The 576,716-nt window shown below is 37.6% G+C and overlaps 3 protein-coding genes and 2 non-coding genes across 18 annotated transcripts; 2 read left to right on the plus strand and 3 right to left on the minus strand.

The window, feature by feature from the left end:
• Window positions 1-904: 904 nt before the first annotated feature.
• Window positions 905-251,364, minus strand: LOC149942900 (uncharacterized). 10 transcript variants are annotated; one of them, XM_090179901.1, is made up of 19 exons: window positions 250,767-251,364; window positions 213,181-213,320; window positions 147,119-147,307; window positions 90,485-90,563; window positions 43,916-44,113; window positions 27,367-27,432; window positions 23,772-24,185; window positions 19,384-19,711; window positions 17,660-17,846; window positions 17,262-17,576; window positions 13,772-14,117; window positions 13,075-13,399; window positions 12,834-12,911; window positions 12,691-12,767; window positions 12,500-12,601; window positions 8,944-9,083; window positions 6,226-6,325; window positions 5,149-5,486; window positions 906-4,702 (listed from the first exon to the last, which is right to left on the minus strand). In XM_090179901.1, exons 5-19 carry the CDS (start codon window positions 44,099-44,101, stop codon window positions 4,276-4,278), a joined length of 3,429 nt encoding a protein of 1,142 aa, XP_090036027.1. In that variant the 5' UTR covers window positions 44,102-44,113; window positions 90,485-90,563; window positions 147,119-147,307; window positions 213,181-213,320; window positions 250,767-251,364; the 3' UTR covers window positions 906-4,275. The 10 variants fall into 10 exon arrangements, with proteins under 10 accessions (XP_090036023.1, XP_090036021.1, XP_090036022.1 ...); XM_090179900.1 differs by lacking the exon at window positions 250,767-251,364 and having other exon boundaries at window positions 213,181-213,750; XM_090179899.1 differs by lacking the exons at window positions 147,119-147,307; window positions 213,181-213,320; window positions 250,767-251,364 and adding an exon at window positions 115,147-115,458.
• Window positions 225,178-225,250, minus strand: TRNAN-GUU (transfer RNA asparagine (anticodon GUU)). The gene has a single exon. It is a non-coding gene; the product is annotated as a tRNA-Asn (tRNA).
• TRNAN-GUU (transfer RNA asparagine (anticodon GUU)) lies at window positions 241,429-241,502 on the plus strand. Its single transcript has one exon. It is a non-coding gene; the product is annotated as a tRNA-Asn (tRNA).
• Window positions 251,365-312,552: 61,188 nt separating the features above from the next.
• On the plus strand, window positions 312,553-330,044 carry LOC149942903 (uncharacterized). 3 transcript variants are annotated; one of them, XM_090178469.1, is made up of 5 exons: window positions 312,553-312,720; window positions 325,416-325,525; window positions 325,650-325,825; window positions 326,404-326,507; window positions 326,797-330,044. In XM_090178469.1, the coding sequence occupies exons 1-5, from the start codon at window positions 312,667-312,669 to the stop codon at window positions 329,230-329,232; spliced, it is 2,880 nt and encodes a 959-aa protein (XP_090034595.1). In that variant the 5' UTR covers window positions 312,553-312,666; the 3' UTR covers window positions 329,233-330,044. The 3 variants fall into 3 exon arrangements, with proteins under 3 accessions (XP_090034595.1, XP_090034593.1, XP_090034594.1); XM_090178467.1 differs by lacking the exon at window positions 312,553-312,720 and adding an exon at window positions 324,526-325,341; XM_090178468.1 differs by lacking the exon at window positions 312,553-312,720 and adding an exon at window positions 324,526-325,341 and having other exon boundaries at window positions 325,650-325,798.
• Window positions 330,045-330,429: 385 nt separating this feature from the next.
• Window positions 330,430-474,812, minus strand: LOC149942904 (latrophilin Cirl-like). 3 transcript variants are annotated; one of them, XM_090178464.1, is made up of 19 exons: window positions 474,458-474,812; window positions 427,772-427,817; window positions 394,371-394,578; window positions 338,799-338,991; window positions 338,582-338,688; window positions 336,755-337,117; window positions 336,524-336,679; window positions 336,360-336,463; window positions 336,107-336,298; window positions 335,849-336,032; window positions 335,628-335,771; window positions 335,183-335,568; window positions 334,998-335,101; window positions 334,537-334,927; window positions 334,371-334,474; window positions 333,852-334,020; window positions 333,628-333,780; window positions 333,465-333,540; window positions 330,430-333,405 (listed from the first exon to the last, which is right to left on the minus strand). In XM_090178464.1, the coding sequence occupies exons 3-19, from the start codon at window positions 394,501-394,503 to the stop codon at window positions 332,321-332,323; spliced, it is 4,044 nt and encodes a 1,347-aa protein (XP_090034590.1). In that variant the 5' UTR covers window positions 394,504-394,578; window positions 427,772-427,817; window positions 474,458-474,812; the 3' UTR covers window positions 330,430-332,320. The 3 variants fall into 3 exon arrangements, with proteins under 3 accessions (XP_090034590.1, XP_090034591.1, XP_090034592.1); XM_090178465.1 differs by having other exon boundaries at window positions 427,751-427,817; XM_090178466.1 differs by lacking the exon at window positions 427,772-427,817.
• Window positions 474,813-576,716: the final 101,904 nt, after the last annotated feature.

A 576,716-nucleotide genomic window follows, 5' to 3' on the forward strand; every position in this document is an offset into this window, starting at 1 on the left:
TCTGCTTTCCCATTCAAGTTTGCTATATGGTATAACCTTGAATGCCCCTTAAATGCAGACGAGCTTTCTCCACAAAAGCTGTGAGGATGGTACCAGGGGTTAATGCTTTGCACAAATATTCTTAGTAACTTCAATACATTCTTGGCAAAACTTGAATGTATTAACGTTACCTGAGAATACTAAGGCAGCACTCTTAAGCAGACGCCTTATTTGCGTCCACATTTTCTCAGTTAACGTTAATTCATTATTATTCCAAGCTATTCAAAGAGGCTTAGATATCAGATAACCTCCTTACTTCTGTCCATAGCATTATTTTTTCCTCAAAGCCCTTTGCTTGGGCTGAACAAATGCTCTTATCGACCAGTTAAAGCACGGCCAATTTTGATCACGCGCTGTTCGCGCTACAGCGGCCAACACATTCGTCGAAATTCCGCGAGCAAGGATTTTCCCCCTATAAACTGTACTATAACGTGTAGGAGTTCAGCGCCACGCTCGGTTTTTATATTGGCTTCAATGTAAAAACTATTCTAAAAATAATAATCCGCTAGGGGCGCTCACGTCATACACATCTTTTGCTCATAGGTTAACACAGAAACGTCAACGAATGAGATGGGCGCTGTAGCGCGAGAGATCAAAGTTGGCCGTGAACGTTAAAGTTACGAAATTTCAAGTTGGTCATCGACAGTGTCCTCTCAAAGAAATCCCTCTTGGTTCGCGCGATCTATCAGACGATATCAGTCATAAAGATTTGAGTTAAAACCCACAAGTTGTCCGTTCAAAAAAGCGCAAACGCAAAACTTCGAATCCGTAGGAAAGGCGAACTGAATATAAGCATTGTTTTTCAAACTCCACAGACTTTATTCTACTTATTATACAATTGAGGTATTTCATAAGTCATCAATCCACAGTTGTTTAATCCTTTTTGTCGTTATCAATTTTTTCGCCTTTTTATTTACTTTGTGCAATTTTTTAAATTATACTCGGGTGCACTAGTAGGTATAAAAAATGTTTTCGTCTTAAATTGTATAATAATTATATTTCTCAGTGTATTTCTTTTAAGAAGAACTAGCTCGATTTTCTTATATTTTATTTACGATTTCAAACTTTGACGATGATTCTATAGACAACCGATTTGTTTTATTTAAATCTCACCATATTTTTTTTATAGCATTGGATGGAACTATATATATATTTATATTAACAAAATGTTATCTCCTTCAAAACGAAGAAGGGGACATTTTAACCGGGTTTTCATTTTTTATTTTACTTTTCATTTTCCGCAGTTATTTTTATCTAATAAAAAGATAGTTCTTAATTTTTTTGTATTCTAATTTTTTTACAGCTCGAGAAAATACCCAAAATGGGAAAATTCTATCAATGATTTATACCGAATTACTGATTAGTTAATTCAAGAACAATATCTTATAGAAACACCTGAGTTATCCCCACGTATTATTTCGCTTTTGTTATTATTCAACCGCGAAGTACGCGAAACAAATTTGATCCAAAATAAAACAAAAAACAAAGTGCCCCAAATTTGGTTTTATAAATTGTTCAAAATTATTACAATTACCAAGAAAAATGTCGATGTAATTACCTTAAAAAAATGTTTACAAATCTTAGTAATTTTTCCAACGAAAAGGGGCAATATGAGAGATGCCTTTTTAAAATTTTGCGCGGAAATTTGATATGTTACTGTGCCTGACACACTGAAACTATTAAAAAAATCAAAATTTTGAGACTTTGAACTCTGCTCCATACTTTGGCCACAATAAATTAGGGGAATTTATTTTATAATTAAAGGCATATATACTTGGACATTAATTACCGTGAATTATACAAGTATAACGAATGACAATGACATGTTTATTTTTAGCTGAGGCGGGGGAGGAGGAGTGTGTTAATTAAAATAACGGTAAATGTTCATTCGCGTACATTGTTTTGTAAAAAAGTTCGATGACTCAATGGCAAATTTTGAAATGGTAAACAAAAATGGGTAGTTTTGTTTAGATTTTTTAAAACTATAACCATTTCTTGTGCGTATTAATATTTAAAAAAAGTCTTAACCCTAAAAATGAAAATAAAACTTATCGAATTTGTGACCAGTACGAACGTTATACGGTTCTTAAAAATTTTCGTCTCATTTTCGCGAACAAAAATAAAGAAACCAAAGTATATATAATGAAAAAAATTATATGGCTGGATATTTCTGAACAATAAATAAAATCGGAGAAAAATGAGTTCTCTGAAGGTTTCTTTTTATACAAAATAAATACTAAATGCTGTTTTTAAACTATTTAAACCAATTGAAAATTTGTGCGAAATTTCATATAGAGGTCGTACTACAAGGTCATTAAACTTGTTATTTTTTAAATACGACATTGTAATTTTTGTTCCGACTTATTTTAAAATACACTGATCCCATCTTAGTGCCATTGTAGCTGATCTAATTTCACCCGGTTCCCAAGAAATTTGTTTTCAAGAGGTCTTCGGGAATTCGAGAGATGGCAATAGAACTAACAATTAAGTGACAGTAAGATGGAATAGGTTTATTCTCAACTGAAAATTTAAAATATCCACAGTTGTTTGCCTAAAAGCGAAAATTGTTCGATTTATAGGTTTTAACGTTTTTAAGAATAAACACTTAAGCGTAATCCACGTATATGCTTTTAGGTAACGATGGGTGGTTTTTCAGTTTTATTTTTTATACGCAAGGGAAAAATTCGTAAACGCCAATTTCCGAAAAACAGGTACGAAAGTAAACTAGCTGACTTTTTTTTTATTACTATTCAATATGGCAAACGTTTGAAGTAATTATAATAATCAAGAATAATAATCATAAAATGTTCCTTACCCCGAGTACCAAATAAATTTACACGGACTAGGCCACCTTGTATTTGTTTTATACCTAATTATCATTTTACTTAATTCTTTCAAATTTTATAACCTCAAGTTATCGTTTTTTTTTCATTTGTTTAATGTATTTGAAGTTTCTGATACCCGTTTTTTTTAATTCTTCTTGTAAAGTTTTCATTTGTATAAAATGATATTTTTTGTTAATTTATTTTTTCTTCGAAGCGGTGGCTGAAATTTTTCTGGTTTCACTAATATAAATCGACCGCGACCGGCTCCGGGCATCGATAAATACGATTTGTTGTCCATTTGAAGAGGGTAAAATGGGTAGTCGTTTCGAGGGGGTTCCGTTATATCTATACGTTAAAAATGTTCATTAATGTTTTCCTCATTAATTCAATAAATTCGGTCTTTTTTATACATACTTTCTTCGTAAAACCTACAAAACGCAACGCTAAGCGAAAAGAATACATTTTTATATCTATTTAGGAATGCATAAAACAGGTAAAGTCTTCCGCGAAACTAAGAAAACTCGTGTTTTTTTTTCTTGATTTTTCCGAGGAAATGATTCGAACCTAAAAAATAGATAAAACTTCGCGCACTCTTTCCTGTAATAACGACTTCACTCGAAATTCTAAAAAAACCAGCGTGTGCCGATAGCAAATATGGAAGGATTCGCCTACAGCAACGACTATGCATTTGTCAGTCCACTTGTTTTGGGGGGTTTTTATACGTTTACATACTTCCTTACAAAAATGATCGGCGATTATTGTAGTATTTTTTTTCCCGCCAGTCTTGTGAAACTATATCGCTAAAAATATTATAGCGAAAATTCGGTATTTTTTTCCCGTAATTGATAATAATATTTCTTATTATTAAACAAAAATTTAAATAATTCCTACGTTAAGTCTGTTGATTTTTTTTCGCGATTTGTAGAAATCTATACAGTTTTTTTCCTTCATATTTCACGCGCGTTATATTTGAACCACGGCGCCAAGACTATGAAATTAAAATAATACAGTCACATTTGATGATGTAAATTGAAAGAAGAAATAGTGTCGCTATACGAAAACATTTTACGATAAATTGTACGATAATAACGCGTGAAGCTCAATTAAATTAACGATTTAACGAGTCAATTAAAATGAAAAATATAACGAGAATAATAATAGCATTTTCCTTCAAATAATCGTTCCTAGGGTGATACCGAAACAGAAACGTTTTCGCGTTTGTATCTCAATTGTTACGGTTTATTTTACAGTAGTCTGTTTCTTTTTAATCCTGTCCTCTCCATCTAAAATGAAATGACTTTTTTCCTCTGGATGTCTAAAAAATCCGGAGCTCTTTCGTTATATATCTAAAAATACGAACTACGGATGGAGGGAAGTCCGAAACTGAAGAAGAGATAGCCTACGGTTACTTCTAGGGACCAACGGAATTGGGAGGGCTACACTCGTCCTTGACCGCGATGACGGTCGCGACTGAAGCCAGCGAACTCCCGCTTCCGGCCGAAGACGCGTTGACGGAAGCCGGCGGAAGAGACAGATCCTCCGCCATCATTTCTTCCTCGTCGTCATCGTCATCCGGGTGCTCGACCAAGGGACTCCGGTCACCGCCGCCGCGAGGTTCGTCCGTCAGTTCCGGGAACAGGTAGCGTTGCTGTTGCTGTTGTCGGTGCAGTTGTAAACGGTGTCGCTGCTCTTCGGACAAGGCGCCGTTTTCGATACCTTGCAGGGCCATCGCTTCCTCTTCATCTTCCTCTTCGTCGTCATCCTCGTCTTCCTCCGGCCCGTGCAGGCCCGGCTCTTGCTTAATTCGGGACATCAAATTCGGATTGCTGCGCATATAACAGCACACGCGAAAAAAGAAATCCCAATTATTTTCACCGCTATTTCACTTTCAAACAAAAAATTGAGAAAACCCTGAGCTGAAGTGACAGGCGCGAATCAAGGCCAATAGGAAATGGCGAACCAAGGTAAGTCGGAAATTGTGAACCAAGGCAAATCGGAAATTGTGAACCAAGGCAAATCACAAAACGCTAAAGAAAGTTATACAAACTGGAAATTGTGAACTAAAGCAAATCACCAAATGCAAAAGAAAGCAAATCGGAGGAAAGCAACATGCAACAGTATTAAGCCTATAAAGATTATTAAAATGTTACTAGTTAAAAACAAATGAAACGGTGTCAAACAAAAGCCGGGTTTCAGCCGAGGTGGGGATCGGTAAGACAGAGCGGTGAACTTGAAACAATCCCCGCAACGAACGAGATAGTAGCGTGAAAGAGATGGGACTCACCAGTTTTCATTGTTCTGTAAAGACTGGCTAACCATCTCGACGAGATATCGCTCGGATTCATTGAGAGAAGCCAAGTCGGGAATGCCGCCGCCCCCTCTGTCGGCGGCCGCCAGCAATCTGTCTCTGTCAATCAAATGATGCTGGAGTCTCTCTCGTTCGGCGCGGTGATGATGGTCCTCTCCTCCGCGCGCTCCTCCACCTGTTGATCCGGACAGAGAGGACGCCGGCGTGTTGGATCCGGGAGTCTGCACCGGGGTCATGTTGGGGGTCGACAGAGGCGTCAGTCCGCTCGTTATCGCCCCCGTCAGGAAAGAGAGGTTGCTCTCGGCCAGAGCGGCCTAAACAACGACACGAAATCGACAGTTAGAAACACGGAGACGACCACAACCGATATCTATCATCGCTTTCTCTTCATATCTGTCACCGCTTCCTCTTCCTATAGAGCTAATTAAGCTTCAACTAAAAAAAGGCAAACACGAAACCTAGATATTTACTAAGAATTTAATATTTATAATAATAATAAGCAGCTAGGCCCAAGTCATCTAGCGACTTATAATTCCTTTAAACAGGTGGTTACAACGCGTAGGAGGGTGGTGGCAAGTCATTCACGCCACGCGAGCCAACAGCTCCCTACACTAACTATTACAGTTAACCTCTACAAGTTTTTATGATAAGGGGAAACCAAAGGACTCCGAGGAAAACTCAACGCAGAAGGAGTAGTTCCGAGTTTTCACCCAGTACCACAATCTAGGATCGAACCCGGCTCCTCTTACTGCGAGGTGAAAGCACTAACCACTCCGCCACCCCACTGTAATTTTAAAAGGCATTGATATTGAAACATTACCGAAATGGAACTTAAATTTAAGGTGTCTAAAAGTAATATAAATTTTTCCATGAGAAAATTATCGACTGAATATTTCGAGTAATTTGACAGTGAACTTGGTTCAGACTAACAACCTGTTGATTACAAACATCGTTCTAAAGACGAAGGTAAAAATAATCGATTCAATGATAAAATTCATCGCGGTAATTCGCGGGTAGAATCGGAGATAATTAAAAATGAAAGTTTTCGTTCACCTGTAAAGAAGCGTTGAGAGACTCTCCGTAAAGAGCGGGACTTTGCTGGAGTGTCGGACTTCTGGTGTGACCAGATGTCTGTCCAGGTAACGATATACTTCTTAAGTTAAACCAACGACGATAAAATTAAAAGGTGACGAAAAATAAAAATGAGAAAAAAATACAGTTTAGAAAAATTCATTCTGAAAATCGTTAATTCTAATAAAATATGAAATGTACTAAATAATTAGATTGTGTTAATTTTTCTAATCGACTAATTTTAGTACGGTAACCACATCTTTTTTTTGGTTTGTTTTACGGTTTCACTAAATTATTATCCGCTACTAATACTAAAATGGCTACTTCTATAACAAAGCAACCTAAAGGGGTGGAAACGAAAGAAACTGTCCTACGGAAAAAAGAGACACTAATTTTTCTGTTCGACCAAATTTAGAAACAAAAATACTACGTTTGACTTTTTTTATTATTATTTAGTCGACACTACTCTCTACGGATACTACGTTTCAGTTTCTTTAATCATTTTTTTTCTCTGTAAAGTCCAAGCTAGCGATTTTTGACTGGGAATCTATGTAAAAAAATTGTTTATCGCACGAGGTCGCATACCGCTCGCTACTAATATTGCTTCAAATCTCTAAGTTTTAAAACTTTCGACGATATTATTCCGAGATATTTTCGTCACTAAAGGGCGCGGATGATTCCAGCGCGGGTTCTTTTTGAGCACCCAATTCAGAGAGATCTCTACATGGGCAAACAGGCAACCGTTTAATATAGAGAGACATGCGATTTTTCAAAGTGCCAAGCAATCGTCGCAGTCAGTATGTATAATAGAAAACAAAGCATTCAATGAAGTAAAACACTGGGAACGAACGGGAAATGACGTGCTATTCGTTACGTTATCCATGACGTCATGCGTGGTACGATTAATAAATTGACAATACACGCAGGCCCAGGCCGCAACTAACAACGGTCGCATCCTTTTAGTTTGTACACGCATTCGATCTAATCGTCGGAATCAATCTGGCATTTCGGTTTATCCGTACGTCAAACGGTGGGATGCATTTTAGGTGTTTTGTTTTTTATTGTTTTTTGTTTTGTTTACAGAGATATAGCCGGGCTTACTGTGAAGGTACAAGGTGAGGAGGCATAGATTGCTGAAGTTGTTGCTGGTTTTCCGAATCGGGATATTTTCGGGGTCGGCCGCGACTCAAATGTCGCCTCTTAACAAATTCAGTGTCATCGACCATCCAGAAACTGCCGAAATCGTCTTCGTAACGAACAAAGCACTTATGCAAGGACAAATTGGTGCGAATCGCATTCTGCATTTTGTTTTCGTTTTGCGTTCACGAGTTTGTTTCGGTTTAGAATAAACAGTTCCGTGATTTCGTTTTTAGTTTTACGAATAAACGGGATTTCGTTTTTCACGATTTCGCATGATTGGTTTTTTTGAAAGGATGAAATATCAGAAAAGGGAAAAGAGATTTGTTTAGGTCCAAGGGATGTTTAGTGAAACATAAAAGGATTATAGAAATTAAAAACATTTGTGCAATTTTTTTTAACGTTTTTTAAAATAATTGGGATGGTTAGATATAAAATGTAATAAGTAAAGGCAATTGTCGATAAAGCGTAAAGGTACGAGTGGTTATTACAAATATAAAATTAAAAAGTATGGAAAAATGTGTAAAAAAAACCCCCCAAAAAACATCGAACAATTAAATATATACAAGCGATACCCATCCCATATTAATTAAAAAAGGAAATTGTGGTAAAAAAAATGAAAAATATAAAAATATCACGTCACGATATTCACGTGCATTCCCAGTGTTGTTATTATACAAAGATAATGAAAAATTTTATTAAAAAAATTAATGGAAAAGAAATGTATGTTTAGAAATACGAACAAAAAGTTACGTTACAGGACGATATGTTTCGGTGACAAAAAGCATTTGCAAAAATCACGACACAGTGCCAATACAAGAATAAAATTAAGGGCATTATATCGATATATATAGCAATAATAAAAGGAAGGGAAAGGTTTAAAGAAGGAAAGACGGAAAATGGAAGCGCGAGAGCCAGCGATAGAAAGAATTTTAAAGGACGGAACAAAATGAAGGTTAAGGACGAGTAGGACGGAAGATGGAGGGGGTGGCATTTGTCGGGGAGGAAAGGAAAATGAAAGGACAGAAGAAGAAAAAAGAAAAGAGAAAAAAGTGTTACAAATCCGATAAATCGAAGAAAAAAATAAACTGTGCATAAAATATGATTAAAAAATATATATAGATAATGACTTTTGTACAGCCCACGATATCATATAGAAGATAAAGTTAAATTTGTCTTAAAAAATAGAGATATATAGATATATACCATGACAATTAAAATATATACCATAGTCATGAATGAGAGTACAAATATAAAACTAGAGAACAAACCACCATAAAACATACCACATAGATCGCATAGGAGAGAGAGAGAGAGAGAAACTGCGAGTATCTCGAATAAAAGCGGTGAGAGACCAGCTACGTGGAGAAAACATGACGCGGCAGTTCGCGCTAAATAGATCGGGGTTCATTTGGTTTCGCGCGTTCGTTATAAAAGCAGCCCATCAGAGAAGCGCGGATTTCAGTCAATTGAGAAAGCTTTCAAATATCGGTTTTTTGTGTGTATTAAAGAGAGAGAGAGTGGCCGAGGCCTATCGTTTTCTTTTACTGGTTAAGGACGTACCCTGAAGCGGATATTCGTTCCTGGAGTCTTTGAGGTCTTCGCTTGTAGAATTCTAGTTCGTCCACGGTCCAGACGGCGCCTTTCACGTTCTCGACTCGCATAAAGCATTTGTGTAGGCTAAGGTTGTGCCGTACGGCGTTCTAGTTTGCGGAATTTCGCACAAATTGCGCAAAAAAACGCACAGGGCAAAAGAAAAAATATTCACAATCAACCAAAAGTGACCAAAAATAAAAATTACCGCCCATATAGTCAAAAATATATTGATTAATTAATGTAGATTTAACAATATATTAACATGGCGTAAACGCACTAACTGAGAACCAAGGGCCGTCCTAATTAAATCAAGTCACGCTTCCTCAGACTGTCAAAAATTCTTCACTGACAAGGAAACTACCCGAGGTGGTTATCACCGATTTTGTTGAAACTCGGGGGTTCGGTAGACCTTATGGTAGTATGAAAATTGCCAAAGGGAACAGTTGCAATGGGCATTAGTTTTCCTATGGCAACCGAAAATGTTATTTTTGATCAATTTTACCCAAAATCATTGATCAATTTTACCCAAAATAGGTCAAATTCATCTTTTTGGGTATGTTTTGAAAATTTAATTTTTTTAAATTTTTTAAGTAAGTGAAACCGAGAAAATAACATGCTTTTTTAAATGGAGTTTTTTGTTTTGAGAGATAAAAAACGTTTTCGGTTACCACGGGAAAACTAAAGCCCATTGCAACTTTTGCCTTTGGAAATTTTCATACTACCTTAAGGACTACCTAACCCACGAGTTTCAACAAAATCGGTGATAACCACCTCGGGTAGTCTCCTTGTTAGTGATAAAACAGACAAATTAAATCTCGTAAAAACTATCCGTTGGGACGTCGGAAATAACTCATCATCTTCCCCTTTGCCACATCGACCCTAGTCCCATTTCGGCTAAGAGCGTGTATCATTTACAGACGGCCCTAATAAATTGAGTAATTTGACAGTTTCATACTATCCATCTTCGTTTTATGGTAACTGCTTATCTACGTTGGCCATCACAATGTTCTCAATCGCGTAAGGTTTTTTAAACCTAAAAGCTAACGGCATTCAATTAACACTTTCAGACTGTCCCTAGCGGGGTGTTCTTCACCCTGGACATCCGAGGGCTGCCTGATGAACCATTTTTACAAGCGCAACTAAATAAAAATTACAGCGACATTTTTGGGCTCGAATTTCAAACGCCCAACAAAAGCGTACCTCAAAATGTAACTCAAAACTGGTGGCTTTAAAAAACTTATTTGATTTAAAGGATGGTTTAGAATAAGAAGAGGACACCAGATTGAGATAAAAAACTAATTGAATTTTTGGTAAATCCGTCGCGGTGTACGTAGCTGGGAGAAAATTCCAACAAGTGGAAAGCGGAGTTTCTAATTTCCAATTATTCAAACCAAAATAACATTTATTTTCAACACAATAAAAACGGCGATTGGGAAGAGCTTTTTTATCTCTCTCTGTGACATATCCTTTTTCGCATCTCTTTCCTTTTGGGCCTCGCAAAATTTGACAAAAACGCGAGCTCAATTAAATTGCTACCAAAAAATTATCTCAGATTTCAAAGTTAATATAGTTTCCTAGAACAAGAATCCGAGATCATTTCTGAACTATTTTTAATTCGGATAATTATGGTACGCCATTTTCGATTAAATTAAACTAGATTCCTAGTTACCAGACATTTTACTTGAAATTTAATTTTTTCACACTCAACTTAAATTTCGGTTTAATTGTTTCGCGATTTTCTTGGGTTATTACCAACGATCTGTAGAGCCGATTATTTAAGTAACTACTCCCTCGACAACGGCACCAAAAACGTCTTAGTTTACTATGACTCGAGTATCGCGAGGAAGCCTAAGCTCTTAATCAAAAATGGCCAGTTCTTATTGTAGCCACAAAAGACCGGAGTCCTAACGGTAGAGAGAGTGCCCGAGTTAATTATCTCGGGCAAACAGTCAATCAGAATTCTTCGATAAACAATAATATCAAGCTTCCCCGCGAGCTAATAATTGGTAAGGGCTCTATCGCCAGAGTCCCACCAAGCGGAAAAGTCGTTGTTGCCCCTCGGTATGAAGAAAAGCTGAGAGGTATGTCAACACCAACCTCCTGTCAACTCTCCCTCGCCCACCCGAGAGGAACCAAGGCCGGGGAAATCAACGCGCCAAAAGAATTGAGTAGTCAAAAACACGGAGGAAACGTTACAAATAACCGGTTAACCTAAATGCGCAGTCAAGCGCGGACGTAGGGTAAAGTTTATGCTAAAATCTTAACCTTATTTTGAATTTTAAGCCTGGCTTTCTCGACTGCAAACATGGGCGGAAAAAAACCTTTCCGAGCGAACGGATTAAAGTCGACCCTACAAAGGGGTTCTCTCGTTGACGTCATTAATGCGCCTTAAATCTCCGCCTTTTGACTTAATTGGGTCGTCTGGTAACACTGTTCTCCCGCCTTAGAGAACGCTAAAACGCTCCTCCGGTAGCGCTGCATTCTCGAATCCCGCGCCCTCATGGCGCGATAAACAAAGACAAGCTGGCCCCCGTCCCCCGCCAAGGAAAACAAAAAAGCCTCCCTTCCACTAGTTTTTTACGGGTCCGAAAAAAATTCATCTCCCTACCGTATGTGCCTGAATTTGGATTAACACAAATAGGTCGTAATTTGCACTTGTGTTTTCTCCCCTCTTCTTCCGCGAGTCGCATTTATTCTGGTGTAACAAAACGCCGAGGCTTAGGAAAAAGCCTCGGGTTCCCTCACCTTAATTTGCATATTTTTTGTCCTAACCCTCCCCCCTCCGAAGTTTCTAACTATTACCGACCAAGAGGGTAAAAAAAAAGTAAAAACTAATTAGTCAAGCGCGTGCACCCCCTGGAACTTTTTTTGGCGCGTCGCCGCCCCCATTTTCGCTTACGACAACACACCCACGGTCCCCTAATTTACAGTTCCTTTCAATCGAATAAAGGGAGTCACTTATATTTCTTTTGGGGGGAGAAATAGACCAGTTATTAAGTAAATTAAGTCATAATTAAAGAGCTACATTCCTTCGCTACCATCGATAAATATGTAAATGATACGCTATAACTTAAGGGACATTTCTACACGCGAATAGAAAAACTGTATAGTAATTGAAATCAAATACTCGAGACAAGTAAGAAATAAATGGCTAGTGGTTGTCGCAACTATTTTTAACAGATTTATAGAGGACATTAGTAAAGATACCAATGTTGGCGCATTTATAATTTTACGGTAACAAATGACGTACACCCTAATTTTGCAATCCAAATTTAAAAGATTTAAACGTTGGTATGTTAATAAATGGTTTAAATTCAAGGTTTATTTTAAATCGAACTTTTTAGGAAAACGTTTAGTTTTAAATTTTAAAATAAAAATTGCCGCGAATTTAAACCGTTTATTAATTTAGTTCACAATGTACATTTCGGTTGTTTTAGTAAAATGTTGGTGGTAGTTTTTTAAATAACGAAGAATAAACAAAATCAACAAAACACAGTGCGACTAGGAAAAAATGAGACATTACCTTCCAGGTAGCGGCGTTTCTCCTGAAGTAGCAGAAAGTATTTTGAAACCAATTGTAAATTTCATTAAGAGTTAACTGTTTTTCCGGAGATTCGATGATAGACTGCTCCCCGAAAACGAAATAAAAAACAACTATATTAGAATCTCGTTTTACGCAAATGTAATCCGGTGGGTTTTAGATTCGACACTGACCTGCCTGATCAGAGAGGCGTAAGTAAATGGTGGCCTCACTTCGGCATTCTTGTAAAACTCACGATTTCTAGTTATTTCTAAAATAGAGATAAAAAATTTGCGTAAGCGCCAGGTTCTCGAATAGTAAATTCCGGGTGACTCACCTTCAGTAATATCTAAATTGGCTCTTTCCGCGACCCTTCTTCTCATGGGAGAATCCGCTAACGAAGGAACATCGAGAGCTGAAGGAAAGAAATTATAAATTGAAACGGGAGAAAAAACCAATGTTTCCCAAAATGGGGCACACGGATTCTCGAGAAGAGGAACACCGGACGGCTCCGAGAAGAGACGCGAAATTAGTGGTGGTTCTCGACTCCGGACGACAAAACCCCAAATGGATCTTACGCGAAATTGGCAATCCACCTTTGTCACTCAGACGTCTTCGGATGGGTCCGATTCCGGTCGGGACGTTGGGTCCGGACGAGGAATGGTGATGGTAAGATTGGACGTGTTGGCTGCCGCCGTGACCGACGCTCAGTCGGGGAGGCAGCCCGTGTAGAGGCAGTTGAGAGGCGACACTAGACACAGCCGACGGAGAGGTCATGGCTCCCGACAGCGCGGACAGTTGTTGCGACGAATTCAAGTTCAGACCGCTGGGAAGCTGCACGGGCGATGGCAAGGAGACCATGGACTTGCTACTAGCCACTAAGGACTGCAACGAGACACGATCCTGCGAATTAAAACGAAATATTAAATAAGGAGCGATTTTTGAGTAAAGGACTATAGAAAGTTAACGCTTAGATTTTCCGGAATGTTTGTATCGTACGATAGCGGTATTTACGAAATACCCACCAGGTAGTGCAAAATAAACTCCAAAACAGTGCGGGATCGAAGCGGAGTACGGGGTAGTGTTTATTCTCTAGTCGCAATAAGTGATAGCGTTAGAAAAGGCTTTGATGTAAAATAAACAAACTACATTAACTAAACTTAAAAGAGGTACGGGATTGTAACGAAGTACGGGGTAGTGTTTATTCTATTTAAGCGATAGCTTTAGATAGCCTTTGACGTTAAATAAACAATTAAGAATGGATGGAGTCGGTACCAGGTCGTTCTTTCCGATGTCGTGGATTTTGTGGTTGTTTAAGTGACTCAAACTGTTTCCGAGACCGTGCAGAATGTTATTGTTGTTATTATTGTTGTTGCTGTTGGTGTTGTTGTTGTTGTTGTTATTATTATTTTGATGATGGCTGGAAGAATTGGAAGATAGGGCAGAAGAGTTGACGGCGGAAGAAGAATTATTGTTGGGCTTCATGTGGAGATGCTGCATCATGGCTTGCAGTCGCTCTCGCTCTTTCGATAGCTGCAGTTCCAGCTGGGACACAACCTGCATTTGAACCCGCGCCTGCGCAGTGCTACGGTCGTCCAGCTGGTGCTCCGTGTTCAAATGCCTAGACGGAAAAAGTGGGCGAAAAGTTCCGTTTTAGAGTTCGCAAAACTACCAACAAAATAATCAACTAATTGCCCAAAACATTAAAGACTCGAATAATTCTTATCACTGGTAACCTCGCCGAAACAGGCAGATGAAAAGCTTCTGGTTGTACCAAATAAAAAAGCAGTCAAATCGCTAGAGTACCCGAAAGAATATTCAGAGAGAAAGAGAGGAGAAATAGGCGTGACTACTTTCTTATCTGGCTCCGTCCAGATACGCATCCGTACCAAACTCAACGTTTTAAAATGCGCCCATGAGGATTTGAGGCTTCCCAGTTTAAGTAATGACTGACAAATGTTTCTTACTTTGCTCGGCCGAAATGGCAAACTACCCTTCCCAGAAAGAGAGAGAACCCCAAAAACTAAAATATTGGTCAGAAATCTGGCAGACGAAGAAAAAAAACCCTTATAGGAAACAAAACGGAGCGATTCTCAATAATCCACGAGCTAAATCTCACTCGCTCGCTGCCAGAGACTTGTATATGAATTTGGGTCATGATACGAAAAAGCTACTTATGTTAAGAGAAAAAATCTTGACGTATTGAGGCAAAAAAAGCGTATAAAAGGGAATTTGAAGGCGGGCAATCGACTAGGCGATAAAAAAACACGCGGGACTATCACCGCCCTCCGGTTACGGAACAACTATTCGAGACGCCGCGCGATTCCAAGTTTAAAGCCAAAGACTTTCTCCTCTCGAAAACCAATACGGTAAAGGGACAGCGCTTGGTCCATCTACAATTTGACATATTCGTTCGGTTTGAGTTTATATTTAACGAGGGGTAAGTTATTCTCGGATGACCTATACACCGAGTTCGCGTACGTACATGGAGACTATCCGAGGTGGTTACCACCGATTTTGTTCAACCTGGGGGGGTTAAGTAGGCCTTAATGAATCAAGAAAATTCCCAAAAGGGAAATTTTCAACGGGTATTAGTTTTGCCATGGCAACCGAAAATGTTTTTGACAACACAAAAGGAAAATTCCTTACCGAAAATAACATGGGATTTTGAAAATTTCTTCCTCTTGGAAAATTTTCCAAAAAATTCAGAAATTTTAAAATGCAAAAAACTAGAAAAAAATTATCAATTCGTCAATTTTGATAAATTTTTTCTGGTTTTTGCATTTTAGAAATTTTCAAAATCCCATGTATTTTTGGGCAAGGAATTTTACATTTGTGTTGTCAAAAACATTTTCGGCAAAACTAATGCCCGTTGAAACTTTTCCTTTTGGGAATTGTCTTGATTCATTAAGGCCTACTTAAGCCCCGAGTTTGAACAAAATCGGTGTGTTACCAATGGCGTAGCTGAGAACTCAGAGGCCCCCCCGCAAAAATCTCTATGAGGCCCCCTTTTTAATTTTATGGTTTAGCGGGGCCCCCCTTGTAGCTCGAGGCCCCCTTGAAGCTCGAGGCCCCCGCACCGCGGGCCCTGCGGACCACTTTGTGTTACACCTCGGGTAGTCTCCCTTGTTAGTACTGTTAAAGGTACGGATTTTTAAGAGTTCACGAACTGTTATTAGCACAGGGTACGACAGTGTACACCCTTGATATTTAAACCCGTGTAAACGGATTAAAACTAGCGGGTTAACGCGGATGAATATATCATTCATTTACCATTTCAAACTGCTTTCATATTCCAAAATATTTAGCGGGAAACGGGGTGAAATTGCCAATCGTATTGGGGGATATTGGCAAATACAATTTGGACCAGTTTGTAAAAATAAAATCTCTGGTCCGTGAAGGAGAAAACAATTTACGGTAGCGCAAAAAATGGTAGGCGGGGGTGGACGAGCCGAGGCGAGAATAAATAAAAGCTATTGATCGCTGCGGTAATACTTGCACAATGCGGTTAATAAAATGATTGGAAATAAAAACAAGAAAGCCAAGGCATAATAACTGTTTCACCTCATCGTTTAATATCAATACGACTTTTCTAAATAAATCTTACTAACGTTGAGGTTCATGAAAAAATGTATAGCGGAACAAGGGATTCACCGAATTAATTTTTATTTGGTCTACAAGTAGGTAAAGGTATTAAAAGTGTATTTATTCTAAAGCGCATTTTCTAAATTAGGATTAATAAAAAAAAATAAAAATTTAACTTATATATTAGTTTCATTTTATGTTTCCAGTAGGCGATAATTGTCTATTTGTCGTGTCTAAGATTCCATCAATAATAATTGTTCAAAGGGTTATTAGGAACTAACTACACTTGGGACGGTTGATCGGAAAACAGACATCTCCAAATACATTTGGAATGAAACCAACAGTTTCCAATCGACCTACTCCGGATGAAGAGACAAATAAAAAACAGGATGAAATAGGTGGTAGCTCCATTCTCGTCGTCTCGGATAAATCCGTGGGATTTATAAGGGGAGCTTCGGAGTGTTTTTCAGAAAAAGACATATTTGTTCCAAAAGTCTCTCGGGGCTCGGCCGAGCGGAGAGCGATAGAGAACCGGCGGCGGCGGCTCTTTGAGTCACTGACTCCCCTTTTCTCGAGCAGCCATCTCGAAACCTTCCCGCCCCCGCGAGCGCGCTTTATTTACTCCCCTTCGCGCCATCCCTCCGCATCCCGTCACTTTTTTTCTCTCTTTCTCCGGGCTCAGTCGCGTTGCGTGCGGGCTCGCGCTCCCCCTGGCGGCAACGAGTAACAATTGGTCTCCAAGGTGACATTAAATAGATGCTCGCTTACATCCCAGACTAAAGCGGCGCAAAACCCCCGTCTTTAAGAGAAAAAGACGAGCGAAAAAAAAGGAGTAAAGAAAAATATCGGCAGCCGCTAGGAAAAGAGAGAGGCGCGCGATATTGCCCGAAGGTGACGGAGGAAGAGCCCGCCTGCATCGTGCCGCCATCTATCCGGGACCTCGTTAAACGCTAGTCACATTTTATCGGGTTTTAATCCATTTTATTTAAAATTGGCTATTTAAAAGGGATAATTTGGTTAGTTTATAAATCTCGTGGGCGAAGCGAAGCCGCTTTCCGATTGGCGCCGCGAAGTTGACTTCTCCCTGGACACCACGTGCATAATATTACTACTGTCGTTTCTTCAGTGATTTTGAATTTGTCGCGGAAAAAGATAGAAGGAGCAATTTTGGTAAACTTACTTTCTGAAAGCGGCGATGTCGTCACAGACGGTTTCGCATCCGGGCCACTTGCAGACACCGTGCCCGTAGAGGGCGTGGGTGGAGCCGTTGGCCTGGGGACTGGAAGCGGCGCTGGCGCGACCAGCCCGGTCCGCGGCGCTGTTGGGCCCAGCGCCACCGCCGTGGTGAGGGTGCTCCTCTTTCATCGAGGAGCCGCTAGAAGAGTGAGAGTTGGGCGGAGACGAAGAGACGCGGTTGCCAGCGGCGGACACGACGGCCAAGTTGCCGAAACTGCTCCCGAGACTATGACCATCGTGCTGACCATTGGCCAGGGCTCTGGAGACCGAGAACGGAACGAAAACAATTAAAGAAAGCGCCTTTAAAAGTTTTAACGAAACCCGATGGGAATCGAGAGGTACCTGGTGGCAACGTTGGACGACGTGGAGCAATTGGAGACCGGCGAGGTTTGCGAGACGGCAGCGCCCACGCCGGGTGAGGACGACCCGTGCAGGATCCCGTTGAGACCCCCTTTGAGGGCTCCGACATCATCCAGCGACAACGAACCGCCATCCTTCCAAAGGCTTTGTAGGTCACTAGCGGTCAGTCCTAAACGAGATAGAAAATTCAAACCGAGAGCCGTTGACGAGATAATAGACGAACGACAACGCGACTCGTCAACACTTTTCACGCTATTTTAATGATGATTTCGACAATTATTATCTAAATTTATCCACAGAGAGGGGCGTTTTATCTGACACGCGCGTCCTAAATAAAATATATTTTTTGATATAAACACGTTTTCATATACCCAACTGTGCATAAAACAGCTGCGTATAAAATTGGGTGATTTTTAGTGCCGGTTGCGGATTTTTCCGCCGCGAGACCAATACGATTTTGACTGGGAACATCGTGTCAGTTTGACGACCCAACTCCGTCATAAATTACGTTAAACTTTAAAATATATTTTGAAACACTTGATATTTTTGTACGTTTCAAAGTAAGAGTTACACGTTATTTAATTGAACGCATCTTATCAACTAATAATCTAATTACTGGAATTAATACATTTTCATAAATAGAATTTTATCGTTCGAAGGAAATGTCAAAGGGCACAATTTTCAAGATGTTCGAGGCGTTTTCCCGAATAAACAAATTAAGTATTTCAATTTAAACTTAAATTAATACAATAAACTTTCAAATTAAGCGATTAACATTTAAACAAATACATTAAAACCAACACTTCGTTAAATTAGCACATTTTTTAAAATCTTTTAGAAATATAACGAAGTTTTGGTTTAATGTATTTTCAATAAGCGCGAAGAACAACAAAAAGCTTTCTTTTCGAAGTTTAACTATGATGAATTTTTTATGGAAAACGTCTCGCACTCCAATAATGTAATTTTTTCACCTTTTTACTCAACTTCGTACATTTTAGAAGTACGTGTTAATTTCAACAAGCTATATGAAGCGGGTTACCGTTCCACACTCGGAGGGTAACAAGACGGATTCACGGCGCCAGTGGCGTAGCCAAATTTGTAGATAGGGGGGCACATCAAAACAGTGTTACCACAATACTTTGATTCGAATTTCCGGGCCGTTTTAAGACCAAAATTAGACAATTTTGAAATAAATGCTAATTTCCCCGAGTTTTCAAAAGTTCATAAAATTCTACGAGTTTTCCATGTATTCCTGGTTTTCGTTAACCCGTGGAAACCCTGCTAAATATTATATAATCATATATTTCGGCAAGATGTGACACCCTGGCTACGCCATTGCATGACGGCAAACGCCCAGAGGAAAATAGGTTGAATTGAAAAGATGGAGGTAAGAAAAATTAAACCCACTTCCAATTAGGTCGGTTTCACTTCTGGTACCATAAAGAATCTAAGATAGCGGATGTAAGAGCCAACAATAAGCCAGTTCGTAAGTCTTGGAAATTTTGCCGCAAATATTCCCACCCCTTATTCCCCCAACTTCCTGAATTGACCTATTGTTTCCCTACTGACTCCCAACTTACAGCCGCTAAAATGTCGCCGAGTGTGGAACCAGAAAAACTTGATTTGATTAAGCCGAAGTCCGCGGGGAAAAGCGTAAAATAAGAAAGGTGCGCGGTTTGGGAAGGCGAAGTAGAGGAGTGGCGTACCCTGAGGTAGAACGAAAGGCTGCAATCCCAGTAAGTACTGTCGATGTGTGAACTGCAATTGCTGCATGAGTTGGTGTTGCTGGAGGGCCAGCTGCTGGAGCTGCATTTGAAGTTGCTGCTTGCCGCTTTTGCTCTTCTCGCCCAACAACAGCGGATTACTGGACGAGTTGCCACTGTTCGCGGCGGCCGCCGCGCTATTGAGCGTATTCAGCTGCTGCAGCACTTGGCTCTGCTGCATCATGTTCAGCTGCAATTGTTCTTGCAGATGCGGAATGAGAGACTCCAACTGCTTCAGCTGCTGTTGTTGCTGTTGTTGCTGCTGCTGTTGCTAGAAACAACGAAAGCGGGACGAAACATTTTGAAATTTCGATGGAACCATATTGTTTCGCTAACTATCTATTATAACAAGGAAAGCTTTAGTTAATAAAAGATAATAATCAGCTAGGCTAATACCCAAGGCACCACCTTAGTCGATTTTAAATGCCTTAAACAGGGGGCCGGGTTACAATGCGTAGGAGGGTGGTGGCAAGCCCTTCGTGCCAAGCGAGCCAACAACTCCCTACACTTAACTATTACCGTTAACCAAAAGTAAATTAACCGAAGTTATTAGACTGCTATACTCCCCATGTTGGAGGCGTTTTCCTTATGAAGTTACATTTTGAGCTCGAATTTTAAATTTTGCGCGCTCCTAGGCCAAAAAAAAACGTTTTTGTTTTTACGAAACCATTTTTTATACCCACAATTCCCAAGTGCAATGGATGGAAATTAGCTTTTATTTGACTCGATTTTCTCATCATTTTCATAAGGAAAACGCCCTCCAATTCTGAGCGGTATTTCGATAACTTCGGTTCATTTACTTCCGCGTTAACCTCTACAAGTTATTATGGAAAGCGGAAACCGAAGAACTCGAGGGAAAACCCCTTTAACCAGCGGGGTGAAAACTTGCAAAGTCAACGCAATAAGTGTTTTACTTTTGTATTTGGTCTGTTTGAACCATTTCTACACCTCTCTGTGGCGCTACCTTAGTTTGTAGATTCTTCTACTGGAAAAATAATGGTTTTTCTCTAAACGAGCGTGTGTGTTAAATGTACATAAATTTTCATTCGTATCAACACTATCATACTTTTAGGTTTTGCTAATTATGTATCAGTATGGCGAGATATACATTACCTAAAATTAGACGTCACACGCATCTACGAACCGAACTTGTTATTGCCGAAATTCGAAAGAAAACAACTTGCTCTAAACGTTCGTGGGCAGTTGGCAAGACTCAATATTGAGCGGCTGACTCAATATTGAGCGGCTATGTTATTATCGCGTACCAATGAGCGGTGAGCATTTTAACTATTTTTAGAGCGCACCATAAATCTATTGGTGCCAACTGCCGTTTGGCCAGACTTCACCGCTAAAAGATAACTAATTTCTAATAGAAAAATTGATTTCAAGTAATAAGCGGTTAACTTTATTTGACCGCATTACACTGTTAAGGGGGTAGACTACAGTGGCCATTGTCTACTTTCGCGCTATTTCACGCTGAACTCTTTTAATTTTGTATTTTAACTTATAAAATTAATATTTAACTGTAGAACAGCCTCTTGTTTAGTGCTTAAAATAATTTTGACAATTTTAAGTTTAAAAGTAATTAAGTTATTACGTTTTAATTCGGACCGCCGGAGCTAAACAAGTTCGGCAAGCGCCCAAACTACCCTTTAGTTAGGACCTTATATCTCGTTAAATATTAAAATTAGAATTATCAGGAAGGTTCAGCCTAATAAGAAAAATATAATTCAATTATGTAATTGTTAAAACAGAAACGTTCAGTTTGAACGAAAAAGAGGCTTTTACTGTATTCTTCCCCCTTAAGCAGAAACTTCGAACAAAAGTATTGATATATTTTGTTAAAATTTAACTAAATGTTTACCCATTCTAAGATTGCGATACAGATATTTCGAAGCTCATTTTGGAGCGCGTTGGAACATTTGGAGTTAAAATGAGAGCTAAATTTAAGAGTCGAATAACCTCTTTATTGAAAGCGGGTCAAGCTTAGCGGTTAAATATTTAGCAATTAAAGATATCATTTTTAGTTTTGATTCCCATGCCAAGACGAGCTAATGATTATTTTTAGCACGTGGCCCTAAATTAGGAAATTAACTTCTAGATCTTTTTTCCTGATTGTAAAGTTAAAAAAAAGAAATTTAATATTTTCTATTTAGTTTTCCGATAAGCTCAATTTATAGATATATATTTCTGAACATTACATTTACACCGGTAATTCATCGTCTAATATACTGCCATAAGCCATAAATTAACCCCATAAAAAGCAAATCGTAACAAAATATACCGTTACCCCAGAACATTTTTCTAAGTTTATAAAAAATGATCTTATAAAAATTCATAAGCGATTTTTGGGAAAATAAATGAATTTTTCATTTCCCATCGTTTGAAATTCCACGAATACATATTAAAAAAATGCCGTTTTTAAATACCTACGTTTTTTTTAATTTTTTTTTTCGCGTATTAATAAAGTTCATCCGAAAATTTTCACCTTCGGGTATATTCTCTCGTCTCCCACCTCTGATCCGAGGGAGAGGGGAAAATCACGCGCTTCCAATTGAAACGAACCTCAGTCTTCCTCCACGCAGAAAAGGAAAAAAATCACCCCTCCCCCCGTAACATAGGCAGCAGAAATTCAATTTAAATAACTGAGAAGCCGAACGCGATATATTAAAAGCCATTAGAGGCTCTCTATCACAATATTTTGACTAAAAACTTTAATTTAAAGTCGGAGGTTTTTTTGTCGATAGGGGTGGGGTGACTTCCCAGATATATACCTAAAAAAACAGACACCCAAATCGTTGGAAGATAACCCACCTCCCCCCAAATTCCAGTTACCCCCTCCACGAATAACGGCATAAACTAAGAAAAAATGGCCAAAAAAACGTTTAAGGGTTTGGAAGCTCATTATTTGGTTATTTTAATTTTGATCTCGAAAAACGATATAGGCTTGCCGCGTATATAGTGGCTAGAAAGGGTTCCTAGTGCGAAATGAGACCAACTAATATATATACGTACAATATATATGCGAAGAGATAGAAGAGGTTTTTTTGTTAATATTGGGGGTTACGCGGGGTTGGAAAAAAATGGGGGTGCAGCAGACATTAGTGCTAATGATCGTGTGACACCCCCCCCCCCGTCCTAACCCATTCCGAAGAATTTATACTTATAATTATTATAAGTATCATTATATCTGGTTGGCATAAAGTTGGTCAATCAGGATACATTTTTGAATTCGTAGAATTAATTCTCGTCAATTTTAATTATATACTCCTTAGCAAACGTCAAAGGTTTCGACCCAACACGAAAAATCTATCACCTTCCGATCTATTTATTTCGGTGCAGGTCGAATGTCAGTAACTAATTAGTCTTCAGAGTAGATTTCAGGATAAGTATTCCACTTTGGAATATTTATCATACTTCAGAATCAAATCAATCAATTTAACCTACATTTAATATTTAGATTTCTTTGAATTATTTACGACCTTATTTAGTTTTAATTCTTAACCCAATTTTATATTTTTAGCTTTACCAATAATTGCAATTATACATAGATTTAATTGTTAATTTCGCCTACTATTCAATTTTTTCAATGAAATATTTGGTCTACTAAATTTGAAAACTAGATCAAGATCAATGCCGCTTTATAGTTGAACCGTAGTTCTAAAATTAGACAACTAACGCAGAACATAAGATTTCAAATATTTCATTTCATCGACAGATACGTTTGGTATTAAGTCTAAAAAAACATTTTATTCGATTTGTTACTGGTGAATTAAAAACTGACGATAAAACTGCAGGGAAATATCCTTTTCACAAGATACTTATAAAACTGGATTTAAAAAAATTTGATTATTTTCATATATGATTCACTATAAAACGTTAACTGATATTTACTATAAAACTGAGTTTAAATCTGGTTTTATATGCCTGTTATTAAAACGTTATAAGACGCGTTGCTATGGGAATAAATGGGTTTAAATTAGTGGATTTTCGTTGGCAAGCTCGCAGAAACACTAAGTGAGATTTACTAAACTGAGTTTAAATCTGGTTTATATGCCTTGTTAAAGAAGGTTAAAACGCGTTGCTATGGAAATAAATGGGTTTAAATTAGTGGATTTTCGTTGGCAAGCTCGCAGAAAAACTAAGTGGATTTACTAAACTGAGTTTAAATCTGGTTTATATGCCTTGTTTAAATTAGTGGATTTTCGTTGGCAAGCTCGCGGAGACCCGATACAGATGGGCTGATAAGTTGATGAAGTACAAGCGAGATTTTTGGTCACGAGGGAACGACAAATATATTCGCGTGGTTGCCAATAAAATGAAATTCTTACCTGTTGCTGAAGGAAAAGGGCTTGCTGTTGTTGTAACAACTGTTGCAATTGGGAGGGCGAAAGGACTTGCTGCTGCAAGAGTTGTTGCATTTGTTGATGAGCCAGCAACTGGGAGTTCATCATCAGGAGGGAAGGCGACAGGGATTCGGCCGGCTGCGGAAGATTGGTCGAGGCTCCGCCGCCGCCGGGACTGGGGCTCTCGTTCCCAGACGAGGCGCCCGCCCCACCGTTCCCGTTGTTGGTGGCGGCCGACGATCTCTCTCCTCCGTCGGGCATCGTCGCGACGCCGCTCGTCGTCGAGCCCCGTTCGCCCACCTTGCCGCCGTTGCCGCCGCCGATCCCGCCGCTCGAGTCCGACGAATGCCGGCTGCTGCGCTTGAGGACCGTCCCGCTGCCGCTACTCGATTTGGCGAGCTGCAAAGACAACGAAATTACTCGCTATTCATTTCACCTATCAACAAATACCACGAACGAAAGACGCAAAATATTAAAATTCACGTTAGTCAATTTTCCTACCGCGTACAATCACCAATACAAATAAAAAACTAATTATTTTCCTTAGAGTGTAGGCGTTAATGAAATCGGTTAATTTGTATCATTCTTCGCATTGCAGTCAATTGGTGGTTCTTATCTCTGTTCTTATTAACTTAACAATTTGTAGTAAGGTGTTACGGAATAATAAGTAAAGTTGTAAGAACGAACAATATCATAATTTATCAATTAACGGATAAAATATTCCCCTTAATAAGGTGGTGCCGAATGGTAAAAGTGGATCTGATTGTCTCGCAAAAACCCTGGCCAATTTGATTCGGTTTCATTTTTAGAAGATTTAAGTTTCATAATTAAGTTGACCACAGTTGATTATATAAAAAGTCTTAATTATTGTTAAGAGTGTACGATAATAAGTTATGGTTAGGGAAGATTAGATTATTCGGAAATTTTGTTTCTTTCATACGGTAAAACTATAGTAGTTCAAGTCCAGTTTATTTACAGTTTCCGCTTGACAAGTGATTTCTTAAATTAATTTATTTCCTCCTATTTTTCTACTGATCTTTGTAATATCTACGGTAGATTCTACTAACGAGGAGACTACCCGAGGTGATAATCACCGATTTTGTTGAAACTAGGTGGGTACGTAGACCTTATGGTAACAAGAAATTTCACCAAGGGAAAAGTTGCAATGGGCATTAGTTTTGCCATGGCAACCGGAAACGTTTTTGACAACACAGTATGTATATTTTCTCATTGAAAATGACATGGGAATCTGAGCACTTCTAAAAAATAATAATAATAATTCTAATTAAAATTATTAATTTTGATCAAATTCAAACAACTAAATTCTATTTTATTAATTTTGATAAAATTCATTTATTACCGTCGATTAGTTGGTAAATACAACTTTTTATTTTTATATTCGCTTTTCTCCATTTTTACTGATTCTGATCAATTTTGATCAAATTGACCAAAATTCATCAAAATATCATAAAATTAATTTCATTTGTCAATTTTGATCTATTTTTTTTGGTTTTGAAAATTTTCACAGGCGCTCAGATTCCCATGCTATTTTCAATGAGAAAATATACGTACTGTGTTGTCAAAAACATTTTCGGTTGCCATGGCAAAACTAATGCCCATTGCAACTTTTCCCTTGGTGAAATTTCTTGTTACCATAAGGTCTACGTACCCACCTAGTTTCAGCAAAATCGGTGATTATCACCTCGGGTAGTCTCCTCGTAAGATTAGTCGTAAAGTAGATAATCTAATTGCCATTGATTCTGACAATAAAAGAGGTTATGAATAGTACGAAAATAAGGTTTAATTATAACTAAAGGGTCAGTTTGTAGATTACAGCGGTGATGCCTTTAAATTTTAATGACCCGATTCGCGTTCCTAATGAAGGCTAGCGTTTCTTGCACTACTACGAAACTATTAAGACTAAACGCCATTTAAAAATACCCTTCATTTATACAACCCAAAAATAAGCTCAAGAATTTCGCGGAAGTATAAAGGAACTGTTCCCTACAAAAAACTATATTAAATTTTAATTATCGCCAGGTTCTTGGGCAGAGAATTGGTTTAGGTTGGTAGTTTACTCTGGGAGTCATTACGGGCTCATTTTGTTTATGGAAACAAAAGGATAAACAAAACGTGACCCAGACAAGTTGAGATATTTTTCAATTAAATCCCAACCATTAAGGCATTCTCATACGCTTTATAGCTTTGAATAAATAAAGACTAATCAAACCTAAAATATCTCGTGTGTGTTCGAATCAAATGAAATTATTTATTCCCGTATTTATACAAAACAACGACTGTTACAGAAAGAAGTTAAAATGAATGGGAATAACTTCTGAATGGATATGAAAAGGTAAGTGGGTCATGGCCACCATTGAAATTTTAACCAAACCCCCAAATCCTACGAAAGGTGAGCCCCAAAATAAAAAATTAGAGAAAGACTTTTCTGATGTTCCTTAAAATTCTACTGAAAATTATCACAAGAATTATAGAAATTTAAATTTTGAGGATGAATCACCATATTTTGCTAGCTTTAGGAAATTAAAAATCCCCCAAAATCCTTCTAAAGGGCCGCAAATAATTATAATATGGGCATAACGTATGAATGCGTGCCATACTAAACACAGCGTAATAAATTACAAGAAAAACGTCGATTGTGGATAAATTATTGTGGAAATATTTAACTCCAATTTAAACGCGATTTAAGTTTTTTCACGAAACCATTTAGAAATGAATATTTCCTACATACATTTACTTAAGCAGTCCGTTATTTTCTTATTGAAACAATCATTTTATATGACCTAAAAACACCGTACTCAAGAGAGTTTGTTAACAAGCAATAAAACTAATTTATGAATATAAATATATTATCGATCCTTTAAAGGTGCTACACGAATAATAGACGAATAGGTTATTCTCGTTAATTGAAGTGATATTTTTAGTTCCTTAGGTTACAATTTAATTATCTAATTACCAATTTATAAAAAGACAATTTATATTTTGAAACGTAACTTCTCGAGAAAGGCATCAAAGATGAACCGTATGATTCGTGAACAGAGTGAAAATAATTTCGGTTCGAAATAATGCTTTTTCCACGAAACGCTAAAGCGCGAGGGCACAAGTTTTTTAATGGGCATCCTCAAAAAAACTTGATCAGATATTAATAGAAAAAGCTTTTCATTATTTTTCTAGTTTATAGTTTAACAATCATTCCCCGGAGATTTAAAACGCGCAAAAGACAAAATTAAAATTGACCGCGAGTTCCGAAATAAATAGCTGATTATATAGACCGAAGGGATTCTTCTCGAATTACATTCTCCAACGCTTTTCCGATATATTTGGTAAAACAGCCAATTAAATGGGGAAAGAGACCTAATTTGAGAACCGTATCAAGAGTGGAACAGAACACACATACGGATTCGAGTTACATCGAAAATGGTACAGACTATTATAACAAGGAAAAATTTGCCCCAAAAAGTGTTTTACTTTTGTAATTGGTCTGTTTGAAACATTTCTAGGCCTCTGGGTGGCGCTACCTTAGTTTGTAATCGGCTATACAAAATAAATTTGAAATAAATACCTTTCCCAACGTATCGAGGCGGGCCACGAGATTCTCAAAAGAATATTGGCTGGATAACTTCCGGTTCTGCAATAAAAGAATAAGGGGGAAAACGTCATATTACGTCATAATTTAAACACATTTAAATTTTAACCGGAAATTGAGCCAGAAAATATCGTAGCCCTTTACGCGAAATGTCAGAAAATCTTATTCAAAACACGAGGTGTTTATGGCCGATTTTGTTCAAAGTCGGGCGTAATGTAGACCTATATGAAATATTAAATTTCCCAAAAGGAGACGTTGCACTACCCATTCGAATCGCCATGGCAACCAAAAATGTTTTTGACCACTTATAACAAAAAAATCTCCATTTAAAAAAGCATGGGATTTTTCTCCAATTTTTTTTAATTTAAATTTAATTTTTTTTTAAATCATGAAAAGGGTAATTAAAAATTTGAAATAAAAAATTCGTTGTAAGTTATTTTGATCCCAACTTAAACAGCTTAAACAGGATTTTGTTGTCACTAATGACTTCTCCACCCTGTCTATTTTACGGTTACATAAAATGTAGTCTACTAAATGAGTTAAATGCTTTACGTAATTTCGGGCAAATATGAATAGCAGGAAATGCCCGTTTTTATAATTACAAACCGAAATCGTTACATCCATTCCGCGTGATATTACAGAAGCCGTCAGCCCGGTAAACAGCGCGAATAAAAAAATTAACTACGACAAACCAGCTCCATAAAGGCCTTTTTTCCATTATTGGAATATTTACATTCGCGGACAATCATTCTCTCAAATATCAAAACACGTCGCTATAAACAAGGCCTACACTTAAAATATTCATACTTTCCCGTCTCTTAATAATCGACGTTGTTAGTATTTGAATAGCGCAGTTTTAGGGATGTCCATAAAGAAGATCATATATAATGAATACCAATACAAACAATTTTTCTTTCCACCGTTATTCCTACTTAAACCTTTGAGTCGGCGGTAAACAATTGTTGCCATGACAATAACCAGCGAAAATAAAACGAAAAATTCAAAAGCAATTTACCAACTTTCTAAAACTATTAAAATTGACTTAAGTATTCTACGAGGCAAATTTGCGGAACGGATACGAGCGAGCTAGTTGGTCAGCCGCTCGCGATACAATTAATATTAAGTACACTCGTAACGCAACATACGGCAATTATTTAATATAATTTAAAATTATTTTTAGTCTAACTTATTCACGTTACTTAAAACTTGGTTTCTAACGACGTTACCCGAAAAATAAAACCCCATAAAATAGTTAACGGTCAGATTTAATTAATTTTTATAGATTTTCAACAATATAATAAATAGGCGAAAAATAGGACAAGCGCCTTTAGAAGTGCTTTACCCGCCGCACTCCCATGTCCAAAATCAAGTTCCCTTTTAAGGATTCGCATTTTTCTTGGAATTGGTTAAATGACAAATTGGCTGGCGAAAATGGTGTTGACGTTGTGTGTATTAATAAAAATCAAATCAATTGATTCTTTATTTTAATAGATTTTTTTATTTTATTATTAAAATTATTTATTTTATTTATTTTTATACGATTATTTTCCTGTATAATTAACGGATATTTTACTTTTATCAGTGAGCTAATCTTGAATTAAATGAAATTAAAAAATAACTTGATTTAAATCTTGATTACGATTTAAATCAATTTGTTTTAAATCAGCCAACCCCGTTAAGAGGTAAAAGAGGGAAGCTAGGGCCGAAAAACAACTTACTTCAACACGAAACATTTTACAGCGATTCGTAGTAGACGTAAACAGATTTAGTTTCTCGGTTTAAGCGCGTTACGTCTATGAATTTTTGCACGAAGCGTTAAACGCACAAGGGTACAGGTTTTCTAATTAAACGAATCTAAAAAAATCCCCACAATATTTACTTCAAAACAACTTTGAGTAACAGGTGCTAAACAATAATCAATTAATGAATTTAAGTTTCGAGCGGATAATTACAGGCAAAAGCGTATAGGAAAATTATTCTGGTACCATATAATTCAAAAAATTAATTATTAAGCCAAAAACCGACGTAAATAAATATTATAGGATTTTGAAAATCAACGTTGGTGTAAAAACGAAAGTGAACGATACACGCTCAAGGCTAAATAACGTTTCGAATAAAACACCTTTGCGGTGACTGCCACTTTATTGGCTGGAATCACGTTTCGAACCAAAAACCGAACAGAAAACGCGATAAAATATATAGGCCAAAAAGCATTTCATAATGTATATATATATATATATATATATATATATATATATATATATATACATCGAGGAATTTGCGTAACGCAGAACTTTTCCTCCCTCCCTTTCGCACGCCGATCCGCTCGGATTGAAATAGAATAAAGTTATATACTATAGTTGTCAGCTGACTCGCAATGACAAAGGAGACTTACGGGTTGAAAATCCAGTTCCCAATCGTACCCTGGAATGGAAAAACGAACGTTTTCCAGTCGGCGAATTTCTTTGGCAAAAGCGGCATCGCAGAGAGAAGGAGCCGGAGTCGAAGCCGCCCGCGGACGATTCAAACAAGACACGTAAAATTCGCGGTTATTGTTCTCGGTCTCCCTCGAGTCGGTCAAGCGGTCGACCTCCGGACCTCGCTGGTTATTACGGTCGTCAAAGAATTGCCACGTCCAAGACGAGGAGTAACCTCGCTCGTCGGGACGGACGATGTAGTCTTTTTCGGGTGACGGAGTGGTCCATTTTCGGACCTCGCGCCGCTGACCATCTTCCCGATCGCCATCTAGGTACCACTTGGGAATAACGTTGTTGTCAATCATACCGTTTTCATTTAAATTTCGAACCGAGATTTGGTAAGCGGTCAAATACGGAATTGTTCCTTCGCGTGGCGATTCTAACTTATATAGCGCCGACACACGAACGTCGTCGAAACGGAGCCTCGGGTCTCAAAATTCGTCAGCGTCGCGTTGATGAGTGTACTGCCAGGTCTAAAAAGTCGAAAGAGCGCGCGCCACTCGACTGTTGGTTCGAGGAAGTAAGCGGGTAGGTATGGGCCGCCTGCCACTATACGCTCCGTGTCGAAAAAGGAGCAGGCGATCGCGTGACAGAAACCGTCAACGACGGCTCACCTATTTTTATTTGCGTAATGGGCGGGACTGGAAGCGACTCTAGCCTCGCAAATAAAAAATAACTTGTCATGGCATTTAACAAAATATCCGTTACGGTTTTTAACTATAAAATCAACGAACTAATTCAACTAGAAAACTGAATGATTTACAGATGGGAGCGTGTCTGAGGTGAAGAACGGACTAAAATTAGCCGAAATATAGCGAGAATGCTCCGGTTGTTTCAACGAATTGAAACATTTCAACGTCCTTGGACTTATTTATAGGCAAAGAGTGGAGAGAAGGAGACAACGAGGGGAAACTGTATTTCTAGGATCCCGAACTAAATTCGCCGTCTACCGAATTAATAATCTCATATTGGACAATCTCACGCTTGTACGTTAAGGAGTTGTAAAAGCCGTTATTTACCTCACGCGTATCCTAAATAGTCAGTGCGAATATAAGTCTTAAACCGTTAAAATCACTAAAATCTCTCCATGGTAACTCCACAAAATGTCTTTACAGCCTATTCAAATTAGCTTTAAAATCCAAAGATTAGGCATTGATTATTTTTTACTTTCCCCGGGGTGGTCACCACCCTCCTACGCATTGTAACCCGACCACCCGAATTAATGGCTTTAAAAGTCGCATGATGACTTAGGCCTAAGGTGGTGTCTTGGGTATTAGCCTAGCTGATTATTATTATTATTCTTATAGACTTCAAGATATGCTCAAGATTAATATTAAGAATTCAACGTTATAATAGTGATATTCCATTTACATCTATAAAGGCATACACCCTTCCAACTGCGTGTACAGACAACAGTTGTCGTTTGTTAAATCACGTAATGCGACGTAAATCTGGATAGATTTTCCAGCCGTTGCTTAGTTACATCTATACGTTTTGGTAAATACGAAAAAAGTCCTTTAACTGAGTTTTAAATTATAGCTTTAAGATAATATTGATTAACCCACTTATTTTTGAAATTTGGAGCTACGCTATAGCCAACTTGTTCGTGGATATTGATTGTGGACATGAAAAACATGCCTAAAATATAATTAAAACGGGAGTTAGAAAGGCGTACTTGAATAATGCTATTAATTTTAATTAAAATAATTGACCCGTTTATATTTGTATATTAAAATTTCGATCCCGCACATATTTCAGATACCAAATGTTGTTCATTTCATCCCTAGACTCGAATTGCGATATTGGATATCTGCATTTGTCAATTAAATATTTCAACCAAACTTGTATTACATTATTAAAATGTATTTTCAAAAGCAGACCATTTAAAATTGCACCTATAAACAACCATCTGTGATGGTTTTATACTCTAAAACGGGTGACCAAATTTTTTTGTTTTTCTAACATTTGATGCTCTACAATGTTAACAGACTATTTTTGATCTAGGAAAGGTAAGAGCATCAATTTTTAAATTGATGTACTAACAAGGATTTCCAAACTCGGGGGTTAAAGGCCTAGGTTTTTTTCTGCCTGTCCCCCTTTAAATTAACTTAGTGGAGCACAAATACCCTGGTGGTAGGCCAACCGCTGAACAAATTGGCCTAATTTAAAGGGGGACAGGCAGAAGAAAACCTAGGCCTTTTACGTAGAGAAAGTTTAAATTTGAGATATGAAAAACATTTTTGGTTGCCATGGCAAAGCGAATGGCCATTGAAACTTTTCCTTTTAGGAGCTTTCAAGATACATGAAGGTCTACTTAACCCCCGAGTTTGAAAACAATCTGGGAGAAACACCTCGGGATGTCTCTTTGTAAGTTGTGGTGCGCTCTGTTCCTTGCCCAAAAATAAGCTCTAATTTGGGCATTCATTTCTAAGTGTTTTAACATTTTAGGACAACAGAAAATACCTCAAAGGTTTTTTACAATGAAATATGACTTGGTACTAAAAATATTTTGTAGGCTGTACTGATATGTTTAAAGGTAATAATAGTACAATATTAATTTAAACCAGTCTTATGGATAAAAAATCTTGTAAATCAAATATAAAGTTGAACCCGGTTTAACCTTAAATCGAAGCTAAACACCGAAAATATCAGCGACTCATGGTCGATAATACCCCTTAAATATTAGGCCTTCATTTTTCGACCTATTTGGCAGCAACCTCGACAAACAGAATTATTATTGTTTGCGAGGTAGTTTTCGAAGAAACTAAAAGCGAATGGCGAAAAATATATATATATATATATATATATAAACGAGAAACGGCTACGCGATTGCGCCACCCGGAAAACGACCGAAAGCACCAGCCACGCCACGTTTCGAAAAATCAGACGACTCTATATAGAAGAGCGGGCAGGAGATAGAGGTATCACTTTCGACGGCGCGGACGGAGCGAGGGATTGTTAGAGACAGCGGAGGAGTTCTCAGTCTCGATAAACGAGGGGAAACGGCAAAAGCAAACACGCAACTTACTGAACAAACAGTTCACGAAAGAAAAGGATATACCTCTATACGTTATTATAGACGATGCCGTAAAAACTGTTTAGAGTAAAGCGAATACCCTAAAATATAACTAAAATTTAGAATAATCTCCCAATTAATTTATCACTCGTAACGCGTAAACGTTGTTATTGAAGTATTTCTTTAAGGCTGGTTTTTAAAAGGACGCAAAAAATTGTGTTAGGCCTAACGTCGTGATAGCCAGCGCTTAAGTCTAATTTTGACTAGTACGGGACATTATAAATTTTTCTTAAAAGAATAAAATTGTTGTATGTACTAAAGTTGAGTGACGTAACTGTTTATTAGCGTTGGCGGTACAGTGAATAACGTGCCGTTACTGACTGTTTATTAGCGTTGGCGGTATACAATGAGATCTTGTATGGCGTAACCTACATCATAACTAACATCTGCCAGTTAATAAGCTCTACTAGTCCGTAGTTTATCGCAACGAGACTAACTTTCAGTGAAAATATTTTATATACCGCCGAGGCATACTTACGAGTGACTATGTTACGTATGGTACAACGTTAATAAAAGCAAATAAAGTTCGTCGAATAATGAAAAACACCTGGAATAAGCAAACAGCGCAAAACAAAACTAAGATAATAGTTTTACGTTTCGTAAACATTTTGTTTTGACAACAACACTGTACGGGAAATAACGAAAAAATACTTCTGTACACAATTATTACGTTTTCAATGCATTTATTAAACCTTAAACGCGTAGAAAAGGGTCTAATCATACGGCTTAAATTTATATTTTATGTATTTAAAAATATGTTTCTTCGTGTGAAATGACAATTTACGCGAAATTAGCGGCGCTACAAAATCCATAGAAAGGCGGCCCAAAAATATATCATTTCCAAAAATGAAGTGTTTAAAATGATGACGACAGAAAGTGTTATTCATTTTAATATTTGAATCGCTTATGCGGAGACCATATCGTATGATTATAATATTTTTAAGAGCATTTTTGTTCGGAGTATTCACTGTTATTTATTGGCATTCGGTAGAAAGTCAACGATTAGGATTTCACGGCGGTTTTCTTAATCTCTTTATAGTTTAAGCACGCGGTACTAAACGTGAATAACTTTCCAGAACAATCTATGCAAATGATAAGAAGAAATACGTTAAACTCGGTCGAAAGTTTGCAATAATGTTTAATAACATCAAATTGTATTAACTCATTGGTATCGTTACATACGCACTTTCGAAGTTATTGTGGGTAAGTATTGCGTTCACATATAAACCGATGAATTAATTATTAAATTGGTTTAAACCCAAATTTATAATCTGCCCAACTCAGAGTTTCAATCGATTATAATTAGCTAATTAGGAATAATTAAATACCAACTCATTAAAATATTTTTTTTAGGGATGGCATCGCTCCCCTATACCCTCACGGCTCCTATATTCTACCCAGAGCCTAGCGCCGCCGACCCAACGCCCTTTACATTACGGCGCGCCACCGCCGCCGCCGCCGCCGCCGTTTAAATTTTGATCCCGCCGCCGAGTTGGTTTTGAGATTTTCTACGTAACTTTTTTCCTTCAAAAAATTTCAAAAGGAGGGAGAAACTTTTACCCCTTCGCGGCGGCGCCGCCGAAAAAAAATTCACGCCACTGGAAATTTTTGAAAAATTAACGCGTCGCGCCGCCACCAGGTGATTGTCGTGAAACGCCACCGCCGACCCAAATCAGCGTTATGCTCTATTCCTACCTCGCAACAAGAGGAGCCGGGTTCGATCCCAGCTTGTGACACTGGGTGATAACTCGGAAAAACGCCTTCCGCGTTGAGTTTGCAAGTTCTCTCCCCACTGGTTTAACGGGTTTTCCCCCCCGAGCTCTTCGGTTTCCCCTTCCATAAAAACTTGTTGAGGTTAAGGGTAATAGTTAGTGTAGGGAGCTGTTGGCTCGCGTGGCATGCTGGTCTTGCCACCACCCTCCTACGCATTGTAACCCGACCACCTGAATTAATAGCTTTAAAAGTCGCTTGATGACTTAGGCCCAAGATGGTGCCTTGGGTATTAGCCTAGCTGATTATTATTATAATTTTATTTCGTAATAAAAAAATAAATCAAAATACAGCCTAAAACTATGCGGGTATTAAGTAGATAAATAAGATTTAAAACTATCATGGTAATATAGTAATTTAAAGGTTTAGTGGAAATTAATGTTTAGGGAACATAAGGAATAAATAGAGTAGCGCTGTCCATTTTTAAAAAAAAAGGGACGGGCCTCCACGAAGAAGTATTTAGGAGGGCGGATCGAGAGGAGTTGAAAAGTGGTTCGACTTAATTCTAGCAAGAGAATATAAGGAGGAAAGAGTAAGGGGGGGACTATATTTCCAAGGAGAGAGGCAAATAGAAGTGACCCTCTTTTGCTCTACAAGCGGATTGCCCCTCTCAGGAGGACACTCTATATTGGCGAAACCGGCGTTGTTGGATTGCAAGCAGCCTCCATAACACGGGAGTGGCTCGAAGCCCCTGTGAAGGCTACTTCACTCTCATTTATAGCGCGGCCAAATGCCAAAACTGACCACGCCGCCGACACGCCCCCTTCGCGTCCCGAAGAAAAGGAGTTCCGAAGGGACGCCAACGGAGACAAAGAAAAAAAGAGTCGACGGAGCTTGTTAGCCATCTATCACCGCTAGTTGGACACTGGTCAAAGTCCGAAAGTATTAAGATAAAAACCAGCCACCGATAAAGCTTAGCTAACTGACACCCGACATGTACAACGTCGGGTTGACTTCGTTAAATAAAAGAGAAACGAAATCTTACATTTTGGAACTCGTTTGTTACTAAAAAGGACTGAAGTCTACTTTCTTAAGCAAAATATATAATATATAGTAAAAAATTAAAGGAATAGAAACTCTCATTGTCATTTATTTACTAGTTGGAAGTTCCTAGTGGCGTAGACTACGTTAAAAGCTAATAAAACAGAGTTAAGGAAAAAAATCGACGAAAATTTCAAATAAATGGTCACCAAATACGACTAGAATTTGTGGTTTTAAAAAACTATAAAATTATTTGAACAATTGTATCGTCCCACATAAACATGTAGTTTCTATTCCTTGCCATATTTTATTACGTGGTGAATTTTAACGTTAATTTCTTTCTAGTTATTTTATTAAATAGACGTGAATAATAATAAATACACATAATATAGCGAAGTCTTCGAGGTGAAGTACTATAAATCTAACTATACGGATCGGCTGGCATTGATTCCATTGACCCCCCGATGAACTAAGGAAGGAGGTTTGACCAAGAAAGTGGGCTGGAGAAACAAGCGCGCCTGTCCAAATTCTGGACAGTCCGTGGTTGTAGCGGAGTGATTTAGGGATTATTCTCGGTCTCTGTGTCCATCCCATCGCGGTGCGCCGATGTCCAACAACGGGTGAGAGATGAGGAGATGGATCCCGCATCAAGACAGAATCAGGCGCCATTACACTACCGCCATCTCACGAAAACAAAACGAACTAGATGACGAAAAGGTATTAATAGTTAATTGGGCTGACACACTTTAGCTTTTCAAAGCAATGTACGTTAAGACATTTATTATAAAAATATAAATATCGCGTCCAGTTCAGCACGCGTGAAGTGGCGAAGAAATCAGCCCCTTGTAACGATTTAAAACAAAGTTGCGAAATAGCCGAACGATTTTTGCGGCGGTAGTAGGGGTAAATGGGAGGAACCTAAAAGCAAATAGGCATAATAACGACAAAAGCTAATCAATATAAACAAAAATGAATGGGGTAACGGCGTCCAAACGACTCGTGCAAATAAAACTTGTTACTAACTCGCCTGCTTAACAAGCGGAAAAAAATGTTCTACTCCCCGTTTCATTCCCTCCCACGTTTGTAGCATCACGGTAACAAAAAACATTGCATACCCTACATTATAAAACTTAAAGAGTACAGTACTCGATTGAAATGGAATGTTGAATATTAAATCACCCTGAAATTCTCTAGAAGTAAAAACAGCTAACCTCTTTTTTGTGACTTGTAAAACAAAGAATTTAATTAACATTAATTATGTGGATCGAAAATTTCATTCAAAGATTTTGATTAAATTAGACATTACGGATACTAATTGACAGTCCAAAAAAAAGATTATGGCGTAATTTTCAATTTAAAATAAATTAAATTAAAAACAAAGTAAATTTATATTTTAATATTTCCAATGATTTAAAATTGGAAATTTCAATCAAGATGGTAACAATTTAAGTCTCACGAAAAACCTATTTTAAATAAAAAGATTTAAAAGAATGTAACTAAATTCAGGAAACGGCAAAATAATCATCTATTTCATTAAATCCATTTACCTCGAAATACAACCAGGTTTATCAAAATTGCAGACGGTACTTGGTAAGAGAAAAAGCGCCTTTAGTCAAACAAAACCACTAATACGGGGAAAATTTGGAACAGAAAGCCAAAAACTTCTCGTTTCTCCTTAATTATATTCAAACTTTTTTAGAGCGCTAAACTCCCCGAGTTAACTTTATTGGCTTATACATTCTTTCAATCGATCATGGATATTTGCTCGCCGCTCAAATGAAGGGGATGATTTTTCCCACGTAATACGGATACCAAAAAGAGAATTTACCATACTGACCAAAAAAAAGTTCTTAAATACTAAAACAATCGTATTCTACTAATCAGAATTAGGGTGGGGTTATTTATATAGGCAAGTTCGGGGGGCGCTTTCAGCCCCCGAAGTTAATCACGACCGAGGTAAATTATCCCCCTTGGAGCCCCCTTTTGTACCCTCCCCTTCCGCGAAGAGGGAACGGCGCTCTGCTATTCCAAAAACTCGGTTTCATTCGCGTCACGAGTGATAGGTAAACGCGACAGATTGTACGGTAGCGCCACCTTGGGATAAAGAGAGTAACTAGGCGAAATAAAATACGCGAAAGCTACTTACTACTTACTGAAGTAAGGAAAGGACGAGGAAACGGTCGAACGCTGGGGTTCGGGGGACAGAAAACGCCACTGGCGAAGGCTAATTGGCGATTACACCAAATACTGTCCGAATCTCGCCGTCGCTTTTTCCGGGGGTTGTGTCCAGGCAGCCGCCAGCGAATACCAGGGATAAAATTACATTACCGAAAGTCAGTCAGAAACCTGGCTTTGTACCGGGTCTGACTTTTTGCTAGAAGTCAATTTTGTTAATATTTAGGGGTCGCGTTGCGTCGTCTGGTCGAAGCCGAAATTGACAATTGATTACTGGTTATTTACTTGCATTATTAGCCTAAATTATTTTCAATATTTAGTAATTTCTTGTCAATTTCCGTACCATTTTAAGAAAGTTTTTAAACTGTTATTATTTAACAAATTGGAATTTCTTTAAAAATATATTTTTTTAAATAGAAGAATGGAATAAAGGAATCGTCTATTTTGGCCTATTAACGCCTGTAGAAGTGTTCTAGTAGCAACACACAGATGTTGCGAGAGAAGTAGACTACCAGGGTGAAATAAAGGAAAACTGTGTTTTCTTCAAGGAAAATTCACAATTATGAAATAGCGCGAAATACTCAACGCTATACCAACGCGTGATATCCCATTCCAATTATAATTTACAAGTTAGGAAACGTCCGCAGCTATAAATCGCCAAATGAAAGAGGATTGCCAATTGAGAATCAGACCATTGACGAAGATTATTGGCACTACTTGTCCGAAAACCCCGTTCGCAGACAGCCCCTTCGTACACCTCTTATAACTTCTCACCGTCCCCAATTTGCCAAAGAGAACGGGGCCAGAGAAAGTGAGGGGGGTTCGTCGAAGTTGGCGTTTCCCGTAGCGCCGTCCAACTAGGCTACCTCGTGTTTGAGCAACTAATTAACGCCTGATTTGCATAAATTAATATGCATGAAACACTTTTTAGGTAGTGACTGCGAACGAGGAGACAAAGGCTGGAGGCGTACGCGGACCGGGCGACGAAACGCGCTCCAGGACGCGGCAGTCGCGCGGGAGCCATCCCATCCCGAACGCGGAGCACGCCTGATGGTCGCTGCAGCCCGGACACCGACAGAGAATCGGGGCCCGCGGGGGAAGACCCCGATAAAAAGGGGAACCATTCGATCCTTTACTTAACCTTACAACTTCCAATGGGCTCTTCGAAGGAAGGTGAAATCAGACAGAGGCAAAAACCAGAAAGCCAAGGAATAGACTTTAACGGCAGAAGCGTAATGAGTTGTTAGGACAAGACTCTGATTGAGAGACTGCGGGGAGTACAAAAGGAACACCGACAGAGGTCCCCCTTTCCCCCTACGTCACGATTGGACAACCGTTCACTCTTAAAGCGTGTATATAATTTAAAACTACACATTCTTTACTTTATACGGACTATCTCGTAAGATTTACACTGAACGTCCCGGATGGATGGGTAAGTTAGAAAACGATGGTGGAACTCACCTTTACAGGAAAATCAGGAAACGTTTACGTAACGAAACTGTCGATACGAAATATCAATTTAATCCCCCATAAGGCAAATTAAAAATACGAAGAATATTAAACGATCAACCCTGGGAAAAAGCTAGACGTTGCTTAGAAATAAATGAAAAATGTCGTATTTTAACCTGGCCGTATTTGTGACGGGAACAGAGAAGGGGGGAGGGGGGGGGGCGAATAACAACAACATACGAAAGAAGAAACCTATCTGCTCGATACACTAAACAGAAACAGCAAAACACGCAATAACAAAACACGGTACACAAAGAAGTAAAATACTAGAGAGAAAGCGACGGGGAGGTTAGCGGAGGGGGTATAGGATGTACGTACACGGACGGGCGACCAAAACAAAAAATATCGCTTCCAAAACAACGCAATCAACGATAGAGAAATATAAAAATAATACGAAAGTAAACAAAACAAAACAGACTAAACAAAAGCCGTTCCCAACTACGCCAAAAACAAAACCTTTACATCGAAACTGACGAATACAAGAGACATAAATAAATAAATTGCCTACCTTCGTAAGCGTACGGTCACACGTCACGACTTTTTCTTTTATAATTTAACGGTATTTATTACTTATATATTTAAAATTTCTACATCTAATACCCGTATTTATTTACTAAAGAGTAGCTAACTACAACCCGAGTTGTAATTTTTGGTTGGCGTTTAAAAAAAAACAAAGCGAGAACGAGGCGGTCTACGATTTCGTCGATCCAAAGTTGGCGGCTCGTCCCCGGGTAGGCGTCGCGCGCCCCATCGGAGAGCGACGGCGGCGCCGCGAACGACGAAAAGTCTGGCCGAGCCGGGGGTTAAAAAGCCGCCGCGAGAGCGAGCCGAGTTTACAGGCGCGCGATCGTTTATACTGCCTGGGTGGTGTGTGTGTGTTTTCCGGGCAAGCGGCGCGAGAGACACTAAAAGCCGTATACACACAAAGAGGGGGGCGGGAGCCCCTCCATCGCTCTCTCCGATCATCCCAAGGTGAGGGGGCGGAAATCAAGCAGCCGGAGAAGAGATAGCGACGCCGCCGAAAGAGAGAATGCGCGCCTGGCGGGAGTTGCCATGACGACGCGCGCGGGACGCGGCCGTATCGCCGTCGTCGTCGTCGTCGGCGCGACCAGCACGCACACGCACGCAGCGAGGAAAAAATAAACGGGGAGGAGGGAAAGTGATTGCCAGAAACCAATGAAGAAAACTATTATTTTGTTAAGACGGGAAATTTCCTCTTCGGGGAGAGATGAATTCTTTATCAGATTGTCGCCATAAGAGAGAGAGAGAGAGGATGAAAGACAAGGGAGGGGGTTTCCCTCTCACTCTACCCTCCTTATCATTCCATACCCCCTAATCACGAACCACCTCGGAAAACGAGTCTGCCGTTATCAGATACGTATAGCTCATAATGATCTTAATAACACTATCGATAGAAAAGAAAACTCCGAAAGAAATAACAGTTCAAATATTTCATGAACCTCTCTCTCTCCTTCCCACGAAATCGCGAAACTTAACCGTAATTTTATTTCCAATATATGTCATTATTAAGAAAGTAGTAAGACTTCTCCATTTTCGGAAAACAATTCTTTCAACATTCGCTCTTAACGCGGTCTCTCGCTTTTATTTTACATAAGTAAATGTATCCGTTTATAGAAGCGAAATAATTCATCTACATCATTGTCACTTCTTTCCCCTTTCTCGAGAGGCGGGGGGGGGGGGGGGCGCACGTCCTTCAAACTACTTTGCATGATCGGGAAAAAAAGATATAGTGTAGAGTCCGATAGATAGAGAGCTTCGCAAATCGTCGGTGGCAGGAGAGAGGGTCGGAAGAAGTCAGGGCGACGGGGATCCTTCTATAGTTACGAAATCCCTCGCTGGGTGGCGCGCCGCTCTTTAAAAACGCGTTTCTCGCTTTGTAAAAGTGAACGGTCCTGTGTGACGAATATTGACACCTCGCTTAAACGTTCTACGTAGTTTAGTCACACAATGTACACCGCGTTTTGACTCCCCCCCTCTGCCGTCATTATTTACGACCCCACGATGACCCTTGACCCCTCTTCCTTCCCCTTTTATACGAATTAAAGCGGCCCCACCTCCGCCTACCTCTATTTAAGCTCGCCAGTATTGATGTTTAATGATTTCTAGTCGCTTCGAAATAGTCCCCAGCCACGCGAGATCCAAATGATCTCCAGTCGACAGAAGATAGATTCGTATTTGCTGGACATTTTATTTGCGTTTTCACGCGGCGCGGCCTCCTTTTTTGGGACGGGCCTCGAACACGCTTTTCTATATCAAGATATTTCTACGAATCTCCGTGTGTGCCGTTTAACGTCCAACAATAATAAAGAGATATAAAGAGGCTATTAAAAGTGTCAGATCAAATACGGGACGAACAGTCGCTCAGTTCCCTCCGAGTTGTCCAATTTCAACTTAAGATATGTTTTGAGTAAGTACATTGTAGGCTGGTATAAGCGCGCTTACGGTGGATACATTTGGCAAATAAAAGACTATTTTTAATATTTTAAAAACTCAGCTTCGAGTTTTGCACTTTTCAAATGTTGACTATCAGCAAAAATCAGGTCTCCCCGAGTTGTTTTATGCTCGCAAGTTCAACTTTAGGTTGCTATCCTACTACTAAAGATAAACGAGAACCACCATTGGTCTAAAGGTAACAATGAACACGGTTGAAGAGGTAAAAAAGACCAACAACGTTTGGGGAAACTAAAATATATTAATTTATTTATTTATTTATTTATGAAATTAAGTTAACCATGATTTTTAACAATCTTTTTTCAAAATTGACTAATCTTTAAAACTACAACATTTTATCAAATTTTACATTTTCTTATGTTTATTAGTTTCCAAAAATGTTTGCCATAAAATTTTTAACACTAAATAATTGATTACAGAATACTTTTGATAACTATTCGCTAACACCGCGACACGAATGTTAGTGTTTTGTCACAGTTTTGACAGATGGCGCCACCAAATCCCTTATGAAAAATTATGGCTTTCCAGCTAATATATTTCCGTGGCGCCATCTAGTTCTATGGTATCGTGGGCTTTCTATAAGTGCGGAATGAACTTTTTTTTAATTTCAACGCTTTATCTGACAACATAGTTTCATAATTTAAATTACAATCGAGCCAATGGGACCTTACGAAGGTGCTTAGGCGATAAAAAGTTACGCAAAGCGATATAACGCGTGGCTAAAGTATATTTGCCCGATCCATAGCGGACATAAAAAAATCAACGCACCAGAAACTGTTATCGGAGAAACAATATTATTAAGGTTGAGCGAGAAAGGACGACCAGAGAGAGGAGCCGCGTATTTATTTATGGGCCTTAAATGAGGTTTGGTTTCAATAACAAGAGAGCGCTAGCTGGACGTCGCGAAATGACCAGAGTGGCAACAGATAGGGGCCCATCGAACGCCCCGAAAGGGGGAGTATTGAATAGAAGGGGGTTGGGGACGACCCTAAGATACGTGGGAAGAGGATATTTTTTTTACTAAGAACCGGGTGGGGTGAAGGTAGAGTTCCCAAAGGGAGTCCCGACGAAGAACAAGGTTTCGCTGTCCCTTCGGACAAGCCGTAAATGATCATTCGACTCGAATCATCATCATCATTATCATGATCATCCGAGGACACGGAGGATCGAGTAATAGAGAAAGAAAGAGCCAAAGTCAGACTAACAACTTCGAGGCGGACTGTTGTTTGACGGAGAACTATATTAGTTAGCCGGCCGATTGGTCAGTGCGCGGGAGACTGACTTGGCCGAGGGGGGGGGGGGATAAGTAGAAAGAAGACCGAACGAGAACATCGAAAACGGTATATAACAAACACGTAGACAATGTCCGGCAAGGGAGCACCCCGACTTTAGGCAATTATTTTGGTCATTTTTAATATTACTTTTGGTCATTTTGATTATTACTTTTGGTCATTTTGATTATTACTTTTGGTCATTTTGATTATTACTTTTGGTCATTTTGATTATTACTTTTGGTCATTTTGATTATTAATTTGGGTCATTTTGATTATTAATTTGGGACATTTTGATTATTAATTTGGGACATTTTGATTATTAATTTGGGACATTTTGATTATTAATTTGGGACATTTTGATTATTAATTTGGGACATTTTGATTATTAATTTGGGTAATTTTATTATTAATTTGGGTAATTTTATTATTAATTTGGGAAATTTTATTATTAATTTGGGTAATTTTATTATTAATTTGGGTAATTTTATTATTAATTTTGGTAATTTTATTATTAATTTGGGTAATTTTATTATTAATTTTGGTAATTTTATTATTAATTTGGGTAATTTTATTATTAATTTTGGTAATTTTATTATTAATTTTGGTCATTCATTTTGGTCATTTTATTATTCATTTTGGCCGTTGAACTGTGTCAAATATTTACCTTAAACTAACAATTTTTTTAACAAGGAGTAAAATCAATCCACGTTACTAAACAAAGACTCGATTCGATAATGATATCTATGGGCCGTAAATGTACTTTTTGAAAGTTGAAATTTAGAAGTACGCACCCGTAGAATGGACATTTCGGCGGCGTCGTCACTATCGGTGGCGTTACCATTGGGCGTCGTATGTTGCTGCTGCTGCTGCGGGAGATCTTTCTCGTTTTTGGGGCTGGTGCAACGAGCGGGAGGAGGAGACTGGTTGCTGTTAGTCGACAGATTGATGGCCACTTCACCCTCACCATCAACCTCCATCTTGTCATGATCCTAAACAACAATGAAAGGAAAAATAAATTAATTTACGGAAATTCCCAATAAATACATTAAAGAAATTAATATTTGGACATTTCCAATAAATAAATTTAAAAAAAATTATTTACGAACATTTCCAATAAATAAATTAAATAAATTTACCAAAATTCCGAATAAATAAAGAAATTAATTTACCGAAATTCCGAATAAATAAAAATTAATTTACCAAAATTCCAAATAAATAAAAATTAATTTACTGAAATTCCAAATAAATAATTAATTTACCAAAATTCTAAATAAATAAACATTAATTTACGGAATTTCCGAATAAATAAATAAAATAAATAAAATTAATTTACGGAAATTCCGAATAAATAAAGAAATAAATTATATAACATATCAAGGAAAACCAGATAAGTTTCGTTAACGCGCTACGATGGTCTAAACTCTGGAATCTAACAATGGATTTCTGGTATTATAAATTTACTTCGGATTAATAAAAGAAAAAATATTTCAACGAATACAAAATATAGAGGGCCAATCACAGCGGGCCCTGAGCGGCGGATATCGGAAGAAAGCATTTTGCGGAAGCAGGCGTCTCGGAAGAAAAGATTTTTGTTAATTGAAATCCGTACCATTATCTTTTAAAGGCACTTTATCTTACGCGGAAAAGAAATGCTTCCAACAATATTCACTTATTATTATACGTATAAATACGAAGCCCAAAATCCCCAAAGTGCTTGGGCAAAATCAACTCGCTATTTTACGAGAAATACACAGATATTTTCTCGACGACAATCGAGTCGTCCTGAGAAATAAGAAGAACTAAATACTTGGTTTGAAATCAACCTTAATCGTTACTACTATCGAAAGCTAGACGACCCTCTTATCCGTAAGCTTGTAATTTCTTCATTCGCCATTGTTCCATGGGACAGTCGAATAACGCACGAATATTAGTTACAAAAATGATATTTCAACATACTGGGAGGAGATGGATCTTTAATAATTAAAGATACACTCCGATATAATACGAAACGTATCGTATTCCCAAGACCCAACCCCCAAAAACAAGAGTTATTGGATGTAAGATTGAAAAGCATCGTGCGAATTCCCGAGTCTGTCCCCGTCCCCTCCCAGTAGGTGGCTTTGTTGCTGCGGGTATAATGAACGGTTATCGTCGCCAACTACCAGTTTCGTTACGCGAGCTTGAACGTGAATAGCCAACGAGCGCGTGTGATATTTGTCCGAAAGCTCGCCTCCGCAACAAGACGTGCACCCGCCCACCGAGAAGAAAAGACTATGGGTTTACTATTTAATATTGCTTTTGATCTTCGGCAAAAAGAAACGTAATAATAAGGGAACAAAACAGTTTCCTTCGTGTCCGAACAGACGCGTGTGTACGGCGGGCATTCGCAAAAAAGAGATATTGTCCTCGTCTTTTCCAGATACACCTATTGATTTAGTCAAAGAACGAACGATAGATTTCTAGGTTAATACAAGACTGCTATTCATATCTTCTTCACTAGAAATTATAATAGGCTTACAAGTTAGGGTTAGTCACTGACTTCAATGGAAATTATTTTAATAAGATAAACGATAGTATTTTCGTTAGTATATTTTTTTAAAGATCGAAATTTCTCTATAAATAATATTAAGATTTTTTAAGAATACGACACTACTTTTTCTATTTTGTAAACTGATTTTTAAGATTTTTAAAAGGATTTCGGGATTTTATAATACGGTTTTATCATTTTGTTTCGGATAAGCCATGATAAAACGGGATTTGCGGACTAAGCCATGATTAAATCTGATAAAACGTGATTTGCGGACTAAGCAATGATTAAATCTGTGATAAAACGGGATTTGCGGACTAAACCATGATTAAATCTGTGATAAAACGGGATTTGCGGACTGAGCAATGATTAAATCTGTGATAAAACGGGATTTGTGGATTAAGCAAATTTGATTAAATCTGTTTTTATTAAACCACTACCAATATAATTCTACTTAATCAAATACGTTCAAATAAATTCGGGTTAAACCGGGTTAAACGGCTTGACAATATTACGAAAAACGATCAAGATTTTGTAAATTTAGTTTCTTAAAACAGTAAACCACTCTCCAGTGACCCAAAGGTTGTAGGTTCGATTCCTGCCCGAGGTGATATGACTTTTCTCAGTCTTCAGTAAATTGAAAGCTTGAAAAATAACCTTATTTCGTGGTAACGTACGATAACACTTCTTTGTATTCGAAGGCTCTATAAAGTCACTTTAGAGTTTTCTCTCGTAAACAAATTTGGGGTTTAAGCGTCCATTTTTACTCCGGGTTGATTTAGGATTTCAGGAACTTGGTCAAAGTGCGGCTCAGGACGTGGTCCCTAAAACCCGGATCGCCCGAGGGCTATCGGTGCCAGTTGGTTATTTATCACTCGACCAGAGTGAACGCCAGCCGATAAGAAAAAACTAAAAGGCTCCAGTGTGTACCCTATCCGTGACCTCCACGCCTCTCAAGCAGATGGTGCCGTTGCTGACCTCGAGAAGAGAACGTCCAGCTATAGAATGCTCAGCGGGAGATTCTAGTGGTAAAAGTTAAACTGGACCCTCGATTCCCGCTAAGAATTTGTAACCCCCCAACCAAAGAGAAAAGCAAGCGCGAAGAAAAGGGTCGAAAACGGACTTCCTTTCCGAAAACACCCCTTCTTTCTCCTCCTTCTAAAACGGTGGCTTGGATGATGTAAGATCTGTTACGGCATCCGCCGCGCGAGCCCCAATCGAACTACCTTCCCGCGCTAGCCAGTTCGCAACACGGTGTCCGGTTCGAGCTATTTATAGTAGCGACAGATAAACTCGAAATAATAATCCCTCAAAAGACCGGATACTGGACAGCAAAGTGACACAGATGGTCAACGATGTTACCATCGGCCAATGTCTAACCAAGCGCTCCAAGAGGATCGTTTGCAAAAACTAAAGCGAAATAAGCCAAATAAGGCTTAAATTTTTATCAAAAGTTAGTCATCCAAAACGGTAAGTCGCGAGTCCAAGTCACAGCTTGAAGAGAGTATCAATGCCGAAAAAAGGTTCGGCTTGAAAATTAGCATTTAAGCAATAGGAAGTGCCATACTTATTGTTATTACGTTACTTATGATAAGTCTAATGAACACAGTTACTGATCTTGAAAGCGAGAAATATGGACCATCTTTAGATTCGCTGATGCCCAGTGAGAACGAGCTAACATTTTAAAGCTACAAGGGAATTTTCAACGCATTTCACTAGTAAACCCTTAACTTAGCTATATAGTAGGGTTTCTACGTATTGATGGCTGTTAGCAGCGTGGGGTTGAGCTACAAGGTCAACTGGCCATCGGAACAAACAACTTCCTTTCGCCGTGAAAGCGACTAAAGCCGCATCCGATAATAAGAAAAGCTGTAAAAGATGCTTTCATTTCGAACGGGGAGGGGCGAACGGGGGAGATCGGAAACTTTCGGCAGTGACCATTTGACCAGAGGGAAAGGACAACAATCGACTGAAAGCATTCCTAACCCCGCTCACCGAAAAAAGCGGCTCGTAATTATTTACACCGCTCAGTCAAATCGGACATCCCGCTGGCCACTGGCCTACTAGCCGGAGCGTTACAAGGTCACTACAGATATCAACGTCAACAATGTGGAAATATTTTTGACGGTGGTAACATTCACGTAGACAGATTTCGAAAGTTAAAATTCTTAATTTCTTTACCGTCGTTAATTCGCGCCACTAAAATAAAAGATCACCAGGTGGACATTGACAAATAAGCGGCTTCAACTACGGCGGATGCGCTAAGGCATTTGGAGAAAACGCGAGGGTGGAGACAACAATAGACCACGCGGCCCGAGCGAAGGATAATCGCGAACAAAGACAGGATCAAAAAGGGGGGCACGGAGGGCCAAAGTACCGTTCGCAAGGTGAACATAAAGGTGTAGAAAGAACGGAAAGTTTCGGAGCCATATGGGTCAACAGTATTCTTTACCCTCTACGCTACACACTTTATTCCAACGCCTAAATATTTAAAATAAAGCAAAACTACGAAATTGAAAACATCAACACTAATTTTAATTTTAGACCTTTCAAAATATAAAATTTGGGTTAAAAGTTGAAAAGTGGTCTTATTGAACTAAGAAAACACGATCAATCATAATAATGTACAATACAATAAGTATTATAGATTGTGTTATTCGCAGGGCCCCCACTCAAATATTCAAATTTTTATTGGAAAAATAGGATTATATTTCTAACTTAGGACTTTATAGGATTATTTTTTCAAATTATAGGATTTTATAGGACTAAATATTCTATTTCATTTACTAACTTAATGCATTTAAAAAACAAAATCTATATTTAGTTAAATAAATCTTTGATTTTGACTTGAAAAATAGAAACTATTGAACCATTTCATCACAAAAATATACTAGTAGCTAACCATGTTAACAATAACAAAAGTATAGAGTGACTTTGTATAGGAATTTATCCTATAGCTAAATCTAGCAATTTAAGAGAGTGGCGGGATTTGAAATGGGCAAAATATAAAAAATATAGGATTTTATAGGATTTTGCTAAAAATATAGGATTTTGCTAAAAATATAGGATTTTATAGGATTTTGCTAAAAATATAGGATTTTATAGGATTTTGCTAAAAATATAGGATGTTATAGGACATTTTTGAAAATATAGGATTTTATAGGAATTATAGGACCTCTGGGGGCCTTGTACTCGACAAAACCCTATAAAGAACTTCGTAGTCGTCTCATCTTGCAACGATATTATAGACAATTTGTTCCCAATCAAAAATGACAATCGGTATAGCTGTAATTGAACCCAATTTGAGAGTGCGGAAGCGACGTGATATTTACATTAACCGCTCGAAATAAAGAGCTTTAACGGCCCAAAGAGAGAGAGAGGGTGAGTGGAATCGAGCGTCTAAATTAAAAGCCACCTTTTAAAATGGGCTTTGAATTAAATCTACATAACATTAACGAGGCGACAAAACGAACCAAACAACGCTTTCAGCCGAACGAAACAAAACAAAACATCCATATTTGCGAATAGCTCGTTCTCACCTAACGACAAGTGCTCTAAGTACTTATTGTATTAAGGATGAGATCCGTAAGATGAACGGAGGAGGGACTAATTAGCCGTATTCCAGGAAATGCCCCGCGTAGAAAATCAAAAGATCAATAAGGAAGTATTAGCGCACGGAGAAAGCACCTGCGCCTGTTAATAGAGACCGGGCCAGAGAGTGGCGCTTTTAAAATAAATTCCGTTTCAGTAATCAGATGGCTATTAGCGTATATCCCGAAGAGAGACGACCTTGGAAATTGCCCTTGAAAACGGAGACACTCGCTCTCCCCCCTCTTTCCTTTCTTGTTGTTCTCCATCCATCCTCTTCCTCTCTCCGAGAGTGGAGTGGAGGGCGGTTTAATGCGATACCGAGGAAAGGATGCGATCGTATTATTAGCCCCGAATAAAGCCCCATATACCTACTTCCCCGCAATCCTCTCTCTCTCTCTCTCTCGTCTCCCCCACACAACCCACAAACACGGAAAGGGGGGGGGGGGGTCCAGCGATACATCCCAAAAGGTCAAGTTCGCATTAGTGGCGCACGTATATCACGTTTCCTGACATCTATATTTTGAATAAAGTTATTGCATTTTTACCGCTTCGTCAATTGTAAAGAAGATTTCGTATTAATAAAACATCCCTTTTAAAACGAAAATTAAATCAATTGCTTTGGACTAACATATTTTTTTTTAATATATGTAATAAATGAAAAATGTAAAATGAGATTTCGGTGGAGATTTCCATTCAACGGAGTTGAAGTTCTGATCTCACTTAAATGTTCGCGAAATCTCTTTGGCTTATATTTTACTTTTTTCTACGCGTATAAGCATCATTATTTTAATTTCAGTAATTAATTCCACGTAATAGTTTATATTTTATTATAACAAAAAAATTATAACATTCAATATTTTCATTCTCACTAGTATCAAAATAATACTTCGGGTCTCACACCGAAATTTGAAAATAATTAGGTCAGAAGGGACTTTACAAGATAAAAATACGGTAAATAAGGAAACAAATTTTTTAAAATAGGGTCCCAAAAGATACAAAACCAAACGAGATCTTTATTGGATTTAAAGGGAGATTTTAAGAGGTATCCCATTTTTTTTTAATTATCTCAGAGTTATAACTCTTACATATCTATAAGCCTAAGTTTTTGCCCATTATCTAAAAATGCCTTTGAACGGAATAATAATTGAGATTGATGCGAACGGGATCCGTGTAGGGGAAAAGAGCGCGGAAGTGAAAATTGGAGCTAGACAAAAGGAGCTCCATAGCAACAGACGCGGGTTTCGTCGCGTATTAAAAGGGAAGATTATTCGAATCCTCCTCGGCCACCCACTCCTTGACCCATTACTAAGAAAGCGAAGGGGCCAGGGGGGTAAGAACAAAAGGTTTTGCTATATTTACTTTCCTTCCTCGGATTTTGTATCGTCTTAGGCCACCAATGAATTTTTATCGCTTACGGGGCGCCGTCGAGATGCTGATTGGTAAACTAGTAGGCCCGCGGGGTGGGGGGGGGGGGGACCCTGTCGCCAAGGGGGAAACAGGCTCGCTGACGCAACGCCCTGACTGACTGAGCTTAATAGGGCCGCTCAGTAGGTAAAGGCCAGGGAATCCCGACCTAGACGCGAAAGAAAAGTTTCAGGGGCGTAAAATGGAAATCGTAAATAAATAGGATTTTGAGAAGAAGCTCAAATTCAACCTCTTAACGATTGTTGTTTCGTCCACGTCGGACAGTTGAGATAAATGAGCGAAATCCGTTCGGCGAGGGAATCCGCATCCCGTTTCCGGAGTGGGCGAAAGAGGTTTTAGGTTTTTTGGACGACGGGCCGGATTTTCAATTTGCGAGGCAGTCATGAGCGTCTACTTTGTTTCGCCGCGTATCGGACAGTCACCCCAACTAACAGATGCCCAGGAATGCGCGGCCGCAACGAAAGATACCGTTCACCCAAAGCGTGGTTTGGCGTCTCCGGGACAGGGACCCCTTTAAAGGGTGGGAGGCGGTTGCCCTTCGACCGTTCTCCCAATGAGGAATATACCCAAAAAGGGTGATGGGGTTTCGACCGTGCCACCACCTTCCGTATCTGGTAGTGCCCCGCGGCGGGGCATCGTCCCCAAGAGCGTCGAACTCTTGTTTTGATGCGTAATGAATCTGTGGGAAACAAACGGGGAGTACACTTACACGTTAAAATACTGTCAAAAGAGGATGGAATACTGTCTCACCCCTATACAAACACATACTGTTCGTAACAAACTCAATTAGTGATAATTTAAACATATCTTTATCTTGAAATAAATATTTATTTCTCATTTTGTTTTGCAAAATTTGAGATATCGCGATGATAAAGCTGAAAAAGAATTCTGTATATCTCAAAATTCAGTTTTCGTTTTTAAAGGGGCTCCAAAGTTCGGTGGCAAAATGTGTGTTAAGTCAGTAAAGTGCGAAATTTACGGTTGACTCTGCCCGCCTCTGCCAAGGCCGAGTGAGGGGTTGGGGGGAATGCAAAGCATGCTCAATTTTCTTTTTTTTTTGCCACCGAACTTTGGAGTCCCTTTAAATACGTCGCCATGTTAGGGTATGAAAAAGGATAAATAAGCAAAAAATAACGAAATTTTGAAATCGGTCAAATTAGGCTAAAAAGATACGTAGAGTGTCATCAGGCTTATGGAAGATATTTTTAAGCCTAACAGTGTAAAACTATAGACTCGTTTAAAGGCCTAGGATATCTTCTGCCTATTTTCCCTTAAGTTTACTTCCCGCCGCGCAAATATCCTGGTGGTAGGCCAACGTGTTACGCGGTTGGTCTACCACCAGGATATTTGCGCGGCGGGAAGATAACTTAAAGGAAAACAGGCAAAAGAAATCCTAGGCATTTAAGCTTAAAATAAATCGCGTTAGGCCGATATTATCGACGTATTCCTTAGATGTAGTTCTCATTTTTAGCCTCTCTATGTAATCTATTTTAATCTAGGTATGTTTAAATATAAACACGGTTGCGCACACTTAGTCACTGAAAGGTTTGCGCAATTTCAAGAATGATTTCTTTAGGACTGTCTCTTCGAAAAGTAGCGTATAATTTCTGGCATTTGCTTCTTCGTGCTAGAAGCCAGAGAGAAGAACCATACTTCTTGATAAAGAGCACGTTTTTGTATCTGTTTACATTTACTTCAGCGTAAGCATAGACATTCTTTTCAAGGAACACTGGCAAACAGCCTCGATCCTAGCGTACCTTCATCCCCATCTTCTTACAAAAAGAGAGAGAGAGAGAGCTATAGCAAAGAGCGGAAGAAGATGCATACGGGGGGAGGAAGGGGAACGAAAAGTTGTTTTCTAAATTTAGAAACCCGAGGCAGCTGAAGACGATCCCACGTCACCGAACATTGAAGTGGAAGTTTGTTACGGAGTAAAGTCGCGATGTTTTCGCGGTCCGGTGGCGGGGGTCGACAAAGCTACAGGTCGACAGGAAGGGTAAACAGAATATTCCGGGACAGGACCACGCACACATACACAGAGCCTGCCAAAAAACGACGCTAAATAAAAAGCAACGCTGATTTTACCAGTCGCGAGCAACTGCTCTAAAAAGTAGTAATAACAGAACGCCACGAAAATAAGGGGGGGGGGGGCGCCTTGGCTTAGGGAGGAGGGGGGGGGGGGTAAAGATACCCTCAACCGTTATTTAGCTAACATTCCAAAAGCCCGTACCCGACCTCCGCCACACGTTGCTTTTGGGGGTTCGACGATCTAAAAATAGCATCCCAAAAAAGAGACCCCTTTTACGCGAGGGCATTTCGGTCCATCTCGAAAACAAGGGGGCCGGAATCCAGGGATACTCAATCCCCTCGGACGCTGAAGAAGGCCATCGCTGTGGGCCCTTAAAAATCCCCCCTCATGCTTTTACTACCTACGCGTATTGGCGTATAGCTCGTAGGTTATTATCGGTAACAGAAGCGGCGGGCGGGATGAAGCGAAGCCCCCCCCCCCCCCGCCTCTCTCTTTATGACGGACTACTGCTACGAACGTAGGTTGTAAACAACGCTTGTTTAGAGATCTTGCCAAAATGGCTAAAAATAGAAGGCCAAGCCTAGGCCATTTTTGAGCCGAGCTAACGACGACGCGCGCGATTTTTACGCGTTTTTATTGTGTCAGAGAAATTATAAATATCTTATTTTATGGGATTAGAGTATAATTTAGCGTAAAACGGCTCAACACGTTCCAAGCGCGATTTATAAATTTTACTGTGGGTTACGTTGCAGGGCTGCCACAGGTTTTTCAAAATCAGATTCCCTGACTTATTGTGTGTCTTTTTTTTACATTTAATTTAGTGAAGGTTTCTATTTGCACCCAATATTAAATTCTCTGACATTTCCCTGATTTGTAGACTATTTTTTAAAATTCCCTTACTTTTCCCTGACATTTAGACCCATATTCAAATTCTGACTTATCCAGGTTTTCACTGACCATCTTCGGAGATTTTCCTTGACTTATTTTGTGTAAATTTTTTTAGCCTATAATTTCCTATTTGCAACCAAAATGAAATTCCCTGAAATTTTTCTGATTTTTAGATTTTTTAAAATTCCCTGACTTTTCCCTGACTTTTAGACCCATATTCAAATTCCCTGACTTTTCCCTGACTTTTAGACCCATATTCAAATTCCCTGACTTTTCCAGGAATTCCAGGCTTTCCAGGTACTGTGGCAACCCCGCGTTGTATTCTCAAAAAAAAAAGGCTTCTTAAGAATAATTTTTCAGTAAAATAATCGAATTATATAATAACTACGAACGGGTTTAATGTTAGTGAATCGGCCAATTAAGCATTTCAAAATATACCAAAATAAGCCTACGCTAACAATAACTATCTCCCTCGAGTCTACACTATCAAAATACGCGTAGAACATACGTGTCGTCTTACGAATTGAAAATCGTAGCCGGCGAATTCGCCCTTGGCAAGATCAAGGCCGTCGAAGTTTCCTTCGTCCGTGTAGAAGGACGAGTCGCCGTTGTACAGCGAATGGAGTTGCGAAAGACGTCCCATTTCGGAATCCAGATCGTCGGACGATTTGACCGAATCACAGAACAATTCGGAGTTCAACGAGTCACGAACGCGTTGGTCACAGCGGTCACTATTTAATAATTGGTCGCGATACGCCACCTCGCCATTCTGGCACGATGGCACCAGTCTTTGCTTGGACGCGGCCGTGTGCGTCTCGTGAATGACCGATTCCCTGGCGGGAGGAGCCGTGGGCGACGCGTGACCCATACCGTTCAACTCGCTTTGCGGCCTCATTTTCTAAGCAAAAAAACTAATTAACCCGTCACACGAAGCATTCGCGAACCACGTTCGACGCGAGAAGCAGTCGCAACGTCACTTGGCGCGGAACCATCCGAGAACGAAGCGTTCAAAAATTGCCCAAAATTCCCGGAGAGGTACTCCACGCGCGCTTGCTGAAACTGACCAGGCCGAAAAAAAGTTGTGGCTTCCTATAAGTGACACCCGAATATTCATTCGGTCGAGGTTGGCCAGAAAAAAAGCGAAGCCCAACTGGCTCTTTCCCCCTTTTTTTTTTCATCCCTCGGCACACTCTTTTTAGGCCTACTTTCTCCCAAGATAGGGCACTTTTCTCCAAAGAAGGGGTACTATATAGAGTAGAAGGGGGGTTTTTTTCTACCAGTATTCCTAGCGATCCCAGAGAGTAAAGGGGATCTGGGAGGGGGGTCGAAGTGAAGGGGAATCCGCAAAGAGGGAGCTTTTTTTTTGAACGTCGATATTCGACGAAACCTTTTTAAAAAGGGGCTCGGCCTACCTGATTGGTCGAGAGACCGCCCAATCAGTGTAGCATGGTTGTAAAAAACGGCATGACGTGTTGGAAGGATATCCTTCAAAAATGACGGTTCTACGTTGAATGTCAAATTTTTCGAAACCGGGTTCGCCGCTGAAATCCTCTACCCGGGAACGTGATAAAAATCGCAAAAGTGAAATTTAAAATTTACTACTATCCGCATTTTTTAAATTTACTATCCACATTTTAAACGGACGCCTGATTTTCTAAGAAAATAAATGGATCGAAGGTTGAAATTTACGGACCCATCTCCAGTAATTAATTCGCGGAAAAATTTACCTTAGAATTGCTAATTTTTTCACCGACTTTGACCTAGAGTAAATTTAATTTACGTTATATTATGTTTATAACTTATAATTCAGAAATATTAAACATCTATTATTGCGCAAAGAGTACGTTATGTTTAAATAAAAAGGCGACTTATAATTCAGAGATATTAAACATCTATTATTCAAGGGTTAAATACCGATAGTCCAATTTCTTTTTAAATGAAGTATAAAAGTTTTAACGAGTACATCGGCCAAAACCTACGAAAAATTCGATCCCGTAAATAGAGCGTATATAGTCCTTTCATTAATTGAGAGGCCCTTAATAACCTAATCCCCACTTTCTTCCCAGAACAGGCTCGCGATTGTCTTCATTCCGAAAGGCGAATCGGGACGCGTAGCTTTTCCATCCTCCCAGTCGCCAGGGAAGCTGGGCTGGTTGGGCCGGAGAAGAAGAGTCCCAGTGGTCACATTACGCGACCATTTGCGTTTCCTCTCATCCCCGCGCGTTTTGCACCTATAAGGAGAGATGTTTTTTACCCTCTCTCTTTTAACGTTACGTCAATCCCCCACCCAAAGCTCGGGCTATGCCGAAAAGGGAGTATTTTTTTTATCCGAGCCGCCAGTCTATATAGAAAAGAACAGGGATTTTTTTAGCCGCCATCTCCCGCGCTAATCTGTCTCTAATTACCGCGCCCAAAAACCCGTCCCGCCAAATGACTCTAACCATGCCCGGTATACGCGCGAGTTTGTTTCGAGAGCTTAGCTAATACTTTAGAGGAAGCTATAGGCGGGGGTAAAGTTTACGGGTAAAGAGAAAAAACGAGCGGGATTTCATCCTAAACGCGCGTGTATAGAGCGAAAGCACGCTATTTAGCTAAGAACTATTTTCAACCCTTTTTAACCCTAATTCCTAACGAGGAGAACAAGAGGAACGTGTTAAAGACTTTAGCGAAGCCTAGCGGCGAACTTACCACTTTTTCGTCTGCTTAGATTTTTTTAGATTGGGAGTTTTTTCCGTTCTATTAACGAAGGCTGGGGTTATTTATCGAGGGATCAAGTCAGCTTCCATCGACGAATTAGCGGACGGGGAAGTACAAAAGACGAAAATGGTGAGGCGAGGGGGGCGTAAAAGCTTACCTTCAATCAAGGTATAATTATTTTTCATTTATATCGGAAGTGGATTTTTTTTCCATCAGGAGTTTTTCCGTTTCTCCCCCAGAAGGATTCGCATTGTTTTCGTGTTCATACTCGAGAACTTTTATTGAATACGTTTTATTGAAATATATTACAAAGGTAATATTGTCATTTAAAATTCGCTGCAAATGTTAAATTTATACCTACTTATATTATTTATTATTCAGATAATTTTAAATATAAAATTTCGATTAAAAATGTCAGTGAAAACCTCTTTTCATCCAGTGAACTATTTCAAATCGCCTAAAACTATGTGAAATTTGGTTTACAATTTAAAATAAAAGTCTGATACTTCATTTGACACTAAGGAAGGACCATGGTCCAAAATCTCCGTTTTTAATTGAATATTTTTAATTTAAAATATTTTTAGCCATCAGACTTATTGAAATTGTAAAACATTATAATTTACCATGGCCATCATGTGTAATATTTATAGTTATTTGAAATTTATCCAGATTACTTGTAACCTTAACTGGGGCAAATTCTGCAAGGTTTAAGGATATCAACTTAATTACAAATATTATATAAAACAAATAGAACAATCCTATCAGCGTATACCGATATGGATACTTATCTCCTAAGATTCTTATACACTTCTGGCCTCACTTATTATTTCTAATTTTACCAACAAACCTTTTCTAATTAAAATATATAAATTTATTTTGATTTTATTTTGAGAAAGCAGGTTTATTAGAGGTGTGATTATCTGTTTCACTTAGAAATGTCTTCGGACACCCATTTTCAATATGAATAGAAGAAAGCTAAAGATTAAATTAAGATTATTATAAAATTATATGACGGATCCCTCTTGAAATTCTATCTTGAATCGAATGTACTCATAATAAAGATTTAAAAATTAATAACGATTTAATTTAAGCAGATTTAATCAAACGAGGTTGTCCTAATAATCAACGGAGTGATTCGCCCCTCGGCTTAAATTAATACATAGAATGGGTTGATGTCTCTAAAAGCGTACCTGAGGCGACATTTACCCACCTCAGGCCATTTTCTGTTTATGGGACTACGAAGAGGGGGGGGGGCGCAGAGGGGTGCCGGGGAAAGGAAGTTTGTGCCGGTGTTTGAGAGGCGTTTCTTCGGACTTTTAAACGCATCCGAGTGTCGACTCGGCGCATCGGGTCCATCGCTCAGCCTCTGACTATCCCCCTCCCGCCCCCCTCTCTCCTTTCTCCCCTCGCATCGCCACCCCCCTCAAAAGTCAGTCTGAGTCGGTCGCCTTCTCCCCTCTCTATCCGCCAGCGTTTAACAGCATCAGTTGGGAGAAGCTGAGGCCGGCTTTGCGGAGAAAGGACTGTTGGCGGCGGGAGCATCCGCATCTCATTCGCGGCTTTCCGAGCGTTAAAAGAACACAACGGACCTGGAAAATTGCCTTTTAATGGAGAGCCAGAGATAGGCATCCCTTCTTTTTTTCCTCCCCTCCCCCTCTCAGCCTCGTTTCTATCCACAATTCAATACAGTGTGGGGGGGGGGGGGAGCGAAATAAAGGAGGATAAAAAAATCGAAAATAGCGATATAGGAATTATTTTGTTTAGACAAGTTCGCACTGGATTGCCTGACACATGGATTTTATTGAAAAAAAAAATCCGTCTAGACTTTGTTGTATAGATTCAGAAGTGGGATGGTAATTTATTAAGAGTTAAATAATCAGTGGACAAGATTAAAACATATCCATTACTAAATAAAATAAATACTAAAAATATTCAATATCCTTTATTATTCAATATATAAATAAAATATTTTAATCTATTTCAAAATTGTCAATAAAATTAAGAATAAAAATATATTTTATTATCTTTTAAAATTGTCAACAAAATTAAGAATAAAAATATATTTTAATCTATTTTAAAATTCTCAATAAAATTCAGAATAAAATATATTTTAATATATTTACAAATTGTCAATAAATTTAAGAATAAAAATATTTTAATCTATTTTATAATTGTAAATAAAATTAAGAACAAAAATATATTTTAATCTATTTTAAAATTGTAAATAAAATTAAGAATAAAAATATTTTAATCGTCTATCATATGCATAAATTATTCTTAAAATCAACAACTTTTAATTTACCTTGCAACAATGTTTACAAATCAAAATCAATTTTTATTTGCAGATTCAGGTTTTACAATTAATTGGGGTATGGGCTAAATCAGCTAATTTTAACTAATTCCAACGCCTTATAAACGCGCAAAGTATTTAAGAAAAAATCGTCGATAAAGTGGTAGAATGCAAGCGCGAACGCAACCTATCCGATACCTTTCCCTCAATAAGCTTTTAAAAGAGTCTATAAACGTTAATGGTGACTCCAAAATATTTTCCACGCACTTAATCTGGCCAAAAAGAAGGAAAGAAAAAAGTTATACGCAACACAACGCGTATATCGCGCCACCACTAAAGCGCGTACGATCGAGCGAGGCGAAGATTTTAAAATCGAGACCCCACAGCGAACACCCTTAGAAAAGAAGCCACATATTTGGCTATAAAAATAAGGAAAGGAAATCCATACGCGGCGCCACCGGATCCTCAGGGGATAAATTGCTGTTATGGAATTTACCAAATATGCAAAACTTCCGACTACAAATAAAGCGAACGTGAAAAAAATTGTAAGGAATAAACGAACGGTCTATACGGTAAAAAGGAAATGAAACGGCGAGAAAAAATATAACTCCTTTAATAGACTTCCAAAAGTCGAAGCGGAAAAAGATGCCGAACTGATTTCATCCAATTCTGACGCCAACATCCCGCGCCTCCCAACAACGCCGCGGAATATCTTTATTTTGGAAAATATTTTTCCGCCTTACGGAGAGGGATAAAAAAAAGCTCTTTGTATTATTTGGACAGCATTATCGGCAAAAAGAAAACTTTTATATTTTCCGGCATCCGCGGGTAGAGGGCGGTAGGGGTGGCGTACGCGGATTTAAAACGCGTCTACTACACTTTTTGCGGACCGATATACGTTACGTGACCTCGTTACCAGCGACATAATACGAGGCGCGGTATTTATGCAACGCCTATATATCGTCTTCTCCCTCCCGCGCGATAGCCGCGGCGTCGTCCCCGCCCCCTAGTGTCCAAACTGGGCATATAATATCGGAGCGGGAACAAGCAGACCCCAGAAGGATGCCACAGGAATAGAGAAGATGGAAAATAGTCCGCGGAGGGGGAAAACCGAAGCCTGACAAATGACCCTTGGTTAAAATACCACCCCCTCTGGCGGGAGATTCCGACTTGACCAGGGGCTATTCCCCGCTATATAAAACTTTCGAGGTCAGAAGCGGATGGCTCCGAAGTCAACCATACATATTCAATATACGCGGGAAGGCGAGCTGCAAACTTAGAATGACCCGAAATAGACGGGGAGGAAGCTACTGATGGGTGATATTTGGGAGAAATGCGATTTTTTCGCTATCTCCATGGTCCAGGGGATGTGCCCTACCGGGGGTATATACCCCAAAGATGAAAAAAAGGAGAGCGTGGCGTCCACCCCATTATCATCTTTAAGACGTCCCACCCCATTCTCCCATTTCTCCACGTCCAAATACACCCCCGCCCCCGTCCCTGTCCTTGCAACATCCAGCAACCTTAAAAATAAAAAAGTCCTCTTTCACGCCCCCCTCCCAATATTCAACCATAGTCACTCTTCCACGGCCAACTCCGTCACTCCCCCCCCCCCCCGAAAGCACCCATCTTATGCCTTTAGTCTGATTGCCGATTCTTTTTCCATGGCAGAATTACGGCAAAAAATATCACACGGGGTGGCGCTCACTGTATACATAACCTGGAAAAATCTCCGCTCCCTTTAGCCTCCCCCCTTTCTGCCTATTCACCCCCCCCCCTCCATATATATTTTTTTCCATCCAGCCAAAGTTTTTCGACAAAAGGTCTTTAACAGTCCAGACCAGTCACTTTCTCAACTTCTGTTGGCGGGAAAGGACCAAAAAGAAGAATCGGGGGGAGGAGGTTACACCCCTGTTATGAAATTCATGACTCGCCTTGACAATAATAAATGCTTCCATCCGCCTTCAACCCCCATCACCCCCCCCCCCCTTGGGTACTTTATTCGCTTTACATTTTTTTCAGAGAGCGCCCGCCACCCCCTATTCGTATTACACACGATTTCTTTTTCCCCCGAAATAAACGCCCGGAATGGAAAGGATGCTTAGAGCACAGGGGCGAGGAGGCTACTCGGAGCGCGAGTAAAAAACGTTTCTTCCAATCACAGTGACGACTGGCACGTGCGATTCCGTCATCTTCCGAGTTCCAGCGCTCCAGCCATCCCCCCTCGAACGTCGTCTTCCCCTCATACACGCGGAGTGTATTTTTCCCTTCAAATTCAGTTTACACTGACCCTTTCGACGGAGTTCTTTCGTCCCTGTAACTAAGTCCAATTTATCCGCGAGACTATCCAGTAGACTGAATACCCCTCCCTCCACTCGCCGCTTCTATGTTTTAAAGTCGCGACTAAAAACGAGGGGCGGGAAAAATGGTTTTCTCGAGAGAACGTCTAACCTTCATTGGCCATAAGGCGTCACATCGGCATAAGATAGAAACGGAGTAACTTATACGTACATTCCCTCAAATATGGAAATGTATAAAATTACTGACAGTAGAACTAATTATTGACTAAAGTTTTTTTTGTTATTCTTTTTTGGTAGTCCATTATAAAATTTCAATTACCATTAACAATAAACCAATTTGAAATGGCATAATTTAAATTATGATTCAGGGTGGTACGAATAAAGTCGGTAAATAAACATATCAAACTATTACTAAACCTTGGGGTACTGTAATCAGTTTTTTCCCCGTCAAAAATAAAAACGCGATACGACTTTTGGTATTCAATAATAAAGCCTACTAATTTAATAAAGATTGGTAAATATTTACTAGAATTGAATCTAAATATATTACCTTAGTCAAATATACTAGTTAAATAACTGAAATAAAGTCTAATCTGCCATTGCTAGTATTATTATAAGTCTACGCGGCGGATCGGTAGAGATTTTATGACTTTTAAAACTTATGAGAAGTTTCGTTTAAATAAATACACGGCGTCGATTGAAAAACACGCGTATATAAATAATACACGCACTATAAAAGTAACTGAATCTTTCCATCTAGAATATATAACCAAGTTCATAGTCCCTTCAACCGTGAGGTAGTCCGAAGTAGCGAGTGAACTTTGAAATTCGCGGCGATCGCGCGCAGAAACGAAAACGACCTGATACCCTCGATATCATCTGTAGAAGTAGCGGGTGATGACGGGAAACAACAGAAACGTTGCGTCCCTTCTCTGACTTTCAGCATCATCTATTCATTCTCCTCCCCTTCCATCGTCTCCCGTTTCGGCGGAGGAAAGAGTGGAGGAGTAAGAAACAGAAATACTGTCGCCCTTATATAAAGTATTTTATATGGTTTTATAAACGTAAACGTGAAACGCAAACAAATCGAGCTGCAGCGCGGGAGAAAAACTGACGAGCGCATTTAGGGATTTCCGTCTCTGTTTTCCCATAGTTTTCGAGCCACCGAGTTTTCCGCATTTTCAACTCTCTCGCTCTTTGGTACGCTGCAGCCATCGCTTCGGGAGACAACGACGGATCGGATCCATCCGCAAGTTCGCATTTCGCCAGTTTTTAGCAAACGACAATAAACCAATACCATCCTCCCCCCCGCCCCATACGCGCGCGTGTCGAAACTTCGTCGCTAAAAGCGTATACCACCGATCTCAGTGCCAAAATCCCTTATCTCAAAATTGATAGTTTTGAAGAAATTGAAACTGTTGAGGTTTAGGAAACTTACGAATTATGGTCTGTGATTTATTTTCATTTAATTAATCACGATTTGTAAATAGTATCGGTTAGAGTTGTTTCACGTTCTTGTTACTTAAAACGTCAAAAATTGTAATTCAAATGCATTTTACTATATAATAAGACGTTAAATCAAGTTCATTACCCTACTTCTACATTTCGATGAATGATATGAAATAATTGCAAATATAATCACCTTAATTTTCGGCAAATTTCCAAGTTACGGTGTTTTAGCACTGCGGTAGAGATAGAGTCCCGGTTCGTCCGCTTTTGTTTGCTTTCCCTCTGTACTCCCTCCAAAAACGATATACAAGGTATTTGAAAAGTGTCTCTCTCTCTACAGACTAACGAGCTATTTTTTTTCGGTAAATAGCGTATGGATCCATGCCAGCGAATGTAACATTTCGAAGCGACTGTGTTTGTGCCTTTCAGAATTTGAAATATGGGTCACAATTATCTCAAATGCACTTTATATCGCCGTTTAAGCCAGGCTATCATAATAAAAAAAATACTGTTTATTCGTATGACTTATAAATAAAACATTATATTCGGATAAAACACTGCATATTTTATTATTATTGAATTTAGTTAAACCCTCAACAATCTCGTGGTAGGGGAAAAGGTTGGCTTACGAGTATAGTTTCGGTGCAAGGGCGTTGGAACACTTCTACAGGCGCTTGACCTATTTTTGGCCTATTAAGCTCTACGTTTGTTCGCGGAAAATTAAAGGTACGATAATTTCGAACAATTTTTCCCGGTTCACGAATAGATGTCGCTACAAGTCAAGAAAAATATCGTTACAAAGGGGAGGCGCTAAATAACAATTAAAAACCAGAGAAAGGAAAGAATGACTTTGTTCCGCTGCCGATATGAGGTATGGCAGAAAAATGTCCGGATCGATGGATGAATGTTGGAAAGTGATGGAGCGTGGAGGGGGGAGTCGTCACAAACAGAAAACAAAGGCAGCGGCGGCGGAGAGCGACGAGGTGGATGGGGGGGCACAGAAGAAGGGGGAATTGCGGAGGAGAAGCTAAATTAAGAAACTTTCATTTCCTCCCGCCAGAGCAAAGACAAAAAACTTCCTTTCGGCGTACCGAATATACATTTAAAAAAAGACACCTTCAAAACACAATCCACCTCAATATAGCATTCTTTTCCGATTGCTCCTTTTCAAACAAAAAAATTGCGCCGCAGACACGGTTTTGAGAGTGGCTAATGATATTTCGCAAGCTGTCTGTCCGTTTACATAATTCCACTTTTGGTTATATTAGCGTATACTACCCTGATATTAAATCTTAGAAATACGACGATCGTACATCCTTTGAGAGCAAGGCGTATTTCTCGCGTAACTAATTTCGGAGTTTTCTGAAGTAAAATTGAACCAAACGCCGAGTAATTATTTTTAATCCGAATTAAAGCTTTTTTTTCTTACGTTTCGAAGGACGATTCTTAAAACAAACTAAAGACCACAAACGCTACGTCTTATTTCGAGCAAATCGTTTTTACCAAATAAAATATATTTCACTAATTACGGAGGACTAGATGATGAAAAAAGGTTGGGAAAATACACTGCGCAAACATCAGTGAGATGAGAAACGGAGGGGTTACTCCTGAATAAAGAAATACGCCAGTAAAGGAATCGACATATACACCGAAGAAGAAAAGTGAAGAAACGAAAATAAAATCATCTTTCTACGATTCTTGGCCGGATGCGAAAGAAAGCGCGGCTCGAAGGAGGAGAGAGGCCCTAAATTAATAAGAGATAGCTTGGAATGTACCAAGGTATTTAATGCCAACATTTTTTTACACCATCACAAACATTTTGTGATAACAGAAGATTTTCTCACAGTATTTTATTTTTCAGTGACTGAAAAAGCATACACTGTGACATAAAAATATTGTTGTAAGTCGGAAAATTTCCCGTATTTTTCGGAAAAAAATAATAAAAGGTGTAATTCTATGATTAGTCTAATATATTGTTTGCAAATTTAAATAAAGCGGAATTTTCGCCTCATTTTTTCGAATCTGAAAGTAAAACTAAACATCTAGACTAGTTTAAACTGATTTACAATGTGACACTATAAATTTTTTGAAGTATGTTTACTGATATTAGACATTTTACATCGATAAAAAGTTTAAAAAAAAACATTAAAAAATCGTAAAAAGTAATTTATGCTTAAATTTTTCTCCGCAATTCGGAAATTTTTCCGGAAAATAAAATTAAAATAAAATAAAATAAAGGGGTTGTGGCGGAGCGGATAACACTTTCGCCTCGCAGCAAGAGGAACCGGGTTCGATCCCAACTCGTGCCAAATTATGAAATAATAATCAGCGAGGCATCACCTTAGACCTAAGTCATCAAGTGACTTTTAAAGCCATAAATTCAGGTGGCCGGGTTACAATGCGTAGGAGGGTGGGGGCAAGCCCTTCATGCCACGCGAGCCAACAGCTCCCTACACTAACTATTACCGTTAACCTCAACAAGTTTTTATGGAAAGGGAAACCGAAGAGCTCGGGGAAAACCCCTTAAACCAGTGGGGAGAGAACTTTCAAACTCAACGCGGAAGGAGTTTTTCCGAGTTTTAACCCAGTGTCACAAGCTGGGATCGAACCCGGCTCATCTTGCTGCGAGGTAGGAATAGAGCAGAGCGCTGATTTGGGTCGGCGGGGGCGTTTCACGACAATCACCTGGTGGCGGCGCGGTGCATTGATTTTTTAAAAATTTCCAGCGGCGTTAATTCTTTTCGGCGGCGCGAAGGGGTAAAAGTTCCTCCCTCCTTTTGAAAAGTTTGAAAAAAAATTTAATTTTTAGAAAGAAAAAAGTTACGTAGAAAATCTCAAAACCAACTCGGCGGTGGAATCAAAATTTAGACGGCAGCGGCGGTGGCGCGCCGTAATGTAAATGGCATTGGGTCGGCGGCGCTAGGCTCTGGGTAGAATATAGGAGCCGTGAGGGTATAGGGAGCGATGCCATCCCTAAAAAAATTATTTTATTGAGTTGGTATTTAATTATTCCTTAATTATAATCGATTGAAAATGAGTGACACTGGGTGAAAACTCGGAACAACTACTTCAACGGTGAGTTTGCAAGTTAACTTCCTACTGGTTAAAGGGGTCCGCCCCCCTAGGATATTAGCCTAGCTGATTATTATTATTATTAAATAACAACTTAAAACACTTTACTTGAATAAAATAACCAAAATGTTTGCCAGAATGGCGCAAAGTTACCTTACTTATTAAAATGAAAATTTTAATAAAACCCGAATGGAATGTCCTTCAAAAATGTATTCGTAAGGGATATTTTTAGAAAGAGACTAGCTAGAAAACGGACTTGGAACCCGAGAGTACCAACATCACCGCGTGAAAAGATAAAGTCGTTTATTAATTCTCAGTTTATATATAGCGAAGTAGAGGCTGTTTTAAGGAGAGGTGAATCCTGGCGAAACCAGGAAAAGGAGGAGGAAGTTGGAAAAGGGGAAAAATCGAGCAAAGATTGAGAGGTTATAAGAAATAAAGAGCCGCGAGAGGTGAACGGCGTCGAGAGGCAGAAAAGAGGGAAAAAAGACGAAACGAAAACGACGAAAAAGCAAACTAAGTACACAAGATCCGGAGAGGGAGGTGGCCGAGAGCGGCCTTACCTTCCGCGTCTAAAAACGAGAGAGGTCAGGGTGGGACGCGAAGGGATAGAGAGAATCTCTCGATCCGAAGAGCGGCGGGGGCATTTCGCGGGGGGTTGAACAACATTAATTAAAACGGCAGGATAGACCAGTATGTATGTATGTATGTATGGGTGTGTGTTGTGTATGTTTGAAGGGGTAAAAATAAGGAAAACGAAGAGTAAAAGCACGCGCGCGAGCCGTTGCCATAGCGACCGCTGCTCCTCGCGGGAGAGGCGGCTATAGGGAAAGAGAGACTGAGTGGGACGGGGGGGGGCGCATCTGGGGGGTGCCTGCCCGCGAAGGTTTTCTGTGTTTATGTTTCCCGAGCGAAGGGACTTAGGTAAACACAAAGCTCAGGGGAGGCGACGTAGGCGGGATATCGAAAGGAGAGCGAGACGGGGGGGGGGGGGTCAGAAATATCTGGAGGGAGGGGGAGGGGTCTGGGGTAAAGGGGGTCATCCCCGTTCTTTTCTCTCTCCGTGGCTTTTCCAGCTCTTGAACCAACAACTCAACTTCCCAGCGATACGCTTCATCGCACCCGGCTCATTTACGGGATCGAGTGAAAAACAAGGCGCAAGAAAAGAGCCGCCGCTCCGCTTTCATCTTATGTTGTTTGTAACCCTTTAGCCTTCTACTCTCACTCTCTCCGCAGAGCCACCTTTGGCCTCCGCCCTCTCTTCAATCGGACACGTTCGCACCCGAGAATCTATAATTTCTCAACATCAGTCTCTCTCTAGACTCCCCGTAACACGTTCGTCTATATTGAATAAGAAGAAAGCTTTACCAAAAGGTTCTGTCTAAAGTTAGTTTCCCCAACTGAAGATCGTAAATATTTATCGATGGAGTAAATATTTGTGTTTTCGAAAAATACGCGTCCCTCTTCCCGATGAACGCTCCAAGCCCGTCGAAATTTAGATAATTCACCAGATCGGGATAATGAATCGGGACCTTAATTTCGAAACCGGGTAAACAAGCAAACACGTAATGAATGTTTTAGCGTATTTATATTAAGCTTAGAAAATAAACCGACGCGAACATGGCGTTCCTCGATGAAAAGGGCAGCGGCGACCTTGACGCCCGTTGTCAGGTTAGCGTCGAGTGGCGATTCGTTTATTATAAGGAAGGGAATAACTAAGTAGGGGTACGACGGAAGCGGGCCCTCCGAGGTATATACCTACTTAAAACAACGGTTTTGTTTAGATAGAAAGGGTTAAAGAAGATAAGATTTAAAAAAAATCGACCGAAACTGATTATCGTGTGAACGGCGCTTAATCTCTCCCAATTTCACCCCTTTCCAATAAATGTCCGCCTTTTACCCCGCTATACCGCCTTTTCCTCGGCTGGTCCTTTTTTGTCAGTGGCGTCGCCGCCACCTCTTCAGCGACGGGGGCCACCATCCCTTAACCCCATCCTCTCCCAGCGCCACTTTCTCCTATCCGATATACGTTTCCCTTCTTCGCCTCTACAAGTACAACTCGGCCGCGCCATCCAAAACCCTGTTTTCTTAGACGCATTTGTTTTTCTTTGCGCGGCCCCGCCGAAGCAGCCCACCCAGCCGCCCATCTATAGGAGGCCGAAAAGAGGAGAGCGCCCCACACACACTCTAGATGCTCCCGCGCGCGCTCTCTCGGCAAACACAAACTTAGGGATGGCGTATACACACACACACACGCACACGCGCACGCATCTTGCACGAGCGCGCGCGAGGAAGGGATGGGAACGAGAAGAAGTCCAAGAGCGAAGGATGGCGAGAGGAGGAGGAAAAAAATGAGAGAGGGAAGGGACGGTGGAGAAATAGAGACGAAACGCAAACATCCCCGTCTACAAATATAACCCCCCTTCGCTCCGCATCCTCCCCTGTATACCGAGAATCTTCCTTTTTCTTCTAACGTATAAAATATACAGACTAGTACACCTATAACGAAAGGAAGAGCGAGATGAGGAGAGAAAGACTTCGGAGAACTAAAAAGCGCATTATCGCCTCGGGGTCTATTCCAGTTTGAGTCAAGGCACAAAAATCTAAATTATTGGCAGAATGATAAAGGGCGGCGACAACTGGCGGGCTCATCCTTCGCTTCGTTTTCCCTCCATCTTCCTCCTTCTCTTCCTTAGGTACATATTCCAGCCAAAAACATTTCCAGCGCGCGGCCCTAACAAGCGGAAAGTTTTAGGAAAAGACGGAGACGGAAGAAAAAAAATCGAAGCTCGTCAACCGCCATTCTTTTAATTACCGTGTTTTTGAAAGAAAGGCTGGGGGGCGGTTTGACTTATTCCCCCCTTTCCTTCAAAAAGCGGACTTTCAAAAACCTTAAAAGAATAATAAAACCAAACACACAAGCGAGCGTTTTCGTTCCGGGTACTTCCTCCCGCGCTACGAAGAATCCAGAAACGTATATAAAATTCGGAGGAGGCAGGCAAGGAGGTACCGTTTTCGGCCGACGACTGCCAATACAAACAGTGGACCCGAAAAGACGGCACTGTCTTGTTTTGCAGCCTTCTTTCCACCCCAGAAAAAGAGAGTCAAGTTCCCGAGTTTTACAAAAGCCAAGTTCGTTTACGCACCCCCTTTTCCTCGGCCGAGCTTGTTAACGCTTGAATTTTGGCTTTTTCCGAATTAAAACTTTTTTCTCCTTTTATGTCACATTATTTCGCGCTTTTTCGGTTAAAAACAGTATCAAAAATTCATATTCTTTTTCAGGTGTTAATAATTTTAATATTTTAATATTTAATATTAACCTCATAGTTAGGAAAATGTACCGTATTAAAATTGAAAATATTTGCGCTATAAAATCAACTTTAAATTAAGGTACTAAAATTTAGATATATTCCTGTTTAAATCGCCAAAAACATTTTACCTTAAAATTACCACGTCTAGCGTATCTTCCATAGTGTATAGGATTAAAATGGTTGACCAGAACCGATGAAATTTTACTGGCTCAAAAGTTTAGTGTTGAAAACTGTTTTAAGAAGTTCAGATTCTTGATTTTGTTCATTCCATTTTAAAAAAATGTGTTCTTAAGACACTTCAAAATTTAAGTTCTTATCTAATGCTTGATATTTTAAATCTTATTAGTGACTCTTCCCTTAAAGGGAGTAATAAATAAATATAAAAATTATCCGATAACACGCCCTACGACTTGGTTTTAACGTAACAAGCGCCACCTCTGTTAATGTTTAAAAGAGGCAGAATTGTGAAATTCATTGATCCACTACCGAGTAATTATTTTTCAGTTAATAATGGTGTAAATTTAATACGAGAAACACTGGACGACTAACACATCCGAAATTAGAATGAATAGAACAGAACAGAAACTCCAAAACATAGCTGCTTCAAAGAAAACTTATGAAGATCGCACCAGGGAGCAACAAACACAGCACTGCCCACACAAGGAGAACGCAACCCGTCAAAAGTCGTGCATCTTCTCGCGTACGTTTTTCATTGGTTAGACGCTTTAGCGCCTGCTGCCGTTGGATGAGGAAAATTCGGAAATTGTCTTCCCCCTGCCCGTAAAAAGTTCAGCGAAAAGGCTCGGCCTATGAAATTTATACACAACACTGCGTTAACGTGTTTAAGGCTAGCTGCATTCTTTGTGTTTGTCAGTGATGGGCACTCTCCTCTCACCGTGAGATCAGAGAGAGCAATTGAGAGGAGTTGAGATGCTCTAAGCTTCCAATGGAGAAGAGCGTGAGATGTGTTTCCAAGCTATGAATTTAAGTGAGAGGAGAGTGAATGTAAATAATATTTTTCAAAGAAAGTATTTGGAGTGTGAGCGAGGTTAATTTAATTAATGAAATGCGATGAGAGGAGATCAACTAAAAAGTTAGTTTGTGGTGGTGAGAGGAGGTGAGTTTGAGTTTAGATGTAAGAAAACCAAAACACAGGAAATATAAAAACATGACCTTCTTGGAAATAATTATGTAACTTTGACCAATAACAAAGCCCAAACGTACAAAAACATAATATGCTGACGTGAGAAGGTTATAAAGAAGTTAAAGACACTAAATCTAATGTGGCCACCGGCCAGTGATGGTCGTTGAGAACAGGGTGAGAATCTGAGAGGAGGTGAGATGGCCAAAACTTCAAAAGGAGAGGAGCGTGAGAGGAGTTTCACAAAGTATGCATTTCAGAGAGAGGAGGTTGAAAGGAGATATTTTATGACTGCCATAAGCGGAAAAGAGCGTGAGATGAGATCAGATTTTTCAACAAAAATAACGGGAGTGTGCGCGAGGGTAGATTAATTAGCGAAATTCAATGAGAGGAGATGAGATAAAAAGTTAGTTTATGGTGGTTAGACGAGATGAGTTTGAGTTTAAAATTTTAGAAAAGGGGATGAAAAATGCCCATCACTGGTGTTTGTTGCCTGTAGATGGTACATTCCTCCCAGAAACTCCAAACATTTCTGCTTCAAAGAAAACTGTTAGGAGGATGGCTGAAAATAAGTGTTTATTTATGGGGTTGATAATAAAAACGATCCATACAGCTTTTATATATCTGCGGGGAGAATAACCCCTTCGGAAATCGCCGAAGTTTATATACGTTGGCCGGACCATAAAAAGCATCTTATTGGAAAACAAGTGGGGGGGAGAAAGGTCGCGGGGTGTACAAGACGCGCTCGGTAACAAGCCTCGCGTTGTTGATAGAAGAAGATGTCTTATACGAAGGAGGAGACGAGCCCGAAGAGAGGTTATCCAAACCATCAACCTTTGACCAAAAAGTAAACTAAATCCGGCGTCAGCGTCGAGATTGTTGTCATGGCGACAGCATCCACGCGGGCGACCTTTTTACAACGAGCCACCCTTTCACCGTCAGCGTGGTTGGTGGCTAGAAAGCAGGTGCAGTCGACGTGTCTTCGTTCGTAAATAATAAAGGAGAATTTCTTCTCCTCGCCATCATCAATACATTTCTCATCCCGTCGACGAGCGGCCTACAGTCCGGGATCAACATCGGAACTTCAGAAGCACTTCGAAGGACTCTCTCTCCCTTTCTCGGCATCCCCCGGGGGTTTGGTCGACTCAATCGTAAACAAGGTGTTTATAAACGAGATAATCTTAGCGATTTCCACCGGGAAGAAGGCCTTAAGAACATAAGGCATTGGCCAACCAATTTGGAGGTTCAGATCTAGTAGAAGAGAGTTTAGACAAGTTGACAAAGGTTATCTGGTTGTGACGTGTGGTGTCCAAATCATGTTGGAAGATAATGTACATGAAAGTTCTCATTTATCAGGTTAAGGATATTCGCTAAATGGTGCCACACGTAAAACTAAGAAATTAGCCTTCAATAATACAATAAAAATTTAAAAAAAAGTGATACAAAAAATATTTACTAACGGTTTTCTCGGTTTTACGAATTAATTTTAATATAAAATAGGCGATTTATAACGAAAATAATGCATTTATCATACTTTTTTAGAAAATTTTAACGTAAGTTACAAAAGAAATATTAACGTTTCATAAAATCAATGTACGTATAACGACTCAAAGATATCAAAGGCAGATATCAAAGAACCGTGCTCTGTAAGCCCCTTCGTGTCTTCCTAAAATAATGCAATAAAAAAACACGGAAAAAATACAAAAAGGCTTAATTCGAAACAATTGGGACGAAGCGAGGACAGCGAAAACGCGATTGGCATATTTCATTCCCCCGTTCTGTGACATTCCACCTAAATCGTTTTCTTACACGCGCCTTGATTGAGCATTTCATGACGTCACGTATTAGGAATAATAGCCTTTAGCCACCCCAACCCCTCCTCCACATCATACGCTACGGGACACCCCCAAAAATCCCGTCCAACGACACGTTATCATTTTGGTTGGGCTGAAATCTTTAGATTTACTCCGGATCTGTAGTTTCGTCTCGTCCGCGTTTTTACGTCGGCTGGTTTTCTTAAGTTTAGATAGATGTCGCTGTAATATTTAAAAAATCAAAAGGGAATTGTAGAATTACAAAATTTCGTTTGTGGGTTCGGATAACAGGGTCGGAAGATAACCCGTTTTTTAATAAAAACCCAAAAGAACCCATTTTTTTGTTTAAATAAAGCAGTGTTTAAAAAAAAACTTATTTTACTTTTAATCTATTTTTCACTTTTGTTTAATCGTGCATACATATTACCAACTAAGAAGTTTTAGTTTCGGTTTCGTTTTTGATTTCTATAAATGCAGGGTGACCAGGAAAATGCCTCGAATATTTTATAGAAAAAAATACCATAAGCAAAAATAAAGATTCTTATCGAAAAACAGTACATAAAATAAAGTGAAATTTAAGATGAAGGGTACACGACGACGGAATGTTTTCGGGTTATATACTACATGAGAAAACCTAAGGAATTTATAGGAAGGTATTGAAAATATAGGACATGTGGTCACCTTGTAAATGTTTTAGAGATGTAATCATTTTGGTAAGAAAATGTACCAATTTTAGTTAATTAAAAAAAAAGAATTATTAAAAAAACCCATTGGCTTTTTTTTTTAAAAATCACTTGGTTTAATTCATGATTTAAACCAGCCAATCCTGTCGGATAGTTTTCCCAAGTAGATTTTTTTAATCGTCAACAAGAATAGACTGACGAGATTTTAGGGAAATTTGGTCACGGACCTGCGTGATTTTTCACACTTCCCCATCTGACCAGTACGTCACAGATCGTGAACGATAGAACGCATTTCATCATTGTTTCGTGTATTTTTGTAAAAAATAATTTGGCTACGTTGAGAAAGATGGCGATAGTGGAATCGCGAAATGTCAACCGTTACGACGGAATCTGACTTACGAATACCATCCATGACACTACTTTTCGAGCTTGCCCAACTTGTCGTAATCGGGGCGAAAAAACGAAGACGCGACGGAATGGGAAATTCGGTATTTCCTTCGTAACTATAGCCCGAAATAAGTCTACATCAGAAACGAAAATAGCGTGGTTAGACTGTGATATAATAAAAAATACGACGAAAAAACGAGGGCTGATTGTCGCATATTAAACGTCAAAATAAGAAACGGATAAAAATACAACTTCTAAAAAAAATTGGGGGGGGGGGGGAGGGAGAACGAATGGCGAGGCCGGGTGGCCACGAGGAGGGGGCGGCGGTGGCCGCGAGGAGGAAACAAACGAGCCGTTTAAGATTGTCAGAACGCGCGAAAGATGACGTGCGCTTTAAGGCGTCCCATTATTGGATTTATATTATGATTCGGGGGGGGGGGGTAGCCCCATCAACCTTCTTCCGAACCCCCCCCCCTCCCGCGCTACGTCGTTCCGTCGTATCTTATAGAGCAAGAAAATACCCGTAGCAATTTATAAGCGCCCAAATCTGATTTGCCTGGAAAATTCCGTACACAGAAAAATGCCCCGCGCATGGGTCACGCTAGAAGCCACTTACGATATAGTCGCTATGCTGAGAGAGAAAAAAAATAACTTTCTACGCGCCGGATACAAATAGGCTTGTATTAGTAAACGCAAAGTCACCCCCCTCCCCTTACTTTCTCTCCGGCGTTTATCGCCTCCCCCCCCCCCTCCCCCATCCCAGTCTCAGCAACTTATACCTGGCGTTATCTGAATCAAGTCAATCTTTTCGCGCCCCCCGCGGTTTCCTTATCCACCCCCGCTTAACTTGCTTATGCGCGTATAGTGTGGCGCGACTGCGGTAAGCTTCACTTTCTCTCTCTCTAGTTGCCATTTTTCCTTCTTCTTCAAATTGGGTGGAGTCGCCCTAATAAAAGTAGCGCGTATTTTTCTCGCGTATATTTGCGTATACCGCGTGTATACACCCCCCCCCTTCCCCCGCACTCTCTCTCGGCCATTTCAACGTCAAAATATACCTTCACTCCCCCCCACCCCCACCCCCACGCCTTTCAAGCCATATACACGAGGCGTATATTTCCAATTGGAAAAATAAGATGCTAAGATCGACCGCTTTTCAACAACTTTAAAAGGTCGGTTTTATTTTGATGTCAGTTAAAGACGCGTGATATTAGTTCCAAATTGATTTAATTTAATTTAATTTATAACGAGCTCTTATGAATCTAATTTTTACGCTATATTTGACCAGAAAACCTTATTATGTAAGATAATTAAAAATATTTACGAATAGTCAGTGGCGCACCCAAAGGGAAGGGTCACCCCCCCAAAATTGAAATATCTTTGATAAAGTTTAAAATGTGAGATTTTAGTTACAATTTACAACTTAGATTGGTATTATCAGCGTTTTTAGAAATATTTTTGAACGATTTTGATTTTACAACTCTCTAACGTCGTGGCTCTATTTCACTGTAATGTGGAGAAGTGGTAAAACGATCATACTGGCTACAAAGCGACGCCACCGACATCTACATTTGCCACTGAATTTATTAAATCTATACTATGGATAAAAGTCGGTCAACCAACTCTCTAAAATCTACTATTTTTTATATTTAACTTTAGTTTTTTATTCCTAAGCCCCCACCCCCGAAAAATATAATGGGTACGCCACTGCGAATAGTCACGCGTATTTTGTTGATATCACTACAAAAAGAACTATTTAAAAAATGATACTTAATTTTTAAAAAATAATAGGTGGAATAATTTGGCCTAAAAACGCCTGTAGAAATACTTTCACTGCGCGCACTCAAGTATGGCGGGTAAGAAAACCTGGTTTTTCGTTCGTTCACGGTTTCTGAGAAGTGACAGTCTTGGAAAAGGACAAAACTCAAAAGCGTAAATATACTCTTAGTTTTGGTTGGCAAGACGCGGTGTCCTCAAGAACGTCGGCGCGCGTTAGAAGTATACCGTATAGGCATTGCATTCACGACGACTAAGGAAGGCCGTATAACACGCGTTTCGGGCCAGCCCTATCACAATCCAGAGCTCGCCTCGGATCACGCGACTCTACTTACGGAAGGCAGCAAAGAGTGGAACACAAGCATGCAAACACACGCGGCAGATCGTATTAAAATCGTACAGCACCGAGAAATCAACTCTCAGAAATGCCTCCACCCACCCCCCACTTCGCCTCACGAATCACGCACACACCCAAAACTTTCAATCCTCGGAAAGGTATACACCTTAAAATGACCCGTTCACCTTTCCCTTTTTTTCATTTTCTTTTTGGCGGACAACATTCTCCGGATTTCACTCCTCCTTCTTGGACATTCTCCGCGAGTTTCTCCTCCTTCTATAAAAGGGTATTTTTGGGCGTCGGCACTGATTCATAAACAATAAGGAAATAGCGACACACAAAAAGAGGGCTTGAAAGAAGGGGTTATAATATACCCCGCAACATAATCGACCCACTCCCGAGTTGGAGGGGGGGTTTGGGCTAATCAAAGAGCTACATCGAGATCACGCTAATGACACGAAAGGGCTCAGGCTCCTCTCTAAATATCCTCGCCGTATATCACGAATGCTGTCCACCGATAAATAGCGTACTGACTATTATTTTATTTTTCTCTCTATATGTATCCTCGTGTCCGGTGGCTGTGTTTCGCCCTTTTTCGCTAGACGGGCGGCGGCTAGTTAATATTATGTTTATTTTACGACTTTTTCTGTAATTACGATTAGGGTTGCCTATAAACGAAATGGAGGAAAAAAAGGTTAATTTAAGCGCGCTGTGTAAATGAAGATAATGGATATTCGGAAAGTCAGATTTCATTAGCTATATAGAAAAGCAATGTCGAGCCACTACTATTTCCAATGTCGCCATTCATTAAGTTTACGTAAAAATGCGCGGTTTTGTATTTACGCTTTTGCGGATTGATATCACGACCATTGACTACGATTTCCGCCTCGTAAATGTCACGTACAAATTTCGCGAAAAAGACTCGCTTTAATCGTGTATTTCGTTCCAGATATGTCGATTCTAATGTTATTTCCGCGTGTTTTCGACTACGTTAAAATTTACCAAGTTAATTTCATCGTTAAATTTTAAAAAAGCTGCTACTTCACGACTTAGAAAAAACTTAATTTCATCGTCCTATTATTTTGGTTTGCTTCAATCAGATGGGTACTGAAATCGAGGCTTGTTGATAAAACGGGGTTTATTATTTATAAATATTTAAAAACACCTTAAAGGCCTAGATTTTTTCTGCCTGTCCCCCTTTAAATTAACTTAGTGGAGCACAAATACCCTGGTGGTAGGCCAACCGCTGAACATATTGGCCTAGTTTAAAGGGGGACAGGCAGAAGAAGACCTAGGCCTTTAACAATACTTTTCAAGCATAGACTGAAAAGCGTATAAGCTTATGTAGACATTTTAAAGCTAATCTGTGAAGGATAACCCGCGTAATCTGTAATAGGAAAAGTAGCGTTTAGTCCAATATAATCAATGTGGGAATACCTAGCGACCATTAACCACGGTTTTAGTTCAAAGTTAAACCCAATCAGGCCTACATTTCTTAACTTGACAGGGGCATTCCCGAGTTCGCAGTCTATTCCATTAAACTCACGAACGAGTCACGGCAACGGATGCTAGTGAAAAAGTTCGAACTGGAAATTAAAAGGTTTGGAACTATATCAGAAAAGGGAGCTCGTGAGGGTGGCACGATTTCGTTTCCGGAGCAGCAAGCCAGCCAACCAGGCTGAAAAAGTCATTTTAGAATCTGGGCGCTTTAGAGGGGAAGGAGCTGTTGGGAAGCATTTTTATCATTTCAAACCGACAGCCATTAGGAAAAATAAATATATATGATTCCGTTCGAAGGAAAACTCGGGGAACACTCCTGATAACTATTAATTGTGGGTAGAGCGATAAGAAGCGGTTCCCTGGTGGAAGGCGGCGCGGAGTAGAGAGAGAATAGACCAATTATCATCACGGCTTTTTGTCGAAATGAGAGAAAAGAAAAGGGGGACCCACGCGGCCGACAGAAAGAGAGAGGAGCCGATTTTTATCGTGACGCGTATTACGGGGAACTGGCGAGGATAAAATTTCCCTCTTTTTCGGTCCGCTAAAAAGGAAGATGGCTCCGACTTACCCCGAGCGCTGCCCAGCCTGCCAAAGGTTTCCACTCTAACTTAAAAAGACGGCAAAGTCGAAGGAGGGTTACGGGGTACAGTCTGTTCTACCCGACAGTGCCAAACAGGGTCGTCCGACGCCCACTTTCATTTTGGGGAGTATAAATAGTGGTTCGGGGTCCGATGGTATCCGTATATCAACAAAGAGTCGACCACAAAAATCCCGCGCCATCACTTCCGGTTCTAATCCGCTTTTTGGCCCACCTTCCTCTCGGCATCCTCTCTCTCCGCAATTACGGGCCAGCAGCGGGGGCCAGCGGCGGGCCAGTGCTCGGGGAAAACTCCTTTTGATCCTACGGAACGGGCCGGAAGAAGTCCCGTGTCCGTTTTCGCCAACTTCCGGTTTACAGGAAGCATCTACATAAGATTATAAGGAAGGGAGGCGATGGACACGCGGGCGGCGAGGGGGGGGGGATCGGGGGTTAAGTCCGACCCCTCTAATCGCCACTCGCTCCCTCGTCGCTATCTCCTTTATTTCTTATTGCAGCGGATCAAAACGAACCCGCCTCATCCTCTCTTCGATACCATTATTTTTTACAGTCCAACCTTTCCGAGTCGGGATCGCACTGGCTTTTGTCACCTTCCCAATTCAACTTTAGAACGTAGTTCTATTATTTGTAGTTAAAACGCTAAGTCGCGTATCCCCCACTACAACGGATTTACTGAAGGTGGGGCCCTAGGCAGATTTTGGTGGGGGCTTACGTAAGGAAAGCATAAAAACGCAAAACTCGCGTGTCTCGAAGAAAGATCTATTGATTTCATCAGTGGTAGGGGCCTTCTGTTGGTCAGTGCCTAGTAGGCCTAGTCCTTAATCCGGCACTGCCCCTAGACAGTGTAAAGGTGCGAAAGTATAACGTGGAGATTCCCTATAAACTCTAGGAAATAGATTGGCCAATAACTTAATAAAAAAGACGAAACGTTATCGTACAAGATAGCCGACACTGATAGAAATCGTGCACGGAACAGGGAAAAGGGAAGACAGGGAAAAGGAAAGAGCGGGATAAAGAATAAGTGGAGAAGCACAAATGAACCACAAAAGCATCTCACAGCATTGGATTCCCAGGATGACTTACGGTATTTGTATAATTAGACGGCAATTCTCGCGTCATTCGTGGCGAGGGAAAGCGTCCACGTGAGCGCGTGGCAACGATAACCAAACTGAGACGAAGATCCGGAATTAGGCGGAGGAGGCGCGGAATGCGAACGAGAGCCGCGGTTCGACTTCTCTCATCCCGGTCGTCCTCTTACGATAAAGAGGGACCCGGAGTGGATAAAACCGCACAAACATCATGCAAAAGCCGCTGAGACAGCGGAAAAGCTCCGAGTCCGTAGAAAAATCTCCCGACCCCTCGGAAAGCCACCACGACCAGCGCCAGGCCACCCCATACAACGGTAACCAAGGCAACCAGTGATCAAAAGCCGAAGCGAGCCGTACCGCGGGGAAAACCGTAATCCAAGGGGGAGGGAGCGGTCGGTGGCGAGGGCTTTTATATTGTTGTTGTGTAGATGAGGGTGAAAGGGAAAGCCGTTGTTTGTGAGCTGTTTACGACTCGCTTTCCCCCCCACCCTCCCGCTCGGGTGGCGGTGCCCGTTGCCCCGGTAACGCAAACAGGCTCGCATTAGAGGAGTTGACCCTCCGTATAAGAACAGAAATAGCGAGAGAGAAAGAAAGCGAGCGAAAGCTATAGGAGGATTTGTTTGTTGGCCGATCTGTGGCAGAATCGAGAGATACACGTTTAATACGTAGTCTGTGTCTTCGGGGATGGCAGGGCGGTGGCGGGGACTCTCGCTCCGAAACAGCGGAGGCGGGGGGCAGCTAAATAGGGGGCAGGAAGAACAACAATGAGGACGAGTAAAAGAGAGAATGCGATTATCCGAGGACACGTTCCCCGCGTTAAAAGAAGAGAAAATATTCTGATATAGAGATTCGCGTCCTCGCCAGAAGATAAACAACAAATTATCTGACAAATTACGGTGACTTTATAAAGCGACAGTGACTTTTGTTGGAGACGACATACGAGGAAACTACTTCAAGCCTTTGGGGATATCCGCTAAACTTACGCCCCGATATCAAAATATACCATCGAATAAAATTCTAGCTAGGAAAATAATTTTTCCATGGAAGTAAATTTTAATTAAAATTAATCATTTAAAACTAACTAGTACTCCAAATATTAAAATTTAAGATAATAAATAAAAAAAATTATTTTCCTTAAATTAAATACAGTTATTCTAAAATAATGAACAAGATGGCACTCTTGATTTTATGCCTTTGATTAAAAACCGCGGCTCAGCACTGATAAGAGATAACTAATACCAATCGAATGACGCCTGAATTAAATTTATATCGAGTGCGGTTGAAGAGAATTCCTCGATTCACCTTCACCATCATCACTACCACCGCATGCATCAGGAGCGAAAATAACAGCCGTTTTCCTCCATACTAGAGGAAGAGGATAAATACCACTTATTGTACAATAAGTGGTTTTTAATTATTTGAGTATTCTATGTGCAAGTACCGCCATTTCCTTTAAATACAGTTAAGCATAAAACTCAGTTTATGACTGATTAAAAGAAGTCATAACTTTATACACATTTAAATGACAAATTACAGTGGCCACGATGACATTGGATTGAGATTCTAGAAAATAAATAATTAAAAGCCCCAAAAGTTTTGAAGTAAGTAAATTATTATTGAGATTATACTTGGTACTACTACTACTACTACTACTACTACTACAACTACTACTACATGACTAACCAAAAATACAATAAAATTAAAATGCACTTGTTTTTTCTACGGATAATGCGATGGTTAGTCTGGGCAGAACGGTGAAGTATATACTCTATGTGGGAGATAAAAACTGTCTAAATTGTTCGGCAAACGAACCCGAAACCTAACTCCAAACGAAATCTTAAACACGCTTTTCAATATTATTAAGGGAAAGAGTTTTTCACCCGTTATTTCGGGGTGTCTCAGGCACTTGGAATGACAACTGATCCATCGGGCGACCCTTCATATCGTCCCTTATTTCAATTGAGTAAAAAGGTTTGCATATAAAAAGGGCCGACCATCGACACCGCTCGAGCCAAAAAAGTGCCTTAACGTTTTACTTAAATATAAAAAAGGGGAGTGAGTCCTTCCAACTAAATGTGATTAAGAGACTTATACCCGCGGAGAAGTACGATTGAAAAAGTCCCCACATTTTTAGGGTTGAAAAATTAGACAATGCAACGGCGACGCAGTGCCTGGAAGAGGTGAAAAAAGTGTATTGGACGCGGTTCAAAAGGTTTTTTGGGGTTGAAAAAATGGTAAAGTGGGGGTCGAAAGACGAGTAATACGAGCTAATAAAGGAGAACGGGGTTTCTACCCCTCACTAAATCAAATTCAGACATCCTGGGTCCACTATCGACCATACTTCGAAAATTTACGATGGAAATCAATTTAAACCGCAAATAATCAGAATCCAACAGCGGTCAAACTTTTTCTAATTTAGATTGAATTCTGAAATACTTTATTAGGCCGACTTACGCTAATTCCATTTGAAAATAAATCGCAAAATCTGACGTATATTCCAACGCCGGAGTGTTGCGTGTGGAACACTTTTACAGGCGCAAGGTCTATTTTTGATCTATTGATACGAATAAGATTTCTATAACTTTTAAATTATAATAAAATTTTGGTGTTTAATTATTAACTTTTAATATAAGAATATTGTAAAAGTTTGCGCAACGAGTTATATATACTATTACATACGGTTAAAAGCGGCGGAAGAGACGCTAAATTGAAGAAAACACGCAAACCGTCACGTGACACTAGCGGCTATCGACAGCTCCCTGCCTCCTAGCCTTCGTCTTCGATCAAGCTTTATCTAAAGCGAAGGCCTCTCCGGACAACTCCGTAACGCGCGCGGTCTTTTGATTTCGCCCGCGCAAAAAAAAAGGCTAAGCGTGCTAGTCCGTGTCCCTGCAACTTTAAACTATTAACTTTTCAACCCGAATGTCGCCTCCCTCTCGCTCGAAACGCCGTTCATCCCTCTTTTCCAATTTGCCAAATTTCCGCGCTTCCTCATCTCGCCGAAGAAAAAAAAAGAGGTAAAAAAAATCAATATAAATAAAAGCACGCACGCGGCGATGATGCAAAAGCGTCCACTTTTTGCGTTCGGGCGCGGACGAAAAAACCGTTTACGGCAAAACTAACGGGGCGTCGAAAGTGGATTACTGGAAAGGCGGTAAAAAAAACGTGGGACAGCGGCGGGTATCGAGGGCTTTCGCGCTCTCCCCCGAAAACGGGCCGTAATAAGGAAATAAAGAAATACGATTTTTTTCAGATCTTTCCCAACATCATTGTTATTTTTCCTATCGCTTGTTAATCCTTGGGGCAAATATTCGATTCTCCAAGGTGGGAGATACAAGCCGAGTGGGTTTCGAATGACGATACTGTAACCGGAATACGAGAAAGACGGTAACAAATCGGACTTGGATCAGATTTCTGGGAAAACAATGAAATTTGTAATTTAATATTTTATTTAAAATACGTTCGAAAAGTGCCCCTCTGTTTTCAAAAACAAAACGGTCAAAACAATTATTATAGTTATATATAATTTACGTAGGAGAAGGTATCTCATTATATTGACGAAATTTCAAAATATTTTATTCTCTTTACGAGGGTTTGGTGCCGCTACATAGGGAATTTTATCAAGATGGAATTCTTGTGTCACAGTCAAGAGACAGTGAATGACACTAGATTTTGACTATGGACGGCAAAGCTGAGAACTCATTAAAACTATTTGGCTAACCAGGTTTAGGTTAGCTTCATTTTTAATACTTGTTTTCATAGACGATTTCTACTCACTGAAGTTTGAAAATTTATATAATCAAGAAATAATTATACCATTTTATTATAACAATCATTATACATATATCTTGGAGAAGCCAAGTCGAAAAAGCGACTTTTAGGCCTGCATGATTATTCAGAAAAAAAAAACAATCAATTAGATAACAACAATAGGAAGAAGTTAACAAAAAATAAAAATTCAAAACATAACAATTATATTAAATTAGTAAAATAACCATTTGGTATAAAAGCACCTAAGCCGATATTAAGTGGGGCAATAAGTTTATTGAATTGATTTATCGATTGAGTTAATTTTAAAGGTCGTGTGGGCAAACTCTACCTTTTGCTTTCCGCAAATTATGTCGGGAGGTGTACTCATAATAAATGGGTTATATAAATGAGATTTCAGGCTTTTAAAAACTAATATTAGGTCGAAATAATCGTATATTTGAGATATAGTTAGAACATTAAGAAATTTAAAAAGTGGTGTAGTGTGCGCTAAATAAGGTTTGTTGTGTATAATTCTAAAAGCGATTGATTAAATATATACCGTAAGCATTTCTATTAGTAACGATATCTATAGGTTTGTTTTTAGATGCGGTTAAAAAAAAACTTAGATGTTTGTAAAGGTCTACTTCAACAAGTTGATATTTCTTACGCGAGATTTATTAATATTTAAAAATACCATGTAAACCGTCTTATCTTTGTTTAATTCGAGTAAGTTATTTTTAACCATTGATTGAGATTATTAAGTATTTCGTTGGTAGAAATAATGAATTAGTTTAATTCTGGACCACCGACCACACTGACCGTATCGTCAGCGTAAAGAGTATCATCAATATTTAAAATATCGTTAATGAATAAATTTCATAAAATAGGGGAGAGAATGGAACCCTGAGGAACTCCATGATAAACAATATTTTCAGCAACTAAAACGTCATTTAGCTTAGTTTGACTGTGATGATTTGTTAAATATGATTTCATCCAGTCATAACTAAATACTCTAATGCCCATGATTTCATCCAGTCCTAGCTATAGCCTCTTATGCCCATGATTTCATCCAGTCCTAGCTATAGCCTCTTATGCCCATGATTTCATCCAGTCCTAGCTATAGCCTCTAATGCCCATGCGAAAAGGACCATAGAGTTGGGTAGTTGTTTTAAGCCACGCAAATGGTTATAGTCTCCATGTTTTGAATAAGTATAGGGGATTAAAAAAAATCATAGATAATCATTTATTAATTTCCATGACTTTTTCAGGTCCGCGAGGCATTGACTTAAAAAAATTAATAATCGCGTCTCTTGTTAAATTGTTACAGTGGTTACTCTGGTTCTTAGTGGGGTAACGACTATCTCTTTTAGAATGTCGTTACAGATCCATTTACCTTTAGACACATCATAATAAGGGAAAGTTTGGTTATATTCATCGAGAAAAGTATCATGAAAAGCCTCATTAAAATCTGTGGTTTATTATTTGATCCTAATTTTAAGCATTATATTGGGAAACATTTATAATTTTAAATTTAGGTTTAATTTTAACTGAAAGTTCCAGACTAATTCTTACAGTGGAAACCAGCGGTATAAGGGCACCAGATTTATTTCTCATTATCTTTTTGTTTTGAAAGCAATGAATCGCGTAAAATGAAGGTTATTAAAAGCGCGCTCAAAATATCACTTTCTAGAAAGTTAGTTTTAACAAGGCCCAGACGAAATTGGAGACGCGAACGATCAGTCAAAGGATCAGTCGAATTTCGGGGAAACGTAACAACGTCGTGGAGAATCCGTTTTGATCCGGGAATCCGGGAGCTCCAGCGGAGGACAACCTTCCCGGAAGGTGGCTCTAAATTCGGAATCAGTGACGCGGCCTCGATGATGGACGAGCGTAAAATGGCCAAATGTCACACCATCAGGGTGCGACGAGGAATGAAACAAAAAACGCCTCCTCGTTAAAAGTGTACCTGCCGATCGCGCTCTGATAAAAGGTGGCCAGCGTTCGATTCGCTGGACACCCCTTAAGCGCGTACCCATTCAAAGTCAACCTTGTTAAGTCCCGGATAGATCTAGGCAAGAGAGGCGACGGCTTCAACTTGATAAACGAGGAATGGTCTTCGTCGCGACACGGGCGCGCGCTACAGTTCGAGACTATAAGGCTGAAACGAGCCGCGAGAGAAAAGAGAGAAGGCTTAAAGACGGACGAAGCGATCTGCTTATATTAAGCCGTTACTCTAACCAGAAAAGCGGAATATTCTGGCACTTTCTATTTCGGCGTTAACGCGTCCAGAAGATTCAAAATTACAATGAGCAAAATGCGAGTTTCGTTCGCGCTCGCTTTTGTCCAGCGTGTTGCGAATCGCAAACGTCATAGGTATCGCCACTAATCGAATCAATAGAAATATACGTCAACGCAAACAACGAAATAGAAGAATCAAATCCCAACATCAGCGTACCATTACCGGAGTTATAGAGCCATTTGAAAAACGATCGAGGAAGATGGGACTAAAATCGAGGGGGTTCATTGTCACGAGAAATATCATCAAACAAAAACATCGCGCGCTAATATAAATCGAAAAACGGCGCCAACCGTTAGAAAAAGCCTCTTCATTCCGGAGCAGTTTAATACCCCGAGAGGTGTACCCGACCCCTATATCCAATAGCGCCCTTTGTACGAGATCCGGCCCCTTTTCTTATACCGCGCAAACCCCCTGAACATTCTGAACGGGGAAGACAAATGAAGCGACCCCGTCTTCATTACGCGAGCGTCAATGGATGTTATAGGACCCCCAACCCCCGAAAAAGAACTTTTTTCTTTCGCCGGCATTAAATTCATATCAACCGTTCGTCCGGAACGATTCGGGCTAAGAGCGAGCTGGAGGGATTTCGGGGGACGCGCTTCCCCAAAATGCCAGATAGAGGGTGCCAAGAGAGGTCCCCTATTATTCTTATAGACCAGAGGGGGAGGGAGGCGAAAGTAGGGGGGGGACCTCTCGGCCGTGAAATGACTATTTTTGCATAAACCTTTCGCTCTTACCCCTCGGTTACAATACTCGCCAAGGATGAAAAAAAAATTGGGGACTTTTTTGTCGCGGGATGAAAAAAAAAAGGCTATTTCGCCCGGTAAGTTTTTTCGTTCATCCGGCGCGCTTAGTATTCAGTATACAAGTCTAATGTATTCTCGGGGATGGAGAGCCTCGTATCGGTCATATAGGTCCCACCAAGAACGCAATAATTGACGGACCATGGAGAAGCAGCCAGCCATCTTTCATAGCGCGCACCGCATCTTCCGAAGGGTGAAAACTATCGGGACAGGGTTGCCGTCGTGTTGGCTGATGGGGAAGAGAATGCCTCTTCCGATCTTCACCCCTCTCTTCGATACTGTTTGATAAATTACCAGTCTTGGAGGATTGGAAGAATTATCAACTTTGGTGGAGGCCGTAGGTGGGGATGGGTCTTGGAACCCGATGGGAAGGTAAGGTGTAGGTAAGAGTTTTTAGCCAACTTTTATTCCCTCCAGTATACTTTTAAATAGATTTTAACGACGAATCACTAAGTTTGGGGAATTTTAAACTGTTAAAACTTTATTTTTAAAACGTGAAAGTGCGGAGTCGCTCCCGAATTTTTTAAATAAAAGATCGTTTGCTATATAGCCTCGTGTTTTTAGAAATATATTTCACCTTTAAGGTATTTCTTGCCCGTACATAAAACTTTACATAAGTTGTTTTTTTAGTTTAGCTATATAGTTTTTCTTGGTTTCGTAAAGCGTGTAATTGAGAAACGACCACTCTGATCAAATTAAAATGTAAAGGACAAATTAAAAAGCAATAAATTAAAAGTGATTACCGAGCCCTTTTCTAAAGCCTTTTCGGACGGGCAATGCTTGGAAGCCGTCTTTACGGGTTATAGGAATAGAAAAAGCGGTGAGAAGCATAACGCCCGGGGCATAATGCCCGGGCTATAATGCTCTAATACATTCATCGGCATTTTTCAACGATCGGATAGACAATAGGAGGAGGTGAATGAGGGATAAGTTATCCTTTATAGTATAGAGGAGAGAGGAGAGAGGGGCGCCAACAGGCATGCGATCCATTCTATTCAGCGATAGGACCCCAAATACGAGAGGGGGTTACGCCTAACACATTTTTAGAGCCCATCTACTTTGAATTTTCAGGCTCTAAAATGATGGGCGCAGAGAGTCGCTTCGGCCCCTGGAATAGTTAACACCCCTGATATACTAGAAGAGCGGCGTGATAGGAATATTAGGAGAGGGGCAGACCCCACCCCAACACCATCCTCTAGAAATTGCGCCAGAAGAGAAAAACCCCATGAATTATTCCCTCTAAAAAATCCAAATGCCGACAAGCGATAAAGTTTGGGTTGTAAATCAAAAATCTATATTATATATTATACTTCTGGTTCCTTCCACCCCCCCCCCCCCTCAACATTTCCCTTTTTGGTATTTTTTGCGCACCTCGAACCGACGGTTACATAATAAGATTCTCCGCTATTCAAGTGGATTTCAAATTTCTTTCGGTCCTTCGCACCTCGGACATTCGCTATAGGAATAAAGGAGGGGGAGAGAGATTTACTTAGGTAATAGTGGCGTAAAAAGGACCCCCCCCCCTTCCAACGAAACAATTTGACAAATTGCCATCTTTATATTGATAATACGATAACCAGCGGCGGGCTGTGGCGGGTTGGAATGGATAGTCGGGCGCGCGAGGATGGCTTATTACGTCTACCGACCACGTACAAATTAAGAACTTTACTACACGAGAGGAATTTTTATTATCACTTAGGAAGTTAAAAAAATTTGGAGCCATTTTTATTGATAACCGGACATTTTTAACGAAATTTATTCCCAGATTGAACGTAATTTGATATCGGTATGGTTAAACGTGGTTATATTAACTTAGAGGTGGTTGGGGATATATTTTTAGTACTTTAGTAGGTAATAATTCACTATCTTTGGAAGACACCGAAAATTTGCGTTTTATTCATTTTTATACACGACTATCGAAATTCTTCCGATTTTAATTTATTTCGTGTCGGGATTAATTTTTTAAAAGTCAAAATAAAATTGTAACTTAAATTGTTTATAAATTATAATATTCAACAATTTATATTTAGCAAATTTATCACCTAACCTAACATAACCCAACCTAGCTTCAATATAGTTTAAATCTTCTAAGAAAGTTATTCGAACTTTATAAGATTGTTTAATATTGGAGAATAACATAAAATGGAACCAATTACGCTGGCGAATTTTACACCAAAAATAATTCGTAAAACGTATAATTCGTTTCAATGCCTGAAGGATTGAAAAATCGTAACCCAAAAACACATAACGTGATAATTTGAAGAAAAGTCCCCAAAAAATAAAATAAAGATCGTCTTATTTGTGACGCTATTTGCGCGGATGGAGTTCAATCTGGATCCTGGCAAACTATAACGGGACAACTACGTTATAAACCGCGGCGGGATCAAGATTTCCTTTTTTTTTGCCAAGCGAGGGAGATGACAATTGACAGGGTACTACGAGAAGAGAGCGGAACAAAAGATGGGCTAACTTTATTAAAGAGTTCAATATCTCTTTTTTTAGCATTCCCCCGCGTCGAAATATCGCGGAAAATAGCCCAAGATTCCAATCGGGGAGAAAACCTTTTATGGTCCACCGAGAGTGAGCCAGAAAAGGAGCCAAAGAGGAGCCCGTTGGGATGACGGCTCCCTCTACAAATCCCCAGAGAAAAACTTTCTTTACAAGTACTATACCGGGAATTTTGTCGCATCCTCATCCACCTTACACCCGGGATGAAATTTTACAGAAGGTCACTCGACATCGCGCTCACCCGAAAAGGACCAATATCCGTGTTCGGATCGAGGTAGCTGGTGACGCGCCATTTCCGCAATACAGAAGAACTCCGGGATGAATCGGATATTTTGGAAGGGTAACGAAAGAAGAGAGATCGGAGCCACGTATTTCCTGATGGGGTTTAAGATTGGGGGGGTTTCCGAAGGGATGAAAAGAATAAAGGAGACCCCACCTTGACGACGAAAAAGGACTTTTGGGGTGATAGGTTAAAAGTCCGCCCCCCCCCCCGTGCACCCCTCAAGACTCTCTCTCCTAATTTCGTCCTGTAGCCTTCTAATTTCCCACCTCGACAATTCAAACACGACCAAAGCAATCAACTTTGCTTTTCTCTCTTAGATCACGTGATACGGTTTGTTATACTGTATATATACTTTCGGGGAAGGCAGATAGGGAGGGGCCAGGGAGTTTACCAATCAGAGGAACCCGATCGGATAATTCAATTTTCCCCGACCTCTTTGTCAAATTCTAATTGTTAAAAAGTTTTTATCAAAGGAGATATTCCACCCCCCCCCTTCCCGTCCCCCCCCCCCGCACTTGCCTTACCCGAAGAAAACAAATACGGTTCTCGTTGAAATGAATCTCACGTACAATTTCAATTGTAATCATGCATTTTAAATTTTACTAGTAAATAAATATATATAACAGTTTAACCTAGGAATATAATACTGCGTACCTGGAACAGAAATTTGTATCCTCCCATCACGGACTCGCTGTTTTAGCTTCGGCAACGCGAGAGCTATACAATTTCGGACATACGAGCTTAGCGCCATCGTAAAAATAGGCGGAATGTTTTGCCTCTATAAATTTTGCCTACTTTTCATTCCATTCACAAGGATTTTTTGTACAAGTTGAAACACGAATATTCTACCTGGATTTTACGAAACTATTTTCGGAGATGTTTATTTAATTTGAAGACAAAATAAATAAATCTTTAACACGATTTTAAAACCGGCACGCATTTCTAACCAAGTCCCAACGAACCATCGACGAAATTTTGACTACGGTGTTCGCTAGGTGTCTCTAGTATCTTATGTCAGAATTCCCCACATTGCCAGGCCTATGAATCCCATATTTCCCCTCCAGTATTTCCATCCTCCTAGGTTTAACTTATTCGTCTAAATAAAAATACGACTAAAACGTTTTTAAAATTATTTTCAGCGAAATGAAATATTTTGATATTTTTCTCATAGATCTGAAAACTTAATTTCGTTTGATGGTTAAGTATGCTGGCTATTTAAAAAATTTACAGCTTTTAACAGTTTTGGTTTTGTTCTCGATGAACATTTGACAATCAATTTTAAAACAATTTGGTGAAAGGATGCGCATTTCTGATTATTTCGTCACTGTAGGGGTGTAGTCTCAAATCTCAAAAACGTATATAAACATTACGAATTCAGAGCTAAAATATTAAATTTTAAAATGTTTGACGCGAGCGGTTCTTCGCCGCCTTAAGTCCCAAACCTCGGTAAAGAGAAAATCTAAAAAGGATATACTTAAAGTTGATACAAAGTATACACGACGTTAATATTAAAATATTTGTGTTCCATTTGGGGGGGGGGGGGAATAAGTTCTTTTTTATACTCGATTAACGTAAGCCAGGCACGTACGTAAATAAACAAGTTGGCAAGCCAAAATATACCTCTCCTCAATGTATCCGTGTTTCTGTGGTAGAATGCTCACTGACGTGCAGGAGGGTTCGGGTTCGAATCCCGCCCGGTACTAACGCAAATTGAAAAATATTTATACTACACCCAATGACAACCAAAACGGGCCCTTTTGGAAAAACCTTTTCCCTAATTCTAAGAAACTGCGTACGCAGCGATTACCCTTTGCCCCGAAAATGCGAACGCGTTCGCAGGCCTGACAGACAGACCCACAGACAGACAGACAGACAGACAGACACGGTGGTTGTATAACCCCTCCTAGGGTACAAAGTCCCCTCGGAGAGGTAAAAAGGATGTCAATATAACATCCTTTAAAATATAGAACATCAGCTACAAAAAGCCCGCAATACTTACACGCAGATACAAGTTGAATTAAGAAACCATTAAAAACGCATCATTAATGTCATAAGTGTATAATATAGTGACCATAAGTGCGACACTTCCTATTCTTCATATGAAAACGTTTTACTGAGAGCAGGATTCCATAACTCTATTTGAAATGCCGTATCGCGTATGATCTTTCTGACGGCTTTGGCCCCGCCTACGAAAAAAAAAATCCCCTTTGCGCGCGCTCCCCTCTCACGTAGTTTTTTGTTAAGTTAACATAGTGATGTCAAAAAAACCGTCAGCCACATCGAGACGAAAATCTGACGCGATAAGCATTCCAAGTAAAGGTATGAATTCCTGCTGAGAGCTATTCACAAGTCAGTCCGCTTGCTAACGCGTCACACGTAGCCATTAACAGCGCCTCGCTAGGTGAAGATTTTCTTCTTGTGATGACGTCACTCCGTTACTAGCTCTCAGTAAAATATTCCCCAAAGTGACAAACTTACGGAACAATATTAGAGACTTATGTTAATATGTAATGATCCACCGTAGGCATTAGATATATATTTAGGATTTAAACATAAATTAGATAAAAAAAGTCGAATGATAAATAGGATAATTATAGTTCAGTAAAAATAAAACCAATTTAAATAATTTTTTGAATGAGATTTGGACACCAAACATTTAAGGACAATTTTCTTTTCATGTTTTTCAAAATTTTAATAAGTCAAATTTTACGAAATTAGCGTAAAATATCGCCGTAACACATATTCCTAAAATATATTTCAACCGGTTTGAAACTAACGTCCAGAAATGAAAAAATGAGTGAAATTGAGATAGCTTACCCGCCTAAGCCAAGCAGCAGCGAGATTGTGACTCGGTTCCTCCAATGTTAGAATTTTGAGAGCCGTTCAGAAAACACTACTGCAAAGAAAAACAATATCGAAATTAATATTACATTTTACCTTCTATAAACAAAAAACTAACACTAAAAATTAAAATACTCCCATCCGAAAAAACCGTCATTTATAATTAATATAAAAAAAGGCAGAGCTAAGAAACCAGTTTCTCAATACCGCCTCATTCCTGTACCCGAAAAGAAAAAATATTTACGGAATTAATCCGTTGTTATTCATTCATTAGCACCCGAAGATGACAACTCTTGACTAATTAGAGAAAAGAACGAGTATACGGAATATTTATAAACCAGTATAAAACGTTCCTAGTGTCTCATTTATAATTCCGCGCAAAATGATATTCCGTATTTATAGTTGCCGCGCAAAGAAAGAAAACTCAATCGAGAAAAAATATTCCGTTGAATACTTAATTACAATGAGGCTGAGAAAAATACCACCGGATCCGTATTCCATACGGATAAAAATGCTAAACAAAATACGGAAAATTCCTTTAGCAACGAAAAAGAAAAATACACCGGCTCATCTAAAAAAAAATATTTTTTATATTCCTTTGTCACTATCTACTTCATCTATGTAAGCTGGAAAATGTCGCGATAGAGACAATATCGGAACTTTCTTAATAACGCGACGGAAGAGCGAGAGGAAGCAAAAGACGAACGATACAAAAAAGGGCGAATCAGTCCGCACATTCTTGTTTTTCAAGCCGAGGAAGAAAATGAAGACGTTCCCGCGTCACTCGCCACTTGTTTATAGCCCCAGAAAAATCCCTCGCTGCGGAACTAGCTATAAAAGACTAATTATCGCCCCAGGCAATATTTTGCAGAGGACGGGATCCCGGAGAAAATGGAAAAAAATCTCCTCCGAGATGGAGAAAGAAGCACGGATGAACCCGAAACCGAAAAAAAAATTAAAATCGGGGGTCTGACAAAAAAAAGGGGGAGAACGGGGCTCGGAAGAAAATAAAGAGACACAACACGGCGGAAGAGCATTTTTGCGGGCGAGCATGCTTGTCCTCGAAAAAGAAACGGAGAAAATATAAAAGAAATTAGTAAAGAGCAAGAGTGAGGAGGGAAAGAGACCCGACTGAAAACCGCAAAATCCTATCAAACGTTTTTTTTTCGCTCTGCTATTTCTCGTTCTTTTTGGAGTGTACGATATAGCAGAAACACAATGCGTTTTTTAGCGTATCCGTCTCTTTGGTTTTTTTTTGTTTCGACAAAACGAAGCTACTTAATTAAAACGGAGAAGAACACTTGGCCGCTTTTTGTACTAAGAAGGAACGTGACATTGTCGTTACGCCAGAGGCGACGCCGCGAAACAACCCGACAAAACAATCATACGAGGATTTTTTTACATCTTCCTTCCTTCTTATTTCCGAGAGATTTCGAGACAAAAGCAAAAATCATAATTAAAAAAATACGTAGTAATCCTAAACAACCAATTCCAAAAATTAATTTTCTCAAACTTGTTAAACAGTCTTTAATTAATTTTTAATTTATTTGACACTTTTTGATAAATATGTCAAATACTTGGGAGCTGTTGGCTCGCCTGGCATTAAGGGCTTGTAACCAGGGTTGGACATAAGGCACTAGTTACAGCATTTGACTTATAAAATAGATGCTCTGACTACTAAAATTTGGGGGCTAACTAGTCAATTTAACTAGTGAAAAATGTACCTAAATATTCATAAATAATGTTGAATAATATAAATTCAGCATTCATCAATCCTATTTTAGAAAAGAAGCATCATGTAACTCAAGTGATAATAAACTCCTATTTTAATTCTGACGGGTAAAGAAAAATGTTGGCTGTCCTGGTTTTTATACCCAATTTTTACCCCCACTAGTCAGTAACTACTAAAATAAAAAATATCCTTATGTCTAACCCTGCTTGTAACCCGGCCACCTGATTTAAAGGCATTAAACGTTTGCTAAATGACTTGGGTCTAGGGTGGTGACTTGGTATTAGTCTAGCTAATTATTATTACTTATTTATTTATTCTTCTGTGGAAACTGTCAAGATTTCTTTTTGTGTAAATTGGAATTTTTCATACGGCTTACTGAATAGATTGATTAGGTTTTAAACAAATAAAATACAGGACCCGAATCTAGATTTCGCACTAGGTTAATTTAACAAAGGACCTCTTTTAACGTCACGGGGTCCAATATTGGAAAGCTTTTCACCCAAATATTACACACGTGATAAAAATAAGATAGGTCTAATATAAAACCATAATAATCAGCTAAGCTAATACCCAAGTCACCACCTTAGTCCCAAGTCATCTAGCGACTTTTAATGCCTTATACAGGTGGCCGGGTTACAACGCGTAGGAGGGTGGTGGCAAGCCCTACGGCGCCACGCGAGCCAACAGCTCCCTACACTAACTATTACCGTTAACCCAATCAAGTTTTTGTGGAAAGGGGAAACCGAAGAACTCGGGGGGAAACCCCTTAAACCAGTGGAGGAGAGAACTTGCAAACTCTACGCGGAAGGAGTGGTTCCGCGCTCTCATCACCTAACGTTTCTACGCGCGTACTCTTTATTTGGGTGGAAAAGTTTTGAGTCTATCTCGGTAGGAACGCTAGTGGTCGATGTAATTTAGACAAAGCCTAGTAAATTTTATACACCCCCTTGAATTGCAGCATTTAAATTAGATAGTTTTGAAGTGGCCACTATCTTTCTTAAATCCGCTTATATAATAATAATTAAAAGCGCTCAATTCAACTCCATAATAGATTAAGTCTCAAAGTGAAAGGGTCGGCTTCGGGACACAAAGAAAAGAGAGAGTGTAAAGTGGAGTTTATTTTCCGAGGATGCGAGGCTCTTTTAACAATTCGGAGGTGGCATCGGTGGAAACAACCGCCTCCAGGGGACTGAAACAAACGACAAGAAGTAAACTGAGTTTTTGCCACTCTCTCGAAAATAAGAAAGCGAAATAAAACGGGAAAATAAAGAGTAAGCGGATAAAGTGGAAGCCGGGTCAAAGGGTTTCGAGCGTGAAAACAACATTTCCCACCCCTAGCGAGCTTTCTAGCCGAGCAAAATCTCAAAAGGCACCGAAAGCGTTAAAAAAGTGGCCCGTGGAAAGTAAAAAATAAAAAATAAATGGCGTGCTTAGAGAGCATCTCGATTCCCAAGCTCGCTTTTTACGCCCATAATACACTGAAAAGAAAAATTCGCTCGGTCTCTCCGTCCTCGCGATATAACCCTCCGCCGGCGATACTGCTTCCACCGCAAGCCACGTACAGACGTGGCCCCGCGGTAACGGGTATCGGAGGCCGGCGTACGCGCAGACTTCACCTCGTTTTCAGCGTTGGATTGAATCGCCCGTTAAGCCTAGGCGCCGAGTCTTAGCGGCGATTTTTTTTTGTCGCGCGGTTAAAGCTCGGCGAGTGTCGCGCGGGAAAAACACTTGTTCCGCCAAAATCAATCTTGCCTTTCCCGCAGAGACGTCTGGCGTGTGTTCAGTTTATCGAATTGTGTTGTGTCTCTGCCGACGAACGGAGCTTAAAAAAGACGCGCCGAGGCTTAACCTTGCTCCTAGAGCGCCACCAAGACCTCGTGGCCAAAAGACCTCGATTTCCACGTGCGCCTCGAGCACGTTGCCACCGACTGTACTCAAACGCTACAAAATATTAAGCCCGTCAATTCTACCATTATTAATATAGATACTTATTTATTTCCAATTGCGTATAGGGACTTGGCAGTGCTACGTCACAGTTTTTTCAATAGTTTTTATCGTGGGGAGAAAAATATGACCACAATGGCGGCCATGGCCAAAGCTACGGAGTGCCAAGTCTCTATTCCAATAGTTGTTTCAATAAAATAAAATTATTAAAAATATAAAAGGTTCCTCTTACGTCACAAGAAACAATTTTATTAGAATATTCTTCACACGCGCTATTTGCACTGTATCGAGCGCTCGTAGACTTTAAAAAGCAAGGTTTGTAGAGACCTACCAACCTTGGTAAAAGTAAGAGACTGTGACCTAAGAGCCACATTAAAACAAGAAGGTCATGTTACTTTATAAAAGAACTATTGATTTGGATTATTTTATTTCTTGGATACGGTAAAATGCTAAGAATTTTAATTACTTCTTAATAATCATAAACAACGATTTATGTCAAGAAAAACGCCTTTGAGGTGGGTTTGGGATATTAACTCTCCCATTTCAAAATGGTTAAACGCGTAGGGATTCAATCGCAAAACTCCTGAATATTTTTCGACGCGTTATAGCTTCTTCCGGCGTTTTGGACGATGGGTCGGATATTCTAAGAAGTCCCGTACACTTTCCAAGAAATCCGAAAGCCAGCCTAGATTTCTTCAAAATTCGGCCAGAAATCCAGAAATCCGACTCGAAATCTAGAAATCCAACGAAAAATCTCAAAATCCCGAAATCCGACGCCAAGTCCTTATATGGAGAAATCTCGAAATCCGACGCAAAATCCTGATATCGAAAAATCCCGAAATCCGACGCAAAATCCTGATATCGAAAAATCCCGAAATTCGCCGAGAAATCCCGAAATCGGAAATCCAACAATAAATTTTGAAATCCAGCGTCCGAATTTCAAAATGCCGTACCCATTTTCGGTGAATGTCTGACCCCTCGAGTTTGAAAATAAATCAAATTCTGATGGAAATAAAATCCATCTGATCCGGCAAATCAGAAGATTACGGTACACGTTCGAAACCAAAAACCATATCCATTAATGATATCTAAGAGCAAAAACCGTATTAGTCAGTCTTCCGTTTCATTACGGTTGAATTAAACAAAAACAGGGGCGGAAAAACATTAGGGACAATTCATCGTCCCTTCGTCATTAAAAGCGCACTCTGGTGGTAGAAAGAGAAATCTTTACCAGGAATTACCAGGAAAATATAAAAATAAAACCGGCGTAGAAACGGGCTGAACAGGCGCACTTCCGTAAATTTCCATTGTCGCGCGATGCGATTCGTGGCGTCGTACGTGGAGAACAAAACCCAAAAATAACAGTCAAGCGCAATAACAAGGGAGAGAAATAGAGGGCGCCACACCCTTTAAATGATCTTCTACCCAAGAAAAAAAGAAAGCGAGCTCGCGTTTCTACAATCTACTGGAGGCAATAATAATTACACAAAGGAATCTAGCAGTCCGGGCTCGCTATGAAGTTAATAACAACACCGCAGCCTAAACAAAAAAAAAAACCTTTGCCAATTCCAGTCGCGGATTCGCGCGCCTCCTAGCGACAAATAAAGAAAGCGTTTACACTGACCATTTTTAAACGGTCGCGGGGCATTGGAATTGCGTACGGGGGGGGGGGGGGAATTTGACTCAGGCGGAAGAACGAGTTGACAGGAAGCTTCGTGTTAAGAGAAAAAGCGGGTTGATCCCTTTGGCGGAATGGACAAAGAGCGTGACCAGCTCGCGTCCGGAAGTCCAAGCTCAGAATTTGTCATCACGCGATTCCAAATTTATTCTTCGCCGCACTATCGCGCCTTCGCGACAACGAAAAACCCAGCGAGAAAACTCCCTCTCTCCCTTCAGGCTACAAATTGCCCTTCCACGAGAGTAAACTTGTAAACCCAAATCAAAACTACAATCAAAGGAAATCAAATATTGCCAATTCAGTTCTCATAGCAACGACACAACCGCGATTCATTGTGTTCCACGAAAGACTTTTTTCCAGGAGAAATTAACGGTTTTTCTATATCGCTACACCAGTGCAGCGGTTCCCAATTTTTTTACTATGTAACCCTAAATTACCCACCTAATTCTGGTGGAACCCCAACTTATTTTTTTTTATTATCTTAAAAGACTCTGGACACAAACAAAAATGGCCACGCAGCGATTTCTCGGAACCCCGGTGACCCTTCCGCGGAACACCTTTTGGGAACCGCTGCACTAGTGTACTCGTTTAAAGGCCAACATAACACCTGCATACCAGGAAGGGTATTCTGTAAAAATCAAAAATGACAAAAAAATCTCGATCCGTCAAAAATGGAAATGCGCGTGTGGAGAAGGGGCGGATATCGAAATATAAAACAATCGAGTATGTAAGTTCAACTTTAGGTAGCGGCAGTATGTTACGCTATATCCGGTATTTAGTCAAATCATAAACTAAATGCATAAGCGGACGTAAAATACCTGTTTTTTTTTGGTGTCCATGACTTAAATTTGCACCATCGACCGTATGTCGAAGCATTTCATTTAAATCATTTACGTCGGCATTACAGACCACCACGATTTTTAATTTGACCAATACTCTCGATAGTTTGATATCAGCCTCATCCGCACACGCTTATTGTCATTTTTGACGTATTATGATTTTTTTGTAATTTTTGATATTTACAGAATAGCCAGAGCTTCTATCAAGCAAGTGTTGAAATAAAGATTTCAAGTTTTAGAGGAATTTCTCGTTATAATCACGCGCTTTGAATCGATTAAACGGTAATTTAATTCGACCGCTTGGTGACACTGTAACGCTCGAGGGGCTGACCACTATCCGTAATCGGTGTACAAAGTGGTTATCTCCTCGGTAACACTTAGGGGAGGATAAAATTAGTCTGTTCTTTACAGTAGAATCCTCAAAATTTAAGGAATATTAATAATTTTCGCTATGTCATGTCTAGAATGCAGGTTAAACGTTAGCTTTTCAACCCTTTCCCCCCATTACGTTCAGCTTTAACATCATATTTAACGCAAAAAGTTCGCATAGAAACAATGTAATGCAACCGAAATCGTGTAGAAACGTTAATTAGTGTTTACTTCATTATTTACACAAACACGTTATTTTTACGAAATGAGTTCCATTAAAAATATAAAAACAATATCGAAATAAGCCGCGAAATAGCAGTATTATATAGAAATGGTATTTCGAGAATTATCGTTATTTTGGTCGAGTAATGCGGATTATTTACCAGAGAAGGAAATTCGGCTGGCGAAACATCCGAGGGTTTTTACGATTAATAAATTATTTTCAAAGGCAAAGAAATACACGCGTTCCCGAGAGAGACTATAGCGCCAGAAGAAACGGAGCACGAGTGACCTGTTAATGGATATTATAGGCGTTAACTCGCTAACGTAACTTTTTACACTCACTTCAACTTTTTTTTAAACTTATTTCCTTCGAGCCTTAGCGTTGGAGAGGCGACCGTAGTTAAAAATTACAGTTAGGGGGCTATTTTTGACCAAATTAGATCTTAAGACCTATTATCTATAAACCACGGCTGGGTGTGGTCATCCCTAAAACGAAAGATTTCGCTCACAGTGCCTCCCTCTCTCGACGACCTCGAGTGAAAGAATTAAAAGCCGCGCCGGATCAACGAGGGGGGTGAAAGGGGAGGAAATTACAGAAATGAAGAGAGCGAGAGAGAGGTGTGATGAGGACGACCTCTAGGGAGCAACTTCGTCAGTCAAAACATGATTAAACCGCCATAAAACATACCCTCCAGACAACTCCTTAGACCCGCGAAGAAACGCGTCTAGTTGGCCATTTTGTAGAATGTGACGAGCGCCTAATCACTCCGCCCTACAATGGCCCGATCTTAACACGGGGCAGACGTCCATCTGAAGAAATCGAAGCCTAGACGAGGCTCGAACTCATTAAGTAACAATCTCTTTTCTTTCTATCTGTATAAAGAATTACACACGCGAAGTGACTGACCATCGGCTATTTGACCATGACAAGGGTATATAACGCCAGTCAAGGCTATAGCCTCTCTGGAAGGGCTGGTTTTGCTTAATTAGGAGAATACTCTCTTGGGGCAACAAGCGGCCAGGTCTACGCCTATAGGCGAAACTGGTCGCTGTCTAAAAATTCACTCTTCCTTTCTTCATTGGGTTGGAAGACAGCGATACACGAAAAGTTTTAGAACAAAAAATTAAAAATGGAAGTGAACTCCCAACTATTTCTTACGATATATTTGCTTTGTGATTAATTGCTATTCTTATCGCTATAGGTGGTGTTCGTTCATTCTACGCTACCACCGATACAAGGTTATTTACGTTAACAACTGTGGAAAGTGATTATCGAAAATCGCCATCCAAACTGACCACTCGTTTCCCATTTGACCGTGACGCGATAATTGGATAGGAAAATGGGAGTAAACATAACGCGTGGAGGAAAAAAAGCTAAAATTAGATCAACAACGAATAAAATGCAGCGGCAAATATTAATTCGCAATTGGCCTTCGCCTATATTTCAATTTTTACACATTCACGCGATTATTCGTTCTTCATTAAGAGTGGGGGGTCACGTCCTCGTGTTTTTCCGAAGACGTCACCGAAGTCTCTCGTCCCCACGCGGACGACTTTAAGAAATGAGCGATAGCTATCGACGCAACTGACAGGAAAGAGCGCGAACCTCCCCTTTCGCGAGTGGCGTTCCGTGCGCCTTAAAAAATTTACATTTCTCACGAGTTGGCGGCGAATGAGCCAGAAATAAGAGAATCTAGAGAGGAAACTTTATGTCGAGCGAGAGTTCGAATTATAATTAAACTAAAAGTATACAATCAAGGCCCGAACTCGCGGTGGGTGTAATTTCTCTATCGGTTTTCTTCTCTGGCGAGCAGCGCGACGTAGGCTAGCTTTAAGATAAACAATACGACTAACCCCGTCGTTACTATGGTTACAAAAGCACAACACGCGTGTACCGGACGATGTTGTTCTGTTTACTTTTTAATGTTGTCCAGCAAAATGCGAGCCGCCTAAATACGCGCGGCGTCCGAAGAGAGTCTGCCGCGGTCTCGCTCAAAACAAACCAAACTCCCACAGACGAACTTCGTGTTCATTTTCTTCCGTGTACGGGGGACCGCGTTTCCAATCGAATATCCCCCCGCCGACACTTTTCGCCGCCGCCGCCGCCGCCGCCGCCGCACGTTGCAATAGGTCAAATTGAATCGTTAAAGAAACGGCTTTTTATACCGAATGAATAAAATATAACATAAAGAGTAATAACAGAAATATGTACTCTGGGAAATGTAAAATATAAATCTCCGACTGTTGTTGTACTGGAGTTTTCGTTATAAGTGTACCTTCACTCCGGTTTCAAATACGAAGGGATTCAAAATGATATCTTTAATTTATTTAAAAGTTTTGAATTAAATATAAATTATTCGGGAAAATCAAAAAATAAAATGTCTATTCAAGATTTATCTAAAATTTTTTTGGTTATTTACTTCGAGGTTATATATTTTGGTAAACCAAATGGTATATCTTCAATTAAAAAATTACTTTTAAATTTTTTTTAAATTGGTCTATATTTTTTTAAATTGGTATATATATATTTTTAAATTGGTTTATATCATTTTTTAAATTGGTTTATATCATTTTTTAAATTGGTTTATATCATTTTTTAAATTGGTTTATATCATTTTTTAAATTGGTATATATCATTTTTTAAATTGGTATATATCATTTTTTAAATTGGTAGGCCTATATATCATTTTTTAAATTGGTATATGTTAATAATTTTTTAAATTGGTATATATTACTCCAAATTTCATCTTTAATTAAATAAAAAATTATTAAATTGATTCATTATAACGTTAATTTCGACTGTAGACTCCAAATTCCATCTTTAAATAAAAAATTATTAAAATTGGGTAACATTTCATTACGTAAAGTTTTAAGGTTATATTCATCGTACCATTATCACGCAACAAATGCAAATTACCTAAGCCTTTCATGCAAATAATAAATTGCATATGGTTTACATTCAGGTATGTAACAAAATTATCTAGGGACATAAATAGGTTAAAATACAAAATTACGCATTCGACGTAGGAAAACAAAAGCAGCTGCTCAATTTGAAGCCGGATAAGTTCCCAAGGTAGCGTACCTACAAGCTTCGTCGAAAGTTTGCCTTCCAACCTCCCCCCCCTCTCCCTCGTCTCACTTTATAAATAATCAAAGGTTGTTTATTCAGCATTTATCGAAAACCATCCCCTCCTATACCCCTTTCGATTTGGGGTTCACGATTCAACCGGCTAACGCTTGACGAACGACCACCGCGAATTTCTAGGCGCCGACTTTACCCAACCGAGATTATTTAATAGAGTGTCAGATCAACGCCGCGCTTCGACTATAGGCTACCTATTTTCGGCGCTCGATCCGGCTAAAAAAATAAAAGGGGAAAGGTTGAAATATAAAAGGGCTTCGTAAGCGTTTCGCCATAGTTTGGTCCGCATTCCAATATCAGATTCTTCATCGTCGATTGTTTAGATTGCTTATTACACTACACGGAGAGAGTGAAAAGAGGGAGTCTTTAACTTATTATTTTTATTGATTCTCGGCTGACGTAAGCGCTTTTTCACCCCTCACCGACCCCCTCGCAAAGCCCAAACAAGAGTTGCGCCAAAAACACGCCAAAATTCAAAATAATAAAAAAAAGAGACAAAGAAAACACCGAAATGGGCGAGTTATAAGTTATGTAGCTGAGCAAACAGTCCAACCTATACCCGCTTTCAGTATACCCTTTTTTGTCGTTTTCTGATTTAATGAGAAAGGTTTGTTACCGTTAAGTGCGAGCGTAAGCGACTAAACAAGGAAATAGAAAGCTTTATTTATGCATTTTCTCGCCAGCGGATACCAGTACCCGAATACTTTGTGTATAATTATTTAAGAAACAATATACGCTAATTAAGGATAACTCATTGAATGGCGAATGAAATTAACGTAATGGAAATTGAACCGAATACAATTTCGTTTAGATTTCAATAATTTAAACAATTTCATTCAATATTTGTATTATGTTTTAACATCGAGTTAAACTACTAAACATTATAAAAACGAAGTCTTACATTTCGACCAGAAAACCACAGGGTTACGAAATTTCGTTACAAAGTTTGTGAGCATATTAGGTACCCAAATTAATTCTTGATTTCGATTAAACGACCCATTTAAATAAGATTTATAAACAAAAACTATTTGGATAAGACCAGCCTGAAAAGGTCTTAATTTACCCAAACTCTAAATAGAATAAGTGTGTATCAGAAGAAAATAGGGGAAGTACGTATCTGTAGCTTTGAGCCGTAGAAGTCATCGTGTGACCCACGAAAACGCCTTTTTACGCATAATAAACCAAACTGAAAAAGTAGTTCCACTTTTGTTTTGATTCAACACGGCTATAAACGACGAAAGCAAATACGCCTTAGCTCAATTAGCAGAGAATGAGAAGGACAATATGTTACAATTGTTCAATTTAAGAAAAATTGATTTTTTAAACGATGTATCATCCGTGATATCCCGCCAAACCGTTTTGGCGCGAAAATTCGTGAAAAGTGACGCCTTTCCAAAGCTGACTAGAAGCGTACTTCCCCCTATTTTCTTCTGGTGTGTATTTAACCCGGGACAATCCGCTCAAAATGTCGAGCTCACTATCGCTGCACCTGAATAGAGGAAGATGGTAATGGTGTAGCTCCGGAGAGTTTTAATGTGGCTCCGAATAGTTTTGGTACAGGTGAAAAAATATTCACGAAATATTTCTTACATGTAGGTTCCATCGTGTCCAAAAAGAGACGTTTGATCTATTCCGTCATTGAAAATAAAATGATTCCACGGTGAATGGATAAATTAAAATTTAGACACGCTATAAAACCTTATTTACAGGATACGTCGCGGTAATGGTTTACCTAAATACGACTAGAGGGAGCTGGCGTCGGGCCATTGTACGAAACCGGTGTTTCTGTAAAGAGGATTTCAGTGAAAGGGCCTTAAATGGGGAAGATGTTGTCACGGCGCACACACAGGCGGGGAGAGAGAGAGAGAGAGAGAGAGAGAGAGAGAGAGAGAGAGGAAACGGCTGGGGCTGGTGTAAATGTAAACAGCAAACAAATGCTGATCAATAATGAAAGGGGGCAGTAAGGCGTTTATTTCGTCAGGCGTCGCCTATATAGCTCGATTATTTACATTGCGAAAGCGGGAAAAAATGTTTAGGAAAATCCTTCGCTAACATCCGGATCTAGTCTCCGCGTTTACGCCACTAAAACAAACACGGCCTTCGCTTTCGCCGTATCCACCTGCCAACACGCGGAAAAAAACTACACAGGTAGAGACACGACGAATATTTAAAACATTTTAAAAACTACGGGGAACGGAGATATTGTAACGGAATTAAACTAAAATCCAGTTACATTGTTTTCGGAAATGGCTGATAAAAGCTTTTTTTCAATTTTAAATATTTGTCAAAACAACTTAATCTATTTATTCGAGACTATCAACTAAAATAATGAGATGAAAACCAAATATTCTCAGGCTGGAAATGGGTTCATCGCCTTAATTGATCCAACAAAATTATTTTTCCACATAGACTAACGCTCCTGGCCTTATTTTAATCAAAGCTATACTCTTCCAAAAGATGACAACCAACAACGGCGAATTGGGTCCCCAGCAACCACCGTTGTTTGAAAGTTAAATAATCAGAGACGGGCCGATAACAGGCTGGCATTTGCATAAAAGGCGAGAAACTCTTATTGTCCGCGAAAGGAGAACTCGGAAAAAATTAGAGACGAATTCATCATCTTCCCCCGGTTCCATATCTTTCAACTGCCGGAGAATACTCTCCTCAGTAAACGGAGGAGCGAGAGGAGGATGGAGATGCGGAGAGAAAATATCCCCGAAGAATCTACGGGAAAGAGATTAGGGAATACGGATGAGGATGCTATTGGGCGACGTGGTTGGGAAAAAATATTCCCCCGTTTTGGTTTCGCGTAATTTCAATATACGATTTTTTTTCTCCCTCTCCGATCTTTCGGGGCTGGTGTCTGGGCCCAGAAATATTTATCAACAGATAGGAAGACTTGTACATCAAAGACTCAATGAGCTAGAAGATTTTTTCTCTCTCTTCCTCTTCTCCTTCTCCGGCTTCTTATTTTTTTATTTTATTTCGAGGATGGATGAACGCTTAGGAAGCGCCAAGATTCAGTCAGGCCGCTTTTCTGCCAGCCGTGTAACGACTGTGGCCCGTTTTATCTGTCAGTAACGCGCGAGAACGCGGAGAGGGGGCGCAAGATGAACCATTTTAGGGAGCGGATACATTCTGTCTGACAAAAATCTAGTCGACCGTTCAAATCTATATCGGCATTTTTATTAAGGAACGAGAATGGATGGATAAATAAACCAAAATGATCTTTTAAAAAGAAAACGTTTACCTGATAAATAATTTAATTAACGAGAATTGTGTAAGTTAACACGTTGTTTATATCGAACATCGAATTCCATTTTGCCCCGAAACATCCACATTTAACGAATTTCTAGATGACCGTACATAATTTGAATCTAAGTAATTTGGGTATTGAAGCGCCAAAATTAATATGTTAACTTCCTTGATTTACCCCGACTGTAACACTTTTGAATCCCGGGTCGGTAAACTTAAATATTCTTGCACGTAACTCGAGTATTTTCGTAGATACAACTAACGTTGCACAAGACCGATAGATTGACGTATGCACGAGAGAAATAAAAGTTTCCTGAAGTTGTTTACCAAACAACATCGTAATTACGCGGTGGCTTGACGCCCATTTTCGGTCCAGTTTATCTTATTTTCTATCAAGTTGTTTTTTCCGAAGCAATCGTTGCGAAAAACGAGTTAGAATCTTTGACTCGTCCGCGCTACTACGAGAATACGTGACGAGAATGACAGCAGACGTTCGAATCAAAAACAAAAATGCCATTTTGCCAAAAAGACTCCTCGGTATTACCAGTAGAACTTACAGTATGACGTTTTTGATGTAGGCTAAATAATGGTTCAGTTTCGAATTTAAAGATGGCGTAGTGCGCGTATGAATTTATCTCGGTTTAATGGGTTAATTTAAACCTTCCATTTTATTATCGTTCATAATTTATTGTGTTTCACAAATATGAAAGAAAACATCAGTTTGAACGCAAGTTTTAATTATTGAAAAATAGTGACTATTTCCCCACTAATCACGAATAGATCATTAATTCCTATTAATTTTTGATAATACCCAGATTAAAACAGTACCACTTTTAGAGATAACGCGAAAAGCAAGTAAATTTCACCGCAACAATGACAGCATTATTTCGCGGTTTGACACTCATCAGGACGTAACTAAAAGTTAAGATTTTAAATTTATAATTATTAATTAAGTGGACACCTTTTACGAGTTATATTGCACGGGCTTAATGTCTGCCATTAACAATTATTTCTTGGGGAATTTACTTAATATTTCTCGAGTCAAAAAAAAAACAAAGGAGAAAAAGGTTGTTAACATTTTACGCAATTAAGCCGCTAATTCGAATAAGTCGACAATAATTCTCCATCCCCGAGGACGACCTCTAAAATTAAACTACTCCTCTTTTCCGAGCGCGTAATTTTTTAAACGACGGGGGTGGTTATCAGAGGGGGGAACTTAGAGCATCCTAAAAAACAGGGGTGGCTGGCGGAAGGGAAAAAACCCAAGCTCAAAATGATTCACACATCAAAAACCGTTGATTTTTTTGCCGCTTAACGACTTCTAAATTACGAAGCGTCAAAACTCTAATCTGCTTCAAACTGAGTCGTTCGCCCCTTCGTCTCCGTTCATCGACTGCCATCATCAATTCCAGCAGCCTCTTATAAGCGCGCCAGAAAATATACACCAACCCTTTGATTTAGCAATAGGCGCCGGGGAATTCGTGCCTATCGGAATCGGTAGCGAAATGCCCCCTTTCAAAGAAAATTGAGGGAAAAAAATATTAGGAGAAAAAAATCAGCGCCCTGAAAACGAGGAAGAGGCAACCTCTCCGTTTTGCATATCGGCGACTTTTGGTAAAACGGTACCCATCGTGGTACATAACTATAAAACTCCCCTTTTTTGGATTCTTGGTAATTTGCATCAATTTTTTTAAAACGTCGATTCCTGGCAGCCCTGTTTTCGGGCGCGACTTTCCCTTCTCCACCTCATTTGATTTATCGCGGTTTTCAATGTGGGAAGACGAAAACAGCCCCATCTACTTTTTCAAATTTTTTTAAAAAAATTGGGAGCGAAAGAGGCGACCATTTCAATAAAATGATACGCCTCGAAAAATTGTCCTTTTCAAGATTGTTACAAATTTTCGGTTAAGAAAAAAAGAGTTGAACCAAATTTAAGGTATCGCATCTTCAGTATTATAAATAAAAAGATTTAACGTTATTTAAATTTCGAAATTTGACAAAAGCAAAGAAAAATTAGGTTTGACGGATGATTCATTTTTTATTTTAATGAAAGTCGACGTTCTCTTCGGCACGCGTTGCCAAGATGAAATAAAATATAAAACTTTATTTGATAAAGAATAATAAGGAGTATTATTTACGATTTTTTTTGGCTTTATACACGATATTCGTGTTTTGTTCCTTTACATTATTTACGTCCGATTTTCAATAGAAAACCAGTTTGTCAGCTAGGACTTGTTTACGCGCAAAATATAAACAATAAAGACTCGACAAAAAGTAACTTTAATGAAATGACGCTGCCAAAATGAATATTTATTTACCGGCGCAATTTTATTCATTAATTCAAGGAAGAAATATCCAAAAATTAACGATAAATAACTAACTACAAACCAAGCGGGGAAAAATTGCTAGCATTTTATTTCACCATTTAAGAATAACCAAAATATAATTTAAGATTAAAATAAAAGATTTCTTTATTGTTAGGTAAAATGACTTGATTTTCAGCGTTGTTCCTGTAATCCACCTCGCTGTCTGCTAGCTAGGAGCAACAAACACAGCACCCCACACAAGGAGAACGCAACCCGTCAAAATTCGTGCATTTTCTTGTGTACAATTTTCATTGATTAGACGTAAAGGCTCGTCCAATGAAATTTGTACACACAACACGGCGTTAGCGTGTTTAAAGGCTAGCTGCGTTCTGCTTGTGCCCACGTATCATCTCAACAGTCTCTCCCTAAGTAAGAATTCATTAAAAAAAACTTTGAACTAGACGCAACTGTCAACTTTTAATAAATAAATTTCTAAAAAGCAAAATAATTGAAGTTTTAATTTTAAAATCTAGTGGCGAGGCAACAGTTAACAATTTAACGTAAATATCTAGAACAGAAACTGGTGGAAAGGCGAGAAGAGTCAGAAAGGAAATTAATATGACCGCTTCATTTAACGCCGCCGATAGAAATCAAAATCAATAAAAACCATTTTTCCACGTCAAATTGTTCTCGGCGGTTATATATCACAACTACATAGTTGGTGCGCAAAAACTAATGGTACAAAAAAACACGAAATTATCCCGGGGGTAGCGCCAAAAGAAAAAGGAAAAAAACCAGTTGTCGATCGGGATAATATTGGCTGATAGTGGAAATAAAGCGGGCTTTCTAAACGAGAATCGCTAAAAAATCCGCACCACACCGAAAGAAAAAAAACCCCTGTCTCGATAGTTTATAAATAGAAGCGCGAAGAGACTCTCTCGGCGGGAAGCTGGCTGGATTTTTCCATCGCGAGCCGGAGAGGATGCTAGTACATAAAATCGTCGCGGAGAGATTAGAGGGAAGCTCGAGATAAAAATTAAAAAAAAAATACCTCCGAGCTCGAAGCGGACAATTAAGAGCGACGGAGAAAAGAGAGATAAGTGTTTCATCATGAAGCGAATTGAGCAGGGAATAGCCCTAGCCAAGAGAGAGAGAGAGAGAGAGAGAGAGAGAGAGAGAGAGAGAGAGAGAGAGAGAGAGAGAGAGAGGAGTGTAATAAATGAACAGAGCGGCCCGAATTAAGGTCGTATTATAACACATTTCCTAATCGCTTCATTGGGTTTCATTGAACCGGGAGATTCATTTCTCACCCACACCTCTTCCGTTCTCTCTCTCTCTTCATTTAACAGGGTTCTTCGTTAAGGAGGAGGGCAATGAAGATTAAAAGAGAGACTGAAGGAGAGGTGAGACTCGCTTCAATCTCTCCTCTCCTCTCCTTTTCGCCCGCTATTGGAAACGTTTAAATAACACAACTAAAAACTGAAGTGGCTAATCACTAATGGGGGCTACAGCCCCGGAAAACCCCCGCGTTTTTTTATAGAAAATTTTCGACCTATCAAAGCGGGCGAGTCCAATATTAACCCCTCCCTCCCTTCCCAGTCTCATCTCCAGGGGTTCCAAAAATTTATATATTCGGTTAATTTCCAGTCTTTGAAATATTGGAAAATTTTGAATATTTCTTTCGTAATTATCTATATAGACATTCGGATTTTTTTCCCTCTCGGATAGCAAATGACGTTTTTCTTCAGTTCTTCTAGATTTATATAGGGAAGTTTACATTGCGGGAAATCCGGGCTGGTTAAATACCGTTATCCAATCATCAGCTATAATTTCGACGTATATAAACCCTGATTTGAGGGAAAGAATCATGCAGGATACGAATTAATACAACTTTTTTTTTACGACTGGAGATATAAGAGAGGGTAGGGGCGCGAGTATATTAAAAATGAAATGACAAGATTTAAGCTCCCAGCGTATTAAATATGAGCGGTGGGGGGGGAAACCAATGAAAAGGGGGGAAGGAAAAGGAGAGGAAACCTCGATAGGAAAAGAGTGAGAGATGAAACGCCGATTTCTTTCTACGGCTTTTACCTATTTAGGGAAATTTTAATGGGAAAGGCGATTAGATGAGAGAGCGAAGAGGAAGGGGCGGCTGAGAATTATTAAAACGGTGAAGTTAAAACTCATCACTCCCTTTTGGAAAAACTGCTAAAAACTTCATTTGGAAATTTTTAGAAGGGAGCAATTCGTTTTCTAATCATTTCGGATCATCTCGAAAAGCAGCGAGAGAATGAAAAAAAAAACTGGCTTCTGATTGGCCTTAACCACATTCGGTAATTTTCGTAAACCAATCAGCGCCAAGTTAGAAAAAAAAACAATAGTGAGACCGGACCTCCCGTATGAAATTCGATCGAAATTCCGTAAGATTAATAAAAATTTTATACCACGTTAGTGTATACCATTTAAGTAATGTCGTTTATTACACGGAAAACAGAATATTATCAGTAATCACAATCACGGAAATAAACGATTTTTTTCTGTAAAACCAAATCAAAGTATATGTCAATTAATCACGGAAATATCCTTAAATTTTTTTTACAGAAAAGTTATTTATGTCAATTTTAATAGGACATATTTCGACAATACTGGAGGGGTTTTTGAACTATCAAAAAATATTTATACGACGATTTTTAATAAATATACATACGGATTAAATCCTTTCAAAATTTACTTACAAACGGCCATAAATTGATAGCTGTTCCGACAAACTCCACTCCCCCCCCCCCCCTACGAAAAATTACATTTCTACATTATCCCCTTCTCCAGTTTATTTATGTTTTCTTAGCAAAACCAGTTTTATATAGTAGTAGTTTTAGAATAAAATAATTGAGGTGGAATCATAAATAAGAGTTTGTTTACTCGAGTAAAAATTGTAACCGCCAGTAAAGCCTTTCATCGTTGCCTCCCGTTTTATATCGAATATCATGATTAGAATAACGTGACTCGACGCACCTGCTGTTCGATGATCCACCCAAGCGTGACGACTAATGAAATGGACGTCAAATTTAGTCAAATTAAATCTTTTAATTTCGACGAATATTCGTATAAGCGTGCTAAAACAATTTTCACAGAAAGATTAAAAACCGGTCACTTGGAAATTAAAAACACGCTTTTAGTCATGTTACATTTTTGACGGGCTTGAATTTTGCGCTATCTCTTCTAGTTTCGGATTTAATAACAATTTGTCAATAAAAAATTACACTGTGGCAGTACCGAACCTATTAATAAATGGTTGTTAACTCCCCAAAGAGATTGCAACCTAATCAGCGAATGCTCTACGTTGAAAAATGCTTGAACGTAATTGCCTAATTTTCGCACGTGATCAAATAAGCAATTTTAATCAAATTACGAGTTATAACAATGACTATAATAGGACTGAGAATGTTCAATTGTTCCAGATTAAGTTTCGGTCGCGATCTTGTTGGCGAAGCCCCATACAGTTATTTGTCTTAATATCACGATTAATTTTATTTAAATACCGCCGGAGGAAATTACTCGCAATTGTTTTAAAAATGACTCTTCCATACTACAAAATATGTCCATTTATTGTATTCAGTTTTGCGCAATCAAAAGGGATGTGTAAAAAAGGTATTTAAATATTTGATGCTTAGTCTTGAGTCTTTAAAAACGACCATTCTTCAAAACTTCGCCAAACAAAGCGATTGTAAGGTCAATAAGCACGCGGAGCAGCTCGGTTTGTGACAATGTGGAGTCGTGTGAATAAACCTAAAAATTTCGCTAAACTACCATTGAGTTAAACCCAAATTTTAATTCTTGGAGAATGCCGATGCTTTCCCTATATATTTGGCAGCATTCGAAATTGCATTTTTTTCTAAACGGGTTTCGGGCAACACTTTGTTTAAGAAGTTCTTTTCGAAATGAGTGGGCCCCTTCAACTTCTTATCCCCCCCCCCCCCTTCGTGCGTTATATAAGAAAACGTTCTAGCTCAAGGACATAGCCGCCAGAAATGCGTGGTTTGTTTTTTAATTTTATTTATTTTCCAAGAATAAAAATAGAGACGAAAAAAAGCATTCTTGACGGGAGGATTTTTTCGTTTGTCGGCGTCTGAGAAACTACTTTCACTCGAATGCACTCCGCTTATAATAATATCGAGGCCAAAGAAATCTTAATAATCGGGTTTTGTTATAGATTTAACCCGGGGCACGTCTACGTATAGATTGAGATGGGCAGGTTGAAACATTGTTAAGGTTTCCAAGTCGGGTTTCTAAACGCATCCGTTCGTAACCGCCCGTAGAGTCCTTGGCATTTCAATGTCAGTGTGTTCCAAAATTCATCGAGATTTTCACGTCTTTCCAGATCGCGTTATGCAAATTTATCAGTAATACCGGTTATCAAATTATATTCAAATCCTTCATAGTTGCGTGCTTTGATACAAAAGTATCAAGAGTGTGGTTTCGTGGATTGATTGAAATTGAAGGGTTTCATTTGAGAAAGGGTCATCTTGAAGGCAATAACGTATTTTTTCGAAAATCAACGGACGTTTAAAATCGCAGTGAAATCTAACTAATTTCAATACATAATTTCAATTAGGAATATATAAACCACTATTTAATATCACTAATCCTGAAGCGTATGACGGAATGCTTACTTTAAGAACAGTAAGTATTAAGTTAAACGTAAGTTGTTGAAAATTTAGATAGTAAACGCACATTTTTTGCTTATGTCAACAGGTTCAACTACATGTAACAGATGGAAATGTGACATTCCAGTTTCTATCTAATGCAAAACAGCTATTTGACTATATTTAACAGGTGGAACTGTGAAATTTTAATAAATATCGTACTCTAAATAATGGCTTGGTTACTTTTAACAGATGTAGCTGTGATATTTTAGTAATTATCGTATGCCAAATAGTGGTTTGGCTACATTTAGTAACTATCGTATGCAAAATAGCGGTTCGACTACATTTAACATATGTAGCTATGATATTTTAGTAACTATCGTATGCAAAATAGCAATTTGGCTACATTTAACAGGAGCTGTGACATTTTAGTAAATATCGTATGCAATATAGCAGTTTGGCTATATTTAACAGCAGGAGCTGTGATATTTTAGTAACTATCGTATGCAAAATAGCGGTTTGGCTACATTTAACAGGAGCTGTGACATTTTAGTAATTATCGTATGCAATATAGCGGTTTGGCTACTTTTAACAGATGCAGCTATGATATTTTAGTAACTATCGTATGCAAAACTACAGATATAGCCGTGACATTCTAACCATGGTATGCCAGTAAGAGTTGGCTACATCTATACAGATGGCGATAGGTGTAATCGACTTATTTGCATCCTTATCAATGCAGTTCAATTTTCAACCATTCATGACTAAAATCCATGTTCCTATTCAGGGAATAAACTTTCCTTTTATAGAAAATGTGTATCTGACTATTAAGAGCATATATTGAAAAGCAAAAACAAATGGGAAACTGTCAGCCCCAATAACTCAAAAACATTTTGGGGGAAGGGGGGGAGGACACGAAGAATTCGATGCAGCCATTACAATCGGAAATCGCTGAACAAGTTAATATTTCAAATGTCTAGACGCAGTAGCTCGAATTACGCAAACAACTCAATACTGTCGCTTTTTAGGTATACGAAACCGTATAGTTAGAAAGGTTTGCTTCAGTAGCCTGTTTAGCTCCTCCCCAAATAACAACTACTATACTTTACGAAATGATCGTGTTGTCGCTAAGTAAGGACCGGCCGTTGCGGCAAAAGTCCTTAACACGCTAGAAACGCATTCGATTTCAAATTTCTCTAATTGGTCTATAATTTTGGAAAACAAAAGTGCTTACTTTGTTACTTTTTAGTTCGTTCCTTACTCCTGGCATAAAGAAAAGTATAATTACTACCTACAAATTTAAATGCCGTAGTGTTTTTATATAAAACACTTCTGTAAATAGACTTCTACGCCACAGCCCCGACGAATTTAATTAGACCCTTTAAATTTAATCATACGTTTACAAAAAATACGATTGATGATAACACACAAAAATAAAAATTTTTATGATGAAATTTTTAAAAGGCTTTGACCATTAGATATTCGCTTTAAAATGTGTTTAATTTAGAAGGGAATAAGGTTTGCTACAATTTATACTTTAAAAAGTATTCCAATTTGCTGCAATTTATACTTTAAAAAGTATTCCAATTTGCTACAATTTATACTGTAAAAAGTATTCCAATTTGCTACAATTTATACTGTAAAAAGTATTCCAATTTGCTACAATTTATACTGTAAAAAGTATTCCAATTTGCTACAATTTATACTGTAAAAAGTATTCCAATTTGCTACAATTTATACTGTAAAAAGTATTCCAATTTGCTACAATTTATACTGTAAAAAGTATTCCAATTTGCTACAATTTATACTTTAAAAAGTATTCCAATTTGCTACAATTTATACTGTAAAAAGTATTCCAATTTGCTACAATTTATACTGTAAAAAGTATTCCAATTTGCTACAATTTATACTGTAAAAAGTATTCCAATTTGCTACAATTTATACTGTAAAAAGTATTCCAATTTGCTACAATTTATACTGTAAAAAGTATTCCAATTTGCTACAATTTATACTGTAAAAAGTATTCCAATTTTCTACAATTTATACTGTAAAAAGTATTCCAATTTGCATGGTTAGCAAAATAGGAAATGAACATGGCTGTTAAGAATCCAATTTTACTTTTAACTGAAATGTAATTTTCTTCGGAATTGTTTAATATTTAACTCATTCGCGACAAATATCATGGGGTTACCTGATAATGCTAGCGCAAGCTGGAGCTCTGGTAAGACTACGCTCAAGGTTAAAATTACTACCATCTTTATCAACGCGATACACTCAGGTAATCGTCGTCCCGAAAAAACAGATATCCACTGAAATACCAAGTAATGTAAGTTTAATGATTCTACAATCATATTTTACGTTCTATAAAATGTTAGAATTATGTTAAATAGTCAAAGGAAATTTCATAAACTTTTTCCACCTTGTTGAAATAATTGAAGTGTTTATTTCACATCGCTTAGTATCACGTAAGAAAATTCAAGGTTAGATATTTTAATACATTCCCTTCATAGTTCCTTATAGGCATGATTAAGGACAAATTTTCTTAAAATAACCAATATGACGGTGTAAAAATGAACATTGTCGTAAATTTATTTTCTCCTTATTCATATAATTAAAAGTTTAATAGGGGTAATTGGGAATCTTGTAAGATGGGCCAAGGTTAAATGCTATTTAAATACATAAAATGTATTTCCTCTTAGGTATAGGATTCTAAACCAATTTGGTTAAAACAATCGATATATAGCTTTATTACAGTTTCCATAAATATATATATATCTTTATTTATTAAGGATCATTTGGAATCTCATAAGATAATTTCAAGGTTAAACGGTGTTAAAATAGATTAAAATGTAGTTATATTTTAATTTATTAACTTACGTTTCCACACGACAAATTTGGTTAGTTACAGTCTTACAGACACTAACGAGTGTCAGGATGTAATGATGACGTCACGTGAAAGCTACCTTACGTATCGTTGTACCTAAAAATAGGTCTAATAAAAGAAGATAGTTAAAAACTTTCTAAACGGAGGGTTTTATCATTTCGTAATGTATTCGGCTCTCCCCTTTCCCTCCGCCATTTTATCTCGGCATTAAGTATAAGGTCAACAAAAAACTTACAATCTTGCAACTAAATATTATAACTTTTCCCCCGCGATAACAGCCAAATAAGGCGTTATTTATACAACTGTGTATACACTACAGCGAAGGTTTTAATATGAAGAGCCGATAAACAAAACTGATAAACGTCGATAGGTTTTCGAGTAGATACGCTCAAATTATAAAAACGGACGTTCGAATTTTATCGCGCGCGAATACTTTAAAAGCGTAGACGTACAATAATCCCTTTCGTGATGCGGCCAATTTCAATGTTGCGAGATAAAAATACGATTTAACACGGGATCAAATAACAGCTTCCCAAAACAATTAAACGATTCAGCGCTCGAAGGTAGGGAAAAACATTCGAGGAAAATAAAACCAATTACAAAATAACTTTGGTACAAGGTTAGGTCTATTTTATTCCTATTCGAGATACGATCGCGATAAGATTTCTAAAATACCGGCTCGTTATGGCGAAAAAACAATGTATCTACACCTTTTTCTTATCTAACATTTAAATGGGTCACGATAAATAAATAAGGGAAAATTTATTAATTTTCTTTTATGCTTTTAAAGTCGCTGCGATAATGAAAATAACGTTGGCCCCGAGGGATCCGACATTCGTACATATCCCGTACACTCAAAAGAAAAATTATTTTATAAATCTGGAAATCAACTTTAAAATCCTGAAATCTGGGCACAAATCAGTTCCAAAACTTCAAAATCAACCTACAATACCAGAAATCAATCCGAAAATTAAATCATGCGCTGAATCTCAAAATCAATTTTTGAGTTCCGAAATCAATTTGAGATTCAAAATCCCGTCGTACCCATCGGTTGGGCCTGTAAGGGAGGAATTATATACCAAAAGTAGTAAAAGGTACGGCGTGACGTCATGCTGCCAAATCCCAATAGATAAGAATTAGAAATTTGATTAAGATTAAACCGATGTTATATTAATTATTAATAAATGGTTTAAAAAAAACCTTATGCGAATCGTACAATATTAAAATATGTTGAGGAGGTGTAAGTGAGTTTGAAATCCATCTCCAGAAAAACCATTTCAAGAATATTGTAACAATAAGCGTTAATAAGAAAACTTTTAAAAATACATGTTTCTAAAATACCATGTCGTGATTTTAACACTATTTAATTATTATATTTTAACCATGGTAACAAATTTTAATATGTTAATAAGAACTATTGAGTTAAATTTTGACCCTAAGTAGACCTATTTACTTCGAACATTAATCCGAGGATCAACCAAGGACAAATTTCACCAGTGGCTTACAAAGGATTTAATTAAAGAGGACCACAGAAAGGTACCGTATTTAAATTTAACCAAATGTAAAGGGGGGGCTCTCCCCCCACAACTGCGCTACTACCTCTTACAAGTGATAAATATCTCACCATGATCAAAACGCCGGCATCCTTAGTCGTAATTAGAGATCGGTAGATAATCCAAGCGAATATAAAGTAGGCGAGCAATCCATCGTCACACCAGCGCGCGTTAGCATAAAGAAACCAACTGTTAAAAAACTCGCAACAAAGTAATTCATTCGCCCACGTGTTCCTCTCTCTCCCTCGCCTTGTAATATCGAAACACGACGACCATCCAACGCGGCCGAAGTCGAGCTCTTTCGCGAGAGGTTGCGGAATCGAGGGTCCGCGCGTGAAGCCGTGAAAGTAAGTTTCCCCTTTTTTAAACCTTTCCGCTTTATCCGACGTAACAGTCGCAAAAACGCGCTTTCTAAAAAAGCGCTGTTGTTTAGCCCCGAGAGAAAGAGAATACACATTTAGGGGAGGGGGTGTAAAAACGCCGAAGGATGCGATGAGAGGGGGGACCACGCCAGGGTGAAAGATTCAAAGGGGTACGCGGCGTCGCGGGGAGGGGGGAAAAGTATTAATAAAAAATACTGGGGAAAATGCGGGGAGGGGGAGAGGGGCTACGGGTAATGGATCAAGGTCGAAATCCTCCTCCCCCCCCGCGCGCAGTTTACTCTAACCCCATCTACCAGCTACAAGTGTAGACGTAATTCGCGATGATGAGGAGAGTTTGTTTGAATAAACAAATCAACAATTCGTTCACAGTCCAAGGACGGTATATACGAATATATTTAATATATAACTTCGGCAAATACGAAAGGGGGATATTGTCGAGTAGGGGGGATGTAAAAAAAATTACTCCGTCACGTGGTTTGGTTTCCATGTATAACTCTTTGGAAATTGCACAGGCGTTATGTTTTAAAAAACAACCAAGGGGGGTGTGTTGGAGGGATAAAAATGCTGAAAAAATAATGAAGGTCGCCCGTGATTAAGGCGCGCGTTCAAACGCTAAATTCATCCCCCTTTCCTCAACTTTTTTTTTATTTTTTTGTCCGTTGGGTACGAAGTAGAGTAAACGACGTCCCCACCCCGCTATTCCATCCCCCTTTTTTTCTTAAAACCTGGCATTTATTTTGAAGAAAAAGAAAGCATCGTAAGCAGCACGAGTGAAACGCTTAACCCTGAAAAAATACTACTGAATATAATATTTGAAAAAACAAAAGCCTGTTGAATATTACGCTGGATATTTATTTCACTGTCTCGTAAAACTGGTTTTATTAATTATTTAATTTTTGCCTAAATAGTCATTTATTTATTGTAATTAAAGCAATTTTATAAAGAACTTTTATTCCGTAAACTAGCGTTCAGACCACTTCCATTATCGTCTCTTAAAATTAAGGGTTCTGTATTAATGACTTCAGTTTAATTGATTTATTTAAATTAAATTGATTTAAAATGATATTTTTGAGATATTAAATTGAAAGGTAATCGTAATTTTAATGTTCATTTAATCAAAACGATCATTTAAAAAATGTTAATTTGACGACGCGCGTCGAGATTTATTAAAATGAAATTAAGTGCGTGCTAAATTATACACGTTACAAATTAACGTTCAAAATTGAAGGTGTGTTTTTCGTAAGCAAGCAACAAATGTAGTCGTTAAAAGGGTGTAAAATTATAATAACTGGAAAACACGAAATATTAAATACAAGGTGGCGACCATGGTTCAAAATCAAGGGGACATTTTCTGCTAAAAGCTATTTAGTTTTAAAAAAAAACACACTAAGATTATATTATTTTTAACAAACTCGGTTTCAACCTTAGAAGGTACGCCGATAAAGAAATATACTCGGTTGCAAACTTAGAATAGTTCTAATAGAGAAATCGGCGATCGTTTTTAAATAAAAGGTAATTGACCCTTATTTATCGGATTGAAGTACGCTGATAAATATAACCTTTAACCAGTAGTATTTGAAACTTTTTGATATCTTTGCCCAAATATTTATAAATTTTTCATTTTCTAAGGGTGCAACTGACTATAGAAAAGAGTTGCCTAGTTAACAAACATTATTTAAATAATAAATTGGACGTGTTTAATGGACCCAATCTCCCGCTTCTTATGAGGCTACTTACGAAGGAATATAATCTATTTATATTCCTTTTTCTTAACTGGCGTAGATTAAACAACAGAGCAACACAATGGAAATATTTAATATTACAATACGTCTCTTACACACAATTTACAATGTATATTTCCTTTTTATATTTGCCTTATAGATGAAGTATTGTTCCAAGATGATTCCCTAGTTTATGTTATTATGTCGCCGTTAAAACAAAACCACGTAACTTGAGATACGTGGTTTTGTAAAAATTGACATATTTAGATTCTTACACCCCAATTTACGTATATAACATTAAAAACACGAATAGGTTGCAATTTAATTTCTTTTTTTAAATCGACAAAACATTTAAACGTATCTTTGATCTTTACAACGCATTTCGCGCAAAAGCACGTATCTCGCTTATTCTCAGCTCCTATCTCACTTACATGACGCGAGACCACGTATCTCTAAAAATTCACCTTTAGCAAAATATTTTTAAATTAAAATCCTCATAAATTCAATATTGAAATGAAATTTTTTAAGTATAAAATTAACTCGCGTGTAAAAACCTAACACGCGATTTCACAAGTCCCTTCAAAATTAAAAATCAATTTTTCTGAAAAAGGCCACCGAAAAGATACGTGGTTTTGTTTTAACGGCGACGAATTTGTGAAACCAATTTCATTTCAAATTTGATTACTCATTTTGAATACCTTATGATATTTCATGGAATGTTGTCTCGAAATTCGCAACAATGTTGTATTTTTTTAGGTATCTGCTTTTCACGCTTCACATTGTCGCTCATTTCCATTTAAAATTTGCCGGTTACGTCACTGAGCTTACAAGATTGCATCTATTAATATTCATAGCTCAATAGGCCGATAAAAATATTATCCTACGAGGAGACTTCCCATCAGTACTTCCCCCGCGTAAACCTGCGAAAAAGAGGATTTCTCTGATTGGTCGGAATTTACGGCTAACTTCGACGATTTATTTTGCAGTCTAACGAATTTGCAATTCGCGAATCGGCAAGTTTGAAGCGATGGATTCTCCAAAGAAAAGGTTTGTTAATGTTTTTGATAAATTTAAATTAAATAGCATTTAAATAAAACAGCAAACAGATCCTCCAGTTCCAATTAGACGATTCATTTTATAATTTTCACTTATAATTTACGTGTTAATCATAAGAAACGTTCGCGTAAGGCCACGATTCTTGCTAAGGCTTATGTTTCCCACAAAAATACTGCAGCAGACGAAATTTGTTTTTAAAGTTTTTTATAGTTTTGATATCTGTACATAGATGGCGCTGCTGTTGAACATACGTTACAAACTTACTTCCCCTTCCTACCCCTTTCCGAAATCCTCTAGTAGTGAGGAAAAGAGAACAACTTAGGCGAAATATTTTTATCAGCCTATTTGGAAAACTACGCGTGATCAGAGGGGGGGGGGCAGGGGGGAGGGGGGCCCGTAGCTGCAGGGCCCATCAAAGAAGCTCAAGGGGGGGTGCAAATCCAGGTAACTTGGGAAAAAGTTTCAGGGCTCAAGGGGAGGGGTGCAAATCGAAGGGGCCCGCGAGTAAGTTTGACCCCGGGCCCCAGGATACCTCTGCACGGCCCTGGTGGTGCCTTGGGTATTAGCCTAGCTGATTATTATTATCTCCAGTTTTTGATTTCTGAAATTAATTTGAGATTCAAAATCGCATCGTAATCAAAATTTGCAAATGCCGGACCCCTCGGTTGGGCCTGTAATTATATACCAAAAGTAGTACAATACTGGGGACTGGACAGCATTACGTAGATAATACGTAACCCTATAATTTTTACAATTGGAGAAAAAAACATACCAGCATGGCAACCATAGCCAAAAGTACGGCGTAACGTCATGCGGCTAACACGAAAATTGCGTTTAGAAATCTCAATATAATTTTCTGATTTCTGAAATCACTTTGAGATAAAAATCCCACACTCATATACGCCAAATTTTCAAATGTGGAACCCCTCGCGGCGATTGAAAATAAATCGATGGGAAAATAATTTTAAATCCTACGCTTGTAAATTACCTGAAGTACAACAAATGAATTTTAATTTACAGTACGATACGCTAGATTTAATAATAGAACTTTTTACCCCATCAATCTCTTTAAATAATAATTTTTAATACGCAATTCAAGTGAAACCCTTAAACCTTTATTGGGATATATATTATTTGGATATATTTGAGTCCAAAAACAAACGAGCGACCATCAGTTCAGCCTTAAAGCAAGTATCGGCTCCTATTTTAAGGTTAGTATCATTGGCGAGCGAGAGATGTCACTAACGTAGAGTTTAGTCGAAATTGAAACAAGTTGAGCAAGCAAATTATTCCCTCAAAAGTAGGTGCATCGACGTACCCCTTACTTTGATTGGCTTTGCGTAATCACGTGCGCAGTCAACTTAGCTTGGATTGGATTTTCCGCAATCACGTGTTTCAATCACGTAATCGTCGACTTTCAAATAAATGACAATACGTTTTTGAAAGTTGATAATAGATGGAAGCACCTTCCCGGCGATCTAAGCAACCATAGCCATCTTCGTTGCATAGACCCAATCAAAAATACAGAGGGCAACGATAGAGTCGACACTTGCTTTAAAATACCCCAGAGAGTATTCGTCCGTGGTTACGTTTGGGGGTTTGCTATAAAAACAAAGGGGTCGCTTCTCCTTAGTTAAAAAGCATTCACCCCCGTTAGCCCCCCCTGTCGGGAAAAATGAAGAGGCGAGAGGTAAATGGCGGGACCACACCCCTTTGAAAGTTTGGCTAAAAGAAGATCGCCACAACAACGGCTACAAAATAACAGTTTTTATTATAACAAGCGGGAGAGGAATTTTCTCTGCGCCCGTAAACGCCAGTCCAAGCGTAACCTATCATTTTGACGCCCGGATAGGTTACGCCAAAAAACCGTCTAGTTTACGTAAGGCCGCCAAGACGCGTATAAGAGCCAGAGAGAGAGCGAGCTTCAGTCAGTAGCTAAAGAGGCTAAAACTATATAAAGGCCTAAGCAAGCCACGAAAATCCCCGGCTATGATTGACGGCTTACGAGTGGGAGGCGGAAAATATAACTTGCCAGTCGCCGCCAGGATCGCGCTCGTCGTCCAGGGACCAAAAAAATTGTGGCAGATTTTTCCATAAATAGCCAAGAACCCGCGTATCTTCGTGGATATTTATTTATACCACTTAAGCTAGTTACGAAAACTGTTATAAAAATATCAGTTTGTTTTATTAGTTTAAAATATCTGGTTATTTTATTAATACAAATTTCCGGTTATATTATTAGTTAGAAATATCGATAATTAAAATATTTAATAGGGTTAAGCATTTATGTTGTAAATTGTTATTAAAAGTATTCGTTTTCGTAAACATGTGCCACTTTGCGTTTGAATTCGCCGCGTAAATATTTTGGTTACAAATCGGACGTGGCGCCATCCAGGATGTCTAGAGCGAACTGTAATAAAATCACTGTTCATCTAAAAATGGTTTCTACCGCTTGACTTCTCTGATTATTAAAGTCATCCTTATTAATGGTTCCTTACATTGAATATATAGAAATCTTTACTTAAATTATAAGGATTAATGTATCTAATTATACGAAATAGCATTAACTAAATTGTAATTTTAAATATTTGAATGGTATTGCATAAACTAAATTGTAATTTTAAATATTTGAATGGTATTGCATAAACTAAATTGTAATTTTAAATATTTGAATGGTATTGCATAAACTAAATTGTAATTTTAAATATTTGAATGGTATTGCATAAACTAAATTGTAATTTTAAATATTTGAATGGTATTGCATAAACTAAATTGTAATTTTAAATATTTGAATGGTATTGCATAAACTAAATTGTAATTTTAAATATTTGAATGGTATTGCATAAACTAAATTGTAATTTTAAATATTTGAATGGTATTGCATAAACTAAATTGTAATTTTAAATATTTGAATGGTATTGCATAAACTAAATTGTAATTTTAAATATTTGAATGGTATTGCATAAACTAAATTGTAATTTTAAATATTTGAATGGTATTGCATAAACTAAATTGTAATTTTAAATATTTGAATGGTGTTGCATAAACTAAATTGTAATTTTAAATATTTGAATGGTATTGCATAAACTAAATTGTAATTTTAAATATTTGAATAGACGTAATTAGGGGTAAGAAACCGAACTTATTGCTCCTAACTGTGGTACACGGGGTGCTATGGACATTTTGAAACCCCGCGCGGTCAAAAACCCTTATTCACCAATAAAATTAGGGTCATAAAAAGTAAATTTAATTCTAATAAAACTTTCCAGTAAAACAATCAGAAACCAAAAACAATTAACTTATTACTACGCGTTGGAACGGAACGTAAAACAATTAAATATCAATCCTAATTAATATTCCATTTAAATTTCGCATTAATATACCCCTCATTAACCTTGCCGGGGGGGGAGGACCGCCCTCTCGCAAAAATACGTCGTTGCGCGCCAAAAAACACACATCCAATTAGGGGTAATTTTTAAAACTGGGCGAAAAATCGTGTTCGAACCCACCCCTTCGTCATATTGCCGCTATAGGCTTTTTCCGTCGAATCCACAAGACGCACACCCGGGCCAAAAAAAATAAAAGAGTAAAATAATATAAAAAGGAGATGATAGAGGGAGCCGCGAACACGGAGTTCAAATTAAAAGCGTGTTCGGACTGCCATCCACCGACAAATCTTGTTCTCGGGGCGTTTACGGCTCTCCTCCCAAATATACCTGGCCCAATATTTTTAGAGCTACGAATCGCGAAGCCAAAAGAGAAAATCTACAAGCGTTATTAGCTAGCCGCATCACGTCGGCCATATTTGCGTCAGGAATAACCTCCCTCCCCCGCTCGCTACCCCCCAGCGCGCGCTATGTGAGCGTAATCTGGCTAACTCAATGGAAGACGCGATACGCATATTATCCGACCGATAATAATGGCAGGACCCCTCCCCTTTTTTTGAACCCGAGGCCGAAGCCGAGGGTACGAGATTGAATTGGGAGGTTCAGCCACCACCTTCGATACCACCTTACTTGACCACGCTATTGAACGGCCGGGTCAATTTTGAAGACTCTACGCGTGAATAAAACCAGCGTGTACATATTCAATAAAACTAAATTACTAAAAACAATTAGGTATTGAATTAATAGGCATATAGATACGTTTGCTTTTTAGGGTCAGGTATGGGTGGGTAAACTATTTTTTTTAACTAAGTACATAAATGACGCTCAAGCATGACATCCACCTTTGAAAACTTTCAAAAATGACCATTTGGAAAGTGTTATATATTAAATTTAGGATGCTCTTACGTGATGTCATAATTTAATTAGTGAAAAGCAAATGTCATCCTCTTTTACCAAAAGTAAATGAACCGAAGTTATCAGACTGCTATACTCCCCATGTTGGATGCGTTTTTCTTATGAAGTTACATTTTGACCTCGAATTTGAAATTTTGCGCGCTCATAGGCCGAAAAAAAGGTTTTTGTTTTTATGAAACCATTTTTTTTTTATAATTAAAAATAGCTACACCCACAATTCCCAAGTGCAATTTATCGCGTCAAAAGAGGGGATGGAAATGAGCTTTTATTTGACTCGATTTTCTCATCATTTTCATAAGGAAAACGCCCCCCGATTCTTAGCGCTATTTCGATAACTTCGGTTCATTTACTTCTGCTTTTACCCAATCACGGCCGCCATCTTGCCTAAATTTCCTAATTTATTATAGAGCATAGTTTCAATTATTTCTTTGGCGAATAAGTAGCGTGTACGCTTAAAGAATAAGCAGCACCTGGAAGAGAAAATATTAGGCAACCTTTCTTTCCATGCCATTGAAACGCGAGGACGATTACTAGTGTGAAGATAACGTCAAAGTCAGTACTACGCCATTTGTACCGGCTTTTGTTTAAAGTTTAAAAAGATTATTTTCCCGGCGAAACGCGTTCGACCAACAATATATATAAAAACAATTGTTTTGAAACATTGTTGATAGTAGAAAACAAAAGGATACACGCGATAAAGTGGATAAAAATGTGTTCGATAGACGCAGAAACGATGAAACAAGTTCGTCCCGTAAAGGAAATAAGTACGCGCAACTGGGGAAATTGATTTTTAGATTTTTAAAGGGTCTTTCACTATTTTTTAAAACCGGCTTTCGATTTTTTTAGATTCTTAGTCCAGCGTTTAAACTTGATTTTGGGAATTATTTTAGATAGTATATCCGGATTTTAAAGTTTATTTTACGATTTTCTAAATCAATTTTAATGGCAAATCAATTATTGAATCAATAAATAAATTATATTTTTACAAAACACTAGCTTTGAACTTCAGATTCAAATGCGTTTCGTGTGGAGTTTACTAATATGTAACCTACAATATTCAACATTTTCCGAGTGTTAAGCCCAGTTCACACTATACAATTAATTGGGCCACTTAATTGAAACCAACTAATTGTAAGCAAGAAAATTTAATAGTGTGAACAGAAAAATTGTAACCATTGTTCCAACTTTTTCTGTTCACACTGTACAATTTTCTTGCTTACAATTAGTTAATTTCAATTAAGTGTATAGTGTGAACTGGACTTTATCGTATCAGCTGGCTTTGAGAATTTGGTTGACCAATAGGATAAAACTTTCCAGACCATGGGTTTACTACTCCCGCTACTCATTTATTATTAGCGAAGAAAGGTGGTCATAAATAAATTTTTCGTGTTAATTATGCTATAACCGATAAGTACCATTTCAAATATTTTCATGAAAGACCATGCTAATACGGGAAGTATAACGTCATCACCTTTAAATTTAAAAATTACAGTACATTTTTTCTAATACAATAGTATGAAATTTTCTCCACTAGGTTTAATATATTTAAATAAATACTAAGATAAACTTCCAAAAAATGGCATTAATGAAATATAGAAACGTGACGAAAACGAGGATTCAGTCTTTATAAAAGAGGCTCACTATCCCTAGATGTGTACTGGACAACAATCGACTCATTGATGTACTCGAAAAATTCTCTCTGACCAAAGACGAAGGGGGAGGGGGAGGGGGAGGGGGTGGGTTTGAATAGAAATCACGACTATCCATTTACCAATAGGCGTTTTAATAGACCATTAAGTCAAAGCGCATCATCTTCCAAAGTCAAAAAAGCGGCCGCGTATATAAGTAACGCATAAGGGGGAGCGGCGCCCCATAACACACACATCCAATATAAACGGGGTGGAGGTGTAATCGGGAGACGAGAATGTGCCGGGCGGGGGGGGGGGGCGGGCGCCAAAAAAGGTGGGCATGGCGGAGGAGGGCAGGGAGGGGGGCGCGTAAGGCGTAAAAATGAACCACACCCAAAAATTGCTGGTGAAAACACATACAACGTAGCCGAGGAATCGAAGTGTGTGTATACGCACCCAGGCAGATTACCTATAAAAATGCGCGTGACGTAATATTGGAACGCATTATACAGATTTAAAAAAAAAGAGTGTAGCCCCATCTAGCGAGAGAAAGGTGCGCGGGGTGGGGCGGTGAAAAAGTGGAAAGGGATTTGATGCGTTTAAGGGTATGATGCATGCCTCTCTCGGCGAACGAGTCGGAATTAAAAAAAAAAACATTTTTTTCAGTCCGCCCTCCCGCGGCCGTTTTTTGAAGCTTACACGGTGGAAAAATTGCGGTGGAAGCAACGGCGGGCCCGGCTGGTGGAGGGGTGAATTTTGAGGCCCTTAACGAATGTAGGGATTAGCGTTGTTTGGCTAATTAATTAGCCGCCTCAAACGAGTTAGGACAAGGTGGGTGGACGATGGCCATCTACGTGTTACGATTATGAGCGACGGGCGGGGGGGGGCACTTTCGCTCCTACCTTCCCCCTATAAATACCAAGCACGGAGTAATTTTTCGTCTCCTCGTTAATAAACGCAACATCGGGTTTGGTCGACGGAGGCCGCCTCCTGATTTTGTTTGGATTATTTATATAATCGCCTTGTTGTAGCGGCGCCCGACAGGCGGAGCGTACGTCGCCTTAATTACCAGGAAAAGAAATTAGACGCCTATACGCGATCATGTAGGGAGTAAAAAAATAATAATAAAAGGGAGGCTCTCTTGGCTCGTCCCGAACCGAGAAAAAAAAGGGCTGGACGTAAACTCCCCATCTTGACGCTTTCGGAATATTTATGTCGCTCCACTTTCTTCGTGGCCTTTCCCGCGGGAGGCGCCATTGCGTTCGTCTTAGCCTTATTAGCCGCGTTTTCGTTTGACAATGGCGGCCTCCACTACCGCCCTCGGTGAAAACGTCGCGACGCTAACTTTGTCGTTTGGATTACCAAAATGTATAATTCCTTTCTTTTTTGTCCGAGTGAGTCGTAATTTTTTGGTTTTAATGCCTCGATTGCGGCAAACCCTTTTTCGCGGAATCACGGAAAAGCGTACATTACGCCATCTAGCGGAAATAATTACTTATTTAGATTTAAAGGCAGTTCTAGGCTAGACGCGGGTCAACAGGGTATAACGACCGTACCCTTCCCGATAACTTTGCCAACTCTGAACTAATTAAGATGGCATATACCCGGATTTAACACCAACGCGGCTAGCGTAGTGCCATCTAAACTCCACCCTTGGTATGACAGCTCATTTAGTATTAGCATTAGTTTAATAAAGGAAAAAAATTTCGTGGGGTGGATAGGAATAACAATGGGACACTGGCTAATCTAGGAAGCGTTTGTTATATTGTTGGATAATTGCTAGTTACGCGCACCGAACGGAGATACAAATCAATTAATGGAAAACACTTTTAGGACCTCATTGAGTCTCCAATTAGGAATAAGTATTGTCCGGGCCCGCGATTGGAGAGAAGGCCCTGCGGGATATACGTACTCGATTTGGCCTCAAACGCTGCCGATGTAAATTATTAGACGAAATTACTATGACTTATCGTCATTTGTTATTACGTTTTTCGGTCTATTAATTAACTTTAATTTCTGATATTGGGTGTTAAGGAAAACGCCTTTATTGTCCTTTACAAAATCTGCGTGTAGGGCGTGCGAAATCAACGTAATTTTTCACACTAAACTATAAATTTTTTGCGAGTTATTTCTATCGGTGCATTTTACGTTGCGCGGTTTAATTTAGCGGGGAAAATTTTGAAATGTTCACAAGAGAAGAGTGTAATTTTATCATTTATTCGTAATATCATAATTTATTTTTGTAATATTTTATGCGTAATATCATAGTTATTTTTGTAATATTTTATGCGTAATATCATAATTTATTTTTGTAATGTTTCGTCTAATATCATAATTTATTTTTGTAATGTTTCGTCTAATATCATAATTTATTTTTGTAATATTTCGACTAATATCATAATTTATTTTTGTAATATTTTGTCTAATAACATAATTATTTTTAAATATTTTGTCTAATAACATAATTATTTTTAAATATTTTGTCTAATAACATAATTATTTCCGTTATTTTCATGAGTAAAATCAATTATTTCTGTAATATTTTCAGGACTATAATATCATGATTATTTCTGTAATATTTTCAGGACTATAATATCATGATTATTTCTGTAATATTTTCAGGACTATAATATCATGATTATTTCTGTAATATTTTCAGGACTATAATATCATGATTATTTCTGTAATATTTTCAGGACTATAATATCATGATTATTTCTGTAATATTTTCAGGACTATAATATCATGATTATTTCTGTAATATTTTCAGGACTATAATATCATGATTATTTCTGTAATATTTTCAGGACTATAATATCATGATTATTTCTGTAATATTTTCAGGACTATAATATCATGATTATTTCTGTAATATTTTCAGGACTATAATATCATGATTATTTCTGTAATATTTTCAGGACTATAATATGATTATTTCTGTAATATTTTCAGGACTATAATATCATGATTATTTCTGTAATATTTTCAGGACTATAATATCATGATTATTTCTGTAATATTTTCAGGACTATAATATCATGATTATTTCTGTAATATTTTCAGGACTATAATATCATGATTATTTCTGTAATATTTTCAGGACTATAATATCATGATTATTTCTGTAATATTTTCAGGACTATAATATCATGATTATTTCTGTAATATTTTCAGGACGAATAACTTAATTATTTCTGTAATATTTTCAGGACGAATAACTTAATTATTTCTGTAATATTTTCAGGACTAAAATCATAATTATTTCTGTAATATTTTCAGGACGAATAACTTAATTAGTTCTGTAATATTTTCAGGACGAATAACTTAATTAGTTCTGTAATATTTTCAGGACCAAAATCATAATTAGTTCTGTAATATTTTCAGGACCAAAATCATAATTAGTTCTGTAATATTTTCAGGACCAAAATCATAATTAGTTCTGTAATATTTTCAGGACCAAAATCATAATTACTTCTGTTATATTTTCAGGACTAATATTTACTATAATATTTTTATATCGAATTTAAATTATTTAAAATTTTACAACGTGTAAAAGGTTTCATTAGAAGTAAGGTGTAGACATAAGCCTTTCACAATAGAGATGATAACGTGCGTGAAAGCTATTCATATAAACAGCAAAAGCCACGCTACAATTGTCGACCAACTTGTCTTAAAACCTTTCCTTACCCTCGAAACTAATTGCATAGTGCGAAAACGCAAACTGTTGTCGTTAGGGGAAAGTAGATGACTGAATTTGATATTGCCCGAGTGAATTGAAGAAGTTAAGTAGGCTAGGTACGTCTAGAAAATACGTGGAGACTATTGGGTATTTCAATACATTTTGCGCTTAGACGTATTTAGGCATACCAAATCCCTATATCACGTTTTAAACCGCTTTATTTCAGCGTTAATTCCTAGGCAACACGGCAAAGGGGGTTGTGGCACATTCCAATCACGCGATATGTTTTCCCGAATGACTTAATATTTGCGAGGCTTACGTAAAATAAAATACGTTATTAGCAAAAACGTAGTTCTTCCTACTACCGTTAGTAGCGTATAAGATACGCGGTATGGAAAAACACGCACTGCAGTGAAGAGGAAAAGTAGACGGTCCCCAAAATAAAGAAAGAAGAGAAAAAAATTGGCAATGAAGGCGCGCGCGGGTCGCAAATTCGCGAACTGCGCTCGCCAAAAGCGGAACAAACTGGGAAAAACCGCGCCTATCTAATAAGCATGGCCTCTCTCGCTCTGCTCGATCCATATACGTGTGTACGAGAGGGATGTATGTGTATGATTACCGGCATGCGATCCGCTCCAACAATGTGTACGAAAATAAAGGTTTCGCTCTCTATTTGGGCGTGTAGTATTTCTCTTTTGGTTATTTTGTCCTTACCCTCCCCGTATCCCCCCCCCCATCCGACGCATTTTCCTACCCCCTCCCCCTTTCCCACTATCCGCTCGTGTTTAGAGCTTCTCCGCGACGGCTCGCAGCGAGGATCGTAAGCCAGATTTCCAGGGGCGTGCCTCTGTTTCGTTACGCTCGCCGAGCTGTGTCACTCTTGTGTGACATTGCTATATTTATAACAACTAAACGTTATACAAATCGAGAACGGATTCCCCGAGCTATTAACCAAAAGGAGCCTGCCTTGTTTTTGCTCCGCTCATAACGGACGGGGGACTCCATTTGGAGTGGAAGTGATGTTCCAAGAGGTTGACCCATATCGCGCCGCAGCTTTGAATCAAATTTGCCGAAAAAAATGGAGTAGATATTATAAAATTGATGAGAAATGTGCATTCCCGCGGACAGAACCGATGCCACATGTCATTAAGTTCAATTGTCTGGTAATTTAATGAGTGGTGTGTTTGGTAATTTAACGTTTGGTCAAAGTTACAAAAGAAATTTCGTCATTCTTGGAAGAATTATTTCTTATGGACATTAACCAACATAACTTGATGCAAATTCGAATCCAATTCCAACTTGAATCCAATTCTTTGGACCAAATAATTTTGAACAAATCTGAATAAAATTGAATATCTTACATTGCAACAGGAGCGCAACATATTGCGGATTGTATTCAAAGTCGAATTACAATGTTTGATATAATTTTGATCTACCACTTTCTTAAAGGCATAGGTTTTCTTCTACCTGTTTTCCTTTAAGTTATCTTCCCGCCACGCAAATATCCTGGTGGTAGGCCAACCGCAAAACACGTTGGCCTACCACCAGGATATTTGCGCGGCGGGAAGTAAACTTAAAGGAAAACAGGCAGAAGAAAACCTAGGCCTTAGGTTCATACATGAGCGTTTTATTCAATTATATATATTACGAACAAAGGCGTAAACACCGAAACGTTTAACTAGTTAAGCAAAGTTTGACACGAAACACCTCCCACGCCAAAAATATCGGTGGGTTCGAATAACAAGCGAGAGATTGATGGACAAATTCTGCACCTCCCCCCTCCATATTTTAAGCAGCCTATCGGCGCTGCACGGCCAAGCCTGCGCGCGCGAGAGAAGAAAAAATAGAAAAATCAGTTTTACGAAGCTAGGACATTTTCGGGTTATAACGTTTAGGGAAACCCATCGGGTGTACTAAAGCCACCCTCTCCTATATATGAAAAAACCAGGACTCATTCTGGGACCTCCGGCACGTACAATAATTCCCCTCCTCACCCCTACGCCCAGGCCGACCCCCATCGGGTAATACACCCCACCCCCGAACCCCCCCAAAAAAAACCCGCTATAAATAAAACTCTATAAATTCGATTTGCGGAATGTGCAATAATATAAGCCTTATAAATATATTCGTGAGCGGTCGGCCGAAGCGCTGGCCTGCCGATACTAAAATATATTCCTCCAATGTATAAATACATATTAAGAGCGACGCGTTTTATGTTACAAATAAGGGGATTATACGCCTTTTGCCTTCGGCCCGAGTAGATCGGGAGGGGACCAAAATTGCCACGTCGGACCGATTTATATATTATACTACAGCGACGGAGATGGGAATCGAAGCTATCAATAACTTTATAAACAGCTTTACTAACACTCGTTGGCCGCAGTTTTAAGGCCAAACTTTGCACGGATTTTTTAAACTTTTCCCTTTTTTACCGCCAGATTTTAAAGATTGCTAACCTCGAAATATTTCTCGTATTATCCGCTACTATAACGTCGTGATTTATATTATATTTCTTACATTTATTACAAAATTTTCGTTTTTTAAAGAAAGTAGGCTACAAATAGGCCAAACGCCTGTAGAAGTGTTCAAGCCGCGGCACTTCGGTGTTCAGGGTGAAGGCGACTACCGGGGGTCGATGGTTATACCCAAAGATACGGGTTTTTCTTTGTAAAAGTTATAATAAGGTTCGCGTATAATCTAGCGGTTTGTTTGAGCAAACGTATGCCTCTCGGAAGCTTTGTAAATATTACTTTATTCAACATTGTTTTAAAACTATAATAACTATTGTTATTATGAAAAAAGGATCAATAAGAAAACACGCGAAGTAGTTTGTATTCGGACGTTTTGTCGTAAAAACAACTTCGCAAATGACAATCAACAAAGTTATAAAATTGGAGTAAAACTTAAGTTAAATAGACTAGACAAGAGTCGGGAGATTAGTGCCAATCATTCCGATTCGCGTATTGTCAATCTCGCAAACGCGGAAGTAAAGTAAATGCCTACGTAAATAAATATACACCTTTTCAATAACAGACAAAACCTCTTTATTCTATTCTGAGGACCATCTGTCGTGGCCAAAACGTAGATAGAAATTGAGACAAGAAATAACTCGAGGAAAGATGCAAATATATTCCACTAAAGTATCGTATTCACTTATCAAATGGAAGGCGGTATAATTTCGGTTTTCGCTAATTTCGCTAACTAGAAAACGGGGATAAAAGGGTTAGCGTCAGCAATAGACAAACTAGACCCACCCTAAGAAAAGAATAGGTGAACTAACAGCAATATAGACGTAAGTTTATCGCGCGCAGACTGTGATAACTATCCTGCACATAAAGATTTTTAGCATAATTGGAGAATAGAAGGAACAGTAGGTGGAGCGTCAGTCCTAGAAAGCGAGCTGGTTTGCGAACCGTCCGATATCGAATGGGAGAAATTAAGGCGTTGATCGGAGAACGGAGGCCGAGGAGGAGAGTCGCTGGATTATTGAGAAGATTTTAATCCGGTTCGGGTAAATCGTGAATAAGAGATTAGAGCCGCCCTATTTTGAAACGAAGAGCGATTTCCTCCTTTTGACTTTGTTTGTTAAATATATCAATCGCCGCGAGAGCGAGAGGACTCCGTTGCCGAAAGTTTATTCCCAAACGCCGGGAAATCAAGAGTTCCAATTCTCTTTCTCTATCTCTCTCGTTTCCCCTTGATCAACGGATTCGACGAATATCCGCGGATTCAAAGATGCCGGGATAGATGATGCGAAAGGGGGGATGGGAGGCTTTCCTTTACAGAGAGATGGCGCCGTATTGGGAATACATCACTCATTGATAATTTACGCGCCCCAGGTATAAAAGCGGGGGTCCGGGGTCCTATATCTCTCACCGTCTCTCTTTGGGAAAGCTTTACAAAGTTATTAAGTTCGACTAAGTATCGGATTTCGAATTTATACTCGCTCGCTATGTAAGAGTCACTTTCAAACCCCTTCCTAGCGCCCCCCCTCCCTTGTACTTTTCCGAGTAAAGAGGGCGCGACGGTATATAAGGTGGTGTGTTGTTCGAACAACAGTAACAATGCCGCCTTGAACCACGCCGATCCGTTTACTCGTTTATTTGTTGAAACGGAATTTCGCTGGTTTAATTTATACCGGAGTCAGGATGGGTAACGCTTGCACCCCTACACTTGTAAATAAACGAATTTAAATGAATTAAGATTTATATATTTTGGTTGTTTCGGGAATGCCGCGTCATAAAAGTATATTTTGGAACACGGACACCGTGGATAATGAGTTTATCACGGATTGAAGTATCGACGCGGCAGTATCTAGTTGGATGTTTCAAAGGAATTCAAATAAGGAATTTTTTCAATCACCGTTTCCCTCTATAGGACCAAATTATATTTTCAAACTGATATCTACGTAATATTTTATTCAATTTATCCATTTTATCAAATGCTCTCTAGCAAGGAACAATTGAAAAATTATTTCTTCAGATAGATCATTCCCCAAAGAAATGCGTTTCCCGAAAGGATTATTTCACTGAAAACTTCACACCTTTTAAATCTAAACTTACAATCGTGATATTTTGATACATTTATTGTAATTTGACGTAAATTTTTCTAGAATATTTTTCCGTATTTATTGTTACCGTAAGCAACTTTCTGATATTGACTTTGGTAAAAATAACTCTGAATATATCATATTTTCGGTCGTATGGTAAGGCCAGACTGATGGATATACCCTCTACTGCATATGGTAAGGCCAGACTGAAATTAGATTTAGACGGTTACAGAAATTAATTTAACTCTGTTAGGTGTAAACGGAATTGGAACGTTTGCCGTGGTTTAATTTCGAAACGTCATCAAAGTGTACTAAATAAATAATCGAATGTGTGACAATACTTGGAAAAGGTCAACATCCTCAAGAATTTTACGTAGATTATTTAAAAGAATTAAATACACAAACAATTATGTTAAAAATATCAAATTTTGAAAACCGTATGACAAAGATAAGCAGTTAGGAAATGTAGAAAGCATTTATATTTTCAATTACATCAATCTGAACAAGCTACTGACGTTATTCTGCAAGCGTAAATCTTAGTCCAATTTCCAAGTTCTCAGTGAGGAAACACTTTTCCCCAGGAATCCAAAATATTTTAATATTTTTGTCATTAAACTCAATTTATTTTCAACTGGAAATGAGTCAAAATAACAAATAATACATTACACGAATATAACTCACGAGGCGTAAACATCGTGAAGAAGTATATTAAACGTGGGAGATTAGTGGCTGTTGGGTGGTTGGCGCGCCGAATCAAATTAAATTTATCTTCGGCGCCTGGAAGCGTCAGATTCGCTATACCGGCGAATACTACTGGAGTCCAGAGTAGTTATGGAATTAATTGAAATAGAGAAGAAGCGGAAGAGGAAGAGAGAGTTGGAAGCAGCGCGTCGATGGTTGGCTGGAGTGCTGCTAGATGGATGGGCGGTGGGGTAGTTTGAAAAGAGGATCTTTTGATTAAAAGGGAAAAAAGGGGGAAGGGACCCCCGAGCGGAGTAATCTCCTTTTCAAGGTGCGATGCCTGAAGAGTGAAGGGCCGCGGCGAGAAAGAGAGGGTGTAAATGAGACATCAAAAGGGACCGGGCAGCTTTTCAAGGGCCCCTCTTTCGCTGCCCCTGTCCCCCCTGTCCCCCCTGTCCCAACCGTCGTGGGAACCCCCTCCAATTCTTCTTCTCTCGCCCGAACTCTTTAAAACAATCGACGAACAAAAAGTGCCAAACGCTCGAGCTAAAATTTCTCTCCCCACACCTGATCTTATTAAATACTTTTTTTCGCGTTTTTTTCGACTGGAAATTCGGGATGGAAACGACAATGACACTATTGTCTACTGGTGAAGAAAATTCTTTATTTCTAGATTCCCGAATCTATATCGAAGATTTATCCAACTTTTAATTAACCGTAATATATCCCGATGCTAATAGCTTTTCATTTACATAATTGCAAATTATTTTATCAGATTCTTCCGGTATTTTTATTAACGTATTTTATGTAATTTAAGCGGGATATTTCATTAAATTATATATTTTAAATCTGGTAAAAACCTATCGACGTCCAGTTCTAGGCCCGCAAATGCACTGTTATGCCCAACGTAACAAATTATATTTTCCTCGTGTAACGGCCTAGTTAATATCGATTCAAAGGTAAGCAAAATCCATTGATTTCCTTAATTGAAATATCGCAGTAGGTGGGTATCGCCATTCCCAAAATACATTTTAAAGAAAACACGCCAAATTAGTAGACAAATAAATAATAATTAGTAGCGGAATATTAAATATTGATTCTCCACATCATTTCTACGTTAACCGCTGAAGATGACAGGAGATTCACAGTCTGAAAAATTAAAACTGTCGTAGTTTAAATATTTTGTACTCAGTTACAGGTTAAGAAAGGAAAAATATCTTGTACATTTGGCGGGAAGATACTAGCAGTAAATCGTCGGCGGGAATTTTGAATTTCGCCTATTTTCTGTTGAATTCCTAAAGGTTCCTGCGCGTGTTATTTTTAAGCTTCATTACAGCGCATTTTTAGTATTATGCTCCTAAGCAATCATCAAATCCCACGTTTATGTACGTCAACGTGGTAATCTCGGTATTATCCGTTCTATACTTACCCTGGACTCTCCAGACGGAATTTCTTTAGGTATTCCTCACTTGAAGTACTAAAGTTAAATTATTACAACTGTTTTTAAACCTTATCAGTTAATTAATTATCACTTTGAAATATAACGCAATAGACGGTATTTTCCAAAATTTATAAAACACGGGTATACTTAGAAATTCGACCGTAAACAGGCCAAATTCTAAATTCCCGCCGCCGATTAACCAGAAATTCGTGCTAGTATCTTTCCGCCAAATTTACTAGATAATTTGCCTTTGTTAACCCGCAACTGAGTTTAGTTATTACAGGCCATCATTTAATCCGAGAGTACTGCATATTATAAATTAACTTCCATTAAAGTCTTAAGGACGGACAAAAAATTATTTCTTATTATAGCGACGTCATTTTATGTTCTACCTTAATAAAAAAAAACTCCGATTCAAATAGAGATGAAAAGGCAGAGTGGATGAAAACGGTTCTCCGTTGGCTTCTCCCGGAGATTTTTTTCTTTTAAATAAGCACGTATTAAAAAAAAATCTTCCATAATCAGATTAGCAAGAAAAACCCGCGCGTGGGGGAGATGAGTTCTATTCGCATTTAGTACGCATTTCCACTTAAGTCGACAATATTCTGATTATAAAGAAGGGATAAAAAGGAAGAGCCGGCGGCGTGTTTGTCGATGCCGTAGCCTTTATATTAAGAAAATGGAGAAAAAAAATCTTAATGCTTTACCTTAACTATAAAGACTTTGTCTCCTGGTCGTCGTCCACCCACCAAAAATTAAAAGCCCCTCCTACAATTTACCCCCAATTCGATTCCATCCCCTCGTCTTTTTTTACCTTGTTAAAAGGCGAATACGCCCGTCTCCGCGCCATATTTTTTCTAATTCTCACATATAACCCCAGGGGGCGCTCTCATTCGCGCAACTTCACCCCGCGCGCCGCCTTTCTCTATATATAGGCGCTCGCGCGTCAACGGACGTTATATTGAAAGTTGCAAAAAGAGGTAAAATCTACCGCGTACCTTCGCGCGAACTATCAAGTGACGGTGGTGGAAGTCACCCTAACGTTACCCTTTTTTTTGGCTCGTCCGCGAAATGGGGCGGTTGGCTTCTCCTCGGAACACGAAATTTCTTATACGTGCCGGAGTCCCCCGTTCGAGGGCGCTCCGGACCAATGCTTCCTCCCCTAATTAAAAAAGCGCGTCTTAGGGGCCACCAATCAGCTCGGAATATACAATATATAGCGGGCCTATGTCTACGCGCCCCGAATGATAGAGAAAACCCCCGATTTTTTTAAGATCATATTAAAGGTTTTGGGTGAGAGTGAGAGTCGGGAGGAGGAGCGTGGTTTTCTGGCTCATTCCAATATTAAGCTTTCCGTTTTTTTCCATCCAACGCGGTCCCCCCTCTTGAGAAGATCACAGGGCTAAAAGGTAAAAGTATAGTACATCCCCTGCAAGCGGTCTTCCCTCTCTATCATCCGCTGGGTGGCGCTCGCAGCCAGCTCCGTAATTAGTTTTTCTGTGGTCTTTTGGCGAAACGGTCGTCTTTTTATACGCATTTTTTCATCTCTTTCTCTCTGCCTCTTAGCATCTTCGTGAGTGGAACTGGGAGGGATTCCGTGGCGGGAGTGATCGAGACGTGGGACAACGCGGTGCGGGGGGGGGGGGGGGAGCCAGTTTGTGACGAAGAGGTTGGGTTGGGAACCCAGCGAGAGCGTAAAAGATAATTTTTACTATCTATTTTTTAATAGGGTTGAGATGTCATATTTTGTCATAAATTTCTTCGTTAAACAGGCAGACAGGGGCACACCCCCTCGTTGGTGCATGCCCCATCATACCGTTTCGCTCCTTCCCCTTGTCAAATTTTCATTTTTTTTCTAATTATTGGAAGAATCTTTATACTAAAGCTTTTTTTTCCCTTTTCATATTGAAGAGCATTTTTCTCTTTGTTTGGATTAAATTGGGATTAAATACTTAAGGATTACGTCGTATTTTACGCATTAAAAGGTAAAATATTACCTATTATATTAAACCTTATACGAATATATTAGGTCAGTGCTCTATGGTGGTAGTTGAAAATGTTAATTTAAGTAAATTTTTTACAGTTATAAAAACATTTAACAACATTTAAACTAACATTTATTTACAAAAAAATACTAAATTATAGAAAAGTTGTCTCACCAATCAATGCGAGAAATGGAAAAATTCTAACACCACCTCGTTTCGAGCGGTATAACAACTGGCATTAACTTGGAAATTAACTCGATTTCTTACGGCGCATTAAATAGCATCGTCCTTAGCCCCCGAGCGTAACGACGGAAAATGTATTTTTAGAAAACTCATTTCTCGATTTAGTTCATCATCGTCACCTTGCTCCCTGTTTTATTTTGTGGTGACTTGTGTCTCTCTCTCGCTCAAAAAACCACCAGCGCCACCTACGCTAATTTCTCGAACATCAGCGCGTGAAGCGACCTCCGATTTTCCAAGCAGATTTATCAGACAAGGAACCCTCAATCATAAAAAGGCGCGCATTCCAGTAAGAAAATAAGTTTTTCTGTATTTTACGCAATGCTTGAGAGAATTAGAGAATTTCGAAGTTCCCGCTGTACGCGGCAACAGAACCCAGCTCCGTTAATGTGCGCGTGGCTTCTAAATTATTCAAAAGCGCGCCAACCTCAAAACTCGATATAACTCGCATTCCCTCCTAGCCACTCGCTCTCTATCTTTTTGTACAATCGTCATGTCTAAGTATTTTAGCCAAAATATGTCACGGCACCTGCTTCGAGAAAAGCGCGTCTCTGTCGTTTTCCGAGATCTTTATAATTTATAGAAGCGAAACCACGAATCCCCGGGATCTATAAACAAAAACGCGCAAAATCACAAGATAAGCTTGATATTATAAGTTTTATAACTTAATCTGGGTCGAGGTAAACGTCATTCTCGAAACTCATAAAATGCGCGAGGTATAATTACGCGCTTTTATGAGCCCCTAAATTTTGGAATCACGTAGATTAAAATGATACAAATAATATCTTTAAATGTTGAATCTTTTTTGGTCGTAATTATTTGTAATTTTATAAACGATTATCTGTGTAGAATGTTACATTTTATAGATTCAGTGGGTAATTTCCTTAGAATGTTCGAATGATTAAAAAACATTTTAATTAACTCGTTTGCGGACAAATTTGGTTAGATTCAGTAACAACTGGTTTCACAAAATAAAGTGAAATTTTTTAAGAAAGTACATAAGTCGGTCATAGGTTTGACTTTGTTTGACAATGTTAAATTATTTATAAACAATAACAAACCGTAACTTTAATTATTTATGTTATAAATTTTATTGCTAATTAAGAAAATTAAAAATCATCATCCGCGTAATTTAATATTTTTTTATTAATTACTGGCGTTAAAAGTCCTTGATGACTTAGGTCTATGGTGGTGCCTTGGGTATTAGCCTATCTGATTATTATAATTATGAATTGAACCTTTTGATTCAATTTAAATATTTCCATTGCACCGTATCTCTTAGTACCGCTAGAAAACGTAGCTTTATAAAAACTTGAAAATATATTCCTCAATACAAAATTTATAGAAATTAGCGTTGGCTAGTTCACCAGCTTTCTCCTTGAGTTCGATTATGCAAGTAGCTCTGAAATTTGATAATTAAAACTACATTTAGGTGCATTATAAATACAAAAGAGTAAACTCAGGGGTAAGCTAAGCAGGCTATAACCTACTTTGGGGTCCACAAATATATTTTAAGGGGCCCCATAATCGACTCCTCAATTTAAAAACTAAAAAGTGGGCCATTTTTTTAGCAAACGTCCCACCATAACTTTCGTTATTGCTTCGAAATTTTCACAGATCATTTTCTCTAATAGTAACTTTTACATACAGTTCAATCTTAAATTTATAGTATTAGATTTAGTAAATATCAAAAGTCAATCTGAGAGATATATTCCGGGCTCTTTTTCAAAAATGCTAAAATTGGAAAAATATGAAACCCTAAATACAAAGGGCCCCTAGGTGCAGGGGCCCCACGAGTTCACGGGCCCTGGCGCGCCATCGCTAAGCAACTATGCAAAATAATAAATCATATGACTTTGGCTGTTTATTCGTTAGGCACACATTCCCAGACAGAGTCGAGAAAACTTGTTAAATTATATAATAGGGGACAGTGGATAAATAAACCTGACACCACTTTGATATATATATAAGGAGAAAACGGCGATAGCAACCTAAACCCCGCGATTCGAAAAGATGCAAAAAGCCAACCCAGTGTGACTCATCTAGCGTTACCCCCTTCGCGACTAAATCCAAAAACGAAAGTCGCTCCACGGTTCTGTTTTTAAACAAACAAATTGTTTACGGCAGCCCAACGCTGTTATATAGGGAAGCTAAAAACATCAGGAACAAACTTTTGGCACTCTACCCGAAACCAAAATATATAAAAAAAATCTTTGGAAACTTCTGTTTCGCGTATCTCGAGTTAGAGAAGAATAAATAGCGTTAATACGGAGTCTAACTCCCCGACTCAAACTCGAGCGGCGGTCATCCGACACTTAACAACGTATTAGTCACCGCCTTCCCTTTAGCGGGGCCCCGGTTCAATCGCGAAAGCCTCGTCGGAAGGAGGAATCAGACGTTAGGGATTCACGCGATCCGCGTAGCCAGAGACAGAAAAGTTGCGTAAAAGAAACAAGCCCGGATTTCATCGCTCATTTATGGTTCTGCCTCCTCCTCATCTTCGCTATCTGGTTCTTCTTTTTTTGAAACGCGCGTATAGAAGGCGCTCGAAATAGGTGCAAAGGGGATAAAGGAAAGAAAATGTACGTTCATAGCAGGTGCAAAATAAAAGCCGATCCTAAATTAAACTCGAGGGGAAAAAGATTCTTTAACAGTCGTCATACATTCGCGGTTCCTTCGTATCCGAGTAGTTTGTCTCCAGCGCTCAGTGTGACCTATTAAGACAGCCACGAGAGAGAGAGAGACGACAAGCGTACCAACTGTTCCGCGAGATGACGTATACGCGAATATACTGGATAGCGGGAGGATTAGAGTATGGGAAATGGGTTATCCCGAATAACAAATTAGACGTTGACAAGACGTTTATTGTGCCTGTTTGTTTTCCGGGGAAGCGTGCCTCATCCCAAAACCCAACTAAAGATAATTCACTACCAAGACATATCGCGATTCCTTAAAAGCCGCAATCGTTACTGCTCAGATAATTTATGAAACCGCTTCCGTTGTCCCACCAATGACAGATATGCCAGTTGTTGCTTACGAGTTTGTGTTCTAATATTTCATTTCTTTTTACGATTAAAATTTGGCAGTAATGGCCCGTAGAAAGGTTCGGAAATATTTGCACCTATTCAGCGTAAAATACCCGGAGGCGGACTGGCAGGTGGGCATAGTAGCCCGGCCATAACCAACTCGAGCCGAAGAGGGGTGGAGTGCTGGCGGAAAATTACTGAACTCTTAAAAGGTAGTTCAAATTTAGATGGCACTAACTCAACCCGCATGGGCCCCAAACCAACGGCCCCCTTACTAAAACGAACGACTCGATGTTATTTTGCCCACATGCCCACGTGGCCAGTTCACCACTGAAAATACCAACGAAATAACCGTAACTGTTAAATAGATGTTTCCATGAACATTGTGTCAACGAAAACTCTCGAGAGATGGTGACCACGAAAACTCTCGAGAGATGGTGACCACGAAAACTCGAGAAAGATGGTGACCACGAAAACTCGAGAAAGATGGTGACCACGAAAACTCGAGAAAGATGGTGACCACGAAAACTCGAGAAAGATGGTGACCACGAAAACTCGAGAGAGATGGTGACCACGAAAACTCGAGAAAGATGGTGACCACGAAAACTCGAGAGAGATGGTGACCACGAAAACTCTCTCGAGAGAGATGGTGACCACGAAAACTCTCTCGAGAGATGGTGACCACGAAAACTCTCTCGAGAGATGGTGACCACGAAAACTCTCTCGAGAGATGGTGACCACGAAAACTCTCTCGAGAGATGGTGACCACGAAAACTCTCTCGAGAGAGATGGTGACCACGAAAACTCTCTCGAGAGATGGTGACCACGAAAACTCTCTCGAGAGATGGTGACCACGAAAACTCTCTCGAGAGATGGTGACCACGAAAACTCTCTCGAGAGATGGTGACCACGAAAACTCTCTCGAGAGATGGTGACCACGAAAACTCTCTCGAGAGATGGTGACCACGAAAACTCTCTCGAGAGATGGTGACCACGAAAACTCTCTCGAGAGATGGTGACCACGAAAACTCTCTCGAGAGATGGTGACCACGAAAACTCTCTCGAGAGATGGTGACCACGAAAACTCTCTCGAGAGAGATGGTGACCACGAAAACTCTCTCGAGAGATGGTGACCACGAAAACTCTCTCGAGAGATGGTGACCACGAAAACTCTCTCGAGAGATGGTGACCACGAAAACTCTCGAGAGAGATGGTGACCACGAAAACTCTCTCGAGAGAGATGGTGACCACGAAAACTCTCTCGAGAGATGGTGACCACGAAAACTCTCTCGAGAGATGGTGACCACGAAAACTCTCTCGAGAGATGGTGACCACGAAAACTCTCTCGAGAGATGGTGACCACGAAAACTCTCTCGAGAGATGGTGACCACGAAAACTCTCGAGAGAGATGGTGACCACGAAAACTCTCTCGAGAGAGATGGTGACCACGAAAACTCTCTCGAGAGATGGTGACCACGAAAACTCTCTCGAGAGATGGTGACCACGAAAACTCTCTCGAGAGATGGTGACCACGAAAACTCTCTCGAGAGATGGTGACCACGAAAACTCTCTCGAGAGATGGTGACCACGAAAACTCTCTCGAGAGATGGTGACCACGAAAACTCTCTCGAGAGATGGTGACCACGAAAACTCTCTCGAGAGATGGTGACCACGAAAACTCTCTCGAGAGATGGTGACCACGAAAACTCTCTCGAGAGAGATGGTGACCACGAAAACTCTCTCGAGAGATGGTGACCACGAAAACTCTCTCGAGAGAGATGGTGACCACGAAAACTCTCTCGAGAGAGATGGTGACCACGAAAACTGTCTCGAGAGATGGTGACCACGAAAACTCTCTCGAGAGATGGTGACCACGAAAACTCTCTCGAGAGAGATGGTGACCACGAAAACTCTCTCGAGAGATGGTGACCACGAAAACTCTCTCGAGAGATGGTGACCACGAAAACTCTCTCGAGAGATGGTGACCACGAAAACTCTCTCGAGAGATGGTGACCACGAAAACTCTCTCGAGAGATGGTGACCACGAAAACTCTCTCGAGAGATGGTGACCACGAAAACTCTCTCGAGAGATGGTGACCACGAAAACTCTCTCGAGAGATGGTGACCACGAAAACTCTCTCGAGAGATGGTGACCACGAAAACTCTCTCGAGAGATGGTGACCACGAAAACTCTCTCGAGAGAGATGGTGACCACGAAAACTCTCTCGAGAGATGGTGACCACGAAAACTCTCTCGAGAGAGATGGTGACCACGAAAACTCTCTCGAGAGATGGTGACCACGAAAACTCTCTCGAGAGAGATGGTGACCACGAAAACTCTCTCGAGAGATGGTGACCACGAAAACTCTCTCGAGAGATGGTGACCACGAAAACTCTCTCGAGAGAGATGGTGACCACGAAAACTCTCTCGAGAGATGGTGACCACGAAAACTCTCTCGAGAGATGGTGACCACGAAAACTCTCTCGAGAGATGGTGACCACGAAAACTCTCTCGAGAGATGGTGACCACGAAAACTCTCTCGAGAGATGGTGACCACGAAAACTCTCTCGAGAGATGGTGACCACGAAAACTCTCTCGAGAGAGATGGTGACCACGAAAACTCTCTCGAGAGATGGTGACCACGAAAACTCTCTCGAGAGATGGTGACCACGAAAACTCTCTCGAGAGATGGTGACCACGAAAACTCTCTCGAGAGATGGTGACCACGAAAACTCTCTCGAGAGATGGTGACCACGAAAACTCTCTCGAGAGATGGTGACCACGAAAACTCTCTCGAGAGATGGTGACCACGAAAACTCTCTCGAGAGATGGTGACCACGAAAACTCTCTCGAGAGATGGTGACAACGAAAACTCTCTCGAGAGATGGTGACCACGAAAACTCTCTCGAGAGATGGTGACCACGAAAACTCGAGAGAGATGGTGACATCCCAAGTAGGATATTATTGAAATAAGAATAATTTAATATTTAAATAATAGGTTATTATTGTTCACAACATAGCCGCTCGTAAATACCTCGGTAGTCACGAAAATAACGAAAGAAATCTTAAATCCGAACACTCTTAAATAAATTTTAAATTTGAAACTTTATTTTTATAATCCTCTAAAGCCCTTCATTAAATCTCAAATTTAACGGCACAGCAAGAGTAAATAAAAGATATATTATCTACATTCATACGATGAAATCAATAAAAATCGGTCTTTTAGTATTCAAAATATTATCAATCACGAACGCGGACTATCGTTATAGAAAACTATAAAAACAGGTCCTATTACAAAATCGACTAAAATAAATAGTGGTCCGTCAATTTATATCGACAAAATGCTAAAATAAATCTACGCTACTTAAATATATATAGTGGCTAACAATAATTACGATTGCCTTTCCGGGGTATATACCATTATTACCAAGTATTAAAAATTAGTCCATACACATATAGCTGTACATAGAAATTTAATATATACACTAGCTCCGGCGAAACCGGGTAGAAATGACGTGAAGGCAATCCGTTCGGTATTTACTTGACCAAACGCAAAAATGTCGTCCGCAGTTTGTTTTGAATTTATTTTCAAAACACGACGTGGAATAATATTTAAACAGCGGGTATCTATATATTTATACGTATATGAATTTGTGGATAGAGCCACGAGCAGCACCCAGCCGGGATATTCGACGGGCAGGAATTGAAATTCTGTTTGAAATTAAAATTACAAGGAGAATCATCGATTGCCACGCGGGGAAGAGGCCACGCGGGGAAGGATCCCTTTTTGTTTACCGTAAAAATAAAGAGGCGTACCCCCCGCTTAAATTTCAACCTTCCGCGGAACCCCCGGGGGTGTACCCCTTTCCCCCCTCCCGGTCCTTCAATTCCGCTAATAACCAAAACAAGTGCCTCACGAAAACCCACGCGACACAATTAAACGTTCCCCTTTCGATTCGATTAGCGGAGGGGCGCTTTTCTCTCGGAGCGGGCTGGGGCGCTTCGCCGGAGAGATACAGAGAGTCGGGATCAGCGGGCGAGAACACGGAAACTGCGTGGTTCCGAGACAGATAATTTCGCCCGCCGACGGCCAAATATTGTATACAGAGGATCGCACTCACTTGGCAAGAAATTTTCGGGCAAAATAAAGTATTCGCTTTCTATGGCTGCTATAGCTACAAAAACAGTTTATTTTGAACTTCTAGATATATATATATATATACGTCATGTTGCAGTTTGTTTGTCCCTAGCGATCGTATTTCCGAATGAGGCATTTTTCGATTATTTGGAGTGGGAGGAATATTTAAATTGTCCGCTTATAGGCTGCCCGTTTCGTATATTATCGTACCCGATCTAGGCGTGCATCTCATCGCGTTCTTCACTTTGAAAAATTAAAAGCCTTCGACCGGACTCGCTTTGAATTACGCGGCGCCTTTTTTTTTTCATAAACAAAGCGGAATATATTTCCAACTTCATTTCCGAATTTCTACAAATGAATGCTTTACCGTATTGATTTTTCTAGTCAAGTTTTAAAATTATAGCTATACGGATTGTATTATTTTAAATTGAACGAAGCCATTTCGGTTAATATTTAGGGATTGTAATTGAGGTTGAATTAAGTGCTTCCAGAAATTCTCTAGCAGAGATACTTAACAAATGATTGCGATTATTCATTTGTAGTAGAGCAACTCGTGATCTTAACGACTTGAAAGAGATATAAGATTTCAACGAGGCATATTTCAAACGTTGTAAAGCAATGCGAAACAGACGCGTAATTTATAAAAGGTCTTTTACTACATGTACTCGTGTTAGGCTTAACAAATGGTGGCGGAGTGGTTAGCAGTTTCGCCCCGCAGCAAGAGGAGCCGGGTTCGATCCTATAGTTTGTAGCACTGAGTGAAAACTCGGAACTACTCCCTCCGCGTTGAGTTTGCAAGTTCTCTCCCCACTGATTTAAGGGGTTTTCCCCACAGAGCTCTTCGGTTTCCCCTTCCATAAACACTTGTTGAGGTTAGCTGTAATAGTGAGTGTAGGGAGCTGTTGGCTCGCGTGGGGTGAAGGGCTTGTCACCACCCTCCTACGCATCGTAACCCGGCCACCTGAGTTAATGGCTTTAAAAGTCACTTAAGGACTTAGGCCTAAGGTGGTGCCTTGGGTATTAGCCTAGCCGATTATTATTTTATTAAATTCATCAAAAACCTGATACACTCGACTTTTCTTTCTATTAAAATTACACCATGTTATTTTATAACCTTCGTGACAAAATTCCAGCCTAAATTTCCTCTATTTCATTCCTCACGTTGTTGCAAATTTTCTAAAGAAACTGTCTTTATACAATAACTATTTGTTCCCAAATTTACATTTAATTTGATCAAAGCACATTGATAGGCTATTTTAGCATCTTTTGAATTATCATTGCACGAACAGGATTTAAACGTGCGGCGGTCTGTTTGTGCCTCGGTGAAATTTTGGGAAATTTATTAAGTACGTCAGTAACGTCACGTATACAATTTAAATATCGTTTATTACGCCGAAATATTCTGACATTGGAATATTTTGAATAAGGTTTAAGCGCTTATATACCGCGTGTGATATATCGCGAAGCCCCTGGAGCGTTTTCCCTTATAGAACAAATATTTAGAGCTTCTCTCTTAAATATAACTTACCATTCAAAACTACTCAAGGATAATTTTTACATTCATTTAGTCGGAGTAAATTAAGTTAAGATTTTTGTCTTCTGAAAATATTCAAGATATAATTTCGTCAAAGGGCATCGAACAACGATACCACTACCGAAAATTCAATGTCTTTGCCTTTCATATAACTCTCTTTGGTTATTTAAGTTAGTTTTGGTCTTCCACAATTATTAGTTCCTTTAAGATCTTGAGGCTAAATATTTGTAAAACGGGGGAGAAGACCAAAAATTGCCCTGTGGAAATAAGCGCTTTGGATAGCCGAACTTTACCATTGCGCTAGCCCAAACGAACCCCTTTGGTAGGCGTAGCAGTTTTATTAGCGTAGGGAATTAAGGGGGGTTTGAAATTAAAATAATCGAGAAAAAAATGTAAAACTAGTAGCCCCCCGGATAGCTTTTAATGAAATAATCCCGATGTTATTGAGAGGATATAAAGCCATTTTCTTTAAAATTTACGCTTTCTTAAGCATTCCCCTTGATCTTCCCGGCCAGAATGTCCCTAAGCTTGCCAGGCCAGCGACAAGTTTCGGTTCCTCTCGGGCCTCTGTCCTTTTTCGTGATTACGCTTTTTTCCCCTCATCTTCATTCCCGAAAGTTCGGCCTTAGGGTGGACCTATTCGCCTTAATAAATTATAACTTTAAAAGGCGAGTTCTCTATATTCGGTCCCCCTTCTCCGGAGACGTCCCAAATCTAGATTGGCCGAACACGACGTCGGTGCAACGCGGGGCGGTGGGGTGTTCGGGGGACGCTGGCTCCTCCCATTCGGATCACGTGTCCCGTCTTCCAGAGCCATCCTGATTGGTTCTTCCCTTTTTCTTATAATGGTAATCTATTCCTGGGCGATTGGGAAACACGGGGGGGGGGAGGAAATAAATTAATGGGGGTCACCGCCAACTTCGGAAAAAAGTACCCTTCCCTTTCATTGACACTCCATTCTAAGATTCAGTCTCATCCGACAGGGACAGCGGCGAGCGGAGGTGGACGGACACGCCACGGAAAACCCCGGCTCGGGTAAAGTTTGTACCGGAGACGGTGTCCCAACGCGGGTCGCCACTGCCAGTTGGGGTTGCGGGACCGAGATACCTATGGACAGTCAGTGACCCACCGCTAAAAAATCCGGACGCATGCGTCCCGTTTGGAAATTGCCGCGGACGGAAAAAGAAGACTTAAAATAGATCAAATAGGGCGGGTTCGATTTCAACTACGTCATCGAAATACCTTCTCGTTATTGGACAATAGGAAGATGCCACGTAATTACGTAAACGCATTGGGGACCACTAGCGAAATAGGGGATTCTCCAACAGTCCCTGGGGTCAGTTTTTTTTAAATAAAGTTTTTGTTGGGCTAACGGGATAGGACGCCTCCCTTTCTCAGTTCCAATAATTGTCTATTTATCAAAATGAAATCTGGAGAGTTTCCGGAATTTATCCCCCCAACCCCCCCCCTCTATCTAAGATTAAAGGATGTCGATTTTAGCTATTTCATTTCTTTCAAACTAAACCCTTAATTTTTAATATCTAATCCATTTTTTAAGTAAATATAATATCAGAAAATTTTGGCAGTATTTAAATAAGCCTGTGACTGATACGGTAAAAATAGAAAGAACTACTTCAATATTTAAGTGCACATATTAAAATATACGAAAAATGTTTCTTACCTCGAAAAATAGTCGGTCCCTTTTCCGGTGCTTTTGAGAATCGCGAATCGAGCTAGCCCTACATGAAAACGACTGGTGCGGTTCTAACTGCTAGTTTCAAAAAGTGAGTACCACTGTCAAATGTTTTTCTCGAATTCGAGAGTCTTGATTCGAACGAAACAGTCAAAATAAACGTCCGGTCTTTTGAATCTGCGAATAAAAGTAAAAAAACGAACCAGTTGTTCAAAATTGTTCTGACGATGCCGTTGACGCTTTCCTTACGAAGTTTAATATTTAATTGCAAAGTTTTGATTTAATGTATATGCTTAAATCAAATACGCCGCGATATACTATATACGATAAAAATAGTTTTAAGTTTTCAGTTCGTTTTTGGGGGGATTGTTGATAATTTGAGAGCCGAGCGTCGCAGGTACATACTCGCACGTTGCCGGTGGTTTTTCCCGTTTGGCGGCGCGAGATCGCTCGGATCGGAAGATGCGAGCTGCGGAAAAGCGCGGCTCGACTGAGCCAGCCAAAATCGTCGAGATTTCCCTCTGCGGAGCGCCCCCTGTAAAGCGCGCTCTCCCCTCAAAACTGAGTCGTACGAAGGGGAAGAGAGCCAGCGTGGGGAAGCCTCCGTCAGCCTGCCGCGCGCTAGAGAGAAAGTTAGGGGGGGGGGGGGATCGTCGGGTAAGAGAGAGGGAAAATGCCGTAAACCTCGGCTTTAGTGTCTAGCACGTTCGCAGTCGATCAGAGCGGCGCCAGGCGGGCCAGTCCGGAAACACACGCGCGTACGCCCACTCAGAGCCGAGCCGCATAGCCACGATTACCCGCAATTCGCCGAGATATTTAATAAAATAGCTACATAATGAGATTTAGAAAATTGACTTCTCTATCTTTTACTCTCTTCTACTCTACCCGAAAATTCGGCAAATTATCGAGCCAATACTTAGAGCTGATATAGTACTTAAATTGCGGAAAATTAAATATTTAATCACTTTATTGTCATTAAAATGGTTAAATAAGAGTTATCTTTAACTCCTTGGTCACCCCAAGATTCTCAAAAGTATTAGTTCTTTAATTTACTTTAGAATAGTGTTAGAACAGTGCATCGTTTTAAGTATTCAATTTCTAATGCAAGTTGACAGTATAAAATTTTGTAAATTAAATGCTAAATTTTCGAATAATTACAAAATTATTTTAGAATATCAAATTAAGGGACTTAAAGTATTGAGTTCGAATAAATAATTAAAATCTATTATATAAAATACAGACATAATAAATCTCTTTAAAGTTAAAATAACAGAAAAATATTCCGGGAATAACACAAAAGGAAAACAATGGAGGAAAGTCTAATTCCAGAAAAAAACAAAACATGGACTAAACCTCAATCAGTGAAAAGTTTAACTCCCAAGATGCAAAACTGCTCATTTAAAAAGCAGGCTCGTAAATGTGGGGAGCCAGGGGATGCAAAGCGCCCCCAAATGAGCATCCCCAACCCGACCTACCTAAAAAAAATCGATCTCTCAACTACCAACTAATATAGTATCTGTATTTTTCAAGTCGAAATTCATAATTAAAAAAATTACAAAATAAAGCCAATTTCGGTATATTTACTAATTTCGGGAGTAGAAGTTAAAAATTACGATTTTTAGTATCAAGGCATTGGCGCCCCCCAAAAATATTCGAGCGCCCCCGAGTTTTGGCGGCTGGTTACGGGCCTGTTAAAAAGAAAAAAAAATCGAATCTCCCGCATTTCCTCTTCGGTGCCATTGCCATAAGCACCATTTCTATTCCACTCCCTCTCTCTCTCTTCCTATCGGTTTTAAGCATCAAATCTCCCCCGGAAGAAGCTACCTAGCAACGCCATATTCACGTGCTCGCGACTCGTAAACAATAGGGGGCGGAAATGGAGAAAGCTGCGGGTGGGGTGAGATTTCAGACAACGCTGTAAAGAAAGCTAAAACGCATTCATTGGCATATATATATATATATATATATATATATACAGGGTGTTTCAAAAGGTGATGCAAAAATTTGAAGGAGTTGTAGGGGGTGAGTTGAGAAGTATGCCAGTTTTTTCCCCATTTGCCTACGATGAGTTAAAAGAGTGCCAGAGAGCTTCGAAGTGTGGTCTACTAGCCCCTGGAAGAAGGCTGCAACAAACGCAAAACCAAGCAGCGGGGAAATGCGAACATTAAGGTTTGGGTTCGTGTGATAGTTAAAAAAGGACTTTGTAAACCAATCGAGGTAACCAGCAGTCAAAAGTAAACTTAAACAGTATTTAAAGTCCCTGCTCCTTGGTTTTGCGCTTGTTGCAGCCTACTTCCAGGGGATAGTAGGCCACACTTTGAAGCTCTCTAGCGCTCTTTTAACTCATCGTGGGAAAATGGGGAAAAACAGGCATACTTCTCAACTCACCCCCTACAACTCCTTATAACTTTTGCTTTACCTTTTGAAACACCCTGTATACATAGAGAGATAATAAAAGTGAGTCTCCGTTCGCACTACGGCTTTTCTTCCCTTCACTTAAGCCTAATAGACTCAAATACGATAGTACCGAGAGCTTCTATACAAGGTATAAGATTGTATATATAAGTTGTATATAAGTATAGTCGGTTAGCCGCAATTCCATACGTGAACGGGAGAAATAAGGAAGGATGCGGGGGATAGAAATAAGGAATTGCATCGGGAGTGTACGATGTGGTCGACCAGTGTATAGGGCAGTCCTTAGAAATGCGAACTGCTGGAAATAAAGACACCAACGACGAGAAAAGAAAGAAATAAGCTATACGAGGGAGAAAAAGGGAAGAGGGAAAACAGAGATAATGTTTTTACAGCCTTACACTTAGCCGGAAAAACCGCATCTAATGGAAAGGCTCCTTTCGTCTTTATTTAAAAGTTCTCTTCTTTCAGGCCGGCCTTTTTTTCACAGCAACCGCGCCATTTTTTTGGTCGCCTTGAGCGATATAAATGAGAGATTCAAAATTAGTCAAATTCGTCGATGACGGCTTAATTGAGACCGTAAAAGCATCGTTCAAAGATGGATGGCGATAAACTGATCGTTTTTACAGAATTTTTCTATTAATCGAATTAATGGAGAGAAAAAAATGCGGCGCCATTGGCATCCCATTTTTATCGTCGAAATATTTTGGGGTGCCGTATTTTATACTACGTCGTTTATTTATCGAGCGTTGGATATTTATTCTAGCATCTGGTTCTAAGTTTCTTATCGTAAAATGGTAATAAAAGCGCTTTAAAAGATACTTTAATTGTAATTAAATTGAGGGGGGATTTCTGCTTCACCAAATCTTCGTCTGGTGCTGGGAAGTTTCAGTACAGTTGTTTATGTAAAATAACTCAAGACTAGTTTCGTGGGAATTCTGATAGAGGTAGGCTCTCCTATTACACTTTCGATCGAGATTTCGTTACGTTGTTTCAACTAATTAACTATGAAATTTAAGCCGTGGTCTATATCGAAATTTACTTTGAATTTTGTAGCAAAATGTTTTCCAGTAAATATTGAAGGATTGCATTGCAGTATGTTAAATTGAAATAGACTATTTGGTCTGCTTTTATCCCCGGAACGCCTGTAGAAGTGTTCCACACGCCTTACACCAGTGTTCAGGGAAAAGTTAATTTACAGGATTTCAGCCTACTAACGCTATTTTAAAGGGTCCATCTTGAATGAATGAATGATTATTTACTCAAAGTGAATCCCTTTTAAATCAGGGAGGAGCCCTCACGCCTGAATCAGGGGAAAGTTAATTTACAGGATTTCGGTCAAGCAACGCTATTTTTAAGTACCCGTTTGTAGAAACTTCAAAGAAGGCAACTCAGCGTACACCACATTTTCGCAAAAATATATTTAAAACAGTTAAAAGTCTTATTCTTTGTTTAACAGTAGGAGCGGGGTAATAAACGCAAAACGGCCGTTCACGACGATTTTTGCTCAGGTGATTAACGTCTTTTCGACGATATTATTCAAAACGAGGGAGAAATGGGTCAAGCTTTTGTACGAGAGATGAAAACCACGGCGACGAAAATAAAGCGGACGTGTATTATATTTAAGACGGAAGGAAAAAAGGAGAGTGGAGATGGAGACGGAGGTTGTTTGTATCGTTGGTATACGCCTCGTTTCATCGGCGCCGCGTTGATTCTAAATTTCTTCCCATTTGGGTGTCCCCGCTTTTAATCTGGTCTCGTCCTCCTCCGACTCGGTGCAGTCTGCGTATCGCCAGGGTGGAAGGAAACGCCACCCCAGCCCCCCCAGCCCCCCAAGCTCTTTTCTTTCCAGCACGGAGAGAGGAAGATGGGCCCGTCGTTCCGGTATTATCATAATGATTGGCGCGTTTTGTCAATGGGTAAAAGCTGGCGCTAGCAATTAACCCCTCCCGAATCGCACCCCCGCATCACCTCCCATCCGCAGCATCCCGACACTATCCTCGGAAGAGTCGGAACGACGGGGCAGTCGCCCACCCACCGACAATTCTTTGTCCGTTTTAGCGCGCGCGGTGGGGTCGTCGCTTTCGGGGGGACGGGAGGGCGTACCGACGGGCTAACGAGGCAGTGCCTAACGAAGCTTTCGATCGCCGGCTCTTAACTCGATGATCTAGATATAAAGGATTAAAAACGCCAAAACAAAAGGGAGAATTTTCCGACCTCCCCCTTCACATTGCCGCCTTTAGCTTTCCCAGTAAAAGTGTCCCTTCGTCTTCGCCGGCTAAAAAGAGTCCTAGACACTGAGCGGAGGGGGGGGGGGCACGTATGGCGAGAGGAGCCGCTAGATGGGGGTGGAGAAGCCGGCTTGAAACAAAAGCAAAAGCGTATAAGAGCGCGTGCGAAATGACGGGGGGAGGATAACAAGGGGGGTAGTGAAAGACGCAATCTAGAAAACAGAAAGGGGTGGAAAGGGGGGGGGAGAAAGCGAAAGGAGGTAAAACACGAGAGCGCCTATAAACGGAAAAATCGCCGACTTATTAATCTGCGAACGCGACCGTAAATGAGAGGCCGGCTTTTTTCAATCGACGTCTCGAAACAATGCGAAACAGTCTTGCCGGACGCTGCCATTTTAAATTGTCGCCCTGTATAAGAGGTACACCCGTCGCGGCAATATAGGTACGAGATGAGGAAAGGGGGGGTAAGAATTAAAGGAGTTGCGGGGGGTAACGTTATAAAAGTAGGGGAGAAACCGGGGGTACACAAATTGAGGGAGGAGACCTAGAAAACACGAGAGAAACCAGCGGGAGGGAAAGAACGGGGGGTGGCGGAATAAAAATGCACTTCCCTATAAAGAGAGAGCGGCTCGCCTCTCAAAATAACTGTAAACAGTGCCGACCCCCCGGGCTTTTTAATCCCCCTTTTAGCATTTAAGCTGGAATGCAGGTTCTTTTCCCAAGCGCACACACACACCATTCTGCCTTCCCCCCTCCGGTACTACCCCCCCCCCTCCTTATAGCCTTCACCATCCAAAGACTGATCGATGAAATGGAAATAGCGAAGCAGTTTCCGACGCTTAAAAAGGAAGAGGGTGGGCGCGTGGGTGGGCAGAGGGGGGGTGAAAGGGGGTAAAGAAGTTTTTGGTCAGGAGGCATGGACTAGCAGACTGGATGGGTCCAGCGGGTGCGTGGGTGACGAAGGTAGAGGATACGTCGACGGGGGGGTTAGCGTAGACGAAACAAAGGCTAAGATTTACTTAATACGAAGCGCGGACGAGCATCGTTAATTTGCGCCGAGCCGAGGGGGGGGGCGCCCATGTACTTTCCTTTTTTTGGGGGCACCGCCGACGAGCTCCCCCCCCCCCCCCGTCCCTTTTCCGGCGAAAGCGCGAGAGTAAACAAAACATTGGAAATTCAAGCAGTCAATAAAGAAGGTTTTTGGGTTCGCGTGGACGCGCGGGGGAACCGAGGTAGAGGGAGGTTAGGCCCCCAAAAATACGGCGAATCTTTTATAGATTGCGTAAATCCTACATAATTCAGGAGGTACGGGGCTCCGGATGGTAATTATAATACACCTCTCTCGCGCTCTTTAGGATGGTTGATATAAAAGGCAGCCCCTCAGGCTGAAAAGCAATATCAGTACACAACGCCCCCTTTTAACCAAACCAAGCGGCTTTCCTGCCAACTTATTTCCTTCCCCCCGTTTTTTCCGAACCCGTTTCTAGCGTAGAGCGTCATTAAAAACGCCGGCTCGGAGTTTAATTAACACTTTCCTCCACCCACCAAAACTTTTATAAATAGGCTACGTAAGGTTATAAAATATATATATAGATGGCCCCAAAAAAAGGGGGGGGGGGCGTCGAAGCCTTTAAAAGAGGCGAAATATTTACTTCAAACTTATCCCCCTTTTCGAACTCGCCCTTCAACTAGGAGCCACCTCCCCGGAAAAGACTTACTGATCTTCCAATAATGTAAAATTAACTTTTTCCCCATATTACGCCTATAGTCGACCAAGTTTTCGCTGTTTTCCCGTTCTAAACTTTTTATAGGGTATTTCTATAATCAAAACACGGTATTTCGAAGCGTTGTTTAAACATTCATTGCAAAATAATAACGAACAGATACGAGAGAGAGGTTAAGCGCGAACGTTGAAACGTGTACAGAGAACGCCTACATTAATGTTTTCAATGCGAAATTTATTTTCAATTACTTTAATTTGATCGCTTTGAGTGTTAAAACACAAGTGAAAAATTACGTTTATTTTTTTTACATTGTCCGAAAACAATCATTATAAAAAAAAATTAATAAGAGTTTCTTTACAAATTTATTTATCTATATAAACATTCGCCGAATTTAATTAAACTAAAACTCATTTCGACCTATATTTAACCAAACAAACACCGCTTCTTATTGCAAGAAGAGAGCAATTAAAACAGTGTCGTAAACTATTAAAAAAAAATAATTTTGCGAAAGTTTTCCGAGTTGGCGCCAAATGGGGTTTTTGCTAGTAAACAGCTGTGTTTAGAACAATAAAAAACGGTCGTCTAATTCGGAAGAAAACATTACATGGAACGGGAAAACTCTTAAAACAATAAAATATTTATTTTGCTATTTTGGCGGTAACACTTGAAACGAAACCGTTAAAATGTACCGGGAAAAAACTTTTATAAATAAATGCTATTTCGAGAATGATATTTTTGTAAGGTTCCTATTTTCCTACGATAGATATGGCAAAATGGAACAAGACCAATTTATTCTTAAAATCTATAAAATTATTTGTTAACAATTTCGTTTATTTTCTGTGAAAGCAGTATTCATTTCAATGTGAAGTTCTTCAATGTGTTTCAGAAACTTTTCAAATGAAATTATTTATCATATTTCTGTTTGCTATGAAACTATAAAATTAAAATAATTTGTCGTATTTAATTTTAAAAGTAGACATTTTAAATATAATACGCCACCGTGTGTACTTCACAAAATGTTATTTATTTTAAATATATGTTGAAATGTATAATTTAATATTCATCATTTCAATAAATTAACAACTTAATATTCATAATTTCAATAAATTAACAACTTAATATTCATAATTTCAATAAATTTACAACTTAATATTCATAATTTCAATAAATTTACAACCTAATATTCATAATTTCCATAAATTTACAACTTAATATTCATAATTTCAATAAATTTACAACTTAATATTAATAATTTCAATAAATTAACAACTTAATATTCATAATTTTAATAAATTTACAACTTAATATTCATAATTTTAATAAATTTACAACTTAATATTCATCATTTCAATAAATTTACAACTAAATATTCATCATTTCAATAAATTTACAACTAAATATTCATCATTTCAATAAATTTACAACTTAATATTCATAATTTCAATAAATTTACAACCTAATATTCATAATTTCAATAAATTTACAACCTAATATTCATAATTTCAATAAATTTACAACTAAATATTCATAATTTCAATAAATTTACAACTAAATATTCATCATTTCAATAAATTTACAACTAAATATTCATCATTTCAATAAATTTACAACTAAATATTCATAATTTCAATAAATTTACAACTAAATATTCATCATTTCAATAAATTTACAACCTAATATTCATAATTTCAATAAATTTACAACTTAATATTCATAATTTCAATAAATTTACAACTTAATATTCATAATTTCATAATAAATTTTCTTTATAATATTATAAATATAAATTTTAATATTTCATGTTATTCAAGAACTCTTCATATAAAACGATACACCAAATAACGAAAAAAAACCACCAAAGTCGAAGCATCCTAAGATATAATCCCAGATAACACTTTATTCCTCGAATTAAAAATGGAAAAGGTGGACCAATTCGGAGAAACAAATGTAAAACACACTATTTGTTCATAAATTCTCCAAAAAATCCCCCCCTCTGAAAAAAATTATATTTTCTTTCATTTATTTTTAAGAACAACGTATAATTCCAATATATTTCTCTTCTCCGACCTATAATCCTCAGTCTATACTAACGCCGTATCAGATTCTCGCGGCGAGTTAGAAATCTAAAGGAATTTGAATGGGACCCGAAGGGAAAATTGAAGATTGGCATTTACCCAGAGCTTTGGGGAAAATTCGTCGGGGTAGATAAAAAAACTTAAGTCCCGGATTAAAGGACGAGCGATTTGGGGACGAAAAAGTGCCGCGGGGAGGGGGGAAGAAATTGAGCATTTATTATTCGTAAGAGGGCGCCACGCTACGGAGATGGAGTAGACTAGCTGCGGGGACCTCACGAATACTTTATTCCAGCAGTCTTTTTACAACATTGCCGACGCGACTGACTGTGTATACGTAACTGAGAGACGCGATTGAAAATTTGCGGGAAGAAAGCGCCAAAGAGCTTTAAATACGAGGCTCGGGACTGCGAGATGCTGAAAAAGAGAATTTCACTAACCTCATAAATGTTAAATCAAACGGCTAAAGGATAATTTTCTTCTTTAAACTCGCCTTTTTTAGATATTTTAAAGGGGAAACAAGTTAGTCGTGCGGATGGAAATTTTCCACTTTCAGTTGAATTATACTTTATTTATTTAGCGAAAGTGGATCTCAAGCAATACGTGGAACAGGACTGCCATTTTTTTCTTAAATAAAATAATGAAATTATTTATTTATTTATTTTATTATTTATTTTATTTCAAATGAAAACAATTTTTCCTTAAATTTCTTGTGGCGTTGCTTAACGTTTCCATTTAGTCAGAGATAAAATATTTATTATTATAATTATTTTTCAAAAACATTTTATTAGCATATTTCCGTCATTATATTAGCTGAGGTAGCTTAGTTTCCGCGACTACGTGTTAGTTCCAATTTTAGTAGCTTCGTCAAGTCTTAAACTTGGTCGTTAAATAATTAAATGGAAAAGGTCAGATTTTACGCAGTTTACCAGTTTAAAACAAGACTGCGTGTTTAGGGGAATTCGAGATTAAGAACAATATTAAAACTTTGTTTACATCAGCGTTTTCTAGTAATATACTTTTATTCATATTTATAATGAATAAAATTCAGCCTGCTAAAAAATTAAAATATACCGATACAAAGTAGTTCTTTGTAAATATTTTAAAATCTACTACATATTGTAACAGAATTATATTGCGACTGTAGAAGTCAATACCTATTGGAGGGGAGGGGGGGATTTCTTTATTGGGAAAAGACAGACAACTGCAAAAAAAGCATTAATTTCCATTAAAATATCAGTGGAAATTCAAACGAGAGGGTTCGGCGTTTCTTCGAAATCCTTCGGCGGATTTTTATTTTAGGTGTTTTTCCAAATCAGATAAAGATTCCTTTGCCGAGTACATTAATTAAACACTAAATTAAGACTTTAACGAAGTTTTGATAAAGAAAATTAAACTAGATCGGATTAGGCGCGGGAGAGCGTCAAACAGGGCGGCGACAAGCCAGGGTGTGTGCTCCCACCTTTTTTATACCCCCCTAAAACGCCGAAAGGGAATTTGCAGGGCGCAGTTCCCTCTCCAGAAAACTCACCTCTCACTCGCCCCTCCCCCGGAAAACTCCCCTGAGAAATGAAAACTCTGATTAAGGATTTTTTTAACTCTCGATCTCTTTTACACAGTTGGCTTTCCCAAGTTCAAAGAGAGGAAAAGCAGGGTTCAAATAGCATTAAAAATTAACGCGTGTAAAGTCAATTGAAATAATTTGTAAAGATAAGCGCTCCTATATAACATCTCAAAAGGATTTATCCGCGATTTAAACAGTGAAAAACCCACGTAAATATGAAGTAAAATATGCGATCACGCTAAAACAATGAAATTTACTCTGAAGATAGGTAACGTCCGCTAAATAATATCACATTGCATTCCTAATTTCGTCATAGCACGACCTTTTGACCTCTACACACGAATTGACGGTTAACTTTAAGCGACGGGGAAATTTTATTGTTTGAAGGGTGCCACTATTGTATATGGACCTATTTGGTGGCTGGGGGTAATTGGAATCGGTAGCCGCCCAAAATATATCTCTTTGCCGGCCTCCCCCCGATCGGTCGAGCACCCTCTAAACATCAAACAGCACCGGCGCCCGTGACCCCTTCCACCCTTCGCGTGGCCCCTTCTGAGGTGGATCGGACAGCGGCCCACCCAGACCAATTTCGGCAATTCCCTCTCGGACAGTACATTTGGACTTTACGATTCCGGACAGTCAGTGACAACAAAGAGCCCTTTCTTTTGATCAAGCCACAAAAGAACTGAGAAAAGGGGTGACCATCAAATTAATACAAGGACGTCTAATTTAGTGACCAGCGCGCCTTTTCTCCCTCCCAGCGACTCGCCTCTCAGTCTCGCTGCCCATTGGACGCAACGACGTGAATTCAGTACCCCTTACCCTCTAGAGTTCAACGCTACTCCGATGCGAACTGACATACAGTCGATATAAGTCTGATATTTACGATCAACCCAAAATTTTCACGTTTATAAACAACCACAGTTAATAAAACTTAGTATTATTGAAATATTATTCTTTAGATTCAGAAGAATAAAATTTTGCATACGCTTATTTGGACCGAAATATTTTTAATGGTTAAAATTGAATAGAAAAGTGTACGATTCGGTGGATTTAGTTAGTTGGCTATTCTCTAAAAGAATTTAAAAAATATTTTAAAATATTTAGTGTTAATTAGCTCTAGAATGCTTGGCAGAAATTCGGTATGTTACTTGATATTTTTTAATGCTAATTTTTTCTCGACCAGCTCCAACTTGGACTCGCGACCGAACTGAGTAGTGTATTATCATCCTAGGTGATAGTACTTTTCGTCTTAGACACTAGGGAGCTATAATTTTTGCGAATTATAGGTTTATGTTACTTATGATTTCAGAAATTACTCGATTTCAAAATATTCAATTTAAATGACAATGCGGTATTTAAATTGAATTTCATAAGAAAGTTATACGACAATGCGGTATTTAATTTTAAATTGATTTAAATAAAAAAGTTATACGACAATGCGGCATTTTATTTTAAATTGAATTGAATAAAAAAGTTATACGACAATGCGGCATTTAATTTTAAATTGAATTGAATAAAAAAGTTATACGACAATGCGGCATTTAATTTTAAATTGAATTTAATAAAAAAGTTATACGACAATGCGGCATTTAATTTTAAATTGAATTTAATAAAAAAGTCATACGACAATGCGGCATTTTATTTTAAATTGAATTGAATAAAAAAGTTATACGACAATGCGGCATTTTATTTTAAATTGAATTGAATAAAAAAGTTATACGACAATGCGGCATTTTATTTTAAATTGAATTGAATAAAAAAGTTATACGACAATGCGGCATTTAATTTTAAATTGAATTGAATAAAAAAGTTATACGACAATGCGGCATTTAATTTTAAATTGAATTTAATAAAAAAGTTATACGACAATGCGGCATTTAATTTTAAATTGAATTTAATAAAAAAGTCATACGACAATGCGGCATTTTATTTTAAATTGAATTGAATAAAAAAGTTATACGACAATGCGGCATTTTATTTTAAATTGAATTGAATAAAAAAGTTATACGACAATGCGGCATTTAATTTTAAATTGAATTGAATAAAAAAGTTATACGACAATGCGGCATTTAATTTTAAATTGAATTTAATAAAAAAGTTATACGACAATGCGGCATTTAATTTTAAATTGAATTTAATAAAAAAGTCATACGACAATGCGGCATTTAATTTTAAATTGAATTTAATAAAAAAGTCATACGACAATGCGGCATTTTATTTTAAATTGAATTGAATAAAAAAGTTATACGACAATGCGGCATTTAATTTTAAATTGAATTTAATAAAAAAGTCATACGACAATGCGGCATTTTATTTTAAATTGAATTGAATAAAAAAGTCATACGACAATGCGGCATTTTATTTTAAATTGAATTTAATAAAAAAGTCATACGACAATGCGGCATTTTATTTTAAATTGAATTGAATAAAAAAGTTATACGACAATGCGGCATTTAATTTTAAATTGAATTTAATAAAAAAGTTATACGACAATGTGGTATTTAATTTTAAATAAAATTTTACAATTATTGTATTTAATATAAGAGGTCAACTTAATTGTAATTTATGTCGTGTCCTACAATCCCACCACAGAATACAGTGGGACCTTTATTCCTCTAACATCCTGGTAAGTATTAGTTGAAGCGCGAAAAGTGTACCAGACTTACAGGCTCACAGGAGCCACGGCTAACACCAGAAGGAAGTCAAATTTTGTGGAAAATGCTTCGGACCGATGCAGATTTGTGCCTGGATGCTTCTTTAATTACGGGAAAACGACGAGGGGGGGGGTTGCTCTCCTTCAATGTCTTCCCCCTTTAGTTTTCTTCCAAACCTCGACAATCCTTTGGCCGGTCAGACCACCCCCCAAGCCTCCCCAAAAATCTTGGCTTTCGCTTAAATTATGAGATGTAAGGGCGAAATTAAAAGGATGAAAAAATACATCCCGAGAAGAGGAGGAGAAAGTGCCAGCAAATCCAGAAGAACCGCGGACACTCTTTAGACGGAACGTACGATTCGGAAACTATAGATGGAACAACGCAAACTACACCTATCAGCGGCGCCTTTCCCCGAAGTATCTGGTAAGGTGAGAAAAGTCGCGCGATCGAATACTAGAACGCGCAGATGTCGAAATAAGAAGGAGTGGGATGGCGGGCCCTTTCTTTCGCGGGTCCGATTAAGAGAATATCTCTTGATCTGCAGAAATTAACTGTTTGGCATCATCGGCAGCGGTGACTCACCTCCTTTCCTCTCTCTCTTTCTTCCGGAGCCTTTTAAAAAGATCGGAATATTACGACAATTGCGATGGGGAAAAAAAGAAGAAATATTTCCCGAGAATCCAATGGGACGAAGAAAAGAGAGAAAATAGGAGGAGTACAGAATGGAAAAAATAAAGAAAAGCTCGCTTGGGTGAAAAGGAGGCAGCAAATAATAATTACTGAGGAAATAAGAGCGAAAGGAAGCGAAGAAGATGAGGCGAATAAGCGTGTGCGAAATCAAAGATAATGCTCGAGAAGACGTGAAAACGGGGTCGATCTGCCGTATTTTCCAAACTCTTCCTCCTTCTACTCTCCTGGTCCGGGATGAATCAGATTGGGAGCTCCGATTTTTAACACACACACACACACAGGGAGAGAGAGAGAGAGAGACGAGGCTACACGGAGAAAGGACACTTATTATTGGTAAAGAATTAAACTTTCTCCGAATAGATCAGCTCGAATTCTTTAAAAAGTTCTTTTATGGAATTTCTTCAATTATTTCTAATTTAGGATCGGTTCATTCTCGACTTTCACCAACTATTGTCTTCTCAGTCAGTATCAAATTTGGAATTCAATTGGAGCGTTATTTTGATTCTTTGGAGACTACCGAATTCTCAAACAGGTCGACACATCAGAAATGGAAATAAATTTTCTCGAATTACGTATGTTCCATTAGACACTGCTACTAAATATGTCTATCTCTATATTTATAATGTTAATATTAGATTTCAATAATTAGATCTAAGTCTCGATCATAAGAAACGGCTGTTCTTTAAACTTGTTAAGAAAAAGTGTTATACATTTGTGAATTTAAGATTCCGATAGTAACGCCATTAGAGGTCGATTTTTAAATAGATAAAGTCTTACCAGATGGCGCCATCAGTCTGAAACGTAGAAAATTATCTAAAAACCACGAACAAATATTTTCGTGTTTATTTTATGTAGAGATCGGCGTTTGAATAAGAAATTATCCAATTATTTATTTTTATTCATAACCGCAACTTTTCCAAAAAATATACGAAAAAACCGATTATTTTTGCATGTTAAATCGTTGTTTATTCGTATAAAATGTTCATAAAAAACAATTAACCAAACTTTATATGATTAATCGAAATTTTGTCAGTTAATTTATTCCGCCGACCTCTAATTTTATGTCGAATGTTTACATAATCAATTGACTTAAAATAATGTTAGTTGTTTTTCTTGTAATAAATTAGTACACACGTATTAATTGAAAAGTGTGTTTCCCTGTAGCAAATTTATGAATCTATACGTTGTGGAAATGTTATATCCACACATACGAAGCAGCTTGGTTTCAATTTGTGTTGGCCAACAAAACTTCGCAAAAAGGTTGTTGATTCGAACAGTATATTTTGGTTCTACAACCGCGACATTTTGGTGACCCGTCTTTTTAATTGGTGAATACGACAATAAGATTAAGAATTTAATTTCGTAAATAAATATGTTTTAGTTTCCCCAAACGTTGTTGGTCTTTTTTACCTCTTCAACCGTGTTCATTAAGAATAATTATGCTTTCAGTTAACAGGACCAAGTAACGGTCAAACCAAGAAGCTAACTTACTGTTGGATTTGTTTTACAATAGCCAAAGTAACTGTTTTATTAATATCAGGGGCGTAGGAACGTTCTAGAAGTTGGAGGGGGCAAAGATAAACGAAAAGGGGTCTGGAGAATGGTTTTTAATTTTTAATGGAGTGTAGCTTCTCCAAATGCATGTGTATTTGTTACTACTATGTAAATTGGCGGGAAAAGACTGAAATTTAAACACAGTTGTGGTTCTATAAACCAAAGAATATAAACCCCAGGAATGGAAGGATTGAAGTGGGGTGGCGGAGTGGTTAGCACTTTCGCCTCGCAGCAAGAGGAGCCGGGTTCGATCCCAGCTTGTGGCACTGGGTGAAAACTCGGAACAACTCCTTCTGCGTTGAGTTTGCAAGTTCTCTCCCCACTGGTTTAAGGGGTTTTCCCCCGAGCTCTTCGGTTTCCCCTTCCATAAAAACTTGTTGAGGTTAACGGTAATAGTGAGTGTAGGGAGCTGTTGGCTCGATCGCGTGGCATGCAGGGCTTTCCACCACCCTCCTACGCATTGTAACCCGGCCACCAGAATTAATGGCTTCAAAAGTCGCATGATGACTTAGGCCTAAGGTGGTGCCTTGGGTATTAGCCTAGCTGATTATTATTATTATTATTATTATTGGCCGCGTGTTTTGGTTGCGTTAGAAACTTCCGGAAAAGCAAATCAGAGTAACCGGAAACGGTTAACGCAACCCGGTCTCTCTTTAAAAACGAGAGGCGCAAAAGTTCCACTAGACAGAGCTACACCTTTATATTCTTTGTATAAACTGTATATGCTTTTAAAATGATAATTTGAACCTTTTGAAGATTGCAACTGACCAAAGGTTGGAGGGGGCAATAACATTAGTTGCCCCTCCCAGCAAAATTCTAGGGAGGGGCATTGCCCCCCGTGCCCCTCCCGGTTCCTACGCACCTGATTAATATACTTGAAAGGATAAGATATAACGCAAGAATATAAAATAAGGCAAATTTAATCCAGAGATTTTAAGCACTACAAAAATATAAACTGTAATCAATATTTCTATGTCAACCACATTTCGTTAAGACTTCAGAAAAGTGCTGATTACGTTCATGATTTTACAAGTTTTCTCTAGCGTTTCGCAAAGCTTCATTTCTCCATTGCGGAAAATCTCCAAATTTCATCTTACCGCATCCCCATCTCTCGAAAAATTCCGAGTAGAGTAACAACTTGGGACGCGTAGAGAGTCCATAGTGGGAGGATGCGCTAGATAGTATATAATACGTAAGCGAGAAAGTGGGAAGGGGCAAAAGAAGACCCGGAGAGAGAGAGAGAAAGAGAGAAAAAGAGGGGCTTGATTAAATCAGCCTCCCCTTTTTCTTTGTCCAATTCAGGTACTCTGTCACCGCGTTCGCCCCGAAATAGAGACGTCTGTGTAAAACGGGCTATAATATACGATGGGGGAAAGAAAGCGAGTCGCCATCTGTACTTTATAGAGGGAACTACGTCGTCGAGGCCGCTTCAACTACCTAACTCGACCGAGCCCCGCCGATACAAAGTATTTTCGCTACTCTCCCCTATTAGGCTGGTCGCGCTGGGAAGGGGTCGGAATCTAACTCCTTATTGCCCGCTCGCCGCGACCTCCCCCCTCCCCGTTTAGCGGACTCGGCGTCCGCGCTGACCACCGGGAGGCGTGACAAATCGGAACCCCCGAAAAATATCGCGCGCCCAAAGAAGAGGAGAGTACGATGAGCAAAGAGAGAGAATCCGGAGAGGAAAAGCAGTTAGCGACCGAGAGCTCCTAATTTGGAGTAAAAGCGGGAAACCCTTTAGTGGGTTAGCCTCCGCGGTGTAGCGCCGTATACGACCCAGTACGTCTCCGAAAGCTATTAAGTCTATTAGTAGAACTTCACTTTCTACGAGCTCGAAGGAGGGCTTTCCGGAGAAGGTGAGAGACTACAATTATATCGCGTTTGCTCGCGATGCGCCGATGCTCGGAAGCTCAAAAGCAAAACAAAATTTTCTCTCATCTTACGCTTGTATATATATCTCGTATACGAAGCCGGGAAGATTAAAATCCGGGAGTATATTCGCGCGGGTGGAGCGCCACCTTTTGGTCGTTAATTTCCCGCCGTAAGGAGGTTCCCCTACCGGCCGAGCCTGGAACTAAACAGACTATTCTATAAACAAAAAGAAAAGTATTTTCTAAAACACGCTTATTTGGTCACAGCCGCGTATACGTTTTACTAGGTTAAAAGTTTGCCATCGCCGGCGCGTTTCTACGCGAAGAATGTTTTGGACGAGAGAGAGAGAGGGGAAATAAACTTTGTTTATTAAAACTAAGCCCGCTGGTATCCCTATATTTCTAGCTCGGTCGTATATCCGCGCCCCTGCGCGCTGAAAAGGACCAAAAATTTATACTTTGTCGGCTTTCTTCTCGGTCGTTAGAAACAGAAGTTTTCAAAGTTATCCGCTTTATAATGAATATTTTCGAAATGAGAGTATTTCGTTGGGCTTCGCTTTGAAATGACTCGTGCCAGCCTCGAGACGCCGAAAAAATAATAACACTGGAATTAAATTTAAGGGATAAATAAAGGAAAATACTAACAAAAGTTACGATTCCAAAATCTGGTGTCCTTTCATGGAAAATTATATAAGAGGCTAACTAAGCTAAACGAGTTCCGAAATAATAGTGCGTAATTAAGCTGGGTTTCACGAGAGCAACTAATTATAGAATACACTGTATTGGACGTTTTATTGAGTATTAGTTATAAAATTGTAAATTTATCATTTTAATTCTTAGTAGAGTCGATATTTATAAATTTTACGTCATAGTATTTAAATCTCTTATTTCTGTTTACAAAGCTGTTTAAGGTTATGAAATGTTTTCAATAGCACAATATTGAAAAAAATCGAAAATTCAGAATCTCAAAAATTTAGAGTGGTTCCTCCCTAATAACAGGCATTTTTGGGGTCTGGTAAAAACCTAGAATTTGATTCCGGAATAGGAAATTATATCATATTAAATTTATTTTTTCCAAAAGCTATATAATATACTAATTCAATTCATAAATTTGTAAAAAAAAAAAACTAAAAAGAAAGGGAAGAATACAGTAAAAGCCTCTTTTTCGTTCAAGCTGAACGTTTCTGTTTTAACAATTAAATCATTGAATTATATTTTTCTTATTAGGCTGAACCTTCCTCTAGTGTTTAAAATAATTTTTATAATTCTAATATTAATAGTTAACGAGATATCAGGTCCTAACTAAAGGGTAGTTTGGGCGCTTGCCGAACTTGTTTAGCTCCGGGGGTCCGAATTAAAACGTAATAATTTAATTACTTTTAAATTTAAAATTGTCAAAATTATTTTAAGCACTAAACAAGAGGCTGTTCTGCACTTAAATATTAATTTTATAAGTTAAAATACAAAATTAAAAGAGTTCAGCTTGAAATAGCGCGAAAGTAGAAAATGGCCACTGTAGTCTTCTCCCTCAAACCGTAAAAATCACGAAACTGTAACAAACAAAAATATGATACGTAAGAATATGAAATATAATTTAAATTAATAATACCTTGATTAAGAAATCACGATCGAAGGATGCTGGGAGAAGAGGATATACAACAGATAGAAAAAAATTGGTCCGAAAATCCAGTCAGATTTAGGCAGATTTAACGGACTTTACTGAAGAAAGCCGGCGGTAATACGAGCTCCTTATATAATAAACGAGAGAGAGAGAGGGAGAGGCAAGAAACTGCAAAGAAATAAAAGGGTGGAAAAAAGGGAAAAGAGGTGGAAAAGCGAACCCTGGCTTGAAAAATCGCAGTCCAAAGAGAAAAGGAGCGAAGGTCCGCGCTCCGACTCGAGATCTCGCCGACCCAAAACCCGCTCCACCCTCCTTCGCCCCCCCCCGCACCCCTTTTTTATAGCGCGGGCGCTGAGCTTGTGGCTTTCGCTCTTTTCGGCAAAGGTATACGAGACGGAAGGAGTCGCGGAAAGGGGAGTAAATAGGGGCTTGTATACATCGATTCCAAAAAAAAGGAACTGAACAGCACTGAATACTACAGCTCGGCCGAGAAGAGAAAGTGAAGCTCGAGAGGAAAGATGCTAAGAGAAGCAACGGACGGCGGGGGGGATCGGGAGAGGCTGACGCTGATGGGGTTGGAGGAGAGGCGGTCGAGGGTGGTGATCCTCTGTTTACGGCCCGTCGCAGTTTACGTCCTGGGCTATATAAGCTGATGCCGAAAAACCTTCGCCGTTTACTGCGATGCTGAGTCAGCCCGAAACCGCGTGTGCGGGCATCAAACAGCCCCCCCCCCCCCCGCGCCCACCCTCTGTACCGATTTATGCCCCCTCCCCGCCCGACATCGTCTCCTTTTTCTTCTTCCTCCTCCCGGGCGGACTTCTCCGTATGCGCCAACGACCAAAGCACCAATACCACCCCCGCCATTCGCCCTTTCAACCACGCTCAGTCACCCTTCGTCTCTACCTATTTTTCATCCCCCCTACCGCATCCAAACACCCCACCCACACCTCTGTCGTATATAAAGCAATAGAATAGGCCAACTTTTATATCGAAACTCGAACGTGAATCAAATGCAAGGGCCTATATGCAGGCCTATATTAACAAAAGAAAAAGGATGTTGCCACGCATTTACTACCGCCGACGCTCGCCACTCCGAAACGTCTACATCGAAATACAACATTTCCAAGTAAATCTAGAAGTGTGGAAATATTTTCGTACGGATGGCTGTGTTTGTAGGTTTTATAATCCGGCAACCTTTTTTTCGCGCTAGGCTGTTGAGTCGTTTGATCCGACCCAGATCGCGAAGACAACGTATAATACGCGGACTGGTATATCGCGCTTCCTTTCTCATCGCGCGCGCCGGAGATGGGAAGTTCGCCCCCCCCCCTCCCCTCCTCACAAACCCCTTAGTTTATCCCGGGTTACTTTCCGGCATTACAACTGAGTAGTGCTGGCTCGACACTTTTACAGGCGGTAGCCTTTAATAGCCTCGTTAAAAGATTTCGCATTTTTCCTTTTTGGGAGGCTGCATCGGCGTCGCTTTCTCCTTGGCTGGTTGCAGCCAAATTGAAGCAACGGCTGGATGCTATAGCTCCCTCTCTCAGTCATCTATTGAATTATCTTAATTTGATAGGTGGGGATTTTGTTTTACAGCCCGACCAATCCGTCAGCTCTTAGATTCTGAGAGTAAATTGACCGGAATGTCGAAATGTATAGCGATCGTATGTAAATGACGCAATTCGAAATAAAACCTACATCAGCCCGTATAAAGATAATTTGGGGAGGGGGAGATGGTATTGACAATTGGACATATTTTTGGTGAAGAAAACTTTAATTAAAGGCCTAGGTTTTTTCTACCAGTCACCCTTTAAATATACTTTCCTTCCAAACAAATACCCTGGTGGTTGGCCAACGGAAGAACACGTTGGCCTACCACCAGGATATTTGTTTGGAAGAAAAGTAAATTTTGAGGGTGAAAGGCAGAAAAAAACCTAGGCCTTTAAAACCCTTAATTTAAGTCTTAAAATCAAGCTATTACCCAACTTGTTAAATTATTAATTTATATTATTATTCAGGGACAGTTACGCCATCTACTATCTATTATGAAGTCTAAATCTAAGCTTTCAAGCAACATGTTAAATTATTAATAATATTATTCAGGGACAGTTACGCCATCTATTATCTATTATTAAAAGTGCCAAAAACGACGTGTAAATGCTTGATTATTAAATTTTAAAATTACTTCAAAAGCGCCAAAAAAATAAACAATTTGAAACAGTTGCAACTTCAAAATTTTAGTTTCACTTCTGACATATTATTTAAAGCGGAAACTTTATTATTACTAGTCTAGAACTGCACTAAAACTAAGGCTAGTGTCTGGATGTAAAGTAAACACGATATTTAAAGAGTCAAAAAAATACGCAATTGGCAATCAATTCAGAACTCTAGAAGTAAATCCTAAAAACTAAAAGGTATACAAATTGGTTTCGTATATCATCACGCGGCATCTTTACCTCCGTGAAACCAAAGTCACAAGGGCTAAGTAAGTATACACGCGATGTCAATTTAAAAAAGGACAGGTGGGAATATCATTCGTCCCTCGAGACAGTTGTATTTTTTTCCAACGAAAAGCCGCGCATCTTCCGAGAGGAGAGGAAGATGCGCGGAGAAAAAGCATACAGGTTAGAAGGATAGGGGAAAGGGGGGGTGAAATGGGGATGCTGAGCTAAGGCAGGCGGGGAGGGTAGAAATAAAAAATAAGGGGGGACACACAACGAGGTGGGAGAGCGGATGAAAAAAAAGAGGGTAAAACCTTTTCTGCGATCGTAAGCAGATCTCCAATGGTTTTTATGCTGTTTCGATCCGGAGGGGAGGCGGGGGGGGGGGGTGGCAGAGTAAAGCGCTCCAACTATAACTGAACTGCCAGCCCTGCATATTGACATATACAAGATTTTGCGCGCGAGAGAAAAAAAGCAGGCAAATATAGCAAACATATAGAATCAAGCAGGCGCTACCCCCTTCATTCCCCGACGCTCTCCCTTATTTTAAGATTTTAAGTCTCGTTCACATTTTTTATGGTTGGTTAATAACAAAGGAACGAATATACCTTATAAACACAAGAGCAATTAGCATCCGCATCAATAAATTATTTTCAATCCAATTTTGTTTTTTCCAAAAATAAAAATTCAACGCTCTTTTGGGGGAACTAAAAATGTGGTGCGCTTCACCCTGAGCACCGAAGTGCGGCGGTTGGAACACTTCTACAGGCGTTTTGACCTATTTTTGATAATATTTATTATTTTATACAGTTCATAGAGAGAATAAACGGAATAGTTAATTTGCCGCCGAACACCTGAGTAGATAAAGCTACTTGAAGTTTATAATACCTTACCAGGTTATTTCATTTATAAAGACGAAAAATTATAAACGGTATAAATATTTAAGTAAATAACCAATTGTACGGGGAATTATTATATATAATTGTGGGAATATTTTCGGTTTGCACTATATTATTTTATGTTATAATATTGAATTGATAAATAAGAAAAACAAATTACGAATTTATCCAAATAATTGTGTATTTTAGTAGATAATGATATGTATATAGTACACTGAAAAAAGATAGAAATTTTAAATGATTAAATCAAATATCACTAATATAACACACCAGTACTAAATAAAACTCGAAATTTTAGTAAAACAAATGCGAATGGGACTATCAGCAAGGGGGGGTAGAAAAGGGGGAGGCAATAGGAGGTGAAGCGACTACGCCAAGGGTGAGTGGAGGTAACGCGTATATACAGCAAAACAGAGTAAAAATTTGAAGCTCGCTTACTCGCTCTTTCTTCGAGACTATTGAATAAATCAACATTAAAACGCTGATGAAAATTTAATGCTTTCCTTTTTTTATTATTCCAAAAGAGGAGCCAGAGCGAAAGTGGAGGGGATACAAAATCGAATTTTTTAACCAACGTTAGTTATACAAAAAAAAGGCTGCCGGTGGGGGGGAGTAGGTGGAAATATAGTTCTTTTCCCTTCGAAACTCTTAGTGTTTTCCCTTCAATCCCAGCTTAAGATATAAAGAAACGCTTCTTATTTTTTATAGGACGGAAAAGGTTCGTCTCGATGCTCGCCTGTTATGCAAAGCAAAAGGAGAAAAAAACCAAAGGAAAAAAGGATGGAGAATCTCGGCTGTGGATATAGAAAGTGTTTAGAGGTTGCAGCCTTCTTTATTTCGCTTTTTTTGTCCTTTTTCCCCCCCGTTACTCTTTTGGTTTTTTCCTCGTTCCCTCTGGCTCCGCATTCGGAAGTCTTTCGTCGGGCCTTTTATCTCCAGACCGCAGCCGCTTGAGCATAAAACGCCGGAGACATTTTATATAGATATTAAACAGCGAGAAGAGATGCCGAGAGAAAGACATTCTCGATGCGCCGTATTCCGACTATTAGTGTCATTTTACTCCTTTACGCGGGTACAACAATTATATTCACATTGAAATTTAAATTAATTTATTATTTAAGATGAAAGTAAATTCAAATGTATCGTTCAAAAATATCAAACTGTCTTAAAAAATGTAATATATAAGTCGATTTTAAACCACAAAATCAATGAAAATATTAAATTTATAACGGAAATGACAAATGTAAACAAGGAATTTATGAAATACCATGTAAAGAATGTAATCAATCATATATCGGACAAGCCAAAATAAATTAAAAAAAATAAATAGATTAGAATTGGAAAAGTCTTCAGTAGCTTATCACCATAAAAAAAACCAAACATACAATAGATTTTGAGAATTATAAAATAATTGCCCAACCTCAAAGAAATACACGTTAAAGTATTGAAATTTGAAAACGCGAAAAACAACTCCTGAATTTTGATGAAAGTCCGTATTTGAATTTTAAATGTTTAAAGGAAAAAATATATCAATATACCCAGCAGAGATGTTTATATAAAAGATGTAAGAGTGACACAATATTTAAGTCTTGATGATGGCACTAACAATGCCGAAACTAGTCAACATTTTTATAATTTAAATAAAATGGTTTTAACTTACGCAATAATTCGTGGTTTTTATATTTTCTCAAATCAACGGCATAAGGGTAGAAATATAAATTTATTCTTAAGTAAATTGTAGTTAATGCACTAAATTATATTGATCTCTAATATTATTAATATCATTAATTTCAAAACTTTACATTGTATTTAACGTCAATTTAATCCTAAAATTACAACTAATAATATTATTAATATCACTGAAATTTGAGCTCACGTCTAATTGATCTAATAAATGTTTAAATTAGTTCCAGATATATCATAATATGTTCAACAGTATCCACTTATAATTATTTCTAAGTTTAAAGTTCTAGAATTCTTAAGAATGGCAGGAAAGATACTTACTTATATTACTTATTAATTTTTGTAGTCAAGTGTTTATAATTAAGCTTTAAATTAATTAAGTAACCTAAGCATTCCCTTAGGCAACTTGTAAGTAAATTAGGGTCAACTGTTGCCCCTAATTAATTCACAAACAAACTGGAATTAAATAAGGTTTTAGCACCTTTAAAAATGCTATTTTTTTTTTAGAATTTCAGTCTTAGAGTGTTTGTAATTAAAGTGTTAATTTAAATTAATTAATTTCAGCGAAGCTACTATAAGTAAATCATTTTAAGGACGGTAGCCGTCTCTCTCCTTCGCTGATCAATAAGGACAATTCCTTCACGGAAGAGTGTCATTTTACAAAACCTCCGGTTAAAACAACGTTTAAGATAAACAACCAGCTGGGAAGCAGAAAAAAGCGTTCACCCCGGAGAGAGAGATGGAGGAGGATCGCCGCCTCGAAGGGTAACAAGGCAATATTTCAGAGGCGGCTGGCACTTAGGGGCAATCGATGTCAGAGAGTGTAACCCCGGCGCTGCCCGAGATAAAGAGAGAGAGAGAGAGAGAGAGAGAGAGAGAGAGAGAGAGAGAGAGAGAGAGAGAGAGAGAGAGAGAGAGAGAGAGAGAGAGAGAGAGAGAGAGAGAGAGAGAGACAGCGAACAGGGGGTAACGACGAAAACGGAAGAAGCTTTTCCGATTAAAACAAATATCGAGCAGAAAATAAATTTACTCCTCATCCAATTACGGATTTACGGAGCGTGAAAAGTTGTTAATTGTCGGTAAGCCTTCGAGGCCTTAACTCCGTTCCCAGCCCACACCACCCCTTCTCTCTCTCGCTCTCTTCATCCCTCTAGTCTCTCCTCGGTCCGAGCATCTCTCACCTTCCTCCCCCCCCCTTCATCCTCTCCGATACACCTTTCAACGCGGAGTGGAAGATCGCGAAGGTGCCGAGAAGGAAGATGAAAAAGAAGTCCGCCTCATCGGGAACTGCACAGTGCATTAAGGCACGTTTTGTGTATGCGTGTAAATAGACAAACAGAAAAAGGTGAAATGGCGCGGAGAGGGGAGGGGGGCGCGCCAGAGGAGATGGAAGAAAAATAAAAGTAGGAGGTTGAGCGGGAAGGAGAAAGAAAAGACGATATAACGGCTAGGATGGCTCTATCTTTAAGAGGGCGTAAAAAGACAACTTCAAGCTGCATAGCCTTCTATTGATTTTTCTTAAAAGTGTGTTGGTTTCATCGCGTTTTTGGGCGGCTCTGCTTTGCTTTTACTCGTTATGAAAGCGTATATAAATCGGAGAGGGAGAGAATCCTAGTTGGGATGCGGATGGGAGGATGGGGACGGAAAGCCAAAAAGAAGAAGAGCAGGAGGAGGAGACGAGACGGAGGGGGGAGTGGAAAAGCTGTAAACAAAAAGGGGTTTCGCGGGGGGGGGGGGGGGTGCCGGATAATAAAGCGGCAGCGCTGGAAAGTCGAGAAGATCGAAAAGAGGGGGCGCCACAGCACTCCACCAGTTAAGGCGTTATTGAAGGGGGGATGGGTGAAAATGGCAGTCTCGGCTTTTAGCGAAATTTGGCGTCGTTTTTTATTTACGCTAAAAAGGCTTAAGGACTTTCGTGCACCGTTAATTGCCAAAATGTATTCGACTCGCGTTTTTAATGTACCGCCACCACGCCTTCCAATCAATGTTAGCAGCCAAGAAAGGAAAGGACGACTAGAGGTCAAATATCAAAGCCTGTTCTGATTCTGCAGCGCTCTTCTTGGAATTTAAAGAAATTTTAAGTCGCGGATTTTAAATTGCGTGACATTTTAAATACGTAATATTATATCATTTTATATTTTTATAATTGTACTTTAAAAAATTGGTTATTAAATCTGAATATATTATAATTATTATAATATTTTATATTACAGGATTAAAGGTGATAACAAACGAACAAATCAACGAAAGTACCAAAAAAGGTAAGATACACTAACGGATCTAATTTAAAAGTCGCTAGATGACTTGAGCCTAAGGTGGTGCCTTCGGTATAAACTTATCTGATTATTTATTATTTTTACGAGCTAGTGTGACATTTTAAATTCTTAATATTAGGCCTATACCATTTTATATTTTTACCAATAACAGGTATAATTGTACTTAAAAATTAATTGGTTATTAAAGCTGAATTTATTATAATTTCTCTATATTTTATATTACCAAGATTAAAATCAATAACAATTTAAAAAAGCAAGTGTTTGACATTTTAAATTCTTAATATTATACCATTTTATATTTTTACAAATAAAAGGTATAATTGTACTTTAAAAAATATAGGGGTTATTAGAGCTGAATTTATTATAATTTTTCTAATATTTTATATTAACAAGATCAATAACAATTTTAAAATAGCAATTTTTTAACTGTCTGTTGATACTAATTAATTTCCATTAGGCCTACAAGGAAATCAACGAATTGAAGGTACCAAAAAATAGGCCAGTTACCATAACGATTAATTCAATTTATATGCCTCTATAAATTTATAAGATATTTATTAATAGAAGTAATTGAACTTAACCACAAACCTAAGAAGCCTTTTAGTACCGGCATTAAAAAAATAATCGTAAAAAAAATGGTTTAAAAAAGCGAGTATCTTCCAAAGGCGGCCCTCCAGGGGCAAAAATGAAGTTGTCCAAATAGTCGGTAATCCAAGTATCGCTAAACAAACCCCGTTTTAAATGATTAATATTTAATTCGATAATACCAAGGTCTATTAAACAGAGAATTTCGACATACATACACAGCGGATGAAGCGGGTAAAAATTTGTAAGCCCTCTACAAACATTCTTGAATAAAAGCCCCATTTAATATTTATGTCATACGCGTATCGGCTCGTTATAGCGAAGTCCCCGCTTCAAAAAATACGAATGGTTTCATTTTTTATTGAAGATAGATAAAAAAACCCAAGGATACAAATGTGTTCATTTAAATAAGTATACAGTCTCCGGTAGTTATTTAATAATTTATAAAGAGACTTTTCTATCTTACTCTTGATTTTCAAATAGATTTTAGTGCTCAGTTTATGATTCTTTTTATGCGGAGAGTGGTTTAAAAGCTTATTTACAATTAGATCTATTCGACAATTCATTGAACGTTATTTCACGGTTTAAAGGACAGGAAAGTTGATATCATATAAATATTATTCTTAAAAGTTTGTTCTTTTAAAGGAAATTGTGAAATTTGCATAATTTACCAAACTTGTAAGGCTCTAAAACTTCGTAACGATTTTTACCGCTGTTTTTTTTATTGTTAAAAATGTTATAAACGAAGTTTTTATTAAAATGTTTTGAAAAAGAAAAAGCAGATACTAGTCTTAAAGGTCAAAATACTGTATTTATTACCAGAATATGTAAATAATTCTTGACAGCCTCCTTATTCCAAAAAACTACAAGTTGTTTTTAAAGAAGGGAGAAAAGGAAATACGAAAGGTGGAACCATCAACATTCGCGAAACACTTCGTAATCGACAATCGGAAAAACTTCAAATACAACATAAAAGTATTTGGTCCTTATTCAATTTGGCAACGAAACCCTTAAAGATCAATTTGAAAGCTTTCAAATAAAGTCACGATCAACGATTATCAGTTCTAAACTATTACAGATAAATAAATAATTTGGTATAAATTCTAAATGCAACTTTTCGATAAATATAAACTAAATTAAAGCTCTCCTTAATAAGGTTTTGACAAATCTGTTTCCGACCACCTGTATATTGGGCGCATCTAAACTGGTGTTCAAATAAATGTCTTTCGTAAAGAATATACTTTCTTCGGAGCAGTTTTCTCCAAACTTGAATAATACCTTTATGGTTTTACTATACGTTGTATCTAAATCAGAAATTGTATACTCGGAAGTATTATTATTGGTAAAATTAATTCAGAAAGAAAAGACTAGTTATGGAAATCGCAATTCGACGGCGGAAGAAACAGAGAGCAGTCTTAGCAATGATAAATTGAAAAGACGCGTGTTTGTTGGCTATCTCAGTCGCTAACGCGCTATAGCGTGACGTCGTCAACCCTAGCGTCATCTCATTACACCCAGCCTTCAAACCGTAGCCGCCATCTTGGCCGAATAATTCTCGGAACATTTATATAGCGCTACAACGCCTTTAATCGTCCCGTTGGTCATTCGTGAGCCCCTTGTTTTACTGATACCAGAAATTGTTTAGAATAAAAGGGAAAATTTTATCTCAAAACACGAATAGGGAGACAATCGCGCGATGCCTTGCATTTTAATGGCTTTTAGTCTATAATTTATCTCCTGTCTTTTCGCCGTATTTATCGTATTCTTATTTCGTCAATCAAATTATGAAACGCAAGCGTTGCTAAGTGGACAGGTGGAGGGTCAAACGGTATCTTAAAAATGCTCAAACATTCGGTAAAATTGAAATTTTCAATTAAAATCTATATTAAAATGTTTAAAAGATTTAAGAGTTAAATCCTAGCCTTTTTGTTTGGTAGACAGGTGCGATGTGGTACTAGCTTTCACAGCATTTCACGGTTAAAATTAATTATGATTAAAAAATATTTAAATCCTTAAATAATATTTTCTAAGGTACTGAGTTTAATCCTATTTTTTTTAGAAGACATGTGTGAAGTGGTACTAGCTTTCACAGCATTTCATGGTTAAAATAAATTATGATTAAAAAATGTTAAATTATATAAGTGCTTAAATACTATTTGTAAGGTACTGAGTTTAATCCTTATTTTTTTAGAAGACAGGTACGAAGTGGTATTAGCTTTCACAACAGGTCACGGTTAAAATTAATTATGATTAAAAAATGTTAAATTATTTAATTGGTTAAATAATATTTCTAAGGTACGGAGTTAAATCCTTATTTTATTAGTAGACAGCTAGGTGCGATGTGGTACTAGCTTTCACAGCATTTCACGGTTAAAATTAATTATGATTAAAAATGTTAAATTATTTAAATGGTTAAATAATATTTCTAAGGTACCGAGTTAAATCCTTATTTTTTTAGTAGGCAAATACGAAGTGCTACTAGCTTTCACAACATTTCACGGTTAAAATTAAGTACAATTAAAAAAAATTAAATATTTAAATTGTTAAATACTAATTAGAAGGTAACGATTTAAATAATTTTTAGTAGATAGTTATGAAGTGGCACAAACGTTTGTAACATTTTACGTACATTTTGATAATGTTAATTGGCAATAATATCATGATATTCTAAAGTCCATAACGAGGGGGTAGTCACTTACGTAATCGTGTACAAATCGTAGATAATCGGGGAAAATGGCTTAAAAATCACTGGAAATCACTCTGAAACTAAACTTAGTTGCAGGTCAAGGAAGGCAAAATATTTACCACTAATTTCCGGTTAATCAGCGGCGGGAATTTCGAATTTCACCTATTTTCTGTTGAGTTCCTAAAGGTTCCTACGCGTGTTATATTAATCCATTTTAGAAATGTCTATTGAAAAACTGTACGTCAACGTGGTAATCATTGGCATTATCCGTTCTATACTTACCCTGGACTCGCCAAACGGAATTTTTTTAGGTATGCCTCACTTCTATGTTAATTTGATTAATTATTATTTCGAAATATAACGCAATAGACGGAATTTCCCAAAATTATATAATATATACTTAAAACTTCAACCGTAAACAGGCCAAATTCGAAATTCCCGCCGACAATTTACCGGAAATTCGTGCTAGTATCTTTCCGCCAAATGTACTAGATATTTTGCCTTTCTTAACCTGCAACTGAGTATAGTGGAAATCACGGAATGTTCTTCCAAATCAGTAATAAGTGATCAGTGTACAAAGATTTTAGGAAACTTCTACGCGGCTTAATATAAAATGACGTACTTTTAGTTTTACTTAAGTGAGCACCGGGAAACAAAATTCAGTAAAATCGTTTATTCCCAAACCAATTCGAACCAAGCATAAAACTCGTTCACTTCGGTTGGCGAATATGAACTCTCGACGCGTAGAGGGAAACTGCAAAGCCATTTTCCAATGTTTGGTAAACGAATCTAAAAATTTACGAAATGAAGTTCCGTGCAAATAAACAGCAATTAAGGAAATTAAAAGCTATAAAATCCGAGGCCCAAATCGCGCGGAAACTGTTTAAGCGACTGTTTTTAAATAATTAAACTACGCATTATGTCTTTTAATATTAAAACCGCTCAAATCCAAGCGCGGCTTCGGGAGAATTTTCCGAGCTTTTATTGCGATGCACGCGCGTCCTGTATATACGGAAAGACCGACCGAAGGAGAGAGAGTTGAACGCGATTAGAATTTGTTTCTGTTGTCCTTCTTTTAATATTTAAAGCGCCGGGCCGAGAGTGGAAATATATGGGGCCGGGGTTGAGGGGGCCCGAAAGCGCTGTTCTATTAAAAGAGCGACTCTGTTTACTGTTTTCCCCGGCAAAAATTAACTCCGATATAAACTCTATTAATGTGTTTACTACTACTATACCAAATGGGTATATAAATTGATAAATTGCGTCCTTTTGGAAACGATTAAAAAGACAATCAACTAAGTAATTCCGTTGAAATCTACGTTCCATCGTTCTCTTCGGTTGGAAAAAACGGTTTATACCTTAAAGGTCAAACTATTATTACATAATCAATATTTTATTAGGTTAAAATTGTACATTATCTATTTCTTAAAATCAGTTAAACTAGGTAAGAAAATTTAGAATGTGTGTTTTTTTTAAGATAATCCATTTCACGATTACCAAAAAGGCATTCGATGTGACCAATATGTATGATACAATATTTTATTTGGTTAAAATTGTACATTATCTATTTCTTAAAATCAGTTAAATTAAAGGTCAGAAAATTTAGAATGTGTTTTTTATGAAGATAATCCATTTCACGATACTATCAAAAAGGCATTCGATGTGACCAATATGTATGATACAATTTTTTATTAGGTTAAAATTGTACATTATTTATTTCTTAAAATCAGTTAAATTAAAGGTCAGAAAATTTAGAATCAGTTTTTTATTAAGATAATCCATTTCACGATTACCAAAAAGCATTCGATGTGACCAATATGTATGATACAATATTTTATTAGGTTAAAATTGTACATTATCTATTTCTTAAAATCAGTTAAATTAAAGGTCAGAAAATTTAGAATGTGTTTTTCATTAAAATAATCCATTTCACGGTATTACCAAAAAGGCATTCGATGTGACCAATATGTATGATACAATATTTTATTAGGTTAAAATTGTACATTATTTATTTCTTAAAATCAGTTAAATCAAGGTTCAGAAAATTTAGAATGTGTTTTTTAAAATAATCCATTTCACGGTATTACCAAAAAGGCATTCGATGAACCAATATAACAGTTTTAATAAAAAAAATTACTTATAAATTTTTTACATCAAATAGAAGAGATAAAATTTAAATCTCCGGATTATCAACTTTCTTAAAATCTGTCAAAAACGTATAAGGTTATAGAATATAAATAAGGTAAAAGAAACTAAATCTACATTTAAGTCCATTCTTTAATATTTAATGTAAGAAGAATACGTCCAAGATTTAAAAAAACTTAAGCCGAATAAGGGACGAAAATTTGTCAAACAACCGATCGAGGCGACATCGAACGTCCGGTGGATAAAAAAATCCCGTCGAATAAAAGTTTTAAATCCTAATCCTCTCCATCAGAGCCCGTTTTCCTTCTCCTCCCTCCTCCTACAAATCACACGCCGCTTTATACGTATCATAGCCCCATCTAACGGAGAAGGGACGAAGTAGAAGAGACAAGCCAACTTTTGAAAAGAGTCATTTTGGTTGGGAAGGTTACCATCAGGGGCTTTTCGGGTCGCCCAAAAATATGTTTCAACCTCAAATCCAACGGACGACTTAAAAAGTCCTGTCTTCCCTAAAACGTTTTCCGACTTTATTCAGTGTAGACTTTAGCCAGATAATCCTACTTTAATCCTTTTTAGCGCTTTAGTAAGTACGCCAATTTTTTTTCTATCTCTTCCAAAGACTTTCGTAACGGTAGTATAAATATTAAAAAAAATTATGATTTAAAAAAAAATGCATCGATAGTGCTAGACTGAGATATTTTATTAACCCCCTTACTTAAAAGAAAAATGGGTGAAAGGCTTAATAGTAACGACACCCCACAAAATATAATTAAACTTTTGAGGGGTAAAAAGTATAGTGATTTATTAATAACATTCTGGGTAGCGGTTATAAATTTTGATTTTTTTTTATTAACCAGCTACCCCATCGACTCGCTTTTTTCACTATTGGGTTCTTGAAGGGGTTTAAGCCTCCCAGTTTTCACTTGATGTATTATCTAGCTATCACACGTGACTATGAAATAATTCCCAAAACGCACTGGCTGTCGTTAATAGGGCCCCCCTGCGCAGTTTGTGTTTTTGCACCCCTGAGAGACTTGCCTCTTTAATAAGACCCTAAAGTATAGAGAGCGTTAATAATATAAAAAAAAGTAATAGGTATTGGATAGGGTTAACTATTGTTAAGCCCTCGCGCGGTTGATGAAAAAGGTGGGGTTCGCCAAATTATGGGTGGGGTGACCAAAAAAATTGGGGTTGATTAAAAAAAAACCCTTACCCTACCAACTATTATCCTTAGTCCCCCCTATCTCGAATCTCGGACTCATTCTAAAACTAAGATGAATATTACATTAAAATTTCTCGGACGCGGCGGTTACAAAAGTTTAGATTATAAAAAAAAATTCTGATAAAAAAAACCCGGTAATTGTTGGGGAAAAACTCAATTTACATTCCCACCTCTATCGACAGATGGAGCCACTATCTCTATCCGATCGGCGGTTGCCGGAGCGCGCGCGCTACAAACCGGAGAAAAACGGGTTCCGCAAATATCTTACAAGGAAATTTATGTTTAAAACGCAGTTTTTACGTTTCGATTTAATAAGAACCCCTACTTTGTTTTAGAGGAATTATTTTAACAGGAAAAACTTAAAAAATATATTTAAATTAAAGATATTAGAGTACTACCTCTAAATTGGTAATTACTAGTGGATTTTTAATAATAAAAATAAATACAGAAATTATAAATATAAATTATAAATAAATAAAAATAAGTATAACAATTATAAATATAAATTATAAATAAATAAAAATAAATATAACAATTATAAATAAATAAAAATAAATAAAACAATTATAAATATAAATTATAAATAAAAGTTATAAAATAAATTATAAATAAAAGTTATAAAAATAAATTATAAATAAAAGTTAAAAAAATAAATAAGAATTATAAATATAAATTATAAATATAAATTATAAATAAATAAAAATGATAAAAATAAATAAGAATTATAAATATAAATTATAAATATAAATTATAAATAAATAAAAATTATAAAAATAAATATAAGAATTATAAATATAAATATAAATTATAAATATAAATATAAATTATAAATAAATAAAAATTATAAAAATAAATAAAATCTGACATTTTTCTTTAAAAATTATCTACACTTTAACTTTCAGGAAAATTTAAATACCAAACTAAATTATTATTTCTGCTTCTCAGGAATTTTTCTATAAATTGATAATTTTATAAAACAATTATTTGAAAATACGTCATACAATCTTTATAAAGAAATAGAGATATTTAACATTGTCCTTTTGTTAACGAAACCATTTCTTCCGGAGCCACTTAAAATGTCGAGTTACGTGGTTTTCTAATGGATAAAATGAGTAAAAACGTTTGAAAAATTCTCGGAATTTTGAGTGTTGGATAGGAGGCCTAATTAAAGTTCGGCTGAGTTGTAAAGGCAAGGAAAACAAAGCCAAAAACCGCGATAGAGAGTGCGAGCTCCCATTCGTCTCGTTTGTTTTTATTAGTGTAAAAAATTGGCCAGAATAAAAGGGCGCTAGATATATTTACGACTTTCAACATCCGGTTGCGAACCCCCGACTCTCCGGCCCACCCCTCGTTGAAACTATTTTTTGTTTCAATATAAAAAAGTAAAGAAGAGAAAGAACGCGTGTTCAAATACAGAACGTAATAAAAACGTGCGAGAGAGATGGGAACGGGCCTCACAACGAAAACAACGGGAAAATAGGGATCGTTTGTCCCGGACCGCTTCACAAATACAGTTTCCATTTTAACTCGTTAAAAACAAGACGAGCAAGCTACTTGTACAGTTTCTAGGGCTGTAATCGAGTCGGTTATCGAGTATCAAATTTTTTTTTCTTCGAGTAATCGAGTACTTTTTATAATATTTTTAACGAGTTGGGTTATCGAGTACTTCATTAGGAGCTGGTTTTATTCAAGTAATAATGGAATTAAATTTAAAAGGAGTATAAGCCCATCTTTGAACTTTGAAGCAACGAGGATAGAAAAAACAAATACTCGACGAGTTTAGAGAGCAGCTTATTCGTGTAATCGGGTACCAGAATATGCAATTTTTAGGTACTCTGTAATCGACGAGTATTATCTTGACTTATTCGAGGTCGAGTTCGAGTACTCGAATTCTTATTAGATGCCAACTGCTTTGTCCGTATTTCGACCGAGAGTGTCATGGCATTCGTAATTGGAAAGCTTAAGCGAGAACCATTTTCTACTGCTGGTTTAACATCTCTAATACAACCTCATCGGGATTCTAGATACTGTCGTCCGCTTATATACGGTTAAATGTTATTATTCTGAAATGTATTTGTTCTTTAAATTTGATTGATTCTCTTAAATGTGAAATGCAGTTCTTTTAAAAACTTTAAAGCAATTATCTTTAAACGTTGATTTTAATTTTATCCCAAGACAGAGGATCCAATAAAACCGCGTTCACACTAGACACTTTGAAACCGTTTTAAAACGGTTTCGAAAGATCAAACTGGAAAATTTTGCTGTCGAATGTATTTATGGTATGGCTATTAATACAATCGACACCGAAAATGTTCAATTTTATATTTCGAAACCATTTAAAAACGGTTCCAAAGTGTCTAGTGTGAACGCGGCTTTAGTGTAAAACCCCTATTATTTGTTTCGTTCACGTTTCGTTAGATGGCGGTAGTAGACTGTAAATGGAATTAGTCTATTGTAATAGAGTCCCAGGATCGCGCACTAGGCGATTTCAATAGATCCCGTAGTTTTGAAAAATAGTTTAGAGCGCAAGTTAAAAATGGGTATATCTGGAGCTCAGCGCGCCTCTGTTGTTCGTCAAGTTACACAGTGCCAAGGCTAACTGCCGGGGCGCAAAATTGGTTACGTCATCCGTATATCACTCCCACATCAACCGTCAATGAATTTGCCATCATGACTGCGCTCCTGATAGTCAAAGGGGGGCTTTCACAAAGGTTCAACACTTTCGCTAGCACGTGAATATTCCAAGATATTTATGGACTCATTATGGAATTGGAACCACTAATTATAATTTAAAAGAGTATTAACTAAAAATTCATCCGCTAACTCCAGCTACGATTTGTTTTTATCGTAACCACCACCATAAGTTTATAATATTATGATATAAGTGTGACATTTCCTATTCTTCACGTGCAAAAGTTTTTCACAAGACAGACTACATTACGGGCTTCGCCACCGTGTTTGTTCCATTCACACTCTCGCTAGGGGGATATTTTCAGCTGGTGATGACGTCACTTCGTTACTAGCTCTCAGTAAAATATTCCCCAAAGTGACAAACTTATGGAACAATATTATAGACTTACGCTACCACCACTGAAATAAATTCATTGATCCATCATAAACATGGAAGTAGTAGAAAAAAAGCCTATTTATACAATGTTAAATCGGGTGAACTAATGTTTGACAGGAAACAATTCAATTTAAATTTTCTCATTTTAATTAATTAAACATACCGTAACAACAGCTAACCCCAAAAATTGAAAGTAACTAAAGCTAGATTTCTGTCGAGGGGGGCAGGAAGCAGGCAGCGTGACCAACGACGCGATAGTAGCCTCGTGGGAAAAACCCAAAGTGTGAAGAAAAAAAAATGGGAGGCCCACGCGAAATTTCTCCATTTCGGCATCTCTCTCTCCAGCTTCTCCGAAAAACGTTTGTCCAATAAAAAAAAGGCGGTAAATTTCTCGTCCCTTTCCGAGAACATCGCAACCACGTGTAACATTCCTCTACTTTTCCACATCCATACTTCGCGCCTTATAAGAACGAAGAAACTAGAGCCCTTCATTTCAATAGGTTCGAGTCACTCTTACGCGGTGATAGCTCCATCTAGCGACTACCCATTTTAACACCCCCATATCATTTTTCTTCTCAGAATCTTTAGCGGTACGCGTTTCCGAGAAAAAACCGTAAAAAACGAAAGGCGGAGAAGTTGCCGTTAACCCTTTGCCTTCTTTACGATTCGCGTACGACCGCCAACGCAACTCCGTAACGAATCGCTTACCCTCGCGAAGAGAAGGCTAAAATACGTTAAGAAGTTGTCATCAATGAAGCGCGGATGAAACGCTCAATGGAAACTATCCAGCGGGTCCCCTTTCGCGTGGAGAAATAAAAAACCTTGGAAAGACTGAAATAATATCCGAAATATGAGGGGAGGGGAGGGGACGTACCAAAAAAAAAAAATAAGGGGGGTCGTAGTGGGGAGGCTAGGGTGGGCGAGGTATATAAGATGGAAAAGGGGCAAGAATTGTTTACCAGCGCGTCTACTCTTTCCTTACTCTTCTCTTTAAATTATGGGATGCGGATGCTGCGGCGGGGAGGGAAAGGATGATGATGAGGAGGAGGCGAGAGGCAGCGTCCTAAACGGGCTGATTGCCTCCCCCCAATCCCTGGACGCCCCCAACTAGCTCTTACATATCCGTCCGTGGAAGGCCCTTAGAAACGGCAGATGGCTTTATTTACCCAAGCGCTTTGCTCTTACGATGAATATATATATACGGCGAAGCGCGGAGGCAGGCAGCCCAGTGCCGAGGACGGGTGGCGGAAAAAAGCCCCTTTTTTGCCCGTCAGTGAGATTGCGCAGTTGCAAACGCAAACAATGCCCAGATGGGCGTTATTGACTGTTTACCGAGCCTCCACTCTACCGCCCCCCCCCCCCCTCGCTACTTCCTCGTCCAAACGTTTCCTATCAAGTTCTTCCATTCCCCATCCCCCCCTTACATTATCGTTCCTTCTCTCTTTTCTCTCATCTTCTTGCCCCCCCCCCCCTCCGTCTTTTTTTATACAGGCCGCTATACATTTATACGCTTATAAAAAGATATTGATTGGTCGCGTTCGCACTCAAAGGCCGAAATTAATTAACGGTCTCCGTGTGCTATCGACCGTTTCGTTACGTTTTCTTAAAGTATATATCGTATACTGAGAGTTGCTAGTAGAGACCTACTTTCTAGTTGCATACATTACCGTAAGTCTCCTTCGAAAGGAAAGTAATTAATTAATATAATTGCGTTAGTTTGCGAAAACTAAAGAAGCAAATTTCTGACTGTTCACACCAAGTCTTGATTTTTATTGTCTAATTGTAATTTTTCACGAAATAACTTAATGGAAATGGCCTCAGTCCAAATTACGAAAAGAAATTAATATTATCTAGAACACGGTTTAAAAATGCATTAAAAACATAAAAATAATTTTAAAATCAATAGGAAAATGGTATATTAAATTAACTGGAATTTGGACTAGAATATTTAATATTGTTTCATAAGCGTAACGTAGCCCTTGACACCGCTACACTAGAGGGCTAATTCCTAGCTCTGTGAATATCTATAATAACATGTGTCCCATAAATACTTATGTAACACCAATTTACTTATAGTACCACTAATTTACTTATAGTATAAATTACAATGCAACGTATACGCGTAACGAGCTTAAGAAATAAAGAAAAATTTGATTTTTATCCGAATATTTTATAATTAACAAAGCATGAAACTTTCTGATTAGTATTAAATATTTATCCGTACCACCACAATTCTAAATACTAGATTGCATTCTAAACTGTTGTTTCTCTGGTAAGTTAGTATCATCTAGGAGCAAACAAACACAAGGAGAACGCAGCTAAACCTTTACACACGCTAAAGCAATGTAGTGTACAAATTTCATTGGACGAGCCTTTACACTGAACGTTTTACGGAAAAAGGGAAGACAATTTCCGAATTTTCCACTTCCGACGGCAACAGGCGTTAAAGCGTCTAACCAATGAAAAATGTACGCGAGAAAATGCACGACTTGTGACGGGTTGAGTTCTCCTTGTGTTTGTTGCTCCTAGGTATCATAAGCTTAATTTCTTAATATACGTAGATGAACCATAGGAATATTTCTAGTATAGACTATATCTGGATGACATAAAATTATTTCAATCTATCACAAAAGGAAAGGAGTGAAATGAAATCGACTTTTCGTCGAAGTGAGCCGAGGAGCAATGCGAACAAATCCCGAATTAAAGACGCGGATGGAAGTGGAGAGCCGCATTTTTAAGAGAAAAGACCGTCGCTTCCAAGCCTCCCCATCGCTTCGCAATACTACAGATTCTGTTGGGAGAATATTTAAGAGGGAGAGAAGGGCGGGGGGGGGGGGGGCGAGCTTTATCAAGAGCTCCGCAGATTCATACTGGAGAGGGAGGGTTGGAAACGAAAAAGCATAAGCAACGCCGAAATGAGCTTTACTTTTTCTGTCTGTACCCTTTCGCGTCTTTCGTTGCCAGCACGCGCCTCGTTTCTTCATCATCCCAACTCGCGGAGAGATGCGCTGGAGAACGGAGGAGAGGGGACATGAAGGAAGCTTCTCTTTTTCTACCTCTTCCTCCGAGCGCGTTTTGTTTTCAAGGGCGCGTCCTTAAATTATCCTTTGATTTATTAGGACGGGAACCGCGCGTACACCCGAAGTCATTTGCCAACGACGTGCCCCTGTCCTACGCCTGTACTTCTGCCGCGATCTCGGCAATCCTTACAAATTATTGAGAACGAGACAGCGTCATTTCGGATGTTTAAAATTAAGGGAACGTCTACAAAATATTTTTCATACATTTCCAAGATTTTAATTAATCTATTGTTATTAAAACCACGCCTAATTGGTTTAAATATATAAAATATCACTTTAAAATTTTAATAACGTAAATTTAACATTTTGTACTCAATTGTAGTGTTCAGAATTGTTTATTCGTTATCCACAATTTTTCCGATTTATTTAAAAAACGTTGGTAAAACGAATATCATTTTAACTTATTTAATTATGTTTTTTACGCAACCAAGCATTTATTTGAATAAAAGTGGTATTTATTTAAATAATAGGCTTATTCACTTTCGATTATTTAAACTTTTTACCATTTTCATTCAACTATTGGTTATTTAAATAAATATTATTTAAATATAGCCCAGCTTATTTTATTCATGGATAAAAATTAATCGACTGCCGAGCACTACTCAATTGTAAGATAATTAACGTTTTCCTATTGCGAAATTTAGGATTTCAAAATTTAATAACGTGAAATAATTCCTACAATTGGTAATAAATTGTAAGAATAGTTAGCCTAGGGTGAAAAATGTTAGATGATACATTCAAGAAATGTATCATTTTCACGACAGGTTTTCAATGGTTATGGTAAAGTTGGAGTAACTATAATTTAGCTTCTAGGGGATTTACTAAATTTAAATTTAAACTACAATAGCACTTTTTTTTAAATTTCCGTAACTTACGCACTGTATAAAGATTATCTAACAAGGAGACTACCCGAGGTGGTTATCACCGATTTTGTTGAAACTCGGGGGTTAGGTAGACCTTATGGTAGTATGAAAATTGTCAAAGGGAAAAGTTGCAATGGGCTTTAGTTTTCCTATGGCAACCGAAAATGTTCTTGACCTCTCCATTTAAAAAAGCATGGGATTTTGTCGGTTCGCCAAATTTTGTTAAAATTTTACCAAAATTGATCAATTTTAGCAAAAATCATTTATCAATTTTACCCAAAATCGGTCAAATTCATCTTTTTGGGTAAGTTTTGAAAATTTATTTAAATTTTTTTTTATTAAATGGAGATTTTTGTTTTGAGAGATCAAAAACATTTTCGGTTGCCATGGGAAAACTAAAGCCCATTGCAACTTTTCCCTTTGGAAATTTTCATACTACCATAAGGTCTACCTAACCCCCGAGTTTCAACAAAATCGGTGATAACCACCTCGGGTAGTAACCTTGTAGGTTTTATGATTTAAGAATCAATGGTGATCTGATTTTCACTGTTAAAAAACCGTGATGAACTACATCAACGTACGCTTTGCGTCACATTTCCGTACACCTTTCCTTTCGGCCTTGGATGGTAACAGTCGATCGTGAGCTGGTCGATTTTCAAGGTGAGCTAAACATTGTGTAACGCGCCACCAATAAAGTTAATTATATAAAAACTAGAGAGATGAAAAAAAGGGGCGATTTTGCAAATTGGAGACGGGGAGGGGGGCAATATAGGAAGGAGGCTTTGGGGAACCGTGAGAACCTAGTTGAAGGGCCCCGTGCTCATGACGATGGTCGGATTGGTTGCGAGCGGGTAGATCCAGAGAGAGAGAGAGAGAGCTCAGGGTTGGCAACATGGCGACGAGATGATGAAGCTGGCACGTGTGAGTCACGACGCAAAATTCATCCCTTCTAACAGCCCAGTTTATAAGCAAATCGAGGAGCGAGGGGCCCCCCAAAGATGCACAACAATGCATTTAGAGGAGTGGTACGCGCAGGGGAGACCCGTAACCGGGGAAGGAGATTATACTTGGGACGCTTTTTCCGCCCCGATTACGCGAGCAAATCCAATCCGTGGGATCAAAATTGCGACATCCCAACTTGCCAGAAGGAGCAAACTCTTAAAAAAGTAAATCGATTTTATTTTATTTTTTTTATATAAGGATATCCTCCCCCCTCCTATTTCTCTCTCCCCCCCACTTTTCTATTCTCGCGTTGGTTTCTAATCCTGGCGTTCGTTATTTACATTGCAACTTTATACTTCCCCGATAAGTTTACGCGCGTCGGTTCGGAATATTCAAAACTGGCGCAACGATCGTTGATAAGGGCAGGCGTTTTTTTATTGTGATTAGCGCATCTCCGTTGGCGCTGCTTACGTACTGTAAAGGGAATTTAGTCAATAATGGCAGCGTTCTTTTATTAGAAAGACTCTTTATCAAAGAGCAGCTGCTACCCATTTCGGACGGCCGACAACATAACTGTTTCACAAGTCGCGTCAAGCGACCGTTCCATTATCATTATTATTAGTATTATTTTTAATTTTTAGCGACGCTACGAGAGTGGCAAAATAACCCGATCTCACCTTACAATTTTTATCGCAATGGTTCAGTTCCGCTAAGTTTCCGCAGATGGCACTGATAAAATATTTATTTAAAAGCTACTGGATATTTAGAAACGGTTACGAGTCGAGAATTGACCACTAAATATATCTACAGACTATCTTGTACATACTGTAACTACATAAAACATAAAAACCACTGTTTTACAATAAAATGTTGTGTTATTAAAGACTATGCTACGGCCGTTTCGACGCCAAACCACTTGCGTCCCCGTGAGTTTCCACTATTTTGGTTCATGGAAAAGGTCCGTATGGCCAATCAACATTAACTTTTAGTTGTTTAAGACTTGAGTTTCCTATTTCCTCTGCAAGTAGACAACCGTCATTCAATTGAGTTAAGTATAGTATTTCCTTAGTCTATATACGAGAAAACGTTAAATGGGTGACCTTACGAAAAAGGTCAGTACCGAAGTCTACAACTGAGAATGGTTTGTTTATTTAATAACTACAAGTTGCGAGCTAAAAATGTGAATACGACCCGGATTCACTGAAAGCGTGGATGAAAGAAAATAGGAAAAAAACTGTAAATTCATAAATAAATGCGTCTGAAAGTATAATTTTAACAAACACAATTGTTTCTAATTTGTTTACGTAGCAAAGGCAGTGTTTAAATCCTAACATAAATACAACAATTTTCCTCACTTTCAAGGCTATTCCGATTTAAATTTAGAAAATAAAAAATGCTTTTAATTTCAACAAACGATGCTAATGACAATGGTAAAAGTTTCCCATCGCTTAATTCGTACAGTAAAGTTTTTTTTTCTAAATATTAAAGAATTAACACTAGTTTACGATTTCCTCGTTTATAGAAAGAAAATTTTAATTAACTGGAAAAATGTAACTTCGCAGACTCCCGCTGATTTTCAAAATGCTTACAATTAGCGAATTTCTAAAATTATTTCGTATAGTGATATGCTTAATTAGTTGTTTCGGAAGAGTTTTAATCAAAATTAAACGAGTCCAAAAATTAATTATATAAAATTAATACGCTCTATACTAATCAATGCGCTGAAAATCGGCCAATCGTACAAAATCATCAGAATCTAATAAGAAATGGCGCGACATCATGACCTTATTTAGAAAGGCACCCCGTTTCGGGCCATAACCTTCCTAACCGACTTCCCCAAATTGAGCGTATTCCCGAGGAAGGAAACAACAATAACAAGGCTATACACGCGTGGTAAACTACATACATTCAGCGCGACACGCAACAGAACGGCAATTCGTTACTAATTCTCCGGACCCATTCCGGAAAAAAAACCCCTCGCGTTACATAAGAAGCCTTTATTATATTTCGCAAACCATAAATAATCTTTGTCACTTGATTTATGTAACGCGGTATTCTTGGAAGAACGACACTCTAAACGCAGTACATCGCTGTTCCTTCGCCCACCTCTCCCTTATTCGGGGCCCCAATCTGCCCCCAATTCCAGCTAACGAATGCCCCCGAGGAGGAGATGCCGGGGGGGGGGCGAGGAAGGGTGCGGGGTTAACCCCTCCCTTCCAAACGCGCTACCGGGGCTCGTACCCGGGTTCGGGGAACCGTGTAGTAGGACCCCCTCCGAAGGGGTTCTACTTCTTCCGAAAAAACGTGGTCCCGATAAATTCCCCCAGGGGTGAGAGAGAGAGAGAGATAGATGAAAGGGTGCCCAGCACGTGCCCGTTTTTGCCACGTGTCTCATTGACACCCTTTCTCCATCAGCGGGGGGCAGGGGGGGGGGCTTTCGACGTTACATGAAAGCGAGTCGGTCGCAATACGGCTTGTTAAAGGATACCAAGCTGCATCGAGCTCCATTCACAGAAATTTCTTTCGTTTTCCCCGCATATACTATATATTCCGAGAGTAACTGAGGAAGGGGAAACTCGTGAATGGGGGTGGGGTGGGGAAGACATTGCCTAAAAAAGAATGTATACCACTATTTGAACGTGATTTGACGAGGATTAAATTGCGGGGTAGCGTATAAAGTTGCACTTGAACCAAGATTGCGCGGTGAGTTAAAATTCGACCGTTGTTAAGAGATGTGTCGGTCTTCAAAGAAATATTACAACCCGACTGACAGGTAATTTATCGTTCTTTCAAAATTTATTTTAACTGTTTTTCTACTATTAGGACGAAGTAAAACTTAAAATAACTTGTAATTGAACTATCTGTTAATAAAAAGTGTTGCCAATTGGGCGCAGGCTATATCAGGAACCTAATTTAGTTCTTTCCATATTTCATAAAATTAAATTGATTTAATTGAATTTATGAAATCAAGCCAATCAATTTCAGAAATTGATTTACTCGATTATTTAAAATATTTGCGAAATAATCCAAGAAACAATGAAATCAGGCTCACAATTTTAAAAATATACTGGAATTTCGTTAGCTTTGTAATACCAATCAAACCCCAATATTAACTTATTGATTATCTGATTTAAATATTGAACATTTCAGAGTATTTTGGTCGAATCTACTATACAATTTAAAAAAATATGTTAAAAAACGAACACCTGAAAAATTAGATTCAACGATAAAAATACGCCCAATAAGAAATAATATCAGAAAAGTCTTTATAAAATGAAAATTAATTTTTCGAAAAGGAATTCCATAAATCAAGCAAGAGAGACTGAGCGAGAGAAGCCAAGAATAAAGAGTGTCCGGGATATCCCATGATGCAAGCTGAGGAATCTCGACTACTAATCTGGCTTTGTGTATACCATAATTAGGGGTTTCGTAAGCGCTACTAGTGGCGGGCCGGTCTTACCCTTTCCACGTTGATCGTACCAACCTGGATTTTTTTCTCCACCATCCTACCGTATACGCCAAACTTGGGCCATTTTTTTTTAATAAGTGGTTTTTTTAATCACCGTAAGCGGATAAAAAATATTTTCTCAAGACGCTAGCCCGTATACGTACTTGCGCAATTTATTGGGCTTAAAACAAAAACTAGTATTTTTTGTCTTCGTAATCACGAACCGGCTTTCGGGTTTCAACTATAAAACAAGACAAATTGAATACGCCGCGTATATTAAATAAAAATTTACTTTATTTTTCTCTTACACGTTTAACCGATTCCAACTGGTCTTTTATACCATGATAAATTAGGTTTTCTTTTGACTGATTATTGAGGATAATAATCAGTAATTTTTAAAGTTTGACGAATATGACATTGATTAACAAACCAGATGGAGAATGGATAAAACCACCCAAAGGTTTTGCATTTATGATAAATATTTCCAATATAACGGGGAAATGCAAGAAGCGAAGGATATACTACAGTTAACTTAAGTTTGTTCAGTCACTATTTAAACACCGAAAACTAAATTATTATAAACATTAAAACACAAATGTTATCTATCAACTATCAATAATTTAATACGAAATATGAAAACCTATTATTAACTGATTTAATAATCACATTTTGTATCTGATTAGATTATTTAATTATTGATAACATTTATGTTAACCTATTATTGACTGATTCTATGATAGAGATCTAAGGTAATTAATTAAATTTTATAACCTATTATTAAATCATTTAATTATCACATATTGTGTCTGATTAATCCCGATTTATTTAATTATTGATAACATTTATGTTAACCTATTATTGAATGATTCTGTGATAGAGATCAAAGTTAATTAAATTTTATAACCTATTATTAAATCATTTAATTATCACATATTGTGTCTGATTAATCCCGATTTATTTAATTATTGATAACATTTATGTTAACCTATTATTGAATGATTCTGTGATAGAGATCAAAGTTAATTAAATTTTATAACCTATTATTAAATCATTTAATTATCACATATTGTGTCTGATTAATCCCGATTTATTTAATTATTGATAAAATTTATGTACTGTACCGGATACTGTATAAATTAGAGACGAAATTCCCGAAATACATGTAAAATAATAATATTACGCAAGACAATGTTTTATACAAAGTAATCGGCCATGACTCGCATGAAGAGATGACGAAAACTACTTAACGAACATAAATAAGGTGGAACGTGTGAGCGACACAAAACCTTAATAATTCTTATTAGAATAGAATATACATTGATGAAAATGATGATTCTATTGTTAGCGGCCAGCGGAGGTAGAAGACAATGGAGAGGCTCCCCCAGAAAACACTTTGTAAAAAACAGAGCGTAGAGATTCGGGTAAATACACTTGCAATTTTTTATACGCATCGTGGTTAAAAGACACATACTTCTACACTACATAGAAGTAATAAGAATTAAGAGATGTTGGCTACCGGACGGTCGCCGAGATATTTTCAAAGTGATTAAAAAACTGCGTGGCTACCGATTTAGATGCGAAACACGTTACAAAGTTTTTTTGGGTACTTTTATAGCGCGTCATTTATCGAACGTGACCAATCACGACTAAGAACCGTCATTATTGACCAATTACAATCGTAAACTGGAACCTATACGTTAAAAACCCTCACGAGAGGCCGCCTGCATCGAGTGAGTAGTGGTACACAAATGTATAATTGCTCATTTTATTTTATTTTTTCAAATGGCTAACTTTAGGGGTCGCGGGTTGGAAAAAGGGGACCCCTCGCTTTTTATATAAATAATCTAGGATTCCTTTAACCAGTTTTTATTATTTCAGCCTGGATAGGGTCGTGTTTCCATTAGCGAAAACAATAGTGTCAATTGCGTTGATGATATTGTTAATTTAAAACAGTTACGTATACCGGTATGTTAAGGCAACTGAAAAACTAATTATATCTAATAGTTCGATACCTCCCCTTAAATACAAGCCCTGCTTAGGTAAGGGGAGATGTGTTGTGATCAGTTTAAATTTTTGTAATAATTTAAACGATTTTTTCTTTGTACAATAAACAAATAATAATAATAATAATAACTACTTTAAAAGTTAATAGAAAGATATTATAAATTTGTACAAGCTAATTGCGGATGTAAACTAAAAATGGTTCAGAAATAATTATTACGCATTAGTGAACATTTTTAACAGATCAAGAACTCATTTACGTAACTAAAGCCACGTGACTATTAGGGTACAAAAAAAGCAATGCTGGAAATAATCACGCATCGATAGATGTAAGAGTTCTTGATTATATCAACCGACAAATGTTCACGCTTTAGTGATGATTTTCCTCATGAATTATTTATCTTTTTCTTTCATACATTATACAATTTTATGGCAGTTTACTCCAAGAAAATGCGCTTTTAAAATGTGTATAATTTATTAAATGATCTACGTAAATAATCCAAATAAGGCCAATAATTTGATCGCTTTATCATCCATTGTGTGTATACGTAAAGAATCGTGTCACTAACCCTTTAATGAAGACGTCTTTCTGGGAATATTTTTCCTCGTGTAAGAACGGAATTTTAGAGTGAAAGGTTACGAGTTTATAAACGATTACGATTCCGTCCAAAGGACTTCCGCGTATCAAGTCGCTATTCAATTTCAATCCTTTTTTTCCAAATTCTTCGAGATATCCTGATATATTAGAAAATTTAAGTGAACCAAGTAAGTAAATCGAGCTTTTTGAGAGTAATTTATTAAGTCTAACAGGGTTGCCACAAAGTTTTCAAATTCAAATTCCCTGACTATTCCCTGTTTTCCCAGGCCATTTTAAGAGATTTTCCCTGACGTTTTAAGTCCAATTTGTTTTATTGACTTTAATCAGAAGTTAATAAATATAAATGGACTTTTATTTCAATAAAAAGGTTATTGCCATGTTGAAAAAATTTGCCAAACTTTCAAGGAAATAAATGAGAATCATAGATTTGGTCATAGATCTATAGTAAAATTACTTTCAAAAAGTGTTAAGGTAAAATGGAATTCCATGACGTGTGGCAACCGTGTCTATATTGTAGGGCCGTGCTTAGGGGTTGTCGTCCAGGACCTCTAAAATCAAGGGCATTTAAGGTTGGCTAAAAATATTATACATCAAGCAGAGTTCAAGTTATATGTATATTTACCTTAACTTGAGTCATTATAAAAAAATTTCTTAACTAAATCTACTACTACTACTACTCTGCTAATTTGTGTCGAACGTATACGTCATAAGACTAACGGTAATAGTTAGGGTAGGGGGTTGTTGGCTCGCGTGGCATTTTAACCCGGCCACCTGTTTAAAGGCATTAAAAGTCGCTAGATCGCTTGGGCCTAAGGTGGTGCCCTGGGTATTAGCCTAGTTGATTATTATTAAGTCTAATACAAGACTTTTTACCTTATTTTATTATTGAATTTCAGTTCAAAATAACTAGTGGCGATATTTAGCTCATTGGTTTGTATGATAATCAATCAAAAAAATCTCAATTCCAGAAGTTTTATCCGAAACTTCAGAATGCAATATCTTTATTGCCCAGATGTTTGACGGAACGCCGGCCAGCTTAGAAGTTCCCGTTCTTAAATAAACCTTATTACTACAACAAACCATTAGGGTTAAATTGGAGATAGGGCTTTGTTACTTAGATATTAAAGAGGCTATAGAAGCCAGAATATATCATCTAGATCCACAACTAACAAGATCTAAATATCTATACAGAAGAGGTTTTCGATTAAATCTAATATTTTCTCTTCACATTTTTATACGAAATACTTAACGTCAAATATTCAAATAACGTTTAATACGAATTATTTACAGTTTTAAGAAAGCAAAGATACACTAACAGTTTTTCAGTGATTTTGGCATTTTAAAACATTTGTACAGTATACCTCGTTTGTTCGAACACGGGCCCTGGTAATTTGTACCGGCTTCCCCCCCCCCTCTCTTGTCGGGCCGGACGCTAAGCACGTCAACTAATTTATATAGACAATTTAAAATGGTGGGGTAGTTCTCGATAATTACCAATTGTCTTCGACCGTTTTAAATGCTTCAATCAAAGGTGATTTAAGCTGTCATAAGGTCAGATAAAATTGATTATTCTATTGTTCGATATAACATTTAGATCAAAACGTTTTTCCGCATCACAGCTACAAACTTTTAATTTTTTGCAATCCTTAGTAACGCAAAAAGGTACAAGGCCCAAAATTATTTTATTTTTTGGCATCTTTAGTAACGCAAAAAGGTACAAGCCCAAAATTATTTTATTTTTTGGCATCTTTAGTAACGGGAAAAGGTACAAGCCCAAAATTATTTTATTTTTGCCATCTTTAGTAACGCAAAAAGGTACAAACCCAAAACTATTTTATTTTTTGCCATCTTTAGTAACGCAAAAAGAGGTACAAGCCCCAAAATATGATGGTACAAGGAATTTTTCCCTACACATAAAAAAGAGCAAGATATACAAGAATCTTAAAAAAAGGGTGCTCAGTCCTCATTACAAACTCAAACGATTCGTGACTCTCTGAGTCGCCATTCGACGTGACTTATTTATTGTCGTGCCCCCGCGAAATGTAGTTCCCCCCGCAACAACGAAAAAACGTCTTTGTTTTATAGTAAGCAATTTCTTATTTCTAAAGGATGGATAAAAAAAGCAAGGGGGTGGGAGAAACGGTTGCCAGGGGCGAAACGGTCCCCTTCGAACAGACTGCGACGGTAGCCGATGGCAGGGGGGGCTTGGAAGTTTAGAGATTACAGGGTTAAAACTGGTTAGCGGACGGAGGAGTCTGCTTGCGTATACAGAGTACGTAAAAAAGGTAATGTATTCTGTAGGAAAATAGTCATATTTTTTAGGTTGATTTACCAGAGACAGGGGGTCCTAAAGGGTTGGGACGGGATTTTTTGTTCATCCCGCTTCGTTTTATACGTGCAACGTGATAGTAAAAAACTGGGGTGCTGGTTTAAGACTCTTCTTTCAAACCCCCCCCCCCGCCCCCTTCCTCAACTAAAAAAAAATAAAAAAGTCGATCAAGATTAATTAATGTTCCAAAATGGACGATTGCCCGTAACATCCTGCTTTTAGGAGTGTTTTTATGTTATTTTTTAAACTTTTTTTCTAAAATAAAGATAAAAAACTGTCAGGTTTTTAAATGTATTGGGCAAAACTGCGTACAGGATGGAATGCAAATTATACATTATTATAGATGCGGTAACTTTTAAAATGATCACCTTCTTACCTGCGAGCCTAATTTACTTATATTTGTACCAACGTTCGAAAATTTCCACCTTTGGGTGTATTTATTATATGGTAATTTTGGTTCAAATTCAAATATTATGTATAGTGGTGGTGTCAGGTTCATTAATTCTGACCGTAGATAATTATCACAAAAATTAATCTGACGCTACCACCTGGCGGTGTCGCGCCAAGTTTAACATTATAAAAAGGATTTTTTTTCAAACTTAAACGTAATTTGTTTGTGCAAATACATTTTTGCATAAAAAAACTTATAAATTTAACAATTCAACCACGAATTAGTTGTATTATTTACATATATATTTCCAATACATGTCACGGTGGTCAAAGTGTGATAACATACTTTTAATTATTAAAATAACAGGTTTTGGTATTTTAAAACCGCAGTTGTCTTTGGGCAATCCAACTTAAAAAAAAATAAATAAAAGTTTCCCCAGGCTATAAAGAAAAAAAACTAAGAGCGCAGCCTATATTAAGTTCGCCCACTCTCCATTTTATTGGAGCGGCAGCCAATCCATCCGTTCGAAGCAACTTCTATTCGTATACCGAGGCGACCGAAAAGGATAAGAAATACGAAGCCCGGACGAGATGAAGAAATCAAACTAGAGCGAATGAGAACGGAGCCCGAATTCGAAGGTTCTTGTATACTTGTTTAGCGGGTATACAACGAGCGCACGTGCTCGGCTTTCAGATGAGCTCGAAACGAGTTAATAAAACATTTCTTCGCAACAGCTAACACCGCGGAATCAGAACATATACACGGTCAAAAAAACTAGTGGCTTGGAAATGCAACCTTCTACGGGGAAAAATATTAAGCGAAAAAAATTATCGAATGGAAACTAAATGTAAAACGGCCAATTAAAAAAATAAATTTTTTATCATGTAGGAAAAGAAAATATTACCCTCGCAATCACCAAGCGAGGCGCTACAGGTTCTACGATGGAAGGTTTCGCTAGATATTTCGACATCATGGCAGCCATAGTTGAAAGCCGAAGATGATTCGCTATAGATACGATGACGTCGCAAGAAAGTCACCTAATGAAGAGTTATATCCGACACCCGATAAACCTCAATGATTTCGCACTTGAGATCCACTTTAATCAAGAAAATAAAACTAATTATAACTATTTATTTCGGAGAGGAAATGACGCGATATTTCGATATTTATATCTTTCGTCAGCTATTAAATATTACCCTTTTTTATAATTAAATGGATTAGCCGGTTACTCTTTAGATAAAAAACATACGTAAAAACAAACTGATATATATTCGCCCTTGCAAATTTCCCGTTTTGAATTTAATTGCGTTTTAATCAAAGGCTTGATATGAAAAAATCCCTATATCTCTTAGAGTTATTCCCAAGTATTTATTTTTATTTAATGTTACAAATCAAATGGCCTTATAAAAGTATATAATTTTTTTTGGAAAATAACCTAATGTTTTATTGCGATTTCTATACGCTGTGGACGATTAGATTTGAAGAAAAAGAGTAATTGAAAATATTAGAGTACCCATAAGGACAATTTCATTTTTGTAATTTATCTGTATGCTTTAGGGATATTTCATTTAAATGCGCGGTACATGGTATGATTATACAAAAAAATTATTTGAAAAAAGTTACGGTATCTACAGTATACCCATAAGGCAAGTGTAATTTTCAGGAGGTAAAGTATTATTTAGAATGACCTTGCTTTCGCGTACGTGACATTCCTTCTATAGTGGAAACTTATGTGTCACCAGCTTTCCCTCATCACGCTCCGCCTTTGAGCCATGGACGCCATATTCACAAAATTTTTATTGACACCTTTTCTATATGCTCTTTTAGGCAATATTTCGCTGGGCGTGTGCGTGTCTAGCTTCCCCCCTTTAACCCCCTTCTCCTTGGAGAAAATAAGTGCGAAAAAGAGTGTACATAGTAAATTAACATTTATGGTAATCGATTTAATGGTATTCACAGTTAGAGATTAAAAAAATAATTTATACAATATTTGTTAAATATATCGACCACGATAAATCGAATAAACTCCATTATCAAATATTAAATCAGTCAATTAGGTTACATCGGGTACCCAATTACTCACGGAGACTTTACAGTTGGCACAATTTTCAGTTTTAAAGACTTTTTAAAGAGAAATTACCTAAAAGACATTCGTTTCGGATTTGTCCTATGGGCAGTTCGAAGATTCAGACTTGCTGAGATGAATACACAATTTGTTTCAAACTTTATAATTATCTCGCAATTGGAAAAATTTAATTTTTATGTTCTCGAAATTTTATAACGCTACCTAATTCCTAAGCCTAATACATTTCGGTCAAGTTTTTAAAAAATCTATGTTATAAATTCTATTAAAATTGGAAATTTTTTGAACAACGGCCAAGAAATTTACGGAATGTTAAATCTTGCTCGTTTACGATTTAGGAAAATAATTCCATCTTAATTTACTTAGAACAAGATGTCACGGACATTTAAGTACGCACAATGACCCGATGTATTAAATATATTTTAAACATTAAATTTAAATTTGAACAAATTTCCAATCATATTGTACATTAACTTAATAAACCCAAGATGAATTTTATCGAAAAAGCATTTTTCGAGTTACTTGGTTTTGGAAATAAGGTAGCGAAACGCGAACGAGTTAAATGGCGCCTGTATCAATGGGCACGAAGTTCAAATATGGCAAAAGGGCGTACGCCGATTGTGGGGTCCCGCCAGAAATCTCACTTAAAATTACTTCACTAAAATGGGCAAAATCCCCACTTCCGGGGCCCCGATCTCACACATATTCACAATTCCGGCGAGTGCATGATATTTACAATCGATTGACGTATCATGTGTTTTTGTACCTTCAACGTACCACGAGAAATACTGCGAACACCACCGGTGGCGGCGGACACAGTACGCGAAATTAATACACAAAAATCCATTAGGATTGTGTGTACAAACGATCAGTTTTCGGTACAATTTCAGTGTCGTTGTAAATAGTACATTTTTTGAGTTTGAAGTGGTTGTAAAAATAAATAAATTACCTGCTGAGACATTTTATGTGAACCAGCCTGTAGGGTAATTTTTCTTTATAACTGTATTTATTTTTCACACAAATAAACTCTAAAGTTTATTGAACGGAGTAAGAATTTAAATCGAAAAAAAGTCTGCTAAAACGCGATACGGCTTTTTTATTTTAAATAGCACCAATCACCTGGTGGAAGGAATGAGAAATTCGATAGGAAATTTCACGTTGTTCTTCAAATTCTCATTGACAGTTTTATTCAATGGCGTCCAAAATTGTTTTAAAAAACTTAAAATTATTTTGGCCAAGCTTGAAGAATTTGTAAAATTAAATTCAACCCCTAATTATTAATATACCAAAAACGCATACATTAAAATATTTACAGGGAACTAACGTCTTGAACGAAATATTCGAAGGCAATTTCGAAAATTGTAATTAAATACAGGCGCCAGCTTTAGTATTTGGTTCGCATTTTCGCAAGAATTAAAAAAATAAAGATAAAATCAACAGTCGTAAAAAATGTAAATCATTATATACCAATCGAATTAAAAAAATTGGTGTGTCACCCTGCTAAGAGCCATTACGGAACAGAGACGGCAGAAAGGGGTGCGTGGAAAGTTAAGCGAGCTGGATATGAAATCGTTTTTTCATGGTAATGATTTCTTTAATGCATTGAGTTAAAAAAATCGACTTGCTTAGCGTGTATAGCTTTATAATTTCCCTACTGGAAGTCTTTTAGGTTTTTTTTTATATTAAAAAAAATATATCTCTGCGGTTTATAACACCTGGGATTTTTTTCTCGTTTTTTTTTTGATATCTCCGCCTCTTGTTTGAATGCTCTCCGCAAATCGCAGCTGGTATCTTCCAATAAAATAAATAGCTTCGAGTAGTAGCGTTATTATTATTGAAGGGGGGATGCAATGAGTAACCCCATTAGAGCGACCTCTACATTGCTATTTAATATACCTTTAATTTGAAGGGTAGAAAAAACAATCCAGGTTTTCGTTTTTGAAAATATAAGTATGGGCGCAAAGGTGGCCGCATCTGATTTTGTCAAGGGCGACGCCTCTGACTGAATCCAAATTGGGTGACGCATGCGTGCTGATTTAACTAAAAGAGTTTTGGGTAGCTTGGGTTTTCGGAAAAATTGCGTTCTATAAATGGCCTATAATGTTTCATTTTACACAAACCGTATTTAATCTTTTCCGTGGATTTAAAACAAAACTTTCGGTATTTTTAAAATAATATTATCCCGCCCTGAACATTTAAAATACTAATTTCATATTTTAAACTGCCTTATACAAAATTCAACTATATTGATAACTAATTCTGGTATATTAAATTTAACCTAGATATAAACTAGCATACGCCAGCAAACGGAATTTCACATTATCCTTTACTTTCACATGCAAAAGAATTTTACCATTAAAGATCGTAATTAAAAATGAACGGAAAAACGAAAATCTGGATCTTGACCTTAACATTTTTACGGAGCGCGTGGTTACACCCATTTGAAAGAAATATTTCACGAAGATGAAGGAAGTAGAAAAAACTTCATTTGGATATTGCTTGAGCAAGAGCGACAGCTGTGAAAAATAGTTTTAGTGATTGAAATGCCTTCTAAGATTAATTCTTCAAGCGCAAACCGGGAAGTAAACTTCAAAAGATTATACCTCTATTTGTTTATGCTTATTATTTTTCTAGGATATTTCATTCTAGTGTCGATATGTCTGATTTACACCCACCTCGTTTGAAATAACTGGTTAAAAATAACTCGTTTTTAGACTCGCGGGAAAGGTTTGTACAAAAATACATATACAACGCCCCGAAAAAAACTGATATAAGTAGATTACCCACTCACTCAATAATGAAAAAAAAAAGGATTTTGGAAGAAAAATTAATATTTATAAGAAAATACATTATCTCTGGCCTAAATACATGACACCACCTAATGTAGAAATATATATAAAATAACCGGAGGGAAATTTTAACTGATATGAAATAGTTATTAACTATATTCATTATTCGCGACCGAAAACTATCGCTACGCCCCCTTTGGTTCGACATTGAGACCTAGATAGGTAGTGGCTAAAGCAGACGCTATTAGTTTTTTCTTATCGTTATTCGTAAATTTGACTTTATAAATAATGATACTTGCATTTTAATATAATTGTTGCATCGTTTGCTTATATTTTGATAAGTTTATTTAAGAAAAACGTTCTTATGACTTTTTAATTGGTCTGTAGCAGATGCTAGATCATAGGCACAACCTCAGAGAAGCTACTGCCGTTACGCCATCTATAATGATTTCGGTCGCGAATTCCTGTATTAATGGCTTTAAAAGTCATTTGATGACTTAGGCCTAAGGTGGTGCCTTGGGTATTAGCCTAGCTTATTATTATTATTATTATTATTATTATTATTATTATTTAATAAAATTCCTAATCCCGTTGAAAAAGTTTAACTTTGGTTCCAAAATTTTATAAGGAAAATACACTTAAAACATTAAATTTCAAAAAATACTCTCAAGCCAAATATATATTTTACTGTATTTGAACGTTAATTGTTGCAATAGTGGAGTAATCTAAAAACGGAGTATTAGATAAGGAAATTTACGTCGATTTAACGAGAACATTTATACTAGATTAACCTACTATAAATTCCGTCATAGATTTCAACTTAATTAAATCCGAACAAACCGCATATTAATCCAAAACTTACGCAATTTAATAATCATAATAAAGGTTCAGAATTAAAATAACGATTACGCTAAGTTTATATCAAATTATGTTCGAAATAAAGTACTTATCCAAAACCACGCAAGTTCCTTAAACTCTTTCTAAGCGTGCCAAATTATATTTCACCTCGATGCAATAACTGGTATGAAACTAAAATGTGCATATTTTTTCTTAACTCAGCCAAACTTGGTACTAATATTACTTTTCTCCGTGGTTAGTGGTAAAGTGTATGGAAACGTATTATAATAAAGAGACAGGTAGACATTAGTCTAACGGAATGGGACAGCCAAACCAAGTAATAAGGTCAAGATCATCAAAAAGAGAGAGAGAGAAAAAAGCGCTTCTGACCACGCAGCGGCTTTCGCAATAATGGGCGCCACCGTCATTAAAAGAAACCTTCTTTTGAGCTGGGCCCCGCGCAGACAACCAGAAAATAATGCTACGCTATGTGAGTAATAAATAATCTTTATAGTGTCAAGGTTACGTAATTCTAATAGGTGCCCCACGTATCACCCCCGGGCCCACCGGGCTCCCCGAAGTAAACAAGGCCGCGAAGAAACAACAGGAAACGAAAGCATTTCCTTATTAGAGGGCTCCTATTATATTTCTTTCTTTTCAGATAGGCTGTTTGCATTTCATTTTCGATAACGGTTGACTATATTTCGTCGTCGAAGATATTTTTTATTTCCCGTTACTTTTGTAAACTCTAATTTTACCTATAACGGTTTTTTATGGATTGTTGGATTTTTATAAATATAATTGGATCTTGAGGTATCTCTAATATAAATTCCAATTTAAATTAATAATGATTATATTTATTTACCATGTGAAAAGCTTTTCGTGTTAGCCAATCAATATTGATTAATATTATATTTATATACTATTTATAATTTGATGGACTTTGAATAACAATTTCTACAAAAGCAATATATTTCCATAAATTAATTAGTAATTCATATAATACCATCGAGCGGATACAAAATCGATAATTTGAAAACATTTAAATCAATGATAAATTAAATTCGTTTATATTAACGATTAAAAAACAGCTCAGTTAAATCAACGATTAAAAAACAGCTCAGTTAAATCAACGATTAAAAAGATTTAGTTAAATCAACGAATAAAAACTAATTCATTTAAATCAACGAGAAAAAAACCAAATCAGTGAAATCAACGAGAAAAAAACCAAATCAGTGAAATCAACGATTGTAAAACCAATTCATGTAAATCAACGATTGTAATACCAATTCATGTAAATCAACGATTGTAATACCAATTCATGTAAATCAACGATTGTAATAGCAATTCATGTAAATCAACGATTGTAATACCAATTCATGTAAATCAATGATAGTAAAACCAATTCATGTAAATCAATGATAGTAAAACCAATTCATGTAAATCAATGATAGTAAAACCAATTCATGTAAATCAACGATTTTAATACCAATTCATGTAAATCAATGATAGTAAAACCAATTCATGTAAATCAATGATATTAAAACCAATTCATGTAAATCAATGATAGTAAAACCAATTCATGTAAATCAACTTTTAATACCAATTCATGTAAATCAACGATAGTAAAACCAATTCATGTAAATCAACGATAGTAAAACCAATTCATGTAAATCAACGATAGTAAAAGATAGTAAACCAATTCAAGTAAATCAACGATTGTAAAACCAATTCAAGTAAATCAATGACCTAAAAACAATTTATTTAATTAAAAAAAACACTTCGTTTAAATCAAACAACGCTGTAATCTACAAAAAATATCAAGGTACATAGTACTTGGCTAAGCTATGTAGCTCGCTAAAATGTACATTGCAAAAAAAAACAACGAGGTCGCCTAAAAATTCCAAAAGAGCCAAAAAGCGACTTGCGCTTTTTTATCTCCAAAACAAGTTTTTAAAATGTTTTTGGGACCTTGATAGAGTTAAAACTTTTGGAGAACCCGAAGACGAAAATGGTACTGCGTGGAGATATAATATACAAAGTTTACACAATGTAAAAAGTGAAGGAATCTTAACGCCTACCTAAATAAAAAGCCCGATTTCTGCCTTTTCTCTTCGCTTCAAAGATAAACAATACGAACGCGGCGGTTTTTCTTTCGCCATAGCCTTCACCTTTATTATTATATCCATATTTTTCATTCTTCTTATCTGAATTGTATACAACTTATGGCTTTATATCAGCCCGAACTAGCCTTTTAACTAGAGTGAATTGAGGGGCAGTATACCACAAAGGAGTTCCACTCCGAAAGAGAGTGAAAGGGTTCCGATTTTTTACGGATTATCGACCTAGCAGACGTCATTTGCGTTGGATTTCTTACGATTGCCGTTTAAGTACGAATGATAATACTTAGTCACGCTTCGAGAAATGACGGTGTTGACGAGAGTGTGACACCTCGCGACATTCGTCTGTCAATTGCGCGACACACTAAATTATCGAGATTTTAATTATTTTACAATATCAGGGTGGGGTTCATGAAACATTTGTGGTGTCATGGTACGAATTTTGAGAGAGGCAAAGCTAAAAAAATGGTTGACTTAATTATGGACAAACTATTTTCCCAACATGTGTGACCAGCTATTTTCCCAACATTCGTGACCAGCTATTTTCCCAGCATTCGTGACCAGCTATTTTCCCAACATTCGTGACCAGCTATTTTCCCAACATTCGTGACCAGCTATTTTCCCAACATTCGTTACCAACTTCTTTTCCAACATTAGCGACTAACTATTTTCCCAACATTGGTGACCAACTTCTTTCCCAACATTAGCGACCAACTATTTTCCCAACATTGGTGACCACCTATTTTCCCAACATTGGTGACCACCTATTTTCCCAACATTGGTGACCAACTGTTTTCCTAACATTTGCGACTAGCCATTTTCCCAACATTTAAACACCTGATGACTTAAACTGATTGTAACTAAATCAATAAATTTGGTGATGATTTAATTTGTACTTGGTAAATTAAAATTAAACGTGACAATTTCTGTTCCTAAATATAATCACCTAACTAACCTTGAGTCAATAACCGGAAACCATACCAACCCCTTTTTTCCTCAACATCCGACGCAAATTATTAACCGCTTAATCGCTTACCACTTGGAAATAATAACGTACAGAATACTCCAATCCATCACTTCACCTATTTCTTTTTTCAAATACTAAAAAACAACGCAATAACGCAAAGGCGAGAATAATAAAAAGAGATAAAATAAAACGATAGGCAACGAACTGTTCTAACGTCCGTTAATCGCAAAAACAAACTTTTTATATAAACGCGCGCCTTCAATTGTTCTTAACTGTCGTTTATATTATTTCTTTTAACTTCATTCTTCATTCTTTTACGTAGGGCCATATACAATGTATACGAGCTTCAATGAATTTATAAGAAAAATATACACCAGAGAAAGCTTCGAAATAATAAAAAATAAATGTACTGACAAAAGAAGCCACGGAGAAAGATATAGAGGGGAAAATAAAGATAAAAGATACAGGGAAAAATAACAATTAAAAGAATAGAAATCTACGAAACAAAAAAAACGTTTGCCTCAAAGGAAACCATTAACATTCTACGTATACGAAAAAAGTTCGACGGTACACCTTTTCTTACCCCGCGAAACGGGAGAATTCGAGCTGCAGTCAATTCTGTATGTATAATATAATAAAGGGGGGAGCGAAATATTAGATACACAAGATACCGACCAACTAAACCTAACGGACGGAGGCTAGAGAAAAAATATGAGGCCTTGAAAAAAATTGAAACGACAACAAGCTATATATATAAGAAAGCGAGTGTGTGGTGGGTACTGTAAAAAAACGCCATAGTGGAAGAATCCTAATTTTTCCTTTACAGAGTTGCAAGGACAACCGGTGCCCAGGTCTGGTTGCTCGCTTGCGCTTTTCTTTTCACTTAAAAAAAGGTCGGCCTAAATAACGAACTTGTATATTTTCTTCTAACCCTCAAAATTTATCTCCCCCTCACGCTCAATTGTCACCCCCTGAAAACTTCTCTCTCTCTCATTCTCGATGGTATGTTGAGGCCTAAGAAAAGGTGCAAGAATGAGCATCCAGAAAACACAACCTCTTGGATGTAGTAAATAGTTATTGGTTCTTCTCTCTCTCTCTCTTTCTTTGATGTTGGTGGAAGAAACAAGGAAGAAACTCGAAATGCTTCAGGTTCGAACAAACTCGATTTAAGAGGCCTTATTTTTTCGTATTTGACTCGCCATTTGATATAAACTTGATATCTCTCGCGATTCAATTTCGCGGCTAAATGAAAGAATGCAAAACTTATTCCCCGAGTTTTAGCAATGTTTTAGAAAGTTATCGAAATTATTGGCGAGTTTATTTTCAAAAAGAAATTTAAGTTTTCCAATTAAAAATTAAAATTTATAATTGGTTTGATTCAAAATAAAAAATTAATTTTGTTTAAAATTTTATTCGTGAAATATTTCAGTTTTACACCGAAACATGTTCAATATAAGTCATTCTTACAAAATCATGTAAAGTTTTTTATCAATAACTTAATATTTTTAAAGACGTTTTTATTGATTTTATTTACTTCACGTTACGTACGGTGTAGCTAACTCTTATTAATTTTAAAATCGCTAACACGAATGAAAAGCGCAAATTTTTCCCTGTTCCGTCGCGACTTTACATTTTAATACGAAGAGGTAGTTTTCGAGATCTATCATATTTAGGAAGTGGCGAAAAACGGCGGGTTAATGTATCGGGAGGCGGTAAAACTGATAACGCTTCTAGTCTCGAGTATATCTTGGAAATCTAATAATCGCGCGGCTTGATAGCTCCCGGTGAAGCGAGATTCTTCGTACACCCTTTTCAAGTTCCCAAAGGATTGAAGAACGCCACCAAAATCCTAAAACTAGCGCTTCTAACCGGGACGCCGGTAGTTGGCGGCTGCCAACTCTAAGAAATGGAGAGAGAAGAGAATATTCCATTAATATGGGCGTAGAGTAGTTCGCCTAATTATCCGGCTTTCAAAGGGAACCGTTTACGCCAAAGCCCCGAAAAGAAACTAGTTATTGCCGTGAAATTTAAGGTTTTTCTTTCACGAATCTACCTCGATAAACAAACCACTCCTAAATCCTCGATACAATGATCCCAGAGTACCGATACGGCACCGTTTACTCAAATAGAAATATGACAACGTCCAATCATGACGCAATAACAATGCTTTGATACCGCCAGACGCTTATAAACGTGTTTTCTCTAATGACGATCGAGACAGCTAATCGAGTTTTTTCTCTCAAGTGTCATTCAATTTAATTTAAAAAGAAACTTTAGCAATCCCGTTCCTAGTGAAATGAACGGTTTAGTTAACTGTAACAAATAAAAAATATATTAAAATAATAATTTATTTATAATGGGAATGCTCAGTCTTATTTGTCGTTGATAAATTGAGTTCGAAAAACGTTTTCCTTATTTTGCTTTTAAGCTTGGTAAAGTTTCAACCACTTAAAAAATATGATTTAAATCAAATCAGCAACAGGTTTTTAAATGAGAGAAAGGTTTACCTAATCTTACAAAAAATAAACAAAATTAATACCCTTATAAGTTGCTTGGTTGAGGATATATCAGATTCTAGTAAACAAAATTTCGTGGAATTAAATTACGATATATGGTCAAGTAATGTGTCCTAAGAAACAGTCCAACTTGACCTACAAATTTTTAACATATAAATCAAGTTACTGGGAAAACTGAAATCTTCACCTCTATATACCGAATAAAAATTAAATTGAAACACCACTACGCACGAATTCTGTAAAATAAATTCCTAAAACGACCTAATAAATTATTTTTTCAGAATAAGACGCGAAGCAACATTTGAGAAAAATTGTTTCTCTCTCGCGAAATCGTCGCGCATTGCAATCAAATTCTCTTCTTTTAGGAGGACCTCACCTCGAATTAGGAGGCCCAGCATACGGTCACCTATTAGCAGGGGTAACAAAAATCTTTCGGCCGAAACGAAGAAAAAAAAAGCCTTATACACCATTTGCTCCTCCATAAAAAATAAGGTCTTAGCTAGAATACTTAATAATCGTAATAAATGCAATATCTAGTTCATATTTTTCGATTGGTCTAACGGGTGTACCTTGGCGTCTTAAGCGAATCTCGCGCATTTCTGTATTTCCCCGGCGTTTTGATAACAATCTCCTATCATTAATGGGTTAATTATTAACAAGTTTATAGCGTTACTCGGAGGATCATTAATAAAGTGGATAAAGTTTATAGTCATTTTTTACTTAATGCAGAGAGCGTTTTTGTTCGAAATCCCTAAACACAATTAACCTTGTTTTCCCGCGTTTTCCGTTTTATTCTTTTATTCAACGGAGAGGTAAAAACCGCGACGAAATGTTCCAAACGCGTAAACCACGTAGGCCGGTTTTTTCCTGGTTATCGGTACAATTTCAAAACATATTTCACTGACTTGAAATTAAAAGGACAAAAGATGGCACCACAATACTTCGCTTGCTCGGAGTGGATTGATTAAGTTGAAGGCGGGTAATACAATATTATTCACCCGAATTGATTTTATATTTCATTTGCGTTGAAAATTTCATCGTTGTATAAATTATATTACTATTTCCTAAACAATAATGTAAAATTTGCAATTTACAATATTTTGTGACATTTTGAAAGGTTTTTAAGCAGTTATAAATTCTTAAAATACCCATTTTTTTATCTTTCTACTGCTTCTACTATTTATTTTTACAAAGTGATGTTGGTTTTTTTATTAATATGAAAATTAAAAGACTTTTCAATGCCCTTATAACGTTATGTAAGAGTTATATAATTGCTTCTAAATTAAGAAAATCGCAATTTTTGGAATGAAAAATAATTTCCAATTCCGTATATTACACGATATGCGGGTATTTTGTAAGTGCTTTTAAATTATATAAATACCTATTGTTGAAATGGAAATAAATTTTATATAAGGCTAGAGACTTTATATAGGGGCTTTCCTAAGCATAACAACTCGTAGGATTACCAGCGAATCAATAACTGAATAATACGTTTGATTATAAATAAATAAATAATCAGCTAGGCTAATACCCGAGGCACCACCTTAGGCCTAAGTCATCAAGCGACTTTTAAATCCCTTAATTCCGGTGGACGGGTTACAATGCGTACGATTGTTTTAATTTAATAAAAATAATCAGCTACGCTAATATCCAAATCATCGAGCCATTAATTCAGGTGGCCGGGTTAAACTGCGTTGGAGGGTGGAGGTAGCAAGCCCTTCATGCCACGTGAGTCAACAAGTATTTATGGAAAGGGTAAACCGAAGAGCTCGGGGGGAAACCCCTTTAACCAATGGGCAGAAAACTCTCAAACTCAACGCGGAAGGTGTAGTTCCGAGTTTTCAACCAGTGCCACAAGTTGGGATCGAACCCGGCTCCTCTCGCTGCGTGGCGAAAGTGCAAACCTTTTCGCCACCCCACTTGTTTCGAATAATAATATAATAATAGATGGCGGTAATGATTTTTAATCTTTTTAAGTAACATAATAACACTATGTTAAATGCTAATTTTCTTACCACTAACCTTCTCCCAGCAGTTCCGACTTGGACTTGCACTTCAACTAACATTGTAAGTAGAGTGTTATCGTGCTTAGTAGAAATATATTTCGCCTGGGACATATTTAAACACCAGGCGTCTCTGTGTTGAGTTCTAAACCTTGATTACGCAATAACTCTAACTGCTACTTATGATAATATCCATATCAAGTCTTAATTCTGGATTAAATGACTTCTTAAACTAAGGATTAAGGAATTTCTTATATTTGAGGATTTTAAACTTCAAATATGCATTTATTTAACTTATTTCAATATCTGCAATATTTTGTTAATCATCTTTAGGGCATAATATATATTTCTTGAAAGAAAGTTTGCACGCAATCCTTTCCCTAATTATATTCGGATTAAATTTTTTTTTATATTGTTTCTTAGTCCTCATTTTGGATATGATGCACGCGACGATATAGGAGAAGTTCCCCTTTGACTTTCGCTAAAAACCACTGTCTGCGGGTATGCGCGTAAAGAATATACAGTATACTTATAAAGAGAGATAAGAAAAATAATAATAGTAGGTTTCCTATCTTTCATAAAAGTGTGACCATTTCTGGCGTGTAACATGGCAGCAGCCCGTCTTGGGCGAGCGCACGAACACGACCAGCTTTGCTTTTTCCATTTTCTACTATATTTCCGAACGTTTTAAAGTTAACCCCCGTGATTAATCTATTCTCTCTCTCTCTCTATCGCTTGATATTTTTTAACCCCCTCATTCAGCCAGAAAAACGCAGATCCGCTGCAGATATTTAATGGAACCTTAGGGAAAAATACCCCTTCCCCCATTAACTTGGCTTCTTCACGAATATCGAGAATGGAAGAAAAAATTGGAGGTGGAGAAAGAAGAAAGGTTAAATAGATAATATAATGAAATTACCAATTATCCAAGAAGTTATACGGGATGCGTTTCTTTTTTTAAAATACATTACTGTTATTTTCAAATTGGATATTGTAAATATTGAATAACTGCCGTAATATGAAAAATTTAAATTTGGATTAATAACAAGGGCGAAACGCGGGGATTTAGTTTCGAAGGTCTATCAACTATCAAACGAGGTCACGACCTCCAATTGTCAATATTTTATTTTTAGAGGTCGGGGGAAAAGATTACGGATATTTACATGTAGCGAGTATAAAATCTAAAATTAAATCGCGTCATAAAAACGTTATCGGTAAAATCTTTAAAATTCGAAACAAATACGATCGAAGGTTTTAAAAGCCAATTGATTTCAGCTTCGTGTTTTTCAATCATTTTCGTGTATACCGATTGATCGGTTTTAAGGAAAAAAAACCTTTTTGATTTGAACATATCCTCGAGGGATAACTAATACGGTATTTTATCCCTTTATACTTTTAATTAAGCCCACGAAAGGCTATTTACGTAAACTAATATTAGCGGACAACAGATTTGCCGTAAACCGTTTTGGTTTAAAATTAAAAGTTTCCTTAACGAACAAAAAAATACCAAAATGAAAACTTAGCGTATAAATTGTAACTAAAGTTAGGACTTTGAATGATAAGCGGTTTGCCAGATTTCCTTGGCGTTGAAGCAAACGGTGACGTTTAAATCTATTCTAACCCTGATTTACGCATAGTAACAGCTAGCAATACCCAATAACTCCGAAAAAAACTATTGGTTTTTCTCAAGAGTATGACGTTTCTGTATCAGAATTTCAAATTAACCTTTTGAAAGTGCAATTAAATTAATATACCCGCAGCACGCCTGTTTGTAATTAATTACTTAAGTTATTTTTTCATACTGGTAGCTATAGTCATTTTTTCGTATTTGTGGCTAAAGCAATTTTTTCGTATCGGTAGCTTAAGCAATTTTTTTCCGTACGGGTAACTAAAGCTATTTTTTCGTATTTGTATCGTTAAATAATAGTTTAAAATTAACCGCCTAAAATTATAGGTACCGTGGTTTAAAACTAATCTTTAGAAATAATTATATCATTATTAATAATCTTAACCAATTTTAACCAAAAATGAAACATTCTATCAACATTTACATTTAACACCATTTGTTGAAATTAAAATAATAATGTTTTCACATGATTATATCAACATTAACTCTTTAATAATTATCGAAATGATCATTCAAACATTGCAGATTCCGAATTTTAGTTTTATTGAACTTTGTAAAAAAAATTCTCGAATAAATCGAATGTCAAACATCGAAAAGCGACTCAAGCTAAAGCTCAAAATAAAGCCTACTACTGTAGCTGCAGTATAAATCCTAGAAAGATATCCGCGAACATCAGCTGTTTGCGCGCCTTTTTTATTTCGAAAATGGCGCCAAATAAAAAAAGGAAATTTTAATTAATTAAGTATACGTAGTGACGCGTGCAAAGCACCCACAGCGGGGGACACCAAAGAAGAAGGGGAAGGGGAAGGGACTGTTGCTAAGTACAAGATGGCTAACTCTTTTGGAAAGAAGTGTGTACTCGTGCATAAATAAACATCGTACACACATCCGGAATGTACATATAAACTAATTTTTTCATTCGACGGCGGCCTACGCTCGTTTCTTCGGGGTGAAAAATCTATGGATGATAGAGCAGCGAGCTAAATATTTTTTCTAGCCTATATGGAAATGGGAGCATCCCTGTATACACCGGAAAGTCCCTTTGGCTACCCGATAGAATTTCCCTCGTAAATTTAAGTCGAACTCCATTTCGGAGAGGAAAAAACGCCATTTTTTTTTAGCTGATTACATCTCAGGGTTGAAAAGCAAATTAGCGACTAAAATAAATTATATATTTGTAGAGTTGTTACGGGGAAGAAGCTAGAAAACAAAAATAATAAACAGGTTATTCCTGTTTCATCCATCATTTACTACTTTTAGGAATGAGAAAGAGCTAGTTTTTAGGCATGGATTAAATAAAAAAGGCACAATGGTTTTTTACATGCCTCAAGGTTTTGCTGATTTGCTTTCGCATTTAGTTATTTACATATAGCGAATTATGACTAAATGGTTAAACCTCTACTTTCCCAACCGGGTGCTTTTTAATTTTATTCTAAATTCGGCGTTGAAGTCATTATCCACCGTGGTATAGCGAAGAAGTAGAGATTAGGGGGATGGCCAATGGTGATGGAGACTGGATCCACTCGATTCCCAAAGCAATATTCTACTCCTTTGTGTCGGCATTAATTTGATAATATAAAGTTGCAAATAATACCGCTACCGTATCTCCTTTAACCAAAACTCCAAAGAATAGTTGAAATAATCAACGGGTTTGACAAAACTTACAATAGTTGAGGTATTCTACACCGGACAAGGTAACGGGGCAGCCTACCATTGACCTCAAATTGGAAATTTGTTTGAGATGACGTACCTTTGTCAAATACATTACATCGGGATAGTTTAACTAGAGCTAAGTAAATTGCACGATGTCCCCTTTACGGTTAGTCATTAGTGTATTAAATGAATGGTTGGGGTGAAAGAGACGCGACCCTTTGGTGTTATTAGAAAACCATTATTGGTAGTTAATCACTCAAAACCCAATCCTTAACTTAAACCAAACAGGATATCCGGTAAAGGATTGTATTGGTCGAATGGTAACGCAGTCCGTTCTCTCGTATCCTAGTCGCTAGCGCTCGCTGTCTTAAGTACAATTCCTACTGATAAACGAATGGTAGCTTACGTGTTACGATCAGTTCCTCCTTCTCTGGAATGTTCCTCTTCTTGGAAGTAGTTGAGGGTAGGCGAGGATGACCGGAGCGTATAGCTCGGGAAACACTGGAAGTCGCGTCACGGAAGCCACGTGTTGAGGATCCGCGTCAACTGAAAGACACAATCGGACGCGGAAACGTAAGTACTCGCGGATAAGTTCCGAGACGCCGAACGAGTGTCCGGAAAATGTTTGGTCTCAATCGAACCAGGAGTCGGTCTCGACGGAAAGGGTTGAGAAGCCGGATCGTACCCGGCGGACCAAGATTCGGGGGAGAGATCTCGGTCCGATCGTCGGCTTCGCGATCGAGGGTGTCCGGGTGCCGAAAAAAAGTCTGGGGAGAGAAAGATTGTGTAAGTGTGGCTAGGAAAGTCCGGGGGAAAGGACAAGGAAAGTCGGCGGGCCGTGCTCGCGAGGCCCGCCACCCGAAGAAACCATTAAAAAAATCGCGTAACAGCCGTGGTAGGGTATAGGCTCGCCTGGAGAGAGCGCGACGCGTTCGTGGATATTCCAGGGGTAGAGCCGCCACGAAGAAGGTGGGGAGGAAAAAATTTCTCGACGAATAATGAAAAAATTCTCTCACTCGCGAATGCACGGTCCAAGTTACGTACACATATACATACTTCGGCTTTTGTTTTTGAAGGCGCGACTCGCGTACAAAAACACCGCGAAAATCATATGAGAAAAGAAGGAAGCCAAAAAAAGGGCCGTAAAGAACTAACTCAGTGTCTGGGGGAGACTCGATGGGGAATATCAAAAGGGGGGACGGCAAATCTCTGGGGGTGAAAGGGGATAAATAAAAAAATGAGGCAGGCGGGGGGGCGCCAGTTAGACCCACAGCCGAAAAGCATCTGGGGGAGTTGGTTACGGCCCATGAAAGATTCGGCAATCGCGCGACTCACGACGTTCGCATACGCCATCCTGACGAATCTCATTCCGATTCGGGACCCTCAGCTTTCCAAAGGTCACTACCGTCACTGGGCGCAATAACGGAGTAACATTGGATCAGACAACTTTCCTAATACCCGCAAATATCCCTGTTACTAAAAACCATCTAATTTTATTAAGAAAGTGACATAAAATCAGTCAATTCCGATACGGGACGTTTGGTGATCAACCAAACTGAAAATAACAAATTACTACAAAAATAGGCCTAAAGGTAATACATGTCTATTCCAATATGCCTACGAGTCCGCGACACAAACGCGAGCGTATCGGCGGACATGGAAGCGAGAAGGTCCTCCGCGGAGGATCGAAAGGCACGCAGCCACGAGGTATCCTGGATGACGGGCGAACGGGTTTGCTTCGGTGCGAACGAGGCTCTCGGCATGCTAGAGGGGGGCTGGTTTGTTTGTAGGGTATGACGGAGGGGGGTGAGCGTCAGAGTGCGTTAAATGAGGGAGAGCGTTTTCGAGGGGTGGATGCAGAAAAAGCAAAATAAGGGGAAAACAGAGGGATGGCGGAGCTGACTCTTTTTCTTTTCGAAGGGGTATAAATAAAATCGCGCGTAGCAGAAAAAACTCAACCCGTTCGGCGAGTTAATAAACAGGTTTTTCCGCATGTCTGCCTGGCTGCGATCCCACCCCAAAAAATAATAACCCCCAACACAAGTCTCTACCACCCTCCCCCAGCGAAAAAAGTTTGTTTCTTCATTCCCTCCCTTTTCTTTTTGCTCCAGCTAAAGTTCTCCGCGCCGAGAGGATTAAGATACCGCGCCACCCGCTACTTCCTATAACGGTTCGACGATGGGTAAAGTTGTCGTTCGTACGATATAGGCAGTAGCTCCCGGTGCGGTTGTAATAGGAGTATAGTAGGATGCAGATTTTTTATTCAAAGCGCGGCGGTGGAGCGAAGCAGCGGCGGGTAGGACTCTCCCTTTATTTTTACTACTAACGGGTTGTGTTTTTTAAAGGAGGGGTGAAGGGACCCCCCAGAGAAAAATTAGAGAGGGGGGGTTGACATGACGGAAAGGGGGATGGGGAACCGCGTGGACTCCGAAGCACGAGGAATAGCGCATGGGCAGTTACGCAAGCTGTCTTCCCCCCCCCTGACATATCTCTGGTGTAGTACGTATTATAGGAGCTAATCTCCCGCTCGCGGGCTCGAAGAATGTCTCGGGTAAAAGTGGAGCGGCTCTAAAGGTGGAAAGAAGCCAACTGAGAATGGCCAATATCTGCTCTGGGAGAGCTCGCTGGCTAAGTAGGTGGTGTCCCACTTAAATCGTAATGACTCCCTTCTGGCTTCCTCGCGCTACCGCGTCTTGACCCCAAGGACGCTCAAGGTCATGTCGAATATCGCCGGTAATCATTTCGATTAATTAAGCTGGCTTCGACGTCGACCCCCCCCCATGGTTATTGAACCGGGACCACCCGAAAATTATGACATCTATCCAAAACGGATACATCTATTACCCCGGGTTACTTATTGGTCCTGATTAACCATTAGGAAATACGTTGATTAGGTCTTCAATAAATATCTCAAATTACGAGGATTAAATTATTTAATTAGATACAGGTGTGGTCCAAGAAAATAATATTCATCGGCGTATTCTAAATATTAATTAAAATGAAATTATAATTAACATTCTTCCAACTTGAATAATTAAGATTACCTAATTATAAAGGAAATAATCGAACGACTTATTGAGTAACGATAGAGATACAAATTTACATAATACCCAAAAAATCTATAACTATATTTTGCTCAAAGCGTAAATATTGAAAAATTAGTAATCAATCCCATACCAAAAATTGAGAAACTTTTAAAATATACAAGAGCAAATGAATAAATCAGTCATAATATTGTCTAATAGGAAGAACATTTTTATTTCATTATATTAGGCAAAATTTTACTATAGTAACTTTCAATAATTTAATAGTAACTTTCATTAATTTAATTTAATTTCCATAATTTCATAGTAACTTTCATTAATTTAATGGTAATTTCAATAATTTAATAGTAACTAATTTATTTTATAGTAACTCTCATTAATTTAATAGTAACTTTCATGAATTTAATGGTAACTTACATTAATTTATTGGTAACTTACCTTAATTTAATGGTAACTTACATTAATTTAATGGTAACTTACATTAATTTAATAGTAACTTTCATGAATTTAATGGTAACTTACATTAATTTAATGGTAACTCATTAATTTAATTGTCACTTTCATTAATTAAATGGCTACTTTCATTAATTAAATGGCGACTTTCATTAAATTAATGGCTACTTTCATTAAATTAATGGCTACTTTTGTTAAATTAATGGTTAAATTCATTAAATTAATGGTTACTTTCATTAATTTAATGGTATTTTTCAATAATTTAATAGTAACTCATTTATTTAATAGTAACTCTCATTAATTTAATGTTAACTTTCATTTTAATAGTAACCTTCATTATTTTAATGGTAGCTTTCATTATTTTATTGGTTACTTTCATTAATTTAATGGTATTTTTCAATAATTTAATAGTAACTCATTTATTTAAAAGTAACTCTCATTAACTTAATGTTAACTTTAATTTTTATAGTAACCTTCATTATTTTAATGGTAACCTTCATTATTTTAATGGTAACTTTCATTATTTTAATGGTAACTTTCATTATTTTAATGGTAACTTTCATTATTTTAATGGTAACTTTCATTATTTTAATGGTAACTTTCATTATTTTAATGATAACTTTAATTATTTTAATGGTAACTTTCATTATTTTAATGGTAACTTTCATTATTTTAATGGTAACTTTCATTATTTTAATGGTAACTTTCATTATTTTAATGGTAACTTTCATTAATTTAATGGTTACCTTAATTAATTTAATGGTGACTTTCATTAATTTAATGGTTACTTTCATTAATTTAATGGTAAATGATATTACTTTCACATTAACAATTATTAATTTCATTTTAACTATCACAAATTTAATATTAAATATCACAAATTTAATATTAAATATCACAAATTTAATAACGAAACAATAAAAGTATCCTAATAGTTTAATTCTTTAAATTTATTTATTTATTTAGAGCTAAATGTACTAAAGATCGATCAACGAAATATTCCTGGCCACATACGAATCGTGGAAAACTGAGTTTATTTAACCAAACCAAATCCAGCTGAAGAAAGGGGTAAGTGCGCAGAAAATGGCACAACAGACAAAAAGAGAAGTCAGTAAAGAGCTTGTCGGGTATCATAAAAAATTGAAAAGCGAATTTATATCGAATGCGTTCTTCGTGGAGGGGGGGGGGGGTGGGGGTTGGGACGGACAGACCAACCGACGAAGAAATTCGGCCGTTTTCTCCGACAAAAAAGAGAGAGATAATACAATTTTTTTTCTACTAAAAACAGAAATAGAAAACCTGGTTGGTTCCGGAAAATGACCGAGACCTTTTTTCCGGAAAATTTTCTGTATTTTTCCGAAAAAAAGAAAAAAGTTTTCATTCCATGATTAGTCTAATATATTGTTTGCAAATTTAAATAAAGCGGCATTTTCGCCCCATTTCTTCTAATCTAAAAGTAAAACTAAACGTCTAGACTAATTGAAACTAATTAACAATGTAACAATATTAATGTTTTGTAATATGTTTTCTGATATTAGACATTTTATATCGATAAAAAGTTAAAAACATTAAAAACCTTTAAAAAGAAATTTACGTTTAATTTTGTTTTTCCGAATTGCGGAAATTTTAATTTTCCAGAAAATTAACAACACAAGGTACACCAAAAAAAACCTGTAAAGGAAACGGGTGTATAGATGGGGTCAACGTCAAGATAGATGTGGAGGCTATGTAGAAATTGTTTTTGGATTCGTTTAAATTTGTATAAGTTTTATTTTTTGTAACCCTGGTTTATAATTATTATATTTTCTTCTCATGTAACACGAGGAATGGAAAGAGCCCAAGTCCATTTTTTGACCCCCATTTTAGCGGACGTTTCTGGTCGCAATTGGGCCGTGACTAAGTGAAGAATTGGGGGTGTCCCAAAGTCTGTACTGCAGAAGCGCAGGGACAGAAACCGGAGAGAAGGCTCCTCTCGCCAAAGAAAGTTTGGTTTCAGTTAGCGTTCTGAAGTTAGAGTTTTGAAGTTGAAGAAGAGCGAGCGAGCGAACAATGTGAAATAAATATTTAGCGTGTAAAACTTTTAACTATATATTCCCTTTTTGTTAAACTATTCAGTATTTATAGTTGTAACCATATTATTTTAACCAATATTTAATCGCATAATTAAACTGTTTATATTTCAATTCACATTATCGTCTGATTAGTCTAATGTCTCAAGCGCATACAGCGGGAACAAAAGTTCATCGGAGTCGCGACACCTAAAAACTGTTCGCAAAATCCTACAGGCTACAAATCAATTGGGGGGATCGACTAAAATATAATAATGAGTCCTACATGACACTCTCAGACATTGAAGTAAACACTATTTTTTATTGGAAACGGGTGTCTGATTCGCGGTAAGTGCCAGTTTAGCAGCATCACATTCTCCGGAGAGGAATGACCAAACACAAAAAGTGTAAAATAGCCGGGATCTCATTAGAATAAAAAGACGCTATTTATAGATGTATTTCCCGACAATACAGTGATGCCAGACGACCAAATGTTTCTTCGTCTCAGAGGCAGTCGCGCGGTGTTACCATTCATCCACATTCTTATATTTAATAAAATCAAAGTGGAGTCGTGACGTCAGCTATAGACATCCCTCTGTGTTGGGGTGGACGGGGGAAAGAAGGTCTGACGCTAAAAAAGGGCTTCGGGGCTATGCATAATAAAAGGATAGCTTTCTTTAGAATTTTTTATAGCTCGATTTTTTATTATGTAGGGACGATATATTCATCCCATTTTTTAAATACTTTTTCGGGACATCAACCGCATTCGTTTCACGGTGATAAATAGACGAACGACATTTACATAAAATAACGAATTCAATATTAATGGAATGGGATAAGAGGATTTTACATAAATACACCGTTGATTTATAAAATTGACCGCTTGATTTATTTTCCATTTCGAATATAATCAATTAAAAGGTAATCGGAAAAGTTTCGGATTAGTGCGAAAAAAAGTGAAAACTTTTCACGCTAGTTCTAAATACATTAATTTTCAATTCGCTGTTGCGTTTACATTTTATTAATGAGAAATTATATGATATTTAAACTACGATTTAAAATTTGGGACTATTAATTGATATGTGTAGATTCGGGAAGAATTACTTTCAAAAATTGTTATTTTTTCAATAATTTTTTTCATTATTCGTGTTTTATCTTAATATTCTATAATTTTTTCCAATAGGCGCTTAAATAAAACATCCTTCAATGAAATCGCCAAGAAGTAATATTTCTGATAGCCAAGACCTCCAAGTACTGTTTGTATAGTGCTTGTTGATAATAATGGAAACTTTTCACCTGTAAACATTACGTCGTGTTTTTGCTAACAAGGAGACATACCGAAGTGTAACCCACCGATTTTGTTCAAACTCGGGGGATTGGTAGACCTTCATGTAACTTGAAAAATCCTAAAGGGAATTTATTCAATGGGCAACCGTTTTGCCATGGCAACGAAAAATGTTTTTGACAACAACAAATGGAAATTTTCCCATTGAAAATAACATGGGATTCTGACCGATTCCTGTGAAAAATTTGAACAAATATCAAAATTTCGAAAATGCCAAAAATTGAAAAAAAAAAGGTAAAAATTGCCAAAACAAAACATCAAAATTGATCAACTTTTGATAAATTTGAGGTCAAAATCCCATGTTATTTTCAATGAGAAAATTTCCATTTTGTGTTGTCAAAAACCTTTTTCGTTGCCATGGCAAAACGGTTGCCCATTGAATAAATTCCCTTTAAGATTTTTCATGATACATGAAGGTCTACCAATCCCCCGAGTTTGAACAAAATCGGTGGGTTACACTTCGGGATGTCTCCTTGTAAGTCTTATTATGTAAAAAAAGCTACCTGGTTAAAAGGGAACACTTGTTGCATACCGTATAGGTGAAAGGTTTCCATTATTTTAACAAGCACTATATAAACAGTGATTTGCAGGTCCTGGCGCTCGGAAGTATTACTTCTTCGCAATTTCCTTGAAGATGTTTTATTGAAGCGTCTATAGAAAAAGAACTACTTGAGTTACGGATTGTTTATTTGGGGTAATACTTCTACTCAAAATATTAATAGGTTAAAAATACTTCAGAAACGAGCTATAAGAAATATATTTACCGCCCCATATTTAACTCACACCAAAAATCTATTTTTAAAAAGTGAAATTTTAAACATTAATCAGCTGTATAAATACAGTACAATTTTATTTTTATTCCGGGACTACCATAGTAAAAATTTAATTTCTAAAACCAATATTAAAAAAGTTAACACAAGATCCGAAAACCTATGCGAGGTCCCTCAAAGTAAAACAAATAAAAAATTAACTTCAGTAATGTGTAGTGGCGTAAACCTATTTAATCATGTTACAAGATTAATAAAAATAAATGAAAAAGAACACGGTTTTAAGAAAAAGCTTAAAGAAGCTTTGCTAAAGGAGGAGTATTGAGGGAACCTAGTAATTATACTGTAATATTTTAGTTGTTATTTTATTTCATTTTTTTCCCTTTTTGTAATTTTCTTTTTCTCTCTTTTGTATTAATTGATTAACTTATTAATTTTTTTCTGTTGTTCATTGTTAAACTCCTGTTTTTATAAATGTTAATTTAAAAAGGGCTTACAAGTCACATGTGACTTTGCCCATCACCCTGTATATAAATATCTAAAAGAAGATAAAATAAAGTAATGATTTGAATTTGAATATAATTTTCTCTAATATTCCACGCGTGCAATGGCTACTTAATCTCGCTCTTAATTTCTACCCATTTTCAATTAAGGTAATTTTTGCGGAGAAAGTGAGGTCCGGACGTAACTTTTATCATGTACGTCCGAATCTTAATCAGTACGAGAAACAAAGAGAAAAGCGATTTCAAGACCTCATACATCATAATCCGCGGCAAGCAGCCTGTAATAAGAGTGACAGCTTTTCCGTCACCTCCGAGTTAACTCGTCAGGAAATGACTGAAGCATGGCGATAAATTAGCTATAGGTTGAGTAGCCAACGTGTATACGGGAACGTCAAGGTTTGCTGACATTTCGTCAGGTCAACTTGATACCTCTATGAAAAGGACAGTGACGTACGCCATTAAACGCAACGACAATTTCGATTCCACCTTTCCAAATGGCGCGCGCGTACCCATTCTTCGAAAACCAACAATCGGCACCGCTTTTGTTTTATTTTCCTCGCGCAAATCAGCCCACCGTTTAGAGGTTCTCGTTTGGAACTAAACTTTCGGTTCTTTTCAATTTCGTCAATTCAAGCGCAAAAAAATCCGAAACGCCTAATTAACTGTTTTTACCATTTCATACCGGTACATTATGTTTAGAGGCATTCCAGTTTATACACTACAATGTAGAAATATGAATTTAAAAAAAAATATAATATAACCGCGAGCCCGTTAGCCGTGACCCACAATTGCGTTTAATATCAGATCTGGCGTTCGGATAAGGAATTATACCTTAAAACATAGATTAAAATTGCTGCCAAATGGCCTTATACAGAGAGGGAGATAAAGAAAAACATTATTTTTTTAAATGATAAACGTGTTAGCTATACGAATCCTATTGTATACTTTCACAGAAAGAAAACTATACCCTATCAACGTAACTAAGAAAAGAGAATGGCAGTTTAATAATTTCACGACCAAAAAAAAAACACCGAATGCAAAGGCGGTTAAAAACGGTGGGCTGCCAACATTTATTATTATTATAAGGGTGTATGTAGATAAAAAAACAAATTCCGAAGAGATTGATCTGTTTTGCTGCACCATTATTTTCTTGACATATTGTATTACCTTATCTACCCTTTTAAAGCCTAGACCATTTCACCATTCATTTTAAATTAGCTCGGGAGCAACTGGTTAAATCATTAATTTTTAATTATTTTCGTCTTTGTTACCCGAACTGTTTTAACGAGTCAAATTCTCTAAAGCTTTATTTATAATTGAAGTAACAACCGATTTCATGTCGAGTTAATCTTTACCTTTCTCTGATTAATTCATTATAGTTTGTACTGTTATTTTAATTTTTTTTAAAGTATTTTCTTTAAAAGGATAACGTAAATCTTAAAATAGATATCTGGGAATGGTAAAATCGTAACTTTTAACGTTTTGGAAAATTTGATTTCCTAGTCTTTTGGGAAATAGAACTCTATAGTATCCGTATTATCTTTTTATTGCAACATCTATCGTCCGTTTGCTGAAATTGTTTGCGTAATGGGAAATATTCCAGACAGAAGTACGATAAACTTTATGATATGTTACAAATATTTAGATCATTTGACTATCATAAAGGGTTGTATCGAGACTTTCAATTCCTCGTACAAACATTCGAATTAATAAGCTTTCTTCGGAAATTTGTTCAACCTTTCATATAGTGGCGTTTAGCATCGTAACAAGGGGAATATAATGAAAAATATAAAGAATAATTTATGGTGAAAAATATGGCCGAGAACTTCGTTACACCCTAAAATTGGGTGTGGATCCTGTTAGGGGTAACCAGTTTTCGTTATTGTTCTCACAAAGAAGCCCTCGGGGTGAAACATTCTCAAGCTTTACACTTATACCGCAAAGGATTGCGGGTCAAACGATTGGTCAGGGTAATCGCCTGTCCATAATCGAAATCTTACCAAAACAAAAGGGAACCAAATTTAACGAAAATTGAACCATTGCACGATTTGTCAATCCGAAACTGTTGCTAAATATCCTTTAAGGTCTCAACAAATTGACAAATTTCAATTAAAAGGCTTCAACTCGGACAGTTTGTCTAAGGTGCATGGGATCGCATTTGAAAATAATAGTCTTAGTTGATAATTCAATATAACGGTCGAAATCGCCGCCGACCAGCTTAGTTGGAAATTTTGGCGGCGAAAAAATCCGCTATTATTGGTCAGGGAAAAGGTTTGCGGTCGGATAGAAAGATAGCATTGTTGCCAAAAGACTATGTGGTTTGAAATGGAAATATTTTCGTTTTCTGGTCAAATGAAGAAGTAAGAAAGGAATATTTGGAGGTGTAGTATTGACTGGGACGAAATTTTATTACAGTAAAGCCATTTTTTTCTACTATTTTTTCTTTTTTTTTCTTTCATTCTTTTTATTTTTATTTTTGTTTTAATTTTTCTTTATTTTTTTCATTATTTTTTTTACATTTCTAGTAAGAAATTGTAGAAATAAGATACTTTGTGCATCCGATTAGTTTGTTAATAAACGAATTTTATAAAACGATTTTGAAATATTCAAAACATTCCCCCCCCCTTCACCACCACTGAAATTTTTTTCCGTAAGTTCTCTCTTGACACCGAAAGCCTATAATCATCGTTTATTTATGCGTAAAGGAAAAAAATTGGCGATGGTCTTCTTGGACACGGAATGGAAGGCAAAACAATCATTTCCCTTTGTTTCTCTCGCGGGGAACCGACAAATAAAACAAAACGCGAGGGTACCAAAATGAAGGTAGCGCTGCCATACCCAAATCAAAAAAAAAAGAAAAAACATGATAACACAAATTTCGGGTGAAATAAAAAATACTTGGAAGTAATCACGGGTTACGGCAGTTGGCTTACGTAATGGATTTCTCAGAGGGGATTTCTATTATAATAACACACCCGAGAATATTTTCTTCCACATATTATATATACACTCCTTTATTTTTTATTATTTAACTAGCCTCTCCGGTCCCCTACAGACGCTGCGCGCTGGAATCTCGAACCCAGTCATCTCTCAACAACAAAATATTCGACGTTTACACCCCTTTATCTTGAATTTATTTTTAAATGTTTTAAGTTCGTTTTTATTCTGGCTATTATCATACGGGCCTTATACGACAGTATTTTCGTTTTAAATAAGAGAAATTTTATAATACAATTTCCTTTTAATGTTCTTTTAGATTGAAAATTGACTATAATGTTGTCTCGAACGTAGAAGCACCAATCTATGGAAATAAACTTTGTTCTTCAACTGACCCGGACTGACTCTTTCGTCTCAAGTTATTTAATTAAGTGACTTATTGGTACCAACTTTTTTGATAAAATAAACTTGACCAAGTAACTAATAAAATGGCTATTTGATCAGTAAATGTAAGCACTTAAATTAAATAACAATTTATTGAACTTGTAATATATCGTATTAAAAAATTATATATGATAAACTTGTAATTTATAGACTTAAATTACAAATTATAAAAGTTAAAATATAGTGAATAATTTATAGAATTATACAACGAATTAAATCATAATTTAAAAAAATAATTTATAGAATTATATAACAAATTTAAAATCTTGTAATATATGGAATTGAATAATAAATTATAAAACTTGTAATATATATTAAATTATAAATATATAACTTATTGAATTATTATAAAAGTTGTACCATAGAGAATTAAATAACAAATTATAAAAATTTAATTTATTGACTTATATAACAAATTATAAAAATTTAATTTATTGAATTATATAAAAATGATAAAATTAAATTTACTGAATTATATAACAAATTATAAAAGTTATAATATAGAGAATTAACTAACAAATTAAAAAAAAATATTTATCGAATAACATTACAAATTAAAAAACTTGTAAAATTAAATTTACTGAATTATATAACAAATTATAAAAATTGTATTTATTGAATTATATATAAATGATAAAATTAAATTTACTGAATTATATAACAAATTATAAAAGTTATAATATAGAGAATTAACTAACAAATTAAAAAAAATATTCATCGAATAACATTACAAATTAAAAAACTTGTAAAATATCAATTTAAAAAATCTTGTGGAATACCAAATTAAATAAAACACGTAACATATCGAAAAGCTTTCGTAAACATTAATTATTGTTAATTGATGGTTAACAAAAATTTCTTTCGCCCCCGGGTGGGCTCGAACCACCAACCTTTCGGTTAACAGCCGAACGCGCTAACCATTGCGCCACGGAGGCCCTGAGAAGATGGTTAAAATTGCTCGCCCGGATTTCAATAAAAAAGAGCGTTTCTAGAGCGAGAACAATCTTCTTTTCAGGTTTAGAAGGGATGGACTTAAATAAAAAAGTGATTAAGAAAAACATAAACACAACTCCATCTAGGCGAAACGCCGTGAGTCGCGGCTGCATCAAATTATTTTCCTCAGCCTCGGATACAAAAAGCTGGTACCCACAAGAAACAGGTTTCATTTCACCCCTTCCTCGCGGTAGAGTCAAATTTTGTTTATTTTTCGTCTTGGTAGATTTGAAATAGCTTTTCTTCATCTACGGTTTTTTTGTGGCACTCATTAAAGTAATAGCGAGATGGCAAAAAAAAACTAATAAAGAGTTTCGGCATAAAAAATTATCAAAACAGGTTTTTACAGGCAGGTTTCTCCACTAATATAAATTTTATATAATCTTCATATCGCATCCTCTAAACTCGGATGAACTTTGTTTTTAAGCGCTAATGTTATTGATGTGTACGGGGGGATAGAATTAAAAAATATTTAACGATATAAAAAACGGGAAAATAATTATTCCTTAAAATTTTACGTAAAACTTAGCTAAAAATTATCATATTAAATATAGAATCAACCTGGAGGTATACGTAGGAGCGTACGACGGGGTTAAGTTTGCGTGAAATTAATTGGACTTCGTCTAGCGGATAACCTCGGGGGAAAATCCGCGACACCGGCCAAACTAAAGGACTAATTATTTAAAATTCGACTTTAATACGGCTTGTCGTAATTTGCATAGGGAGGTGGGAAAAAGGGCTAGAGGCTGCTATAGCTCGGGCCATACACTTTATCAATACTAATTAAACGGAGCGCGATTAATGGTTGGAACCCCGTGGAAGGGCGGGAATGACTACTTAATAAAGCGATGGATTCCTAAGGGCTCTACAAAGGCTAAGACACTGCCGAAAGAACCAAATGGGGGAGAAAAAATGGACAAATAAGTGAAAAATGGAATCGCGACCCGGTCAAATCTATTCATTTAAAGCTCCTTGTCGGGATTTACGGCGCAATTAATTTCAGCGAGAGATACAACGAAGGTTGCCAATTAATAAGGACCCGCGATGAATTCGTACATAGAAAAAGTATTTAACCACTCCCTAACGTTACCGGTACGCGGAGTCGAAAAAAAATTAATTGATTTGAATATTATTTTTAAAAAAGTGGCGAATATTTCAATCGTTTCTCTAGAATAGTAGCCAATTCAGTTTGCTCATAATCTCCAATTCGTGTCTTTGATTAATTATCAAAAATAATTTGGGCGTCTGAATAATGCAACGCGTTTGCCATTGAGATGAGTGCATTCATTTATCATATCTAGAATCTGTTTTATCATAAATATACCACTATAAGTAAATAAAACTTTGTTTTCGATAGATGAATCATATACTTGACTTTATTTCCCCTCGATATGTAGTAGATTTGAGATAACAATGACACTATCAACTAAAATACGTAGCAGATTTGAAATTGGCCGTTGACTTATCAAAAAGAACTCGAAACATATAGACAATGATTTAAAGAAAATCCACTCTATATTAAAGAGGTTAAGCGGAACCGCGAATAATCTTTAACAGCAACTTCGGAATGCTTTGATGGCACTGTCAGGTGCGCTTCGTGAAATTGCAGCTACTACAAAACCTTCCAGATTTACAGTTTTGAAGAACTGGCCCAGAATTAAAGAACAAACCGGGTAGAGAAGCGATTACGCCAAATACGCAACCGTAAATCTAAACACGCGGGTATTGAGACATTGAATATAATGACCTAAAAATATTCAATATGAAAGAGCGCCTAGTTTCGGCTCTGAAACGGAATAAAATGGAATCGGAGAGACGCGGAGAAAAGCGAAGAAAAAAACCAATAAACTTCAATTGGTCCGGAATACGTTTTACAGCCTAGCGCAGCAAAAATTCATATCTTTGGCGCGGGAAGCGGCCCATGATCCGACAGTTGTAAAAATAAAGAAAGGCGGGCAACGCCGAAACTAGGAAAAAGGGGCGGATGGCCGCAATTTTCTCTCCATCCCTTCCTCCCTCTCTCTGCTTCTCCTCCCCATCCTCCGTAATTATCGCCTCGGAAAAGTTCGAACAACAGCTCCGGGAGAAATTTTCGTCAATCCGTTATTATTTATCGGTCGCCCGGCTTATTTTTGTCCGAATATAGCCACTGGGGCCGCTTCTACCCCGACTCCCCCGTTTCCCGAAAAGGATTGCCAAGAAAGCGATGGGAGAGCCAGAGAGAGAGATGAGAGGAATACGAAAGGGTGGTACTCGAAGGAAAAGCCGATCAAGTAGGGGAAAGACGGGGGAAGGGGGGAGGGGGGTGCGGGAGCTGCGAAATTTAAAGGCGGCGGAGAAAACTAAATGGACCCGCGCTTTTATTTTTCGCCAAAATCCCGGCCAATTCTCGTCGCTTTTTCGGACTCCCCCGCAGCCCCCCCCCCCCACACTTTGATATCCTGGGCTTCCTCGCCGCAAAAAGATGAAGGGGTTCAAAATAAAAGAAGCGAAGGGGAGGGGGAGGGGGGTTTAGAAATTTAACTTATATATAAAGAACGTCTCTTTTTCTGACTAAGATTTTCCCCTTTTATTGTAACCCCCACCCTGCCCCCCTTCGGATTCGATGGAGAATAGCCGAACCTACAGGATCCGTATACCTGAGAAACCGCTCGAGTTTGAGAAACGACGAACGGCGCAAATACAATTGGGCGGGGACTATACCCTCCCTCTAAACTGGCACCTTCACCGCGATAAATTGGACGCGAGATTCACCCCTTTCCCGCCTTTACTCGGTACCGTCCAGTAACGCCGGAATAAGTAGTATGCCCCGCATTTCGGGAACTATTTATCGCCAAATCAGCAATTTTTACGTGCGCGTGGTGTTGAAAATGCGAACTTCCCACTTTGCAGCTTCTTTAGCGTTTTCATCTCTCTCTTTCCCCCCTACACGTTGCCCCCCCCCCCCCTGCCCGCTTATATCGAGCCGCCTTCACTCCTTTAGCCACCCAACCTTCCTCCTCCTTTCCCGCTTTTCGCTTAAGATCTTCGGACCGGGCACCCCCCCCCCCCTCCTTGGCTCTTTCGCTTCCCCGCATAGCATCTAAGGATCCTTCCTCCTCTATCTTCTCAAAAGTAAAGGATGCTTTTTTCTCCTCTTGGGCCTCCTATCCAGTTCTCTCTCTCTCCTTCTTGCTCTTCCGCGTCTTTTGTTCTCCAGCTTTAAGTTGGATTCGCACAGCGTCTTTTTGTTTAGAGCTCTGGGAATTTCAACTACGTGGTGTCTACGCCTTTCGCATTTCGTCGAAGGTTGCGATATAGGCGCAAAAACGAACTCCTCCCCCACCTTCCTTTTAATTCTAAAAATCATGGATTTGGGAGTATTCAAAACAAGCTTTTGTTTATATATAATCCGCGAAGTTTTGATTTCGAAGAAAATGCGGCCCCGAAAGATAAAAATAGCGAAAGACAATTTAAAGTTTAGCCCGTCACCGCTACGTTAAAAACAACGTCTGGGAAACAATTTCAATAGCTATCTAATGGAACTCGGCTTATTTTTAAACCTAAACGGATATTCGAATTGGAAAAGTTTATTTGCAAAAGTCTGTTTGTTCATTTCGAAACTAAAGACGTTCCATTAATTTCGTATAGTCTAGAGGATTTTATCAACAATAACAGTTTTAATAAGCTCTATTTATTTAGTGTTAAAGCGATTAAGGAAAAAAATATAAGCAATTAAAATGTTCTATGGATTTCTAGCTAGATTAAACTATATTTTTAATTAATTTAAATCTTCGTGCAAACAAAGTCTTAGCCGTTTGGTCGTATAAAACAATCTACCAGCGACTAATCAGCCGTAATATAAAATAGGAATAAAAACTATAGATTCCAGGATGATTTAAAACTGTCTCGACGTTTGAAAGCTATTGATTTTAAGTGATCAATTTCCGGTAAATAATTTTTCAAGAGACCAGTCTTACGTTATTATATTATCGGAAGTGGGTAGCCTTAACATTTTGAGATAAGATTTCAATCCGTTTCATTTTCTTGAGCTACTATAACATTCCAAACAAGTCCATAATATTTTTTCTCACGGTGAAATTACATAAAAGTTAAAACGTCTTTCAAATTGTTTCAATAAAAATATTTATATTTTTATCGACAGTTTTTATCACGGGTAGCCTTCTTGGCAAATGTCTACATTTTAACTTTTATACTATAACATTTTTTAAATAAGTTTACGAAAACTAACAAATGTCACTTTTAAACGCAATATAATACACACAAATATAACTTGAAATTGGTTCAAAGTGTTATTTTTCAGTTTTACTTAATTTAGTATGTTATTGTAAAATAAACCTGCTTACCTACTGATAAATAAAAGAGTACAATACTGAAAACAATGTCGGGGGGGGGGGGGGAGAAATATCATCGCTGAATGAGATCTATGCAAAGTTAGTTTTGATAAATATAGGAACTAATTTTTACAGGCAAGTCTTCTTCCTTTTGCTTTGTACCACTGTGTAATAGATTTTTCTGACTGAAAAACTGTTATGGAAGGACCATGCAAAATAATAGTCATACATTGACTTAAATGTTCATTTATACTAGCGCGTTTTTTGGTTTTTATATTATTCATAATACTGAAGCCTCTTTCTGCTTCTGCAGAGGCTCCAACACAGCTTCCCCGGATCCCCGGACCGCCACTACCCGCCAGGCGTCCATCCGTCTCTCTTTAGCATAGCCACAGCACAGACTCACAGTTACAGAATAGACTATCAAGTATCAACTTCATTAACTCGGTACATCCTCATATTTTTTGTAAAATAATTGTTCATATTTTTTTTTGTAAAAAAAACATTCCCAGTTTATTGAAAAATTTATCGGACAATGTCCAGAGTCCTGTGCTTATTTCATGCCCTGATTGTGATTGAAGCACAGGCCGGTGAAATTTTTCCTTCCCCCTTTTTCGACTTTGATCCCCACAGATCTTCTCAAAACTGTCATTCTCATTCACACAGTTTGAAATTATTTAAAAATTTCTAGATGAAAATGATTTACCACAATTTTTTTTATCTATTTTCCTACTACAAATCGATAGAAAGTACGCTGATTCCCCCTCTCATTCATTATCCCTTTAAACAATTAAAATCGCGATTAATTTTGCAAGCCAAGTTAGGCCGCGAATTCGCGACAATGCCATTTTAGTGAAACGAGTGTTATTTATTCAGGCGCGGCTTTTACTCGTCTTCGTAATTTAGAGCGCTATTTACCCCTTAAAACGACAGAGCCTTGGTATACGATCACTAAACAATCTTTAAAAACCCTACATTTATAAAAGCAAGCGTCCGCAAAACCCTAATTCGCCCAACATTTCTGCTGTTGTTAAGTTTATAAATTGGTTTATTTTTAATCCACAAATTGATTAGAAGTCGGTTATTTTACCTTTGCATTATCCTGTTTTAAATTAAATTTAGAAAGAATTTATTTATAGTCATTCTCTCTAACTATAAATAAATAGAATCTTTGTTAGTGTCCAATATGCATCTTAAATAAATACAATCTTTGTTAGTGTCCAATATGCATCTTAAATAAATACAATCTTTGTTAGTGTCCAATATGCATCTTAAATAAATACAATCTTTGTTAGTGTCCAATATGCATCTTAAATAAATACAATCTTTGTTAGTGTCCAATATGCATCTTAAATAAATACAATCTTTGTTAGTGTCCAATATGCATCTTAAATAAATACAATCTTTGTTAGTGTCCAATATGCATCTTAAATAAATACAATCTTTGTTAAAGTTAGTACAGGAATTATGTTAGTGTTCAATACGCATCTGACGCAACCGACAATCTGAAAAACAATGTCATACAGGATAACTGAAGAAAGTCGTGTTCGAGTGCGAACTGCGGGCGATCCGAAGCGATCTGTTTGTTGGGGGAGGAAACCCCGGCGAGGCTTCGACGTTCGGAAAAATCTTTGCCCCATTTTCTTACGTATTCATCGATTGGCGGAAGTGTTGCGTGAAATAGCTGCCATTGAGGAAGTAAAACCCCTTATTCCGTTTACCTCTCTCTCTCGCTGGCGCTCTCCAGGATAGAAATTCCGTCGTCACCCCTCATCGCCACCCCGGCCACCCGAACCCCCGCACCCAGAGAGAGAGGAGCGCGTGCTTTGCCAGAAGAAGGCGATCCGGAATGATGAGAGACCCGGACGCGCATTTTTACTCGGAATAAGAAGGGAGTACCAGGAGAAGCGAAGGATGCTAGAGAAGAAGAAGATGCGGAGCGGGAAGAGGGGAACGTCAGAGTGGCTTTTCATAAAGAGAGCCCGGAAAAAAAGAAAAGAAACGAGAGAAAAATAAAAAAATAAAAGATGCGCGCAGTTAGAAGGATGGCGCGTGATTTTTCGAAACCTATTCTCGAAGAGCTTCGCACCTTCTTCAATTTTCAAAGAGATTTTCCAGTCCTTTTATGTCGGACAAGAGCGCCTATATCACTTTTTTTAAGCATCCCGCCAAACGATCGTTTTTCAAATTGTAATTGTAGAAGGTCAACAGTCATTGCTACACGACTATTAATGAAATAAATCACCTAAACTTTAACACAATTTTGCGACAAACGTGAACAAGAGAACGGCTTTGATTTTAGCGTTGTAAGTCGTACTATAATTACAAGTAGACCTAATTTTACGAAATTAAGTTAACTTAAATTAATAAAGTTATGATGCATTTTAATTAAATGGATAGTTACAGAAGTAATTCGTGAACCGAAATTTACCTTCTTTACAAGTACTAGGTTTCCCTAACGCTTTTATACGATCCATCTAATATTACGATTAAAAAAAATCCATATTCAATTTGCTTATCTTTTTTTTTACGCGCAGGTAACCTTAAATACTCTGTTCGAAACACAAACGTGAGTTACGTACGTGGAAGGCAATATAATGTATCCCTTTATAAAAAGTATACGGTCTATATAAAAAAGAGCGTGAATAGAGGCACTGTTAGACGACCTCAACCTTGAGCCAAAAACATGATACAAAAAGGATGAGAGAGAAAAAAGAGTAAAGGCCAAGGGAAAAGAGGCAGAAGGGAGCTTCCTTACAACGCATTTCCAAGGGCGAAAAAAAGATGCCAAAACGAGAGAAAGAGAGGAGAAGGATTCCAGTGGCTTTGCTATAAAAGAGCTTTTTTAGACGGAAACGAGACTTCCGCATTGAGGATGCTGCCGGGAGGAAATTCCCCGGAAGAAAAAGGTCTTTCCCTGCTGAGCACCACGTGCGCCGACGACTACACTCAAATACTGCTCAAAAATATCAAATATGCAGTAAGTAATACAACTCTCAGATATGGGATTTTACTAATTACTTTTTTTCAAATCTGTAATATTACCATTATTTAGTCTTTAGTTAATTTTTCTTAATTAGCCTTTACATATTTAACTAACTAACTCAAGTTTAAGTTCCCTACTCATTTGATCAATTTGTATGAACTTAACCCTTTAGTTATTTCATCACTTACTACGAGCTTAATCCTGAGCTATTTCATCAACTAGTACGAGCTTGATCTGGTAATTATTTGATCAACTAGAACGAGCTTTATCCGGTATTTATTTGATCAACTAGAACGAGCTTTATCCAGTATTTATTTGATCAACTAGTACGAGCTTAATCCTGAGCTATTTAATCAGCTAGTACGAGCTTAGTCCTGAGCTATTTCATCAACTAGTACGAGCTAAAATCTGTAGATAGTTGTTTTACTTGTACGAGCTTAATCCTTTAGTTAGTTGTTTTACTAGTACGAACTAAACTCTGTATTTAGTTGTTTTACTAACTATGAGTTTAATCCTGTAGGTAGTCGTTTTACAAACTATAAGCTTAATCCTGTAGGTAGGTGTTTTACTAGTACGAGCTAAACTCTGTAGCTAGTGATTTTACTAACTATGAGCTTAATACTGTAGTTGTTCGTTTTACTAGTACGAGCTTAACTCTGTAGGTAGGTGTTTTACTAGTACGAGCTTAATACGGTAGCTAGTTGTTTTACTAGTACGAGCTTAATACGGTAGCTAGTTGTTTTACTAGTATGAGCTTCATACGGTAGCTAGTTGTTTTACTAGTACGAGCTTAATTCTGTAGTTAGTTGTTTTTCTAGTATGAGCTAAACTCGGTAGCTAGCTGTCTTACTGGTAAGAGCTTAATACTGTAGTTAGTTGTTTTACTAACTATGAGCTTAATCCTGTAGTTGTTCGTTTTACTAGTACGAGCTTAATACGGTAGTTAGTTGCGTTTCTAGCATGAGCTAAACTCGGTTGCTAGCTGTCTTACTGGTACGATCTTAATACTGTAGTTAGTTGTTTTACTTGTACGAGCTAAACTCTGTAGCTAGTTGTTTTTCTAACTATGAGCTTAATACGGTAGCTAGTTGTTTTACTAGTACGAGTTTAATCCTGTAGTTAGTTGTTTTACTAATACGAGCTAAGCCCTGTAGGTAGTTATTTTACTAGTACGAGCTTAATCCTGAGTTATTTCATCAACTAGTACGAGCTAAAATCTGTAGCTAGTGGTTTTACTAGTACGAGCTTAATCCCGAGCTATTTCATCAACTAGTACGAGCTTAATCCTGAGCTATTTCATCAACTAGTACGAGCTTAACCCTGTAGTTATTTGATCGACTAGTTAGAAGGCTTAATAATGTAATTATTTGATCAACAATTACGAGCTTAATAATGTAATTATTTGATCAACAATTACGAGCTCAATAACGTAATTTTTTTATCACTACGAGCTTAATCCGGTAGTTATGTTATCAATTAATTCTAAACATTTTGCACTTCCTTACTTAAACATTTTTATTTGTTTGAAAATCTTAACATTTTTTTGTGACAGTTTGAATTGGTGAAACGATCGATGTTAAATCAAAATAAAAGTCTTGACCTAAATTGTCTAAAATTTATCGTCGCACTATTTGAACATTTTCTCAAGTACTCTGGGCTAATTTATGCCGGAATACATTTTATTACATTATACACAGAAAATAAATTTTTCGATAAAATTATTATTAAAATGCAGTATTCTTTTTTCCTTAAAGAATTTACTGGGATTTCGTTGACTACACACTACAGCAAGCGAGACGTGGTGAATTCTTAGACAAATTCGCTCAGACATTAGTGTACTGGTTGCATACAGGATCATATTCCATATTCCCAGATGCCGTTGAATTTTAACCAAATAAAAACAACGCAGTTACCTTTAAAGGGATAAAACTTTATCAGCGATTTTCCAAGCAAATTCAATTAGTTCCATCAGTCGGATGTGACCATCCAACACAAAATTTTAACGAAATGTTCTAAAAACCACCTTTTAAGAGAAACAACTTTATAGCCATTTTCCAAGATGACGTTGGATTTCAACTAGAAACAAAATGTCCCATCGACTGGGTGTGACCAACGAATGCAAATCAAAATCTAAATTAATTTTCGGTTTCCCTTAATTAAATAACTGAAAAATCTGTCAACGATCTTTTAAAAAACATAGAAAGGCATTTGAAAAGAAAGTACAGGGTGTGCAGTCTGTTGCGTTATTTTTAAAAGGCCGTAATTTAACAAATTTGGCAACACGACATAAAAAAATAACAAAAGGTGTTATAGCAAAAATCAAACTATTAACGAGAAAGGGAAAACCTTTAATCGTGAGGTATTAGCGAAACGATACGTTTCCGCACATCCGCCGACTTTCGGAGTTGGTGTAATAAGTCATCGAACAGCCCAGGATAAGAAGAAAAGCCGGCTCTCTCTCGTTCATTTGATTACCCCACCCTTTTATTTCATTCGTTGCAGCCACACCCAAGAAGATCTAAAACCCCGTACGTCACCGTAGTCAAGCGGAATAGACAGTCTTAATCGAGGCACAATCTCCCCCTAGAATGGTCGTAAAGAAGGGTCAACCGAGCCTGACAGCCTTCGGAATTTACAGATCGCGCGGCTAAAAAGCGTCCCGAAGTTTAAGAGCTATACTCTCTTTGGCGGAGAGATGAGAGAGAAAGAGAGGAACGTCAAAATTTTCGATAATTATTCGAATGCATCACGTTAAAGCCGAGCCAGAGAGAGAAAAGAGAAAAATTGGTCGTTTGTGAAAACACGAACCTCTTCTCTGAACTAAAATAATCTTGTTTGTCATTCGAGGGGAAAAAGCGGTCCGGCCCTAAATGAAAGATGGAACCCTCAGATTCGCAACCCCCCTCTCTCTCTCTCGCGCTGGCTCGCTTTTAAATAATTATAGCAGAGGCTAGCTGTTTCATCAATAGCGCGGGCGCGTGCAAAGGCCAATCTCGCTCTGATCAACGTGAGATATTTCTCTTTAGCGACGAAGCTGTCTCCGCGATATTTATACCAAACTCGAACTATATATTGCCTATATAACATTCGAGAAGAGGACCGTTCGTACGCGACGTTTCTTGAACGCCGCCATTGCCCTACCTTGTAAGGAGAAATTCAAGAAGTACATTTATAGCAATAACGTCGCAAGTCCAATTTAAGCGGAAATTCGGAAGGGTAAGTACGTTTCGGAAATTGGAAGGGACAAAGCAACTCAAACCGAGGGGTTCGAGGGTGGAAAAAGCCCCACCACTGTAGAATTGAAACCCATTTTTTGGCTTTCGATAAAGGTTCTAGATTTCATATTTGTGGGTTTTGTAACATTTTAAGGCGAATTTATAGAAACATCTATGAGAGTTGATTCTATAAAATTAACAAAAACAAAGAAATAATACATGTTACTGTTACGTCCCAGATCTTTATTAGTACTATCTTAGCACGCGCTATTTCACGCGCGTTAGAAAATCCAAAACTCCTCCCGACTCCATCACGTGCTCGTAGCATTGTACAAGTAAGAGACAGTGACGTAAAAGAAACATTAAAACAAGAAGGTCAAGTTTATTTAATAAAAGAACTAAATTCCAGGTATATTTTGATACCAAAGCTATATTTATTCAAATCAATATTATATTAGCTGAAAACTATTCGTGAGTTCTGAACCGTTAAGAGAACGGCTTAGGACTAAGCTGTGACGTCACGCAAAAGTTCTGGATAGTTCAGAACTTTTGGACGAATAGTTGTGATTCGTACGATTTGACGTACGCAGCCCGATGTGCAGACGAATTTTAGAGATTTCAACCTTGAGTTCCGGCCAGTACTTGCTCTTGAGAAGGTACCATTTAGAACGGTTCCGAACGGTTCAACAAGAGGTTCTTGTCTGCGAATAGTTTGCATTTGGGTAGTTCTAGAATTTTTTTTGCCGAATAGTGCGCATGGGGACTGGTTGAACGGTTCAGAACTCAAGAATAGTTTTCAGCTAGTAATTTTCGCTTCATTGCGAATTTTATATTTTTCACGCGGTCAATTTCAAATTTTGAACCAACCAAAAAGTTGGATAATTACAATTACACAATTCGCCCCTCCCAATTTTTGTGGGAGGAGCCAAATCTGCAAGATTTTGATATAATATCTTTCGTTGTGATTTTTTTGGACTTGAATCGTTTTCGCTCTAAGTTAATGACGAGAGAAGGTTGTGGGAAAGGTTTCACGAAAGTAGACAAACCTTTATTACTTTCGCGTCTTTTCGGCGTGATTCGCCCCCCTCTTCGCCCCCTTCCTTCTTCTCATTTCTCCTTTATTGTTGGCTTCCCCTTCGGACAATTATTAAAATTATAAGCGCTCGTTCTTTCGGAGAGGACAGTTTTCTTTGTGTTTTGCAAACAACCAAGAGTAACATGTCGAGTTTTATACGTGTACGCGCGAGAGCCCAATTCAAAGGGGAAAAGGGGTAGGGGGGAGGATTGTGGTTTTGTAGCGGGGGGGGGGGAGGGGGTGGAAGGGAAGAAGAGCTCGATCTGGCGGACGCTTATCGGAAACGCTTTTTGTTAGTCATCTTGCAGCTCAGGGAAAAATAACCATTTATAGGAGACGCGCGCGCCTTGTATTGTACCAAGATATCCATTAATTTAATGGAATTTACCGGAGCCGAAAGAAAAGAGACAACCAAAGGAACGATGCATTTCGTTGAGGCTGAAGGAGGGGACGGAAAGGGGGGAGGAAAAGCGGAATGAATGTTAATCTCTCATCGGGCGGAATCAAATCGCGCAAAAATGACTAAAAACGATTGTTTCGCAAAGTTTTTCCCAACAAAATCCAAAAATTAAATGGAATTTATTTTTAAAAGTTTACGTTTTATTGTATTTATTTTTTAAAAATTGTATTATTTAATTCAATAAGAATAGAAGTTTATAAAATATATCTTACGATATAAGTATCCGTGTACGATATTTAAATTAAGAAATTTTTCAGTGGGCGCCAATATCGGGCCCCCGTACAAAGCATCGATGTTCAAAATTTTGTTACTTCCACCGAAATGTATATTTTGAAATGTATATTTATCTCGGAGAGCTTTATTTTAAACTTCTGATAACACCAGTTAATCGTTTTATTACGACTCTTAAATATAAATATTCGTAAGAGTGGTTTGCCAAAAATTCCATTTAAAATTACGCATCGAGTTTGTACCGCAACGACTGGCCACGCAACCGTGTTCTTGTACTGCCAAAGTTCTGGTAGCACAAATATTCGTTTATAAAAACATTGATGTTTCAAACATGCAATTTAAATCAATAATAAATAACGTTATATTAACTTTTGTTTGACATTTTCAAAATTCACACCAAATTTAAATGATAAATATAATTTTATTTTAAAATTTTAATTGGACCATAACAGATATTAGAAAATATGACGTCACGTGACTACTACCTCTACACGATTTGACTTTGTATAATTTGCAACAACAATATAACAGCAGTATCGTTCGGTATATTTTTAGAAATTTAGTGTACTTCTCGTCATAGCGCACTCGATAGTAAAGGCAAATATTTGTACAGCAGGGAAAGTTTATAAAAATAATCCAACTCACGCGCGGGTAATGAGAAAAGCTGCAGAAATCATTAAAAATGTACATGACACTTACAATACAAACAATATCAGCTTATGGTGCAACGAAACGTATATATTTCGTTCCGCCGTTGGCCTCTTCCGCGTGAAAACGTCCAAGATTTTGAACAAGGGATGAGGGAAAAAACGATCCTTCGAATATTAGAGGAGAAATGCTAAAGACACTTCGCCATCCGCAGCTGCGCATATTTGTAGAAGAAGGCCGTTAACCTTCGAGAGAAAAAAGTCCAGCTCCGCTCACCTAAAATGAGGCCCGTTCATCCAAGCAATACTCTCCCAGCACCCCACCCATCCCTCCGCAACTAACAAACAAATAAAGACCAGACGCCCACCGCGATTGCCTAACCGATGCCGTCCGTACCTTCCGAGAGTGCATCCATCCTAAGCTGGTGGAAGGCGGGAAAGACGCGTTAGGAAGTTGCGTGGTCGCTAAGCCTCCATCCGTCCTGAGAGAAACGGCGAGCAATTCGGGATATTTTTTACGTAACGACATGAAAAAAATGCTCGTGTCCCGAACGGGAATCCGAGTAAAGAGGCGCAACGTCGGGTGAAGTTCGATATCCTCGCTACCTCTCTGATCATCAGCCAAGGACGACCGGGGACGAGGGGAGGGGAGCGGAGTGAATATGGGGATGAAGCCCCAGCTGCCTCTATGACGCAAGAAAGGGACATTTAGAGCAACCAAGATTATTTGCATCGTCGTTGCTAACAATGGGTGTCTATGATGCAAAAAAAACGTTCGGAATTGAACATGCGTGCGGACTACAGCGGGAAGTCAACTTCCCCTGCTCTCTCTCTCTCGCAGTGCTTTCAGATGGAACAATTTTTATTTTTATCAAATTTATGGTAAGCAATGTTACCAGAGGTCCAAACGTTTTTATTTGAAATTCAGTGAAAAGCACGTTCACATTTGAAGACGCATTTTACCTGAAAGAATTTTTCAAATAAAAGCCCGGTCCCAATTAGTAAAATTCTTAATTGAATCTAGTTGTCTGATGGCATATTATCATTGAGAAAATTCTAGCTGATTCAACTTTATGAACGACTAAAATCAGACAATAATTTGTTAAGGAATATATCTTTTGGGATGTGGTGGCCTAAATTAAATGATATTGTTATTAGTTGGAATGGGTTATCTAGGTTTCATTCGTTTGTAGCAAGAAGTAATAACGATAGAAAATAAATGGCGTAATTTTTATATATTGTCAATCCCTTCGTGGTGCAAATGGTTAACGGCTGTTAACTGAAATGTTGGTAGCTCGAACTGACCAGTTATTGGATCGTTTTCTTCATTATTCAGGTTTTATTACAAATTATAATATTTTGATATTGATTGAATTAAAATGACGATAACAATATCAGCATAGCTGAACGGGCTCGTCTCACACTTCCATTCACACAGAAAAATATTATTGTAAATTTTACAGTAAGCTGCGGTCAGAATAGATGCCAGCAGAATGCTGTTAATTTCACAACCAACTCTGACTGTTTTTTTTATTGTCACGCTTCCTGTTAAATTTACCGGACACTCTGCTGTTTAAAAATAAAGCAAGATAAAGTTATATTTACAGAGTATTGCTGTTTATTTAACCTTCATTCCAGACGTATTTAATACGGTAAATGCATGCAGTTTTTCAGTAAAATCCAATGTTTGTAAAATTCCAGTGTTTGCCGTAGTTTTAGTTATCAAACGTATTTAGTACAGAACCTATTCACAACTTTGAAATTTCATCAAAAATTTTACGGATCAAACCATAATCACATTGGTTAAATTAAAGATTTTCAAATATTTTATTAATCAATTCGTGATAGAAATATATAACATTTTTTAACAATTATTAAAATTATTATAATAAAAACTTTGACAAAATATTTTCATAATGCAATAGTTATATTTAATCGAAACTCTCAAAAACGGCTACAGCTCTAGTTGATCATGTGTAACTCGAGCCTTTGTAGTTTAGAGTTATAGGGAAAACCAAAGGAAAGTAAACTATTAACTTGGTTTCAAATGATTAAGCACACGATGAACAAGGGTTGTAATTAATATAGCATGTTGCGTGGGGTGCTACTTATACAAAAGAGTATATAAAAATATTTTTATCGGATATTATTATATTTAAAACTAAAAGGAAACTTGTGCGATTTAAAAAAATGTTTTGACAACTAAATAATAATTAGATGTTTTATATACTAGCGCTTGCCGTTTATAACAGAAAAAAACAGCAACGTGTGGTAAATGTTACGCATTTTTGAAGTAAAACGTCAACCACGGTTTCATATTGTTAATTTTAATATAACTGTCATTTTAAAAACAGTACGAATATGATTTTTTACAGTCGCTACTGTTTTCTTCAAAATACAGCAGAAAGCTGTACATTTTACGACAAACTGCTGTCAACCCACTTCAACTGCACCTTGCTGTAAATTATAAACCGTATTTGCTGTTTTTTCAACAGTAAGTTTTGAGTGTGTTATAGACGAAATGTAACGCGAGCCCGAGTCCGAGCCCTTCCTATGGACAATTAACATGCGGGCTCGCGGGGCTAACGAGCCCGTTCAGCTATGAATATCAGTAAAATTTTATTTGTACCGAATTTTATTGATTTTAGACATACCTGCTAAAGAATACTGCATAATCTATTTATCATTTTATTTATCAAAAACTAAATATTTAAATAGACCACAAATGTATTTTAGTTAAAATTATGTGATGAACAGTATACCAAATTGTTATCGTTATAAATTACGATTTGTATTAATGTACCAAAACCATAAGGTCTAAAAGCACTTTGAATAACTGCACAGGGTAAAATGAAAGTTTCCAAAATAATCTGCCATCAATCAATTCTAACTCGAAATATACATCACCATAGTAAATTGCCCGTCCTCACACTTTAAATATGCCAAACTAGTTTTAAACGAACTCTGAACCGCGCATTATCAACACTTCGGTTTTCACAATGTACGGAGGGTCTCTTTGCTAACGCTCTCAGAGCCTCGTTTTCATTTCTTAGAATAATTTAACAAATCGTGCCTTACTTTGACCCCTTTTAGAGTTAAAAGCTGACCAATAGGAGATTCTTTATTGAAACAAACCAGTCGTTGTTATCACGTACGAATATTGCAACGCATAGCCTCCGTGGCGCAAATGGTTAGCGCGTTCGGCTGTTAACCGAAAGGTTGGTGGTTCGAGCCCACCCGGGGGCGAGCGATTTATTTTTGCAACTTTATATTAAATTTCGTTTGATAAGAAAAATATTTTATTACGTCACAATAAAATTCAACGACAGCGCCCCCACCAAAAAAAAAGAATTAATAATGCGCATTAATTTTAGTCCAATTTCACTCGAAAGAGGGCGCTAAGCTGTTCGAAGGAGAGTATGTGGTAATGCATCTTCCGTCTAATATATAAGGATGCTAGAACTGACGCGGACAACAGAGAATGGCCGGTCTGAAATGACAGGAGGATGAAGAGCCTAAAAAGGGAGGCTTTCGACTGGAGTCCAATAACCACCGTCCACCACCACCAGCAGAATCCCCCTAAAAAAGGTGGTCATCCCCCGGTAAAAGCCCGCCGGTGTCCATCCCCCCTCCCCCCGTAACACAGATCCGCCGCTTTGTTTACGAAGTTACGTAAGTCCCTTCCCCCGTCTCCCCCTCCCCTTGGCAACCCCGAAAAATAAGGGGATTCCCTACACACTACAGACCCATATTCCCGCTGAATCACTATAAAGCGCGTCTAACTCGAGAAACGACAGAGGGGGATGCACGTTAGAGAAAGGGGGGGACGTACTACGGGGTGAATGGAATGGGGGGGGGTCGGGGGAAACCGTTTCTATCGGCCGATCGAGTGGGGGAAGCCAGGGGTTTTACAAAGGTGGGCCCCCAAAAATAGCGCGCGAGGGGAGGGTATTCCCCTCACCGGACGTACACTGCCTAAACCCTCAGACCCCAATATTTGCAACCCCCCGCTCCCTGCGCTCCCCAGTGATGCGTGTATGTATTAAGTATAGTACGGGAAAATGAAAAGGGCCCATTTTTATTTAGATCCACGGCGGCGTACGTATATAAAAAAATAAAATAAATTTGAACGGAGCCTGTTATGATGCGTTATTGTATGGATGCGGATTTTTTTCTATCGTTCTCCCTCGATCCGTATATATATTTTTTATTCCGAAGATTATCAGTTAGGTATGCTCAGGGCCGTTTCTCCAAAGACGAGTCATCAACCTCCTGCCCGCGCCACCGTACCACGGTCGCCTAACATCTGTTGGCAGCGTGTCGGTACTCCATACACCTCGCGAAATTAACCGCTATTTAAATTCGCAGAGGCGTAACCTAAGTCTCTACTGTCAACTCGGGATAACGTAACATATGGATTCGGAAAATTTTGATTTGTCAACGACGTTGCGTCGTTCGTTCTGGGGGGAAGGGGGGGATGCTATTGTCGGCGCGGGGCTCATGCCTCTGACGTAAAGTTGTTGACCTCGGGGTGGAGTGGGGGTTACCTCAAGATGTTTAGCAATAATGGGGGGACAACATTTTCAAGGAGACATTTTCGGGGTAATGCCCCTAACAATGCAATCACTTTCTCTTTCAGCTATTGCGCGAAAAAATGCGCTCGGGAAATCCAATAAACAACAACTTATTTTGAAGGGGGGTTGGCGAGGGGGTTTCCCAGATATACATAAGTGCGCGCGGGGAAGCGGCGGTTTTGTGAAATGCCATTGCACCCAGAGGTCCAACGAAAGGGACGAAGCCACTTTCACCGTATTACGGAGATACTCCTGGACAAGCCCCGGATTACAATACATTCGCCGTGTTAAGAAATATCGTCGCCCCAGAAATGGACTTTTTTTTTCTTGTTATTTGGACAATAAAAAATTTCGGGACGTTTCGGCGAGTCGCGATTGCTGTGCGGTTCTCACGAAGAGGCGCGGTCAGATGCTACTCTTTTATGAGTCTAATAACTACAGACGCGTTTATAACATTTCGTAATCTGTTCGCCGCCAAGGATTTTTCTTTATACTTATTTACGAAGGTCAATCGAAAGGTCAAATTGCGTTGATGGAAATCAACATATGGTGGCCGACACAGAGCTTTATCTACTTTGGCATTATTAAGCCCGAAGATATTCATAAGGAAGAGTGAACCCCGCGCGACTTACTGCGAATAATTTATATTTTTACTAGAGTTGTTAATTTTCCGGAAAAATTAAATGCGGATAAGTTTCCGATAAATTTTCCCCAAATCGGAAAAATAAAAATTTAAACATTTATTTATTTTTAAGGGTTTTTATTCTAGACTAGTCTAGAGGTTTAGTTTTACTTGTGGATTCGACAAAATGAGGCTTCAATTCCGCGAAATTTAAATTTGCGAGCAATATTAGGATAATCATGGAATTTAAACCTTTTTTTATTTTTTTCGGAAAAATTTTAAAATTTTCCGACTAACAACTCTAATTTTTCCTAATTATAATTTCTCGGATTTTGAAATAACTCTCATTTTTGGTTAAAAGTATATTAGGTCAAAAATAGAGCGAACGCCTGTAGAAGTGTTCTACCCGTTTAGCATCAGTGTTAGCGAGAGGAGCCGCCTATCCCAGACTTAAGCCTTTTTCGAAACAAAAACCCCTTTGGGCTCTCGTTGCGGTTGTCGGCAATCTCCGAGATACACACTCTTGAAAAGAAATTTAACATTTTAAATCTTCTATTTCTAGTAAATAAAGTCTTTGAAAAACCGTTTTAAAATTGATAAGGTTTTTATTTATTGCACATCTTGAATGTTCTGAAATTGAGCGATAATTTGGGCTGTGAATAAAACTAAACTTTTATTAAAATAAAATAAAACTAAACTTTTATTAAAATAAAACTAAACTTTTATTAAAATAAAATAAAACTAAACTTTTATTAAAATAAAATAAAACTAAACTTTTATTAAAATAAAACTAAACTTTTATTAAAATAAAATAAAACTAAACTTTTATTAAAATAAAATAAAACTAAACTTTTATTAAAATAAAATAAAACTAAACTTTTATTAAAATAAAATAAAACTAAACTTTTATTAAAATAAAATAAAACTAAACTTTTATTAAAATAAAACTAAACTTTTATTAAAATAAAATAAAACTAAACTTTTATTAAAACAATTAATACGATTTGTGAAAATTTAAAAAAGTAATTTGTGTGGGAATTTTGGTTATAAAACCTTTGGCTTGATAAAAAATTTGTTTTTATATCATAATTTAATTAACCATTTCCAGCCTAGTTTAACTCCAAACTCTTTCTTAAATGCACGCGTAATTTACACACACAATTATTTTAGCTCCCGCTTTACATATTTTTTACTATTTGAATACAGAAACGAAACAGAGGTCAAATAACTGGAGATCCTGCACCCACGCTAAAACCAAATAACCCGGCAGATGGCGAGATTTTTTTTACCTTTTTTTCTCGGATAAGGTAAATAAAACACGCTAGCCATAAATAATAAAGGAGGTAACGTACCAAACAAAAACACATAATCAAAAATTTCCGTCGTAGAAGGCAGCCCCTATAAATAAATACGCGAGGTTTTATTACGGAAAGGCTCCGTAACAAATCAGCGAGCGAAGAGAAAGGCCCCTTGAAACTTATTTTCAGGCTTTTATTATGAGGCGTCACTTTAACAATTCTCGTAAAAAAAATCATTCTCAAAATCGAAAATGAGCCGATAGTTTTGCCAAAGTTACGAGAGACGGTAAAATCACGCTAATGAAATTCCAAAAGAGAGTTCGGGGTAAGAGGGGATTATGAAGAAAGACGGCCATATTTTCTCATCTTTTCGAAACGGGTAACGGTCGTAGAGGTAAGAGACTGAAATTCGCAGACAAAACGCCTGTTTACACGGTAAACAAATCTATAAAAAGATTCGGCGAAAAGCGACCCTGGCAACCGAAATGAAAGCCTAAATGAGAGACGTCGCTTTTCCCTTTCAACACCCCCCGCCAGAGCGCGTTTGGTATAGCCCCGTAAAGCGGGCTTTCCCCTTCGCGAAATGCGTCACCCAATAAAAATTCAACATTTTTAATCGGACTGCGAGAGCGAAAGACTGCCGCGTCGTGCCAGATATAGACCATTTTTAAAGTCTCTCTCTTTCTGCTCCTCCGAGTGTTCCGAGAGAAGGAGCGGGGAGCCATTAATGGGGAACCATCGTCCAACCTCTTTCACGCAATTCGCCGTACGCGCCAAAAAAGAGAAAAAATACAGTTTTAAGGCCCAGATTAAAAGAGGGACCTTCCACTCAAGACGCCTTTCAAGAAGCGAATTTTAACAAATATCAGAGCATTTCGTCATATATTATTAAATAGTAATATATGCCAATTATTATTATTAATTATTTTGAACATTTTTTTCCATATACAGTAAATGGTAATATACATACCTACTTAAAAGCAAAGAAAAACTAATTCACAATTAGTGTTACTTACATACCTATTCCTACTATTTAAGACGAAACCATTTTGGAAAAATAATGAAAGATAAAATGAATTTGGGGAACATTAAAATTTCTTTTGGTCAAACGAAAATTGAGTTAAGCGGTATTGAGCTCGTGGAAATTTAACAGACTTCGTTTAAGTAGCGTTTATTATAGAGTACTTCAAAAATTAAACTTTTATATCAGGCTATATAGATCGAAGCGCTCAAAATAACGGTTTTTTGAAACTCTACCGTAAACAGGAGGGTCTGAATTAAACCCGTAACAAAAATCCTACCACACGTACAAAATATATATAATAATAGTATTTCGATTTTGGAAAACTTTGTCCAATATTTCCCCTATTATTGTATTATTTTAGATTGCATCAGCGACTGGGAAGGAAAAAAATAAAAATAAAATGGGCGAAACAACTACGATCGCGGGGTGGCTAAAAAGGGGGGTTCAGCGAACGAGAGGACACGGGTGGTTATGACGTAATCTCGAAATCCTCTAAAATCCCCCTCTTTTAATATGGGGGCTCTCCTGATCCCACTTTTTGCTTCCCTTCTATTAAAAGTTAAACCAGCAGAGGAGAGAAAGACAGAGAGGATCAGAGTGGAGAGAAAGATGAAAGGGGGCACGAAAGGGGGAAAGCAAACGAAGGGAATATATCTACAGAAAGAAAGATTGGGACCGGCTGTGTTGACTTTTACCAGAAACAAACAATTGTTGTCTGTTGACATTTGCCCGTGGCCGGAAACCATGGTAACTGGCTACGCAATATATATATATATATATCTACACGCGCGTCTATATCGGAGCTTAATATTAGATTTTTCTCCCCCCACCTTATAAAAATATTAACCACCCACCAAGCAAATTGGCAGTCCCCCTGGAATGCCTGTTGGGTTTTTAGTCCTATAAAGTATACACTAAGCCTATATAAACACAATGCGCATTCATCGCAAATTCCCTGTTCTCTCTCGGAGCTGCAACAGCGGCTATTGTATATGAAATGATCAAGGACGCTTTTGTCAAACAGGATGTTGGAGGCAGCTAACGATTCTTACAACGGGGGTAAATAAAGTCGCGCATTTCAAATTTGTATACTCGACCGAAGACTATTACGAAAATAAGCCGTCGACTCCCGTTGTAAGGTTGCTCTTCTCAACCGTTTTCTAAGGAAAATATCATTACCTATTCCCATGAAAATTCTCGTGCAACGCGACCATTATTAGAAAGATTTAATCTTAAATTAATTGCTTAGGAGAGTCCTAATCATCCTTGGAGCGATTGTCACTCGGGATTTTAACATATTTTATAAAACAAACTGGTTGAAAATGAAGGTTTAATATATCTTACGCTGCATTTATAAAACAAACTAGTTGAAATTGATTTTATAAATCAATTCTCATCTTCCTTTTGGATTTTCTTCCACTACAATAAGAAAACCATACGTTGTAATCAATGTTAAAAGTAAGTAATTTGAAACTAACGATCTTTGGGATCACTGACTATAGTTACGTTTGACATATTAGATCTCCTAATTTTAAATTCTTAACAATCCTTAACTATGGAGATTAAATAAATTGCTTTGGAATCGTTAAAAGATGAAAGAATGACAGCGTATAATTTTTTTGTCAAATTGAAAATGTCTATTGAAAATTTTGTTATAATTTAAATTATAAATATTTCGTAATTGATAATCGTTCTATATAGCGGATTCTGTCGTTGATCGCTGGTTTGAATGAGACCAGTCTCTGGTAACACTGCACACCAGCCTTTGTTAGACAGAAAAATAGCTCCTCTGGTAGCATTGCGTTATTCAGAAACCCGTCGTACAGGCTTTTGAAAAAGAAAACCTACCCGAAGCTGCGGTAGAACACCTGTATGCACTTGCGGACAAAATACAGATTAAGAACTTGTAAGGCATCCTATATAGTACACTATGGTTATTTCTTCAATATTTTCTACTTAATGTTTGGTTTCGTCACTCGATAGAACAAGCAAAAGTGAATAACTGAGATCTAAAACCTTTCTACTGATCTATTTTTTTCGTCAATATGTTAACACTCGAAAGATAGCGGTAAATGTTGTTTATCTAATTTCCTAACCCCAACAGTTTTCGATATGACTTAATCAAGATTGCGGCTAGAAAATGGTGGGTATTCGTCTATTATTGCAGATCAAAGGAGAGTTTCGAGAGAGCAAAGCGCGGGGGTAGAAGCGAAGAGAGTAAATATATTTGATCAACTATTGAGAGGTTTTGGTTCGCGTGCGCGCCGATCGTATAGGTAAGTGTATTAGGATACGGTCGTAAAATGTTTTCTTCCTCGTCGGATCTCTTTCTTTATTCTTTCTTTTATTTCTCTATCGCCGCTGGCCTGATCCGTCGGCCAGACGCGGCACGCCCCTTGGGGTTCGGCTTGACCTCTTAACAAAAAGATGCGACCGTCGACAATTTTCTCTCTTTATTACTTGGCCCAACTCCGAAACTCGCGTAATACCGCTAACCTTTTCGGATTGACAGGCAGTTGGCCATTATTTCTACGCAGTAAAACGGAAGTTAGATGATGGAGAAAATCACGAGAAATTTGGTCCAAGGCAAATCGTGATGACACTAACTTTATACTAAAGAGGTGATGATGTCACGTGAAATCTATCAAACCACCAATCAACCACGTTGGAGCGTAATTTTTTTGTTAATTAACCAATTTAAAATTACGTTTTAGCACGTGACAGTATACCTTTACATAGTGAGTTATAGCAGGCATATTTACCTTAACATGGCGGAGTAATTTCACGCGCAAAATGAATTTTAAGATCCACCAATTCTAATTTAAATTATGTGGAGCATAAAATATAACTTTACACGTATACCGCTGAAACTAATTATTTATATGGATAATATAATCTGAAATGGAATTAATAAGATCTGTTTTTTTAATTCCCAGTGGTTTGTTAAATATTATTACTCCTCGACCACGTTATTTTCACTCTTTGACGTTGTAAAACTATCAAATTAAATATGGTTATTGGTTTTATTTAGGGGGGGGGGGGATTATAAAATGTGAAAAAAGGGTAATTTCTGTAGCCAACTTTTCAAATTTAAATTCAGTAAAATTATATAATATCACTAATATATTTTTTAGTTGTACTTTTTGTAATTCTTTTTCCAATAATTTAAATTAGTTTTCCTGCACCCACCGGGATAAAAAAAAAGTAAAAATATGAGTAAAGGCTGAACCCTGAGGATCCCAAAGAAAACACATCGAATGCGGTGACGTCCCCCCCCACTAAGAACCCCCCATCAATAAGATTAAAAACATTTTTCCTCGCATCAGCTAAAAAAAAATAAAATAAAAACAAGGCTAAAATTGCACGAATTTATAAATTTCTCAAGGACAAAAAGTGGCCCATTTCAATCGATTTGAAGAGGCCACCTCGAACGTACCAAGGGGTGAATGCGGGGGGGGGGGAGATACTTTTAGGGGCTGCGAAGGGTGGGTGGGGGAGATTATTGGGAGTCGTAGCATCCTAAAAAAAGCGCGCGTGGCGAGAGAGAATGCTTAAATAGAGGCGAAATGAAAAAAAAAACGGCGGCGGCGGAGATGTAAGGGGTGGTTGGCAACCAAAAAAAGGGTGGCTTGATTTTAAAATTATTCTTCCCACAGTCTTACATCCCCGCGTCATCTTCACGGCAACCCTCCTTAGTCTGTTAAGATGGACTGGACCCCATTTTGTGTATGTTTACGTATATGAAGTTTAAAGGAAAAACGGGACGAGACGGGGATATATCTATATATACCTTTGTGTATTATTTGCGCGGTGAAGGCGAAATAAAAGCGACGGGCGGGGGGGGGGAAAGGGGAGGGAGAGAAAAAACAAATTTAAAAATCAATAAAGCTAATCTAAAGAATTCGTTTTGGAAAGTTGATTGCGAGAGACTGGGAATGAAGGAGCAGCGGGAGAAACTGGATGGAGGGATGCTGGCTGGAGAGAGAGAGAGGAGGCTGCGGAGGAGTGGGAGGAGGGGGCGGCGAAGAGGATGGAGAGGAAAATAACGCGCGCGCTCTCCGGACTTTCTTCTTATGAATATATATAAAAGGAAAATACCGGCTATAGCGGAATCGAGGATCGGGAGACGGTACTATTCGAAGGCGGCGAGTGGGTACAGTCGCGACGAGCAGACTGTACCGTTTCCTCGCCTCGATCGGAACAGTCTCGTAGCGAGCGCAGAAGGAGAAAGAGGGGGTGGATGCCACGCTTTAAAGAAGGAAGAAAAAAATCTATACTAGATTACGAAAAACAAAATGCCGGGTACGTTCCGGAGAGGGTGGATGCAGTGTATGAAGGAGAATGCCCCCGCGGAAGCTATAAGGTTTTAAAATTAATTTTCATTTTTTCCTCTCGCTTTCTTCCCCCTCCCCCTCCTTTCGCGGAGTGGTCATATTTTTCAAATTACGTAATGCGTCATATAAATCTCGTCTAATTGAAAACAAAAAAGGAGGAACGAGAGAAAAGGGCGAAATTATACTTCTGGTTTATTCGGGAGAGATTTGTTAAATATCGATTTCTCCTTTGTTTTCCGAAAGCGGCCAGCCCGCTAGCCTTTTTTTTCTGTTTTCTGTTTAACCGTTTTGCCATAATTAGTAAAAGGGAGCTACGTGTAGATAAATAAGAAGTCGCTTTTCCAAGAATCGCTCGGCAGCAGGGTCATTTAGTCTACGCTCTTTCGCCTTTTAGTTTAAATTGATTAGTTTTAACGGTTGGCTGTTCCGGAAGTGAGTGCAATTTTAAGCTAGAATTCCAAAGTTGGAGCTTCTAAGGATGGAAATAGTTTAGTTGGCAACCTTGGGAACTTAAAAGCGAAAAGGATATTGTCGCGCCAAACTTGAAACTGGTTCGTAGCGTTTCAAACGAGCGCGTGTTTGGAAATGCAACCCTTTCCTTTCGCTCGAAAGAGACAAACGGAGATGCGAGTGACAAATGAAATGACAGCGGACTCACCGATGAATACGTCAACAATCAATTCGGGAATCTCCTCGGAGAAACGGTAGACTCGAAGAGTAGAGAGATTGGAAGGTTTAGTCCGCAAAGTGTTCGGGTATTTCAAACGGCGAACAGGTCGAAGTCGCGATTCGTCGTTGAGTCAGTCGAGCACCGCACGTGTTGAAATACGGATCATGTCGGGTTTCCGTCGACGATATAATACATAGGCGCGCGAAGTGTAAAGAGCTCGATGCCAGAGACCGCCACCCTCTAAAAAGCAGCGAAGGCTCGCCTCCAACTAGTAATAGTCCGGGCTTCGATCAGGCGGTCGTACGCGGAAAAAAATATTACCGACCAAAAGTAAACAAAGAAGACGAGTGCTCGGTGACGAAACGCCAGCCGCGAGCGACGGAAAAACGTCCAATGGCCGCGTGACGCAATATCAAGGTTTAGCCTCGGCCTCTCGCTAGGCTGCCCGCGCGTCAGGTTTCATCCGAATACTGATGAGAGGAAAACACTGGCTACCTGACGCGTGACAACGAACGCGCCCGGAGAAGACTGTTTTGTTGTTTAGAGAAAAACGGTTCCACGGACGACAACAGCGGCGCGGACGGTACTAGCGTCATCCTCTGGCAACATCATCCACGCGCATTCTGTTCTCTGCCTTCTTGGAAATCCCAAAATCCGCGCGCGATCGAGATGCTGCGAGAAAAACGAGGCTCCGGAGTCTCACGTGCTCTCGCGCTGCAACTTTTCCGGCTCTCCTTCGCACTCTCTTCCCGCTCTTCCGCGCGCACGAGGGCCCTCCTCCTCCCTTTCTGTTCCCGCTGCTCGCCCGTTTTCCGCCTCGCCGCCGCTCGTTGGCGAGACAGACGTCACGTGAGAGGCCCCCCGATGACGTCACGGAGCGAGCCCCTCGTTCAAAGCGTGGCGCGAGACCCCGCCGCAACGAGGCTGACTTCCGCTAGTTGCGATTAACCCGACGAGTGTCTGCCCTCTCGCTTTCGACTAAGTTCATTAGCCACCTCTCGTGTTAATAGCAATTAGAGGTCGGGAATGGTTAACTTTTATTCAATAGATAAAGTTCTCAAAATTATTCGTAAAACGTTTTGATCAAGTAATTTATATTTCTGTATTATCCGCTTAATTTTTTGATAAATTTGTAAAATTTCGATAAAAAGCTCAAATTTTACGAATAATACATATTTTTTAATCATTTTCCGAAATATTAACCGGTAAATTTCTTTGTTTAAATTTTTTCCCCCAAAAAATCAATTTAATCATGGATAATGATTAACCGTTACCAACCTCTATTAGCAATATCCCCCATTCAAAATAATTAATCCCAAAATGATTATACTTACAAGGAGACGACCCGAGGTGATAATCACCGATTTTGTTCAAACTCGGGTATAGTGTACACCTCCATGTACAATAAAAAAAGCTGCAAGGGAAAAGTTGCGACGGACTTTCGTTTTGCCATGGCAACTGAAAACGTTTTTGACAACATGATTTGGAATTATTTCCATTGAAAATAACATGAGAATCTGAAGGATTTTAAGGGTCCCCCAATTGACGAAATTGCATTTAAACTTGATTAAATTTAATTTTTAAAATCAATTAAAATTTTTTTTACGTTTTTGAAATTTTGAAATTTTTTCATTTTTTAAAAGGTTTCACAGGGGGGACCCTTAAAATCCTTCAGATTCCCATGTTATTTTCAATGGAAAAATCCGAAATCATGTTGTCAAAAACGTTTTCGGTTGCCATGGCCAAACGAAAGTCCGTCGCAACTTTTCCCTTGCAGCTTTTTTAAGGTACATGGAGTTGTACTCTATACCCGAGTTTGAACAAAATCGGTGATTATCACCTCGGGTCGTCTCCTTGTTAGTCACCTGCAGTCCAAACTTGACCTTTACAGCGCCGAGGAGTTTATAAATCGGTTTTCATTAAAACGGTTTTTAAATTAAATATGACCATATTTTATTAGTGAGTCGCCCTATAGCTGAATAAACCCACGAGCCAACCTATTTTCGGTGTAGATTAGGGACTGTCTGATAACCATAGTTTTACCGAAGGTTGCCATAGTATCCGATAACGTGGTCTTGATCAGATAAGACGAGAAAGGATTGTTGCTGATGTAACTTAAATTTAACATTTCGCTCTTTATTTAGATTTTTATTTTGTATTTATTAATGAATTTACAATCTGCTTAAGTCATCGGCATTTCAGAAGAAGTGTTTACGAAAATTTGAGGTACTCAAGACCGGAAATTTTAAGAAATTATTTTGGGTGAAATGATCTTTGAAGAAACTTTTTTTCTAGGGACAAATTATCGGGGAAGAAACTATTTTCGAGCGTAAAATGATCTTGGAAGAAACAATTTTTGGTGAAATGATCTTGGAAGAAACTATTTTTGGTGAAATGATCTTGGAAGAAACTATTTTTGGTGAAATGATCTTGGAAGAAACTATTTTTGGTGAAATGATCTCGGAAGAAACTATTTTCGAGGTAAAAATGATCTTGGAAGAAACTATTTTCGAGGTAATAATGATCTTGGAAGAAATTATTTTGGGTGAACTGATCTTCACACAAAATGAAAATACAGCTGGTCAAAAAGTTTCGCCAGTCTATCAATATAGGAATATAGAAATATAGGAACAGATAAATATGAAACCAAGTAGATACACTCAAACGACGTTAACAGATAAATACTGATAATAGTTCCAAGATCTTTAGCTCTTCGTCAGTTCTATCTAAGAACAAATGACAAGTGACAAGATTTAGAAATGGTAAACCACAAGTTTTAGAAGAAGCTAATTCTGGTTTCAGTGAATAATATATTGAACTTGAAAATGACGTCAAAAAGCAGCTAAGCCGTTCGTCATACTTACTTATCAACATACCTACGAATAAACATATTTAAAGAAAGTAACTTTACAGGGAAGTTAGCATTGTTATCATAATGCTGCTGGGAGAAAACTGTGGAAATTCAGTGAACTGATGATCTTTCAATCTGATCAATTTCTTCAAGAATTAACATTATTAAAATATACATGTAGTTTAATCTTGGGCTTAAAAGAATAAGAGACTAAGACAAAATTTAAAATTTATAATTTTAATTAATGAAAAATCATTGAATGATCTACTTCATGGGAAGTTACTAATTCAATATTGTTTGAAACTACTAATATATTTTTGTTATGACAAAAATCACTTTACAGAAATGACCGAAGCTGGCGTAGTTGTGTTTGTTAATCTAGCCCGCATTATTATTTGAATTATGATGTTTAACAATTCTTATCTTTGTAATTTCCAACGTGCACGATTTGAGAAAATTTAATTGCCCATTTATCGACTCACTATTTTGAAGCCGTCTTTCGATCTGTTCAGATGTCCACGTTCGCATAAAACGTACCTGGTAAAAGCGCGTTAAATCATTTTAACCAATTCCTATTTCTTAAAAGAAAATGATTGTTTATAAATGTTTTAAACGTTTTATTTAAGACTTTCCATAAATTTTAAATAGCATTATTACCACGGTGAATTTGTATGATAAAAGTTAAATATAAATTATGGATACTACGTGGTTTAAAAGATAGTTTTATTTTTTAAATTAAAATTAATTTAAAAAAACCTTTTTTTTTAAACCACGTAGTATCCGACATGTATATTTAACTTTCCAACCCAGCTGAAAAAACCGTTCGAAATTTAATTAGTTAAGAATTATTAAAAATGTAAGTAAAGGCTGTCAATTTCAGATTCAGCATCTCCGAAGGAAGTGATAAGATTTTCTTCAGCCAGCAGATGGCGCAGATTACTTATCACCCAACGCTAAAAGATTGCCCGAAAAACATACTTTTCACTCGCCACCAATTATTACCGTCCTACCTCAAACCGGAAGTAAGTGGCAAACTAACGAGAGCTTAGCATTGAAATGGTAGACTCTCTTTCCTTTATCGTTAATTAATCCACGGATGTGGTCTGCAAAATAACGTAATGATAACAGACCCACTCCACTGTATCCATAAAATTATATATATGTCCCTACTATATTAAATATTTTACAAAATTTTATTTGTGATTATTAATAGTAAACGTATTTACAATATACTAATGGAATTTCTCTGATAACAATTAAAATACTTCTGTAAATGAAATTATATACATAGAAAAATTAATATATTAATATATATATATTGTAATACAATATCTCTACTTCATTAAATATTTAGCAATAACTTTATTTGTGATTACTAATAGTAAACGTATTTATAATATACTAATGGAATTTCTCTGATAATAATTAAAAAAACTCGTTTAAAATGAAATTATATGTATAGAAAAATTAACAAATTATATATATATAGTAATATCATATCCCTACGTCATTAAATATTTAACAATAATTTTATTTGTGATTACTAATAGTAAATGTATTTATAATATACTAATGGAATTTATCTGTTAATTAAAAAAACTCCTTTAAAATGAATATCAGTAACGCCTTAATTCTTGCTTAAGCGCAGGATAAACAATACACATATACGAAAATCGAAATAACTTTAAATCCTGCTGGGACGCCATAAAAAGACTAACAAGGAAAAATATTCTCGGGCAGTCATTTCCCCAGAAGAGACAGAGAGAGAGAGAGAGAGGATGGAGTGGAAGCTGCTAGGCGGAATAGCCCAACACAAAGGCGTCGGGCAAAAACGACGCCGGATTTATAAAGAGAAAAGAACTTAGTCGGATGAAGAAGGGCGAGAGAGAAGCTGAACGGGCAAAAGGGAGGAAAAAGCTGGCATAATCAATTCGACGCTGCATCCCCCCCCCCGACACTACCGCGTTGCTTAAGGGCCCCCATCTCACTAGCACCATGCCGGCATCCTTATATAACGAGCAATGGCAAAAAGAGGCGCAAGAAGGAGAGGGGGGGGGGTGTCGGAAAAATAACTGAAGAAAAGCCTTTTTAAGATTCTCTTTTTCCCACCCGGCGCTCTCCGTAGCTCGCCTGTATTAAACTCCAATTAACAATCGGTCTGGCTCGCACGCGCGCTCCTTCTGCTTACCCCCCCCCCACTTCTCTTCATCCCGCGCGCCACCTTTTTACTACTGCTCCCAAACGGGCTCAGCCCCCCTCCCCCCGTGCCTCTACTAGCCAGTCTGGCCTGGATCTGTTAAGCCCCCCTCTTTTAGCATCTCTCTCTACCACTTGGGGTTGGGGACTGGGGTGTTTTTGTCTGGAATCCCCCTTCCGGCAAAGTGGTGGCGGGCAAAAGATGCGGAGCGGAGAGAGAGAGAAAGCGCCTCCGTTTCCATGGTTACCGTTTTCAGGTTGCTCGAATTAAAGCGAGGATCTAGCGAGAAAGAGGGGGAGAAGGTGCCAGTGATGAGGAAGACGCGATTTAGCGGCGCGGTTTAAAAAGTTAAAAAGTGAAAATCTGATTTTCTCTCGCCTTGAAATTTATACGTTTGCTGGGAAACTGCGCTGCACTTTCACTTCCGGATTTTAACGCTATTAATAACGCCTCAGGAGGATACTGTTTTGTTCTCTATATTATCGATAGTCACATTTTATAAATCCAATTATCGTTTAATGATTTTATTCAAAATTAGCCATATAGTAAAATATATAAATTATTATTTCTTTTCCCAAGTGAGATTATATAAACATTGTATAATGATTTTTAATTTTGGAATGAAAGAGTATTTAGAGGACTTTTCAATTTGCTCTAAGGTTTCAAACCTTTATTTTGATCTAATTTGTGTACTTTTAAAACGGTATTGAGTGAAGTAATAATATTTAATCGTAAAAAGTTTAAATGGAAAACTTTTGCACACACTTACTCATTAACTCCAATATTTACATTACAATCCGATGAAGTCTATTCTTCGGGCTAGAAGCGGCGGATAATTTAAGTGTACAGTGTACTTTGAATTATTAATTGGCATTTTATCTTCATTTAAACTCTTAGAAGAACTTATTAAAACTTTGATGGAAAATGATCCAAATTGTTGTCACACGCATTTTTGGAAAATTATTGCATCAAACATTATGTGCAGCACAGGATACATACTTATATGATTTTGATTTAAAAAGGTGCGAGCTTTTGTTCTATAAAGGATATTAAAGCGTTCAAAATTAGCTGTTTAAATGTGTAACATTGAGAAAATTCGTGTTTCATAACAGACACTAACATTTCAATGTCAACTCTTTTAATGTGCCATATTGAGGGAATTATTGTTAAATAACACTTTTCAAAGAGTTCAATATCAGCATATGTCTTGTATTGAGGTTTAATTGACGCATTTGTTGAATTTCAATTGAAGAAAAATTCGAATTTGGATTTAAACAGAATTTAAAATCGCTTTTCTACCAATTCTAATAAATGATTAGGTTAAAGGTAAGTGGAAACAACAGATTCTAAACTACAACACTTTTTCCAGAAAAAAAAAGTTTTCCTAGAAAATATAAACAATAGCAACGTTGCAAAGTAGTGCTTCACCTTCACACTTAGGCCTACGGGGTGGTTAAACACTATAGTATAGAGATTTGAACATAAAATGGTACATATTTGGGAAATTTTAGAAAATGTTATCGGAGGTATGTGTCACATTTTCGACATGGTTGGCACACTTTTCATAATTGCACAGCGATTAAAATATTAAAATTTTTATATTTTAGTTCGCCAACTTCGTACATACTATTGGCCAACTTGGTTCAAAATAATGCCATCTATACGAACATTCAACCGACCAACTTTAAAAAGAAGATATACTAAGATTATACAAAAATTGGGTAATTACGAGCCTCAACCAAAACATTTTGATTACAAAATTGGTGAAATACGAACATTCTTAACATTCTGATAAAAAAAACCATTAGAGAATCAGCAGAAGGTCTCCTAATTTTGAGATGAAAATTTGACAAATTTCAAAAAAAAATTGACCAGCTATGAACCGAAAGTCTTCTAAGATTGAACACGTAATCGGTTAAGTTTGTACAAAAATCTACCAACTTCGATAAGTAAGTGTTCTAAGAGTGATAAAAAAATCAGGGAACTTAAAACATAATCCTTACCAAATTTTAACGAAACATTCATTTCGAAATGGTATCTAATGACAAGAGCTCATCCACATATTCCTGTACTCGAAATATATTCGGGTTACGATTTTCAACCCGAAATGTTATCGGGTCGGGTTCGAGTTGACTTTCCAACCCAACTTGTTTCTCCTAGCTGCAATGTGGTTTGATATTCTTCGATTACTTATTTGGTCGGGCTTCCGCGAAGAGAGTATTTCAAAAATCGCAAACAGAATTGAAGTAATAGTGATACTGTTTAACCCGAAATCTACATTGGTGCTCAGGAGCTTTACGGTTACCCTTCACCCTTACTCTCTTTGCCCCTTTGATAGCGTCTATGATTTGCGGTCGGCCTGATGAGTGGTCTGCGGGTGACTTATTCGAATAATCGAGTACCCAAGCATGCAAATTTTCTATACTCGATAATCGACACGTATTGATTGTTTTTTAATCAAGTTTGAGTTCGGGTTCCCGATCTATAAAAAATGTCGGGTACTCGATGATATTATTGGTTTCATTAATTTAAAAAACCTAAAACTTTTACATATGTAGCAGTTCGTATGCACAGTTTTAGTTAGAAGCGTGCAAACCTGGTAAGTCATTTTATAATCCGCATAGATTTGGTCAGAAATGGGAAAACTTGGAAAGTGTTGAAGATAAGAAACGATATCGGCTTTTTCCGTTTCGTTTTTTAACAGGTTAAAATGTTAAATGTAAATAAGATATTCTTTTTTAATTATTGCTAATCTTGTTTACTATTTTTTAACCTAATATATCTATATCCGCTCAACAGCGTTTATTGTGTCACTTATATTCTGTCATTCCATCTTGTACGGTATTCACTATTAATATGTTTTAATTAATAAACGTTTGTTATTTTAATTAATATGTTATGACTTCTTACTAGTTTCGTCAGTTTAGTGTAGTGTAGGCTTTGCTGTTATCATTAGTGTTTAAAAACTCCAATAGAAAGACTATATGCAAGATTTTGCTTAGTAGCCTGCAAACATGCCAGGTCAAAATGCGCAACTTTGGTCAGTAACGAGCAAGCTTTACGTGTAATCTGTACAGATATGGTCAGAATGCAAACATCGTAATTTTAATAATCTGGGTAGATTTGGTAAGACGCGTGCAAATGTGTTAGGACATCGTATGAATTTATGGTGCCAACTTGTCACAACAATATATGAACTGCGCAACTTTGGTCAGAAGCGTGCAAACTTAACAGAACATTTTACGATCCGTGTAACATTGGATTGTTTTCTAAAAGTGTACTACTCTATTTCTTTATGATTTCCAACCTATTTTGTAGTTTAAACTCTGGATATAACCTACAGTAATAGGTGTTTTTACCTCACCGAGGGGACAATTCCCTAGGAGGGGTATTACAATCACCGTGTCTGTCGGTCTGTATGTGGGTCTGTCTGTCTGGGCTGCGAACGCGTACGCATTTTCGGGGCAAAGTGTAATCACTGCGTACGCAGCTTCTTGAAATCACCGCGTTCGCAGATTCTTGGAATTAGGGAAATGGTTTTTCCAAAAGAGCCCTCTTTTTGTCATTGGGTGTAGTATAATTTTATTTTGCGAATTGCGATTGTACGTGATGAATTTTTGACTTATGGGACGAACTGAGTGCTGAGGGTTACGGTAAACGTCTCAACGTCCAAATGGCAGGGTTTCCACCAAATTTTCACGGTATACGTCTTTTAATCAAATTTGCGCTAGTATCAGGCGGGATTCGAACCCGAGTCCACAGAACCACCGATACTTGTTACGCTTCACTGAAAATTAGAAACTCAGCTTAAGCGGAAGAGTATATTAATAGTTTTTAGAGTCTTACATTTTTTACGTATAAAATTATAAAGGTCAAATCTTGTTTTAGCGCAGTCAGCAGAGATAAGTTAAAGGGAAGGTCCCGTATGGGTGGTCCACTTAGTTAGTTTATTGTCTATCGGTACTTTTGAACCGTTAAGGGTCATTTATGAATACAATTTCAAGTGGTATACAACGCACTTTTTTCGTTTTGCTTACTTTACTCGTAACTTCGTAATTTATTTTACGTGTTTTCTTATCGGCTTTAAATGTGTGATACATTTTCATTAAGGGAGTTACGTTGGTTTTATTTATTTTGAGATATGCGCTGTTTGTTTAGCCTTCACTATTCAGTTAAGGGTGTTTTTGTGTGCGTTATAAGCCGGGAATTGTTAACGGTAAGGTGTTTTTGGTTTTTACACACAATCCTTAGGGATTTGTGTGTATTACGATCACCTACTGTGTAGCCGCCACCGCCGCCACCGTACACACGATTGCTCGCGGTACGTTAGTGGTACAAAGGCGATTGATATCTCAATCGGTAGGCGCTATTATAGCCTCGACGGGATTTTCATAATTTTTGGGATCGGGGCCCCGGAAGTGGGGTATTTGCCCATTTAGGTGATTTTTGGCGATTTTCGTCTTAAAATGTACGTACTTTTTTAAAATTTAGATTGAATTGTTTGAATATTATATTTTAGTTCATTTCTGAACTACGATTTCGGTTGCATTAAGAAATTTTAATTTTAAGTGAGATTTTTTCCAATTCGCGGGACCCCACAACCCGCGTACGCACTATTGTCATATTTGAATTTCGTGTCAATTATCCATAGCTGAAAATTATCCGAATAAAAAACTTATTTTTGGCAATTTAATTCGTTTTATAACCGCGAATAATATTCATAAATAAACAGTTAATCGAAATTTTTATTAATAATTTAAATTTTTGGCGGTTAATTTATCTGTTCCGCCGAGCTCTATACAGGCGCCATCTAACTCGTTCGCGTTTCGCTACTTTATTTCCAAAACCAGGTAACTCGAAAAATTCTATTTGTCTAAAAATTAATTTAAATTAACGTGTTAAGACCAACTTTAATTGGTTGAAAATTATATTTTTAGCTAATACTGATCATTTCTAAACTACGTTTTCGGTTTCATTGCGAAATTTTAATTTTAATAACCCGCGTACGCATTATTATGATATTTAAATTTCGTACAAATTGATACAGGCACCATCTAACTCCAAAAAACAAGGCTACCTTATTTCAAAAACCAAGTTACTTGAAAAATTCAATTTGTCTAAAAATTAATTTAAATTAACGTGCTCACGTTTCGCTACCCTAATTCCAAAACCAGGTTACTCGAAAAATTCGTTTTCAATAAAATTCCTCTTGTGTTTAAAAGTTAAAGTACAAAATGATTCGAAATTTGTTCAAATATAAATTTAATATTTGAAATGTAGAATATCGAGAGGATTGTGTGTACTTAAATGTCCGGGACAACTTGTTTCTATTACAATTTTCATTACCTTAGGTATATGGATTGCAATTTTCTGGATTTCTAAGTATTTGAATTACCTTGTTGTTTGATTGGGTTATTATTATATATTTTTATTGCATATTTCTGCTAATACAATGTTTATTATTGTGGGAATTTAGATTGACTTTTTCTTGATTCCTAAGTATTTTAATTAACTTTTTACTTGGTTGGGTTATTATTATATATTTTTCTATGTATAAATTATCTAATGTGGGGGATAATTCATGTCTACGATTTTTTATTTGCATTGATTTTTATCGGCTTCGTTGGGTTTTCGCTTTAACTTCTGTTTTCAATATACATTTGATTGTTTAAAACCTATAATACATTGGGTTGGTTTTTGTCTATAAAATAATTTATTTTTCGTTTCGTGAGCGTTCTAATAATTTAAAATTTTGTATTTTCTATTTCTCATTTTGTTGCTTTGTTATTTTATTAAAGTTTTGGATCTAAAGTTGGTTTTTGTTGTATTGGTATTGGAAATTTGTTTAAGGCAATAACATTTGTAATATTTATTATAATTATAATAAAAATATTCTACTGGTTGGGATAGAACGGCGATTGGGTTTTTCTGGAGGACGCTTCGAATATGGCCAAATATCATTGAGTGCCGTGTCCAGTAGTTAATACGCCCAAGGCCAAATTCTTCCGAGGAGAGGTATATTTTGGCAAGCTTGCCAACTTGTTATAAATTAACGTGGCTTTCTTAGGATTTGAATGTAGCTACTACGTCACAACTTTAACATATTACGAGCACGCGCTTAGGGTGTGAGAAACCTAGGATTTTCATGTGCGCGTGTCAAAACTATTCTAATGAAGCTATGACATCGTGACGTAAGAGCAACATAAAAAGAAGTTGAGCAAGCGTAGCTTCATTTATAAAAATAACTATTAAATCCGTATTAGTGCATTCTCGGCAATGGAAACAAATTTAATAACAGGCACTCAAAGTGCCCGGAATTGTTTTTAACATTAGAATCTACGGCTATTTTACAATTTAACCAAATATGTATTTATTTTTACTAAAGGAGGGGACCTGTGGGCGTCATAGTCAAATTTCGCACGGCGGGGGGGGGGGGAGTCACTGGCCAGTGCTTCAATCGCCTCGGATGACGTCAGATTAAGAGAACCAATGAGATACTGGGTTTATTTGATTTCTTTAAAGTCAAGGAGCGTACTTTTCAAGCATGAGGAAAATTGGAACTAACGTTAAAAATTATTTGTAAATAACATTTTTTCTTTCAACATAACTTATCCCTAACTTGTAAATAACATTTTTTAACTTTCCATTTTTTAAAGCTCTTCGTGTGCTTTTGGCCCTGTGAAAACTTTGTATAAAGTTTTGAGTTTAATTCTTAATTTATTAATTCAATGTTAAATTTGTATTTGTAACTTAGATATTAGATAAATTTAGAAATGTTTTAAACTCATAAATAATGTTAAAAGTGTAAAATTAACCTGAAAATATAAATAGTAAAATGTTGTATACAGGGTGTTTCAAAAGGTTATGAAAAAAATTTAAGGAGTTGTAGGGGTGAGTTGAGAAGTATGCGTTTTTTCCCCATTTTCCTACGATGAGTGAAAAGAGCGCCAGAGAGCTTCTTGCAACAAGCGCCAAAACAAGCAGCAGGGACTTTAAATACTGTTTAAGTTTACTTTTTTACGCTGGTTACCTCGATTTGTTTACAAACTCCTTTTTTACCTATCACACGAAACCAAACCTTAATGGTCGCATTTCCTTGCTGCTTGGTGTTGCGCTTGCAGCAGTCTACTTCCAGGGGCTAGTAGGCCGCACTTTGAAGCTCTATGGCGCTTTTTTAACTCATCGTAGGTAAATGGGGGAACAACAGGCATACTCCTCAACTCACCGCCTACAATTCCTTAAACTTTTTGCATAACCTTTTGAAACACCCTGTATAAACAATTTGTAACCATTGTACGAGAGGGGGAGGTCCGAAAAGGGTTCAGAATTCAAAGCTGAGGGTCACTGTTTTTTTTATTTTTGAAAGCTACCGTACGCTAGCGTCTGGCTTATCATCGTCGCCCGTAGGCCCTACTTGACGGACAGGTAGAAGGGGTCGATTTGGGCGCTCTTAAAAGTACTGTTCGACTTGGAAATAAAATGCCCGGGTGATTGGGAAAAACCCGTCACGGTTCATCTTTGGTATTTTTATTTGTAAAAGAGAAAACGAAAGTAAACCAGTTCCAATGTAGAAAGCCAAGTGAAAGGGCTCAAATATTTAGGTCGCTATCAAATGGAGAAATAAAATAAAGTTTGGTTAAGGAGTACAAAATAAGTTTCTTTAATTGTAATCGTAAGTTTAAATCTTAGATAGCTTTTCAGTCGGCTAATTAAAGAAGAAATTCAAAGTTAGCTCTCCCAAAATTTATTAGGAAGAATCATCAGAAGGAAATAAAAATACGAAGTTTCCTGAAGACGGTTTTGTTAGGCCCTATCTCTCCTGTTTTCACTTTCTCGATAGGTTTTTAACATTTACACGTAGTCCTAAGGGATTTGTGTGTGCTGGGCCGACGTACAGTGTAGCCGATGCCACCGATGCCACCGTATTCCACATAACTCGCTAATAATTAGGTTTAAAAGAGGAAGGGGCATCTTAATCGAAAGGAAATATCATGCCTTTGGTAGTCCGTTATAAATTTTTGAAATCGGAGCCCAAAAATAATTTTTTCATTTAAGTGGTTTTCCGCGATTTTCGACTTTAAATCTATGTACTTTTTTAAATTAAGACCAACTCAGTTGAAAATTATATTTTTAGCTAGTACTCATCATTTCTGAACTACGTTTTCGGTTTCATTACGAAATTTTAATTTTAATAACCCGCGTACGCACTATTATGATATTTAAATTTCGTACAAATTGATACAGGGGCCATCTAACTCCAAAAAACAAGGCTACCCTATTTTCAAAACCAGGTAACTCTTAAAATTCGGTTTGTCTAAAAATTAATTTAAATTAACGTGCCCACATTTCGTTATCTTATTTTAAAAACCAGGTAAATCAAAAATTCGGTTTGTCTAAAAGTAAATGTAAATTAACTTTATTTCCAAAACTCGAAAAATTAATTTTTGGTAAAATTCCTCTTGAGTTTATTAAGTTAATGTATTTAAAATATAGTTCATACGTCGGGGCGATTGTGTGTACTTAAATGCCCATGATATCTTGTTTAAATAGGCAATGGAAACTCCAAAAACCATATGTTCTATAAATTGCGTAGCTCTGTTCTAACAAACAAATTCGTTTTGAAACCTTTAGTACCACTCTTATTGTAATATCTTATACTTCAACGTATTAATGAAACTTACTCTTCTAAAGAAAACGACAAAACACATAATTGGTTGCAGTGGAACTTTATTTTATAAAGTGTATGACAACTCGCAAACAGTCTAGTCAATTAATAAACCACAGAGTAGTTTTAAAAATTCGGGGCAAAACTAAACACGAGATTATTTTGCCCACCTATAAATCTAAACAATTTTGCGGACTCTGAAGATCGATTTTAATCTCCAAATGAATCCTAAATATCAAAATTTGAACCCGAGCCGAGAATGCGGAAAAATCGCTCTTTATGTTAAGTCTACCTGGAAATTTATCGACTTACTAACTCGGCAGATTTTTGATAACAAATATTATCATGCAATAGCAATAGGTGCTTCCATAAAATCCCAATCAAAGATAAATATTGAGTTCGTGCTGCCGGGACTGGAAATTTAACTGTTTTTCGTTATATCGCCGAAGCTGATATCAAAGTTCTGGCAGCAATGTTCAGCAGTCGACCGTGATTTTATAGAAAGAGGTATTGGACCTAAGTCAAGTTTTAATTCCTGTACTCGTTGCTTTTGCAACGACTTTGTTTCAGTTGGCCGGGCACATTCGAACCACGGACCTGGGAAACGACTTTCCATACATTTCCACTGTTCTTATGGCTCGGACAATAATATCAATTAGTAGAAAATTCAATGATAGAAGGTAGATATTTCGATGAATTTTGATTACGGTACTTGCTGTAGGCAAAACAATCATTTCAACGAATAATAAAGATAATAGAAATTAAGCCCGGTCATAAAACGTGTAGGAAGAGCTTCTAGATGGTACCAAATTTCTTGGAATTTAATTTTTAATGGCAAATTTCTGTCGATACAACAAAATCATTCCTTTAGTAAAAATTAAGCAGATCAACGCGCTACGGGCTGTATCGCGCAGCCAAGTCTGAAATATTTGATGCGTTCTTTTAAACGAAATTCAACGAAATAATCACCATTAGACGAATGCGAAAAAACCGCTTTTCTTCTGTATACGTATTATAGTCATTATAATGGAAATTACCCCACAATATCGTCATTAATTATTTTCCAACAATTGATGTAAAAAAGAGACTACCCTAAGAACTGTTTGATAGGATATATAATAAGGCTGGCAACGTATAATTTTAATGAAATTATAGAGCCAATAGAAAAATGCGCGGTACACAAAAATTAAAAGCAGAAAGTATCCCAAAACAAACCCGCGAAAAGTGGATCGTAAAAAGAACTCAGAGCGCTGAGGCTCATTTATTTGCGCGTATTATTATTAGGAAGGATTTATAAATTGGAATTAGGAAAAACATAATAAATTTTATTACAGCCTTTACCCAACGCGCACACACAAAAAATCGTTAATTTTACCCCACAGAACGAGTTCTTATTTCATATTCTTTAATAGCGTCGTGGTTTTTACTTTTTTCCATATCAAGAAAAAATTCTTTATATATAAATCACCGCATACCAATCAATCTTGTTATATTCGGCTTATGATTTTATATTATATGGATGTCCAACTTTAAGAAAATTGACAATCCATGACTATTTACTGTATATTTTTTTTATTAGGCCTTTTCCAAGTTTTTATAAAGTAATTACGATTGATCAGATAAGTACATATTAATATGTTGTTATTTAAAACAATTAAATTTTAATGTTCGGGTGATTTTATTTCTTCAAAAATGTCATCGAAAAATGTTTCCAAATTATGGATCCCATCTTGACAAGCCTAATCTAACGTAACTTAACGAACTAAATAAATTCAACAAGTAATCTAAGGCTAGGCAAGGGTAATAATAGATTCGCTCATGGGTTTACTTAATTAATGAAAGCTAATAAGTAAGTTATTTAATTTAATTTAAAATAAATTAAAATAATAGTAGTTAGAAAGATAATAATTTAATTTACTAATTACAATTCCTTTATTCCGTAAATTTAAACAATAAAACCCCTTGTAATGGCTCTAATTATAGCTATAAAATTAATACAGGGTGTTTCAAAAGGTTACGCGCTCTTTTGACTCATCTTAGGAAAATGGGGAAAAAACAGGCATACTTCTCAACTCACCCCCTACAACTCCTTCAAATTTTAGTGTAACCTTTTGAAACACCCTGTATATAATATATAGCAAGAACTCTGGATAATTTTATCTGAGCCAAAAAAGAAAGCTTGGCTCACGGGACAGCTTGTTTTGCAGAGGTGCATGATAAAAAATGCAATTTGTGAAAAAAAGGCGAAAAATAAGAGGTGAAATCAATGGTGTGTGTATAAACATAAGGATGGAGAATGGTCATTATTGAAGCAATAAGTGTTTTAATACCCCCATCTGCCAGTACGTTTTTAAAGTTATCTGGCTGCTGGCCTCCCCCCAGCCATCCCTATCTACATTCAGCTAACAAAACGACTCTCGACGGCGGCACCCCACAGCACTGTTCCTTCTTGTCTGATGCACTGTTTGGAGGGGAAGCTCATTAAAAGCTAATAAACAGAAAAAAACGACTGATTCTACCCCGAGATTGTTTCATGCAATTTAATGCAATTAAGATTTTTTTTAAATGTACTATAATGAGCGTTTTATTTTTTTTCTAAACGCAGCCGCGAAATTGTTGAGAGTGCGTTGCGACGATAAACTCGGCATTTGCCATTATTTGGAACGTGCATATTTAAAACTCGTTAAATTAAAATCTTTCAAATGCAATTTGGCTTTTTGACTGGTTATTTGAGCTAGTTGTTATTAATTTTTTTGTCTTCAGTTTTATAATCAAATAAAGGCAACGACCCGTGAATTATTAACATATTCTCGGCTCAAATTTAAGTAATTGAATACCGCGTTATAATTATCCGGCAGTGTAGAAATAATCTAATTCAATTTCGGTTTTTCCTACCGTAATTAAAAGCTCTATTGATTTAAAACTTAATTCCCGTGGGTTATTTTTTTCAACTAAGGAAGACATTTAAAATAGTCCGCCCATATCACATTTTCAGAAATTTTAAGTACTACCCGTAAAGATTCTTTATTATAGACTATGTTAGGGTTAAAATTAATTATTACTGTCGCCACTTGATTTAATCCGGTCGTATTATCTGTAATAACGTTTTTATATATTAACAAACGTCTGTTTTACTTTTTCAAAATTGTGTAGAATTTCTGCTAGTATGGCTCATAACGAAAATGACTAAGGGGCATAAACAGCATTGAACTGTAAGAGTACCCTTATGAAAATTTTCTGGGGTTTTCTAAAGGAAATTTAAATGTAAATTTTTAAAGAATTCCTTTAGATTATCCTAAAGAATATTTCGGAATATTGGCCCCTTTTTCTTAAGAAAAATATTGGGTTTTCCTATAGAATTTTATAAAGATTTTCTCTAGAAATACCCTTACATTTTTCGAAAGAATATCTTTATAAATACTAGTGTACACATATTCTGGAATATGAAGAAACGACCAAGGACGTCATATTTAATTTAAATTAACGTGTTAATAAGTGTTTGGAAGTCAAACTCGAAAAAAAACTCTTTCTTTGCGACATAAATTGTGTTCTAGAAGGAAATTAACTAGAAAAGCTGCGCAACGTTCAGAAATCTTTCACCGTTTTTTGTTTACCTAACTTGTAAAACAATGCAATCAATTCGCATTTTTAGACAATTTCTATCAAATATTCGCAATTGTGTGCAGCAAATATGACCGAAAAACGTATCGATTGGCGAACAGTATAACTAGACTTAAGGTCATAAGGCATACACATGTATTAAAAATTTCAAAGATAATAGACTAACTAAATTTAGAAATAAATTAAAAATAACACAAAATCGTAATTCAGGTGAATTATGAAATACCTTATTTTTTTCTACCAAAAGAAAAAATTAACGCCCTAAAAATATTTTCTAAAGATTTTTCTCAAGTTATCTATAGAAATATTTTACTAAACGTGTAGTAAGAAGTGTCTTTAAAAAATTCTATAGAAATTCTCTAGAATTTTTCACTAGACTTAGAAAACTTTACAACCCCTTAAAGCACTTTATAATGTTCTATAGAAAAACATAGAAAGTTTACTGTTCTCATAAGGGTAAATCGTAAAGGGAAATAGTTACGTTCTATTAATTGATCTACCCTTGAAAATGCAGAAAATGTATTGCTAATATCCAACAGGACCAATGTATTCCTAGGAGCTACAGGTAATCACTCAAGTAACAAAATTTAAAGAAAATACTCAAACATTGGCGAAATCATTTAAAAAATATCCAGATATGTATCTTTTGGGTAAATTTTACCCCGATAGATTCTATTCGAAAATTTTATTTACAGATTTAATTCAATAAATTTCTATAGATTTCTTTGAATTGGCCTAATCAAATATCCAAGCTAAAATGAAATACTTTAATATGACTGCGGAAAACTTACAAAAACGGCGTTATTTTAAGTTATTTCACCACCGTCAGCTAGAAAGAACGACGTAAACCATATTTACATACCAAAGAAATATTCAAAATAGGCGTTTGAGGGAGGGAAACGACGTTCATAAAGAGAAGAAAAAAGAAAAAGTTTTAACCTTAACCTTCAACTTGAAAACGGGCAATGTACAGCGCGCTCACACACACAGCGAGGGATATATATGTGGGCTTGTAATATATAGGCGAACGATAAATAGGACTTTAATTCCAAAAGAACCTCCGAGAGAATAGAGAAAGATGGTAAAAAAGGAGACTTTGAGAGAGCACATTGGGAAAGACGCGGGCTTGCCAAAAAAAGCGGAAAGTTAATAAATGATAATATCCCGTGAAAGTCGTAATTCGATCGTAGACCTTGTTTTGGCCCTCCCCGAAACGCTGGTTCCCCTTTTCAGGGGTACTATAACTCGAAGACCCCCTCGCGCTAAACCCTCTCTTTTTAAAAGAAAGAGTTGAGACAAGGGTTACGACATAACTAACGGGGGGGAGCTACGCTCCGTTAGAGTATACTTTACCCATTACCCGTACCTTGTACCGAACTGTTTGGTGATCTTTGGTCCCATTAGAAAGAGGGATGGGGGGTGGGAAGGGCCCTTGAAAAGTAAAGTTCCTCTCTCATCCTGTGTAAGAATCGAGAGGCCCGAGATGGGGTGTTGGTTTCTGACTAAACGTAAAGCGAGAGAGAGAGGCTAAAAAAATCCCGCGATGGACATAAATAAGAATTACGATACTCTGGGTTGTGGCGCAAGAAATAACGCCAACGAACGCCGAAAAAAAAAGGGTTGCATTCATCCCAAACCACTACGTACAGCGCACCACTCGGCGGCGGTTGGAATTTCCCTCGTTGGTCAAAATAAAGTTTGGCATTATTGTCAAAGTTTCTTTTTTATACCGAAAAACCGAACGTTAATCCGCCCTACTACTTTCTTTCAACGAAATTAGCGCCAATCACCTCGAGCTTCAAATCTGAAATTCGTTGATCCATTGTCAATAAGGAAGTTAGTGACATTCCTCTAAGCTTAAAGACTGAATTAAATATATATTTAATTAAAAAAAGTTGCAGAAAGGAAATAGGAGGATCTTCTAAACTTTTGTAGTTAATTTTTGTATTTTATTTAAGGAAAAATACGTAGCTGTTTTGTTTCGTTAAACACCTGAGTTTAAACCAAACTTTTATGCGTTATTCCTGGGAGAAAAGGCTTCAAAATCACCTTAAGTTAAAAAATTACAACTAATTTAGCATGGCTTGCAATAGTCATTTAATAAAAGGTTAAATCAAATTAAGGTTATTTTTCTAAAAAATGGTATATTTACATTCGAAATTTATTTAGATAAATTTTAAGAAAATTGGAAACATTCCAAAATCAATATAACAAAATTTGGGCATTATATAAAATTAATATATTTGTTGAACTTTCACGTTATATTAGAAAAATTTCAACATTTATGTAACTGGCAAATGTTATTTTGACCAAACTTTAAAAGGGAGAGTAAAAAGGATAAAATAAATAAAAAAGGCACTGTATATATTCCAAAGATCTTGTTTTGTTATATAAAGCGTTCTTGAAAAAGGGTTGGCGCGGATTTTTTTGTATGGGTAAAGCAAAGGTCAAAAATATTGCTTAACATTTTTTTAGCATTGGAAATGCACGCCAGGACTGCAACGAGGCACTAAATAAGTACAGAAGGGATCAGATAGGGTTAAAAAAGACTTTCACATTTAACTTTGAACAAAAACAAAACTCAAAAGAAAACTACAGAGGGTTTTATTTTTCTATTCACCAGTGTAAAAAATTTCAAAATAAGGAGAACTGTACGGATCTCATATTTCCCGATTTCCTCATACTCTTATAGTTTTATATTTTCCTTAATCTCGATATTCACCTCATTCTTTCGGAAGAATTTCTGCCATTTCGAAAGGGTTAATCCGATGTTTATAGGATAATCGTGTTCGTACGAACATCACAAATTCATTACTAAAGACAGAATGTAACCGCAATTCCTCTTTGGTTTATGAACTAGATTCAAACAAGACCTTTTATATCTGTGTCAACATGTTAATAACGATAAATAAACATCAATTTTTTAGTAATATGATCTATGACTTATAAAATAAATTTTGCGAGCTCGATGCGGCTTACAATGGGTGCAAATTTCCCCGTTAAATCGCCAGAAGTAGAGCTAAGTTGGTGCCTACTTGAGTTACAGAAAGAACCTACAAAATAGAAATAGGGGCCTCCCAAAAACTCCGAAAATATTTTAAGCAACATTATTGGATTAGAGTGAAGCGAAGTACATAACGCGGCAATACGCTGTTTCTTCAAAAGTACAGTTAGTATCCGTCTTAGGCTTACTATTTCGTCTTTGTAATTTCAACGATAATACTACAACAAAGAAAAAACTATTATACTATTGTCCACGAACGCATTCAGTCGTCTATTAAATTGGGGCACTGTACTCTCGATATTTACCACCTGTATACGCCGCCTTAGTACCTAAAATGTAATAATTAGTAAGTTATTTATTTATCATATTGACTCTAGACAATAGTTTTAAAAAATCACTATGCGATTCATTTTTTATGGAACTATTTTGGCTTCCGAACCTATGTACCGTTTAATACTCGATCTAATAAAATATATAATGAAAAAAATTAAAATTAAAATTTTAAACACTATCAATGCTAGAAAAAAGATTAAAAAACGTATTAAATAAATGAATCTATCTATTGAACAGTGAACTGACCCCCTATGGGTCGATCTAAACTCCAGAAAAGCTCAAAGTTAGCTTCGTCTGTTATAGTTTTTTTTAGAGATATTATTAAACATAAAAATGTAATGTATAAAAAATAAAACATTTTTTGGTATGTATGGCGGCCAGGTGGGGCAGCCCATGGCGCCAAACGTCTCGTGTATCTCCCTCGTGACAACATTGCATTTTTATATATATATTTTTTTCTTTTTCCCAAAGCTCCTAGCAACAAAATGTAGCAGCGAAAAAAAATAGCTGAACCCTTTTCTTTCGACTATTTCGCCGGGCTAATAAATTCACCTGGTGCGGCTGTCACCCTTCCTTTCAAAAATATTACTAAAAAAAGACTTTGGTGTTTTAAACAGATCGGCTGTAATTACATAACTTTGTTTGATAGCGGTACGAGATATTTTTTCATGGGAATATTACAATTCAAATCGCGTAGGCCATATTTAACTTTATAATATAATATTAAGTTGGCTGTTGCACAAGCAACCAGAATTTTTTTTTCCAATCCAGAGCCAATAAATATATGTTGATTTCCTCGATCGCAACTTTTGAGGTATACAGTTAATTGTTGATTATATTAAAACAGATAACTTAAAATTAACTTTTCTCACAATTTAATACGTAACTATTTCAAATAAAGATAATATTTAAAACAATTTAATTATAAAGGAGTACCGTTGATATACCGATTAATTGCTTAAAGAGAAACAAACATTTATAGCAAAGCCCTTAGAAGTTCAATTTTAATGTCTTTATTTATTCTAGATGGCACTAATTTAAACACCACTTCTAACACACTTTTAAACGATATTTGATGTAAAAAATATAAACCAAAACCTAAATATTCGGCATTAAAAGAACACAGAAAAATTTAATTTTTTCGTGGTTTTAAATAATTTGAAACTTTTCCGTTTCAGACTGCAGGAGCCATCTGGTAAGACTTCGGGTACAGGGCCGTCTTTACGTGACTGGGGGCCCCTGGGCAAAGCGATACGCGGGGCCCCTAATAATTCCAGACAATTTCTTAAAGGCCTAGGTTTTTTTCTGCCTGTCCCCCTTTAAATTAACTTATTGGAGCACAAATACCCCGGTGGTAGGCCAACCGCTGAACATGTTGGCCTAATTTAAAGGGGGGCAGGCAGAAGAAAAACTAGGCTTTTAACCTCCAATGCAAAGTCCATCGTCGCCCTAATCTTCAAATATTGGTTCAAATAAAAAATGCGACGGTCTACACCGTCTATATCACGAAAAGACATGTTTTAGATAGTTTAAAAATTTGTAAAATGTAAATAGACAATACTACAATTAAAAAAATGTGAAAAACAATATTTGTAAGATTCATCTTTTTCACCTTACAAAAGTTGAAAATGGGGCCCTCCAGAATCTTGGGGCCCTAGGGCAGTGCCCTATTTGCCCAATGGGAAAGACGGCACTGTTCGGGTATAGAAAAATCGACGGCTAATGACGATACCCCTGTGAAAGGATATTCTCCCTTGATAAAGGAGTATCGGTTTATTATGGACAAATCGTAGATACATCATGTATTTAAACACTTTTATCATCTGCGTTTAGTCGCCAAGATGTGATGGGCTTCGTTATTATCACGTTGGTTACCCAAAACTTTTGAAAACTTTGATATTTTTTATGTAAAGACTCAGTGGCGTAAATAACAGCTCCGCAGTTGCGGGTGGGCCTCGAAGAACCCCCCCCCCCCCCCCACCAAAGATATTAAGATAAAAATTGCCCTCATGATAAACAGGTGCCGTAAAATGATTTCGTGGGCAAAATTCTAATTGGCAGTGGCGGATTAGCTACCTAAGGACCCCTAGACTTGAGCCTTACTAGTTCCCCTGATCATGATCGGGGCCCCACTATCTGCTGGTTTGTTCCGGGCCCTACTAAGCCTATTGGTTAATCCGCCACTGTTGATTGAGTCAAAATAAGTAACAATATTGAAAAAGTCGTAATTTCCTCTTTAAACTCATTTGACGAAATATTATGGGTGAATTAGAGGATAATTATAATTATCAGCTAGGCTAATACCCAAGGCACCACCTTAGGCCCAAGTCATCTAGCGACTTATAATGCCTTAAACAGGTGGCCGGGTTACAATACGTAGGAGGGTGGTGGCAAGCCCTTCATGCCACGTGAGTCAACAGCTCCCAGCACTAACTATTACCGTTAACCTCTACACGTTTTAAGGAAGGGGAAACCGAAGAGCTCGGTGGAAATCCCCTTTAACCAGTGGGGAGAGAACTTGCAAACTCAACGCAGAACAGAAAGAGTTGTTTAAAATCAAAATTAAATGTATTAGATTAACATGAAACTAAACTCTTGTTCGAGGGTATAGCATTTGGACCAAGTCTGAAAACCTTAGTGGAGCGGTATAAAATTCGTACAAATCCCGTACACTTTCGAGAAAATGATTTTATAAATCTTGAAATTAACTTGAAAATCCCGAAATCTGGGAGAAAATCAGTTCCCAAATCTCAAAATCAGCGTAAAAAAAGCAGAAATCAACACGAAAATTGTTCTCTGAAATCTGAAAATCGGTTTTTGATTTCTGAAATCAGTTTGAGATTCAAAATCCAATACGCAAAATTTTCATATGTCGAACCCCTCGAATTTATCACTATATTCAGTCAGAGCCGTACCTAGCCCAAATGGCGCCCTGGGCAAAAAAAAAATAAAATGGCACCCCCAGAACCTCAGGTAGAAATTTTTAATTTTTCAATATCCAATTTAAATGAAAATCTTAGATTTTGCGCCCCTTAAATAGAGGTCGGCGTTTGAATAAGAAATTATACGATTGTTTATATTTATCCATAACCGAGAATTATTCAGAAATATTAGAAAAAAATTATTAATTTTGCATGTTAAATCGTTGTTTAATCGTATAATTTATTCGTATAAAACAAATAATACTAATTTTAATGATTAATTGAAAATTTTGCGGTTAATTTATTTGTTCCGCCGACCTCTACCCTTAAACTTTGGCGCCCTGGGCCACTGCCCCGCTCGCCCTACTCAAGGGACGGTTCTGTATTCGGTACACATAATTTACTTATAGAAATTCCAATAATTCAACCGAACGTATTGGAAGCACCCTGTATGTAAAGGAGAATTAAATCTACCGACATTATGAAATAAAATACTTATAAAAAAGATTGAAAAGCGCGGATAACCCGAGCCATAAGAGTATAAAGTTACGTGAATCGTCTACATGCCTGCGAGTTGACAAGTATTTGGAAGTGCGCTAATAAATGAATGTGGGAAGTCAAATTCCCAAAAACAGGGTTTAGAAAAAATGTTTGATATATAAAAAAAGGGTTAACAGACTTATTTGGATTAGGGACGCGTTGAGGGATTTTTTCCCTGGATGCTGAAAACGTTTATAAGCACGAAAAAGTATATAAAAAGATATATAACACTGGTTTTTTTTCAAACATTCATAGTGGGTACCGTGCCGACGAAATTTTTTAAATAAAACAAGTTGCGATAAGCTGGGATGGGGGAGATTGTTTAAGAGAAAAACCCCCTCTAAATTATGTGACGAAATATAAATAAAAAATGTATACCCAGAGCAGACTGAGGTCTAAAAGCCAATGAACCTTTGTTTGAAAAAAATATTTGAGCATCCAAACGTTTCGTGAAAAAAAATGAAAAGCTTATTACGGACATTGAGAAATAGAGTTTTTGGGAGTGGCCACATTTCTAAAAGATATCGCCAAATTGGTTAACTAACTGATTAATTATCGACGGGTTTTCTTCTTTACATATTCAAATTTTCATTTAGAATTGCCACTCATAGTTTCCGGTTATTTGGAGCGCATTTTTCTCAAGTAGGTCTTCTTCCCCCGAGTCTTTACAAGACGTGAAATAATTTCAAATCACTTATTAGAGAGATTAAACTTTTTAGAAACCTGTAGCTGTGCTTGAACTTTCTTTTTCAATGAGCAGGCTTGTATCTGAGGGCCAAAATACACTTGTGTGCCATCAATCAATGCTAAGATTTCCCTAATGTTAAGGGTTATTGAAAATTGAGATACTTTCAAATATAAAAGTAACGTTAAATAATGACAAAATATTGAATCAAACAAATTCGAAATTACGCAAATGAGTAAGCTAGTTTTGATTATATCTTATGCATGCGCAGTTAGCTTAAAAGTGGAATAGGATGATACCTAAGCATGATCTTGTTGACCTATTAGTTTAGGCTTCCCTTTGCTATGAAAAATACCATGGTAATAGTTAATTTTAAAGCCGTTAGATTATTGAAACTCGCTTATTGTACTAGAATTTAGCCTTTTCTAGGGTTGCAACCGAATGTATAATCACTTCCTTTGTTCCTGAAAATGGAGATTGATTACTCGATTTCTAAAATTAAAATTTAAAAAAATCCAAATATGTTTTTAAAATAATCGAAAATAATATTTAGAAAATCCAAAATAAAAACGGCATAAACTCGGGAAATCTTATTATATAAATTAAAGATTATTTTAGAAATGAAAATAATTTGGAATAAGTAGAAATTGTTAGAAATCTGTGCAATCTTTGGAAATCCGTAATAAATCTTGAACATCATCATTTCGACAAAAAAAAAATCGGGAAATCTTTAAAATAAATCTGAAAAATCAGAGATTATTTTCAAAATCATAAAACTATTGGAATCAACAAAAATTTTGGAAATCATCGCTTCGATCAAAAAGTTTGTAAATCTTTAATCGCAATCTTCAAAATCCAAGTTAATTTTCGAAAACATAAAATTAGTAGATATAAAAATAGATGTTTAGCAATCAAAAAATTTTTGGCAATCTGTGAAAAAAGTTGGAAATCATCGCTTCAACAAAATAAAATCGGGAAATCTTTAAATGAAATCTTTAAATTCCAAATTTATTTTCGAAAACATAATTTTAGTAAGAATGGAAATAAATCGTTATAAATCAAAATAAATCTTTTACAACCAAAAAATGTGGTGTACAATTTAGTACCGAATATAGGCTTTCGTCTATGTCGACCAAGTTCAAATCCCCTCAAAACGCTCTATTACCTATTAAACATTAAATACAACCAAATCTCGTATAATTCCCCATGGTCTCCTTTCCCTATATATAATTTGCCGTCACTTTGCCATGATCTAAATCTAAAAGTACCTCGTGACGATGCAATATCGCCATCTAACGGGATAATTTGATAAGAAATTAAAGTCTCGGTAATATTGTCAGAAAATTAGTGGCTAAGGAGGGGTGACCAAAAAAATTAGAGATAGGCATATAAATGGTGTAAGGTCACTTAAAGGGAGGGGCCCTTTCAACGCGTTGGTTTTAGAGACCGATGGTTCGGGGGGGGGGGGGGGTAAACGCCTCAGTTAAAATACGGGGTAACGCCTAACTGATGAAGGAATCAAACTACAACAAGCGTTTGCATAGGTGTCCCTATAATGGCGTTACATATTCGATGGGTAGAAGAATAACAGGAGGGACACGAGAGAGAAGGGACCAGAAAAAAAATCAAATTAAAAAAAAATCTCGAGGCGCACGAATCCAAAGCTTCTTTTCGCGTGCGTTTAACGCCTTCGAGATTGTCATCTTGAGCTCTGCCAGCGAGAAAATTTCCGATCATAAGGTCGCCAGTATATTGAGTTTTCTCCCGACGTTTTACACCCCAACTTTGACGGAATTAGAGAAACTAATTTGTTTCGTCTGGTAACACCGCGAGTCTACTTTGAGGAGGAATAACGAACCGTTCCATCTGGTAGCGCCGCATTCGCGTGAAAACACCCTATTTCCACTCGTATACATTATATGTATAAAGAAAGAGTGAAAGAGGGAGAGGATTTTCCAATCTAATCAGCCATTTATATTGGGGCGGATTCCGATATGCGCGCCGCCACTCGGAATACGAAAAAAATACACATTTAGAGATGTATGTAACGGGCAAAGGGAGATATTGAGAGGGTGGTTGGCTGGGTGATACTTATATCTTTCGTTTATTTTACCTGACAATATATATTGTGCACGAAGATAAATTTTTAATTTGACCTCTCCTTTATCTCTCTCTCTCTCTCCGTGTGATGCGAATTGTAAAAACAAGATCAATTGTCCCGATAAAACATTACCGGAACGATTCTAAATTAGATTATGGGCGAGCTTGTCTTGATTATAGAGAGTCTGCAGTGGTTACAATTACGATCAGTATTCTTCTGTTAAATAATGTTTAAGCCATTTTAAAGTTAAGCAATAGTTACATTATGTTTATTTTGTCTAGACTTAAGAAATTCGTGATGATTATGCACGTTATTGGTTTCATATAAAGAAGGAAAATATTTACAGGGTGTCCATTAAAAAAAGACAAATTATAAATAACTGAAAAACATTTTTTTTATTTAAAATTTCTTTGGGACATTCCTCGTGCAGGGGGACATTACTAGTGTCAAATTGAATGACCTTGAACCTAGTCTTCGAGGTTATTCATAAACTATCTCGAGAACCGTTAGGTTTACGGATTTGGTTCCAAATAGAAGTTGTTGCTCGCCATTTTATTAGTTAAATAACTTTAATTTGACCAAATTTTACAAATCGGAAGCCAAGAAATTGAAGGTTAATGAATTGAACTTGATTTCTGTAAGATTGGTTGTATGACGACAAGTTTTAGAATAATTGAACTCCGTCGTTAAACGAGCTCAAGCATGTATCGTAGCCGACGGTGGCAAAATTGAACCGTTGTAAACTATTCAATATTTTTTTGATTTAGTCACATTAAAACAGATTATTTTATTATCAAACACTGAATTCATTAACCTACAATTTATCGGCTTCTGATTGGTCAAATTTGGTCAAATCAAAGTTATATGAAGTAATAATATGGCGAGCAACAACTTTCGACGGTTCTCGAGATAGTTTTGGAATGCCCTTGAAGACATGGTTCAAGGTTATTAAATTTTACACTAGTAAATGTCCCCCTGGACGAGAAATGTTCCATAAAAATTTGAAATTTAAAAAAAATAATATTGTTTAGTTACTTATCATTTTTCGTTTTTAGTGGACACTGCCATTTTTAATTATTTTGTGTCTACACAACACTGCTATCATGGTTGTTTATTAAGTACCGTTCAGATTATGCAATTTTACTGGTGCCATATTAGTTACTGACTGTTCATATCCAATATACCAATTGGTCAATTGGTCACCTATACGTAGTTCATAGTGTTCCACCAAACAATGCATTTATAGTAATTTTTTTGTGGGTTACAATAGCACGGCAATTGTTCACACGATTTGGGTACCTCCCATGGGATTATTCGTATTTTTTATTGTCGTGTGCTTTATGAAATTTAGAAATTAAGTTTAGTCATTAAAAATTATTTATGTCTGTTAATTCCATAATAACAATATTAGATAGTAAGAAGGCGACGAGCCAAATGTTTCAAAGCTCTCGCGTCAGTTCCGTTGCATATCATTGATTGAATTTCACTAGTTCTATATCTCAAACAATTGTACACACAAAAAATTGGTCACCTAGCAGAAACGTTGCTTGCTGCTCACGCTACTTAATTCAGTGTCAATTAGTTGGACAAATTTGGTGGCCAAATTAATTGGCCTTTAAAGGTTGTATAGTCTGAGCGCCCCTTTAGTAAGCGTTACATTTTCTGTGCACCTTGTTATACCAAGAAATACGACATTTCATTCTTTAATTAGTGGTTAGCACTTTCGCCTCGCAGCAAGATGATCCGGGTTCGATCCCAGCTTGTGGCACTGACGACGTGAGTGAAAACTTGGAACAACTCTCTGTTTTGCGTTGAGTTTGCAAGTTCTCTCCCCACTGGTTAAAGGGGATTTCCGCTGAGCTCTTCGGTTTCCCCTTTCATAAAAACGTGTAGAGGTTAACGGTAATAGTGAGTGTAGGGAGCTGTTGGTTCGCGTGGCATGCAGGGCTTGCCACCACCCTCCTACGCATTGTAACCCGGCCACCTGAATTAATGGCTTTAAAAGTCGCTCGATGACTTAGGTCCAATGTGCTGCCTTGGGTATTAGCTTAGCTTGTGATTATTATTATAATATATGTACATTTTTCAATATCGCTAAGGTAAACTACGTAAAATTAGTATTTTTCGAAATATAGCACAATTATCGAGATATCGTTATTTTACTGTAAACCATGGTTTGTTTAAAAAAATTATCGATAAATACATATTTAAAATCTGGTAAAAACTATAGTAAGAATTTTCCTAAATCACCACCTACAATGACTGATAGGTAATGATGAATGGAGGACATAGTGGGGGAAAGTCTTTTAAAAATATAGTAGTGTATAATCGAACTTCTAAGTTATTTTTGAATAATAGAAAAGTTAAAGGCCTAGGATTTATTCTGCCAGTTTTCCTTTAAGTTTTCTTCCCGCCGCGCAAATATCCTGGTGTTAGGCCAACCGCAGAACACGTTGGCCTACCACCAGGATATTTGCGCGGCGGGAAGAAAACTTCAAGGAAAACTGGCAGAAGAAATCCTAGGCCTTTAAGAAATCCACGACTAGTCTTTCACAGCGTCTGAAACATGATATGTATTTGGAATATTAGACGCATCAATTATTACTGGCAACATATTACATTGCAAACGATAGCTTACCAGTAAAAATAGATAACAACGTTGGACGGGAGATGGCGCTGATGTAAAAAGAAGCTCTCGTTTCTGAACGACCAGACGTGGGTTTTAATAATAACTTGAAGCAAGCATTCTTAGGCCTTTTAGTAGCGTCGCGTAAAATTCTAAAAATATCCAGATACGCCGCCCACACTTACCATACGATCGGAATAGGAAATTAAACTATCTCTTAATTGGCAATTTGACCAGGCTTAAAATTAAGATTTCTTTAAAGTAAAAATCCATTAATTAATTTTCTAAAAGTGTATTCATCAATATTTATAAACCGTATTCGTAAGCGAGTGACGATTGCCGTAAGAAAATTGGGTACGGTGAGGCATTTTCATCGAAAATCCGTAGAAACTAGATCTGGCTGTTCTCCACATTCGAAGTCAATTTCGGTCACGATGGCCGTTTGAAGAGGAGCCGCCGAGGGAAGCAAAGGGTTGTTGCGTGCACGCCGCGACGCCACGAGAGCAGCCAGCGCCACCGATCGGAGTTCACCGATCTGATTAATAATCAGGAATCTTCCATTAGGCGTATACTTATTACCTCTTTTTTTGCGTTATTTGCTATAATTACAGACACACAGCGCAAACTAACTTTTTTCCTCTCCGCTCACACCCCCCCCCCCTTTCCTTTACCCCGGTTATCACGATCGCGCAACACACGCCACGCATCTGTACATGTATTGGACTCCGATGGAGCCAAGACAATCCCCCAAAGCGAAAATACCAACACGAAAAATACCCGGCAAACTAAACAGGACGGAAAAAAAATTTACCAAATTATTTCTTTTTCCAAATACGTTTTAAACAAGTCGGGTGGACACCGATTCAATTAATTCGCCGATTTTTTTTTCTACGTAGAGGGGAATAGGTTTTAAGTAGAAAGCAACTCATTTAAGTACTTAAATTTAATTAAAAATAGTTAATTAATTACTCAATAATCAGAATGAGTAGTTTATTAGGACGTAACAATTTTAAACATAAAATTGCATTTTAAGTAAAAAGCTCCCCTTTTTAGTAATTAAATTTAATTATAAATAATTATTTAATTACTCAATAATCAGAATGAGTAATTTGTTGTGACTTAACAATTTTATGTAGAAATAACCCATTTTAGGTAATTAAATTTCATTTAATTAAAAATAATTATTTAATTACTCACTAATCAGAATGAGTAATTTGTTGTGACTTAACAATTTTATGTAGAAATAACCCATTTTAAATAATTAAATTTACTTAAAAATAATTATTTAATTACTCAATAATCAGAATGAGTAATTTGTTGTGACTTAACAATTTTATGTAGAAATAACCCGTTTTAGGTAATTTAATTTAATTAAAAATAAATATTTAATTACGCAATAATCAGAATGGGTAACTTGTAACAAATCAAATCGAGAACTACGGGTTTTTGTTGTAATCCTAAATCCAGACGTTTTGAAAATTGATTTAAAAATGTCAATAAACATAATTTCATAAATGGATTTAAGAACCAAAATTATTTTCATTGAATAACTATTTCTCAGCAACCTAAATTAAAATAATTAATTATAATTAAATTCAATAAATTTGTCAAAAAAATGGCATAATAAATGTCTCGAACAAAAACAAGCGAATACAATCCAATTTAAATCTAATAATTGGATTTTTTAATTTTTCAAAATATAATAAACACTTCTGATTGCCCACCATCTTATTGATATTAATATTAAGAAATATTAAGTGAAAATAACATTTTTATCGGTATTTGAAATTTGATAAATTTTGTAACAACGAAATATTGAAACCAAAACTTTTTAAATTCCACTAACTCATTATTTATTTAATTAAATAAGTAATTACACCTGATTTAACCCAAACCCGTATTACACAGATATAATTACCCCGTTTAACACCAGAGGTCAACTTTCAAAACGAGACCAAAATGCTAACGTTCATCCATACGCAATTTGAAACAATAAGTTCTGTAATTAATTTACCAATTGGCAGTTTGAACCGAAAAGAGAGGTGTGAGTAAAAGAAAGAAAAAAGATGATAATAATACGACCAAGTTTCTTTTTTCTTGGAAAATGGGGTAGGATGAAGTCTACTTGGAAGATGGCAAAGCTGCTTGAATTTCTAGAAGTATCGTGCGCAACATTCGATTATAGGAGTTCCTTACGGGTCCTTCTGCTCTCCTAATTCTTCGGCAGTTTTTTTCTACGAAGCGGAAGACGATAGAAGGGGCCTAGAAACTATGGCGAGTAATTTTTTCCGAGTAAGTTTATTAGAGAAAGGGTTAAAAATGGGCCCTCCAGCTCCTCGAGACCGGTTATGCCAGGATTTGGCGGAGGGGCTGAAATCGCTTGTTTGGAAAATGATGATGGCGAAGAGGGAGCGAGAGATCTGCCGTGCAAAGCACAAAAGCATTAACGACCAAATTTTCGATTTACAGATTTTGGTTTTATTTCTCCTTATTTTATACGTTAAATTCAATTTTGAACTAATTTTCGAATTTAAAATTTTTGTTCTTAGAGAAATTACTTGTTGCAAAACGCATTATTTTAGGTTTTTGCATTATTTTCAAACCAAAAATGCAGTAATGTGTTTATTTTCTTTAAAAGTCAAATCAAAACGCATTTTTTTCGCGTTTTAAGACATGGTTTTAATGAGATTTCTGAAATATCGTTTGGACTGTAAATTGTTTAGTACCAGAATGTAATTTGAGTTGAAAAATCCAAGTCTACTATATAAACTTGAAAGAAGTAAGTTGGGGTATCTTAAGGCAAAGAAAGTTTGAATTTCGCGGGTTTTCTCCATATTTTGGTTTTGGTCGTTAATGCTTTTGTGCTTTGCACGGCAGAGATGCCTCTTGATTTTTTTTCCGCCGAGTAAAGTCTCAGTTTGTAAAAACACAGTGTAGAATCTCATCAAGGTAACCTATCCCACGATAAAGAGAAAGCAGAGCTTTGCAAATAAAAAAACATTCTCAAATCCCTGAGAAACTGCGCTCTCACTTAATCTTTCTTCTCGGTTATTAACTTTTTGTTTAGCGTGAAATTTGTTGTTACGTTTTCTTTAATGGAAGGGTAGACACGCGGATGGATTACCCAAAAAATTGGTTACAGCGAGGATTCGAGGTTAGAGTTCTACCGTGAATGAGGTTTCACTTGATAGAGAAAAATTGTTTTGTAGAAAGAAACTGATTAATATTTATATTTGAGAAAACACGAAAACTTACAAGGAGACGACCCGATGTGTAACGCACCGATTTTGATCAAACTCGGGGGTTTGCTAGACCTTCCTGTTACTTGAAAAACCCTAAAGGGAAATGTCTCCATAGGCAACCTTTTTGCCATGGCAACCAAAAATGTTTTTGACAACACAAAATGGAAATTTTCCCATTGAAAATAACATTTTTGAAAATGCTAAAAATAGAAAATATAAATATAAAAATAAATAAAAAGTTCGAAATTGATTAAGATTTTTACAGGGGGTACCCTTAAAACATGAAGGTCTATCAAACCCCCGAGTTTGAACAAAATCGGTGCGTTACACCTCGGGTCGTCTCCTTGTTAGTGAATCTTCGTTCAGGATAGGCTTGGAAAGGGTAATTTAGTTTTCAAAAACTTGAACGAAAGGTTCAATAAGGTTTCGAGTTTCTATATGGAACGCTACCGTCGAAGTATTTATTAGATTTTCCCGAATTTAAACTTCCCTTATTTCGTTTGGTACTTGGACAAAACCACTCAATTTTAAATTAAAATAAATTAAAAAAATTCTAATAAAAAGTTTTATTTAAAAATTTCCTCTTTACTTAATTTTATAGTTTAATTTTCACTTCCATATATTCTATCATTAGTTTCTGGCTGTCATTATGAACCATATTAATAGGTAAGTGGCATAAATGGTTAGTTGTTCATTTTTTTACAACAACGTGTCTTCACTTCCGTAATTTTTTTTTTAAAACTACCCCCGGGATCTATTCATTAGTCACGAGTGTCAAAATAATCAAGTGGCTGATAGTTATATTCCCATTCGATCGAAATCCCATTCGACCGAATTCAATATGTTTCCGAAATATAGCCCAAAAGGCGGATTCGGTTCATTGGGACCTTTTGTTTTGTTTTTTACTTCTGCCCCGAGATATAGCAGGGTACGCAAAAAAAGTTATACCTAAACAAAATTGCTACAGGTGTACTAACGGTAAGGTTAGGTTAGGTTAGTCTCTCACTTCCCTAGAGTGGCGCGCTTTTATAAATATATTTATGCTTTGAACTTTTTATTTATATCAAGAATACAATAATTCGAACAATTTCATTTTTTCATGTGAATTAACTGGCTCCAATAAGACTATCAACACTTATTTATATAAGAAGTAAACCTATTTAAAAAACGTCTCATAAAAACGAAATTTGATGTACTATAAAGAATAATATAAACGTGCAAAATTGGGCTGTAAACTGCACAATTGGGGTATTTCCGATCTATTGGGACTCAATGTTAAATCGTTTTCGAACGAATGGGATTTTGGTTGAATGGGACCAAAGCGGCTGATATTACCAACTTGCAAATTAATTAATATCGCGAGTTTCACATTTATCCCAATTTTTCATCCACATCAGAAAAAGACTTTTAACTTTCCAGTTTCGATGTAATATAAATTTCGCGATACCGCATTCTTTCGGTGGAAATACGTTATCCTTTCGCGGTGGTGGCGGCATCTTGTAAGTAACGCAATATATTAAGCCCATTTCTTAAATCCTCGACGCGAGGGGTTCATTAAAAGAAAGGATATTCCCAACAAAAGAAGCTCGCAACTATTTATTAGTAACATAATTCGTGGGTCAAAGTCGTATAAAACTCAAGTTCTGTCTCTTTTTATTTAGAGAATGGCCCCACAATGGCCCCTACGAAGGATAAAATGCTGCGGTGTGCCTCGCTATGGCGATCTGTTTTTCTTATTGGTTTCGTGCGATGCGCTCTGGAACCACCCCTCAAATCCTGCCTCTTTTAAACTAATTTATTATAAGTTTTTTTTATTTTCTTAAGGGGAAAAACACATCTAAGGGTTACGGGAAAAAAATCTACCTTTTTTTTCTATCGCGAATAATTTTTTTTCTATCTCATTTTATACTGAAAAGAGGCTTTAGATGCGTGTTTGAGAGACAAACGTACAGTTTTTTTTGGTATTCATAAACGTTGACTTTACCCAAGCAGCGGCGTTTGTTTACAATGTCTCGTAACGCGAATCAATGCCGCGGTACCACCGGTTGTTATATAGGGTAGAGAGAAAACGGTACGTGAAATGCATAGGAAATTGCTTTATTTTTTCGTGAAGGGATTTTAATTTTTTTTCGACCTACGAGGCTACGAAGCATGCCCGCCATTTTTTTGGACATTTTTCTATCACCTCTCCCCTCTATTCTAGTGTTGACCCATCTTGTTAGTGCTCGTTTCCGCCCCCCCCCCCTCTTTCATTCATAGGCCCCTTTTGAAAATAAAAGGGCTTCTGTGTCCCAAGGTCTTAATTGTACGCGTTCGAAAGAAAATTAATATTCAAGTACGATGGTACGTATGAAGCCTTAAATTAAAGAGAAAGTTGCAAATTATTCGTTACCGCCGTAATTTGGTTTCAAAATGAAGCGCTTACGTTTAAAGTACCCCAGTATAAAGTTTCGTTGCTTTCCACTTCGTAGTTAATTAGAAATAATTAGTAGAACGCCAAAACAATTTGAATTTTAGCGTGGTGATTGACGTCATTGACTGTACGTTATTTCTCATTGGCTGTTATCCCCAACATAAAGTTTAGGCTTGGATACAAAATGTAGATGCTACTGATTCCGTGGCCAAATACGAAAAATCTCTTATAGAATTATGTACGCGGGTGCTTACATCTAGGAGCAACAAACACAAGGAGAACGCAACCCGTCAAAAGTCGTGGATTTTCTTGTTTACAGTTTTCATTGGTTAGACGCTTTAGCGCCTGCTGCCGTCGGAAGGGGAAATTTTGGAAATTGTCTTCCCCCTTTCTGTAAAACGTTCAGCGTAAAGGTTCGTCCAATGAAATTTGTACACAACACTGCGTTAACGTGTTTAAAGGCTAGCTGCGTTCTCCTTGTGTTTGTTGCTTCTTGCTTACATGGTTTTAAAAACACGCGCTCACGCTTATCCTTTAGAGCGCGCGCTAAATTGGCATCGCCATAATTATCTAGCAATTATATTATAAGAATAATCTTGGTAGGATAGTGGGGACTATATAATCTACCAGATGCAGTGGGAAAACCTCAGATAGAACCATAGTCCATGACGTCACAAACTAGGCGTGATAAAATTATCGTTCAGAATAAAAGCCGCAGCGGGGCGCTGCACGTTAATTTAATTTTAATATGAAAGAAACTTAACGACGGTATTTCATCAAGTGAGGAACATTTTCGGAAAACCCATCATCAAATGAACGATAAAAATATGAAGTAGTTCAGTTTCTATTCCGAAAATCTATTTGCAACTTACTCTTTAAGTTGATCAAGGGTTGTGATATTTCTCCGTCTTCGGCTTTTGTTCGTGTAAGTGTTCTTCCCACGTAAAATAATCGAATGTTCTCAGCCACTGGAATTACCTTTTCAAAATAATAAACATCTAATTTTTTCCCGTAACGTGGCGCTTTCGTGTGACTTTAAAAGAAACACGTTGAGAATATTAATAAATAATATAAAACACTAAAAATAGGAATGTTTCCGTCGGAATTCCAACTTGGAGGCTGCGGAGCGTGAAAATAAAATGCGGTGGCTGATGGCAATATCTGTCATCAAATGGACTCCATTAGAAGCCAGGAAGAAAACGCCGGTGACAGCTAAAGGGCCCTTTTTAGCGAACTCCAATTAGGATACTCTCTGCCTTCGCGCTTGAAAATCCGTTAAGATCTCGAAGCGAATAAACACGAGTTTAATGCAACAGCGATACACGATCAAACGTTCAAATACATTTATTATTTTATTCATATGTATATGTAAAACAGATTTTCTCTCTCCACGAACAATTTTAAAGGAAATATGAACTTAATAGAATAACGAACTCCAAAAACTAGTGTAATTAATAATAAACTGACAAAATTCAACAATTAGACTTAAAGCGTTTGACAACGGCGGCGAATACGCCATAAGCCGAAACATGTAACGTGGTTTTAAATTGTTTTTAATAAAAACCTTTATAGTGTACTGGTAATTGTTGAATTTTGTCAGTTTATTATTAATATGAACTTCGCTGATTATGGTGGATTAGAGCTCGGCGTTTGGATAAGAATTAATCACCTTATTTATTTTTATCCAAAACACACATTTATCCACAAATTATCCGAAAAAATCTATTATTTTTACATGTTAAATTGCTTTTTAGTCTGGATAATATCCACGAATAAACAGTTAATCGTTATTTTTATGGTTAAACGAAATTTTCGCGGTTAATTTATCTGTTTCGCCGAGCTCTATGGTGGATTAACAATTTTCACTCGCCGCAATCTTAAGACACGTATTAAAGAACACGAAGCCGATATTAGACTGAATAGATTTGAGAAATCAGCGGTAGCTGACCATGCCAATCAGCAAGGTCATACGTTTAACACTAGGGATGTCACATTCATCAAAAGTAGAGGTCGGTAACGGTTAATCATTATCCATGATTAAATTGATTTTTTTGGGGGAAAAAATGTAAACAAAGAAATTTACCGGTTAATATTTCGGAAAATGATTAAAAATTATGTATTATTCGTAAAATTTGAGCTTTTTATCGAAAAAAACGTCGTTTTTCCGATTAATTTTACAAATTTATCAAAAAATTAATCGGATAATACAGAAATATAAATTACTTGATCAAAACGTTTTACGAATAATTTTGAGAACTTTATCTATTGAATAAAAGTTAACCATTCCCGACCTCTAATCAAAAGTGCAAAAAACAGGTTTATGCTAAACACGTCCATTGAAATTATAAAATTGAAAAAATTAATAAACAAATTAACCGTGAAGATGGTCCGCTACACCATCGTATATCCCCTTACAAATCCCTTTTTATAAACTTCCCCCCTCGCCGTATGCGTATATATCGTATTGCTTTCCTTTATAATTGTCATTGGTATTTTTTCGTTCCGTTGTCGCGAGGAAAGATCTATATTGTTTGTTGCTAAGAAATAAATATTATTATTTTTAGTGCCTGACGCAAATTAAATATTTCTTTAAACACCCTTGTTTATTCAATAGTTATTATTTAGGTAGTGCTCGAACCGTTAAAAGGAATCCTTTGTCACAATTGATCGTTATATAATTTATAAACGTCCCTTTAAATAATCAAAAATAAGGATTTCATTACTATACATTAAATTAAATAATAAAAATTAACTACTTAAAGTATAAGACTCGTATTTCTTATGTACACTTATTGTAAAATTTATCTTAACCCCAAATACTAAAAATCAATTTTTAACAAAGCTACAATTATTTTAACAAATTTTTAATTATTCGTTCGTACATGGATTGATTGAGCTATTAAATAATGCAGCACTGCTATATGTAAATGTAAATTAATTTAATTTAATGTTTTGTTTTTGTAGCGAGATAGTGACAACTGCTGTACTAGGTCGACCAACTATAAGGCATATTTTACACTAATTTGTTACGTAAAATGGTGTCGGTTGTGCAGTCCATTTAATGGTAACTGAAGAGTCGGGATGTCCTACCCAGCCTACTGTTGGCCGACTGATTTTACTTATACATTCGACCCGACAGCAAAACGACCCTTTTCCGACTCGCATTTTTTAAGTCGGCTCTGCAGTCGTATTGAGGGCTTTTTTCAATTCGTTTAAAATATAGTTTGATGCCGACTGCCAGCCAACCTAACAAATCTGAGTCGGTAAAGGGTCGTTATACTGTCGGGCCGACAGTATATCTAAAATCAGTCAGCCAATAGTAGGCTGGGTAGGACATCCCGACTCTTCAGTGGCCACTGAATGGACAGCACATCCGACACAGTCTTCCCGACGAAATTCGTAGCACTCGGGCCGACTACTCTGTGCTACATGGGTACATGTGTTGTTTCTCTGTAAACTGTTTTATTCTATTCTATACAATTTAATTCAACAATATTTTCTAAATATTATTATAATTAAATAACTCAATATTTTAGTTAAACATAATGTACGCGGAAAAAACAGCATGAGATGATGAAACTGTATCAAGAACAGTGTGAGATGACGCTGTCCAATTCGGCGCCTTCACCTGGCATTAACATCTCAAACACCAACGAGGATAAATTTTGATGAAAAGGCTGATATTGGAAATTAGCATAAGCGTGCCCCATCAATACGAAATTTTTATTTCCTTCATTTTTCCTCGCTCGGAAATTAGGGGGCAACTTTTTCGATCTAAAGACGATACCGACCCCCCCCCCCTTTACGAATCCGATGGTTTAAGTAGATGATTAAAAATCAAAAAAAAAACTGTGAGGAGAGAGAAATCTTCGAAAGACTTCTATGCTCTCTAAGATGGGGGTCGTCGAAACGTTTAACTTTAATAAGACGGAGAAATTCTTTGCCATTTTTCGCTGCGCTTAGTTAATCAACCAATAAATTTTATTATATATATTTTTTGTATATGTACGCGCTAACCGAGCGCCACGCAGCGTGAAAAAAAGTCATAAAAAAACTCGAGGTTCCTTCGCAGGGATGCCAGACTATTTTCAGCCAAGCCGTTGTTTAATAGAAATTATATAACGAATTTCTTTACATTTTTAATAGTTACCCAGTTATGTATTTTTATTAAAATACAAATTTTTGCGTTAGAACAATTTACTAGTAAAAAATATAGAATTACGCGAATCAATCTAACGTAAGAGCGAGAGTATAGCCAAAATATAAACAAATACATTTTTAGGATCCAGATTGAAGTCGAAAATATCCCAATTCGTGTTTTACAAGCCTAGCCTGGTAGCACTGATCTGACGCTGCGCGTTGAATGTACAAAATGTTTGGGTGGTATGGACGCTCGATTTCCGTCCCCCTTGTATGCAAGAATAATTATTGTTATTATAGAAAATTACAACCCACCCCTTTTTGTTTTTTATGTATAGTTTGTACCCTTGTCCGTCCCTCGGAAGAAGGTCAATCAAGGCCACATATTAAAAAGAAACGCAATTCATTTTAGTTTACTCACACATACAATCAACTTGACGAAACCCAAACAATGGTTGACACGTAAAAGGTAATCACCATTGAAATTTCCCTAGACGTGATTGAATTATTAAAACGGTCATTTTCGCGATGAAATCCGAAACAAGACATTAAACGAAGGAAATTGTCGAATTTTTTCCTTCCAATCTTCAAAGGACCATGCCTAACAAGATAATGAGTTAAAAGTGAAATGCTAATTTTATCCAATACGACCCAGGAACAATTTTAGTCGCAATGTTTCCGGCCAAATTGCGTTGACCCCTTTACAAATAGTCGCGTATCATAAGTAACGTAATATCGACGAGTATCAAAAAGTATCGGTTATCTAAATATGCCCATATAATAGCAAGAGGAGCCGGGTTCGATCCCAGCTTAAGGCACTGAGTGAAAACTCGGAACTACTCCTTCCGCGTTGAGTTTGCAAGTTCTCTCCTCACTCGTTTCCCCCGAGTTCTTCGGTTACCCCTTCCAAAAAAACTTGTTGAGGTTAAGGGTAATAGTTAGTGTAGGGAGCTGTTGGCTAGCGTAGCATGAAGGGCTGGCCACCCCTTTCCTACGCATTGTAACCCGGCCACCTGAATTAATGGGTTTAAAAGTCACTTGATGACTTAGGCCTAAGGTGGTGCCAAGGGTATTAGCGTAGCTGCTTGTTATTATTATTATTATCAAGTATATCATAAATTTAACTTCAGTAAAATATAACTATAGTATTACCATTACGTAATGCTTTTTTAAAAATAGTAAAATTTTATTCAATATTATCTGACACACATGCAGTTAGATGAAAAAGCAGACGAGGATGATATATTGACGTCAAACCTCAGCGTGACCTCGGTGACCTATGACGTCAGTTCAGGCTTCTCTTTGTCATGAAAATGCACCCTTCTAATAGTTATTTTTAAATCCAATAGATGGCGATACGGTTATTGGGCACTATATTTTATATTTTTACTATAAATAAAGATAATAAATAAATGAAAGCTAATTCGCGTCAAGGTAGCGCCATGTTTACGAGCTATTTATTCACCTTGACGGTTCGCAAACACCCTGTATATGGAAATTTATGACGGTAACACAAAGAGACAAAGCACCTTCTCCGTATAGTGCTCTTAAAGAGACCCAGTGAGAAGAAATGGCACAGGCGTCCCAAAAAGAAGGAGAAACGACGTCGAATTGCTCCATTTGACTTGTTTTAACAATCTAATAAGCTTACGGGCATCGCGATATATATATATATATATATATATATATATATACATATATATATATATATATACCCATCCTATCCTCCCGGCAACTTCATCTGGCCATACGAGGTACCGTTCTTATCCCTCCCCCCAAAATGATAAGAAGAAAAAGGGCCAATTTCGTTTTCATATCCCCTCAAATCCATCCATACTTTGCGCCCCACCCTCTGACCTAATCAATAAGCAAATTGATTTTATAAACAGATAAGAAAACCCTACGAAGTATAAAGATATCGTCGTAGAGAAAAACAATGCTTTTGATTTCGGGGGAAGGGATAGGGGTAAGAGGTTTAGTCCCCCACCCCGCGAGAGTGCGACGGCGGGAGGCGATGCCCCACCGATCCCGATTGAAGGAGAGATTCCGTTTTCGCTTCGAATCATTCGATGCAATTTCGAAACATTGAAGTCTAGCGCGAGTCCCAACACTCGCCTATAGTCTAGTTGACTATCGGTCGAAGATAGGGGTCGAAGGTGCCATAAAGGTACAATCGACGGGCCTCCGTACTTGGACCTTCCGTAATAGTGTCGGGGTAGAAAAGTGGCATCATTCGCCGCCCCAAAGTCACCCCTTTATTGTAATATCGAATTTTTACCCCTTTTTTCGGTCTTTAATGGTATTGAAATTTTCGCCGAGCCCTCCCTCCTTATTTTGATTATTTTCTTGGCCGGAGGGGGGCGCTCGGGTCGTTTCTCGCAAACGGGTACACTTTCCGTATTTTTGGTAATTCGGGATGGATGCGAAAAAAACGGGGAGAGCCAGCCCGGATTCGAGAGAAAGACGAAATATACTTATTTTACGACAGTAATTACGTGATAGACACTTGACAAAACGACGCCGAAATGGGTAATTTCGTCGAATGGGGGCGGGCCTCTTCGAATAATAAAAGAAGAGGGACGGAAACCATTTAAGAAAATAATGACGAGATCGGCTCTTTGGACTCGCGCTAATATAAAAAGAATGTTGAAGGGAAATAGCTGTATCTAGCGACTAAATCCAAAATGTCCATTTAGCCATCGTTTTCAAAAGCAAATAAATCTGCCTTTATTGAGTTGGGCTTTTTAAATTTCCACTAAATTATATCATTCTGTTTTGGGCAATATTTGTAAATAGATATTACATCAAAATTTCATTTGGGCAATATTTGTAAATAGATATTGTATAAAAAGTTCATTTGGGCAATATTTGTGAATAGATATTGCATCCAAAGTTCATTTGGACAATATTTGTAAATAGATATTGCATCCAAAGTTCATTTGGGCAATATTTGTAAATAGATATTGCATCCAAAGTTCATTTGGGCAATATTTGTAAATAGATGTTGTATCCAAAGTTCATTTGGACAATATTTGTAAATAGATATTGCATCCAAAGTTCATTTGGGCAATATTTGTAAATAGATATTGTATCCAAAGTTCATTTGGGCAATATTTGTAAATAGATATTGCATCCAAAGTTCATTTGGGCAATATTTGAAAATAGATATTGTATTCAAAGTTCATTTGGACAATATTTGTAAATAGATATTGCATTTCCAATTTACATTTGGACAATATTTGTAAATAGATATTGCATCCAAAGTTCATTTGGACAATATTTGTAAATAAACATTGCATCCAAAGTTTATTTGTAAGGATCGTTTTATTTTATAAAGCGACTTGGAAACCCTGAACCGTCTATGAACCTATTTTTTAGACGGGTTATGATTTCGGGCAAGGATTTAAGAATCTTTTCAGGTTTCCATTATGAAATGAATTCTTAAGTTTTTGAACGAGAAAATATTTCGGAATCTCTTCGCATTTCCGTTCTGAATTGGTAATTAGGATATTTTGGATGGATAAAGATTTCGGAATATCTTCGCATTTCCGTTCTGAATTGGTACCTCGGATTTTTGGGACGGATAAAGTTTTCGGAATATCTTCGCATTTCCGTTCTGAATTGGTACCTTGGATTTTTGGGACGGATAAAGATTTCGGAATATCTTCGCATTTCCGTTCTGAATTGGTACCTCGGATTTTTGGGACGGATAAAGATTTCGGAATCTCTTCGCATTTCCGTTCTGAATTGGTACCTCGGATTTTTGGGACGGATAAAGATTTCAGAATCTCTTCGCATTTCCGTCCGGAATTTTTACCTAAGATTTTTTGGGCGGATAAAGATTTCGGAATCTCTTCGCAATTCCGTTCTGAATTGGTACCTCGAATTTTTGGGACGGATAAAGATTTCGGAATCTCTTCGCATTTCCGTTCTGAATTGGTACCTCGGATTTTTTGGACGGATAAAGATTTCAGAATCTCTTCGCATTTTCCGTTCTGAATTTTTACCTAAGATTTTTTGGGCGGATAAAGATTTCGGAATCTCTTCGCAATTCCGTTCTGAATTGGTACCTCGGATTTTTTGGACGGATAAAGATTTCAGAATCAATTCAGATTTCTGTCTATATTTTGGAACTAAACTACTTCAGATTCTTAGATGTGTGGTTGCATTTTTTAACCTTGGAAGATATTTGTCCTTGTATCGAGCATCAGGATCTGAAATTTATTACCGGTATAATTTTTAACTTGATTCCAGACTCATGTCCCAAATAATGTTTGGATGCTATTTTTTTCAATTATGTTATTTCAAATTCGTATAATATTCTCAGTGCCTCGTACAGAAATGTAGTTCAAATAATTAATTACACAGATTTACAGTGGACGAATAAGCTCAAACTCGAGGGGGGGGGGGGAATCTGAACAAATACTCGGATCAACAACAATTTATTGAAAAATGAAGACAAGAGAAAAAGGAAATGGGGGTTCAATCGTGATATTTTTAATCGCGTGCCCGGTAGTCATACTTTGTCGTCCATTAACGAAAAACAATTAACGGCCTTAATTACTATTTTATTCCGTCTAGCAAGCAAGTGAAACCGTCAAAATACCAAGGGCTCAGACAGGGGCCTCGTAGCCGGCATTTGCAAGGGCCTCTTTGACGACTGAGTACCTCGAGTTATTTAGCATTGACTAATTTTGCCCAAAAAGTTCGTAACAATTTCGCTATTATGCTGCTACGGCGAATAAATTTTGAAGCTGAAAAATAAAAATTCAATTTTTTTTTGGAGACTACGGATACTAATGAATTCGGAGGGTAAATAAAAAGCCCGGGGCGAAACGTAGCCCCACTCGGAAATTAATACGAAATATCGAAAAGCAGACAAAAAATATTTCTTAGGTATACCGTTATTGAATGTCAGAAATATGGTAACTCCCGATTTTCAAAAATATAAAAATTGCGCCACAAATTATTTTATGTAAAATTCAAATAAGTAAAATGTGATTGCGTAATTAGTGTATCATATATTTGATTTGGATAATATTTAAAAAAATTAATTAATTAATATATATTTTTCAGCACCGTACGAAAAAATACAATGCGAAGATTCCATTGCCTTAGTATTACGAGAGAAAAACATTTAGAAAATAATTGTACACCACATGGTTTTTCCTCCTACAAATTTGTACCAAAAGTAAATTAACTTTCACAAGGATTTTTCCCAATATTTATGAATATCTAAATTAATTCAAAATTTACTCGAATCTAATTTTTTTGAGTTACGATACTTTTGCGCAGAATATTTGCAAAGGAAAAAAATTATTAAAATCGCTTTTTAAATAAATTACTCGGAAAAAAATGTGTGAAGGGGCAAGTTATATATATAGCCCAAATCCTAATTTGTGATGCAATTTTTTTATCTCTCTCTCCAAACGCTTAAGATTACCATGAATAATTTTTCTAACCCTTTCAGAAATTCAATGTGAAAACCTTTAGGGTATCTCGTTATTTGGTGTCCTTGTAAACCGTGGTTTTTTTTTCAAAAATATTTGGGGTGTCGTTCGCTTTTTTTTTCCGCAGTCACGTATTTTTGTTTCTAGCATTCGTCTTTTATAGAAATTTTTAGCGTTTGAAATTTTAATTGTAAAGGAATGTTTCTTACAAAGGTTTTGAGAAATTTCACTTGAGAAAGATTAACACGGATCTGATATTCCGCGAAACGCCGTGAAAGGACACGAATCTCGAAGCTGGGTGACCGATAACGAGACGTTTTTAGTCAATGGAGACTGTGGCTCCATCTAAGACCGTCCAAGAAAAGCTTGTTAGAATACAATCTTCGCGTCATTTGCGGTCAAAGAAACGCAGTTAGCTAGATAAATATATACCTAATGTTAAGTTTAAAGGAACCACCTATGGACTGCATTGTAAAGGTTGATAAAATTGGCGAATAAGTAGATAAGTCCATAATGAAAAGGGATAATAAAGCTAAACCCTAAATAAATTTGAAGAAATTTAAAAACTTACTAATAGCTCGTACCGATAGATCTTCGAGCAAACAAAAAACGCGAAACTCGGACCAAATAGATCTTCGAGTGAATAATTAAATTAAATTAATAATTATGTAATCGAGTACAGTGCGAACAAGCTTTATATTATTCTGCTGGAACTCCACGGCTATCCGCGGGCTATTAAGATGGTAAACTGTATTGAAAGAGATACCGCTTACACGCAAAAAAGTAAAACCATTAAATATACAATATTACCCCTAACACGAAAGAAATAATTACCCTGGCTATAGCTTTTAGATTCGCGTTGATATCGTAAAAGCGGAAAGTTTAATAGGCTAATATTGTCATTATCCTTCATCGGATATTCGGAATGAAACTTTGTTTCAAGGTCGTGCTCCAACCTATTATTAAATTCCTAAAAATATCTTGTTTATACATTGAAAACGCTTTTCATTTCTCGTTGAAAAAATAGAGAAATAAAAACTTACTATAAGTTAATATTAATGATACAATACTACATGAAACGGCGACAAATAGCATTTCAAGAATTTCAAATATTAATTTATATGCATATTTAATAAGAAGAACATTATTTTTTATTTGAGAAAAACATTATTTTTTCATTTGAACATTATGTTTAAATAAACGTACGTGAAAGAAATTGCAATATTATACAGATTCCTCATTGAAATTTCAAATTTAGTTAATGACATATAATTCAAATGATGTTTCTGTAATTAGAAATAATTCAAATGAGGTTTCTGTAATTAGAAATATTTCAAATGATGTTTCTATAATTATAAATAATTCAAATGATACTTCTTTAAATACCGATAATTTAAATAAAATTTGGTATAATTGTTAATTAAAGTTGCATCATTTTGAAATTTGTTCAGTTGATCAATAAATCATTACTATTCACATTCTCTACGCTAAAGGAGATTATCTTAGGAAATGACATCACACGGCACTTGAAACACGGTAATTTTATATATTTATAATCAATGTTATTGTGAAAAAACTCCACGCTGTTAAATAAACCTAAGAAGCCTTTTCTAGTTGCTCTAATAGTAACCGAAATATTTAGTAAGTGCAAACGACTATAGTCGTTAGACTACCATTAGGTCACTATAGCAATGCGGCACAAACTAATGCCCTTCAATTTTAAATACAGCGTGGAATATAGGCCCAAAAAAAAGAATCTTAGAAGAGAAATAGATCGTAGGAAAAAAAGACTAAAATACATCAAGATAGACAAGAAAGAAGTCGATAATCCCAGGAAAGTTTGGAATTAGAGAGATTCAGTCAGTAAAACGCCCAGAATTCCCTGGACGTTGGCAATAGTCGCGCGTAAGCTTCGTGGAAACGTATTAGTTCGCGTTGAACTCTCGTTGCTTAATATCTCTATTAAGACAACCAATGAGAAATCTTCGCCGACTAATAGTTGACCATCCAGAGAAGGAAGAAGCGGGAGAGAAGGACACGGATAAAGGGCGAATAACGAAGAGATAATTAAGACGAATTTTCCACTTCTACTAGCATCTAAGGTAAAGAGGGCGAATACTAAGTACCGCGGAGAAGAGACCGTGCAGGGGAGAGCGAATTCGAGTGAAAATAAAAAAGGGTCGGTTTAGTATAGGCTTTTTAAAAGGCGGCGAGTTGAAGTTTTCCAAGAGGGAAAAACTTCGAGCCAATCGTCGAAGGCAGTAGAAAGATATAAAGCGAACGTGGTTGTGAAAAACGACCGGCGAAAGAAATGCCAAAAGGGGGGAGGCTAGTGGGGGTGAACCAATTAGCCTAATTGCGTTGGGTGTGGATGCCTATTAAAAAAAAGTAAAAAGAAAAAATTCCGGAGCGGAGGCGGCTTTTTAAAGGTTTAAGCGAGAAATGAAGCGGCCCCGAATGAACAGAGAGAGCGAAATTGGGAGACAGCTAGAGAGAGAGACGCGCGGAGGAGGAGAAAAAGAACGACTTGAAAATCACTGCAAAGCATTAGGATCACACTCTTTTCTTTTCTACGGGTTGGAGGAAGCTCAGATTATGCTTCTTTTTCCGCTATCCGTACGCGCCGCTACCATTAGAGAGGGTGTCTCGAACCAAATATACGCCAATAATTCATGTCTCGTTTTTTAAGAAGTATGATCGTATAGGTTTTGTATAAATTATGCCACCGTAAAGTTTTAATTATTTGAAATTGACGTTTCATTTTTTTTGGTCGTATTTTAATTTTTTTTATAGGGACAATACTGTCACTAGGTGGGTGCTATGGGTGCGGGATATATCAGGCCTCATGCTCACCATAGGTAATTCTCTCATCACAATTAAGTTAATTTTTTATTTTTATGAACTCGTTATTCCAATTCGTTTCGTTACGTTTAAATTGGTTACATCATCATCTCATTTTAAAGCAAATAAATGTTGATTAATTGCAGCACTACTGGTATTTCTCTTTAAAACTAGTATCAAAACGGCTAGTGTAGTACCTTAACCTATTTTTCAGTTTATAGCCAGAATAAGGGAATAGTCAGAAAGATTAGTTCAAAGGATTATGGTTTCTGTATGGTCAAGAGTAGAAACCGCCCATAGTGACACCACTGTGTAGGGATGTGAACCAGTAAAGGTTTTAGGTGCAGTTTTACCAAAAGGTCACTTAATTTTATGAGAGTCTAGGCCAGTGGCCAATAGTGAAAATCTGTATAATAAATTTATGCTAATAATATAGGGTGTTTGAAAAGATTATGCAATTTTTTTTAGAAATGATGAGCCTACTTCTAGGGGCTAGTAGGCCACACTTCGAAGCTCTCTGGCGCTCTTTTAACTCATCGTAGGAAAATGGGGAAAACAGGTATACCTCTCAACTCACCCCTAACAACTCCTTCAAATTTTTGCATAACCTTTTGAAACACCCTGTATAGAGGTTAATAATAACAATAATAATAATAATCAGCTAAGACAATACCCTATCAAGCGACTTTTGAAGCCATTAATTCAGGTGGCCGGGTTACAATGCGTAGGAGGGTGGTGGCAAGCCCTGCATGCCACACGAGCCAACAGCTCCCTACACTAAATATTACCGTTAACTTCAACAAGTTTTTATGGAAGGGGAAACCGAAGAGCTCGGAGTAAAACCGCTTAAACCAGCTACAATGTCGGGAGTAACTAATTAATTTCTTTAAAATCAGTTAAGCGTGCTTACACTTTGATTACTATAAAAAACATTTACAGTTACAATAGAATTTTAACAAATTTTAGAAATATTTGCTTAGCCTGATACATGACGAAAATAAAAAATTCTTTATTTTTAAATAATACTAAAATGCGACTTATATTGGCTGTGAGCATTGTCTAAACTAAAGACAAACATTTATTTTCGTGTACCCTGCTTTACTTTAAATGTCTCAGATTTGGCCTAAAATATGCAAGGCTTTGGAGCATTTCAATTTAAATCACTATTAGCTTCTACAGAAATATGGCGTCGTCTTGAAGTTGTTATATATTCGACTCAGAAGTATAAACGCGAAAAGAAAACCGTAGAGACTGGTCACGTGACTCTTGACGTTGTCGTTCAAACTTCGAGAGTGCTCTGCTTATCCTCTAATAACCAGCAAAGTCAAGCAACACCTTCGGCCCAAAGTCATTTAGCGAAATTTAATGCCAGGTGACCGGGCTACAATGCGTAGGAGTCTGGAGCGCTTCATGCCACGCGAGCCAACAGTTCCTTAAACTTACAAGTTAGTATTACTGTTAACCACAACAAGTTTTTTATGGAAGAGGAAACCAAAAAACTCGGGGGAAACCCCTCTAACGAAGAAAGAGTAGCTTTGAGTCTTCACCCATTGCTACAAGCTAGAATCCAACCCGGCTCCTCTTGCTGCGAGGCGAAAGTGCTAACAACTCCACCACCCCACTGCAGTAGTGACGAATAAAGTAATATTGCACATGAAATGATGAACACAACGAGTTTAAATGAAGTTTTTAAAATAATTATTTTGGGGAATAATTATATACTTCAATTAGCAAGAATACAACAACAAAAGTCAAAAAAGTATTTCAGTAAAAATAATAAAATATATTGTCCACTATTTTCCACTTTGATCAATAACCTCATTGTTGTCCACGCCCTAAATTTTCACTAATTCCATACTATTTTCCATTTGAATTTCTACTCCTTAGGTGTGCAAGTTATTTGCATCATAATAAAAAAGGTTAAAGGTTGGCCACTTTGTAAAGAGCCTATTCACACGAGCCAACATTTTGACAGAACATTGTTGGTTCACACGAATCGTAAACTGAGTTGCAACGTGTAAATGCATTTAAATGTTGAACAAGTTTTAAAGAACGGCCATTTCCAAATATGTAAATCGAATAATTTCCGTACATGCTTAAATAAAACCTGTTCAGCGATTTGCCTTGAAATAGTAATACAGAGAGCCAGGACATACTTGCAAAAGCGTTATATAACTAACGATAATAGTTAGTGTATAGGGAGCTGTTGGCTCGCGTGGCATGAAGGGCTGGCCACCACCCTCCTACGCATTGTAACCCGGCCACCTGTTTAAAGGCATTATAAGTCGCTAGATGACTTGGGCCTAAGGTGGTGCCTTGGGTATTAGCCTAGCTGATTATTATTATTATTATTATTATTATTATTATTATTATTATTATTATTATTATTATTATTATTATTATTATTATTATTATTATTATTATTATTATTATTATTATTATTATTATTATTATTATTATTATTATATTTTAAAGTGCACGCTGCTTAATATTGCAATATACATGTATAGAAGGGCTCGTTCAATTTCGCACACGCCTCCTGAGAAAAAAAATGCGCGTGTGCTATCAACTTTTGCCTTACAAAATAAAAATAACATAAACACGTGAGAATTTTATTCAGTGACTCGCGCATGCGCGTAGGGGAGGAAAGGAAGAGAGAACGGCATTTATTGAAGCGCCTTTTACACAAAACTAAATGATAATATTGATAATAAATACCTTTATTAATGTAAATTATAATATTTTATTTGGAGAGGCCGTAATTTCTTTTACGAATTTCGGGGAATTATCTTTTGCGAACTAAAGGCGCAAACTTTTATCACCAACAAAGTTAAGCAAAATTGTTGGCTCAAGTGAATAGCCAAATCCACGTATCACTTTACGATTTGTGTATAAAGCTACGTGGATTTTGTTTTAAGACGACGACTTGGGTTTTTAAAAAATTAGCAAAATGCTTTAAAGTTGTTTGGTTAAATAGTTCAGAACGCCGAGGCGAGATATATCCCAATTTCTCTAGAAGTTTTCTAGCGCTGGCGTGAGCTAGAGCTGCCATCTATCTCCGACGACGGCAACTATCAAAACGCATTTCTCAATCGCAAACTTAGTAAAAAGTATATATTTCAAAACGATTGAGGCGCGTATATTCTTAACATATACAAGCACCAGAGATTTCAAGAGCGGGAAAATTGAGGGGTGGACTTTCACGTAAAAACGATAGAGCCTGAAGCTAATAAGAGTCGCCTTCGACGGGGAAATGTCACTCCTCAACGAGCATAAAGGATCTGGGTGTCGCGGGGGAGATAGGTGAAAAGATAACTTTATTCTTTTGGTCACTTCAGCGGAGTGCCGTACGGGACAAAGGCGACGCTATCGGGGAATGCGAGCGGACTTTTCAATCCAGACATTATTTTTTTCGGCAGCCGGACTCTTAAAAATTGCCAGATGAATTATTCTTCGCTATGACGAAAAATTGAGAAACGTCATGAGCAGATTTTTTTCAATAAATTCTTATCTAAGTAAAAGCCAGAGGCAAGCCCAGAAATATTCAGTTTCGGTCAGCAATCTCGAACATTGCCAGAAATGGTGGAAAGCTTCTCAATTGGAAAGATTTTCGCTCCCCCTCAGAAAAATCTGCTAAATCAGTGTATTAATCGACTATATCCCGTCTTTTCTTATTTCTTAAAACTTTCTTTTTTCAATATCGAAGCTACGCTAACGGGCATGGAACCATTTTTGGGTGAAATTTAATGATACCGCGGTTTTTGACCTGAAGAACTGAGTAAGAAGAGATTTCCTTTTGGAGAAGAAAATGAAATGCAACCACCGATCTGCATACAAAAAAAGATGCTCAATTTAGTGGCGTTTAATGGGTGACAGTAAGGTAAACCATGGCGATTATAAAATTTAATGTGCCGTACTGGATGTCTGAGTTTGCTAAAACAATACTTAAAAAGTACAGTTTTGAATGCGAAGGAATTAAAAAAATCAACGATTCAAAGTACACTATAAAGCAAATTTATTGTTAAAATATTTTAACCATTAAAATAATTCGCCTTTTTTAGTTGAATTATTTTAATGGTTAAAATATTTTAACAATAAATTTGCTTTATAGTGTACTTTGAATCGTTGAGTTTTTTAATTCCTTCGCATAACTCTTACACTAGTTTGGAGTTACACATTGTATACAGTTTTGAAATTTAGTTGAGTGTGAAATTTTGTTCAAAACTAAAAATTTCTTTCACCCGAATATTTATTATTATTAATTTAGTATAATATTTTTATTTTCCTATATTTAATCATTATTACTTTACCTTTAAAAACATCTATTCGAACTTTAATTTAGAATTTGTTATATTGTCCCACAATCCTTACAGTCTTGTCTTTCCGACTTAAGATAGCCATATATTCAAACCATCCCGAAGGAATTAAGGGTGGGGAGGGGGGTTGAAAAAAATATATTTTTTTAATTCTCAAGAGGGGAATTCGTAAGTGGCTTTAATGTCAGAAAGGGAGTTGCGAAATTTAAACTTCATCCCGAAATAGAATCCTGAATACGTCCTTGAGCCATATATATGCCTTGCGACATGCTGAAATAATTCTCGTTAAACCCCTAGCATTTTAGTTTCAAGCAGTGCCCGAGGCACTAAGTTGGGGAGGGGGGGGGGGTTATGTAAGGAAAGCATAAAAACGCAAAACTCGCGTGTATGTCCTGAAGCTGAGCTTATGTCACGAGAATAATGCACTGTTAAAAATAAAGGTTTATAAAACGACCAAAATTGGACTTTTAATTTATTTCAAACCATTTGGTTACTAAAAACGGTCTAATCAATTATTTTATACCCATTTTACTCTTTTATGTTTAATACAATACCTTTACGTTTTGGGGTATTGAAAGGGAACGAGTCCTAATAATAAACCTTTTCCAGTCCTGGTGGTAAAGGTCTAAAAAAGTTATGTTCTAACATTTAGTCTTAAACGAAGAAAAAAATGATATGGACCAATTTCGAGACTAGTATTTGAATACTACGTTATTTCTTTTTTAACATTTTCTTTAAAATAACATAATGCGAAGAAATTCCAATCACCAGGAATATTTAACTAAGGTTAAGTCTTTTAAAATTTGATAACAGATTTTCAATATAGGTGTCAAACTATGATAACCCAAATATCGGCACCACAGAATTCTTGCTAAGTGTATATCAAAAACTTAAAGTATTAAATGATACTTTAAGTGATCAGCTCCCTTCGTTCAACGACGGTAATGGTTAATATATTGAGTCGTATTGAATAATAACAAAAATTAAATAAATAAAGGCCTATAAAGGACTGAAAATAAAGTTAAAAAGGATTAACTTCTTACTGTTTATAAAGTAAAATGGATAAAAGAGTGTAAAATATGTACTTAAACACTCCACAAAAGGACTGAATTTGGAGAGCATTAGGTTTAAATATGGTTTATGATAAAGCCCTGAATGGTCTTAAATATTGGAAAAAGTTTTAACCACTTTAGAGGTCTAAAATAAAACCTTTATTTTTAACAGCACTTGTGATTTTTCAAATAATTAAGCAACAAGCCTGATATGTTTTTCTCTGAAACCGACTCAGTGAAAAATACATTTATTTCATCAGTGAGTGAAATTTTCACTGAAAAACCAGTGAAACAGTAAAATTTGGCCTTATGTTGGTGGGGGCCCATAGGCTTAGTGCTTAATTCGGCACTTGTTTCAATACCTTTAATATTATCTATCCACATGCGGGTGTCCAAGCCCAAATCATTAGTGTTATATTTTTATAAATGTGTTCCCAATTCTACCAGATAACCTAATTTATATTTAGACCATCTTTCCCTTACAAGTGTTTTGCGCGCGACGGCGTACATCTGTATTGTATTGTGCTCTTAAACGCGATCTGGCTCTCTCTACAACCTTCAATTGTCGACTTTAAAAGAAATACCTTTCGGATACTATGAAATGATACTCTACTCATCGTTCTCAACAAAGCGCCTCAGCCCCAAAGCGTGGTAGATACTTGGGAACACGTGTGACCGGTAGGCACCCACGTCTTTACAGACTTCTTACAACGACCATCAACATTTTAGCTAATAACCGCTTCTCTCAACCTATTCTTAACCTTTTACTTCACCAATCGGATATATTCGAATCTTCTCACACAACTTCAAACTCATTTAAATTAGTATAAGCAAAAAGTCAGCTCCATGTAAAAGCAACGAGTTGGAGACAATTCGATCAGAGTCAAAGGGGTCTACCAAGTCAAGAGTCCGGGTAAAAGCTGGGTCATGAAGTCCCGGGAAGGGAGTTTGACCAAAATTAGTTTTAAGAGTTTCGGGCAAGTTTTTGATTCAAAGGGGACAGTGGCTTAGACAAGGGCAGGGTTTCCGTGTCAAACCCCCCCCCCCCCCCCTTGGATGTAACTTTGGCTGTACAAAAATTTCGCCGCCCTTTCAACCCCTTAGTTATTTTAAAAGGTTCAAACAACTCCGTTGAAGCCTTGAAGGATTTCTAGCTACGCCACTGGAAGGAGAACAGGAAAAGAGTTTTAGCAACAAAAACCGTGCGAGTCCGGCGAAAACACCAAGTCATCTGGATAGACTAGTGTTGTTAATTTTCCGGAAAAATAATATGCGGAAAAAGTTCCAGAAAATTTTCCCGAAAAATAAAAAATTTAAACAAATTACTTTTAAGGGTTTTTAATGTTTTTAACTTTTTATCGATATAAAATGTCTAATATCAGTAAACATACTAAAAAACATTACTTTTGTTACATTGTTAACCCGTTTAAACTAGTCTAGAGGTTTAGTTTTACTTTCAGATTCGAAAAGATTAGGCGAAAAAGCCGCTTTATTTAAATTTGCAAACAGTATATTAGGCTAATCATGGAATGAAAACTTTTTTATTTTTTTCGGAAAAATACGGAACATTTTCCGGAAAAAAGGTCACGGTCATTTTCCGACTTACAACGCTAGGATAGACCCTAAATGAAACTCGAAATAGTCTAAAAATTATTTATTGTTGAGAGAGAGTCCGCGTTATCCCCCCTCCCTCCCGAGGCATTAGCTGAAATATCTAAATTCAAAAATATTTTTAAGTGTACACACTTATTTCATGCTTATTTAATTTTTAGTATTTTCATTGTTATTATGGTGTATTTGACACTTTATGATTTTAGACACCCGACCTTTGTTTATTTATTTTTACATATTTTAACTTATATTAATTACTTAAATCAATGTGTGTCGCTGAATATCCTCCTTCCTGTTGCTGACGCTAGGGAAACCCGATAAGCTTCATTTTAATTATAGACATTTTGGTCAAACTGAGAAATTTAGCCTGGCAAACTGGGGGTCCGTCCGGGATCTGCAATTGAAAGGTTTCCTCAAAACGTATTGAAGGTTCTCGTGAAATGCATTCCCCTTTAATTTCGTTTAATATTTACGATGACCTTGATTTTTTTTAATGCTTGACTTTCTTGTTGCAGTGCATTATAGATTTCAGGAGTAGGAAGTTTTTTGAGGTATTCGAACAGGACACGGTTATAGACCCTTATTTACAAGACGACGATATGAGATCGCGGACGACAGTACAGTACGTATGTGATATAGTATTTTCAATACAATTAATAACGAAGTCTAGCTGTACTTTTATCCAAAGAGTTTCTACTAACGAGGAGTGTACCCGAGGTGTAAATCACCGATTTTGATGAAACTCGGGGGGTATGTAGACCTTGGGATAACATGCTTTTTTAAATGTAGATTTTTTCATTTTAAGTTGTCAAAAACATTTTCGGTTGCCATAGCAAAACGGAAGCCCAGCGTAACTTTTCCCTTGGTAAAAATTAATGTTACCCCAAGGTCTACATACCCCCCGAGTTTCATCAAAATCGGTGATTTACACCTCGGGTACACTCCTCGTAAGTCATGTACTGTGCTTCTATCCCTAAAGAAATAAGTTAACTAAAGTGCTACCGAGAGCTTTGTTATAAGCTGACAACATGAAAAGATAGAAAAGGATATCCTTTAATCTAAAATAGTTGTTGATAAGATATTATTTTCTAATTCCTTGGATTTGGATGCCCGTATTAGAACTTGTAGACAGCAGCCTAGCCCTGCCTGTTGCAGACGCCGACACAGCTAGATTTAGCTTTATTATTTGTATAATCCATTCCTCTTAGCTAGCATTTTATTTAGTTCGATTAAAAGTAAGTGGCTGGTAAAGGACAAATCGATGGGTCCCTATCGCAGCGGTTCCCAGTTTTTTTCTATGGAACCCTAAATTATCTAGCTAATTCTGGCGGAACCCCAACTCATTTTTTTACTTATCTTAAAAGACTCTCGACACAAACAAAGATGGCGCACTACGAATTCTCGGAACCCCTGTGACCCTTCCGCGGAACACCTTTTGGGAACCGCTGCAATATCGTACCGGGGCCCCTAAAAAGCACGCTTGTGGGTCCCCTTGGAATTTGGCCCCTCTCTGCACGGCCGTGCTTGCAAACCAATAAAAATAAATTTTACATACATAAAGACATTCAGATTTAGAAAGTGAGATCTAAATTGTGACTTACAAGGAGAGTACCCGAGTTGTTTATTGCCGATTTTTTCAAAGTCGGTCGTAATGTAGACCTATATGAGATATGAAATTTCCATTGCACTACCCATTCGATTTGCCATGGCAACCGAAAAGGTTTTTGATCACTTTAAATCACAATAAGATTTTTTCCTTTTTTACCCAAAAATTGTTACCATTTAACCCTTAAATGTTTCAATTTACCCAAACTTGATGAAATTAACCTAAATGTGGTCCAAATTACCCATTTCGTGATTTTAAATTAAAAAAAAATCGTGTGAAACCAAGAAAATCCCATGCTTTTTTAAATAGAGATTTTTTGTTTTAAGTGATCAAAAACATTTCCGGTTGCCATGGCAAATCGAATGGGTAGTGCAACGTCTCCTTTTGGTAAATTTCATACCTATCTCATATAGGTCTACATTACGCCCGACAAAATCGGCCATAAACACCTCGGGTACTTTCCTTGTTACTTTGTTAGTATTAGAATTGTTAGATTAAATTTATTAAAAAGTAACTTACGAGATCCAATCAATAGTCTATTACTATAGCGTTGTATCACCGCTGCTTACCCTATCGCCGCGATACTAGTGATAAATATGTTTTTATTACACAGCATAGTTCAATTACCAATACCAAGCCAAACTTTGATGGCACGAAGTCGAAGTAATATTTGTGTTTAATACGTGGCGATTTTATTTACAATATAATATAAAAGCGGCAAGTTGTATTCGTTAAAATGAGCTTTTTATTTACGCAAGAGCCTTCCCTCCCTACCTCTTGTATGTTTTTAACCCATACCCTTTTCCTTTACGCGAAAAACCCGAGTACGCTGCCAAACCAGGGTAGCTGTACAGTTCAATTCGCGTGCCGCGTATCAGTATTCGGTAAACACCAATATATCCGCGACTGCAACGGATAAACGCGAACATGAGTATATAATTAAATAGAAAGGCTAGGAAGTTAGTGTATAACTAAGTTCATAAACTAAACAACAGCAGAAATGTTGGGCGAATTAGGGTTTTCGGGACGCTTGCTTTTATAAATGTAGGGTAGCTAGAGTTTGTTTAGTGATTGTGTAGGAAGGCTCTGTTGTTTCAAGGGGTAAGTAGCGCTCTAAATAACGAAGACGAGTAAAAGCTGCGCCTGAATAAATAACACGCGTTTCATTCGCGGTCTAACTTGGCTTGCAAAATTAATCGCGATTGTTAAAGGGATAACGAATTAGGGGAAAATAGCCTACTTTCTATCGATTTGTAGTAGGAAAATAAGTACAAAAATTATGGTCAATAATTTTCATCTAGTAATTTCAATTTTTAATTAATTTCAAACTTCGTGAAGAATGCAGTGGCGTCGCCAGAATTTCAGTTTTGGGGGCGCTTAAGCGCCTGCTCAAGGGCTCCCATACAGGTCGACTTAGCAAACCGATGACTTTTTTAGAAATAATTTTTATCAAGAAACCTTCGGTCAAATTCAGATAACGTTGGAAAAGTTAAAGCTTCTCTGTCCTCTCCTCCCTTCACTCTCCCGAAACGAACCACCTAAATTAAAGGTATATTACGAAACGTTTTAAGAAAATAAACCATTTTATTTCCGAAATTGTAATAGAAACCCTTTAACGAGTTTCATCAAAACAATGAAATCAATTTCGGGAACTTTAGGAAGCGTTTCAGAAAATTTTCAGGTGGCTCAAGCGCTACCTAAAACAGCCTAGCGACGCCACTCGAAGAATGTACTTATACTTAATACACAAGATTAGTCTTCGAGCATGAGAGAAACAGATAAATAAAATAAAATGAATAAAAGGTTAAAAATATAATATGTTAAGGTTAACGATAATAGTTAGTGTAGGGAGCTGTTGGCTCGCGTGGCATGAAGGGCTTGCCACCACCCTCCTACGCATTGTAACCCGGCCACCTGGATTAACGGCTTTAAAAGTCGCTTGATGACTTAGGCCTAAGGTGGTGCCTTGGGTATTAGCCTAGCTGATTATTGTCAGCGACCAAACAAGCAAAGAGTATATCCGCAATTTCCTAAGCTCGGGGCCGGACTGGCTAGTAGTTGGCCCTACCGGCTATGCAATCGTCTGGGCCCCATTTCCCATTAATGCCAAATTTTTCCTCTTTGGCCCCCAACTTGAGTTGGTCCCGATCTGCCTGGCGATCGCCGGTTAGCCGCCCGGGCCTGCCTAAGCTCCTCTTAGCCATTATTTTCATACAGTATTCCATTGGGAATCGGGTTAATTTACTACAAGATATTTTATTATTTTTATGAAATAAAAAAAAACAAAAAACTATCTCTTTTCAACACATTTAATCAATATGGCTAAAAATGTAATTTTAACTTATCTCTTTTGAAATAAAATAATGCTGGGGTAAATTAACTTTCTCAAGAACCTGCGACCTTCTGATTCCCAAAAGTGTAGCTATAAAAACCACGCGTGGGAGGAAGGCGTCGAGATTCTGGCACTTTGGGATTCGTAAATTGTTTATACGCGTAAACACCGTCGAGTGGCTAAGTCTACTTTTGTGCAAATCGATTTCAAACTACAAATATATGGAAAGGATATTATTTAAAGCAATTTTTTTTAATAAGGAATTTTAACTAAACCAAACTTCCAAGTGTACAAATAAGGGCAACTTTTATTATAATATGTATTATTTGATGCAAATAAGAGAAACAGTAGATGAGTAGATGCATTTAAATGGCAAAATGTTTTCGAAGAACCGTTGGTAGTTTTCATATTTCGTGAGTAGATGCATAGATAAAAACCGCCGTGATAGACGCTTCAGTTTCAGTATCAATAAATGTATAAGCAAAAACGGACCGAGGCTTGTTATAAGATAAATATTATATTAAGAAATAAATACATGTAAAAAACTTACTGATAAAACCAGAGATAATTTTACTTCTGATAAAACTAAAAACAAGCAACTCCCAAAATAACATATCACACCAGAAAAAGGTTTGAAGTATGAGAGGGTGGGTGACCGCGCAATTGACATAGGTAAGCCTTTGGCCCATTATCTTGTTGAACAAAATGCATTGTTCGTAATAAGATTCTAAGAGATCATTTTCTAATGATTTCACAACTGACACCAGGGTGGTTAACCTTTCGAACCCCTTCCCTCTCTGACGTAGCTTTGACGGCACTAAAATTTACATAGTGCTACGCTAATAACCCCCTTTATGAATTTATGGCTCCGGCACTTCTAGCTAGTACTAACTATTAATCCGTAGGTTGGGTAATTAAGACATTGAAATTTTGAGTACATTTTCTGTTCCAACTTGGAAAAATCTTGAAGGAACACTGGGAACCGTAATAACACCTATACAAATATAAGTAAAAAAATTACGGCACTAATATATTAAAAATTGATTATATATAATTTGGAATTTTCCTTTTTAAATTGGTTAGAATAATTAGTACTGTTCACCAATTTTAATTATTTAAAAATCATATTATTTGATAGAATGACCAAAAAATGTTTTGAATGTATGCTTATTAATTATTACTGCAATAAAAGCTACAATTTATGATACAGTGGAGTTTTTTAGTAAATTTGTTATTAAGTAGTATCACTGTCTACGTGACTTTGTATTGGAGTGTTTTCACCGAGTTTTCACCAAGATATTATCTCGGAATATTCATGATAACAAGGAGCTGGTGACATCTATCGGGGAAATTGAGAGTCACAATAAGCTTATTGCTTTATAGAAAATTTATTTAAATGTATTAGTAAGGAAATGAAATTATGTAAAAGATAGTTCAAACTGAAACCTAAAACATAAATATTACTTGAAAAAAAAGGGAATATTGATAGTCGATAGATGGCAGAGATTTCGCTTTCCCGGGCTATCTTCTATATCGATAAACCATGGGCAAAGCAAAGCACTAGTAGTTTGCCCATGGATAAACTCACTAGCGGGGCATTCAATATTAAAATGAAAAATGTCTCACTTAGCAACCAGCATTAATCACGAAATGAAAGGGTGGAGGGAGGATTTTAACAGACATCAGAATGATCAGATGATAAATTGGCATTTTAAATTTCAGACAAGATTTGCAATATCGTACGTTGCCTGGGATAAACAATCTTCCCATTGTTTGTTCGTACAGTTATAGATCTGGGCTTTTTCGAGGGATTAAATTGGTATACCTCATTGACTTTTGACGCGTACCAGAGATTCGAGCTCTTGATTTTTTTCGCTACGCTAAACTTAAAAACCGAACTGAAACAATAACAAGTATCGCTTTCTTATCTTTTCAAAATGAAATTCCCGTGCAAAGATTATATTGGCGCACTACGTGTTTTTCGCTTCAGTTGGTTTTATTTTTCAGATTGAGATCTGATATTTAGAATGTAAAATATTCTTATAACATCTTACATTGCCTTTGTGTACTTTCTTTGGGATGGGCTTAATTAATTTCTGGCAAAACTTAAAATAAGGTTCGATTTTCAATTTCAAAAATGTCTCACGCCATTAATAATCAATCGTAGGCCTAAAGATTATGTAATTATTCTTTCGTAGTCAGAATGAAATATTTGAATAATTGCCAATTTAATTAAAAGCAAAATGTACAGCAGTAACTCTATATCCATGGACTATTTTATGAAAATCCACATTCCCCCCCCCCCCCCCCACAACAATTCAGTGGTGAAAGTTCAACACCGTGGGGTGGTGGAGTGGTTAACACTTAAACCTCGCAGCAAAACAAGCCAAGTTCGATCCCAGCTTGTGGCACTGCGTGAAAATTCGGAACTACTTTTTCTGCGTAGAGTTTGCAAGCTCTCTCCCCACTGATTAAAGGAGCTGCTCTTCGGTTTCCCTTTTCTATGAAACTTGTAAAGGTTAACGATAATAGTAAGTGTAGGAAGCTGTTGGCTTGCGTGGCATGAAAGGCTTGCCACCACCCTCCTCCGCAATGTAACCAGTACACCTGAATTGAAGGCAATAAAAGTCTCTAGATGACTTGAGCCTAAGGTAGTCCCCATAGAATACCCTAAACGCTATGGATTTTAATGGGCCCACCTAAACGATTTTCGCGTGGGGTGGCCTTCGTTGCTACACTGTTACTAAATAAATAACATAATTCCAGCTTTCCAAATTAAATAAATTTCGTACGTATTAATTCAAATAAATTCAATTATTTAATCAATAACACGGTTAACAACGACCATTTTTTTATATTATCAAAAGTTTAATGAACCTCCTACTTCTAAGTTATTAATCCAAGATATTTCTAATTTATGTAATATAATCAGGGCCCAAAAATATTACGGTGGAAGAAAAGCGAAATAAACACGACGCTCCGTATAGTTACATTGTAATCCAACTTGCTTTCTTTCTTAGGAAACAGATGTAACTGTAGTTAAGCTATATTCACTAAGAAAATATTAATGTAGCACCATATTAATTTGAATTTTCGCGCTGATTCGTTATTCTCTAACTCTATTTCGTAACACTAGAAGGCGCCTTTAGTGAGCTCTGCATCATGATTGGCTGGTTTCTGGAAAAGATTCCTCACGATCCTCGATACTTGCTAAGTTGCTAGCGAACTTGGTATTGAGAACTCGATGGCGGAACGTACAGCAAGTGTAAAGAAACGGAATGAGCTTTTTTTGCGTTAATTTAATTTTTAATGGTTAGTTAATATAAGTATTCGCAATTGCAATGTCCGGGATCCTAGGATATCACAACAGAGAAGCTGTCAGAGTTAAAGTTAAAGTAAGAATCAATGTTTACTCTTTGACACAAATTAAGCCTTGGCCTCGTACTATTAACTTATTAAGTACAGACGCAATAATTTCGTAAGTGAATAGTATTGATATGTAGTGATTTCCGTATCCGTTTGGTTCATGTAAGCGTATGGTTTTTTTAACATTGCATTCGCTCTGTTAATATATAACTATGGTTAAGAATGTATGGTATGGTATTAAAATATTAAATGTTTATTATGTATTATATATCAAAGTTTAATCTTGAATTCAGAAAACAGATGGGTAGTTTAAGTTAAGTTAATGTGGACTACTCTTGCATTATTGTATGGCTTGACATCTGCATGCAAAAATCTTTCATTGACCAGTTCTACACAAGATGAGCTAGAGATTTATACTCTTAAGTTCCAAGTAAATTTCAAAACCCTCACTTTTTGAAAATTTTCATTCATCACACTAACTTAAGTTTATGTTGTTGAATGCCCTATTGTAATGACTCATGCAGTACAGTTCCACAGGAGCTTAAGGTTTATCTCTAGGTATAAACTATGCTATTTTATTATGAATTTCTTTTTGAGGTCATGATTTTGGTGACAAAATATTTGAAGTGATTGCGTTAATTCCTAAGAGAGTAAATTCCAGTTTACTACGTGACACTTGTCAACAACTAAACAATTGTTTCAACATTCCTTATCAGAAATTTCTTAATTTTTGTCATCATTGAAATCAGTGGGACATAGAAACTGGACTACATGAAATCCTTTCTTCGTGTGGGGGTATCCCACTGAATATTATCGGAATGTTAAATATCTGGTGATACAATGGACATTGGTTGATGACCTTTACCAATAAAAAGATATTTATAGACTGTAATCCCAAGTCATTGTTCTATAATTGAAATTCCCAATTATCTTGAAGAAAACTTTGCCTTAATTGAATAGATTGCAGTCTGACCTCTTCTCTATTTTGAGAGGACAAAAGGCCAGGAAGGGAAGAAAGGGGATGTAAACGTTTACCCAACTTGTAGTTTAATACTGAAAATATCCCTTCTCCCTTATCCCTCTCTAACCCTGAGTACTTGTATTTTGGCTATATATGCCTTTTCTTGTTTCCTTTTTTTTTTGAACAAGTTGTCCCTTGAAAATACCTTATCACTAAACCACCCTTTCAAAATTACCAAAATAATATCCATTGTTGAGAAAAGTTGTTAGTTATTCTCGAATAATGCACAAATTTTAAATTTTAATGCTAATTTTACGAAATTCCAATTGAATTTTTTGGTCAGTAATTGCTTATCTAATTTATTTTGTTATTTGGCTACAATTTTGACCAAATTTCTAATACAATATTTCAAAAATTCGCTAGCCTGTGCTAGATCAGGCGCGAAAGAAAATAAAAAATTAGGTGTAAAAAACGGTTTAATTTCACAATAACATTGCTTTAAATAAGTTTTATTGTGAATTTAAACAGTTTTTATGTATAATACTATTCTGAATTAAAATCGTTAGGTTGAACTGGTTAAAAGTTTAGTTTAGTTGAATCTGTTTTTTTTTTCTGTTTGGGTAGTTTTGACGATTTTTAGGAGATATTTTGGAAATTTTTCAGCAGTTTTGTCGATTTTTTTTTAATGTTTGGGCCACTTTTTTTTAATTTTGTACGTTTGTCAAGTTTTTATTTCTTTATCCAAGGTTTTGATGTATCTGCATTTTATTAGGATTTGAACTGCCCGTCCCTGAGGCCTTTGGGTTTTACCCTAAAAATACACCAACTTGGATTAAACTTTGGGACCGTTTGTGCAAAAATGTTTCGATTCTGGTAGTAACCTCGCTCTCCTCTCTCGTTCGTCTAACAAGCTTAAATTTGTTAAAACCATTTGCAATATCCCAGAAATTAATTTAATTACCGAAAAGCACATTTTAAGTAAAAAGTGAGTTTTAAATTAAAGTTTTGCTTAAATTGCACATTTCGCTAATATTATGATATAATTTCAATTGAATTCTGGACTCGGCAGTGCTGTAGATAAGGATTGTAGAGTTTATATCTGTAAACCAAGTAACGACAGGGCCGGATTAACACTATTGGGGGCCCTGTGCAAAGTAGAATTTGGGGCCCCTATAAAAATTCCGACCTTACTTTTTGACTTGAAATAATAATATAAAAAAAAATTGAAGACGGGGACCCCCTAAACTCGGGGCCCTGCGTAACGAATTAATTTTCAGGAACCCTAAGAGCCGTAAATTTAATATTATTTCTGCCAACAGTCTGTGCAAAAATGGCTGAAACGAAAACCAGATATTCTCCGGCCCCCGTCGCGAATCGGAAGCCCCATTCGAAATGCCCCTGTTTCGGAGTCAAAATAAGGAGGTCAGCTACGAAGGACAAACAAAACGGGCAGCGGCATTAGCCGGCCGTCGAAGTGGCTCGACGAAAGTGGTAAGGTGACGGCGGGATGCGGGACTCGTGGGTCGAGTTCAAGTCGGGCCGCCCACGCACCGTTGTCCTGGCAACGTCCCTTTTCTTTCTCCGGTCCACCGAGAGAGAATTTTGGGGATTCTCGGCTCTCCTTCCTTTCGCCAAGTCAGACTTTATATTAAAGACAACGACGACGACTGTGGCTACCTCGGAACACGACTTCGAGACGATACGCGCCTCTATTAACGACAGGTCGTAACGGCTCTAGGTTTTTACACGCAATCCATGGGATTTGTGTGTATTGCTTTCACGTACAGTGTAGCCGATGCCGCCGTGTCGTACATAACTCTTTACCAGTTAGGGTTATACAGTTCAACGATATCTATTTCGACGCTACATATATCCCTATATGTATATATATATTTTTAATCTGAGCCCAAGAAATTAATCATTTTTCCAATTAAGTGCGTTTTTCGTGATTTTTCGACTTTAAATTTAATACTTTGTTTTTTAAATTTGAGCCCAAGAAATTAATACTTTTTCCATTTCAGTTATTTTTTTGGGAATTTCGACTTTAAATCTAATACTTTTATTTAAAATTAAGACCGACTTGGTTGAAAATTATATTTTCTGAACTACGTTTTCGGTTGCATTAAGAAATTTTAATTTAAGTGAGATTTCTGGCCAGTTCGCGTGACCTCCTTATCCGCGTACGCACAGGGCCGTGCAGAGGTATCCTGGGGCCCGGGGTAAACTTACTCGCGGGCCCCTTCGATTTGCACCCTGAAAACTTCTCCCAAGTTATCTTGATTTGCACCCCCCTTGAGCTTCTTCGATGGGCCCTACAGCTACGGGCCCCCCTCGTAGGCCTTTTTCACCCGGGCCCCGGGGATTTTGCCCCCCCCCTACACGGCCCTGCGTACGCACTATTGTGTTATTTGAATTTATAACTCGTTCTAACCTATTTCCAAAAACACGTAACTAAAAAAGTTCGGTTTGTTTAAAAATAAATTAAATAACGTGGTCGTGTTTCGCTACCTTATTTAAAAAATTGGTAACTCGAAAAATTCGGTTTGTCTAAAAATTGATTTAAATTTTCACGTTCGCGTTTCGCTAAAGTATTTCCAAAACTAGGTCACTCGAAAAATTTATTTTCCATAAAATTCCTCTTGGATTTATTAAGTTAACAGGGTGACCAGACTTCCTATATTTCCTATATTTTGAATGCCTTCCTATAATTTCCTTTATTCTTACCTATTTTCCTATAATTTCACGGTCTTTTGAAAATGAAAGAACTTTTTTGTACGTGTCATCATCTACTGTAAATACTGCCATTTTCGAACCAAATCTTGAAATATACGAGCCTTGTAAATCCGCTAAGTGATCCAATAATGCAAGAAAGCAGTGTACAAAACATCATCAATATTCTAGGTGATTCGAGTCGAAGTATACCGATATGAAATAGATACCTTATTATTTTTCCCATATTTTTCTTAGCCGATTTAGTTTCCTATAATTCGCCTATTTTATATTTAGCCTATTTAGATTCCTATATTTTCCTATAATTCGCCTATTTAGTTTCCTGTATTTTCCTGGTCACCCTGAGTTAATGTACAAGATGATTGAAAATTTGTTCAAATTTAAATTTAATATTTAAAATATAGTTAATGCAACGGGGAATTGTGTGTACCTTAACGTCCGTGACATCTTGTTCCCTTCCCATCGCGCCACGGATGTTTATAGCCGTGGCGGGCTTTTCTCTCGCATTATTGACGAAGTAACCGCTTCCCTATTCATCCTTATTGGTTTTTGCCATAAATCCCAAAAAGCGTGTTCCTCGCCCCTTTTATATTAGTTAGTTTGAAAGCGAACTCGTAGGCTGGTTTACCTACGAAATGAAAACACCACTTTTATTGGGCCGAGCTAAATTTAGATTTATTGAATTTCTAAATAGCAGTTTCTGGTTTTTTCTTCGTTCCCACGCGCCTCGTAACGAATGGAACTTAGCTCGTAGCGGCCGACGAGGTGTAATGAGTTTCGGAAATTTTGATTTGAACTTTGACCTTTTGAGAAATGATTCCGTCTTTTAATTAGCGTGGCAGGTTTGGCGCGGCGCTTTCGGGCCAGCCTCTGTACCTTGTCCGCTTTGTTAATCCACGGGCCCCTCGGGACAATCACCCGACCCGAGGAAAAGTCTTTGTTTGTTTCGAAAGACGGCTTTCAACTTTATGCTCGAATTGTTCCAACTCCGTAGCGTTGATATAAGCTGGAGGCTTTAAAACAAAACTGTTTTTGCACTAAATCACGGGATTTATACGTTACGTTTGACAAATCTGCGAAATAGTGATCGTACGAGGACCCCCGGTCCCGACCCGTTAAGTCGGATATCCCCGGGTTTTCAACCCCGACCCGAGTTGCAAAATTTTTGGTCGGGGGTTTTTTTTAGTCGGGTTTTCTAAATCCAAAAAAAAACCCGAAAAAACACCCGAGCGAGCCAGCCAATCTCGCCTCTCGTTCGCCGTTGTTTTGATTTAGTTTTTGGTTTTACTTTTACTTTTAAATAGATGTGCCACTTTTGAATGAGTTTTGTCACTTTTGTAGTTAGAAAACACTTAAAAATAAAAATTCAAAAAACCCCGACCCGGTTTTCCAGGGTTTTATCTGACCCCGACCCCAACTCAAATGTCACCCCGTACAATCACTACCGCGAAATGTCTAGAGGAAGATGATGCAACTATGACCCAATCAGTACCCGACCCCGAAAACCGGAGATTTTATTACATAATTTACATTCTTATTGAAAACAATAATTAAATTATTTATTCTGCAACAACTATATTTACTGGAATTTTGTACGATAATAACGCAAATATTTTTAAGAACTTTCACAAACTTGTTTTATTTTTTTGTCATAATTTTTTTGGTATCGTCTAAAGTAACATTTGTTTATAACAAAAACTTAGTTTTAATCATACATGTATTATTTACGCCATCCGCGATCCCAACTTCATTTTCCGGCAGTATCACTACCCCGGCCCCGACCCCAATATTTTTCTGACCTCGGGCCAAAGGCTTTTGAAGTGCGTAAAAGTTGAGCTTTTTGCGCTATATAGCGGCTTATTTGAGTTTCCAAGCGCCTTTGGAAATCTAGCTTTAGAGATTAGTTTCGCGAGTTTTCTACGCTGATAGGGATGATTTTTTTCTTACGTAGAGAGGGTGGCTACTAGCGTAAGGTAACTATTTGTAGTGAGCGCTGTCCTTGGGCGCGTGGTACGGAAATCGTTCACGTTTCAGGAAACGTTGAAAAAACCATCCCCTTTCTTTATCGGCGAAATCTTTAAATGATAAAAAATATAACGTCATGGTTCTCTGACATTAATCTGAGATTCATTTATTTAACCGTTGACTTTGCGACTGAATAATTGACGTTTCAAAAATATATCTGAGATACCACCGGTAGGGCAGATGAAATCGATAGCAACCTCATTTTTTTCCTTAAACAGTACAGTAGTGTATTCTGCAAAATCGCTCTTCGTGAAATACGGTTCTGAAACAGTCACGACTGAGTAAACCTCGCAGTCTTTGCTGTTTAATCATAATGTTTATATTTGCCGTTATCGTTATTTGGTTACGCTTCCGAGAATCGTAAGACTCAAACGCAATTTTCTTTTTTGTATTACAATATGGAATCTAGAACGACTGCAATTTTTTTTCTAATTTCCGAATATTTAAAAAGTTTAAGTATCTTACTTCAGGGACCTGTCCATAAACCCTAACTAATTATCCTCAAATTTCTTAAAAAAAATTTAATTCCTTTAAGAAATCAATTTTATCTCTTTGGGAGTAATAATTAGTTATCTTAAAACAGTAAATTTCACGTGTTTGAAGCAGAAGGCGAAACTATAAAGTCCAGGGGGGCTGAAAAGATGGTAGTCACGTGACTTTGTGGAGAACTGCAGCGCCATCTATCCTAAGAAATACGAACTATTATTCATTTTATTTTGCTAATTAATTAAGTTAATTAGCTGTCTGCAGTATCTGGAAGGAATAATTTGTTTCTTCAACGTCGCACGGCCAATTATGAACAAGAGTTAACGAATCGAAGTTGGTTGTGAAAAGGTAGTCACGTGATTTTGTTTTCCCATTTTAACAAGTTGGTTAAGACCAAATTTACAAATTTACTTTATAGTATCGCCTATTCGGTCGTGACCGAAGAACAAAAAGATTGATATCGTAAAGTTAGTTCTTTCAAAATATGGTCTGGAAAAGAGAGGATTTTTCTCCCATTATCGTATCTATATATAATCCCTTCGGCCGTATTTCTAATCAAGTTTGTTCCCTTCGTAGCTTCGGCTGAAATAAAATAGGCCGCTTTAAATTAATAAATCCGCCCGAATTTTCTAACTGAATTTTTACCATGGAAAATTTGACCTTATCAAGTAGCTTCACAAAAGCTTTTGTATATAGGGGCCAGAAGGCGTTAAAAGATTAATCTTGTTATAAATAATATTTTTCCGTAGGATTGAGGTCTCGTATTACGTATTTTTGGCTTGTATAGATTAAATAGGCTTAATTTGTTTACTTAACCCAATTTAGTTTGATATTAATATAATAATCAATATAGTACTTTGTTTCGAACTATTTACCCTTACGGATTAAAATATATTTATTAAAAGCACGATATTATTGCGTAAAATAATCAATATATTGTCACAGGTCGTCGTCCACCAAACGCTTATAACAGGGTTCGTATGGAACCTGGATAAGTCCGGGATTTCCAATTTGGTGAAAAACGTCAGGGATAAGTCAGGGATTTAAATAATATCCTAAAAATCGGGGATTTTCTTTGCATCGCGTAGAAAATCAAGTTTCTTCTCTTGAGCATTCATGCCCGGAACCTCAGTATGCTCTTATAAAATATAATTAAGTTTGTGATATTTAAAAAAATATTGTTTTACTTTGTACTTTTACAAAGTATGGACAGATGAAATGATTCAAATCAGCAGAAATATTACCAAAAAGGTCAGGGATATTGCCAAAAATTTATAGAGGATAACCTGGATAAGTCAGGGATTTGAAATCCGAAAAATTTTGTACGAACCCTGTATAAAGAGGTTAAATTTTAATCATAATAAAATAAAACGAAACACTCATCTTGATCTAATTAAGTTTATTTGCCCAAAAAAATCGCGTTATTTAATGTCGAAAAAATGGGTACCGTCTACACGTTCTTGGTTCACGTTTTATTGTACGGTCTCTTTTTTCGCTTCGTCATTTACGGAAACATTAGCGTAGAACGTGTCAAAATCTCCGTTGAAAATATATAACTTGAAACCATTTTCTGGTCGTTACCGTTGACAGGAGATCTCATTTAGAAGAATGAATGTTGTGTTTTATACGTTGTTGGGTCGCGACCTTTTTCTCTTTCTCTATTAGAAGGCTAACACTTTCCTAGACCACTTAAAGTGGCTGAGGTCTGTTGTTTTCTAACTATAGTATATAGAGACCATTTATATCGAAGATACGAGCTTCATTCTGAGGATATTGAACCTTCTTCCTCGCGGCCATCTTCCATTATAGCGTAGAGCCTTAATTTTATTTTTTTGCGATACTTTTCCGTGGAAAAACACCAGATCTCCGAATACTTCTGGCAATTGTTACGGGATTAAGATGGAGACCTCCTAGCGGGAGTATGAGAGAGGGAGGAGGGAACTCTATTTCGATATAGCGTTTTGTTGTTGGGTAAATGGAGACGCCCACCCTTAGCAACTTCTGGATTTTCTTTTCCGAAGCGCCGTTCGATGTCCATTGGGTGCGCGTATCTTTATAGCTCGGTAAAAAACCAAGCCTCATCGGATAGTTCTGTACAAGCGGGGGGTGCGGGTGAAGCGTACGCCTTCCTTGTATAGCCTCGAATACCGGCTGGTGGTCGTTATTAGCGGTATCCAGATAAAAAGATCATCCCCGCTCCCGATCCTCCCGAGGTACTCGCGCAATCTCAAATTTGTCTGATCGAACAGACGCAAACATGTTTTTCTTCCCCCGACACGTTTGGCCCCCTCCACGGAGATACAACGTTTCCATCTCTTTCCTAGTTTTACATATAACACTTATATATGCCATAATCTGATCCTTACTCGCTATCGAAATTTGGCCACGACGTGATTTTTACCGATAACGTTAGGAAAAATTTTCGCCTTTTTCACGGATAATCTCTACTCTGTTGTTTCGGTTTTTCTGCTATCTCAATTTTCTGATTGGTCGACTGACGCAATTTTCCGTGGACGTGTCTCCAAGCGCCGATTATGTTGCTTCATTTAAAGGTCTATTTCTATCGTGTCTGGGTGCGATTGAACTTTGATAAAGGCATCTCCATAACTAAGAAATTACCCAACTTGGAAAAAATCGTTTTGTGACACGTGTGTTACGAAATAATTGTAACACGTCACGTTTTAGCCCAGTTTTTGTTTGTTGTAAATCGCGCATTAGAAACTCGAGCCAGATTCCATCTAAGGGCTCCCAGAGTTCCTATAATTTCCTATTTTCTCAAAATTGTTCCTATAAATTCCTATTTTTTCGAAATTTTCTAGTTTTTCTATAGCTATATCCAGAAATTCCTATAATTTTAAAAATAATGTATTAGAAAATAGCCTTAACGTTTGGGAAAAATTTGCTTTCTAAATAGAGCTTAGCTCTGGCTTAGGTCCGGTGTTTCCGAAAACATCAACGGTTGGGCTCCCAGAGTTCCTATAAATTCCTATAATTTCAATATACTCCTATAAATTCCTATAATTTCAATATACTCCTATAAATTCCTATAATTTCAATATACTCCTATAAATTCCTATAATTTCAATATACTCCTATAAATTCCTATAATTTCAATATACTCCTATAATTTCATATTTTGTTCAAAATGGTTCGTATAAATTCCTATTTTTAGCTAAAATGTTCCTTAAAATTCCTATATTTTCTAGGAAATTTCCTATAATTCGTATATTTTAAAAAAATCGCTGGGAGCCCTGCATCTTTAAATTACCTCATCTTGTTGAATAAGAAATAAGATTTCACAGACTTAAACCTAATACATCACACCTGATGATGCTACCGAACAGCAGCGAAACTAGTCGTGTCTTTTAATAAAACATTTTGAAATCTTACTATGCAAGAGTGGTCGTTTTCTTAATCTTTCTATATTTTAATGCATAGGGTTAGTTTTACCATATTAATTAAACCTAATACAACTTCTATTTTGTTTTTCAGGCCTGATTTACCATAAGGCAAGGTGCCTAGGGCCTACGAAGGATCTAATGTGATCAAATGTTTAAACAAGATGAAACTTACCATATTTATAACAAAAAAGTGTCTAGGGCTTACGAATACGAAATTATTTTCATATAGTTTTAAAATTTTGTGATTTTTTTTTTCAACATTAATTTCGGTTTGTGTGTGGTACAGTTACTATATGCTTTCGTATTAAGTGAAGAATAAAAGAACGTCGTTATATTTGCATATATAAAACTTTTTTATTTAATAGTAAAAACAATTAAATACCGTCTGACCGGTTTCGTCGGGCTTAGCCCTTCATCGTCGGAGCCCTTCATCGTCGGAGACAAAATCTTCCAATTTAGTTACAACCTATATATATAGCCCGACATTGCACTAGAAAAGTTTTTTACAGTTGACCTTTATGGCTATGAGATCTCGGGGGGTAAGTTTTTTTATTTTTATTTTTTTATTTATAAAGTGTTTTTAAATAGATATTTAATAATTGTGATTAAGCGCCATCTGAATTTTTTTTGTGTTTTTAGTGGATTTTTTACGTATTTAAAAGAAAGATTTATGGGGGGAATTTAGGTAGTTTACAGTTGAATAAGGGTTATATTAATTTTTAGGGACTAACATTTGTAATAATTACGTTATTTCTTCGAAACATTTATACCAGATGGCGCTGCAGACATTCCCGGCTTTATCGTTAAGCGCGGTTTTTTTATTTAAGATTTTACAAATTTCGATACTTCCTCTAACATTAAGTTTATATTTATTTGATGGTTGTGCTAATAATTCAATGTCTTCCCAATTAATATCATGTTTGGTCAAAAAATTCAGATGGTGCTTAATCACAATTATTAAATATCTATTTAAAAACACTTTATAAATAAAAAAATAAAAATAAAAAACTTACCCCCCGAGATCTCATAGCCATAAAGGTCAACTGTAAAAAACTTTTCCAGTGCAATGTCGGGCTATATATATAGGTTGTAACTAAATTGGAAGATTTTGTCTCCGACGATGAAGGGCTAAGCCCGACGAAACCGGTCAGACTGTATTTAATTGTTTTTACTATTAAATAAAAAAGTTTTATATATGCAAATATAACGACGTTCTTTTATTCTTCACTTAAAACTTTAATTTCATAAAGATTATAAGTTTTTACTGTAATAATAATTATTCTACTCCCACGATTTTTACTATCCTGTATTCCATTTTCTTTTATCCCGCAAGGATTGTTGCTTTAAATATTTTGTTTTCGCTGAAATTCTTTACCAGCAACTTTAGCTAAGTCCCAATAGCGGAAGCACATTTTATAATAAATTTAATAACCGAGACGGTGTGTATAATTAAACATTTTCTACAATATGCGTGTGTAGAAATTCTACTTCCTCGGTCGGGTGCATTCGCACTGGTCGTGACACGCTTTCATTGTATTTTATTGGTTATTCAAGCCGTTTTCATCGTTAATTATTGTTTGTTGATGTATTACCCACCCACGCAGCCACTGGTCTGGCTACAGTCCAGCGCTTTTCCGTTTTAAATATTCTTTCGTCGCGGTCACGTTAATGATTCTGTCCCCGTCATCGACCGGGACCTTGTTTCGCCCTCTCTAAAGTCATCCAATAGTGACATCTGGTGCCGGGTATGTACTAAAGGCGAAAACCGTGTTTAAATTAGAGAGCGTATGATAAATTACTCTATTGAGAATTAAATAAGGACGGGCTCCGTTACTTTCCATTTATGAAATATATACTCTCAAAAATTAGAAAATGCAAATTTATGTGAAAATTATCGGAAAGCCCCATTAATAATCAAATTTAGTAATTAAATGGAAAATACTTCCGTTGAATATACTTTAATCTTACTTTTTAATAATCTTTAAATAGGCTTTTTTGTAAATGCATTTAAAATTTACGTAGGAAACATACGAATAAATTAAGTAATATCTTCTTGATTTTGTGTATACGAATAAATTAAGTAATATCTTGATTTTGTGTATACGAATAAATTAAGTAATATCTTGATTTTGTGTATACGAATAAATTAAGTAATATCTTCTTATACACCCAATCAAGAAGATATTACTTAATTTATTCGTATACACCCAATCACTCGCGTATTTCCAAAACACTTATTATGAATAATATTGTTGTAATTCTAGTTAATATTGAAAAGGCGCGTAAAATGAGGTAACTAGGCTACACCGAGCCCATCCCGCGATATTCGGTGACAAGGGCACCCTGATAATCTCAATCCAAAACATTTTTACGTGGAGAAGACGACATGGCGAAAGAGGTTTCTCTCATTATGGAGATTCATTTCCACCTTCATCTGACCAAGCGCGCACCGGTCCGGGTTTCCCCGCTATTAAAACTTGTTGCCCAGAGATCTGGCGACTCACTGCCTAATGATATTAGACAAATTTTAAGCGCTCTATCACGCGAGGAATGGTCCTGTATGTAGAGGTTATTGTAGCGCATTCTTCGATCGACAGCACCCCGCGCGGAGAGCGACGGAGAGCTGACGGCGGTACTAGCCAGCGTGCCTACTAATAATAACAGAATTTCCCCCAAGAAGTATAAGGCAAGGCGGACGATTGTGCCGTTTCGTCTATGGCTTTGAAACCGAGCGCGGGCTAGTGCCTATATCGACGCGGATTCGGCTGGTTCGTTTCCTTCCTTCCGACCATAGCCTCTTTTTAGCGAAGTTAGTAGGTAGCGTAGTATCGTAGTAAATGATTTTTTTCCCTTAGAAAAGTAGTCGTTTCGCGGAGGTTTTAAGGCGTCGGTTTGCGAGTGTCCGCGCGCGTATGTGCGAAATGCGGGTAAGCAACCTGACTTCGTTCATTAAACTTCCCAACGGTAGCGAAGTTAATCTGAATATGTTACGAACGAAAACGGATTACATCAAAGTGTTCGCGGTGTTCGTTAATCCTTACATTCAGGTATACGCCTAAAATGGGCAGGGTTACGCCAAACTGAACAATCGTTTAATGTTTCGCGCTTTTTCTTTCCGTAGAAATGCGAAGGGCTCATGCAACCCGAGTACCGCAAATTCAGCGTCGATCCACAGATCACTTCCTTCGAGGTCTTGCAGAGCCTTTTGGCTAGAGCTTTCGACATAAAAGGGTATTGTGTGTTTTTCTCTCAAACAGAACCTGGCTCTCGGCGCTCACTTCCCTCGCTCGTATCTTTCCTTATTTTTCCTAAGTTATGTTCTTGTATATTTGCTAAACGAAACTTGATTTTTAAGGGAGTTCACGATAAGTTACTTGGCTCGCGATGACGAAGGGCAGGAGACGTACTTGTCTTTGCTTTCCGACTGGGATTTGGACGCGGCTTTTCTCAGCTCCTCCGACCCGTGTCTACAACTCAAAGTCGACTTGAAACCTTTCGAAGAAGGTGCGTTCGTTTTGCCAAACGATTCTTGTACGTAAATACACGGGTGTCTTCCCCGTATTTTTTCATTCGGGATTGCGATGTTAGCGCGTAGGCCTATGTTTTGTAACCCAATGAGCCATATTGTTCGCTTCTCTCGTACAAAGAGACTGAGCAACCAAGTGACGTTGGTGACTCATTTATATGGACGGCGTCTATTAACTCTTGTCTATAAATATAAAAATAGTCTTTTATATTAAAAAAGTTCGCTTTTCCCTAAACCCCGCAACGCTCCGGATGTAACTTTTATCTATTTTTGGCCTACGGCACTCGCTGAGATTAAAACGTCTTGCTGATATCTTAAAGCGATTTTATTTACATATAGAGATGCTTATTTTTATCACGACCCGCGGAGTCTAGTCGCCTTTAACGGCTTATATATCGATTTGTAAAATTATCTTTAGCTATTTATCGTGACTTACAATTTAAACCCCTACTTTCCGTATACGACCTAAATTCTATCGTATTTAGATGGGAGCGATTATCGCGTGGCTTTTCGGGTCTTGAAGATGCCCCCTTAAACGCGAATGAAGGTGGCTTTTAATTAACGTTTTCAAAAATGACTTCAGGTCTCGATGACTGGGACATTATTACTCCCGTTGACCTAACTAGAACTCGTCCACCGGGAGTTCCCTTGGACAAGCAATCCTTCACGGGAACTCTCCTCAATCATGTACGTAATTTTTTTCATCTTTCGTACGAATGGTCTGTTAGGCCAAATTTGATCAGTCGCTTCATTATTTTAATTTTGCTTGATATATATTTGAGACATACACCGAATTGCGTTACCCGTATGCTTGTGATTACTTATTCAGAACTAATTTTCCCAAAATTTCCTTCCTTTTGTAACCGTCCTCTCCGTTTTGTATTGCCCGCTTTCCCCCGTCCCCCGTCCCGTTTTATTGATCCGCGTTTCCATCCCGCACGAACCCGAATCCGTCGACCCCGTTTCGTTGAAACAGATGGAGCGAACTTTTAACTTGGTACAAAGAGCCTTAAATATCGGCGACAACGAAAACAACGTGGAGAATATGAAACCTATAAAATCGGCCATGTCCGATTGCGAGTTCCACAACTACCTGGACTCCGAGGGGAAACTAATCAAACCCAAGGAGCTGCGCTTGTCGGTCTACCAAGGGGGCATCGAGCCGTCGCTGAGGAAAGTCGTCTGGAAGCACATTCTGAACGTGTACCCGGACGGGCTGAGTGGTAAGGAGAGGATGGCCTACATGAAACGCAAAAGCGCTGAGTACGAAAAACTTTGCAAGACTTGGAAAACTATGATGGACGGAAGAACGATGACCGAAGAGATGCAGTTCGTCACCAACATGGTTCGAAAGGACGTCCTCCGAACCGATCGTACGCACAAATTTTACGCCGGGGCCGATGATAATAAAAACGTGGCTAGTCTGTTCAATATCTTAACCACTTTCGCCTTGAATCATCCGAGCGTTTCCTATTGCCAAGGTATGAGCGATTTGGCTTCTCCCATCTTGGTCACCATGAAAGACGAAGCGCAAGCGTACGTCTGCTTTTGCGCGTTGATGGAACGACTGAAACCCAATTTCAGGTTAGATGGTATAGCCATGACTACCAAGTTTCAACACCTGTCGGAATTGCTTCAGTATTACGATCCCCAGTTCTTCGAGTACCTAAAGACGCAAGCGGCCGACGATCTGTTATTTTGCTACCGCTGGCTGTTGCTAGAGTTGAAACGTGAATTCGCCTTCGACGACGCGCTCTTGATGCTGGAGGTACTCTGGAGCTCTCTCCCGCCAAGCCCACCCAACGGGGATTTGAAACTATTCGAAGTTGAATTTACCGGGGAGCGGGTGGTGAATGGGCCTCAATCACCTATGATCCACAGTCGAGAAAACCCGTACACGAAAGTTCGCGCCATACGTAAACAGAATTCCACATCTTCCATCAAAGCCTTGGTTAAAATCTCGGCCGAGGGAGAATTCTCGGTCAGAAGCCGACAAAGTAGTCACGGACACGACCTCGAAGACTGTTGCTGCTGTATTGAAGAAGGCAACTCGACTTCGGAAAGTGGGAATCAAACTCTGAAAGATCACGATAGTCTTCCCGATAACTGTAAACCCACGGTTCCGAAAGCGTACGAGAGACGGTGTAGCGCTAATGACGGCGAATCTAGCGCCGATGATTCCCAAGAGTATCCTCCAATGACAACCTCGATCACCAGGGAACTCCGAATTGACTTGGAGAACTTGAATAGACACATTCCTGGATCTCGCCATTATTATTACCAAAACCCCTTGAAACAAAGCAGTCCTTCTACCAATCACGACTCTGATCTCGAGTCTCCGCAGTCCAAAGGAACCAACTCTGTATCCGAATCTCTGCGCTCCAACGTCACAACGTGCAGCATTCCGCCGTCGCAACTAGCTCGTAAACTGGAACAGGGTGCTGATGACGAGGCTCCCGATGCTAGAAGCTGGACCAGCGACGACCAATCGGAAAGCGAGAACATTCACAGGATAGGTTCCTTAGGCCGCCGACGAAAATGCCTCGATTATCTACGCGTTAATGGCTTATCGCTCAACGCGGGCAACTCCAGTAATGCACCAGACCCCCAAACAACCCAGTTTTGCACAACACCCGATGAACAATGCGACATCGATTTTGATGACCAAAACAAATCTTCCTCAGTCGGCACAACCACAACTGACTCTATCTGCAACGGAGAGATACTAGAAAACGAGCTACTACCTGAGGACTCTAACAATCCCAACTGCGCTTGTCATTTGAAAAACGTAATTCCAATTCACTTGATACGAAGTTCCAGTAGCAACGGAGAACGTAGAATGAGGCGCGCCAGCAGTGATTCGAATTCAAGTTCTTCAACGACATCATCGGCGTCCTCGGACGTATATCCTATGGATAACCAGAGGTCGGCTGAGTTCGTCAATCCGGTCGTTTACAACAATCACAGTGAAGGCTACGTGTCCGATACTACAGTCTCTTCCAAAGAGACGTCCGTACAGTTAGAGAATTCGTGCAAAACTGAAAAAAGTAAGCTCAGTGATTCGGGATGGGCAGAATCGAACAGTGTAGTAAATAGTAATCTATGCGAAGAAGCCCTAGAGTTTACCGGGAAAAACAATCGTCGTACACAAATTCCACCGCCAAATGAACTAGGAGGGGGCAATCCCTTTATGCTCTTTATCTGTCTTACATTGTTGGTGCAACACCGAGAAGTAATATTGAGAAGTAGAATGGACTACAATGAACTCGCCATGCACTTTGACAAGATGGTGCGCAAACACCATGTTTTGAGGGTCCTTCATCAGGCGCGGGCTATGTTTGCGGAGTACTTGAGACTGGGGTGGCAAGAAGACAGCTGGGATGCGGATGCCTCAAATAACTTACCAGTTTAAAATTTGTTTAAAAAATTGAGCATAATGATAGCAAATACATTATTAATGAAGAGATTTTAAAAATTTATAATTTAATGGTTACTGTAACCTTTTTATGACCGTCCGACTCAAATTAGGGAGGAAGTGTTCATGGTGTGAAGGTTTAAAAAAATTGAAAAGCTGTGATAGATTTCTTCAACAGATTTGGGCCAAGTAATGCTAAATAATTTTGACTTCTCTCACTACTTGAAATAATTGATTTGTAACAAGTTAAATATTTCTTGTAGCGTTTTAAAACGAGGCTTCCATCTTAATCTCAACAATCAGTCTTATTTAAGTTAAGTTTTCAGCCAATTTAACTGAAAATGTGTCAATTCTGCTAAAACTAGAATATTCACTATTGGATGCGTAATTCAACCGAATCTGTCTTATCTCTAAATGTCATAGTCATTTAGAAGGACTCTATCCAATGATGTCTTCAAATTTAACTAACCTTATGGGCATTAGGGATATCTGATGCATTTTAATTTTTTAATATATAATAAGGTAGTATTTTGGTGATACTTATAGAAATGCCAAAAGTCCTTCAAAATACTATCATTGATTGTATTACCATTACCCCGGTACTTAAAAATATATACATCCTAATATTTATTCACCTTTTGTTTATCTATTTTGCGTGTTTATTAGGTCGTTGATTAATATTAATAGCTGGCAAATCCATGATTAAGTATTGATTTCTTGTAAATTTCATAATGGAAATTAACCTTGGTGCCATTAAATAAATGATTTGATGTAGAATAAGTTGATTTTAAATATATTTTTAAATACCAGTAGGTCTAATTATTTCTTCCTATTTTTGGTATATAAGAAAGTGATATTTTTGTTGGAAAACCAAATATAGAATAAACTATATATAGGCTTGAAACAAGCCCAATTTTAAAGCAATTCTCAAATTACTATTAAATGTACTTACTACTACTATGTACTCAAAGGAAAACTAAAGGTGCGCAATATAATAAAAAGGTATTAAATTCTAAATATCTTGTGTCATTGTATAATTTTGTAGATTTTTTTAGTATGATCATGGAGAAAATGGTATGATTTGATATGCAGAATGATGTATGGAAAAGGTTTGATATGGTGTGTTGAAATAAAAAAATGCACTGTTGGAAATAACTTGGAGCATTATTTAAAAACAATACAATGTATTTAATCATCAGGGTAATTTTTTTCTTTCAGTACAAGGACTTTTTGTATCTTTCTGCATGTGCAAAAGCGTAAAAAAAAGAAAAATAATAAAGCAACATACATTATTTATCTTTGGGGTAATTTTGCATTTTTATATACGCACCATCAATATTTAAATGAATAATATATCTTTCCGCTTTTTTTTATGGCCCAGCCTTACATGATCTACTTTCAAACTGCTCAAAAAAAAATAACCTTTTTAACCATCAAAGTTTTAATTTAACAAACAATGTAAACGGTACTTGAAACGACACTACCAAGACAGTTAATAGCGCATTTTTGGGTTTTTAGCCAAAGAACAGCCACTACAAAACACGAAGAACTCTAAATTCCCATACATTTTTCTAATGTTTTTTGAGCAAAAGGTTTAGATCATTGTTTATTTCTAACCAAATAGATTTTACGTTTACAGTTTAGATTTCTCGAGTGCTTTTTTATTTCCATGTATTATAATACAAATTATTATGAATCATAATTTTTGTAAGAGATAAGTAGGAACTGACTTTTTACGGCTTGGAGAGCTTTTTAATTAGACCATTTCTATATTTTTCAGACTAGAACATAGTTTGCAAGAAACTATTTTCATAATTTGCGCAAAGGGATTAAAAAATAAATTTCCAGCAGATAAAAGTGGAGGAAAATTAAACAAAATGATCACAATTGTACACATTTTTTTTCTGATAAAAACATTTATTTTGTAGTTAACTCCAGAATTTTTTTCTAGTTTTCAAGTAGTTGGGATGGTTATAGGAGGAATAGTAATGATTAGAAAAAGTATTGGAAATGAATACTACAATCCATAAACCCTGTAGAAACATATTTGGGCGTTTTTCAAGTATTACACGTATTTAAGGTTCATTTCATCATTTGATAGAAAGCAGTTAACTTTTCAAAGTGGACGAAAAATGTTCTTTCAGTCATGGACAAGAGTATATAAAAAAATGAAAAATTGACAACTATCGCTTTAGAGATTTTGAACACATCAAGCTTTTGTTATTTCATTGTTAATTTTCTTTTTATCCAAAATACAGCTTATTTTATGACACCCTGGATTCATAAATGACATTTTAGTTAACTCAAAATTACGATTATTTCGTCAAATTGCTTGAAATATTTAAATCTGGGAAAGGGCTTTGTTAGATACCACTTCCGTTAGTTCTTTAGCAAATAACTCCTACAATTTCATTTTTTATTTTGATATGGAGTGGTAAAAAAGTTTAGTTTTGGCAACCAATTTTTGAATTTTGACATCCTTTACTGTTATATAACCTACATTCTTTTTACTTGTATAGGCCATCTTTATAAAATACTTAAGATCAGTTATATTTCTAGTTGTTCTTTTTCAATAATACATGTACATTCTTTTCTTTATCTGTACAAGGTACTTGGATATTCACATTATTTACATTTTTAAGTTCCCCATTGAAGGTTTGCGGAAATTTTTTTTTGCAAATGAAAACTAAAAAAAATTGACAAAAATAAATTAAGGGATTCATAATACCCTAATTTCCATCTGCGAAATATCTTCTTTTATCATATTACACAACTGGATAATATAAATTAAAACCAGAAGGAAATGTTTAAAAAAAATGAGCACAATTTACTCTGATAAGTTGGAACTGTGTCCTTTTCACAACCCAAAAATGGATTCTTAATTTCAAAAAATAACTAACTTTTGAAAGATGGGGTAAAAAAGTGACTTAAATGGTTAATTGATTAACCTGACATAGAACTCATCTAAGAGCTACGTATTGCGTTTCTATTTAATATATGACACTTGGAAAGCCATCTAACACTTTGAAGCTCTTTTCAGTAACGCAGGCATAAAGTTGCTTTTGACAAAGTCTCACTCTATTTGCTAACAGTCCGTGCTAAGATGACTAAATTTATGACAATAGTGAGTCCTTGAGTTTGGTAAGTTGAGGGATTGTTGGGATGAAGCCATTTCGGGAGATAAGCGACAAACTACGCGTTCTCCATCGAGTACTGCCATCACGGTTGCACTATTGTCAGAATTTAGACCTCCAAGTCCATGTTGTTGAGGTCCCGAAATGGGGCTGTTATTGCCACTACTGGCAACAAGTTGCGGGTCGGCTAAATGATAGCCGTTTTGAATGTTTTGTAAATTTCCCATAGAACCCGATAGATCGTCACTAGACAAGTTATCATCTTGGTAGTTATAGCCATCTAAAATGTCTGAATGGTTTAAACCTAATGACTGGTTATGGCCAACACTATACTGTTGTTGCCTTAGGTAGGCATCCCTAGCTTGAGGAGAGTTCACTAGCAATCTCGGAGAATTTGCATTCAAAACCTGGGCCAAGTTTGCTATAGCATTTCTTTGAGGCATGTGAGGCCCACCAAGTGCTCCATTCCCCGTTGAGTTGTATGGCAATATTAAGGGTTTCTGATCACAGCCACCATTATTACTACTCGTCGAAGACTGCCTACTAGACTCTGAGGCGCTTCTTGCATGTCCTTCATTCTGCAAAACTGCATTCCTGTATGCAGCAGCAGCATTTACAGGGAAGAAACGCTTCTTGTAAGTTGGTGTTTCACAATCGGTATCAATGCACTCATAGATGTGTTCCAGAAATGGATTAAAACCGCCACCCATTTGTCCATAAGGAGGTGGTGGTGAGTGATGCTGATGATGTTTTGGGTGTACACCAACACCATGCTGTTGAGCATGTTGTAACAGTGCCCGGAACTCAGCGTCACGAGCATAGCTGGGAAGTGTGCCAATGTTGTTGGGATCAATGGCTCCATTTTCCACATTGCCTTGATGTAGCCCCCCAAGATTTTGTTGATTGTTTGTGTTCAAAGAGTTGTTTATCCTGGACTTTGACGCACTATTAATTCCATGCTTTAATGTGCGAGGTAGAGTAGTTTGTTGTTCTCTAACATCATTCGAGTCTACAGTTTGACTAACAATTGTTTCATCTACATAAAAAAACGCATTAAATATGGTATTTAATATAGCGACTGAATTGATTACGTACCTTGAGTAGAAGATTTCGGAACAGTGGAACTATTGTTAGATGACCTTTCTTTAGATAACCAGGAATGTTGTTGTGACTATGTATGATAATAGAATTAATAATTAGAAACTCAAATAATGCTGGTAGCAAAGAAATATATATAAAGAAGTTTGAAAATATTTACACTGCTTAGCTGGCCAGATGAATTTGCTTGACCAGAAACCGTTCCATTGGAATGAACGTAGAAACTAGACCTTTGTTCTTGAGTTTTGGAACCTCTTATACATTCTGGAAGCCAGCTGACATGACGAATAAATTTCTGGTACTCTTTCTGTACCTGGTTTTAAAGGAAACATTAAATATGTTAATGAAATTTATTGGAATTGATATATTAAATATTTTGCTCACTTTTTCATTTTTGATGCAGTGGAAGACAAAGATGAATAGTCCTTGAAGGCTGTTGAGTATGGTGAAGACGTATGCCATTATGACACTTTCAGCACTCAGATAAAGAAGACCAAAAGCCCACGTTAGACCAAGAAGAAATACTAGAACCATGGCTCCTCTTATCCATACACTACAAATATTAAATAATAATTTAGTAAAATATATGGTTTATGTTCTCACATATACATGTATATACTACTTTTAAAAAAATTTACAAAAATAACATGCCAACAATAAACACTTAAGATGTAGAGAAAAAGGAAGTAATGGAAAATAGTAAAGCTTCTTACACAACCATAACTTTACGATGTGAAAGAGCATCCTCTTCACTATACAGTAACCAAAAGGCAGCCAGAGAGAAGAAAAGATTCAAAGTAAAAATGGAAAAGAAACCCCAGAAGAAATCAAACAAAAGAAAATAATGGCAAGAATGTTGACCATTTGAAAACAATCATGCTGATATATAATTAAACGACTAACCAGATACTGGTGAGTTTTGCTTGTTCTTTAGTCTTTGTGACAACACTCATATTAGCATGTCGGCACATCATATATATAGCAATAGTGAGAAACACAATGTTAGCCTGTGTGAAAAAAAAAGTTAATATACTACTTAAAGAAAACCATTGTAAATTTGTTATTTTACCAATAAAATAGCAATGACTGGACCCACAAAACTAAAGATGAAATAATTATCAGCTCTAAGCCAACAGTAGCGTTCAGAGCCATAACTGTACGGATCTATGATCGCAGAGATTCCTACTATCACAGCTGGGATAAGATATGCGGCCATGTAATACCACTTAACTCGCGATTTCTCAGATTCAAAAACTTCCACTAGCATGACGTAGAGTTGAAAACCTTCAAGGAACATCCATAGAAAGGCAGCCAGGAAAAAGTAGTGTAAAACCCCAGCAATAACGCCACAGAGCTCTCTAAGATGAGTTTGATTAATTCCACCCACAAAAACGAGCTCGGCAACCAGAAGGCAGAAACACAGATTCTTGTGAATAGTGGTACGATCGCTTTTAAGACCTCTGCAATTACATATTTATTATAAATTTTGTTACTAACTGCCATTGGTATATGTTTTATAAAAATGCAAACCTAAATAATTGGAAAGTGAGTATGGTCAGAACAAGGCAAATAATGGAGATGATGCATCCCACGTAAGTTATGACTCTTAGAGCTAATTCATGACCAAAAGGCAACTGTAAAATAAAAATTAAAAATTATAGTAATGTGTCAAATGATACGTATTATAAAGTAAAATGAGGACTATAAATACACACCGGTATCGCTTGAACATCCATGAGAACAGCAAAATTTGTCAAATGGGAGCAAGCACAAACTGTGTGGGTGCGATTAGCCATTCGAACCTGGCACCCTTTCTCTGACCACCCTCTTCGACTGAAGTCCCAAAATACACATCTTGGATTTGTAACATTTTCTACTCTCAAATTCTTGAGAACAATAACTACAGGTTCGGATAATCTAATCACTCTTTCACGTCCCAATGACACTGTGACTACTCTGGAGTTCACTATCTGAGATACTGGTACGTCTTCTACTTCATTTCCTCCAGGTAGTTTTGCTTTCGGGTATATAGCTGGGGGCTGCGCTGGACTGAGAATTTCATCCAAGGCATTGTATGACAAGAAAACAGCTTTTGCCAATCCTGTGGATTTTATAAAGCGTTAATTTCAGTCTTAAAAGTTAACAATATAGACAGTATACCATTTCTGGATGTTTCAAGCAATGCTGCTGCGGGTAAATGAACGGAGTCCTCCATTTGTGACCAAGAAGTTGTAGCTATTGCTTCCAAGCTCGGTAATTTCAGATCTGTAACCGTTTGTGCTCTAACAATATTCATCGTCACCACTGAAAGAAATTTACAAAAAATTTAGCAAAAAAACTATTTGATAATAGAATTGTTGTATTTCAAGTTTTCAACTCACAAATATTATTTTGGGCATGGTGAAAGTGATTCTCCCTGTTTTGGGTATCAGCGAGTAAACGAACATTCCTCTCAAGTCCATGCAGCATAGCTGATGCAGCCTCTCGTTGCTCAACATCAGAAAGATCTTGCCAAGCTTCACTTTGAGAAATATCTAGCAAATTGCTTCCGATATCAACTACAGACTAATAGAACATTTTTGTTAATTGTTTTACTAAATATGTAATATGAATGCTAGAAAAAAATTATAAAAATTTACCTGAACTAATTCTTTGACAACTAAATATCTTTGTCTTTCATCTGGAAATTCGATGACACGATCTTCCATTTTTGATATCAATCTTTGAATTATTCCCATAGCTTGAACAATGTCGCCACCGTATAGAGGCTTTGTTCTCGTAATCAATGCAAAATCAGCTGCAATATTGACCACAGAGTCTCCTTCTTGAATCTGATAATAAAAGAACTCCATTAGAAATTTTACCTAAAAATGTAATAAATAAAATTATTACTCTTTCTTCTAATGAATCAACCCATGGCGAACTACACCCTCCAAGATCCGGTCTATCTGGGTACCAACGAGTTGATTGCATACTACAATGCCATCGAGCTTCGCCTATTTACAAATACATTATCAGTAGAAATTCTTTTATGGTAAATTTAAAAGTTGAAATACCTCTAGCTCCTCCAGGGCACTTTTGTATTGCTGTATCTCCAGCTCTTGTCCAATTCCAGTATAAATTACGACTACGGGTTGGATTGCAAAAATCTGTCGACAAATCTGTTGTTGAAATAACTGGCCGATGGGCTGCTGGTGGTACAGTTGAATCACCTAGTTATGTAAAACCATTTTAAATTATACATGCTTCTATTATATTTAAGTATACAATTTATGTAATATCTTTACCAGGATTAACGTCGCTTCTTTCAATTTCTAGGATCTTAGAAGTGACTGTTTTTGTGCCAGCAGAGTTTGGTGATTGTGTTACGCTATCTGGTTTTTGTGGCTTGATTATTGGAGTATGAATTGTAGTAGTAGTCGTACTTGTTGAAGGAGTTGAACTATGTTGGGGGAAGAATGAGACATTGATCGGTGGTGGTGGTGGAGGATGATGAGGCTGGTTGTTGAAGAGACTACTTCCACCTGTGGTTGTTGAAGAAGAAGTGGCTGGATTCCCACCTGCAGGTGCTGGTGCACCTTGCGATGGATGAGATGTTGGAGGAAAAACTATTGGTGGTGGAGGAGGACGCCTAGTTGAACTGGGCGAGTCTAAATTTTTTTTAAATATTAGTATAGAGATAAATGGTAATATCTTTCAGTAATGATTATAATTATGATAGTATAAAGTGATTGAGGTTTTAGAAAGCCATATTAATATTTGAGTTTTACCAGTTGTAAAAATAACATATTTTGAACACAGATCATTAACTTGTGGTTTGACATAGAAATCTGCACTACTATGAATATTATTAAGCTATAGAAATATAATATTATAATTGTGCGTGCCGCACAGCCATGGTGAAATTTTTATAAATATAAGTTTGCCATAGTTAGTGCCTCCTCCTACACTGTTAAACGCTAATAGCATAATTATTTTTGTTATAGTACTTGTATAATTATCAAGACATTGTGGTATATTTACTACTAAATAAGTACTATTATAAAATATTTAACTTACATTTATTGCTTACATAAGTGTATGTCACATTATATAGTATTATTATCATTAGTTGAAACTTTACAAGAATTAACTAAAAATTGTCAAGAATGGTATAATACAATTATTTTTAGTCTAATGCTATAGTATAGTTATAGTTAGTGTAATGCTATAGTATAGTGCTTTATACCCTTTTGGGACAAATACAAACTAAATATTAATTAAAACCAAACTTAAAACCAACACGTAATTTTCTGACTACTAAAAACCCACTAATTACAAACTTAAAAGAAAAAGGATTTTCCTTCCAACATTATAACAACTTATTACCCCTTTAACTAGTTTATTGAAATATGCTGACAACTTGATATTCACTTGATTTTAAGTAGGCTCAACTAAAATGTGTATATAAACTAAAAGCCAACTTATTTTTTGGTAAGGGTAAACATGTAAGAAATAAGTTTTATAATGTAAGGTGGCCTTATTGTTTTCATGTGGCTCTTACATCACAGTCTCTTACTTTTACAAGTCTACGAGCGCAAGTTACAGTCCCCAGAGGAATATATGTTTTTCTAGCGCGCGTGTCAATCGTTCGTGCGAAGAACTAATAAAGCTATGTCTTGTGACATAAGAGCAACATTTTAACAAGTTGGGCAAGACCACTTTTTAATTTATAAAACCAACTGCAGCCTTATGCTAATTAAATGGTTAACAGTCCAGCTTGTCAACAACTAACGCTCAATCTATAGGCTTGCTTATTTAAGTCGTTTTCCCCTGTAGCAAAATCAATAATAAATTATGTTGCTCATAGTGCAATAATTCGCCTCTGTTAATGATTATTTACCATTCTTGTCTTCTGAACCTATATTGTAGGTTATTTTAAAGGTTCTCTTTTATTTTTTAGGTCCAACTCAATACCTTTTTCAATGGTTTTGACCCTTAGTTAGTTCTATTAATATTGCTTTTGCGGGGATGGGGGTATGAATTACGAGCGCGAATGTACGAATTCATTTGAATTAATAAGCGACTTACATTCGCTTAAGTATACCGAATGGCGTCGTGGCTGGGGTTCTTACCTGGCATGCATTGGTAATGAGCTTCCAAGTACTTCAAAGTACCCGGACAAGGGTCCCCGAAAACGGAACTGGACGCCGGTAGCGTACATCCGCTCTTCATGCCACAACTGAAAAAAATTATATCGAGTTTTAGTAATCTACCACGAGAGCTTTTATTTATAAACCATATTATGGTATTTCGCCCCAAGATGAAAGCTATAACGTCAAGCCCAGGTACCTTTCTTGCATGACTCTGAAGGAAAGTCTGGACATGCAGTCCACGCTCCAGTCGAGACTGCCGTGTTCGTTGCAAATCCCGATGGAAAATCGTCCGTAATTAGCCCGTATAAGGTGAATAAAATGACCTTCCTCGCACGCGATCGACAGTTGACTGCCCTCGCAAGCGTAGGCCGTTCTGTAGTGCGGTCCATCTACATAAAAAAGAAAACATTAACTGTCACAAAATTCATCGTTTAAATGATCGTGTGGGGTATATCGCTTTTCGCAAAAATGCGGCTGGAACATTTCTACAGGGCCTCCTCTACGAGCTCACTGACGCAACGACGTACAAATAGATCAGTTGACCGATACTACTGGGTCGGTCATTAGTACAAATTCTATACTATTAAGGCGTAATCTACTAACAAACCCTAAGTAAAATTTTCATAGAATTCTTAAATATTAGAAAGAAGTCCAAAAATCCACAGAAGCTGTCTATATCCGAGATATTTCCGCATCATTTATTGATTTACGAAAAATCCATAAATCCTGGCCAAACTTGGAAGTTAACTTTGGTCTGTGGAGTTTCGGACAATGGTTTCTTATTTATCAAAGCCCGAATATTTAATCCGATTTTCCTCCCGCAACCTTTTAACGCGTTTCTTATCGGACATGATGGGAATTGTGAATACGGGTTTCGGGATTGCTCTGTAATCCGACCCGAAGATTATTGACGAAAAGAGAAAGGTATTTAGAGACGTTTTTTTTGCAGGTTGTAAACGGGTAAATCGTAAATGACGGAAAAATTACTCGGCTCTCGGTTGTTCGGGGACGGTATTAAGCGAGTAATTGCGCTGTGAAAGCCGAGTCCCCCTCGTTATAACTCGGAAGGGATTGTAAGCGAAGGAAGGATAGTACCCTCCGCTTTTATATTTATCAAGTATTCCGACCACGAAAGCAATTAAGCAGCGAGAAACTGAGGAAATCGTTGGCGGCTTACGGAAAAACAAACTCTCCTCCGCCGTACCGCGTCCCATTCGCATCTATTTCGGTTTTTTTAGTACGCCCGATCGAATATAGATGGAGCCAGGAAGCCCCGAATTTCCCGATAAGAGGGCAATGGGAATTACTTCGTTCCTAATAGAATTTGGCCGGTTTTTTCGAGCCGTTCTTTCATTGTCCTCCGTTCTTTCGCGCCTTTAATTCCTCTCATTATACAGTCCAAGGGACGAAAACAAATAGCGTCTTTAACACGCCGGGCTTTAGTTCCAGTATCTTTTGTAGTTTACAAAGAAGAAAAGAAAAGGGCGGGCTGCCAGCAAGAAAGAAAACGAATATAAAGAAAATGTTCCTTCGCCTTCGTTAAATTCTATAAAACCTAAACAAGAAAAACGACAGCAAATTTCCCCCGAGATTTTAAGGAGAGCTCTCTTTTTTGCTCCTGTTGGTCTCGCGAAACAAAGGAATTTGGGGGTCTTTCTTCACTCCCTTTCAAGAAAGCGGCTACAGCCCAGTCTTAACTAAATACTATCACGGCGGGAATATCTTATATATAAAAAATAGACGAGGAAGAGCCAGGCTTCAGCGCATGGTCTTTTTTCTTTCAAGTAGTCTCCTTTTTACATTCAAATTTTTATTCCATCTTGATAAAGAAAAGAAGCGTCGGCTTTGGTTAGTGGGTCCGCGCGCTGTCCCTAAGAACTTCCTCGTGCTTCTATAAACCCAGCCCCGTTTGGTGTATGTCGAAGCCAAACCTACCGCTGCAGACGCATTATCTTACAGAATACCGCTACTTGTAATGCAAATTTGTATCTCGGAGAATGTTTTCTTCTAAGAAAGGAATAAGGATCGTATATAAGCGAGCAACCAGCGATTTATAAACTTGAACGTACCCTAGGCTACTATCCCCAAAAGCTCTACAAAAAATCTCAAGAATTTCGTCTATTTTTGGTAGGCTTAACTGGATTTATTTTCTTTACGCTTGTTTGGGCTTAACTCCTCGCTGAAGAGTTGGATTTTCGGGTAGAAATTTAAGGTTGCACCACAAAGTTATTGAATTTGAAATTAGATATATGACATAACCGGGCTGTTGTAATATATTAGATTTGTAACGCAGGCATCCACTGACCCTTCCATGGTCAGGTTAAGCCAAGCCTCGTAGCCGTTTTAACTCGAATACTTGGAAAGCTTCGCTACCTTATCCGCAATGTACTGCGCGAGTCTAAACGTTCCCGGGAATAAAGTTAGATGCTTATCCTCTCTATTATGAACTTTAATTATAAATTTATGTGCCTCCCGTTTTTGGAGTATGCTATCTATGGGCAAACGAACGACAGATAAAAACTGATTTACGCGGAGAAAAAATGGGAAGAATGTTTTTCATAATTTTTAGATATATTTCGAGGATAAAAAAAATCTTGGTTTTTAAAAAAAGCAGCGAGCGGTTTTTCGGCTTCCAATTTACCAGCAGCGTTATATAAGGGCATAACTACGGGTTTTCGGAGCTTCCTTTGAAGCGAATGGGGGTAAAATGCGCTGATCCCCCGTTTTTTATACCCTTCAGCTTCTACGTGGTAGGAAAGAAAGGGAGGGGGAAGGCGCAACCATTAAGGCCGTAGTCTCGGCCCACCCCCGAAAATGACCATTTGTCACGTTGATCCCGAGCAGACACCCCAAAATGGCCGTCTTGTCAGGTTTTCCATAACTCAAACTGTTGGCACCCCCATTTTAGGGGCCCTCTCTAGTCCGTAACCTCTCTACCGAAAAACGCGTTTCATCCCTCCCACTCGCATGCAGCTTTTTATACGAACGAATCGTACCCAATACCGCCGCAAATACACACACACACACACACACACACACACACACACACACACACACACATATATATATATATATATATGTATAAGTTAACAGATTCATTCTCGCCCCCCATGATGGTGCCATTTACCGGCGACCAAGGTCGCATTCGTAGTTGTCAGTCTGTCTGATTGGATAATTTGGGTGTTTCATTGGTCTCCCTCGTTTTTGTATTCTATAAATTAGTGCATTATAGCAGAAGTTCGTAATATATAAGTATATATACAAGTAAAGTTCCGCTCAATAGAAATGAAACGTGCACCGAGCCACTTTTCAATGGCAGCTAAAACGCGGAAGAATACACCGAATAACTGCTGAAAGTCTGCATCGTATGTTATTGCGCAAAACTTGCATATATTTATAAATCATATTTTTAATTCTGTAATAGCTAGGGAAAATCACTATACTTACAACTTTTCTTCCCAAATTAATTTTGAAAAATCAATTGAAGTATGGGAAAGTATATGTTTCAAGCGAACAACATATTAGCAGTATAGGAAGATTGATACTTTATTCGTAATATGTATTTATATTAGACAGGTTAAGCCATTCCTCCTGTAAGGTTCACGGAAAGCTTTACAATAGACAGGTTAATTCTTCGTTTGAAAACACGTAGGGCAATCTTGTAGGATTGTATAGGTAGCTTTATTGCGTACACTGTTTTCCCCACACGCGTGTTCAAGGGCAGGCTCAACTTGTCTAATATAACATTCTTTAGAATTTTTTAATTTATTAATGTTTTTTTAGTCGCAATTCAAACTAGCAGAGCCGTCACACGCTTTCATTACCAAAGATGTCACCAAACTACGAATAATATCATAGCGTAAGGCAAAGTGCTTAAAAATCTGTTAAAAAGCGAAAACTCATAATTCATTTCGTGATGCTGCTAGATGGCGACTTAGTCTATGCAACTTGTCTCTATTTAAAAATTCCCAAAATGGAAAAAATTCTACTACGAAGAAATCGAAGAGTTTTATGATAAAAACCACAAGAAAATAAAATTAAGATGCGAGACTTTTTCATCAACGTACTCCTAGTCTGCACGGTTAATAAAATTGCGGAGGTCATATCTTTTGCCAAATTTGACAGCGACCAGAGAACGGCTGTTCCTATCGAATATGATTAGGGCTATTTATATTGAGTTTCGACGGACGACATATCTATTCCGAGTAGCGTGGGGCAACGATAGCCGATGGTTAGAGGGTCGCCAGTCAGCTCAGGGTGTGGTTAATAAGGCCCCTTAATGGCGGGAGATGGACGAAAGCCTACTCGCGCCATCTGAGGGGGGAGTTCGGAGTCTTCATGATGGGATGGGCCCCAAATTACATCAGGTGCATAATGCCGTGCCTCTGGATCGACAATTTATTGGTCAATAAAAGCGAAAGCGCACCTCGCGCGTTATTAATGGTCCTACATCGTGTCGTGGGTAGCTTGAGAAATTTTAAGAATTATATATTCATTTTTTCAAATATAAATGTACGGGTTACAATTCCCTAAAGAATATGCTGAAGGCGTTTTTTCACATTCATCTAAAATGTATTTATGTGTGTGGTGTGTACGATGTTTTCTAATAAATATTATACTTTATAATAGAATACCATATTACTTAATTTACTTCTTGAAAACTAATTTTAAGTATGTATAACATTTCTTCTAATTGCTTAAATAATTTCGTTAATTTTAAATTATATAGTTGATAAAGTGATTAGCCTAATAAAGCTAGTTGTTGAATTTGAGAGAGAGCAGCTTTGAGTGATGACATTAGATTAATTTAAAATTACGAAGAATATTTAAGGAACTAGCTAAATTATTGATCTATTCATGGAAAATTATTTCTAATTGCGAAACTGCCCTTTTTTCTAGGTTTATTACTTAAGCTAAATATTTTCGGTGTTATTGAATTTATTTTAGTGACCTTCGCGTAACCGTCGACTATATAGCGACAGTTTTCACACTTTCTTCATCGACTCCACGATTTTAATATGTCTTCTAGAAAATATTTTTAAGGCAAGAGCTTCGATGTTTCATAATTTAAATATATCATGAGCTTCGAGGCAATGTTTACCTAGCCGCTCTACATATGTTTAAAATTTCATATTTGTGCCTACTTTGTTTATGAATTTTTTTGTTTTCCATCAGAACTATATTGAGATTAATTTTGCTTTGGGGTCTTCTACGGCGCATAAAACTTGTTACGTTCGCTTTTTTCTCCCGAAAAATGTGTTATTATTACGATCTCTACAGGCTTGTAACTGGGATGGGCATTATTTCGCCTCAGTTCGTACTGACGCACTGAGACGGACTCGAGAATTTTATATTATATATTTTTTCTACTTTCATTTTCTCTTCTTTCCTATGGAGGTTTTTATACTCTGAAAAGCGCATAAAAGGAATCCGGAGAAAAGGCAGATCGAAAAATGTAGATAAGGCGAGATACAAATTATAGCTTCTTTTGTCGGTGTCCGTTTTCGAGCGTTTCTTCTATCACTAAAATTATACGCGCTGAAAACTCGCGAGATAAAAAAAAACTTATTTTCTTCTATATTCCGAGTTACCTACAGCGCGAACCTTTAGTATTTGTACCAAGTTTTTGGGATGAAATAAATTCCCGATGAAAAATAGGAGAAAAACAAGTTTTTCTAATACCGATAATAACGCATTTCCTTTAGAATTGAATGATGAATGAAGTTTATTCAGCCGAGATTGTATATTTTATATTATTCTTTTATTTCCCATATAGAAGAAACTTTGGTAGTTTTTTATTCGTCATTTATATTATTATCTATTTTGGTCTAATTTGGACAAGTACTCTTTCGCGTATCAATTATTTGGTCTCGCACGTTCGATAAAATAAGACCCAATTATGTCATTTTTGACTGAATAATTATCCTAGATTTTGCAAAGTTACATTGCCTTTTTGAACTCTTGAGTCAAATCCAATTATTCAAAATAGCGAGTAAACAATGGTTAAGGGGGAAGAAATTGCAATTAAAACGGCGGATAAATCACGGGGTCATTCTCCTTTAAGCAGACGACGTATAAATCTCATTTCAGGACACAAACTCCCCGGATTCGTTTCATTCTTTTCGCGCGACTGAATTTCCCAAACGCGGAACGCGAAAGGGAGATGACAAAATAATAAAAATTACGCCGATCATTCCTTCCAAGACAAGTAAACCCCCCCACTGCCGCAAAACGCTACCGCTCATTATTAAGGATCTCCGGTAAAAGGTTCTAATTAAAACCGGTACAACTCACGTCCAGGGAGAATGAGGAGGGATGGGTCGCTACATTTGGCAGGAATCCGAAAACGGAATCGCGGTTCAATTCCTTTGGGCCGTCACACGTAACCAAAAAGTGACGTTAGGCTTAATCCCCTCGTTCGCTCTCTCCCTACCTAACCAACCAGCAAAAAGGAAATAAATACGCCGTTTCGATAAAGGCAGCCCATCAATGTAGATTCCCCGCCAACCCTCCCCCTCCCCCTTCGCTAGCCGCCAATCCAATCGACATCTAATTAAAGACGCTGCTTGAAATCGATCAGCGCGAATGTAAGAAATCAAAGGGAAAAAACACCGACGGAAAATGGTATTTATATAATGTTAGCGTCGAATATATTAAAGGAAACGCGGATATGAGAGAAAAACGGTTTCGATTAAGGGTGTGTTACGCCAGCGCGCGCGATCCGAATCGACGGTCGACGGATAGTTTTAACGTAGACAATTTGATGGATTCCCCCTTTCCGACTGTAGCGCCAGTTGATTGTAGTCAGTCATCTTGGATGTTCGGGTAATGTTACGCGCGCTCGATTCCCGATAGATGGAGATCACCGAGTAATGGATCTTGCCAACTGAGGTTGGCCATTACCGCGGCAAGAAGACTATCGCGGAGAATAGGGAACTGAGCCTGGGTTGATCGTACGGGGCCGAGGGGAATAAGTACTATAGTCCGTGCGCGACCCAACTCGAGCTGGGTCCGAAAGGTACCCCGTCGTCCTTGGCTAAACCGCGAACATCGACTTCGAATCGCGGGGGCTCCTCCGAACAAGCGTAACTGCACCGGCAGAAACGGTCATCCATCAATGGGTCCCGAGGAATTCATTCGACTGGAAACCTCTTTTTGAAGGAATAGTGATTGCCCCAAATGCAAAAGGAAGTGAGGGGGGCGGAAGCGTTAGATAGAAAGTGGCCCGAAAGAAAATACGGCACTCCGCCGTCTGACTCTCCGGGATACGTTGGTCGCCACCGTGTTATTTTCTACTCCTCACTCCTCGCCGATTGTACCACGTCTTTAAGATTGCTCTACTATTTACGCCCAGGGAATGGAAGATATTTTTCTTACGGCAGACACGCAAACAAACTGGCCGGTATGAGAGAGGACCGGTATGGAGAAAAAAAATATATCCAAAATTATAGTTTACCGCGGGATAGTACCGATATAAATTCTTCTTTGAGCCTGTAAGGGATTTTTGGAATAGTAAGCGTAGGTGGTAGATGGTGGTGTACCCCTCTCTACGACCCCCTGCTCGATCGGCTTGACCTCTTTAACCTTCAAATGCTCCGGAATATATGGAAGTAGGATTCCAAAAGGCGCACACGTGTTACGGCGGTGCGAACCTAAAATATGGACCACTCTAAATATTTTTTTTTGGTTTTTGCGTAATGGCGGGGGATGTTAACGGATGTACGTTTCAACCCCCGCGTACACTCACAAGTTGTTACTCTAAACGCTCCTAGTAAACACTATTTACGCTCGCATTTATGCGCTAATATTTCATCTGTTAATTTGAAAATCTCTAACTGATTTTCAAAGTTTAAACTTTATTCTAACGCCTAAAGATGTTGAAGGAGACAGTCTTCCAAATTTCATATCAAAATTGATTTGCAAGTTGAGGATGACAATTTAATTAATAAAATAGACCCGCCATCGCTGACAGAAACCTATATAAAACAAATTCGATATTTCATACCATTTATTCGCGTATCGAATGGCAGGTACGTCGTAAGAGACGTGGCAAAAAATATGGAAAAACAAATGACCGCGCAACACGTTCAAAAAAACCTAAAAACTGCGCACTTATCGAATACAAATTTGGACATGATATCGAAGAAGATATATAAGAGGTTAAGAATATTTAGAGATTACGACAGGCATATCGGGCTTATTCGAGACATTTCTTAAGCCTAACACGCTTATACTTCGTAGTCGTTAGGCTTAGGAAATGCCTCGAAAAAGCGTATCATCTTCGACGTATATTTATAGTGTTCTTTTTAATATTTTTTTTATATATTGCTAAAAACGCGTGGGCATACCGGTAGCTTGACGAGAAAAAAAGATAAAGTACGTCCGAAAAAAAACCCGTCAGTTTCGGTGAAAAATATACGGCATAAATATTTATCGGAGAGAGGTTAAAACCCGGTGCTATTAAGGCTTCGATTTTTAATAACTAGTAGCACGAATTTGAAACACGGGCTTCTTGAAAATGAACAAATCGTGACTCTTTCCGCGCCATTGATACGTGTATATTATACCGCCAAATCACCAATTCTAACTGACGAAGAAAGTCATGTACCAGGGGCAATTGCGGAAAAAATCCGGTAGATGGGGCGGCTGAAATTACCTCACTACTAGTAGAAGGAATAACGCGCGTTACGTACGTCCATCTTCGGATAGAGAAAGATAAATCTACCAGGAACAGGTGCAATTCGGGCCGTGGGTGTGTGTGTTGGAACCAAGGCCCCATCCTTTCACCCGCCAAAGAGTCGGATCGGATTATGTACGGTAGGGGCCAATATGCTAATGTCGGTAGATCCGCTGTACGTGGCGAAATGTTTTGAACGCTTTCGTACGAATTTACGCTTTCAAGGGAAACGATGGAGAGAAAAGCGTTGTCGTGGTTACCGCGAAGTTCGTATGTGACTGGATGAGGGATGTGACTGAGGATACATTTTGCTTCTAAAATATTCCCTTCCCCCCCCACTTAATCATTCCCACTATTAATTGTTGCGCGAAATAATTGGACTAAACAATTAATGATCAAGTAATACGTGTTCCATAAGTATATAATATTGTTACTTAAGTGTGACACTTCATATTCTTCACGGGCAAAAGTTTTACTGAGAGCTATTCACGGGCTTCGTCGCCGTTTTGCGTCCGCTAGCTAACGCGTCACAGTACGTAGTCTTTGACAGCGCCTCGCTAGGGGGAGATTTTCTTCTTGTGATGACGTCACTCCGTTACTAGCTCTCAGTAAAATATACCCCAAAGTGACAAACTTATAGAATAATATTGTAGACTTCTGGTGTTCGCTATTATTTAAAGCAAGTGGGTCTGGAGTAGTACCTGGATGACACGATAGATGTCGCAGTATAGGCAGCGTGTAGACCTAGTGAATTAATTTATAAAATCAAGTATTATTAGTACATTAATTATTTTTTACGTACTTTACGGTGTAATGCGTAAAATAATCGAAGGGGTTTTATTTGGGGCCGCCATTTGCTTTAAAACTGCCCGTTTAAAGAATCCAACGTCTTAATTTAATGTTTTCTTTTGGGTTTTGCACAAAGGAACCCGAAATCAATCAATAGTTATTCAAGGTAAAAATAAGAATGAATTTTTAAAGAGATTCACATATTTTCATCTCTTTAAAATATACCCGTCTGGAATCGTTTTGTATTTTTTTATTTTTCGAATTTAAAATTACCCACGCTAAAATAACATTTCGCGAATATTATAATAGATGGCGGTAGCGTTTGATCCCTCCCACTTCGAAATTTAAATTATTCGGCGCCGTGTTCAATCGCTATTTAAAGATGGCCTTTTTTTATCCCACTCTCGAAAATAAAAAACCCAAATCTAATTTAAATTAAATTCCAAAACCATAAGCCTACGTCTATTTTGATTTTTCAAATGTTATTCCTACGCCCGAGAAGACTATTTTGGTTATTTATCATTTAATGCGGGGATAAAATGCGGCGGTAGGTGGCGCCGCGAATACGTCGATGCCTTCGTTATAGGCGAAGAAATCCTGATTATATTTTCCCATTATGTTCCAACTCCGGATGAATCTTCCTTATTAAATGAGTATAATAGAATGGGCTTTTTCTTCTTCCCAGAGCCTGAGGATTGTCCCGATCTTTTAAATCAAAATTCCCAGCGCGAACGATAATCGGAATGGCCAATTTGCTTTTTAATTTCAAGGTTAGATTGACTTTCCACGCCGTTTTATTTAAGCCTACGCTTTAGACGCGCTCGATGAAAGCAATACCCGCTTTTCTTGGCACCGTACAGGGAAACTAGACGAGAGTAAAGTCTGTACTCTCCGATCGAGTTGAATCGCGTATTTTTTGGTCTAGTAGACAGCTAACCTCCTTTTCTTAAATGAAGATGAAAAAGCTATTAATCTCTTAATCCGTAATTCATCACTGTCATTCTTCGGTCGAATTGCCAACATAAAAAATATATATTTAAGATAGAAAAAGGCGGGGGGATGGTTAACTTCCCCCCTTTTATTTAGCTCCAACTCGTAAAACGTTATTTTTCTCGCCACTCTCCGAGAATTTGGCAGTTTTTATCAGCCCCTTCACGTCCAGCAGTGGCGGTCTTTTGTGGTGGTACTTGGGTGCACACATTGAGGAGGATTCGCGGTGGTTTTAGAAGAAAAAGGCCTCTTTAAAGGTCATATCCCCCGCTTTTTTATCTACCTCTCCCCCGTACAAAATTCGAGTAAAGTTAAACATTTCAGTTTTTTTTTTCCGCTAAGCGTTTTCCAACATTGCGTTTTCACCGCTATAATCTACGGGGAATTTATACGCCAGACCCGGGGGCTTGGGAGTAACTTGGCGCGGACATTAGAATTGTAACTACCCGCTTGACTGAAAAATGCGGCGCAGATTTTGTATTAGGGCGGATCCTCAACCATCGCCCTTCGGCCGTAATATTTTCGCTACGATGTTCTTTATTAGGTATTCCGCTATTCGCCACATTGATCATAATCGGCCTTTCCAACGGTAGCCTCTTTCTTCATATTTTCTGGTCATATTCATTGGAAGTTAATTAGTCTCGATCAGATATTTGCTGGGAAAATGATAGACCCATCTTTTCTAAATAATAGTGTTGCGGGAAATTATATTGGAATTCGGATCGGATGAAAATGAAACGTAACATTATAGAATAGACAGCGCGCGCCGAAATTAGTACGTGAAAGTGGTAGCAAATTTCGACCAAGCCTATTCTGGAAACTAGAGCTTGAAATAGGTCAAATTTAAATGCCGGTGTGGCCCTTTCATGAACTTCTAAGAAATATGGCTTAAAGCAATTAATTCTTCCTGGCATTAAAATGATACATTAAAATTATTAAATATATGTTAGAAAGATGTATGATGTATGATAAATATCTAGATAATGTTTTAAATATGTATAAATATATCGGGAAGATATGTAACAAATATATCGGGAAGATATGTAACAAATATATCGGGAAGATATGTAACAAATATATCGGGAAGATATGTAACAAATATATCGGGAAGATATGTAACAAATATATCGGGAAGATATGTAACAAATATATCGGGAAGATATGTAACAAATATATCGGGAAGATATGTAACAAATATATCGGGAAGATATGTAACAAATATATCGGGAAGATATGTAACAAATATATCGGGAAGATATGTAACAAATATATCGGGAAGATATGTAACAAATATATCGGGAAGATATGTAACAAATATATCGGGAAGATTTGTCACAAATATATCGGGAAGATTTGTCACAAATATATTAGAAAGATTTGTCACAAATATATAACGAAAATATGTTAAAAATATATAACGAAAATATGTTAAATATATATATATATATAGAAAGCTGTATTAGAAATACATATTCGAAATCCGGACAAACGAGACCTGTACGCTTGTTCGATTCAATTTTCCGTCGAATTGGTTGGTACTATATCAAGTTTCTTCGCTCATAGGCGTTTGATAAGGTGCAAAAATCACTGTTAAATAAACACTATTGATCACGAACACGGCACAGCGCGCCTCCGTGGAGCTCTGCTTTTTAATCAAAACCAAGTCTGACTAGATAATAGGGGATATAGTTAGTGACAAGTCACGACGGGGGACCGATATAGGATACTTTCAGCCATTGGCGGCGATTTCAGTGGCCAGACTCGTATACACGAGCGTGAACTGGCTAGAAGGAAACTGTCGGCTGGCGGGACGGAGCTGATGGGTGCCTCGTCACGCGAGTGACCCGAAACTCATGAAAGGTGAAGGCAGTTATTAGACTAGCAGCTCGAAGCGCTCGCGGAAACAGCCCCGGGCTTCGGCAAACTTTTTCTCACTGATGTATCTTTTTTATTTTAGTCATGTACGGAGATTCCAGGGACTATGAACTCGGACGCGGACCAGCAGCAGCCTCGGGGACAACAAATAAATACTGGCATCTCTGGCCCCAAACCCCCCCTCACGCTCACCCAACACCCCCCCCCTCCCCCCTCACGCCGTGTCGTTGGTAATCATTACCAACTTAGATAGGACCTAAGGATTCTTTTTCATCCTTGGAAGAAAAATATTAAGATATTTTCTCCGAAAGTTGTTTGCCCATTGACAGATTTATTAGGCCATCTCTCTAAATTTTTTCTTTGGATAGGTTTTTTTTCCTTCGGTGCTGTCTCCTGTTCTAATCAGTTTTTTGTTTGGGTGGTCCAATCAGTGGAAAGTCAACGCCGTTACTGTTTTAGGATAGGGACTATCTACACATACGGACTGGAAAATTTGTTTTAATAGACGGAAACCAAGTACAACAGGTATGATGAAAACGAGGTTATTGAATTTTTTATCGATGTATATTATTTAAATTGTTTTTAATTTTAATTGGTTTTTAACTGATTTTAATCATTTTTACCTCCCCCTCCCCTGGAATATTTATTAATAATGTTAGTGCATTGGTAACCATATTTAAAATTTAAATAATCTTAAATAAATTTAATTAGCTCATGGACAGTAAATTAAGAGGACAGGTTTTCGATAGCCTTCCACAGTGCATTTTATTTCTCCCCGCGTATCAATCAGCTCGAGAGACTCTGAGAGAGTCTTGCAAGGTCGTTTGTACCACGTGATCTTAAAATTTCAAAATGGCAATGTAACGCGGTTGATATTGTTACGTAATTTTTTGCGCTTTATATTTTAGTAATTTTTAATTTTGTTTTTTAATTCAATAAAAACTATCAACTGATATTTAGTATATCATATTTTATCTATAAAAACGTGAAAAAAATACCTTTTGGCGTAAAAATGTACTTCGTCCACTCTTAGCGATACTTGTTTTTTTTCTTCAAATAACCTTGGCCGACTCCCTTAGTGTGATTGGTTTACGGTGGCTAAAAACCAGGCTTTTTACCTAATTGGCAGCACTGGCGCAGTCTCTAAATAATGGTTCGGCTAAGTTTAGCGAGATGTCGCTAGTTAACTAACAAGAGTTAGGTACACTTATTGAATAGAGCAGAAGTAAAGCGGCTGTTAAGCATCTTTATATCTCGTTAGATGATTTTCTTTGAAAAACAAATTTCGCCTTCGTTAAATTGTGACAGTGTGGGCTGGTAATTAACGATGGGAGAGTCCCTAATGGGCAGTTTAAATTATCGGCCATTTGAGAAGTAACGTCTTTGTCTTTTTATTTTCATTTCTAGGAGGAGGTCATAATCAAAGTAACGAACATTAACCCAGATAATTTCTTTTAAAACAAAACCACGATTGTTTAAAAGAGAAAAAAATATAAATTAAACACGTAGAAATATCCGTGCTGCCTTTTGGCGGGTTTCTGTTATTATTAAATTAGGCTGCGTTTTATTTTACCATGTTTTTTCCGGCTGTGAGTGCGATTTGAAAGTGGGAATCATCTCAGAGCCATTATTTTTAATAACTACGTTTAAGTCGTGACGGCTTCTATTATAAACGCATTAAAAATACATCGATGCGAGTAGAAAAATCCACACCACTTTCACTCTGACGCCAAAAGTTCGTACACTCCCCAAAAAGCGCCGGCGTGTATGTCCATCAAAAATGGGTTACATTTCTATAACGATCGTTTTCAAAAGTTTTAGTTCTCTTTTCTAATGAAAATATTATAAAGGTAAAAAGAAGTGACCGCGGAAATAAGCTTCCTTGGCTCGCCTATCGTAATAGAAAAACAGATATTGGCCAGGAAAATGAGGTCAAACTCTTTGATTTTCTGGATTTTATTTTTAAATTTCCACCGCAGGAACGTGTTACACGACGGATCGTATAATAACAATGAAACGTGTGGAAAACACATAAAAAACCCTCCCAAAGTTTTAGTAGCGGTTTTTTCGAGTATCATGTTTTATGTATCGCGTTGTTATTTTTTATCTCTACCTTTTATAACCTAAATTTTATACGTACAAAGGGTTAATCGTCCGAAAAGTGAAAAAACGCGCTCCCCTCCCGTTTCGATCTGCCCCTGCCATTATTTTCGTGTTAGAAGCGCTTAAAAATTCAATCTAACTCGATCTTTTATGACACCCCCAAAAGATTACGTATATATTTCGTGATATTATCCAAAATGAAAAAAAAATGTGGTTCTAAAAATATGTCTATATTAAATGAAATGTTCTTTTGTTTAGACGGGATTTTTTTTAATTTTCGTAAATGAGCGGGTTACGTAGTGGAAGGGACTGCTAGTAATTAATTAATTACTTTCAATTTCCGAGCCTGTGTTTGGGAATTTTTTTATTTTATCGAGGCTTGCGGTCGGTCACGCGAGCTCGACTGTTTATTTCATTAAATTCTCCACCAGAGGGCGGCCGGAATTTTCCAGCCGATATTTTACCCATTAATTAACCGAATTTAATTAACCAATAACGCGTTATTTCAAAAGAAAGCTTAATCTCACAAAAAAAACCTTTAATAATAAATTGTAAAAATATTTCATAGTGCACAACGTACACCTTGTTCTATATAAGTAGTTGACTAAAATGATGAGAGATGGCGGAGCCTCATCGTTGGAGTGGTTTTCATTTCCTTAGGACAGTTTTTGCGTATAAAATGGCGGGCCACGCTGTTAGTTAAGGTAATGTTATTGTTAATCAAATCGTGGTGAGATAGTTTCCAGGTAATTTTAATCAATCCTAACTACCAATCTAAGCCGTTAGTTCAAACGCATGTTACAATAGTCTTTTAGTCGATAGCTACGCCGCAAAATTTTCGTTTTGAAAACGAAAACATTTGAGAGAGTTGGCTGTTTTCGGTCTATCGAAATCTGGCAGCCTTGCCTGCCTTCCGGCCTGTATCTCCATACCGAAAATGGCCGACGATTACGCCGCCGAAAATATTTTACTAAACTGATCGGCGGCATTTTTGACCGTTATTTTGAATTATCGACTAAGACTATTAGAAGGCCTAAATATCTAACCCTTGACCTTTGGCAATATAACGGTACTATGGAATTCAATATTATAACAAAAATATAAATTATTCCTTGGAAAATATGCAAAGCGTATGATAATGTATGGGGATATTTAACTGGCCCAATTCGTGAGTCGTGAAATTTGAAATTTCTATGCTTTTAAGAAAAAAGATGGGCCTTGCGTTCCGCTATCGGCGCATCCTCCCTCGCAATCGTTGAAATAGAAGGAAAGGAATAATGCAAAAAGGAGGGAATTTTATTACGATTTCTCAAGGCCCGTGAATCCTTGATCATTCGCACATAAAAACGGGAATAACCTCGCTTGAATAGTGCCAATTCGACATTTTTTGGCATAAAAAAGGAGGGCGCGATTTCAGCATTGACGCGTTTTGGGCCGGGTCCCCTCTCCCATCACCATCCCCCCCTTTAAATTCGGATAGACTTTCCAGTCACTTCCCCCGAAACCACCGCTGGAAGGGCCTAAATAGACTATTCCATTATTCATAAATGGTAAAAAGTGGGGGTGGAAGCGATGGTAAGAAGAGGGAATAAAAAAAATAAGTGGCAAGAAAAGCGAGAGTTGATTTAGCCGCGAAGGGCCGTCGCCAGTCGGTATCCATACACCCGGTGTCTAACTCGATTTACTCCCAAAATATCGCCCGCTTCAATATCCTCGCTCTATAGATTCAATCACGGAAAAGTACTAAAAATGGAATCTAGATGGCGTCTTTTTATATATATATATATATCTCTCTCCTTTTAAATATTAATATTTTTAACAACTAGTTGCGTTATGGGAGGGGGATGTAATAGTTTAATGAACCTTTTTGTATGTAAATTGACGCGACGCTCTTTATCGTATATATATTTAATTTATCCCATTGTTCGAGTTGCTCAAGGAATATTAATAATTTTAAAATTGCGATTTATAAACAAAAGCTCGCGTGGTTTTTCGGGTACAATTACGTTTCTTAAGAGAAAAAACCTTCTCATGGGCATTAACGCTAGAATACTTCCTTAGTCGGCCACTGGGGTCGCTGCGAACGGAAATGGGATCACGGGAGGTCACCCGTGAAATTGGACCCTTAATGGCTAACTGAGAAAAGGCGAGCTGAAATTTCAGGTTCTAGAGCTTCGATACCGATAGTGATTTTAAGTTGTTGTCATACAAGAGAAATAATAAAAACAACGACCGCTAAAACCTAAAATTTAAGAGACGGGCCAATGGAAAAGGGAAAACCTTTTCCAGTACCATCCATTAGCTTAGGATTTATATAGTAGTATTTTTTACTGTCGTAATCGGCTTACGGCATCTCACGATTTGTCAGATTTCACATAAACCCGAATTGACTTAACATTATAGCCGCGGCAGCGTCGCATTAAAAATGGCGTCGACGCGGTTTCGTATCTCGCCCCCTCTGACGGCGAAACAATGGAAAATAATTTACTAAGAGGAAAATGTGGAAGTATAAAAGTAAAATAAGGGTATATTTAGAGTTCTCGCCCGAAAATAGCCACAGCTAGTCCGCATTTTCGTAGACAATAAAATATTTAGGGAGGAGAATTGGGAAGAAAAAATCAGTATTTAGTCTCGTTTAAAAGGCCGTATTGTAATTTTATTATGTTATGTCGTAATACATCCTGTTAAAGACACAATGGGAAAAAACGCCATTGAGTCATTTAAGAACTGTCGTAATGAGGCTCTTCACGTTTCGTATTTCTATAGAAATTCTGATTTTCTTATCATTCGAGAAGGGGTCACTCTAATGGTAGAGTTTTTGTTTTAATTAAAAAGGAAAATATTAATATTTAGAATTAATAGTTGTTGAATGGCAAGATATGACCCATTTAAACGCGATACCATTTTTAGGTTAATGTAAAAATTACGTTTAATTATTTTTCTAAGTTCATTAAAACCAATCTCAACATCTTCCGAGTGAATGAGGTAGAAATAAATACGTAATGAAAATGTATACGGAGCAAATTTCGCGCTTTTATGTGGCTATAGGCCAAATAGACCTTTCCATAAAATGTTCGTTACGGTAAGAGGGGGAAGGAAAACTTTTTTTGCAAGGATGATTTAGATCACGGCCAACTTGGATCACTCGCTGTTCGCGCTACTTCGGCCAACACGTTCGTCGAAATTCCGCGAGCAAGGATTTTCCCCCTATAAACTGTACTATAATGTGTAGGAGGTCAGCGCCACGCTCGGTGGTTATATTGTCTTCAATGTAAAAACTATACTAAAAATAATAATCCGCTAGGGGCGCTGACGTCATACACATCTTTTGTTCATAGGTTAACACAGAAACGTCAACGAATGAGATGGCCGCTGTAGCGCGAGAGATGCGCGAGAAATCAAAGTTGGCCGTGATTTAGATCAACGATATATATATTACTCCTTGTTTTTATCCTCGCTCGACTCTTGAGGTCGGTATATCGTCTGCAACCGAGTGTAAGTATTTACGAAACACGACGGATTAAAATTAATCCAAGTGATATTGTTAAATACATCGAATGTTTAAAGTATAAAAGTATTTCGTTTACTTAACTAGTCATAAGCGAAAAGGATTTCAATATTTAAAACATCGAAAAATTTAGTACGGTTTCGATGTTTAACAGTTTATAGCCTCGTGAACTAAGGCTTAACATTTCATTGACTGTCACAGTAGTGTATCAGGTAAAGATTGTTGTTTATCATAAAATACTAGCTAATAAATATCTAAGTATTAACGATACTTTCACAGAGTTGATATGAGTATTGCAATAATAATTAATTTAATTAGTATCGAAAATAAATTAAAGTCGGTTTGAACTCCGATGTCACTAAACCCAACCCGAGCTCCGTGTAAAATGTTTGGGGAAATCTTGCTGGAAAATGCAAAAAGTAGAGCAAACTTATTGTTTAGTTTTAGCGAAATAGGTGGTGTGTGACGTAGAAAAACAGTGAAAGCACGTAGAAATATTTTATGGAAAGGCCTATTCAACAATCTTCGTATGAAAATGATCCGGAAACATTTTGTAAAAGATAAAAATCAACGTTGGTATTTTTTTAGACCGGGTATCTATAAAGTGGTGAAAGTTGCACCGCGTTTTTGACCGAGGAAACCGTCCCAAATTGAAGGGAAGAATTTCACTTTCAATATTAAAGGAGGCCGAAGCCACACGATGCTTAGCAACGGGCTCTTTGCGAGACAAATGACTTTGGAAACGTTTTACCTTGTCATTGGGTCGGGCGAAAAGTCGATGCGCCATACCCAGAAAGTCTTAGCGGCCCTAAAAAGAATGGCCTTCAGGGGGGTGTACTTTAAATTACCGAGTAAGAAAGTGTGGGCGCCAAAACATAATGGCTTTGGTGATAGAATTTTTTTAGGCGGCCTTGTTTGTTTAGCCCCATCATATCGCGTACAGCGAAACTATCTTAGGTGGCAGTGCGGTTAAAAGCGCCATGCAATGGGTAAAATTTGAGCCACTCTACCTTAGATCGTTTGGGCAAGTATTCTTGGTTGAAAGATGTTTGGTGATAAACATTTTCATGCTTGCCATCCGCTGTCCTCGAGCGGCATCTATGATAATTGATGGGACTTTTTTATGCGGTCGCAACTTTGAAAAAGTTAAAGCACGTTTCTACCCGTACCCGCATAACGTAAAATGTTTAATGGAATCAATTTTGTTAGTCCGGTATTTACCGCATTTTTGGAGAACTCATTTTCTATTCGGAAATGGTTCGATGCCTTTTGATCCCTCGTTCTGGTAATTGAACAGGGTTGCCACAGTTTTTTCGCAATTAAATTCCCTGACCATCTCTGGAGATTTTCCCTGACTTATTTTGTGCTAAGATTTTGTATTTTTTTAACATATATTTTTAGTAAAAGTTTCCTATTTGCAACCGAAATTAAATTCCCTTATATTTCCCTGATTTCTAAACTAATTTTTAAAATTCCCTAACTTTTCCCTGATTTTTATACCCATATTCAAATTCCCTGACTTTTATACCCATATTCAAATTCTCTGACTTTTATACCCATATTCAAATTCCCTGACTTTTATACCCATATTCAAATTCCCTGACTTTTATACCCATATTCAAATTCCCTGACTTTTATACCCATATTCAAATTCCCTGACTTTTCCCTGATTTTTATACCCATATTCAAATTCCCTGACTTTTCCCAGAAGACCAGGTTTTCCCGGATCCGTGGCAACCATGTTGAATAATCGACATTCGCCCGTTTCGATTTAAATGGTTCGGCAAAACCGAGCGGGAAAAACAGTTCTTATCCATTTACTCGCTTAATTTCTCGACGTTATTTTTAATGAACGAATTTAATTTAAATTTATTAAGCTATTTCTGATCTATTACAATTAGCGCCATTGGTCACGGGATTGTTTTGGAAACTATACGGCTTCGATGGACAAAAAAAACATCGTCTGTATCGAAGAAAGTGGCCGTAAACATTTGGCCAATTTCAAATTGCAGACAAACGCGTCTGTTTTATAACATTTTAATGAGAGAAATATAAAAGGTTTTTAGGGGAGAGGAGTGGCATATTCGAACTTAATAGATTTCTGATAGTTGAAGTTTCACGCGCTGCACGTAAATCCCAAATTGGATCTCAATAAAAGGGCGTTTCTTTCCAAGATTATATTCCAGTCTAAATCGCTTTTACAGGAGGGAAGGGGTGCCGCGGCTATTTCCAAAATGGAAAGTTGAACTTCGGTATTAAACGGAGCCCTCAATTTTGGCCCGATATTTAAACGGGAAAATGTCCAATGGAATAAATGATTCTCGAGCGCCGACAAATCCGATTTATTATTCATTTGTTTTCACCTTAAACGATACGAAACCGTTCATTTTTATCCTAAACGTACACGTTGCCATGTGAAAAAAACTGTCATTCTTAACGGCGCACTTTTCAAAATTACGTATCGACCTCCTTTGTCTTACGCGTAGCTTTCACGTGACGTTGTCTTAAACAGGGTTGCCACAAAATTTTCAAATTCCCTGACCATTTTAACTGCTTTTCCCGGACTTATTAAGGCCAAATTTTTTTTTAATATTTTACTTTTATCAGAAGTTAATAAATTTAGATGAACTTATATTTCAGTAAAAATGTTATTGCAATGTTGAAAAAATTAGCCAAACATTAAAGGAAATAAATGATAATCGTGGAATTTGTCATAGATCTATAGAGTTAAATTACCTTCAAAAACTGCCAAGATAAAATTGAATTCCCTGACTTTTCCCCAATTCTTAAAATTCCTTGACTTTTTAGGCCATTTTTAAATTCCCCGACTTTTCCCTGACGTGTGGCAACCCTGTTAAAAGAGTAAAGCTAGCTTTAAACCATGGCCGCCATCTTCTACTAAAGTCTCGGTTGAAACCTTTGTATATCGAGTAATTTAAAACCTTCAGGGATGGAAGCTTCAAGTCCAAAGCTACGTCTTCTTAGTTCCTTCTATCTCCCTCCCTCCCTTCATCAAGTAGTGATTAACGAAAACATCGCTCTCGCAGCACACACTCCTTTCACTTTCGCCCGAATGAAGCTAAAGGGAGAGTTTGTCTTTATAAATTACCCAAGGGGCATTCGCCGTGTTTTCTTCATTTTATTCCCGAATGATGCGGGATGCTTTTCGGGGAAAGACGGAAAACAGGGGGAAGGCGACCATCAGCGCCGAGTTGGAAAGGATCTCCTTGTCCATATTGATTACATTTTTCATATTCCGTCCCTCAAGCTCTATACGCGCGTACACGTAAAAATGTAAAATATTTTTCCAATTCCAGCGCTTTACTCGTTTCGTTCGCTACTGCCATCTGGTTGCGTCTATTGGAAGTAAGATTCTAATTGCGGTACGGGCACCCACCGCGAAAACGTTTTACGCCCGAGTTGTAGAAACGGGGGAGCGACTGGAAACATAGCGTTAATGCGGCGAAGTTTTAAACGCTAAAAATAGAGTATTCCCTCCCCCTGGCGGGATCTTTTTAATAACGCTGGTGCTGGCACTTTGTTGCCGCCGTTCGCCATTTCTCCCTTTCCTTTTATACGCCAGAAAGAAATATTTTTCGTCTCCCCTTCAACCGCTATTTCTCCGCAACCCCGATGGTTTAGTCTCTAAATAATAAGTATTCTCGAACAGTGAAGAAGCGCGCGCCCAAATGGTCGGGCTTCCGTATGGCGTCGCCTCTGTTATTCTATCATGTATATAAAATCATTTTCCCTCCGTAGTCTTTCTATACTTCGTCTTCCCACGTCCTATTTCGTAATGACTGCGGCTCCCCTTCCACAGTCGCTTCTCTGCCCAGCAAGAAAGTGGAAAGAAGCCTTAAAGAGTGGGATGCCATTTGCAAGTCCGAAGGGGAAAGGCGGACAATTCTAAAGGGTTACGCTATTATGGGGGGCGACTAATGCGTTTGTGAGGGAGGATTTTACCGAACAGCGACACTTACCGCGGGGCTGGTAGGACGTTGTGACGTACAGACTTTACTCTATCCTCCGTTTCGTTCCGTATTGTCAAGATAAATAGTGGCTTAATTCGGGTGCCCCACAGCTAGCTACTCACTTCGTCGTCGTTTTACTTTAGCGAAAGAGTTTCAAAGACGCACTCTGCCTTGAAATAATTTGATATCCTGTACAAATGTCCGCGAATACTTCGGATGAACCGCTTCCGCTATAAAGGGCTCGCGGCACAATTCCCGGATAAGTATTCCATACGTGATGTTTTGCGTAAATTATACTCGCCCGAATTGAGCGTGTTTCTGGCAGCCGCGGAAATAGGCCTAATTTAAATATAACGGCTTTAGCTGTTTGGAATAATTTCGCGGGGGTTTGAATATTGTTCTACCAAAATCTGTTTCGAAATTCTTCCAGCGTAATTTTAACGAGTACGTAATTAGTATCGAACCAGAAATTCAAATTAGCCGGTAATTGCTATTTCCTTTAATTAAAGCGAAATAATTTAAGAACAGTTTTTAATTATCCAAGGCAATATATATTTTCGAGGTTTTTCACTTTTGAACCCGCGCCAGTATTACGGATTAAAAATTAATATCGAAGTTCTTTTCCCCCTCACCGGCGTGCTTTGAATCAAGAAGATTAAAAGCTTTATAACTCGTTCGTGAAGGGGGTAAATCCCCGACACCCTGGGCCATCTTCCCGTACACCCAATGGGTTTGGAGGGAAAAAACGGGTGACTTGACTAGATAAAAGAGAAGAGAAGAGTGAGAGCTCTTCAAACAAACTTATCCAAATATTTCGCTTATTAAAAAATCCATTCAGGGCTTTTCGGGGAAGCTCTCGCTCGTTTCCCGTTTCTCGTTATTACTCTTCTCTTAATACTCGAAAAATTTCGCACCGCTCGAGAGAGTGGAACGGGAAGTTTTCGCTACTTTCGCCGCACTCGTAACGGGTTTAAATTTTAATATTAAAAGTACTTAAGTCGCTTCAGACCAGAGATTAAGCCTTAAGGTGAATTTGTTTCCTTGCCTCGTAAATAAAATAACGACTCTACAGGGTGCCACGAATTGCTCGGTCAGGCCATTTTTAATTTTACTTTAAGTGGGAAATTTTGGTGTATGTAAGGACTTGGCGTTGCGAAGTTCTATGACGTCACGCGTGTTTTTCCTGTAAAGAATGGTATACCGACATGACAAAAATATTGGAACCTTGGTCGAATAAATTACTTGGACTTGAAGCGTAAGCAAAAATAAAATTACATCGCCCGCCAGCGTTCCGATCGGGAACATCGCGAAACTTTCCTACGCAAATACAAAACACGTGTAAAAATAACCAGAACTCTGAAGAATGCTATGCGGTTTTTATCATACAGGGTTGCCACAGTTTTTTCACAATCAAATTCCCTGACTTTTCCAGGTTTTCCCTGACAATTTCCGAAGATTTCCCTGACTTATTTTGCGCCAAGATTTTGCATATTTTAACCTATATTTTAGTAAAAGTTTCCTATTTCCAACCGAAATTAAATTCCCTGACATTTCCCTGATTTTTAGATTAATTTTTAAAATTCCCCGACTTTTCCCTGATTTTTATACCCATATTAAAATTCCCTGACTTTTCCCTGATTTTTATACCCATATTCAAATTCCCTGACTTTTCCAGGAATTCCAGGTTTTCCAGGTACCGTGGCAACCCTGTTATAAGCTAGACCCTTTCGACAGTTTTCAAGATAATATCAGAATCATATTTATTTTCTGTAGTATATTCGTCCAAGTTGAAATTAAGGGAGGGAATTTTGATTTTCAATTCATTCTAATTCCTAAAAAAAGACTAAATTTTTGACAAAACGAGTAGAAATTCAACCTTTTATAAGTACAAACGATCATTTCACTTCTTATATCAGCGGACATAAATAGTCATTGCAATTTAACCGGGAAAATTGACAGCTGAAACGAGGCAGCGAAATGGTTAGCAGTCCAGCCCACCTCTTTCGCGTGGACAAAAACTATAATACGGTGGGCTGTCCTGGAAAGTTTTCGACAGGTCATTGGAAGGAAAATAAGGGCTGCCATGTTCCCGAAAAAATTACGAGAACGCGTAAATAGTCCGACTTTTATGTCTTCATTAGCGCGGAAGTTGGCTCTTTTTCTCGCTACTCTTTCCGTGTTTATGGACGTTTATAGGGCTGAAAAATGGACCGAATTTGGCCGCTAAGCGATTTCCGACGCGCCCCCTGTCGGACTGTCTCGGAAATAATGAAGTTCCCCGCAATCCTTTCCTTTCGAGGGACTATCTACCCGCGGACCCTCCAACGATTATTATTATAGCGCTCCGGATTTTGATCGTATTTCAGAGTTTTAGACACACGAGGGGGGCGGGGGGGGGTTGCCGCGAAAGGAAGACAACTTTATCGGAGCTCTCTATACGTCATCTACATACCGGACACGGCAACGCGTGTTGAGGACAAGTCATAGACACTGTAGGCGAGTTTAATAAAGTTTTCTCGTTGGCTTTTCTAATCGGTAGTGCTTGTGCCTTAGAGGAAGTAGGGAGGCCAAAACAACAAAGCCATCCGGAGAGATCCAAAGGAGTAATCTCTCTCGTTTTGTTTTCCCAAAGCGCTCCTAATATTTAACGATATTTACACTATAAGGCTTTTACTGGCTTTCCATTACGTCTCTTCCAAGTGTCGTGCATTGTGATTTATTAAAATGAGCCGGAGATAAGGCCAGCCTTCGTTTTCGGGACTAGTGCACTTAACATAATTGTCTCGCGCTAATTTCCGTCCGTGTAAAACCTCACGGCACTTTTATTATTAACGTTTCTTTATTTAATTTGATAAAGACATTGAATATACGAAAATACTACCTCGCACTTGCCCCGAAATGTCATTTTGTCATATCCACTAGGGGCAGTGTCGCCTTTGCAAAAATAATACGACATACCCCCAATGTCGCCTACCTGATTACGTACGAAAAAATCAACCGCGATGACCAAGCGTAGTCCACTAACAGGGTTGCCACAAAATTTTCAGATTCAATATCCCTGACTATTCCCTGTTTTCCCTGACCATTTTAAAAGATTTTCCCTGACTTATTAATTCCAAATTTTTTCTTTTATATTTTACTTTTATCAGAAGTTAATAAATTTAGATGGACTTATATTTCAGTAAAAAGGTTATTGCAAATTTGCAATGTTGTAAATATTAGCCAAACATTCAAGGAAATAAATGATAATCGTGGAATTTGTCATAGATCTAGAGTTAAATTACCTTCAAAAAAATGCCAAGATAAAATTGAACTCCCTGACTTTTCCCTGAATTTTTACCAATTCTTAAAATTCCCTGACATTTCCCTGACTTTTTAGGCCCATTTTAAAATTCCCTGACTTTTCCCTGATTTCCCTGACGTGTGGCAACCCTGACTAATATTACACTTTTAATCGTTAGTGGGAAACCAAAAATGGGCGTGATTTAGACCTTAAGGGGGTAAATATTAATGTAGAATAAAGTTATTGAGGGTAGGAGAGCGGGTGGCTTTTGAGACTTGAGGGCAGTATCCAGCGTGGGCACACACATAATATTTCGCCGAAAACATCTTGGTCGCCTACGCAACGAAATTAATTTTACCAAGAGTTTTGTCTTCTTAAGCGTTCTTAATTTCCCTCTAATATCATAAAAGGGAAACTGGGTACTCTCGCGGCTAGACTAAATTAGCCTCTTGGTCGATATTAAATTTGGCAATACGCCATATATATGCTAGTTTAGTTTATATTTCAGAGTCGTACACCATAATTTTTACGCGGAGCCATAAGCGAAATAGGAATAATGTGTGACGTATTTGATCTAGATTATAGAGAGGATTTATCCGGTTTTGTTACATTTGATGATTTGTGTCTCGTCTAAGTTCCCAAAAACTACAATTTAGAAGTTGCTTCTTTTTTCCATTAAAGGAACGTACGAAATAGGAATAGTGTTGTAAGTCGGAAAATTTCCCGCTCGGAAAATTACCGAGGCCTTTTTTCCGGAAAATTTTCCGTATTTTTCCGAAAAATATTAAAAACGTTTTCATTCCATGATTTGCCTAATATATTGTTTGCAAATTTAAATAAAGCGGCATTTTCACCCCATTTTTTCTAATCTAAAAGTAAAACTAAACCTATAGACTAGTTTAAACTGGTTGAAATGTAACACTATTAATGTTTTGTAGTATGTTTACTGATATTAGTCATTTTAAATCGATAAAAAGTTTAAAACATTAAAAACCCTTGAAAAGTAATTTATGTTTAAATTTTTTATTTTTCCGATTTGCGGAAAATTGGAAAATTTTCTGGAAATTTTTCCGCATTTTATTTTTCCGGAAAATTAACAACCCTAAATAGGAATAATGTGTGACGTATTTTATCTAGATTATAGAGGATTTATCCGGTTTTGTTACATTTGTGTCTCGCCTAAGTTCCCCAAAACTACAATTTAGAAGTTGCTTCTTTTTTTCCATTAAGGTAACGTACGAAATAGGAATAAGGTGTGACGTATTTTATCTAGATTATAGAGAGGATTTATCCGGTTTTGTTAAATTTGTGTTTCGCCTAAGTTCCCAAAAACTACAATTTCGAAGTTGCGACTTTTTTTCATTAGGTTAACGTAATACTATTATTTGATATTAATACGTAAAAATTGTTAAAGTTATAGAAACTTTATATGCCAACTTTGACCTGGACCAAAGATTTTAATATCGACTGACTGCTTTTTAAGCATTTCTTTCACGATCGGATAATTTGTCTATTCGTTGGAAAAAAACTTGAGAAAAATGAAGAACCTTAATTCTGCCCACGGAAGGTGGCCCGTGCGCCATAGGCAAATTATCCTAGCATTAATGAGTCAAAAGGTCTTTTTTTAATTTTCCCCCAAAAGTTTTTCTTAGACGAATTTGAATCGTATGCAGATATGTCAGGTCATTAGGGAGGTGAAAAACTTTTTCTTCTTCAACACGTTGCCCCCCTTTCTGCCGGTAAAATATGATCAGCGAGTTTTTGTTCAACGCAAAGTACGAAAAAACGTCTTCCTCGGGGTTATAAACAAAAGCGTTATGGACGCGCCGGAAAGAATCAATTAAGATATTTTTTCTTATTACATTTTTTATATATATTCCCGAAGACGATTGGCTCTGGAAGATGAGGAGGAGTGAAAAAACTAACAATTCATCGACCCAGATAAACGAACCCCACATCGAGCGTGCTAAAAAAATATATGGTCAAATTTAAGCGCACCCCCAAATCTGTGAGAAAGACCGAAAGAAATATATAAAAAAAAAATCCTTAACGAGATGAGAAACCGGATTCCGCTCCGGCGATGAGAGTAGTCAACCTCAATTGACGTTTAATTCGATCGAATTCTAGGTGGATATCTACGCCATTAAGAGCTGACAACTACGAATGACGAATCGTGTAGTTAAAATTCCCGTAATTTTTTTTACTACTTCAAACGGCTGCAGCGGGGACAAGGCGAGTTCCTTGTTTTCTTTTCGCGGCGCGGAACGTGTGTACAAATCATTTCTCCCTCTCGCCGCTACACATCCGGAGCGCTGCTCTCCTATATATTTGTTGTACGTTAGAGGCGGGGTCTTTCAAAATAAGACCAGTCCTAATGCTAGTGACTTAAATTTCGCTTTCGTACTAGTATTGACCCTCAGCCAACACTATACTGTTCAGTACCGAGGCACCCTTTTTCAGTATAGAGAAACGTAACCACCTCTCAACTCCATACGTACTGCCAAGATACATCGTTCGAAATGTGAAATTTCATATTACAATTACCAATTTATCTCGAAACTGTGACGTTTTATCCCGCACGCTTACCATTAGAGTTCAAGTAACGTCGTTAAATACTAAATCCCACACCACCCTTTGGCTTAAAGTTTCAACTTCGTACGGAATAACTTTCCCATTTTCGACCTCTCAACCACCTCCCCGTTGCCTTCCCCCTTCCTTCAGTTTCCCTCTCATTGTCATTGTGTAATAAAGACGTTTCATTTTTACGAGGTGTCGAGATTTTTGCGACCCGAAAATGGCCCCGTTTATTACGGGCGCGTCGGAAGCACAAGGGAGGCCCGCTTGATAAAAAATAATCGCCCAATAAATGTCTAAAAAGGGGAGGTGACAATTTGAATGTACAGAATGTACGCTGTACCAAACCGGTAGATCGTACCTCTCAGACTCGACGAAACTTTCACGCTCTTTTGGGGGGGTTGAACCTCCGAAAAGTTTCGAGTTTCCGGCGTCTTACAGAAATACCGAAATATTTCAACTCCACGAGTTCCCATGGTGAGTAGTTAACCCCCCAACTTTCGTGAGATCCAACAAATTTTAATATTTTCCGACTGCTTTTGTGGCTCGATATTGGCCAGTTTTTCGCGCCGTTTAATGATTAGAGCGTGCCGGACTTTTCAAATGGTAATTGGTTCAACTAACTCGCCTTTTTGATCGAGTAGAAATTGATTAGGCGTGACTTTGAATTTTCGCAAAATTCTTTTTACACGTTTTATTCTATCACTTTTTTACACTACATAGCGAGATGCAACTTCGTAACGTATCCGGTTTGCCTTTCACCGTCCTACGCGTACGCACGGAGCTAAAACCTGGTGGATACTAAAATGCTTACGTTTTGGAAGCGATCAATACGAATTTAAAGTTTTCCGTCAAATTTATCACGATTTTATTCGGTTATTATCGACTATTTTAAACATAAAATGTTTTTTCATTTTTTCTTGTTATAAAAGATGCATAGACTAAGAAAATCACGCTTCCAAAATTTGTTGGCAAAGATAGCTAAGCCCTCGTTATAGTGCTCCAGTCGTTAAACTTAGCTGCATTGCGGTACTAACCAACTTACAGGGGGCGATAATTTATTTCTTTCCGTGCATGACAAAAACTTACGTGTTTACTTTTTTTCACCTAGTTCCACAGTATTTTCTATTTATAAAATTACACGTTTTTACTCTCAATTAAATCACCCTGTTTCCAACCCAAGTGTAGCATTCTTAAAGGCCTAGGTTTTTTTCTGCTTGTCCTCCTTTAAATTGACTTAGTGGAGCACAAATACCCTGGTGATAGACCAACCGCTGAACATGTTGGCCTAATTTAAAGGGGGACAAGCAGAAGAAAACCTAGGCGTTTAACGTCGCTTTCCCCTTACATAATATCCAGGAAAGTACCCAGCCTAGAAACTTCAAAATCTACACGGTCGCGTTAGGCGCGCTTAACTTCTCAGTTGTTGTTTATAGTCCGTAAAGACAGATAAAGGTAAGAGCTAAACTCTACGGGAACTGTACGTCAAAACTAAATAAGATAAGGTAGTGTAGCCGTATAAAATATCATTTAGTCAAAAATGGCCGAAGAAGCAAGTCCATTATTGGCATTCGCTCCTTTCAGGCGGCCTGGCCCCTGACTGTGATACTTCGCGGCGAAACAAACAAGAAAGTCTGATAATAAATTGTCGGAGCTTTAGGAAATTTTAGATAAAATATTTATCTTTCGATTCTTCGCCCCTCTTTCTGTAAAAGAGGGTTTTTCGGCGTCTTCTTTATTAATGGCCACGCGGAGATTTTTCCGCCAGTAAACAATGCTCGGCGAAACATTAATCAATCTATTGTCCGGCCTGAGAAGGCGGAAAAATGAATAGCCTCTCTCCTCCACCCCTCCTCGCCCCGTAAAAACTAAGACATTTATCTCATTTACTTGAAAGTCTCGCCAAATGGTCGGATAGGGTAACGTTTATACCGGTTGAAAGGCCGCGATCGACGCTAGGTAAGCGTGACCTTACGTTGGTCGCGGACTATATGCAAAATTTGGAAGGATGCTGGCTTGTTTGGCGGGAGTGTACGGACTAACTGCGGGGAAGGGTTGTAACCCTCGATTCTTATTTTAAAACTAGCTCGGGGGAAAGCGTGAGGTATATTTAGACGTTAAGATAGATTATTCGCTTCTTCTTTCTCGAGTTTAATTAATGTTGCGTTACAAAGGGCGGCTTTACAAGACCCGCGAGATAGACTAATATTAATCAACCTCAACTCGGAATCGACAGTATCTCGCTCGTTGAGCCATTCATCTTTCAAACCTCTCTTTGAAGCGTATATACCTGGCCCGATACGACTTTTGTGTTTTCGTGGTTATTGATAAAGAAAAACATCCCGTATAAAAAGGACCGAAAATAAACTAGACACTAGCTAAACTCTATCTTCTCTACGTTTATATGTAATGGGCAATTTTTAACATTATTATTTCATTAATAAAACTTAATTACAATTATATTTTATACGACTCACATCAGGGTTAGCACGATTTTGCCAAGGGTGGAAAACACAAGGTGGAAAAAACTATTTTTCCACCTCTGGTTTTCCTGTCAAAAACCGTGTGGAAAAACGTATTTCCATGGTTTTTTACACATCTAGTGGCAAAATTCAATGAAAAAATAATAAAAGCAATGATATCCTTCTATTCTATTCAGTCTTCTTCTGACTTTTCTTCATATATTTGCAAAATTAATCAATCATTAATTTAGCCTTAAAAGGGTTTTTACCAGTTTTCCCCGGCCAAAACCAGTTTTTGCCGTGTTTTTAACCAACCCTGACTCACACAAGAGAACTTGTTTGTGGGTATTATTAGGAATTTTACCAAGTTTCGGTGTAATCAGAACTTCGTTGTAAGTATGTTAGTATTTATAAGACACGATATTGATTAAATAATAAATATACGGGCTACAATTTCAATTAATCGGTAGAATGATTTTCCGTAGCGCCGAGAGATATTTAACATTTTGATTGGAGATTCACTCGTACCAGAACGCGCCCTCAATATCGACAACTCCGCCATCTACGGTATGTTTATGAAACTAAAATGACCCGCCAGCGTTGACGTCTAAGCTATACTCGAAATCTTCACACACAGCGAATGTCATTATTTGAAAGAATGTCTTTTTAATCTAAATATCATTAAGAAAGAGATAGAGACAATGGGTGTCATTATCGGGGTCTTCGGAGCGTCCTCGCATCGCGCGATGGAAGTAATTATTTCTCATTTAGCCCCTTTCGCCGGCGACGCTATTATCCCGAGTATTACAATACACTACAATGGGAAGACACGCATCTCGACCCTTCTTATACATCCTTTCCGCCTGAGAATGAAGAAAAAAAAAACGTATCTGTCAAATACGGGGTGGAGAATTCTCCAGGATGAAAACAACCGGATTTTTTACGCTTTATTATTCGCCGTAATCTGGCCCGTCTGTTTTATACGTATTTTTTACAAGAACTCCGCGGGTTACGGGATTAGGCGTTTGGCTAAGGCACGGGAGTGCGTTTACCTCTTCTCCGCTTAGAGTCGCGAGCATTGTGCCAATATCTGGCCAAACTAGCTGCCCCACCCTCAGTCTATATTGCCGCGGCCTTTCTATACAGGGTGTATTGACTTGTCAGATCGGAACGTGTTTGCGAAAAACACACTCCTATTATACGTCGAAATTTAACTAAGCGTACCGAAACAAATACTTGGCGGGGATGCAATTTTGTATTGACATTTTTTGGTCTGGCGCGCTTAATCTTAGAGCCGCGAAGAATATATTAAACAAGAAAAAACTATTTATTTTTTACAAACCTTTTTGAAATTTGAAAATTCAATTCTGGCCTTAATAGGCGGAACTATAAAGAAAATTTGATCTTAACCAACTTGTTAAAATGGGAAAACAAAATAACACCGCCAACTTCGATTTGGTAACTCCTGTTCATAGTTGGCCGTGCGACGGAAAATAAAAAATATTCCTTCCAGATACTGCAGACAGCTAATTAACTTCCCCCTTTCTAGTACAAGATGTTTTAAATAATAATAATAATAATAATTTAAATTAGATAATTTAGATGAATTGATCAAAATTTAAACCACCATTAGCAAAATAAAATTAATAATAGTTCGTATTTCTTAGGATAGAGGGTGCTGTATTTCTCCACAAAGTCACGTGACTATCATCTTTTCAGCCCCCCTGCACTTTATAGTTCCGCCTATTATTATAGAGCAAAAATTTAGTTATTTAACATTCAATGTTAAACTAAATTTAAAACAAAATTAAAATAATTTTTATATTTTTAATAATTTCGGTGAAAATTACCCGGATAGATCTAATTAAACACCCTGTAGGGCTATAATCTCGTACGCTAAAACAAAAAAACACAAGAGTTCCTGGTATAATAATATCGTCTTTCATAGCCCCCCTGGAATTAACCCCCATCGCTAGCTTAGCGGTATATATAATAAAGGAGCGGGGATAAGGGGGTAACGCCCCTTTCCTTATATATCACATATTTCGTTTTTGCTCCCCCCTCTGGTTCATTTGGGTTTTTCTCTTCGTGTACCGAGTTAAGAGGTTATACAGAGACTCGAGTCAGAGCGCCTTAATATATGTCCACGCTGGCGAACAGGGCGACCCGCCCTTGGCCAGAATTGAGTCGCTAGACGTCGTGAAACTGCTCCATTTGGTAACACGGCACCCCTCCGCCGACGAGAGTCCGAACCGAGAGAAAACAATGGTAATAACGGGGTACCCCCGCGAACTGCCCTATCAAAAACGGAGAAGGATAACAATTTAATGAAGTCAGGCGGATCCTACCGTCGGGAATATTATTTAAATGCCTACCCGGATACGTTTTATTTCGCGTATTATTTATGTTCGTATTATGTCTCTCCATACCCTTTTAGCGGATTTAGTATCAACAAAATATTTCAAAATTACTTTAGTTAATGGAGACGTACGAAAGCATCTACAGATAAAAAGAAAACGTATATTTTTCCATAAAAAGAAATCAAAATTCGCTATTATTTTAATATAACTTCGAAGAGGAAAAACCAAAACCCGTATTGTCAGAATTTATTACTTTATCTATTTTATTATAAATTTTATTCTCACGATTTGCGCATTTTTTCGGTATCTTAAATTAAGTTTCTACTAGACCGGTTAATTCCTCGCTAGAAAAAGTGGATTGTAAACGTAGTATTATTAAGACGATTAAAAATTATGTTACGAGATCTACTACAACTTTTTTTACCATCTAAAATATTCGAATTTGTGATATCGGTTCACCATTTACAATATCAGGGTGTAACTATATTCCACTAATGTTCATTTTTCCATCAAAAAATGGAGAATTTTAAACAATAGAACCTACCAGCTGATAAATTGATTTCCCAATAGTTAATTTTGCGTGAACCAAAAAGACCACACCTTAAAAGTTTTCTTTATTTTGAAAGTTAAGATTCGTCGTAAATTGGGAACTCTTAAAACCGCGCGCTTTTCAATGGTGGAGACACGTTTGGAAAGTGCCCAAAAGAGAGAGAGGAAACGTTATTGTATTCGCGTTGGAAAAATAAAACCTGACAAAGAGAAATGGTCGCGATAGTGAAAATGTTTTACGGTCTTTTTAACCCTCGTCCCGGGCCTCTTTTCTAGTTTCCGTTAATGTTAGTTTTAAAAAAAGGAACCGTTATTACTAGCTGTTAGGAGGAGCTGAGTTTTTTCGGAGCCACCTACCACTTAGCGTCGACTATTCAAATTTAGAACTCGACCTATTTATCGTAGATGTGGCGGGGTCACCGCGAGCACACTTCACCCTTGTCCCGGCAATCACCCGAACTGCCATCTACCGCGTAGATCAACTCTACGTTACCCAATAGCGGGGGCCCTCCCACCTCCTTTACTTTCAGGTACCACTCCCGTCCCGATGGACCCTTAACTATTGCTCGCGGCATTTGGAGGTTGTTAAAAAAATACTTAGCGAGTTAATAGCGCGCTGTCGTACGAGAGAGAAAAAAAATCGGGAAAAAAATAGCGTGGCCATTTTCAAGCCCTAATGCCCGAGACTCGCCTTTTCGCGACACAATGCTTATGGTCATTATGACCCGATTGCCTTCCGTGAGATGCCGTTCACAGCCCCTGTCCCTAATCCATATTTGCTCAACTGCCCAAGTTTCTCTAAAACGTTTTTTTTTTCATCACTGATGACCGATAAAAAATATGCATTAGATGTATATCGAGCCGAGAGTGTAAGGTTAGGATAATGGTTTAAAATCCCATCTTTTTTTTTTAACTATCGCTGATAGCAACCATGTTATAACAGGGTACGTATTGGTCACAGATCTGTAGAACTAAGAAATATCAAATTTTACCAACTCCCAAATATGTTGGTCCAAAATTTTACCTACTCATTTTTTGGTCCAAAATTTTACCAACTCCCAAATATTTTGGTCCAAAATTTTATTCAGGGTAAAATTCAAGTATCTTCAAGTTACCATATTTTTTGGAAGTGTCGCAAATCTTTCAATTTCAATTTACTACGTTGTTGCATTTACAACTTTATGTAAAAATTATGGTAATTGCAATAAAATTTTTGTTAAAAATCACAAAGTCAACAGATTCCAAGACTTTTCTTTGCTTCCACGATTTCCTAAATCAATCCCCCAATTTTAATTTTTTCGAGTTACAATTTTTTTGGGCGCTGAAGCCAATTATATCTCTGACAATGAAAATGTTACGCGTCCCGATACGCGATAGATGTATAATTTTGTAGTTGCTGTTGGTGTATATATCTCCGCGGGGACCCGGTTTGATAATTTATTTAGCTCGTATCGCTCTCTCTCCTATTATCGGGTCGTTAGCGCGACCCAACTTGGTTCTCCGGAAAGGATGGCCCGTTATTATTATACAATATACGCATCTGAACTAGATTTGTGGCGAAATCGCTAATTGGGACGGATTTTAAAATGAAGTCCCCGACGGCCGCCTCCGCCAATTAATCCGCTGCACCCCGCGCATTACGGAATCCCGAGAAAGTTATCTTTTCGACCCCAATTTCCGACTAATAAGGCTCGCGGCGAGATACCACGGGCCAACGCTTCCCCCCATATACTTTCAAATTATGACGATCCGACGTGGATACGTCTTAATTGAGGTTACAGATGACATTAGACCAAGAGAAAGTGGTAAACTTCATTTGGCGGATTACGCAATCAATTAAAACTACAGCCAATATTGAGCGATTGAATAATTAACGCGACTAGCTAGATGAGTCGAGTTAAATGCTGATTGTGTGTATACAGGGGTGGGCTATCGCGATAAATTGAGGCTTTCCGTTCAAGTCGGAATCCAATTTCGGGTTGAAATGGATTTCTACATATTTGTATTTTGTATTTCTCCGTTCAATAAATCGGATGTAAAATGACGGTATCCACATCCATTTGCGTAATAACCGGGTTCATACAACATTTGGAGAATTATTTTCCCTGATATTTCCAGGTTTTCTCCTGGATATTTCCCAGATATTTCCAGGTTTTCTCCTGGAAATTTCCCAGATATTTCCAGGTTTTCTCCTGGAAATTTCCCAGATATTTCCAGGTTTTCTCCTAGAAATTTCCCAGATATTTCCAGGTTTTCTCCTAGAAATTTCCCAGATATTTCCAGGTTTTCTCCTAGAAATTTCCCAGATATTTCCAGGTTTTCTCCTAGAAATTTCCCAGATATTTCCAGGTTTTCTCCTGGAAATTTCCCAGATATATCCAGGTTTTCTCCTGGAAATTTCCCTGATATTTCCAGGTGCTAAAACACTATGTTTTCGTTTAATCGAAAAAAATTATATATAATTATTGATGCGCTTCCAGACACAAACGAATTTCCCTGATACATCCAGGTTTTGGTTAAATATTTAAAATTTCCCTGATAACTCCCTGATTTTTTTGGAAAGAATCTGTTTCACTGATATTTCCAGGTTTTCCAGGTTTATATGAACCCTGAATAATACGTGGTTAAAAGTCTTTTTGATTATTATTTTTCATGATGGTGGTAACTAATTCGGACGAGATTTACCCTGACCATTTAAGGGTAATGACTTTATTGTGACATATTTTGCTAAAAAAAATTCTATTAAGTAAAGTTTAACATAATTTTCTATGATATTTTCGTAGCTTCTTACATTAATAATAAAAATCTAACTTTTTCGTGGTTTTGTGGTTAGTTCGACAATTCAAGTGATTATTATTCCAGAAAATAACACATAAAATTCCTCCGATTTTACACTAGAATTACTCAAACGAGAAAATATTTTTGCTGCAGAGTAGGGTCGTAATAAGAGTGAGATAGAGAGCATGGTGTTACCCCCGATTTTTTTTCAAACAGAAGTAATGTAATGGAGTCGTCAAAGCTCAGAGGTCTGGTTGCGTTGAATAGGATATATTTTTTAAAGAAATTCTCGGGGGCGGGCGTCAATTCGAACCCCCTTTAAACGGGAATACAAAGAGAACAGTCATCCTCCTTTTTTTCGGTCGGCATTTTCTTTTGTGATCCCGACAAAATTTTCTTAAAATCTTCCCTCCCCTGGTCTCTCTCTCCGCGCACCCGGTACCGCCCCCCCCTCCTCCCCCCTCCCTGTTCGCTAACCTTTATTTTGGGCCAGGATTTTTTTCGCTTTCGTATACGAGCGGTAGTAGCTCGTAGGAGCCAAAGTTGTTGTAATGCAGTGACAGAATAGGAGAGAAGAGAAAATTCCGGAGACTTCCTTCCACGCCATTATCGGGGATTATTTATGGCCCTTTTGACCCAAGAATTTTTGCTTACGGGAGTCTAAAGTTTCTTTACGATAGCGCGCTTTCTAAAAGATTGCCCATTGTTAAAGACGAAGCGTTTTCTCTCTCTCTCCATCTCCTCCTCCTCCTCCTTCTTCGCTTCTCTCTCTTTAGCGCGGAATCTTCGGCGGGAGATGCCAGCCACTTTTGTAATAGCTACAGCATTTTTACGCCCGACCTTATAACAGTTGCGTATATATTTCAAGTTTCCCCTTTTAAAAGGACCTATTGTATCTGAATAGTTATAGAAACCTCTGATAATGGACTACCTTATATAGAATATATCTACTTTTGAGTCACCTTGTTCTCGGTCTACTAAATTTTAACCTGAAATAATCTATTTTTCAAGACTAACTCGCCGTTATATTGACCGATTACGGGGCCTACCACCTAACTTGAGTGTTTTTTCAGTGTTGCCACAGTATTCTCAGATGAAAATTCCCTGTTTTTCCTGTTTAATTATTTTCGCTGACTATTTAGGGCCAAAATTAGACAGCGTTTAACTTTTACATTTATCAGAAGTTAATAAATTTAATCAACTTATATTTCAGTACAAAAGTTATTTCAAGGTTAAAAAACCTTTCAAGGAACTAAGTAATAATAACATAATTTAGATCTAGAGTAAAATTACCTTAAAAAGTGTCAAGATTAAACTAAATTCCCAGAATTTTTACAAATTCTTAAAATTCCCCGACTTTTTTTACCCATTTTTAAATTCCCTGATTTCCCGGACGTTTGGCAACCCTGTTTTAATGCTTTGTGAAATATTTTCTTCTATTTACTAATTTTTATCAATGTCATATAATAATTTAATAACATAATTTATAATATATATAATTATATACAAAATATAATAGAATACTATTTCTTCGTTCACTATTTCGATTAGCAACGCACTGCAAATTCCCGCATAACGAGCGTAAATAAACTGCAATTTTTCTCCTGGTGCAAATTAAACAAAGAAACTTCTTTATTTCATGCCTCACGGCGAACAAGGGGCCAAATTTCTCGTTATTTCGCGACTCATTCCCGAACGAAAAACACTTACTAACGTACGAACTAATTGCGACGTATTTTTATCTAAGTTCTCGTTTCCTCAATATTTTATCACTTATAAAAGAAGCTACGCTTGCCACCTTGCCCTATTCTATTCATTACAATTACATCCTGTTTCGCGAAAACAAATTGATACCAAAATTGTACCATTTATCCGTTCAATTATTTTTCCTTCACTACGATAACTTATTGAAACCTCCTCCTTCAAATTATATTTCTTATAATTGAAATTTCTTCCGTCAATTTCGGTAACTTTAATTTCGACCACGATCACAAGCTCAATTTAATGATTTAACGTGGGTTTGAAACCGTCGATGATGATAACCAATGGCTAAAGAAAATCGATTCCGTATTGACTAGGTAAGTATCTTTCACGTGACGTCACCCTTTCTACAGCGGAAGGCTATAAATGTCATCCCCCCCTTCACGCCCTGCCTAGCATCGCGGGCTAAATTTCTGGTGAAACCCGCATTGGGGCTATAGGAATTACATCGGTATATATATTGATGGATGGTTAAGGAGGACGGAAAAAAGTAGACGAGTGTCTGATATTAGAAACGGCGGAACCAAAGAAGAAGGAGACGGCGATAGATTACCATCGACGAAAGCCCAGCGTTGGCTAGTAAACGTGATCGAGCCGAAAATAGCGGCCTTGGCGCCGTCAGAGAAGCGTATTCTGTCTCCTTCCTTTGGCGAAGGGAGGGGGCACTTAGCCCGAACTTATTACAAAAAATGCCCGATGCCAGCGGAGCCGAACATTCTCTTACGTAACTACTCCGAGCGTAGTTGGCCTAGCGTATATTATAAAAAGCACCCGCTGTTTTTTCGTGCTATTTTCTCGGCCTTTTTTCGCTCCTTACGGCGTAAAATGCAAAATAATGAGGCTAAATTGGTCCCGAATATTGTATCCGAAGCTTCGAGATGCCTGGCACTTAAAGTAAACACTGGCAAAGTGCTCGGAGAAGGGTAAAAAGGTGTGAAGAATATACCTAGATCGTGTTCGTTTAAAATAACTTCCCCGGATGAAACGAGCATCCATCTTTTAATATTATCAAAAGCGAAAAGAAAATAACGAAGGTGGTCAATTATTTTTAGTGGTTTTTTTTTCACCTAAATTCATAAGCCTTGGTTTATCTGATTTTTTAACCTATAACCGGTCTCGACGAAAGCGATAATGGCGAAGAGCAACTTATAAAAATATAGAGAATTGATAAAAGGTATTTCCCCCCATTTTTTAGCGATTCAGGTGGTGGCACGGTTTTTTTTCTGCCCTTGTCGTCCAATTATGACAATCTAGAATCTATCCAATCCGTCAAATTGAAAGGGCTTGATATGTTGGTCAATATAAAAAATCTGCGTCTAATTGATAAGAAAATATCGGCGCTGCGGTACAAGAGTTTCCCTCGAAGAGACAGGCACGTCGAGTCGCGATAAATTTGATGGATGGGACGAGAAACATTTCGGTTTCTCGCCAAACACCGCCAACTCCCGCGACTCTTGTTTCTCTACGCGAGAAGAGGAGCGGGAAAAAATTGGTCAAGAAAAATTTTCAGGTTTAATAAAATAAATAAAAAAGTGATACAAGATATTTTCGGGGCGCGTATCTAATCCATTTTCTCCGCTCTTACCATCTCTCTGTCTTCTTTATCATTTATTATCATTTAAATTTAAAGTATAAGATGTTGGGAGGGTTTTTACTCCCTTTTTTTTAACCACGATTCGCTGTATCATTGCTATTAATTTAAATTCACGTAGCCTAGTTACGACGTCCCATCGACGTGGAACAAATTTTGGATTTAAATATTACGATAGTGTTTGTTTGACCTCATCGTTTTAGTGGGACCTCTTGATAACTTGATCAGACTTATCGTCAAACCTACCGTCGTCGCTGCCAGGGAATTTACTTCTTAAATGTACCGGATAATTGTGTTATACTCTTATAGACGTGGTACCTCTTATAAATATATTATCCGAAAAGTTTAAGAGGGTTTCGCGGGAATGCCGCGCTACCCGCGGACCAATTTTATTTATTATTCCTAAAGGCGGGTTTGCAGTGTTACCAGACGACTATATTTATTTTTTTAATTCAGTCGAAGGTGGGAATATGACGTCACGACAAAGTTATCTCGGTTAACGTAGTCTGCGACCCCGAGTCTCCGGGGTATATCCGGCAAGGAAGCCGAGAAAACCTATTTCCTACCAAATTATGATGCCTTTTTGATACCATCTTAACCTTCCACCGCTACTTCTTAGCGGGGTAGGGAGTTTTTTGGACCCGACGGATTTGCGCTCCTCGGGCGTGGAAGACGCTGTCAGGTTAGACGAGTAGCCTGTATATAGTCTAATTTGGGAAGCCTCTTTTCGTAGACGAGTAATCATTAACTTTTGGGGAGCGAGTGGCAGCGCCTCGGAGCGGCGAAAGGCCGAACTTACACACTCTCGCCAAAATAGCGCTGCGATGGCGGAATAATAGTGATATACAACATTAGCTCGGCCGAATTTTAATTATCGCCTTGGCCCCCAGGACGCGAAATTACTTTGGTTAGGGCGGCCCGCGATGGAATTATACCTTTTTTCTCATCTTCTTAGCTTCATTCTGATGCGGCTTGTATACTAGGCACTCGTGTTAATAAAACTGTAATTTCTTTAGCGAAGGAATTAGGGAAGTTCTCTTTTTTTTTATTAATAGTAATATAGATTAGTTTTTGTTTGATCGGAAGCTCGGTATTTGGCGACCCCTTCGGGCGTCTTTTGGTAATTGGACGTGTCTATACGTACGCTATACTGACCCTTAATTAATGCTAGCGCTCGCTACCAAACCTAATTAAAATGTTTTACATAATAATGTTTGTTGACGTTATATTGCGTGGCGCCGCGTTTTAAGCGCATCAAGAATATTCAGGATATTTTATAATTAAACTAAAGAGACGTTTATTAAGTATAATAAAAATTTAAAATTCGACTCCAATATCTGTTAATTTCACTAGTTATCAAAGTTATCTTCGTAATTTTTTAGCTTAATTGTTGTTTGAATTCATGAAAATGTACTAAATAGGTTTTGTAGCAACTATCAATGTTAGTTCAAAAACAACTAAATAACAAATAATTTTAGTTTAGATCAACCAACTAAACTAAAAATAGAAAAAATAAATTAATTGAACCAAAAAGTTTTAAATTTTATTAGATCCCGAAACCTAAAAATTAACCAGGTGCCTCAGTATTAATTTGAACGTTTTTTTAATTTAATTTATTATTCAAATATATCGATTAAATTTAATCTCTAATCTATACCCAGTTACAAAGGGAAATATTCTGATAGCATTTGGCCAAAGATATCTTTATTTAATGATGTAGATCTGTATTTATTAGCGGAATTTCGAAAATTTCCGATTTCGAAATGGTCTGTTTGAAGTTTCTGTTTATCAGTGTACCTGCTTATGTTGTCTCAATTCGGGTAAATAAAGCCAACTGCGTATTATTTAAAAGTGATTTATATCGAACATTCCATTTCTAAATGTTTAAACTAAGTATATTTAAACATTTGGTAAAACATTTCGAATATTTTCCTTTATAGAGAATCATTTACATTCTTCATTATTTACCTTTATTTTAATTAATCTTTTAACCCGGCCACCTGAATTAAAGGCTTTAAAAGTCGCTCGATGACTTAGGTCTAAGGTGGTGCCTTGGGTATTAGCCTAGCTGATTATTATTTAAAAAAATCTATTATAGTAACACACGAAAATTCGCATTGGCTGAATGGAAATATTAATTAAACAACAATTTAATCTAAAATGTAATTCCACTGGCATTCTACGGAATGAAATTTCGTAAATTCGCGTATAAGGGACGGTTTGTCTCTTTGAAAAGCGGATAAATATATTCAGTTTGGCTCAAAATAATCAGTTAAAAAGCTTCCAGCTCCTTAGAGATACATCGTGGCCAAAAGAGTTGAAAACAGCTGCCTCGCGTATTTCAGAAAAAGGAGAAACATTAACGACTAATATATTTAAAATCCGTTTCTTTGTAATGCAGAATACAGTAGTAATAATTATAATGATTTCCGCGACGGTCGTCGTCCAAAAAACAATCGTTTCTACGGAAAAAATGTCTCCAAAAGGGGACGTTCTAATAGACGCTTTTAAAGAGAAACGATTCGAAAAAGCGATTAGATTAGTAATGAAATAAAATCCGGGAGGTTGAAGGTGCAACCTCCAGCGTGCCACATTTCAGCTGCTCAAGATGGCTCTTCTTTATTAAATATAAAGAAAAAATTAACGGGGTGTTTCAAACTTTACTAAGACTGAGGGGAATACAATTGGTACATTTTTTTCTCTGTTTTTAACCTTTAAATATATATAAAAAAACCGCCGTAAGGGCCATGTGCTACGCAGGTAGTCTCTTAAAAAAGTATAAAAACTACAGGTTCGCGTCGTAAAAAGAAAGGAAACGGTATACGGGCAGCGTAACTTGCTAATTAAATAACCATAGCGCCGCACTCGCTAATAACCTACCCAATACTATCAAATTAACCGGACGTTTTCATGGTCTTGGAACGTGGAACACACGTCTTCAATTAAGACTATACTTCGTGGTTAGCTGATAGCGCGGTCGAAACGCACTGGGAGGGTAAAGCGTGTATCGTTAAACCTTGGACGGAAGAGTACGCTAAAATTAAGGCTAAGGAAACAGCGGTTAAACCTGTTTTACCTTTCTTTTTTTTCCGCGCGCTGCGGGATAGATAAATTTAAGGACGGCCTCTCGCGGATAGGCAGCCCAGCCTGTGACGCTATAAACCAACTGGAAAAACATTAAATCCAAGCTTGTATTTTTTGCGCGGGGACCATAGCTACACCCATAAAAATTTTGACTTTGTATTTCATTAAACCTCGCAGGCGGCGCGTGTGTTTCTAAACAGTGACACCTGGCGCAGACCCTCTCCACTAATGATATTACCCACACCTTATACGACGATAATCCATGCCTAAAAACCATTATATAAAATACACGATAATTATTTTGAAATTTCATATAATATTACGTGTAAAAAAATATAAGGGTACCCGTAATCCCGCATGTATATAAAAAAAAGTGGTTTAATAGGCTGATCAAATGGTTATTTTTAATAGATGAACAAATCCGGAAAACGGATAAAAATATATATGATGGTGGTTATAAATTTCGAGATATATTCTAATCGTATGTTCCACCCTGATAGCCACGCCTAGTTTTTTTGCCGGGTTATGGGCGAAAATTGGGAGAAAGAATTATATATCCATCGTGATTAATGTAACTTAATTTAGGGACGCGCTGGGACTGGGAAAGTTTGTTTTTTTTTTACCAAGGCTTAAGATATCCGCGCGCCATCGGGAGGGAATTTATATTGTGTTTACACTTTTTAGCCCAAAAACACGCCGTGAATTTTAATAAGGGTGTGCGCGCCCCGTAGCATCATTTTACACTTAAAAACCCTTATCCTATCTCGTATATATGATGGAAATTTTAGCAAAATGAGATTTTTTTCCTCTCAGTTTTTTTATTTTGGTGGGGGACGACGGAACCCGTGAAGGAGAAAAAATTTAAGCCTTGAGGGAGAGGATTAGAAAAATAATTTTGGGGAGCAACGTTATTTTGCCGTCCAAAAAATCTGCTCTTTGAAATATGAGTGTCATCAATAGGTGGGGGGAGGGGATTTATTTTGAACCCCCCCCCCACCCCCACCGATTTCCTTCCTAAAATAGAGAGCTTTGGTGTAAGCGATGAAATGAAATTATACGTACCGGTATAAAAAAATTCAATTGGACAAAATGTTAAAATGGAAGGGGGGGGGGGCGCAATCCTAATCATATCATAAATCTAGACTAGCAACACTCGGACATTTTCCTATATGACTATACATTTTATTTCAATCCAATTGAATTTATAGTTTTGTCTTCTATAGTAGAAGCAACGTTCGAAATAATACCTAGTCAAAGGCAGGCACTGAGTTTTCACTCTAAGTTAACCCTTGGACAAAAAAATGGGAAATGTTAGAAACTGAGGAATGAAAAAAATATGAAAAATAAACGTAAAAAGTCGAGCGAGAGAGAAAAACTGATTTGTAGAAGCTAATAGAAGCTGAGCTTGGAGATTGCGGGAGAAGAAAAAAAAGCAGGCCGTTGGGCTGAGGCGAGCATTGATTTTTTGGTATGTCACCCCCCCCCCCTCCCGGCTTCAAGATTCCCTGCTCAACGATACGTGAAGTTGGAACTTCTCTCTACGTAGGGACATTTCCAGAAAAGGGAGAGAGAGAGAAATACGAAGGAAAAAAAAGGAGATCGAGAGGTCGGAAACTAAGGCCTATTCGAGGCAATGACATTTAATAGGAGCCTCCAATGGGAAATCGCCGTTTCGTGTCTTTTCAATTTCTGTCCCTCTAAAAATTTATCTCCCAATTCAAAAATCTCTCAATTTATGGTCTTTTGATAACGCAATTGCAGCGAAATACTTAGCCAAAAATAGAACTATAATTTTTTTGACGAATATTTTATTACCTAAAATTGGTCCTTCTTAAATTCAATGGCTTATTGAGTCATTTACAGGAAAAACGACTTTACGATTGTAGACCAAAAATAGATCAGGCGCCTGTAGAAGTGTTCCAAGCGCAATACACCAACGTACGACTGGGCAAGCCGACCTCTAGGAACAATATTATATCAATTATTTCGTATTCAATATTTATTAATATTTTATCCTCGTTGACAACAAAGTCAACACTGACCTAAATTGTAAACGAATGAAAAGTTGAAAATGTCTTTAAGATGGCTCCTAACGTGAATTGAATCTGCGACTTTCGGATTTTTCCTAGGGCTTCTAAAGGACCTTATTCGTACCCTTAGGCTATTAGGCCGTCAAAGAAACCTACTATATGGTTTTGATGCTCCTGATAGATGTCGTTGGCATGACTGAGTTAAAAAGAAATAGGGTTAAAGAAAAGGAAATCACCTGCCATCTTTTTTAAGAGTACGATTCAATTACCTGGCCTTCTTCAGATTGCCAAGAAACGTTTTTCTTTTGTTTCTATTAGATGGTGCATATAGGAAAAGAAACCGTTTTAGGGGCCGTCGTGGAGCTTAAAAAATACTATGTTAAATTTAATGGGGAACTATTGAGCTGTATATAAATAGGTTCTTTTCTTTCCCGAGTGCTACGGCACGGTACTAGTGTACACCAGTGTACCCTTTCGCCGTCTACAAGCTCCTTCTAAATTGTTCTATACGCGCCTTCTTGTTTAAAAAAAATCTGCGAGGAACAAAAGTTCTTTAAAAAGTTTGAACGATGTCGAAATTGACTCTCAAGCTCTAGAAAAAGTTCGAGTTTATGGGCTATTAACCCTTTTTTTCGGTGGTAGTGAGTGGGCTACTATTCATTTATAACGTTTATGAATCGGCTAAAATTTAATAAAATCCCGGATAAGTTTATAAAAAGCTGTTATATAGAAACTAACTCCGAACGAAGCTTAAATTTAGCACCTTTATAGCCACAGAAGAAGCGCTTTTGGAAATTTATTTTTTCATTTTGTGAATAATTTATGTGGACTTTTTAACTCGGGATTATGGCGGGTAATAAATACGGCGGCCACTGCACGGTGCAACGACAGATAAGCGTTTTACCGCTTTTTATAAAGCCGTATAAATTACCATATTAAATTTTTTTTTAACTATTTAAATAAAATATATACGGGTTTATATTCTAAAGTTTAGCTAGGCCTAACTTATTTTCGTCGGATTTTACACCTCGAGACATTTTTTAAGTGAATTACGTACCGAATTATTAAATTTTCACTCGAGAATGGTTTGTATATTAAACTGTTTAAACAGTATAACAAAGGAGTATTTTATTCGTTTGTATTACTTTATTTTTCACGTTAAATTAGACTCGATTTGGGACCAGCTATTGTTGTAAGTAGGAAAATGTTCCGAAAAAAAACAAACAAAAAAGTTTTAATTCCATGATTAGTCTAATATATTGTTTGCAAATTTAAATAAAGCGGAATTTTCGCCAATTTTTTCGAATCTAAAAGTAAAAATAAACCTCTAGGCTAGTTTAAACTGATGAACAATGTAACACTATTAATGTTTTGTAGTATGTTTACTGTTATTAGACATTTTATATCGATAAAAAGTTAAAAACATTAAAATCCCTCAAAAAGTGATTTATGTTTAAATTTTTTATTTTTCCCGATTTCTGGACATTTTCCTTAAAATTAACAACACTAGGACTTGCATTATTTCCCTTAACCATTTAGAACTTTTCTGTAAGTGAAAATGTTCGTATAAGTTGCCTTACGTGATACACGAACGGCCCCTAAAGCCCGACCATATGTTACGAGTCCTTCGAGAGAAATTCGTAGCAATGGGCCCCTCTCACGCGAACCACGTATCTCTCCGGCTCATAATACGCCTATGGTCAACGTGCGATTAGAATTACCATCGCGTAAGTTTATTATATCATAAGTAGCGCAATACACATAAGTACGACACTTCCTATTCTCGCAACGCTAAGTTCTTTATTGATAGTCTGTTTCGCCAAGAGCAAATAAACCATAATGTTACTTAGGGTTGTACGTATAAGAATCTTGTTAACTCACGAACTAGAAACGCGCGAGCCACGGAGCGTAAAGACTAATTTGTTATTTCGGGTGAGCTGAAATTTATTTCTCTCTGGTCGAAACCTTTTGTTTTTCTCATTCCAGGCGCGGCAGTGAAGAGAGCCCTCGGGCGGCAAGCGCGCAGTTGATCGGGTTAGGATAACTAGAACTCGTACCGCCAGGAAGGCCAACTGCCCTTCTTTGATTTAATTCATCGCTTGATATATCTCTAATTACGAAGTTGGCCGTCGGTATAAGTTGGCACTTTTAGGCGGAAAATAGAGGTAGCGGGGAAGAAACGGAGGTGTATTAGTGTGGAAGGATCGGAGCGCGCGGTCACCGGATGCTTCGGGGAAAGTAGGGAGGCGGGGGTGGCGCGTAGGGAGGCCGGCTATATCGCTGACGTATCGGATCAGAGACGGGCTTGAAGTGGAAGAGGGTCGGAGGAATGACTGCAGGTTGCCGCCAATTTGGAAGGAGAGGCGAAAATTGAATCGCAGCACCGCTGGCGGAGGTCCACTCGCCGACCTAATGGACGATTCCAGGGTGCCCTGTAATTTGGTCCTCCTCTCTCTCTCCGTCGTTGGCCTCATCTTCCGCCTCTTTTCTCTCTCTCTTCCGGGCAACCGCGTTCCTTTCGGGGCGGCACCCCTTTCACCCACCGCTCTCGGCGGTGATAGATAGGAACGGGATAGCGAGCTCTGACTTAGTTACAGCCAAACTTTTCTTAGGAGTTATTGTTGAGTATTATTTAAGAGAGAAGCCCACCGACGGATAGAAGAGAAAGAGTAAATGGATTGCTCTCGCTCCTCCGCCGTCTGCCTGTTGGTTTTTCCTCTCTCACGACTCTCATCCTACTTATTTCCTTAGTTATTACTGTATTAATGCCTATTACGGGCGGAGAAGTTGGCGCGAATCCCCGCCGCTGAGGGAGAATCGTCCTAATCGCTTCTAGATCCTGATTTCTTCGAAATTGCCATCCTAATATAGGACGAAGCGTATCTAATATTGTTTTCCCGCCTTCGAGCTACGTTCGCCGTCGGATTCATTTGCTCCGGCCGCCGAACTTACTAACTTCGAAGCCGCAATTTTGTTTCCAATATATGGATCGCTGCTATACGGCTTACGCTTAGTACCGAATCGCTTCGCTAGATGTCTCCCCGCTAGTACGGCACGTTTTCGAATTGATACGAGTTCAGTTCTTTGTTTTACGTCACGGTCGCGATTCGGTATAACGTTTGCATTCCTACGTGGCTTCCCAGTCAATATGTTGGCGGGCTTATTGGCGTACGCGTCTTACTAGCTCATACCTTTCCATTACTTAGTTTCAAATTAAACCTCTTGGAATTCAGGTAGACCAAGTTAGGGTCTCGGCATTGAGATGGAAACGCGATTTGGTATCGTAAATATCAATGCTGCAAAGCTCCCTTTGCAGCATTGAAACGGATTTATAATTCGCCAAATATATGCATTATTGATAAGTTATCATATATATATATATATTTATATATATATATATATACTCTAAAACTTTGCATTCCACCCCTGAATTCTACGCTTCGCGTGAATTATTCATTCTCGCCACTGTACGTTAGATCAGAGACAAAGAAATAGACATAATCTACAAATGTATTTATAAAAAGAACACCACTGAACCATTTCAAATTTAACTACTAAAGTTTCAAATTTATTATGCTTATAAAGACATCCAGGTTTCAATTATCCATAGGTGTGCCTTACGCTTTGGACAAAGTCAGTGAGTTTTGACTTTGAAAAATACCGGTACGGCGATAATAATATTCGCCGGAAGTCGAAGCTCGAGCCACGCAAGAGCGATTCTCACGCGTCCGTAATTTACGTCCTCGGCTACCACCTTTCTCCGTTCCCGCGCAAAACCCGCCGATTAACTTGCCAATAATAACCTAGAGCGCACCGTGGTTCTCTACGAAGCCCTCAATCTAAAAGGTATATACCAGGAATTTACCATCAAATTAAACTTGTACTAGCGAATCCTATAACCTCCTCCCCTTTTCAGGAGCGCAGTTTTAATTTCAGTTTCGGGCCTGTCATAAAGATACGCGGGGGCCCAACGCCCACTCGTATAGTCGCTCTGCTCCGAGCCCAACCACACCTTCACTCGCGAGCTTAGACGACAGAACGGGTGTACGGAGACCCCTTATTTTCTCCATATAATTCGGCGTCACTCGCTACTAAAGGTCTCGCGGGTATCGACGCATCCGCAACGCTATTTTACTTTAATCCTACTGTCAGGTGACGCGCGGGTGCATTCTCTAAACCTTATTGCATTAATTTCACGGCCAAATAGAGACGGGGCCGTCGCTGAAAATACCGCTATAGAACGGGCGCTTCACCCGAGTCGCTTTCGAATATATCATAAGGGTATACATGTATACATATAGTACGCGTTGGCTTCACTCCAAAGTACGGACCAAAGCTGGACATTAAAAATTCATTTCGGCTAAACCCTACCCTTTACTAGTATCGGAGTAAATTGGTACGCGCTATAGGCTACCGCGTTATGTACGTTTGCTTTCGTCTTTAAAAATGTTTCCTGGATTCTATAATATATAAAAGGGGTTAAGCTAGGCGTCCGCTGCCCGTCGCTAACTTATCCGTCTCGCTTTCTTTAAGGCATTGTTTCCGTTACGAAACGAAGGCTCGTTGGAAAGCGAGACGGAGGGGTTAAGTAATTTCCGGATGCTGGTCTGCGGAGTTAAGATAGGTTGGCGGAACCATTGGTGAAATAATTAGCCAGATTGCGTATCGCTAATATAGGTGGAACTGCCATAAATTTAAACGCGAAACATATCTAAAGGAGGCCAAAAAAGAAAGATGAAAAAATGACGTCAAGAGGGACGAGCGAACGAGTAAAAGTTGTGGCCAATTTATACCCGCGTTTCCACCCCGAAGTAATTAGGCTAACGTACATAGTCGGCCGTGGAGGGTTAGAGCGGGGGGGGGATTTAAATGGTCAATTGGGCCCTCTGGTGGCGGACGATGTACCGGTATTAATGATGTCAATTAGAATTAGGCGCAATCTTCGCCCTGCCGAAGTTGGTTCCGCTCGCTTCGGCTAAAAATCGCGACTTAATGATTAGTCCGGGAATATTCAACGAATATGGAACCGCGGCGGTACTATGTACTTACTCTTTCGGGGAATGGCGGCGAGGGAGACGCCAAAATTTTAATTAAATTAATAGGGCCCGTAAGAGTAAAACGCCTGCCTAACGTCCTCTACGCGCCACATTCAACGGATTTACCAAATCCTTTGGAATATTTTCGTTTTGGGGGAAATCGCTAAAACGGGGAGAAAGAGTGGAATATAAATGGTAAAGGTCCAAACTTTGGCGGCTCTCTATGCGGCTGAGACCGATTACAAACGACGCTCATTTAGGCGCGAAATGTTCCACCGAAACACCCCCCCCCAAAGTTATTTCCACAGAAATAGGCGTAAAATATGGCGAATATTTTCCCAGCCGAAGAAACAAGAACGTTATAGTTCAGACCTTAACGACATCTCTAATCTGATAGCGTCCCGAATGATGGGATCGCAATAGTTTCTCTTTAGCGTACGTTGTCAGGTAGACTTCGAGATTTGATAGGTACCTTGAATTAGCAATGCCGCCAATGCGGTTTACCGGCTTCTCTTTTCCTTTGAATAAACGTGCCGCGAGTCTGAACAGGTCGTACAGCCGCAAACGGTAGGAGACCATTTCATTTAAATGCAAATCAGCTTTGGCCGTTTTGGGGCCATAGAGACATTTCTGACCCCCTGCCAACAAGTATATCATTAGAAATCTAATAGAGACGAGCGAAAGTTTTAAGGGGGCGCTGTTACATAATTTAGACCTATCCTGCCCGCGAATGACGTCGACAACTCTACGGTAAAATGCTAGTGACATCCCAGGCATCTACCAACAAAGCCCAAGCTTGAACCATAATATTGCAAACGTTTCCGTGTGAACAACGCACTTTGCAGTTTTATCGTTTAATTACGATCAAATTCACTCACAAGGAGAGTACCCGAGGTGTTTATTGCCGATTTTGAATTCAAAGTCAGGCGTAATGTAGACCTATATGAGATATGAAATTTCCCAAAGGAAGACGTTGCACTCGGTTGCACTACCCATTCGAAATGTTTTTGACCACTTAAAACCAAAATAAGATCTGTTTCCTTATTTTACCAAAAAAGGGTTACAAATTTACCACAAAAATGTTCCAATTTACCCAAACTTGATGAAATTTACCTAAATGTGGTCCAAATTACCCATTTCTTGATTTTCAATTTTTTTAGAAAATATTTCGTGAAACCGAGAAAATCCAATGCTTTTGAAAATGGAGATTTTTTGTTTTAAGTAGTCAAAAACATTTTCGGTTGTTATGGCAAATCGAATGGGTAGTGCAACGTCTCCTTTTGGGAAATTTCATATCTCTACATTACGCCCGACTTGGAACAAAATCGGTAATAAACACCTCGGGTACTCTCCTTGTTAGTGTTTCTACATATAGTGGCTTATAATTTCAATTTCACGGATTGTTTCATCTCGACTTTTGTCATATTTAAATTAATAGCCAGGATTTGACGGTTTTGATAGCTTTACGCGTATCCGGCATAATTGGGGTTTTTTCCTGTATACACGGTTGTTAAAAATTTAATCCCCGAAAAGGGTTTTGGCTCGGAATAATGTGATGTTCCAATTTGGGTAATGACACCGTATTTTTAGTCTTCTTCGTTGAAGTTTTACCGACACGTACCTGCTATATTTTCTGTCAGAATTTATTGCGTTTTTGGGGCATGTTTTAATTTGCAAGCTTCTGTTGGGATACTGCCTAAACGCGTGTTTATCCCAAACTAAAATTTTCCACAATCTTTTCAGGGTTCAGAAAGTCTTAACAGATTCTTCAAATATAATAATAAACTGATATATTTTTTAAATAATTGTTTTTAGGAGAAAAAATATAAAAACACATGGGGTTGAATAAAGTATGATGAAATAAATATATATGGTTTTCAATTTAAAATAAATAATTGTTAAAACTCCGTTGTAAATTAAATTTTACGACTTATGAAAAGAATTTCATAGACAAAATTGAAAAAATAAAAACCCAAAATGTCGCGACAGAGTTACAAAATCTATCCTTTAAACGGACTAAACATATATTATCATGGTTTTTAATATATAATAAAATACTATATAATTTTGGAAGGAAATTTTTGGATTTAATACATACTGAAAAACGTAATAATAATATCTGTTTAGAGTCAAAATTATAGGGAATATTTTATTACGCTGTCGCGACATTTTTAAAACACATTTTTGTTTTTGAAATTTAGATATACTAGGTTTTTGTAATGTGTCTTTTGTTTTAAGTACTTAGTTTTCAGGGTCATCAGAATTGATTAAGCCTATTTCGTATTACGTTTTGTTTTTATTGTACTGATGTAATGACCCGGTAATCTTGAAAAGCGATTGTCTCGTGTTCGCGGTTTAGACGACGCCAGTAACTCGATATCGCGTATATTATTACTAATGAAATTTCGTCCTTCTTTCCCATCGGAATAAACACGGTATGAAAAAGAAACATGAATAAATTACATCGACCGCTGGGAAATCCGCATTTTTTCTCGTAGCTATTAGCGATGAAGGATATCCATTTAGAGAAGTTTAAACGGAAAAATCGAACGAAGCGCCGAGAATCCTATTACGAACTTTCAGTTCCGGGTGTAAAAAACTGTCATTTCAAATGCCTTTCCCGAAATTCTACACCCTCTTCGCCCCGTTTTCTCCGCTCGCCGAAAATGCAAAGTGACGAAATGTTGACGCTAATTTCAAAAAGAGCGCGACAGCGCATTAAATCAAAAATGAAGCTAAAAAATATTCCCTCCTACGAATCTTAAAAGTCCCATGCTGGCAATACCGCCTACGCCGCCAAATATTAAGTTTCTCAGCACGCCAATTAAAAGAGACGTCTTTCTCTCTCTAATTCAAAGAAAATGCAGCGTTACCCTACAACTTCGTAACTTATCACTTTTGCTTTTCACCACGATTTTCACTTCAACTTCAGAAGTGTGAAGGTTAGAAAAGCTAGATTACGAAGTTGCGGAGTGACGACGAGTACGAAAATATTTGGGCCAAATGGAAGTTGACGGTTTTAAGATTAATCGTATTAGACTAGAGGTTAAGAACCTTTAAACGCTTCTAAAGTTTACGTCTAGCTGAAAGTCATTAGGCTTAGGAAATGCCTTGAAAAAACATAAGTACGCTCCACGTACTATTACACGTATTTTTAGCGTACTTATTATCTGCAATATTGAATTAAGCGCGATAAGGGTAGTGGTATTTGGAAAATGTAATAGTTAAAAAATTATACAGGCAGGGTGACCATGGAAAGGCTTTTAAAATAAAGGAAACTAAATGGGCGAAATATAGGAAAACATAGGAAATTATTGCATATCTGTATACTTTGTCTCGAATCACCTAGAACATGATATATTTTTTTGTACACTGCTTTCTTGCTTTATTGGATTACTAAGGGGATTTACAAAGCCCGTACATTTCAAGATTTTGTTCGAATGTGGCAGTGTTTTCACTAGATGTTCTATGACACGTACATGTTCTTTCATTTTCAATGGGTTAAAAAAAGGAATTTATAGGAAGGCTTTAAAAACATAGGAAATATAGGAAGTCTGGTCACCCTGTACAGGATGTCACTGTTAGCTATGGTGCAAATTCATAGGTGTTTACTTACCAAAACAAAACCCCTAAAACCATCGAAATATCAAACAAATTACCATAAGATATTGGAATGTGGTTACGTGTAACGCATATATATATATATATATATATATATATATATATATATATATATATATATATATATATATATATATCCTGTTTCAAATTAGGATGTGCCAGTATTTCTGGCCTAATTTTAATTTCTTATTTAGAGGGGGAATGAAACTAGATTTACTCGTTTAAAAAAACCCTCTTTAAATTTTCCCGAAGAATCTTCCGTTCATTTTTCGAAACAATATAATTACCCTCTTTTACACAATTACTCTTATATTTCCAAGCAAACCGGTTTAAACTTTCCACAATAATTCTCGATTGATGAAGTCTTTTTTTTTGTAATTCACCGCGCGGCTGATACTAACAATTTTCCTTTCGCGTGTTCAATTCTAGTGAAATAACTAACGAATCGCCAATAATAAATTGCGAATTAAGGTTTCACGTAGAGGCAACATCAGCGTTAAATGGTTTTCTTTTGTAAACCCCCTAGTGATGGGGAAATGGATAGTTAGCCTACATCTTTTCTTTTGTTTCAGACGGGAAGGTTCCCCGAAACCGATAACAAAAAGATATAAAACGAGAGAGAATCCTATATAGTCGTAGAGTCTTTTATGGGGGTTTTGGGCGAGTGGCACTAAAGCCTAATTACGGTGAGGGGGGGGGGAGAAGGCGGGTTCGTCATTAGCGGAAAAATAGGATCGAATTATGCCCCCCCCCCTAGATGGCGCTGCGCTAAAAAAATCAAGAGATCTCACCCGGGCCACTTTGTCTAATAAATTTTTTATCTTTCTTATATCCAAAGCTGGCAAATAAATTTTAGTTACGCTCTATAAAGCTTCATCGCAGACTTTTTTTACTAGTTATCTTTTCTATACTTGGCTATTTTTACTTCTGTTTCGTATTTACTAGCTTTCTGACGTAATGGAAACTAGTAACAGATTGGAGGCGCTGTTCTGACTACTGATACCGCCATTTTCATTACTATACGGATGTTGCGGATAAGATCCCTAATGTCTATTTATTTTTCGAGCCTCTCCCGTTAAAGGTTGTTATGTTTATCTTCATTAGCCAGTCTCTCAGTCGCGCTAGACGCCGAGTGCTTTTGGCCTTATCTTCATTAAGCGACGGAAACACCTAGTTAGCCAATATTAGGCCTGACGCCCGTACAAGTGTTCGAATAAAAACGGGCCGGTGAAGAGTGAAGTAACGGGAATTGTTTCTTTCGGCTATTATCCAGGCTGCGTTCGTTTTAAACGGGTGCGTGTTCCGAAAGGTTTATTAATGATCTATCCTTGGCATGGCGCTCTTATCCATTTGATTTCGAGGGAAAGCGTTCGGGAAAACGGGTTGCTAGACATTCCGCCGAGAGCGTACCCCCATCAAATCAGATCCGGCCATTAGATATACGCCAGTCTACTGTTTTAAGAGAACGGAGTAGATCTTAGTCTAGTCTAATCATTAAGTGGCCGAGGTATAATCTAACTACGCAGTTCCCCCGTATCTACTTTTCTTCTTAGCGGGTTAATATCATTTCCCTGATAGTATTTTCCCTCCAGTCTATTAAAGATATAGTTTCCAGACTTGTATTTCTTCTCCGAAGCAGTCCCAGACACAATCTGTCGCGGTAGTTTTCTCCTCCTCCTCCAGTGAAAAAGACTTCTTCGCCAGCACCCTCAGCTGGCAGGGTGGTCGGTAGACGGTTAGGCCGGGGGACCAAAGGTCTCCGAGACTTCATCTCCGGTAACGGTCCCTGATGACGAGTATACTTTTGTTCCGATCGTCGGTGGCAATTTTACGTCGTCGAGCCAACCAGTCGATATTCGCGCCGAAGAGACTAGCCCGTTTTGTAGCTTTTTCTCTCTCAGCCGGGTCTCAACAGGACTCGGGAATTTTTGGTGTTTGCTCTTTCGCCATTCCCCGACGGCAGAAGGCGTGATTGACGTGGCCAGCCGCGGGCTGAACACGCGACGCGAGCCCCTAAAAGAAGAGCTTTCCAGCCTCGTTGATGGGTCAAACGTACTCTCGCGCGTACATCGTATTAAGAGCGAGAACGAGGCGCCGCTCGTCAACGTTACGGAGCAATCCGGATAGAAAATATATTGTAAAAGAAGCGGCTTTTATATAGAAAAGGAAGAAGTCCGTGCTCTATCTCGGCGGGAGGAGACAGACTGCCTTTAGACAGGCACGTGTTAGCTTCGCGCGACTGTCAATATCCTCCGAGAGGCAGGGCGAACCCTCGGGCGCGTTGCTGGAGAGGGAATCGAAAATGGCGTTGACTCCGCAAGCTGTGACCTGACAATGGAAGGTATTAAAGTACTTTTCCCAAACAAACAATACGTAACGGTGGGGGATGAGTGACTTTTTCATACCTCGCGGGCCTCTACAACTTGGCTGGAAGGAGATCGTCGGCCTAAACTTTTAGCAACGGTTATTAAAGGTGGTTGAGACTCCGAAACCACCCTTGTTTTATTTTCAAATTGAATGTTATATAGGAAATAAAAGTTGGCGGGGTGGGTTCGTTGTTGATCTAATAGTAACTTGGCTTCGAGACATTTCAAGCCCTATTGCTTACTTAGTCTAACTGCCGTGCAAATACCAATAGAGCGTTTCGAGAGAACCTTTTCGGGCGTTCCAACCGCGTTGCGAATAGGTTTGTAAAAATACAGAAAAATTTCCAAAAAATGACTTACCCCCTCTTCCTCTTCTGGCTTGGATGATTGGTACGACGGTGGACGCTACGAGGACGAGGCACAGCAAGAGACTCCTTGTCGGTGACGCGGATGAGGGTCGCTTAGCGGACATTGAACCGACAAATCCGGCCATTCTCAAACCGCTCGACCACACCGACCCTACTCATGCAAATGGACAGCTAACCGCTCCACGAAAGGAACTCGGAATCTGCGAAAGAACGAATACGGAAAAGGTTAAATTCTCAGTCTATTATACGTATAGGCGTATTTCTATTACTAGCTTAAATAATTGATAAATGGGTCGATTCAACCCGTAACCGATAGAAAAATATATCGATTACTGGAGGATATTCCATAGAACGGCGCGGTGGTCAGGGGGCCAGTCCTTAGGTGTACGTTCCCCCGATAATTTTGGGCAAAGCTACGTTCACACTAAGCTACATTTTAATCGCGTAGTGTGAAACTGAAGTTGATGATTGGCAACCACAAGGTTTCCAACTTTTAACATAAGTGTATAATATTGTTACATAAGTGTGACACTTCCTATTTTTCACATACAAAAGTTTTAGACAGACTGCATTATGGGCTTTGTTGCTGTTTTGTGTCCACTTGCTAACGCGTCACAAGTAGGCCTTGACAACGCCTCACTAGAGGGAGATTTTCTTATTGCGATGACGTCACTCCGATACTAGCTACCAGCAAAATATTCCCCAAACTGACAAACTTATAGAATAATATTATATACTTATGCTTTTAATTATCATACTACGCAATTAGTAAAGAGATAAAACGTTAGTCACCGAAATCAGTTGCCTATAGTCTTAGTCGCTAATAATAAAAAAAAATAATCAGCTAGGCTAATACCCAAGGCACCACCTTAAGCCTAAAGCTGGTTTCACACTCGACGGAAAATTAGCAGCGTAAAGTTGGACGTTAGCGGTATATCGAATGGGAATCAATTTTCAGCTCGGCGTTTATTATCGTCTTTCCGGCATATTTTCCGTCGAGTGTGAAACCAGCTTTAGTCATCTAGCGACTTTTCAAAATAACGGTAAAAAACGCCGCCGATCAGTTTAGTGAAATATTTGCGGCGGCGAAATCGTCGGCCATTTTCGGTATGGAGATACAGGCTGGAAGGCAGGCAAGGCTGCCAGATTTCGAAAAATCGAAAACGTCCAACTCTCTCAAATGTTTTTGTTTTCAAAACGAAAATTTTGTGGCGTAGCTATCGACTAACAAGTTGTAAGACTATAGTGCGAACTTAGATCGAATCGAAATAAAGAGAAAAAGAAATCCAATAATGGGAACACGTTGAAGGGAATAACATTCTTATCATTAATTCATCTCGGTCCATAATACGCGCTATAGTCGGCAAAGGGCGAAAGAAACGTATTCGCCGCGAATGAAATATTATTTCCCAGCGACGCTCCGATATTCGATATCGCGGACATTTGAAAACGCGACTCCCACCCGAGGCGCAATTAAGGTGATACCATGGACACTGTAGAGAAACAGTGTCCATGGTGATACCTTATAGCGGGCGCGTAGGTATTGGCCTGACTCGGTCCGCCGATAAGAGACGGCTTAACGAGGGAAATAGACAACAATGGACGGCTCCGCTCCCGCCTTTAACGCTCGCTGTAAAAAATGGTGGAAAAACACGCTTTACTAACGAGCAGTGTATCGGTTTAACCCGGGATCTTTGTCGAGGCGGGCCGAGACGTTACCTAATAATCCTCGGGGTCGGCGCGTGTCTCGAGTCGAGGAAAAGGAAGTCGCCGATAAAGCGCGAGATTCTCTTTCCTCAAGATGGATTTTTTTCATCCACGGAGCTCCCGTTGTAATTAAGGACCGCGCCGAAAAGAAACGACAGGGTCTTATCAAAAGCGTACCAGATGTATAAGCCCGTCCTACTCCTAGCGACTGAGGGAGGAACTAAGCACCCTTCGCTCGTTCTATAACTCGATAAATAAAAGCCCCTAGCTAGGTAGACGAGATCTAAGGTGCCACACTGTACTCTAGTACGGTGTACGGATGGCGTGGTTGATGGGTGAGGCCTACCACGGTACCCAATATCGAAAGCTTTCCACTTGAAAAATAATTCATTTCTTTGGCGTGGGAATTGGCGGGGGTGAAAAGGGTGCGTAATTACTAAAGGAATGCCGACAACTGAGTCGCTAAAGGCGTCCTTCTAACCCGGGGCCTCTCGAGACACGCTGTATTGCCACTTAATGGCCTTTCTTTGATCTTTACAAATACGCGACTATATTGATTGAAAAAGGTGCATTCACCATTATGCGTGCCACTCTGTCCGTAACCTAATTAGGCGCCATTTTAATTATATTTGAAAAGTACATCCAAATCCGTACTTAATAATATGCAAGATGTTTGGCGTTTTTTAATCCGCTTTACTTAAGTTGTCGAATAGGCGAAACTACGAAGTCTTAACCAACTTGTTAAAATGGGAAAACAAAATCACGTGACTACCATATCACATCCAACTTCGATTTAGTAACTCGATTTCTTAGTTGGCCGTGCGACGGTTAAGAAAATGATTCCTTCCAGATACTGCAGACAGCTAATTAACTTCCACCTTTCTATTCCAAGATGTTTTAAATAATAATAATAATAATAATTAGATAATTTCGATCAAAATTTAAACCGCCATTAGCAAAATAAAATGAGAAATAGTTCGTAATTCGTAGTATAGATGGCGTGGCAGTTATCCACAAAGTCACGTGACTACCATCTTTTCAGACCCCCTGGACTCTATAGTTTCGTCTATTGATAATTTTAGCATTATTTTAACCAAAATTTAAATTTTTTGTAACACCCAAACTTAGATATTACAAATAACAGTCATCAGAAAAAAACTCAGTTGGATAGATGTTTTGACCAGAAATTGGATAATTAAAAAATTTGTAATCCGAATTACTATCAATAACGTACCAGTTTTAGCAATTTTATTTTACATCCGCTTCTACTACCCTTTAAAAGCGTGATTCATCTCTATCGTTATAAGGATTATTCGCGCAAGAGGTTAGATTGAAGGGTTAAAAATTACTTTTTTTTAAGCCTAATCCCTTAATGATTCTTCGAACATTTAGGATCGCCTGAAATTTGAAGATAACTTCTTTACAGAAATCCACTTTAATTTTCCGCGAGTTTTCGAAATGACGGGTATTTTTTTAACACGGGCTTACGAGACGGCTGACGTCTTATAAGTTAAAACACTCGGTTTGAAATTTCACCTGGAGAGCAAACAAACGGCGAGGGGAAAAATAAAATGAAAAATATTGAAGAGACTAAGTGCGAGAAAAAAAATATATAGTGGCAAAAAGGTGGAAAAATCGTCTACGTGGGCGCGAATATTGTTCCCTAGCTGGGCAAACACAATTCCAACCGCTTCCCTCTGTTTTTTGACGGATTGCTTCGACTTGCCACTGCAATAAGGAGCCCGCGAGAGGCAGCCCCACTCTCGGGATTGGCACGCGTTTTCCCCCTCTCCTTCTTCCCCATCCTCTTGATCCTGACGCTTCACGCTCTCGTAAAAAAACACGCCTTATCGGTCCCCGATGCGCGATTTGCAGCCAGCCTCTCGGATCATAGCGATTTCATAAACGCAACTTCTTCTAGTGACGCGAGAAGCGTGTAATCTTAGCGCGCTATAGTCTTCACGCGCCACATTTCTCGCCCCTCTTTCCACGCGTTCGCGATTTCTATAATAACCCTCCATCCGACGCTGTTTACCGAGCGGCCTACGAATACGGATCCGATCAAACAGAAGAGAGGAAGAAAATATCGATTTCTCCTTCATCTCTCGTCGGAGGAGCGAGAGCAGAAACGGCGGACGGGAGGATGAGAAAAGATAACTCGGATGAAGACGACGAAAACCGCTTCTTTTTTTCGCCGCCTCCCAAACGCGAGATGTCGCTGAGATCGAAGGGAAGATGGAAGGTGGTAGTGTGTATGTGTTGGTGCGGACATTCCGGCGATCACGTAGGTCGCGTTTTGCTCCCTAATTTACTTTTTTGGCGCGTGTTCCGGAGGTATGGCGCGTGCGAATCGTTCCTTAAATATATAATGCGGAAAAACCGCGAACATGGCAGTATCGAATCGGGGGGACCCCCCTCTCTCTCCTGCTTATATATACGTCTAAAGTCTCTTTAGATCTCAGATTGCTCTCGTAAAAAGGGAAGAGACGCGACTAGTAAAGGATAAAAGTATGACAAACAAGGGCGGGAGAGGGCAGCACGTAAAGTTTCCTCGCTGTCCTTGGGAGAAGAAGAAAAAGATGGGTTTTGGATTTTATACGATTCTTTTATTGTATCTTCGTTTTTTTCATCGCGATCTTTTGTTTCAAACTTTATGGTGTTTTCCTTCTCATATTTTTTAGTTCATGGCCATATATATGTTCGAGTTTTTGGTCGTGATATTTTTAGCGGTTAAATTTTTATGTCTATATATATTTAATTATATGTTTATTGATATTTATATTAAAGATTAGTTTGAGCATTTGGTCTATTAGAATTCCTATTGATTTCGCGGTGTAATTTCGATACGCGACATAGTTTACAGCTCATTGATTAAATTATCGTTACACCAAGCTAAGGCTACTGGTTTTGACATTTAATAGACGACCGCTCAGTTTAAATCGATCGTTAAGATAACAACAAAACATTGTATTGTACATTATTGTTATTTAAGTAGGTTACAATGAATCATTATTTCGGTAATATCATTAGCCAAGGGACTTAATTTAAACCCTAGTTTCCACGAATATAACTAAAAAAAAAATAGTTTTTTCCACCTATGGTTTTCCTGTTAAAAACCGTGTGGTAAAACGAATTTCCATGATTTTTTCCACATCTAGTAGCACAATTCAGTAACAAATTAATAAAAGCAGAGAGCAAATTAGTAACTTAATAGATATATCAATGATTAATTGAGTCTGAAAAGGGTTTTTTCCACTTTTTACCAGTTTTTGTAAAAACCTGTTTTTTTCAACCCTGAATAAATCTATTCATTGATTGAATAGTTAATATAAAAACATTTTTTCGCTAGTATGCCGGAACGTGAAAAAGCAACAAGATGAGGTGTTGCTTTAACCATGCTTTAACGGACGTATCCGAAGATGATGCAAACTTTGCGAAAGGGACCCTGAGAAAACCGTAGGTAGTCTGCTAAATTCTATCTTGAGTAGAGTGCCGAACACGTTTTGCCTGTTAATTTGAATATTTTCATAATATGATAAAAATAAAGAGAGAGGGCGCCGTAATCTTAAATTGCGCTCGAGGTAACCGCACTTACAACGCGGGAGGAAAACTTTAGATTGGGAATGCGATAGGGCCGCTAGGAAAGGGCGCAGAGAGGAAATATTTCTTGGCGCGAGATTGGGGTTAGGTGCGAAATGCGAAGATTAACCCCCGAAAGCCACATTCTAGTCCGACGTATGTTTGTTTGCCAATTAGAAGGGGAAACCCCGGGCTAAATCAAATTAACTCGCACCCCTTCCCGACTCCTCCGCTAGCTATCCAACAACCCACGTTCATTGTGAATTTGTTCGTTTCATTGTAGCGGACAACGTATTTCGTACCGAAAGGGGGAGTTAAACGGGCGCCATTTGTATCAAAAGAGCGAGGCTCCATTCGGACGGAAAAATGATTTTTAAAATGAACATTCTTCCGAGCGCACTCGAACCAAAAAAAAATCCGTTGCAAAGTCATGCTCCGAAATAAATTAGAAATGGATGGAACCGAAGGAGAAGAGTGGGGAAAAAAGCATTACGGAAATAGAAAAAAAACTTCCCTTTCTTTATTGCATTTGGAAGAAAAAATTGGAATAATTCGAAAGTCGGAATCTTATAGATTGAAGAATCCCAAGCAAAAATGTGGGAAGGGTTTTTGTTCTTTTTATTTTTATCTGCCAATGCCCGTCTATTGTTCTTACAACACTGAAACATATCGTGCTCTTACTTATTTGACTTTTAAAACTAGATTTCGCTTAAATCCCGTTTTTAAGACTTTATTACAGTATTTGTATTTGTATTTTACGAAGGTTTTGTTTGTATTTATTTTGAAACTACAGCAATTCTCCTTGTGTACATTTTTAAAATAAAATACACGATTATGTCATTGAAAACATATTAGCAAATTTTCGTTTTCGTAAAACTAACAAATTGTAAGTTACTTTTTATTTCATTAATGGCTAAAGAATTGTCACAATGTAATATTAATTAATTAAGAATTTTCAAAAATGTTAATTAATATTGCTGATGTTAATATTTATTAATATTGAAATTAATTTTTTTTATTAATATTGAAATTAATTTTTTTTATTAATATTAAAATAATTTTTTTAAATAATATTGAAATTAATTTATATTTATTTATTAATATTGAAATTAATTTATATTTTTTTAAATAATATTGAAATTAATTTATATTTATTTATTAATATTGAAATTAATTTATATTTTTTAAATAATATTGAAATTAATTTATATTTATTTATTAATATTGAAATTAATTTATATTTATTTATTAATATTGAAATTAATTTATTTTTATTTATTAATATTGAAATTAATTTATTTTTATTTATTAATATTGAAATTAATTTATATTTATTTATTAATTTTGAAATTAATTTATATTTATATATTAATTTTGAAATTAATTTATATTTGTTTATTAATATTGAAATTATTTTATATTTGTTTATTAATATTGAAATTGTTTTATATTTGTTTATTAATATTGAAATTATTTTATATTTATTTATTTATTAATATTGAAATTAATTTAATATATTTATTTATTAATATTGAAATTAACATTTATTTATGAATAATGATATAAATTTCTAATTTAATAATATTAAATGTGAATTTATGTTTCTACTTAGAAAACGAACTGGGTTTGTAGGGTAAGTAAAAGCCTTTCGTAATCTTATGATGAATAGGCTGCGTAAAGTTTGAACTTCCGGTGGCAGTTGCTGGGGATATTTATTCGAGCCGTCACTGTAGTTTTGTCCAAATGACCATTCGCCGCCTCGTTTTCCGGGTCCCACGTTACTTAATTAAGACGACGTCTTTTTTTTAAATTATAATTCATTGTCAGAAATTCTCGCCTTTGCGAATTAACCCCGTTTAATCTTCTAATTTGCATAAAATAATACGAAAAACGGCGCGTCGAAAGTGTATAGTACCTCGTGCATCCTAACCTTCGCCGCTCTTTTCTTTACCATAAATTTATTGTCCACGCCGCAAAAACGCATTAATTTACCGTTATTTTTTTCTTTTACTCGTTCGTATCCATTGTGAGAAAATGCTGTTTTTAAAAGTCGTAGGCGGTCTGCCCGCGAAACTACTAATTATTCATTTCCTAAAGCTTAAGCCGGCGTAATTCGTGAGACACGCGATGCCCGTGTTTAAAGGAAGGAGGGGAGAAAGTTGGGGTTTTTCTCAAAAAAGACCTTGTACTCGCGCCTTTGAGCTAGCCGCTCGCTACGATTTCGTAACTCGTCCGTCTTACGCGGCTTCGGGAACGGTGGTAAGTGGTTCTGGAATCGCGATAACCGATCCAAAACTTAATTTGGAATCATTCGGAAAAGGTTTCGGCCCTTCCGGCGAAATCGTATATAGCTTGGCGCGACTATTTGAGTTAGTCCCTTTTGTTGGATTTATTCAGGGATGGCCCGCGGTTATTATATTTGTATAATAATGAGGAATGAGGAATTTGTGATTGGCGGAGAAACGAACGCTTCGGGGGTGGACCGGATCCGTCATTACAAACGATTTAAAAACTATCAAAGTTGGTGTTTGTTTCGATTGGCTCGCCCGCAGCGCCGTGAAATTGTTGTTTCTAGAATATTTCGGAAGAACTGGTTTATTGTTATTGTTTTAATTAAAAAAAAATTACATTTCATTATTTTCCCAATGTAAACTTTTTCGTATTATTAGAGGTCGGGAATGGTTAACTTTTATTCAATAGATAAAGTTCTCAAAATTATTCGTAAAACGTTTTGATCAAGTAATTTATATTTCTGTATTATCCGATTAATTTTTTGATAAATTTGTAAAATTAATCGGAAAAACGACGTTTTTTTCGATAAAAAGCTCAAATTTTACGAATAATACATATTTTTTAATCATTTTCCGAAATATTAACCGGTAAATTTCTTTGTTTACATTTTTTTCCCCAAAAAATCTATTTAATCATGGATAATGATTAACCGTTACCGACCTCTACGTATTATCTTTATTTATTTAAAAATATTTACCGGTATTTGAATTTCTAATTAAATTTTAAATATTTATAATTTTGTAATTTTAGCTCGCATGAAAAAAAAATGCAGGATCTCAATAAATGTTTTTTTTTGTGAAGAAAAAAAAGGCAAGAAAAGCAATCTGCCCCCCTCCCTCTCCCTCTTCTTGGGAAAAATTTAAATTCTATCCCACATTTTTTTCGCTGTTGAGCTAGGGTTTGCGCCTGCCTCTTACACCAATCGAGGAAAGAAAAAAATACGTATAAAAAATAAATACATTATGGGTGAATTCCTGATATTTTTCCGGCGAAAACTTTAAATACAAGATGGCGCAACCAGCTATAAGAGGGTTTGGTCTTTCGTAACGTTAACGCTATATAGAGACACCTGCTGAGAGAACGGCGAAACAGGATGTTTACGGCTCTCGTAGGAACCACGAAATGCCAATTTTATTCGGAGAATTTTCGCTGAGAATTCGAATAGCCTTCAATCAAACGAGTGTTAGGAGAAATTCCAACCGCGTACTAAAGTCAAAGTTACCGAGATACAGAATATTTCTACCATCAATTCTCGAGTCATTGGCGACTTTTAAAACCTCAAATCCTCGGTTTGAAATATTTCGTAAACTTTCGAAATTACTTAGCCCGAATTAAACTTCCCAAGTTGGAATCCAGGGGGCGACCAATCCCTTTTGACGCAGCTGGCGCGCTACCTACAGCCGAACTAGCGAACTACGGCACGCGGACAATAGACGGGCGGGGTTTTAACGCGAGTCGGCGTTATGTTTTGATTTATAATCGAAGGCAGCCAACAACAGTTGCTACGTAATCTATTACGAGCGCTTTGCGAAGCCGACCGCGCGCGCTGCTCAAAAAGTAGGTCACGCGTTGAGTGACTGCTCATCGGGCTGACAAGAGCCGGGAAATGTACAACGCGGATTGCTAATAATTACGTTAAATCGCCGGGACCTCCCGGTATTCCGTCTCACGGTTCAACTTTTTTTCTTCCTTTTGGGGGTGCTTTCGGTATTAAATATTCCAAGCGTTCAAATCCACCTGATACTTGACATAATAATAGTTTCGGCAGAATTAACGCGCGGTTTATACGGTTGAGGAAAAGTCGAGAGTGGTTATTGGAAGCGATTTCGAACGGTAATTACAAATACCAAGGTCGCTACCGAGAACCAATATCTAATTCCTTTCGTCACGCTTCCCTCTCGCTCGACTAAGAAGAAGGCGAGAATGCGGTAAGTCTGATGTTTTTCCCCGAGTCCATTTTACAAGGAATACCTTTTCTCGAGTTACCTTAATTTCGCGCTGAGACATCGAGGGGACCTTTTCGAGAGGATCTTCGAGAGTGGCTACACAAATCACGCGGAAAATCCAGTAGGATTTTTAATAGACATTCTCAGAATTGTGTCCGTAGGCGGAATGCTAATACTTAACGCAAACTTTACCTTCTATGTTTAAGACGAACTCGGTCGTAGATGAGGTAATATCGACAGTTAATCGCGAGCGAGAGCGCGCAACGTGAATTAAACATTGGAAGGAGACCGAGTCGAGATGGGATTTTTATATTTCTCTATCCGGCCTCGGGGTGGCGTGGCGATCTGTCGGCGATTCCTCCCGCTCATGAAAGTTTCATCGTCCATAAAAACATCTTCCGCGAGGACAAGACTTGGGAGAGAAAAATCATGCGGGCGCCAGGGACAATCGAGAATGAAGGGAGGAGAAGTGGAAAAGACTGGCGTCCTCCCTCGCCAGAAAGCCGTTCTCTTCTTATTAGCCCCCAACACGAATCTTCACCCCTTCCCCCTAATAAAACGGGACGTTTTCCAGCGTGCCATCCGAGAAGGAAGAGAGCCAGCTTATAGTCGCGTAGTTTTCAATAATGTAGAAGTCCGCTTTTGGCGCGACCAATTCGACGGCGAAGCGCCCAAAGGCACCCGCGACGTCGTCCACGTTTTCTTCTTCTTCCGCCGGAGTCTCTCGACTGGGCGCGCCTCTCCTCTTGTCATTTATTATTCAACCTTTTTCTCTTTCATTCTTTATCCAGTCGCCTCCAACGCCGGTCGCTAGACGGCTTACGGACGAGTTGGATGGAGTCAAACGCTGGCTTATTCGGAAAACACTCCGAGGGGATTCCTGGTAATATCGACTATAATTCTCTTCGTATGGTGGCGTTTTCGAGGTTGTTATTTCGGCGGGACTAGTGTTGTTCCGAGTGGTACTTTTGTACTTTTTTAATAAGTTTTCAAATTCTTACGAGGAGACTACCCGAGGTGATAATTGAAAAATTGCAATGGGCATTAGTTTTGCCATGGCAACCGAAAATTTCAAATTTCAAAACCAAAAAAAAGATCAAAATTGACAAATGAAATGAATTTTATGATATTTTGATGAATTTTTGTCAATTTGATCAAAATATGTAAAAATTGATCAATTGTTATTTTCAATGGGACAATATACAGACTGTGTTGTCAAAAACATTTTCGTTTGCCACGGCAAAACTAATGCCCATTGCAACTTTTCCCTTGGTGAAATTTCATGTTACCATAAGGTCTACATATCCACCTAGTTTCAACCAAATCGGTGATTATCACCTCGGGTAGTCTCCTCGTTAGTACGGAAATGCGTTTGGGATTTATTTAATCGTTTTTAGTACGTTTGGAAAATATATGATACGAGAGTAAGTTTTGATATTTTTTTGCATATATTTAGTACGTTTGAACTTTTTGGAGTTCGTTTGAAAGTTTTATAAATAGTATGTTGTCTAATTTAAACACCAAAGCAGCTTGCTTTCTCCGAATTCCTCTTGTACTGCCCTCTATTGAAAGCGACATTTAACCTGTTTTCAAGAGCATTGTAATTGTTGACAGCAGTTACAATGCCGGATTCCATCTTTTAACGTTTATAAAAGGAAGAAAATTTGTTTCATAGATGGCGTACTAAGCGGAAAATCGAAAAGTACGTTTTTCCTCAAAAAATTCTTCGAAAATACGTTCCAGAAATCGGTCGGAACATCACTGGGCGGGACTTCAAGACGGATCAACTGTGGAAAAGATTAAGCCGAAACGTGGACTCTCTCAATTTTTACCACTTCATTCAATTCCTTTTAAGCCCCTCTGCCTCGCAGTATGTAGATTGCCTCGCGTATTTTAGTTAATTAATTTTGAAATGACAAGTGATTTCAAAGATTCCACTAATTAAATTTCCCCGAATCTAAACTTAATAACCTGTAAGCCAGTATTAAAATTTCCTGGAATTGGGAGACGATTTTCGATAGCATCTTGTACGTATTTGTAACTAGAGTAGTTGAGAAACTCTGTAATGTTTTGACGATAAAGAGTTAGAAGCTTATTCTAGCTAAGGCTAATGGCCTTTTTTCTCCGTTCGGTAAAGCATTAAATGTAAAAGAACACTAATAGCGTAATGGAGGGTAATATATTAGATAATGTTTAGGTAAAACAGCAGTAAGACGATAAAAGAGTAAAGGTAACCCCCTCCTTTTATATAAAAAATAGCACTTTATTATAAGAAAAAATCCATCGTTCTTAAATTCCTCCATAAAAAGAGGCAAAACGGTTAACGCCCTAAAGTAATTCTCCCCGAAAGAGAAAAAAAAATTGGTATTTGCTTCAACTTTTCACCGAAAAAAGAAGAAGATAAAAATTGACCACCGAGCGCAGTTTTAAAGCTTTAAGTAAAGCAGGGGCGATTTTTGGTGCTTCTAGCTCGGAGCGATCTAGCCCTAATTTATAGTTTATATATCCAAGAATAAGAGACGAAATCGTCAGTTTGGGCTTCCGCTACGTCGTCTGCCTTCTCGAAATCTCGTTGTAGAAGGTGGTCCAATATCTGATATTTTTAGCTTGAGCGATGAATGTAACTTTTTTATCTCTCTCGTTTCTCTTTCATTTCGGCGAATTGCTGATCCGAATTTTATCTGCGGGTGTCATCTTACCACCAAATTCACCTTTCGACGCTTATCATAATTAGGGCCCTCCAGATTTCCAACTTTTTTTTCTCCTTTCGCGTGAAGATTGAATGATGAATAAAAAAAATGTTGAAAATCATTCCCGATTCTAGATTACATAATTCTTTTAGTGGGAAATTCTGGTTTCTCTTCTTTTTTTCTTTCAATAAGCGAATAAGATGGCGCGATGGCTTATACGTTTGGGCTACACCCATTTTAATTTATATACAGGTTTAGTTAAAAGCTTGAGTTGGTTTGTTTTTTTAAGTAAAATTTCACTTTTTTTAACTACATTTTATAACAGTGGGAATGGAAAATATTGAACCCTAAGCTGATTTCAAATATGAGATACTAATTTCAAGATTTTAAAATGGATTTTGGAGATTTTATAGTAGGATTTCGCTAAAAATGTTGAGGTTGTTGGCACTAGATTTTTAGCCCACATTTTGACTGATTTTAAAATGTATTTAAGATTTTTCTATTGAATTTCAAGATTTTTCTATTGAATTTCAAGATTTTTCTATGGAATTTCAAGATTTTTCTATGGAATTTCAAGATTTTTCTATGGAATTTCAAGATTTTTCTATGGAATTTCAAGATTTTTCTATGGAATTTTAAGATTTTTCTATGGAATTTTAAGATTTTTCTATGGAATTTTAAGATTTTTCTATGGAATTTGAAGATTTTTCTATGGAATTTTAAGATTTTTCTATGGAATTTTAAGATTTGTCTATGGAATTTTAAGATTTGTCTATGGAATTTTAAGATTTGTCTATGGAATTTTAAGATTTGTCTATGGAATTTTAAGATTTGTCTATTGAATTTTAAGATTTGTCTATTGAATTTTAAGATTTGTCTATTGAATTTTTAGATTTGTCTATGGAATTTTTAGATTTGTCTATGGAATTTTAAGATTTGTCTATGGAATTTTAAGATTTGTCTATGGAATTTTAAGATTTGTCTATGGGATTTTAAGATTTGTCTATGGGATTTTAAGATTTGTCTATGGGATTTTAAGATTTGTCTATGGGATTTTAAGATTTTTCTATTGAATTTTAAGATTTTTCTATTGAATTTTAAGAAGTTAATTAAATACTTTCTTTATTCCATTTGGAAATTCTGTTCTAAATTATCTGTCTCAAAAATGCAATGAGAAGAAAATCGAAATAGATCGAAGTGTTCCAAACAACGATATTGCGAGGAAGCTGAACTTTAAGGGGTGGAATGACTATTGGCGGAAACTTTAAAGTTTATTATTTTAGCATGCGGCGCTCATTTGCAATTCAAAACTTTATCGCGGTAATAATTTAGTTTCAAACAGACAAAGAAAGCAGCGTACGGATAACTGAAAATGTCGTCAAATAGAAGCGACCGATAAATTCGCGACTTCATTTGACACGAGCGGCTTTTTTATTTATAGTTTACACATTATTATTCCAAAAAGCTCTCTAATAAATCAAAAAATATAAGTATTAATATAGATGAAGCTTAGCAAAAATACGGACGCAATTTAAATTTTTAATTCATTCGTATTTTAATTCGTGCATTCGATCGAGCTCACTTCATTTACTTAATGGTACGACTTTCTCCGCGGACCATTAGCGTGTCACTCAACGCGGCACGAAATAAGTTTAAATCCAAATGGGACGTTATTTAACCTGGGATTAGTTTCGTAAAAGCCGAGGGGGTCTTGTAACTTCGGTAATGGTACTAAGTGAAGGTAATTTATTTTCTCTATAGTTTCTTAAGTACACAAGGAATAAAATATATTCTTTTTCAAAAATTATAACGGCGAAATCGGATTTATGTAGCGAAAGTTAAATATGTATTCAAATTTCACTCCTGCCAAATTATTGGGAAATTTTAGTGTCGGGTTATTTATTTTGGGTCGTCCATAAATGAAGTCAGGTTTACTCACGACAGAGTTCAATCATCCATCGATAAAATATATTTTTTTTTATAATCTACATTGTACGACATAATATGACTTGTTCGTACCACTAAAAACGGGAGTTTTAGGCTGAAAACTAACTTATGTAGTAGTAATGGGGGGAATGAAAAAATTAGAAAGGGTTCTAAAAAATCACCTTAACCGATGTACTATATAGACAAGACGGACATTTTGACTGATCCAATAAGTCAGTTTCGTAATTCATATTTCGCCTTATTACTCTCTGGTGCCTATGCCCGTAATAAAATACGGAATATAATTTTTTTTCCATTCGCGGACTTCGGGGTAAAAAATTCCCACTTATAAAATAAGAAACCTTACGTTGGAAGAGAAAGAGGTAAAGAAAGAAAAATGAGGGGAGGCCGCGCTACCAAACACGGTCGCGTACGCTGTCATATTTCGCCGAATAAGAAAAGAACGCTATAAATTATTAAGCGTTTTTTGAAATGCTATTTTCGTTTTTTTAATATAAAAGTAGTATAGCGAGTGCGCCACCTTTAAGCCTTCTCAAATGGATAAAAAATATTACAGGAGAAAACAGAGGCTTCTTTCGAAAGGATATAAGCGCAATTTTTTCGGCCATTTCGAGAAGCATTCTTTTTATTATAATATTTTTAGGTAGTAAATTCTCGGGCTGGCCGATCTCGTTTTACATATACACCGCGAAAAACGGGCCATTCCGAGTCAAATACGGTTGGCAGGAGGGTCAACGGAGCGTTTCCTTTACGGCTATTGGCTAAGTGGAAGGACTAGTCGGAATGACCAGGAAGAAGGGGCCATTTACGAAAAGCAAGCGCGGAGAGCGAAGGAGTTTTTGGCGCTGGGGCCCGGCTGATGATTTACGAGACGTTCGGGGGCTACTCCGGTATAAAAATAACTTATTTTTACGAGCGGGCTCCGGTATAAGTAGATCGGCGGTACGCGATCGACGTTACCTTCGTCGGTTACCTCGACCAGCGATGTCCTTTCATTTTTGGGGCTTATCTAAACGCGCCTACGCGAGGATTAGAGAGAGTGTCTCCGAGATAAGTCCCTAATAATGACTAAATCATGCATCAACGGATTGCCTTTTTTGGGGGTACGACTCCCAAAGAGGATTACTTCCAGGCGGCCAGCGACAACTAGAGGGAGCCTGAGTTGTCGATCGCCGTCTATCGGATATTATTATTACTATTATTATTCCACGGCGGGAAGAAATGACGGACTCCGCGCCCACTCTATTAGTTATTATTCCCTCGATAAATTATTTAACGCGTGAAATGGACAAGCGGCCGTATCGCCACCATGTCCGTAACCTCTGTCGAAGTCGTAAATCAAGACGACTGCATTGCGTCACGTAACTGCTAACACTCGCTTTGTACTCGGCCGGAAGTGGTTTCGCCGCGTTAGTCTCCTATATCGACTTTTTTTCGCGACATATCGATGGTTATTTTAAGAAAATAATAACGATAAATTTCGAGCCCTATATAATGAAAATACCAATGTTACAAATAATTCATAGGAAAAATAGGATTATATTTCTAAAAATATAGGACTTTATAGGGCCATTTTTTCACAATTATAGAATTTCATATGCTATTTCATTTACGAATTTTATGCATTTAAAAACAAAATCTATATTTAGTGAAATATTTGGTTTTCACTTAAAAATAGAAACTATTTAACCATTTTATCACAAAAATATACTAGTACCTTAACCATGTTAACAATAACAAAAGAATAGACTAGAATGACTTTGTAGAGTAATTTTTCCCATAGCTAAATCTAGCAATTTAACTGAGGGACGGGATTTGAAAATGGGCAAAATATCAAAATTATAGGATTTTCTAGGACATTTTGGGGATTTTGCTAAAAATATAGGATTTTGGAAAGATATAGGATTTTATAGGATATATAGGACATCTGGGGTCCTTGAAAGTGTTTAAAATATTAAAATTAGTACAGAAAATTATTTATAAAATGATTTGCCGTTATAAAATAAATTCATATGTCATCGATTTGGAAATGACGTTTTTTACGCGCAACAATTCATTTACATGTCTTGGACAAAAATAGTTTTTTACCCGAATTTTTAATCAAAACAATTTTTTGGTAAATTCTTTGGAAAAATTAATTTAAAAATATTGAAGAAGCCGGTTGAAAAGCGAAATTTTTATTTCTCTAAAACTGATCATTAAAATTAAATTTCGTAATAATCTTAGGAATGTTTTAAAATATTTTCCAATGGCCATATTTTTTTGTTCTTTTATAACGCCTTGGTAAAAAATGTCGTAGGGAGATATCGAAACACCAACTTTTTACATCAAAAGAGAACCTGTAGGGTACGATTGTATTATATCTCGTTCATTAGAGGCCCATTTCCAAGTACTTTCCATCGCTTTATCGCGAATAAATGAAAGTAAACGTACAATAACAAAGTCAATGATCTATGAATCACCCTAAATGACAAAGTACGGGATTACATCGACTTTATCAGCGTCGAAGTGTATATCAGACGAGATGAATGGCAGGTGTTCAAATATTCCCTTCTGATATATAAGTATATCGAGCGCGAAATTTCATTTGGAAAGGTTTTAGACAATCGGGTTTTACCAGATAAAAAAGAACGGCTGTCGAACGCAAACAAGAGAGGGAAATAGAGTAACGGAAGTCACTCTTTCGCCGCGAACTTGTGGCGAGTTTTAGAAACTAAGGCTGAAAAGTGAAAAAAAAGGTCCGAGTCGAATCAGAATATCGGATAAAAACCACGAGAAAGAGAATGATTCGAAAATAGCCTTTAACCGATTCGCGGCGTGCGGGAAAGGAAACTACACGCTGAGAGAGAAAGTATACCGATTCTACGCGGTCGCGGTATATCGGGCAACGTGATCGACCCGAAATCAGATCGCCGTCGCCACGCCACTGACTCTGGAATAACGGACGCCAGGATATACCTAATCCCCTCAATCACCCGACACTACGCTCGCGTCTCAACGACGGGGGTACGATCAACGTCTATCTTACCCATACGAAACAGTCGGGTTAAGTCGCGTAAAACTACGACTCGAAATCGACCCAAGCTGTACTTTCTCCGCTTTCGGCTGTAGCTAGTTTATTTTTTTTATGCCACGGTTATACGGAATAGATAGATATATATATATATATATATATATATATATATATAGCGTATAAGCGCGCGCTACGATCGCTTCCGAAAAAAGGGAAGTAAAACAAATCTTATTTTGACAAAGAAACGACAACACATACAGGGCGCCGTATAAAGAGAATGGAAGGTGAAAGGAAGAAAAATTGTATACCGCGACGGAGTCAAGGTTTCTCGTCTCGCTGCCTAATACGATTCGATTCCAGGATTCTTTTCTTCTTCGGAGTTTGATTCTTTTATTTTTACGGCCGTGTTATCGAACTTCTGCTATTTCCACTCACGTTGCAAAAATATTCACAATAGAGGCAGCGACCTCGCAATTCTTATTTATAACATTCAAAGGGAATATTTTTGACGACTTCATTTTATTGGGGTGTCATTTCTTCTTCTGCTTTTTTTCGTATAATGTAATCGGAAATTTCTGTGTCTTATGATTGCGAAGCGTATTTTTTTGTTGCGTAAACATCGATTCCAATATGTAAAGAATTATTTAGATAATTTATATTTATTTTCTTATTGTCAAACTTTGTATAATCGAATTTTTGTTTATGCAAGTTTTGATTGTGAAGGTTGTCAAAACTTGCATAATGGAAATTTTATTATTTTGTTTATGCAAGTTTTGATTGTTTTATGTGAAGGTTTTTTTTAAATAAACTTAAAACACGCTTTTTTGTCGTATTGCGGGTCAAATTCAACTAAGATGGTTTTTATCTTTGTAAATGTGCCAGAAATACTTTACCTTTTTATTGACAATAGTTTCCAGTTGAGTTCCCATTGGGTAAAATAACAATTTAAGTGAAATATTATTATTTATTACGCGTAGAAAAACTATCATACTCTAATAGGACACGTTGGGAATTCCCTCGTGTCCGAAAAAATCCTTTCTATTGAAAATATGTTGAAATTCAAAGAGGGGAGAAAAAATATTTTATCACGGAATGTATTTCGAGATAACAAAAAAGAAGCTTAGAACGGGAAAGAAAGGGGGACGGGCTGAGGAAAAATGCCCCCGGAGCGCCTATCTTTTATATATTTGGGTCCCTCTTTGGGAGGAACTGGCTCTAGTGGAAGTCCCTTTATTTCGTAACATTGTCAGCCGGGAGTCATATTCTATAGGATCGAGTTAGTTCGCGGTAATTTTTCTCTCCCCGACAGCGGCGTCTGCTCTTATCGCGCGCAGGAATACGAAAGTAGTTCCGCGCCGATTTTCGAAACCGGGCCAGGGAATATGAGCGGCAAGTTCAATATTATGAAAATCACGTTTAGTAGCTTCTCTATTCTCTCTCGCCCTCGCGGTGCGCGATAGAAACAGTAGGACGCGCCTATACTAGAAATAAACCTTACCCGATAGCGCCGTCATAGGCTTACGCGACCCTTTCACTCCTAAGCTTTTAAATCTCCGGTAACGTTAACTTCTAGCGTGGAAATCTCTCAAGAATTGAACGATCGACCAACACCCCCTAGCGGACGGTATTAGAACTACAGAACGGTAGAATTTACGGAATGGAACGCGCGGGAGTAAATTCGGAGAATGGATGAAAATAAAGGGAGGGAAAAAAATACAATTCGTTTTCTTTTACGGAAGAACAGGTACGGTATGCGGGTTGTTTTTAAGCGATTTATATCATAAAACGTTACCAAGTTTTTCTCGCTTTCTCTCTTCTCCGGAATTCTTATTCCATACTCGACTGCCGTTCAATCACTACGCGCCTGGATTTCTCGGGAAATTTCTTCAATATGGCGGCCACGGTTGAAAGGTAAAGCGTTATGGCACGCCGTTCGCGTTCGACCGTACGTTGGAAGACGTCACGCGAAAGCCATACCTTTAGAGGAGATATATCAGCTTTTTTGTTTCAACGTCAAATGTTCGGATTATCCGGAGAAAAGATTGCTCTCGGACTTTTTTTCTTTCAATTCTTTGGCTTTTCTCTCTTTCTTGGGTTAAAATCGAGGCTTTGTATTCTACGCGGATTTCTATTTGAGGGAGGAGAGCTTTTCTCTCCGAGTAGCGCGTGTGTTGTAAGCCATTCCCCCGAGGAATCTTAATGGGTCAAATGACTCCTCGTGGAATTCCTTATTGAAGAATCCATCAAGAGCGCCCTCGAAACCCGCGCTAAAAAAGACGGAAATAAACTTGATTCTCGACGGGATACTCGCACCTGAAAGTTGTTCTTAGTTCTAGACTGGGTTGTTGATTTATTTGATTAAAAAATTTATTTAAATCGTATTTTTACTGCTTTTACTTGATTTTTTGATTTTATTGATTTATTTAACCGTTTACTCCTCTTTTGCTTGAAAAAGTTAAAATGATATAATAATCAAAGAATATAAAGCCCCAGGAATGGAAGGATTGATATTATTGGCCGCGTGTTTTGGCTGCGCTAGAAACTTCCGGCAAAGCAAATCAGGGTAACCGGAATCGGTTAACGCAACCCGGTCTCTCTTTAAAAAAGAAGGGCCCAACTAGACGGAGCTACACCTTCCATTCCTGGGGCTTTATATTCTTTGTAATAATAATAACCAGCTAACTAGCGACTTGGGTTAAATAATTTAAATTGCGTAGGATGGTGGTGGCCAACCCTTCAAGCCATAATTTGGGTGGTTCATTAAAGTAATCTAAAATTTTATTTAATTTTTAACTAATTTAATTTAATTACTATTGGCTCATAATAGACCATGCAATTTTCATAAATACATTGAATTATAATAGGTAATTTAAATCAATGATTTAAAAAAATATCTATATTTAAATCATGGTTCTAGGTAGTTATTTCTAAGATCGAATTTGAACTAATTTGAATATGACTTCAAACGGGAGGTGGGATATTCGTATAGCTTAAAAGAAAAATTTCAAAAAGTAAATATAGAATATAAAAATTGTAATGGAAATATGCAAATTAATCGGTTCCTGTACGGAATTGAAATTTGGTTTCAGATAATTAATTTAAATTAGGATTCTAATAGCGTATAAAGTTAGATTAGTTGGGCAAACCTAAATTGAGTACTTTTATTACATTTAATGATACCCAAAGTGTATAATACCCTTCCTAAGAGAAGAATCGATTTGGCCGTTGAAATGAAATATGTCATTACCGATAAAATAATTTTGGAAAGTCAGTATATGACGCTACTAAATTCTTTCTTCCCAAACAAATTTAAAAAAGTTAACAATAATGGTTACCAGTAGTTACTGCGCATTTCGCTTTCTTACTAAAAATAACAGCTGGTACAATAATAACTTGCAAATTTAATTCAATTATTGCATGGTATATATTATCGGAAATTTTATTTGTGTAAAATTGAATAAGAAAAGCTTCGCGAAAGTAAACCGTTAAGGGGAAATTTCGAGTGCTCTAACAGCATTGCCAAGCTAGCTTGACGAATCTATCTATCCGTGGAAGGCTAGAGGTTTCTGTCGATAACGTCGGGTACTTAATCTCTCTATTGGCAAAATTACGTAGGACTATACTTGACCGTGTTTTCCGCGTTGCAGACTGTTGTTAAAATAGGCATTGCTCTCCGAACAACACTGATTTGATGATTAATAAATCGATATAATAAATTAAATCAAAAGTCCGATAAAATTCTATTTAAAAAGAAAACGCGGAACACGGGGCTTTTATTAATAATGTAAATACGAACATGGCCGCGAGGAGATGGACCTCTCGCGAAGATCGATTAATCAATGCTCTTTTTAATATAAAACTTTGCAAACACTATTTTGGGCGACCCAGATTCGCGTTGAAATGAGAAAAGGCATCCAGCATATCAAAAATATATTTGTTCGAGAAATATAAAGAAACACAATGAATACTTTAATGGAAGGAAAGGCGTAGCACCAGCATCGCGACGCCGAAAAACAAAGAAGGATCATTAATCTCTATTAGCTTCCCAAGAAAGACGCAGAAATGTTGCAGAATGTGGGAATATTTCTAGGGAATTGTGCCTTTTTTCGCAGTCGTTAAATCATTTTTTGTTTGGTTTTGTCGGTATATTATCAAAAGTAACGTAAGTACAATAAGTATAGGCGATAGAATAGTTCACTATTTGGTTATTATTTACAAAATAAATGGTATTAATAACTTTAATTTTTTTAGGCTGTTTTTCTTCGATAGTCGAAAATTTTCTTTTCGCCTAGAAAGTGTATAATTTCCAATAAAGTTTTTTATTAATAAATTTTAATTTAATTTTTAAAGTTGTTCCACTACAGAACAATGGTGTTCATCGTCGTTGTTTAGATTATTAATCGGTTACATTATCAAACTTGTTATTCCCGAAATGTTAAAAACAACATACAGACGACCTTTAATATTTCTGGCGTGTTTCTGGTCGACCTGTAATGAAAAACGCAAGCCAGACAAATCCCCGAGTTCATTTGTAGTGGGTGGACCGATGTCGGGGGGGGGGGGGGGCAGAAGGTGACCTAAAAGATTACTTTCGTATAGTAGTATATTAAAAAAGGAAGAAAAGTTTCATTAAAATGAATACCACATGGCTTAGAAAGATAAAACAAGCGAAATGAAAGAGTGCAATCTCCGGGGATATGGAAGCGCATAGTGGCGGAAAAGGGGTTTGTATAGCGCCCTCTTATGTTTTCGCCTTACTTAATACCAAAAGGCATCGCCTTCTACCCTGGCGCCATCTATTTTTTTAACCCCCCGAAAAGAAATTGTTTTACATCAAAAGGAACGAGAGATTTCTGGCTCTTTTATTCCGGGGCGGCGCGATGTATGATCCCAATTACGTTTCTAGACAAGTACTCGAGAAATCGAGGAATATTTCCCCTCTAGATCCCGGTAGAAAGGGTGGGCTTTCCCGCTGATCTCCGAAGTACAGACGGACGCTACACTACAGGGGTCGGCCCTTTTTCATCCCGACCGCTACGCGAGATCTCTCCGCGATTCCGAAGAGGTAAAGGGGAGACCCCAAATTGAATTAAAAGAGAAGCGTGCGTTGCGGGAAAGGAACGAGCGGAATATTCTCGTACCGGGGCCCGGGCCCAACTGAAAAAAAAAAACTAAAACGGTTGCGAGATTGTTAGGGCGTGCGCCCTACGCTAAGTCGAGCAAAAAAAGGCAAAATACGTGCCCCCAACCTTTGCCATTTACACTTGCCCGGGCGACCCCTTCTAATAACGCGGAATGTACGACATCATCTTCACTGCAAAGTTCAACTGACACGGGCTACACCTAAATTCCGCGGTTTCCCCCTATTTTGTATTTTCTTTAAAATAAGCGTTTTAACTCACCCGAGACTTCAACCGTAACTATTTTACACCGCTGTTTACCGGAATCGTACTATCAGGTGTGATGCGACGGGGGCGTAACTATCGATCTGTTCGTACTTATTCGCGTATTAAATTTAAAACTCGAAAACAGGCGCAGTTTCCACTAAGTCTTCTACAAAAAGTGCGCCGCCTGCCGGAATTTTTATTATACTTTTCTTCGAGTCTTAAATTTCCTCCGCATTTCCTCGCTTTATACATTTTTTTAGCACGAAATTTAATTTCCTTCCAAGGCAATATGTTGTTGCTGCACGGAGCGTTTTTTCTCTTTTATCCGGATGTTTTGGGTTTCTTTTTATTTAGGGTTTTTTGGTACTTGGGCGTAAGGGCTTTTCCGAATGTAGGTCCTTCCGCGGATCGATACTTGATGGACGATGGGTGCTCAAATAGATAAAGATAAGGCCGTCCACTCTTGTATCGATGAATAAAATGTTTTCGCCTCGAGCCTTTCAAAGTCTCTCCCGAAATGCGAGCAAAAACGTCTCCAGAGAAATTGAATGGATGCTTCCAAAGTCAATTAGATTTACATTTACTTTTAGTTTCAAGCTTTTGTTACATTTTATCCCAGGGGGTTGGCTCCTTGAAACTATTCCTAATAAGGAAACTTGTTATAAGAGACAGGAACCATCATTATCTAATATCTATTCAGAACTTGGAAATATCTTATTTTTATTACTTTTCGAAGAATTCAATTCGCGCGAAAAGATATTCGATACAGCTATTACAAATAGTAATTTATTTATAGTAATATATAATAGGTATTTATTTGAGGGATCTAAAATTGTCTTTGCTATAAATGAATTTATATAAACTACTTTATTTTCACTATACAGGGTGTTTCAAAAGTTTATGCAAAAATTTAAGGAGTTGTATGTGGTAGGTTGAGAAGTATCCCTGTTTTTTCCCCATTTTCCTACGATGAGTTAAAAGAGCGCCAAAGAGCTTCAAAGTGTGGCCTACTAGCCCCTGGAAATAGGCTGCAACGAGCAGCAGGGACTTTAAATAATGTTTAAGTTTACTTTTGTACGCTGGCTACCTCAATTTGTTTACAAAGTCCTTTTTTACAAATCACACGAGTCCAAACCTTAATGTTCGCATTTCCGTGCTGCTTGGTTTTGCGCTTATTAAAGCCTACTTACAGGGGCTAGTAGGCCACACTAACAGGCATACTTCTCAACTCACCCCCTACAACTCCTTAAAATTTTTGCATAACCTTTTGAAACACCCTGTATAATAGTGATTTATTTGAGGCATCTAAAATTAAAATGTTAACTATTTTCAAATTTACTTCATAATAACCAGATGAGAACAGTAGTTAATTTATACAATCTTTTCTATAACTGAATTTTATAAATTACTTGATTTTTACTTTATAGGTGGGAATTATGTAAAGGCCAAGTTAATGCGTTTGTAAATAATTTAGCTGTAAAATAACCGTGAATCACAAAAAATTTAAATTCTTCAATTTATTTAATTTCGGATAATCCAAGCCCTTTTCTTAATAGTTTCCAGAAATCAAACCGACGCCGAGTTGAAAAGCGCTTACCACAGATAGTTTTCCTCCGAATAAAGAGGTGATAGCGCAGTGGAAGGGGGGGGGGGTTAAAGGGGAATGAATTCCTCCCACCCCCATTTACAACCTCTATTTTAACACCTAAAAGATTCACCATAAAAAAATGCTAAAACGCCTGACGTTACGAATTTTTTCCGAGGAATTTTTTATACAAAGGTAACTATAGCCCTACTGTGAAGGTTCGATCTTAAAAAACAGATATAAAAAAGTGTGAGGGGTGAAAACGGGGCTAAAATGTCACCCTCCCTACAGACACACGTGACTCTGGAGACCCCAATGTGGATTGTGGACACGCCTCTATTTTTGCCCATCGTGCAAAATCTTTGAAAAGGGTGCGATTTTTTTCCTAGAAGCAATGGAAAGAAAGCCGCTCCAGCCCAGACGGGGCGATCTATTCAGTGTTATATCGGCCCCCTCTTATGGCGGGGGTACCACGAGGGGCTTTTCTTAGGAGCTAGCCCCTCATTTTATAGATTATATAATTGATTGCGAAAAAAAAACTACTTAGAAAAAAAAAATAGTGGAGAGAGAGAGGATCTTTACAAGACTGAGGGGTTCAATTTTTTCTTAAAGTCAATCTACGAAGGGACCAACGTAACCGTTGACGGGTATGGAATTTACTACCGTCACTTCCGTTAGCTTAAGTTGACGGATAATTCCTATACTGAATGGCGACATTTGACATTAAAATTTTAGCGTATAGTTCGTCCGAATTCTTTTTCGTGATGAAGTCAGCGGGTTTTTTTTAATCTTGGCTGTTTCGTGTCTTATTCCCAGCGTGCGACTGTCAAGCTGTCGCCGAGTAATTTAATTCGCGGCTGCTTATTAAGGAATGCGTTTCTGGCTCCCTTTAAGTGTGTTGTGTGAATGTTTGATATCTGGGAGAACCGTTTCTATTTATAAAAGTTAACTATTTACCGTAGCGCCAATTTCGTTCGCAGCCGAGCCAAGGCCTTTAATATTGGATAGAAACTAGTGTGGCCGAAGGTGGCAGAAGGAACGGGAAAAAATCAATATCAAAGTTTCCCGAGAAGGCCCTGATACTAGACGAACAATTTTTAATTCCTCTCACGGTTTTGACTGCAGTTCTACCGGACGAATAAATTTATTTTTATTGAGTCAATATTGTGTCTATGACGCCAACGATAGATTCCGGGGGTACGTTATGGTGATGAGAATTTTAGCATAAATAAAGCGTATATAAGAACGAAAATTGGATCCTGCGGAATTCAAGAATGCAATTCTATTTGGAACAAATAATTATGATCAATACGATAAAAAGTTGAATTTCACATAATCAGAAGTAAATGAACCGAAGTTATCGAAATAGCGCTCAGAATCGGTGGGCGTTTTCCTTAAGAAAATGACAATAAAATCTAAACAAATAAAGTTAATTTCCGTCCTTGTCTTTTGACGCGATAAATTGCACTTAGGTATTGTGGGTATTTCTATGCCAAATGTTTTAATAAAATTTGATCAACCATTTTCGTAAGGCTACGATATGAAAATAGTAAAATTAACAGGTTTTTTGGGGCCAATCTATATTTAACCTTCTATCCGTGTATACTTAAATTACAAATAAAAAAAACAATTTTGCTTTTAGATTATAATAGCTTGAAAACGTATTAAAGTTTTTTATTTTGTCAGCTTTAAGTACTCCTGTAAGTAGTCTCATCCCCGAGCACCGGTGCGTGGCTGGTGGAAACACGCCTACAGGCGCCTGGCCTATTTTTGACCTACTTCGTTTCGCTCTCCGGGATATTAGGGTTAAAAAAATGGTTTTTCTTCCAGGGGGAGGGGGGAAAGTTTCCTTTTGGGGCCCCAAAATCTCTTTCATTGAAGGTGAGGAATTGCAAAAGGGCAAGAACAGACGAAACAAGGCGCTACCCCGGTAGCAACTTAATCACTGTCATTTCTAGCAGTGAAGAGGGGAGAAGCACGTGGACCAAAGGGGGGGGGGTCGAGGTGAGCCGAGCGAATTAATCGTCTAAAACAAAGAGAGGGGTCTCTCGCAGCCAATTAATTTCTCTTTTCAAACACAGATTTAATTGCACTTTGGGAAAACTTTGTAAAACTCTCGAAAGCAATTAGAAGGAGGAATAGTACAGATTACGCACTTTTCCTCCCCCCCAGCAGCTCTTTCTACCCCCTACAATCACGTCTTACCTTCCCCCCTAGATCCTCCACTATTTCCCAATCCACCCTTCTTTATCCAAACGACTCTTTGCAAATCCCTTAGTCACCCCCCTCCCCCCAAGCTTCAATCTCCAAAATAAACGAATTTTTCACAGCGTCTTTCAAATACGGAAGCTAAGAGGATTAAGGGTGATGCAGGCGGCGATGGCAAAGAAAATAAATTCGTAGGAGGAAAAAAATTCCGTAAGTTTAATAAAAAAATTGAAGAGAGGAAATATCAAATAGAAATGTACCTATACCCATTTTTGATGGGTTTAGTCAAGGGTTTTATAGATAAGCTTTAAATATAAGTGTTAAAATCGAGAGGTATTTAGTTTTTGGAAAAAATAAGAGATAATTTAAGATATTTTTAATCCGAGGGCTAAAACTAATTTAAAATATCTTGCCCTCATTTTTTCCCCGTAGGATCTATTTAATAGGCCTATTTTGTTAATGTTTTTTTCCGGATGGTTGGTATGACCGGCGCATCAGAGATTTTTATAAAGATGAGTTTTCTTTTTCACTTCGGGCAAACGTCCGAGGAAAAATGGGGATAGAGCGCGGACCAAATTAGCGAGAAAGGAAGCTAAGGCTAAATACGCAACGTTCTGGCTTGGCATTAGAGGCTATTTCCAAAGTATATTGGGTCGCGTGTTCATTTTAAGGCTGAGAAGCGGAGTTGCCGAAAAAGAAAGTAAGAAGAAAAACTTTGTAAAGATCCACCGAAAGTTTTTAGTGCGACGTCGTAATCTTGCTAATGCGGTCGCTACCGTGCAAAAAAATAAAGAGGCTGGCATACCAACGTATTTCTTTTTTTTTACTTCGCGAGGTATCCTCTATATAGCTTCTACTTTTTTGCGGGGAAAAAAACGCTCTCAAAGCTCCCGAATAAGCTAAAGATCCCTCTCGCGCTATAATAAAAAAGTTCCTCGCTCACCGAAAAAGAGTCCAGTTCGAACCCTAATCAATATAATGGTTATCCAAGACACCCAAACGATACATTGATATACTTTTTATATATTTCGTTTCTTTTTAATAATATTAATCTATACCTCTACGTGCGTGTAAAGTAAAGCTATGTTTTTATATAAAAGACTAAAAACTGGTCGAGTGTAAACTTATCTTGCCATTACAGTGTCTAAGGAGTTAGATATCTCCATTTATTGTCTGTTAGCCGAAGGAAACGCGTCGCTAGTTACTGCCAAGTTAAAATGGCGTACTTTACGGGTTTAATTTAACGCGTGCCCCTTTTACTAACTACAATCAATAAGCATTAGCGGAATGGGGTTCGTGTAACGCGAGCGGCCATCAGCCTGCCAGAGTGCGCTACGCTGTTTTGCTCGCTTAAAACGTAACAAATGATCGACTGTCTTGAGTTTATGGATATTTGCTTCATAGAGCCGCCTAAGATTTAACCGCTTCAAGCTGTCGCTCTAGTAAATTCCCTGTTAAATAATGCAATGACCAAATTAGTCAATTCGATTTTTTTTATATCGAAATATTTACATACATTTGAATTTTACGTTTTATTTGCTGTTACGATTTTGACATTGAATCATTTCGTAACGCCTTTACACGATTTCCGCGGAGTAAACTAATTATAAATTCACTTCATGTCCGAACAAAACCTTTATAATATTGTATATTTATATATCTAAATGTCGAGCGCGTACTGTTCGAAGAAAATACTATAAATTAATTAAAAGGCGTTAATCTACGCGTATATAAGCGGAAGGCGGAGTTCACAGCGCGATTAGTAACGGAGAAAAAGTTTTGGAAATAGCCGCGATGGTGACGGAACAAATACTACATAAAAAGAAACGCATTTAAGATTCGCCTCTTATTTAGCCTCTCTCATCACTATTAAGAGTGTACATTACGACACCCAGGACCTCCTCACCGCCTCCTTACAACGCGCCTTGGCGCCTCGAATTCGCGGCGCAATTAGATCTTAAAAGTCCTTCTACTCTAAAAACAGGGATACCACGGTCGGAGCGGGTGGCGGATAAATTATATGGCAACGGGTCTCTCCCTTCCCTCGTTTGATGACCCGGGAGGAGACAAAGTGGTGTTCGGCTGCTGGCTGCGAGGGGGTTGGGAGGAACGTCTTGTACATTTTGAAGAATGAAGTAGGTCTCCGACTTTTCTGTCTGTGTTGGACTTTATAACATTTTACCGCTTCGTATTACGAGCGTACTCTTTCTTCCAATTCCCAGTTTAGGATCGAATAGTCGGTACCCGATCGCCGCCCTACGTCTCTAGTGTCGACTAGGGTTGAAAGCATGGGTGCCCCCGTTGATCTCTCCGTTGGCAAAAGGAGAGGTGTACGGAATTCTCTACTTCTCTTTTCACTCTCTCTGGCCTTGTCAAGGATTTGAAAGAATTTCCTTTTCTATATAAAAAGGGAGAGGGCCAACTTGGAGGGTTTTAATGTTGATTTCGAGTTATCACCCCATCCGACGGCCCCCTTTAGAATTTCGGAAGCTATTCATTTCACTCAACCCACGAAACTAATGATTTTTTCTCTCTCAAGTCCTGCCCCTCGCGTCGCTCGTTGCTTCAAATTATCTTCCTTTCTCTGTTGTGCTTTTGGCTGCTTAAGGGTTTATAGAATAAATTGTGTTAAGGTTCGCGCTTGAGAGCGCCTCTAAATTAATAGTAAGAAGGGAGCTTGATTAAGAAGGATAAGGGTTTTTAAGGCAGTTTTTTCTGTTAATTTGCTACGTTACTGGTATAATTGTGGGGGAAAGATAATGCACTCATTTGGGTATTTATAGGGCTGTGATATTAGGGAAGTTAAGCGGCCTCCGTTATTAACGGGGAACGTTTAGGCTTTATTACTGCTTTTTTATAAGTTTCGTCAAGCTATCTAGCTAGATTAGCAAAGCAAATAATCTTTGGGCATAGTTATCTGATTCAGTGAATTTACGTTAAATAGCTTCTTCGCTATAAACACATTCTCCCTCAAAAAATAATTTGCAAAACTTATCTCCTTTGGATTATCACGATCAATTTGCCAGATATAATTACTATTTTCTGGAAAAATTAATATAAAACAGTTTTCCGCTTTATTATCATAACTAAATAATTTTAGCTTCGTAAAAACGCTTTATCACCTTAGTTAGGAACATGGTTGGCTGAAAAAAATAGTTGATTTAATCCTGATTTAAATCAAATCGATTTAAATCAGGATTAAATCAACTATTTTTTTTAACAAAATCATTGATTTAAATAATAATAATAATAATAATAATAATAATCAGCTAGGCTAATACCCAAGGCACCACCCTAGGCCTAAGTCATCAAGCGACTTTTGAAGCCTTTTAATTCAGGTGGCCGGGTTACACTGCGTAGGAGGGTGGTGGCAAGCCCTGCATGCCACGTGATCGAGCCAACAGCTCCCTACACTAACTATTACCGGAATAAAAAATTAAAATACAAAAATCTGAGCAAACTAACATTAATTATTAATTAATTTAATTCAAGATTAGCTAACTGATAAAAGTAAAATATCCGTTAACTATACAGGAAAAGAGCCATTAATTGTATCAAAATAAAAAAATCCGGTTTAAATAAAAAAAATCGATTAATTTGATTTCCATTAAACAAATCCCAACCTTGGTTAGGAAATATTCGAGAGTAGAGGTCGGCGGAACAAATAAATTAACCGCAAAAATTTCAATTAATCATTAAAACTAGTATTATTTGTTTTATACGAATAAATTATACGATTTAACATGTAAAATTAATAATTTTTTCGAATTATTCTGAATAATTCTCAGTTATGGATAAATATAAACAATCGTATAATTTCTTATTCAAACGCCGACCTCTATTCGAGAGAAACATCAAAAAATAAATATATTTACGGAGGTTTTATCTTGTTTCTAAGAATTTGTTCTCGAAATCGGAAGGAAAAGGATAGAATCACATTCTTTTCTTCCGACGAGAAGAAAAAGTTTCGAGCGGAGAGAAAAATAAAAGTATAATAAAAGCTGGCTGGCTGGGATTAGCGCTGGCGTATTTTTCTGGCGGAAATGGGAGCGCTAGAAAAGATTCGCGGGCGGAAGAAACACCAAAAATGGAGAGAAGTTTCGCTCCGCCAACCAATAATGACCGACACCTTACACTCGCCGATGCTGCAGCACCGAGAGAGAGAAAACGAATTATTTTAGAAAAAAATCCCGAAAATCCAATAGCAACCTTTTACCAAATATACAGTGTAAGGAAGCCGAAAAAAAGTAGCTTCGTGATAAAAGAAAGGGGAGAAAAGTGGAAGTTTTTGGCTCGAGATCTTACGCTAGCCATTGTAAGTCTCTAAGAAAACTATTGCCTCTTCTGAAAAAAGGATTGGTAATAGACCCATTGGATCAAGTATTGCCAGTCTTATAACGATATAAAATTCCTCGCGCCTTTTTTAACGATTTTTTTTCGATATGATGCGAAACTGTTTATTGCTTAAAATTTGAAATTCGTTACGGTAACGGAAGACCTTGTCAGGTTATATTTAAACCTGTCTCTACAAATGGCGAGATTTAAAAAAAATAATCGTTACTTAGAAAATATCCGAATGTGTCTGCCACACGATTAACTAATTTAGGATGTTCTAACCCTGAGAAATTTTCTACTATTTTCCAAGTTGGTGTAATAAGCTATTATTTACGTCATTTACATGACAAATTTTATAAATCGAGCGACTAAAAATCCTTTATTTTTTAAATTTGTAAAGAATTCGGTAACATTTTCACGAGGGGGTAGCCACTTAAGAAATATGGTGTTCAAATAGCGAGTAATCCAAATAATTATTTCCGGAAATCTAGAAATCCACAAGAAATATCGGAAATATTAGAGAAATATCGGAAATATTTGAGAAATATCGGAAATCTGGTATTCAATTTTTTTCCAAGTGGCTACCCCCTCGCTTGTTTCTCGGGGTGGTTGGTGCTTTGTTGTCAGAAAGAAAAATTGAAATTTACCAAGATTCATTTTAGAGATCTAGGAATTTAACCCTACCAGCGTTCTTATCCAATTTATAATTCTTAATTCTGAAAATCGTTTTTTCCCGTGCCCGGGGCTTTTCTATATTTAGACCACGTAGTCCACTGCCTATTTTAACATTGGTGGGATGCGCTAGATTGCGCGGAAGAGGCAGGGTTCTACGCTATCTTTCAATTTTTCGAAAGAATTTCGCTAACAAAATAAAACCGGCTCTTTTTGTTAGCTAACTTATTATTATTCGTAAACAGAAAACGCGCTTAATCAACGATAAGAAATCTGCATTTATTCTAAGATAGATGAAAAGTCGAGATAAGAGTTAAAATTTGTTAAAATAATAAGTTCGGTTGGTGCGAAAAGGGGATAGGCCGGTCTAGGTGTGTTCGTACCATCGTCAAGTCTGACACTAAAGTAAACGAATCGGAATAAGTTCATTTATTACCGCTAACACTGATCTTCGGCTTAAATTTGCTTACGTGAAAGAGAAAGTTAAGGATGAGTCAAACCGCGTAATCTTTAAAAATTCTCCCCGCAGTCACGAAACCGGCCCGGTCTTTTCAAACTCTCCGATTGGAATATATTTTTTATTCATTTATATAAGAAAGTGGATACTTAGGGGTCCTGATGGAGGGAACTTGTTTTCTTATATACCCAGAGATTGAGCGCGGTTATAAAAACTAGGTTCATCCCGCTCTCTATCTCTCGGGTTTTATATTTTCGAACTTGCCAGAGAGAGTCGGAAGCTTTAAAAACCGCTTTTTCGGTTTCATCGCCCGCTGGATCAAAATGATTTATGGAGGCGGCCCGAATTACAGAAATGGAAAAATTTTCCTTCGTCGTCTATCAAACCCCCTTCCAAAGACGTTTTTTTCTCTATCGTCCACTCTCTCTTTCTCTAAAATGTAAAGCTGACATTCGAACTGAGTGTATAGGGGCTCTATAATATTCTCCACTCTTTTTAATAAGTCAGTAATTTATTCTTAAATGAGACTACCCTTTACCACCGCTATACTATATTTTATAATCGTAGATGGACGGCTACTCAATGGCGGTCTACAAAATGTATTTGTAAAGCGCGCTTCCGCGTACTGTCAATCAGAAACACTTATAGAAAACGATTGTTGCTTTCTGACAAACGTAAAATACCTCGTACTTAAACTATTATTGGTTTGCGAGCGTCCCTTATACGGAATGTTTTCGAAATATTTTACAAAATAAACACCACAGCGTAGTAATTACCATCCCAAAACTATTCTCGAAATCTCACGAAACACTAAATAAATGACCTTATGTAACTATAAACATGGTAAACGATGAGAGAGATAATCAACTATTAACGTTGTTTACAACAAAACGAAGCTGTATGAAATGGAACAAATGTCGTTTAAATTCGCAATTCAATTTTAATTACGTTCTCGAAAATCTCGACTGTATGATGCAAACAAGATCCTGAATCACTCTGAAATTAATTTCCAGCCGCCCATTTTCAACCTAAATGACGCTGTTTATGCTAACTACAAAATATTTTGACCCTTCGGGAAGACGAGTATCTAGGGTGTTGGGTGGAGTTCGTCGTTCGGTAGTGGTACTAAAGTTTAAGCTCTTTTCGGTTGGGTAATGTCTTTGGTGGCCTCGAGACGGGGGCATATGTGGCTCGCCAAAGATGATGATGCTATTACAACAACTAGCAATTAAAGTTGCATTAGAGTCCGAAACTAGTTTCGCCCCCTTCTCAAGCCCCCCCCCCCTCCCTACAACGTGTTATAGAGATTATAGAGTAGTAGCTTTAGGGTATGGCCGCCATTTTGAGGCCAGTTTTTTATCTGTAGGAAAATGCATGGGTGACGTCGACATACGTCACGCCGATATTACTCTATAGGCGTTCTCTTTTTGATATCGTGTTTTCCAAAAGGTAATCTCGAACATGTACAATTTATTACCGTACATGACCTTTTACGTAGCGAAGCCTCGCACGAAGGTCAAACTAAATGTCGTTAAAATAAAACGTTAAACTCACCGGTTCTCGAAATGACGCAACCACTATTATATGATGTATTCCGATCCAATATCATTTGATTTCTTTTCTGCAATAAAGAAAATAATGATTTTATTAATAATTAGGGCCAAATATATTGATAAATGAAACGGACGTTTAAAAAAAGTGAAGTAAAATTGTCTTCCCCCGTTCAATTGATTTTCGGCGGTTAAGAACATAGTTGTCAATAGTTGGCATTTTAAATTGTACTTTTTTCATTATTTAGGTGTAAAGTATGGTATTCATTGACAAATATAAAGCGGACCGGAATATTACCCTAATGTTTCGAAGGTACTTCGCACGAAGACTCGCCGTATTGTTTTTAATTAACAAGGGGGTAGCCGGCCCAATTAGTCAGGCGGCGACTAATAAGTGGGCGAGAAAGGGCCTGCCCCTAATTAATAAGAGAACTAAGAAAAGCTCCTTTTTAGGCATGGCGTCGCTAACGATATGCGCCCACCACGTACCCTCAATTCCTTATATATATATATATATAATACAACGCGCCATCGATCGAAATGGACTATAGGTTTATATAGTATAGCAAGCGTGCTCTGGTCTTCCTAACTTCACTTTTCAGAAAAGTAAGAAAAAGAAATATCGATTTCAGTTTTTCTTTCGATACTTTTTTTTGGTTCGTGTACGGAGGGGGGGGGGGTTTGGGGGGTTCCGAATGAACACCTGATGGATGGACTGCTAGTGGCCATATGCAGTAACGCTTATACATACTTTTATATTATTGGATTTCTACATGCGCATCTCGATTCCCTTTTAATCATATTTTAACGTACCCTCGATACTAAAGATTATTTGATTTACCGGCTATCAAGACAGAATAACTCCGAATAATAAATAGTTTGTTTACTTCAGAGAAAGCGGAGAGATGGAAAATCAAGTATATCTGAACTATTACTTATAGGACATGAAATGAATGAATCAAAGTTTATTTTATCACAAAAATATATCTTGAGGCTCCTAAACCTTTTGGGTATAATTTAAGAATAAATTATATAATTATTATAATTAATAAGAAATTTAGGGCGTAAATTTCCCAAAATAGTAATAATGACGATAATAGCGCGGCGTTATAGAGATGGACCATTATTTTACGCGAATATGTGAATCAAAATCGAGAAATGGGGTATGTTAACTCCGTAATAAATAAGAGGTTTATCCCATTTTATCACTGTCGTGCGCGGTAACTCTTACTTTCTCCTAATACTGGGGCTTACGTGCTTGTAGGGATTTAACTGTAGGAAAGGCGGTTATATACGACTATCACCTCGCCTTCGATAGAATGGAGAATTAATCCCGATAGACACCTTGAAAAATCCGCGAGCACATCCCCGTTCATTTCAAAGTCAACACATGCGCTTGAGCCACACCTTTTCCATTCCCCAGAGTTGGAATTTTGACGAAGAAGGGCCGCCTTTCCAACCAACCCAGTTTCGAGCGGTTCCTCTACAGCGGGCCGAGGCTTAAGAATATCCCATTTTAGGTATAAATCTGGTAGTTTCTTTTCCCCCTAATAATTTTGCAAGTACGGAACTCGGCTGCTTGGCCGAATTTATTAGAAGTAGATTTTTACTCTCTTCCTTCCTCCCCGAGACGAACGGCCATTTGCGATAAATCGTGGACGTCTTTGGAATTTTAGTTGGCCCTACTCTTTCCTCTCTCAGTCACTCTTTCCTAATAGTACTTTTCCTTTTTTTTATCCCTTTTAGTCCATTTACATAAAGGCTTTTCCGCTGTTAAGCCTGGAATTACGTATGCTCGATGAAATATTCGACGATGGTGACGCGTAAAGTCGAATATCTATTGAAGGGAAATTGCTCGAGATTCCGTAGCAGACAATTTTTCCCAGTCTCTTCTAAAGAAACGGGTTACCATTGGAACGTCGCCCTAAATAGTGAGCGATAGCCACCGAAATAGGCCTAATAATAAGCCAGAAAAGAAGACTGAAAAAAGGAGAAAAATCGAGCTCTTTTTCGGAGAAATATTACATTGAAAAGGTTTATCCCGATATCGCCTTAAATTACGCGGAAGATCTACCGCCAGGATATTTTTACTGATAAGTCACTCTTACAAAGCTATCTTTTTTGAAGGAGTTCTTTTGATCGCTAAAGTTGTTCCTAAAGTAGACCAATTAATAAGTTGGGAATACTACTTGGTCAACGCTTTTACAATAAGTTAAGTTAGCAATGGGAAAAACATTATCAGTAGAATTTAGTGAGTTTAGTGACTAAAAATTAAAAAAAAAAGTGGCTGTAAATCTGCCAAAAACCAAAATAGTAACTATATAACCATAGGAAGTTATATCACTTGCGCTAATTCCACTTCTACAAAGTTTTTATCACTAATAGCATTTTTCTACCGCTTATTTGCTAATAGTTGATTTTATAAAATAAAAAGTGGTCTTGCCCAACTGGTTAAAATGTTGCTCTTACACGAGCGATTTGCACGCGCGCTAAAAAAACTATATTCCTAGCGACTGTAGCGCGTGCTAGTAGGCTTGTGAAAGTAAGAGACTGACGTAAGAGCAACATTTAAATAAGAAGGCCAAGTTAGTTTATAAAAAGAACTATTAAATTTAATTTTGTTTAATTATTTATAAAAAAAGGGTTGTAAGACAGTCTTCTAACGTTCAATGCTAAGGAAACCGAAAAAAAAGTGATATATAGTAACTAATTTTGGGAAAAGTTACTTATAGTGACAAATTTTTATAAAAGTGATTTTAAGTGAGAAAAGTGACTCAGTATCAGGCCTGATTGTTTTAAAAAGCACTAGCCCAATAAGGCAGATTTTATGAATATCTAATACGACCCCTGGAATATTGGTTTTCCAGTTCAAGCGCCTTTAGAATTTCGCAGGATCCATTGTTTTCGTTTCCTTTCAATCGAAAGAATAACAAGAATTGCCCCGGAGACTGACAAGGCGGGGAATGCTGGTGAATCTTTCTAGATGATATTTTAATATTTTAGCAAATTAGGGGTCCCATCGAAAGAGTTTACTTATTCAGAATACAATTATCTCGATGCTACACCGAGCGGCCAGTCATAGTCGGAAAATGTCTATATCGCCTTGTAAAAGTTTCGAAAGGAAATTTCGAGAGAGAACCAGAGTGGCGCGTTAAGCAAGCCTCATTAATTGGACTAATGAGACGAACCCCGGGTTTGTTCCTCCCCCGTCTCGCCCCCCCTATTATTCCACGAACATCTCTAAAATTCCGTTTACGGGGCAGTTTGTCCGAAGAGCGCTTTTCAAAAGACTTCTCCGCCCGTATAGAGGGTGTTCAAGATACAATAACAATGAAAGCGAAAGTGATTCGCCCATTGTTATTACTACAGTCCGGCAGCGCGGATGCCCGGGGGGGGGGGATATTTTGCTCAGGTAGATAGGGCTGTATAATGAATTTTAATAGGGCCTCCGCCGAGTGGCCAAACCGTTTCCTTCCCCCTCCCCTTTTCATCGCGAAATGAGGCGGCTATTGAAAATTGCCTCTTACGAGTTGCTCCATCCAGTCCGCTTCGATAACTTTCATTAAAGGCCGCTTCTAGCGCTCTTTACAATTTCGGGGAAGTGAGCCCCCCCCCCCGCGTTACTCTTCCTTTATTTGACGAAAATTAGACCTTTAATTAAAAGTTTACCGGCTTTCCCGCCCGTAATTCGATAAACTATAGTTTGGATTTTACGTTGTTTAGCTCAGTATATCCAATTTCCCCTTAAATTGCTAATTATAATAGTTAAATTCCTATAAGGGTGACTTACGATAATGGTATTATCGTCTGTCCGTTCGACGCGGTACGATTAATAAATTCCCGCCGATATAAGTAGAGTTTAATGAAATGTTCCGTTAACGCGAAAACGCGTTTTTAACGGGTCTACTTGGCCATTCTCTACGTTTCCAGCCATCGCGACTATAGGCGGCGATACTTCCGGTCATTACCTCCCCCCTCGTGTGACGCGCCCGAGGCGGTCGCTTCCGCCCAGCCTCCAGGTACGCTTAATCGACGTCACGATTTCGTATTACGACACCTATTGTTTCCGTATATAATGCTTCGGCGACATAACGCTAAAAACTTGTTGCTACTGGGTTTATTTTTGGAGGGTTAGCGTTTTTTTCCCCATAGTTTTTGTTGTTGAAATACGCTTAACACGCCCTTAGTCATAGCGAACGTGGGTGGTTGGGAGATAAATATACGTAAATAGTGGGAAAAAATCCATGGTCACGAATCTGGCGACAAGGCATTGAAAATGAGGCCCGCGAACACGTGTTTGGGCCTCCGTTGAAAGATTGATCCGTACGCGAGCGTGATCTACGCGCGGCTCTTCAACGAGAGCGGAATGAAGAGGGCACCCGTCGTATACCGAGATTCTTGATCTTTTTAGGCGTTGTCTAGACTTCGGCAGACAGACACTCGAAAAGCATTTAGAGAAACGATATCGGAGGCTCTCTTCAAATCTCTAACTCGGCTCCGTTATTCGGGCTAATGCGCCGGCGACATCGAGCGGCCTTTTAAAAGAGGAGATATCGGATCTTAACGCGGGGATAAGCGACTCCGACGATAGGCGCTTTTAAAGACTTCACGAGTAATTAGGCTACTGCGGATTTTTCCCGTCCGCCGAACTCGCGCGGACTCGATGAAATCTTTCCCTCTTTTAATCGAAGGCCCTTTCTAAATTAGTCAAGTTAGCGGGTCCTTCGCTTCATTAGTCTGTAGGGGATTTTATCGTCGTCTATAGAGTAAAGGAGATACGAAATTAAACCCTCTTTAAAATTTTAAGTAATTGACGCCATACTTTAAATTTAGTACCCTATTAAATTAATATTGAAATTGCCATCAGACGTGCCCCATCGTTTTAAAACGAGCCTTTTAGACACGAAAAACAACGCGACTAAGGCTTTGATGGAAGCTGTTGATGAAAATAGGCCTAGCTTTAATGGGACGCTTTTAGAAACTTTTAAAAATCGGGGAGGATCTCACCTTACGCGCGAAGGTTCGCGGGTCGGGAACGAGATGGCGACGCTATACACCCTCGTATATAAATGAGCGGGGCTGGCGCGATAATGAGTCGCTTTGCCGGAAGACGGCGCGCGAAACGGCGTTTTAAGGTCTAAAACGTCCCCGAGTCAGTCTTTTCCTATTTAGATATTTAAAGTGACGAGCGGGAATGAGGTAGTAAAAGCTAAAGGACTCTCTCTCTCAGGCGCGCAATCTTCCGAGACGCTGAAAAATGGCTCTCGGAAGGAGCGGAGTCTATGGCCAAATAGTCCTTAACGAGATGCCATTTTCCGAAGGCATTTATTAAAGAGAGCCGCGGGCTACAAGGACGGGCCCCTACCCAGGATTGACGTCGAGTTGATTACTCGCACCCAAGGGGCTCATTAGGGAACGCCGTCATTTCACTAGAGTGTCCGGATAAATTCGAATTCTGGCTTGGCAAAATCGCAAAAAGCGACAAGTCTACTCGCGAGGACCCGCTGGTCTCCCTCGCCCAATGAAGATCATGTGGCGTCCAGCTGCGCCCAGTGTCCCCGTTCTCTGGGCGAGGGAGCTCAACCGGACCAGGGGCACCCATTTCTTTCACGTAATGGATTCGCGACTGAATTGATTGCTAAGTTATAAGTACGGAGGGGGTCGAGTCTACGGAGCTAAGTCGGGATAAACGTCCCGGGTTAACTTTGGGAAACTTATTTTTTCGAGTGGTTGAACACACCCGACGCGAGCATCCCACTCAAGAATTCAAGATTATTTTATTATGGACCATTTTGTTTATTTCTGGGAAAGGCATAAGCCCCCCAAGGGTTGCTGTCGCGTAAACACGGACTATTTGGGTTTGGCAGCTAAATATCATATTTAATGGAATTAAGATGTTCTTTTTGGGTGTAGTAAAATACGTCAGTTTGTGTTTCGTTCGAAAGATTAGGCTCCGCGTAATAAAAATCGCGGAAAGTAAACTTGCATTTTTAATTAATTTTGAAGAAATTAGGTATATCCTACACGTTAGAGAGGTTAAGTTAGCACTATATATCGCAGGGTTGTCACAGTTTTTTTCACCATGAAATTCCATGACATTTCCCTGATTTTTAGACTAATTTTTAAAATCGACTTTTCCGTGATTTCTATATCCATATTCAAATTTCCTGACTTTTACAGGTACACTGTTTGAAAAGTCTTCGACAGTTAAAATATTTGCCCTCTTTTTAATTCTGCTAGAAAACTATAATAGATAGCTCGATGAAACCAATTGCAACTTTTATTTATTTTCCAATACCTTTCGTTATTTATCGGTTTCGTCCGCCACAAATTAATAGTTTGGCGGGAACCATCAAAACTCATTTTTGACAACTTTTTAAATATTGGTTCTACGGCACTGTTTCGCGCGTTTTTGAATTCACAATGGTCGGTTCATATTTAGAAAGTGGAAAAATTATCCCTCTACAACCAATGGTTGAGAAGTTATCGCGTTTCCAAACTTTCGTCGAAACAAGGAAACACCTAAAATGCATCAAGCGATTATAAATAACGCAACTTCGACGACAATTTGGAAACGCGATAACTTCTCAACCGTTGTTGGTAGAGGGATAATTTTTCCACTTTCTTAATATGAACCGACCATTGTGAATTCAAAAACGTGTGAGTCAGTGCCGTAGAACCAATATTTAAACAGTTGTCAAAAATGAGTTTCGACGGTTCCCGCCAAACTATTAATTTTTGGCGGACGAAACCGATAAATAACGAAAGATATTGGAAAATAAATAAAAGTTGCAATTGGTTTCATCGAGCTATCTATTATAGTTTTCTAGCAGAATTAAAAAGAGGGCAAAAATTTCAGCTGTCGAAGACTTTTCAAACAGAGTGTACCGTGGCAACCCTGTAACGTGTACTACTGTAGGCTGCACTTTCTAGTATTTGGTAATTTATTTGCTACAGGAGGCTCTAGGTCAACAAATGAAAACTTAAAATGAAGTAGTTTACAGGTAGAATCATAGATGGCAATAGGGCATCGTGCTGAACACAGGCGTTCGTAGAAATCTGTTATAATTCGCCACCTGCCGGATGCGAATTAAGTAAGTTGCCCGTCTAATATTGGCGTTGTGCCAGCCAGTTTGGAACGTACAGAATGTCGAAACTAAACCAATACAGCTAACGTATGAAAGTTTGATCGTTTTATTTCAGTTTTAAAACAGTTTTTTCTAGTTAACGCCAAATTAGGCCAAGTTTGTGTGTACGTGGAAGGGGTCAAAGTGTATAATAATGCACAGGCATTACACTGTAAAAGGGGAGGGGAGCGCTTTTATTTGGTCGAATTTTATATTGTACGTTTACGTGCTGGGGGGGGGGAATCCTCTTGTGTGTTAGTAATTAAGCAGTGCCTGCTAGAATGGGCTTCTGGCACGCTATAGTCTAAGTAATTTACATATCTAAGGCTGTAAAGACAGTTGTATCGAAATTTTGCATATAGTGTTCAAGTACCCGTAGAGGTAAATTAATAGAGCGATAAAGCGGACAAAATAGAAAACCGTATCTCGAGCTTAAAGAGTAACGGCACGTGTTAGGCTTAGTAAATGCATTGTATTTCGTGAAGAGCGGCGGAGGTTTTCTATGCCCAGGTTGACCACATAATATTTTAAAATCCTTTTAAGGAACTAATAGGAAGTTTATCAGTGAAATTCATTATACAATAAGAGAAAACCGTTGTCAAAACTGTTTAAAGGGGGTATAACCTTAAAAATAAAGTTGATAACCGAAAAAATATATTAATTAAAAGTAAGAACCATCTTTATTATTACATTGATTAAAAATATCACTTTTTCGAAAAAAAAGAAAATATCTAAGGGTTAAATATTAACTCTTAATTTCAGACTTGAGTTAAAATATAGGGTAAAGGAAAGACGTTAAATTATAGTAAAAAATTGTCTTTTACTGTACCGCATGGTTAAGATATTAAACGTTTTATTGGAGAAGTCGAACACACTAGGCGTCTACTTTACGCGTAAGCCTATTTACTTTATCTCTCCAATATAACAAAAACAACTATATTTAAATTTATTAGTTGTGCAAATCGTTTACTAATGGCTCAAAAGTTTTAATTATACATTCGTTGATCGAAATTTTCCCAGGAATAAGAAATTTGATGTTTATGAATCAGCCCTCTAAGGCAATATTGGAAGGGGGGAGAGAAACTTCTTCTAAGAAGGGCGTTAGGAAACGTGGTTCTTTTCACTTCAAGGTTGAGTAGACGACGGGGATGTCCGAGAAATGAGGGAAAGAAACCGAGTAGGAGGACGAGGAGGAGACGAGAGACAGAAAGAAGAGAAAAGTGACACGTTGTGTGACACATTCATCGCCGGCTTTCACTCTCAATGTCGCGGGCCTATTCGTGGAACTGCCGGCCGCTTTTGAAAAACAACGTTTTATACAAATAAATAATAAATATACGGGAAGTCCCGGCTTATACGCATTCATCGTCCATAAATAAAAAAATAACGTTCGGTTTTTTTCCCTTGGAGTGTGCAATATACGGAGAGGCAAGCCTCCTTGGATGGACGAATCCAGTTTTGACAGTTGACGTCCATTTTAATGTTCAGACCCCGGATAGAGTCGATGGGAAAAAACTGCGCTCGATATATATAGTAACATGGCGGGGGGGGGGCGCAATGTTTAAAAAAATTACTTCCCAAAATATATTAGAAAGTTTCATGTTCAGATTTTTCCTTTTAGTGCTCTCTGAGCGTTCCCTGATCGATCTCGTAATACATCTCGATTAGAAATGGTCCGACAACGTTCGGAGAGCGTAAAAGGAATTCGACGTTATGTTTAATGCAATTTTCAAATAGGTTTCCATTTACTTACGTGTAAAGTAACTTAATAATTATTAGAATTCAGTTAATTTAATTTTAAAATTATTGAACTCTTTTTTTTTACTGATAAATAACAAATTATTAGGAAATTTTATTTACAACTTAAGATATCTAAATAAATAATCAGCTAAGCTAATACCACCTTAGGCCCAAGTCATCAAGCTACTTTTAAAGCCATTAATTCAGGCGGCCGGGTTACAATGCAAGTCTTTCATGCCACGTGAGCCAACAGTTCCCTACACTTACTATTACCGTTAACCTCAACAACTTTTTATGAAAGGGGAAACCGAAGAGCTCGGCGAAAAACCCCTTAAACCAGTGAGGAGAGAACTTTCAAACTCAACGCGGATGAGTATTTCAGAGTTTTCACCGAGTGCCTAATTTAATGTAAAAAATGAAGAAACCTTGGTAACCGAATTTAATTTTAAAAATTAAGAAACCTTTATTGCTTAATTTAACTTTAGAAATTAGTAAATTACGGAACCAAGACCATAATTATTAAATTTCCTTTAACTAATTTCCAAATAAATTTTATAAATTTTGTTTAAAAAATATTAGTTTGATTAATTTAATTTTAATAATACGTTTAGGGTTCAACCATTTATAAGTTACTCTGACTTAGATAGTGTATAAATTTGGCATTACTCTAAATTTCTCAACCGAAAGGCTTTAGGAATTTGAAATTTTACCCCCTACCTCCCCTCCACTTTTTGACAAGCTGAAGTCCGGTCTTGATGCCATACTTATTCTTTCGTATTCAAATTTTTGGGGGAAAGACGACGCGTACATTTTGGGCTATTCGAGCTTATTTAAAGACACGGAAAATGTTTTAGGGTGTCAAAGAAAGAAGTGGCCAACTCATTGGGAATGCAAATGTATGTTGAGGGAATTTTTATAGAGGCGAAAGAAACGAAGAAACCTGACCTTTCGGGGGAGGGTAGTTGCGCTTAGTAAGCACCCTAAAATAAGCTTCTCTTATTATGCCGAGATGGAGAAATATTTCGACGACTCGCGTTACTTCGGGGCTTTGGCGGAATTTTAAATAATAAATTTAAGAGAAGGTTTTAGCTCGGCTAAAAAAAGAAAATTCCCGATTTTTATTTCGAGTCGTTACGACGAACCCTCGGGGACATAAACAGAGAGGCTTAGAACCGACGCCTAAACGGAGACGTCTACCGCTTCCGCGGTACTTAGCTGGCGTTTCGTCAAGTTGACTTGAAAGCTCTTTCGGACCGTTTCCGAGTTCCCGTTTAATATTCGAAGTTGGCTGATTTAAAATCAATTTTATTTCAATCGTAACTCAAATCAAGTCATTTATTTTCCAAGAAATCATTGATTTGTAATAGAATGAAGTGTTTTTCATGGTCCAAAAATAGTTCAAGTTTTAATTAAATTTCTAAAATTTAGTTTACATTATCGATGCACGTGCAGAAGATTCAATAAAATAAATACAATCATAAATGTATTATTCACTTATGATATAATTTATATTTAAGTAAACTATTTGAAATTTTAATAAATCCAAAATCCTGATACTCTAGCAGGGTGAATCTAGCTCTTATATTTTAAAATATCTTTAGATTTTAACTAAAAAAACTTTATTTACACAATACAGTTTAAATTGTAAATTTATACAATTAGACGACTTAAACGCTTCGTCAGGCCTTTAGAGTATTTGGTATTTTAACCACTCGTGACTTAATGAATATTTTTGAAATAAATAAAAGTTGGTATTTTCCCCCTATAAATATATTAAAATTTAATTTGATCTTAATAAAAGTATTGAAAGTTATTTAGTTAAACAAGAGTGGAAAATTCGAAATGAGTCGTGTTAACCTTCACTATTATTTAAATAAAAATGTGACGTCGCTAGTAAAAGTTAAAAAAAAAAGTTGGTATCTAACTTCGAAGTTTGGGTGGTTTTGGCCAAACACGTCAACACTTTTTCATACAGTCGCCTTGACTCACGTGATAATTTATAACCAACACTTAATAGAAAAGCGTCGTAAATAAAGTCAACGAATCATCCAAAAATAACTTACCCATAAGAGATAAATTCCGTGTCTTCCTAGGTCACAAACACTGAATTTTCGCGAGTTGGAAAACTATAAAAGCCCAAAAAAAAACGCGAGGCAACGATATTGAAATCCTTCAAAAGGGCGTTAAGTTTCCTTTTTTTCGAATAAACAACGGCTACGTAAACTCGTCACAAAAACTTTAGGCCGAGAGCGTTTTCTGACTAGTTGGTTAGGCCACCACGATGGAAACCGACTGCGGGTAGTAGAAGGCGAGAGAGGAAAAACCGAGATGCATCCTCTATGGAGACCGTGGCGCAACTACCGTACCAGCCCACCCTGTTTCTTCCCGGCTCCCGGTTTGCCCCCGTATCCCCCCCCTCCACTTCTCAGCTAAGAAGAGATTCCCCCTTCCCACCCTGCCTCAGTGTATTCCCCTCCCCCCACTCGCTGTTCCTCACCTAGCCCCCCCCCCTCCCCCGTTATCCCCTCAATCGCCATTCGATCGAAATTTTCCCCGATTGTAACCCACCCTGGCCTTCCAGTTTCTTAAAGATGAACCCCCTTTTGTGTCAGAGCGCGATTCGGGTTTTCGGGCCAGCTGGTACTCGCGTTAAAGGCGGGAAGAATGGATTCCAGTTGCCGGGTTTCTACCAGGCTTTCTTTATCATCCCCTACTGGCCTGAACAGTTAGAAAATGTTTTTGGGGGATTTTCGCAATGTGGAGAGAGGGAAAACGCATTCCTTTCCGACCTTTCCGAGTAATACAAGAGAGGGGGAGGGGTATAACTGGTTGGTCGTATCATTAGGAGTTGTAGTAGACGAGATAGTTAATGAGATTCACCCATTTGGCGTTTTTTTGCGCCTCTCTTCCTGACAAAAACGGGGAAAAAACAAAATACGGTTTTATTGATGGTGTTGTTATTAGTTAGTGAGCGTGGAAGTTCCAGTATATAGTAATGAATTGCACCGGGGTCATTCTCTCACGCTGGGGAACGACCATGAATTATTTACATAGTAAATATTTGAAATTTAATCAAGCTAATAACATTTGCGCCACATTCCGACACGTTTACTAAATTGTAACTTTATATTAATTATTGCAACTTGGCTATTTCTAACGCGCAATTTTCAACATTAGCTCGTTTTGCGAGCAAAATGTAAAATTCCAGACGGAGTAATTATGGCGGGTCCCAATTTGTCTCACTGTTTTGCTTTTTATAGTTTTCCCGCTTGTGACGAGTTACTGTAATTATTTTAAGAGATTTTTACAACGCCTAAAGCGTGTTATAAAACAAATATAAAATACATTTAACTAAATAATGCTATACATTAATTAAATTATAATAGTGGAATTAAAATAGATTGTAAAATCCCTTTTGTTAATAAACAGGTTTCAAAACGTGTAAGATAAACAGTCTGTGCGCAATAAAGATACGTTTACATATCCCATACGTTTTCTATAGCCTGTCTAAATTGAGATTACCGAGGTTTCCAAATCTCACTCTAATCACTTATAGCATATTGAATGTTTTGTACGAGAAGACCATTAACTAAAACTCGATCGACAGAACATTTTATTTAGAAATCCAAGAATAACGTTATCGTATGGCTTTCAGCTGTAATTGGCGTACCCTTATAGGGAGTGTTCAAACCTTATTCAACTTTCCATTGATCCTCGCACATGTCCAAAAATAGGAGTGTACATCCGCTATTATCCCATTAACATTGGGTAGCTTTTAAATAATGATCATTTTCCTCCATCACGTTGGAGCACTCACACAATACATCTGTATAAACACATCGAGCGAGCGGTCCTCGTTATTTTGGTTCGATCGCGGGTGGCCCTTTAAGATCTCCAGAATCAAATGAAGTTTTATCAGTTAACAAAAAGATACTTTCATAGCTCTGGCGAAAATAGCGTAACAAGGGACACGCGGAAGCTGCTCTTTTCTTTCACTCTCTTTTAAAAATAGTTTGAGCCGAGCTCGCTCCCCGACCTCGTCAATAGCCCCGAATGCGTGTGGGAATAACAACATGTTGTCCGACCGAAGACACGCCGCATTTTCGGGGTGAGGGATGATTGGAACCGCTTCAGTCTCGCTCGAATTTGACGAATGACCCTGTTAATGAGAAGATCTGTCGTAGTCCCGCAGCCAAAAGGCTTCCATCATCGACCGAGGCAACCACCCCTGCCCCCGAACCATTCGCTTTAAAGGGGATATCTATTTCTAACTTTAGTACATGATCCCCCGTGAACCCGGCGTCATGTTTTCGGATGAGAAAAATTCCCGTTTCGTTTCCATTTCCTAGCCGCGCCGTGTAGTATCGAGCACATGTTGAAAATTAACCCCAACGATATTCCCCCGAACCCCCGAAGGACCCCGAAGAAAAACACTGGGGCCAAAGTGCCCCATACCCGGCTTTACAATATCATTTCGATTTTGTGGCTGTACTTCTCAACCCCCGAATTCGCGATGAGAATGATTCGCTTTGTCGTTGGTCAAAATTTCACACGAGGTATTTACGCCATCAACCTTTTCTGTCAATCTACAGATAGTCTTTGAAAATCTTCCATACGCGTTCTTATAATTTCTCAAAAGTGTTTAAGATAAGAAAAAGGAAATATTTGAAGATTCTTAAACGGAATATTAGCTGATAAGACTTGTTTATCTACGGGATTTACCATTCATAACGAAATACTTTTTATCATTTTTATGGCAAAACTACAAACATTTATAAATCAATGATTTTTGTAAAAAAATCGTGTTACAAATCAATGATTTTTGTAAAAAAATCGTGTTACAAATCAATGATTTTTGTAAAAAAATCGTGTTACAAATCAATGATTTTTGTAAAAAAATCGTGTTACAAATCAATGATTTTTGTAAAAAAATCGTGTTACAAATTAATGATTTTTGTAAAAAAATCGTGTTACAAATCAATGATTTTTGTAAAAAAATCGTGTTACAAATTAATGATTTTTGTAAAAAAATCGTGTTACAAATCAATGATTTTCATTAATAAATTATAAATCAATGATTTTCATTAATAAATTATAAATCAATGATTTTCATTAATAAATTATAAATCAATGATTTTCATTAATAAATTATAAATCAATGATTTTCATTAATAAATGATAAATCAATGATTTTCATTAATAAATGATAAATCAATGATTTTCATTAATAAATGATAAATCAATGATTTTCATTAATAAATGATAAATCAATGATTTTCATTAATAAATGATAAATCAATGATTTTCATTAATAAATGATAAATCAATGATTTTCATTAATAAATGATAAATCAATGATTTTCATTAATAAATGATAAATCAATGATTTTCATTAATAAATGATAAATCAATGATTTTCATTAATAAATGATAAATCAATGATTTTCATTAATAAATGATAAATCAATGATTTTCATTAATAAATGATAAATCAATGATTTTCATTAATAAATGATAAATCAATGATTTTCATTAATAAATGATAAATCAATGATTTTCATTAATAAATGATAAATCAATGATTTTCATTAATAAATGATAAATCAATGATTTTCATTAATAAATTATAAATCAATGATTTTCATTAATAAATAATAAATCAATGATTTTCATTAATAAATAATAAATCAATGATTTTCATTAATAAATAATAAATCAATGATTTTCATTAATAAATAATAAATCAATGATTTTCATTAATAAATAATAAATCAATGATTTTCATTAATAAATAATAAATCAATGATTTTCATTAATATATAACTTGATATAAATCAATGATTTTTATTAATATATAACTTGATATAAATCAATGATTTTTATTAATATATAACTTGATATAAATCAATGATTTTTATTAATATATAACTTGATATAAATCAATGATTTTTATTAATATATAACTTGATATAAATCAATGATTTTTATTAATATATAACTTGATATAAATCAATGATTTTTGTGGGAAAAAATAACGATTTAAATCTTAAATGACGATTTAAATACAATTTACGTAAATCAGCCACTCCACAGTGCGAAGGAATTTTGGGTCCGAATCAATCCGATCTAAATCCGGGACCGATACCATAACGTTAACTCAGCAACTTAGCTTTAAGTAGACTTACCCTCTGTTTAACGAGAGAGGGACAAGCCCATTATGTTTAGGATTAAAATATTCCGTGGGTGGAATAGCCAGGATAGACTCGCTCAAAGTTGGTACGGCAAGCGTCGTATTTATCATCCTAAGACCCATTTTACCAGGGCACACACTCTTATAACCATTAAGGGAGGGGGGAGGTGCTCGAGAGGGTCGTGTAACGGGGCCAAACTCGGCGGTGAAAAAAAAATTGAAGGCCTCCCTACCAAGTTACTGGTTAGGTGATAGTACGGTTAAAGGGTGACGACGCGGTAAAGTCTTTCTTTTTATTTCAACTGTCAACTACCCTTTGACTTTAGAGAGAAAATAGACAGAGTAAGGGGGAAAACTGGGAATGCGTGGTAATTCTGGGTGGTAACCCGGATCATTAAGGTACAAGAACGGGTCAAGCTGAACTGACCACAATTGAAGAATCCGTTCCCCTTCCATTGGAATTATTTCAGCTAGAATGCCTCTATGGAAAAATTCGATGGTCTTCAACAACAATATAACCGCAACTGCAGTTTTATTAACAGCACCGACCGCAAAGGGTTAAGCTCTCCGCGTATTTTTAGAGGTCATACCCCTATGGAGAGGAAATAGAAGATTTTTTCTCCATTTTGCACGGGAGTAGATCATTTCTGGTAAAGACGGATCGCCGTCGCAGCGCTGGAACCCCGCAATTAGGCGAACCGTTTCCAATCCGTTATTGAGCGGTTTTGGGCCCCTTTGAGGTCTTGGTCCGCGGACGACTCCGCCCCTAATTCATCAATGTTCGATTTCCAAGGGAGGGGAGCTCTTTTTCTCGGACGACGCACCGCGTGACTCGGATAAATCCTGCCTCTCTTCGCACGGTGCAAACGAGCTTTCGATGAGAAAATCACCAAATTGATTTTAAAGCTTTTATTTCAAACTCGAGACCTTTCCTCTCCCTTAATGGACCCAAAAATGTGCCGACTAAATGGTATTCTGGACGAATTTAATCATTTCATACTTATGAATTACTGGGAATTGCGTTTGATGGGGTCTGAAGTTTAAAACGAATGACTAGACGTAACTGCCTAAGGTCATTAAATGAATAAGAATTACAAATAGAAAACCTATAACGAAATATTTTTAACAAGATGTCACGGACATTTAACAGGGTTGCCACAAAATTTTCATATTATGAAATGACTATTCCCTGTTTTCCCTGACCATATTAAGAGATTTTCCCTGACTTATTAAGGCCAATTTTTTCTTTTATATTTTACTTTTATCAGAAGTTATTAAATTTAAATGGACTTGTATTTCAGTAAAAAGGTTATTGCCATGTTGAAAAAATTAGCCAAACATTCGAGGAAATAAATGATAATCGTGGAATTTGTCATAGATCTAGAGTTAAATTACCTTCAAAAAGTACCAAGATAAAATTGAATTCCCTGACTTTTCCCTGAATTTTTACCAATTCTTAAAATTCCCTGACTTTTTAGGCCTAATTTTAAATTCCCGGACTTTTCCCTGACGTGTGGCAACCCTGTTTAAGTGCACAATCCCCCCGATGTATTAACATATTTTAAATAAAAAAAAATCACAAATTTACCAATCATCTTGTACATTAACTTGACAAAACCAAGATGAATTTTATCGAAAAATAATTTTTCGAGTTACCTGGTTTTAGAAATAAAGTAGCGAAACGCGAACGCGTAATTTTAATTGATTTCCAAACAAATTGAATTTTTCGAGTTACCTGGTTTTGGAAATAAGGTACCGTGAACACCAACTAATTGTTTTTGGAGTTAGATGGCGCCTGTATCAATTGGTACAAAATTCAAATATCACAATAGCGCGTACGGGGGTCGGTTGGGTCCCGCGAATTGGCCTGAAATCTCACTTCAAATTAAAATTTCTTAATGAAACCGAAAACGTAGTTCAGAAATAATCAGTACTAACTAAAAATATAATTTAAAGGCCATTTCTACCAATATGACTAGTTTCAAAAGTGAATCTTTTGAAAGCCATTCTTTTCACCGCTTGTGATAATTTTAAGAACCTATCATTAGTTCATTAAATGAACTAATGATAGGTAAATGAACTTCATTTACGCAACTTTCGGACCTAGGCTTAGCATCATTTGAAGTCAGGTTGATTAATTTTTATCTTTGGCTACAGCTAGGAATTCTGTTTGAATTTTTGAAATATCATTTTCAATTCAGTCAAAATACTCGATTGATAAGTATCACAGTCAAGATTGCGTTTCTCACTCACTTCTGTTAACAAACGTAAACCAAAATGGTCTAGATGTTTGAGCCTTTGAGGTTTTAAAATTCCTTCCTCCTTATTAAGGGCTAACCTAGAAATAACCTTTTGGGTTAATTCTTCACTCGCTTAATTTATTTTAGATAAACTAATAACTAAATTTAGCGTTTTTATTACCCATATTTTCTCTTATCAAACGACTCAAAATAGTTATGGACGCGAAATTTAGGCAGACGACGATATGCGGTGACGCTACTGTGGGCTGGGTTTAAAAGCTCAGCCTTTTTTGAACGTGATGGCGCCAGTTTCATAGGAGATCTATATTCAAGGCTGAATATGAATAAATTCATTGTGAAACTAATGCTCTCAAATCCCCTAGGATTGTCTGTAAAAATTAGATGTATAAATAAATGGCGAAACACTCGAAATAAACCGATTTTGGAATCTAAAATCCGCTCAGAAATCATCCTTTAAAATTTTAAAATCCGTAATAAAATCTCCAACTTGTTCTCTGATAAAAAAAAATTCCCATACATAAAATTGAGATCAATCTCAAATATTTTACGAAATATATATTTAAATATGAGAATTTTGGTGATGCTTGGTTATATATAAAAAAAAGTTAGATACGCGAATTTAAAATATTAGGGAGTATCTCCTCAACGATAGATTTGTCGTTTCATTAATACAGTTTTTACTTTAATCATATACTTGATGGATGGTTGTATTTTTATTTCAAAAGAGTCTAGATTAAAAGTCTGTATATAATAAAACGCACTAATGGTTGTAACGTTTTATCAGCTAGATGCTAGAAGCTGATCGTAAGCCTCGTTCCGGATTAAAACATTCCAATATTTACAAGAAACGAATATACCGGTTCTTCCAGACGTTAAGCTCCGTGTCTCAACCTTGATCCTCTTACGCGGATAAAGTCGAAATAATCAATCAAAAAGTGCCGATGTCATTTCGATTTGAAGGTCCCTTTCTCGGCGTTGGCGGTGCACCCCCAATAGTCTTTATATCAAATGAGTAAAACGGTCATCTTAAAAAGTTTATCTCTCGATCCGGAAAGGGAAAAAGAGGCACCATTTGTCACAAAACTCGGCAATATCGATATAGGCGAAAAAATGACTCAATACCGTCGCAGTTTGCCCGGTTATCCGTCTTTGTCAAACGCGCAATTTGGCCGACCCCTTCCAAATATAGGGTCATCATCATTTCGTAAAGTTCAAATTGAGGGGACAATGCCCCTCCACCCCTTCCCCGTAACCGCCGCTCGCTTTTTTCTTTCCCCCCGACTCAAATTATCGCGCCCCACCCAAAAATAATATAAATAAATCTAAAGCGTTATAGTTCTAAAATGGTCTTTTCCTCCGAAGAAATTCCAGCCCGCGTAAATCTCTGGACTAAATATATTGTTTTGGACTAACTCGGGAAACGTATTTCGGTGGATATTTCCACCAAGAAATATAGCGTATAACGGCGTATTAACGGCTTTTGAATATAAAGACTAAATTTGTACAGAAGAAACAGCTCCGCCGAGATGATTATTTGCCGAATAAAACTGCGCCATATACGAGTACGTACGTATATATAAGTGTATGTTTCTGCAAATGCACGAACGTCACGCGCTCTCGCGTGTTAGGCGCCAATATCGAGTGCCCCCTACAAATGAAAAGAATCTCTTCCCCTGGTGGCGGCGAAATAAAATAAATTATAAGAAAATTCTGCGAGAAGTTCTTTTATTTCTACTGTGTTTATCCGATCGAGATGAATATAAAAATCGGGCGGGATGATGTTGTAAACTTATTGCGTAAACGTGAGTCCGAAGCAAAGTGCCTTTTTTTAGTTACCCCCCCTCCCCTGTACCCTTTTTCCCTAGTACAGAATTAGGACTTTATTCTTTGTAGTAAAAGTTAAGGGAGAGACGTGGGATACCGGGATAAAAGCATTAGCCGTTTTCTCTTACCTCCTGCCTTTCTCTCTACTAGTTCTGGAGTAAGGAATAAAGCTGATCGTATCTGTTTCTTTAGTAATTCCTCCCTCCCCCGTGGTTTTATTTTTTCTGCCTCCAAAATGCATTAGGTGATCCCAGTAGCATCACGCGGACGCTCTCGATTCTTTCCGAATGATCCCCATTATTATATTAATATCGAGGTATTCTAGGCCACTGACGCGCTATGCGTAACGAAGCTATTATTTCAGAACCACCGAGTGTTTTCCACACATCTAAGACCTAAATAAAACGCTTTTTTTTTGTTCGTAGATGGCGGTTTATGATTCCATCACGATTTTGGCTACCGCCGGATCTATCCCTATATTTAGAAAATATTTTTTATATGAATATTTATTATAATTTTTACTTGGAAATAAATTACTTAATTTGTCTCTCAATTTTGCGATGGGAAAACCAGCTCGACTGATGGTAAACAACCTTACTCCGTAATTAAATGTTTTCCCCTTATTTTTATCCAAAGAAATGGTAACCCTATCATTTTATTTTTGACGGTGCGACGTGTCGGACTTTGACCGTCGCCGTTTTGATGGAACGCTTCAGCGCAAAACGCGATAGTCAAACCCTTCAATTATTTTAGGAAACGACCGATCCATTACGTACCTAAAAATCCAACTTCATAAAGCATAACGGCTTTGTATTCTCGGAAAAATGTCTCTAAATGTATCCTGTTTGTAGAAAAATTCGCTATTTATTTTTAACGAAGAAAATGTCAATTTAGATAGCGCGCGAAACAAGCGTATTCCCGTTTAAAATCAAACTCGATCCCATCCGTATCCGGTTCATTAAAGCTGATCTGCCATGCGTTAAATCGTCTAGGCACACTCCCCCAAATCAAATCTCATTTAGGGGCACCTTCTCCGCTTGATCTCTTCGTTTTAGGGCACTTTCCAAAATCTCCATTATCGGTGACAGTTTGTCAAATAGCGGATGTATCGGTAGTGGCGGGCAAACGCGATATTTCGCTTTACACCAATTTTATACTTTCATATCTAATTTTAGAATTATGAAAAATATATCAAAATATAAAAATAAATTAGGAGATAAATAACAGATTGTACCAAGCAGGCTTAAAAGAATTGATGACTAGCTTTTTAAAGTTTTTATCAGTACAGAAGGCTTTTATTTTCTACTTATAGACCACCGTGTATCTCCTATGGTCCTTATCTCCACGTTCTGAGCGAAAAATGTTAGTCCTTCGAAATAGTTATCTGTCCATGATAGTATAACTGATGCGAGGACACGAGAGACATCTGGCGAAAGAACTAAGCATTTTTCCTATTTATTTTATTAGGCTGATGGCACTGATGAAGTATAAAAGCAACGCAATCTTAAATTCGTCCACATTACGAAAATGGTGAATCCAAGATGCCATAATTATATCCAAAATGAGACAGAAAATTAAAACACAAAAATGTGTTATATTTAGTTTTGTAAGTCGGAAAATGACCAAGGCCTTTTTTCCGGAAAATTTTCTGTATTTTTCCGAAAAAAATAAAAGTTTTCATTCCATGATTAGTCTAATATTGTTTGCAAATTTAAGTAAAGCGGCCTTTTCGCCTAATTTTTTCGAATCTAAAAGTAAAACTAAACCTCTAGACTAGTTTAAATCTGATTATCAATGTAACACTATTAATGTTTTGTAGTATGTTTACTGATATTCGACATTTTATATCTATAAAAAGTTAAAAAATTAAAAACCCTTAAAAAGTAATTTATGTTTCATTTTTTTATTTTTCCGATTTGCGGAAAACTTTCCGCATTTTATTTTTCCGGAAAATTAACAACACTAGTTATATTTGATCCAATTAAATTTAACTTAAATTAGATTTGATGAAAATTATTTGATCCAAACAGTGTTGGATTTAAACTGGATGTATGCCAGTTGAATAAAAATTTTGACATTGGATCGAGTAATTTTCGTAAGCAAAGTGTCCCTACAGCGTTATAACAAGGGCCGTATTTCACACTCACACTGAATTTTAAATTGTAATGGCTGTTTTATAGGGGCGTTAATTTGTAAGCGTCGCGGCCGTGAAGTGTAATAATAGAAGTAGACAGAGAAAGGGGTACAATAGCACGTCCAGGAATGCCCTCGCCAGCAGGATCTTTCCCTTCGCTTTGTCCAAGAATTAAAAAGAACAATTGCGGGCTCTCTCAGGGGCGCCTTTTTCGCCAGAATTCACGTTCTTCGTCGACGCGTGACGCACGCAGAAGGGAGAAAGATGCGGCGACTAACCAAAGTTGGGCTCCCAATCAACTCGTGCGTGACACTATCGCCGACCAAGACACGGAAAATTATAAAAGGGGAACCTTCGGGCGTACGTGTGTACGTCTCTCACCTTCCACATGCCCGTACCGAAACCTTTTCTTTTATTACGGCGACCGTATTAAGCGCAAAACGGGATATAAAAACGAAAGAGCCCGCGACGGGAAATGTAATTGATTAGCTTGTATTATCAACTGCAAACCGCTGTAACCAAGTTCTTCCAAGCATGTTTTAATTAAAAAAAAAACCCCAACTCCTTTTTTTGTTGTCATTCATTATTATATCACGAGCCTTTTATTAAAAGAATTATTTCGGTTTCTATAGTTAAAGGACTAAAGGGTGCACTGATGTTCGAATTAGAGGTCGGCGTTCGGTTAACTTTTATCCATGGATAAAATAAGTTCAGCGATATTTAAATAATATTTATTTAAATAACCAATAGTTGAATAATAATTGTAAAATGTTTAAATAATCGAAAGTGGATAAGCCTATTATTTAAACAAAACAAACAATTATTTAAATAAATACTATTTTAATTCAAATAAATGCTTGGTTGCGTAAAAAACATAATTAAATAAGTTAAAATTATATTCTTTTTACCAACTTTTGTTAAATAAATCGGAAATTTTGTGGATAATGAATAAACAATTCCGAGCACTAGTTCGAATATATCTACTCTCCTAATCCTTGAGATATGCCTTTACCAAATTCTAAAACTATAATAACATTGGAACGTGTTAAAACAAATTCATGGCGAAAACCTTATAAATAAATATTAAGTGGTTAATTTTTAATAAAATAAAGAAATTTCGGGAAATTGAAAAGCGCGCGTCCGCCGCGACACCTGGTGAGAAATCGATGAGACAGAAAAACAAAATAAAAGCGCGCGCTGCTGAAGACGCGAAAGATTTGTTTTGCACGCGCGGCGCGTTCCAGTTATACGAGACCTAAGACTAAATTGCGCGATTTAAAAAGTTAGGATAGTTCGCAAATCACTCACTAAGGTGCTGCTGGCGCTGGCGATACACCTTAAGATGGCGGCGAAAATTCAAACCCAAATACTTGGCGTTATTTTGCGTTTCAACTTTTTAGGTTAAAAACTATTTTTTCAAGACAAAATAAGGTACATCTTGTTGATCTTTTGATACGCAAATAAGGCGATATTTGGAAAAGCTTGGCCGTTTCGCTTTAAGAAGGGGTAGTTATTTTGAAACTGCGGGGAAAACCAGTTAGAATCAATATGGAAATTCAAATTATCAAACTGTGAAATGTCGAAAATTGATTGACTTATTTTTAACTTAAAATGTTTGGATTTGGAGGCACAAACTCTTTGAAATCACGAAAAAACGTTTCCACCAAAAGTAGCGTAATGCGAATTCAACCGTAATTTTGCCTTGTACGTATGGCCTATACTGATGGGAAATTCTCGTGATTGGAATGTATATCTTACGAAATCTGACGTTTTTGTTTCGCTTTCGCAAAGCCAATCTCGCGAGAAAATTAAAGAACACGCCATTCGCTTGTTTGCCCCTATTGGATTCAAAATCAACGTTTACGAGCGACAGAAGGTCGAAATAGAGCTTTTTCCGTGCAAAAAACCGTCTGAAGAAAAGTTTCTCTACTGAGGAAGCGAGACTACAATTTATTATTTGAAAGACATTCGCCGGAGAGCCATTTAAAAAGGTCCTGGCCGCGGTTGGCCAAAGATAAAAGCGTCGCTACTCGGAATACATACGTATCGGTTAGCGGACTGTTCTCTTTCCGCTCGGATGTTATGGGCCGTAACAAAAAAGCACCGGGAGGAAGCAAAAACGATGGACAAAGAAAGAAATCGTAAAACCGAGATAAACCATCCGAGAAAGGATTGGGACGAAACGTTTCGAGGACGCTGAACGAAATTCGCGGCTAAGCGAGACAGCGACATTAAGGTCGTAGCGGCGAGCTCCCGTACTAAGAAACTGGCTAAGTCGCTGCTTAGGGCAATTAGCGGCGCGCTTTCTTTACGTAAGAAGGGGCGAAATAGATCTATTTCTCTTTCTCGGAGCAGTTGTCTGGCCGCCAATTAGGGGAAGTCGTCGAGTAAGAAGGCCATTGTTTCCAAAGACGCTATTTAGGTCCGGTCTCTCAGATATGGAAAACAATAAGCGTCACGGATGCCTGCACCCCGGGCCGCCATTTCGTAATGAGGGAAAGCACCCCTCCTTTTTGAGAGCCCCGAACTAACAAGTTAGACGTAGAGCGCGTTTCCCAAAGGACTAGCAACATCCTGTCGCGGGAGAACGACTTTCACACAATTAAAAGAGATACTCGTATAACGCTAGCTACACGTTCACCGCGCCGCCGTATCTCGACGCGCGTCGACGAGATAACAACAACAGACTACCAGAGGATATACGCTCTTTTTGTCGTAAACGTCGTCGTGGCTGACTTTGAATTCAATTGATCCCCCCTATTGGTATTAATTGCGTTATCGCATTGTTCGACGTGACGCTAGATGGGGACTCAGTTTCCTATGGGCGGTGCCACGGTTAGCCCGCGTTAGACCGTGTCAAAATTTGAATGATTAGGTGGTGTGCCTTTTATGTACTGGAATCGGTATCGTTCATATTTCGTCGTAACCGCGATACCACGAACATACGCCATTTTCTTCCCGTCAAATTGGTAATGGGGTATCTTCCAATAGCGACAAGCTAGGCTGCAAATTGCGTAGAATACTAATAATAGAGTAGATAAATTTTTACTGCGTTAGTTATTTTATTGTTCATCGTTGTTTAACACTCATCAAGACTTAATGTTATTTCAAGCGAAAATCAAACGTCGAAAATTAATTAACAAGGCCTAAACTCGAGCAAACGTCTAACAATGCTTTGTCAAAGTTTAACAGTTCGCGCGCACTTTTAGATTTCTACGCGTGGATCTTTGTTTAACATTTGTTTCAGGGTTGGCCAGAGCCAGCCAGACTGGTTTAAATCACCCTGGCTTAAAAAATTCAGGCTAAAACCAATTTTTTTTAATTAAAAAAATAGAGAAATGAATTGAAAATATTGAAAAAACTAAAACTTAAAGGGAATATAACCTGCAAAGCAATCTTTATGGAAGACCCCTTCAATTTTTCAAATTTCCTGTACAGTGGCGCCAAACATTTTTAAAGGCAAAGGCAAGAGCGGCCAGAGCTGGAAACGTTGGTGTTCCACACCAAATACCTGAGGTTATATTCCCTTTAACCTTCACTTTTTGTCGTAAGTAATGAGAGCTAGATATAAGCAATTAGGGGAAAATACCCCGCCATGTTAGGGTATAAAAGCGGGTAAATAAGTCTTTTATACCTCACAATGTAAAGGTACTGTCACGTGCAAAAACGTAATTTATAAATCGGGCAATTTGAGCATTTTTTTATTTATAGTTATAACCAGTTTAAACCACCGGTTACATCCGTTTCTAACCATACTGAATTTTTAAATTTTAATAAAAGCCATTTTTTTGCCAACCCTGGTTTGTTTATGTTTGAGATTTAATTCGAAAGTTTAAATGTAAATCAAGCTTAGTTAACTCGTAATTTGAATTTTACGACTGCCATAAATACGAATAGACTCGGGGGATATATTGGAGTCGGCTTATCCGAAAGGAATTCCCGTAAAATCGAATTTGAAATATTTAGGAAGCCAACTTGTCCTTTTGAACTCGCCGCCAGTAGTTCCGCTCCAGAACCCATTTCGGGGACCCCTGGTACGTCGTCTCCTCTAAATTCTTTATTCGTTCATTGGCTCTATACGGCTTCGAGAGACGTCGCTGGGTGTCCCGCTGATTCCATCCCGAAAGAGACCCAAAGAGGGACAATATTTTTTCATTAAAAACCGAACCCGTTAGGCGGGATGGCCCGATGACAAAACGAAAGCTCTTTTCTTCGAAATAATGCCGTCGTCCTAAAAATGTTGGAAATTCCTCCCCGCTCGGCTCGGGATGCCCGAATGGGGCTAGGTGCTGAGGCGGGTAATCGCGCGTGCCACGTGAACAAATTTATATTTAAATTGGGGAGGCGAATGCCTTGATAAGCTTCATTTAGATTTTAAAAATTCAAAGAGAAGAGGGCTGATCCCCCGCGGATTCGACTCACCATCACTTTGTGTCCGCGTGTGCGTCCGTATAGAAACGACTTATTTTGCGGAAGGATGACTCCATCCACTTTTTTCCAGATACGAAAGACAACTGACGCTTTTAATAATCCGAGTAGACTTTACCATCTTTCGCTTTCCGACGGAGCTTTCAAGTGAGTCACGCTTTAAATATGAGTATGGATGGGAAAGGGAGCGAAAGGGGTTATTGGAAAATATGCGGCGGCAGTGACGTCAACTCGCAAAAACTCGAATAACAGGCTGCCTTGGTACGAAGGGATTATCGCCGCGCAGAAGACGGACGACCAAGTCGGAATAAACTTCAAACATGAGCAAACATTTTTTTAAATATAGACTTCATTCGGAGGGTGGCGCGGATGGGGGTACCTTTTGTTACCGGGCCTCTTTTGTGGCCGGCTCGATTGGGGGCCCCTGAAATTCCATTTTCCACTCCCGCGAAGATGGATTGGCCCGACCTATTAAAATATCTCGCCGAGAGATGGCACACTATAAAAAGAAACGGAGGAAAGACCCGCCTCTTTACGCCAATTTGCATCTTTACCGCCGCTTTCAATCCTTTGAATACACACTGGCGCGTGCGTCACTCCCATTTTGCGATTTGTTATTTCACTGATTCCGTTCCTTTAATTAAAAATCATAACTTTTATATCTTGGTACCGATATTTGATTTCAACGGATACTTTTCAAAATGTCTGCCAATAGATGGCGCCTATGTCGTTTCAAATCAAGTGATCACTAAATATTTATACCTAAAAATTCTACCCAACATGGCGGTCACAACCAAAACTACGGAGTGTTAGTTTCCTATTCACTAAATATTTATACCTATTGAAAACGTTGGTTCTAAAAATATATTAGATTTCCCGAGTCCGAGCTGCGGAATGGTATTTTTAAATTAATCCTTTAATTTAGAGATATTTTTTATTGATGAAATTTACGAAAATATTTATTTTACTAATGAAATTTACGAAAATATTTATTTTACTAATGAAATTTACGAAAAAGTGTATTTATTTTATTAATGAAATTAAAGGGAATATTTTTATTTAATTTATGAAATTAAAGGGAATATTTTTATTTTATTAATGAAATTAAAGGGAATATTTTTATTTTATTAATGAAATTAAAGGGAATATTTTTATTTTATTAATGAAATTAAAGGGAATATTTTTATTTAATTTATGAAATTAAAGGGAATATTTTTATTTAATTTATGAAATTAAAGGGAATATTTTTATTTTTATTAAATTAACGGAAATATTTTTATTTTATTAATGAGATGAACGGTAAATTACCGACTGACAGTTAATTTATGGTCTTAAAAAGTTTAGAAATTACTTCCAACATATTTTTACCTCGGGCACATTTTTCTCTAATAAAATCTAAATATGGATTTTAATCGACTTTGTTTATAAGTTTTGTAAATTGCGACTGGGAGATTAGATTTGCAATTATATTTATCCGAAACACGAAACTGTTTAACCCCGGCTAATAACATCTACGTGACGAAATAAATAGAAAAGTAATATATTCATTTTTAAAATTGCCATTATAGAAGTTCCTAAACGAAATTTAATTCAATTATAATTGAGCTTAATAGGAATTTGGACGCATTTTCAGCCGCGAAATGGAAAGAATGGACCATCTACGTAAAGAGAAATAAGAGATATAATGGTTTTAGGCAGCGACCAGACTCTGGCCCGAGGCTGCCGGCTGCTAAATCCCTCCCTTTAAACTACCCACCCTTACATATCCTTTTTTCTATGACCGAAAATTACGTAAAAATATATTCCAATATACGAACATCATCTTTTCGTTTGGAAGAAAAGGAATAATATAAAAATGGTATATATATATATATATATATATATATATATATATATATATATATATATATATATATATATATATAAAGAGAGAGAGATAAGTTTGGGAATAATTTGTCTGCTAAGGCCACTCGCTAGAAAAGATATTCGGTTTTGGCCATTTCGCTCACGTGATTCTGACAGGGTAAATGGTTGAATTTTCTGGGCGGCTCATCCAGACTCGGCATCTGGCCCCTGGAAGCGATATTCCGCTCGCAAAGGTCCCCCCGAGGCTACCACTTTCCTTTCTTTTAGCCAGGCGAACTAGCCGCTGCTCTAAAATATCAGCATCGCCTCTGCGACGTTTAATTATTCTATTTCGCCATCAACCCGTTTATTACCTACGGACGAACGTAAACAGACGCTCTTTCCTTAATCTTTTTACGGCCTTGTCCCTTTTCTTATTAGTTTTCGCAGCGCGCCTAAAATTACGCGGTCCGGTTTTATCCCCCAATAACGCGTATAGAGGGATGTTTTGAGGATTTTATATTTTAATTGAAATGTTTGTTCGAATTTAGTGGTATTCCTCGAGTTTATTGAAATTAACGTGAACTTAAAAGGTCACAGAAACTTTTAAGTCTATTTCGTGAATAGCTTTTATACTTGTGCTTCAAAAACCAAAACAAACGGTAGGTTGATATGGATACTAATCCGTATTCAGCTTAGAATTTAATTTATTTATGTAGGCAACATTTAAAACACATTGAACTTAGATACGAAAATTAACTTCGAAATAACACACGGTTGTCACGATATTATCGGATTCAAATCCCTTGACTATTCCCGGTTTTCACTGACCATTTAAAAAATTAGGAATTTTTAAGGCTAAAATTCGACAGCAGTTTTTAAATTTTGCATTTATCAGAAGTTAATATATTTAATCAACTTATATTTTGGTACAAAATTTATTTCAACGTTAAAAAACCTTTCGAGGATCTAAATAATAATAACAGAGTTTGCCATAGATCTAGAGTAAAATTACCTTAAAAAGTGTCAAGATAAAACTGAATTCCCTGACTTTTTACAAATTCTTAAAATTCCCTTACTTTTTTGTGGTCATTTTAAAATTCCCTTACTTTTTTGTGGTCATTTTAAAATTACCTTACTTTTTTGTGGTCATTTTAAAATTACCTTACTTTTTTGTGGTCATTTTAAAATTACCTTACTTTTTTGTGGTCATTTTAAAATTACCTTACTTTTTTGTGGTCATTTTAAAATTACCTTACTTTTTGGGGTCATTTTAAAATTCCCTTACTTTTTGGTAGTCATTTTAAAATTCCCTTACTTTTTGGTAGTCATTTTAAAATTCCTTCTTTTTGAATCATTTTAAAATTCCCTTACTTTTTGAATCATTTAAAAATGCCCTTACTTTTTGAATCATTTAAAAATTCCCTTACTTTTTGAATCATTTTAAAATTCCCTTACTTTTCGAGTCATTTTAAAATTCCTTGACTTTTCCCTAACCTTTTGGCAACATTTTCAAATTCCCCGACATTTCCATTAACTGAACATATAATACGGATGAATATACAAATAAGGTTCTATTATTATTAAATCGCGGTTTTAAATTACAAGAACAAGTCTTTCCGAAAACATCGTCCCAAAATGTTGATATACCTGCCTGGGGGCGCTTCTCTCGATATTATATGAGAGATGACACGAGGCGGATGCGAAGCAAACGATAGGGATAATAAAAAAGGAGGAAAATGAGATGGAGACAGGCGCCGCAATGGGGCACCCGTTTGTCGGTCGGTCGTTGATGCGACCAAGCCGCTTATTACTTCCACCCCCTCCCCACCCCCCTTCACGTATATAGCATCCTAAATAATGAAGGACGGGAATTAAAAGTTTATACCGCAGAAAGCATCTTCCCTGCCAATAACCTTAGTTCCCATTTTCGGAATGAAAGAGGAAATTGAGCTTCGCTTTCCTAATTCCTTTGGCACTTTTTGTTCCCTCAGTCGGCCCTTGCGCTTTCATCTTTCGAAGTGTTTGGCACCCAGTAGCATCTGCTAACTGGTTTTCACCCTTCTCCCGCTTTCTTATATTATTGTCAGGGTCGGTTTAGGGTCAAGTAATTAAAATTGAGTGGCAAATCTCATTTGGAGCTTCCCGCGTCTCACTGTACGAACCGTAACTTCGAATTTACGCCTCGAAGATGATGTCCATTTATTAAAGTTAAAAATTAATTGACAGACATTATCATCATTCACGGACTGATGTTTATAAAGTTTCGGAACGCGCCATCTTCCAGTCAAAAATCGGTACTAAAAGTGTTTGTACTTGGATAATACTTTTCATTATGGTATCGTCTTAGAATGCCAAATCGGTTTTCCACAATGGAATAGCAATTTCAATAGTCTCGCGTTTAAAAGCCGGGCTAAATTAATAGAGTGGGAAATGAAAATGGCGGGGGGGAGTGCATTTAATTTGTAAAATCGTAAACAGCTTGCCGATTCTATTATATTGTTTGCCATAATATATCGCGATACTTTGGAGCGGCTCGAGTTTCGAAATGAATTGGCCCGGAAAATGAGAATAACGGCGGATTTAAACCATAACCCAGCCAGGATATAGTGCGCGCCTCGGATTTCCGAAATTTCCATAACAACGTAGTTGCAAACAATGCGATCCCTATAAAGCTTTATACTCGATACAGTCCCCGAAAGCTCGCTCTTTCCCCATAGATGGCGGGCGTGTCGCTTTTCAACCATTGAAAATTCTTCCCCCTTTTATAAAGTATATCGGTATCATCAACTGGGCTTTAAATTTAACACTGATACTTTTCAAAGTTTTGAGGATAATTTTGGGTATAAATAAGTCCAGATCCAAAATATTTATTTATTCCTTCGGGTCTTCAAATAACTTTCTCATATTCCAAATTCGGATTTTTTTTTTCTTATTTGGACTTTTTTCTTCTAGCTGGTCCGACTTATATTTAAAGTCGCGGTTTTCGCGAATATAAAATATGGTAATACGTCTTTCTTTAGCGCGACATATTTATTCGTGTTTTTTGCCTATACCATATTTCCGACATCGAGGGATTTATAATACAAACTAAACTTTAGACAACCTTTCCTAGGTAAAATCATGGAGAAAAGTGGTATTTTATTTTGTTGCCATTAAACGTACGAGGATGGCATCTGCAAAACCCGATTTGAAACTCCTTTTCATTGAAGAATAAGAGAATGTCGGGAGTAGGCGTGTGTGTAATTCCGTAATCTGATTTTTATACTTGCCCAAAACGAAGGTCAGACGAATTATAATGGTAGCCGAGCTTGATTCACCATCCTGTCCCGAACCTATACTTAAACCCAGACTTACTAAAATATACGCGTGTGACTCTATTAAGCGGGTACAATCCGCGAAACCCTCCCCGCCTTCGCTCTGACTTTCAAAAACGAAGCACTGGCACGACTATAGAAGAGATGTACAAAAAGGAAAAAAAAAAAGTCCAACGAGTGGCTGTCTCTCAAATTACCGATAGTATTTTATAAATCCTTATTATTTAGAAGCGGACTGCGGACATTAAGAGCTGGCTCTTTTGTGTGTGATTCGGGTGCATACCAAGCAGGCTGTGGGGGGGGGGGAGAGGGGAGAGCTGGCGTACGTTGCACACCTCTCTACTTGAGGCTATTCTCGTGTGCGCAACAGGTATCCACAATGATAATAATAATAATAGCTTTCTTTTTATACGAAAGGCGGAGGGGGGGGGGGGTTATCTCCTTCGTGGAGATATTATATGAAGGGGAGGGGGGCGCCCTCTCACGTGAATAATGATAACCACACGCTGAAATACCACGCCTATCTCTCCGCATATCCTGGCTGAATACAATATGTTCCTTGGTATTCCGCGCGTATTCCCGAATTTCCAACTTGTTTCGTATAGAAAGGGGGGACGTTAGAAGACCCCAGAGGGGGGTGGGGATACATGCTCAACTCAAAATAATAAGAGAGAAACTGAGAGCGAGCCTTGGGGACGGACGTGTTCATTTTAACAGAAATGGCCTCTCGTACTAAATGAGTTTTTGCCTCTCAAGTATGATTAACGGACATAATAGTTTTCTTCGATCTTTCACTTCTTATTTCTAACCAGCATTCGGTTGTAGTTTCCTATAATAGAGTGAGATTAAACGCCCGACGTTGTGAACGGGAACGCATAACATTCGATCGCGTTGGGTAGACGTTCGTCAAGATAACTTGGCAACGCTGACGAAGTGATGAAAGTTCCCATTTCAAATTAACCTCTCTAATGTTCGGTTTATAGGAGTACTCGGAAGAAATTGTTCCATTTGTTTAGGTCGGAATTATCGGGATATTCGAGAGATGTTTGGCAATATGGCGGTTCAGGCTTGGGCCCTATTTGTAGAGGGCTTGGAAAGGGGGAAGACATTAGTCCTTCGCCGTAGAGTCGATGACGTCACGCGAGTATAGTGAGAATTCCGCGGTGTAGCAGCTACTACTTTATGGACGTTTAATATAGTGGAACAAATGAGTTTTGTTTTGGGCCCCGAAAGTATCTAGAGATGATCGTGCCAACCATGAGAGAAGAAATATAAGATGTTCAGTAATGAAATACTCCCGGGAAACTACTTTTCCTAGACAACGTAATAACAGTACAGATCACTTTATCTTGTTAAGAAAGTTATAAATGCAGCAGTGCAGACCAACAATTATACTTCGTCTTGGAAATTTACCTGGAAATCTTTTAATAATTACCTTTCCGAGGGGACTTTGTACCCTATAGGGGTTATACAACCACCGTGTCTGTCTGTCTGTGGGTCCGTCTGTCAGGCATGCGAACGCGTTCGCATTTTCGGGGCAAAGCGTAATCACTGCGTACCCAGTTTCTTAGAATCAGGGAGAAGGTTTTTCCAAAAGCGCCCTCTTTTTGTCATTGGGTGTAGTATAATTTTTTAATCGGCCGGGATTCGAAAACGAGCCCTCTTGCACGACAGGTGAGCGTTCTACCGCAGAACCACGGATACAGTTACGCTTCACTGAAAATTAAAAACTCTTCGGAGGAGAGGTATATTTTGGCTTGCCAACTTGTTTTAATTTTATCTCGAACGATACATTAAATAAACAAATGGAGCTTTTAATTGCATCTAAAATAATCCACGTTAATAATTAACATTTCTTGCCTTTAATTATATTAAATAAAAGCTTTTAATTGATTTAAAAATAATAGAATCCGCGTTAATAATTAACATTTCTTGCCTTTAATTATATTAAATAAAAGCTTTTAATTGATTTCAAAATAATAGAATCCACGTTAATAATTAAAAATGTTGGCCCTTAATTACATAAAATAAAAGCTTTTATTTGGTTTAAAGTAATGTAATCAGCGTTAAACTTACTTACGTCTTGGGTTTAATTTTACCAACGTTCGAATTTAGAATTTTTAGTTCGAAGTTTATTTTTAAAGTTATCGGTACGCTTACCGTAGCATGGGTACGAACATAAAGTATGTAGGAAATTTCAGAATTAATTTCGTAGGAAACTAAAATAAAAATAATATTTGATAAAATGTATGTTCATCTTTGTTTAATATATTCCCTCGTATTCAATTGCCGTTTATTTTTGAAATTGTCAAATGAATTTAATTCAGTCAGAAGTAACGGTTCTAAATTTTTCACAAAAATAATTGTCGAAATATCCTGCCATTTTCGTCAATGGTAGATTAGAAATTTTCCTAATGACTGTACGGGGAAAGCAAAATGTAGTTCATAAACGAGTAAATTAACGGTCTTATTTAAAGGCCGAATTCGAAAAAGGCTGTTATAGCTCGGAGCTAAATCCGGACATTGTGCCCCTCCCCCTCCTGTTTGCGAGCGCATTTCCTCGCGAGCGTAAACAACGAATCGGTCTGCTCGCCGCCGGGAAATGAGCTTCGAGAGGAAATGAGTTTTTACTTTCGGTTTCAGCGGCTGGTAGGCGCCATCTTGCAGCCCACGGCGTTCCCTTTTTCAAAACGCTTGACCATCCTGCATCCGCGGGGCCTCTGCGTATCGAGCGGGATTAATTCGCCGCCCTGTTCCCGATCAGATTAATATTCTTTTTTCACCAAAACTTTCGTTGAAATTCCAACTGGAAATCTACTCATTCTCACTCTCTCGCGTCATTTTTTACGTGCTCGTAATCGAAACCGGTTTCTGCGTGCAGTTTTTCCCATTAAGGCTCGTTTTCACTGTCTAAAATTATCGATGCGGAATCATTGCGCGTTTTTTTAACGCTTTGTCACAATTGCATTTTCCAGAAATTATCCGCGTTCTCCGAAGTTGGCGTAATACGTGCCAGTGGAAACGCAGCTTTGACCATTATCTACTTTTCTATTGTTGCTTTTGTTCCGTTCGTCCAACGATCATACGTCCAATACTGGACTTTTTAATTCTATCCATTGTTTACTTTTCAAATGTTTGCTTTCCATTGTGTCACGTAAGGTTACCAGTATATAATAGACTATGTAAAAAATTGCGTCATTTTCTGGTTTGTGGTTTAAAAGCGACCGTTGCTTTAGTAGCTTATGATATATGTTACCAAAATTGTATTAATATTAAAGGATAATATGTTTTGTGATTCTCGGAAGATAAACAACGCCCCTCTGCCTTTCGTCGCGTAATATTTCGCCCCTTTCTCTCGAGCACTGTGGTACGATCACGAGTTCTAGCTGTCACGGCGAAGGGGAAAAATATTTCTCGGGAAACCTGAAAACAGTAGCAATAGTTGCAGCATCCCATTCTCTGTTGACAAGAAAACATTCTTGATATTACGCGGTGAAATGAAACCACCAAGTTGTTTTTGTAATTTACGGGCGTGTAGACTAAACCCTTTTAGAACGGATTTTTAACAAAGCGAAAAAAATAAAATAAAATAGTAGTAAATGCAATGATATCGTTTTACAAAAAACGCGCCGCGAAAAGGCTTTTGAATCTCCCCTTTCTCGGCGCCTAATTTCGTAATCGCGTTCCATGCCGCCACCGCGAAATGCGGCCCTGCTGGACAAAATGTGTTGACAGTGACCGAATAAATTGCCGTAGTAAAGTACCTTTTCCTAGGCGAACTGCAAAGAGTAATTGACAAGGAGGAAAGAGATTCCCCGTGTATCAAAAGTTGCGGGTTTACCAGCAGCCAGTAGTGGGGTACCCGCGCACAACAGGCTGAGGCGGTGGTTGCCGAGAACGAGAAGGGGGAAGGAAAACTGGCTCTCGTCGACGTAATAAGGCTGCGTTTTTCTCAGCCGCTGCGATGTTGCTAGCGCTCTTATTAAAGCATATACGGCAGCGAAATTCAATGGACTTGTCAAGACCAACGACGAAGACGAAGCGAAAGCGCGGTACGCAGAAGAGAGGGATTCTTCGGTAATAATAATTCCGAGCACGGGATGGAGCCACTGAACACAGCCAAGGACGGCGCGACAGGTTACATCCCCCGGAGAGCCATTTTTACGATGGCAAATGCCAGATAAAAGCCGAGGCCCCGTTCGAACGGCATCTCTTATAGGTAGCTAACGATTTTTTTTTCAACCCAATCACCGAAATTACCCTTTTTCCGAAGCTTTCACGTCATACACACGGAGCCTCCTGTCGAGCGTTGACATCATTCAAACAGTGACGTCATCCTTGTCATTATTTAGGTCGATAACTAGTTGTTCATTTTCGGGGATATTTTGACCCCGTGTTTGACCCAACCCACGAACGAGTCGCCCACTGCTAGATCAATTGGTATTTCGTAATTTAAAGAAAGAATACTTTGTAAACGAAATATTAACATAAAAGTGTGAAAATTAATTTTCCTATTTTTAAATTTAGCATAACAGGGTTGTGTAATTTATATCCCTATTTAAATCAAGTAGTGCTGCTAATTTTCCGGAAAAATAATTTTTTTTCCTCAAATCAGAAAAATAAAAAATTGAAACAAATTAATTTTTAAGGGTGTTTATTTTTTTAACTTTTTATCGATATAAAACGTCTAATAACAGTAAACATGCTACGAAACATTAAGTGTTACATTTTTAATCAGTTTAAAGCTAGTCTAGAGGTTTAGTTTTACTTTTAGATTCGATAAAATTAGGCGAAAATGCAGCTTTATTTAAATTTGCAAACAATATTAGACTAATTAGGTAATGAAAACTTTATTTTTTCAGAAAAATGCGGAATATTTTCCCGAAAGAAGAAGGTCTCGGTCATTTCCTGGAAAATTTTCTGAATTACGACAATAAAATCAAGTGATTTAAAAAAATATTGATTTAAATCGCCTATTATACTTCAATGTATTTATGAAAGTAGGTTCAGAGCAAACTAAATTACTAGTAACTAAATTTAATCAAGATTATTTTTAATTTTAGTTCACATTACCGCTGCACGAAAAAGAGGCACAAAATATTAAAAATAAAAACATAAATCAACTAAATCGCTTTTTGATTAAAAAGAACATACCAAACAACCCCGTATCATAATTTTTATAAATATTTGTAATTTGGCCAAACTCTACTTGGAATGCTTATCCTGGCGTATCGCGTATGGTAAGATCATTCTGACGGCTTTGGCCCCGCCTACGTGAGAAAAAAAATCCCCTCTGCGTGCACTCCCCTCACTTAGTTGTTTGTTAAGTTAACATAGTGACGTCAAAAATAGCGTCAGCCACATCGAGACAAAAACCTGCCGTGATAAACATTCCAAGAAGAGGTATGGATTCCTGCGCAAAGTTATGAATGGTGGATTAAAAGTATTTCTGCGTGAAAGTTAATATTATATTTCGCCTTCAAAAACAGGAAGATCAAAAATATTGTGTGAATTTAACACCGGAAAGAAATAATTTAAGAATTTGAACTCGATTCCTGAAATAGGAGAGAATCACTTCAAAATAGAATGAATATTTCCCAAAAGTCCTCGAGTATCACGATACTTCTATAAATAATATATTAAAAAGAAACTCCGAGAAAGAAATTATTGAAAAGGAACTCAAAACTGGCTTCTCGCGACCGGGACCTTTTTCTTTCACTCTTTTTTTTGGAACAGGGGGGCGAGAAAACGACGATAGGAGGGGGGGGGTTGGGAGAGGGTTGGCACGACAGGGGGCAAGCACCATCGAAGATTGCCCCAAGGCTGCGAGGAGAGAGAGGCTGCTCACGACAAAATACTGGGTGCTTTGGATTTTATTTCCTCTAGCCCAAAAATTTCGGGATTTAGAGGGGAGGTGGAGTAGTAGGGGGGAGGGCTAAGATATTCTTACACTGGTTTCCCAGAAAATACTTCTGAAAAAAAAAAAAATACAGCCTTGTGTATTTCAGTTTGTAACCCCCTTGGCCTTTCCTTAAAAAATATAGAAGCCGCGAAGTAATTGCTACCGTTCCTTCAGATATTCAATAAACAACGGGGGTAGCTAAAGGGGGTCGTATCGCTACGGGTGTGACGTCATTTTGTTAGTTAAAGAAATAACTCCCAGGGGCATTTCGTTTGCGATGATCGGTGACGTTTGGGTTCGGAGAATAGCGCGCCCATTAGATTAAGCGGGACGTGATTGTATCTCCCCCTTGGCAAATTATAACCAGTAGCGTAGAATGAATTCTTCCGATTTACCGCTTTGACAACTTGGAGACACAGTTCGACTTGTAGTCCGGAAAGAGGAGGTATTTCCTGGATGACGACGTTGATTAGCAGAGACCTTTAAAGACAATAGGGTCGACATCGCCTTCGGGGGTTTCACCTCCGTCTTTGGGGGCCGACACGCCGGAAATGGAGAACATTTCCCTCCGATTCAACACGATTTTCTTTCGAGAATGAACTAAGTTCTGGTACGTAATTATTAACGTGTTAGACTATCAATCTAAATTCTGCAGTTAACGGATAATACTGTCGACAACCAAAGGAAAGTGACGTAATTCAAAAATTCAAGTGTTCTTGTTATTTTTGTTCGAATTTAGTTTGTGGGATAAATACTAGGGGTACGTTCAGTAACGCTCATAAAAAATATCGATAAGTAATCGATGCCAACATTTAGTTCCTGTACGATTTTTCGCTTTTCCGATTTGACGTCACGATGGGCATCCGATTCTCATCCAAAAACCATCTCAAGGTCTGGACGTCAAACGCTTCGGTGTTTACATTTTAGCTGGCGGATGAGTTAAAAATATAAAACAGTAGTTTTTATCAACAATTCTACTGGTTTGGTCAAAGGCTATCATTTAATTGGAATGCCTAATTAAGCTACTATAATGTCCGTTTTCGCATATTTCATAAAAGACGGACCGTTGCAACAAAAAATTATATTGTCGTTAACAAATTCGTCATTTACCAACTCATTAATTATTGAAAATATATTTTTCGCTTCCTCTGATTTTCGGGCCCTGTAACATTTAAAGCCATCATCTTTAAAAACAGCGCTGACTAGAAATAACACCGTTCAGTAACTTCTGTGAAGCCTGGAAATTGTCAGCTTATGTCTAAACCATGTACGAGAGTCAAACTGTAAAATACTCTTTATTATTAATATTTACCAACGATAACAAAGCATGGCAACTAAACTTTCTCTAGAAGAGAGAATAGAAAAGATTTGACTGGTTAGGTCGGAGTCCATAACCAAGGTCCAAGAGGGTTAGTCCAGTGTCCCGACGTCCCTTATATAGGGGCCCCTCGGATGACGCTACCGGTCTCCAACCTAATTGGCTGGAGAAGAAAGCCCGCCATGAAATATTTGCGGACTCACTGTGGTGCAATAGTAAGCGTCACCGGTAACTTTACCACGCTCTTAACCCTTCGGGTCAGAGGTCACCACTTTCGTAGAATTCCGAAGGTGGACGACGCGAGCTAGGAGGAGTCATCCCTACCTTCCCACGCAAACATCAAGTAAAACTGATTTTTCCCAGATTTGCGTTACTGTACGTACCCAAAGTTCCATTACGAAACTATCAATTTTGAGTAGGCGTTTTAAAACTATTCTGGTAGTAGCGTAGTCACAAATTAAGAAAAGGCGCATCAATGGCGCACCCAGAAATTATTTAAATGACCCCCCGGACAGTCATTTCTGGCTACGCTGTTATTATAATGACTCTCAATTGAACGGGGTGTATTGTACTGTAAATCCCCCCGAGAAAAAGGAGACGGCACGACTATAGTAATAATTATTAATAATTTCGATCCACCCAATCCGCCGCCTTTGGCTTCTTCTGTCGAGACTTGAACTTTCAAACTACAACTCTTCTATCTACTACACGCGTTTCTACTATTGGAAAGTGGTGATTATACCACTTCCTTTCGCCATTATAAGGTCAACAAACGGCACCACGTGCCCCCCCCCCCCTCCTCATCATCTCTAAAATGGACTAAAAATATTTCACTACCCGTAAAATTTATTTTCATTAATCACTTTTTTATTAGCATTTAAAAGCAGTGACGTTCCCTCCCTGCTCGAGGCGCCGGTCGCCGTGTATAACTTTTATCATAAAACCGAGACGATTGTATCACTCGATAGGTCGTTGAATATTCCTGACATAATAACTATTTTAGACAGAAAGTCTTGGCTGTCATTTCCGCTCGAACTAGTTGGAAACCCATTTTTGAAAGATTGGCAGGTTAATGCTTCTTTAGAAAGATAAGAAAAATTCATCATTAGACCCTCTTGAATAAATAAACGAGACAAAACCACTTGTTTCGCGGTACGTTTTCGCCTATCAATAAATTACGATATGAAAAGGGGACGTTTAAAATTTTAGAAAATATCGAAAGTGGTATACCTAATTATATTTAAAAGCCAATAAAAAATAACCGGTTTCGTGAAATTCGGTCGCCAAGAAATGGGAAAAAAAACCGATATTTTATACCTTCAACAAAAATATATATCTTTCTTACTGTATAAAGCCGCCGTGGCCGGATGTTTACTCTATAAGATAGATTAAAACGCAAATACATAATCTCAAGGTTCAATTTCATTTATTTTTTTTAATCCTAGAGGTGAGGGGGGAGGGCACTAAGTAGGACTTGGCGTGATCGGGCTAGCGTGACTTCTTATATCCCATTTTCTTTTGTTATTTCGGGCTTTTTTATTTTTCTCTCATTCATTTAAAGGACGTGCTATTATGAACATTCTTAGCGAGGCTGACGCTTCCATCCCAGTTTCTTTCTTTCGTTTTTAATATAATTTTGGGAATTTAATATAAAGGCAGACCTTTCTAATATACGTTCTTACCCATGGATGTCCAGAATAATTTATTAAAGGTACACGACAATTTGGTTCGTCCCGCGGTCAAATATTATTACGCCAAAATGGCTGTTATTTGTAGAATTCCAATAACACTTCGTAACGGTATTTAGAATGATTACCTTTCAACTTTTCGTTTTTTGTGTTGGTGTAAAATATGAGGAAGATGTGGTTAATTTTAGATAAAAATAATTTATAAGTTTCGCTTGAACTATCTCGATCATAACAAGTTTTATAATGGCGAATGTTCAAACGTAAAAAGAGTTTACGCCTAAATTAGAGAATTGGCTAGTTAGAGGAAAGATTTTTGGTAATTTTACTTTAGCCACGAATGGGCGTACTAATTTGGTAAATTAACAATTCACTTTCCATGAATAGGCGAATATTTTTGGCACGTTGACAGTTTCCCTGATATATTGGGAGTAATTTTTCTTCGTGAGGCAGGTTCGATATACGCGGTTACTGGTGTGTTTTGCGGGTGACTCAAGTAGATAATAGCAAAAAGAGTGATCGAAACACGTTAGCATAACAGGGACTTATGCCAACATATTTCCGGGGTGGTTGCGCGCGGAGTAGGGACCGAGGAACGAGGTTAGTGGTGATGACGAGCGGCTAGGATGATTCAGATGTTAAAACATTTGGCTGTCATCCAACCACGCTGCGTGGAGTAATGAAATTACAATTTATTCGCCGGTGATTTATAGGTATGCGCCTTTTTCTGAAGCCGAGGTGTTAGTTTGTAAACCAACAAATTACCTCCGAGACTTTCCGTTAATTTGTAACCAAGTGCGGGATAAATTTGCCATTTGCGATTTTAACGACTTTATTTTTAAGGCCTAGGATTTCTTCTGCCTGTTTTCCTGTAAGTTTACTTCCCGCCGCGCAAATATCCTGGTGGTAGGCCAACGTGTTCCGCGGTTGTCCTACCACCAGGAAATTTGCGCGGCGGGAAGTAAACTTACAGGAAAACCGGCAGAAGAAATCCTATGCCTTTAAATGGTTTTATAAATTCTTTAAAATAGTCAAGAAACCTTAGCTATTAAATTTATTCAAACAACATCAATCATATATATTTTTTACAGATTGCATTTTTAGCAACCAAGGCTTTAAACCTATTTTTCCTTGGGTAGTAACCCGGTCTAAGCATATCGTCCGTTATTAATGAAGAGCTAGTGATTATCATTAGTTTTGCTCGGATGAGCGAACTCCTTTTTAATCCCCCAGTTTCTTGTTTATGCTCTTTCCGTCGAGGTTATAATAATTCGTTTTCTACCGAACGCCTGTACATTCTTTCTATGTCCTAAGCTATTAGCGAGTTTAAGCTTCGAAAACAAGAACGTCTAGTCTAGCACGGACGTTTCGTCAAGCGGACTTGGAAATGGCCCGCGAAATATTAAGAAGTTAGTCGAAACTTCCGCGCTTAACCTCTCTATTACGAACGATATCAAGAACTTACGACGATATTAAAAGGTTCATATTTTCGGCGGCTCAGTTTTTACGATCAAATTATTTTGGAAAAGTCGGGAAAGTTCTGCCCAATAAAAAGGAAATGGCGCCTATTAACGATAGTTGCTAAAAATGAGAAATATAGATGCTACTTATTCTTTTTTTTCCTTCGCGCGTTGGTCGTGTTATTCGGGCCGTTTCGCTACTAAATCCCATCGCAGTTTATCCTCGGGTTCGCTAATACTTGGAAACAACGTCGATTTCACCCCATTTCCTCGCTTCGAGCGTCGCTGCGAGCTTAAAGCGGGTATTGGACCGGCGAGGTGGTGGCGTCGTTCAATATCGTTCATTTATTTTTATCTATCGAGGCTCCGTCCGCAGCAGCCGCTCGAAATACTTAATCACGTGGAAGCGATAATCTCCGATATTGTCTTTATCCCGCTGCCGTAAGAAATGTTCCTTATACACGCTTCAAAAAGGAAGCTTTTTTTTGCCATCTTTAAATTGGATATCGACTAAAAGCTGATTTGGTAACCAGCAAAAAAAAAATATATTCGGGAAATGGCTTTTAACAGCTTTCTATATTATTCTTTTACATTTCCCATTTGATTTCTTTTTCGTTTACTAACAAGGAGACTACCCGAGGTGTAACACACCGATTTTGTTCAAACTCGGGGGTTTGGTAGACCTTCATGTAACTTAAAACACCCTAAAGGGAAATGTCTCTATAGGCAACCGTTTTGCCATGGCAACCAAAAATGTTTTTGACAACACAAAATGGAATTTTTCCCATAGAAAATAACATGGGAATCTGACCAATTGTAAGGGTACCTGTAAAAAATTTTAATTTTTGAAAATGCTAAAAATAGAAAATATCAATAAGAAAATAATGAAAAAGTTCGAAGTTGATTAAAATCTTTACAGGGGTACCCTTACATTTGGTCAGATTTCCATGTTATATTCAATAGGAAAATTTGCATTTTGTATTGTCAAAAACATTTTTGGTTGCCATGGCAAAACGGTTGCCTATGGAGACATTTCCCTTTAGGGTGTTTCAAGTTACATGAAGGTCTACCAAACCCCCGAGTTTGAACAAAATCGGTGTGTTACACCTCGGGTCGTCTCCTTGTAAGTGTATACACGTCTTGGAAGAATTGGAAATGGTTACAAAATATCCATTTTCTACGTTTCCGGACTTGGAATTGAGCTTAGTTGAAATATGAACCACCCATAGTGCGTCACGAATCTGATGGCTATTAACGATCAAATTTTCCTTGTTAACATAAATTAAATGCAAGGATGTATTTATTTTTACTTAAGGAGAATGACTGTGTTAAAGGCCGACTGCACAAATCTTCGGTTTACTCTGTCTTTCACTGGAAGTAGGCTTACTGCAATACACGTGTGCCATGCAGTCAGCCAACTTCCAGTGAAAGACAGTGTAAACCGAATAACTATGTAGTCGGCTATTAAGACAACATGGTCGAATTTACCCCAGTGTCGAAAGGGGGGAGAAAAAAAGTTTACCGGCGCATGCTTCAATCACATCACAATGTGATCTTTAAAGGCCTAGGTTTTCTTCTGCCAGTCACCTTTTAAATTTACTTTCCTTCCAAACAAATACCCTGGTGGTAGGCCAAAGTGTTCCGCTGTTGGCCTACCACCAGGGTATTTGTTTGGAAGGAAAGTATATTTAAAGGGTGACAGGCAGATAAAAACCTAGGCCTTTAAAGAGTTAATGAGATACGGGGATTATTTGATTTCTCTTAGGAAAAAGGAGCATTAGGAGATTGAAAACATCTCTAAAAAGCGACACATAGCCATTCACTTTTAAATATTCAGTGATTTCAGTCTCACGTGACACGATGTCATCCACGCTTTTTCGCATATAACAAACCCGGACAAAATGGCGGCTATAGCCAAAACTACGAAGTTAAATTACTCTATAAATAAGTACATACCTTGTTACGTGTATACGGTTTAAAACGATTATTGCTCGTCAGAATAGGCCAATATTATCGTATTATTAAAACCGTGTAGGTCATTTTAATCTTTTATTGTTGATAGCTAAAAATTAGTATCGCGAAAGTTTGTCCAATGGAAAAATGATAACCCGGCGTGTTAATCCTCAACGGATCCGTATAATTATATTAGCTGTTCATTTGTTACTCTCTTAGATCTATTTCGGAATTTTAAATGCTCTATAGAAACTTTGGTTAAATCTCGAATATTTCGCCGTTATCCTGTTTATACTCTTCGGCGTCGAAGATATAACTTAATTTCTACCAGGGGAATGAGATTTGTGTTAAAACTCGTATAATGTTCGGACGACAATGCAGCAGTTAGACGTCGACGTAGTCGTAAAATGATCCCAAATCCCTTTTACGGTCACTGATTTTAAGCCTGGTCTCGCCGCCCGTCGCTAAACACCCAACGTAAAATTCGCCGCGATTGAGAAATTTCGCCATAGAAATTCCCGATATGTTTACCACTTGGATCTGGGAATTATTCCGGGCGTTATGGTCAACCTTTTATTACGAGAGGGGCCATATTTCGGATCTGACAATATATCTAAAATGTATAAGAACGAATGAGTCACCCAAGTACGTACAAAGTCTCCGAGCTTTTGCCAGTCATCCGTCCACAAGTATATCGTAAATCGGCCAATATTACCAGTACTATTCTCCTCTCCCTTTTAACTGACTCGGAAAAGGGAAAAGGTGGCGGAAACCCACCGGGAGAACCCCCGCGTACCCACCTGGTTTTTGAGAATAGCACCCCTCATCACCCAACAAAAAAAAGTATCCCCTCTGTCCGCCAGCCCCCTTTCAATTGGTAAAAGGACTTAGCAGGCGGTGTCGGTGGCCGTGGTTGCGAGGTACCATTCCAAGAAGCCAGAAGGGCCGGCGGAGGGGGCGACATCGGGCATGCCCGTGCGCGTCCACTATTGTGTTGACGCGCCAATTTCGAGACGAATTTGGCCCGGGCGTATATCTATTTGCGAAAATATCAGAAACCTACCCGACTGATGAAAAGTTGTAAAACCCGGGCTATCCGAGGCTGAAATCGCGAAGACAAGGGGGGGACTAAGATTTTTTTCGGAAATAGGGGCGACGTGAATAAAATATTCACTTTGAGGACAAGCCGACAGTGCCCGCTGAGAGTTAACTATTGTGTTCGATTCTGGTGACTCTGATCTATAGTCGAGACCCGAGGTAGACTCGAAATAAACTGGTCTAGCCGCTAGATTTAAGGGTGACCCCTGAAACTAATCGGACACAAAGTCCCGAAGGTTCTGGTTCGGTGAAGTCTGCGTTTACGCGCCGTTTGCCCTCGTCATAATTCGGAAAGTTTTAAGGAAACCAGAAATCTATCGAAAGTGCGGAGCTGGTTGTTGTATTAAATCTTTATTTATGCTTTTACCGTTCGCGGATTTATATTTGACAGGCCTTGAAAAAATAAAGTCTCCCCAAATCCTTATAAATGATGCGAGCCTTCGTTCTTCTCTTAACGCGATTTAGGCGTCAAACGCGTACAAATTCCAACAACGCGCTTTTTCGTGGAAATCGCGTTTATACGGAGAATCGCTCCAATCGGATAAGTTTTAACGCTTCATTCTTTTAAATAAAACCAGAAGATAACGTACAGATATCGTTAAATTTGTTCCGCCATTTCGACGTTTTTCAAGTTGATATTTTAGCATGGGAAATAGCGTGTGTTTCGACCAAAACACTTACTCCTTTTTTTTTCCGTCGTCCGATACCCGCCCACCGAAACCTCGACCGTGCGAAATATAAAGAGTACACGTTTTTTTATTACCAGGCCTACGCGTCTTCTTCGCGATAATGGTACGTAGGTTCTACTTTTTATACGCAAGATGGCGTTAACCTAGCGCGTGAAATACACTTCCATTATAACTAGTCTATTTTGTATCCGAAAAAGAATGGTTGTAAAAAACGGCGCGTTCTACGAGAGACCAAACGAGCGTCCAAGCGGAAAGAAAACGACGACATCGCGAATCATAATATTCTACGCTCTATGACGAAACCTCGACTCGCCAATAACCGTGTAATTGGACTATTTCTCCGTACGAGATGGATAAAAAAATTTACAATTCGTCGCGAAAGACTAGGTTTTTTTGGACTTGGCGGGGGTGGTTGGATATTCGCTAGTCAACCTTCCCCGGAAATCCACCTCATCGTCTGTCAGCGGCTCTAGTTCACCTTCACCCTTTTTTCGCCACGGATTCTGGTTTTGATAAATAACTACGGCGTTATTTAAAGTAAATACGAAACGTTTCTGTAGACGTTTTGTTTAGTTCGTCTCGCTGAGGGATACGAATGGACGACACCCTGAACAAGTTTTTCCACCAGTCCGTATCTCTCGACCCCGTCGTTTTAGCCTGTCACTTTAAGACTCTCGCAGGGATCCTCGGAAGCTAAACTGTTCCCCGCGACCACTCGCCGGAGAACATTCATCAACCTACGCGACTCGCTCGTTGACACACAGTCGCCGATTGCCACGGAATCGAGTGACATTTTAGACGGAAACGTTTCCCGGAGCTTTTATAATTTTCTCTCTCCCGGGATTTGGTCCCTTACTCCATCCCACCTCCCTCGATGGAATTGGACCTCTTGATGTCTTTAACCGGGTTTGCCAGGCCAATGGATTCATTAGGTTTAATTCAGTTAGTCTTTAACGTCTTAATACGTTAGTTCATATTAATTTAAGAGTTTTAATATTTCCTCGGGTTAGTTGATGTAACTAATTATTGATAAATTAATATTTTGTCAACCGAGATGGTAGTATTTGTCAAAATCGCGTTGAAATTGTTGAGAAAAATCTTAGATTTAAAATTGAACAAAAACCGGGTTTTAAAGTAAAAACATTTACCGAAAATGACTCTCAGGGACGTTGTTTTTAAAGATTTTTCAATTTTGGATTCTAAATGTCGTACACAGAGATTTGAAATATATTTTATAACTTTTGATATTACTATATCACTTTATCCCGAGAAGCTGATGACTTTCCGTAATCTGTGTATTCACTGTACTAAATTGATGAGGTAACTGATTTAGCATTACCAAAGGCTGTACTCAGTTTCATCTACTTGGCCTAAATACCTTATGTACGTCAAAGATAACTAATAAACAAACTTGAAACTATAATCGGGGTACTTTAAAAGTGGTTAGCCCGAAATTGCTGTATTTGTGTAAAAGATCTTGTCAATATTAGTGTACTGTACAGGGAAGCCAACTTGTTGATTAATTTTTAAACGTTTATGTTACTGTAAGGGCATGAGTTGTCAAACAATACAATCGAGACTAAAGCCGGCGAGACTTTCAACCCCTAACCTTATCGCGATAAACGCTGTTATCAGTTATCAAAGAATCGTTAAACATTTCTGGAAATAGCTCTAATATCCCCCTAAAGTTTTAGAAATGGTAAATATTCGAGATAACTACATATAGGCGTAAGTACTTACGTTCAAATTCCAAAAGGAAATGGCTGGTGTTTCTTCTCGGCAAAAAACCAACAAATTCGAGACACTTGCGTTACTTTATTCGAATAACAGTATTATTTTTATTATAATATTTCGGTTTTAAGTACGCGTAGAAACAGTATCCAGAAATTCCGAGTCAAAACAGGCCTTGAACCGCGCGTTTAAAACACTTTCGTCGAGAGAAACCAAGTTTTGTTTGATAATCTGACGAGAATCGCAAGTTCCCACGGTTTTTTTCGCGCTAGCTGCAAAATCGACAAAGAGAGAGACTGAGAGCTTGAAGCTGAGCGAAAAACCGCGTAGTCACAGCAACGTCCGTGGCCGAACCGAACCGAGATCCGTCTGTTCGAGCTTACCCGCTGGCGCCGCTCTCTCCCGCCAGGAGGGGAACAATCGATAGGGAACCGCTTCTCATTGGCTGAGCGCCTTTAGTCTTCCCAACGCTGGGGACGGTGCGGTTAGGGCCCCGGCCGAAGGAAGCGTCGCCACCTCGTGGAGATTCCGAGAACCAAAAAATCGTTAAAATGTTTAAAGCTTTGATCTGATCCCGAAACATTTGGATTGCTTATTTTACTTCCAAAAATGAAAAGGCCGAAATGATAAAAAGAAATGGACTTTTTTGAAACTATATTGCCCAGAGAAAATCTTTAATTTGAAATTAATATTCTGGTAATATTAATATACGCGCTTTAATAAGGTAGCCAATGTAAAAACTTATTGTTACAGTAAGATTAATTAAAATTCTAGATTTTGAAAAATTCTAGGTTTTGAAAAATTCTAGGTTTTGAAAAATTCTAGGTTTTGAAAAATTCTAGGTTTTGAAAAATTCTAGATTTTGAAAAATTCTAGATTTTGAAAAAATCTCGGTTTTGAAAAATTCTAGGTTTTGAAAAATTCTAGGTTTTGAAAAAATCTCGGTTTTGAAAAATTCTAGGTTTTGAAAAATTCTAGGTTTTGAAAATTCTAGGTTTTGAAAAATTCTAGATTTTCGAAAAAATTTGATTTTGAAAAATTTTAGATTTTGAGAAAATTTTCTTTACATTTCCGGTAATATTTACTACGTCGAGTATCGTCTTTGTCTTCCAAAAACAAACAAAAATAAACGGATATGAAAGTTTCAGGAAAAGCGGAAACACGTTAAACCATTTAACAATTTTTACCGTACGCTACAGTTAACAAACTTTAATCACTGTATTCGCAATCTCACACCCTCGAGAATTGCAACTTCCTAGGACTGTAATGTATCATTTCCTTTAATGATTACGTTTTTAAATAGATCTAACATTATTTATATTAATCATTGAGGATTATTTTCCTCGAAACATAGCCGGAGCCTTAATTGATTTTCTCTTTTTTAAGGTTAACGCTTCTTAAGTTGTTTCTCTGTCGTGCATGGGAGTTAGGAGAGACACTCCGTCGTATCAACCCTAATTTCAATAATAAACATAAAGAGAAACGAGTAATGGCCTGTCTTTTACGTAATACCAAAATCATTTTTGCCTAATTACTTGTCCTCCTCCCACAGCGAGCTCGGTTTCGAAAGATTTCGTTCCGCCTTACGATCCCGTTCTTTCAGCGTTTTTTGTTGTCGTTGTTGTCCGTTATCGCGAATTTCCAGTAAATAAAACACTCGAGACCAGTATATTGGTCATTTCCTTCCAAACAAAACTCTAGGGAGACAATCGCTTACGTTTGGACGTATGTCTATTTTTAAAACGAAATGGTAGTAATCGGCGGGAAGCTGAAGATAAGCTACCTAAACGACATTAGTTTCAGTGACTGGATTTAAAGACATTTGTGATACCAAGTGGGATTTCGGTGCAAATTAGGAAATCTATTTTCTTGATAACAATACGCGTCTAAATATAGTTCCGTTAATTTTTCAAAATCGCAGAGTTAGTAATAATGGCTCTCTCGTTTGAAATATTCTTGGGATTAATACACCGCTTCAGCACAGGAAAATTTTTAAAACACGAAGAGCTGAAAGTTTCTATACCTTAGATTCTAAAAATTGTTACGCAAGTACCTGATGGAAAGTGAAATGTCGAGATAAATATTTCAGATCAATTCTAAAAATTATCTTAAAAAATATGATAAAACCGTTAATTCAGCACCGAAGTTGCGTTTACAATTAGTTTTGGTGTGTAAAGTGTCTATATCGACTTAATATTTCTTACAAAAGTAAACATTTCATTATTATATTAAGTAAATTTTTGTTGATGTAGCTATGATGTCATCATATTATCTTAGCTGGACATGTGCAAGAGAACATTGAATATCGTGTTTAAAAAAATGTACTGTAACTCGTGAGATTTTACGTCTGAAATTTTCATTTTTTGAACATTAATAATTAACTAACGTGATTTTGTTTGCGCAAGCAAATAGAATTTGTTGTTAGGTGTTTGGATTTTTTTGGTAATTTACGGTAGCATTTCAAATCGTATTACGACAACAGACCACATTTTTTGTGGTCATTAAACAAAATCGTTTTTTGTCTGTCATTTACATCCGTTCGCGTTTCTCGGTATTGGCGTCATCGTATCGTTGAATGTAGTTCGTATCACTTTTAAGAGAATGTAAATGCGCGGCGAAACCCACGCGCTGTTCTGATGATAGGATTGGTGTTCGCCTTTTGTAGCGCGGATTGGCGTAATGTAGGTTGATGATCATTTTCGGGGTTGTAAGCAACGAGCTGCACGGCGGCGGTCACGCCGATGCGTGGCGACCTTTAAGTAGGCGCTCACGGGGTAACGAAATTGGCCATCACGATCTCCCCAAAGGGTCACGATTTCCACCTAGAAGAACCAATCCTTCTACTCGTATAATCTTTCTCTCTCTCTCTTTCCAATTTCATTTGCCACGTCCATTCCCCCCTTTTTTAAATTCTTTTTGTATTCTCTTATTCTTAGGTATTTCGTAATGGAAGTTCGTCATGAGCCTTGTTGTTCACGAAGTCGGACGCTTCCGTGCGCGCCGCAAATATACACGTACCCCAAAGTGTTCAGCTTTTCAATCTTTATATCAAAAGTCAGTAGGGATGCCATATCGTCTTTATTTATATTTTTCTCTTTCTTCGAGACTCGGCTATTGTTTTTCAAAACATTAGGGGTATCTAGTAACCTTGATCACTCGAGACTTAATACAATTCCGATTACGGGATTTGAATATCCGTCACACCCAGTTAGCGAAAACGATCGTATGTTTTTTTCGGGGTGAAATGACGCAAAGGGAGGAGGGAGGAGGGGGAGAGGGTGATAATGAATTCGCGGAAGACGTGCATCTGGAATACGAATCGTGTCCACCGCCAGAAAGCGCGCGCTTTTAATTACTTACGCAATAAGGAAGCGAAAAATTAGCTACTCTCCGACTGGTGTGTGTGTGTGTGATACGCCTGCCTCTTAATGATTATTACGTGTTCCGGTATCTCCAGATTTATTCGAAATTTGTTTCTTTTTCGTTTTTTTAGATCGATATCGTAGTGTATGAACTCATGCGATATCTGTTGGGTCAGCTTATGTATATTGCACCATAAAGCCTTTCTACAGAATCTTGGCGTAAATTATTTATTAATTCTACATTATTTAAAGGAAAAGTCCAGGTTGGGTAAAACTTGGGTCTATTTGAAAGATCATGTTTAAATATACTGAAAAATATCAGTCGTAAAATTGTATCTTTTTTTAATGACGATAAATTATTTTTTAAACGAGCGAAATTTACCTCCAAGCGAGCTGCCATTTTCTTTTGCCTTCCCTCCGCAGACCGCACGCGGAGCAAGTGCGCGGGGATCAGAGCGCTGTTAAAGCCTGTTATAGCGCGAAATGCGCGTGATTAAAGTCCTAAAACGTCACCCCGAAACAAAAAATGGCAGATCGCTTGGCGGTAAATTTGGCTCGTTTAAAAATTAATTTCTCGTCTTTAAAAAAAGATACAATTTTACGACTGATATTTTTGAGTTTATTTAAACATGATCTTTCAAATAGACCCAAGTTTTACCCAACCTGGACTTTTCCTTTAAATAAAAAACTCGTAATTCTAATATTCTGGTTTATATTTGTTTGTGCAGCTGACGCGTGTTTTAGGGTACCATATTCGATATATAGTATCAACAATAAGTATTGTTTTAATGCTAATTTTCTAATGAACTTTTTTTAACGCTGACACTCTCGCCCAGCTCCAACTTTGGACTTTCAACCGAATGAACTGAAGAGTATATTATCGTCCTTGTTAGTAGTATTTCGGTTTGGGTATATTTATGGACTAGGGGGCTTACGTCACTTATTAAGATATTAAGTTCATATAATAAAACGCGATTCAAGGATGTGTACAACAATAAACAGAGGGTATGTTTTACTACACGCGGGATTTTTGTACACTGATAATGACCAATTTAATTTCGTAAAAGAAACTACTTATAGAACGCCTTAGACGTAGCTTTAGTTTGCACAGACTGCTTCCCTTTAAGCTTTTACTAGTGGGATTTAACCTCTATATCAGCGGTTCCCAATTTTATTTTGCTATGGAACCCTAAATTATCCACCAAATTCTGACGGAACCCCAACTCATTTTAAAATATTCTTGACACAAACAAAGATGGCCGCGCTGTGAATTCTCGGAACCCTTGTGACCCTTCCACGGAACCCAGGGGTTCCGTCGAACACCTTTTGGGAACCTCTGCTCTATATTGCACGTGGTGATTGTCAGTAGCGGCCCCAGCAAGTTTTTCTGGTGGTGCGAGATCTCATTGCGAGATCTCATTGCGAGGTCAGGCGTTTCGGTCCCGTCGTCCTGATCTCGTTTCGGCGCCCCCACCTATGACGGCGCCCGGTGCGGTCACACCGTTCGCACCGCCCTAGGGCCGCCGCTGGTGATTGTATTTCGCTATTTAGGTCTTCACTCTGAATTCATAATTTATGATTGAGTAATTAAATTAAATCTGATTCTATATTCTTAATATATTCCTCTCTTTTGTTTATCTTTTTGAAAGGTTTGTATTATGATAGTATCTTTTCCAAGGTTTACCCTATTCATCAGTGGCGTAAATAGGGACCCCGCAATGGCCGGGGGGCGTCTTCAGGGAGACCCTAAATAACTATCGACCTTCTTAAGCCTTCGTAAGAGTTTTGGGGTTGGTAGATCTGAGCTACATCACTAAGCAAACACGAAATTCACTGCTACTAATATTTGAACAAGTAAACGAAGCGATATTGAATAATAATAATAATAATAATAATAATAATAATAATAATAATAATAATAATAATAATAATAATAATAATAATAATAATAATAACAATCAGCTAGGCTAATACCCAAGGCACCATCTTAGGACTAAGTCATCAAGCGACTTTTGAAGCAAACCCTTCATGCCACGTGAGCCAACAGTTCCCTACACTTACTATTACAGTTAACCTAAGCAAGTTTTATGGAAGGGGAAACCGAAGAACTCGGGGGAAAACCTCTTAAACCAGTGGGAAGATAACTTGTAAACTAAACTCGGAAGGAGTTGTTCCGATTTTTCACACAGTGCCACAAGCTGGGTTGAACCCGGCTCCTCTTGCTGCGAGGCGAAAGTACTAACCACTCCACCACCCCATAAGACCTGTGCTGCGTCATTGCTACTCATATTTGAATAAGTAAACGAAGCAACATTGAATATAGTCAACCGAGAAAAAACTACACTTGAATTTAATTTATTTCATATTTTTAATATTAGGTTTGTATCCATCCTTCTTTTGCAGGTTTCAGAACGGAATGGATCGTGACAATTAGAAACTCATGAACGGATGTTAGTCGCCACTACGAGAACGAAACGAAAGAAGCCCGTTTGATGTCGATTAGCTCGATCGGAAGGGAAGGCGCCGATCGATGGGTGCCCCTCGTCCGAGTTCTCTCACGTCTTTGGCTAAATGGAGAAAAATGATGCGAAGGAACGGGATGTAGGCGAGCTAGGATTAAGCTACCTTTTCTTATATACATTTATAAAGGTGAGCGCGGGGGGGGGGGGGCTATGTTTAGAGTATTTGGGCGATAAAATAGATATATAGTCGCTGGTTGCAACACGGTATTCGTGTTAAAAAACAAGGGGCGAGTGTGAGCCAAGGTGGAAAGCCACCCCTCCCCTCTCTCTCTCTCTCTCTCTCTCTCTCTCTCTCTCTCTCTCTCTCTCTCTCTCTCTCTCCAGATACGCTGCATGCGCGGGGCCTCCCGCCGATAATATTACTCAAGTATTGAAGAGGCTCACGTGGGTCGACTTTGATTCTCTGAAGATTGATCTTAAAAATGATCCGTCGACTGCACGGAATTCTCCTTTATTTTAAGCCATTTTTCCTCCATTTTACTCCGACTCGATTCTTCAGACTGCAACCGAATCTATGGTTTTATCCTTTCCGCCGTTGAGATTAAGCTTAGCCTTATAGTTCTTTCCATAAAATAATCCCCCCAGCCGAAAGTAGCTGCCAGAACTTTGACATCCGCTTTTAACGTATAATGAAAAACTGGTTTTAAGTCCAGTCGTGGTAGCATAAACTCCATATTTGACTTTGATAAGTAGTTTATTTAAACATATATATTGTATCGCTACTTACAAAGAGACTACCCGAGGTGGTTATCACCGATTTTGTTAAAACTCGGGGGTAGGTAGACCTTATGGTAGTATGAAAATTGCCAAAGGGAAAAGTTGCAATGGGCTTTAGTTTTCCCATGGTAACCGAAAATGTTTTTGATCTCTCAAAACAAAAAATGTCCTTTTAAAAAAGCATGCGATTTTCTCGGTTTCACAGGGTACTTACTTAAAAAAATTATATTTTAAAAACTTACCCAAAAAGATAAATGTGACCTATTTTGGGTAAAATTGATCAATTTTGATTAAATTTTAACAAAATTTGGGTAACCGAGAACATTCCACGCTTTTTTAAATGGAGAGGTCAAAACATTTTCGGTTGTCATAGGAAAACAAAGCCGATTGCAACTTTTCCCTTTGGAAATTTTCATACTACCATAAGGTCTACTTAACCCCCGAGTTTCAACAAAATCGGTGATAACCACCTCGGGTAGTCTCCTTGTTAGTTAAATATCGTTTGAACCGTTAATGATATTAATGTAATCGATATTTTGGTGAGTATTCGATGGTTATTAACATAAGTTAGGGCACTTCTAAGTAGTCAAATGGTTATGCTGCCTATATGGCGGATATGCTTGTCCAAATAGACCTATACTCTCTTAATATAAACATGAACTGCCGAAACCGACGTTTTCCCCGTTTGGTGCAAGGCTAGCTTGAGCTGCCCCTCACAATATAGTTTCATTGTCGACTGCACAGCAGCTCTTAAATTTTTTTTTGACATTACGTTTTCTAGACAAAGATTCCACCTTGAAAGGGCTTACTTGACTATTTAGAGGTATCATAAACTTATGATATTAATCATCTTCATACAGTTAAATTATATTTGCGTTATTGCTAATAGACGTTTCAATAAAACATCTCAAGGAAATGGCCAAGAAGTAATATTTCCGAGAGCCAGGACCTGAAAGTCACTGTTTATTTAGTGCTTGTTATAATAATGGATACTTTTCACCTGTTAATTGAACGCCATGTTTTTGCTAAGTCTTAATATTTCAAAAAAGCTATCTGGCTAAAAGGAAACACTTATTGCGTGTCATACAAGAGAAAAGTGTCCATTATTTCAACAAGCATTACATAAACAGTAACTTGCAGGTCCTGGCTCTAAAAATATTACTTCTTGGCAATTTCCTTGAAGATATTTTATTAAAGCGTCTATTTAAAGGATAAAATTAAGGAATATTTTGATAAGCGAATGATATAAAGTGACCTATTACTCTGATTGTTATATATATTTACTCTTTCGAATTATTTAATTAATTACTTTAATGTCGTTACCAATTTATAAAGCTGTCGGTCTATTTAGCCACTAACATTTTATCTCGTAACCTGTGAACTTCTAATTTTAACTTTTAAATTAAATCTATAAATAAATCTGCAAAGAGTTATCGGAACTCCCATATCGTTTGGTGCTTCCAAATCGAAACCTCATATTTGGGGTTTGCCCAACTTGTTATCCTCGAAATTTCCACTTCTCCCCTTCCCTCCAGCGAAAGAAAAAATAACAACTATCGAATCAGATATACTTTGAATAGTTTTATATATTGAAAGATTGTATACACGAAGTAAAATTATTTTTTGGTTTCATCGTATCGCATCACGAATATTCGTTTTGTTGCTCTTCAAAATAACTGTTGATTGTTAACTATCGCGGATGTTTTTCGTTCTTTTTTTTGGGCGTTGCCGCAGCGTTCGAAAAGGGTTTCTAAAGATCACTGACTAATTTCTACAATCAAATATATTTGTATTCTAATTTCTTACGAAAGTACGTCGGCCAAATTAATGTCAAGGTCAATATCATTATCAAAATTTGATAATGTCAAGGTCAATATCATTATCAATATTTGATAATGTCAAGGTCAATATCATTATCAATATTTGATAATGTCAAGGTCAATGTGTCCGGTACCTACAACAAGGGTGCGCAAATTTCCAACTTCAATTTCAATATATCGCCATTTTGAAGGTCAAGTTACCAATTTTCAAGGTCAAAAGAAGTTATTTTTTGTTATAAAATTTTAATATACTTTCGAGAATTTTTTTATGGTAGACCATTTGGACATTGTAGCTTCAGAAGGTATCTCAAAATTTACGTCAAATAGTTCGGCTGTCTAATTGCAAAACCTAGTAAAGGCCAAAATTTCGAATCAGTAATAAATTCCAGTACATAGGCAACTGGAAAAATTTAAAGTAGCATCAGCCAAAAAATATCTTGGATGAGTTATATCTGTAAATACCATAAACCTTACCATAAGAGTTACCATACTTATCTTAATACCATTAACCAAGAAACTGAAATATCTCAAATTTAATAAAATGGCATTTACTAGGTTTTACCATAGGACAGCCGAGGCTGTCATTTATTGTTCATGAGGTTCTTGGAATGTTTTTAGATAAAAGGGGGCGTTATATATCATTGATGGAGTAATTCTGCTTTTGATTTTATATGCCGCAGGCGCACACGAGGCAGCGCGTGCAATAAAAGAAATCTGTGGGGAATACAAACAAGATGACAAATTTGGACCCCCTGTGTTGTGTAGCGTCCTCTATTATTCAAAACTTTCCAAGAAATAGAGTAATATCGGCGTGACGTATGTCGACGTCACCCACGCTTTTTCCTAAAGATAAAAACTGGCCTCAAAATGGCGGCCATAGCCCAAAGCTATAGAGCGATACTACTTTATAGAAAATTAAACTCGAGACATGTATCAGGATCTGTTAGGGTTACTTACTTCCGGTAGTTAGGGTAGAGAGCCTTCATAAGCATTGTAACACGGCCATCTGATTTAAAAATTATTATATCTGATTATTATGTAATGGCATTTAAATAATTTACAATTAACCGGAAGTTTATCATAGCGAATGATTGTCAAACGTCGAGATAGTTTTAATGACTGTTGCAAGCTACATTATCTATACAGGTTTGCCACAGGACCTTGAAAACATTTAATTCACGGAATAGTCAGATTATTTAAATATGGGCCTAAAAGTCAGGGAAATTTATTTATTAGTCTAAAAGTCAGGGAAATTTAATAATTAGTCTAAAAATCGGGGAATTTAATTTCGGTTGCAAATAGGAAACCTGTACTAAAATATGGGTTAAGAAATACGAAGTTTTAGCACAAAATAAGTTTAGGAAATCTCCTGAGATGGTCAGGGAAAACCTGGAAAAGTCAGGGAATTTCAATGTGATAAAACTGTGGCAACTCTGCTATACCTCTTCTACATTTTCTTTACACTGACTGACCAAGTACTATCAATAATCAGTAGATTGTCAAGTTTGTCACCTTATGTTAGTATGAAAATTGCCAAAGGGAAAAGTTGCAATGGGCTTTAGTTTTCCTATGGCAACCGAAATGGTTTTTGACCTCTCCATTTTAAAAAGCATGGTCTTTTTTCCGTTACCCTAATTTTGTTAAAATTTAACCAAAATTGATCAATTTTACCCAAAATCCTTGATGAATTTTACCCAAAATAGGTCAAGTAAGTACCTTGTGAAACCGACCGAGAAAATCCCATGATTTTTTAAATGAAGATTTTATTGTTTTGCGAGATCAAAAACATTTTCGGTTGCCATGGGAAAACTAAAGCCCATTGCAACTTTTCCCTTTGGCAATTTTCATACTAACATATGGTCTACTTAACCCCCGAGTTTCAACAAAATCGGTGATAACCACCTCGGGTAGTCTCTTTGTTTGTCGTTAGTATTAAACTGCGCTTTGTAAGTAATCGCTTCGGCAACATTTACCAAGTCATAGTGGTATAAATCATAAAGCACCATCCGTACCAGAAGTAAAGCCTTCCTGGCGGGGAAATATATAAAATTAAAGAGCGTCAAAAACCTCTTCATCTTCCTAAAGTCGTCCGCAACCACCGGACACGTAATAAAGAGAAATCTGACGTGGTCTATTCGCCAGAAAAATCCCTACTCGTATTTGGAACGTGGCCGGGAATTTTAAACAGGCTGAGACATATCTCTGTAGAAATGGGTTCGGCGCGCTTAAGAGAGGGCTTCGTGACTTTGCACCCGGGGAAAAACCAAAGAAACACTCCTCGGGGAAAATTAAATTGGCTTCCATATATTCCGGCAGTCGGCTGGGGAACTCGCGTGCTGTTGAAAATGAGATCCCTGACATTGGGCGACCCGTCAGTAACTTAAGAAAACGGCTGACCCTTCCTCCGCACACGCTCTATAGCGAAACCCACCCCAGCGTCCGATCCGACACTCTCCGCCGGTTAAACAGCACCCGGACGTCTTTTGAAAGCGAGCCTCCCAAAACCGAGTCCTAACCAAATTAAAGTCAATCGAGGAAAGTCCAACTTCTTCTCTCGCGCTGGTAATTTCGGGGACGTGGCCGACCAGGCGACGGCCGAAGCTTGGGATTCCGGACACCTGGTCTCCGGCGCCCCCCCCTCCCGCCAGAAGGGAGAAGGTTAGTCGGGAGAGAGGGTGATGCGATATAAAAGCAAAACCGTACATTCGGGTGGGAACAAATTAAATAAAAGTCACGCGGTGACGTTTTTCGGCCTCCGCAACTCCACCGTAATAAGGAGGCATTTTCGTGATCGTCGTGCGCGAGTGGAACTTATACTAAGCGCGTGCTTTCTATATACCCCCTTCGGGGTGCAACTCTGCGGAGGGAAACGAACCGGCGGCGTGCTTCTTTTTTGTCGTGCACCCCTGCCTTAATTGTCTCGTTTGAATCGTCCGCCGAAAAAGGACGCTTTAATTATCTTTCTTAATTCCGACTTGATCGTTCTCGTTTTCTCGTATCATTCGCGCGTATATTAAGGACCGCGAGGGTCCAGCCTTTCTCTCGATTTTTCCGTCTCTTAATTAAAAATTACACTCGTGTATCCGTATAAGAGTCGTAAATCATACAGGTGGAAATCGAGGAGCGTATACCTTTAATCTCCGGCGTCGATCGTGATGTTACTTTGCGAGATAATTACGAGTCCGTCGTGGTTATAGTTTCGTTGTTTCAGCTTTATTCGGGGCGTGTCTGATTCCGTACTACTTACGGGTTTTCGGAATTAATTCAAATGACCAGTGGACTGATTTACTTTCTATATAGGCTATTCGCTAGTAAATTCTTCGTAATCTTCGAGGGATAAGACTTTGAGTCTGAATGGTATCCATTCTATATTCCCATAAATAAGAAACTACGCGGAAGCACAAAATGGGTTTAAGTTTGGAATACAGACTGAATACAAAACATTAAGATAAAAAAACATTTAATATTTAATCTAATTAAATATTTTTCTACGTATAGATCAAACTTCACTCTAGTGTTGAAAATTTTAAGGTGGGAAGATAATGAAATGATCACGTTTCAAAGTTTTTCGCGCGATAGAAGATTTAGTTTCATTAACGAGCTATATTTAAAAAAAATATTACAATTGAATTTAAAACAAAAATTGGCAATAGCAGATTGAAAATTTCTTTTTCTTAAACAACGAAAAACCTATCTATAAAATACTCTGTTTTCTAAAATCTATAAATACGGGAACTGAATATTTAAAATAATTTATTTTCAACGAATCGAAACTTAAAGGCGTATCGAGTGTTCTTATGTCATCGAAAATTCGGTGTAAACTAGGCAGTCTACCATAGGGGCCCATGTTAACGGTGTTGTCCTGGAGATAAGAAAATTAACGTACGACGATAGAGTAGTAGCGTCATCTTATTTTTCAAAATTACTACATCTACAATATTCTCTTACTTGGTAGAGCAGACACGCTCGGGTTGATAAATGCCACAAGACGCGTCTAAATCTCAAATTTTAAAAATAAATAACTTCCGAAACAAGTTATCTTATTTCTGATGAATCATTTTGCAACGATAAGTGTTAATTTTAAGTTTGAAAGTGATAAAATTGTGAATAAGCCTTGGCTACGGTGCTAAGGAGATTTATCCCGCGTGGTTCTAAGTTTAAAAACGTTCGCGCACGCCTTCTGCGCACTCATCATGCAACGCGCGAAATTCATTTGGGGAAATGCCTAATTGAGAACATAATCACTAGGAGGTGCGGATTTTGAATAATTAAATTTTTAATAACTGGTATGTGATCGTCCAAATTTGGCCTAAGCCTTTGCTTATTTGGACCTTATGATGTTTCTATTCATACCAGGACGAATGTCAATGCAAATTGTACGGTGATTCGTTTTCGAAATCTCAGATGTTTGGGTAATTTTGGAATTTCGTCGGCTTCTTAAGACAACGATGTTTCTCAATTCGTCCGATTCCGGCAGACAATGCGCTACCGCGAGCCAAGATTATTCTTAGTCAGCCAGATTAGATAATCGTTATCGTCGTCATTATCGTTCCAGGCTGTTTGCTCCCCTCCCCCATCATCGAACACCCCCCTCTTCATTCCATTCCATTCCATCCCGCCTTCCTTTGATCCACTGGCGACAAAGTTGAGACACGCCGCTCTCCGCGATGTCTCGTTCGAGTTTCGTAAGTCTTTGGTATCGTCCATCGAAAGCGTATAATCTAATCAGTTTACAAGTTGGACCTCCCTCTCGTTGTAAGACGCGAGCCGGACAGAGGGCCCAGCTTAAATTCATTAAACCATTTCGATCAATTTCCGCAACTTAATTATCTCTCGCGAGCTATAGAACCTATATAGATAAACAACGGATCCCCCACGACTAACTATAGCGTATGGCCTCCCACCGTTATAACTTTTCCCAGATCAACTATTAGGCCAGCGCTCCTCGCTATACCGTATTAGAGAGCTCCCAACAGCGTAACCGCTGACTACGAGTATCGCCTGATACCTTCGACCACGGTAAACGGTTACAATCTCCGCCTTTTACCTTAAAGCCAAGTTATCTAGCGGGGTCTCCGCGTAGGTTTACGTTGGGGATTGTTTATAGTATACGGGCCCGGGTTCGTTGAATCTCTCGCAATCGTGTTCGTGACACTCCTGACGTCGAGCGCTAAACTCCGCTCTCTCCTCTCTCTTTCTCTCGGCGCCTAAAGTTGATCCCTAGCTGCCAAGCTCTCCTGTTTGGAGGGGAAGCCCAACGGCGCGTTTTAGAGCACCGAGGCCAACTTGGATTTTTGGTCGACGCTAAGCGGGACTAGAGAGGCGAGGATTTTCCGCAGACTTTTACAGAAGTGAGAGAGAGAGAGAGAGGAGCTATCAAGCCCTAGTTTTACCATATGGCTCTGAGGTTTCCGCCGTTGGATTATCGATATTTGGTTCTCTGCGTATATATATCTATTATTGTTATTCCGCTTTCCACTGGCGCCGTCCGCGTTTTGGAAAAGGGCTTAAAATCCGCACCGGGTCGGCCGCCATCGCCCGGCTTATAACGTCGCCACTTTCACAGGTTTCCGAAAGATCCTTCTCACTCGGTACAGTCTCGCCTCCTTCTGGCCTTCGCAATGGCGCTTGTCGACGCTATATCTTGATTCCGTCGCGGGTCCCGGCTCGTCGCTGAGAGTGAAATAAGGATTTCCTCGCGGGCGCCGGATTGTCGGCTTTGTCGTTTGAAATTTGTCCAGTTAAATTTAACATAAACACGCGTCGAGATTTTTTTTAAATCTTATTTATTTTAACCAATTTTATCCATTGTTACTAGTACCCTGACTTATAAAAATATTTCTCAACATTTTAAAATAAACATGATTAAATGATTTAAATATTTTGAAACCTCCTCTGTTTTATAAAGCATTTTAATTGCAAATGTATTAGGAATCTGGTAAGTCAAGAAAACTAATTTAATTCGGTGTAATTAGGCTAATTTTTGCCACGAATAAAGCAATTCTGGTTGTGGTTTTTAGATAATTAGAAGCCTGTTAGTTACAGTATTTAAAACTATCTAATGCGAATAATTTTACTTACATAAACGTAATATTTACTCATTCTCTTTAGTAAAACTATAGTAGGTCCAACCCTTTTGGAACTATCTAAATATTTTTATTTTATCAACATTATATTTACTACACTTAAGTTAGTAACTCTTTTACCATAACTCAATCTCTTTTGTAAAACTATAGTAGGTCCAACTCGTTTGGAACTATCTAAATAATTTTATTTATATCAACGTAATATTTATTACACTTAAGTTAGTAACTCTATTACTATAACTCATTCTCTTTTGTAAAACTATAGTATAGGTCAAACCTTTTTGGAACTATTCAAAATATATCAAATTTCGTCTGAGTCATTGCCATTAAATCTCCAAGGCTTTTAAATGGCAAAAACAAAAGCCATTAATATGTATTGTAAAAGCTACAAAAGTTTGTCCTTTAAATTGCTTGTTTTTTTTTAATTCTTTCCATTCTATATTGTTTTTGTAGTAGATATAAATAAATATTTAATGTCTCGTATATATAGGCGCAGCGTAACTTTTTCCCATCTCGGTTAATCCATCCGATCCAGATCATCCAGTCAACTCAGAATGCAATATCTTACAGAGATAAGGCCAAAACAATAGCTTGTCTTATTGCCATCAGATAAATAGATATCCTCCGTTTTTAGTAGCGCAGCGAAGGCGCTGGCCAAAACGATAAAAATTAATATTATAAAGTACCTTTTTATGGAATGAACGTAAACCCTAAAACCAAATAGAGTTATGGGGGCTCGTATAATGTTTTTATTGATGAGTATTTCATTCCTTTAGTGATTTTCTTTTTGTCTGAGAGCGCTTTCTGAGAGGATGAGGATGGGAAATCTATGGAATCGTCATTTTTTTATTACTGCCTCCTTTCCCGCGTCTAAGATAAACGGCGAATAATAAAAAGCGTTTTAGAATAAATGGCTTCTTGCGGAAATGTACTGGGTGTCCGCTATAATATACCCATTTAAATTGAAATTCCTAAAGCAAAAATAAATAAATCGCAATTTTAGAACAATTGTCTCAATGTCCAAAATTTACGTTCTTTCGACCAAATTGTGCTCAAGTGTTCATTAGAAAACCCTGAAATATATGTAACGTTGCGATAAAATCAAATTTGGAAATTGGTTTTTCCTAATTTTAACTTGAATGTTAGTTAATTTGAAAACATTGATTTTTTCCAGGTTAAAATAGTTAACGACTATTTAATCTCAAAGCAAAAAATATAAATTATATATCTTTTAAAGGGTGCTCGAAAAACGTTTAATTTGAACTTTTTACCTAGCACAGTAAAAGCAGTGACGGCACCGGGGGTAGGCCAAATGAATGACTTTTAAATTTTTTGGAAATGCAATTGAAATTTATTAAATAAATTTAAATGTTGTGGATGAAACACCATTTATTGCTAGCTTTAGGAAATGTTGTGGATGAAACACCATTTATTGCTAGCTTTAGGAAATGTTGTGGATGAAACACCATTTATTGCTAGCTTTAGGAAATGTTGCGGATGAAACACCATTTATTGCTAGCTTTAGGAAATGTTGCGGATGAAACACCATTTATTGCTAGCTTTAGGAAATGTTGCGGATGAAACACCATTTATTGCTAGCTTTAGGAAATGTTGCGGATGAAACACCATTTATTGCTAGCTTTAGGAAATGTTGCGGATGAAACACCATTTATTGCTAGCTTTAGGAAATGTTGCGGATGAAACACCATTTATTGCTAGCTTTAGGAAATGTTGCGGATGAAACACCATTTATTGCTAGCTTTAGGAAATGTTGTGGATGAAACACCATTTATTGCTAGCTTTAGGAAATGTTGTGGATGAAACACCATTTATTGCTAGCTTTAGGAAATGTTGTGGATGAAACACCATTTATTGCTAGCTTTAGGAAATGTTGTGGATGAAACACCATTTATTGCTAGCTTTAGGAAATGTTGCGGATGAAACACCATTTATTGCTAGCTTTAGGAAATGTTGCGGATGAAACACCATTTATTGCTAGCTTTAGGAAATGTTGCGGATGAAACACCATTTATTGCTAGCTTTAGGAAATGTTGCGGATGAAACACCATTTATTGCTAGCTTTAGGAAATGTTGCGGATGAAACACCATTCATTGCTAGCTTTAGGAAATGTTGCGGATGAAACACCATTTATTGCTAGCTTTAGGAAGTGTTGCGGATGAAACACCATTTATTGCTAGCTTTAGGAAATGTTGCGGATGAAACACCATTTATTGCTAGCTTTAGGAAATGTTGCGGATGAAACACCATTTATTGCTAGCTTTAGGAAATGTTGCGGATGAAACACCATTTATTGCTAGCTTTAGGAAATGTTGCGGATGAAACACCATTTATTGCTAGCTTTAGGAAATGTTGCGGATGAAACACCATTTATTGCTAGCTTTAGGAAATGTTGCGGATGAAACACCATTTATTGCTAGCTTTAGGAAATGTTGTGGATGAAACACCATTTATTGCTAGCTTTAGGAAATGTTGCGGATGAAACACCATTTATTGCTAGCTTTAGGAAATGTTGTGGATGAAACACCATTTATTGCTAGCTTTAGGACATTTTGTGGATGAAACACCATTCATTGCTAGCTTTAGGAAATGTTGCGGATGAAACACCATTTATTGCTAGCTTTAGGAAGTGTTGCGGATGAAACACCATTTATTGCTAGCTTTAGGAAATGTTGCGGATGAAACACCATTTATTGCTAGCTTTAGGAAATGTTGTGGATGAAACACCATTTATTGCTAGCTTTAGGACATTTTGTGGATGAAACACCATTTATTGCTAGCTTTAGGAAATGTTGCGGATGAAACACCATTTATTGCTAGCTTTAGGAAATGTTGTGGATGAAACACCATTTATTGCTAGCTTTAGGACATTTTGTGGATGAAACACCATTTATTGCTAGCTTTAGGAAATGTTGCGGATTAAACACCATTTATTGCTAGCTTTAGGGAATTAAAATGGGTCCGATGATCATTTTAGGGATCCCCAAACAAAATAAAATAGGGAAATTCCCTGGCACCGCCACTGAGTATAAGCAAATTGGTGTTCAACGAACTTTGCGGACACCCTGTACAAGAGACGGGGGGGGGGGAATTCCTGCGTGCTGTCCACCGTAGACATATATTGAGTAGACATTTTTCCACTGATAATCGCGCTCTTTACCACCTGGGGAGTAAATGGCGCTGAAAGCGGAGAAAAAGCTAATACCACAAAGAGATTCTCTTAAAATGATAGAAAATTTTATCTCCCCCCCGCTTTGATGCGCGCTAGGCTTTCCCGTCGAAATGGGGGTATAAATCAAACGGCGCACCGCGACAAACCCGGACTTACCACCCATGGCTGAGAAGGACGACCGACCATCCGATCAGAGGTCTCCCGAACCAGAACGCGAAACGAGAAAGTTAAATCTTTCAACGCGCTATTGGAGGTAAAAAAAAATAGCGGATTTTGCTACAGTATAATAAAAATACAATAGGACGTTATGTAATGGCGAGCGCCCCCTACAATTCAAATATAAGAAACTATTCGGGATGAGTCCGAAGAGAAGTATTAGGGAAATAGCGGGAGGCTTTTGATATTTTTAAGGGAGAGACGAACCCCCGCGCTCCTCAATTGATGGTTACGCGAGGATGCCGCGAGAGCGACAGCTGAAATTCTCGCTTAAAACCTTCCCCGTCCGTATTGCAGCTGTAAAAACAGCGGGCTAGCGCGTAAGATAGCGTCATTGGTCAATGGTTTCGAGAGCGATTGAAAATAGAGACACTCCACCCCGCTGGCAGATGCGTTCGCGTACCTTTCCTCGCTCAACGTTTGACCGGGTACAGATTGTACCCGGTCTCTAAGGTACCGTGTGAAAAACGAGTGGAGCCATCTACCGACTGGAATGTCACGGTTTCCTGTTGAAAGATTACCTATTGAGCTATTGAATATTTCAATTGATTTTATTTCGCGTTTAAAGCCGGGCACCCATTGTTCGAAAAATGTATCGTTTTTCATGACTGTTGCATACTTTTGTTAAATTTTCTCGATCTGATTTTTTTAAAATAAAAATGTATCCTTTAGGGATATCTACAATTTGTAAGGGGACATCCTCCTTTCTTCAGTTCCGGTGTCTTCTCCTTTCATTTCCGGTCTCCAATTATCTTTACTACAACTCCTATCCTAGTTTAATCTTTCGACTCTCTTTGTATTCCAGAGTGGTGGCGTTTTGTTACAAATCCTTTTGCTGGCAAACACTGGACGAATTGCCTTACTGAAGGCAAGTGTGGTAATAGGTTAGACTGTATAGCACTTTAGAGAACTTTCACCCCGTTTAAATATTTATTTTAATATTTTAATTAATCACTTTGGAACTAATTAACCAAATTGAATTACACGTATAGAACAATATCGCATCACTCGATTAGGTAAACGTAAATATTAAGTTTATTAATCAACCACGGCTATGTAATAACTCGACTAAAGTAATAATATTATTTTAAGTGTACTTTTCATTCCCAATAATGCTTCAGATAATTAGCGCCATCTATCGACAACTATTTACAGTGTCCTTAGGGAAAATAGATGTTATTTCCGTTTCTCAAGTTAATCTTTGACAAAAGGTCATTTGCGGGGGCAAACGGTGTAAATAAATTATTAAAGATACAAAGATTGCCCCCGTTTACAAAAATGTTTGCGGGGGCGCCTATGCAGAGGGTAGAAAATATCCTTGTAAAGACAATTTGTTCTTTTTGACCTTGAGGGCTGTTTACTTGTTGCGCGTGTATAGGTCTCTATATACTCTGTTTCGGAATTCTTCAATCTTCACCACTAAGGGGCGCTAGGGAAGGACATAACATTTCCAGTCTAAGAATGAAAAGTTATTTATACGATCTTTGTAGTGTGAATCTCTTTCCCTAAACGTAAAGGCATCTATATCCGATTGACCGTCGAGCCAAACTACTTAAGTAACCAACTCAGAAGCTTGACTTCCGTTCTAATTAACAAGTCCAATTACATCCGGCAAACATTCTGGAGGATAAGAGAGAGCGAGAGTGTCCATATGAGCGAGAGAGAGATCGTATAGCTGAAAGCACGCGGAGCACGCGCACAGCGATAACCATTCTGGCTAATCCGATTAAGCGCGACTGGCCCTTTCCCCTAATAGTCTCCCCGAGAAGAATCCCATATAGAAATAGCCTCGAAATTAGTAGTCGCTCATTCGTCCTCCCCCCTCACCACTTCTCTCTCACTCTCTCTCTCTCTCTCTCCGCGCCTTTTATACATGTCAAAAGCCATGTATAAAAATGATTGCGTGCTAGTAATTAGATATCGGTGTTTTCCTTCCGGTGGGGCGTCGGCCCTACCGCTACTACACTGCCGTTGTTACTGGGAGTACGTGCCCCCGGTTGAAGAAGGGTGGGGGGCTGGGGCAACTTTAGCGTCTCCCGCGACCGCCTTTGATTGAACCGCGCGTCAGCTGATCATTTTTTCGCTCTAATATGGAAACGTATGAGAGAGAGCGAATTCGCTATTTCTGCTCGGAGTGTAAGAACTACGATGCTAGAAACCTTAACTCGTCGAAAACTCTGGTCGGGGGTACGGCGGATACTGTATCTCGGACAATGGCGGGGAGTGTTCCTGACCCCCGAACTGGAAATTACCAGAGACGTTTCGAATCATGGCCTGTCTTAGGGATTTCCGCGTTACCGGGGCAACGCTGTCTCTGCAGATTTGGCCAGGGTGAGGGCCTAATAGCTTTTTCCGCGACCCGCGCGCTCTCCGTACGTCCATTTTCGCTCGCATGGCCTCCCCTCGTAATTCTGGCTCGGACCGCGCCACGCTCCTACTTTGGCCAACTCGGCAGACTCTGATAGACGCTCTTCCTTCCTTCCTTCTTTCGGTTCTTTTTTAGAGGAAGGTGAATTCGGAAATAGCTTCTATATGGCCACGCTGCGCGGAATGGCAATCCTTCACTCGCTTTTTCTTGGCGCTTTACAGCGCGGAGGCTGCGAGGTTATCGAGTAATAGGAAAGTTGCAGCGGCGGGGTGAGCCCTATAGCGGCTGTTGGTGTTGGGTGCGGGTGGACAGACAATGGCCACATGACCGTGTGATAGAATTCTTGATTCGTTTTTCGACGCCAGGACGGACTGCGCGCGTAATACCCGCGGTGTGTGTTGCTCGAGAGCTGATATATCTAGAGATTCGTTTTGTCGGTTGCTCGGCTCGTAATTTAGTGATAAATTTATGGGAAATTTGGGCTGTACTTTACAAAATTGAAGCTATTTTTCTAAAGTTATCAAATTGAAATACGGTATACTACGTAACGTTAGTTTGAAATACGAATTAACGTGATGGACTTTTCGGATTGCGCAAATTGAACCGGATGAATATATTTTATTTTGAAAAATAAACTGTAAAAATTCGAAATCACTAGTCTGAATTAAGAGTCGGAATGTTTAATTTAGTATATCTCAACCTGAGAGGCAAAGTCCAGCGAGGCGAGATATCCGAGTTTTTATTAATCAATACAGTGATTCATTACTCAATTTGCTTTAGTACTTTTCTGTTATTAGACTAGGTAGCTAAATTTAAATGAACCCAAAAATTTTAATCGATTCTATCAAAACCACTGCTCTTTAAATTGTAAATTGTTTGAAGCACCTTTTAAATTGTCAGTTTTATCCATTTTTGCTTCCCCAGAAACGGATGATATATGATCCCATTTTTTTGTTTAAAAAAAGTATAAAAATTTATTGTTTTCCGCATGACCTTCAACTCGTATAAGGTTCCATTTCCTTTTTGCGCGGATTTCGATATTAACAGCCATCACGCGCCGTATCCGAGCTCCCACTCTGTATCAAAAGAACGCGGTTCCTCTTAAACATGTCACGAATCCAAAAAAACCCGCGCTCGGTGGAACCTTCTCACCGGTGGAGATATAGGCTGGCAATCCCGTTTTCTAGCGGCTGCCATAGTTACGCAGTCAGCCGGTGGTAAGGAATAAAAATTCGACACCACGTTTGAGAGTGTTTAGTTTCCCATCGGCCGCTTCTTTCTCTCTATTTCTATACCTTCCGACGGATTTTTTTCTCGTTTCCCTCTTTCCGACTGAGTGAGAAAAAGTTCCATAATTTCTTTTTGAAGGCGTCCAGAGTGAAGATCCTCCGGGCCATATAGCGTAGCTCACTTCATCCCTGGCTCGGCCTATAGAAGGAGGATCAGGAGGACGGGGGGCTTTATCAGGATATAACGCTGGCTTATTCTATATCCTCCACCCCCCTTCTCGACTGGATTCGGGTTTATGTAACTTTTCCAGACTCATCTATTCGTCTAGGGTCTTATACTACTACAACGGCACCCACTGGCCTCCCTCCTCCTCCCAGGAGTTCTCCGGGTTTTGGTGTCTACCAGGAGAGGGTGTACGCGCCTCTCGTAGCTCTTCTATAACTGCCCACCCATACGTAATAGCGTTCGTTTGCTGGCGCGAAAAATAAGAGCGAGGGAGAGCAGAAAAAAAAAACGAGACAACCAATGTGCCTGGCCCAGGTTCGATAAACGGTAATTCCCCGCATCTAGGTATTAGTAGCTATGGTTTATTTCGGCCGAGTCTGTCTGTCTGTCTGTCGGTCGGTCTGTCTGTTTAAAATATTTCATTTTCCTAAGCTTTTACGGGATACACTTTGCATTTCGTATTATCTATTGGTGCAGGCAGCAGGAATCCATACCTCTACTTGGAATGCTTATCGCGGCAGATTTTCGTCTCGATGTGAATGACGTTTTTTTTGACGTCACTATGTTAACTTAACTATCAACTAAATGAGAGGGGAGCGCGCGCAAAGGGGATTTTTTATCTCGTAGGTGTGGCCAAAGCCGTCAGAGTGATCTTACCATACGCGATAGGAAGGGTAAGCATTCCAAGTAGAGGTATGGATTCCGGGTTGGTGTAATAGTAGGTAAAAGAAAGGACTAACATAAAATTAACGTGGGTTATTGAAATGTCTCCGACCTTTGTAGCCAAATTACCGGTCTATATAACCTTATGATTTACTTCTGAATAATAATTTTTGAGAAACACAATCGACTGAAGAAAGCCCTACTAAATAACATCAATGATATTTAACGCATTTTCTCTTTTCGAAAAAAAAAGCCAAAGTAAAAGAATTCGCTTATTATCAAATAAACGCTCTTTTTATTTTCTTCCAGCGCCCTTTTCTTTAATTTAATATAGTGAAATTGCTAAGAATTTTGTGACCAATTTGATGTCGCATTTTACTTTCGCCAGTGCTATAAGACTTATTGTATTGGTTCCAAATATTTTTCTCTTTTTCTCTAGAAAAGTAGACAGCGCGCGAAGGCTTGTAACTTTCGGTTTTGAGAGCCGCGAATTTTCCGCGAGTTGGAATCTAAGCTGGCGCGAGCCCGTATCTGCAGTGGCGGTCCCCAGCGTTGAAATTGAAATTCCTGCTCGATTACACGCGATGGATTTCCCAGCCGAGTTTTTTCCCTTTCCCTCTTTTTTTCGGTTCGTTATATATCCGCTTTTTGTACGTCTTTATATTTCGAGATAGATATATCGTTGGGCGGTCGCGTTCCCGTTTCGATTATACCTTCTTGTCGGATGGGGGCGCTCTTTTAAGTGGCCTCTTCGACAGAGAAAAAGAAATATTTCTCTCGCGTTCGCTTCAATTCGTGTGGCGGGGTTTATCGCTTACTCCAAATGCGATTTGTGAGGCGACCTTTTCTCTCTCTTCGGCCTCCTTTCTTCCTCCTCTTCTCTCGTTCTCCAATTTTCGAAGGTGTTGACTTTTCGCTCCAGTCGATCTTTTTAAGAAAGCGCCCCGTACGCCGCGGTTCCTCAACTGACCCGCGCTCTACATTTAGAAATTGCTCGCCGGATACGTTCTTCAGTCGCATTCTACTTCCTTGGAATCTAAGCCCCGATGGCCTCGTGTTGTTGTTCCCGATTCGTTTTGGAGAGGATTTCGAAAAATGTTGGCTCGTGCCGGGGTGGACGAGAGGCGGAACACTTCGAGAACGCTCGAATTAGTTTTAAAATTAGATTTGGGGATTTCGTTGACTGTGTTTTTCTTTCCTAGTATTGCATTTATGATTTTCGCTCGTATGCTAGCAATAAGATAAACATAATCAGTTAAATAAACTCAAATTTTTGCAGGATTTAATTGGTTTCATTATACAGGGTGTTTCAAAAGGTTATGCAAAAAATTAAGGAGTTGTAGGAGGTGAGTTGATAAGTATGCCGGTTTTATTCCCATTTTCCTACAATGAGTTAAAAGAGAGAGCTTCAAAGTGTGGCCTACGAGCCCCTGGAAGTAGACTTCAACAAGCACAAAACTATGCAGCAGGGACTTTAAATACTGTTTAATTTTACTTTTTTGCGCTGGTTACCTCGATTTGTTTACAAAGTCCTTTTTACCTATCACACGAACCTAAACCTTATTGTTCGCATTTCCCCGCTGCTTGGTTTAGAGCTTGTTGCAGCCTACTTCCAGGGGCTAGTAGGCCACACTTTGAAGCTCTCTGGCGCTTTTTTAACTCATCGTGGGAAAATGGGAAAAAAACAGGCATACTTTATAATAATAATAAAAATAATAATCGGCTAGGCGCTAATACTCAAAGCACCACCACCTTAGGCCTAAGTTATCAAGCTACTTTTTAAGTCATTATTTCAGGTGGCCGGATTACAATGCGTACGAGGGTGGTGGCAAGCGAGCCAACAGCTCCATACACTAACTTCTCAACTCACCCCCTACAACTCCTTAAAATGTTTGCATAACCTTTTGAAACATCCTGTATAAATCGTATACATATTCAAATAAAATTTCAAAATTTCATAGATTTATAGCTGTCAATATTTTTAAAATGATATATTTTATTGAATTTTAGGTCTAAATAGGTGAAACGCCTGTAGAAGTGTTCGAACTGGCGCGCTCCGGTGTTCATGGTGTAGTAACCCACCAGGGATATCGCGTTTGAAAATAGCAGGATTAATATTTAATGTAATTCGCCGTCTATTCTTGGAATTCCATTGGAATATATTAATGCGCACTATTATTTTATGAGTCGTAATTTGAACCTTAGAATTTAGCTAAAACGTTTGGCATTTAACGAACAAATCCTTTATTTTATCTTAATTAAGGCATTGATAACTTAATACTTAATATCGCCTAATTTACGGTACGGTGCTGTCTCTAATTTATCTATTATTCCCAGTTGATGAGACCATAATACTTACGATAATACCTATGTAAGGAAAATGGAGAATTTGTTATTTGTATCGTGTACGAGATAATGGCGGCCGAAAAGGTCGTTACACGTCCAACCCCCGAATGACTTTCCGCTTGCGGCGTATAGATGTCAGGCCTAGGCTTACGTTCCCCCGTGATAAGCGAGGAAATTTCCCGAGCATGTTTGCATCTTTCCCAGAGGCCTTTTTCGATAGTGACGTTGGCGACACGAAACCCTGTTTGTTGTTATTAACCACTTTAGCATTATTTTTATACGCGCGTGCGAATATACAGCCCTAAAGCCAAGTTCCGCTCTCCGGCTGCTAATGGAAGAGTGTCACTTCAGTCAACTTTTCCGTTTTAAGCGGAGCCTACCCTGGAGATCCTACACGCCCATCGCGTTTTCCATATATTTTTATTATTACATCGTTGAAGGATACTTAAGATTCCTGACGCGGATGAACGTGAGAGTAGGTTATTGAGAAAACAGCATAGCGTTGATGTCTTTTTATCCTGTCTTAGTTATAAAGTGGAACATTGTCTGTTGGTATTAATCGCGATAATGGCAAATTCCTCCGTTCCCTTAAAGCTATTTAGTCAAAAGTTCAAAGATGAAAAGCTTGGGCGTTGATGTTGATAATGAAGTTTCTCTTTCGCCCTTTCACGGTTAAGTAAGAGCGTCCCAGCCAGCGCCATCCATTGGGAGTTGATCTCTCTCCCTCTCTCCACCTTTAAAAGTTTTAAGAGAGCTCGCAGCTGGCGAAATGGTGTGTGTGTGGTTCAGAGAGTTGAGATGCGCCGTGGTCTTTGAAGTTAATTGACGTAGCCCTCCGCTATCAACGTTCAGGTGTCAATAATTCACGACCCATTTCGTCAGTTTGCACTCCCGATATGTCCTCCCGTCTCTCTCTCTCTCTCACATACCGTATCCACGATATATATATATATATATATCTCTTTTTAACGATAAAATTCAACGGCACACGCACGCCATCTTGATAACGACAACAGGTATTCACGTGTGAATTTCCCATCAAGGGAGTTATGAGCGTCACCAACGCTGATCTTTATGGTCAGACATTTTTGACACTGTTAGGTAATTGGACTTATTGCACCTCCTCTCTGTCAGTCTTTTCAATTAGATTTTTTCCTTTATTTTTAATGTTTTTTTTCATTACAAAAAAGTGGTGTCAAACTTAGTTTTTGCTTAGTTAAGGTTCTTTTCTATAAATGCTTTTGTTTCTAGAAATGGTATTGAAAATCTACTTTAACGATGCTGGGGAATAAATCATATTAGAAATTTGATCGATGGCCATAATAATCAGCTAGGCTAATACCCAAGGCACCACCTTAGGCCTAAGTCATCAAACGACTTTTAAAGCCATTAATTACAGTGGCTTGGTTACAATGCGTAGGAGGGTGGTGGCAAGCCCTGCATGCCACGCAAGCCGACGGCTCCCTACACTAACTATTACTATTAACACGAGCAAACTGCTTGGGCAACTTTGTAGGTAAAAACGGTTTCGACTCGAATTAGCAAAACATATTTCAATTTTGTTCACACGCTGCTCGAAAAGTGTGCGTGATTTCCCAGATTAGCCTGCGAAAAAAAACTATTTATACAAATACCTCTGTTATTATAAAATAGCTCAATTTAACAAAGGAGGTTAATTTACGCATTTATAATTAGTTTTTGCTAAGGATTTTTAAATTTTAAATATTGGTGTTCAGCCTCAGAAGAGTTCGTGTGGTCAACACATTGTGGAAATATTTTTCAAATCATACGGAGCAACTCGGTTTGCGATAAAGCAGCGTTCAGACTATGTGAAAATATTACGTTAGCATCGGTCGTGTCGTTTCGGTTATGTTGGTCGCGTCGGTTCGTTCATTTCACCGTTCAGAAAGGAACCAACCTTGCACGGAGATTAACATAAAAAGTGATTGTTCATCCAATCAGAGCTCAGTAATAACGGCGGAAAAATTGAAATAATTTTTCCCACCTCTGATTGGTTATAGTATTTCGATGGTTCTAAAGGTCGCCACTACCTAGAGTCAGCGCTGATCAGGCATAAGGCTATATGCCTGCTATGAACTTTTTGAGCGGAACGAAATGAAAAAATGTAAACGACACGCGCGAAAATTTAAAGTCTCTGTTGAGAAGTCTGAACGGTGTAAGAAATCGAAAGAACCTACACGATCGACGCAAACGTAATATTTTCACATAGTCTGAACGCAGCTTAGTTTTGATCAACAGTCTTTTATAGTTCGTACTAATAGACCTTATTTTATTATTTCTAATATTTTGAGTAGGGCAGATAAAATTCATTTCTTTTGATATATAATATTCCAAATTTGATTCGATACGTAGTGATTTCACGTTTTCGGTACGCCTTGTTTATGATTTTACTTTATTCAGCATCGCGTGTCCAGTTGCCATAATAGTTTTAAAACAACGCGTGTTGTGTTTGCTTTTTTTAATATATTTTCCGCGGGTGTCCTACCTCGGACTTATGAACTATAAAAGTGCGCGTATCTAACTGGAGAAGGTAATTTCAACCTATATGAAACTACAGATAATAATGCCGCTCGACGAAGCGATTTTGGCCCCGAGGAAACGCGTCACTGGCACGAACGTTGTATTTTATTATTGAACAGCGCTCTCCCTCTGGGTGTGCTATATTTAGTTTTCTCATTACGTCTTTTCCCCATCTTTGACTGAATTAGGGAAAATAAAATATTATCGACTGGTAACACTTGGCACCGGCCTTTGACACGAATGTAAAACTAAGTCTCCGGTAGCACCGCACGAGAAACTGGAATTTTTCTAGCTCTCGTCGCAAAAAGAGTAGCCTTTTTCGCGCTGTTGGGTCTAAAACTTAGAGATGAGTTTCTAAATGTTGTTATATGTAGGATGAAAGGGGGACAAAAAGTAATCACTGCAGACGTACTTATTATTATTCCCTAGTCTGTATTTTCGTTCCATTTCGTTCTCGCGCGTGATTAGATTTATGAGTCCTACTGTTTATTCCTCTCCCGTTATGATGTTATTTTTCACTTTCCCTTTGTCGCTCCTTTTGACGAACGAAATTCTACAAAAGCGAATTTTAACGACTTTAATCATGCATTCCATTAATGGTTTTTTTACTTTTCTTGTTAAACTTTTCTTTTGGAGCTAGGTTAAATAATAAAGATTTTAAGAAAGAAAAGTAACGCTTTATAAAAGCCTGTATTGCTTTGAGTATTCGCAGTTCTGTTATCATTATAAAACTGGTTTTCCACTGGATGAAATTTACCGACATTTTGTTTTTGGTCCTTATCTTTTATTAAATTCTGGTAATTAAACTTAATCTTCAAAGAATGGAAAAAAGTAAATCGCATTATTGTTATAAATGGCAGAAAAGTATTGAAGAAATTTCATGTGCCTTTATAATAACGTAGATGTTCAAAAGCGTTTCTGATTTCAAAATTCGCCGTTGAATATTCTCTGAATGGGGAACCTGTTTCGGTCAAGGTTCAAGATGTATTTAACTGCGTGAATATCAAAGGTCACTTGACGTATCTATGCAGAACTGCTTCAGTCAAGATTCAAGTTGTGTTTAATTGCGTTAAAATTAATAAGTTAATTTGCTTAAACGAAAATTTTAAAACATAAACAATTTTTATTTGTAATAATTTCAATAAAATTACTTTGGCTTTATTTGTTTGGAAAAAATCCGAATTATGGAAGATGGTGGAAGATAACATTAAATTAAATTAAATGTATTTTAACGATTATTTTATTTAACTTCACATACAGTTTCATTTAAAACTATAATTTATAAGGTTTTTCAATTAAATGTTACTTAAATGTTTAATGTAATAAGTCCTTGTTTAAATCGGGAAAGACAGATGTAGGCAACTCGGAGGAGCCAACATATAGTTTCATATAAAGCGATAATTTATACGATATACGATCATTCGGTTATATTTTATTCAATGTGTTAACATAATACACCGTAGCTTTCATTGGAAAACTTCAAAGACTACGCGATCTGGATGATCCAAAATTCTATTTAACATTAAACTATTTAAATCTTAATAATTATTAGTACTCAGCTTAAACTGTATAAGGTCATTCAATTACCCTTTATTTAAATTTTTGATATGACCTGGCCTTTCAGGATTCAAGTACGCAACTTGGAAGTCTCAACTTTCATTGGAAAACTCCAACGACTAAGCGACATAGACCAATCAATATTCTAATTAACATTAAGCTATTTATATCTTAGGAATATCAAACTGATTACAAATAATTATTATCTTTTTAAAGCTATTATTTAAACCATATTAGGTTGACGTAAACAAACACCCTACACTAGTGTATGCTAAGTAATTAAAAATAATTTACAACGATTACCGGTACAGTATAAAATTTTAATAAAAATAATTTTTTTTATAGTGTACCGGTAATCGTTGTAAATTATCTTTAATTACATATAAGGTTATTCAGTTAACATGTATTTATTTTTTAATAACTTGGAAGAACCATCTACCAACAGCGCTTCTATCAGCCTTTGACATTCGCCTATATTAATTTTATAAAATTATTACAAAAGGAGATCTGATCTGAGATATTTCATCGTAGTCGAAGCTCTTTATCATTGACTATACTTTGGAATATTTCGATCGGTTGGTCAATTTACTTAATGGTCAAAATATCCGCTTGGGTCAACACGGCAATCTCATTTGATTTCGCTTCGGGTACACACAAGTCGGAGAAGATTCCGCCTCTTTTTCGAAAAAGCCAGCTTGAAATATAAACAGATTAACCCAAACTCAAATTTGTATGCTCACGAAGTTAGTTTCCCCGGCCAATGGAAATTTTAGATGATGTCATTTTACTGTAAATATTTTTGTAACAAGGACACCGAAATGACCGGATGTCGCCTAATAGAGTTACGGCTTTTGTCGCGGGTTTGAATCTGTTTTTATTTCTTTTAGTTTACAACATAAATTAAGGCCGTAGCTAGATTTAACTAGCGAATCGACTTTAAATATTGAAAATTGTATCGTTTTTGTACCCATTAAATAAATTTCGCTTTTTAATTGATAAATTTTGAACTTATCTTTTTTACTTGATAATTTTTGAACTTTTTTATTTGCTTGATAATTTTTGAAGTTTTCTTTTTTACATTATTAATTTTTGAAATTTGGCTTTTAGAAAAATTTTCTTTCTAGTTGACAATTTTTGGAATTTTCATTTTTAGTTGACAATTTTTCGAATTTTTCTTTTTAGTTAACAATTTTGGAAATTTTTCTTTTTAGTTGTTGATTTTGGAAATTTTCATTTTAAATTGATATTTTTAAAATTTTACCTTTTAATTGATATTTATTAAAATTAAACATATTAATTGATAATTTTTGAAGTTAGCTTTTTAATTTGATAGTTTTTTAATTTAGCTTTTTATTTGGTAATTTTTAAAATTTTGCTTTTAAATTGATAATTTTTTAAATTTAGCTTTATATTTGATAATTTTTAAATTTAGCTTTTTAATTGATAAGTTTTAAGTTTATTTTTTAATTCCCTTAGTTTTGGAAAAGTTAGTTTTTCAATGCGTTGTAATTCTTAAAATTTTACTTTTTAATGCACCGTAATTATGAAAAATTAATTTTTGAAAATAACGTTTTTAATGAGTCATATAATATAATAAAACTTTTCACTATCGATACGGGCTAAAATTAGCAATGACACTTAACGTATACATATTACGTGATAAATGTTTTTTTTATGAAATATTGTAGTTTAGAATATAAATTATTTATTTCGCGTAAACCATGAAAACCTCGATAAAACCGATTGGTATAATCATAAATATTATTTGTTACCAAACAGAACCGTCTGTAATACGTCAGGAACAAAGCTTTCAGAAAATCGTATTTATTAATGACTTTTTTTCCCCAATGCTAAACACCTGTTGGGAATTATCTGGCTAAAATTAACGCGCACGAGATATCGCGAACGTTTACCGCGAACGGAATGATAGCTTATCTAAAGGAGAGCTTGTCGTCCAAGTACGCGTTCTCCGCTTAACGCTTAAGCTCCACATTATAGGTTGTACGAGGGGGTACTGACTGCCTTTTTGGAACGCGTACGCCTGGGCAATGACTGCGCCTTTTGTTTACCCACCTGTTGTATTTCGCTTCGTCGCGCTTACGGAAAAAGAGGGTTTGTTTTGAATTTTGTGGAAGGATTTAGTCTACTGTCCCTGTTACGGATACACCGTCAGGTGAGCGCACTCTGGCAGGCCGGGAATCCCGTTAATTTTAAATGACGTGTCCCTGTCGATGTGCGGAGCGCGCGCGTGTGTGTGACGGAAGAAAATCGAAACTGCATTAATGCCCGAATACGATTGATTCGCGGGGAACGTTTTCTATCGTTCGCGATTAGAGTTCGCCATTTTCGTATTAAAAATAAGGGACCATTTGTTTATATTTTTGGAACGGTTTGTCACATCAGCCCATTACCGCGCACTCTCCGATGGTACTTTATTTAAAATCGATATTTTGGTATCGAGGAAGAAAAAAATCTACCTCAGTGCGAATATATGGTAACCCTGAATTTTCATTTTGGTCGAAAATTAGATTTTAATTTTTGGAACTTCTAAGGTAATCATGATTTTAGCGAACGGGTAGGGACCACCATCACGGGGAAAAATATTATTACCGCGATTTCAACATTGCTTACACATTTTAGAATTTTCATTGACAAAATATATTCATTTACGAGTTTCAATGTTGGACTATATTTCAAAAGTATATTTCTATTAAAAAACTATTAAAACATTACAGTAAAATTGCATTTAGGTTTTGATTTAATATACGTTTACAGTATACCACTAATTCGGTTTATTAATTTTAAAATAACTGCTACCTCAGGGGTAGAAGTAATGGTAATTGTAATTAATTCGACATTTGAAGAATGGTTTAACAGCACATTTGCTAGAAAATTGTTAAGAAGCAGTATATAAATATTTACATACTTTAAAATTAAAATTTAAAATGAATTGTAATAGATAATTAGGACGTTGCACATAGAGTTGAAAGATGGTTTTATGAATCTTTAAATAAAGCCATAGAGCAATTTTTTAAAAAATAAATAAACGTAATTATATGTTACAATGATTATTAATTTAATATTTTTTCATTTACACATCAACCCTTTGTCACATGAACATAAATAATCGTGCGTAGCAGAGTTTAACATAAATCTACAAATTTTAATGCATTTGTTTAATTTTAGTTATAAAAACATTTGCGATGATAGCGTTGTTAGTAATTTGAGCTCTCTCATTAGTTTCGCTTCATTATCCGCAATTAACCCTATTTCTTACCAAAAAATTAATCTATTTTAAAAAGCTCCGAGTTACCATACTTTCGCCCTTAAATAACGAAAATGGTATTTTTAGCTATATTTTTGATATAGTGATGCGGAACTATGGTTTCTATCTGTCAGCTCTAATAAGAGAGCGCGCTTATGCATTTTTGACGTGTTGAGTTTCGATTACTTTTTTCCCGATAAAGTGGAAATGCTTAATCCTCCCCTTCCGTACTTCGTGGCATTGAACCTCCCAGTCTGTCGGTATATGATGAGGTGGTTGCGGGAAGTCGCTCTTTTGCTAACCAAAATTTAAATAATTTCTTTTGTTTTTCGTGGCGGTGTTGTCGTAACGGCTTCGCTATTCATAACGTTTCGCTCTCGGTAATGCGTTTTCGATTGTTTAGTTTGGGTAATTAGGATGCGTAGCCCGTGCCGCACCAAGTCGTTTAGCGAAAGAATTTTACAAAATTGTTTCTGTTTGTTTTGTTTCAAAATTATTATTCTTTTCTTTTATTCGTAAATTTTGTACCCTCACGCGGCTTCCTTTGATCATCTTGTCGAAGGGGATCGTGGTGGTGTTGCGCTATGGGATTGTCTATCTAGTGCGATTTAGTGGTTAGATTTTACGAGTTTGATTCGCTCAGGCCTACATTTCAAGGCTACTATTTACAGTTATTTTTTGTAACTTTTGAATTAAAGATTTGGCAGGTGACTGTTGTTAAGAGCGAAGAGTCTATTTTTTTATTATTTTATTTTTACTTTAATGATAATATCAAATGGAGAATAAGTAGATTAGTCCATCATAAAAAGGGATAATAAAGCTAAACCCTAAACAAATTTGAAAAAATTTAAAAACTTACTAATAGCTCGTACCGTTAGGTCTTCGAGCAAACAAAAAGACGCGAAACTCGGACCAAATAGGTCTTCGAGTGAAAAACTAAATTAAATTAAATAAAATAGCCAGAAATTCCAACGGTAGACCGGTTTCGTTCTATTTGGGACTCGTCAGTACCGTGCGGGAAATCTGGCTCGCGATTATAACACCGAATAGAGAAACTAAGCCTAAATATTAAAAATTTCAAAACGAGTTGCATAGCAACGGAAAATCAAATATTAAATATCTTCAAATTTGTTTAGGGTTTAGCTTTATTATCCCTTTTCACAATGGACTAATCTACTAATTTTATCATCCTTTACAATACAGTCCATAGGTGGTTCCTTTTAACTTATCAAATGGAGAGTTCTTTATGTAAGGGAAGCAGACGTATTTTAGAAATCTCTTACTATATAGGCTACTACCACCTGGTAAAAAATAATTATACTATACTCAATTTAATTGCCACTTAAAATTTTGTTTTACGAAATTTCCAAACTATCTGGAAGGTATTGGTTGTAAATAATTAACGTAAGCCCGTATTTACGTTAACGGTAATTGTAAGTGCTGTTGGCTCGCGTGGCATGAAGGGCTTGTCACCACCCTAATACGCAATTTAACCTGGCCACCTGAAATAAAGGCAATAAAAGTCACTAGATGACTTGAGTCTAGGGTGGTGCCTTGGGTATTACACCCGAAATTATTACCGATAGCGGAGTGACGTAGCTGACGTCATTCCCAAAACTAGAAGCGCCTCTAGCGAGTCAAATACAAAGGAATTCAAACTTATAATCAATGGTGAACTGCGAGCGAATATATTTGTTTAAATCGTATCAGATTGAAAATTTAAATAACAAAATCAAAGGATTTTAATTCTAATAAAGGTCCTTTTTTTCAACGTAAACAAGCAAACCTCGAAAACAATTCATTATTTCGCTTCCGCAAGTCCGTTGTATTTGTCGGCGACATTAAAATTCCTTATATTCTTTCATTCCCTTTATGATTTCCGAGCTGAATGGAACGACAGAAACAAAAGAATAAATCCGGACGTTTTCTTTCATTCTCAGAACTAACGTTCTTACCGCCGACTGTACCCTAGTTTTAAACTCCGATTGAACTGCCAAACTAGTTGGTCACGGTGAAAGCTGTCCGGAAATTTCTGGTTATAAGATGAAGTCTTGTTTCATTATTCTCCTCAAATAAAAGCGGGTAAGAAGGGGCTAAAAATGTAACTTTTGGCGAAAGTTTTGCTTTGCGAGATGGTGGAAATTTATTTCAATAAGGCGCGCTGGATTCTGGAAGAATGGAAGGAAAAAGGAACTCCGAAACAAAATCCGTGTGTTTCTCAAGGCGTGAACTGATGTAGAGAGCGAGGCGTCCTGGGAGACCGGTCCCGTAGCAAAGCCGCCATAAATTTGAAGCCAAATATCCGCGCTTTCGTGTTTGCTATAGGAAGCGGCGACGTATATGTCCTGGAAGTCTTCCGCGAGTTAGAACGCTGGCCCTGTTTTTCCGCTCATTCCTTTTTCCCGCGCTCCTTCGAGACATCCTATTATACTCCAATATCCCCACCCTCCCCCCTCTTTTCTTTCGCCATTTTCCAAAACTCTCAAAATTCAAATAGTTTTGAGTGTAGAACGTAAACGATTTCTTTCCTGACCTTTCAATTTTAGTTTTTGAATTACACCCTTTTTGCCTGGTCGCCGCCGTAGATGCGTAACTGCGTTTAGGGTTACTATTACTTTTAACAGGGGCGTAGAAGCGTTTTTGAGTTGGGGGGTACAGTGCCAGCGAATTGCTTCACAATAAATTATATTATAAAATGGGACAAATATTTGGAAATTTTACTTCAATTTGACCAAAAATCGAAAGATGAATTTGAATTCGCTCTTATACTTTGTTGTTAAAAGTTTTAAACGACGAATTTATCTTTTTCATAATGGTTGTAAAAACAAATTCAAAATATTTCAAGGGGGAGGGGGGGGGGGCAAACACAGGTGCGGTCCCCTACTAGAAAATTTAAGTGGGGACATTGTCCCTTGTCTCCCTGGTTCCTACGCCGCTGACTTTTAAATAGTTAAGGAGGTGGCCTACTAACGTTTATAACTTGCCTTATACTTGTTTCTTCATTCCGTTCTTCCATATGATATACGCGGCAGTATCCTATTACTAGTCAAAACGTGTAAAATAGTTTTTTTTAATTAATCTATTTTGTGTAAATTTTTATTTTTTTACGGCACTTATCCTAGTTTCAACCAACACTATAAAGTTCTAGTAGTGGAGCTGCGGTACATTATGACTTGAGCATCTTGGTCGCGATGGAATAAGAGGCCAAACGAAATTGGCGGAGTCTAGAAAGATGGAAGATTTTTTTGCTTTCCATTTTTATCGTAACTTATTCAACGTTTTTATAGGACTCCGGCGAGAACCTTTCGTTGGAATTTTGGTTTTATGTCAATGGTGGAGGAACGGCCGAAACTATTTTCTCTCTTTTTATTGGTTTTGCTATCGTCTACGGTAGACCGAATTTCCCTACTATTTCAGGAAATTCCGCTACAACTTTGTTTTGCCACTCGTCATTTGGAGTTTTGTTATTTTTGTTGCGCGGAGAAGTCGTTTTCCGATGCGGCTAAATTTACTGGGCACAAACAAGTTTCCCTGTACAGGAGGTAAATTCACTCGGGTGCAGTTTCCTCACTTCTAAACATTGTAAATTGTGTAATATCGTTCCAAAATCAAAGTTCTCCGTATTTGTTCTTGGTAAATGTATCTTTTGTCCAATAAATCTTTATCGCGGGTCTACCCAAATTTCTAATTTAAAAAATTCGCCATTTTGAAAGTAGAGATCACCATTTTAAGGGGGAAGACTATAGTAAAAACCTCTTTTTCGTTCCAGCTGAACGTTTTAGTTTTAAATAATTACACAATCGAATTATATTTTTATTAATAGGCGGAACCTTCCTCTAGTGCTTAAAATAATTTTGATAATTATAATATTAATAGTTAACGAGATATAAGGCTATAACTAAAGGGTAGTTTGGGCGCTTGCCCAACTTGTTTAGCTCCGGGGGTCCGAATTAAAACGTAATAATTAAATTACTTTGAAATTTAAAATTGTTAAAATTATTTTAGGCACTAAACAAGAGGCTGTTTTCTTCGTAAATATTAATTTTATAAGTTAAAACACAAAAATCAAACAGTTCAGCTTGAAATAGCGCGAAACTAGACAATGGCCACTGTAGTCTTCCCCCTTAAAGGTTGATATTAAATATTAACCCGGCCACCTGTTTAAGGCATTATAAATCCCAAGATGACTTGAAGCATTATTATATTTTTTGGATTGTTGTACATTTCAGAGAAATATTTTCAAGGTCAATACCACCATTTTTCAAAGTTAAGCTTGCCCATTTGGGTACTGCTTGCGGAATGATTTTCAAGTAACTTTGCCCCAGTAAACGCTTCGCCACTGCTTTTACCGATTTTCGCTTTCTGCCTGTAAAAAAGGCTTGAAAGTAAACAATCTCTGCACAGATTTCTTCGTTCAGAGTGAAGGTATACTTGGTTTTATTACCAGAATGTGGTTCGAATTAAATCCCCCGTGAATAGAGATTAAGCCCGCAACACGAGCAATTAAAACTTTTTAAGACCCGCTTGAATATTATACTCGTCTGAAAACTTAGTTTTTAATCCTTCTAATCCCGGGCGAAAGTCCACTTTTTCCCCGTTAAGATAGAATCGGTACTTCACAGCTTTATTTCAAACTCGTGAAAGGTTAATTAATCTTAAGCTCAAGTTCTCGAGAAAACTACACGCTGGAAACGTTTTTTAAGCAACTGAAAAATAGGGTTTGAAACCCCCGTTCTTATGAACTAATGAACGTGCCGAATTTTAATGAGGTGCCCTTTTAAAATCTTACGGACAAGCCTATTTTTCAATTAATAATACTTGGGAGCGCATGTGGGTTAAACCGGGTTCTTAAAGGTGACATAAGTTAACCTAATTTTTTTTTATTTTATCTCTGAACATTTTCCCACTTCTTTCCGGATTAAAAGCAGAAAAATATCCGGATGCAGTTTAGCATTCTCGAATTACCCGAGGGGTTTTTATTAATGTTAAAAGTTTCCCGCACTGAAGGAATATTTAAATTTTTAAGATCATTTTATAGTATTCGAAGCAGGCGCGAACATAAGTGCAATTTTTATGAAATATAAATATTCTTGGTCGCTTAAACATTTCGCTTATATGGCAGCAATTTCCAAAATTATATTCGAATTCAATTTTGATCGATAATAACAATCCAAAATACGTTATATTTGAGCCAATTACAATGCATACAATTCAACTTTATACCTACAGGGTGGAAACTTAAGCCGTGGTCCAGCCTTGGTACTTCTCCTAGTACACCAGAGTGCTGCGGTTCGAACACTTCTACAGACGCTGGTATTAAAAAAATAGACCAATGGGATAACTAGAAGCGCATCTTTATCCAATCGCCCGAAAAATCATTTGGAAGATGCGCTTCTAATTCTCCAATTGGTCTATTTTGGGACTAGGAAAAGTACCAAGGCTGGACCAAAGCTGAGGCTTCTAATTCTCGCAATGGTCTATTTTTGGTCTACCAGCGCCTGCAGAAGTGTTCCACCCGCAGTAGTCTGGTGTGCTAGGAGAAGTACTGAGGCTTTCACCCTGTATATGGTAAAAACTATTTGATACAAACATTGGACAGCGTATTGTTTAAACCTTGTCAAGGCTAGGGTATTTTGCAACTTTTCAATGGCCAAATTTAAATCGGTTCTAAAGCTAGGCAATATAAACATAGTAGACCAGTTTCACGCAAAAAGGAGACGATCAGCAAATAGTCTAGCCGTTCCTTCCCTTTTGATGTTTGGCGCCATTTGCATTTTAAGAAAGCTCACTCGTTTTTATTTCGGGGTGAGTACGATGCGAGTGTAAACAGACTCGAAAAAGAAGTTCGTCCGGTTCATACCCAAATAATACGTTTGCCACGGCTTTCTCTCTCCCCTCTGAAGAAGTTAGTATGTATAATTGATCAGTTGAAAACCCGCGCCTCCCTGTCAAACTCGGTTGAGCATATTGAGTTTTGTTCGAAGTTCTCCTCTTTCGTCTATTCGTCTTTCGTCTTCCTAAACTTCCCCAGATGATCTCGCGTTCTTCTCGATTCATATGGATTTCAGTTGCGATGAAACCGCATTTCCCAAACGGAGAGGAAGAGAGATTTGAAAATCGAATCTTGAAACTTTTACATAATTATTATGTAAACTAGAGGGAAGTTTGAAATTTTTCCTTTGCCATTGCAGGTGTTTTCTCATTCAAGTCATCATGGCGATGGTGTTTTAATAGAATTATCACAGTAATCTGCTTCCATCTTTTTGATACAGTATTGTACACCGATCTATGTATTATTTAGAGTGGTATTCGCTATAGCATTCGCCTAAATATTAAATGCGAATGACAACCAATGCCATCTAGTATCTGACAGCGTAACGAAAACGTGTGCGGAAATAGTTTCGCTTTTAGCCAACAGTTTGTAGGACCTTTCCGAACTCAAGTTCTGATTTCTGGGGTGTGTTTGAATTGTATAAATTTTAAATAGTTACCGCGAAATTTTCGTAGACGTCCCACCGTTTTTTAAAACAGTGTTAATATTGTGACGCATTTGATGATTTTTAGGCAGCTATCTCCAAAGACTTCGAAATCGTCGCTAATAACATTTTGCGTGTGTACGTGAGCTGTCCGATTTGAATACTCTCCAGGCCTACCTTTAATTAAAACTTTGTCAATTAAGAGGGGCCTTTGCGTTTGGGAAATACACGATGACGGCTCCTTGTATCCCGCAGTCTCGTTAACTATTACGCCCCCCCCCCTTAGCAGCTCTGTTCAAATATCCCTGTCGGCGTTTTAGCAAACTATACAGTCATCCAGAATTATATCCGCAGTTATAATGAGTTATTCGAACGGGACCTTTTCCGGCTCTAACTCCGCGTTTCTCATTCTAACGAGCTCGTTTCAAATTAAAATAAATATTCTATCCTAAATTTACGTATTTCGATTCAATGGCGATGAAGGAAGGGACAGTGGCAAGGAGGGGCATTGTCTCTGATAGGACAAACAAAGCGGGAGAAAATTGCGGAAGGAACACTTACTTCCTTCGCTTTTCTGTTTTCATTTTCTGATTTTCGCTCTTTCATTTTCTCGCGTACAGCTCTTTGGTTTCGAAAGTACAGAGCCCTACTGAGTTTCAGTCACGTATCCATCCTACTTTCTGCAAAACCTCGCCCACGTTACGAAGCGACGCCTTATGGAAGGCCTAAAGACGACGTTAGGAAGTTCGGTAATGAGCGTCTTTCCTTATAGCTCGAGATTTTGAAAGCTATGTTCGTCCTTTTAATCAACAAACAACTAATATTTTCTTTTCATATCCCTGACATGGCCGTCTTGTAATTTCCTAATTTCATTACTAAGCCTCGGAGTCAATGCCCCTTTGAATTGCGAGCTCGTCAACAAGGGAATTTGGTTATTTATTTCGATTATACGTCAGAAGTCTATAAGAATCCGTTGGGGGAGGGGTATTTTCTAATAACGGCCACTGGTTTAATAGAAAATAAAATTGTAACTACAGAAAACTGAAAATCAAAACTTTAAAATAAACCATTATAATTATAAAAATGTTTCATATCACAAAAGTTTTAAAGAAAATCTAAAAACGAAAATGATATACAGGGTGGAAGCCTCAGCCGTGGTCCAGCCTCGGTACTTCTCCTAGTACACCAGAGTGCTGCGGGTCGAACACTTCTACAGGCGCTGCTTCGGCCATTTAATCCGTTAATTAATTATCGGTTAACTAATTTTTTTAAGAACAAAGTTACGCACTTGGTTTCCGCGATAGCAGACGACGATTTAAAACTGAAAATGAAAATAAAGACCTAGTAACATTCAGCTAGATTTGTAGAAATTCTAGCTCGATAATTAATAACGAATTGAATAGCCGAGGCAGCGCCTGTAGAAGTGTTCCACCCGCAGCACTCTGGTGTACTAGGAGAAGTACCGAGGCTGGACCACGGCTGAGGCTTCCACCCTGTACATCAGGCTCGTTAAATTTGAACCCGCAACCTTCCAATCAACGAAAGGATAAACAACATTATTTCTTCGTCACAGTTATATACTGCCTGAGCTATTATACATTTTTCATCTACCGTATTATTTATTGACTATCATTCAATAGTCGCATTGCAAGCTAGCAGCGCCACCACACAAGTTTGTGAAATGCATCATGGATGTTTGCTGGACTACGGATTAATAAATAAATGTCAGTTAAAAATGGGTGACCAAATTTAAAAAACTTAAAACCCATAATTCGTTTCTGTGTTAATCTATGAGCAAATGATGTGTATGACGTGAGTGCCCCTAGCGGATTGTTAATTTTAGAATAGTTTTTACATTGAAGCCAATATAAAAACCGAGCGTGGCGCTGAACTCCTACACGTTATAGTACAGTTTATAGGGGGAAAATCCTTGCTCGCGGAATTTCGACGAATGTGTTGGCCGCTGTAGCGCGAACAGCGCGTGATCAAAGTTGGCCGTGGCTGGAGACTTAATCAATGCAACGTGACTATACCCTATGCGGATGGAATTACTCTTATTTACAACTTTAACTATTTGTACGTAGCTTACGTTTAACATTACCGTAACATTCCATATTACTTCCCGAAAAATTGGCATCGAAATCAAAGCGTTTTGTTATTTATGAACACTTTGTATTCGGATGATATTTCGATGTTATTAAAGCTTCGGCTCGTATTTTCGAAACTCAAATAAACGAGGAACGATCTAAAATTCCGATATAGACGAAAATTAATATCAGGCCGCGGTATTTACCTAAGGCAAAAACGAGGTCGAGTGTGTTTATCAGATAGACGCTCGCTCATCTCGCTGTTTGTGCTCGCGTATCCGCGATGTTTGTTTAAAACTATACCCGGGCGAGCGTAGACATTTATTAGAAGACTGTCGGCCGGGCGACTCTCTAGTAAAAAACGCGAGTTCAATTTCGCGGTGGTACGAGACCGTAACGCCTATGAACTGACGTTTAAATGGCGTCGCGACTGACGCTTCTTTACCCGAAGAGAGTACATGTTGGGGGGAAATACGACAGATAGACAAGAGAGAAAAACGGAGAGGAGAAAAAAATTATATTTGGGCATGGATTCTTTCTAGGCGAGAGCATATTGAAGTAAGCGAGACATTTTGACAGCCACGCACCGAGATACTTCTATGCTCGCGATTCCGTCTCCTCCCAGCCGCTGCGAAATGCTACGACCGAGTAAAGGCCGTCCCCTTCACGGCGCTGTCGGATGGAGCTTCGACTAGACTATAGTGGTCCAAAATCGAGCGTGTTGTAACTTCTATTTTTTTGCGTAGGGCGCTCTTCCATTTCTCATTGCCGGAGATTCATACGTGACTCTGACACTTGGCCACTCTTTTCGCCATTCCTTACTTATGGCGACGGGCTTTGCCCCCGCGCGCACTCTTTTTCCGACATTTTTCTCTTTCGTTGTACTAAGCGGACGATTCTCGGTCACAAATCAAACTGGCCCCGGACACAAAAAAGCGCGCCTATCAGAACTCTTCTACACAACTCCTAGTCTCCTATATAGCCTCGTTAATGTAATTGTTTCCAGTCAAAACGAAAAGATAAGAGTTTTTTTTTACTTTGGCTCGCTTCGTCATTACTTTCTGTCGCTATAACTCATAATAAAGTTTCTATGGCATTAACGCTGTAATTGATTAAAACACTATTTTTGGTTACAATGTTGTCAATATGTTGTTTTCGGGTTTATAAATTACCCGTTGGTGATGTGGTAACGGACAGTTTGAGAGTTTGTAAATATTTTGTATGGGGTGGCGGAGTGGTTAGCACTTTCGCCTCACAGTAAGAAGAGCCGGGTTCGATCCTAACTTGGGCACTGGGTTTAAACTCGTAACAATTTCTTCGGCGTTGAGTTTGTAAGTTCTCTCCTCTCTTGTTAAAGAGGTTTTCCCTCGAGCTCTTCGGTTTCCCCTTCCACAAAAACGTGTTGAGGGCAACGGTAATAGTTATTTATTTTATTTATTTATTTGAAAGAAAGAAAAGATACAGATTGTTAAGCAAGTTATAGCTTGTGTATAATCTTGCAGTACCCGACAGCAGAGCAGTGTAGGGAGCTGTTGGCTCGCGTGGAATGAAGGGCTAGCCACCACCTCCATACGCATTGTAACCCGGCCACCTAAATTAAAGGCTTTATAAAGGTGGTGCCTTCAGTATTAGCCTAGCTTATATCTATCTTACGCTTTATTTTAATTTCAATAATGAATCTGCACTACAACTTCCAATATAAAATGATAGCCTCTGGTGGGCAACTTGACCCTGAACACCGGTGTGCGGCGGATAGAACACCTCTACAGGCGCTTTGACCTATTTTTCCTCCTACCGAGGCGATCTTTATAAAATTTAGGGTCCAATACGAACCGTAAATTTAATTAATAACAGTAATTGAAGGTACTTTTAAGACGTGGAGGGAAACTGAAGTGGTCAATCTTGTCATTTCGTGTTTTCTTTTTAGTTTTTTTTATGTGGAACCGCAAACTTAATAAACCTGAGTGGGTAAATACGGGGCGGAGAATGAACTCAAATAATAGATGAAAAGATGATTGAATTAGACCATTTTAATTTCGTAGACGTTGTCAATAAAGGGGGGGGGGGGTTCCCACTATTATTATAACTATTACCGAACTCGCGAGTGAAGTTCCCGGCGGGAGAGTGGAAAATAAAACCAATATATATTGAGAAAGAAGTAAGCGAAAGATAGAGTCCCTTTTTATACGCGCCTGTATACTCTAAACTGTGATCGAACCCTAAGCTATAAATGAGGGTGTGTGGTAGAAGGGAGGCAGAGGGTACAGTCCGCGTTAGTACGAAGCGGGCGTTTCGACGAATCTAAAGCGCGTATGTACAACGGGTCTGGAGCAAACACGTGTGTGCTCGAAATGAAATTGGTGAGGGCTACTAAAGCGAATTGCCACGGAACAAATAGCGAGTGAGAAGCGAACTGGACCGGTCCATTAGCGGTCGACGTTCAGACAATCCCCGGGGACTAGACCGCCGAGTCCGCGCATGCAGGACCCCGACTCCATTGAAGGACAGTGCCGGGGACGCCAACTTAGACCCTGAGGCCGGGGGACATTCTCTATGTGTACCGTAAGATCTGTCTACGTATACCGCGGTGGTGCCAGACTATCTTCTCTTTCCATTTCTATAAAAACTCCGAATTGGACGGAAAGAGAGAGAGAGAGGAAAGATATCCGTTGACATGGAACTCCCGTTTCTCTTTGATGCGCCTTAAGACACGAGTTCGACTGCCACAACTGCACTTGTCTCGGTCGAGTTAGTAGTTGCCATTGAGATATTTACAGCTGGACTTAATTTTGGTTTCCTCTTAATGTACAATTTAAACGCCTATTATATTCATTGTTATATTTATGTCTTGGAGATTGAAAATAAATAAACCAAAAGTTTGATTATGCTGCGTGGAATAATTTAGATATAACTCCCCACAATTCTTAAAATCTTTTTAGTATAAAAATGAAAGATGAATTCCCAATACAGCCACCTACCGATCTTTGTGTCTGACGTTAGTGCTAGGTGGCACTATTACAATTCAATTTTTTTATTTTTCCATAATCCCTTACGAAAATGGTGAATCAAATTTAATTCTAAAATGATATACAAAATTGGCAGATCAAAATTCTACCTTTATAGATATTTTAATCCAAAATCTGTCATATTTGATCCAATTACAATGTAAGACATTTAATTTTATTTCTATTTAATCAAAATTATCTGATCCAAACAGAATTGGATTCAAACTGGATATGTATTTCTACCATTTTGATCCAAATTTCAACATTGGATCAAATCATTTCAAAAGGAATTATATTTTATCAATCTAAAAAAAGATTTATCTTTATTATTCTTCGTACGAATATATTGTAATTATGTTTTCTGAAGCAACGAAATAATTTACCACTAATGGTTTTCGTGCTGATTTTCATATATTGCCAACTGATAGTCGGACCATTTTGGTTTTAGATTTGCTATCCCCGTAGCGATATCCAAATATCTACGCTCAATCATTCCGCATGATCCGTATATCCCCCAAAGACTGCAACTGGCTTTTAAGCACTTTCCACGCATTGGTTATATCGGAGCATTGCACATATACTTATTTAGGAATCAGAAAAATAAGTCGAATTTTCCAGGAAATGGAATTGGTGCCTTTTTTTCCCCCTTTTTCCGCGACTGTATCGAGGATTGAGTAAAGAATGGACGCGGTTTGTCTTCGATATTCTCCGAATATTTTGACTTCTGGGTCAACATTGAGCGTTTATTCGGGAAAATACTTTAAAGGGAAATACCCCGTTATAGTTTTACTTTCTTTTTGATGGAACTGATTTCCGGGTTGTAGAATTAATGAATAAATTTATGGTTAGAATATATTAACTATAATCGATAGCTATTTATCTTTATTCCGGAAAAGGCTTTCGAAATTGCGGTGATTTTATCTCGTTCGATAACCATTACAGCCACCGACGGAAGTGAATATATTTTATTTAAATGCGCTTTACGTATTGTATAATATTAAAATATTTGACTTCGGTTTTAAGAATATATATTGAAAGGGTATACAACTTATCAATAAGTTGACCTACTGTCACAACGGATTAAATATCGTAATTCTACTTCGGTCATCTCTGGAAATGCCGCTGAATCGCTTTGTAGCGGATTAACGTTTCTAAAGCCCTAAGTCTATCTAAATCATCTGACACGTCAACGAAACTGTCAAATCTTAGCTTAACCAATCGTCATAAAAGAATTCATTACTTCGCGAAAGTACTCCCAAATTTGAAATTTACGACAAATTCCAATGTTTCAAAAATATATGATCTATTTCATTAATTAATTTTGTCTAAATGCTAGGTAAACATTATTGAATAAACGTTCAATAATTTTGAAAAAAATATTTCTTTTCGAAGCAAATTTGGTTCCCAAATTCGACTTTTATCTAAAATTACAAAATCCAAAAAGTTTTATATTTGATTAGTGTTGTTAATTTTCCGGAAAAATAAAATGCGGAAAAATTTCCAGAATATTTTCCGCAAATCGTAAAAAAAAAAAAACATAAATTACTTTTTAAGTTTTTTTAATGTTTTTAACTTTTTATCGATATAAAATGTCTAATATAAGTGAACATACTACAAAACATTAATAGCGTTACATTATTAATCAGTTTAAGCTAGTCTAGAGGTTTAGTTATACTTATAGATTCGAAAAAATGAGGTGAAAATGCCGCTTCATTTAAATTTGTAAACAATATATTTAAATCATGGAAAGAAATTTTTTTTATTTTTTTCGGAAAAATACGGATAATTTTCCAGAAAATATGCCTCGGTCATGAAATTAAACTTCATTTCAATTTAATACACATTTTGGACCAAAATTAAATTTAATTAAAACTGGTTCATATTCATTCATCTGTTGTTTTACAAATTTTTTTCAATAACAATTTTCGAAGGTTGATATTGATTCTAACAAGGAAATAAAGTTTAAAAAAAAATAAAGCGAATATGCACAGGTCCATAGTTAATACTTAATACGTTCATGGTTGTATTTTATGACTCGTTCGTCAGCAAGGACGCTCACGGCGTTTTCCAAGTTTAATAAATGGTGAAATTATTCAGTGGTGAAAGGGGGTCGGCCGTAATCCGCGTTCTCGCTGAGAATAATAATAGCGCGCGTCATTAATTTCCAATAGCGTTTGAAGACAATACAGTTTAATCTTATTATAAATTAAGTCGTAGTTTACGATAATAGAAGCTAATAATTCATCAACGCGCACTTAAAACCATCTGCGGGCCAAAGTAATCGACGCTTTTCGCGACACCAATATTGACTAATAGGCTGGTGCGTATCGTGTTCATTAAAATGATTGTATTTTAATTATATTTATAAGTATAATTTTGACCTTAACTTCTTTATAGAAAATTTATTGAAAATGTATTTAAAGTGCTACGATGTTTCTAAAGAAACCATTTATAATATATATAGAAACTTCACTTTTTATAAAAAAAATCTTTAAATGCTTATAGAAACCACTAATATAAATTTATAAAAACACTTAAAATGCTTATAGAAACCACTAATATAAAATTATAAAAACACTTAAAATGCTTATAGAAACCACTAATATAAAATTATAAAAACTCTTAAAATGCTTATAGAAACCACTAATATAAAATTATAAAAACACTTAAAATGCTTATAGAAGCCACTAATATAAAATTATAAAAACACTTAAAATGTTTATAGAAACCACTAATATAAAATTATAAAAACACTTAAAATGCTTATAGAAACCACTAATATAAAACTAAAAAAACACTCAATGTTTATAGAAAACATTTAAAATATGTTTAAGAATTATTAAATATGATCTTTAAAATTATTAGGAAGTTTCTAAAGAAATTCTAAAAAAACCTTTTAGAAAAATGACCCATTTTCCAAAAACATTCAAGAGCCACCTTCCATAAATATTTTATTGATATTGCTCAAGACTACTCTGAAATTTTTAAAGATCAATTTTACAAAATAATTAATATAATTTTTTGTAAGGGTAGATGTTGCGATATCTCGGAGTCCACTATAGTAATCGCAAATTGGCTTTGACGGTCCTAGACAGAGGGGTGGGTGGAAGAAAGGTCTTTCGTTTATTCATTAATTGTTTTTTTGGGAAGTGGTGGTGCTTCTTCGTCTGTCCCGATGTCAATGTCTCTCTTTTAATCTCACTCGGAACAGACACACCAATCCGCTTCTTTCGAGTCGTTCTGGCGTCCAATGTGCCGCTGTTTCGCTATCGAGAGCGGGCGGCCTTGGCCAAGGCGATCAGGTGAACAACAAATTCTCTTTTACTTCTTATCGGTTTTCTCTTCGTGCTCTAGTTTCGCCTCCCTCCCGCCGTTTCACCTCTTCTTTGGCTTGTTCTCCGGGTGCCTTCGCGATCTTTACCCTATTTTCCCATTAAACACAACACGCTCGCCTCTGTCTCCAGTTTTCAACCCCCAAATTACCAAGATAGCGGCCGCCTACACTAATATCCAATTTCGTCGCGATACAGATTAGTTCAGACCAGGAATAGCTCCCGTACGGTAGATCCTGAGACTGCTAATCCACCCATGTCGGAGCCTTGGAAAATGATCGTTTTACTTAAGTTATAGCCTAATGTTTGGAAATATTTACGTAAGATAGGGTAATCATTTGGTAATAGTGTTACCCCCTAATTTTCGAAATATTTACGTAAGATAGGGTAATCATTTGGTTATAGTGTTACCCCCAATTTTCGAAATATTTACGTAAGATAGGGTAATCATTTGGTAATAGTGTTACCCCCTAATTTTCGAAATATTTACGTAAGATAGGGGATAACACTATAACCAAATGATTACCCTATCTTACGTAAATATTTCGAAAATTAGGGGGTAACACTATTACCAAATGATTACCCTATCTTACGTAAATATTTCGAAAATTAGGGGATAACACTATAACCAAATGATTACCCTATTTTTTCGAAATATTTACGTAAGATAGGGTAATCATTTGGTAATAGTGTTACCCCCTAATTTTCGAAATATTTACGTAAGTTAGGGTAATCATTTGGTAATAGTGTTACCCCCTAATTTTCGAAATATTTACGTAAGATAGGGTAATCATTTGGTAATAGTGTTATCCCCTATTTTTTCGAAATATTTACGTAAGATAGGGTAATCATTTGGTAATAGTGTTACCCCCTAATTTTCGAAATATTTACGTAAGATAGGGTAATCATTTGGTTATAGTGTTACCCCCTAATTTTCGAAATATTTACGTAAGATAGGGTAATCATTTGGTAATAGTGTTACCCCCTAATTTTCGAAATATTTACGTAAGATAGGGTAATCATTTGGTTATAGTGTTATCCCCTATTTTTTCGAAATATTTACGTAAGATAGGGTAATCATTTGGTAATAGTGTTACCCCCTAATTTTCGAAATATTTACGTAAGTTAGGGTAATCATTTGGTAATAGTGTTACCCCCTAATTTTCGAAATATTTACGTAAGATAGGGTAATCATTTGGTAATAGTGTTATCCCCTATTTTTTCGAAATATTTACGTAAGATAGGGTAATCATTTGGTAATAGTGTTACCCCCTAATTTTCGAAATATTTACGTAAGATAGGGTAATCATTTGGTAATAGTGTTACCCCCTAATTTTCGAAATATTTACGTAAGATAGGGTAATCATTTGGTTATAGTGTTATCCCCTATTTTTTCGAAATATTTACGTAAGATAGGGTAATCATTTGGTAATAGTGTTACCCCCTAATTTTCGAAATATTTACGTAAGTTAGGGTAATCATTTGGTAATAGTGTTACCCCCTAATTTTCGAAATATTTACGTAAGATAGGGTAATCATTTGGTAATAGTGTTATCCCCTATTTTTTCGAAATATTTACGTAAGATAGGGTAATCATTTGGTAATAGTGTTACCCCCTAATTTTCGAAATATTTACGTAAGATAGGGTAATCATTTGGTAATAGTTTTATCCCCTATTTTTTCGAAATATTTACGTAAGATAAGGTAATCATTTGGTAATAGTGTTGTAAGTCGGAAAATTTACCCGCAAAAAATGACCGAGACTTTTTTCTGGAAAATTTTCCTTATGTTTCCGAAAAAAATAAAAAAAAGTTTTAATTCCTTGATTAGTCCAATATTGTTGGCAAATTTTAATGAAGTGGCATTTTCGCCTCATTTTTTGGAATCTAAAAGTAAAACTAAACCTCTAGACTAGCTTTAAACCGATAAACAATGTAACACTATTAATGTTTTGTAGTATGTTTACTGTTATTGGAAATTTTATATCGATAAAAAGTTAAAAACCTTTTAAAAGTAATTTGTTTCAATTTTTTATTTTTCCGATTTGCGGAAAATTTTCCGGGAAATTTTTTAAAATTTCAGTTTTCCGGAAAATAAACTACACTATTTGGTACACACTAGAATTCCAATATTTAAATCTCAATAAAAATTAAATTAAGAAATTGTTTTTAAATTTTACATTTTCTTAAAAAAAGTAAATTAAGTCCATTATTAAAGACGTTACGAAAACAAATATAAACAACATGTAGAAGTGTCAACTTAGTTTTGATACCCCCAATCTAATATCCTACAGAATCTTCCTACGCTTTTTTTAGCGAGGGCTTTGACCCTTCTCATTCCTGACGACCCAGGTTTTAAGATATTCGAATTTTTAAATTTATACAATTATTTTCATTTCATTTTTTATTATCTTCAAATTGTCATCAAATAATTATATTGACAATTATGTTTTTAATTTTTTTCTGTCAATTGATCATTTCAAAAACCAAAATGGTTTAAAATTTGAACTCTGTACTTACCCTGACTTAAATGATCACTGTGACCTTTGACTCTTGGTTTACGAGACCATCTGCAAATAAAAAAAAAGTTAAGTCACTATATATCAAAGCATGATCAAGGCTCGTGATAAGTTGGTTTTAACTAAATCATTTCTGTCCAGATCTCTAGTTCATAATGTATTATTTCTTATTTGAGAATATCTAGCGAAGCACTCTAAAACCGTCCGAGTTTCGTATATCCCGAGGGCTTCGCATTTAGAGAAAGATAACAAAATGTCGGCAATATATGGAAACGGATATATATATAATTTTAGAGTTTGTGTCCAAATTTGATAGAAAGCTTTTCTTTGCGGGGAAATATAAAAGGGAAGAAAAGGACGTTAGTCCTGAAAGGAACGGGAGCGTTGAATGGAATTATGGGATGGAAAAAGAGCATCGTCCCGAATGGATCGTGTCATCCCCGCAAATGGCATTTTGAAAACGCCAGGGAAATAACTCCAAAAACCTTTCCTCAAACTTTCTCATTTCTCTAGCATCGTTCTCCTTTTGAGTGAAATCTTTCTCCGGTCTCCTCTTCCTCCCAACGTATCGGCTCTCCATCCCCCGCATCCTCTCTTCCAACGCATTCCTCCCCGTCTCAGCGCGATAGAGATAACCTCTCTCTTCTTTGGGCTTCGTAGCGCGGCTATTTGAGGCTCTGTTTTAGCGAGATCCTTTTCATTCCGCTAAAGTCGCGGAGTTTACGTTTTTTCTTTCTCTCGAGGAGGGGAGGCGCGCTCCACCCAAGGAGGACTCGCGATCGGATTTTTGCCTTTCGCCGCCCGCTTTCGGATGCAAAAACTCGGCCGTCTTTCATCCTTCGCTCCTTTCGCAACTCCTTAGCGATGTTTTTTATTGGACGCGCGGGAGGAGGGAGAACGCCTGGTCTTAGCGCTTCCCCCTCTCGCTCTGACGTTTCATCTAAGCAGATGTCATTTTTGTTCCAAATGTAAGGCGCTTTAGAAATATACGACTCTCTCCCGCTCCCCTGCCTCTTATCATTGCCGAATCCGTATGGCTGCTGCTACTGCTATAATGGTATTGTTTGATTTATTACCCTGAACTACAAATTCGTCTCAAATTTCTTATATACATACATATGTATTATAAATTATATTATACAGGGTGTTTCAAAAGGTTATGCAAAAATTTTAAGGGGTTGTAGGGGGTGAGTTGAGAAGTATGCATGTTTTTTTTATTTTCCTACGATGAGTTAAAAGAGTACTAGAGAACTTCAAAGTGTAGCCTACTATCCCCTGGAAGTAGGCTGCCACAAATGAAAAACCAAGTAGCGGGGAAATGCGATTTCAGGGGATTTTGCGAATGCGTGGGAATTGCAATAAATAACAAAGTTACAATAAATGTTTCTTCCTGGAAAGTGATGAGAAATCGCGATCCATCACGACTTTAAATACCGTTTAAGTTTACTTTTTTACGCTGGTTTCCTCTATTTGTTTACACACATTTCTTATTTACTCATTTGTTTTTTGTAATTTATTTAAATTCCCACGCATTCGAAAAATCCCCTGAAATCGCATTTCCCTGCGGCTTGGTTTAGAGCTTGTTGCAGCCTACTTCCAGGGGCTAGTAGGCCACACTTTGAGGCTCTCTGGCGCTCTTTTAACTCATCGTAGGAAAATGGGAAAAACAGGCATACTTCCCAACTCACCCCCTTACAACTCCTTAAAATATTTGCATAACCTTTTGAAACACCCTGTATGTATTATATATACACGCTTTTATTGCGGTTACTAAAACGTTCTTTGCCCCAAAATTATCAAGTTGGTTTTGAAGAAGCATTTTATTTTGGTTAAACATATTTTTTGTTAATCTTAGCCCAACGATTTCATTACTTAACTGCTTATTGTATTATTTATTCTAGTCTTCTAATGATATTATATATATTATTATTTAATAATATAAAAAATATTAAAATGCACACGTAAAAGTGGTATGCAAGTTGTGTAGTAAAATTTTTTTGGGATAGTATTAAAATAACGAAATTTGAGAAATGGGAGATATTCTTTAAAGGCCTAGGTTTTTTTCTGCCTGTCCTCCTTTAAATTAACTTACACAAGGAGACGACCCGATGTGTTACACACCGATTTTGTTCAAACTCGGGGGATTGGTAGACCTTCATGTAACTTGAAAAATCCTAAAGGGAATTTATTCAATGGGCAACGGTTTTGCCATGGCAACGAAAAATGTTCATTTTCACCCATTTGGTTCAAATTGATCAAAATGTGATCAATTTTGATTTTCTTCGTAAATTTTTAACAATTTTTTTATAATTTTGGTATTTTTTTCAATTTTTCACAGGGGGGGGGGGACCCTTGGAATCGGTCTAAATCCCAAGTTATTTTCAATGGGAAAATTTCAATTTTATGTTGTCAAAAACATTTTTCGTTGCCATGGCAAAACCGTTGCCCATTGAATAAATTCCCTTTAGGATTTTTCAAGTTACATGAAGGTCTACCAATCCACCGAGTTTGATCAAAATCGGTGTATAACACCTCGGGTAGTCTCCTTGTTAGTGGAGCACAAATACCCTGGTGGTAGGCTAACCGCTGAACATGTTGGCCTAATTTAAAGGGGGACAGGCAGAAGAAAACCTAGGCCTTTAAATGTTCATTTTACTGAAATTTTGTTCAATAATTGAGCAATATGCTCACTTAAATAACTGGAAATAATGTTTTATTGTATTATATGAAGTTACAAAACTTAAAATTTTCCAGATTCCTGAAGATATTCTAAGAATTATCCGTACCTAATATTAGAGAGGTCTTATTTTTAACGACCAAACCTTTCAAGTAAACCATAATCATGTCCTTAAGACTTAAACCAAGAAATAGTCCGGATTTTAAACAGGATATTCGTGAAGCGAAGTGTATGCGCTTTAGGTGCTCTGAGTAGGCGTTTTACCGTACAGGCTTAATCTCTCTATTGTCGTTAGGGAATAGAGAAAGAGATTCAAGAGGTTGTTATCTTTTTATCGTCGGAGTCGGTATGGGCGTGTCAAACCATTAATTACGTCATAGCGCGAGGGGGCCCCTGGATTGGCGAATTTGACATTAGTTCCCTTTAATTACCGGAGACCTTTGTTCCGTGTTCTATATAAAGGAAACGTCTGTCTCTACTTATAAAGACTCCTTATAGATTAGACTCGCTTACAGGCCTTTCGTTCGTACACCGAATCAATAGCAGAAGTCTCCGGTCGGGGTTAAAAAGGCGCAAAAGGCCTTCAACTAAATACGCCGTCTGACAAATAAGGTTGTCATTTCGGCAGCCTGCACGGAGCTTATTCGTCTCCTTCCGCGTAACTAGAAATCAAGTTATTCCCTACCCGTAACCGATCCGGCTCCCTTTTTTGCTTTTCGTGACAAATATCTATTAAGAATATAGTCACTCCGTTTCCTTAGAGCGCCGTCCTCGTCTCGCTCAGCGTCTGTTCTCTAGCGAAGGTCTAGGCGCATTAGGTAGAGCGGATCATTGACATCACGCACCATTCTGACGGTGTCTATTACCGTCGAGGTCTATTTTGTATATACGTCGTACGGCAAACAATGGACCAGGACGGGGGTGGCGTCGCGAAAGGATGACGCTATACCGATCCGTCTGGGTGGGAAGGGGTTCCGGGTGGCGTCTTCGTTGGGTGGTTTTACCACCGATGGAAACGTACCAGAGCCAAATGAAATGAGACGCGGGTTCCCCCTTTCTCGCGCGAGTTCCGGCTTTGTTCCATTAGAAAGACGCGGAACTTCCGGTAGCTATTTCCGCTTTTGTAGCGCTTTCCCGAATGACATCCAAACCCCCTTTTTCTCTCTTCTTTTTCTTCTTGTCCATCTTGTCGTTTCCTCCTTCTCCATTCGCCTTCCGACTCGTCTCTTTCGTGTCTGAACCCTTTCTTTCGATTCTCCGTTTCGTATTGCACTCCGTTGCTCTTTATTTTTTCGCTATTAGGCAAATCCCGACAGTAACCCGGTCCGATTGACTCCGATATTTCACGAATACCGCCCTTATTGTTATTGCGAAGCTAGCGATTTCTTTTTCTTCAAATTTTCTCAGAGAAACGTTTTCCGTTGCGGATGGCTTGAAAATTTTGGAAATACAATTTACTGATTTTATTGTTATATTTCCTCTGTTTTCTCGGTGGGTTTTTCTTCATATTTTAAAGAAATATTTTATTTTTCGTTGGAAAGTCACGTTAAAATTTTTATTAACAAAATGTCTAGAACGCGAAAATTCGTTTTATTTTTTAACGATATTCAACATTTTATTATTTATAGCTCAGCTTAATACACAGGGTGGAAGCCTCAGCCGTGGTCCAGCCTCGGTACTTCTCCTAGTACACCAGTGTGCTGCGCGTGAAACACTTCTACAGGCGCTGCCTTGGTTATTTAATCCGTTATTTAATTATTCAGCTAGGATTTCTACTAATTCTAGCTTGATATTTCTCGGTCTTCATTTTCGGTTTTAAATCGTCGTCTGCTATCGCGGAAACCAAGTGCGTAACTTTGTTCTTACCAAAATTAGTTAACCGATAATTAAATAACGGATTAAATGGCCGAAGCAGCGCCTGTAGAAGTGTTCCACCCGCAGCACTCTGGTGTACTAGGAGAAGTACCGAGGCTGGACCACGGCTGAGGCTTCCACCCTGTATGTTAAAAATAAATTTTTGTCACTCATTTGAACGTTAATTGTAATTAATATTAAAACGTAAATGGAAAAAGCAGATACGGTTTATGACTTTTTTTTTAAATTTTAACGTAAACGGATTTTGGTTCCGTATAAACGATAGTTGGTTATTAATCTTATTAAAACGCAAAGATGCCGCAATTAGATCAGATCGGAACGGTGAGTGTGGAGTGGCCTAACGCCGAGGAGAAAATGAAATTAAAGGGTCTGAAGATTGAAGAGAAATGAAGGAGAAGAGAAGGCGACCACTCGAAAGATAATTATCTTTTTTGGAAACCCGCGATAAGAGATTTTTCTTCTAGAGTGAGAAGTATTTTAAAAACCGTTTACTCAAAGATATTAAAATATCACTCGAGAGGAAACCCGACTGAAGAAAGAGTATCGGATCAGAAGCGGAGGATGGGGCGGATCCGTCTTTATAATCTTCTAATTTTCTTCAATGGCGAAAGGCGTGATGAGGGAAGAAAGGTTCTTGGTTTTCAATTGGAAAATCTTCAAATGAGGTTGCGGGAGAGGCTCTCCATTTCCTTGAGGCGCGAACGGCCAAGAGCACCGAACCATTCTTCTTAAGAAAATATTTTCCTTTCGGCGATGCCTCTTTGGCCAGAGAGATGATATAATTAATGACGGGGACGTGCCTCGGATGGAGGATTTCGGAATTTATAAATGGGGTCCATCCTCCCTCCTCCCGGAGTCTTTCGGAGGTTCTAGCTCGCTCTTTAAATAGTCAGTCTAATTTTCAAATATTTTCTCCTACTGGATATGTACTCTCCTCTCCGTTAATTCCTCGACACGCGAACATTTCGCGTCTACTTATTTCTTGATGGACGCGTTACGGATTTTTGGAGAATGAGCGGATTTTAAAAGCGAGATCTTGAGACATCTAAGCGACTAGGCGTCCCGAGATGAGCGATATAAGGGCGTCTTTGCTTTATTAAAAGGAAAAGGGACCTTGTTTTCCGAAGCTCTCGGAGTAAATAGAGAAGAGTTAAGAGAGCCTATTTATACGTTTCTAATTCGTCGAGCTCCTAATTTGTGTACGCTCATTTAGTCCTCTCACTCTCAATCTCTCTCAACCTCTAAAAGGATAATAGGCCATGTCCCGCGTCAAATATACGGCTTGAACTTCTCTCGGATCTCATTTCGGGAAAGAGCTCGTTTCTGGAACGTCTTCCTTTTCGGAAGACGCTCTAAACTGGGCCCAATTTTGTTTCTCCGGGCACACTTCCTTAGGTCGCTAATGGGCCGCCTTTTCTCATTTCCAGCCACACTCGTTAGTCACTTTTGCTATACTCGCTTTCGCGAGCTATTATCGAGAAATAATAGGCTGCATTTTCTCGGAGACTTATTTACATTTATTCCGCCTTTCCCCGATGCAGTACTCTACGCCGACATATTGCCGACGCTCTTGACGTAAATGACCTCTCCTTTATCGTATTTCAGAGCATACGCCTATTTTTATTTTAAAATATATTACTGATTTCAAAGTAGGCGTTGTTTATGGTGTTATTTTCTTGACTGTTTGTATATCAAGGAAATATATTTTTGAGGCTGCCTTTTTTAGAGTGCATTTAGCTGCTCGAAAATTCGTATCCATAACCACGCTGCTATTACTGTTAAAAGTCTGTTATGTGGAGTTGATTAATTAACGAAATTTAGAATATTACGTACAACATTTTAGCGACGTTGGCGCCTGTATTTATGCATACATTCTAGTAAAAGGATTATAAAATTCTTGAAATTCATTTACCAAATCTAATGTGTTCAAATTTCGAAATCTGCATTAAAATCTAAATATTAAATAAATTAAAATCGTGAAAATCACTTTTAACAAAATAAAAGTAAACATTTTCAAAATATAGAAAGTAAAAAAGGCTTGTCTTACAAGGAGACTACCCGAGGTGTTACACACCGATTTTGTTCAAACTCGGGGGATTGGTAGACCTTCATGTAACTTGAAAAATCCTAAAGGTATTTTTTTCAATGGGCAACGGGTTTACCATGGCAACGAAAAATGTTTTTGACAACATAAAATTGAAATTTTCCCATTGAAAATAACATGGGATTTTGACCAATTTCCCTGTGAAAAAAATTAAAAAAATTGATCAAAATGTGATAAATTTTGTTATTTTAATTTTTTTTCAATTTTGTAAAATGTTTCACAGGGGGGATCCCATGTTATTTTCAATGGGAAATACGGTTAATGGTATTTTTTTAATTCGAAAAATATAAACGACAATGGTGTAGAAATAATTAACTAAATATAGCTTACAAATAAAAACAAAATTAAAAAGCATCAAAGACCGAAATATAAAATATTAGTGAACGCCATCTCTTTTAAATTGCACTTGTAAAAATGTTACTGGTTAATTATGAATATGTATAGCAGATCGTGTCAGTTCCTGGAAAAGGTTTCGTTGGATCTTTTTTTTTGGACGTGGTAAATTGAAAATAATTCCCATTTAATTCCACGACGAAAACGGACCTCGTTAACTAAAAGTTGACAGCTTTTCTCGCCAGTCGCGCGCCTCCTAAGAAAAATGTTCCGCGCTTATTACTTTACTCATTTCTTTCACGCCTTTTATAAAAAGAGAAAATCCTTAAAAAAAATAATAATAAGGGAAGAGTCGCGAACTGAAGGAAGGCGAGCCGAGTCGCTTGTCGTTTCGCTTATTTAGCATTCGCTGTGAGAGAAGGACGTGCTTATTATGCAAACCCACGGCTCGACGCTCGCCTTTACAGCTTCATCAAAAATCTTCCTCTCACATTTTCAGCGTTCCTTAACGGCAGGACACGCCGACTAACTAAACCAAAAATCTCTTGTCCGAGGATGTTAAGTTTCGACTCTGATTATATCAAGGCATCTTCGCGAAATACCGCTGATACACTGCGTAAGGAATTAATTTTTACGGATATGTTTGTACAAAGACGACGATTCTACTAAAATTTCCAATTATCCCAAATAATTAGGAAAAGTCTGGATTAGCTTATTAATTTTCACTCGTGTATTATTACGCGCGTTAATTAGATTCGATGTTACGCAAATTTGGTCAAGCGGATGCTGTTGATTTAGCTCGAACGAGAAATGGTGTTATCGTATAGGATAGAAAATGTTACTTGGCACAGATAAGTACAATAAGTTTTCAACTGATTGTAGACTATGCGTATTGTCGCCGTTAAAGACTTGATTAAATATTTAACAATTCGGTGTTCGTACGAAATAGACTTGTGCACAAGCTTTTAAAAAATTATTAAAACTCAACTGCAGTTTCAGCTACCTTCCTGATGCCATTTTCAATAGTAAAACCAAACTATATTTTACAATGACTTAAATGCAAATAAATAAACAACTCGAAGGTTTATTTAAAATTTTTAAACATATATATATATTTTTTCCAATTATTTAAATATTCAATACCCGGACCAAAATCACTATTTATTGATTCATTTTTATTTTTATGGTTTTGAATGAGGTATGATTCCCTAATATTTAATTAAACATTGGTATTTTAAAGTAACGTTATTCCATAAGATTGTATGGTTAAAGTTTTTACTGTGTTCTGCTAAAGCAGATTTTTCTGTTCTACCGTGGTTGACATTGGCTTTGCGTTCTTTTATTCTACAGGGTGTTTCAAAAGGTTATGCAAAAATTTTAATGAGTTGATAACTATGCCTGTTTTTCCCATTTTCCTACGATGAGTTAAAAGAGCGCCAGAGAGCTTCAAAGTGTGGCCTACTAGCCCCTGGAAGTAGGCTACAACAAGCGCAAAACCAAGCAATATTACATTTATTTATTTATTATTATCACATGTTGCTTATATGCAGGCTTCCAATCTTTTACAGTTGAATTGGCACAAAACACAATGTAACACAATACAAAATGGGGCAAGGACAGTAACAATTACAAAATCAGAACAAGACGTAAAATAAGATAAGATAAGGGAGATAAAGATTAAATATCCTAATTAAAAAAAATTCTACTAGAGTTTTAAATTTAGAATAGTTTTAATTGTTTTTTTAAACTTGGCCTATACGAGTAGTAATTAAAGGAAAGTAAGGTCATTTCTTTCTTATTTAGAAATTTCCTATAGGTTTGTCAACCACGTAATGGGTAAAACCTCTACCAATTGCCTCAGGGATTTTAGCTCATCGTCGATGCCTAATTTATCGGAAAATATATTTAAAGTTAATTTTTTTTTCAGTTTAATATCTAGTTAAGGAAGTAAACCTTAATTTTCAAGTTCAAGTGTGAATTTTATATTATGATGTAAATTGTTCAGGTAATTTTGAAAGTCATTTAACGGCATATGATGAAAATATCGTCAACGTAACCAATCCATATTTTGGGTGATAATTTCGTATTATGGAGGGCCTTTGTTGCAAAGGAATCTAAAAACATTTCGGGTAATAGTGGTCTTATCAGGGAACTCATTGGGAACAAGAATATTTACCATATTCTACCTCTGTTATCCTATCGAACTTTTATATTTAAAAGGAAGGGTAAAAATTTCAGTAATAAACAGGCAGGTTCACAATTTTTAATTTGATTTTCTAAAAATAATTTATGATGATTTAAGAAAATGCCATATCGAATCCTCGTGTTAGGCATCCCCTAAGACCATCCTCGAACATAAACTACATGTACATATATCTCTGGGATGGAACCCCGCAAACTCGCGTAATTCAATCTGCAAGGGAAACTATGCTAAGGCCGGGTATTCTCTAGAACTGCAGTGTCCATTTTTACCACTCCGAAATACACCCGCGCAGTTCTACCCAAACGCGCGTAATGACGTCAACGTGAGAACTCGCCTAGATATATGTAGAATGGACGTGGCAGGCGAGCGTTCAAAACTTCTCTTCGAGCGAGATTTATCGTATCCTCGCGAGACACGGCGTCTCTCACTCTCTCTTACAAAGACATATCGGGTCTGGCTACCCTCGACACAGCGCCATCTATCTTCGCCAGCGTCGCGTATACGTTTGGGTTTAAAAGTCTACGGCTTTTTGTAAATCGGAGTCAAAGTAAACATTTTGCCGTGGTCCCTACACCCCCTCCCCCTGTTCATATAGAACTAAGAAATTCTCCAGCATTTTCTCTCGATTTGATTAAGAGGAAACGTCCCCGTAGAAGGAAGAAAAAATGGACGAATGGAAAGAAAAAATATCTTAAGAAGAAGCTCTAAAGACAGACGGTACGAGGAAATGTTTTTCGATTTTAGCTTCGGGCTTGTTTTGATTGCGTTTCCCCCGCATCGCTCCGTGGGCGTGTAAGCCCCCTAGACCCCCCCCCACCCTACGTGCGTTTCTCTTCTGGATCTGTTTGGCCCCCAACCCCCACGAGGGATATTTCACCTCCCGAGATTTCCCAAATTCGGTTTTATTTCGCCGTCACGGGAAATTGACAGTGTATTTCGAATTTTATGGAATCGACGAGATTTTGCCATTAATTTTTAGAATTGGGAGGTTATTGGATGCCACGTTAATTAAAGTTTTTAAGCCCACTGGTATTTATTCATTCTTTTTATAATTAGTAAATAATCTATTAGTCTGCTTATTGTGAACTGATTATAGCAAGTTTTAAAATTAGTCTAGCCAATTAGAATTATTTCTAAGATTTTGGTTTGAACTAAAAGTTAATAATTAAATTAAATTAATTGATTAGAAGCTTCTGATCGCCAGGTCTGATATGTACAGTCCCGGACTAAAGCTTCTGGACACTTGGTTTTTCAAATGTTTCAAAAACCGTTCACAGTAGAAAGTCGAATGATACCTTTTTTGGAAAGTTTAAAAAACGGAGAAACTTTCTGCTATTTAAAATTTTTAAATATTGAATAAGTATTCGACCGATTCCTAATAAACCGAAACATTGCCTTTTCAACCAATATACATTCGTGACACTCTTGCACGTGACAAACACCGATCGACCCGCGGATTTGTTTCCTTTCCAAAACTGGATCCGGTTTCAAAATCGGACTAGTGGTTCCGATAATATTGAGGAAAAACAAAAACCAAAAATCGAGCTTATTAAGCCTAATCGAAATTCTTTCAAATTTAAGTCAGTTTTAGTTGGCAGCGACGCCCCGGTATACGACTATTTTAAGTTGTTGATGGTGTTTTATGATATTTCTTCGTAGTTTTTTCGGTAATTTAGGATCTTAAAACTGACAAAGCTATAAGATATGATATTAAGATCCTAAACTTTTGTCCGGAACTGTACATTGAATGGTGTTTCTCAACTTTATGCGGTTCAATAATTGCGTAACATAATAGTTAATAAGAACATTTATTTTAACTCAAAATACATACTTCTCATATTATATTGGTTACGTTTCAAGTGTTTGTGACTTCATATCTTTAATCTAGTTTTCCACTTGAGGTTAAGTAACGGTATGTAGAAAATCAGCGTCAACGTATTATCATCAGAGATAATGGACGAGCACTTTTTGAAACGTAAATAAAACGCGGATAAAACGTCATGCGACGTGGAAGTGACGTAGAGCTCGCGATACGGTTACGTAACCTCTGGTGGACCACTAGCTTAAGTTCTGTAACAAAGCAATACTGTATAAGAATATCGCGTTAAAGTCTAAAGCCTGTAAAGTTATAACCACTTTAAGTAAGAGGATAATAAATAAGTAAGCGATTAAATTACTAATGCCAACTTTATGACTAATTATGGTTTTAAAGTTCAAGTCGTTTGGGTCCAATGAGTCGGTATTATGTAATTAATGTATGAGGAACTTTGAGAATATATTGCGCGGAATTTGTGGAGGCGTTTTAAGTTTAAACTCGTTTAATGAAACTATAAACCGGGTAAAAGCTCGCCTAATATTCGGAAAATCTTAGAAGATGGTCTTAACGGCGTTTTACGTAATGAAATCCCGGTTAACGTTTGGCAAATCTGGAAACTAAATCCACTATACGGATAGAGAGTATTTCGAATTTATTAGCCCGCGAGTGGCTCATCCGTTTTACAGATCATACGAAACCGTTATTATAATCAACGTAATCTTAATCGTCGAAAATACTGCTTTAGAAGTAGAAGTTTCGATTAGTGTTTAAAATGCTACGTGCTGTCGTAACTGTGGAATGTGCTTTGTAGCATAGCACCATGCCTTCCATAGTTATCATTTTAAAACCCGACATTTTAAGTAGATTTTTCACAGTTGGTATTTTAAACCTATTTATTTTAAGCCCCTTTCCTCTAAATTCTGAGTGTCTGACCTAATTTTAAGCCACGTGTTTAGACTAAACCCCTTTTCTAGAGTTGACATTTTAAACCCTTTTTTTATTTTTTTTTATTAAATTAAACATTCTGAATGTCTGACTTAATTTTGAGCTACGCGTTTAGGTTAAACTCATTTTCTACAGTTGGAATTTTAAACCCTGGCTTTTATACAATCTTTTCCCCCCATATTAGTGGTATATGAGCTTATTTTAAATTTTGCTTTTAGATTAAACTCATTTTGTACAGTTTGAATTTCAAACCCTGGCTTTTATACAATCTTTTCCCCCCATATTAGTGGTATATGAGCTTATTTTAAATTTTGCTTTTAGATTAAACTCATTTTGTACAGTTTGAATTTCAAACCCAGACTTTTTAAGAAAATTTTCCACTGTTGGCTTTCTAAACCCTGGCTTTTATACAAAATTTGTTTCGAGGTATATGACTAACTTAAAATTTCGTTTTTAGATAAAACTCATTTTCTACAGTTTGAATTTCAAACCCGGATTTTTATATATGATTTTCCACAGTTGGCATTTTAATCCTTGACTTTTTAAGAAAATTGTCCACAGTTGGCATTCTAAACTCTGGCTTTTATACAAGATTTTTTACCAATATTCGAGGTATATGACCTAATTTTAAAATTTAGATTGAACTCATTTTCTACAGTTCAAACTTTGATATTTTAAGAAATTTTCTACAGTCGGCATTTTCAAACTAGTTTTTTCAGCTTTTCCCCCGAATATTCGGGGTGTCTGACTTAATTTGAAACTACTTGTTTAGATTAAACCCTTGAAACTCCGTGGTTTTTCCGTTCTCTCAGATTAAAGCTGGTTTCCCACTCGACGGAAAATTAGCAGCGTAAAGTTGAACGTTAGCGGTATATCGAATGGGAATCAATTTTCAGCTCGACGTTTATTATCGTCTTTCCGGCATATTTTCCGTCGAGTGTGAAACCAGCTTAAGCCTCGTGACACGGTGTATTCTTAGATGTATAGCGACTATAACGACTGCGGGTGGAACGACTGGTTGTAAGGCGGGGATGGGAGTAATAGTACTCGATGGAGGCGTTTCAACGCATTCCGAACGTGCATTTAATTAAAACGGGGAGACTTGACGCCTACAAGCTTTTACGTCATTAAAAACCTATTTATGGCACCGCCGGGAACAACCTCACCTTCACCAAATCCGTCGGACGTGATGAATTAGGTCTACCGTATTTAGAATCGAACCACCTCGGACCTCGCCTAACACATTTTTTCTCCTCTCGGCGCCTTCGCCGTAGCTGTCAGGTGACCTCATTAATTATAAACGATTCCCTCTCGTAACGGGACTGGTAGCTCGCGTCAGTTGGCGTTGCGACTAACGCTATAGTTCGGTAGTAGGAAAGCCCCGATTTCGGTGTCACGTGAGGGTTGGATCAAGCCGTTTTCGCGTACACGCGCGTCGACAATAGCGGACGGGAAAAATCGGGAAGTTTCCGATTATTTGTCTCCTCCCTCACGCGTGCCAATTTTTCGTTCAATTCACTCGCATTTTCAGAGCCGCGAAAATTGGGCCGTACCGCCTATAATTCTAGAGCGCGTTTCATTTCCAATATATTTCTAGCCATCTCGAGCGCGTATAGTCGATATCCTAATATAAAATTTCGCCGTCGAGTGCCGTAGACCTTTGCAACGGGTCCGCTTCTCCTAATAATACAGTCCCGGAACAACGCCGAAATCCCGTTTTTATTAAATTTCTTTTCCCTCTGTGTCTCTCGCGCGCGTTCGCTGTTTGGTCGGAGCGGAGCGTGAGAATGATTGCTTATGGAGAATATTTTTTAACCTTCCTCCCCCGCTTTTGTTCCACTAGACTTTCCTACGCTCGCTTTTATCTTTATTAAAATTTCCGGAAAATCTTTCTAAAGGGAGAGACAATTTTGCGGTTCGATTATTTGTTAAGTTTTTTCCCCCGTCTAACTTTCTTTCTGGGCTTAAATATTATTTCTTTCGGCTTTTATTATTAGTAGCCGAGAAAGTTGAGAAACTTACGCCCCCGCGCGCCATCAGTATAAGGTCTGATTTTAAATTGGAATTATTTTCGTTTCCCGATGCGATTTTGTTTTCCGCCATTCGCCCGTATATCTTGCCTTTTGGGGTTTTGGAGTGAAAGTTAAAATTAGATCGCGGACCAAGGAGTCTTTAGAACAACTCGCGGCTCTTTCTTATTGGCGAAACGTTCAGTTGCCAAGAGAATTGGTTCTTTGATATAATAAAGTTTCACGCTTTTACAAATTGATTCGCCCATGATTAAATCATTTTACTATACTTTTCCTCTGAAATCCTTTTGAAGGATAAATAGTCCTTTCAGCCAACTTACAAGGAGACTATCCGAGGTGTAACACACCGATTTCGTTCAAACTCGGGGCTTAAGTAGGCCTTAATGAATCATGAAAATTTCCAAAAGGAAAAGTTTCAACGGGCATAAGTTTTGCCATGGCAACCGAAAATGTTTTTGACAACACAAAATGGAAATTCCTTACCGAAAATAACATTTTCAAAAAAACTAAAAAAATTTAAAAAGCAAAAAACTAGAAAAAATTGATCAATTCGTCAATTTTGATAATTTTTTCTAGTTTTTGCATTTTAGAAATTTTCAAAATCCCATGTTTTTTTGGGTAAGGATTTTTCCATTTTGTGTTGTCAAAAACATTTTCGGTTGCCATGGCAAAACTAATGCCCGTTGACACTTTTCCTTTTGGAAATTTCAATGATTCATTAAGGCCTACTTAACCCCCGAGTTTGAACGAAATCGGTGAGTTACACTTCGGGTAGTCTAATTGTTAGTTCGTATAATTAGTGTTTTAGGGAAATTTAGACTTTTTTCAATCCGGGTCATTTAATTTTTTAATTTTTTGAAATATATTTTATTAAGAAAGGTAGGACTTCCTAGAAAAATAAATAATTTCTAGATGAAACTGAGTTTAATTTACAGAGCTTTTCTATGGTGTTTTGAACCTCATTAAATTTAATAGAGTTCCAGGAAATCTTAGACCATTTTAGATTTGTTTAAGAAACGCATTGATAAAGTTTAACTTTTTTAGCGGATTTCGTATTTCTTCATGGGCGTATATAATGAAGGTATTTCAAAAGGTTTATTTTAGTAAAGTAGGTGAAATAAAAACCTTTATTTAAATTGGAGGGAAGTGACGTTTGACTCTTTGGAGTTTCTTCTTCCGAGCGAACTGCGAATCAAATTGGATTTCGAAATACGATCCGCTTATTTACCGAAATCGCGCTCTATAACGACTGCAGCTGGCTTCGCCTTTAGCATCTCGAGCACTTGTTTCTCTCTTTTATTTGCGCATTTGAACAGGAAGTCTTTAACGGGAAATATCTGAAAGTTATTTTTAAAAGTCTTACGTACGTTTTATTCGGGAAGCCTACTCGAATTTCCCCTGTTTATTTAAATCTTCAAACGGCGTTTGAAGTTACACGCTATAACTTCAGTTCGTTTGAATGAACAATAATATCCTGAATATATCGCCTGGCGTACGAAAAATATCTAGCAAAGCCGTTCTTTCGGTGTCTTATAGTTGTCCCTAATACGCGGTGGATGGACGTATAGCGCGTCTCAATCGTGGGCGGCTCTCGAAAATGCAACGGGCATCGGTCGGATCAGCTTCCCTCGGAAACAGAAGAGCACTCGACGCGGGAGATTGTTCCCCGTCTGACTTTGCTTGTTGAACTCTCCGTCTCTCGAACCAGCCTCATCCCTCAAGACGACAACGACTGATACTAAGGACGGTTATAATCGGTACTATAACGTTAGTATGAGGTTTTAGCGGATAGACGAGGGAGCGTACAAGCCGGACTCGAGAGCGCTGGCAATTCGAGTATTAACTCTTTCGCTACGGGCCTCTGAACGGTCAAGTTGCTGCCGCGGTAAAACCATTTATACACTCTCTTCGCTGCAAAACAAACAGGCGGCTTGAGTGGCTGAATCGGGATTCTCCCGCTTGTTATTGAAAATCTTTGACCCTTCTTTGAGGCATACGCGTTCGATAGGATGACACAGTAAATATTCGGAATTGGATCCTATCGTTAGGATTTTGATTTTATACCGAGGTCTCTATGGTTTAATGGGACGTATAATTTATAACCATTATAAGGATAATAATAATGTTTTGTAATGAAGATAATATTATAGCAATGCGGTAGTTATTTCTACTTAGAGATAATAACGATGTTGAGACTGTTTTTAGAGTTGATCCCGACCCTCCTCATGCTGTTGGAACTTAGGTTTTTCACAATGTGTCGAAACCAAAAAAGGAAAAATATATTTTTGTAACAAGTGTTTTTTTTTTGTTTGTTGTAACCGTGTCGAATTTGGTTCGGAAGCAAAGCGTTTGTGTAAAAACCCCAAAAACGAGTTGAAGGAAGGCATAAGTTTTCTAGCAGAACCCCGATTCCCAGAAAAGCCCGTTACCCGGACCCGAACAATAAGAGTGGAAAAATTGGGAAGTAGGCCTTTAGGGTAAAAATACAGGTGCGCCTGAGAAGACGCTCGAAATTGAAGAAGGAGATTTTTGGAGAAAAATATTAGTAGTTAGACAGTGACTTCGTAGAGAACCAAGTTCGACAAAATAAGCGCTCCCATAAAATCAACCATTACCTATTAAACTATTTTATATATTTTCAAATAAGAACGACTTTTTATTTAACCTTCCAAACCAGAGTTAAGTTAAAATAACCTCAGTCATAGTTCCCGAGTTATTTTACATGCTTTAGTAGTTATCTTTTTCCGTCTAAAAAAATCAGCCAAGTATCTAATTAATTTCCAAAACTGACGTCTTTCTATCATATTTTATTTTCCTCATTGTTATAGGTAACGAGTCTTTTCATTATTAAAATAATACGATTACAATTAGAAAATAATATTTAATACTTATTTAGTTAAAGCTTTGTCATTAAATTAATTAAAAGACCGGAAATAGGTTACATTCAAATGAGGATAATATCTGAAGACGGAAAAATATATTCTTCGGGCGAAACTTTTAAATATAATTTTAAAATTAAACCTCTTTATCTTCATTAATTGGAATTTTGTTTACTAAGCGTCAATTGTTATATTTCCGTTTAATTAATTTTACAGAACCTCTTATAGGAAAACCTAGACATAAATTTTCTCATTCACATTCTTACTTTGTAAACGAATAATCAATAATAATAATCAGCTAGGCTAATACCCAAGGCACCACCTTAGGCATCGAGCGACTTTTAAAGCCATTAATTCAGGTGGCCGGGTTACATTGCGTAGGAGGGTGGTGGCAAGCCCTTCACGCCACGCGAGCCAACAGCTCCCTACACTAACTATTGCCGTTAACCTCAACAAGTTTTTATGGGAAGGGGAAACGGAAGAACTCTACGCGGAAGGAGTTGTTCCGAGTTTCCTCACAGTGCCACAAGTTGGGATCGAACCTGGCTCCTCTTGCTGTGAGGCGAAAGTGCTTAGCATTTCGAAACCGGTTAGGCAAATCACTGTAAATAACATTGATTTTACTTAAATATGCAAATATAACGAAGTTTACCTTTTTTCTATTAATCATCATTAGCATATTAGCATAACAACTAAGAACACAAACAACAAATAAGCCTTAGTTAACGAAATAATGGTTTATCTTTGGAGAATCGAATTAGAAATGCGAATGGAAAAGGGTATACTTGACGCCGGATATAAAGAACTTATCGGATATTTCACTTATTCGTACTAAATGAACGTAACCTTGCAATTAAGGCTAAGGTGGAGAGAAGGTAAAACTAGCGGGTGTGATATAGAATGGCAAGCGGGAAAAAGTGATTTACCAATTTCGCTACACCGCTCATCCGTCACGACTATAAATAAAACGCTTTAGATTGTACGGACGTGTCTATAGCCCCCAAATAGATACCTGTAGATAAAGCAACCTTCTGTCGAACACGTGTTTCCCCCAAAAAATATCTATCTTAGGGCAGGGTGGGTGGCCGGGTCCCGTTTTTATCCGGACATCTCAAACGTCGTCGAGAGACCAGAAGAGAAATGGTTTGAAAAAGGAAGTGATGATAACAACAGAAAGAAATAACCCTTATACACAGTGCAGAGTGCCCCTTTTCAGGGACGAGCTAACCCGCGCTACGTCCCTCCCTCAATCGATCCCTGACACCCTGAAATAAAGAGAAAAATCGTCTTTTGTCCCCCATTGCTCGGCACCTTCACATACTCACTCGCTCGATTTTGCGGAGGTCAGATTGTTCACGAATAAGTATTGAAAAAGACTGGTTTATTAGTATATTTTGTACACCTGATTACTGATTTTAGTAAAACAATCTTTGATAACCAGTGATTGCTCATATGTTTTCGATCATTTCCAGTTATTACTCAACAATTTCCGGTGACTTCCGGTGATTATTTTAAGTGAATTCCCGTGATTACCTATGATTTGTACACCTGATTACTTAAGTGACTACCCCCTAAGATTTGCCCGAGCACTATAGAAAAACCGTAATTCATCGCTACTCTATCACGCGTTCCTGGACTGGTAAAAGTAAGAGACTGTGACGTAAGAGCCACCTTAAAACTAGAAGGTTAAAGTAATTTATAGAAAGACCTATTACGTCACATTTAAAAAAATGTTTAATCGACTTGGGTAGGCTTCTCGAGTTCACAGAGTATATATGAGCTACACCTTTCGGATAATTTGGAAGCAGTATTATATATTCGTAGATAAACCTTATAATACGCTGGTTTCTGGGAACCTACGATCACGCGTTGAAAACTAATTAACACAATTAGCGGGTCTAAAAAACATGATTTTTTATAATTTCTTTAATTTTTAATATAAGTCGAATGACGCGAAAAATAGGTTTGTTTAAGTAATGAATCTGATCAGTGTCATTTCGCAAAAGATAAGAAACGTATTTACTAAAACTACATTTAACATTTACTAAATCAGTAGCTAGTTTGATAAATAAAACTGATATGACCAAAAACAAAACTATTTTTTGTTCCATTATACAGGGTGTTTCAAATGGTTATGCAAAAAATTTTAAGGATTTGTAGGGGGTGAGTTGAGAAGTATGCCTATTTCCCCCCCATTTTCCTACGATGAGTTAAAAGAGCGCCAGAGAGCTTCAAAGTGTGGCCTACTAGCCCCTGGAAGTAGGCTGCAACAAGCGCCAAACCAAGCAGCCGGGAAACGCGAACATTAAGGTTTGGGCTCGTGTGATAGGTAAAAAAGGACTTTGTAAACAAATCGAGGCAACCATAGTGAAAAAGTAAACTTAAACAGTATTTAAAGTCACTGATGCTTGGTTTTTCGCTTGTTGCAGCCTACTTCCAGGGACTAGTAGGAAAATGGGAAAATAACAGGCATACTTCTCAACTCACCCCCTACAACTCCTTAAAATTTTGGCATAACCTTTTGAAACACCCTGTAAACAATTGCGATTTTAATTTTTTTTCAGTAGGTTTCTTGGATATGTCTAGTGAGTTAAGTTTTCACGGTGCTCTGTAGGCGTCTAGTCATGTCTACTTGTCAGTGTGTTTATAAATGTCTAAGAATGTCTTAACTGAGCGTCTCTGTTATCGAATAGATGCGTATCCAATATACTTTTTATTTCGGGTGTTTATTCCGGGCTTAAGAGGGCAATTCTTGTGGCTCGCGTTTTGCCAATATTTGCCTGTGGGAAAGTAATAAACACGAAATTATTTTTAGGAAACATCGATAAATGTACCTAGAACTCAAACTGCCGTCCTCAACCCAATGCCTCCCCCCTTTCCACAACAACATTCAATATATTTCAGCTTTTGTTGAACGCTCTAAGCTTCAACGATAATTTCTATCCAATATATTCGCCTACGCCGCAAATTTCGGCGGCGACGGTACGGAAAAAAATAGTTTGTTTTGGCGGCGCTCCGACGCGTATTTCGGCGGCGTCGAGGTTCTAGCAAGGAAGCGTTAAGCCTAGTTCCCACTTGACGAAATATTTCTATGAATTAATTTTTCGCGTAGTGGTAAGTTCTCATTTGCCGCGAATATTTAAAAACTCTGCGCGGAAACTGCTTTTTTGCCAAGTGTGAACTAGGCTTAACTGTAACGCTCGTACGTTCCCGAGTATACGTTTATAAGCTTATATTGAACCTCTTAACGGTAATCGCCTTCGAAATTTGGGCATTCGTAGCGTCTTTCCTTAATTATATTCCCGTCTAAATTCGATAAACCTCTTAAATGATAGCGAACAGAAAACGCACTCTGTCTCCCCTTCTTTTTGTTTCCTCTTACAAATAAGCCCGCGCAATATTTTCCTTCTGTAAGCAAGTTTTGCCGATTCCATTTCAATTCGTTTTGAACGTCGCGACGCACGCGAATTACACCAGCGGTTCACCGCCACTCTCAAACGCGAACTCTCCGCTACACGGTAATTCCGCTACCCGTACGTACGCTAGAAGGCGTGATGAACTCGTTTCGAAATTGCGAATGACGACGACGGCGGGGAATGCAAAAAAGCCTCGATTCCCAGTCATTGTGTATAAAGATACACGGAATTCTCCGCCGACTAATTTGTTCCCCGGGAATGGAGGCTCGGCGTGTTATTTTTAAAGGAAATCAATTCGGCGAGATATGGGCATAAATGATTCAGAGTGGCCAGCCTGCCTCCTTCCCCGTATCCCTGCCACTTTTCTCTCGTGTCTCTCGCTCTCTTTTTTTACGTAATTTTTCTCATTCCTTTTAGCGGGGACACAAACGCGACTGCCAATGACAGACTGAGAATTGTTGATGGGAAAATCGTCATACGGCGCAAATTATCTTCGCTAGAAATGAAATTCGAGTTTTCAAAAACCCTCTTAATTGTATTTTCGGCTACGTTATTTCGCCATTGTTATTCACCTTTCACTTCAAAGTTTATTTATACCCGTCACTATTTATCGTTTATAAATTATTTTTACTATTTATTGGTTTCGTACCTCCAGGCTAGTTTGAAATGTTTATAGAAAATTGTTATTTTGCTAGCTCCGATATCTCAATTCTAAGAGCAGCGATTGCCGTTTAAATTCATGATATTTTAATGTTAATAAGCGTTTATTCTTATTTGATCGATTTAAATATGGGGACCTAATTTCAAAGCATGAAAATATAAAGATAGTCATAAGTAACATATTTTACCTTGAATATACCTTTAATGTTAAATTTTGACTGAATACTATCTGTTTTCATCACCGATCAATGTTATGAAAATTTATAATACACATACAGGGTGTTAACTAAAAAACGATACAGAGCCAATTACTCAAAATATGTTTTATGTAAGAATTTGAAATTTGCAGGTTACATAGAGGGTGCAGGGGGACAAATGACAATGAAAATTTCAATGACCTTGAACCCGGTCTTCAAGGTCATTCAAATTTTATCTCGAGAACCATTAGGATTAGGAGAATGTTTCCAATTAGAAATGTGTTTTACGTTTAATTTTAAGTCTAAACAGCTTTGACTCGATCTAATTTGACCAATGGGAAGCCGAGAAATGTTAGACCAAAAACCGTAAGGTCGTGTGTGGTATTTTAATCAAGACAAGACATTTAACGGCTTATAAATCGAAAACTACCAGATCTAATGGATCAAAATTGTTGTGAAACTCTAAACTGCGTGGGGGAGTTCGAAATTTGTAACTTATGATGACCTTGAAACATTAGGTCAAGGTCATTCAAAATTTATCTCGAGAACAATTAGGATTAGGAGAATGGTTCCAATTAGAAAAATGCCCGCCAAGGTTTTTTAAGTCAATTTACCTTGCACCTGAGGTAAATAAACCAATAAAACTCCAAAATAAACGTTAATGTTTCAAGGTCATCATAAGTTACAAATTTCGAACTCCCCCACTCAGTTTAGAGTGTCACGACAATTTTGATCCATTAGATCTGGTAGTTTTCGATTTATAAGCTGTTAAATGTCGTGTCTTGATTAGAATACCACACACGACCTTGTGGTTTTTGATCTAACATTTCTCGGCTTCCCATTGGTCAAATTAGATCGGGTCAAAACTGTTTTGACTTAAAATTAAACGTAAAACACATTTCTAATTGGAACTATTCTTCTAATCCTAATGGTTCTCGAGATAAAATTTGAATGACCTTGAAGACCGGGTTCAAGGTCATTGAAATTTTCATGGTCATTGGTCCCTCTGCACCCTCTATGTAACCTGCAAATTTCAAATTCTTACATAAAACACATTTTGAGTAATTGGCTCTGTATCGTTTTTTAGTTAACACCCTGTATAATATAATACACAGTATAATATAAAATATAAATTTAATATAATAATTTTAAAATATATAATTCAGAAAGAATAGAAGAAACTTGAAATTCAAATATAGTTGAAAAAAGCGCCACCGAGTGGTGTTTTTGGCCATCACTGTGAAAATATTATATACTCATTAATTCACCTTACTATACTTAGTAATAAAATTGTGTCGTTATTACTTAGTAATTATAGTGGTAATTCTAATAAAAAAAATCTTCAAGGAAATGGCCAAGAAGTAATATTTCCGAGAGCCAGGACCTGCAAGTTACTGTTTATATAACGTGTGGAGGTTAACGGTAATACTAAGTGTAGGGAGCTGATGGCTCGCGTGGCAAGAAGGGCTTGCCACCACCCTCCTACGAATTGTAACCCGGCCACCTGTTTAAAGGCATTAAACGTTGCTAGATGACTTGGGCCTAAGGGGGTGCCTTGGGTATTAGCCTAGCTGATTATTATTATATTGCTTGTTGAAATATTGGAAACTTTTTCCGTGTACGGTATGCAGCAAGTGTCTCCTTTTAATCACGACGTTCTATTCGAGGGTTTGGTCACTCTGCGAACTCGGTGTACACCATAGATAAAATAACTATAGATAGTAATTCCTATCTATATACGAAGTTTAAACTTCATGTTGTAGAAGTGACGCCAGAATTTTGTCCGACATCTGGTGGCGGCACCCGAATAATATTATTTGGTGAAGTTCGCACTACACGAAGTCCATACTAGAACCTTGGTGTAACACAATCCCAATTACAAAGGCTTAAGGGAGCTATATGTATTAAAAGTACTTTTTTTCTTGAACTGAGAGCAAATTAAAAAAAATAGCACTAAAGAAATAGCATTCAGTAATGATTTCAAGTTTGTTTTAAACGCTATTTCTGGTATGTTTGAAGACATTTACCTTGCAAAATACGTTTATTCACAAAACTCCGACCTCAAATTCCTCAATACTTTCTACGCTCTTGAGAACACAGCCAACTGGCGCAGTCACTAGATGTCAGGGCAATCTCGTGAGAGTCAGTTTGCCCCATTGAAGTTTCCTATCTATATACGAAGTTATTTTATCTATGGTGTACACTGTCGTACCTCTGACTGTGCTAATAAGAGTTCGTGAACTCTTTAAAATCCGTACCTTTTAAGTACTAAGTACGCGAACTCGGTGTACAGGTCATCCGAGAGTGACTTACCCCTCGGTTCTATTAACAGGTGAAAAGTTTCCATTATTTCAACAAGCAGTAACTTACAGGTCCTGGCTCTCGGATAAATTACTTCTTGACGATTTCCTCGAAGATGTTTTATCTAAGCGCCTATTCTTAGAACAATATTATTTGATATCCCATTTCATATTTTCATAAGCATCGCGTAATACCGCGGAGGCTATTTAATAAAATATGTTTGACGAGATGCGATATCTATAAAAGCAATCTACATAATGTAGGCCACCAATTTTGTTTCACCTTAACGGCTTTATCTTTATATCAGTCGCGTAAAACGTCGGACAGACTTGATAATTCCTCGAAGACCCGCTCCATAAACTTTGGCCTTAGTCGCTGAGCAAAACTGGCGAGATAGGCCGATAAAAATCATGGCCCATCTAAATTACTGGACACGCCTCTCTCGGTGGTGGACGTTAGCGCCGGGTACTTTGTGTAGTAGTCGTTTGGAGCTTTAGCTTCGGCAGTTTGGTGGGCCCTAAAGGATTAGCGCGCCCTGACGAAGATAGGTTCCCGATAATGAAAAGGAACACGCTAGCGGGAAAAATTAACCGCGTGTAATTTCCACTAAATAACGCTTAGCGCTGTACGTTCCGTTCCGGGCCTTCCACTCTCCGCCGGCCCTGGGGCTAAAGGGTTGTAAATACGGGGGTTACCGTCCTGTCCAGCACGCCTGGACTTCGGAATTAGGTCGACAACTAGGGCTTCCAGGGAAAACAACAAAGTATATTTATATGACCTTTTCCCGTGTCTCGAGGCTATTGGCTTTACGAATAACGTTATATCTTCGCTGATGGAATTCAAATAAGAGGGCTGAAGCTTTTAAAATTCGTTGGTCTCGTGTTTATCTCCCTTATTTGAGTATGTGCGAGAACGAATTTAGGAAACTGATATAATTTAAAACGCCCGATAAATTAGTTATAAATACGTATACTATTAGTTTGAGGAAATGTGGCGTGTATATTTGAAATAAAATGGAAATATTCCGAAGATATTGGTGTATAAATAGATGAAAAGTTAGGTCAAGCGTGTGTAGAAATGTTCCAACGCTCTCACACCACTCCTTTTCTCGCGAGCCAACCACCAGGGCAACTTGTTTAAATTTATCGGAATATTCTATGAATATCCATTCAAGTCCATTAAGTCGCTCGATGACTTCGGCCTAAGGTTGTGCCTTGGGCATTAGCCTAGTTGATTATAATCATTGATTAGAAAAAATGATATTCTTCATAGAAACATATTGCCTTCGTATTTATATTTTTATTGACGGTTACGATTGGAGAATGTAAATGTTAAAATATTCCTGAAAAAGTTGACAATCTAGCATCTAAATTTATCAAAACGTTCGTAATTCATTAAAAAAATAGCAATCAGGTTTTGTCCTAATAAACTGCTATGAGTAAATTACATTTCTTGAGATTTCACTGGATTTAAATGTGATCTAAAATTGTATTTATTTATTTTTAATTAAAATGAAGTAACTTTTCCTTTTCAGACTTGAGCGCTCCTAAAAAGTATAAACCGTAAAGGTTTCGTCTAAATATAGTAAGTTAATTTTAACTTTTTGGTCCAAGTTGAGTTCGGATAATTATTATAGCGGTGTCCGCGATAGACGGGTCTCTACGGCGACGTAAGTCTCGAAGGTACAGAATGGAGGAGTTGACTTGATTTTGATCGATCGAGCCGCTATTTGTCGAACGAAGGAAGGAAAGAGTTTTTTCGGGGTATCATTTCTGCAGGGATAAAACAATCGTTTGATCCGCTAGTCTAGATTAGACAAAGCTCTACCTTAACCCTCACCGCGCCCGTACACGCAGAACCGGAGAGAAAGAATGCTATTGAGATAGAGCCAAAATATGTTAACTCAAAATGTTACTTGGCCTCGTCTAAGTACGTTCCTTTTTAAAATATTTTACTGGGAGACTAGTCATACTTATTTAAAGTAATTAAAATACATACTTTACAGGAAATATGGGAGGAAAATTAATTTTAAATAAATAAGGGAACAAACTTGAAGGTTGCCGAGTGTTTTAATTAGGGCCGGGCTTACCCTAAGGTAGTTTTTTTTATTGATTACTAAATATCTCTATGATTTCTAAGATTTATTTTAATTCGAAGTCATTTTATGGTTTCGAAAATAATCTTGGATTTTTTAAGATTTTAATTAAAAATATAAATTTTTAACTAAATGCATGATTTCTCAATTTTTTTTATTAATTTCTGAATATATCTATGATTTCTAAGATTTCTTTAAATTCCCAGTAATTTTATGATTTCGAAAATAATCCTGGATTTTGAAAGATTGCATTAAAAATATAAAATTTTTAACTAGATGCATGGTTTCCTAATATTTTTTTATTGATTACTGAATATTTCTATGATTTTTAAGATTTATTTTATTTGCCAGTCATTTTATGACTTTCAAAATAATCTTGGATTTTTAAGAATTACGTTAATGATATATCGAATTTTTAAGTTGAATTACGGATTTCGAAGTCTACGAAATTTTGTGGCATTTTTTACAAAAGTTTGATAATAAGAGTGCCTAAATTCCGACCTTGCTACGAATAATATAATTTTTATATTTTCCTCATATTTGACTATATTCAAGATTTAAAATTTTTATATTTACACTACCATTACCATAAATACACGTATTTCTGCCGCTACTAATTAAATTCGAAAAACTCGTAGAAATTTCGTTAAACATTTTCTTAAAATCATTTCATTTCGTAATTTTAAATCCGTGTTAATAACAATCTCGAAGTTGCTATATTTTTGTACTCTGGGAGAGTGGATTTGAGCGAAAGAACCAAAAAAAAAAGGGGGCTTGCTCGGCACATTGCGGCGAATGACAAATTATCGGCTGCTCCAGAATCGATGTTTCCCCCTCCCTCGGTGATAGTCCCCACACACTCCGCGTGATCTCGGCCTCTCAGGATTTCTCGGCCGACGACTCGCCGGTGCGGCTACCCCACAACACGCTGGAAGAGTTGATCGTAGACGGAGTACTTTACCCCATTCCCTCCGTTGTCTCGTACTGCTCAGTATAATAGTCGAAGCTATCGATACCCCAAATGATTTGACCCCCTCGCGACTCTGGTCCGACTGCGAAATGAAAAGACTCTGGCGTTGATACAACGGCATCGGCGGAAAGAGTGAGAGAGCGAGAGGGAAAAGAAAACTTCTGGGCGCAACAGATTAATGATTCTCTTTCTCCCCGCCCCTTCCTTTTTTTTTATTCCCATCTCATTTTGGTAGTTCTGTACGAGCGACATCTAGTAGGAAAACACAAATTACTTTTCGTATACGATGTATTGTTTTCATTTACAAAAAGGGTCTACCGGGAGGAAGTAGCTTTTCCCAAATTGGTCTTCCCCGCATTGCACTTTTTTCTCCGCCGCTGTTCGGAATGAGAGCGAATAGCTATTAACGGGGGGCGCTCTCGTCTCGTCATCCGACTGCCCCGGGCCCCGTATAGGTTTCTTTCCGAAAAGCAATTACCCCTTCTGGTTCGGGATGTTTTCCGGGTTTTTTATCCCGTTTCGAAATGACCTTTGCTTTAGCCTATTAGGTTTTAGCGGTTGAATCAACCGAAACAAAGTTTTAGTTTTAAAGCCAGTTCCCGGTTAATTGACCTTGGAAGCCGATTTAAACTTGGCTAAAGAAAGGTTACTCTACCCCGCGGTGTTTCACGGTGGATGGAAGAGATTCCCTAAACGTTTTCTTACGTTTACGTCTACCATACTGAGAAATCTTGATTTTGAAAACGTCATTACCGTAAAGGATTTTTTAAATGTGGGAGATTTTATAGGCTTAAAGGCCTAGGTTTTTTCTGCTTGTCCCCCTTTAAATTAACTTAGTTGAGCACAAATACCCTGGTGGTAGACCGACCGCTGAACAGGAAAACCTAGGCCTTTAACTGGATTTGATTTTTGTAATCAAACTCAAGTCGTTTTAATAATTATTATCAAATAATAGCCAGAGAGGCTATTCTGTAAAAATCCAAAATGACCAAAAAATCACGAACTGTCGAAAATGAGAATACGCGTGTGCGGAAGAGGCTGAGATCGAAATATCAAACTATCGATAGTAATGGTCAAATTCAAAAACGTGGTGGTCTGTAATGCCAACAGATATTGGTCGTCGGCTTAAGCATTAAGTTTATGATTTGACTAAAATACCGGATATAGCGTAATATACTTCCACTCCTACTTAAAATTTAACTTACACGATAGAAAGTTTGATATTTCGATATCCGCCCCTTCTCCACTTGCCTATTACCATTTTTGAGGGATAGTTATTTTTTTGTCATTTTTGATTTTTACAGAATAGCTTTCCTGGATTTCGGTTCAGCGAGATAATTGAAATAAAATAAACAACAAAAAGTGTAATATAACCATTGGGACAGTCAATTGAAAAAATAAACAATAAAAAAAATAATCTTATCGCGATCAAAATTGATTTTAGCAGATAAATATCAAATGTAATATATCTAGCAACTCGGAAGTATTTTTTCCCCCAAGATAGCATCCGCAAAACTTTATAATTCTTATAAAAACAATTCTTGATAGCGTATTTCCTTTGGTCCGCTTCTTTTTCGGGTTTCCTACAATAATATAGAATCCCGAGAGGTAATAAATAGGATATTTCGAGCGAGAAACACTATCCGTCTGGGTTTGGCGAATCCCCCGAGAACACAAAATGAATAATATAACAGCCAGGAGAAAGAGAAGAAGAAAACTGGATAAACAGAAATAAGGTAGAAACAATCGCCTTCCCGCTCCGATTTTCCTCGGGGCTCTATGAAAAATTTAGTTATTACCGGCGCTCGCAACATTACCAACGGCTAGCGGCACTCGGGATGCTTGGAAGAGAGTCTGGGATCAGGAGAGGAGCGGGAGAGATAGAGGAGAAATAGTTCGGGGCTCACTCCCTCGGATTTGGAGGGGCTAAAAAGGCAAGCGAGATGCTAATCGGGATGGGAGGATTCACTGGCTCTCGGTGTTCGTTCTCCGGATGGTCCGTCGACTATAACGGGCATCTCCGGGCAAGTGTTGGTCCCGTGAGTAAACTCGCCCATCCAGCCAGATGCTCAATATTTTTGCTCCTCTTTTTCCGCGTTGGGAGTCCAGCGAAGCGAGCATCGGTTCAGTCTCAATCTTTTTTTTCGCGTTACGCGGACCGACCAGAAAGAGAGGAAAAATAACAAGTTGGAGTCGGTCGCGTGCGAGCGTATATCCAAGCGGAACGCACACCTGACTATGGGGAAAAAAGAAAGCTATGTGAGGATAGGCACGGCTCATCGGCTACCAGAGGGTCCCCCTGCCCCCGCCGTAACTCTAGCTCGTACCCGTTTTTATCAGGATAAAACTCTCGTGTTTGCGCGGTTACTGTACTCTAAGCCCGCTATCTACGACATTTTTTTGTCTGTTTCTCTTTGGATAGACTGCGTGCTTTTTTTGCCGGCTACAAAAGAGATTGTGTAGTCTATAGATTTTACATTAGGGAAATGTATCGTGTCCCTCCGAGAGCGAAACCCCTTCTTTATATCTCTATGGTTTCGCGCGTGTACCGCGGGGTCCCTTTATTTTCCTATTTTTCTCGTTCCTACGTTCATTGAAAAGATGTCCCGTGTTTACTCTTACACACTGTTCTCTCCGTGATAAATTCGCCCCCGTGTTTACAATTTGTTTCTTCTTCCACGGTACCTCTCTCGCGTTACTTCTAGCGTGTACTCGTATGATAACGTACATTAAGCAATCGCTACTGCGGGGAACTTACCGTCCACCCACCGTCTACTGTATAGATTCGCAAACAGTATCGAGAAAGGTTTAGGAGAGGGTAAAAATTGCGTCGTATACGTAAAACGTCTTTGTTTTGACGGGATGTAAATAATGTCGTTGGTTTCTGTTACTGTTTCGTACATATTTTATCCGAATAAGCCAGGATTTTTAAGTTGACGGACCCCGCCAAATTCCTTAGGGTGCATCCTTTAAAATTAATCTCTTTCCTAAAACCTAGGAGCAACAAACACAAGGAGAACGCAGCTAGCCTTTAAACACGCTAACGATGGGTTGTGTACGAATTTCATTGAACGAGCGTCACGAGCCTTCACGCTGAACGTTTTACGGGCGGGGGGAAGACAATTTCCGATTTTTCCCCTTCCGACGGCAGCAGGCACTAAAGCGTCTAGCCAATGAAAAACGTACACAAGAAAATCCACGACTTTTGACGGGTTGCGTTCTCCTTGTGTGGGCAGTGCTGTGTTTGTTGCTCCTAGCTAAAACCTACTACTTTTTAATGAGCTTAAAGGTCCACACGGGCCACACTGGCGTTTGACATTGGACCACGTGGTTAAGATAGATATAAATTAAATTTATATAAAACGTAAATCGAAGTTGAATTTCCAAAACTTTCAACTTCAAATGGTGGAAGTGATACTAATATAGTAAAGCAAGGTACACGAAAGTAAATAATATAGTTTGGACAGTTGGACTTAACTAAATGTAATATGTGAAAACGATATTTTTTATTGATTTTGTTTACTTAATTTTATATTTTTTCTAGGGGTACAATGATATTTTTAAGGGACCTACCTTTTGAGGGTGCACTATGGGGCACTCTCAGATTTGTTCTAAGGGGCACAAATTATTTTTGATGGGATTACGGGTTTGATGCTGTTTTCATTTTCGTTAGATAAGATTCTTAATATTTTCTTAGAATTCCCAGTGAAATCTTTCTTCTAGAGTGAATAAATTTTTCAATGCATTTAATTTATATTAAAAACCATATGAGCTTAATTTATTTCTTAGAAGTGGTAAGAAATATTTATGCGTGTATATCTAAATTAAAGTATTTTAAATTCACTAATTTAATTTACATACAATAAGAAATGTATATTTTAAATTATATTTTATTGCAACACGCATAAAATCAAATAAAAAATTTTCTTTTATCTCTCCAATTTAAATTATTTAAGTTTAAAAATTCCTTTATTGATACATGGACAGTAAATTAAGAGGACAGGTTTTCGATAGCCTTCCACAGTGCATTTTATTTCTCCCCGCGTATCAATCAGCTCGAGAGACTCCGAGGGAGTCTTGCAAGGTCGTTTGTACCACGTGATCTTAAAATTTCAAAATGGCAATGTAACGCGGTTGATATTGTTACGTTATTTTTTTGCGCTTTATATTTTAGTAATTTTTAATTTTGTTTTTTTTTAATTCAATAAAAACTATCAACTGATATTTAGTAGATCATATTTAATAGAACTATAAAAACGTGAAAAAAACCTTTTGGCGTAAAAATGTACTTCGTGTTTATCTTTTTTATTTTTTCGAACAGTATCATCCACTCTTAGCGATACTTGTTTTTTTTTTTCAAATAACCTTGGACGACTCCCTTAGTGTGATCGGTTTACGGGGGCTAAAAACCAGACTATTTACTGATCCTCTAAAATCTACTATCCATGATTAATATAAAGGATTCTACACGTTTCTACAACACGAATAATGTTATTTGATTAGGGCGAAATTATTTGATTAGTAATATGGGATTTTTGATGGAAAGTTATTCGCTCTCCAACGCGGCTAAATCAAACGTGGTTTTCAGCGGATTTCCAATTTGAGGTCGTCCCGGCCATCGTAAATACCTCGAATGCTAAATGAACGCCAGCCATATTCTCTCGGAGCTCTTTAAAAGCGTCCTAATTTGAATGCGAATACTCTCCTTCGAGCTTTCGTTATATTCCCTGGTATAAACCGATATTTAATAGGCCCAATAATAGTTATCCGAAGAACCTCCTAAATAATGTAAAGCCGACTGAATGGTCGTAAATTATAGAATGTATTCGGGCCTTAGATTCTCTCGGAAGCGCTTCTGATTGGAGAAGCCGGCTCGCGGCGAAGGCCAGTCTAATTTCAACAACCCCGCTCTATGATTTCTACCGTTATACGGATTTAGTGTACGCGAGTATTTGATTGCTTCGATCCACGCGTATTTAAAGGGCGACGATGGCCTATTTTGAATTCTAAATTGCCGTTACCCGATTCCGCGAAACCCTATCTATCAGACGAATTGTTCGAATCGCGCCGCTATTCGCGAATAAATCCGAAAATCGTTTCGATTTTATTGATTTTGATTGAAGTGGATTGTTGTATTTCGTTTCCACAATGATTTTAGCCCGTTGGTTAGGTATAGTCCGCGAATAAAGCTTACAATGGGTTTGATACGTGTAAAGTGATTAACTCTTCGTGCAATATTCGACTCCAATATTGCCAAGACCGTAAGCTATCACCATTATCATAAGTAACATAATAACAATAAGTATGACAATTAACGAGATTTACAACCAAACTGATTTTCATAGCTATTGCGTAATCAAGAAGTTTTCTCAGCACATAGCCCTCTAGTGTCTAAAATATGCTAGACTTCCGCTAAGCCGAAATACCTGGTTTCGGATAGATAGGCGGAATATTAGGCTAAAATTAAAAAGTTTTTCTCGGTGCCACGAGCTTATGTTTTTTTTATCACGCATGATTCGCACGCGGGTTTCAAAACAAAGCCAAAGCCCCTCGCGACTCCAGAACGTGCTCTCCGATATTAGGCTTAAATTTTTATCAAAACGTAGGCATCCGAAACGGTAAGTCACGAGTTCAAGTCACAGCTTGGAGAGAGTATTAGTGCCGAAAAAAGGTTCGGTTAGAAAATTAGCATTAAAGCAATAGGAAGTGTCATACTTATTGTTATTATGTTACTTATGCTACGATGTCTTTCGGCTGACATCGAAAACTAGATAGATAGCGTATTAGCAGCCGCTATTAGCGTTTAGTAGCCAGTAGCGTCAGGACTTTTTATGGTACGTAATGACGAGTATTAAAGGGTTATGATGTGTGTAATAAAAGCGTATTGCAATGGTGGGATGACGGAGTGGTTAGCATTTACGCCTCGCAGCAAGAGGACTCTGGATCGGTCCCAGCTTGTGGCAGTGGGTGAAATCTCGGAATCAATCCTTCTATAGTTAGTGTAGGCTAGGAGCAACAAACACAACACCCCACACAATGAGAACGCAACCCGTCAAAAGTCGTGGATTTTCTTGCGTACATTTTTCATTGGCTAGACGCTTTAGCGCCTGCTGCCGTCGGAAGGGGAAAATTCGGAAATTGTCGTCCCCTTCGCCCGTAAAACGTTCAGCGTAAAGGCTCGTGACGCTCGTCCAATGAAATTCGTACACAACCCTTCGTTAGCGTGTTTAAAGGCTAGCTGCGTTCTCCTTGTGTTTGTTGCTCCTAGGTGTAGGGAGCTGTTGGCTCGCGTGGCATGAAGGGCTTGCCACCACCCTCCTAAGCAATGTAACCTGTCCACCTGAATAAATGGCAATAAAAGTAGCTAGATGACTTGCGCATAAGGTGAGGCATTGGGTATTAGCCTAGCTAATTATTATTAATTGGTTATAATTCTGCACTGTTTTTGGTTTTCTGCATGTTATCGCATAGTAAAGATAATATTACCTCGTACTTTAGATTCGAAAGAGCTGCCTCGCACTTAAATAGCGTTCAACCACTTCTTGCCGGAGCTCCGAACACATTTGCTAAACAGTTACCATGGTAGCCAACTATATGTAGCGCCCTACAGCAACCGATGGAGAACGATTGTTCGGAGTAGAGCTCGGCGTTTGGATAAAAATTAACCACTTATTTTATTTTTATCCATAACTTACAATTATCCGAAAATATAAATTATTTTTTGCATGTTAAATCGTTGTTTATCCATGGATAATATCCATCAATAAACAGTTAACCAAACTATTTACGATTAATCGAAATTTTGTCAGTTAAATTATCTGTTACGCAGAGCTCTAATTCGGAGGTCACGTGCCGGAAGTGGGGAATAGCTTCTTTACAAAACCGACAATCGGAAAGCTCTCTGCATTCGAATCTAGGGTACGGATTTCTAAATTATCTTGGTCCAGAGACATTACAATGCCCAGACTTAGACCTTTTTTCTTTAATTTGACAATAGTTGAGGCTATAGATCATAAGCGCTATCTCAGAAAAGCTTGATACCGCATCACCACCTATAGACTCGTTTCGGTCGCGAATGGATGAAATGGAATATGGATATTTTCAATTCTTTGTAAGAGTTAAGGACAGATAGGTGCAATGTTTATTACGGATTCCGTAGAAAGTTAATTAATGGATAGGTATGTACTAAATAGCTTCTGTTTCGAGCTGAATGATTTCCACCGTGTCCTACAGTGATGAAATTCCAAACGACGGTTTTGCTCAGTTTCGTGGGCCATATTTTAAGTCTCGATTCCAGGAAAGAAACAAAACGTGGAAGAGCAAACGTTCACCTTCGTATAAAGGCGGCCGCTTAATTGGATATTTATTCCAAACGTTCGAAATATCTGGTATTTTGGGCCATCGATAATTCCCTCTTAATTTATTGAACAATGCTCCGAGGCGTATGGGAACAGTCCCCGGATTTTGTTTGCTTTTATACACAACCTCCGAATTTCGGGGATATTTGCCGTACATTCGTAAATTATCGACGTTGTTTTTGATCATGAAATATAAACTAGAGTTAGATTCGAGTCGCGTTCGCTATAATTCATATATATAGAACGCGCTCTCGTTGTCAATACGTGGGGCTCCAATTTTCGATTCACTCCGACCTCGTATCATAGGTGTAGTTCGGTTTTGAGCCGACGGGCGAAAATCCAGAGGCGCTTTAGAATATATATTGGAAGTTTGCCGGAGAGCTGTATATGGCGTAGCCAGCTGTTTCTGTAAACGGGCACCCGGCCGACCCGTTTTAAGTTATAGAGGCCGTTATGGCAGAGCGATCCTCCTATACCGTGATATACTAACGAGCGCCCATATACGCCGCGGCGCCGCGCTATAGAGGACGCTTACTTCGCTCGCCTTGTATGGCTACACTTTGAGAGGGTTCGACCGATGAACTAATATACGCTTAGTATTGTTGTAATCTATCTAGCCCCGATATGGTTATAGATGAAGTTGGTCCCGTTGTTAGGGGGGTGGGGGCGAACTCGCTACGCCGATACGCGTAAAGGGTGTTGCATACGCTGTACGGGATTTATGGAGCATCCGGGTTCTAAGAAAAATATGTTGGCGTACACTATGATTATCGACGTGTTCCTGTAAAAATATCAACTGATACAGAAATTGCATGTAGAGTCGGTTTAATAAAATCGATTTTTTCGAGGGTTAATTTAACGCGTAAGGTGTACAACGTTGTATTACTCACTGGGACACTACTGAAGGATTTTCTTATCGTACCAGAATGATTATGTTGAGCCCTCAATCTTTTTGAGTAATCACCGTCCCACCAAAAAACCTAATCAGCCCGGTAGGTCATTGGTTCCCTAAAACTGACACTGGTTCGATCATAATAGCCGCGGATCTTCTAAACATTATCCCTAACTGTAAAAAAATACACTTAACCTTTTCAGGAATTTGGGGCCATACATATTTCCCTCCCCTCACTTTTCGAACCATGTGTTATACGTATTGTGAAAAAAAGGGGTTTTTGAGGTATTATCTCAATAAAAGTATCCCCGCTTTGGTACTGCATTAATTTATCATATCTACTAGAACGCGTTTCGTAAAACTAAAACCACGTACCTCATTATTACGAAATTATATTTGAATACATATCAAAACTATAATGACAATCATTTATTTATAGCTCTGATATTGTTGTTTATATGTTAATTAAGGGTGCATTTAAAAAATAAACACTAAATATGAAACAATTAAGGTTTCAAGTGAGAAAACCTCTTCAGGGCGGGCACGCTTCCTGTAATAGAAGAATTGGGTGTTTCTGCTATCGTTCTAAACTAGCGCCATGAGCGAGAAAAGAGAGAAGCTATAGCGCACCCTACCAAACAAGGAGGGTTCTACTCCCTTTCAGTAGTTTAACGTCTTGTTTGAGTTCAAGTATTTTTTTTTATAAATTAAATTGGATTTTGCTAGAATGCAAAGGTAAGCACAGTTGCCTTTTTAAATTCATCTGTCTATCTTTGGCCGAATGTTTTTAAATTAAGCCGCGACCCTCGCCCAACTTGTTAAAATGTTGAACTTAGGGGCTGTTCACAAATTACGTAACGTGGTAGGGGGGAGGGGGGGTTTTGGCAAGCGTTACGAATTGTTACGTGGGGGGAGGGAGGGTTCACTAAAATGTTACTTAACACATCTTATTTTTACTATCGTAGAATAAAGTTTTCATCACTTTCAGAAACAGTCGTAATTTTTAAAAACATAAGCATCTTCATTGGTTTACACAAGTTGAAAAGAATTTCATACCCATGGGTATAAAGTGTTGCATAAAAATACAGTTGTAATTTCAAATGTAAATTACAAACAATAATATTTAGTACCTGATCTTATTGTACTTTATTACCAGCATATTAGTTGTTGCGTAATATAATAATTTAAGGGGGGGGGGTTCAACAATTTGTTACGTAATTTAAGAAGAGGTGTCTTTCCATTTGTTACTCTTTGTTACGAGGGGGGGGAGTAAAAAAAGTGGTTTTTCTGCGTTACGTAATTTGTGAACAGCTCCTTACGTCACAGCTTTATTAGTATATTCTTCGCGCGAGCGATTTGCACGCGCTCTAGAAAAGCTTATATTCCTCTGGGGACTGTAGCTTGCACTCGTAGACTTGTAAAAGTAAGAGACTGTGAGGTAAGAGCCATATCAAAACAATAAGGCCACATTACTTTATAGAAAGAACTATTCTTGACTGTAGATTCTTTAGGAACTTCTGCACCAAGAGTACCAAAATAACGTTCAAACATGGTAATATTAATACTAAACACTGTATTCCACGTTTCTGGGATTTTCTCCACGCTCGCGATTGGACCGTTTTCTCAAATGTTCTAGGGCGCTATTGGTCGCGGTATGGTTCGTAGCTGTTACGATCTTTGGCGTTGGTCGAGAGTAAATCTCTATATCTAGAGGGGGATTACTACGGCACTCGTTTAAACAGCGGCATGTTATACCGCGCACTTATATACCGTACGGTGAAAACGGATCCTATAGTGTCTGATATATAGGCTGAAACATTACGTACATACGCGGGATGGGCTGGCTCGGCATGAAGGGAAAGCGAACTGGCGCGGGGTGAAAAGGTGAAAAATGGAGTGGATGGAAGCCCAACGCGTGCTTGGCTGGCTTTTACCGCTCGCAACGATGCTGTCGTTACGGGGAATGTGGGCTCGCGCTCTTCATCTATACGCTAGTGTCGGGCCAAGCCTGGTTCTTTCTCCCCCCATGGACTATAACGCGGAATTTCTGTCACGAGATTTTTACCCCTGTAGCTAACTTTTCCCGCCTTTCAGATCGATTTTTTTCCCGGTGGTTCTCCGTCTCTCGCGCTTTTATTCAGCGAAGATCAAAATCTAATGAGAAAGGGCGGTGTCCGGTACTTACCGAACGAAATCGCCTGTTTCTTTAAGGTATTGCCTTCTTACTGGCTTTTCTCCCTTCTTTCTTTCCGGCGTAGTTGGCGTGTCTATATTCTTTATGTCGCTGAATATGTGTCCTACAAGATATTTCGGGGAATATTTGTCGCGAGAACTAGCTGCGTTGGTATGCGTATACGACATATAATGCGAATATCTAAAATGGTTGTATTCACATTGCGCTATTTCCTATTTATGAAAATTCCAAAAAATTATCGAATTTTTTGTCCAATTTATAGATGTAGTGTAATGTTCTCTGGTTTCTTGTTAAGCATCATAGTCGAAGATTCTTTGTAACGGTAAACTTTCCGGATTAAGTATCTCAGAACCTCTAATACCATCCACCATCTCATTCAAGGTCACAATGTTATCGACTGAAGGGGATGTGGGAGAAGCTAACTAAGAATCATTTTGATCAACAGACTAACCCATTGCACTGATAGTTCTTGAAATCCACTAAATACATTTTTTAACATTTCATAAGCATATCAATATCGTCATAATAAACGTTTTAAATTTTTAGTGCAATACTAATAATCAATAATAATAATAATAATAATAATCAGCTAGGCTAATACCCAAGGCACCACCTTAGGCCTAAGTCATCAAGCGACTTTTGAAGCCATTAATTCAGGTGTCCGGGTTACAATGAGCAGGAGGGTGGTGGCAAGCCCTGCATGCCTCGAGATCGAGCCTACAGCTCCCTACACTAACTATTACCGTATGTTTGGCTTATGTCTGTAAAATCTTAAAATCTGATATGAAATTAATTTTTTTTTCGGGAAGGTGCAATTTCATCTATTTCCCTGAGTCAGAATGTCAAGGGGCATTGCCCCTAAACCCTCGTTGGCTACCACCCCGTAATTAAGGGCACCCAATTTAACAGTCTTAGAACAGCACGCGATGGAACGATTATTATAGCTATAATTAGAAATCGTTTCCCGAATTTTTTTTTTAAACTTTACACTGTAGGATGCAGGGATAAAGGTTTTGATTTGAATTCTGTTGCATAGTTTGGCTCAAATTATTTTGTAAGACAATGCACATGGAAAAATCGTCTAAATCAATTATCTTCTCAAAATGTGCCGTTCAAGGTTAAATAATTTATTTGTTTGGGGAGTTTGGCTCAAATTATTTTGTAAGACAATGCACATGGAAAAATCGTCTAAATCAATACTCGTTCAAGGTAAAGAAATAATTTATTTGTTTGGTAAATGTTTTAACTTTTTTGGTGAAATCGTTGGTTACGAGTAGGTATCTTGAACGTAAATCGTTGGAATTATGTAGTCCGCCCCTCCCACCGGAAGAATGCGTTTCTGGCACATCTCATCTTCGCGACTAGAGCTACTCGTCTTTAAAAGAGAGAGAATCTCCATTATAATAATTTACTGGCGAGGCTCTATAAAAATCTCTCCTTCCAGCAGTCTCTCCGGCATGCAAATATCAGTTCTTTCGCTATAAGCACTTTTATGTTGTAGCGACGGATACCCGGAGATAGCCCGGCTCGCTACTACAAAGATAATGACGGCAGGCGCATGCTCTTTTTATCGCTTTCGCGGAGAGAAATGGCATTCTCGGCGAGTATAACCCTTCCGAGCGATCCCCGCTGCGGGGAGCCTTCGTTCGAAATATACGTATTCTAGATAGATAGGCGCGGCCGCTTCGAGCTGCTAGGCAGTTAAATGAGATGGCAAACGATATTACGGAGGCGGAAAATAAAACTTAAAGGGGAGACGCCACGACCTTCTACTCTTCCTCGCCGCCTCTCGATCATAGCACGCCGGAGATATATAGAGTCTCGGATGGCACGCTCTGGTTACCGAGAGTGAACCCTTTCCATCGCTCGTCCACCAGTCGATGTCGCGAATCAACACGGTTTGGAGCCCGCGTTCTGACGTTGCCAGTTTTCCCTAGTAATTGGAAATCGAAATGAGAGGAAACTCGGGTCTTCCCCGCGGTGTACCTTGCCGGAGATCAGTCGGGGAAAGCCGGGCCCTAGATAAGCGCCCTTGAATTAGTTTCTTCGCCAGACAGAGACGTGCCGCGGGAAAATAGGAATATTTCTACGGGCGATTACCTCTACGGAATGAGATGGATTCGGGCCACGTGCGCCGAAATGATGGGGGAGCGGTTTGGACTCGCGCGCCGATTGAACGGAGACGAATCTCCATCCTGTTCTCCGCGTTTTGCTCGATTACTGGCTTTCTGGTGTAGAGCCGAGCTTCATTCTCTATCGAATTGTTTCCCCATACTCCATTCATTGATTTATCCAGAAGCATTCTTCCCTAATGTCTCTTTGAAAGTTGTTCCCTCTCCCCCCCCCTCGCTCTCCCAATCAATTCCAAATTTAGATAAATTGTTTGCTAGTCGCGTCACTATAGACGCGCTTCCCTGATTAATGCTCATTACCAAAAACGCTCGCGTGCACCCGCGCGAAATACGCCGAGCGAAAATTCGCCAAATTACGTTGTTGTTATTGTTGATGACAGAATTCTAACGATACGGATGGCTGATTTCGATAGAATAACTTTAAGTTGTTCTACGCGATGCATTTTTATATCCAATTACGCGCGTTGTATTGGTATTTGAACAAACGTGTACAGTTTTAATAATATGGAATTAATTGGAGAATAATTAGAGCAATTAATAACGCGGTTAATTTCCCGTTAATTATGAAGACTAACAATTTGACCTTTCATTTGTTAGGAACACGCGCCTCAATTATATATACCGCTACCCTTTTCCGCCTGGAATATTAAACCGATTGTATTTTAAGTTCAGATGTATATAGAGAACATTGTAAATAATATAACGGTAGCTGACTCGACTGATTATGACAAATGGAACGCTTTTCGGGAACACACGGGCCAGACTTAATCTAATTGTTTTCCGGCTCTACGATTAATTATATTCATCCAATAATAAAAACGCTTTTCACACGACCGAGTTGAGACCACGTTAGTTTCCGAGGACGTATAGAGATAGAGAGTTTTCACTTTGTTGAACCACGCCCGACTGTACCACATCTCCCATCGAGTCCGAAGACTTTTTCACCGCGTGATTTCGCTACGGGGCAATTCGCGATGTAGGAGTTGCTGGCCGGGAAGGAGGGAGATTAGTCTTATTGTTCCATTTTGGCCCCCGGTTCTTCGGTGGCCGCGTCTCGCTCTCCGGATGAAAACAATGGGCCCAAATATTATAAAGGAGTCCCCCGGCTTTCGGGGTTCCCATTCAACAGCGTTACGTGACTCACGACGGGCACCCCAACCTCCCCGTAATAGAAATCCCCATAATACCATACCGTCCATATTTGAACTGCGAAATTATGAGCCTGAAATTCGCGTTATATCGATATAGTTGTTCCAATGCCGGGGGATTCCAATTCCTTTCTTTCTAGTGTAAGGTGACGCCTTCTTTTGTCCACATTTTATGGGGGGAGGGGTCGGGTTGAGACCGGTATGCCACTAAAATTTATCTCTCTTGTTTGAGGTTGAATCAATTTATGGCTAACATATTGGATTGAACCAATCCTAAATGGATTATCTCGATTTTCAAATTTTTGATCAACATATATTAAACGTAACGATTTTAAATATTTATCTGGATAATTAATATGGACGCTTTGTAAATCAATCGTAAGTATTTTATTGATATTTAATTTTTTGCCCACTAGTTGGCATTGAGCCAAATTGTTTGCCTTTTTATATCTTCGTTTTTCGTTCTCATTCTCCACACCAATGTATGGTAGGTATTTTGTCATAAAGAAGGATCACGTTGTTTTAAGGTGCCTAACAAATACTTTTACATTTTTAAAATTAAACTCAAATAGAAGGAGTAAATAATTCAATTGATCTCAAGCGTTCGCTGTTTCAGAAAGAGAAAGAAACGCTAAGCCCTTTTGCCCCGTGACGTCAGAGGGTGGGTGGTGTCGATCCGTGGGTCGAGGTTGAAATTTAAGTTCAATAGAGAGGGTGGCTCACTCGACCCAAAAAGCTAAACTCTGAATAAATAAGGGGTGCCGCAGTGGCCAGGGAGAGAGCTAGAACCACCCTCGCGTCCGTCCCAGGCTGCGGAGTGGGCGACGCGGTGATCAAGCTGTCAATTCCCAACAATGGGCTTCGTTTGGCTTCCAATTGTCGGGCCACCCCACGCTCTTTTCTTCTCGGTGCCCCTTCGAGATTTGACCATTGTCCGAGCGGAATTCTACACGCCGTAAGCCTGTTATTGAAAAGCGAATGAAAAGACTACCACGGCCCATTCCCGCGTCGTATTAATCGTGGGTGTTTGCTAGCTGCTTTGCTTCAGGACCCTAATAATAGCGGACCACCGTCCGGATTACAATTGCTCTCGTCGTTGCGATTTAGTCACAACGAGAATTTTAATAAATATTTTTAACCCTACAATAGCGGCTTATCTCTTTATCATGATAACTCTCTTAATAAATACACTAAGCTATGGTAATTATTTTCATTTGTGCGGGCTATATTAATTTATAACTGCTGATATTGATATTGGCTCAAGAAAAAAACGTTTATAAGAAATTATTTTGAGTGGTTCTTTTACGTAATAATTCGATTATTTTTCCGAGTTATAAATTTATAAATTGTCATAACAGTCGTTTAAATTCATTTCCCTTTCTAAAATTTTAGGTATTTTTATTTTATTTTAATTACATTTAATATTCAATAAAAATTAAAAGCGAACGGAGTTTAATTACGTTTTATTATTTGTAAAAAAAGGGTTGTAAGACAGTTTTCTTACGTTCAATGCTAAAAATTCGAAAAAAGTGATAAATAGTAACTTTTTTTGGGAAAAGGGACTTTTAGTGACAGATTTAAAAAAAAGTGATTTTAAGTGAGAAAAGTGACTCAGTATCAGGCCTGCGATATTTAATGCCGTAAGAATTATAACTAATAGTGGCTTAAATTGATTGACTAATTTAAAAACCAAAATATTTCGTGGTTTATTTTTTCGTATGAAATAACAAAAAATCATATTTTAGATTCGGTCCATCGGTATATTGACCAGCTTGGTTTGAATTAATTGACGAAAGTCGCCATATTTTCCTGATTCTTGAAACTTGCGTTATTTTATATCGGTGTAAACTCGTATATTGGCGAAAGTTGAGAACTTTTAAACGAATGTTTCTTAAATATATTGGGTGGAAATATTTTAATCTGGCTAAAGCAAAGTTGTCATTTATCGGATTGGATGGGAAAAGGGCTTGGCTGGGAGGGAAGGATAAAAACCAAACGTTTATTAGATTTGCCCCAAGATGAATGACTCCATCAGGCGGATTGCTTCAAAGACGTTTGCTTAGTCAACTTCTCGCAAGATGGCGTCTAAAACTAACCCCTTTACTCTCTACAATACTCCAGGGCTCACCGTAAAATCAATTCGCCAAAAGGCGGCGGTTAGAGAAAAAAATGTTAACCAAGACCTCTTAGGGATAATTTTTTCTTGAAGATGGCGGTCATGGCTGAAAGGTGAAACTCTATGAGCGATATGACAATAGGCTTCCACTAAGACTACCTCATGCTTAGAATAATAATAATAATAGTAATAATAATAATAATATAAGGCCTTAGTTTGAACAAAGCCGTTTTCCAAAATGGCTTCCATTGGTAAAACGCCAACTTTTATAACGATGATTACTTCAGAGGGTTTACAGCTTAATATATTTTTAAATGGTTTTTTATAGCACCATCCTTAAAGGGACACATAAGAGGAGCTTAAAATCTTTAAAAAATGCTAAAGGGAGAGGAATTTTCAGTAGCGCTTTATGGGAGTATCGAACGTTTACGGTACTAAATATCATAAAATATCGAATTTTGCTGAATCCGCTTGAAGCCGATCACGTGTTGCGTGTAGAAAACTATTTATATATTTTTGTAGATACAGGTACGTTAAGAAAGGGTCCCTTTTCTTTCTAATCTTTCTGTTCTATATTAAGATCCATAAACCTGTCTTAGGTATTCCTAGTGCTCACTCAGTCTCTCCTTTTCGCCCTTCATTTTATTTCTTCTCGAACGCTCGTGAAATAAAGATTTTCCAGCGTAAGGGTTAAGAAGCTTCACCGGAACGTTAAAAGGTTTTCCATTTTTTCCTACAGCTTTTTTAGCTACAAGCCCGTAGGATAAAAAAAAACATTTTTTGTAACAAAATAGAGAAGAGAAAATCTCCCAATGCGGCTGAGGCGCATCGTTCTCTCCATTTCTCCTTCAACTTTTTAATAGAGCCTACTTCGCTACTCCATCGCCCCCCAACGGATGGAGAGAGAGAGGCCAAATCTCTCCGACTAGATTTTTTTTTCTTCGAGATAACCTTCCTTTTGATAATCTTTTTTTCTAGTTTCCTTGTTAAGGAGAAGATTTTAAGGAAAATAACAAAGAATATATATATTTTTTCTCCCTCTCGGTGTCCGAGGGAAAAATCTTTCGAGTAGAGAGAGAAAGAAAGAGAGAGAGAGAGAAGAGAGAGAGAGAGAGAGAGAGAGAGAGAGAGAGAGAGAGAGAGAGAGAGAGAGAGAGAGAGAGAGAGAGAGAGAGAGAGAGAGAGAGAGAGAGAGAGAGAGTAGGGGGAATAAAAAAATTATTCCTTTTTACAGTTGAAGGGACTGTATTTCGTTATTTTAAAGGATAAATATTTTCTTGAGATTTTTTTACATTCTATTTATTTAAAGAGAACTGCCTATTTGAAGCTTAGAAGTTTCTTTTCATAAGATTCCCTTTTAAAGTTAAGCTGGAATACTCGTTAGATGGCGTTAAACGTAAAGGCGGAGGGTTAAAACTGGAAGCATCTCCTTCTTTGCGATTTTAAGCCATTTCATTGGTAGAATTATTTTGACCTCCATTCTTTATATTGGGTAGATTTAATATTTTTTAAATTGCTTTTACGCTTGTAATAATTATTTATGGTGCACGAACGTATATATCCTCGTAATAACGAATATAATTTTAGAATCCATTTCGTTGAAATTATTGTATCGTGTAAACATTATATTTACTGTTATATTTTAATAACTTTGAAATTTTAAGGTCCTATTTATTAGTATTGTAATTTTGGTATTTTATTCACAAATTAAATAATAATGCAATTTTTTCAGATTTATGCTTATTTATTAATAAAGCAAATTGCATTTACACTTGAAATATTTCTTTTTTAAAATTTTATAATAGTACCTATTTTTTATTTTATTATCGAGTTTTTTTAATATAATTGTTTTATTTTAGTTACCATTTTAATAAAAAACTGACTCTCCGTTTCATATTTGAATCGCACTGATCACCACTTTTTCCCTTGTTATTTTTCAATAAATATAAAACGATTTTGGGGCAAAAATCCATTTTATTTTGTTTCAAGGGTGTGAAAGCAATTGTGAAGCTGTCAGACACACATCGCTCTCTCACTTTAGCCTTCCATGACGAGCTCAAAATCTTCATCGGGGAAAAACGTGTTATTCGTCCAGTGGTTGAAATAAATCGCTCTCCCTCGGTCCCAGCTCAGTGTCGCCTCACCGCCGTTTTAATTTTGTTATATAAAGCTATAAGACCTTCTTTAAATTGGTTTGCTGATGCAGAAAATGGTTTCGCGTAGATGGGAGTGATATACCTATTTTACAGACCACCTTTCTCTATTTGAAAATCTAAGAATTTTGAATACAAAGGGATGAAGAATGTTTTGAATGTTTATGAAAAGGCGGTTTTATTGCTCATTCGTAGAAATTTGGTCTCTCATATTTTTAGAGTTACCATACTTCATAAACATTTAATTAAAGTAAAACTAAACATCTTATTATCCTTCTCCCTCTATCTGCATAATGCGAATCAATCTTTTACGCTGTGGCTATCCCCAAAAGCATATGTTTAATACGTTTTTTAAAATTAGGTGCACTGCAGTTATTTAGTCTCCAAATTTAAGTAATTTATAAATTTTAATATAGTTTATTTTAGCGCTTTTTTCATAAGTTAAATCTTCGATAGAACCGTAGCCCAGTTGTAATTTTGTATAAATTATATTATATTATAAATTTTTCTAAGCAATCTCTTAAAGCATACTTAGGGCTATCGCTCACAGGTAGAAATCATAAGAAATGTGTTAATCCAATCCTCTGGTCCTACTGACCAAAAAAATGAAAGTGATAATGAACGCTGGAGGTTGGAGTTCGTTTGGAAAGCCCCGCTTGTAGCTGGTTTTGTCGTAAAGTATTTCCCGCAAAAACCCTTTCCGTGATTTACCAGGGAGTCCCTTAGTACCCCTCAGGGCTTCACTCTCCTCTCACTCTCAGAGTCTTCAAAGGATGCTCTTCTTACAGTGGACGCCATACCAGGATCGTTCAAACTAGGAAAACATTTACTTTTTTCCCTCTCTTTCAGGATTTATTAATTTTAATAGCTTAATATTTACAAGCAATTTATGAATCACATCTCTAATAGTCCAAGAGACCATGACAAAATAAGCATGTGATAAGGTACACGATGGGTCAAGGTATTTTTTAATTAGGTTAGTTATTTGTAACAAAGAACTGTTTGTCTTACGGGTCAAAGTGGGGGCTTTCCGGAAATACGAACCACGTAACGTCACTTCCGGTGACCTTAAAAATTGATATGACCTGATATTGGTATCATTCGATTGGTCTCAATGTGCTCTTACTAAATATTGCTAAGTTAACCTTCAAATCTGAACCAAACGGCGTATAAGACTAAAAAAGTAATTCTGTCTTATACATGTAAATTTGGGAGGGGCTCGAAATTAGTTTTTTAATCTTATACGCCTCTTGGTTCAGATTTGAAGTTTAATTTAGCGATATTTTGTAAGAGCACGTTGAAACCAATCGAATGATATCAATATAAGGTCAAATCAATTTTCAAGGTCACCGGAAGTGACGTCACGTGGTTCGTATTTCCGGAAAGCCCCCACTTTGACCCGTAAGACAAACAGTTCTTTGTTACAAATCACTAACCTAATTAAAAAATACCTTGCTTATTTTGTCATGGGCTCTTGGACTATAAGAATATCAAAAGAGGATTCTACAAAATACGGGAGGTCACGTGTTTATGTTAGTTTTATTGTACTGTTAAAGATTTATTTTTATTTTAGAGATGGCGTGCAAAATTGCGCGAGTCAATTTTTATAAAATTGAACAACGCGTGCAACAAAAATACCCCTTTTATATATATTTTGACTGTATTATATCAGAAGAAGAACTATTTAATAAACCAAATTATAAATGGTAATTATGTTTAGGATTTATTTAAACTTTAGCTTTAGTTACCAGAAGAAGTTAAAACAAGTTATCTCAAAGTAAATTCCTAAGGAGTTGAATCATTGCATGTTTTTCAAAAATTGGCCTAAATAAGAAAAAGACCAAAATTAATAATTTTACAGAGCTGTGCACTGAATTGTATGGATGACTTTGTTTTAACGATTAAGTTGGGAATAAATTTACTGACTTTTATTTGCCTCTATATCATAATCATGCTTAAAGTATTACTTAAATATTTTTAATTCTTAATTAAGAAAATAATTTGAATGAAGAAAATGTAAATTTCAACGAAGTGACAATGGCTTTTTTCGTTTGGTTAGTTGTGATATACCACATGTATCTTATTTGAAATATAAAAAAAAATTAAAAATTAAGAGAACACTTCATTAATATTACAAAAGACGGGAAAATGTGGGTGTTTTTATAATATTATTTAATTGGACTGTAGTAATGAACCACGAGAAATTTAACACGAATTAACCATCCAGCCAACCACTATTGGCAAGGCTATAGCGTTTGATCTCAAAAGTAAAAATCAATCTATTATAACACGCAATAGCCGCGTTAAATATTTAACCGTCAATAACATCCTATTTAAAGGAAAAGTTCAGGTTGGGTAAAACTTGGGTGTATTTGAAAGATCATGTTTAAATAAACTGGAAAATATCAGTCGTAAAATTAAATCTTTTTTTAATGACTAGAAATTAATTTTTAAACGAGCCAAATTTACCCGCCAAGCGATCTGCAATTTTGTTTCGCGGTGACGTTTTAGGACTTAAATCACGCGCTATAACGGCGCTCTGTTCCCTGCGCGCGCTTGCTTCGCGTGCGGTCTGCGGAGGGAAGGCGAAATAAAATGGCAGCTCGCTTGGCGGGTAAATTTCGCTCGTTTAAAAATTAATTTCTCGTCATTAAAAAAAGATACAATTTTACGATTACTATTTTTGAGTTTATTTAAACATGTTCTTTCAAATATACCCAAGTTTTACCCAACCTGGACTTTTCTTAAATCAAATAAATAGTTTTTATAATAATTTTAATAATAAAATCCACAAATCCGCCAAAATCCCAATAATGGCGTTATTGGTTTTCGTTTCTGAACTGCCACGAAATTCGTTGATATTAGATCGGATAGTTTTCGTTATAGCTAGTTTACTTCTCAGTAACTGGTATGATTAAGAAGCTATCCTCTTCGGTATTAGCTTTAATTTTGTTGTAGCCTACGCTTTTCTAAAGCTATATCGTATTATTTTCAAATTCAACATTATTTTCTTTTACTATCGTAAGAGGCTTAATACCATTTTAGAGTCGGATAACGAACTATAAAAAAATTACGAAGAACGAACGAAACTGAATTTTCTCCGCGCTCGAAATGAGATGAACGAGCAAAAAGTGTGGGGGGGGGATAGAACCCCCCACCCTCGTTTAGAGGAGAAGAAGCCTCTTTGAAAGTCGGGGCGTAAACGAGTTTTAAAGTCCCTGCGAATCGTTTTGTTCCTCGTCGAAGCCCGCGGCTCTTTTTTCGGTGGGCAACGAGCGCGCGCGAGAGCAAATTTCTCGCGAATGCGGATTGCCGGGCCCTTGTAATGACGTCCGAGCTTTCTTCTCGCCTTTCTTATCCGCCAGGCAAAATAGAGACCTAGTGTCTCGAGTAATGAGCATTTTTATTTAAATAAAACGGGTTTTTGGAGCGCGCGTCCCGACGAATAAATTCGCTCCCCTCACTCCCGAAAAAGGAGCGACAGATTTCCAACAACCCACTCTTCTTTCTTTTTCTACTCTGACTGGGTTTTGCCCGAGGCTCTTTACCGAAGAAAGCTATTTGGTTGTAAGGTAAAAGTAGTGGGATAGCGGAGTGATTAACACTTTCGTCTCCCAACAAGAGGAGCCGGATTCCATCCTAGCTTGTGGCACTGGGTGAAAACTCAGAACTACTCCTTCCGCGTTGAGTGGCGAGTTATCTCCAGTGGTGTAGTCCAAAAACAAAAAGAACCGGGGCGCTACATGGGTACGGCCAACTTATATTTCGCGCGTAATCGAATGGCTGTACCAGCCGCTATAAATGTACATCCAACTTCGATATTTAGCGTGATCGAAGCTGGCCGTACCTAGGTAACTATTGGAAATTGTTATGGTATTTTCCTGTGCGCAAAATTTATAATAAATTCACACACCCCTTTATTCGAGAAACATTATTTACGAATTAGAAGCAAGGTGCGCACTGGCAAGTTAAAAAAAAGAGGCAGGGTGCGCCCTGGCAAAATGGAAAAACGAAGGCGGGGCGGCGCTCTGCCTTTGAAAAAAGCACCGGGGCGACGCCCTGGCCCGCCCTGGCCCGACTACACAACTGGTTATCTCCCCACTGGTTTAAGGGATTTTCCATCAAGCTCTTCTGTTTCTCCTTTCCAAAGAAACTTAATTGTCTAGGTTAACGGTAATAGTAAGTGTAGGGAGCTGTTGGCTCGCGTGGCATGAAGGGCTTGCCACCACACTCCTACGCGTTGTAACCCGGCCACCTGTTTAAAGGCTTTAAAAGTCGCTAGATTACTTGGGCCTAAGGTGGTGCCTTGGGTATTAGCTAGGCTGATTTTTATTAATAAGTTTATACAAATACCTTTACAAAATTAATATAGAGAAGGAATCATATTTATAATTAATTTTTGATATCTAGAAATACTTGAAGAATAGACGGGTAAAGCCATCTCTTGAAAACTTGTAGGAATTTATACACAATGAAGCTATACGATTACACTTGGCTACAAGTTTATCTGACACGTTTTCACGAGGGAGGCTTAATTTGTCTAATATAACTTGCAACGCGTTCTTTAAGGAAGATCCCAACAATTTTTAGGGCAGTCGAAAATGTCAAAGGCCATACGAGATAACGGCGAATATTGGAACCCTTTGATGGGAGACAGAAATACGAGACATTACACTCCCTTTAAGAAATATATAACGAAATGTTTTATTAAAACTAAAATCGCGGTACTTTGCTTTGATGGTGTTTAAAGATTTTATATCTTATAGACCTATATATAAATTTTATTATAAATTTTATAAGACTTTTGTCACGGAAGAAACTGACTGAACTATCTAAAGGTCTTAACTGAATAACGCACGGGTCGTAGATGTAATGAATACTATTAAGGCACGCAAAAACGATCGACCCTTGTCAACATTAGAAAACTTTTATTTATTGTCTACATATAAAAACTGGGAAAATTGACATAACTAATTATCTAACGTAAAACATGGTATTAAAAACCGCTTTAAGAGTAAATCTACATGACGTTAATCGCAAAGAGACGAGAACTAAAATACTCTAGAAAACTATACAAATATTCATAATATAACCTTCTAATAAGAAAAATTAGTTTACAAAAAATGGCCTTTGAACTTTTATGTTTTACGCTTAATATATTTTTTAGGCATTTTAGATTCAACAACTTTAGTCATAAATTTCTTATTTAGTTCCAATATCTTTCAATATATACATTAAGCCACTGAATGTCAACCAAAGTAGCAACGCTGTAAGTTCACCCACTGAAGAATGTAATTATTATATCCGCATTCCAAATATTTATCGTTAATATATTCGCCTAAACTGTAAATCGTACGTAGTTAGACTCTGGCACGTTTTCCCGGGTCGGATGCCTTTGCCTTATTAGTAATTCGAATTGAGGTGTCGGCCTCTCTTCAGCTTCGTCAAAGTGCCAGAGACGCCAGAGCGCGACCAATTCAGTCGCGAATGACTTTCTCCAAATATGCCATTTCTAAGCTCGCGCGTCTTCCGTACTTAGCATTTGAGGGGCGAATCCCCCCCCTCGCTTCGCCCAAAATGACGGAGGTTGCGCTATCCGGATCGCCCTTTCACCCTAATTAATTTAGCTCCTCACACCATCTTTCTTCTTCTCCTCGTCCTCTTCAAATGTTAGGTTTTTTCATTCTCGTGGTGTGAGCCGCTTTTTCATTCCTTTTAAATTACCGAGCAGTTTCTCCTTTTTTTGCCCCGTTTCCCCCGGGACCCATCTCTCTCGCGTTTTCGCGCAAATGTTCTAAATTCAATTAAAATCTATCTCCGTATTTCGGCAGTGATGAATATATCATTGATGCTCGTTCATATTACGGAGGTTGTGGAATCGATCTCTCTTCTGCCACTAAAAACGTAGAAGTTAATAAAGTTAATAAGAACCACCTACGGACTAATGTAGTTAAATTAAGCGTTAAGTATGGACATAAGCCTATCAAAAGGTCTCCATAAGCAAAGGACTAGGCCAAATTTTTGACGATCACACACCCATTATTAAGAGGTATTTATTCAAAATCTGCACCTATGCATTTCTGAAATAAATTTCGTGAAATGCATTATGAATACGCGCAAGCCGTGCGCGAACGATTTTAAACTTATAGAACCACGCGGGAGAAATCTCCGCCGCGAGCCCTTAGCCTTATCGTCGTACGTTAATTTTTAAACTTATAGAACCACGCGGGAGAAATCTCCGCCGCGAGCCCTTAGCCTTATCGTCGTACGTTAATTTTTAAACTTATAGAACCACGCGGGAGAAATCTCCGCCGCGAGCCCTTAGCCTTATCGTCGTACGTTAATTTTTAAACTTATAGAACCACGCGGGAGAAATCTCCGCCGCGAGCTCTTAGCCTTATCGTCGTACGTTAATTTTTAAACTTATAGAACCACGCGGGAGAAATCTCCGCCGCGAGCCCTTAGCCTTATCGTCGTACGTTAATTTTTAAACTTATAGAACCACGCGGGAGAAATCTCCGCCGCGAGCCCTTAGCCTTATCGTCGTACGTTAATTTTTAAACTTATAGAACCACGCGGGAGAAATCTCGGCCGCGAGCCCTTAGCCTTATCGTCGTACGTTAATTTTTTTCTCGCATGGACAATGCCGTAAACATGGGCCCTTATGCTAGACCTTTACTTATGGGCACCTTATGATAGGCTTAAGGTATGGACTAAAGTGTTGTACATTTTCTACCGCATTCGCGCAGTGTCTCAATACCTAGGATCCAGTGGCGTAACTAGGAACTCCGGGGCCCCCCGCTAAAAACGACTCGGGGCCCTTTTAAATAGCACCAATTTTAATCATAAACGTTTGGGGGCCCCCTAGTTCTCGGGGGCCCCCCGCGCCGCGGGGTCTGTGGGAGCACTATTTACGCCACTGCTAGGATCAGAAGTGTATCCCACTATTTGGCTATCCGTTGCTACGCAACGCGTTTTGATATTTTTAATATTTAGGGTTAGCATTTCTCTTTGGTTTAGTTAGTCCCCCGACAGATTCCCTGCGCCAAATAGGGCGAAACCGGTCTAGCGCTGGAAATTGACCGATTTCAAAATTACGTTGACAGTATATTTACTTTGTGAGGTATATATAGCAAGCTTATTAACCTGCCTTTTACCCTAATATGACGTCGTATTTTCAAGTGCAAAATGAATTTAAGATCCCCCACTTCTGGCTATTTCAATTCCACTTTTATTCGTTTTTGACTCGAAGATCTATATTTGGCCCGAATTTCGCGTTTTAATTATTTCATCGAAGACTTAGTGGCAGTAGCGGCGCTAAGGGTGGGCTGAAGTGGGCTTTAGCCCCCCTGCATTTCTGAAAGGGGCCACATATTTGAATTTAGAATTTTCTTTATCTCTAGAAATTGGTTTTATTGCCAAAGAAAAGTTTTTCTGGAAAAAAAACTTTCAAAATCAATTTGTTTACTCAATAAGATAGTAGACCATAAACAGATAGATTCGGGAGGAAGGGAGCAGAAATTGAAAGAAAGTATCATAACTTTAAATTTGTTAGGGTTTAGCTATTTTTGCCTCCTTTTTATTATGGACTTTTCTACCTTTTCGCGTAATTAAAAAACGTACAATTTTGAGTATATTTTTTAGCCTTTCACTGGTGAAGTTTGATGAAATGGTGTCTTTTACAAATTTAATTTCTTATAAATGAAGATTCATTAAAATTTTATCTAAAAATAATTTTTTTATTTCGTAATTAGTTCAATTTAAAACCAGGGTCGACAAGTATTAAACATAATATTTAAAACATGATTTAAACAACCATTTTCAAATACGCAAATTTGTGGAAGCAGGTTAAAATCGTTCAAAATTTTTTAAGCAGTTTGAAACATTTAGTATTGTAAGACAATTTATCAATAACTTATGTAAATGTTTTACATGTTTTTTTACGCAAAGTAAAATTTTGATTTATAAACAGTTTAAAACAATGAATTGCGTTTTAAAAAAAAACAATTTTTAAACATTGTTTTTGCGGGTTTAAAAAAGATTCATATTTTTAGCTGGGGGATTTGTCTCGCTGTTTGGCGGTTTGGTTTTAAAAAAAAGGGAGAAAAATGTGGGTGGAGAGGCAATTATTTTCGCTTCACCCGTCACGCTGGCGGGACCCTGTCGCATCACATTGGCGTCATTCCCGCCTTAATTTCGTCTTCCCCGGGTAACAATCTGGGAGAACCATCCATTCCTTTTTCGTTT

This window comes from Leiobunum rupestre, chromosome 6 (assembly GCF_980474605.1).
Source record: "Leiobunum rupestre chromosome 6, qqLeiRupe1.1.hap1, whole genome shotgun sequence".
In the NCBI taxonomy this organism is placed as follows: Eukaryota; Metazoa; Arthropoda; class Arachnida; order Opiliones; family Sclerosomatidae; genus Leiobunum; species Leiobunum rupestre.

Bases quoted from the DNA above. Each gene is read 5' to 3' on its own strand.
- LOC149942900 (XM_090179894.1), bottom strand. From the start codon at position 54,479: ATGAGGCCGCAAAGCGAGTTGAACGGTATGGGTCACGCGTCGCCCACG. The intron at 13,400-13,771 runs GTACCGACTCCA...TTTAATTCGCAG, and splicing joins ACATCGGAAAGAACGACCTG to GATCGTGTCTCGTTGCAGTC. The intron at 12,912-13,074 runs GTAAGATCCATT...TCTTTCCTTCAG, and splicing joins AGGTGGATTGCCAATTTCGC to CTCTCGATGTTCCTTCGTTA.
- LOC149942904 (XM_090178466.1), bottom strand. From the start codon at position 394,503: ATGGCCGGATTTGTCGGTTCAATGTCCGCTAAGCGACCCTCATCCGCG. The intron at 338,992-394,370 runs GTAAGTCATTTT...TTTTTTATGTAG, and splicing joins AGCCAGAAGAGGAAGAGGGG to ATGGACCGCACTACAGAACG. The intron at 337,118-338,581 runs GTAAGAACCCCA...AAAAAAATTTAG, and splicing joins TCATTACCAATGCATGCCAG to ACTCGCCCAGTTCAACTAGG.
- LOC149942903 (XM_090178467.1), top strand. From the start codon at position 325,207: ATGTGCGAAATGCGGGTAAGCAACCTGACTTCGTTCATTAAACTTCCC. The intron at 325,526-325,649 runs GTATTGTGTGTT...TTGATTTTTAAG, and splicing joins AGAGCTTTCGACATAAAAGG to GGAGTTCACGATAAGTTACT. The intron at 326,508-326,796 runs GTACGTAATTTT...TCGTTGAAACAG, and splicing joins CGGGAACTCTCCTCAATCAT to ATGGAGCGAACTTTTAACTT.